This window comes from Lagopus muta, chromosome 28, assembly GCF_023343835.1.
Source record: "Lagopus muta isolate bLagMut1 chromosome 28, bLagMut1 primary, whole genome shotgun sequence".
NCBI lineage: Eukaryota > Metazoa > Chordata > Aves > Galliformes > Phasianidae > Lagopus > Lagopus muta.
The window spans coordinates 253,646-754,911 of NC_064460.1; the positions used below are offsets into that span (position 1 = coordinate 253,646).

At 48.6% G+C, this 501,266-nt stretch overlaps 15 protein-coding genes, 3 long non-coding RNA genes and 3 pseudogenes across 145 annotated transcripts; 12 read left to right on the top strand and 9 right to left on the bottom strand.

Annotated features, from left to right (window-relative positions):
• The first annotated feature begins 5,719 nt into the window (after nt 1–5,719).
• LOC125685598 (uncharacterized) lies at nt 5,720–7,844 on the top strand. The gene is made up of 2 exons (XM_048928849.1): nt 5,720–6,130; nt 7,175–7,844. The coding sequence occupies exons 1-2, from the start codon at nt 5,964–5,966 to the stop codon at nt 7,620–7,622; spliced, it is 615 nt and encodes a 204-aa protein (XP_048784806.1). The 5' UTR covers nt 5,720–5,963; the 3' UTR covers nt 7,623–7,844.
• Nucleotides 7,845–10,990: 3,146 nt separating this feature from the next.
• On the bottom strand, nt 10,991–21,265 carry SBK3 (SH3 domain binding kinase family member 3). Of its 2 annotated transcripts, XR_007373479.1 has the most exons (5): nt 20,836–21,265; nt 20,133–20,308; nt 19,704–19,906; nt 11,253–19,166; nt 10,991–11,162 (listed from the first exon to the last, which is right to left on the bottom strand). XR_007373479.1 is itself a non-coding variant. In XM_048928844.1 (4 exons), exons 2-4 carry the CDS (start codon nt 20,302–20,304, stop codon nt 18,411–18,413), a joined length of 1,131 nt encoding a protein of 376 aa, XP_048784801.1. In that variant the 5' UTR covers nt 20,305–20,308; nt 20,836–21,265; the 3' UTR covers nt 10,991–18,410. The 2 variants fall into 2 exon arrangements, 1 of the variants encoding a protein (XP_048784801.1); XM_048928844.1 differs by having other exon boundaries at nt 10,991–19,166.
• Nucleotides 21,266–21,267: 2 nt separating this feature from the next.
• LOC125685595 (uncharacterized) lies at nt 21,268–24,953 on the top strand. Its single transcript, XM_048928845.1, has 2 exons — nt 21,268–23,018; nt 24,846–24,953. Exon 1 carries the CDS (start codon nt 21,397–21,399, stop codon nt 22,462–22,464), a length of 1,068 nt encoding a protein of 355 aa, XP_048784802.1. The 5' UTR covers nt 21,268–21,396; the 3' UTR covers nt 22,465–23,018; nt 24,846–24,953.
• On the bottom strand, nt 23,703–27,400 carry LOC125685597 (CD5 antigen-like). 2 transcript variants are annotated; one of them, XM_048928848.1, is made up of 5 exons: nt 27,308–27,400; nt 27,006–27,035; nt 25,739–26,050; nt 24,887–25,203; nt 23,703–24,801 (listed from the first exon to the last, which is right to left on the bottom strand). In XM_048928848.1, the coding sequence occupies exons 1-5, from the start codon at nt 27,339–27,341 to the stop codon at nt 24,793–24,795; spliced, it is 702 nt and encodes a 233-aa protein (XP_048784805.1). In that variant the 5' UTR covers nt 27,342–27,400; the 3' UTR covers nt 23,703–24,792. The 2 variants fall into 2 exon arrangements, with proteins under 2 accessions (XP_048784805.1, XP_048784804.1); XM_048928847.1 differs by having other exon boundaries at nt 25,739–26,053; nt 27,308–27,387.
• Nucleotides 27,401–27,617: 217 nt separating this feature from the next.
• Nucleotides 27,618–41,153, bottom strand: LOC125685577 (soluble scavenger receptor cysteine-rich domain-containing protein SSC5D-like). The gene is made up of 11 exons (XM_048928713.1): nt 41,050–41,153; nt 39,901–40,163; nt 37,761–37,787; nt 36,168–36,482; nt 36,030–36,095; nt 34,572–34,931; nt 33,938–34,105; nt 33,239–33,553; nt 29,717–32,974; nt 28,112–29,215; nt 27,618–27,925 (listed from the first exon to the last, which is right to left on the bottom strand). The coding sequence occupies exons 2-11, from the start codon at nt 39,923–39,925 to the stop codon at nt 27,636–27,638; spliced, it is 5,928 nt and encodes a 1,975-aa protein (XP_048784670.1). The 5' UTR covers nt 39,926–40,163; nt 41,050–41,153; the 3' UTR covers nt 27,618–27,635.
• A 133-nt stretch (nt 41,154–41,286) lies between these two features.
• Nucleotides 41,287–47,327, bottom strand: LOC125685581 (zinc finger protein 628-like). Its single transcript, XM_048928722.1, is given in 3 exon segments — nt 41,287–42,286; nt 42,288–46,071; nt 47,224–47,327. Coding segments are annotated over 2 exon segments (3,936 nt in total). The 5' UTR covers nt 46,062–46,071; nt 47,224–47,327; the 3' UTR covers nt 41,287–42,124.
• A 71-nt stretch (nt 47,328–47,398) lies between these two features.
• LIG1 (DNA ligase 1) lies at nt 47,399–54,212 on the top strand. Of its 3 annotated transcripts, none has more exons than XM_048928723.1 (24): nt 47,400–47,536; nt 47,668–47,822; nt 47,914–47,955; nt 48,079–48,154; nt 48,498–48,712; nt 48,792–48,878; nt 49,595–49,651; nt 50,154–50,326; nt 50,404–50,570; nt 50,642–50,718; nt 50,808–50,899; nt 50,973–51,072; nt 51,547–51,632; nt 51,711–51,826; nt 51,902–51,997; nt 52,099–52,209; nt 52,289–52,360; nt 52,426–52,570; nt 52,640–52,722; nt 52,806–52,958; nt 53,090–53,143; nt 53,231–53,374; nt 53,446–53,534; nt 53,608–54,212. In XM_048928723.1, the coding sequence occupies exons 2-24, from the start codon at nt 47,806–47,808 to the stop codon at nt 54,098–54,100; spliced, it is 2,745 nt and encodes a 914-aa protein (XP_048784680.1). In that variant the 5' UTR covers nt 47,400–47,536; nt 47,668–47,805; the 3' UTR covers nt 54,101–54,212. The 3 variants fall into 3 exon arrangements, with proteins under 3 accessions (XP_048784681.1, XP_048784680.1, XP_048784682.1); XM_048928725.1 differs by having other exon boundaries at nt 47,404–47,536; nt 53,446–53,538; nt 53,608–53,810; XM_048928724.1 differs by lacking the exon at nt 52,099–52,209 and having other exon boundaries at nt 47,399–47,536.
• Nucleotides 54,213–55,631: 1,419 nt separating this feature from the next.
• Nucleotides 55,632–79,229, bottom strand: LOC125685588 (zinc finger protein 501-like). Its single transcript, XM_048928788.1, is given in 5 exon segments — nt 55,632–55,743; nt 56,790–70,761; nt 70,764–72,094; nt 72,199–72,309; nt 78,970–79,229. Coding segments are annotated over 3 exon segments (1,524 nt in total). The 5' UTR covers nt 72,221–72,309; nt 78,970–79,229; the 3' UTR covers nt 55,632–55,743; nt 56,790–70,590.
• A 37,822-nt stretch (nt 79,230–117,051) lies between these two features.
• On the bottom strand, nt 117,052–350,388 carry LOC125685583 (zinc finger protein 664-like). Of its 50 annotated transcripts, none has more exons than XM_048928764.1 (7): nt 344,979–350,388; nt 343,394–343,551; nt 301,476–301,557; nt 274,036–274,162; nt 233,441–233,551; nt 185,435–185,554; nt 150,987–152,873 (listed from the first exon to the last, which is right to left on the bottom strand). In XM_048928764.1, exons 3-7 carry the CDS (start codon nt 301,527–301,529, stop codon nt 151,558–151,560), a joined length of 1,728 nt encoding a protein of 575 aa, XP_048784721.1. In that variant the 5' UTR covers nt 301,530–301,557; nt 343,394–343,551; nt 344,979–350,388; the 3' UTR covers nt 150,987–151,557. The 50 variants fall into 50 exon arrangements, with proteins under 50 accessions (XP_048784735.1, XP_048784731.1, XP_048784737.1 ...); XM_048928765.1 differs by lacking the exon at nt 301,476–301,557 and adding an exon at nt 343,075–343,156; XM_048928759.1 differs by lacking the exons at nt 301,476–301,557; nt 343,394–343,551; nt 344,979–350,388 and adding exons at nt 274,353–274,434; nt 301,848–302,005; nt 302,538–302,784 and having other exon boundaries at nt 150,988–152,873.
• Nucleotides 124,556–330,733, top strand: LOC125685589 (zinc finger protein 501-like). 50 transcript variants are annotated; one of them, XM_048928812.1, is made up of 7 exons: nt 124,559–130,868; nt 159,827–162,307; nt 248,086–250,555; nt 252,346–252,427; nt 252,618–252,744; nt 253,336–253,446; nt 325,059–330,733. In XM_048928812.1, the coding sequence occupies exons 4-7, from the start codon at nt 252,374–252,376 to the stop codon at nt 326,156–326,158; spliced, it is 1,392 nt and encodes a 463-aa protein (XP_048784769.1). In that variant the 5' UTR covers nt 124,559–130,868; nt 159,827–162,307; nt 248,086–250,555; nt 252,346–252,373; the 3' UTR covers nt 326,159–330,733. The 50 variants fall into 50 exon arrangements, with proteins under 50 accessions (XP_048784788.1, XP_048784770.1, XP_048784763.1 ...); XM_048928813.1 differs by lacking the exons at nt 248,086–250,555; nt 252,346–252,427; nt 252,618–252,744; nt 253,336–253,446 and adding exons at nt 166,568–166,649; nt 210,954–211,080; nt 324,843–324,953 and having other exon boundaries at nt 124,557–130,868; nt 159,827–164,777; XM_048928806.1 differs by lacking the exons at nt 248,086–250,555; nt 252,346–252,427; nt 252,618–252,744 and adding exons at nt 166,568–166,649; nt 166,840–166,966 and having other exon boundaries at nt 124,558–130,868; nt 159,827–164,777.
• On the top strand, nt 187,927–195,823 carry LOC125685599 (uncharacterized). Its single transcript, XR_007373482.1, has 3 exons — nt 187,927–188,042; nt 191,559–191,711; nt 192,805–195,823. It is a non-coding gene; the product is annotated as an uncharacterized LOC125685599 (long non-coding RNA).
• Nucleotides 251,165–372,568, top strand: LOC125685593 (zinc finger protein 501-like). 4 transcript variants are annotated; one of them, XM_048928840.1, is made up of 6 exons: nt 251,165–251,237; nt 367,479–367,680; nt 368,595–368,676; nt 368,867–368,993; nt 369,585–369,695; nt 369,801–372,568. In XM_048928840.1, the coding sequence occupies exons 2-6, from the start codon at nt 367,661–367,663 to the stop codon at nt 370,799–370,801; spliced, it is 1,341 nt and encodes a 446-aa protein (XP_048784797.1). In that variant the 5' UTR covers nt 251,165–251,237; nt 367,479–367,660; the 3' UTR covers nt 370,802–372,568. The 4 variants fall into 4 exon arrangements, with proteins under 4 accessions (XP_048784797.1, XP_048784798.1, XP_048784800.1 ...); XM_048928841.1 differs by lacking the exons at nt 251,165–251,237; nt 367,479–367,680 and adding exons at nt 366,206–366,760; nt 368,200–368,357; XM_048928843.1 differs by lacking the exons at nt 251,165–251,237; nt 367,479–367,680 and adding exons at nt 366,206–366,760; nt 368,203–368,357.
• Nucleotides 372,569–389,947: 17,379 nt separating this feature from the next.
• LOC125685436 (AT-rich interactive domain-containing protein 1A-like) lies at nt 389,948–407,523 on the top strand. Of its 20 annotated transcripts, none has more exons than XM_048928473.1 (12): nt 390,427–391,800; nt 393,510–396,610; nt 397,246–397,287; nt 397,563–398,935; nt 401,499–401,604; nt 402,203–402,370; nt 402,994–403,213; nt 403,453–403,598; nt 403,682–403,791; nt 404,817–405,144; nt 405,479–405,609; nt 406,252–407,523. In XM_048928473.1, exons 6-12 carry the CDS (start codon nt 402,226–402,228, stop codon nt 407,521–407,523), a joined length of 2,352 nt encoding a protein of 783 aa, XP_048784430.1. In that variant the 5' UTR covers nt 390,427–391,800; nt 393,510–396,610; nt 397,246–397,287; nt 397,563–398,935; nt 401,499–401,604; nt 402,203–402,225. The 20 variants fall into 20 exon arrangements, with proteins under 20 accessions (XP_048784434.1, XP_048784420.1, XP_048784426.1 ...); XM_048928475.1 differs by having other exon boundaries at nt 393,510–393,807; nt 396,539–396,610; nt 397,246–398,935; XM_048928479.1 differs by having other exon boundaries at nt 393,510–393,807.
• Nucleotides 407,524–418,757: 11,234 nt separating this feature from the next.
• LOC125685469 (UPF0669 protein C6orf120 homolog) lies at nt 418,758–450,198 on the bottom strand (annotated as a pseudogene).
• On the top strand, nt 421,237–431,765 carry LOC125685360 (WD repeat-containing protein 27-like; the record flags this gene model as incomplete). The annotated part of the gene is given in 14 exon segments (XM_048928358.1): nt 421,237–421,351; nt 422,812–422,936; nt 423,386–423,499; nt 423,979–424,024; nt 425,080–425,150; nt 425,997–426,051; nt 426,054–426,107; nt 426,772–426,904; nt 427,159–427,277; nt 427,669–427,736; nt 428,405–428,538; nt 430,055–430,128; nt 431,690–431,737; nt 431,740–431,765. Coding segments are annotated over 14 exon segments (1,182 nt in total), but the record flags the coding sequence as incomplete, so codon positions are not given.
• LOC125685468 (UPF0669 protein C6orf120 homolog) lies at nt 445,310–450,198 on the bottom strand (annotated as a pseudogene).
• Nucleotides 450,199–450,605: 407 nt separating this feature from the next.
• Nucleotides 450,606–457,226, top strand: LOC125685361 (WD repeat-containing protein 27-like). The gene is given in 10 exon segments (XM_048928359.1): nt 450,606–450,666; nt 450,795–450,908; nt 452,371–452,495; nt 452,945–453,058; nt 453,538–453,583; nt 454,639–454,709; nt 455,557–455,611; nt 455,614–455,667; nt 456,336–456,468; nt 456,750–457,226. Coding segments are annotated over 10 exon segments (909 nt in total). The 3' UTR covers nt 456,886–457,226.
• Nucleotides 457,227–473,463: 16,237 nt separating this feature from the next.
• On the bottom strand, nt 473,464–480,824 carry LOC125685470 (UPF0669 protein C6orf120 homolog; annotated as a pseudogene).
• Nucleotides 480,825–481,014: 190 nt separating this feature from the next.
• Nucleotides 481,015–483,477, top strand: LOC125685479 (uncharacterized). Its single transcript, XR_007373444.1, has 3 exons — nt 481,015–481,335; nt 482,790–482,914; nt 483,364–483,477. It is a non-coding gene; the product is annotated as an uncharacterized LOC125685479 (long non-coding RNA).
• Nucleotides 483,478–483,953: 476 nt separating this feature from the next.
• Nucleotides 483,954–490,722, top strand: LOC125685478 (uncharacterized). Of its 4 annotated transcripts, none has more exons than XR_007373443.1 (6): nt 483,954–484,001; nt 485,054–485,124; nt 485,975–486,085; nt 486,750–486,882; nt 487,144–487,977; nt 488,101–490,722. It is a non-coding gene; the product is annotated as an uncharacterized LOC125685478 (long non-coding RNA). The 4 variants fall into 4 exon arrangements; XR_007373441.1 differs by having other exon boundaries at nt 487,144–488,512; nt 488,841–490,719; XR_007373440.1 differs by having other exon boundaries at nt 487,144–490,720.
• A 3,614-nt stretch (nt 490,723–494,336) lies between these two features.
• Nucleotides 494,337–498,856, top strand: LOC125685362 (uncharacterized). The gene is given in 3 exon segments (XM_048928360.1): nt 494,337–494,564; nt 494,879–495,204; nt 495,206–498,856. Coding segments are annotated over 3 exon segments (1,029 nt in total). The 3' UTR covers nt 495,681–498,856.
• The last annotated feature ends 2,410 nt before the right edge of the window (nt 498,857–501,266 follow it).

Sequence of the window (501,266 nt, forward strand, 5' to 3'; positions counted from 1 at the left end):
AAAGGTGGAAGTCCATCTAGTGTATAAGACTCACAGTAGTTCTGGGGAGCATCAGGCTACTGGTGCAAACGTATTCTTGGCTTCACCATTGTTGGCTACATCCGTTGTATAATTTGCTCAGAAATGGAAAATGATGGGAATGGACTGAACAGCATACAAATGTATTGGAACTGTTAATAAAAGAAAGAAGGCTATTCCATCAGCTTGGCACTATAATTCTGTCTGACCCTATCCATGTTCAATGGGGGTATAGTGAACGTGGTTCCACTGCAATCTATGGCAAAAGTGGCCAAAAGGGCTGAAAAGACCATCAAATTAGCACTTGGTGGATTTCACCTTGTTTTTAATACAACTGAGCAGGTTTTCTTTCCTTTTGTGTTCACAGGAGTCCCAAATGACCCACACATAGACGGAGGGACCTAGGTCTAAGGATGACCCACCAGGTTGAATTAATCATACTACGTTTCACTCCAACCCTAATACAATCCCCTTTGATTTGTCACAAAGTGTAACATCCATGGTATCTCTGGCTTAGAAATGATGATGTATTGTGCCACCAGAAGGTGGCATTGTTGGTATAACTTTACTCTGTTGGAAGTCACTCTTGTGACTTGCCTTGGGCAACAATGGCAAAGGCAAATAGGGCTTATGTTTAAATTCATAGTTGCATTGACCAAAGCACAAGACCCTCGTGCTGCAGAAATACACTGCAAGTGTTGGAACACCCCAAAGCCTATTTTAGACCTAAATCCATCTACTTTAGCTTTCCATGGGAATGAAGTCTGCTTAAAGGGTTGGAGACACTCTCTTTGGATGTCTAGGCTCCGTGTCATCCCAGGGAAGGAAGTACAGATTGGCTGCTGGGTAATTGATGTGTCTGCTTACCAAAGACCCACCAGAGGTAGAGTAGCATACATTGCTACTTTCAAACCTATCATGTAAACTTTCCCCCTATCAGGATGTTATCAATATACTGATACACAGTATGGTCAGGTAGAACAGGAATCTTTGCTGAAAACTTAGCCAAAGCGTTATGGGTATTAGAGAATGTTTACATCCTCTCTGAAGCCTCTTAAATGTATATTTGGCCTTCCTCCAGATACAAGCAAACTTATCCCACTCAAGGAGAGAAATAGTGAGAAACATATTAGCCTCCAAGGCAGCCAATGAGCAGTGAGCAGCTCCCTGTATCAGTGTCACTACCACTCCAGTGTTTGCAACTGAGGCAGTTAAAGGTGCAGTTTTAGCATCTGACTGTTGATATTCTACCGTGAAACACCATTACCTAGTTAGTTTTTCACTGGCCACGCAGCTGAATAGTAAGGCAAATGAGTCCTTTTAGCCATGGCTCTTTTTTCCAATTCTGTCATCACTCCATCAATCCACATAAGCGCTGCTGATGCATATTGCCAGATATTGGGGATTTTGCAGGGAGTACAGGCTGAACAAACCAAGAGATATCAGCCATTTCTCACACAGCTTGCTCTCCAGACCCTTCCCCACCTTCATAACTCTCCTCAGGATGCTTTCAAATACTTTCATATCCCTGTAATACTGTGGCACCCAAACCAGCGCTCAAGGTGAGGCCACACTTCTAGGAATGCAGCATCCACAATTTCTCTCGGCAGCCAGTTCCAGTGCCTCACTACAACAGAGTAAAGAACTTCCTCCTAACATCTGGCCTAATTCTTCTGTGACCAGGTGGCTCACCTAGTGGGGGAGGAAAAGGCTGTAAATGTGATCTACTGATCTACTGATCTACTTCAGCAAAGCCTTCAAGACTATTTCCCACCACTCTCCTGGAGAAGTTGGCAGCCTGTGGCTTGAACTGGAGTCCTTTTCACTGGCTGAAAACCTGGCTGGATGGCTGGGCCCAGGAGGTGGTGATGAATGGAGTTAAATCCAGCTGGCGAACAGTCACAAGTGTTGCTCCCCAGGAGTTGGTATTGGAGCTGGCTCTGTTTAATATCTTTATTGATGATCTGGACGAGAGCATTGAGTGCACACTCAGTAAGTATGCAGATGACACCAAGTTGGCAGGAAGTGTGGATCTGCCTGGGGGTAGCAAGGCCCTACAGAGGGACCTGGACAGGCTGGAATGCTGGGCTGAGGCTGATGGGATGAGGTTCAACAAGGCCAATTGCTGGGTCCTGCACTTTGGCCACAACAACTCCAGGCAATGCTACAGGCTTGGGGCAGAGTGGCCTCACAAGTTAGGGAGATAAGTCCCAAAAAGTACTGTCTCACCTTCACAAGGCTGCTTCCTCCAACAGTGCTTTGCTCTGTCAGTGAGGTGACATCCTTCTACTCTTTCACCAAGTGTTTGGGACATGACCCTTTTTGCTTTTCAGTCTTTTATAGGTTTATCCTGCTTTTGTGATGGGGATGTTTGGGCAGAGAGCAGCTTGGAGCCAAGCCCCACTGAAGCCAGCTGTCACATCAGCCTTCCAAAATCACAACAGATGGGACAAGCTGAGATGGGCAGCAGAAGGAGACCCAGTTTGCTGATTTCTCACTGGAGCAGTGGGAGAAGTTGATGAGACAACCCAACCCTCCACTGATGGGAGATGACCCAAGGAGCTTGGTCCAGAGGGGAATCCTCTGTCTCACATCATATCCCATAGGATGTGCTGGTGGATGGTATATCCCAGGGCATCTCAGAGGAACAAAAGAGTCTGGTGTGGGTTGGTTAGGGGAGACAAAGCTAGAAACTTGAACGAAAATGAGATGGCTTGGCATGGATGTGGAGTCTGAAAGCAGAGGTCAGCAGGAGAGAGAAACAGCAAGTAAGTAAATTAAAGTTAGATCTCTCCTGGGAGACACAAAATGACAAAGAAGAACCTCGACCTGGTGTGCCCAAATTGTGTAGAAGAGGAGAAGAAACCTGTTGTCTCCTGGAGCCCCAGGGCTACGGTTGTGGTTTCCTGAGTCTACCCTGCTCCACCCTGAATTCACATTTCATACCCAGGGCAGGGAGGCAGGGTGAAGCATGAGTTGTTGCCCAAGCTGGGAGATGCACCCTGCACTGCTTCTGGTGGGGACAGAGTTAATTTCCTTCCTAGCAACTAAAGTTTGGATTTATGAGGAAAACAATGAAGGCACGCAGATGCTGTTGTTGCAGAACAGTGTTTGCACAGAGCCACGACTCTTCAGCTTATCGTGCTGCAGCACTTGTGGAGACACAGCCACAGAAGATGACCGCAAAAGCTCCAATGATCCTTTGCACCTTTGTTGCTTGTTTTCTGCTGCAGCTGCTGGAGGGGATTTCAACACATTTTTTGTAAATTTGGGATTACTCTCTTTTAATGTTGGGACCAGAAATCCACACTCTCTGCGTGGACAATCAGGGAGAGGTGGGTGAAAAATGAAACTAAAGAACAGTGCTACAGTTTGGTAACAAAACTTTAAAAATACATATTGGAATTGAATTAAATTAAATTGATAGACAGGTAAGTATATAATTATAAAAATAATAATAAAAATCATAAATGCAAAATTAAATAAAATTACCCACAGCTGCTCAGCATGCAGGGGAAAATCTCAGCCCTTCCATGAGCCCATTGCACAGCTCAGTGCTTGCAGCCTGCAGCAGGAAGCCCCATGGAGATTTCTGTTGAGTGCAGAAAGGGAGGGAGCTGAGTCAAATATTTTTGGGGAAAAAAAGAAAATGGAAAGAAGTTTTCATTCTTGCACCAATCACTGCAGGGGCTGCTGGAATAACAGCTAAACTGCCCTCCCTAGGAAGCACAGGGGCGTCATTTCTCCTTCTCTAGCAGATGAGTTTCCTTCCTAGTGCATAACACAGCCCTCAGTGCTGGAGCCAAAATACATCAGGATAGCAAGGGAGAATGCTTGGTAACAGCACAGCCACTGCATTTGCTGGGGGAGAAGCTATGAGGAAAAGATAAATCCAAAATGCTGCAGAGGGGTTGAAGAGCAGAAAATCAGTGCAAGCATCATGCAGTTGTGCAGGTTGAGGTGTTGCACAGGGGATGTCTGCTTATTTCAAGAGGCTTTGTTAAAGGCTGTACAACTGAATATGCAAATCTCACCCAAGAGGTGTTCCTGTGTGGGAAGAGAGGTTCAGCTCGCCGACTGGTCCCAGCAGCATCCTCCTGACTGGTCTGCAATGATACCTTCCCCAAAAGTCCTTCTCTTCTAAGCTCTTTTCATAGTATTTTCTTACTTTTGGGTGGAGCTTGAGTGACTCTAGACACACACAGTCTATTTTTTTAAAACATGTTTTTCACAGAAAGGTGGAAAGCTGCCAGCATAGGGTGAGAACAATTTTTCAGTCCTGTAGTACCAAGAAATTTCCATCCCCACAGTGTTATCACAGTGCTTGGACGTGGTGTTTCCACTCCACCCCACCCTCCGTGCTGTATCTCTTAGAGCCTGCACACCACACTCTTCAGGTGCTGCTGATAATCTAAGGTTTGCAGGTCTTAGATTGCCTAGGGAGCTATCACAGAACTGATGAGCTTCATTCTACCTGAGAGGTTTCCTTCTCTCAAGGGGTGGACATTTCAGTAAGTCACCTCCAGTAAATATTCCACATAATCCCCCCAGGGATGAAAGTCACTCAAGCATCACAATATTTAGTAGCAACTGCAGAGATCCTCTGCTTTCCTGTTATGAGTATTAGAGCTCATGGGGCTCTCGGTCTGCTCACTATCTGTGGGGTAAGATGAATGGCTGATAGTCATAATATCTGGCCATATCTTAAAAGCAAACCAGCTAAGCTTAGGAGAAGGAATGTCCAACAGACTGACTGGGGCAATTCAGCTGCTTAATGTGTTACCCTTCTGCAATGGCAGCTGCTGCTGGAACACAGGAGCAATGGATCCCCATTTTAGATGCATTCCCATGAGAAATGCCATTTCAGCAGTGGCTCCTGCTTCTCTTTTACCTGGGAAACTGGAAGCTTTCCTGCAACACTCCACTTCTCATACTTATTTTCAGAAGGCAAAAGCATTGCTAAACAAGAGGCTCAACCTTGTCATTGAAGCAGATCAAATTACCAAGGCTGGACTTTACCCTTCACAAACCCAGACTGACTCTGAATGACAGACAATGGGTTGACCAGGAGCCAGTGGGATCCTGGGGGCCATTACAAAGAGCAAGGTCAGCAGGTCGAGGGAGGGGACCCTCCCTCTCTACCCTGCCCTGGGGAGAGCACATCTGGAGTGCTGAGTCCAATTCTGGGCACCGCAGCTCAAGGCAGAGAAGGAACTGGGCCCAAAGATGATGAGTGGCCTGGGGCATCTCCTGTATAAGTGATGTCTAATTCAGCACTTTATCTTCATCCTTGCAAAGCTTTGGAGCCCACTTCTTCCCACAGTGCACAGAGATCACACAGAATCACTCTGAATGAGTTTTGGGTTGCACTGCATTGCAAACACACTGTTGCATTGCAAACGTGTTGTTGCAGTGCTACACAGCCGCTCAGCAATAAATTTACATGGAGCAGTTGAATTCACAGCTGCTTGTGACCCTTCTACTTCCATGTGTAAACCTATACCTTAATGTGAGCTGTGCAACAAATAACATTGGGACAAAAAGTATCAGGACTAATCAAGGACAGGAAAACTAAATTTGTATTTAGCAGATACCCTGAATTACTTCTCCATGGGCAGGATGTGGGAGGAGCATTTATTGTTTTCTGAGCATCAGCAAAACCTCAGCCCTGGAATTCTGGATATTTTCCAGCTGGATCCTCCCAGAACCAGAGCTGGGGATGGAGCAGGAGAGCACAGCCCTCTGAGTCGCTCCCCCCAGGACTTCCTTGTGTAAAAGCTGTCCTTTGAGAGAGACCTGCAAAGCCCTACAGGATGTGGGGGAGGAGCACTGCATGCCCTGCTCTGAGCTCCCATAGGAAGCCACCACTTTTGTTTTTGCTGCTTTTGCACCACTGCAGCACTTTTGGAGCTCCACAGTGTTGCTCCCAGGACTGAGTGGGGAAGATGCCACTAAAGGAGAAAAAAGAAAAGGAGAAGCCTTGCAATGACAGCTGTAACCCTGGGCAACTGGGGGAGAGTGTGGAGAGCCTGATGAAGAACATTGATGTGTGCCGCAGCGTGGGCCTGGAGATCATCAACAGGACCAAGACAGTGACACTGAAGGAGTTCAGGTGGGTACCCCTCTGTCCCCTGCTGCTTTCTGCCACCCTGCCTATGAGGGATATCTCCAAAGACAATGGAGAGGCTCAGTGCCAAGTGCTGGAGCAATTTCCAGCATGTTCCTCCATCTTGTGGTGGACCATCCTCAGTTTGCACTGTACAGCTGCACACACTTCAAGAAATTCCTTCCTTGTCCCCATGCTTCTCCAATTCTTTCTGTGCCTTTATTCTTTGCTTATTCCCTTGGAGGCCTTGCTTAGATTCCCCGCTGTCATCAGTGAGTTCTTGTCCCTTCCAGCTTGGAGCAGCCAGTCATGAGCACACATTCAAACTGTGCAAGCATTACAGCTCCTTTCTCTTTTGCTGTTTCCCCCCCATCAGATACCTATATAAGAATCCTTAGAGCCACTCCTCTTCTGTGTCAGTGGTCCCAGCTCTGCCAAGGGGACAGATTCTCCTATCCCTTCACCATCTCAATGGACCTCTGTAGAACTCTTTACGCTGTCTCCCTTCTCCTGGGGGCAAGAACTGGACACAGCACTCCAGGTGTGAGCTCAGCCGTGCTAAGCAGAAGGGCAGGATCTCTTCTTGCTTTGGGCAGTGCTTTGCCTGATGCAGCCCACAGCACCCTCAGCCTCATAGGCATCAAGGGCACATTGCAGATCATGTCCTTTTCTGCCACTGCTTCCAGCTGGGTGCCCCCAGCATAACCCAGTGCTGGAGTTACTGCTGCCCAGCTGCTGCACCTGCACTTCTCCTTGTAGGACTGCATGAGGTTCATGTGCACAGAGGGCACAGCTTGGGTCCAACAAGGTAAAGGGTAAAGAGACTTGGTAGGGACACTGAGCTCCCTTTCTGTCATGCCTGCTCTGGTGATGCTGTGCACTGGTGATTCTGGGAGTGGTAATTCTGACTCAGGGATGCTTGGCATTGGCAATGCTTGCCTGCTCTCTAGAGAACTCTGAGTCCCACTCAGCACCTCTGCAAATGAGTTGCCCTTGTGCCTCCATCCACTGGGCTCCAGCTGCCCTTTCTCACCAACCCTCCTTCTACAGGAGTTATTGCTTCAGTGGCAAGATCCAGACCACGCTGCCCTTTCAAATTGGCCCGAACTCCAAAGGAATATGTGCCTTTGCAAAAACTCCCTACAGCCTGCGAGGGAGCGTGGGCATTGTGGTCTGCAAGGCTGGTGGTTTCTTTTTGGCCATCACATTCTCCAACCCCTTTGACTACATCCTTTACAAAATTGAGTTTGCCTTGGAGATCTTCACAGAGGAGAACCACCTGGGAATCCTCAGTGATATCTTCTCCAAGACGATGAAGAGTAAACCATACTGCGGCTCCTCGCTCTTCCAGCGAGCCGCGCTGGGGTATGAGCATGGAACCCTGGAGGTCTCCAACGAGTACATTCGTGTTCAAGCCAAGATGTCCAACAACCAGAAAGCCATCCTGAAAGTCCAGGTTGAAGACATGAATCCACCACCCTACAACAAAGTCATGTGAGGGAAGGTGGGCACCACTGCTGCCAAAAGGATCCCCTGGGAGATATTCAGCAAGGATGCAGCAAGGCTTTTCCAGTGGTTTTGGAAGGAAGTGGATGGTGATGATGGATCCCATGGGAAATGGAATCACCACCTCGTGGCTTTGCTGCAGGGCCAACAGTGTTCTACAGCTTGCAAACTAACTCATGATTACATATGATAAACAATAAATATATTCTAACCCTCACAAGTTGCATATATTCTTTCAGAAAGACTCAGTGCATGGAGAAAACTCTGACAACCAGCAGCATGGCAAGACACATTGACACCATGGTGTCGCTGTGTCCTTCTCTGTTCTGGTGTCCTGGCTTGGGATGTCTTAGGTCAGCATAAATGTTGGTGGAGAACTGCTCCAGTGGGATGTGAAAGTTAAAATTAGAGTTAGGATAACGGCTAAAGGTAGAGCTAGGGGTAGGTTTAGGGGTAGGAGTAGCGTTAGGGGTAGGAGTAGGGTTGGGAGGGCTAATAAAGATGAAGAGGGCCCTGGACGAGGCTGAAAAACCTGGGACTGTTCAGCATGGAGAAGAGAAGGCTTGAGAGGAGACCTGGTCAGTGCTTGTAAATAAGTAAAGGACAGGAGTCAAGTGAATGGAGCCAGGCTCTTTTCTGCCTCAGCAGCAGAACTGGGGGTGGTGAGCAAAAACTGGAACACAGGAAGTTCCATATGAACATAAGGAAAAAATTCTTCACTGTGATTGAACAGTGGAGCAAGCTCTGGAGCAACCAGAGAGGTTGTGGAGTCTCCTTCTCTGGAGATAAACAAAACCTGCTTAGTTGCTTTCCAGTGCAAACTAATCAAGGGAATTCTGGACTAGATGATTTCCAGATGTCCCTTTTGACCCCTTCAACTCTGATTCTGTCTCATTGTCAACATCATCATCAACATCAACATCATTGTGTCATCTTCAAACCCTGGGTTCTACTGGTGACCTGGGCAAGGGTATAGGTGAGCAGGATATCACAGATGCCCTGCTCCAGCTCCTCAGAGGTGACACCATGGTGACTAAGACACAGAAGAAGGCAGGAGAGCTGCTTGAAGAGTGATGGGGCCATCATGGAGTCCAGGAGGTTGGTGAGGCTCTCAATGATCAACTTGTGGGGGAGATTTGGGGTTTGGGGTTGCATGACCTAACCCAAAATAGTTGGGGTTTGGGATGGGAGGCCGAGTGGGATCAGTGTTGGGTCATGGAGATTGATGGGGTTGTGCTCCCCTAAAAAGAAATCTAGTGGGGTCTCATTGGGCTGAGGCTTCTTTGGTGCACACAAAGATGGAAGCCACCACCAGGTAGCAGACACTGTGGGAGTACAGAGTGGGCATTGTGACATTCTAGAGCCTCCTCAGTCCCCTCGCTCTGTCCTCCTTTCACTCTTGCCATCACACCTTGCTGACAGGGGGTGTGGAGTCCTGTGGGGAGAAATGGAGGAGTTGTGGGGGTACAGGGGTAGGCTTGAGAGGCAGTGAGATGGGGCTGGCACCGGACAGGCAGGACCAGGGGGACACTGGGAGATACTGGGGTAGGACTGGAAGACACTGGGGTGAGCAAGCATGTTCAGGGCTAGGCTGAAAGGCACTGTGGGCTCTCACTGCATTCCCATCAGGGCCCCTCAGCACTGGTACTTGGTGGGGGCATGCTCCTGGTGGGAAGAACAGGGAATATGGTAGATGTAGCTCAGCACCTCGGAGCTGTGGCCCTATGGCGGTGTTGTAAAGCAATGAAGTTATAATAAAATCATATATTCAGAAAACCATAGAACTATAGAGTCCCAGAGTCAATAAATAATAGTCACGGAGTCAGAGTCATGGAATTACAGGCCACCTTGAGGCCTCTCCTCCATCTCCAGTTTTCCAGGACAAACAAACCAAGTGCCCTCAGCATCTCCTCACACACTTAACGCTCCAGACCCTTCCCCAACTCCATAACCCTCCTTTGGATGTTCTCGAATAGTTTTATGTCCTTTTGATGTTGTAGAACCCAAACTGCACACAGTGCTCGAGGCAATGCTGCACCATTGCAGAACAGAGAAAAACATCAAGAGTTATCAGCCTGGATTAACCAAGGGAAGTCATGTCTGCCCTATGACACTTTTATGATGAAATCTCCAGCCTTCTCCAATGGATGACGTGGGTTATGTGAATGTTGTTTTTCAGGAAAGCCTTTGACACTCTCACCCATAAGACCCTAAGAGGGAAGGTGTTGGTAGGGACAGGATGAGCAAACAGAGAGGTGGATCAAAAGTTGTCTGAACAGCTGGACCCAGAGGATAGTGGTGAGTGGTGCAAAGTCTACCTGGAGGTCAGTGATGAACAGGGTACCTCAGGGACTTCCTGGTGGCAGTAGGCCTTGAAAGGAACATTCATGGAATCACAGAATGGATTGGGTTGGAAGGGACCTCAAAAATCATCTAGTTCTAAGTTCCCTGCCGTGGGCAGGATTGCCAGTCACTAGATCAGCCTGACATGTGCTTCATCTGTGAGAAATCACCGAGCACCCAGGCTAGCACAATCCTGAAATAAGTATGCAGTGCCTCTCCTGAGTGTGTGATGATTGTATTGCATACCAGGCTTTTCAGACAAGGTGACCCAGAGAAGCTGTAGATGCCCCATCCCTGGAGGTGTGCAAGGCCTGGCTGGAGGGGGTCCTGGGCAACTTGATCTAGTGGGTAGCAGCCAGCCCAAGTGGGATGTAAGGTCCCTCCCAACCCAAGTGATTCTGTGGTTCTGTTGCTCCATAAGAGGCTGGAGATGTGGGCAGACAAAAATCTCATGAAGTTCACCAAGGAGAAAAGCATAGTCCTGAACCTGAGAAGGAACAATCCCAGTGCATGATGACATGCAAGGGCACCCAACTGGAAGCAGATGGCAGAACAGAATCAAGGAAGTCCTGGTGGACACCAAGTTAGTCATGAGTTAGCAACATGCCCTTGCTGTTAAGAAGGCCAATGATCTTATTGGCTTTATTAGGCAAAGTATCACCAGCGGGTCAAGAGAGTTGAACATTTCCCTCTCCACAGCACTGGTGAGGCTGTACCTAGTGTTCTGGGTCCAATTCTTGCCCCCCCCCCCCCGATACAAGAGAGACCTGGCCTCCAAGATGATGAAAGAACTGGAACGCCTCTCCTATGAGGAGAAGGTAGGGGAGCTGGGACTGCTCAGGGGGTATCTTACCAGTGTGCGTAAATACCTAAGTGGATAGTGGGAAGGGGATGGAGCCAGGATTTTTTTAGTGCAACAGGCCACAAGAAGAGGCAATGGGCACAAACTGGAACAAAACAAAATATCAGGAAGTATTTATTTACTGTGCAGGTGAGGGAGTGGTAGAACAGGTTGCCAGAGAGGCTGTGGAGCACAGTATTGCATTCATTAGTCTTAGCCATTAAGGTGGGTTTACATAGCATTGGTATCCAAGAGGTTTATCCTCCTAGTGGATAAGCATCACGAAAGATGAAAGCCAGGGGAGAGTCTCAGCTGAAGTGAACGCAATGGAAAAGAGACAACCTGTCTCTATGCAAAAGGAGAGAGCAAAATGAGGAAACTGGGGAGCACTGTCAGTCACTGCTGAATGAGATGAGATGATGGAAAATGTTTGCATACATGCCTGTCTCCGAGTTACTGAAATGGGCTGGCAACTTCTGTTGTACAGCAATGGTGCACAGTTTCTTCATTATCTCTTCATAGGCCTGTGGGATCTGCATCAGGGAATGGGAGTGACACTCGGTGACTTAAGAAAGTAAAGGCAGGAGAGCCAGAGAGTGTGAAAAAGAGCATCCTGAGGAGAAATCCAAACCTACAGTATCTCTCATCCCCGTTGCAATGCTCCGGTTCGGCCTCATACTGCACCGGCTAAATAGGTGGGAACATTAAAATTAGCAGAGGAGGTCGCTGTTGTGCTACCTGTGGACCATGTCCTCCTGGGTGACCTCTGTGCAAAACTTGCGAACAGTCTGTGCACAAGGTCACAACACATCTGCAGTACTTTGGGTCTGGGTTCTTCAGGGAAGGAAACAGGGATCTGCTCAGGAAGAAAGTTTGGAGGGAATCAGATGGAAAGGTGGGAGAAAAACAGATGCTGAAGTACTCCAAGGAATCCAACAGGCACCCAAATGTGAGAATTAAATAGGAGTTACGTGCTGTGCAAAGGACATTGGAGATTTGGAAGGTACATATTGTAGGTTCTAATATAACAGCTCTAATATAACTTTATAACCTGGTAAAAAGGAACGCAGTCCAGGAGTGAGCAACACGACACAGAGACTCAGGACTACATCCACAAGTTCTGGCACCTCACAATTAGTGAATGTTGGCCTACTCAAACCACGGTGGTGCTCAAGATGTTATGCATCTTCACCAGCCCTGAAAGGACATTGTACAAGCTCTCCCAGGCTCCATGTAATTTCCTTGAATATACGTTATTTTTTAGATCTTGTATCACCATCTCTTGCTCAGTTCATGTGTAGCCACATTTTGAGGAAGAGATTATTGGACATCTATGCCAATTTTGCAAACCAATATTGCATGCCAATTTTTGTCATTACAACGTGTTCAGTTCAAACACACTGTGCAGATTAGGGGGACATATCCACTTCTGTGTTAAGAGCTGGACAGAGTGGATAGAGTGGAATAGAGTGCAAAGAGCTGCCTCTGAGAAACAGCCATGATCAGGTTGAGAGCTGGTGAGGGACCAGACCAATAAAGGACATCTGGGGCTCTACTACAGCTGTCTGATCAGAGGAGCCTGTGGATGAGGGCTTATTGCTTCAGCTGCAGGAAATGTGCCTGCAGACCCTCATCCTGATGGGGATTTCAAGCACTTCAGTGGCTGGGAAAGCAGTGTAGCAGTCTTTAAGCAATCCCGAAGACTCCTGGAGTGCTTTGATGATAAGGAGAGATGAGCAGTGTTTCTGAACTTGGTACTCATTGACAGAGAGGAGCTCATTAAGGACGTTAAGATTGGAGGCCTCTCTGGGCTGTAGTGACCATGCTCTGATGGAGTTTGTGATCTTGAGGAGGATGGTCCTGGGAAAAAAACAAAGTCAGGACCTTAGAGTGAAAGCTTCGGACTATTTAATGGATTACTGAGTTGGATTCCCTGGGAAGCTGTCCTTAAAAACAAAGGAGCAGGGGAAAGCTGGCAACTCTTTAAAGATGCCTGTCTGAGAGCACAAGAGCTCTCTGTCCCCAGTATAGGAAAACTAACAGAAGAGGCAGGAAATCTGCATGGCTGGGCAAAGACCTGATGGTCAAACTGGGGGATAAGGACATGTACAGATAGTGGAAATTGGTGAGGGTGTGGAAAAAAAGAAAGAATTCTATGGTGCATTAATCAGAAGGGACAGGCCCTGGCACAGGATGCCCAGAGAAGCTGTGGATGCTCCATCCCTTGAGACCTTCAAGGTTGACTGGGGGCCCAGAAAGCCTGGTCTAATGCATATCAACTTGGATTGGAACTGGATCACATTTTAGGTCCCTTCCAAACCCTTCCAAGCTGTTCTGTGATTCCATAACTGTGATATTTGTGAGGAAATGAGAAAGAGAACTTTCCAGCTTTAAGAAGACAAGAAATGAAATTTCAGCACAGCTTGGCAACCTTTGTACTCATTTGCTGCGTTGCTTTTCTCACCAGATTGCAACATAGCCCAGTAAATGCAATACCCAGTCTCCCACAGTTGACAGCAGTTTGTTATTCACAGTCCTGATGTGAGTCCTCTAAATAGACCCCTAATTTTTTCCTCCTTTCTGCACAATGAAATTGTTAAAATGGAAGAGTTATACTCCAGTGAAAGAAATGCAAATGTAAAATGCATCTCAGCACTGTGAACTGCAGTTAGTGGTGGTGAGCTCTCCTTGGATCCGGATTCAAAAAGAGCCCTTTGAATTCATCAGGAGGGGTAAATAAAGGCACAGAAGGTGTCTCTGCTCTTCCAGGCCTCTCTCTGTAACTTGGTCTCTAAGCACCCACGAGCAATGAAAATAAGAAATCAGCAGTTTCACTACCTTTTAGTCAGCAGTCAGTTCATAGTTTTGGCTTCTTCTCTCCTTCAGGGAAAGAAGAAAGTTTATGAGGGAAATTAATCAGCTTTTTTTCATGCACTTTCATAGCCTGAAGCTTGAAAACATAAGGAAGAAGACAGCAATATGAAGAAAGTGTAGAATATCGCCTTCGTGGCTTTCAGCAGTAATCATAACATCTCTGTCTCTCACAATTTTGTTTAACAAGGATGAAAATTGCAGAAGTCAGCATGTTTTCCCTACAACTGCACTCCACACCATGCACAACTGCTTTCTTTCCATCTCCAAGCCTGGAAGAGACAGGGATGCTGAGCACCAAAGCTCCTTTTCTTAGAACTTGTTGGGACATTGTGCTTCTTGGGGGAGCCTGTGTAACACCAAAGGAAACAGAAAGGACACTGTCTTTATCCAACCCCCCCCCCCTGCAGTGATTAAAAAAATAACATTTTGATAAAATATTTTGATAGGTATTTTAATGAATGATGAGATTTTAAAAATAAGCCATTCCTGGTTGTCACTGATGACAAGGAGACGGCTCACAGCTGGGTTTAAGGATATTGTTCAAATCTGAAAAGCACCAAGAAGACTGTCAGAGCAGGGCTGGTTTCAACATGATCCCATAAAACAGTCCCAGAGACCTGAATCGCCAGATCCTTAATATAACTCTTAATATAATAATATTATATATGTATAATATTATGTATATTACAATACTAAATTATAATAACTTCATATAACTTAATATATTGATATAATAGGATTTTGCAGTAACCCACTGCCATTCTGAAGAAGAGTCTCAGTTTTCATTACACTGCTCTATCTGCACCACTCATATCCTTTGAGGAGGAGAAACACTATGAATAGATTAGGATTAATAAAAAATAATCGAGAAAAATGGCACTAAATCACTGGCCTTGCCAGTAACCCATTCAAGAAATTCTGAGGGCACAAAGAGCAGCTCTGTAACTCTGCACCGTCCCATAAGGATCCCATAAGGGCAGCCTGAATGACAATAAGCATGCGGTGAAAGACTTTCTTTTCAGCATTTTCATGCAGTGAAAATATTAAGTATTAATTTTACCATTAATATCTGAGGTCTGAGAACTTTCTCCTGCTGAGAAAGCGAGCTTGGAATCCAACATGTCTGCTCGTTTCCCTGGCAATGGGCAGGGAAATCAGCTATTTCTTCCAAACACGAAGGTCTGGAAGCTGAGCAAAGCTTGTAAATAACTTTCATTCCTCAAGGCACATTTTTTCCAAAAAGCAGCTTTCCAAAAGGGATGATTGTATCCCTGCGTGCCTCACTTCATGGAGAGACAAAGAAAAGTGGATGCTTTGTCTTTGCCCAGAGGTCTGGTCTTTGACTGGGGACATTCAGGGAGCAGAACTCTCTGTGGGTGATTTGGGAACACTTAAAAGCTTGAATTTATGTTGCACTGTGTCTTGGTAATGCTGTGGTCCTCCCAGCTGTAGCTCTCCACCTGATCTATCCCAGTTTTATTCCTATCTTCTTTCTGCTATTACAGCCCACCCTAAAACAGGAACCCTAGAGCTAAGTCTAGGGGTCCGTGAGGCTTTCCCTATCCTGGCCCCATAAGCTTTCACCATTTACAACCATTCCAACTTGCAGCTGATGCCAGGTGTTCTTGCACAGTTGCATTCCCCCAAAGGTCTTCAGGACCCTCCTTTGGATCACATGGGGCACATCCATCCCTTGTGGAGCTCTCCTTTAATCCTGCAGCTCTGCAGCCCGGCTGCATCACCCCCTCTTACTCTTTTTTGCACATAAGGGAGCAAATCCCAGCGAAAGGAACTGATCAGCACAATCTAGGAGGTGGCTCAAGGAATCACCACCTGCAGCATCCTGCACCTCCGTTGCACGTAGCATCAGCAGCCTCCTGCTGGTTCCGCCTCAGTGACTGAGGAGCAGTAGGTCACATCTTTGTGCTTGACATTCTTGTGTTTTTTGCTTGGCACTCACATTCATGCAGATCATAGAAGGACTTAGGTTGGAAGGGACCTCAAGGACCATCAAGCTCCAACCCCCCTGCTGCAAGTAGGGCCGCTAACCTCCATATCTGATACTAGACCAGGCTGGCCAGGGCCCCATTCGACCCAGGTCATAGATCTCTTTTGGTAGGTCTGTCTTTGTGCTGCAGACTCCTCCATGCAATACTTGTTGCAAACATTCCCTTGCCCACTGAATGTCACTTCCCATGCAGGCTGCAGCATGATGAGCCATAATGCTCAGGGGGGATTCTGCACCTGCAAAGCCAAGCTGCATGGGATGAACTCAGAAACAGATTGCAGGAATCCACCCCATCCCTTTGGTTGCAGATGGTTTGTGGGCACCTCACCGGGATTTGGGCACTGAAAGTTGCAGAGGTGAAATCTCAGCCTGTGAAGCCTCAAATTAATAAGCTTTTCTGCAGGATGAGAGATTTTCCTGCAGCCTGGCGTCGCTGCCTGCAGGCCCAGAGCCCTCAGGCTGTGATTTAGGAGAGGCAGGTGTAAATGAAAAGCATCCGCACGCATTTCGGCTACCGATCTCGGGCGCCTGGCGTGCAGCCCAGCTGCTGGGCTCTGCCTCCGCGTCCCTGTGCCTCCTCTGTCCCCTTCCTTCATAGAACTGTGGAATGGCTTTTGTTAGAAAGGACAGTAAATATCACAGAATGGCTTGAGTCGGAAGGGATCTTAAAGGTAATGGGATTATACAAAGGTTTATATATTGGAAGGAACATTAAAGATCGTAGAACCATAAAATGGCTTGGGTTGGAGGGGACCTTAAAAGCCCATTCAATTCCAACCCCCCTTCCATGGGCAGGGTTGCCACCCACTAGATGAGGCTGTCCAGGGCGCCGTGCAATGTGGCCTTGAACACCTCCAGGAATGGGACACCCACAGCTTCTCTGGGCAACCTGTGCCATTGCCTCACCACCCTCTGACTTCAAAAAAACAACTTCCTAATATATTGCCTAAATTTTCCCTCTTTTATTTTAAAATCAATCCTCTTTGTCCTGCCACTGTCTTGTGGGAAAACAGTTATAAAAAAAGGCAAAACACAGAGAGTTTTATTAAGCTTCAGCATTTCAGCTGATTTCCAGCTCCCCTTCCACTGTGCAACAGTGTTCTTCTTGCTTAGCCTGAGATCATAAAGTTTAGTCATGGAATTCTAGCCATAGAATCACAGAGATGATGGAAAGGTTTGGGTTGGAAGAGACCTTAAAGACCATCCAGTTCTAAGCCCATTCATGGGCATGGACACCTCCCACTAGATTTCCCAAAGCCTTATCCATTCTGGCCTTGAGAAATTCCATGGAAGGGGCATCTACAATTCCTCTGGACAACCTGTTCCAGTGCCTCATCACCCTCATCCCAAAAACTTTCTTCTTAATATCTAACCTAAATCTCACCTCTTTCCATTCAAAGCCATTACCCCTTGTCCCATTGCTATATTCCCTGGTAAAGGAGTGCTAAGAACATCTTAATCCCTTCAGGACCCTGAAGTCCATTCACATGCCAGCATCTTCCACATGCAGAGCCAATCCAATATGCTCTCCCTCTGTCTCTGTTGTATATCCACATCCCATCCTCTCAGTGCAAATTTTCCACCTTTGGCAGAGCCATGAGAGGGAGTTGTTCAGAGGGAGCTGTATTCCAGGTTGATCTCTCCCTCAAGCACTAGGAATTTGCCCCACAGCTCTTCCCAACCTATCTGTGTGCCTGGAGTGCTTACATTTGTCTCCTCACCTCATTACTCCCAAGGAAATCCTTTGGCATCTTAACTAATCACAGCAGGCTGACATCCTCCTCACACACTTATGAAAGGAGTGAATGTCAGATCCATTTCTGGGTTCCCCTGCAGAACTGATGAGCAGTTTTACCACCCACCTCCACCAAGCTGTTGCACCAGCCTTAACAATTTTGACTGACTGCTCTCCTCTCATTTCTCTGTGTCCTGTTGGCTGCTCTTTACTTGGCTTTCTCTTGCTTGTTTGTTGCTCGGGTGCTTTGCCATTGTATGTGTTAATAGGGTGCAAAGTGTGGGGTTGGGGTCCCTGACCTCTTCCAAATACAGCCTGAGGTGTTTCTTCTCCTCCCCCTGCCACAGCGTGCTCCTGGTTTGGCTTCCTGCCCCTGATGTTCTCACCCAGGGGACCAAGTGGAGTCCAAGGCTTCCAGCTCACAAGAAACACAGAATCATAGAATGGCTTGGCTAGGAAGGGACCTTAAAGCCCATCTACTTCCAACTCCCTGCCACAAGCTGGTTGCCACCCAGGTTGCCCAGGAATCCATCCAACAGGCCTTGAGCACCTCTAGGGATAGAGTAACTGCAGCTTCTCTGGGCAACCTGTTCCAACACCTCACCACCCTCTGAGCAAAGAAATTCCTCCTAACTTCTAACTTAAATCTTCCCTCTTTAGTTAAATATCATTCTCCCTTGTCCTATCACAATCAGACTGTGCAAAAAGTCATTCCCTCTCCTGTTTATAAGCTCCCTTGAAGTACTGGAAGGTTGCAATGAGATCTCCCTGGAGTCTTCTCCAGACTGAACAAGCCCAATTCTCTCAGCCTCTTTCCTTAGAAGAGATGCTCCAGCCCTCCGGGCATCCTTGTGGCCTCCTTTGGATCTTCTCCACGTGCATTTGGATCCAGCTCCACTTCCATTCTGTGCTGCATTCCAAGAAGAAGAAGAAGACCCACACCCCCAAGGACACCTCCGTGCCATGTTGGAAATGCCAGCTAGTGGCACAGGGCCATGGCGCTGGCGGGTGTTGTGGGCACGCTGTTCCCCTCCCCGTAACTGCTGTCACCGCACTCCCCATCATCCCCTGAACCCCTAGCAAGGGGTGAATGAGGGCCACCATCCACCACTCCGTGTGAATCACCATCCCCCCCTCCACGTCCATCACCATCCACCGCCCCCGGCCCATCAGCGCCATCGGTCCTATCCCTGCTGCTGGGTGCTGTTAACCAGGGCACGGCCAGGTACTTGTGCACCTCGATGGCTGGGCTGCGGCGGTCAGGGTCGAGCCGCAGCAGGCGCTGCAGCATCTCCTGTGCCCCACACTCAAAGCCACCCCAAGACTTTGGTGCCTCCCGTCCCACCGTGTCACCCTGCCAAGCGCTGAAGGCTTCAAACTGGGGGTCAGGGCTGGCAGCTACAGCCCAAGGGAAGCAGCCAGTGCAGAGGCAGAAGAGCAGCACAGCGAAAGCCCAAACATCCAGGCTGGAGTCCAGCTCCAGTGTGTCAGAGCCCTGCAGCAAGCAGAGCTCCGGCGGAGCGTAGGGCAGCGCGCCAGACATGGCACCAATTTCCGAACCCTGCAGGCGGGTGAGCCCAAAGTCAGCCAGCTTCACACGGCGGCACTCGTGGTCGAAGAGCAGCACGTTGTCCAGCTTGACATCCCGGTGCACCAGGGCCCGGCTGTGCATGAAATCCAGTGCCTCGGCCAGCTGAGAGGCACAGCGCTTTACCAGCACCTCAGGCAGGCCCTCCTGGGAAAGGCAGCAATGTCACCAGCATGGGACACACTCCATAGCAGCTCCCAGAGGTACCCCTGCACCACAAAGGGGCTCCTGGTACGCCACATGAGATTGCACTCCACTGCAAAGGGTGTCCATGCAACACTCTGCATGCACTGCGTGTTCCCATGCACAATGTGGGCATGCACCATACTGAAAAATACGTGGCTGTGGAACCCGCTGCAAAGGATCTCCTCAGGAATACCAGAGGCATGCACACTGCTGCAAAGGGTGTCCCCGTGCACTGCATGAGCATCTGCCCCATTGCAGAAGGCCTCCCCGTGAACGCCATAGATACACACCCCACTGCAAACGATGTCCCCATGCATCACACAAACATGCTCCCTATGGTAAAGAGCTCCCCCATGCACACACATCCTCCCCACTATTTCACACCACCGCGAGGTCCGCTTTGCTCCCCACCCCCTCCCTGTACCCACTGCAACACCCTCCCAGCCCCTTCTCCTCCCCAGCACACTGTTGTGCCCCCCAGCCCTGAGGCACACACACCCCTGGTGTGAGAAGGTTGCACAAGTCCCCAGCGGGAGCCAGCTCCTGCCCAAAGGCAAAATGCGTGGAGTTCTCAAAGGCAAGGGGGAGGGCATGGATGCAGGCAGCGTGACCAGAGAGGCACCGGGCTATGCAATACTCCCGCAGGAAAGCTCTTCGTTCTGTCCGTTCCTTCAGCATCAGCTTGAGGACCACTGGCGAGCCTGGGATGCAGGGAGAGGGTCAGCACCAAGGTTTTGGGACCATGTACATCATGAACATGCAACTCCAATGCAAAGGGTGTCCCCATTCACATCACAAGCATGCAACCCCGCTGTGAAATGTGTTCCCACGCACACGGTGAGCATGCAACTCCAATGCAAAAGATGTCCTCATGCACTACACAAGCATGAGGTGCAGCATTGGGGCAAAGACCCCACAGCTGCTCACCACCATCCCGGGGCTCAGTGAGCACCACATGGCCATAGGTTCCGCTGCCCAGCTCGCCCAGCACGCAGAACTGTTCCTCCAGCTCCTGCCACTGCAGTGCCCGGCCTGCCTGCACCATTAGCTGCTCCAAAGCTGCTGCATTGTCCTCTTCATCCTCCTCCGGCTCTGCCATGGCCCTGCAGAGACCAACACCATGCTGCAATGGCCCCAGGGCATGCAGAGGGAGTACCCAGATGGCACTGCCCAGTGCACAGCAGTTTGGCCCAGCCTAGTGCAGCTGAGACCAATCTTGTCTAAAACAGCCCAGTCCAGCCCAGTTGAGCCCATTCAGCCCAGCGTTGTCCAGTTCATCCCACTTGAGCCCAATTCAGCCTAGTCTAACTCAGATCAGTGCACCCCAGCCCAGTCCAATCCCTGTCCAGATGTAGGGAGCATCCCAAAGGGGAACATGCAGAGCTGTGACACTGCCCCATATCAGCCCCACATCTCACCCCATGTCACCGCATGGCAGTGGGTCAGCTCTGCCACTTCCACGTTCCTCCATCCCCAGCTGTGCAGCAGGATCTTTGACCTGCTGCCACTACCAGATATACGGGACAGCAACAAGAGCCCTGTGCTCCCCCATAGCCCTGCTGCAGGGCTGTAAGGAAGCCACAAGCAAAACACAGGTCGGGGTTGCACAGGGACAAGCAAGCAGCCTCACCTGAGTCCCTGAAGTGTCCCTGCAGCACAGCTTTGTGCCACCAGCCCCACGGCGCCCGTGGCCGTGACTCAGATTTTCCTGCGCACTCCGACACCGCCGGACCCAGGGCAGCGCTGGGCCGTGTTAATCTGTCCCAATGGATTGGGAACATGTGCAAGGCACAAGGCGTGCCGAGAGCCAAAGATAGGAAGGGGCAGGACAGACAGGGCACGGTGTGTGGACAGACAGACAGGATGCAAAAAGAGATAGAGCATTGCACGGGGACAGAGAGACAGCATGAGATGCAAAGAGAGCGAGGGCACTGTGTGGGGACAGACGGAGAGCATGCAGCATGGGACAGACAAACAGACAGCCAGAGCATGAAACAGCATGGAGTGAAAATTTAGCTTCTCCTAAGTCCACAGATAAGGAGGTTGTATGTCCCAGTGTTCTAAAGGTTAAAGAAAGACTAACTAGATTAAACTCAATATTATTAAACATTGGATTACCTTTATTAATACTGATCATTGTTCTATAAGTTTTAGTGATTTAGTCAGGCTCAGGGTGAGGGGAACACAAAGGATGCATCTGCGTGTTCCCCCTTATTCTGCTCTTAGTGTGGGCTGCCTGGTGTCCCAAAATCAAACTTGCCCCTGCTCCATGAAAAGGTGTGGGGCTGCACCAAAAGACGTGGGGCTGCAGAGCCCATTTCTGTCTCTCCCCCTTTTCCAACATCCATTTTTCCCCCTCGAATTCCCAGGCTTTCCTCCCTCATCTCCCTGTTTCCCACCACCACATCTTTCCAGTTGCCACAACCACATCCCTCTCCCCAAATTTACACATCCTTATGTCTCTCTCTCCCCCTTTTCCTATCCCTATATCCTTCCTTCTTCTCACTTCCCCCATCCACATCCTTCTCTCCCCACTTCCCCATATCCTTATACCTCCCTTTTCCCTCTTTTCCACATCCATATCCTTCCTCTATCTTTTCTCTATCATATCCCTTCCTCTTCCTCGTTTCCCATATCCCTATACCTCCTTCTTCCAGTCTTCCATATCCCCCATCTCTCATTTCCCACAGCCCCAGTTCTTACATCCATACTTTTCCCTCTCCGTTTTCCCACATCCTTGTATCACCCTTCTCCCTTTTTTTCAACACTCATTTACCTTCTTCGCCCTCTTTTTCCATATCCCTATGCTTCCCTTTCCCCATTTTCCATATCCACATTCCTCCCTTTTCCCATGCCCATATCTCTTTGCCTCCCTTTTCTTGCATCCATACCCTTCCCTTTTCCCTATTTCCCACAGCCCCATCTCTCTCTCTCCCCTTTTCCCCACATCCTTATGCCTTCCCTCTCCCCACTTTCCATAACCCCTCTCTCTACCATTTTCCACAGTCCTATCTCTTCCTCTCCCCCTATCCCATGGGCATATCCCTCCTCCTCCCCACTTCCCACACCCATATCTCTCCTCCTTTTCTCTTTTCCTACATCCTTATGCCTTCCTCTTCCATTTCCCATATCCACATCTCTCTCCCACCCCTTTTCTTTCATCCTTTCCCATGCCCACATCCTTTCCTCTCCTTTTAATCCTGTGGTAGTGGAAGTGGAACTAGATGGGCTTTACAGTCCATTCTGTGCCATTCTATGATTCTTCACATCCTTATCTTTCCCATCCCTATATCCTTCCTTCCTTCCCACAGTCTCATCCCTCCTCTTCCCATTTCCCATGACCATACCCTACTCTTTCCCCATTGCCTATGCCCTTTCCTCACATCCTTATCCCTCCCTCTTCCCTATTTCCCACTGTGCCATCTCTCCCTCTCCTTTTTCCCACAGCCATATTCCTGCCTCTCCCCAGTCCCCATGACTGTATCACTCTCTCTCCCCTCCCTCCCTTCAACTTTTTGCCACTCTCTCCCCTTTTCCCACACCCTTTTTTTTCCCAAGACCACATCCCAGCCCATTTCCCACAGCCCCATCCTTCCCTCTCTCCCCATAGCTGTTCCCTCTCCCTCCCCACCTGCTCTTTCCCCTATCCCAGCTGCTTGCCCTGACCCCAGCTGTCTGGGCCATAATTAACCCCTGACACATAATTAACACCTGACAGCACATTAGCAGGCCCTGCTGGCACGTGGAAAGGTCACTGAGCTGCACCTCTCACCCTGTCCTCTCCAACCCCATTACAGAGAGCAGATGCTGATGGTAGGGGTGTCCCCTTGCTATGGGGCAGCGGGTGTGGGGCTGACTGCTCCGTCACCATCCTGCCCCATTGAAAAGCATCAACAGAGCCCAAAGCAGAGACGAGGCCCAGCGCCAACCCCATGGCATCCAGCCCTGCGGGGGTGGCTGGGGGCGGGGGCACCGACAGCTGCTGGGACACAGAAATAGCCAGGGCCAGGTGGCAGAGCTCAGCCTTGGGGATGCAGCCAGGACCTGGCCTCGTGCCGAGCCTCAGTAGTTAAGGCCAGCCCAGTGCCCCTGGGCTTGACCCCCACATCCCTTTCTGCTGGGGGCAAACTCCACTCCCCCTTCCATAAACCCCAATGCCCCCATTGCTGAGCTGCTGCACTGCTGCCCACTCCTCCATGCTGTGACATCTGTAAACCCTGCCCCCGTTGCCCCCACTGTCCAATTATGTGCCCTCCCAGCCCCATTGCCTCACTCCCTTCCCTTCCCACAGCTCCTAGTACCCCCACTCCTTGCCCTTCCACAAACCAACGGCTTCCTTCACCCCATAACCCACCTCATGGTCTCCCATTGCCCCATATCCACCCACTCGCACCCCATCTCCCCTCTGGCTGCCCCCCCCAGCTGCCCCCCCAGCAGGGACTGGCCCCAGCCCCACATCCCAGAGCTGCTGGCTGGGTGCCGAACCCATGCCCTGGCAGCAGGTGCCGGCAGCAGACAGGTGGCTGGTAGGATTAGCACTAACGAGTAGTTTCATAATGGGGTCAAGAGGCCATGGGGGGGAGGGGGAGACAGGACAGGGGGACTTCAGCAGCACACCTGGGCCAGCCAGGACCCCAGCACCCAGTGTGACACTCCATCCCAATGTCACCCCACTGCCCTAATCCCTGCAGCCCTGGGCAGGTTCCATGTTCATGGATGCTGCTCGCTTTTAATGACATTATTAAAGGAATAGGGGTGGGGTGGGGGGTGGCAGCAGATGGGGCTGAGGACCTGGATCCTTTTTGATTTTTGACCCTGCCTGGATTTGGGGGGTCTTGCTTGCATTTTGAGTCTTTTTTGGGCTGGGAGTTCTCTTTGGACAGGGAATCCTGATTGTGCTCCTCTATTTGTGCTCTCCTATTTGGTTTGGGGTTCTGTTTGGCTCTGGATCCTGTCTGGATGTGGGGTCTTGTTTGGTCTCTGGGTCCTTTTTGCTTTTGGGTCCTATCTAGGTTTGGGAGTTTGTATTTTGGGTTCTGTTTGGGATGAAGGCCTGTTTGGTTTCGGGTCCTGTTTGGGCTCAGGACTCTTGGGGCTCTGGGTCTTGTCTGGAGATGGGATCTTGTTTGGGCTTAAGGACCTGTTCTGTTTTGGGTCCTGAGTTCAGGGGTCCTGTTTATATTTTGAGTCCTGGTTAGTCTTGGGGACCTGTTTGGTTTTGGGTTCTGTTTGGACTCAGGATCCTTTTGGGGCAGGGGATACTGTTTGGGCTCTGGATTCTGTTTGGGTTTGGGTTGTGTTTATACTCTGGGTCTTGGCTGGATGTGTGGTTTCGTTTGGGCTCTGGGTCCTTTTTGATTGTGGATCTTGTCTGGTTTTGGGAGTCCTGTTTGTATTTTGGGTCCTGTTTGGGCAGAGAGTTCAGCTCAGGCTCAGAGTTCTGTTTGGCTTTAGATCCTGTTTGCACTCAGGATTTGTTTGAGTTGCAGTCCTGCTTGGGCTCGGGGTCCCGTTTGGGTTCCTCACACAGATGCTGCAGGAGGGACAGATGCAGTTCCTGACACTAGTGGGGACAGCGCCATGATGCTCAGGGATCCTGTAAGGAGAGAAGACTGAGCATGGCTGAACCCTGCTCCACAGGGCCCCGCGGCCATCACCAAGCTGTGGCGGCAGCCCCACACCTGGCATACAACTCCGACATCCTCGCGATGGGTGCAGTCATGATATCCCCACATACGGTGCGCGCAGTCCTGCAGGCTCTTCTCCTGCCCTCGGCATCGGACGTCATCCAGCCAGATGTGCCCAACACCGGGCCCGAAACGTGGCCGCTTCCCATCCATGCCCTGCGCCTCACCGCAGCCCAGCTCCCGGCACACCACAGCCGTGTTGGCCCCTCTCCATCCATCATCGCACACCGTGCCCCAGCGCCCGGCTCGCTGCACCTCCAGCCGCCCCGCACAGCGCCTGGGCCCCCCGGCCAGCCGCAGCCTGAAGGGCTCTGCGGGGACACAGCAGTGACACGAGGTCTTGATGTGACGCGGGCCTCGCTGTGTCCCCTCCAGGCCCTGCCGTGACACCAGGCTTCATCATGTCCCCTCCAGGCCCCACCATGATGCCAGGCCTCAGTGTGTAGACACCAGGCCCTGCCATGATAGGCCTTGCTGTGTCCCCACCAGGCCCTGCCATGACACCAGGCCTCACTGTGTTCTCACCAGGCCTCAGTGTGTCCCTATTAGGCCCCACCATGACCCCAGGCCTTGATGTCCTCACCAGGCCTCACTGTGTCCCCTCCAGGCCCTGCTGTGACACCAGGCCCCGCCATGACACCAGGCCTCACTGTATCCCCACCAGGCCCTGCTATGACCCCAGGCCTCCCTGTGTCCTCACCAGACCTCACCGTCTCCCTCCCACCATGACACCAGGCCTCACTGTAACCCCATAAGGGTTACAGTGCCCCTCCCATGCCCTGCCATGACCCCAGGCCCCGCCACATCCCCGCTAGGCTGCAAAGCCCGGTCCTGCCCCACGCTCACCCTCGCAGTTGACAGCAGCCACGTGGTTGGACGGACAGGACGCAGCGTCACCTGGCTGCAGCTCACAGTGCTCCAAGTCCAGCTCCTGCCCTGCACACAGCACCTGACGCAGACCCACCGCGTTCCCCTCAGTCATGGGTGGGCTGCAGGGCACCGGGATGGCACGGGGGCGGCCGCAGCCCAGCTGGCGGCACAGGACGCGGGCAGCTGCAAGGTCCCAGCCCACGGCACAGACCGAGGCCCAGGAGCCAGCCTGCAGCAGCTCCACGCGGCCCTGGCATCGGGAATGGCCGCCGGAGAGCTGGGCAGGCACTGCTGGGGAGAGTGGGAGAGTGAAGTGTGGCCCTCCCAGTGCTGCACCAACCTGACCAGCACAGCCCCAGTCTGCCCAGTGCGGCACCAGTTTGTTTAGTACAGCGCCTAGTCTGGCTCAGCACAGTCATAGCGAAGCCCCAGCCCAGCTCCAGCATGCCCAGTTCAGCCCCACACTGCCCAGTTCAGCCTCAGTCTGCTCAGCTCAGTCACAGCAAAGCCCAAGCACAGCCCCACTCTGCCCAGTTCAGCCCCAGTCTGTTCAGCATGGTCCCAGCACAGCCCCACTCTACCCAGCTCAGCCCAAGACTGCCTCGTTCAGTCCCAGTTTGCCCTGCTCAGTCTCAGTATTCCCACCACACTCTTGGTGTGCTCAGCACAGCCACAACACAGCTCTTGTCTGGGTCTCTGGGTCTCATTCCCAACCTGCCTCATTTGGCCCCAGCTCGGCATCAGCACAGGCCCGGTCTTCCTATCTTGGCCCTTGTCTGTCCAATTTGGACTCAGTCTGCCAAGCACAGCACCAGCATGGCCCAGTCTACCCAGAACAGCCCCACTACAGCTCCAGTGTGCCCAGCTTAGTCCCGGTTTGCCCAGAACAGCCCTATCACAGCTGCAACACAGCCCCAGTCTGCCCAGCACAGTCCCACTATGGTGACCCAGCATAGTCCCTGTGTAGCCTGTCTGTCCTGTACAATTCTAGGCTGCCCAGTAGGCTGCCCAGTACTGTTCCAGTCTGCCCAGTTCAAACCATCCCACCTGTTGCCCATGCCCTGGTGCCTGCCCATCCAGCAACTGCTGTCCCCCGGGCACCCAAATGGTATATGTGGGGACATCCCAGGACACGCAGTGACCCCCCGTGATGCCCAGTGACCCCTGCTGACATCCAGGACACTCAATGACCCCAAGTAACACCCAAGTGAACCCCACTGACACCCAGTGACACCCAACATACCAGAACCAATCACGGCACCGCAGCACAAAGCTGAGGGGGAGAGAAGTAGGAGTTGGAAAGAGACAGAGACATCCACAGACCATCCAAGACCCTCAGGACCCCCCAGCCCACTGACACACAACATAAAATGTTTTCCCCCCAGTTCTGTGTGCCCCCAGCTCTGTACCCCTCCTTTTCCTTCAGTTCTGCCCACCATGCATCCCAGCTTTGCCTCCCCATGTGCCTCCACCTCTGTGCCCCTCATTTGCCTCCCATCTCTACACCTTCCATTTCCCCCAGCTCTGCACCCCCCATGTCCTCACCCAGGCACAGTCCAAGGCTACGCAGCCCCCCCATGCTGGCAGCAGGGCCTCCCCAGCCACTGGGGCCACCCTTTTAACAAGGGGGCCTCGGGGGGGGGGGCAAGGGGAGGAATCGAAAGCTGAGAGCAGGAACCCCGCAGCAGCCAAGCAGGCGCCAGGATGGGATGAGTCCTTCTCTCCCTCTCTCTCACCCCCCCTCCCCCTCTTTCACCATCTCCTCCCTCTCCTTCACCTTCTCTCTCCCCCTCCCCCTCTATCTTCTCTCCCCCTCTCCCCTTCCCCCTCCCTCTCCCTCTTCAACACTCAAGATTGGTGAACCAGCCCAGCTTTATTTCCCTTGCCTCCTGTGCAAGGCCCCTCTCTGGATGCCCACACCCCCGTACAGCCTGGGGGGGTCCTCCAGGATGTGCTGCCCCACAGCAGCCAGCCTGCCCAGGCGGCGGGTGACGGCCTCCAGGCGCTGAGCTCCTCGCCGCTGGTTGCGGGCCAGGGCCCGCAGTTGCCCCCGCAGCTCCCGCACCTCCCACAGCAGCGCCCTCAGGGCAGGGGCCACACAGGATCCCCCCCGATCCCATAGTGCAGAGAGTGTTGGCACCGGTGGTGCTGGTTGGGCTGGACCTGTGGGGCGAGAAGCAGAGAACCCCTAAATCCTCTGTGTGCGTATGTTTGTTCCCCCAGGGCAACCACTCTCAGAGCAAGGGACCCCCCCAGCACCCATCCCTCCTCTCTGCAAGCCAGTGGTCTCAGCATGTGCAAGCCCTGCATCTCATGGGTCCAAGCCTCACCCACACCCCCAAGACCTACCTGCACATGGGGGTCCAGGCAGTACAGAGCTTGCAGAATGGGTGCGGAGAGTCTCTGTGGGTGCTGGGGGGGTCTGGGTGCTGAAAAACTTAATGGGGTGCCGGAGGGGTGCTTGGGGAGTCTGAGTGCTGAAAGTCTCCAGTGGATGCTGGACAGGTGCTGAGGGAATCTGGGTGCTGGGGGGATCTGTGAGGTGCTTAAAGGATCCTGGGGGTGTCTGGGTGCTGCGGGGCTCTTTGGGGTGTTGGTGGGATATGGGGGAGGTCTGAGTGCTGAGCAACTTCATGGGATGCTTAAGGGATGCTGGAGGGTTCTGGGTGCCAAAGGTATTCATAGGGTGTTGTAGTGTTGATGGAGGCCTCTGGGTGCTGGGGGGTTCTGTGGAGTGCTGGGGCAATGCAGGGGGCCTCTGGGTGCTGAAGATCTCAGTGGATTGTTCAGTGGGTGCTACAGGGGGCTGACTAACAGAGGTTTCCATGGGGTGTTGGGTGGGTGCTGGGGGGACCTGTGTGCTGAAGATCTCTGTTAGATATTGGGAGAGTGCTGAGGGACTCTTGGAGCTGAGGGTCTCTGTGGGATGCTGGGCAGATACTGGGGGTTTCTGGGTACTGAGAGGTTTAACGGAGTCCTCAGAGGGTGCTGGGAGGCTTTGGGGTCTGGGGATATCCATGGTGTGCTTGAAATTAGCAGCATTCATGTAAGGGCTGGTGGGATCTATGGGGCGCACAGTGAGTACTGGGGGGCTCTGAGGGCTGGGGTCCCTTGATGGTGTCTGGATAAAGAGGTCTGGGGGTGTCGAGAAACCAGAGGGCTCTGCAGGGGGATGTTGGGAAAGCACAAGCTCTATCGAGGCAGTGGGGCTCTCTGGAGGGTGTTGGATGGATGCTGGGTGTCCCTGGGTGTTGGGGATCTCAGGGTACTGGGTAGGTTCTGAGGGTCTCTGGGTACTGGGGACCTCTGTGAGGTGCTGTGAGTGGGTGCCAGAGACTGGACTCAGTTGAACAGCAATGGCAGGAGAGACAGCCAGCCCCTGGGTGGAGCCCAGAGATGGAGAGGGTGATGAAACTCTAGTGGGCAGAGCAGAGATTCCCATTGGACCAGCACCTGGGGAGGAGACACAGCCCATGAAATCCCCCCCAGCACTCCTCAGCCATCCATTGCCCCTCCTTCCTCTCCTGCACCCCTTCTGCTTCTCCTCTCCCTCTCAAACACTTCCACCTACAGCCAGCCCATTGCTTTGGCCTTCCTCCTCCTCCTAATCTATTGTTGCCACTTCATCCATCTACCCATCCATCCATCTACCCATCCATCTACCCATCCATCCATCCATCCATCCATCCATCCATCCATCCATCCATCCATCCATCCATCCATCCATCCATTCCCCCATTTATTGTTCCTTGATATCTTTCTATCCACTCAGTCACCCCCCTCCAAACTTTCTATTCTTTCTTCCTTCCCCTTTTCTGTCATTTCAATCTCTCCTTCCCCCTTCTGCCCAACCACACAGACTTCTTGCTGTCCATCCACCCCAGCCCTCCAACACTTTGTTCTTTTCCTTAACATTACTTTCAAGATCTTGCAGCCCTATATAGTAGTCTGAACCTGATTCTGCTGTGGGAAGTGTTCTCCTCCTGATTCCATCTGATGCTAGTTCTTCTGTGGGATGAGTCCTCCACGTGGGATCTCTTAGACTTGTTTCTGCTGCAATATATTTACTCTCCATTGTGCCTTTGAGATTTTTTTCTGCTGAAGGATGTTTGCTTCTCACAGTACCATCTAGATCAAAATCGGCTGAAGAATGAGTGTCCCATGCAGTACCTTCTGCATCAGATTTGGGTGCAGAACGTGTGCTCCAGGTAGAAATACCTGCTGTGGGATATGCACTCCATATGCTAACACCCAAGCTCAATTCTGCTGAAGAATGTGCACTCTGCATAGTACCATCTGGATCAAGTTCTTCTGGAAGATGTGTGGTCCATACAGTACTTTCTGGATCAAGTTCTGCTGCAGGATGTCTGCTCCTCATGGTAACATCTGGACCCAGTTCTGCTGCAGGATGTCTGCTCCTCATGATAACATCTGGACCCAGTTCTGCTGCAGGACTTGTGCTCCTCATGGTAACATCTGGATCCAGTTCTGCTGCAGGATGTCTGCTCCTCATGGTAACATCTGGACCCAGTTCTGCTGCAGGACTTGAGCTCCTCGTAACATCTGGACCCAGTTCTGCTGCAGGACTTGAGCTCCTCGTGGTAACATCTGGACCCAGTTCTGCTGCAGGACTTGTGCTCCTCATGGTAACATCTGGACCCAGTTCTGCTGCAGGATGTCTGCTCCTCATGGTAACATCTGGACCCAGTTCTGCTGCAGGATGTCTGCTCCTCATGGTAACATCTGGACCCAGTTCTGCTGCAGGATGTCTGCTCCTCATGGTAACATCTGGACCCAGTTCTGCTGCAGGATGTCTGCTCCTCATGGTAACATCTGGACCCAGTTCTGCTGCAGGACTTGAGCTCCTCATGGTAACATCTGGACCCAGTTCTGCTGCAGGACTTGTGCTCCTCATGGTAACATCTGGACCCAGTTCTGCTGCAGGATGTCTGCTTCTCATGGTAACATCTGGACCCAGTTCTGCTGCAGGACTTGAGCTCCTCATGGTAACATCTGGACCCAGTTCTGCTGCAGGACTTGAGCTCCTCATGGTAACATCTGGACCCAGTTCTGCTGCAGGACTTGAGCTCCTCGTGGTAACATCTGGACCCAGTTCTGCTGCAGGACTTGTGCTCCTCATGGTAACATCTGGACCCAGTTCTGCTGCAGGACTTGTGCTCCTCGTGGTAACATCTGGACCCAGCTCTTCTAGAAGATGTGTGGTCCACACAGTATTTTCTGGATCAAGTTCTGCTGCAGGACTCGTGCTCCTCATGGTAACATCTGGACCCAGTTCTGCTGTGGTCCCTTCTAGAACTGATTCTGCTGTAGGACCTGTGCTCCTCATGGTACCTCTTGGACCTGGTTCTGTTGCAGGATGTGTGCTCCCCATGGTACGATCTGGACCTAGTTCTGTTGTGGGATATGTGCTCCCCATGATACCATCTGGAACCAGTCCTGCTGTAGGACCTGTGCTCCCCACGGTACCTTCTGGACCTGGTTCTGTTGCAGGATGTGTGCTCCCCATGGTACGATCTGGACCTAGTTCTGCTGTGGGATATGTGCTCCCTGTGATAGCATCTGGATTCAGTCCTGCTGTAGGACCTGTGTTATTCATGCCACCTCTAGGGTCTGGTTCTACTGAAGTATGTGCACCTCCTATGTTACCATCTGGGTCCAGTTCTGTTAGAGGATGCATGCTCACAGTACCTTCTGGACTCAGTTCTGTCATAGGATCTGTGCTTTTCACGGTACCTTCTGGAGCTGGCTCTGCTGTGGGATATATGCTCCACATGGTTCGTTCAGGACCTAGTTCTGCTGCATGTTGAGTGCTCCTTACGGGACCTTCAGAACCCAGTTCTGCTGAGGGATGTGAAACCCAAGAGGTCCCTTCCAGACTTGGTTCTCCTGTAGGAGCTTCACTCTTCGTGGTACCTTCTGGATCTGCTGCTACTACTACAGGAAGTGTGCTCCCCATGGGATCCCCTGGACCTGGCTCTCTCAGGCTGCGGTTACTCCATATGGCAGCACTTGCCTGGAGCTTCGTGGTAAGGGCTAAGTCCTGCTCTGCATTAGACCTGGTGCTCTGTGTGACACCAGCAGTCTCCTGTCCCATATTGCGTTGGGTAGCACTAACAGCATCCCATCCTGCCAGCCCCTGGGTGCTCCTGGTGGAACCAACCGGAACCTGTCCTGCTTGAGGCTTGGTGCCTGGTGTGGTCCCCACCAAAACCCAAGGCCTGGTGCTCTGGTTGGCTCCCACAACAACCCGCTCTGCTTTGGGATGGGCAATCCACATGGTACCAAGCGGATCCCGTCCCACTTTGGGTCGAGTGATGCGGACGGTGCCAGCTGGATCCCATCCTGTCTTGGACCTGTTACTGCCAGCTGGATCCTGTCCTGCTTTGGTCTTGTTGATGCCAGCCGGATCCCGTCCTGCTTTGGTCTTGTTGATGCCCACCAGATGCTGTCCTGCTTTGATTTTGTTGATGCCAACAGAATCCCGTCCCACCTTTGACCTGTTGGTACCAGCTGGATCCAATCTCACTTTGGTCTTGTTGATGCCAACAGAATCCTGTCCTGCCCTGGACCTGTTGATACCAACTGGATCCAATCTCACTTTGGTCTTGTTGATGCTAACAGAATCCCGTCCCACCTTGGACCTGTTGGTGCCAACCAGATCCAGTCCCACTTTGGTCTTGTTGATGCCAACTGAATCCCGTCCCACCTTGGACCTGTTGGTGCCAGCTGGATCCCATCCCACTTTGGACCTGGTGGGGCCACCAGTCTCCCGTCCTGCCTTCAGCCTGGTGACGCCAACTGCCTTGGGCTTGGTGCTCTGGATGATGCCAGCTGGATCCTGTTCTGCTTTGAGTCGGGTGATCCTGATGATACGGATGGGATCTCGCCCTGCTTTGGTTGAGGTGGCACTGACTCGACCCTGTCCTGCAGATCGTGTCATGGTGCTGGAGACACTGGTGGTAGGATCCTCTCCTGAGGATCGTGAGGTAGTGCTGGGGACACTGGTGTGTAGATCCTGTCCTGTGGCTCTTGCACTGGTTCTAGTGACACTCACAGTTGGATCCTGTCTCTGGGGATGCATGGGAATGATTGTGGTCAGAATCTGTCCTAGAGGACGTCGAGGGATGGTACTGGCTGGACCCCATCCTGGGGGAGATGAGGAGGTCGCCACAGGTGACAAGTCTTCTGGCCCTGAAAGCAGTGAGGAAAAATTCAGTCCCCTTCCCACAACCCTTCTATTTGTCGGAGTCCTCCCTTTCCCCTCACCAGGGCGATTCTCGGGGACAGTGTCCAGCCTTAGAGGCACCCAAGAGGCTGGGACATCCCTTGGGGACATGTTTTTGGGAGCTCTGGAAGGGACCCCAGCAGGAAGAGGCATGCACCGTGTAGTCTACGCCCACAGAAGTGACAGGGTACAGGATATAGGATCTCTGCCCTTTACCAGGTACACCTTACCTGTGCAGATGACAGCGGCGTCCTCTTGGTGGTCACAGTTGTGCCTGCCCCAAGGCCCAGCTGGGCAGTGCCACAGTGCAGCCTCTGTCCCACTGCACTTCACGTCATCCAGCCATATGGGGCCAATGCCAGGGCCAAAGTGGGCGCTGCGGAGGGCTTTGCGTGCGGCCCCACAGCCCAGCTGCCTGCAGACCACAGCCGCATCCAGCAGGCCCCAGCCATCATCACAGACCGTGCCCCAGCTCCCAGCATGCAGCAGCTCCACGCGCCCTGCACAGCGCCCAGGGCCCCCAGCCAGACGCAGCAGGAACAGGGCTGGGGAACAGCCAGCACCGCATTACTGCCAGCACCAACACAGCTACTGCATTTGGAGATGGAGGCTGCGTCCCTGCATCTTCCCTGCTGCATCCCTGATGTATCTTCATCCTCTTTCCATCTCCCCTCCAGCCCACCTCCATTCCTCCTCCATCCCCTCTCCACACCCACTCTATCTTTTCTCCATCTCCATTCCTTTCCCTCTCCATGTCTTCTCCATCTGTCTCCAAACCCTCCATCACGTCTCTTCCACCACACCTCATCCCCATTCCCCTCACCACCCTCCTCCATCCCTTCCCCATCCCCTCTCCTTTCACAATCCATCCCCAACCCCATCCCATCTCCATCCCCACTCCATTCCCACTCCATCCCTTCTCCTCCTACCTGTCTGTGACGTCCCTGCTATGGGCCAGCTGCTTGGTGTAGGCTGAGGGGAGGTGGTGCTGTGGGGCCGGACACTCACATGCGGCACAGCAGAAGGGGGCACCAGCAGTGACCTGGTGGGCAGCTGTTCGGGAGGGGGCTGCATGGGGTCTACCCCAGTCAGCTCATCTGGGGGAGGCAGGAGAGCAGCGTGAGCCTGGTGGTGCACTGTGCACACCTGCCTTGTGCATGCACCTGACCCCATGAGCTCACATGGTCACTGCTCTCTGCATGTGTTCACATAGCATATGCACTGCACCTTTTAATGCTGCTGCGTGCAGCGCACCCTGCTGCCACCCTGTTTGCAATTTAGCTGCACATGCACTGCCTCAGGAGCACTGCGTGAGCACGGAGACTTCATACAGACTGCATAAACACTGCATTTCTCTACTCCATATGCATGAACAAGAGCACAGTGAGGTGTGTGCACGTTATGCATGACTGCATAGAACTGCATGCATGCCAGGAGCATACTGCACTTCTCTATAGAAATGCATGTACTGCATGCACACTGGGAGCACACCGCACAGCTCTGCAGAGCTGCATGCACTGCAGGGAGCACACCAGGCTGCATGCACGATGCATGGGCATGTACCTGCACAAATGACAGATGCATCCTCCCGGTGGTGGCAGTCGGTGATGCCCAATGGTGCAGCTGGGCACTGCAGCAATGCTGACTCGTTCCCCCAGCACCTCACATTGTCCATCCAGATGGGGCCGGTGCCCTCACCAAAAAACGCCCCACCAGGTGCAACCAGCGCAGCTCCACAGCCCAGCTGCCTGCAGACCACGGCCGCATCCGGCAGCCCCCAGCCATCATCACAGACTGTGCCCCAGCACCCGGTGTGCAGCAGCTCCACGCGCCCCGCGCAGCGCCCAGGGCCCCCAGCCAGACGCAGTGGGTATGGGGCTGGGGAATAGGGCACCCACATTGCTGCTGGCACCAACTCTGCTGCTGCGTTTGGGGTTGAGGCATGTGTCCCAGCTGTCTCCCTGTCTAATCCTCCCCATCCCTGCTTCTTTCCTGCAGTATCCCATCTCCACCTCCACTGCATTTGCATTCCTTCCCTCTGCACTTCTATCCACCTGTCTGCACCTATCCAACTCCATTCCCACCCCCATTTCTTCACTACTCCATCCCTTCTCCATGTCTTCTCCATTCCAGAGACTTCTACTCGCCTTCCCTTCCCATCTCCTTCCCCAATCCATCTCTAATCCACCTCCAACCCATCCCCTCTTCATCTCTCTCCATCCACACTGCATTCCCTCTCCATACTTGCTCCCATCTGGCTCCATCCCCTGTTCCTTCCCTGATACGTCCTAGCTCCTGCCTTTCCCATCTCCATCCCCTCTTCATCTTCATCCATCTCTTCTGATTCCACATCCACCCCATCTCATTCCCTGCTTGATCCCCACTCCTTCCCTCCTCCCCCCCTTCCCTTCGCCACTCCCTTCTCTATCTTTCTCCACCCCTTCTGATTCCAGCCCTTCTGATTCCAGCTCTATCCCCTCTCTATCTCAGTTCTATCCCCTCTTCATCCCTATTTCTTCTGGCTCCATCCCTGCTCTTTCCATGCTCCTTTCCCACTCCATCCTTTTCCCCTTCCCTTTTCCATCCCATCCACCCCTTCTCCTTCCATGCTCCTTCCCAAATCCATTTCATCCCCGTCCCATCCCCATCCCAGCTCCTCCTATTCTCCTTTTCTGTCCTATTAAACTATTTTGTCACCATCCATGCCATCCCCACTCTACCCCCACTCCATCCCCTCACCATCCCCACAACCATACCTGTGCATGCTGTCACCTGTGCACCCCATACCATATGTTCCAATGCACCCCTACATCCCCGTGCATGCTCTGTGCATGCTGTGAAGCCTGAAACCCTGCACCCAATCCTAATGCATGCTGCACCCATGCACTCTATAACCATGTCTGCACACCATATGCAGCCCTGCACATCATACCCGCACAAGTTACACCTGCCATACTGCATCTGTGCATCCCATACTGCACCCTGAACCCCGTGCAACGCTCACAGCCATGCAACACTCACCATCTGTTGGGGTGCTGCCAGCAGTGCCAGTGGGCTCCGTGGTTCCAGGCGACAGCAGGGGATGAGCTGTAGAGATGCACGCCATGATGTGGGGCTCCCTCTTTTCTCCCCTCCCTCACCCTCACGCCCGCTGCCCACCTGAGCACACAACGCTGGCATCCTCCTCGTGGGCGCAGACATGGCTGTGCCACCCCCGGTGCCGGCACTGGACAAGGCGCTGCTCATCGCCGCTGCACCGCACGTGGTTGAGCCAAATGGGGCCGGAGCCTTCCCCAAACCAGGCTCCCGATGGGGCAGCCAACGCAGTCCCACAGCCCAGCTGCCTGCAGACCACCGCCGCGTCCGGCAGTCCCCAGTCGTCGTCGCAGATCGTGCCCCAGCTCCCGGCGTGCAGCAGCTCCACGCGCCCCGCACAGCGCCCAGGGCCCCCAGCCAGGCGCAGCGGGAATGAGACTGAGGAATGCCATTGCATATGGGGCCACCAGCACCACCAGGACCCACCATCACCCACCGTGTGCTCTGGGACTTGCTGGGACCCATTGGGAATCTGCTGGGACTGTCTGGGATGTGCTGAAACCCACAGGGACACCTGCGTGCTCTGGGGTTCCCTCTGGGTTCACACTGGGAACTGTCGGGACCCTACAGGAATTTCTGGGACCCCCACATGCTCTGGGACCTACTGGAACCCACTGGGAACTGTTGGGACCCTCTAGGAATTTCTGGGACCCCCACATGCTCTGGGACCTACTGGAACCCACTGGGAACTGTTGGGACCCACTGGGAGTTTCTGGGATCCCCATGTGCTCTGAGATACTTTAAGCTGACCGACTGGGACCTACTAGGAACTGTTGGGTCCTACTGGCAACCCTGCATGCTCTGGGACCCTGGGACCTGCTGGGACCCACTGGGATCTGCTCTGGGACCCATTGGGACTTGCTGGGATCCTGCATACTCTAGGATCAACTGGGATGCACTGGGAACTGATGTGACCCTCTGGGAATTCCTGGGACCCCCACATACTCTGGGATCTATTAAGATCAGCTGGGATCTACTGGGATCCGCTGGGAATCCGACATGCTCTGGGACCCACTGGTATCTGCTGGGACCAGTGTGTGCTCTGGGACCCCTCGGGACTTACTGGAACCTCCTGGGACCCCCACATGCTCTGTGGAGACTGCCTGGGACCTACTGGGAATGGCTGGTACCCTCCCATGCTCTGGGACCCACCAAGATTTATCGGGACCCACAGGGAACCACTGGGAGCCACTGGCACCACTATGTGCTCTGGGACCCATTGAGATCTACTGGAAGCGGGTGGGACTTGCTGGGACCTACTGAGATGTTCTGAAACCCATTGAGAGCCACTGGAACTCACTGGGACTTGCTGGGATCTACTTGGACCATTGAGTGCTCTGAGACATTCTGAGACCCACTGGGATCTACTGGGACTCACTGGGACCTGCTAAGACCCCTGCATGCTCAGGGACCCACTGGGACCTGCTGGGATCTATTGGAAACTGCTGGGATCTACTGGGATTTACTGGGACCCTCAGTATCTGGGACTGCTGTGTACTTTGGGATGCACTGGGATCATGTGCATACACCAGGGCCTACTGGGACCTAGAGGGACCCATTGGAGCCTACTGGGACCTACTAGAACCCATTGGGATGCAGTGGCAGTGACAGGAATGCTGTGGGGCAGGGACCCTCAACCCAGCCCCGTGCCAGTACCTGTGCCAGGGAAGGCCAGAAGCCCCACTGGAGACGAGAGAGGAAGTGAGGGGATGCTGCACCTGCCCAAGCCCCTCCAAGACCCCCAGGATGGAGCCATGGAGCCACAAGGAGCTTGGAGCCAAGGGTCCTACCCAGGGTGCAGGACTCAGCACCCAGAGTCCAGCAACCAGCAACCAGTGCCCCATTCCAGTGACCCATGACCACCGTCATCCCAGCGCCATTCCCAGTGACCAGGACTAGTTCCATTCCCAACGCCATTCCACACACCTCATGACCAATTCCATTCCCAGTGCCCCACGACCAGTTCCACTCTCAGTGCCATTCCCAGCGCCATTCCCAGTTCCATTCCCACTGTCCCGTTCCCAGCGCCATTCCCAGTGCCCCATAACCAGTCCCATTCCCACAGTCCCATTTCCAGTGCCCCATAACCAGTTCCATTCCCAGTGTCCCATTCCCAGTGCCACATGACCAATTCCATTCCCAGTGCTCCACAACCACTGTCCCATGACCAGTTCCATTCCCACTGCCATTCCCAGTGTCCTGATCTCAGTGCCATTCCCAGTTCCCCAAGACCAGATCCATTCCCAGCGCTTCATGACCTGTGCTCCATGACCAGTGTTCCATTCCCACTGCCCCATAACCAGTTCCCTTCCCAGTGTCCCAGTCCCAGCATCATTCCCAGTGCTTCATGCCCACTGCCACACCCAGTGTCCCAATCCCAGTGCCATTCCCAATGCCCCATGACAAATTCCATGCTCAGTGCACTCCCAGTGTCCCAATCCCAGCGCCATTCTCAGTGCCCCATGACCAGTTCCTTGCTCAGTGCCATTCCCAGCATCCCAATCCCAACGTCATTCCCAGTGCCATTCCCAGTGTCCCACTGTCCCATTCCCACTGCCCAGTGACCCTTGACTAGTTCCTAGTAAGCATTTTTCAGCGCCCAATTCCCACTCCCATTCTCACTTCCTCATGACCAGTGCTCAATGCCCAGTACCCTTCCAGTGTTCAGCAATCACAGACCACTATCTGCCCCATAAGCACTGCCCCATGCCCAGTGCCCATTTCCCTTCCCAGTGTTCAGTTCCCTTTCCAGTGCCCAGCACACCACAGAATACCCAGTGCCCTGCCCAGTGCACCCACAGCCTTCCCACTACCCACAGCCCAGTGTCTAGCACCCAGCACAGCTTGCAGTGCCCACTCTGCTGCAGCACCCACTGCACTGCCTGATGTCCACTGCAGCACTACCACAATACCCCATGCACTGCCCGGTGCCCCATGCAGAGCCCAGACCCCTGATGTGCCCAGAAACTTTGCAGCACCCCTGCAGTGCCCAACACAGCGCAATTTCCCTGCTGCGTGTGCAGTGTCCTTGCAGTAATCCTGCAGTGCACAGCCTCATTGCATTGCCCTTTGCAGTGCCTGTCGCAGTGCCCAGACCCTTACAATGCCCACACCATGCTCAGTGCCTGTGCAGTGTCCAGTGCAGTGTCCAGCTTGCCTGCAGTGTCCACGTGGTGTCTGCCGTAGAGGGCAGCCCCATGCAATGCCCGGTGCAGTGCCCACAAAACACGTAGAGCCGTGCCCATGTAATGCTCAAAGCAGTGCCCACGCTCTGCCCAGTGCACACCTCTGCAGTTCCAATTGCAGTGCCCATGCAGTAATCATGCAATGCTCAGTGCAGTGTCTACACAGTGCTCAGAGAAGCACCCATGCAGAGCTAATGGAATGCCCATACAATGTCTAATGCAGTGCCCATGCAGTACCCACGCGGTGTCACAGTGCCCAAAGCAGTGCTCAGAACAGTGCCCATGAAATGCACAGTGCAGCATCCGTACAGTGCAGTGCCCATGCAGTGCTCAAATATTGTCCAGCACAGTGCCATGTAGGGCCCACAGAGTGCCCATGCAGTGCCAAATGCAGTGCCCATGCAGTGCCGACCGCAGTTCTCATGCAGTGCCCAGCACAGTGCCTTGCAGTGCTGAGAGCAATGCCCACATAGTGCCCATGCAGTGCCCAGCACAGCACTCAGCTCCCCTTGCAGTTCCCATACTGTATGCAGGATATACCCATGCCGTAGCCATGCCATCTCCATGCAGTGCCATGCAGTGCCATGCAGTGCCATGCAGCATGTGCTCACCCAGCAGCAGCAGGGTCGGGGCCATGGCGTGTGCTGGTGCAGGATGGAGGAGGCCCGGATGGAGGCGGCGAGGCCAGGGATGACTCAGTGCAGCCGCTTGCTCCCCCCCTTGGCTAGGATGGAGGGGGCTGGAGATGGGGGGCACGGGATACCCCTGCGGTGGGACATCTGGTCTGTGTGTGGGGTCCTGCTGTGGGGTCTCCTGGGCACTGCCCCCATTAACCAAGGCACAGAGGGGAGTCCTCGGAGGATGAGGGTTAATGCTGGGGGGGGGGGGGGGGTTGGGTTAACACGTGCAGGCACCCACGCACCCACGTGGCACTGCGGGGGGGTGGGGGGGGAACAGGGCTGCACGTGGCCATGGAGTCAGGGCCGCGTGTGAGCAGCTGCACATGTGCATGGGAGACACTGCAGATCTGTGGGAACACACACACACGGGCAGCCACTGTGTGCTGGGGGAAGGGGGGCACTGGGAGCATACTGGGAGACACTGGGAGATGTACCGGGGACAGTTGGAGCATACTGGGAGATGTGGGAAGCATTCTAGGGGACACTGAGGTCTACTGGGGGCTATAATGGGGGAAACTGGAAGCATTTTTGGGGGACAGTGAGATCAGACTGGGGGCATTCTGGAGAACAGTGGGGATATACTGGGACCACACTGGGGTATTCAGGAGCCATACTAGGGGACACTGAGGGTACACCCCTACTGGGGTATACTGGGGGCCATAGTGGGGGCACTGCAAAGAACAATGGGATCAGACTGGGGGCATTCTGGGACTATAATGGGATATACAGCAGCCATACTGGGGTATGCCAGTACCATACTGAGGAAAAACACGGGGACACTGGGCCACACCAGGGAACACGAGGTATACTGCGGGCACTCTGGGGCATGCTAGGATTATATTGATTTTTACTGGGAACACACCGGAGAAGGCCCAAAGGCCATACTGGGGGCATGCTGCAGGCATACTGGAAGACATGGGGGGCACACTAGGGGGCACTAGGGGCTATACTGGTGTTTAATAGGGGCGTTCTGAGGGACAGCGGGGTCAGACGGGGCTATACTGGGACCATACTGGGATGTGCTGGGGCCACACTGGGGTATAGCGGTAACACTGGGAACACGCTGAGGGTCACACGTACCGTACTGGGCTGCACTGGGTTGTACTGGGGGCATAGTGGACCCAGCGGGGTTGTACAGCCGACACCAGGCGCTCCCGTTCCCCCTCCCGATGAGCAGCCGCGGCCCGCCCCGCTCCCTCCCCCCTCCCAACCCGCCCACCACCTACTGCGCAAGCGCCTCCCGCTGCTTCCGCCCCTGCCGAGGCCCCGCCCCCCGCGGCGACCAATGGGGTTCTCCCATTCCATCCGCGTCGGAAGGAGGAAGTGCGCGCCGGGACGCTCCGTTTATTAATCCGGCTCGGGCGGAAACCGTGCTACATCTGTTCCGCCCCCCCGGCTCCCGCACCCCGTTGCTCACCGGCCCGCAGTGCTGCTCGCCCCCACGCTGTTGTGGCCATGACGCGACTAAGGGGGTGGCCTATAAGTGGCAGTGGAGTCCTGTAGGGTGCTGTGGTGGCCATGAGGTGGTTATGGGATGGGTGTGGTGGCCATGAGGTGCTGTGGTGGTCACAAGGTGGCCAAGAGGTGGATATGGCGTGGCTATGAGGTGCTAGAAGATTGGTGTGACAGCCACTGGGTGGCCGTGGGGTGCTGCAGTAGCCATAAGGTGGCTATGGGATGGGAGTGGTGGCCATGAGACGGACAATAAATCGTCTCTGGTGGGCTGTAGGGTAGCAGGGGTGGCCATAAAATGTCCAGGAGGTGGCTGTGGATTCCAGTAGGGGGTGGTCATAAATAGCTATGGGGTGTCTGTGGTGGCCATGAGATGGTAATGTGGTGCTGTGGGATGTTTGTGGTGGCCAACAGTTGGCTCTGGAGTCTTGTAGAGTGTCTGCAGTGGCCATAAGGTGCCCAGCAGGTGCTGTGGGATGTCTATAGCGATCATACAGCATCCAACAGATGGCCATTGTGGGATGGCTGCAGTGGCCATAAGGTGGCCAAGAAGCAGCTGTGGGATGGACAGGAGATGCTAGGAGATGGCTGCAATGGCTACAAGGTGGCCGGTAGGGGGCCGTGAGATGTTATGGGGTGGCTGCAATGGCCCTAAGGTGTCTGTAGGATCCTTAGAGGAGAGCATGGGGTAGCTATAGAGGTTCTAGCAGCTGTGGGGGCCACGTGGAGGCCTCTGGATGGCCCTGGGGCAGCCACTGTGTCGCTGAAGAGGCCATGTGGTCACTGTGGGGGCCATAGGGTGGCCATGGGAGCCGGTGGCATGGCTGTGGGGTCTGTGTTCCTCCTCAGAAGGTATGCACAAGCTGTGCCCCTGGCAGCACCTGCACCCCCTGCACAACTGGCAGGTGGGGGGTCGGGGAGCCAGGGAGCAGCTGCACCACAGCAGGACCCTCACTAACTCCCCCCTGCCGAGGCTCCCCACGGAGGACCAGGACTTTTGGGGGTGCTGGGGTGGGCACTGGGGACTGCTCACTGGAGCCCTGCAGCACCAGGACACTGCGAAGCCCTTCAGATGTCTGCAGCACACCCAGCCCTATGGCCGGTTCTGGCCCTCCCTGCACCAGCAGCACCTCTGGGCCCGCTGGAAGCGACACCCCAGAGGGTAGCGGGGCTGACTGGGCTCCCGATGGGGGCTGTAAGTGGACTGGGGGCACCTCCAGGGTCTGGAGCTGGATGTTGGGCACCTCGGTGGTCTGGAGATGGATGTTGGGCACCTCCACAGCTTGAAGCTGGACACTGGTCACCTCAGTGGTCTGGAGATGGACATCGGGCACCTCCACAGTCTCAAGATGAACATCAGGTACCTCCATGGTCTCAAGGTGGACGCTGGGCACCTCGGTGGCTTGGAGATGGACGTTGGCCATATCAGTAGCTTGGAGGTGGATGCTGGGCACCTCTGAGGTCTCCAGATGGACACTGGCCACCTCTGTGGCTTGGAGATGGACACTGGCCACATCAGTGGCTTGGAGATTGATGTTGGGCACTTCGGTGGACTCAACATGGAGATTGGTCACCTCTGTGCCTTGGAGATGAGTGTTGGCCACATCGTTGGCTGGGAGATGAACACTGGCCATTTCAGTGGCTTGGAGCTGGATGTTGGCCATCTCAGTGGCTTGGAGATGGACGCTGGGCACCTCTGTGGTCTCAAGATGGACACTGGGCACCTCCATGGTTTCAAGATGGACATCGGGTACATCCGTGGTCTCAAGACGGACATTTGTTACGTCCGTGTTTTGGAGCTGGATGTTGGGCACCTCAGTGGCCTGCAGCTGAACACTGGTCACCTCTGTGGTCTGGAGCTGCACGTTGGGCACCTCAGTGGCCTGCAGTTGGATGCTGGTCACTTCTGATGGTTGTGGCAAGGTTTGCAGCTGAACGTTTGTCACTTCAGTGGCTTGCAGCTCAACATTGGGGACATCTGTGGACTGTGACAGGGCTTGCAGCTGGATGTTTGTGACCTCCAAGGGATGCGGCAAGGCTTGGAGCTGGACATTGGTCACCTCACCAGCTTGCAGCTGGATGTTGGCGACCTCAGAGGGTTGTGACAGAGCTTGGAGATGGACATTTGTCACCTCGGCAGCCTGCAGCTCAATGTTGGAGACATCCGAGGGCTGTGGAAGAGCTTGCATCTGGACATTTGCTACCTCAGTAGCTTGCATCTGGATGTTGGTGACATCTGTGGGTTGTGGCAGGGCTTGCAGCTGGACATTCGTCACTTCAGTGGCTTGGAGCTGGATGTTGGTGACATCTGTGGGTTGTGGCAGGGCTTGCAGCTGGACATTCGTCACCTCAGTGGCTTGGAGCTGGATGTTGGTGACATCTGTGGGTTGTGGCAGGGCTTGCAGCTGGACATTTGTCACATCAGTAGCTTGGAGCGGAATGCTGGTGACATCTGTGGGTTGTGGCAGCGCCTGCAACTGGACATTTGTCACCTCATTGGCCTGCAGCCTCACAGCCGCCCCCCGCACAGCTGCCTGTCCCTGCGGGATGCCTGCTGGGTGCAGGGGCTGCTCAGGGAGGCCCTGCAGAACGAGGATACCAGTCCCCGTCCCCTGTGGGACAGCCGTGACTGCCTGTAGCCGCAATGTGGGCAGCGTGGTCCCCGTGCTGGGCACAAGCAGAAGGCTCTGCCCAGGGGTCGGGGTCTCCCCTTGGTGTTTGGGGGGAGGCTGGGAAGCTGTGGGGAGCAGGATGAGCTTCTGTGGGGCCGGTGGAGGGCTGGGGATGAGCTGGAGGCCCTGTGGCGTCTGCAGCAGCAGGAAGGTGTGGGCATCAGGAGCCGTCACCTCCAGACTGAGGGCAGCCTGCAGGACGGGGCCGTCACGCTGCGGTGCCGGGACAGGGCGAGGGGACCCTTTGGGGCCAGCTGCGTGGGTGCGGAGATGCCGCTGGAGGTAGGAGGCCATGACGAAGGCTTTGGGGCAGAGGGGACACTGGTGGGGCCGGGCACTGGAGTGGGTGCGTTGGTGGAGCTGGAGGTTGGAGGAATGGGTGAAGGTTTTGCCGCAGTGGGAACAGGCATAGGGCCGCTCGCCCGTGTGGGTGCGCTGGTGTTGGCGGAGGTTGGAGGTCTGGGTGAAGGCCTTGCCGCAGATGGGGCAGGCGTGAGGCCGCTCGCCTGTGTGCAGCTGCCGGTGGCGGCGGAGGCAGGAGGTGTTCTTGAAGGCCTTGGGGCAGTCAGGACAGGCGTAGGGCCGCTCACCAGTGTGCAGCCGCAGGTGGTACTGGTAGTGCGAGGACCACTTGAAGGTGAGGCCGCACTCGGCACACTTGAAGGCACGCAGCCCCGTGTGCACCCGCTGGTGGATGGCGAGCAGTGAAGAGCGCTTGAAGGCCTTGGGGCACTCGGAGCACTTGTAGGGCCGTTCGCCTGTGTGGTCCCGCATGTGGTAACGCAACCCCGAGGAGCCCTTGAAGGCTTTGCCACACTCGGTGCATTGGTAGGGACGCTCCGACGGTACGGAGGTCGGGGTTGGGGTCGCTGGAGGGGGATGCGGTGTTTCCGCCGAGTGACCCCGCTGGTGGCCCAGCAACCCAGCCAGCTGCCCAAAGCTCCTGTGGCACTGCGAGCACTTGTAGGGCCGTTCAGCACCGTGGCTGTGCCGGTGCCGTGCCAACCCTGAGCTGTTCTTGAAGGTCTTGCCACAGGTGGGGCAGCGATGGGTGGCCGTTGTGGTGACGTCCCCTGGTGTTGCTGGCTGTGGGTGGCTGCGTTGGTGGCCAAGCAACTGCTCCTGGCTGGGGAAAGCCAGGTGGCACTCAGCACATTTCCACAGCATCTCCACCGCCTCCAGAAGCAGTGGTGGTGGGGACAGCTGGGACGGGGACAACGGGGATGGCAACAACGGGGATGCGGCATGGCTCTGCAGATGCTTCTGCAAGCAGGCATCTGAGACAAAGGCTTTGGGGCAAGTCGGGCACTTGTGGGACCGGGTGCTGGAGTGGGTTCGCTGATGGAGGAGGAGGTTGGAAGAATGAGTGAAGGTCTTGGAGCAATGGGAACAGGCGTAGGGCCGCTCTCCTGTGTGGGTGCGCTGGTGTTGGCGGAGGTTGGTGGATTGGGTGAAGGCCTTGCCGCAGGCAGAGCAGACGTAGGGCCGCTCGCCTGTGTGGATGTGGCGGTGGCGGCGGAGGCTGGAGGAGTTCTTGAAGGCTTTGGGGCAGGAGGTGCACTTGTAGGGCCGCTCACCCGTATGCTGCCGCAGGTGGTACTGGTAGTGCGAGGACCACTTGAAGGCCAGACCACACAGTGCGCACTTGAAGGCGCGCAGCCCCGTGTGCACGCTCTGGTGGATCTGCAGCAGCGACGAGCGCTTGAAGGCTTTGGGACACTCGGAGCATTTGTAGGGCCGTTCACCTGTGTGGCTGCGCTGGTGGTAGAGCAGTGCTGAGGAGCCCTTGAAGGCTTTGGGGCACTCGGAGCACTTGTAGGGCCGTTCACCTGTGTGGGTGCGCTGGTGGTGGACGAGGCGTGAGGACCATCTGAAGGCTTTGCCACACTCCAAGCACTCGTAAGGGTGTTCCCCGGTGCTTGGCGCTGCTCGGCCCGCAGCCAGCTCCAGCTGCTGAGCACCCACCATAGCTGCTGCCCTGCAGGGACACAGGGTGTGATGGGGACACGCGCATACATGAGACAAGGGCTGACCCCAGGGACACGACCCAGGAGAGAACCCCAGGTTAATGGGGATGCAGACAAGGACTGGTCCTGATAGAAGGACAGAGCCCAGCAGATGGGGACAAGATGCAGGGAAGGATGCAGGAGGATGGGCACAAGACCCAGGAGAGGGGGACTGACCAAGAGAGGGAGGTCCATAGGGTGGGGGAACCCAGGGGAGGACCCCAAAATAAAGGGGCTGGTGACAAAATACAAGGAAAGACTCTCCAGGAGGACAGGGATGGGATCAAGGCCTGGCCCAAATAGAAAGATGGAAGCCAAGGGATGTGGACAGGAGGCACAACTGTACACAGGAAGGAACCCAGGGGACAGAGTGGAGTGAGCACAACCAAGAGCCTGGTAGGAGACAGAGAATGAAGGCCAGGAGAGGGGGACTGGACAGAGGAGATGGGAACAAGATGCAGGAAAGGACCCCAAGGTAATAGGGTTGGGGACAAGGCCAGTCCTGATAGAAGGATGGAGCCCAGGCGATGGGGACAGGGTCTATTTGAGCAACAAGGCCTGCCTCTGGGATATGGGAACAAGGTCACGGATAAGGGACTGCAGACAGAGCCCCAAAGTAATGGAAATGGAGACAGAGCACGGCCACGAGGACCAACACGTGGAGGCTGGGGATGGGGACAAGACCTGTCCCAGACACCGGGAGGATGGGAACGGAACAAGGCCTGACCTCAACAGAAGGACTGAACCCAGGGGGCAGGGACAGGGCCCAGCTGGGCTACAAGGATTGACCCTGAGGAACGGGGAGAAGGTCAGAGCCTGGGGCGGTTCACAACGGATGGGGACGGACCCACGGAAGGAGCCCGGGGGAGGAGGTCAGGGCCCGGGCCTGAATGATGGACGGAGCGCAGAGGACGGGGCCGTGGCCCAGGGGGCGCGACCAGCGGTGTGGGTGTGGCCAAAGGGGGCGTGGCCTAAAGGGGGCGTAACCACCGCTCCGCGCAGACCCCGGCCCTCCCCACTCACGCACCGCCGCGCGCCCTTTAACGCCCCGCCCCCTCCGGCGCAGGCTCCGCCGCCGCGGCCCAGCCCGACCCGGCCCCCCCCCTCCCCGCTCCGCCGCTCACCTGGGCGGGGAGGGCCCGCGCCTCCACGGCCCGGCCCGGTCCGGCCCGGCCCCTCCCGCACGGGCCCGACCCCGCTCCGGCCCTCCCGGCGGCCCCGACGCCCGCGCCCGCCCCCGGCGGCGGCGCGCACGGCAACGGCCGCGCCGAGCGCACGGCTCCGGCCCCGCCCCCTCCGCGCAACGCCATTGGGCGCGGCCGCCGCGCGGAGCCGCCTGGGAAATAGAGTCCGGCCCGCCGCCATCTTGGAGACTGAAGGGAAGGTGACGCCATCGCGCAGTGACGTCATCACGCCGCGACGCTGGCGCCATGACAGGTATGAGTGGAGCTGGGCGCGCATATGTAGGCGTGTATGCATGTATGCGGATGTGCGTGGCTGTATGTGTGCGTAGTTGTGTGTGTGTGTGCAGCTGTTAATGCAGGTGTGTGTGTGTGTGTGTATTTTAGGACTCCACCGCGCAGGCGCGGGTCTCAGCCGAACTACACCTCCCATCACCCCCCGCGGCTCGTACCACTCCCAGCTTCCGGCCGCCGGCAGTGACGTCACCCACTCGGATTTTTCCCCGCGAAAACGGCGGCGGAGCGATGCAGCGGCGGATCACGTGAGCAGCGCGGCACCGGGACCCCCCTACCCCCACATGTCCCCCCATAGTGACGCCCCTCTTCTCTTTCTTCTCCCCTCCCTCCCCACAGGTCTTTCTTCGCCCCTCCCAGGGCTGCAGATGGCGCCGTCCCGTGAGTGGGGCGGGGATGAGCTGGGGGGGATTGGGAAGGGTTTTTTACTTGGGGGGGGGGATCAGGGGTGCTTCCCCGCCCCCCTCGTCGCATACCCCCGCCCTGAGCTTCCTCTCCTCGCAGAGCACATGCGCAGAAGTTGGAGCTGAGCCCCCCCGAAGAGACCCCCCAGGAACGTCAGGACCCCGATGGGAGCACGGTGAGAGCCCCCAGTGCCTGCCCGGTTCCTCCCAGTGCCTATCAGTCCAGCCCCAGTCCTGCTCTGTCACACCAGTATCTCCCAGTCCTACCCCAGTATCTCCCAGTGTCCCCCTCGCTCCTTCCCAGTCCTTCAGTCCCATCCCTTTGTCTCCCTCTCGTGTCCCATTGCTTTCCCAGTGCTTTTGTGGTCCTGCTCTGTCACCCAGTATCTCGCAGTGTCTCTACGGTGCCCCCCAGTCCTGCATCAGCCTCATTCTTGTGCCTGCCAGTCCTGTGCTGGTGATCCCTGTCTCCTCCCAGCCTTATCACTGTCCCTCTTAATGCTCCATATTTGCCCACAGGATCCCACATCCCCTGGCAACAGCTCTGCCCCTGTACCCCCCATGTCCCCTCGTGCCCCCTGCTGTCCTCCATCCCCACAGCAGCCAGGGGACAGGGATGGAGACAGTGATAGGGATAGGGACAGTGCCCCCCCTGCATCCAAGCGCTGCCGTCAGTCACCCAGCAACCAGGACAAGGAACCTCCCCGTCCCCACAAAGCTCCATCCTCCAACAGGTGGGTGACAGTGTTGGTGGGATGACACAGGGGTCCCTGGTGGTGCCACCACTGTGTCCTCCCATTGTTGTCCCTGCAGCTGTATACCAGTGGAGCCATCCCAGTATGACCCCAGCAGGAGTGGGTACCACCCAGTGCAGGATGCGTGCTGGGGGCATGGACACAGGTGGGGGCTTTGGGGAGGAACCTCAAGTGGGAATGGTGGAGGATGTGGGGTGGGTCATGGGGGGGGGGTTTGTCACAGGTCAGGATGTGGGGTGATGAGAGATGTGGGATCATTGGGGATTATGAGGGACACTGGGGTGCAACATAGGGTTGTTCGTAATAGGGTGGGACCTAGGGTAGGAAATGAGGTTACTGGGGAATGTGGGGTGGTTCGAGGCGGGGAGATGGAAGATGTGGGGTCATTGTGGGTGCTGGGAGCCTGGGGAGGATCATGGGGGATGTTGGGGTCACAGGGTGTGATGTGTGATGATGGGGAACATTGGGTTGTGGAAGGTCATTCGGATGGGACTTAGGTTGATGGGATGACGGGGAACTTTGGGATGGGATATGGGGTCAGGGGGCTTTGGTGGGGGGACATCGAGGTGGGACATGGAGTCATGTGGAGTAATGAGGGACTTATGTGACATTGGGGGTGATAGGGTCACAGGGTGGGACGTGCAGTGATGGGGGATATTGGGTCATGGGAGACATCAGGATGTGACGTGGGGGACGTTGGAGTAGGGTGTGGGCTTTTGGTGGGGTGATAGGGGACATTGGGGTGATTCATGGTTGGGAATGATGAAGGACATAGTGGGGACATTGGGATCATGATGAGTGATGGGGGGACAGGGTGTGGGGGTTGGGGTGGATCTAGAGGTCACAACCCCTCCCCTTCAGTGTCCCCTACCTGGCGGTGGCTCGCACCTTTGAGCGCATCGAGGAGGCCTCATCCCGGTAAGACCCCCCTTTTTTTTTTTAATCTGGGAAGGCACAGCCCCATCTTTCCCCAAACCTCAACATTGACCCCCATACCCAAAAGGCCAATGATTTTGGGTCTGTGGGATGATCTCATCTCCTCCTTCTATCCCAAACCCTGATAATTTTGGGTTGAGACAATGACCCCACCTCCCCCCTACCCCAAACCCAAATAATCTACACTACCCCAAACCCCAGTGATTTTGGGTTGGGTTGGGTTGAGAATGACCTCATCTGCACCTAATCCTAACATTGACTCCTCACCCCAGTGTTTTTAGATGGGGAGGATGACCCCATTTCACCTTCACTCCAAAACCCAATAAGTTTAGGCTGGGGGGCATGACACCTTCTCCACTCCTACCACAAACTACAAAGGTCTTGGGATTTACGGAGACAGCTTCGTTTCCCCTCCATCCCCAACCCTTACCCCAAACCCCAATGATTTGAGTTTTGGTGTCCCTGCCCTCAATCCCCCCTCTAGGCTGAAGATCATTGAAATCCTCACCAACTTCCTGCGCTCTGTGGTGGCCCTGTCCCCCTCCGAGCTGCTCCCCTGCCTTCTTTTGTGCCTCAACCGTCCCGGAGCCGCCTCTGAGGGGCTGGAGCTGGGCATCGGCGAGACCCTGCTGACCCGTGCCCTCGCTCAGGCCACTGGTAGGACCCAGGGGTGGGGATGCCCAATGGCATTGACAATGGCATAGGTGCTGATGATGGCACTGACATCCCCACAGGCCGCCAGCTGGCTCAGATTCGCAGTGAAGCACAGGACAAAGGGGATTTGGGGTTGGTGGCCGAAAGCAGCCGCTGCACCCAACGCACGGTGGTGCCACCAGCCCCGCTGAGCGCCAGCGGTGTCCTTGGCAAGCTGCGGGAGATGGCCGCCATGTCAGGCAATGCAGTGAGTTTGGGGACCGCGCGGGTGGCACTTGTCACCTTCCTTTTGTGCCGACGTTGCTGTGTTTTTTGCAGTCTGCTAGCAAGAAGATTGACATCATCAAGGGGCTGTTTGTTGCCTGCCGGCACTCGGAGGCACGATACCTCGTCCGGTGAGGACAAGAAGGGGCCATTGGAGTGCTGTGGGATCACCTGATAGTGACGTAGTGACACTGGTGTCCCTTGGTGTCCCCTAATGCAGGTCGCTCAGTGGGAAGCTACGCATTGGGCTGGCCGAGCAGTCGGTGCTCACTGCGCTGGCACACGCCGTTGCTCTCACCCCACCAGGGCAAGGTGAGAGCCATGAGGATGCTGGGGGCGGTGTGGGGATATGGGGTGGTGACGCTGGGGCTGTGTCGTGTGGCAGAGTGGCCGCTGGCTGTGGTGGATGCTGGGCAGAGCATGGCACCTGATGCACGCAGAACTTGGTTGGAGGAGCAGAGCCGCATCCTCAAGCAGACTTTCTGGTGAGGCCTGTGCCCTGTGGATTCCTGTAGGTCCCCCTTGGGTCCCCTGGGTCCTCTTTGTTTATTTGGGGTACCTGCTCTTTGGATAGGCTGTTCTCCTGAGATTCCCATCCTCTTGTGTCACCTGGAGTCTCCTTTGATTCTTTTGGGGTCCCTGTTCCTTCTCCTGGAGTCTCTTTTTGTCCCCCAACATCCTCCTTTTGCTCATCTCAGTTGCCTTTATATCCCCCTTTCTCTGCATGCTTCTCCTTGATCCTTGTTTCTTAAGTGTCTCTGCGCTCTTGGTGTCCACATTGGTACCTTTTAGTTTTATGGAGTACCTGCTCCTTGTGGGTGGTGCTGGGTGATGTTACCAACTCACTGAACTCCCTGGGTCTAATAACCACCCCATGAGCTCATTAGAGCCAGGTCATCTCCTATCTTGGCAACATGTTAACAGAGGGGGGTGCTAGGTCTGTCCCCTTGTCCCTGCAGTGAACTGCCAGACTATGCTGCCATTGTCCCAGTGCTGCTGGAGCACGGCCTGGAGCAGCTCCCCAAGCACTGCGGCATCACTCCAGGTACCATGAGGCCAGAGGTGGGTGGTCCCAGCCCCATCCTGTTCCCATCATCCTCAATATGTCCCCTTTTGTCCCCAGGTGTTCCCTTGAAGCCCATGCTGGCCCAACCTGCTCGCTGTGTCAGTGAGCTGCTGAAGCGCTTTGAGGAGGCTGCATTCACCTGCGAGTACAAATATGATGGAGAACGAACCCAGGTAGAGTTTTAGGGGAGTCACAGGGTACCCTTTCACCCTTTGTCACCCTCCTGTCACCTCTGTGTCCACCCCTAGATCCATGTCCTGGATAGTGGGGCCGTCTTCATCTACAGCCGCAACCAGGAGAACACAACAGCCAAATACCCTGACCTCGTTGAGCGCATCCCCAAGGCAAGCTGGGGTCTCCAGGGGCAGTGTGAGGGTACCAAGGAAAACATGGGGGACTTGGGGGCAGTGGTGATGCAGTGCTGAGCTCTGGGATTGCCTCAAAGGTGCTGAAGCCCGGTGTGCGCTCATGCATCCTGGATGCAGAAGCAGTGGCTTGGGACAAGGTCACCAAGCAGCTGCAGCCCTTCCAGGTGCTGATGACGAGGAAGAGGAAGGTGAGAGCAGGCTTGGGGACATGAGGGGCAGCAGCTGGACAGTGCAGTGACACCCTCTTTGTGTTCCATGCCTCTGCAGGATGTGGATGCTGCTGCCATTAAGGTGCAAGTGTGTGTCTATGCCTTTGATCTGCTATACCTCAATGGGGAGGTAAGTGCATGTCCCCAGGGGGGTGATGCCTCATCCCCAAGGGGGTGACACTGTTCTCCCCACAGCCTCTGGTGCGGGAGCCCTTGGCCACGCGACGTCGGTTGTTGCGACAGTCATTCGAGGAAGTGGAGGGCGAATTCCTCTTTGCCACCTCGATGGACACCCACAGTGCTGATGAGGTCTCTGATTTCCTGGACAAAGCCATCAAGGGTGAGTAATGCCACCAAGGGAATGCTAGCCCTACATCCCCTTCCTTGAGTGACCACAGGTTGTCCTCAGCTTCTTGTGAGGGCCTCATGGTGAAGACACTGGAGGTGGAGGCCACCTACGAGATTGCTAAGCGGTCCCACAAGTGGCTGAAGGTGAGCACTGGGGCCTATGTGTTGTCTCTCTGTCCTCCTGTGGCTTTCCCCATGTTTCCAATCCCCTGCCTATCTCTCTGCAGCTGAAGAAGGACTACCTCGATGGCCTCGGGGACACGCTGGACCTCGTTGTCATAGGTGCCTACCTGGGCAAGGGCAAGCGTGCAGGCATCTATGGGGGCTTCCTCCTGGCCTGCTATGATGAGGAGAGTGAAGAGTACCAAAGCATCTGCAAGGTGACCACAAGGGCCACCTGTGGGCTTGGAGATACCATTGGTGACCATTGCAAAGCTTGGGGACATTGGTGGGGGGACATTGGGCTTGGGGACACTGCTGGGGGCTGTCCCTAACCATTGTTCCTCTACAGATAGGCACTGGTTTCACTGAGGAGAACTTGGAGAAACACTACAACTTCCTCAAGGTGAAGTGCTGGAGCTGCAGCACCACAGAGAGCAACTTGGGCCGTTTGGTGACAATTTGGGCCATTTGGTGATGTTGTCTCCTCCAGGAACACGTCTTGACTCAACCGCGTCCCTATTACCGCTGGGACAACGCAGTGGCCCCTGACCGTTGGCTGGCGGCCGTGCAGGTCTGGGAGGTGAAATGTGGGGACCTGTCCATTTCCCCTGTCTACAGGGCAGCTGTGGGGCTGGTGAGTGTGACAGCGGGACGTGGGAAGGGACATGTGTCCTTGATGGCACTTTGACTCTGTGTTTTGTTAAGGTGGATGAGGACAAGGGCATCTCGCTGCGCTTCCCGCGGTTCCTGCGTGTGCGCGGGGACAAGAAACCCGAAGAGGCCACCAGCAGCACGCAGGTGACAGGTCGGGGGCAGGGATGGGACACGAAGGAGGGAGGGATCTCACATCTACTGTTTCCTCTGCAGGTGGCTGAGCTCTACAAGAAGCAGCAGCAGATCCAGAACCAGCAGCAGGCAGAGAAAGGGGACGAGGAGTTTTATTGACATCACCCTACAGGGACAGGGGCAATGCTGCCCGGGGACTTGTCCTACATCAGACATCCCCATGTGTTCCCCTGTGGCCTGGGGACCTCAGGACATTGCTATCCTCCATCCCTTCAGTCCCCTCACCCCACATCTGTTTTCCCCGTATAGCCTGTTGTCCCCAGGCCATTATTGCCACCTTCCAACCCTTGTCTACCCCTGCCTTGTATCCAGGGTCCCCATGCGTCCCCCTGTGGCATGGAGACTTCAGGATGTAATAACCCTCCATCCATTGTATTTCCCCACCCCATATCCAGTGTCACTTCTGCCCCATCCCTGGAGCTCCCCATGTGTCCACTCCCCAATAAACCATCTGCCCATTGCTCCAGCTTCTTTAGACCTGGAATGGAGCTGTGGTCATGCAATGGGACTCTAGCAGGGTATGGGAACACTGGGAGTTTGGGGAGGGTTTGGGTGAGATCATAACTGTGCCTGCCCCATATATCTGAGCTAGGACTGTGCTCCTGCATGGGCTGCACTGCAGGACTGACCACCTCTATGGAATGATGGAGGGCACCACGCACCTCTGGGACTCTTCACCTTAACAGACTGCTCTGTAGGGCTGTGCAACCCTATGGGGGTGATGGATGACATTATGTACCTCCTTGGGCTGTTGGGATGCCAAGTAGGGGCTGGCCTGAGGAAGCAGAGGGAGAACTGGAGGAAGTGGGAGGAGAGCAAGAAATATCTCTTTTTGAGGAAGCAGTGTGGTTTCTCTTTTGCCTGAGCTGCACAGCAGCAGGTCCCACACAACATTTTGTTTTCAACATTTGTTGATTTATGCCTTGGTCCGGATGTGCTGGTTTCTTTGGGTTTTTGTTTTTTTTTTCTTTTTTAGAGCACGTTTCAACCTCTCACTTCTCTTCTGGCATCTGATTTCTGAGAAAGGGGTGGGGAATAGGAGTAAGTAATGCGACCACAAAAAAGTGACAAAATTGATAACAGTGACATCTCACAAACAGAGGGAGGTAATGGCTCCCTCCTAATGCAAGAGGCAGAGAGGAAATGGTGCTAGCACAGAGCCTGGCCCTAACTGCCCCTACCACTGCCCTAGCCACTCTGACCCTAACCCTAGGATTAACTCTGCTCTAACCCTTAGCCCTAACTCCTAGCCCTAACCTCTGTCCCTTCCTCTAACCCATCCTTACCCTAACCCTAATTTTCACTTCCACCTTCCCCTGGAGCTGCTCTCCACCAACATTTATGCTGACCTAAGACATCCCAAGCAGAGCCAGGACACCAGAACAGAGAAGGACACAGCGACACCATGGTGTCAATGTGTCTTGCCATGCTGCTGGCTGTCAGAGTTTTTCTCCATGCACTGAGCCTTTCTGAAAGAATATATGCAACTTGTGAGGGTTAGAATATATTTATTGTTTATCATATGTAATCATGAGTTAGTTTGCAAGCTGTAGAACACTGTTGGCCCTGCAGCAAAGCCATGAGGTGGTGATTCCATTTCCCATGGGATCCATCATCACCATCCACTTCCTTCCAAAACCACTGGAGAAGCCTTGCTGCATCCTTGCTGAATAGGGGATCCTTTTGGCAGCAGTGGTGCCCACCTTCCCTCACATGACTTTGTTGTAGGGTGGTGGATCTATTTCTTCAACCTGGACTTTCAGGATGGCTTTCTCATTGTTGGACATCTTGGCTTGGACACGAATGTTCCCCTTGGAGACCTCCAGGGTTTCATGTTCTGACTCAACCGTGGCTCGCTGGAAGAGCGAGGAGCCACAGTATGGTTTACTCTTCATCATTTTGCAGAAGACATCACTGAGGACTCCCAGGTGGTTCTCCTCTGTGAAGATCTCCAAGGCAAACTCAATTTTGTAAAGCATGTAGTCATAGGGGTTGGAGAATGTGATGGCCAAAAAGAAACCACCAGCCTTGCAGACCACAATGCCCACGCTCCCTCGCAGGCTGTAGGGAGTTTTTGCAAAGGCACATATTCCTTTGGAGTCTGGGCCAATTTGAAAGGGCAGGGGATCCACATTCTGGCCACTGAAGCAGTAACTCCTGTAGAAGGAGGGGTGGTGAGAAAGGGCAGCTGGAGCCCAGTGGATGGGGGCACAAGGGCAACTCATTTGCAGAGGTGCTGAGTGGGACTCAGAGTTCTCTAGAGAGCAGGCAAGCATTGCCAATGCCAAGCATCCCTGAGTCAGAATTACCACTCCCAGAATCACCAGTGCACAGCATCACCAGAGCAGGCATGACAGAAAGGGAGCTCAGTGTCCCTACCAAGCCTCTTTACCCTTTACTTTGTTGGACCCAAGCTGTGCCCTCTGTGCACATGAATCTCATGCAGTCCTACAAGGAGAAGTGCAGGTACAGCAGCTGGGCAGGGGTAACTCCAGCACTGGGTTATGCTGGGGGCACCCAGCTGGAAGCAGTGGCAGAAAAGGACATGATCTGCAATGTGCCCTTGATGCCTATGGGGCTGAGGGTGCTGTGGGCTGCATCAGGCAAAGCACTGCCCAAAGCAGGAAGAGATCCTGCCCTTCTGCTTAGCACGGCTGAGCTCACACCTGGAGTGCTGTGTCCAGTTCTTGCCCCCAGGAGAAGGGAGACAGCGTAAAGAGTTCTACAGAGGTCCATTGAGATGGTGAAGGGATAGGAGAATCTGTCCCCTTGGCAGAGCTGGGACCACTGACACAGAAGAGGAGTGGCTCAAAGGATTCTTATATAGCTATCTGATGGGGGAGGGAAACAGCAAAAGAGAAAGTAGCTGTAATGCTTGCATGGTTTGAATGTGTGCTCATGACTGGCTGCTCCAAGCTGGAAGGGACAAGAACTCACTGATGACAGCGGGGAATCTAAGCAAGGCCTCCAAGGGAATAAGCAAAGAATAAAGGCACAGAAAGAATTGGAGAAGCATGGGGACAAGGAAGGAATTTCTTGAAGTGTGTGCAGCAGTACAGTGCAAACTGAGGACGGTCCACCACAAGATGGAGGAACATGCTGGAAATTGCTCCAGCACTTGGCACTGAGCCTCTCCATTGTCTTTGGAGATGTCCCTCATAGGCAGGGTGGCAGAAAGCAGCAGGGGACAGAGGGGTACCCACCTGAACTCCTTCAGTATCACTGTCTTGGTCCTGTTGATGATCTCCAGGCCCACGCTGCGGCACACATCAATGTTCTTCATCAGGCTCTCCACACTCTCCCCCAGTTGCCCAGGGTTACAGTTGTCACTGCAAGGCTTCTCCTTTTCTTTTTTCTCCTTTAGTGGCATCTTCCCCACTCAGTCCTGGGAGCAACACTGTGGAGCTCCAAAAGTGCTGCAGTGGTGCAAAAGCAGCAAAAACGAAAGTGGTGGCTTCCTATGGGAGCTCATAGGAGGGCATGCAGTGCTCCTCCCCCACATCCTGCCGGGCTTTGCAGGTCTCTCAAAGGACAGCTTTTGCACAAGGAAGTCCTGGGGGGAGCAACGCAGAAGGCTGTGCTCTCCTGCTCCATCTCCAGCTCTGGTTCTGGAAGGATCCAGCTGGAAAATATCCAGAATTCCAGAGCTGAGGGTTTGCTGATGCTCAGAGAGCAATGAGTGCTTCCCCCACATCCTGCCCATGGAGGAGTAATTCAGGGTATCTGCTAAATACAAATTTAGGTATCCTTGGTGTTAATCCTGGTACTGCTTGTCCCAGTGTTATTTGTTCCATGGGTCACATGAAATTTATAGGCTTACACAAAGAGGGTCACAAGCAGCAGTGAATTCAACTGCTCCATAATTTAATGAGTAACACTGCTTATTTGCAATACAATGGTATGTTTGCAATGCAGTGCAGCACAAAACTTATTCAGAGCGGTACAGTGCAGTTTATGGCAGTATTCAGCCTAGGAAGGAGTGGGCTTCAAAGCTTTGGAACAGAAATTGCTGAATGAGGCATCACTCATAATCAAACCCCCTGCCAAGAAAATCCTATTGTCCCACCCTCTTGAGCGTGCATCATAAAATGTGGTGGGGGTCTCTGGTGGTCACTGAATGAAGGCTAGATGTGAACCTCTCTGTGAACTTCCAACCTTTTAAGGGAGCTGGGGATAGCCTGAACCAGCTGGTATTGGTGTTGTGTTGGGCTGAGGATCTGTTTCACTGTCTTCAACAACAGAGCATCTACTCCTCTTTCTTATCATCGTTTGTCAGCAAGTTTGTGCAACTCTGCATTCTGTTCTTGAGCTTACCTGTACGCAAGCAGCTCGTCCTTCAGCTTTTATCCACTCAAGTTATCCAGAAAGTCTGTTCTCACAGCATGGAAAAGCTGTTCACGTGATTCATCCTCCCCTTTTTTATATCCTTAGCAAATCCTTTTGCCTACCATGCACCACTGTCCATTAACACCTTCCTGAATTACTTTCTAGATTCCACCTGGTGGTTCATATGATGTCTCTTGGCATAATCATCTAGGTCTTTTTCTCTTAGGACAACACCAGAAAGAACACTGCATACCTATGCAGGTTATCCCTATAAGGATAATCAGTACAACTACTGCTACAAACAGTTGCTCTACCCAGGTAAAGTTAGGGAGCCAGTGAGTGAACTTATGCTGTATATCCATGAATCCAAATGTGGATTTTGGTCCACACAAGCACAGCAACTTTGGTTAATTATCGTACAGACCCCTCCTGCCTTTGCTGCGTGAAGGTCTAGGGACATTCTATTCTGCAAGACCTCAAAGAACAGATCTCTGCCTGCAGACCCTGGATGGCACCTAGTCAGGTTCTTAATCCTTTCCATAGTGGCTGATACACTCACTATTGCTTTTTCCAGTTTGCAGACCCCTAGGTTCTGAACCCTTAACGCGTGCTGGGGCTGCTCCCCATGAAGCAGAGGAGATGGAATTTCAAGCTGATGTGTATGAATGGTGAACATCTTGTTGCTTAGCTTTCTGCAGGCTGGATACAACTGCTGTTTCAACTAGCCCAGTGACAGAGCCCTCCTTGCACATCATCCTGCATGAACATCAACTTCAGAAATGGAAGTCCCTCTCCTTCAGGTATCCTATCCTACCATCACAAGGAAAACAAACAATCTTGGATCCCAAAATCCTCCTGTTCCTGCAGCCCAGGCACTGCAGTCACAACTCTGTAAGGGCTAAGGACTCCTGTAGAAGGCCTCTTCCCCAAAGCAGGGACAAAACAGGTAGATTCTGTGAGTGGGAAAAAAAAACCTTACCTTTGCAAATGGTGCACCTTAAAACCTTGGGGAGGGGGGGGAAATCAGCAATTAAAATGATTCTGGGGAGATAAAATATAGAAAGTCTTCCCCATTCTTCTGCATGTCTCTGAGATATGGTGACTCCAGAGGAAACTGCTCGATAACAAATACTTTCTGTGGTCACAGAAGAGGAGAGACACACGAGCATCTTTTCTGCCCAGCCAGCCTTGCAGAGCATGAGTGGAGAAGAATCCTGCCCCAGTGCAGGGATATCTTGCAAGACAAACACACACTATAGAGCTTCTTGTGCTCTGAAATCTCTGCACTGTGGGTTTGCTCTGACTTTGCTCCCAGCACCTGTTGAAACTTGGGATGCTGAATGTAGGAACAAAAACCAAAGCTTTTCACACATGTATCTGAGCCAACTGAGGTTGGTGTCTGACAGCTGCCCTGAGCTCCTGATCAAACCACCTGGAAAAAGGAGTATAGCCAATGTGTAACACCATTAGGAATGGTTAAGGCAGTGTATGCCAAACATGCCTGCTCCCAGAAGCAAGCAGTTTGCTGGAATCAGTGCTAAGAAAAAAAAATTCCCTCTTTCTCAAAATGATCCAACAGATGGAACACCTCCCCTGCGAGGACAGGCTGAGAGAGCAGGGGATGTTCAGCCTAGAGAAGAGAATGCTCTGGGGAGACCTGAGAGTGGCCATTCAGTATTTAATGGGGCTGTGAGAAAGAAGGATGCAGACAATTAGCAGAGTCAGTTGTGACAGGACAAGGAGAAATGTTTCCAAACTAAAAGCGGGGGGATTTAGATTGGATATAACAAAAAAGATTTTTAAAATCAGGGCAGTGAGGCACTAGAGCAAGTTACCCAGAGAGGTGGTGGATGCCCAATCCTTGGATACACACAAGGCTGGAGAAGGCTCTGAGCAACCTGATCTGGCTGTAGATTTCCTTGTTCACTGCAGGGGAGTTGGACTACGTGACCTTTAAGAGTCCAACTGATTCTTTGATTCCACATTTCCACATCTTCCATGCATGGTTTTTTATTTTAAGAAAACAGGGCCAGACCCCAAGGAAAAGAAAAACTTTGGGACAAGTCAGTTAATTTATTCTCCCCCTTTCCTTTCAACTGCAAGTGACTTTCAGTAACATGCAAGAGCCACTTCACTGCTCTCCTGACCTTTGCATCTGATTAATCAGTGGAATCAGAAATTACTGGAAGCAACACATACACACAGACACACAGAACATTCCTGCACACGTTATTCCTTAGGAAACAAATTCAAAAAGCTGCTTGCAGGAAGAAAAGAAGAGAAAATAAGGCATGGAAAAATATTTTTTTTGAATTTTTTTTTATTGGTTGAACCTCTTCCCACATTTGGAACATACATTTCTTCCAGGAGTGCAATCTCTTGTGAGTGGGGAACTCTCGCTCCTGCACAAAGCCCTTCTTACAAACTTGAGGCATCTGTGAGGCTTCTTGCCATGTGGACTCATTGGTGCTTTGTCAGCTTGGAGCTGTGGTTGAAGCACTTGCTGCCGTGCAGGCATGGACAGGACTTCTCCCCAGTGTCAATGTTCTCATAAGGCTCAAGCTGTGGCAGAGGCTCTTCTCACAGAATCATAGGGGTTGGAAGGGACCTCCAGAGATCATCGAGTCCAACTCCCTGCCAAAGCAGTTCCCTACACCAGGTCACACAAGTAGGTGTCCAGGCAGGTCTTGAACATCTCCAGAGAAGGAGAATCCACAACCCCCCTGGGCAGCCCGTTCCAGCACTCCGTCACCTCACCTAAAGAAGTTCTTGTGCACATTTGTGCAGAACTTCCTATGCTGCAGTTTTCTGGCCGTCTCCCTTTGTCCTGTCTGCACACACTGCTGGAAACAGTCTGGCCTTGCCACTCTGACCCCCACACCTTAGATACTTATAGACCTGGATCAGGTCCCCTCTCAGCCTTCTTTTCTCAAGGCTGAACAGACCCAGCTCACTCAGCCTTTCTTCATAGGGGAGATGCTCCAGGCCCCTCACCATCTTTGTGGCCCTCCGCTGGACTCTTTCCAAGGGGTCCCTGTCTTTTTTGTACTGGGGAGCCCAGAACTGGACGCAGTGCTCCAGATGAGGCCTTACCAGGTGTATGGGAACTACTGAGTCATGGCCTGAACCTCTGATTGATCACCTGAGGTGAGCCATGAGTCAGCCAGAGGAGCACAGGTGAAGGCAATTCACCTGTGCTGCCGGCAGCAGTGGAGCCAGGCTGCACCCCTCCTGGACCTATTTAAGAGCTGGCTACCAGTGGGGAAGGATCTCTTCTGGAGATCCCTCCTTCTGGTGTTTTGTGGTGAGCCCAACATAAGGGTAAGCCTTCCATTTATTCTCTTTTGTTATCATAGTCCACTTTGCCTAACTCTCTTGTTTATTTTGTGATTGTAACATCTTAATATCCATTGATTATACACTTGGTGAGCCAGGCAGGCCGAATATACTAAAATTAACATCATGTCTTTTCTATGGAATTTCTATAAATGGGTCAAGGGGGAGAACAATACTCCTCTAGAGAAAATGATTCCAGGGCAGATCCCAGGATTTGAGGGATCCCCCTACTATGAGTTAGCTGCTATCATTGAAAAATGGGGTCCCTTACAGGTTACGGGCAATCTCTCCCCATATCGCATGGTGGACTATTTTCAAGGACTTGGCAAGGATGTCCTCACTACTAAAGAAAGACAACTGGCTGCCTCCATGGTGGCATGGCCATTATTGACTGCCTTAAATCATGCGGACTTAAGAAATAATACTTTAGAAACTGAAAATCAGCTTTTGAAAGACCGCATTGAAAAGCTGGAGCACGAACTTGGCGTTTTAACGGGGAAGAAGCCAATTCTACATCTTCCTATAGGCCAAATTCGTAACATTTCAATAAATGATGACTAGACTCCTGAATCAACAGACTTCGTTGATCAGGTGAACAAGAAATCCAAATCAGATCTTGAATGTCCAATTCTAACTGATCCACTGGAAGTCCGTCCTGTTGTAACCCAAAAAACAAAAAAAGTACAGGACAGACCGGCAGGGGTGCCGCCTGATCAATGGCCCCCTGCCCAGACTCATTTACATGTTACAGCTCGGCCATACACGGCAACAGAATTAATGGACTTAGTACAACGATTTCGGCAGAAGCCTAGAGAAAGTGTGCCGGCTTGGTTATTGAGACTGTGGGATTCTGGGGCAGAAAGTGTCTTGGTGAATGGCCCAGAAATATCTAAGTTGGCCACCATGACCGTCCATCCTGCTCTCAGACAGAGGTTATACGTAGGCAATCAATATCGTGATGAAAACCATTCCATACTAGAATGGTTAATGGCGGCCTGCCGTATGGTATGGCCGAATAAATCAGACATACCGTTACATACAGGAATGTGGTCCTCCATGGAGGACCTTCAAAATTATATCTGCGAACTGGGTGTAAGAGAGGCCATCTATGAAGATACATTTGATGGCCCTGATATGGTTAAATTTTCAGCAGGGATGAGAGATTTAATTTTACAGCAAGCTCCCTCCCATCTGTACGGCACCCTAGTCTCCATATTAAATCCCCTTGTAGCATCAGAAGCCGTAGTCCAGCAGGCTGCCCAGTTAGTTGCCGACTTGGGAGAAACAGAACGCCTGCGGACTAGGCGCAATATTCGGATGTTGGAAGAAGCAGAGGTCCTGCCGGTAAATAAAACCAAAATGCTGGCTACTCGAGCTCCTCCATCGGGACCCATCAGGGTATCCCGAAAACAAATGTTTAATGATTTAATTCGGGCTGGGGTCCAATTTGCTAAGATCGACCGCCAGCCCAACCATGTCCTTCTCCAGCTCTGGAGACAATTAAAGGACAATCAAAAATTCCAGAGCTACCCTAAGAAATCAAGGGTAAGAGCTATAGACAGGGTTCCAACAACAACATGGAACCTAGAAGATTTTATTGTTTCAAATAGGAAAAAAAGAGCCACCTCAGGTGTCTCGGGCCACAATGCCTAAGCCGTCGGAAGCAAAAGAACTGGCCCTAGCACAATTCATGCAGTGACAAGGGATGTTAGTCCCCGTAGGGCCTCCAGACGGGACCGGAGGCCCTATGTAGAATTAACTATTTATTGGTCCCGAAAAAATATTCAGAGAGTTATGGCACTAGTAGATACTGGAGCAGAAACATCAATTATCTATGGAGATCCGGGAAAATTTCATGGCGACAGAGTGATGATTGGTGGTTTTGGGGGACAGACTATTCCTGTCACCCAAACATGGTTAAAATTGGGGGTTGGGCGTCTCCCACCCCGGGAGTACAAGGTGTCTATTGCCCCAGTCCAAGAATACATCCTGGGCATAGACATTCTATGGGGTCTGGCTCTCCAAACAACTGTGGGAGAGTTCAGACTTCGACAAAGATGTATCAGTATCCGAGCGGTGCAGGCAATATTAAGAGGCCATGTGAAACACGGGCCTGTTTGCCCGCCGAAACCGCGCCGGATTACTAATGTTAGACAGTATAGACTCCCGGGTGGGCAAGATGAAATATCGAGAACGGTGCAGGAATTAGAAAAAGTGGGCATTATAAGACCTGCACACAGCCCGTATAACTCCCCCATATGGCCAGTGCGAAAGTCGGATGGCACATGGAGGATGACAGTAGATTACAGAGAATTAAATAAGGTCACGCCGCCTATTCATGCGGCCGTACCCAATATTGCCTCCCTAATGGACACAATGAGTAGGGAGATAAAAACCTATCATTGTGTCCTAGATCTAGCAAATGCATTCTTCAGTATCCCAATTGCTGAGGAATCGCAAGATCAGTTTGCGTTTACGTGGGGAGGCAGGCAGTGGACCTTTCAGGTCCTGCCACAGGGGTACGTGCATTCACCAAAGTATTGTCACAATCTAGTGGCGCGTGACCTGGCTGATTGGAGAAAACCTGATGATTGATGATCTCCTGCTGACATCTGACTCACTGGAGGCAGTAGGACAGGCAGCAGATTCATTAACTGCCTATTTACAACAGAGGGGGTGGGCTATAAATCCCCCAAAGGTGCAAGGTCCAGGCCTGTCCGTAAAATTCCTGGGGGTGGTTTGGTCAGGAAAGACCAAAGTGCTACCCAGTGCTGTTACAGATAAGGTTCAGGCCTTCCCAGTCCCTACAACATCAAAGCAGCTGCAAGAGTTTCTAGGTATATTGGGTTATTGGCGTTCCTTTATACCTCACCTAGCGCAGCTGCTAAGGCTGCTATACAGACTCACAAAAAAGGGGCAGCTATGGGACTGGGGGAAAACCGAACAGGATGCTTTCCAACAAGCAAAACTGGCAGTTATACAAGCCCAGGCATTGGGTATATTCGATCCTACCCTCCCAGCCGAGTTGGACGTTCATGTTACTCAAGACGGCTTCGGTTGGGGCCTGTGGCAACGCCAGAGCTCTGTTTGGACCCCCATTGGTTTCTGGTCTCAGGTTTGGCACAGAGCAGAAGAAAGATACAGTATGATTGAAAAACGGTTATTGGCTGCCTATTAGGCATTATAGGCAGTAGAGCCAATAACTCAAACAGCTGCAGTTATAGTCAAGACCACTCTGCCAATTCAGGGGTGGGTGAAAGATCTGACCCACCTTCCTAAGACAGGGGTGGCCCAAGCACAAACAGCAGCACAATGGGTCGCCTATCTCAGCCAAAGGAGCAGTCTGTTTTCATCCCCCCTGAAAGAAGAACTCCAGAAGATCCTAGGCCCAGTTACGTATCACAGTGATGCACCAAAAGAAATACTGGTCGCTCCACCAGAGAAGAGTCCCGTTCAGGAGGGAAAATATCCTATCCCTGAAGATGCCTGGTATACAGATAGGTCCAGCAAGGGCAACCCGAGCAAGTGGTTGGGCTATAAATCCCCAAAAGGTGCAAGTTCCAGGCCTGTCCATAAAAATCCTTGGGGGAATTTCATGCAGCCGTATCCAATATTGCCTCCCTAACGGACACATTGAGTAGGGAGATAAAAACCTATCCTTGTGTCCTAGATGTAGCAAATGCATTCTTCAGTATCCCAATTGCTGAGGAATCAGCAATTGTGGAGAGTGGAGGGCAATAGCATACCATCCTTCCACTGAGACAATCTGGTTTGATGAGGGGGATGGTCAGAGCAGCCAATGGGCAGAACTGCGAGCCGTGTGGATGGTTATAACCAAGGAACCCGGTGATGGTATCCTGAACATCTGCACAGACAGTTGGGCTGTGTACCGGGGGCTCACTCTTTGGATTGCACAGTGGGCCACCCAGGAATGGACTATCCACGCCTGACCGATCTGGGGCAAAGACATGTGGTTAGATATATGGAATACGGTCAAACACAGGACTGTACGTGTCTACCATGTTTCTGGTCATCAGCTCCTACAGTCACCGGGAAACGATGAAGCCAACACACTGGCCCGAGTTCGATGGATTGGGAATTCACCATCTGAGAACATCGCCCGCTGGTTGCATCAGAAGCTACGGCATGCTGGACAAAAGACAATGTGGGCAGCTGCTAAAGCATGGGGACTGCCCATACAACTATCTGATATCGTCCAGGCATGCCAGGATTGCGACGCTTGCTCCAAGATGAGACCGAGATCGTTGCCCGAAACAACAGCCCATCTTGCTAGGGGACACAATCCTCTCCAGCGATGGCAGGTCGATTACATCGGGCCCCTTCCTTGTTCCGAAGGGGCAAGATATGCCCTGACCTGTGTCGACACTGCAAGTGGGCTGCTGCAGGCCTATCCAGTACCGAAAGCAATCCAGGCATATACCATCAAGGCACTCACTAAACTGATGTCTGCCTACGGGACACCTCAAGTCATCGAGAGCGACCAAGGGACTCATTTTACTGGTGCAACGATACAGCGCTGGGCAGAAGAAAATAACATCGAATGGCGATTCCACCTGCCATATAATCCAACGGGGGCAGGCCTCATCGAACGTTATAATGGTATTCTTAAGGCTGCCCTGAAGACAGACTCCCAGTCCTTGCAGGGGTGGATGAAAAGACTGTATGAAACCCTGCGGGACTTGAATGAAAGACCTCAAGACGGCAGACCCAGTGCCCTGAGAATGTTGCAGACGACATGGGCCACCCCACTTAGGATCCAAATTACGGGCACTCATCCACTGATCATCACTCGTCTTGAATTGTACGAACACACGTCGCAATAAAATTGTGTAAGCGTCGCGATATAGCGGATCTCTGTATTAGGGAAAGCTTACCCTTTAGTTAACCTGATCATTGGTTCACGCCATGAAGGGGTGGAGTGTATGGGAACTGCTGAGTCACAGCCTGAACCTCTGATTGATCACCTGAGGCGAGCCATGAGTCAGCCAAAGGAGCACAGGTGAAGGCAATTCACCTGTGCTGCTGGAAGCAGTGGAGCCAGGCTGCACCCCTCCTAGACCTATTTAAGAGCTGGCTACCAGCAGGGAAGATCTCTTCTGGAGATCCCTCCTTCTGGTGTTTTGTGGGTGAGCCCAGCATAAGGGTAAGCCTTCCATTTATTCTCTTTTGTTATCTTAATCTACTTCGCCTAACTCTCTTGTTTATTTTGTGATTGTAACATCTTAATATCCATTGATTATACACCAGGGCAGAGCAGAGAGGGAGGATCACCTCCCTCGACCTGCTGGCCACGCTCTTTTTAATGTGCCCCAGGATGCCATTGGCCCTCTTGGCCACAAGGGCACACTGCTGGCTCATAGCCAACCTGTCATCCACCAGGACACCCAGGTGCCTCTCTACAGAGCTCCTCTCCAGCAGCTCATCCCCCAACCTGTACTGGTGCATGCAATTATTCCTTCCCAGATGCAAGACTCTACACTTGCTTTTGTTGAACCTCATCCGGTTTCTTACTGCCCAGCTCTCCAGCCTGTCCAGGTCTTGCTGAATGGCAGCACGGCCTTCAGGCGTGTCAGCCAATCATCCCAACTTTGTATCATCACAAACTTGCTGACGGTGGCCACTATCCTCTCATCAAGGTCATTGATGAAGATGTTGAACAAGACCGGACCCAGCACAGACCCCTAGGAACAACGCTGGTTACAGGCCTCCAACCAGACTCTGCACTGCCAACGATGACCCTCTGCGCTCTGCCACTCAGCCAGTTCTCAACCCACCTCACTGTCCACTCATCTATCCCACACTTCCTCAGCTTTGTTATAAGGATGTCGTGGGGGACAGTATCAAATGCCTTGCTGAAATCAAGGTAGACTACATTCACTGCTCTCCCCCCATCCACCCAGCCAGTGACAACATCATAGAAGGCCACCAGGTTGGTCAGGCACAACCTCCCCCTGGTGAATCCATGCTGACTACTCCTGATAACCTCCTTTTCTTCCAGTTGTCTGGAGATGGCATCCAGCACAAGCTGTTCCATCACCTTTCCAGGGACAGAGATGAGGCTGACTGGCCTGTAATCACCTGGACCTTCCTTCTTGCCTTTTTTGAAGACCGGAGTGACATTGGCTCTCCTCCAGTCTTCAGGCACCTCCCCCATTATCCAAGACCTCTCAAAGATGACAGAAGCGGTTCAGCAATCACCTCCACCAGCTCCCTCAGCACCCGTGGATGCATCCCATCGGGTCCCATGGACTTATGAACACTGGTGTTGCCTAGGCGCTCTCGGGCTGATTCTTCCCTGACTAAAGGGAGGTCTTCCATTCCCCAGACCCTCTCACTAACGTCCAGGGTCTGGGATTCCCAAAGGAGAGCTTTATCACTGAAGACAGAAGCAAAGAAGACACTCAGTATCTCTGCCATCCCAGCATCCCCCCTTACCAGCACACCCCCCTCACTTAGTAGGGGAGCCACATTCTCCCTAGTCTTCCTTTTACTGTTAACATACTTAACAAAGCCTTTTTTATTATCCTTTATCACCTCTGCCTAATTGAATTCCAGGAGGGCTTTAGCCTTCCTCATCGCATCCCTGCAGGCCCTGGACAACATTTCTATATTCCTCCCAAGTGGTCAGACCATTTTCCCACATTTCATAGGCCTTCTTCTTTCCTTTGAGTTTGCGCACGAGCTCCTTGCTCATCCACACAGGTCTCCTACCACTCTTTCCCCATTTCTTCCTCACAGGGACGCACCGATCCTGAGCTTGGGAGAAGAGCTGTTTAAATGCTGACCAGCTCTCACAGACCCCCTTACCTTCCAACACCCTAGCCCATGGGATCACTCCAAGTAGGTCCCAGAAGAGATCAAAGTTGGCTCTCCTGAAGTCCAGTGTAGCAATCCTACTTTTTGCTTTACTTCTTCCACTCAACATCTCAAACTCCACCACCTTCTGGTCATTACAACCCAAGCTGCCCCCAACCTTTACTTCCTTGACAAGGCCTTCCTTATTAGTGAGAATAAGGTCCAGCAACAGCCCTCCCCTTGTCGGTTCCTCCACCACCTGCATCAGAAAGTTGTCTTCAACACATTGCAGGAACTGTCTGGACCGCGCGTGCCTGGCCACGTTGTTATCTAGCAAATATCTGGATAACTGAAGTCTTCCCCCATAAGCACCAGCACCTGGGATCGTGACACTGCTTACAGTTCCTTACAAAAGGCCTCATTGATCTCCTCCTCCTGATCAGGAGGCCTGTAGTACACACCCATAGCAGTGTCAGCCATACCAGCCCGCCCCTTGATTCTCACCCACAAGCTCTCCACTGCTACACTGCTCTCCCCCAGCTGGAGTTCAGTACATTCTGGCTGCTCTCTCACATAAAGAGCAATTCCACCACCCCGCCTCACCAACCGATCTTTCCTAAAAAGCACACAGCCCTCCATGACAGCATTCCAGCCATGCGAGCTGTCCCACCACATCTCCGTGATGGCAATGAGCTTGTGGCCGTGCGACCACACGCAGAACTCCAGCTCTTCCTGTTTATTCCCATACTGCACACATTGTGTGCAGACACTCTAGGGAAGCAGCATCCCCCTGCTGCTCTCCATCCCTTCGAACTCCACCCTCATCACCCATCAAGCTCTGTTTTGAGCCTCGAACTACCCGCTCAACCCCAGCGGCCCTCATTTTGTCCCATTCCCCCTTGTTACCTAGTTCAAACAACTTTCAGTGAGGCTCACCAGTTCCTGGGCCAGGATACTTTCACCCCTTGCAGACAGGTGAGTTCCATCTGCAGCCGTCATGCCAGGAGCCAAGTAAATTGCCCCATGGTCAAAAAAAAACCCCAAAATCTTGTGCCTGCACCAACCTCTAAGCCATTTATTTATGAGGAGGGTTTTTTTGATCCTCTCAGTGTCCTTCCCCACCATTGCAGGGATAGAAGAGAAAACCATCTGCACACCCACTCCATCAAGTATCCTCCCCAGTCCCTTGAGAGCCCTCAGGCTTCTCTCAGCGGCATCATCACTGCCAACCTGAACTACCAATAATGCATAGTAATCAGATGGGCGAATAAGCCCAGGAAGCTTTCTAGAGATATCCCTGACCCGTGCCCTAGGGAGGAGGCAGCACACTTCCCTATAGGTGAGGTCAGGCAGACATACTGGGCCCTCAATTCCTTATAGAAGGGAGTTACTTATGGTATCACCCTCCTTTCTTTACTGGAGGAGGCAGTCTTCAAGCGTGGAGCTGACTGCCTCTCCTTAGAAAAGCTTGGAGCCTGTCTCTCCACCTCATTCTCAGCCACCTCACCCTTCAGTTTCAGGGCTTCAAACCTATTAGAGGCACCTGAGGAACCGAGGCAGGTTGGGATGAGTGCTGCCTGACTCGCTGAGGTGGGACCTGCTGCCATTCCTCCTCTCTTCTCAAGTTTGCTCTCTCGGTTTGACCATGGCAAGGGAGAGGGTCCACTATAGTTTGGGGGTTGCAATCTCTGCTCCTTTCTCACAGAGAGTCACACCACCCGTCTATCTCCCTCTCACACTCTCTAATGGTTCTTAACCTCTCCACCTCCTCCCTAAGCTCCACCACCAGGCAGAGCAGCTCCTCCACCTGCTCACACCTCACACATGTGGCATCCTTCCCATCCTCCCCCGGGAGCAGCATGCTCAGGCAAACACAGGCAGCACTGAATGTGGATATATAAATAGGGGATGTGTTCCAAACTGGTATCCACTGGTGTGTGATGAGCCCCCAGCTCTGGACGTACTTCTTCCAGCAGTCAAGGTGCTCACAGGGGCTCTCTCCTGTGTTGGTTTACTGGGGTCTACTAAAAGTTAAGCTCCAGCTGAAGCTCTTCCTGCGTTCCCTGCAGAGTGAATTCTTGGTCCAGCTGAGGTTTAATCTGGATCCTCATCTGTTGACCCACAGCAGATGAGTTTCTCTGGGGTGAGAAGAAATGACTTCTTCAGACAATTCCCTGCACACAGACCTTGCAGAAATGTGCTTCTGATCCACCTGCCATAATCACTGGATTCTCCTTTGCATGTCCACTTGCCCATATTGCTCTCTTTCTGCTGGAGACAGGGCAATTCCCCCGGAAGGAATGAGGAACATGATTGGCTTTGGCTCCAGAGCTCTTCCTCTGCTCAAGCGATTTGTGAAGGTTTCATCATCATGCAAATCCACAAGCAAGGAACCAGGTTGGGGTTCCAGCTGAAGACCTTCTCACATTCGTGGCACTAGCAGGCTCTATCTCTTGTGTGGACGTGCTTGTAGGTAAGGAGGCTGGAACTGCTTCTGAAGCTTGTCACAAACTCAGGGCACTTCTGTCATCTGTCTCCTCTGTGGATGTGCCTGTGGGAGTTGAGTTTACGACTGCTTCTAAAGCCTTCCCCACACTCAGAGTACTTGCAAGGTCTCTCTCCTGTGTGGATGTGCTGCTGACCTCTGAGGTTGGAACTGCTTTTGAAGTTCTTCCCACACTCACGGCACTTGTAGGGTCTTTCTCCCCTGTGTGGATGCGCTGGTGGCGGATGAGGTGGGAACTGCTTTTGAAGTTCTTTGAGCAGTCAGGACACTTAAAGGCCCTCTCTCCTGTGTGGATGAGCTGGTGGTAGATAAGGTGGGAACTGCTTTTAAAGCTCTTTGGACACTGTGGACACTTAAAAGGTCTCTCTCCTGTGTGGATGCGATGATGGATTGTCAGGTTGGAACTCCTTCTGAAGCTCTTCCCACACTCGGGGCACTTATAGGGTCTCTCTCCTGTGTGGATGCTCTGGTGGTAGATGAGGTCAGAACTGCTTTTGAAGCTCTCCTCACACTCTGGGCATTTAAAGGGTCTCTCTCCTGTGTGGATGTGCTGGTGGCGGATGAGGTTGGAACTGCTTTTGAAGCTCTTTCCACACACGGAGCACTTGAACGGTCTTTCTCCCGTGTGGATGCGCTGGTGGCTCTTCAAATGAGAACTGCTTTTGTAGCCTTTCCCACAGCTGAGGCACTTGTAGGGTCTGTCTCCTGTGTGGATGCGCTGGTGGATCATGAGGTGGGAGCACTGCCGGAAGCTCTTCTCACACACAGGGCACTTGTAAGGTTTGTCACCTGTGTGGATGCGCTGGTGGATTGCAAGGTCAGAACTGCTTCTGAAGATCTTTGGACACTCAGGACACTTAAAAGCTCTCTCCCCTGTGTGGATGCGCTGGTGGTAGATGAGGTCAGAACGGCTTTTGAAGCTCTTGCCACACTCGGGACACTTAAAGGGTCTCTCTCCTGTGTGGATGTGTTGGTGGGAAAGGAGTTTAGAACTGCTTTTGAAGCTCTTCCCACACTGTTGACACTTGTAGGGTCTGTCTTCCGAGTGCATGCGCTGGTGGGAATGAAGATCTGAACTGAAGTTCTTCTCACCCTTGGGGCAATTATCAAGTTTCTCTGATGTGTGGACGCACTGGTGGATATGCAAGTTGCAACTTTTTATGTAGCTCCTGTCACATTCATGGCATTTAAAGTGTCTGCCTCCTGCATGGATGTGCTGCTGGTTAACACAGTCAGAATAAGTTTGAAAGCTTTTCTCACTCCCATCACATGGATTTTGACTTTTCTTATGGCACACTTCCTTGCTCACTGAGTCTTTACATTGCTTCTGACCTGTGCTGCAGTCTAGGTGTTTCCTCGCTCTCTTTCCTGGACAGTTTCCCAGTGGCTTCTTGATGTACTCTCCTTGCTCCACACCCCCTTGGACATCCTTCCTGGCTTTTCCAACAGGGATGCTAGCACACTGCCTCTGGGCCATGCCACTGTTCTGCAGATCTTCCTTCATAGTTGTGATACCATCACCTGCTGGATGACAGAGGAAATTCAGAAATACCACATGGTGCCAAAATATTTCCCAGTCAGAGATGGCTTTTGCCAGCCCCAGCCTCCTCTTTCCACCCCCTCCTCACCTGCGCTGAGCTCTCCTGCCATGTCCTCCAAGGTGTGCGCACCTGGGATCCAGGGTTCATCCCTTCCTTCCAGCAGGGAGATCTCCACAGGCTTGGGAGCTGGAAGTGACACTTAAATGATAGAAACAGGGCAGATGAGAGAACGTTCATGACTCTGGCAGAGCTGCTCATCCAACAATGTTATTATATGTCCCTCTCAACTCCGAAACCACAATCTGGGCCTGAATGACACCTGGTCAACACATACAGGCTTCCTTTGGAGCCCAGCATGCCTTTCATGTCTCTGAAAATTACGCAGGGACATATTCATTAAAATTCCCTTTAGGATATTCTGTTTATTTTTTTTCCAAAATGCTCAATGCCCAAGGGTTCAAAAAGGTTTATGGAAATTGACACTGAAAGGCACAAAATGCTACAAACAGTAACCTGGGAGCTGTCTGGTTGCTGGAGTTGGTGGCAACACGCAATCACAGAATCATAGAATTGCTCAGGTTGGAAAAGACCTCAAAGATCAAGTCCAACCATAACCTAACCATACTACCGAAACTCTAACAAACCTCTGCTAAATCATGTCCCTGAGCACCACGTCCAGATGGTCTGTAAACACATCCAGGGATGGTGACTCAACCACCTCCCTGGGCAGCCCATTCCAGTGCTTTAAAACCCTTTCTGTAAAGAAGTTTTTCCTGATATCTGACCTAAACTTGCCCTGGCGCAACTTAAAGCTATTTCCTCCCATCCTGTCACCAGTAAGAAGAGATGAGCCCTGCTCTGCTGCAATGACCTTTCAGATATTGAAAGAGAGCAGTAAGGTCTCCCCTCAGCCTCCTTTTCCCCTGACTAAACATCCCCAGTTCCTTCAGCCTCTCCTCATAGGCCATATTCTCCAAGCTCTTCACAGCCTTGTTGCCCTTCTTTGGACCTCCTCCAGCACCTCCATGTCCTTTCTGTACTGAGGTGCCCAAAACTGAACACAGCACTCGAAGTGAGGCCTCACCAGTCCTGAGTACAGGACAGGATCACTTCCCTGGCCCTGCTCACCACACCATTCCTGATACAAGCCAGGATGCCATTGGCCTTCTTGACCACCTAGGCACACTGCTGGCTCATATTCAGCCCACTGTCCATCAGCACACCAAGGTCCCTTTCCATCAGGCAGCTTTTCAGCCACTCCTCCCCAAGCCCGTAGGGTTACCTGGGCTTGTTGTGACCAAAATGCAGGACCTGACACTTGGCCCTGTTGAAACTCATGCAGTTTACCCTGGCCCATTGATTAGGGTCTATCCAGGTCCCTCTGTAATGCCTTTCTCCCTCAGGCAGATCAACAACCCCTCCCAACCTGGTGTCATCTGCAAACTTACTGAGGATGCACTCAATCTACTCATCAAGATCGTTAATAAAGATGTTAAATAGAAGCAACCCCAGTACCGAGCCCTGGAGGACACTGCTCATGACAGGTTGCCAACTGGATTTAACTCCACTGACCACAAGTCTTTGGGCCTGGCCACCCAGCCAGCATTTCACCCAGCAGAGCATACGCCCATCAAACCATGGGCAGCCAGCTTCTCCACGAGGATGTTGTGGGGGACAGCGTCAAAGGCTTTACTGAAGTCCAGGTAGACCACATTGACAGCCTTACCTTCATCCAATCAATACAGCAAAACAAAGGGCTGTTCGCAGGGAGCCAATCACCCCCGCCTGGCTCAGGCCTGTTTGCCAGCAGTGACTCAACCTCAGGAAAATTTGTTGATTCAGAACCTCGGTGAGTGGCAAAGAGTTTTCTCTAGCCTTTATGAGCCTTGCTAGGAGCGTATCTTAGAGTGATTGTGCACACAGGATCCCTTAGATACAAACCATTGACCTACTCTGGGACTAGGAGTGGATCCAGCCTCACTGCAGCTCCTTACCCCCATGGTTCAAGGAGTTTACTACGGTACCTGTGTGTTCAACACTAACCACTACACCACAAAAAAGTGTGCCCAGCCATCTCCAATTTTGTTAAGTCACCGTTAAATCACTATAGCATATCTATATTATATGAACACGTAGATCCCCATTTCACCCTTAAGAGTATATAGTGTAGTTCTATCCATCCCTGATAAACTGGATATCTGCAAAGAAATCTTCCAAAGTGGAGTAATGAAGCATGGGGAAACCATTACTTTTACCCATTCCCAGAGTCCTGACTTATAATCAGCCTCCAGGCATTATCTTTAATCTAACTGTAGCATTCCAGAAATGAGAAATCAGTGATGGAAATCCCACTAGGGCTTCGGAAGCTCAGCATGCAATTCAGGCAGCAAAGACTTAAGATTACTAATGTAAAAGAAACAAAGTATTGTGGCCCAAATTGCCAAAGCAAATTTCTGGCTCCTGGATGAGAAATTCATGCCACCCACTTTCTCCACAATTATAAATACTCATGAGAAATATTTGGGGTTTTAATATTTTAAACACATGACCTGGTGCCAGCTTCAAACACTGATGCCAAAAAGGCAGTATACTTTGCACAGCCTCTGCCCTCCTTGAATCAAAAACTACTGCAGCACTCCAGTACCACATTTCTGCCATGGCACGGGGTGGAATTGCTGAAGGTACAGCAGATCTGGAAAGAAAAACTTTCTGTCACCCACAACTTTTTATGCCATACACACCAAGCACCGTAATCAAAGGAACTTCTACCAAACTGGTGGGGCAAGCAGCAGCAGCCACTTAATATCCAGCTCAACTACGTTTAAAGAAACTGTACAGTGACATATGTATGGGGAAAGGGACTGCTATCTTCAGCCCGAGCAGTGAAGCGAGTTGACACAATATATAAAGGACAGCCTGTGCCAACAGCGTCTTTTAATTTACTGGAAGCAGGACTAAAGAGGACTGCCCTCCCAGAATCCACTGCAGAAAATCCGCTAGGAAATGGTATGTTCACCCAACAGGACGTGCAGGAAAGGATGTTGATAATGGCAGAGCAATCTGAACGCACCCCCTTCCTCCCCTCCTCACACTCAGGCACACGGAGTACAACAACAACAACAACAACAACAACAACAACAACACGGTCTTTTGGGTTTCACCCACTGAAAAGAGAGAATGACAGTACAGTTGAACCAGCCTGTGATGATCAAATCACCATCTACTGATGCTGTGCTTATGATTTTAACTACACCTTGCAGCCTACTTATTGATCCATAGTGGTGCTAAGCATAAAAATGATGGTATAATGGATTTATCTTCTTTTTAACGGGTGCCACCTGAGAAGCAGGAGAAGGGCGACCTGATTTGCAAATCCCCTTGATTAGAGTTAGGTGAATCGACACTCTTAATCCAAACACAATCATCAAATTTAATGAGATTCTCTGTACAATAATCTTAGAAGTATTGTCAGTCTTACAATTATATTTATCTAAACTGTGCAGCTAAAGTATGCAACTTTATAGGAAATCCAAATAAAGACTGTGATACTTAACAACTTTACAAGGGAAAAATAAAGATAAAGAGAGAGGGGGACACGATAGGACAAAGACAAAAAAAAAAAGCATTGTGGGAATACAAGAAAAACTGAACAGAGCAGCAGCTGTGGAGCAAGATAAGCAGCATGAGAACCAAAGACACCTCTAGCAAAAGAATGTCTCACGGCTCTGACTGGAGAAGTGCCTGCGTGAACGGTTGAAGAGTGTTTTGCAGAATGTTCTGCTGACATGTATAAATAGAATAGTGCTTAAGAATAAAGCAGACTAACAGCTTTTAACCACACTGGTGTGCTGCTGTGTGTCCAGCACGTCCTGAGAGTCCAGAGCGTCCCCCCCAGAGCACCTGTCTGGGTGCCAGTGTTGGTGCAGCCAACCGGGCTGTAAGAGAACTTGACCAGAAGCTACAAATGGAAACCTCAAAGTCCCTCCTCTAGTTTCTCTCACACATCTTTTTATGCCTGCTAGATTTACAAAGTCTGCAGTCAACAACTCTCCTTGAACAGGGGAGTTTTGGCCAGAGCAAGGCTGTACTATGCACAGTGAGCTCCCTTCTCCTTGGTCTACCACACGGAATAACCTGTTCTGAATCCCCTACCAAGGTGATTCTCCACTCTTTCACAGCCTCTAAATTACCCAAAAAGGGTGATGGTCATAATCCAGTTAAAAAAAGATTTGCTTGCCCATCCCAAGGATCAGGGCTTGCCAAATGCTTCAAAAGGAGGGATTTCCAGGTAGAGATCCCTCCCTTGTGGCTGCTAGCCCCTCAGTGTGGTGAACTGCTTCCTCCTGTGCTCCCAGTGCTGGCTGCGTTCCTTCCCCAGGTGCTCAGTCGCTGCTTCAGGCCATGACTGAGCAATTGCCATACAACATAGATAAGAGGTGCAGGGTAACACACAAGAGGAAGACGGCAAATAGCTGAGAGGAAGATTTGAGGGTTGCTCTCTTTTTATTTTTCTAGTTCTGAATAGTTTTAGAGACACTGAAGAGAGTAGGCCTGGTGGACAGGAATGAAAAAATTGTACTTCTCCAGGAGCACAGAAATCAGAGAGATGATAATAATAAGAGAGAAGAGAGTGAGAGACAGAGGAATAAGGAGAGGAAGACAGAAAGATGGATAGTATCCACTCTTGGATCCAGCACTGGAATTTTCAGTCTTGGTCCACTGATGGAGGGTTGTGTATACTTCTATTATGATTGAATAAATTGTGGATAACACTTTTTCCTCCATTTAACTCTATTCCACAGCTCAGCTTCCATCTAGTACCTATGAACTCTCTGTCCTGCTCCAAATCCAAACCAACTTTTAAAATTGACTGTATCCTGGTACAAAGAGGGGTTGAATGAAATGTACCAACTGCAAATGGCATTGACTTTGATTATCAATTATAGGAGGACTGAAAGTAGGAAAGGGCTGACCCTTCAAATGGAAATGGGCAGTTAACCATTCCTGTAGGTAAACTCATATCAGTAGAATCAGAGGCAATGCGATCCTACATTTCTTACCCACAAAACAAATGTATATACAGAGAAGGCATGCTAGCCCTGTGAGTGAACTACTCAGCACTCATCTCTATGAGGACTTGCAATAAATACCTCACGCCTGTGTGCACACCACCCTAGAGCACCTGGATTTTGGGACAGCAGCAGTAACATTATCAGGGACTGGGACATCAGCATGAACACAGCATTTCTATCTGTTATCCTGCAGAGTGCAGAATCATCTTGGTGGGGAATTCCAAACAAGGTACCCTTGGAAAGCTGCAGTTCCCCATGAGAACAAAGGCTAGTGATCGCACAACTCCTGCCAGCTGCTCATAGAATGCCTCATCTGTCTCTTCGTCCTGGTCTGGCATTCTGTAATGGACCCCCACCTGGATGTCCACCTTGGTCTTCATCCTGATCCTGACCCACAGGGACTCAACCTTACCACCCCCAGCCCCGAGCTCTGTGATATCAAACTGTTCTCTACCAGAGAGCCACACCACCATGCCTCCTTTCTTGCCTACACCTTTTGAAGAGTTTATACAGCCACTCATTGCACTCCAGTTGTAAGAGTGATGTTGCCATGTTTCAGTAGTGACAACTAAGTCAAGGCCTGCACGCCACAAGATGGCTTCCAGCTCCCTCGTGCTTGTTGGCCACACCGTGTGCACTGGTGCAGATGCATTTCAGTTGAGCCACTGGCCTCACCTCCAGCCCTAACATTGTTCCCCAGACTCATCGCTAGCATGCCTCATTTCATCCCCTTCCCCCTTCATACTTAGTTTAAAGCCCTCTCAACAAGCCCTGCCAGCTCCTGGGCTGTGATCCTTTTCTCCCTTTGAGACAGATGGGACCCATCTGCAGCCATCAGACCAGGTGCAGAGTAAACCAGTAAATTGCCTCACTGTCAAAAAAAAAAAAACAAAAAAACCCATCAAAGTTGCAGCAGCAGTACCAGCCTCTCAGCCACATAGTTATCACAAGTATTTTTCCAGTCCTCTCAGTATCCCTCACTGCCATTGAAGACACAGAGAACACCATCTGTACTCCCACTCCGTCCACTAACCATCTGAACTCACAGCAGTCCCTTATGACAGCCCTAAGGCTTCTGTCAGCAAGTACATCACTGCCAGCCTGAGCTGTCAGTAAAGGATAATGACAGGAAGGGTGAACCAGGCCAGAAAGTTTTCTGGTGATGTCTGTGACCTGGGCCCTGGGGAGGCAGCACACTTCCCCACTAGGAATGCATAGGGTTAATGCTTCCCCTCCCCCCCCCCCCGTTTTTCTTTTTTTTTTTTTTTTTTTTTTTTTAAGTTATTACTATTTTTTAAACAAATAATTACTCTGCTGTTGGAGACTTGTTGGCAGGTTTTTATTTTGTTTTGGTTTTGTACCCATTCCACAATGGTTAACGCTGATTGCCAATTCTCTTCTGTCCAGCTCTGCCCCTCTGCGGTCAGGCAGGCCTTCCTGCCTTTTAATAGCTCTGACAGAAGGGAGCAGTCAAAGCCAGTCTGAACCCACGAAGCCACGACCATCTGCTAGAGAATTCAGAGTCAGCTGATTAAGTGTCCTTCCTTGCCTGAGGAAACCCACACTCAGTGCTGCTGTACTCGCAGAAAGTGCTCTCGCTGCCAATTTAAACGCCTCACCCCACCAGGCGGGCTGCGAGGAAGGTCAACCTTCTTACGCTCTGAACGAGCACCCGCCTGCTCAACCGGGCCTTCCGTGCCGGCTGGGCCCGCTGTCCCGCACACCCCGCGTAACCTCACTCAAGACGGTCAGCGATGGAACACGCGGCGCCAGGTGCTGAACTCACCCCGCCAGCTGCGCTGGAGGAGCTCAGCCCCGCGCACGGCCCGGCTCCCGACCTGAACCGCGGCCTCACACGCTGTACCGGGAAGAGACGGCCGCCGTTCTCCCGGACTCGGTACCGACGCCTGGAGCAACCAGTTCAGTCCAGCCCCACGCCGCCGGAAGTCGCGCAGGCGTGGGGCAGATACTTCCGGTCAGGGCTGCCCCCGCCAGAAGCCGCGCAGCCGTGAGGGAGAGCACTTCCGGTCGGGCTGCCCGGCTGCGGTGCGGCTGCGCGGGCGCTCCCACGGGTGGCGGTGGGGGAGCAGTTGCCGTTCGCTGCTGTGAAGAAAATTGCTGCTCCAGGCGGCTCGCTCAGTCATCTTCACCCCATAAAGAGGCAGCGGGGAGTCTTCAGCTTTCTTTATCACAGAATTGAGGGGTTGTAGGGGACCTGCAGAGATCATCCAGTCCAACCCCCCTGCAATGCAGGCCCCCTGCAGCAGGCTGTGCAGGTGGGCGAGCGGGTGGGTCTGAAATCTTACCAGAGAAGGAGAATCCACAGCCTCCCTGGGCAGCCTGTTCCAGCGCTCCGTCACCTCGCTGTAAAGAAGTTCCTGCCCGTGTTGGTGCAGAACCTCCTCTACTCCCGTTTGTGGCTGTTCCCCCTGTCCTGTCTCCACCAACCACAAGGTTGGTCACGTCCCTTTGCCTCCCACACTTACGATATTGTAAATGTGAATCAGATCACCTCTGAGTCTTCTTTTCTCAAGGCTGAACAGACCCAGGTCACCCAGCTTTTCCTCGTAGGGGAGATGCTCCAGGCCCTTTATCATCTTTGTGGCCTGCTGGACTCTAGGAGATCCCTGTCTGTTTTGTACTGGGGAGCCCAGAACTGGATGCAGTGCTCCAGGTCAGGGCAGAGCAGAGGGGGCGGGTCACATCCCTTGTCCTGCTGGCCACACTCCTTTTAATGCACCCCAGAATCCCACTGGCCTTCTTGGCCACCAGGGCACACTCCTGGCTCATGGTCAACCTGTTGACCACCAGAACACCAGGACCTTCTCTGCAGAGCTCTTATCCAGCACGTCATTCCCCAACCTGTACTGATACTTACAGCTATTCCTTCCCAGGTACAACACTCTACAGTTACTTTTGTTAAACCTCATCTGGTTTCTTGCTGCTCAGCTCTCCAGTCTGTCCAGGTCTTGCTGAATGGTAGCACAGCCTTCTGGTGTGTTTATATGAATAAAGGAACAGTCCTCTGGGGCACAGTGCTGTGGGGGCTCTCTGCCACTCTGTTATCCCTGTTCCTCAGCACTACGCAGACCTTCCCCCATTTCCTTTTGGCTGAGGTTCTCAGAGTTCAGTTCACACTCATCTCAATGCGCCCATCAGCCACCCCCTGGTAGGTACCCCGCTTTCTTTCCTTTGTTCATACATCCTTGATAATATGGGTTCAGTGTTTGCTGTTTTGCCCAACTGGATCGACCTTTGTATCCCATAAAGTCCCTCCCTCTTTGTTCTGCCCAGCAAACAAGATTTCCAAGCAGGTGCTCAGCTAGCATCTCCTGCCATATATCTGCAACATAAGTCTGTTTAACTAGTTTTTCTTCTCAGATCTTATTTTGCAAGGACATTTTATCCTTTCTTCTTTTATCTCAGTCATAACACTGCTTTGTGGCAGTAAATACATTTGGGAACAAATATTTTCGGGGTGAAGCACAGGAAGTGTAACATTTCACCCAAAAGCTCCGATGAGCACCTTGAGAACTCCCTAAGAATTGATACCACTTTTGCTGAGCCGGACTGATGCATCAGTTTCACAAAACCAAGTCTACAGAACAGTTACCCATTCCACACGTCCCGTGCATCTATCCTGACCATTCCACCAGGTACGAGTCAGGATTGTATGCTGTCCTGCTTCACGCGGCAGTAAAAGTGAAAGGAATCAAACCCTTGTGAAAGCAGCTCCTGAGCAAAGCAGTGCAAGTAATCCAGTGGAAATCAGTAAGTCAGAGACAGAGTGGAACCCACTCAGCAGTCAAAACTCTTTTTTTAAACAACCAAAGCAGAGAGGCTGGCTTATGTCGTCGATTATAACGTGGAGTTGTGGTTGTAGGGGCACTTAATTAGCCTCGAGTGGGACTGACATGAGAACATTTGTAGGAGTCTGGCCAAGAATGTATTAAACATTATTATCAGAAATCAGATACATTATCAGGTTATCAGGAGTAGTCAGCACGGGTTCACCAGGAGGAGGTCATGCTTGACCAACCTGGTAGCCTTCTATGATGTTGTCTCTGGCTGGGTGGATGGGGGGAGAGCAGTGGATGTAGTCTACCTTGATTTCAGCAAGGTGTTTGATACTGTCCCCCATGACGTCCTTATAACAAAGCTGAGGAAGTGTGGGATAGATGAGTGGACAGTGAGGTGGGTTGAGAACTGGCTGACTGGCAGAGCACAGAGGGTCGTTGTTGGTGGTGCAGAGTCTGGTTGGAGGCCTGTGAGCAGCGGTGTTCCTCAGGGGTTGGTGCTGGCTCCAGTCTTGTTCAACATCTTCATCAATGACCTTGATGAGAGGATAGTGGCCACCCTCAGCAAGTTTGCTGATTATACGAAGTTGGGAGGATTGGCTGACAGCCTGAAGGCTGTGCTGCCATTCAGCGAGACCTGGACAGGCTGAGAGCTGGGCAGTAAGAAACCAGATGAGGTTTCACAGAAGCAAGTGTAGAGTCTTGCATCTGGGGAGGAATAATTGCATGCACCACTACAGGTTGGGGGATGAGCTGCTGGAGGGGAGCTCTGCGGAGAGGGACCTGGGTGTCCTGGTGGATGACAGGTCGGCCGTGAGCCAGCAGTGTGCCCTTGTGGCCAAGAGGGCCAATGGCATCCTGGGGTGCATTAAAAAGAGCATGGCCAGCAGGTCGAGGGAGGTGATCCTCCCCCTCTGCTCTGCCCTGGTGAGGCCTCATCTGGAGTACTGCGTCCAGTTCTGGGCTCCCCAGTACAAAACAGACAGGGATCTCTTGGAAAGAGTCCAGCGGAGGGCCACAAAGATGGTGAGGGGCCTGGAGCATCTCTGCTATGAGGAAAGGCTGAGTGAACTGGGTCTGTTCAGCCTGGAGAAAAGAAGACTGAGAGGGGACCTGATCCAGGTCTATCAGTATCTAAGGTGTGGGGGCAGAATGGTGAGGCCAGACTCTTTTCAGTGGTGAGTGGAGACAGGACAAGGGGAAACGGCTGGAAACTGCAGCATAGGAAGTTCCGCACAAACGTGCACAAGAACTTCTTTACAGTGAGGTGACGGAGCACTGGAACAGGCTGCCCAGGAAGGTGGTGGAGTCTCCTTCTCTGGAGATGTTTAAGACCTGCATGGATGCCGACCTGTGCGACCTGCTGTAGGGAACTGCTTTGGCAGGGGGTTGGAGATGATCTCTGGAGGTCCCTTCCAACCCCTACAATTCTGTGATTCTGTGAAACAGCACTAATTTTTCTGACCAGGAGCGCTGCTTTGTCTGACCACAAGTACGTGCAGTTGTCACCACAAAAGGAAGCAAAGATGCTCTAGAGAAACTTTAATTAGCTTAATTAGCGTGAGAAAACACACATTTGAGTGGAGATCTGACCACATAATCAGAGGCCACCTTGTGCTGATGGGCTGGCACCTGGATTCTGCGCACTATTCTCTATAACTGTTACACAACCAAAAGAAAGCAACCTATCAACGATGTGCTTCAGCACATCAGGCACAACCCGACCCCTGCTGAGGAACAGAGGGGTTAAGCACTGGGTTTAAACTGAGCTCTGGGCAAGGAGGTGCCCTGCTAGGGAAACAGACTGGGAGTCTGGGCTCTTCAAGGATGCTCCGGGTGGAGAAAGGCTGTGGAGGAACTCACTGATCCCCATCGAACAGCAGACCCAGGAGGGGAATCCTGTGAAGAGAGCCTGGCTGGAAGCCATCTAGGCAGCACTGTGGCAGCAGGAGATGCACCAGGGCCATCCTGCAGCCGGGTCTGGGTCGAGAACACTTTGCATCCTCTGCTCTACGCGACTCCAAGAAGCCAGGCTGCCTGCAACAGAGATGGAAGCAGATCCATGCCCAAGGTAAGTGTCCTCCATTGCTCATGCAGAGAAGCTCTAACCCATTCTCTGATGCTTTGTGAGACTGCCTCCATGCTCAAGAATGCTTTTCTGCCCCTGCCTGCAGCACCAGGAGGGGAGAGGGGAACAGCAAAAGGTAGTTCAGAGCCAGCACTGCTTTACCCCAGGTGGGATCCTGGTCCCGGCTCCATCTCCTGCCCAGCACAACAGGTTTGCTGGGCCAGAGGAGATGCAGCGAAGGGAGCAGTAGTTCCCAGGCGTGTTGTAGCCCAGGCTGGGCACCGAGGGACACAGGAAGGGGTCGGAGCTGAGAAACGAGGAAGTGAGCAGTGGAGGTCAGCGTGCTCTGCTGACTTTTTGGCTTTCTAGTACAGCACAGCTGGAGCTGCATTTCTCCTCCTCCCTCGAGGCCATGCGAGACACAGGATGACCTTGCTCATGACCATGCATGCTCATGCATGCAATCCTCTGCATGCATGGACTCCTGTATGCTTTGTAATATTTCCTGCCTCCTTCCTGCTTTTGAGTTTGTAAAGCCTCCAAGTAGGGAATTCCCATTTCCCTCGCTGCTCCCTGCCAGGCCCCTATTTTCCTTAGAGGATCCAGCAGGCAAGATGGACCTCTAGCGGCCCTTGTAAGATTACCTTATGTTCAGCTAGTGCTTGGCTTGGTTGCTCACTTGTTTTGAGGCTTGTGCTACCCTCTGAACTATAGCACTGGGGTTTCTTTGTTGTTCAAACCCTTCCCAACGTTTCTGTTGAGGATTTCCTTTTATCTCCAGTTCTGTTCTGTGCACATGCACACTGCATTTCTCCTTGCATTTGAATCCCAGGGACAGAGAGAACTTCAGTGCAGTGGTTTAACTGCAGCAGGGAGCTCAGCACGTCGCCCAGAGCTGTGCTGTGTCACTGGCAGAGCTGAGTTCCTCTCTTTCTGTTTTTCATAATTGTACGCATTAGATCACTTAGCAATAAAGAAATCTGAATTGAATTTCTAAGAACAGATCTTTCCTAATGTGCAGCATCCTTACTTTGCCTATCCTGGTTCCAAAGGTATACTAATCAGAAGAGGAAGTCCATGTAGAGTGTATGTCCTCTGATAATGAGAAGGGAGAACTGGAAACAGCAGATACTGAGGAGGTTGTGGTACTCCACAAGTTCTTTGCCTTGGCCTCCACTGGCAGCCATGCTTCCCATCTCTCTTCAGTCCCTTAACTTCTAAGTGAGGGTGTTGAGGGCACAAAATCCTCCAACTGTAAGCAAAGAACAAATCTGAGCTGATGAGACTGAACGTGTACTAGGCTATAAGGTCTTCCCATGATGTAGCAGTCAAGACAGCCTCCATCATAACTGAAATGTTATGGCTGTCAGGTGAAGTCCTCAGTGGCTGGGAAAAGGGAAAAAAGAATCCCATTTTTAAGAAGGGTAAACAAAGACCCAGTAAACTACAGGCCTCTGAGATCACCTCTGTGCCTGGGAATACCATGGAAAATATCCTCCTGGGGGCTATCTTGAAGCGCATGCAAGACAAGGAGAAGATCCTAGGCATGGATTCACCAAGTGCAGATCGTGCCTGACCAATCTGGTGGCTTTCCACGATGAAATGAAAGCACTGGTAGTCAATGGAGAGCTGACTGAAGTCACCTACCTGGACTTGTGCAAGGCTTTGATATGGTCTCACTCCGCATCCTTATCTCTAATTTGGAGATACGTGGATTTGAAAAGTGGATAAGTAGCTGGTTGTATGATTGCAGCCTGAGGGCTGTGGTCAGCAGCTCTGTGTCCAGGTGAAGGCTAACGATAAGTGGTATCCCTCAGGGTTCCATCTTGGGACTGCTGTTTTTAATGTCTTTGTTGGTGACCAAATAAATTCTTCACTATGGGGGCTATCAGGCACAGGAACAGGTTCCCCAGAAAGGTTTTGGATTGCCCCATCTTTTGAGGCATTCAGGGCCAGGGTGGATGTGGCTCTGGGCAACCTGATTTACTGCGTGACAGCCCTTCCCATGGCGGAATGATCTTTAATATCCCTCCAACCTAAACCAGGCTATGATTCTCTGAATCTAACTCGGTTCAGTTGGTCAATTTAGGACCCAAATAAATATCTGTACAAACATGCCAAGGCACCCTAACACAAGTGCATGTGGCTGGCAGTGATCACACAGGATGGATCCCACCCACAGTGCAGGGGGGAAGGATGAGGAGAAGTCTGAAGTTCTCAATGCCTTTTCTACGTCTGTCTTTAATAGTCAGGCCAGTTATTCTCAGGGTACAGATGACACCAAGTTAGAAGGAAGCATCCCACAGACATAGGCTGAATCACTGGGCTGACTGCAACTGCGTGAGCTTTAACAAGAGCCGAGTGCTGCTTTTCGGCTACAGAAACCCCAGGCGTCGTTACTACAGGCTCGGAGCAGAACGGCTGTAAAGCTGCACGGAGGAAAAGGGCCTGGGGGTGCCGGTGACAGCCGGCAGTGCCCTCCGGTGGCCAAGGAGCCCAATGGCAGCCTGAAACAGGGCAGTCAGGAGCGGGGATGTGATCGTCCCTATGATTTGCCAGTGGCCCCAGGGGATCTAAATTGCTAGCAGTTGTCTTTGTCCCTGTAGCTGCAGCCCAGCCGCTCCTACAAGAAGACGTGGAGGCCCTGGAGTGTATCCAGAGAGGGGCAACAAAGGGGGTCTGGAGCACAAGACTTACGGGGAGTGGGTGAGGGAGCTGGGATGGATCAGTCTGGAGAAGAGGAGACTCAGGGGCGACCTTCTCGCTCCCTCCAGCTACTTGGAGGGATTTTATAGTGAGATGGGATCTCTTCTCCCAGGTAAATAGCAATAGAACTACAGGGAATGGCCTCACATTGCAACGTGGGAGGTTCAGATTGGATATTAAGAAAAGTTTCTCCTCAGAAAGGTGGCGAGGCATTGGCACAGGCTGCCCAGGGTGGAGTCTTTGGAGGTGCGTAAGGAAAGGGTGGCGGTGGTACTTCAGGACAGGGTTTGTTGGGCAATGTTGGTGGTAGTGGATGGTTAGACCGGATAAGCTTAGCGGTTTTTCCAACCTTAATGATTCCTTGATTCTCCTCTCGGTACCTTACATTCACAGGAGTAGCATTGTATATACTGTGAATCTTTCTAAAGTGCAGAAAGTTACTGTGAGCTGTTCTATAATTGGCTCTGGAGCATCATTCTCCAATTGATGTGGACCAGGGTGTCCCTTAAGAAGATATGCATAGGCAGGAAAAGCAGTTGCTCAACATCCGACACCGCATGGACGATGTGACTGCCCAGCTCTGTCTGCTTAATGCCACCTGGCGCTTGCATCGCTTTTCCTTACATCAAACTTATCTACTCAAGTCTGCACTGAATGTTTGAGATCCTTTGTAGCAGCTGCCACCTGCTCTCCTCAGAGAACATGGATGCAGAAGGGTTTTTCCTATCTTTAAACAAAGAACAGTAAAGCATAACCAGGTAACCAAGAAATAGAAGAAACAGAACGTACTCCTCAGCTGTATGCCTGCAGTGAAGTTCACCTTCCCAACAGATAACTGTACAGGAAATATTTTACATACATAGATAGGAAATGATAAATATTAATAAGAAAGGCATATTAATTAAGCAGTAAGCTGGCTAAGGACATGGCGAGACAAACTGCTAAGGACAGACAAATGTTAACTCCCTGAAAGTCAAAGCAAGAACTGCACTGATTAAAAGGGCTATAAATGATCAGAGATTAAGGGGAGAGGAAATTGGGATAACAATAGACAGTACAAAGGTTGAGACAGGCAGCTGGAAAGGTGCCTTCCAACATGTCAGCCTAATCAGGACAGGTGGAAATACCTGTAAAATGAGGGCAGTTACATGCACAGAATGAGAGAGTGTTGTCAATGCAAGAACAGTGAAAGATTGGTGTTTCTTTCCATACAGTGAATACCCATCCTGAAAGGTCACATTTTCTTGTGATAGAAATTCCACTTATTGTGTGGGTGTTTTACTGACAGGATTGAACCAGGGCAGCTGATGAGGAGGTGCTGAGTGTTTGAAAAACACTGAAGATGACTTCAGGTTTTCAAACGGAGCTCCACTGTGTGAACACGAGCAGCCAGTGCCATCTCAAGAGGCCTTGGTGTTCCTGAGGTACCTGCCTGGGACTAACAGCTGTCAGAGAGAACCTGCAGGAGACCAGGGCCCCTTGGGAACTGCAGATGGAGCCTGGAAGAAGAACCCCAAGGGATCTAAATTGCTAGCAGTTGTCTTTGTCCCTGTAGCTGCAGCCCAGCCCAGCACACTAAATCCTCTCCCCCACAACAAAACAGTGGATCCTTGGGGATGATCCACAGCTGAAGTGACCACTGGGAATCCAAGAAACTTTCTGATTCTTAGTAGATATCCAGATAGCCATGAAACATCCTGGATTATCTGTGGCAAACTCAGACTGAAAGAGTTGAGTGCAGGTCATACTGTGGTAGAATCCATTGTTTTGGCAGAACGTCTCTTTTCAGCTTCAGGGAAGTTAAGGGGAACAGTGTGAAAAGATCCATCCTCTGAGTGAGGGAAAATAAAATTTATTGTGCTATAGTGGCAGAAGGCAAACATTACTGGACTGTGCCTCAGTTTACTAAAAGCTGCCTAATCCATTTAATCCATGAGCAAAAACAAACGGTCTTAGCAGAGCGAAGGACATTGATTTGTGACATAACATGAGGAAGACAGTGGATTGCTGATGTAAAACTGTCATGCTTGTGCCATGACCAATGTTGATTATGCTGGAGTAAAAGCCTCAGGCCAGCAACAATGTGCTGAAGGCCCATGGGAATGACTGCAGATTGACTTTGCAAGACCTCAGTCCACGACTGAGGTCGTGTTGGAGCTCAAAACAAGAAATGCATGTTGGTATTAGTAGTTCCTTTTTACAACAGGGCAAAAGCCATTTATCCCTTCACAAAGGCCAGTGCTGAGGAACCAAAGGCTCTGCAATATCATTTGTATAACTCTATGTGTAGAGAAAATGGCTTTGATCCAAAAAGCTAATAGTACAGAGAGTTTATAGAAAAGGCAGAATGCAAGAACAGCAAAACGATTCATCAGTGACAATGAGCTTGTCTTTCTCTGTTTCTTTCAAATATGTTTTTTTCTCCTTCAGCGCTGATTGCCATATTGTAGGAAGGATTGAAGGAAATAAAAAGCTAACTATATTAGAATTATTTGGGAAGAAAATGAATGTAAGCAACCTCAAAAAACACTTCTTTATTTTTTGCATAAGCTTGGCTTAGTAAAAGGTCCCCTTTTCTGTATGTGTGAAACAATGGATACACCAGGAAATTTTGGCTGACCTCGCCAGATCACAGCCTTTAAAAGGATCGCTAATTGCAAGAGAGAAAGATTGTGGTGGACTACATTAAGGGGAAAATGAAAAAGCTTTTTTAGGGTTGTAAAGCACCAGGACTACAGCACCCTATTATGACTTCAATTTAAATGGACTGGGTGCCCTGCCACTGGCTTGGAGGGCGGGTAGAAGGCAAGGCCAAGTGAGGAGGAATTGAAGGAAGAATGGAGGGAGGGATGGAGGGAAGAAGAGATAGAGGGAGAGGGAAGCAGAGGGCAGGGGCTGCAGCTGCCCCATAGGGAGACTGAATGCAGGAGGGACTGAATGCATCTAAACGGCACCAGAAAGAGTCAGAAATTGTACTGAGGGCTGCAGAGGACACTGAGTGCTATCTCTGGTGGGCTGTCCCCCCCAGTGTCACTCAGTGCCATGTCTTTGACTTCAGTACCGTGTTCAACCCACTGGATATTACAGAATCGTGGAATAATGGAGTTACTGCAGGAATAATGGGGCACACATGGACAAAGGGACAAAGGGACTGATGGATGCAAGAATAGAGGGACACACAGACACAGGAGCTTTGCTGGGGTTGTTTATTGGTGTTTTTTTAATGGGAAAATGGGCTGTGTTGTTTTGAAGATCTGATGGAGACATGCAGGGATGATCAAGTCCTTATGGAACACAGTGGGGCCAGCACAGGGTTCACACCACTGTTTCATCCTGAAAATCAAAGAGCAGGTGGTGACCTTACGGTCACTTTGTTCGGTCTGTATGGCACCAGAACCCTTTGTGTTCTTTGGGTGACCTTATGGGTCCTTATGGTACCACGACGACCACTTGCACCTTACAGGGACGGCGCTGTTCTTCTTGGATCCTTTTTGATCTCCTCCACACCTCCCAGTCCAGAGAGATTTGGGGTCCCACCACAGCCCAGCAGCCTGCAGGATACAGGGGTCCCCCAGTGTCACTCACCTTGATAGGAAGATCCACAACCACAGGATCTGGGAGCTCCAGCACCACGGGGGGATGGGATTCGGAGTTCCGCTTCCCTCGTAGCAACTTAAGCTGTGGTGGGAGAAATGAGGAGATCCCGGTGGGCACCAGAATCTCCTCAAAAACCGCTGAGGAACTGGGGCTCCCCAAATGGGAGGCACCTCCTGAGGACACCACAGTACTCACCCCTATGTCAAGAGCTCCGCTTGCTTCCGCCTCTAAGTCATCCAGGAGCTGGGGAAGGAGGATAAGGGACAGTTTGGGTCGGAGTTAATAGGAAGGCATATGGCAGTGGGTGATGCCTTCGCAACAACCCCATATGGCCTTCCCTTGGTCTTAAAGGGAAAATCCCAACTGGTTCCCACAGACCCAATTTCTTCCACATGTCATCTGGAGTCCTTGGAATGTGGGGATCTGGGCTGGGGGTGGAGACCAGAAAGTGGAGACCCAAAGAAGGAAACAAGGGGACCCAAGGAGAGGGGACAGAGGGGACCTAAAGAGGAAACCCAAAGAAAGGGAATCAGTAGGACTCACAAAGAGGAAACCAAGTGAACCCAGGGACCCAAAGAGAAGGAACCAAAGGAACCCAAAGAGAGGAAACAAGGGGACAGAGAGCAGGAAGGGAGACCTAAAGAGCAGGAAGAGAGGGAACACAAGGAGAAAGTGATTGCGAGCCATCCCGTTACCAAGAACCCATCTGCCTGTGCCTGGAGGCACGTGGAGGCGAGGAGCAGGACCACAATGACAGCAACCGCTTTCATCTTCCACTGTGTGCTGGAAGCTGGGTGAGGCTGCAAGAAGCCAGGGCTGCATTTATCCTCTTGGGACCCCCCTCAAGTTCCCAAATGCCCCTGGGCTTGGCAGAGTCCCCTGGCACAGGCTGAGCCTGGCATGCAGCCAGCCCCTGCCTTGGCTCCAGGGCATGGGAAGGAGCCAGGGATCAGGGGACGGGCACTGAGTGCTGGGAACCCAATGGCACCAAGCCCCAAAGGGAAGAATCCTAATATTATGCCAGAATCCTAGAATCCTAATGTCCTAGAATCCCTAGGAATCCTAGGAGAACTGAATTTGGAGAAAGACCTCTAAGAACATCAAGCCCAACCATGGACGTGCCATGCCATTGTCCCCACACCTACTCCCCGGTGCCATGAGCCCGGCGCCCAGCAGGGTGACATGTTGCAGATATGGTGACGTGTCACAGGTGTGGGTTTAGTGGTGGAACTGGCAGTGCTGAGTCAATGGTTGGATGACCTGATCTAGACCTACGTCTTTTCTAGCTTAAAAGATGCCATGATTCCATGCTCAGCTGCTGGCTGAGCAGCCTGAGAACCTTGGACTCCATCCCACTTTACTTTTCAGCATTCTGCTGTTACTAAGAACTTGGTATTTCTTTTCAGGTATCATCAAACCAGCAAAGAGGGTTTTCCTAAGTGGAACCTTTAATGTGAAGTTACTACCAAGTATCACCCACCTGCTTTGCCTTTATCTTAAAAACAGTCTTCACCTCACCAAAGTGTGATGTCAGTCTGTATTTAAATACAGCAAATAACATAGCACTGATAAGCTCCCTGACAAACACTGCAGAGCAGAAGCAGCCCAAAGGAAACTCTTCCAGCTGACCGCTCTCTGGGCTGTTTCCAAAGCAAACATCCAAGTGATCTTTTCAGAGCACAGCAGCTCTCTTATTTATGGGAAATGTCCCACGAGGCTGTGACCAGCTATCCATTCTGCCAGACATCACACTTAAAATTGGCGCTTTTCCTTGAGGAACCGTTGAGTCATTTACAGTTCTAAGCCATTTATCAGTGTTTTATTGTTTCTTTTCATCTGTCACTTTCTTTCAAGCCATGACAGGAGTCTGGATCATCACGGGAACAAAACCAGTAAGACACCTTTCGTTCTGCTGAAACTCAGGCACACAGCCAGTGAGTCCAAAGCCCAACATGAAGTTTTGGTTGCCTGACTGCGTGTCCTAAGGACAAAGCAGCACTGCTGACATTTCAGATACATGGTGCAGATTTCTGGATGTAACGCGGTGACTCCTGATGTTGGTTATGTAAAGAGAGCAGAAAATACATGACATGTTTCCTGATGAGACTGTAGGGGTCTTGTCACACCTAAATGATTCCTTGACTTTATATTTCTACGATACTCTGATGCTGTGGTTCTATGAGTCATTTTGTTCATTCTATGAGTCTATGACCCCACGATTCCGAGATGTCATAGATCTAAAAGTCCTGGTCTTTGGATTTTGCAGCAATGAATGACAAGGAAACCCAGCTGCCACTGCCAGATTTTCATTCACTCCTGATCTCCTGCTTGGCAACAAGGGCGCTGAGTGGGCGCTGCCAGGGACACGTGTCTTTGTTTCCCTGTGTTCTGATGTCCCTGTCACCCACCTGCTTCCAAGTGTCCCCCTGTCCTCATATCACCATGATGCCCCCATATTGCCACTGTCTTCATATCTCCGTTATATCTTTGTGTCCCCATGATGTCCTCACATCACCACGATGCCCCTGTATCACCGTGATGTCCCCACTGTCCATGTCCCCACTGGCCTCCCACCTCTCAGTGTCCCCAGATGTCATGTTCCTGGGGCCCCAAGGGATCAGTCTCTCACCTTGGTGCCTCACAGGACTTGAGAGGACTCTGGCATACCTACATGGACAAATCCTTGATACAGGGACAGCCTCATCTCTAGGTGGCCCTGGAAGACAGAAGGCAGGTCCCAGATGCTCAATTTGGTGGCTTTGGAGCTTGGTGCCATTGGGTTCCCAGCACTCAATGCCTGTCCCCTTCCATCCACGGCTCCTTCCCATTCCCTGGAGCCGAGGTATGAACCGCCTGCAAACCAGGCTCAGGCTGTGCCAGGGGACTCTGGCAAACCCAGGGACATTTGGGAAGTTATTCAAGAGTTAATTGACTATGGCTGAAAAGAGGACCTGGGCTCGTGGTGGTTAGCCTTGCTTCCAACCCCTCTTCTTGGGGTAGCAGCAGTTCTGTGCTTGGCAACGTGCTGCTAGAAGGTGCAGTAAGTGAACGTGTCATTAGGAAACTTCAGTGGTTGATATTTGAGTAAAGATGCCATGAAATTGAAAGGAAAAAGAAATTGATTCTTGAGATTAAAGAATCTCAAGTAGGTGTGTATTTTTTTCTTTATAAGAATACACCATTTGTTATCCTGTGACTTACTGGGTTTCAGAATCCAAGCTGAGAGAAAGGCAAGCTACAGGAAAGAAATTTACACTAATTGGTCTTTAATCAAGGGGCAAGGAACTTGTGAATAAATTCTAGCAAGTACCACGTGTAACAAAATGTACCCTAAGAACAATGTCAGCCCGTTAACGTTCTGTGGAGAGTCTAAGAGTGAAGGAGTGGTGTTAACCTTTTGTAAACGTACTCACCTCTGTGCATTTGTCGGTGTAGCAGAGGTGAGCTGGACACTTGCTCAGCACTATCATTTGTACATTTCAAAGCAATGTTTTGTTTTTTTTTTAAATGACATCTGAAAACTGAAGGTCTTTTGGTGCAGAAGTGGGTTGTATTTCTTCTCTGTATAGTCCTTTTGATGCGTGTGTTACTGTAATGGATCGAAAGAGAGCACAGAGCCTTCTGAATATTGGTACTAAGCTGCTTGTCAGTGGCCTGGAAGAGAACTTGTAGACATGACAGATTACTTTTTCCCCCTCTTCACCTTTATTTCAAAGTGTGTAGCGTTGCCAAACAGCATTCAGGTGACAGTTTGTGTGAGCCTTCCAAGTACAAAAAGTTTGAGTAAGCTTCCAAGTAGGACCAGCAGTCCTACCAGGAGAAGCTTACACAGGAAGTAGGGAACTAGAGAACTCAGAACTTGTCAGAAACAGCTTTTGCATTTCACTCCAAGTGTTACCTTCAAATCTCTCCACTCTGCTGGCTACATACACTTTTATTGATTTACACTTAGTATTTTGAGGCTGTTTGGATTTTTTTTTTAAACTTCTAGTTTATTGCCTCAGGAAAAAAAGCAATGAGGAAACTTAGGGCTGTAGCAAGAACTTTCCTGAAAGCTATCTCCAGAGAAAATACAAACTATATATGAATTACAGTATCTGCACTGATACAGAAGTCTTCTAATCTGGAGTCCATGGAAGCTTTGCCCCCTTTGAGTAAACACGGAAGTGCGTGAGCGTTTCAGAGAAGAACCTTCAGACCTCTGAGCAGTGTGCACTGAGCTCTGAATGCAGAGGTCAGCAGCTGGACCTGCTTACCAGCACTGCTGAAGGAAATGACTGTAAGTGTGCAGTAAAAGAATCACAGCTGGCAGGGATTGTGGGAAGCAAGTTTTGTGAGACAAGGAAACTGTAAGGCAGGACATGCAGTAGCTGCTACTGACAAGGTAATGGAAGCAAAACCATTACCTGTGGGGACTTCCACTCAGAAAGCTGAAATCATTGCCTTGACAAGAACCTTAAATATATGGACAGATGCTAAATGTGCTTTTGGGGTGGTACCCACTCATGGTGCCATCTGGAAAGAGCAAGGGTTGCTTACACACAAGGAAAACAAATTCAGCATGATGTAAATCTACCAAAGAACATCATGGCTGTTAAACATTGTAAAGGACATCAGAAGAGTGACACTGTGCAGGAAACTGGAAATGTGATGGCGGATCAGGTGGCAAAACAGGCAGCTGAAGGAAAAGAAATTGGAGAACTGGCTTTAAGTCCAGACGGTACACTTGAAATATCTGAACCTTAGTCAGAACCTATAAGGTACTCTTAAAAGGATAGGGATCTAATTAATGAAGGGAAGAGAGCAAGCTGACAGATGGGTGCATACCCAGATGGACACACTGTTGTGCCCGTTAGTATTTTATAGCATTTGGTTCTAAGGGAACATAAGAAAACATGGGGGTACAGACACCAGAAAGTAACTGTACAATCCTAGTACCAGGAACAGGGTACGAGTGGGGCTTGTTGGAAAGGAAACCTTCCAGGGCTGCAATTGCAAATTGATTTTTTTTTTGAACTGCCAGGAAAAAGGAGGGTTTTGATATATGCTAGTTCTAACCAATAGCCTCTCAGGGTGACCAGAAGCATTCCCTTGCAGGACCAATAGAGCCAAGGAAGTAACCAAGGTACTTTTGCAGGAGATTATTCCAAGGTTTGGGTATCCTGCAACAATACCCTTCAACCAGGGAACTCACTTTATTGCAGAGATTGTCCAAGAGGTCAGCAAGCATTGGGAATAAATTGGCAATTGCACATTGCACACAGGCGAGTGGTCAGGAGGAAAAGATGAACTATGTAATGAAATCACAGGTTGTAAAACTGGGCCAGGAAGCTGGACTATCCTGACCACAGTTGTTGCCTTTGGCTCTCCTTAGTACCAGAACAAAACCCAGAGCCAAAGATGGGTTAAGTCCTTTCACAATACCGTACAAAAGGCCTTATGTTGTACAAACGGGGATCTGTACCCAAGTAGGGAGCAAAATACTAACTGAGCATGTGATAAGTCTACAGGAATAGCTCTGAGAAAAAGAGAAACTGGTTCTAGGAGCTAGAGCCCAAGGCCTTGATATGGCTCAATAACATATATATAGCAGATCTCTTTCAGATTCGCCCTTGGAACCAAGGTAGGTAGGTCTGTTCCAGGTGCTGCTAACATCCCAAACAACAGTAAAAGCACTGTGGATATACAATACTACAGTTAAGAAGGTCCCTCGAACACGATGAGAACTGAAGTCACCTGGACCCTTAAAATTGTGAATCCAAAGACAGAAATGTGGGCTTCTGTAATCGTTAGAAATGTTGATTTGATGAGTGCAGCATTTGATGTAAATGCTTATGTATCTCTTGTGACAAACATCATTGCATATCAGTATTGTTTGGTATGTGGGCAAGCAAAGGATTTAAACTTTTCTCTACTTGTTGTCCCTGATGATTTTAAGGGGAGAAATCAAACTGTTGCAGGGTTTGAGTCACTGTCCTGGTGGGTGATGATCAACAAGAATGTAGATTGAATTAACTACATCTGTTATAATCAATGGAGATTTACAAATTATACAAAGTGCAATAAAGAGAATTGCAGGACAGTTAGATGCCACAGGTAGAGCGGCCTGAGAAAATAGGATCTCCTAAGATATGATAAAAGAGTGTATATGTAATGCTGGGTACCCGTTGTTGCACCTTCATCCCAGTAACACAGCTTGGATGACATCATAACGAAGGCATTGCAAGGGCTTGGTGCCACCCTTGTCAATGAAGTGGCAGAAAAATCAGGAATAGATACTTCTGTCACTGGATGGTTGGAGTCCTGGTTTGGTGAATGGAAGGGGTGACTGTATCCACATTTACTTCTTTGATAGTAGTGCAGGAGCCCTGATGGCCACTGGTTGCTGTGTTATCCCCTATGTGAGGGGACTGGTAGAGTGATTGATAGAGAGAGCACTATTGAAGCAAACACCAATGGAGCCATTACATGTGGATAAAATGATGGTGTTAGAGGAGATGGGAGATGAAGAAAGTGAAGACGAGGGAGATGTCTATAAAAGTGAACCTTAACAAAAAAAAAAAAAAAAAAAAAGGAACTGCAGAAATCAACAACGTATAAAAAAAGAAAAAGGGGGGAATTGTGGGAATCAAATGTTGTTTCTGCGCTAGAATTAAATAATATTATTTTTATTTCATGGTCTCCGCTATCATAGTTCTTTTTGGGAGTCCTTCTGCTTAACTTGGGGAAGATCTCTGATAAGTTTACATCACTGATCCTCTAGACAAAACTTCCCAGGAATGCACACTCTGTACATAGGTGTATAGATGTATACTTTGTCACACACTGCAAGAACATCCTGCACGAGGTCAAACCAGAGAACAAGTGATGGCCTGTGCGAGGAAGTGCCTGAAGAGACATCGGAAGGCCTGGCATCATTCCCAGTGCTCTTTGTTTAACGAAGACTTTGAAGAAAATCACCATATCAATAGGACAAGGAGAGCACCGAGACATCTTGGAGACAACAGGATGGCTGCTGACTGACACCAGGTAATAAATAAATTAACAAGTAAATAGCAAATGTAAACCTTCTGTAAGATTGTGAACCTGGAGTACCCAGCCAGTGGGGAAACAGGGGAGGGGGGAGGCAAGGGGGAGAAAACAGGGTCTAAAGGCTGCCATGTTGTGTCCATAGGCGCTCCTGCTTGCAGGACGCCGCCATTGCAATCGCGAATAAATTCTGCTTTTATCAGAGATACCGTCCTGACAAAATTACTTGGATATTTCCAACAGGGATGATACCATTTTATTAATCACCAAACAAAGCAAATGATGCAAGTTCCCAGGAAGCTTTGCAGTCACGTGCAATCACCTTCTGTTCTGCCTGTTAGGTGTTCGTTTTTCTCGCTCCCCTGTTTCAGAAAATCTGCAGAATTACTTTGTTTGGAAAGGCCTTAAGAGTTGGTGTATTGAGGCCCCTCTGCTCAAGCCGAGTCAGTTAGAGCAGCTGTCTTTCATCAAAAAGGAAGAAGTAATTTTATTTTGCCACCCATCAGCTCTCCTGAGGTTTGTATTGTATTTTGGAGAGAGCAAATTGAGAAGCACCACTGCGTCACAGCACTAAATACATCGCGGTGGTGTTTCCAATCTTGATTTTCTGTGTTTATGGTTCAGGGCATTTGCATTTTATATTGGGGAAATGTTCATCAAGCAGTGGTTTCACACCAGTTATCAGCAGAACGCCACCACACCGTGCTGTCACTGCCCCTCCTCAAAGGAAGAGGGGGGAGAGAAAATGTGGCTGGAAAGTGAATGAACGAAATGCTCATAGGTTGAGATAAGGACAATTTAAAGGAAAAGGAGGAAAAAGAAAAACATCAAGCAAAGGCCATACAAGGAGAGAAAACTATTATCCTCTGCTCATCATAGAATGGCCTGGGTTGGAAGGGACCTCAGAATGCATCTGGTTGCCAGCCACTGGATCAAATACCAGCAGGTCAGCTTGCCCAGGGTGCTATCCAGCCTGGCCTTGGACACCCCCAGGGATGGGAAACACACAGCTTCTCTCAGCAGTAAGCAGCATTTGGCCCCCCCTTGGAAAGCAGGCCCTCAGTACATGCTGTGGCCCTTCCCCAGCTGCTCGTGCTGTGTGTGGCATCATCTGGTATGCGATATCCGTGTAGATCAGTGCCCTGCTGATGGCCCTTCCCCCTCCTCTTGCCCATGCCCAGCCTGCTGGCTCAGGGGCTGCATAGTTGATGCAGTGCTGTGCTGTGGCTGTGAAACCAGTGCTGCTCTGGCAGCAAGTGCAAAGCACAGCACCGTGTGGCTGCCGTGGGGACAGCAGCCTTGTCCCTGCCTGCCCCAGTACAGCACCCTGCGTGTAGCATCACTGCTGTGTAGGAGCACGTATCAACATAGGCCTTGCAGTGTTGCACCTGTTATTCTGGCTTGTAAACCATATGGAGAGAACAGAGACCCAAGCAGTGTTTGTTGAATGAAGGCTCTTCTTAGTTTGAAGTTTCTAATGACGAAATTCCTCTTTCTCAGGAATGTATTATTTTGTTAACTTAGGAGCTTGGGATGTGTCGATATATGTTTGCAAGATAGTCCCATAAATATACTGGAGTTGAAGATAATTCATGAAGCATTCTGAGTCTTTTTTTTCTTATCTGCTGTTACTTGACAAGGCGGCAGGCAATGAAACATACAACAACGTCAGTACTTGGAAGGTTTTTGTATTCCATAGGCATTCCGTTTAGAGGCGGTGGTCATTTGTCAGCCCAGTGACAAATGTATTAAAGGATGCTAATATACCTAGTGCACAGTTTGCTTATGCACATCAGTGAGGTGAAGTCTGTAAAAATACTCTTATCTCTCCCATTTCTTTAGCTCAATCAAGAAAATACTGTCACACTATGTAATATGAAGCATTATTGAAATTCTGTCTGTGAATAACTACTGATGTTGGCAAAAGGTGGCAATTGTTCAGATTCCATATTTGAAAGGAAAATATTGATGGAAATATTTTAAATATATATATATTACTTTTCCCAAAGGATTCAGTTTAGTAGAAGCTCCACTTGTTTTTTTTTTCCCCAGAGATAATTAAGTTGAGCAGAACATCATGACAACAAATGTGAACGTCAGGTACTTCACCATTGCACACCTTTATTATTCATGTTTTGGCTTTGTAGGCTGCTGATCTATCTAACCCAAAGAACATGTTTGGATGCTTTTGTGGAAAACTTGAGTTGTTAAAAATGCATGTTTTGATACTGGTTTCCATGTGAGCTGTCCTTACAGCGCTGTTATGTCCTGGCATTTGCAACAAGGCAGCATTGTGAACAATGCAATGTGTTGTGCTGTCGTAAATGAGGAGTGATGGTATAGCAGTACCAGAATGTTTTAAAGCAAGGAAAGGAGCCTGCGAGTGATTACAGAAGAAAAACATGAGCGATGAGGTGCCTTGTCTCAAAAGATCCCCCTCTTGTCTTGAAATATCCCAGCAAGCAGCAGTATATGAGCTCTGCTTTAAGGCGCGAACTTCAGCATCATCTTACATGGAGGATTTGCTCAAAACAAAAAGAAACAAATAAGAAGCCACTGCACTTGTGGTGGGCATGAGGTAAATTGAATCAGTAGAATTTTCCTCTTAGGATATGTTCTGTGAAGACTTTTTTGTGTGAAAGGTTTGAGGGATGAGGGAGGAGGAATTGCTTTTGTCATGAGTCGTCTGAAAACGTTTTGCAGAAATTGTAACATTTGCAGGAGGAACATATTGGCATTTTGCAGTTGTGCAGAGTGCTGATTGGGATGGAGAGCAAGGAGTATCTGCAGCAGACCATTCTCTTCTAGTTTTGAGGAACCCAGGGAGAGCTCAGATTGCAGCCCAATATTCTCTTCCATACTCCGGGTCCCGTGTTACGTTCGCCAGAGTTTCATCTCTCCTTTAGATTCCAGTTCTCCTGACAGGTTAGGCTTGAATTCAGCATAATATCTGCTTCTCCCTGGTTTCGGGTTCTTCGGGCCTCCTGCCTGCTTTTCACCTTTTTATTAATGGAGAGTGGAGTTTCTACCACAGAGCAAAGTTTCAGGATTAACAGAAACAAACACAGAACTTTCCAAATGGACAGAGTCGTTTCTTGGTAAGCTGGCAGTCCTACTTATCTTCACCAGTAGCACCTGACCTGGATTTTACCTTGTCGTGGATAATGACTGAGATTTCTGGGCACAACATCAGATGAATGTAGCTCTGCCTTTTTTTTCCTTCTCCAAATGCCTCGGGACTGCTGTGCTCTCATTAATACCATCAGTGAGTAGATGCTGCCTCCTGTTGGAGCCTAAAATGCTTTCCAAAGCAGAGTAGTTGAAAAGGTAGGGTTTTAACTTAAAACTGTTTGCACAGAGTGAAGGTCGGGTTATCTAGCCATAGTTATTACATTCTCCTTTCTTTTATAAACCTTGTTGTCATCCGTACACTCTACTTTGTTGTCATTCGGGCCTCTACTCTGCTCTTGTGAGGCCCCATCTGGAGGCTGCATCCAGGTCTGGAGCCCCCAGTACAAGAAAGACAGGGAGCTGTTGGAGAGGGTCCAGAGGAGCCACAGAGATGATCAGGGACTGAGGAGAGGGGAATGGAGGAGAAGGAAGGACGAAAGGAAAGGAAAAGGGAACTGTGAAGGGGAAGTGAAGGGAAGAGAAAGAAGGAAAAGGGAAAGGAAAAGGGGGAGGAAGGAGAAGAAAGGGAAAAGTTGAGTTGGCTTGTGCCAGAGAGGTGTTTTTGTTTTTTGAAGGACTAAATGAAGTCAGTTTCTGGTTGCATCCAAATACGTAAGTGTGTTTAAAAGATGGATGGCGTGCTCTGATGGAGTGTGATTTTGTTGTTTGTTTTGCTTTTTCTAAAGAAAGCCCAAATACTGTGAGGTTTGTAGAGCAGGGCTGAGGTGAAAGTAAGAGATTTCCCTCAGGTGCAGTGCTTGGAAGAAGTGAAAGAACAATGGGAAACCATTGCCTTAAATTAACCTACTGAGAAAATAATGCTAGTGAGTAGGAAAAGTCACGCAGACAGTGGGACTGAATACAGTTTTGTGCTCCAAGTGCAGGGCAGCTGTTGGAAAGCAGTTCAGCAGAGGGTTCCACGACGATGAGGTGTGTGGAGCAGATGAGAAAAGAGAGAGACCTTGAAAAGGTGCAGTGTAACGTGCTGCACAGCGTAAGGGCTCTGACTGGCCGTGCGTTGTTGCCTGAGCAGCCTTTGGAGTGAAGTCTCTGTTTCTGGAAGTAGAATAACTCCCTTGAACAGCAGGTCACAGTGAGAGCTTACATCCCACTTTGTGGCTTACAGCTGCTGTTAGTTCCCACCAGCTGGGAGCTGATAACTGATTTCCTTGTTGATGGCAGTTGTTCCATTCAGTGGGATGAAGTATTTGTGCTACGGACGTGAGCGTTTCAGTGCTGCACGTTGCGAGTGCTGGCACAACAGGCAAATACTTGCAAGGTAGCTGAATGAGCAGTTGAGAAACGTTTGCAAATCTAATTGCTATATTAGATGGATAATATTCATCTGAATTGCTCTAATACTTTTTGAAGAGCAGCCAAATTTGGACCTGCTGCAACGCCTTTCTGCTACACTGTGCTCAGAGGAAGGGAATGGAGCAGGTCAGAGAGAGCAGTTCTCAAGCAAACAGCTGCAGGGATTTGCTACCAGCTGGGGAGAGGATTTCAGAGGAACTTGTTGTCCTGCCTGCTCTGCCTGCCCTCAGAACAGGGTCGAGGATACGAAAAGCGAGCTCCACTGGGAAAATGACTGCTTGGTGCTGCTGAGAGACAGAAGAGAGTTACTGAACTTCGTGCCTTTGGTAGTATTTGTGCAGTTGGATAAGGTAGTGTTACATCTTCCATAAGGTGAAAATGTCACTGCTTTTGCACTTGGTGGCAGCAGTGCTTTAAGAAAATGCACACCCATACATAGGTGTGAAATGGGTGCAGCCTTAAAAGAAGCCGGTAGGTGGGCAGCATGAAAGCCTTGGCGTTTGAGAGAAATCTGGGCTTTAAAGACTTCTGTTTTTTGGGCTTAGAAGTGATTCCGGATGTTGCTCAGAGTGCTGCTGTCCTTTTGTTTCTGGTAGTTGAGGTCCTGCGCAGTGACAGCTCCAAAGCAAGAAATGGCGCTCGGTGAGACTTTTTTCCCTGGTTTTTGCATTTCTGAACGAGGGGCTGCATGGTTTATAAACACAATGACTGAACAATTTATGAAGTTCTGAGCGCGTCCTTAAAAAGGATTGTACTGTTGTACTTTCAAATATGGAATTGTCTTTCAAAGCAAGTTAATTGCAACTTTCTTTAACATAACTAGCAGTAGGACCCTTTTTCCAGCATTCAGCAGAACTGCTCTGTACTCGCTCAACATCATGTGAGAGCGCTGGCTTTGCATTCAGAAACTGACTATTGGCAGGTTTTTCTTTATCTGCTTCGTTTAAAGTTGTACAACTGCGTGGGCTGTCAGCCTTGGGCATCAGAACAGGTGCTTTGGTGTGGCTGAGTCCAGCAGCACAGACGGTTGGCATGTTTTACAAGCACTCGCAGGTACGGAGCCACAGCTGGGAAGGTTGCATAGAAAGATTTAGGTTCAATTGGTCTTCCCTGAGCAACTAACTGTGTTGCTGTGAGGTGCGTGTGTATCCTGCTGCCTCTGTTGTGAGGACAGCACCTGGTGTTAGGAGTGCAATGTTGATGAGACCAGTAAGGTTTTGGCTGCTACAGCAGCTGGCTTTGTAAATTTCTGCCTTAAAAGGACTGAAATAAGCATGGTGTTGCATTGGCTCTCATACATCAATCGACATTCCTAGTTCAAAAACTGTGAGCCTCTTCCCATACGGTATTCTTGGATTTGTAGCTCTTGTGAAAATGCTTGAGCTGAGTGCAGGTTTTCAGCATCACGGGCAAATTCTGTTCTGTTTTGAGGACACGTGGTTGAATCTCAACTTGACTGTCCCTGCTGTGCAGAACTGTTTCAGGGAGCACAGCAGCAGTAGGCAGTTTTCTCAATGAAAGCTAGCAAGCTGCAGTTTAGAGCTGGTCTGAAAAGGACTTGTCTCCCTCCAAAGTACAGAGTATTTCTCCTTCTAATGTGTGCTGAGTGCAGCTTCCGTTCTCGAGTCAAGGATACAAATGAAAAGCCCAAAATAAAAAGATTTATTAGAGACATAATTTCCCAGCGATAAATCAGACTACATAAAAATAAATATAATCTTTAAAGAAGTGCCACTGGTGCACAAACAGCACGGTGCATGCCTTTTACATTTCTGTTTCACAGCACGGAGGTATCAGATCTCTGTTTTGCTTTGTTGAGAAGATACCAAAAGAGAACAGTTGCAGTGTTTGAAGACTGATTTGGGATGATGTTCCATACAACTGAGTGGGATAAAAGTGACCACATGTAACCTGCAGTGAGCACCAAGCCACTTTAATTAGTTTCCAGTCCTGCGAGTATGTTAAGTGTTTGTACAATGTGCAGCACACTCAGATGAGATCTGGAATAGCTGAGTTGATGTGTAAGAAGGCAGAACTCACAGCTGACTTAGCTGAGTAGCCTGGAGTCTTCCTGTAGAAGTCTTATATAGTTCTGTTTCCTTTCTTTGCTCAGACAAGTATTTCCCTGCCTGGGTATGGAATGCCCAATAATAGTGATAAGAGCTTGTGTGGTTTTAGTCCCACCTAACAGGGCTTTTGGTGTTCCTGAAGGATTGCTTCAGGAACTTCTTGTGTCAAGCAAGATTTTAAAAGTCTGACGTGGTCACAGCTTTCTTTCAGTGCTGCTTTGTTCAGATTTTGTGTTTTTCTCGTTGGTGAGCTTTGCGGCCGCAGCAATGCAGTGGCAAGGTGCTGGCGAGCATTCCCAGTGCGGTGTAGAAATAAACTCCCTGTGGACTGTTGAAGTCTTGCAGCATTTGTCTTCTGGCCCTTTTTTCTCCCTCGGTGAGCTGACTTGACTTTTTAAGGAGAATAGAATCATAGAATCATAGAATCACCAAGGTTGAAAAAGACCTAAAAGCTCATCCAGTCCAACCGTTCACCTCTTACCAACAGCTCCCACTAAACCATGTCCCTCAACACAACATCCAGCCTTTCCTTGAACACCCCCAGGCTCGGTGACTCCACCACCTCCCTGGGCATCCATTCCAGTGCCTGACCACCCTTTCTGAAAAGTAATATTTCCTCATGTCCAGCCTGAATCTCCCCTGCTGCAGCTTGAAACCATTCCCTCTGCTCCTATCACTAATGACACGAGAGAAGAGGCCGACCCCCAGCTCACTACAACCTCCCTTCAGGAAGTTATAGAGAGCAATGAGGTCTCCCCTGAGCCTCCTCTTCTCCAGACTGAACATTCCCAGCTCCTTCAGCCTCTCCTCATCAGCCCTGTGCTCCAGATCCCTCACCAGCTTTGTTGCCCTCCTTTGAACACATTCCAGGGCCTCAATATCTTTCTTGCAGTGAGGGGCCCAAAACTGGACACAGTACTCGAGGTGCGGCCTCACCAGTGCTGAATATAGGGGAACAATCACCTCTCTGCTCCTGCTTGCAACGCTGTTTCTGATGCAGGCCAGGCTGCCATTGGTCTTCTTGGCCACCTGAGCACACTGTCGGCTCATGTTCAGCCGAGCATCAATCAATACCCCCAGGTCCATTTCCTCTACGCAGCCCTCCAGCCACACTGCCCCAAGCCTGCAGCGTCGCCTGGGGTTGTTGTAGCCCAAGTGCAGGACCCGGCATTTGGCCTTGTTGAAACTCATCCCCTTGGCTTCAGCCCAGCTCTCCAGCCTGTCCAGGTCCCTCTGTAGGGCCTCGCTACCCCCAGGCAGATCCACACTTCCAGCCAATTTGGTGTCATCTGCGAATTTACTGAGGGTGCACTCGATGCCCTCATCGAGGTCATCAATAAAGATATTGAAGAGGACAGGCCCCAGCACCGAGCCCTGGGGAACACCACTCACGACCGGTCGCCAGCTGGATTTGACTCCATTCACCACCACTCTCTGTGCCCGGCCCTCCAGCCAGCTCCTTACCCAGCCAAGAGTGTACCCATCCAAGCCTCAGGCTGCCAGCTTCTGCAGGAGAATGCTGTGGGAGACAGTGTCAAAGGCTTTGCTGAAGTCTAGGTAGACCACATCAACAGCCTTTCCCTCATCCACCAGATGGGTCACTAGATCATAGAAGGAGATCAGGTTGGCCAAGCAGGACCTGCCCTTCACGAACCCATGCTGGCTAGACCTGATCCCCCGCTCATCCCTCATTTGCTGCGGAGACCAGCTTCAGGGCAGGTAAGACTGCACTGGGCAAGGGAGCTAAAGCCAAAAAAGCCAAAAAGGCCGTCCAAAAAGCTCTTTTTAGAGCTGTTTTTGAACCAGTGAAAGCACTGTGCTGGTGCTGGGGGTGGCAGCAGCTGGCAGCTGGTGGGCGGGCTGCTGAGACAGCAGGGGTGGAGCCGGAACTGCCCACTCTTATCTCTGTGATTATCTCTGTGATTAACCTTGACCCTTTTCTGTGAGGCTATAAGCAGCCCCTGGGAGTACTTAGCGTACCTGTTGAAAAAAGGGTGTTGCTGCCCACTACTAACTGCTAACAAGGAGTGCAGGCAGTGTGTGAGCGCAGCCCCCGCTGCCCATTGCCGCACCTGTAGGTGAGGAAGGTTGGTCTTGTGGCAGGACACGTAATTGTTCTTGTCCTTGTTCAGGTGACCGCTCTCGCACTCGCTGACCCAGTGACTGTAAGTTCAAACATGGTCTCTACCAGACGTCGGGCATGCTCCAACAAGTCTGTGGCGACCCAGACAGAGGGACTGCCCAGAACTGCAGTGGTTCAAGTCTCTGGCTGCAGGGAGTGCCTGAGTCTGCTGCTGCCGGGGGACAATGGGAGGGATGCCACCTGCGTGAGGTGCGAACAGTTGGATGAGCTGCTCAGCCTTGTGGTAGAGCTTAGGGAGGAGGTGGAGCAGATAAGATCCATTAGGGACTGCGAGAGGGAGATAGACTGGTGGTGTAACTCTCTGCAAGAAACAAGCAGAGATTGCAACCCCCAGCCTGTAGTGGACTCTCTGCCTTACCGTAGTAAAACCGAGAGAGCTGACTTGGGAGGAGAAGAGGAATGGCAGCATGTCCCACCTCAGCGACGCAGGCGGCGCCCTCCCCGACCTACCTCGGTTCCTCAGGTGCCCCTAAGTAATAGGTTTGAAACCCTGGAACTGGAGGGTGAGGAGGCTGAGAACAAGGTGGTGGAACAGCCTCTGAGCTTTGCTAAGGAGAGGCAGTCGGCTCCGCGCTTGAAGACTGCCTCTTCTGGTAAAGAAAGGAGGGTGATAGTTGTAGGAGACTCCCTTCTAAAAGGAACTGAGGGCCCGATATGTCGTCCTGACCCCACCCGGAGGGAAGTGTGCTGCCTTCCTGGGGCACGGGTCAGGGACATCTCTAGAAAGCTGCCTGGGCTTATTCGCCCGTCTGACTACTACCCCTTATTGGTAGTTCAGGTTGGCAGTGATGACACTGCCAAGAGAAGCCTAAGGGCAATCAGAAATGACTTCAAGGGTCTGGGGAGGGTACTGGATGGTGCGGGAGTGCAGGTGGTCTTCTCTTCTGTCCCTTCAGTGGCAGGGAAGGACTCTGAGAGGATCAAAAAAGCCCTCCTCATCAATAAATGGCTTAGAGGATGGTGCAGGCAGAAGAACTTTGGTTTTTTTGACCATGGGGCAATTTACTCAGCTCCTGGCATGACGGCTGCAGATGGAGCTCAACTGTCTACAAGAGGTAAAAGGATCCTAGCCCAGGAGCTGGCAGGCCTCATTGAAAGATCTTTAAACTAGGTAAGAAGGGGACAAAATGAGGACTGCTGAGGTTCAGGTAGTTCAAGGTTCAAAAGTGAACTTGATGGGTGACGAGGGTGGAGTTCGAAGGGATGGAGTGTGGCAGGGGAATGCTGCCTCCCTGAAGTGTCTATACACTAATGCGCGCAGTATGGGAAATAAACAGGAAGAGTTGGAGATCTGCGTGCGGTCACATGGCTATGATCTCATTGCGATCACAGAGATGTGGTGGGACAGCTCGCATGACTGGAATGTCAGGGAAGTAAAGGTCGGGGGCAGCTTGGGTTGTAGTGACCACGAGATGGTGGAGTTCAAGATCCTGAGTGGAAGAAGTAAAGCAAAAAGTAGGATTGCTATCCTGGACTTCAGAAGAGCCAACTTCAATCTCTTTCGGGGCCTACTTGGAGCTGTCTCATGGGCTATGGTGTTGGAAGGCAAGGGGGCCTGTGAGAGCTGGTCGGCATTTAAGCAGCTCTTCTTCCAAGCTCAGGATCGGTGTGTCCCTGTGAGGAAGAAATCAGGAAAGGGTGGCAGGAGACCTGTGTGGATGAGCAAGGAGCTCGTGCACAAACTCTAAGGGAAGAAGAAGGCCCATGAAATGTGGAAAAAGGGTCTGACTACTTGGGAAGAATACAGGAATGTTGTCAGCGTCTGCAGGGATGCAACAAGGAAGGCTAAAGCCCGCCTGGAATTAAATCTGGCAAAGGGGATAAAGGATAATAAAAAAGGTTTTTTCAAGTACATTAACAGTAAAAGGAAGACTAGGGAGAATGTGGCTCCCCTGCTAAGTGACGGGGGTGTTCTGGTAACGGGGGATGCTGAGAAGGAGGAGATACTGAATGCCTTCTTTGCTTCTGTCTTCAGTGGAAAAGCTCCCCCTCGGGAATCTGAGACCCTGGAGGTTAGTGAGAGGATCTGGGGAATGGAAGACCTCCCTTCTGTCAGGGAAGAGGTGGTCCAGGAGCGCCTAGGCAACACCAATGTTCACAAATGCATGGGACCCGATGGGATTCATCCACGGGTGCTGAGGCAGCTGGCAGAGGTGATTGCTGAACCGCTTTCTGTCATCTTTGAGAAGTCTTGGAGGACAGGGGAGGTGCCTGAAGACTGGAAGATAGCCAACGTCACCCCGGTCTTCAAAAAAGGCAAGAAGGAAGACCCAGGCAATTATAGGCCAGTCAGCCTCACCTCTGTCCCTGGAAAGGTGATGGAACAGCTTGTACTGGATGTCATCTCCAGACAACTGGAAGAAGAGGAGGTTATCAGGAGTAGTCAGCACGGGTTCACAAGGGGGAGGTCGTGCTTGACCAACCTGGTAGCCTTCTATGATGTTGTCTCTGGCTGGGTGGATAGGGGGAGAGCAGTGGATGTAGTCTACCTTGATTTCAGCAAGGCTTTTGATACTGTCCCCCACGACATCCTTATAACAAAGCTGAGGAAGTGTGGGATAGATGAGTGGACAGTGAGGTGGGTTGAGAACTGGCTGACTGGCAGAGCACAGAGGGTTGTCGTTGGCGGTGCAGAGTCCGGTTGGAGGCCTGTAACCAGCGGTGTTCCTCAGGGGTCTGTGCTGGGTCCGGTCTTGTTCAACATCTTCATCAATGACCTTGATGAGGGGACAGTGGCCACCCTCAGCAAGTTTGCTGATGATACGAAGTTGGGAGGATTGGCTGACACACCTGAAGGCTGTGTTGCCATTCAGCAAGACCTGGACAGGCTGGAGAGCTGGGCAGTAAGAAACCGGATGAGGTTTAACAGAAGCAAGTGTAGAGTCCTGCATCTGGGAAGGAATAATTGCATGCACCAGTACAGGTTGGGGGATGAGCTGCTGGAGGGGAGCTCTGCGGAAATGGACCTGGGTGTCCTGTTTTATGACAGGTTGGCCATGAGCCAGCAGTGTGCCCTTGTGGCCAAAAAGGCCAATGGCATCCTGGGGCACATTAAAAAGAGCGTGGCCAGCAGGTCGAAGGAGGTGATCCTCCCCCTCTACTCTGCCCTGGTAAGACCTCATCTGGAGCACTGCGTCCAGTTCTGGGCTCCCCAGGACAAAAAAGACAGGGATCTCTTGGAAAGAGTCCAGCGGAGGGCCACGAAGATGGTGAAGGGCCTGGAGCATCTCTGCTATGAAGAAAGGCTGAGAGAACTGGGTCTGTTCATCCTGGAGAAAAGAAGACTGAGAGGGGACCTGATCCAGGTCTATAAATATCTAAGGTGTGGGGGGCTGAATGGCGAGGCCAGACTCTTTTCAGTGGTGAGTGGAGACAGGACGCGGGGAAACGTCTGGAAACTGCAGCATAGGAAGTTCCACACAAACATGCGCAAGAACTTCTTTACAGTGAGGTGACAGAGCGCTGGAACAGGCTGCCCAGGGAGGTGGTGGAGTCTCCTTCTCTGGAGATGTTCAAGACCTGCATGGATGCCGACCTGTGCGACCTGGTGTAGGGAACCTGCTTTGGCAGGGGGATTGGACTCGATGATCTCTGGAGGTCCCTTCCAACCCCTACAATTCTGTGATTCTGTGGTTCTTTGATCCCGCACATGCCGCATGATCTCCCTCAAGACAATCTGCTCCATAACCTTCCCTGGCACCGAGGTCAGGCTAACAGGCCTGTAGTTCCCCAGATCCTCCTTATTTTGATCTTCTGCAATCTTTTGTAATCTCCCCAGTTGTTCTCTTGTTCCCCTTTCGTTCTACTATGGAATGTACCATGTCTACCATTTGATCCGCTATTGGTTGCCTATCGGTTCCCCCAGATTTCCCTGCCCCCATCCCATCTCCTATAAATCCCCCCTTGTATCCCCTCCCCTTCCAGCCCCTATCAATTATTTTGTCCCAGTCATCTTGTGCATCAATGTCCATCCTTTATTGACCCACCATCTATCCACCCAAGTGTTACCTCCTCCCAGCCACACTGAGGAATCCCACATTGGTTCTGCACTACCTCCAGGTGCCCCCTGGCGACAGAGAGGGACTCATCTGTGCCAACCAGGAGATCCCATCCCAAGTGGGCACCCACCACCCCACAGACCCCTGTGACCTATGCTAACAATGGGTGCTGGAAGACCCCATTAATGCCTCCCTCCAAAGTGTCTCATTTTTGGTGTGAGACCCACATTCCCTGTTTTGGGCTCCCTGATGCTCTCTTCCCCCTTCAATGACTCCCAGATCTCCTCAAATCCAATACCCCTGAATGCCCACCAGTGCCCCAAATGCTTCCCAATCACATCAAATAACTAAGTGCTCATCTCTAGCCACAACATCCTCTCTTTTGCCCCTCAAATCCCTCAGCACCCTTTGATACATTCAAGTCCTTCCCAATCCACACCACCTCCAACATCAGCACTGTGGGATCCCCACATCTGTCCCAATCCACACCTCCCCTACAGATCACCTCTAGACCCCCTGACTCCCATTCTGTCCAACGTACATCTCCTATAGATTCCCTCACAGGTCATCACAGTTATTTCTCTCTTCCTTGACTGTTTTATTAAACAGGTTTTTCTCTCAACCCCTGAGTTCCAGATTATTTCTCCTCTGATTCTCTCCCCCATCCCCACTGGGAGTAGTCAGTGAATGATGAGAACAGCTTTTCTACACTTTGAGAACAGCCTTTCTCATCGCTTGACTCCAACTCTCAGGCGGGAGCAGACAAGATCCTCTGGAGAAAGGCATTCCCTCACTCTGGATTCTCTGTCTCTACTTCTGCTCTGTGCTGAAGGCCTTGGGGAAAAGCACTATGAGTTGGGCAGGGCAGCGCAGAGTACATGGCAGTAAGAACTGTGCTTCAGCCCTGAAGGCACCCAAGGGGGGATTTATTTTGGCACAGGGTGGAAATTGTGAATCTGCCTGAAAGGTGACAGGGGTACGGCTCTGGCTCAGTGTGGGTGGTGGGGAGGACATTTACAGTTTGGGGTAACACGGGTCACTGCCACATTGCACTGCCAGGAGGGGCTGGGCAGGAAAGCAAGGAGTGGGACTTTGTGGAAGGAGGGAATGTCTGAACCGGTTTTCTTTTTCTTGGTGATGGAATCTGTGTGAGTCATTATTCCTGTCTTTGTGACTGTTCAACATTTGTGTTCCTTGTGGAATCCCTTTCCCTGTTTGAAATGCTGTTTGTTGCTGGGGGACGTTGGTTATGACTCTTGCCCAGGGAATTTGGTGCCCTGGGGAAGTGGGTGGGCTCCATTTCCCAGCAGCACACAAGGGATTTTCAACCACTACTGAAGAGCAGCCGGGTTAAACAGCTGTGATGGGTCATAGGGTGTCAAAAGAAAAACCAAGAAGACCCCTCTGGCTCAGTGGAGAGACATCACTGGTGAGCCTGGGGGAACACTGACTAAGAAACCGGGAACATAAATGATGTAACAGGGCCAGATGTCATAACTGAGTATTCTAATAAGGATAGCTGGGTGTCTGTGGGAATGTATTGTTGGAGTTGTGGGCTTTGGAGAGAGTGGGACAAACTGGTTTGATGGTGTGTGGGAGTGTAAATATGTAATGGTGTGTGGGAGTGTAGTTGAGGGTACAAATAGTGGAACTGTGGGGGAAGAAAATGCAGAAGAGTTAAGTAAAATCAGTGAGATTGAGATATCAGAGCTAATGATCTGCACTGATGAGAACAGTGAGAACAAATCCCCTGCACCCTCCTTCACCAGGGCTCATAAGCAGGACCCTCAGAGTGGTAGAGAGAGATCTGGAGCCAGAGACTTCACTGAGCAGTGCTGCACAGAGCCAATTTCTCAGCTTCTCGCTCTGTGCTGCCAGAAAAGGGCTGGGGATCACCAGGAGCTGGGAGGGGACAGAACCAGGACAGCTGACCTGCAGTGCCAAAGGGATCTCCCACACTGTATGGCATCAGGTGAGCTCTGAGGAGCTTCCTGGTGGGGAGAAGCCACTGCTGGAGGTGATGTGCGGTGAGCAGTTGCGTTGTGCATCACTGATTTATATCTATTCAGATCTCTATAATTAAAATCACCATTATTTATCTCTTCCCTTTTTGTCTTCTCTGCATTTCTGGTTTCTTTTGTGGTGAAGACCCCATTCAGAAACAGCCATGAGCTGCACCCTGAAGCAGGATGGCTGTGGGCAGCACGGTGTGCAGAGGGACGCGAGCAGTATCACTCACCATTGTCCCCAACACGTGCAAGATACGAGCCCTGCCATGTGGCACCAGTCAGCCCAGCGGACACAAAGGGATGCTGGGGAGAAGCTCTGGGGCTGCAGCACTGCCAGACTTCGCAGCTTTGGGATGGGCACACTCACAGAGCGAGGACACCCACAACCCTTTGGCTGAACCAACGCTGACACCACAGCCCTGATCCCTTCCTCTGCCCGTCTTTCTCTTCCCTGCACTCCATCTCCTTCTCTTCCCTTTCCTCTCCTAAGGCTGTTCAGGCACTGCAAGGCATATTTCCATTTCTTCTCATCGCATCGCTCAGCTACACACACAGATGGCCTTTCCTTGCTACCCAGAGCAGTTCTCTCACCATGCTTGGTTTCTTCTGCTCTTCCTGCCAGCAGCTTTTTGATGCCGTTTCCTAAGGAGAAGTGGCTGTGCAGGGATGTTCTGTGTGTCTGTGTGCATGTGTTGCTCTCAGTAATTTGTGAGTGCACTGATGAACCTGAGAGAAGGGTCAGGAGAGCAGTAACGTGGCTCTTGGAGGTTTTCTGAGAATCATCTGTAGTGGAAGGCGTAGAGGATGAATAAAGAAGCTGAGTTGTTCTGAATCTTTCTTCAGTGTAGTCTTGTTTGTTGTTCTTACAATGAATGTCAGCATGTGGAATGAGGAGAGGGAAAGGTGCAAGCAGGATTTGGTTTGTGTGCCTCCTCCAGACCAGTGCTTGCTTCTGTAGAAGACGTTTTGTTCATACAATCCTATCATCCCTCCTAACCGTGCTGCGCAGTGGTTCTACTGCTCAGAGCAGCAGTGTGACACTGAGCCTTGTCTCCAATAAAAGTACAAAAAGCTGAGCTTGTTCTCCAAGTTTCTGGAGGTGGTGGGAGCAGAAGGCAGTGCAAATCCACACGGTGTGCCAGCAGCTCATCCCCACAGCACAGAGATATCAGAGTGCTCTCGGGTGCATGCTTGCCTTGCAAGCGATCCCTTTTGAGCTTGAAGGTTTTTAGTTTCACCTTGGAAGGTGTGTGTGAGACCTCCTGCAGGAGAGCTTTCTCATTTGCTGTGCTCAGCTAAAGCTGCTGTGCTAGGGATGCAGTTGGCAGGAAGTGGAGGTTGATTTTGGTGAGCCGGTGAAGCTGTTTTTCCCATTATTTTTTTTCCTGAAAAACTCATTTTAATGGTGAATTTCCCCCCATGGTTTGTCACACGTCATGTTTAATTGCATTAAGAGTTAGAAAACTCATGTGCCTCTGAACTCCCCTGCTTTCCTTCTGCTCTGGGGAAAGTCCTTCTGTTGCAGACATGAGTCTCTGCAGAGCTGTGACTGCAGCGCCCTGATTGCAGTAACAGGATTGTTTCAGATGTTACATTGGTTTGTATTGCTTATGGTTGTGGAATTCTGGGGAGGTAGGAGGGGGCCTTCCATTCTCAGGTTGGATGTTCACTTGGGAAGCTTTGTCTTGGTGAATTCTACCAGTACTTGCATCCACCCCGCAGAGAGCAATGTCACCTCTGCACTCATGGAATCAACACAGCCACAGACAGAGCTCCCAAGGGAACAACCAGCCCCCCAGGTGCCCATGTGCAAGGCTGTTATGCGTTATTGGTTTTTCACGTTGGCATCCAAAGTTGGAGGCCCTGTGTGCTGCAGCATCATCAGCATGAGTGAGATGTGGTGGGAACGGTCCTGTGACCGGTGTGCTGTGTGTGACGGATGCCCAAACAGCAGAGCAGGTGTGAACTATTGTTTCAGCCTATTGAGAACAGGGAGGCTAACATGGTTTCCACCAGGCAGCGAGTTTATTCCAAGAAGATTGTGGCAACCCAGACGGAGGGGCTGCTCAGAAATGTGTCTGTTCAAGTCTCTGGCTTCAGGGACTGCTTGAGCCTGCTGCTACCTGGGGAAGATGGCAGGGATTACACCTGTGTGACATGTGAGCAAGTGGATGAGTTACTCCAGCTGGTGATTGAGCTCAAGGAAGAGGTACAGAAACCTAGGACCATCAGGGAATGTGAGCAGGAGATAGACTGTTGGGGTGACTGGCTGGCATGTCAGAGGAAGGGGTGCCAGGAAGACACCCTCACAAAAGCCCAGCCCCATCAGAGTAGGACAGACCTGACTGATGAGGAGGGTTGGACGAGAGTCCCTACTCGACGTCATGGGAACCCGCCATGCCTGCCTGCCCCGCTTCCCCAGATCCCCCTTAGCAACAGGTTTCACATGCTGGAAATGGAAGGTGAGGTGAGCAATGAGGTGATGGAGGATCTGCCGAGGAGGGAGCCTAAGGCAAGGAGGGAGTCTAAGGCGAGGCGGCCATCCCCATGCCTCCAGACTGCCTCTGTCAGGAAAGAAAGAAGGGTGGTCGTGGTGGGTGACTCCCTTCTCAGAGGAACAGAGGGCCCCATATGCAGACCAGACCTGAGCCGCCGAGAAGTGTGCTGCCTTCCTGGGGCCCGGGTCAGGGACATAAGCAGGAAAATACCAAAGCTGGTGAGGCCCACTGATTACTTTCCATTGCTCATAGTTCAGGTGGGCAGTGAAGAAATTGCTCAGACAAGCCTACGGGCAATGAAAAGGGATTTCAAGGGTTTAGGGTGCTTAGTTCAAGGTGCAGGAGTACAAGTACTCCTTTTGTTCTGTACTATCAGGGGCAGTGTGGGACTCAGAGCTTGCACGGAAGGTGCAAGCAATGAATAACTGGCTCAGAGGCTGGTGCCGAGCCAGAAACGTTGGGTTCTTCGACCATGGGGTAGTTTACTCGGCCCCTGGCTTGCTGTCCAACTATGGAACCCACCTATCTCAAAGGGGGCAACGAATCTTAGCTCAGGAGCTAGTGGGGCTCATCGATAGAGCTTTAAACTAATTATGATGGGGGAAGGGGGACAGCACAGGCCTCACAAGAGAAGAGCCCAGGGGAACGATTTTAGAGCTGGGAGTGAGGCAAATGACTCGGCTCAAGTGCATCTATACCAACGCACGCAGCACGAGCAACAAGCAGGAAGAACTGGAAGCGATTGTGCACCAGGCTAACTATGATCTAGCTGCTGTTACTGAAACATGGTGGGACTGCTCCCATGACTGGAGTGTTGAGATCGATGGCTATAAGCTCTTCAGAAGGTATAGACAAGGAAGGAAGGGTGGTGGTGTGGCCCTTTATATTAAAGACTGTTTTGATGTTGAAGAGCTTGAGATTGCAAATGATAAAGTGGAGTGTCTATGGGTGAGGGTCAGGGGGAAGGCCTGTAGGGGAGACATCGTAGTTGGGGTCTGTTATAGACCACCAAATCAGGATGAGGAGATGGACGAAGCATTCTACGAGCAGCTTGCGGAAGTCGTGCGATCGCCAGCACTCGTTCTTGTGGGGGATTTCAACTTCCCTGGTATATGTTGGAAATATAACATGGCTCAAAGGAAGCAGTCCAAGAGGTTTCTGGAGTGTGTGGAAGATAGCTTCCTTACACAGCTGGTACGAGAGCCTACCAGGGGTGGTGCCCTGTTTGACCTGCTCTTTGCTAACAGAGAAGGACTGGTAGGTGATGTGAAGGTTGGAGACTGTCTAGGGCCGAGCGACCATGAAATTGTAGGGTTCTCTGTTCTTGGAGATGTCAGAAGGGTGACTACCAAAACTGCTATCTTGAACTTCCAGAGGGCAGACTTTGACCTGCTCAGGACGCTTGTAGCATGGGTTCCTTGGGAGTCGCTCCTTAAGGGTAAAGGGGTCCAGGAAGCCTGGATGCTCCTCAAGGTGGAAATCTTAAAGGTGCAAAAACAGGCTGTCCCTGAATACCGTAAGGCGAGCCGTAGGGGGAGAAGACTGGTGTGGATGAGCCAGAAATTACTGTCAAGGCTCAGGAAAAAAAAGAGAGCCTATGTCCTGTGGAAGAAGGGACAGGCTACTATGGGAGATTACAAGGAAGTTGCTAAGGTATGCAGGGAGGAAGTCCGGAAGGCGAAAGCCCATCTTGAACTTAGATTGGCCACTGCAGTAAAAGAGGATAAGAAATCCTTTTACAAATATATCAATGGTAAGAGAAAAACCAAGGATAATCTCTGTCCTTTAATTGAAGTGGCGGGGAATGTGACCCCAGATGACAAGGAGAAGGCTGAGGTCCTCAACGCCTTCTTTACATCTGCCTTTAATAGTCAGACCAGTTATCTTCAGGGCACTTTGTGCCCTGATCTGGATATCTGGGCTGACACGCAGAATGTCTCCCCGGAGATTGAGGTGGAGGCCGTTAGGGAGCTCCTCCTCCATCTGGACAGTCACAAGTTCATGGGACCGGATGGGCTTCATCCTAGGGAATGTTGGGAGGGAGTTGGCGGGGGTGATTGCTAAGCCGCTCTCGGCTATCTACCAGCGCTCCTGGTTGACTGGAGAGGTTCCAGAGGATTGGAGGCTTGCTGATGTGACTCCCATCTACAAGAAGGGCCATAAGGAGGATCTGGGAAACTACAGGCCTGTCAGCCTGACATCAGTACCAGGGAAGGTCATGGAACAAATCCTCCTGGGAGAGATCACACGGCTCGTGTGTGACGTCCACGGGATCAGGTCCAGCCAGCATGGGTTCATGAAAGGCAGGTCATGTTTGACCAACCTCATCTCTTTCTACCACTGAGTCACCAGACTGGTAGATGAGGGAAAGGCTGTTGATGTAGTCTGCCTAGGCTTCAGCAAAGCCTTTGACATGGTCTCTCACAGTATCCTTCTGTGGAAACTGGCTGCCCGTGGCTTGGACAGTTTTACCCTCCGTTGGATAAGGAAATGGCTGGAAGGCCGTGCTCAACGGGTGGTGGTCAATGGAGTGAAGTCTAGCTGGAGACCTGTTTCAAGTGGTGTCCCCCAGGGGTCGGTGCTGGGGCCCATCCTGTTTAATATCTTCATTGACAACTTAGATGAAGGGATTGAGTGCACCCTGAGTAAGTTTGCAGATGACACCAAGCTGGGAGGTGGTGTTGATCTGCCTGAAGGCAGGGAGGCCCTGCAGAGGGATCTAGATAAGCTGGATCGCTGAGCTGAGGTGAATGGGATGAGGTTTAACAAGGCTAACTGTTGGGTCCTGCACTTTGGCCACAATAACCCCATGCAGCGTTACAGGCTTGGGGATGAGTGGTTAGATGACTGTGAAGAGGAAAGGGAGCTGGGGGTGTTGGTTGATGCTCAGCTGAATGTGAGCTGACAGTGTGCCCAGGTGGCCAAGAGGGGCAACGGCATCCTGGCCTGCATTAGAAACAGTGTGGCCAGCAGGAGCAGGGAGGTCATCGTCTCCTGTACTCAGCTCTGGTGAGGCCATACCTCGAGAGCTTCTGGGTGTCAGGAAGCCTTCACAGAACCTCACCTGAGGACATGGGCAAGCTCCTGCAGGTTTCACTAGCTCACCAAAATCAACTCCACTTCCTGCCAACTGCATTCCTAGCACAGCAGCTTTAGCTGAGCACGGTAAATGAGAAGGCCCTGCTGCAGGAGGTCTCACACACACCTTCCCAAGGTGAAAATAAAAACCTTAAAGCTCAAAAGGGATCACTTGCAAGGCAAGCATGCACCCGAGAGCACTCTGATATCTCTGTGCTGTGGGGATGAGCTGCTTGTGCACCATGTGGGTTTGCACTGCCTTCTGCTCAATCCACTTCCAGAAACTTGGAGAACAAGCTCAGCTTTTTCTACTTTTATTGGAGACAAGGCTCAGTGTCACACTGCTGCTCTGAGCAACAGAACCACTGCGCAGCACGGTTAGGAAGGATGATAGGATTGTATGAACAAAACGCCTTCTACAGAAGCAAGCACTGGTCTGGAGGTGGCACCCAAACCAAATCCTGCTTGCACCTTTCCCTCTCCTCATTCCACATGCTGACATTCATTGTAAGAACAACAAACAAGACTACACTGAAGAAAGATTCAGAACAACTCAGCTTCTTTATTCATCCTCTACGCCTTCCACTACAGATGATTCTCAGAAAACCTCCAACAGCCACGTTACTGCTCTCCTGACCCTTCTCTCAGGTTCATCAGTGCACTCACAAATTACTGAGAGCAACACATGCACACAGACACACAGAACATCCCTGCACAGCCACTTCTCCTTAGGAAACGGCATCAAAAAGCTGCTGGCAGGAAGAGCAGAAGAAACCGGGCATGGTGAGAGAACTGCTCTGGGTAGCAAGGAAAGGCCATCTGAAGCTCCTGGGTTAAGTCCCTTCTGCAGAGGGTGCCAGTCATGCACCAGGAACACTTGTAGGGCCAGTGAGGAACTCTGCCCACTGCACAAAGCCCTTCTCACATGCGAGGCATTTCTAAGGCTTCCTGCCACGTGAACTCACTGTACTTCTCCCAAGTGCAGACACTCTGGTAGCTCAGCAGGTCTGAGGTGTGGCCAAAACTCTTCTTGCAGGCTGCACATTTGTAGGGTTCCTCATGTGAATCCACAGGTGTGTGTTGAGCTCCCAGCTCTGGACACACCTCTTCCTGCAGTCAAGGCACTCACTGGGACTCTCACTGCTTGGTTCTCTGGGATCTACTGAGGGTTGAGCTCCAGATGAAGCTCTTCCCACACAGCCTACAGACAGGATTTCTTCCTTCCTGGTGACATATCAGCCCAGCTGAGGTTTCCTTTGGGTCCTCACCTGCTGCCCCACAGCACAGGAGTTTCTACGGGGGAGGTAAGAGGTGTCTCTCCTTGCACACAGCCCTGGCAGAAACGTGCCACCTGGCAGAACTTTTTGACTGGCTGTGACACATCCCGCTCTGGATTCTCCTCTGTATGGCCACTCAACACAGCAACTGCAGCTGAAGGAGAGCAATGTGCATAATTCTCATGCAAAGAAGGAGAAAGAGGATTTAGATTGGCCGCAGAGCTCTTCCTCTGCTCAAGGGATTTGTAAGGTTCATCACTACACAAATCCATAGTTGGTCACCAGGCTGGGGCTCTGCCTGAAGCTCTTCCCACGTTCTGGGCTCTGCAGGCTCTGTATCTTGTGTGGCTGTGCTGATAGGTAACGAGGCTGAAACTGCTTTTGAAGGTTCTCCGTATCTTGAGATGCTTCTACAGCCTGTGTGCGGTGTGGATGTGCTTGTGGGTATTGAGAGTAGATCTGCGTGTAAAGCTCTTCCCACACTCAGGGCACTTGTAGGGTTTCTCTCCTTTGTGGATGCGCTGGTGCCGCTTCAGTTCAGAACTACTAATGAAGCTCTTCCCACACTCAGAGCACTTGTAGGGTCTCTCTCCTGTGTGGATGCGCTGGTGGCACTTAAAAGCAGAACTGTGTTTGAAGCTCTTCCCACACTCAGAGCACCTGTAGGGTCTCTCTCCGGTGTGGATGCGTTGGTGGTAGGTGAGTTGGGATCCCTTTTTGAAGCTCTTCCCACAGTCAGAGCACTTGTAGGGTCTCTCTCCGGTGTGGATTCGCTGGTGACACTTAAAAGCAGAATTGTGTTTGAAGCTCTTCCCACACTCAGAGCACCTGTAGGGTCTCTCTCCTGTGTGGATGTGTTGGTGGTAGGTGACTTGGGATCTCCATTTGAAGCTCTTCCCACAATCAGAGCACTTGTAGGGTCTCTCCTCTGAGTGCAAACGCTGGTGCAGCTTCAATTCAGAACTGCTTATGAAGTTCTTTCCACACTCAGGGCACTTGTAGGGTTTCTCCCCTGAATGCATACGCTGGTGCAGCTTCAATACATAACTGCTTTTGAAGCTCTTCCCACACTCAGAGCACCTGTAGGGTCTCTCTCCTGTGTGGATGCGTTGGTGGTAGGTGAGTTGGGATCTCCATTTGAAGCTCTTCCCACAATCAGAGCACTTGTATGCACTCATTGCTGAGCGTACACACTGGTGGTTAACAATGCTGGAATCTTTTTCAAAGCTGTTTCCACACCCTGTACATGGGTTCTGCTTTTCCTTCTGGCACACATCCTTGCTCCTGGGTTCTTCACGCTCCTTTTGACCTATGTTCGAGTCCAGTGGGCTCCTTCCTTTCTCTTGCAGACACTTTCCCAGTGGCATCGTGGTGATGTGCTCAGCCTGACCTTGCTCCACGCCTCCTTGGACATCCCTTCTGATTTCTTCCACACAGACACCACCCCATCGCCTTTTGGACACACCACTTTCCTGCAGATCCTCCAGTAGATCTGTAACCCCAGTTCCTGCTGGATGAAGGAGGAAATCCAGAAATAGCACACAGTGACCAAAATGAAACACACACAGAGATGGCTCTTCCAGCCCCAACCTCCTCCTTCCCTCCACCACCTCACCTGGGCTGAGGTCTCCTGGCACGGCCTCAGGGCTACGCACATCTGGGATCCAGGGCTCTTCCCCGCCTTCAAGCAGGGAGATCAGCACTGGTCTGGGGGCTGGAAGTGGAGCTTCAAGCAGAGAAACAGGGGGGATGAGAACATTTCCATCATTTTGGCACAGTGCCTGTTCAACAGCTCTACTCTGTGTCCCTCCCCAGGGAGAAAACACACTTGGGGCCTGAATGACACTGGGCCCACAGCTTCCTTTGGAGCAAAGAACGCTTTTACAACTTTTACAAAAGCAGCATTTCCTTTGCTGCTGTTGTAGTTATCAATATGGAACTGCACGGTGATCATTCAAGGCCCGGCCTGCAGAGGCTCCTTCTGCACAGCCAAAGGTGCCCTAACGAGGAGGAAAGGCAGCAAAGCCCTCACCCAGCGAGGCCACGCACTGGTACGTCTCCAGCATCACGTCCCGGTAGAGCGCTCGCTGCGCAGGGTCCAGCAGCGCCCACTCCTCCCTGCAGAAATACACGGCCACCTCCGCAAAGCTCACGGGCTCCTGCAAGCAAAGAGGCTCCTTGCTGGGAACAGCCAAGGCCCAGGGAAGCAGCTCAAACAGGACACAAACTCCCGTCCCAGCCGCTTCTCTGGCCCCAGCACACACACGCTGGCTGAGGCCACCTCCCTCTCCCCCCGCATTCACATCCCTCACCCCATGGCCTCTCCTGCCTGCTTCCCCCAGCCCCTACCTGAGATGGATGTGCTGTGGCCATCTGCGGCTCTCCTGCAGGTGAGATGACCATTGCTGGAAGGCAGAAGTTGAACCGGAGCCTGCAGGGACAAGAGAAGTGGGAGGGGAGCTGTGAGGGAATGCAGCAGTCCCTGTCCCAGCCCAGCCCTCCACAGCCCATCTGTGGGGCACTGCCTGGGGGATGGCAACAAGAGGCCTTACACAGGAAGACAATCAGCAACAGCACTGGTAACACTCTGGCTAAAGCTGATTACAAATCACAAAGCTCACTCAAACAGGGACTTAAGACAAAGCATGGCAAGGAGTCACTCATCTTTCCCCAAAACAAGGAGCAGCCCAAGCACCAATCAAGCTCTCCTGCACTGTAGTGGGCTGCATGGCAGGATCTCTCCGCAAGCAGGGATGTCTCTTGGGGTCACACCTGCACACAGATCTCTGGCACCTTGATGTCAAGACACCTTCACAATACTGATCTTCCCTAAGAGACTCATGGTTACTTTGGATTTTTGTGAGTTTCTCTAAGGCGATGTGTTAGATTGAAGATCTGAAGATAATTATAGCATCGCAAGATTGGCCTGAGTGGAAAATGAACACAAAGAACATCTAGTTCAAACCCCTGCTATGTGCAGGGTCTCCATCCACCAGACCAGGCTGCCCTGAGGCACATTAAACCGGGCCTTGAATGCATCCAGAGACCGGGCATCCACGACCTCTACGGGCAACCTCTTCACTTGCTTCAGCACCCTCTGAATGCAAAACTTCCTCCTGATATCTAAACTAAATCTCCCCTTTCTCAATTTAAAACCATTCCCCCTCGTCCTGTCAATCTCCACCCTCGTAAACAGCCGTTCCCCTCCACTTTATGCGTTTCCTTCAAGTCCCGGAAGGCCACCACGAGCTCTGCCCAGACCCTTCTCTTCTCCAAGCCAAAAAATCCCACTTCCCCCATTGCACCAAGAATGCCGCGGCGGATGCGTTTCCCTCCTCCCCCACCTGGCGACGCTGCTTCCCATTCAGCTCAGCACGCACACCGCGCTCGCTTCCCGGGGACCTTCTCAGCACCGTGCACCCTTTGCACGACGCAGCCTGGGCTGCACTTTGCTGACGTGCAGCTCGGGCGCGTTCTCAACGTATGCTACAGTCAGTTACCCGTTACCCTGCCGCTACAGGCAGATGCTGCCTGCTGGGTCCCTGAAGGGAAACTGCGGGCTGCTGGGGAGGGAGAAGGGAGTTTAAATTCCCCCCTTGGAGGCTTCGCATTCAGACGCTCAAGAGGAGGCATCGGGGAGTTTAAAACTTCCATCAATCCTTGCGTGCAGAGCTGCGGTGCGAGGTCATCTCATATCTCCCGTGGCCCAGAGGGACAAACGCAGGCCCAGCTGCGCTGTGTTCCAGAGAGCCAACCGGGCAGCAGAGCACGCTGAGCTCCTGTGCTCACTTCCTCGCTGTCCCAGCTCCAACCCCTTCCTGCGCCCCTCGGAGCCCAAGCCGGGCTGCAACACGCCTGGGAACCGCTGCTCCCTCGTTGCAGCCCGTCTGGCCCAGCAAACCCGCTGTGCTGGGCGGGAGCTGGAGCCGGGACCGGGCTCCCGCCTGCGCTACAGCGGTGCCGGTTCCGCCCCGCCCGCTGCCGCTCACCGCTCCCCGCTCGCCTCCCGCTGCTGCTGGCAGGGGGGCAAGAAGCGTGCGCTCCTTTGCACCAGCCGCGAAGGGCTCCTACCTTGGGTGCGGAGCAGGCTGCTCCCGCCTCTGGTGCAGGCAACCGGGCTGCTGCGAGTCGCGGAGAACAGAGGATGCCGAGTGCCCTCAGCCCGGAGCTGGCCGCAGCACGGCCTTGCTGCTGCTCCTCCTGCCTCCGCCGTGCTGCCCGGATGGCTTCCGGCCAGGCTCTGGCCGCTTCGGCACAGCCTCAGGTGCCGGGCAGCAGTTCCCACAGCGAGCACGCCCCGAGCCGGCTGCCAGGCCTTGGGCAGTTTCACAGCTCGTTCTCCTGGCACATCTGCACCCGAGGAAGGGAGGGATGGGGCTGCGTTTTGTTACGCTAATGAAGCATCGCTGTCTGCTGGGTCTCTTTGCTTCCTTTGCTGGGGACATTCGCACAGCCTTGTGGTCACACATCCCCACGTTGCTGTCCTGACGTTCCTTTAACTCCCCTCACCCGCGAGCAGCTCCCAGCAAGAGGCAATCTCCGGCTGTTAGCTGTTGCAGTTAGCTGCCAGGAAGGGGCCTGGTAGGATCATGTGATGAGTAAATGTCCAGACTGGTTTTTCATTGTCGTTATCCTTGTGATTGTTAAGTGTATCTGTTATAAAATTATTGCTTGTGGAATTCCACATACAATAGAAGTGCTCTTGTTGCTGGGAGACGTTGGTTTTAGCTCTTGCCCAGGGAATTCGGTGTTCCCGTGCTGTCCATTACCCAGCAAAAGAGACTTTATAAGCTGCTGCTGTCTGGTGTGAATGCTATATATTGGATCAAAGGCGAGTGGTGTGAATGTGGGAATGGAGTTTAACTGGATAGTTGCTTAAGCCTGTATTTGTTATCTGAGGCCTGACCTGTAGTCCTGTCCAGGAATTACTGTGCAATAGAGGAAACTGGCATTTTGGTTGGCGTTGTGGACTGGGGTTTAAAGAGGAATATGCATTTGGTCACACTAACATGGTAGCTATGAGGTGTGGACTTTGGGGAACAACAAAGAATCAATGAAATTGAGTATGGAGGAGCACGGGGAAAGGAAGTTCCGAGGCAACCCCCACTTCAGGTATTTCTGGGGAGCCTGAGGACCCTGTGAGAAATTAATGGTGGTTGGAAGCTGATGACCATTTAGCAGTTAATGGTGTTCTTGTGAAGGCAGGAGATGAGCCGCTGGAAGCGAATAGCCTTCATCTGGAGGGACCTGGGAAACTTGATCTGCCAGTGTTAGCCCGGGAAGCCTTAGGAGGGGAGGAGCTGAGAGCAGGGCTCTAGGACCCAGAGATCTCCTCAGGAAGAGCTGAAGGGGGGGAGCTGGAAAGGCCCAGGAGGGTTCCATCCCCGTTGAACGGGAAAGCAGTTTGTACAAAAGAGGCACTGGATTTGGTAACAGATGCAATGACAGTTAAGGGTGGAGAAGATTAAGCTAAGGAAGGAATTGCAGCAAAGCGTGGAATGTGTAGTAACTGGAGCAACTTACTGGGTATTAAATACTTCTCTAACTCCAGATGAATGTGTGTGAATTTGCATGAAAGTGATGAATTTGTAACCGTAAGGGAAGCCACTGGCAAACCTGAGGAGGTTTACTTTCTTAAGCCTTTACAACTTAGTATAGGCAAACAGGTAGGAATACACAAATTTTTTGGTGCCAAATTCACCAAAGCCTTTTCTAGGGCAAGATTTACTAGAACAACTGGAAGCTGAAATCAAGTTGAAAGGAGAATTGGAATTTAAGGTACAAGAAGAAGAACAGTTCACAGAGGTGCTTAGTTTTTTGCATTGCTCACTACCCCTGCTGGGAGCAGGATCCCAGGCAAAGGAAGTGATCAAGTGTGTCCTGGGGTGTGGGTGGCAGAAACCCCAGGAAGAGCTAAGAATGCAGCACCAATAGCAATGGGAATAAAGCAGGGAGCTCAGCCGGTTCGGATTGAGCAGTACCCCCTCAAATTCGGAGGTGGGAAAGGAATCCAGCCAATAACTGACAGTTTTCAGAAATTCGGGTTGTTATTGGAGCGTGAGTACAAGATTTAAGGGCCATCAATAGAACAGTGTAGGACTTATACCCATTGGTAGCATACAAAATTATCAGGTGAATTGGCATGGTTTACCCTTCTGGACCTAGAAGATGCCGTCTTTTGTCTACCACTGAGTCCAGAGAATCAGCTAATGTTTGCTTCCCGCAGTGTTCAAAATAGCCCCACTCTTTTCAGGAACCAACTTGCCAAAGGCCTGGAGCAGTGGCTATGGCCCCAGGACAAGGAACTTCATCCACAGTAAGTGGATGACCTTCTGAAGGCTACCAAAACAAAGGAGGCATGCATAGCAAGGACAATTAGTCTAGGAAACTTTCTCAGACTTCATGGCTATCGACTTTCTCCACAGAAAGCCCGGATGGCACGGCCATAAGCAACCTATGTGGGTTATGGAGTGGCTGCTGGATCCCAAACCCTAAAGAACAACGAGGAAGGAAGCAACTTGCCAGACTGTGGAATTGCCAACAGCAAAGGAGCTCCGGACTTCTCTAGGGATGACAAGGTGGTGTTGCATATGGATATACAGCTATGGAATACTGGTTAAACACTCTCTATGCCCTTTCCTATCCAAAGGTCCTCCTACAGGTTGGGGAGGGCAAAGCAGTTAAGGTTTACCCGCGGCAATTAGACACAGAGTCTGTTGTTTGTGCAGAACAAAAGCTTTCATTGTGCACAGTGAACTGGAACAACATGCTCTTGGTCAAGTGTCTCATTAATCGTGACCCTTTTGCTGCATGCGGCAGTGCTGGATCTTCCATCCTGCCCTGAAGGAGATGGCACTAGAGCTGGGCTCGTCCCTCTCGTGCCGTCCCGTGGCACACAGGCCACTCACCTCCGTCAGCCACCCTCCTCAGGTTTGCCGCTGGTCAGCTTGACCTTGACAGCATAGCGGTTAGCCTAAAGCTCCCTGATTGCAGGATATGTACAGCCTTACCAAGAGATGGAGGAATGGAAATCCCTCAGTGTGGGACTCCCTCCACCAATTGGACACCATGGGGTGGAGCAGGAAGTAGGCGTAGGTGTACAAATATGATGGTGACAGTAGGAAAAAGGACCTGAATTCAGTGTACAGCTATAGACAGGCCTCAGTGTAAGACCGTTCCTGAGAACTAGAAGGACATTATGTAGGAGGATATTAGTGCTTCAATGGAACAGCTCCTCCTCCAGGGATACTGAGAACCTCTTGGAAAAGGGTGAAGCGGGGAATAACCCCCTTATAGACAGGCCCTCTGGGTTCCATAGTTTTATGGGATGGTTTATTCCTAGCCTAGGAGTAAAGGAATCAGAAAAGGCAATTGTCAGTATAGCAGCTACACTAGAGAATATCAAGAACTCAACTATGGATGCTATACTTGGACTGCAGACAGAGGTGTCCTCTCTTCATCAAGTAGTATTGCAGAATGGAACGGCTCTTGATCTCCTGACAGCCAAAGAAGGAGGGGTGCACGCTGGAAGTAATCAAAACTGAGAAAACTCAAAGAAAAGAAACAGATGTGCATGCTGAACTGTGGGAACAAACTCAGGTGATCCACCACGTTATTTTGGATAATACCTCGTCTGGACCTACAGAACTGTGGAGCAGATTAACCAGTTGGTTAGCGAGCTTTGCCTGGCTAAAGCCACTCTTCATGGTGCGCGCAGTCTTACTCTTGGAATATTCGTATGCGTTGTTACGTTGTTTCTTGAGTGTGTTTAATGGAAACAGCATAAGATACGCCAAAAGATGGAGAGCGGGGCTTGTTTTTCATGTTTTTCATAAATCCCCAGGACAGAATGGCATCATCTAGCGACGTGACGCTTGCTAGATTATAGAAAAGGGGGGAATTGATATGGAACATATTTCTGTAGAATTGTTTTGGAATTATGTACCATGTAAGGAGGTGTAGAGTGAACAAAGGCGAAACAGATGCTTCTGGCACTCATGCTCACTTACTGGTTCCTTGCTGTATCACTACAACTAGGAACAAGAGCTGCAATCACAATAACTCAGCAATTGGGGTGGAGAATATGACAGTAACATGTTGGAACTTGCAATATCAGAATAATCTATGTTGGAAATAATCCAAGTAATTTTTGTCAGGACGGTATCTCTGATAACAGCAGAATTTATTCGCGATTGCAATGGCGGGCGTCCCACAAGTAGGAGCGTGCCTATGGACACAACATGGCAGCCTTTATACCCTGTTTGCTCCCCCTTGCCTGCCCCCTCCCCTGTTTCCCCACTGGCTGGGTACACAATCTTATGGCTGGTTCACAATCTTATCAGAAGGTTTACATTTGCTATTTACTTGTTCATTTATTTGTTATCTGGTGTCAGTCAGTAATCATCCTGTTGTTTCCAAGATGTCTCGGTGCTCTCCTTGTCCTATTGATATGGTGATTTTCTTTAAAGTCATTATCATAGTTAAACAAAGAGCACTGGGGGATGATGTCAGGCCTTCCCAATGTTTCTTCAGGCGCTTTCTCGGGCATGCCATGGCTTGTTCTCTGGTTTGCTCTCATGCAGGATATTCTTGCAGTGTGTATGGCAAAATATACATATATACACCTATATACAGAGTGTGTTCCTGGGAAGGTTCGTCTATAAGATAAGTGATGTAAACTTATCAGAGATCTTCCCCAAGTTAAGTAGAGGGACTCCCAAAATGAACTATGATAACGGAGATCATAAAATAAAAATAATATTATACAATTCTAATGCCAAAACAACATTTGATTCCCACATCTACACCTACTTTCTCAGAATCAGTCAAAATATCCTCTCATATTCTTGCGTATGTACAACTTGTCTCTACAAATATTCTTAAACTTCCCATGTACAGTGTTGTTGGAAATAATCCAAGTAATTTTGTCAGGACGGTATCTCTGATAAAAGCAGAATTTATTCGCGATTGCAATGGCGGGCGTCCCACAAGTAGGAGCGCGCCTATGGACACAACATGGCAGCCTTTATACCCTGTTTACTCCCCCTTGCCTTCCCCCTCCCCTGTTTCCCCACTGGCTGGGTACTCCAGGTTCACAATCTTATCAGAAGGTTTACATTTGCTATTTACTTGTTATCTGGTGCCAGTCAGCAGTCATCCTGTTGTCTCCAAGATGTCTCGGTGCTCTCCTGGTCCTATTGATATGGTGATTTTCTTTAAAGTCATCATCGTTAAACAAAGAGCACTGGGGGATGATGTCAGGCCTTCCCAATGTCAGGCGCTTCCTCGGGCTGCCATGACTTGTTCTCTGGTTTGCTCTCGTGCAGGATATTCTTGCAGTGTGTATGACAAAATGTACATATATACACATATATACAGTGTGTTCCTGGGAACTATGATAGCGGAGATCATAAAATAAAAATAATATTATACAATTCTAATGCAGAAACAACACTTGATTCCCACAATTCCCCCCTTTTTCTTTTTTATACATTGTTGATTTCTGCAATTCTTTAAGGTTCACTTTTATAGACATCGCCCTCATCTTCACTTTCTTTATCTCCCATCTCCTCTAATACCAAAATTTTTTCCAAATGTCATGGCTCCCTTAGTGCTTGCTTCAATAGTGCTCTCTCTATCATTATTATCTACATTATTATAGTAATTATTATATCTATATTACTATCTATTAGTGCTCACTCTACTAGTCCCCTCACAAAGGGGGTAACACAGCAACCAGTGGCCATCAAGGCTCCTGCTGCTACTATCAAAGAAGTAAATGTAGATACAATCACCCCTTTCCATTTACCAAACCAGAACTCCAACCATCCAGTGACAGAAGTATCTATTCCTGATTTCTTTTCTGCCACTTCATTGCCAAGGGTGGCACCAAGTCCTTGCACTGCCTTCATTATTATGTCATCCAGAGCTGTGTTATTGGGATAAAGGTGCAACAACGAGTACCCAGTGTTACATATACATTCCTTTATCATATCTTAGGAGATCCTATTTTCTCAGGCCACCCTACTTGTGGCATATAACTGTCCTGCAATTCTCTTTATTGCACTCCTTGTATAATTTGTAAATCTCCATTGATTATAACAGATGTAGTTAACCCAATCTACATTCTTGTTGATCATCACCCACCAGGACAGTGACTCAAACCCTGCAACAGTTTGATTTCTTGCCTTAAAATCATCAGGAACAACAAGAAGAAAAAAAGTTTAAATCCTTAGCTTGCCCACATACCAAACAATATTGATATGTAATACATAAGTATTTACATCAAATGCTGCACTCATCAAATCAAAATTTCTAACAGTTACAAGAGCCCACATTTCTGTCCTTAGATTCACAATTTTAAGGGTCCAGCTGATTTCAGTTCTCATTCTGTTTGAGGGACCTTCTTACCTCTAGTATGATATATCCACAATGCTTTCACTGTTGTGTGGGATGTTAGCAGCACCTGGAACAGACCTACCCACCTTGGTCCCAGGGGCGAATCTTAAAAGAGATTTGTTACATACATATTATCGAGCCATATCAAGGCCTTGGGCTCTAGTTCCTAGAACCAGTTTCTCTTTTTCTCAAAGCTATTCCTGCAGACTAATCACATGCTCAGTTAGTATTTTGCTCCCTACTTGGGTAGAAATCCCCTTTTGTACAACATAAGGCCTTCTGTACAGTATTTTGAAAGGACTTAACCCATCTTTGGCTCTAGGTTTTGTTCTGGTACTAAGGAGAGCCAAAGGCAACAACTGTGATCAGGATAGTCCAGCTTCCTGTCCCAGTTTTACACCCTGTGATTTAATTAGACAGTTCATCTTTTCCCCCTGACCACTCGCCTGTGGTCTGTGTGCTGTGTGCAATTGCCAATTTATTCCCAATGCTTGCTGACCTCTTGGACAATCTCTGCAATAAAACGAGTTCCCTGGTTGAAGGGTATTGTTGCAGGACACCCAAACCTTGGAATAATCTCCTGCAAAAGCACCTTGGTTACTTTCTTGGCTCTATTGGTCCTGCAAGGGAATGCTTCTGGTCACCCTGAAAGGGTATTGGTTACAACTAGCATATATCAAAACCCTCATTTTTCCTGGCAGTTAAAAAAAAATCAATTTGCAATTGTTGTCCTGGAAGGTTCCCTTTCCAACAAGCCCCACTCGTACCCTGTTCCTGGTACTAGGATTGTACAGTTACTTTCTGGTGTCTGAACCCCCCCATGTTTTATTATGTTCCCTTAGAACCAAATGCTATAAAATACTAACGGGCACAACAGTGTGTCCATCTGGGTATGCACCCATCTGTCAGCTTGCTCTCTTCCCTTCATTCATTAGATTCCTATCCTTTCTAGAGTACCTTATAGGTTCTGACTAAGGTTCAGGTATTTCAAGTGTACCGTCTGGAATTAAAGCTGTTCACCAATTTCTTTTCCTTCAGCTGCCTGTTTTGCCACCTGATTCATCATCATATTTCCAGTTTCCTGTACAGTGTCACTCTTCTGATGTCCTTTACAATGTATAACAGCCATGATGTTCTTTGGTAGATTTACATCATGCTGAATTTGTTTTCCTTGTGTGTAAACAATCCTTGCTCTTTCCAGATGGTACCACGAGTGGGTACCACCCCAAAAGCATATTTAGCATCCATCCATATATTTAAGGTTCTTGTCAAGGCAATTATTTCAGCCTTCTGAGTGGAAGTCCCCACAGGTAATGGTTGTGCTTCAATTACCCTGTCAGTAGCAGTTACTGCATGTCCTGCCTTACGGTTTCCTTGTCTTCACAAAACTGCTTCCGTCGATGAATCCAGGACTCCTCAGCATCGTCCAGGACTCCTCAGCATCGTCCAACGGTTCCTCCTGTAGCTCTGACCAACTTGCACAGACAGCCTCCATGCAGTCGCACATTGCTGGCTTGGAGGCAGCTCTGCGTTGGTGTTCTGGGTGTTCAGCAAGTTGCTTCCTTCTCTTTGATCAGTTGTTCTTTCTGTTGAGAAACTTGATAGCCATTTAAATCAAGAAATTCAGCAAGCTCACAGTCTATTGCACACAGCCCTTTGTTACTGTAGCATCCACGTACTGCAGTAAAGTTCCACTGTGAGATGGTGAACCCAAATCTCAGGCTCACGAGTTGACCAGTTCTCAAAAATCATTGGGCTGTTCTCACAACCCTGGGTAACACTGTGCAGGTTAACTGAATTATTATTATTATTATTACTTTTAATTATTATTTTTTTTTTCTTCTCTCCATATTTGAGTTTTTCTATTCAAAGGCAAATAATTTTAGACTTTCTTTTGCAAAACCAGGCAGAAAAAGGTGTACTTCAAGTCCAGAACGGTAAAACCCACCTACTTATTCCTTAACTTGGTTAATAAAGATATACACCATGTGTTGTATATATTCAACTTTTCTATTAATTGCCCTCAAACCTTGTACCAAACGATAGCTCTTGCCATCCAATTTTTCATTTGCAAGATTGGGTGTTGTATTTGGATTTCTATCCAATTAGTAATCCAAAATCCAAAAAGTTATTATTTCTTTTACCCTCCTACAATATCGTATCCTCAAAAGGCATTGCTTTACCCTGGTTGGGCTGGCTCCCATCTTTAACTTAACTTTCATTGGGCTGCATTTTTGGCTCTGCCAGGCATCCCTGATGCCTGCAATCCTGTGTATACCCAATGTAGGATTTACGTAACTTCTGGGAGTACAACATTGCTTTTCCCAGTTTGTGTTAAAGCCAGACTTAAAATTTTCAGTCCATTGCTCTTGCTTGACAAGTAGGTCCAATCGTCTCTACTGAATTTAATCTCCACATTCAACTATTCTAACATGTCATGCCCAAATAATCGTTTTGGAGAACCCGGCATGTACAAGAATTTATATATTCCTACTTGTTCTCCTAGCCTGTATTTAATTGGTCCAAAAAAAAAGTAAACTTCTCTTGCCAGTAGCTGCTACAACTATTACAAAAATCATCTACGGGTAACAGTAAGACGCACCCAGAGGTACCAGAAAATAAACCTCTTCAGCCTGCTTCCCCTGCTACTTTCAGTCCTGGCAGGGTGGAACTCTCCCTGAGTCCTTCCAGGCTCCCCTTACCTCTTCTTCTAGGTAAGGACATCCCTGTTAACCTTGCTCAACTTTGCATTCCTCAGTTTGTTTTTCCCAAGCCCTTTTCACTTCCCAAACTCTCATCATCACAGCCATTACTAACATTGTATTTCAGTTTCACTCCCTTCTCTCCCCAGGCTTCCAGTGCTCACACTGATACCGGGTTTCCCCAGCTCTGCAGATGCCGGCTATTCTCACTTCCAATGTCCGTCCCATCCCCATTCACAAGCACTGCACCCTTCACATCACAGCGGGAGGCTCCAGCCCCCAGCTCTTTCTCCCACTCCAAGTTGTTCTTACAAGCCGCAGTGGTGGGGTGTGCGGGGATGTGTTCTTGTGCCGGCCCAACTCTAATATCCCAAACTCACTGTTTTCCTTAACCTTTTTGCCATTTTTTTGTTTGTTTGTTTGTTTTTCCACAATTCCACTATTTGTACCCTCAACTGCAATTCCACATACCATTAACAATTGCAATTCCGCATACCATTAAAAACTGCATTTCCACATAATTTCCATATACCGTTAACAACTGCATTTCTACATACTATTAAAATTGCACTTCCACACAATTTCCACATACCATTAAACCAGTTTCTCCCAGTGCCTTCAAAATCCACAAATCAAACAACACAATTCCTCAACTTCCACAAACACCCAGCACTTGGTCTCATGATTAGGGCACTCAATTATACAACTGGTCCCATTACTCCATTTACGTTCCTGGTTTCTTATTCAATATTCCCCCTGGCTCACCAACAATGTTTCTCCAGTGAGCCAAAATACAACCCAAGGGGTCTTCTCATATCACTTTAGACACCCCTTGTTCCATAACAGCCTCATACACAACATAACATAACACAACACCTTCAGGACATAAACATTTAACAATCATAAAGACAGTGACAATAATCAGGACAATTTATCCTCAGGATCCTTCCTCTCTCTGCCTCCCTCCAGAGCCCAACCTTCCCTCTGTATTCATTTCCCACACTTGCGTAGCTGCCAACCTCCTTCTCCAATAATCAACATATCAACGATAAACATCATTTCCATCCATGAGTACAAATTAGGCCCTAGAAATTGATCTAATTGTTCTGCTACACTTATAGTATCCTCAGTTAAGGAATTCTTCTTGCAACTCCTAACTTCTTTTCTAGTAAAAACAGCAGGCATTACCGCACCTTTTTTCCCTTTGACCTAAGACTGCCTTAAGAGGACAAAGTGAAGTATTAGTAAGGTTAGTATTAGAGAAAGGAAAACTATCCAGGTCCCATTCGCATTACTCCAACTCCCTCAGTAATTGAGAGCGCATCCTCTCTCCAGGACCCTGCACAGATCAGCAGCACCCACTTTCCTCCTCTGGAGAGGTCACCGCTGCTTTAAAAATTGCACTGCTTTAGAAATTAAAAGGGGGGGGAAGTTACCTAAGGGATCCCATTTATGATCTTTCTGCTTCTCTTTCCCATTTCCTTTGAACTTGGACTCCTCGCGAGGCACATTTCTTTACTCCTTGCACTCATTAAGCGACTTAAGCCAATTCTGTTTCAGAAAAAGGAGTCTTACTGTTGACATATAAATACAAAGTCTGATAGGCCCAATTTTCGTCAGACTCCTATTTTGGTCAAAAAAAAATGATTTTCCCTGTAGTGGCTCCCTACTGTATACAGTATTTAAACATCTTTTCCCTGTTCTTTTCCTAGTTTTGGGATTATTTTCCAATTTTGAAACACTTCTCCCAAGGGGCTGGCTCTCTCTAGGCACCATTCCGGGGACCTTTTTCCCCTGCTCTCGGGAACTCCTATTACCCATCCCTCCAGAATGCTACTGTGAACTCCCCAGCTCACAGGTTATCACATTCTGATTCTCGGATTTTGGGCCCAATCCCTCAGGAGTACTAGACTCCTATCTCGGATTAATAGGGGTGTACTGCTGGCACTTCGTCAAGCGCACAGGGTACCGCACACCAACAGTTCCCTCCCGAGACTCTTCCTTTCACCAACACAGCCGCTTCGTCCGTCCCTGGCCGTGCCCCTCGCGGGACAGCGGAACCGCAGGTCGGGACTCAGCACTCGCTTCGCACTGACAGCGCGTCTCAGTCACACACACTCAAAGAGTCTCAACCGACCCCCAAGGAAAGAGTTAAATCCCCTTACCTTGGTCCGTGCACGAAGTTACCGGGTCGCAATGGCCAACACCCGTGCCTGCCTGCTCCTTGGCTTTTACAGAGTCCGTCCTCTATGAAACAGTCTCGGTTTTTTATCGGCCGTACCAAGGAGTCACCTCACCACCCAGACAGGACCGCTGAAATCAGCGGGGTGCACCTATCCTGTGCAGGGCAGTAGGGAAACTCTCAAAGAGGCGATAATAATCCCGGACGAGCCCCCAAATTGTTGGAAATAATCCAAGTAATTTTTGTCCGGACGGTATCTCTGATAAAAGCAGAATTTATTCGCGATTGCAATGGCGGGCGTCCCACAAGTAGGAGCGCGCCTATGGACACAACATGACAGCCTTTATACCCTGTTTACTCCCCCTTGCCTTCCCCCTCCCCTGTTTCCCCACTGGCTGGGTACTCCAGGTTCACAATCTTATCAGAAGGTTTACATTTGTTATTTACTTGTTATCTGGTGCCAGTCAGTAGTCATCCTGTTGTCTCCAAGATGTCTCGGTGCTCTCCTTGTCCTATTGATATGGTGATTTTCTTTAAAGTCATCATCGTTAAACAAAGAGCACTGGGGATGATGTCAGGCCTTCCCAATGTCAGGCGCTTCCTCGGGCCGCCACGGCCTGCTCTCCGGCCCGCTCCCGCGCAGGACACCCCCGCAGTGTGCACGACAAAATGTACACATATACACCTATATACAGTGTGTTCCTGGGAACTATGACAGCGGAGATCATAAAATAAAAATAATATTATACAATTCTAATGCAGAAACAACACTTGATTCCCACACTGGGAAGGTTCGTCTATAAGATAAGTGATGTAAACTTATCAGAGATCTTCCCCAAGTTAAGTAGAGGGACTCCCAAAATGAACTATGATAACGGAGATCATAAAATAAAAATAATATTATACAATTCTAATGCCGAAACAACATTTGATTCCCACATCTACACCTACTTTCTCAGAATCAGTCAAAATATCCTCTCATATTCTTGCGTATGTACAACTTGTCTCTACAAATATTCTTAAACTTCCCATGTACAGTGTGCAGGTTAGGAAAGGCTACTCCTTCTGCACCCAGCATGTGTGCATAGTGCTGTAACTCAAAATATACCTGCTCTATAACCACTTTGTGGTTATTGAGTTTGATTTTCAGCAAGTCATCCTGTTCAGGCCATCATCTGTGTTCTTCCACACATATGGAAGTTCTACTTAGCCTTGAGAGAGACAGAAGTGAGAACACTTGGAAGAATGTGGTAAACAGTGTCCCTCCCAAACTGGACGAGGGTGGGTTTGATCGTTTGTATTCTTTTGATTTTTCATCTCCAGAGCAGTGTCCAAAAGAGGATGTGTGACCTCCTCTGCGACAGGGGTACCGGCACTTTTAATGCATTACTGAACAACTGCTTTCTGGAAAGCTTTGATGTGAGCAGAGGAAATACTTTTGGTCATCTGTACAGCTGAGTTATCAGCACAAAGGAAAGAGATGCGGCTGTGATCACAGGAAAGTTCAGAGGAACATCCCCTGCAGAAAGATGCGTAGAGTTTAAACACTGCCAAGTGAAACTAGGAATCCACTCTTGCCCCAAAGACCATGCAATAGAACAGGAAGCAGTCTTTCCCGAACACAAACCCCCGGTTACCCCGAGGTTGGTTCCTTCTGGGTGGCCTTAAAGTCTGAAAGTATACAGCAGCGAACAGCAGAGCTGGCCCTCGTACAGCAGACAGCTTAACTATGCTCATGCCTTGCAAAGAAGACCGAATTGAGAAAGCAGGACAGGAAGTTGTTGCAAATAGAACTCACTTGCTCAGCGAGTAGAAACGTGACATCAGTGCCATGGGCAGCGCTCAGTGAGCAAGTGCGCCAGCTGCAGGGAGATGCTGCCCTCGAGAGCAGGCAGCCGGAGATTGCCTCTTGCTGGGAGCTGCTCGCGGGTGAGGGGAGTTAAAGGAACGCCAGGACAGCAACGTGGGGACAAGGCTGTGCGAATGTCCCCAGCAAAGGAAGCAAAGAGACCCAGTAGACAGCGACGCTTCATTAGCGTAACAAAACGCAGCCCCCATCCCTCCCTTCCCCGGGTGCAGATGTGCCGGGAGAACGAGCTGTGAAACTGCCCAAGGCCTGGCAGCCGGCTCGGGGCGTGCTCGCTGTGGGAACTGCTGCCCGGCACCTGAGGCTGTGCCGAAGCGGCCAGAGCCTGGCCGGAAGCCATCCGGGCAGCACGGCGGTGGCAGGAGGAGCAGCAAGGCCGTGCTGCGGCCAGCTCCGGGCTGAGGGCACTCGGCATCCTCTGCTCTCCGCGACTCGCAGGAGCCCGGTTGCCTGCACCAGAGGCGGGAGCAGCCCGCACCCAAGGTAGGAGCCCTTCGCGGCTGGTGCAGAGGAGCGCACACTTCCTGCCCCCTGCCAGCAGCAGAGGCGAGCGGGGGGCGGAACCGGCACTGCTGTAGCGCAGGCGAGAGCCCGGTCCCGGCTCCAGCTCCCGCCCAGCACAGCGGGTTTGCTGGGCCAGACGGGCTGCAACGAGGGAGCAGCGGTTCCCAGGCGTGTTGCAGCCCGGCTTGGGCTCCGAGGGGCGCAGGAAGGGGTTGGAGCTGGGACAGCGAGGAAGTGAGCACACGAGCTCAGCGTGCTCTGCTGCCTGGTTGGCTCTCTGGAACACAGCGCAGCTGGGCCTGCGTTTGTCCCTCTGGGCCACGGGAGATATGAGATGACCTCGCTCCGCAGCTCTGCACGCAAGGATTGATGGAAGTTTTAAACTCCCCGATGCCTCCTCTTGAGCGTCTGAATGCGAAGCCTCCAAGGGGGGAATTTAAACTCCCTTCTCCCTCCCCAGCAGCCCGCAGTTTCCCTTCAGGGACCCAGCAGGCAGCATCTGCCTCTAGCGGCCCTTTCAGGGTTACCTTTTGTGCGCTTAGAGCTGGGCTGATGGCTCACCTGGGGTCGTGCAAACCCCTGCCAAGGCTTTTTTCCCGGCATCTGCAGATGCCTTTAGCGCACAGCTGCGGGCCCTGAGCACGTCCAGCATCTGCAGCAGGTCCGGCACTGGGCTGTGCAATAGACGCTGAAAAGCTGGCGGTCTGTGGGCTGATTGCAGCACACGTTGATAACGCGCCCGAGCTGCACGTCAGCAAAGTGCAGCCCAGGCTGCGTCGTGCAAAGGGCGCACGGTGCTGAGAAGGTCCCCGGGAAGCGAGCGCGGTGTGCGTGCTGAGCTGAATGGGAAGCAGCGTCCCCAGGTGGGGGAGGAGGGTAACGCATCCGCCGCGGCATTCTTGGTGCAATGGGGGAAGTGGGATTTTTTGGCTTGGAGAAGAGAAGGGTCTGGGCAGAGCTCGTGGTGGCCTTCCGGGACTTGAAGGAAACGCATAAAGTGGAGGGGAACGGCTGTTTACGAGGGTGGAGATTGACAGGACGAGGGGGAATGGTTTTAAATTGAGAAAGGGGAGATTTAGTTTAGATATCAGTTTTGCATTCAGAGGGTGCTGAAGCAAGTGAAGAGGTTGCCCGTAGAGGTCGTGGATGCCCCATTTCTGGATGCATTCAAGGCCCGGCTTAATGTGCCTCAGGGCAGCCTGGTCTGGTGGATGGAGACCCTGCACATAGCAGGGGTTTGAACTAGATGTTCTTTGTGTTCATTTTCCACTCAGGCCAATCTTGCGATGCTATAATTATCTTCAGATCTTCAATCTAACACATCGCCTTAGAGAAACTCACAAAAATCCAAAGTAACCATGAGTCTCTTAGGGAAGATCAGTATTGTGAAGGTGTCTCGACATCAAGGTGCCGGAGATCTGTGTGCAGGTGTGACCTCAAGAGACATCCCTGCTTGCCGAGAGATCCTGCCATGCAGCCCGCTGCAGTGCAGGAGAGCTTGATTGGTGCTTGGGCTGCTCCTTGTTTTGGGGAAAGATGAGTGACTCCTTGCCATGCTTTGTCTTAAGTCCCTGTTTGAGTGAGCTTTGTGATTTGTAATCAGCTTTAGCCAGAGTGTTACCAGTGCTGTTGCTGATTGTCTTCCTGTGTAAGGCCTCTTGTTGCCATCCCCCAGGCAGTGCCCCACAGATGGGCTGTGGAGGGCTGGGCTGGGACAGGGACTGCTGCGTTCCCTCACAGCTCCCCTCCCACTTCTCTTGTCCCTGCAGGCTCCGGTTCAACTTCTGCCTTCCAGCCATGATCATCTCACCTGCAGGAGAGTCGCAGATGGCCACAGCACATCCATCTCAGGTAGGGGCTGGGGGAAGCAGGCAGGAGAGGCCAAGGGGTGAGGGATGTGAATGCAGGGGGAGAGGGAGGTGGCCTCAGCCAGCGTGTGTGTGCTGGGGCCAGAGAAGCGGCTGGGACGGGAGTTTGTGTCCTGCTTGATCTGCTTCCCTGGGCCTTGGCTGTTCCCAGCAAGGAGCCTCTTTACTTGCAGGAGCCTGTGAGCTTTGCGGAGGTGGCCATGTATTTCAGCAGGGAGGAGTGGGCGCTGCTGGACCCTGCGCAGCGAGCGCTCTACCGGGACGTGATGCTGGAGACGTACCAGTGCGTGGCCTCGCTGGGTGAGGGCTTTGCTGCCTTTCCTCCTCGCTAGGGCACCTTTGGCTGTGCAGAAGGAGCCTCTGCAGGCCGGGCCTTGAATGATCACCATGCAGTTCCATATTGATAACTACAACAGCAGCAAAGGAAATGCTGAGAAGCATGAGTTTCAGAAGGGATTAGGATGCACAGCAGGCTCACAAACGCCCCAGAGTCAGTGCTGGCAAGCAGGCATCAGCCAGGAGGGAGAGAACCAGCCCTTCCATTGGGGCTTTATATTGTGCCACCAGCTGCAGCTCACAGATGACTCCCTGCTTACTCCTTTACAGTGTAGGATTTTCCATTCACTTGCCATAGACATTTTGATGCCTTGGTCACCGATATATTGTCCGAAAATCAACAAGCCATTCACAAGTGAATTTTAAAGAGAATATCCCTTCTTAATTTTCAGAGTTGTAAAAGCGTTCTTTGCTCCATAGGAAGCTGTGGGCCCAGTGTCATTCAGGCCCCAAGTGTGTTTTCTCCCTGGGGAGGGACACAGAGTAGAGCTGTTGAACAGGCACTGTGCCAGAATGATGGAAATGTTCTCATCTCCCCTGTTTCTCTGCTTGAAGCTCCACTTCCAGCCCCCAGACCAGTGCTGATCTCCCTGCTTGAAGGAGGGGAAGAGCCCTGGATCTCAGATGTGCGTAGCCCTGAGGCCGTGCCAGGAGACCTCAACCCAGGTGAGGTGGTGGAGGGAAGGAGGAGGTTGGGGCTGGAAGAGCCATCTCTGTGTGTGTTTCATTTTGGTCACTGTGTGCTATTTCTGGATTTTGTCTTTCATCCAGCAGGAACTGGGGTTACAGATCTACTGGAGGATCTGCAGGAAAGTGGTGTGGCCAAAAGGCGGTGGGGTGGTGTCTGTGTGGAAGAAATCAGAAGGGATGTCCAAGGAGGCGTGGAGCAAGGTCAGGCTGAGCACATCACCACGATGCCACTGGGAAAGTGTCTGCAAGAGAAAGGAAGGAGCCCACTGGACTCGAACATAGGTCAAAAGGAGCGTGAAGAACCCAGAAGCAAGGATGTGTGCCAGAAGAAAAAGCAGAATCCATGCACAGAGTGTGGAAACAGCTTTGAAAAAGATTCCAGCATCGTTAACCACCAGTGCGTACGCTCAGCAATGAGTGCATACAAGTGCACTGACTGTGGGAAGAGCTTCAAATGGAGATCCCAACTCACCTACCACCAACGCGTCCACACAGGAGAGAGACCCTACGAGTGCTGTGAGTGTGGGAAGAGCTTCAAAAGCAGGTCTAATTTGAAGAGCCACAAACGCTTCCACTCAGAGGAGAGACCCTACAAGTGCTGTGAGTGTGGGTGGGCTGTAAAATGCCGTTCCCATCTCATCTACCACCTGCGCTTCCACACAGGAGAGAAACCATTTCAGTGTCATGAGTGTGGGAAGAGCTTCAAAAGCAGTTCTGAACTGAAGCGCCACGAGCGCTCCCACACAGGGGAGAAACCCTACAAGTGCCCTGAGTGTGGGAAGAGCTTCAAGAGCAGTTCTGCATTGAAGCTACACCAGCGCATCCACACAGGAGAGAGACCCTTCAAGTGCCCTGAGTGTGGGAAGAGCTTCAAATGGAGTTCCCAACTCAACTACCACCAACACATTCACACAGGAGAGAGACCCTTCAAGTGTCCTGACTGTGGGAAGAGCTTCAAATGGAGTTCCCAACTCTACTACCACCAACACATTCACAAAGGACAGAGACCCTACAAGTGCTCTGAGTGTGGGAAGGGTTTCAAGAGCAGTTCTGCATTGAAGCAACACCAGCACTTCCACACAGGAGAGAGACCCTTCAAGTGTCCTGAGTGTGGGAAGAGCTTTAAACGCAGATCTAATCTCAACACCCACAAGCACATCCACACCGCACACAGGCTGTAGAAGCATCTCATGATACGGAGAACCTTCAAAAGCAGTTTCAGCCTCGATACCTATCAGCACAGCCACACAAGATACAGAGCCTGCAGAGCCCAGAACGTAGGAAGAGCTTCAGGCAGAGCCCCAGCCTGGTGACCAACTATGGATTTGTGTAGTGATGAACCTTACAAATCCCTTGAGCAGAGGAAGAGCTCTGCGGCCAATCTAAATCCTCTTTCTCCTTCTTTGCATGAGAATTATGCACATTGCTCTCCTTCAGCTGCAGTTGCTGTGTTGAGTGGCCATACAGAGGAGAATCCAGAGCGGGATGTGTCACAGCCAGTCAAAAAGTTCTGCCAGGTGGCACGTTTCTGCCAGGGCTGTGTGCAAGGAGAGTCACCTCTTACCTCCCCCGTAGAAACTCCTGTGCTGTGGGGCAGCAGGTGAGGACCCAAAGGAAACCTCAGCTGGGCTGATATGTCACCAGGAAGGAAGAAATCCTGTCTGTAGGCTGTGTGGGAAGAGCTTCATCTGGAGCTCAACCCTCAGTAGATCCCAGAGAACCAACCAGTGCAGAGTCCCAGTGAGTGCCTTGACTGCAGGAAGAGGTGTGTCCAGAGCTGGGAGCTCAACACACATCTGTGGATTCACATGAGGAACCCTACAAATGCACAGCCTGCAAGAAGAGTTTTGGCCACACCTCAAACCTGCTGAGCTACCAGAGTGTCTGCACTTGGGCGAAGTCCAGTGAGTTCACGTGGCAGGAAGCCTTAGAAATGCCTTGCGTGTGAGAAGGGCTTTGTGCAGAGGGCAGAGTTCCTCACTGGCCCTACAAGTGTTCCTGGTGCATGACTGGCACCCTCTGCAGAAGGGACTTAACCCAGGAGCTTCAGATGGCCTTTCCTTGCTACCCAGAGCAGTTCTCTCACCATGCCCGGTTTCTTCTGCTCTTCCTGCCAGCAGCTTTTTGATGCCGTTTCCTAAGGAGAAGTGGCTGTGCAGGGATGTTCTGTGTGTCTGTGTGCATGTGTTGCTCTCAGTAATTTGTGAGTGCACTGATGAACCTGAGAGAAGGGTCAGGAGAGCAGTAACGTGGCTCTTGGAGGTTTTCTGAGAATCATCTGTAGTGGAAGGCGTAGAGGATGAATAAAGAAGCTGAGTTGTTCTGAATCTTTCTTCAGTGTAGTCTTGTTTGTTGTTCTTACAATGAATGTCAGCATGTGGAATGAGGAGAGGGAAAGGTGCAAGCAGGATTTGGTTTGTGTGCCTCCTCCAGACCAGTGCTTGCTTCTGTAGAAGATGTTTTGTTCATACAATCCTATCATCCTTCCTAACAGTGCTGCGCAGTGGTTCTACTGCTCAGAGCAGCAGTGTTACACTGAGCCTTGTCTCCAATAAAAGTAGAAAAAGCTGAGCTTGTTCTCCAAGTTTCTGGAAGTGGATTGAGCAGAAGGCAGTGCAAACCCACATGGTGCACAAGCAGCTCATCCCCACAGCACAGAGATATCAGAGTGCTCTCGGGTGCATGCTTGCCTTGCATGTGATCCCTTTTGAGATTAAAGTTTTTTATTTTCAACTTGAGAAGGTGTGTGTGAGACCTGCTGCAGCAGATCCTTCACATTTGCTGTGCTCAGCTAGAGCTGCTGTGCTAGGAATGCAGTTGGCAGGAAGTGGAGGTTGATTTTGTTGAGCAGGAGCTTGCCCATGTCCTCAGGTGAGGCTCTGTGAAAGCTTCCTGACCCCCGAGAAGCTGCAAGGGGATGATGATTGCAGTACTGAGAAGCTCTGCTTCCTCCATCCCAGGAAGCAGGGCCTGGTCTTCCGCAAGAGGTACAGCAGAGCCCTGGAGGATGGACAAACTCACAGCTCCAAGGGAAAATGCTTGGGGAGGAAGCAAGGAGATGGGAGGCTTGGGGATCCCCAGCCACAGAGACGACTGCTCAGCCAATAGTTGGGGTGATTTACTTTTCAACCGCATCCAGTAATTGCTGTCATGTGGCATTGGTCATGTGTCTCCTCTTTCCTTTTAGGTTTCCCCAAACAGCATTCTCACTATTTTTTTTTTTTTCATCTTACATCACTATTCTGAAAAATATTGATCAGGTTTTCCTTGAAATGAGAATAAAAATGATTTTCCACTTTTACTCCCTGAAACATCCTTTTATCTGCGGATTCCCCCTAATATTATGTACCAACCTGGTGGCCTTCTGTGATGTTGTCACCGTCTGGGTGGATGAGGGGTGAGCAGTGGATGTAGTCTACCTTGATTTCAGCAAGGTGTTTGATATTGTCTCCCACGACATCCTTATAACAAAGCTGAGGAAGTGTGGGATAGATGAGTGGACAGTGAGGTGGGTTGAGAACTGGCTGACTGGCAGAGCGCACAGGGTCGTCGTTGGCGGTGCAGTCTGGTTGGAGGCCTGTAAACAGTGGTGTTCCTCAGGGGTCTGTGCTGGGTCCTTGTTCAACATCTTTATGAATGACCTCAATGAGGGGATAGTGGCCACCCTCAGCAAGTTTGCTGATGATACAAAGATGGGAGGATTGGCTGACACACCTGAAGGCTGTGCTGCCATTCAGTGAGACCTGGAGAGGCTGGGGAGATGGGCAGAAAAAAAACGGATGAGGTTTAACAGAAGCAAGTGTAGAGTCTTGCATCTGGGAAGGAATAATTGCATGCACCAGTACAGGCTGGGGGATGAGCTGCTGGAAAGCTCTGCAGAGAGGGACCTGGGTGTCCTGGTTTACGACAGGTCGGCCATGAGCCAGCAGTGTGCCCTTGTGGCCAAAAAGGCCAATGGCATCCTGGGGCACATTAAAAAGAGCATGGCCAGCAGGTCGAGGGAGGTGATCCTCCCCCTCTGCTCTGCCTTGAGATGATGCTCAGGCCTCATCTGGAGTACTGTGTCCAGTTCTGGGCTCCCCAGTACAAGACAGGGACTCCTTGGAAAGAGTCCAGCGGAGGGCCACAAAGATGGTGAGGGGCCTGGAGCATCTCTCCTATGAAGAAAGGCTGAGTGAACTGGGTCTGTTCAGCCTGGAGAAAAGAAGACTGAGAGGGGACCTGATCCAGGTCTATAAGTCTCTGAGGTGTGGGGGGCAGAGTGGTTAGGCCAAACTGTTTTCAGCAGTGTGTGCAGACAGGACAAGGGGATACGGCCAGAAACGGCAGCATAGCAAGTTCTGCACAAATGAGCACAAGAACTTCTTTAGGTGAGGTGACGGAGCGCTGGAACAGGCTGCCCAGGAAGGTGGTGGAGTCTCCTTCTCTGGAGATGTTCATGACCCACCTGGACACCTACTTGTGCGACCTGGGATAGGGAACTACTTTGGCAGGGGGGTTGCACTCGATGATCTCTGGAGGTCCTTTCCAACCCCTACGATTCTGTGATCTCCTTCACAAGCTTCAGCTCAGCGTGAGCTTTAGCCTTCCCCATTGCTTCTCTGCAGGCTCTGACATCGCACCTGTACTCCTCCCACGGGGACAGGCCCTTTTTTCCACTTCTCCTAAACCTCCTTCTTCCCTTTGATCTTTTCCATGAGCTCCTTGCTCATCCACGCAGGCCTCCCGCATCCATTCCCCAATTTCCTACTCTTAGGGATGCACCGATCCTGAGCTTGGAAGAAGTGCTGCTTCAATGTTGCCCAGCACTCAAGGGCCCTCTTACCTTCAAGCACTCCAGCCCATGAGTTACGTCCAAGTAGAAATTGTTGGAGCTGGCTCTCTGAAAGTCCAGGGCAGCAATCCCACTTTTTGCCTTACTTCTTGCACACAAGATCTTGAACACCACCATCTCATGATTGCTGCATCTCAAGCTGCCCCAAACTTCTCATCCCTAACAAGCCCATTCCTGATGGAAAGAACAAGGTCCAAAATCACCCCACCCACCCCTTGTTGGCTTCTCCAACAACTGTGTGACAAAACTATCTTCAGCACATTGCAGGATCTGTTTGGACTGTGTGTGCCTGGCCATGTTGCTTACCCAGCAGATATCTGGATGATTCACGTCCCCCATGACAACCAGTGCATGGGATTGCAAGGCTACTTCCAGCTGCGTGTAGAAGGCCTCATGGAATTCATCCTCCTGATCTGGTGACTGTAGTACAACCCACAGCAATGTTGGCCATACCAGCCCTGCTCTTAATTCTCACCCACAAGCACTCCACACGTCCTTCACCCTCTCACGGGTGCACCTCAATCCATTCTAGTAGCTCTCTCACATGAAGTGCAACTCCTCCACCTCGCTTCCCCAGCCTGTCTTTCCTGAAAAGGACAGAGCCCTCCATGGCAGCATTCTAATCATGTGAGCTGTTGCACCACATCTCCGTGATTGCAGTGAGATCATGGCCCTGCAACTATACACAGATCTAGAGCTCATCCTGTTATTTCCCGTGCTACTCACCCTGGTCTACAGGCACTTTAGGGAAGCAGCAGGTGCAGTTACCCCGAGAGGGACACATGAAGATTTTGGATGGAGTATTGGCAACAGGACCTTTACTGAGGAGTCTCGGTACGATCCTATGGGACCTAGGTTCAGAGGTTTTTCCCTGCAATCTCCAACAGTGACAACATCCCTCAGCCCTTCTCTGCCACACTGAATTCCCCTCCCTTGCCTCTTTGGACCTAGTTTAAAGCCCTGGTAATCAATGCAGAGAGCTTGCTTCCCAGCACACGTGAGCTCTGCTTGCTCAGTTGGAGTCCATCAGGAGCCCACATACCCTGTTTCTGCATAAGATCAGAATACCCAAAGCCTTGATAAGACCCTGCCCCTTCAGCCAGGCAGCAAATGGGAGCCTCAGTGCTCTGCAGCCAGGAGCCCCCAATTACTAAGACTCTCCATCCTTCTTTCGTGGCACTGATACTGATGCAGTGCCCTGTCTGGCCCCCTGCCCTGCATTCTCAACGTGCTTCTCGGGACATCAGTTCTGACTATTTTCCTGACCCTCATCCTTTTCTGGCCTGAGAGACTCAAATCTATGACACAGGGACACTGCAGGGGTTGGTGGCACCGTGGATGTTGAGGGCAGACGCCTCCCTCTGCTACGAGCAGAACTGAGCAAATGAAGAGTTGGTAACCATTACCACGTGGGTAAATGCTGTCAGTAACTCGGAGGTGAGGTGATCCTGCATTCCTGGTCCACAAAAGAAATCCTGTGACACAGAGAAGGCACCTTAGCCTTGTGCACGAACCATTCAGTCTCATCTCTGTGCAGAGATGAAACAAAAATCTCGTGTCCCTCTGAGCAAATCAGATCCGGGCACACGGAGCTCAAGAACCCAGACTCCGTGACAACAGCAGTAACATGCTTAGAGACTCTGATGGCAGCATTTCCATTTGCAATCCCATGTGATGCTGTTAAAGAAAACAGAGAATCATCTTGGAGGGGAATTCTGAACAGCTTACCCCATTCAAGAAAAAGTTGAATTCATGATGCCTTAATTGTTTTGTTTAACACCACTGCCATGGGTGTGTTACATGCTTTAGTTAAAGATCATGAGCACAGCATCAATAGATGGTAGCCTGACAATCACACCTGCTGTGACTGTAATGCTGTTGGCTATTCTCTCTTCCCAGTTGCTGAAGCACTGAGTTGAGTTAGGAACAGTCAACCTTTTGCTCTTCCTACTGCCACATTTGACAGAGGGTAGTAAGGGACTTCAAACACTCACTGAATTCCTTCTCAATTTGCAGTTTTACATTTCCCCACTCAAAGAATGTGAGCCATTGTCACTGCAGATAACATCAGCAGCAGGAAGATTTGAAAAGCAAAATGATCGCCCTCACACTGCATTTTGCCCACTGACTGATACTGCTGTATGCAACCAGATAGACATGAAAACCACAGAGCTCATTGGCCGTGTGCTACAATCCCTAAATTTCTGGGATGCTGTTGACCCATTAGGACAAGAAAGGATGATCTTGAGATACTCCATAAAAGAATTAAGAATAATTAATTAGTATCATCATCCAGGCTGAGTGGCATATAGTAGACTCCCACAGTGACGTCCACTTCAGTTCTTTGTCCCTTCATTCATACCCAGAGGCTTTCAACCATGCCATTACTAACTACAAGCTCCATTCCATCCAGCCCACCAGTACCAGTATCATCAGCAACCCCATCCCATCTCACCTGCCCTCCATCTCCAACCTGGAGATCCCAGAGCCATCACAGAATCACAGAATCACAGAATCACAAGGTTGGAAACGACCTGCAAGATCATCTAGTCCAACCACCCTCCCATTCCTATTAGTACCACAAACTACTAAACCAGATCTCGTAGCTCCTCATCCAGGTGCCTCTTGTACACTGCCAGGGACGGTGACTCCACCACCTCCCTGGGCAGCCATTCCACTGCTTGACCACCCTCTGAGAGAAAAAGTTTCTCCTAATGTCCAGCCTAAACCTCCTCTGGTACAACTTCTTGCCATTTCCTCAGGTCCTACTATTTGCCTGGGAGAAGAGGCCAGACCCTTTTACACCACAACCTCCCTTCAGTAAGTTGTAAAGTGCAATGAGGTCTTCCCTGAGCCTCCTCTTCTCCAGACTGAACAGTCCCAGCTCCCTCAACCGCTCCTCATAAGACCATAAGCTCCAGACCCCTCACCAGTTTCGTTGCCCTTCTCTGGACACGTTCCAGGGCCTCAATGTCTTTCTTGTAGTGAGGGGCCCAAAACTGAACACAGCACTCGAGGTGCAGCCTCAGCAGAGCTGAGTACAGGGGACGATGACCTCCCTGCTCCTGCTGGCCGCACCATTTCTAATGCAGGCCAGGATGGTGTTGGCCCTCTTGGCCACCTGGGCACACTGCCAGCTCACGTTCAGCCGAGCATCAACCAACACCCCCAGCTACCTTTCCTCTTCACAGATTTCCACTTTCTTTCAGCACTTTCCACTCATCCCCAAGTCTGCATGGGGTTATTGTGGCCAAAGTGCAGGACCCGACACTTGGCCTTGTTAAACCTCATCCCATTCACCTCAGCCCAGAGATCCAGCTTATCTAGATCCTTCTGCAGGGCCTCCCTGCCTTCAGGCAGATCGACACCACCTCCCAGCTTGGTGTCATCTGCAAACTTATTCAGGGTGCACTCAATCCCTTCATCTAAGTTGTCAATGAAGATATTAAACAGGATGGGCCCCAGCACCGACCCCTGGGGGACACCACTTGAAACAGGTCTCCAGCTAGACTTCACTCCATTGACCACCACCCGTTGAGCACGGCCTTCCAGCCATTTCCTTATCCAATGGAGGGTAAAACTGTCCAAGCCAGGGGCAGCCAGTTTCCACAGAAGGATACTGTGAGAGACCATGTCAAAGGCTTTGCTGAAGCCTAGGTAGACTACATCAACAGCCTTTCCCTCATCTACCAGTCTGGTGACTCAGTGGTAGAAAGAGATGAGGTTGGTCAAACATGACCTGCCTTTCATGAACCCATGCTGGCTGGGCCTGATCCCGTGGACGTCACGCACGAGCCGTGTGATCTCTCCCAGGAGGATTTGTTCCATGACCTTCCCTGGTACTGATGTCAGGCTGACAGGGCTGTAGTTTCCCAGATCCTCCTTATGGCCCTTCTTGTAGATGGGAGTCACATCAGCAAGCCTCCAATCCTCTGGAACCTCTCCAGTCAACCAGGAGCGCTGGTAGATAGCCGAGAGCGGCTTAGCAATCACCCCCGCCAACTCCCTCCCAACATTCCCTAGGATGAAGCCCATCCGGTCCCATGAACTTGTGACTGTCCAGATGGAGGAGGAGCTCCCTAACGGCCTCCACCTCAATCTCCGGGGAGACATTCTGCGTGTCAGCCCAGATATCCAGATCAGGGCACAAAGTGCCCTGAAGATAACTGGTCTGACTATTAAAGGCAGATGTAAAGAAGGCGTTGAGGACCTCAGCCTTCTCCTTGTCATCTGGGGTCACATTCCCTGCCGCATCAATTAAAGGACAGAGATTATCCTTGGTTTTTCTCTTGCCATTGATATATTTGTAAAAGGATTTCTTATCCTCTTTTACTGCAGTGGCCAATCTAAGTTCAAGATGGGCTTTTGCCTTCCGGACTTCCTCCCTGCATACCTTAGCAACTTCCTTGTAATCTCCCGTAGTAGCCTGTCCCTTCTTCCAGAGGACATCGGCTCTCTTTTTTTTCCTGAGCCTTGACAGTAATTTCCGGCTCATCCACACCAGTCTTCTCCCCCAACGGCTCGCCTTACGGCACTCAGGGACAGTTCTGTTCTTGCGCCTTTAAGATTTTCACCTTGAGGAGCATCCAGGCTTCCTGGACCCCTTTACCCTTAAGGAGCGACTCCCAAGGAACCCATGCTACAAGCGTCCTGAGCAGGTCAAAGTCTGCCCTCTGGAAGTTCAAGATAGCAGTTTTGGTAGTCACCCTTCTGACATCTCCAAGAACAGAGAACCCTACAATTTCATGGTCGCACGGCCCTAGACAGTCTCCAACCTTCACATCACCTACCAGTCCTTCTCTGTTAGCAAAGAGCAGGTCAAACAGGGCACCACCCCTGGTAGGCTCTCGTACCAGCTGTGTAAGGAAGCTATCTTCCACACACTCCAGAAACCTCTTGGACTGCTTCCTTTGAGCCATGTTATATTTCCAACATATATCAGGGAAGTTGAAATCCCCCACAAGAACGAGTGCTGGCGATCGCACGACTTCCGCAAGCTGCTCATAGAATGCTTCGTCCATCTCCTCATCCTGATTTGGTGGTCTATAACAGACCCCAACTACGATGTCTCCCCTACAGGCCTTCCCCCTGACCCTCACCCATAGACACTCCACTTTATCATTTGCAATCTCAAGCTCTTCAACATCAAAACAGTCTTTAATATAAAGGGCCACACCACCACCCTTCCTTCCTTGTCTACCTTGTTCTATCCTTGTCTGAAGAGCTTATAGCCATTGATCTCAACACTCCAGTCATGGGAGCAGTCCCACCATGTTTCAGTAACAGCAGCTAGATCATAGATAGCCTGGTGCACAATCGCTTCCAGATCCTCCTGCTTGTTGCTCGTGCTGCGTGCATTGGTACACATGCACTTGAGCCGAGTCATTTGCCTCACTCCCAGCTCTAAAATCGTTCCCCTAGGCTCTTCTCTTGTGAGGCCTGTGCTGTCCCCCTTCCCCCGTCATAATTAGTTTAAAGCTCTATCGATGAGCCCCACTAGCTCCTGAGCTAAGATTCATTGTCCCCTTTGAGATAGGTGGGTTCCATAGTTGGACAGCAAGCTAGGGGCCGAGTAAACTACCCCATGGTCGAAGAACCCAGTTTCTGGCTCGGCACCAGCCTCTGAGCCAGTTATTCATTGCTTGCACCTTCCGTGCAAGCTCTGAGTCTCACACTGCCCCTGATAGTACAGAACAAAAGGAGTACTTGTACTCCTGCACCTTGAACTAAGCGCCCTAAACCCTTGAAATCCCTTTTCATTGCCCGTAGGCTTGTCTGAGTAATTTCTTCACTGCCCACCTGAACTATGAGCAATGGAAAGTAATCAGTGGGCCTCACCAGCTTTGGTATTTTCCTGCTTATGTCCCTGACCCGGGCCCCAGGAAGGCAGCACACTTCTCGGTGGCTCAGGTCTGGTCTGCATATGGGACCCTCTGTTCCTCTGAGAAGGGAGTCACCCACCACGACCACCCTTCTTTCTTTCCTGACAGAGGCAGTCTGGAGGCATGGGGATGGCCGCCTCGCCTTAGACTCCCTCCTTGCCTTAGGCTCCCTCCTCGGCAGATCCTCCATCACCTCATTGCTCACCTCACCTTCCATTTCCAGCATGTGAAACCTGTTGCTAAGGGGGATCTGGGGAAGCGGGGCAGGCAGGCATGGCGGGTTCCCATGACGTTGAGTAGGGACTCTTGTCCAACCCTCCTCATCAGTCAGGTCTGTCCTACTCTGATGGGGCTGGGCTTTTGTGAGGGTGTCTTCCTGGCACCCCTTCCTCTGACATGCCAGCCAGTCACCCCAACAGTCTATCTCCTGCTCACATTCCCTGATGGTCCTAGGTTTCTGGACCTCTTCCTTGAGCTCAATCACCAGCTGGAGTAACTCATCCACTTGCTCACATGTCACACAGGTGTAATCCCTGCCATCTTCCCCAGGTAGCAGCAGGCTCAAGCAGTCCCTGAAGCCAGAGACTTGAACAGACACATTTCTGAGCAGCCCCTCCGTCTGGGTTGCCACAGTCTTCTTGGATTAAACTCGCTGCCTGGTGGAAACCATGTTAGCCTCCCTGTTCTCAATAGGCTGAAACAATACTTCACACCTGCTCTGCTGTGTGGGCATCCATCACACACAGCACACCAGTCACAGGACCGTTCCCACCACATCTCACTCATGCTGATGATGCTGCAGCACACAGGGCCTCCAACTTTGGATGCCAACGTGAAAAACCAGTAACGCATAACAGCCTTGCACATGGGCACCTGGGGGGCTGGTTGTTCCCTTGGGAGCTGCGTCTGTGGCTGTGTTGATTCCATGAGTGCAGAGGTGACCTATGACATTGCTCTCTGCGGGGTGGATGCAAGTACTGGTAGAATTCACCAAGACAAAGCTTCCCAAGTGAACATCCAACCTGAGAATGGAAGTTCCCCTCCTCCCTCCCCAGAATTCCACATCCACAAGCAATACAAACCAATGTAACATCTGAAATAATCCTGTTACTGCAGTCAGGGCACTGCAGTCACAGCTCTGAAGAGACTCATGTCTGCAACAGAAGGACTTTCCCCAGAGCAGAAGGAAAGCAGGGGAGTTCAGAGGCACATAAGTATTCTAACTCTTAATGCAATTAAACATGACGTGTGACAAACCATGGGGGGAAATTCACCATTAAAATGAGTTTTTCAGGAAAAAAAATAATGGGAAAAACAGCTTCACCGGCTCACCAAAATCAACCTCCACTTCCTGCCAACTGCATCCCTAGCACAGCAGCTTTAGCTGAGCACAGCAAATGAGAAGGCTCTCCTGCAGGAGGTCTCACACACACCTTCCAAGGTGAAACTAAAAACCTTCAAGCTCAAAAGGGATCGCTTGCAAGGCAAGCATGCACTGGAGAGCACTCTGGTATCTCTGTGCTGTGGGGATGAGCTGCTGGAACACCGTGTGGGTTTGCACTGCCTTCTGCTCCCACCTCCTCCAGAAACTTGGAGAACAAGCTCAGCTTTTTCTACTTTTATTGGAGACAAGGCTCGGTGTCACACTGCTGCTCTGAGCAACAGAAACACAATGCAGCATGGCTAGGAAGGATGATAGGATTGTATGAAAAAAACATCTTCTACAGAAGCAAGCAGTGGGCAGGAGGAGGCACACAAACCAAATCCTGCTTGCACCTTTCCCTCTCCTCATTCCACATGCTGACATTCATTGTAAGAACAACAAACAAGACTACACTGAAGAAAGATTCAGAACAACTCAGCTTCTTTATTCACCCTCTACGCCTTCCACTACAGATGATTCTCAGAAAACCTCCAACAGCCACGTTACTGCTCTCCTGACCCTTCTCTCAGGTTCATCAGTGCACTCACAAATTACTGAGAGCAACACATGCACACAGACACACAGAACATCCCTGCACAGCCACTTCTCCTTAGGAAATGGCATCAAAAAGCTGCTGGCAGGAAGAGCAGAAGAAACCGGGCATGGTGAGAGAACTGCTCTGGGTAGCAAGGAAAGGCCATCTGAAGCTCCTGGGTTAAGTCCCATCTGCAGAGGGTGCCAGTCATGCACCAGAAACACTTGTAGGGCCAGTGAGGAACTCTGCCCTCTGCACAAAGCCCAGTGACCAGGCTGAGACTCTGGCTGAAGCTGTTCCCATGTTTGGAGCTCTGCAGGCTCTGTATCTTGTGTGGCTCTGCTGGTAGGTAATGAGGCTGGAACTACTTTTGAAGGTTCCCAAAGTTTTGATATGCTTCTACAGCCCATGTGTGCTGTGGATGTGCTTGTGGGTGATGAGATCAGATCTGTGTTTAAAGCTCTTTTCACACTCCAGACATTTGAAGGGTCTCTCCCCTGTGTGGATGCGCTTGTGCTGCTTCAGTGCAGAACTGCTCTTGAAGCTCTTCCCACACTCAGAGCACTTGTAGGGTCTCTCCCCTGTGTGGATGCGCTGGTGGCACTTCAAATCATAACTCCTTGAGAAGCTCTTCCCACACTCTGAGCACTTGTAAGGTCTCTCCTCTGAGTGCATACGCTGGTGAAGCTTCAATTTGGAATTGCAAATGAAGCTCTTCCCACACTCACAGCACTTGCAGGGTCTCTCTCCTGTGTGTATGAGTTGGTGGTAGGTGAGTTGGGATCTCCATTTGAAGCTCTTCCCACAGTCAGAGCACCTATAGGGTCTCTCCTCTGAGTGGAAGCGTTTGTGGCTCTTCAAATCAGAACTGCTTTTGAAGCTCTTCCCACACTCAAAGCACTTGTAGGGTCTCTCCTCTGAATGCATACGTTGGTGGTATTTCATAACAGAACTGATTTTGAAGCTCTTCCCACACTCACAGCACTTGTAGGGTCTCTCTCCTGTGTGGATGCGCTGGTGGCACTTCAAATCATAACTCCTTGAGAAGCTCTTCCCACACTCTGAGCACTTGTAAGGTCTCTCCTCTGAGTGCATACGCTGGTGAAGCTTCAATTCGGAACTGCAAATGAAGCTCTTCCCACACTCAAAGCACTTGTAGGGTCTCTCTCCTGTGTGGATGAGTTGGTGGTAGGTGAGTTGGGATCTCCATTTGAAGCTCTTCCCACAATCAGAGCACTTGTAGGGTCTCTCCTCTGAGTGCATACGCTGGTGGCTCTTCATATAAGAACTGCTTTTGAAGCTCTTCCCACACTCAAAGCACTTGTAGGGTCTCTCCTCTGAATGCATACGTTGGTGGTACTTCATATCAGAACTGCTTTTGAAGCTCTTCCCACACTCACAGCACTTGTAGGGTCTCTCTCCTGTGTGGATGCGTTGGTGGTAGGTGAGTTTGGATCTCCATTTGAAGCTCTTCCCACATTCAGTGCACTTGTATGCACTCATTGCTGAGCGTATGCACTGGTGGTTAACGATGCTGGAATCTTTTTCAAAGCTGTTTCCACACTCTGTGCATGGATTCTGCTTTTCCTTCTGGCACACATTCTTGCTCCTGGGTTCTTCACGCTCCTTTTGACCTATGTTCGAGTCCAGTGGGCTCCTTCCTTTCTCTTGCAGACACTTTCCCAGTGGCATCGTGGTGATGTGCTCAGCCTGACCTTGCTCCACGCCTCCTTGGACATCCCTTCTGATCTCCACCCCACAGACACCACCCCATCGCCTTCTGGCCACACCACTTTCCTGCAGATCCTCCAGTAGATCTGTAACCCCAGTTCCTGCTGGATGAAAGAGGAAATCCAGAAATAGCACACAGTGACCAAAATAAAACACACACAGAGATGGCTCTTCCAGCCCCAAACTCCTCCTTCCCTCCACCACCTCACCTGGGCTGAGGTCTCCTGGCACGGCCTCAGGGCTACGCACATCTGGGATCCAGGGCTCTTCCCCGCCTTCAAGCAGGGAGATCAGCACTGGTCTGGGGGCTGGAAGTGGAGCTTCAAGCAGAGAAACAGGGGAGATGAGAACATTTCCATCATTCTGGCACAGTGCCTGTTCAACAGCTCTACTCTGTGTCCCTCCCCAGGGAGAAAACACACTTGGGGCCTGAATGACACTGGGCCCTCAGCTCCCTTTGCAGCAAAGAACGCTTTTACAACTCTGAAAATTAAGAAGGGATATTCTCTTTAAAATTCACTTGTGAATGGCTTGTTGATTTTCGGACAATATATCAGTGACCAAGGCATCAAAATGTCTACGGCAAGTGAATGGAAAATCCTACACTGTAAAGGAGTAAGCAGGGAGTCATCTGTGAGCTGCAGCTGGTGGCACAATATAAAGCCCCAGTGGAAGGGCTGGTTCTCTCCCTCCTGGCTGATGCCTGCTTGCCAGCACTGACTCTGGGGCGTTTGTGAGCCTGCTGTGCATCCTAATCTCTTCTGAAACTCATGCTTCTCAGCATTTCCTTTGCTGCTGTTGTAGTTATCAATATGGAACTGCATGGTGATCATTCAAGGCCCGGCCTGCAGAGGCTCCTTCTGCACAGCCAAAGGTGCCCTAACGAGGAGGAAAGGCAGCAAAGCCCTCACCCAGCGAGGCCACGCACTGGTACGTCTCCAGCATCACGTCCCGGTAGAGCGCTCGCTGCGCAGGGTCCAGCAGCGCCCACTCCTCCCTGCTGAAATACACGGCCACCTCCGCAAAGCTCACGGGCTCCTGCAAGTAAAGAGGCTCCTTGCTGGGAACAGCCAAGGCCCAGGGAAGCAGCTCAAACAGGACACAAACTCCCGTCCCAGCCGCTTCTCTACCCCCAGCACACACACGCTGGCTGAGGCCACCTCCCTCTCCCCCCGCATTCACATCCCTCACCCCATGGCCTCTCCTGCCTGCTTCCCCCAGCCCCTACCTGAGATGGATGTGCTGTGGCCATCTGCGACTCTCCTGCAGGTGAGATGACCATTGCTGGAAGGCAGAAGTTGAACCGGAGCCTGCAGGGACAAGAGAAGTGGGAGGGGAGCTGTGAGGGAACGCAGCAGTCCCTGTCCCAGCCCAGCCCTCCACAGCCCATCTGTGGGGCTCTGCCTGGGGGATGGTACAGCAGGCCTTGCACAGGAAGACAATCAGCAACAGCACTGGTAACACTCTGGCTAAAGCTGATTACAAATCACAAAGCTCACTCAAACTGGGTGGCTGAAAGCACTGACACCTGGTTCAACAGCTGAGGGTATTTGGACTGTATGCCTGAAGACAAAGCATGGCAATGAGTCACTCATCTTACCCCTAAACAGGGTACAGCGCAAGCGTCCCTCGAGCTCTTCTGCACAGCAATGGGCTGAACGACAGGATCTCCCCACAAGCAGGGATGTCTCTCAAGGTCACAGCTGTACAGAGATCCCTCTCAGCTTGCTATCAAGACACCTTGCTGACACAGATCTTCTGTAAGAGGGGCTAGGTTAGTTTGGAAATTCATGAGCATTTCTAAAGTTATGTGTTACAGTAATGATTTCAAAGGAATTACAATATAATAATTACAAAATAAATACAATAGCCTGGGTTGAAAAGGACAACAATGAACAACTAGTTTCAACCCCTCGCTATGTGCAGGAATGCCATTCAACACATCGGGCAGCCCTGAGCCATGTCCAGCCCACTCTCGAATACCCCAAAGGATTGGGCATCCATGTCCTCCGTGGGTGACCTTTTCACGTCCCTCTCCACCCTCTGAATGCAAAACTTCCTCCTGGTATCTAACCTAAATCGCCCCGGCTCAATTTGAAAGCATTCCCCCATGTACTATCACTATCCACCCACGAAAGCTGTCGTTCCTCCTCCACTTGATGCATTTCCTTCAAGTCCCGGAAGGCCACCACGAGCTCTGCCCAGACCCTTCTCTTCTCCAAGCCAAAAAATCCCACTTCCCCCATTGCACCAAGAATGCCGCGGCGGATGCGTTTCCCTCCTCCCCCACCTGGGGGCGCTGCTTCCCATTCAGCTCAGCACGCACACCGCGCTCGCTTCCCGGGGACCTTCTCAGCACCGTGCGCCCTTTGCACGACGCAGCCTGGGCTGCACTTTGCTGACGTGCAGCTCGGGCGCGTTCTCAACGTGTGCTGCAGTCAGCCCACAGACCGCCAGCTTTTCAGCGTCTATTGCACAGCCCAGTGCCGGACCTGCTGCAGATGCTGGACGTGCTCAGGGCCCGCAGCTGTGCGCTGAAGGCATCTGCAGATGCCGGGAAAAAAGCCTTGGCAGGGGTTTGCACGACCCCAGGTGAGCCATCAGCCCAGCTCTAAGCACACAAAAGGTAACCCTGAAAGGGCCGCTAGAGGCAGATGCTGCCTGCTGGGTCCCTGAAGGGAAACTGCGGGCTGCTGGGGAGGGAGAAGGGAGTTTAAATTCCCCCCTTGGAGGCTTCGCATTCAGACGCGGGAGCTGGAGCCGGGACCGGGCTCCCGCCTGCGCTACAGCAGTGCCGGTTCCGCCCCGCCCGCTGCCGCTCACCGCTCCCCGCTCCCCGCTCCCCGCTCGCCTCCCGCTGCTGCTGGCAGGGGGCAGGAAATGTGCGCTCCTCTGCACCAGCCGCGAAGGGCTCCTACCTCGGGTGCGGAGCAGGCTGCTCCCGCCTCTGGTGCAGGCAACCGGGCTGCTGCGAGTCGCGGAGAGCAGAGGATGCCGAGTGCCCTCAGCCCGGAGCTGGCCGCAGCACGGCCTTGCTGCTCCTCCTGCTGTTGGAAATAATCCAAGTAATTTTGTCAGGACGGTATCTCTGATAAAAGCAGAATTTATTCGCGATTGCAATGGCGGGCGTCCCACAAGTAGGACCGCGCCTATGGACACAACATGACAGCCTTTATACCCTGTTTACTCCCCCTTGCCTTCCCCCTCCCCTGTTTCCCCACTGGCTGGGTACCCACTGGGGGATGATGTCAGGCCTTCCCAATGTCAGGCGCTTCCTCGGGCTGCCATGACTTGTTCTCTGGTTTGCTCTCGTGCAGGATATTCTTGCAGTGTGTATGACAAAATGTACATATATACACATATATACAGTGTGTTCCTGGGAACTATGATAGCGGAGATCATAAAATAAAAATAATATTATACAATTCTAATGCAGAAACAACACTTGATTCCCACAATTCCCCCCTTTTTCTTTTTTATACATTGTTGATTTCTGCAATTCTTTAAGGTTCACTTTTATAGACATCGCCCTCATCTTCACTTTCTTTATCTCCCATCTCCTCTAATACCAAAATTTTTTCCAAATGTCATGGCTCCCTTAGTGCTTGCTTCAATAGTGCTCTCTCTATCATTATTATCTACATTATTATAGTAATTATTATATCTATATTACTATCTATTAGTGCTCACTCTACTAGTCCCCTCACAAAGGGGGTAACACAGCAACCAGTGGCCATCAAGGCTCCTGCTGCTACTATCAAAGAAGTAAATGTAGATACAGTCACCCCTTTCCATTTACCAAACCAGAACTCCAACCATCCAGTGACAGAAGTATCTATTCCTGATTTCTTTTCTGCCACTTCATTGCCAAGGGTGGCACCAAGTCCTTGCACTGCCTTCATTATTATGTCATCCAGAGCTGTGTTATTGGGATAAAGGTGCAACAACGAGTACCCAGTGTTACATATACATTCCTTTATCATATCTTAGGAGATCCTATTTTCTCAGGCCACCCTACTTGTGGCATATAACTGTCCTGCAATTCTCTTTATTGCACTCTTTGTATAATTTGTAAATCTCCATTGATTATAACAGATGTAGTTAACCCAATCTACATTCTTGTTGATCATCACCCACCAGGACAGTGACTCAAACCCTGCAACAGTTTGATTTCTTGCCTTAAAATCATCAGGAACAACAAGAAGATAAAAGTTTAAATCCTTAGCTTGCCCACATACCAAACAATATTGATATGTAATAATGTTCGTCACAAGAGATACATAAGTATTTACATTAAATGCTGCACTCATCAAATTAACATTTCTAACAGTTACAAGAGCCCACATTTCTGTCCTTAGATTCACAGTTTTAAGATTCCAGCTGATTTCAGTTCTCATTGTGTTCGAGGGACCTTCTTATCTCTAGTATGATGTATTCACAATGCTTTCACTGTTGTGTGGGATGTTAGCAGCGCCTGGAACAGACCTACCTACCTTGGTTCCAGGGGCGAATCTTAAGAGATTTGTTACATACATATTATCGAGCCATATCAAGGCCTTGGGCTCTAGTTCCTAGAACCAGTTTCTCTTTTTCTCAAAGCTATTCCTGCAGACTAATCACATGCTCAGTTAGTATTTTGCTCCCTACTTGGGTAGAGATCCCCGTTTGTACAACATAAGGCCTTTTGTACGGTATTGTGAAAGGACTTAACCCATCTTTGGCTCTAGGTTTTGTTCTGGTACTAAGGAGAGCCAAAGGCAACAACTGTGGTCAGGATAGTCCAGCTTCCTGGCCCAGTTTTACACCCTGTGATTTAATTACATAGTTCATCTTTTCCTCCTGACCACTTGCCTGTGTGCTGTGTGCAATTGCCAATTTATTCCCAATGCTTGCTGACCTCTTGGACAATCTCTGCAATAAAACGAGTTCCCTGGTTGAAGGGTATTGTTGCAGGATACCCAAACCTTGGAATAATCTCCTGCAAAAGTACCTTGGTTACTTTCTTGGCTCTATTGGTCCTACAAGGGAATGCTTCTGGTCACCCTGAGAGGCTATTGGTTACAACTAGCATATATCAAAACCCTCATTTTTCCTGGCAGTTAAAAAAAAATCAATTTGCAATTGCAGCCCTGGAAGGTTCCCTTTCCAACAAGCCCCACTCGTACCCTGTTCCTGGTACTAGGATTGTACAGTTACTTTCTGGTGTCTGAACCCCCCCATGTTTTATTATGTTCCCTTAGAACCAAATGCTATAAAATACTAACGGGCACAACAGTGTGTCCATCTGGGTATGCACCCATCTGTCAGCTTGCTCTCTTCCCTTCATTCATTCGATTCCTATCCTTTCTAGAGTACCTTATAGGTTCTGACTAAGGTTCAGGTATTTCAAGTGTACCGTCTGGAATTAAAGCCGTTCACCAATTTCTTTTCCTTCAGCTGCCTGTTTTGCCACCTGATTCATCATCATATTTCCAGTTTCCTGTACAGTGTCACTCTTCTGATGTCCTTTACAATGTATAACAGCCATGATGTTCTTTGGTAGATTTACATCATGCTGAATTTGTTTTCCTTGTGTGTAAACAATCCTTGCTCTTTCCAGATGGTACCACGAGTGGGTACCACCCCAAAAGCATATTTAGCATCCATCCATATATTTAAGGTTCTTGTCAAGGCAATCATTTCAGCCTTCTGAGTGGAAGTCCCCACAGGTAATGGTTGTGCTTCAATTACCCTGTCAGTAGCAGTTACTGCATGTCCTGCCTTACGGTTTCCTTGTCTTCACAAAACTGCTTCCGTCGATGAATCCAGGACTCCTCAGCATCGTCCAGGACTCCTCAGCATCGTCCAACGGTTCCTCCTGTAGCTCTGACCAACTTGTACAGACAGCCTCCATGCAGTCGCACACTGCTGGCTTGGAGGCAGCTCTGCGTTGGTGTTCTGGGTGTTCAGCAAGTTGCTTCCTTCTCTTTGATCAGTTGTGCTTTCTGTTGAGAAACTTGATAGCCATTTAAATCAAGAAATTCAGCAAGCTCACAGTCTATTGCACACAGTCCTTTGTTACTGTAGCATCCACGTACTGCAGTAAAGTTCCACTGTGAGATGGTGAACCCAAATCTCAGGCTCACGAGTTGACCAGTTCTCAAAAATCATTGGGCTGTTCTCACAACCCTGGGTAACACTGTGCAGGTTAACTGAATTATTATTATTATTATTACTTTTAATTATTATTTTTTTTTTCTTCTCTCCATATTTGAGTTTTTCTATTCAAAGGCAAATAATTTTAGACTTTCTTTTGCAAAACCAGGCAGAAAAAGGTGTACTTCAAGTCCAGAATGGTAAAACCCACCTACTTATTCCTTAACTAGGTTAATAAAGATATACACCATGTGTTGTATATATTCAACTTTTCTATTAATTGCCCTCAAACCTTGTACCAAACGATAGCTCTTGCCATCCAATTTTTCATTTGCAAGATTGGGTGTTGTATTTGGATTTCTATCCAATTAGTAATCCAAAATCCAAAAAGTTATTTTTATTTCTTTTACCCTCCTACAATATCGTATCCTCAAAAGGCATTGCTTTACCCTGGTTGGGCTGGCTCCCATCTTTAACTTAACTTTCATTGGGCTGCATTTTTGGCTCTGCCAGGCATCCCTGATGCCTGCAATCCTGTGTATACCCAATGTAGGATTTACGTAACTTCTGGGAGTACAACATTGCTTTTCCCAGTTTGTGTTAAAGCCAGACTTAAAATTTTCAGTCCATTGCTCTTGCTTGACAAGTAGGTCCAATCGTCTCTACTGAATTTAATCTCCACATTCAACTATTCTAACATGTCATGCCCAAATAATCGTTTTGGAGAACCTGGCATGTACAAGAATTTATATATTCCTACTTGTTCTCCTAGCCTGTATTTAATTGGTCCAAAAAAAAAAAGTAAACTTCTCTTGCCAGTAGCTGCTACAACTATTACAAAAATCATCTACGGGTAACAGTAAGACGCACCCAGAGGTACCAGAAAACAAACCTCTTCAGCCTGCTTCCCCTGCTGCTTTCAGTCCTGGCAGGGTGGAACTCTCCCTGAGTCCTTCCAGGCTCCCCTTACCTCTTCTTCTAGGTAAGGACATCCCTGTTAACCTTGCTCAACTTTGCATTCCCCAAGCCCTTTTCACTTCCCAAACTCTCATCATCACAGCCATTACTAACATTGTATTTCAGTTTCACTCCCTTCTCTCCCCAGGCTTCCAGTGCTCACACTGATACCGGGTTTCCCCAGCTCTGCAGATGCCGGCTATTCTCACTTCCAATGTCCGTCCCATCCCCATTCACAAGCACTGCACCCTTCACATCACAGCGGGAGGCTCCAGCCCCCAGCTCTTTCTCCCACTCCAAGTTGTTCTTACAAGCCGCAGTGGGGGGGTGTGCGGGGATGTGTTCTCGTGCCGGCCCAACTCTAATATCCCAAACTCACTGTTTTCCTTCACCTTTTTGCCATTTTTTTTGTTTGTTTGTTTGTTTTTCCACAATTCCACTATTTGTACCCTCAACTGCAATTCCACATACCATTAACAATTGCAATTCCGCATACCATTAAAAACTGCATTGCCACATAATTTCCATATACCGTTAACAACTGCATTTCTACATACTATTAAAATTGCACTTCCACACAATTTCCACATACCATTAAAAATTGCATTTCCACATAATTTCCACATACCATTACAAGTTGCATTTCTGCATTTCCATATACCATTAAAACTGCGTTTCCACATACCATTAAAACTGCATTTCCACATAATTTCCACATATCATTAAAAGTTGCATTTCCACACAATTTCCACATACCATTAAAATTGCATTTCTTCATTTTCATATACCATTAAAAACTGCATTTCCACATATCATTAAAAGCGGTATTTCCACATAATTTCCACATACCATTAAACCAGTTTCTCCTAGTGCCTTCACAATCCACAAATCAAACAACAGAATTCCTCAACTTCCACAAACACCCAGCACTTGGTCTCATGATTAGGGCACTCAATTATACAACTGGTCCCATTACTCCATTTACGTTCCTGGTTTCTTATTCAATATTCCCCCTGGCTCACCAACAATGTTTCTCCAGTGAGCCAAAATACAACCCAGGGGGTCTTCTCATATCACTTTAGACACCCCTTGTTCCATAACAGCCTCATACACAACATAACATAACACAACACCTTCAGGACATAAACATTTAACAATCATAAAGACAGTGACAATAATCAGTACAATTTATCCTCAGGATCCTTCCTCTCTCTCTGCCTTCCTCCAGAGCTCAACCTTCCCTCTGTATTCATTTCTCACACTTGCGTAGCTGCCAACCTCCTTCTCCAATAATCAACATATCAACGATAAACATCATTTCCATCCATGAGTACAAATTAGGCCCTAGAAATTGATCTAATTGTTCTGCTACACTTATAGGATCCTCAGTTAAGGAATTCTTCTTGCAACTCCTAACTTCTCTTCTAGTAAAAACAGCAGGCATTACCGCACCTTTTTTCCCTTTGACCTAAGACTGCCTTAAGAGGACAAAGTGAAGTATTAGTAAGGTTAGTATTAGAGAAAGGAAAACTATCCAGGTCCCATTCGCATTACTCCAACTCCCTCAGTAATTGAGAGCGCATCCTCTCTCCAGGACCCTGCACAGATCAGCAGCACCCACTTTCCTCCTCTGGAGAGGTCACCGCTGCTTTAAAAATTGCACTGCTTTAGAAATTAAAGGGGGGGGGGAAGTTACCTAAGGGATCCCATTTATGATCTTTCTGCTTCTCTTTCCCATTTCCTTTGAACTTGGACTCCTCGCGAGGCACATTTCTTTACTCCTTGCACTCATTAAGCGACTTAAGCCAATTCTGTTTCAGAAAAAGGAGTCTTACTGTTGACATATAAATACAAAGTCTGATAGGCCCAATTTTCGTCAGACTCCTATTTTGGTCAAAAAAAAATGATTTTCCCTGTAGTGGCTCCCTACTGTATACAGTATTTAAACATCTTTTCCCTGTTCTTTTCCTAGTTTTGGGATTATTTTCCAATTTTGAAACACTTCTCCCAAGGGGCTGGCTCTCTCTAGGCACCATTCCGGGGACCTTTTTCCCCTGCTCTCGGGAACTCCTATTACCCATCCCTCCAGAATGCTACTGTGAACTCCCCAGCTCACAGGTTACCACATTCTGATTCTCGGATTTTGGGCCCAATCCCTCAGGAGTACTAGACTCCTATCTCGGATTAATAGGGGTGTACTGCTGGCACTTCGTCAAGCGCACAGGGTACCGCACACCAACAGTTCCCTCCCGAGACTCTTCCTTTCACCAACACAGCCGCTTCGTCCGTCCCTGGCCGTGCCCCTCGCGGGACAGCGGAACCGCAGGTCGGGACTCAGCACTCGCTTCGCACTGACAGCGCGTCTCAGTCACACACACTCAAAGAGTCTCAACCGACCCCCAAGGAAAGAGTTAAATCCCCTTACCTTGGTCCGTGCACGAAGTTACCGGGTCGCAATGGCCAACACCCGTGCCTGCCTGCCCCTTGGCTTTTACAGAGTCCGTCCTCTATGAAACAGTCTCGGTTTTTTATCGGCCGTACCAAGGAGTCACCTCACCACCCAGACAGGACCGCTGAAATCAGCGGGGTGCACCTATCCTGTGCAGGGCAGTAGGGAAACTCTCAAAGAGGCGATAATAATCCCGGACGAGCCCCCAAATTGTTGGAAATAATCCAAGTAATTTTTGTCCGGACGGTATCTCTGATAAAAGCAGAATTTATTCGCGATTGCAATGGCGGGCGTCCCACAAGTAGGAGCGCTCCTATGGACACAACATGACAGCCTTTATACCCTGTTTACTCCCCCTTGCCTTCCCCCTCCCCTGTTTCCCCACTGGCTGGGTACTCCAGGTTCACAATCTTATCAGAAGGTTTACATTTGTTATTTACTTGTTATCTGGTGCCAGTCAGTAGTCATCCTGTTGTCTCCAAGATGTCTCGGTGCTCTCCTTGTCCTACTGATATGGTGATTTTCTTTAAAGTCATCATCGTTAAACAAAGAGCACTGGGGATGATGTCAGGCCTTCCCAATGTCAGGCGCTTCCTCGGGCCGCCACGGCCTGCTCTCCGGCCCGCTCCCGCGCAGGACACCCCCGCAGTGTGCACGACAAAATGTACACATATACACCTATATACAGTGTGTTCCTGGGAACTATGACAGCGGAGATCATAAAATAAAAATAATATTATACAATTCTAATGCAGAAACAACACTTGATTCCCACACTGGGAAGGTTCGTCTATAAGATAAGTGATGTAAACTTATCAGAGATCTTCCCCAAGTTAAGTAGAGGGACTCCCAAAATGAACTATGATAACGGAGATCATAAAATAAAAATAATATTATACAATTCTAATGCCGAAACAACATTTGATTCCCACATCTACACCTACTTTCTCAGAATCAGTCAAAATATCCTCTCATATTCTTGCGTATGTACAACTTGTCTCTACAAATATTCTTAAACTTCCCATGTACAGTGTGCAGGTTAGGAAAGGCTACTCCTTCTGCACCCAGCATGTGTGCATAGTGCTGTAACTCAAAATATACCTGCTCTATAACCACTTTGTGGTTATTGAGTTTGATTTTCAGCAAGTCATCCTGTTCAGGCCATGATCTGTGTTCTTCCACACATATGGAAGTTCTACTTAGCCTTGAGAGAGACAGAAGTGAGAACACTTGGAAGAATGTGGTAAACAGTGTCCCTCCCAAACTGGACGAGGGTGGGTTTGATCGTTTGTATTCTTTTGATTTTTCATCTCCAGAGCAGTGTCCAAAAGAGGATGCGTGACCTCCTCTGCGACAGGGGTACCGGCACTTTTAATGCATTACTGAACAACTGCTTTCTGGAAAGCTTTGATGTGAGCAGAGGAAATACTTTTGGTCATCTGTACAGCTGAGTTATCAGCACAAAGGAAAGAGATGCGGCTGTGATCACAGGAAAGTTCAGAGGAACATCCCCTGCAGAAAGATGCGTAGAGTTTAAACACTGCCAAGTGAAACTAGGAATCCACTCTTGCCCCAAAGACCATGCAATAGAACAGGAAGCAGTCTTTCCCGAACACAAACCCCCGGTTACCCCGAGGTTGGTTCCTTCTGGGTGGCCTTAAAGTCTGAAAGTATACAGCAGCGAACAGCAGAGCCGGCCCTCGTACAGCAGACAGCTTAACCATGCTCATGCCTTGCAAAGAAGACCGAATTGAGAAAGCAGGACAGGAAGTTGTTGCAAATAGAACTCACTTGCTCAGCGAGTAGAAACGTGACATCAGTGCCATGGGCAGCGCTCAGTGAGCAAGTGCGCCAGCTGCAGGGAGATGCTGCCCTCGAGAGCAGGCAGCCAGAGATTGCCTCTTGCTGGGAGCTGCTCGCGGGTGAGGGGAGTTAAAGGAACGCCAGGACAGCAACGTGGGGACAAGGCTGTGCGAATGTCCCCAGCAAAGGAAGCAAAGAGACCCAGTAGACAGCGACGCTTCATTAGCGTAACAAAACGCAGCCCCCATCCCTCCCTTCCCCGGGTGCAGATGTGCCGGAGAACGAGCTGTGAAACTGCCCAAGGCCTGGCAGCCGGCTCGGGGCGTGCTCGCTGTGGGAACTGCTGCCCGGCACCTGAGGCTGTGCCGAAGCGGCCAGAGCCTGGCCGGAAGCCATCCGGGCAGCACCGCGAAGGCAGGAGGAGCAGCAAGGCCGTGCTGCGGCCAGCTCCGGGCTGAGGGCACTCGGCATCCTCTGTTCTCCGCGACTCGCAGGAGCCCGGTTGCCTGCACCAGAGGCGGGAGCAGCCTGCTCCGCACCCAAGGTAGGAGCCCTTCGCGGCTGGTGCAGAGGAGCGCACACTTCCTGCCCCCTGCCAGCAGCAGAGGCGAGCGGGGGGCGGAACCGGCACTGCTGTAGCGCAGGCGAGAGCCCGGTCCCGGCTCCAGCTCCCGCCCAGCACAGCGGGTTTGCTGGGCCAGACGGGCTGCAACGAGGGAGCAGCGGTTCCCAGGCGTGTTGCAGCCCGGCTTGGGCTCCGAGGGGCGCAGGAAGGGGTTGGAGCTGGGACAGCGAGGAAGTGAGCACACGAGCTCAGCGTGCTCTGCTGCCTGGTTGGCTCTCTGGAACACAGCGCAGCTGGGCCTGCGTTTGTCCCTCTGGGCCACGGGAGATATGAGATGACCTCGCTCCGTAGCTCTGCACGCAAGGATTGATGGAAGTTTTGAACTCCCCGATGCCTCCTCTTGAGCGTGTGAATGCGAAGCCTCCAAGGGGGGAATTTCAACTCCCTTCTCCCTCCCCAGCAGCCCGCAGTTTCCCTTCAGGGACCCAGCAGGCAGCATCTGCCTCTAGCGGCGCTTTCAGGGTTACCTTTTGTGCGCTTAGCGCTGGGCTGATGGCTCACCTGGGGTCGTGCAAACCCCTGCCAAGGCTTTTTTCCCGGCATCTGCAGATGCCTTTAGCGCACAGCTGCGGGCCCTGAGCACGTCCAGCATCTGCAGCAGGTCCGGCACTGGGCTGTGCAATAGACGCTGAAAAGCTGGCGGTCTGTGGGCTGACTGCAGCACACGTTGAGAACGCGCCCGAGCTGCACGTCAGCAAAGTGCAGCCCAGGCTGCGTCGTGCAAAGGGCGCACGGTGCTGAGAAGGTCCCCGGGAAGCGAGCGCGGTGTGCGTGCTGAGCTGAATGGGAAGCAGCGTCCCCAGGTGGGGGAGGAGGGAAACGCATCCGCCGCGGCATTCTTGGTGCAATGGGGGAAGTGGGATTTTTTGGCTTGGAGAAGAGAAGGGTCTGGGCAGAGCTCGTGGTGGCCTTCCGGGACTTGAAGGAAACGCATAAAGTGGAGGGGAACGGCTGTTTACGAGGGTGGAGATTGACAGGACGAGGGGGAATGGTTTTAAATTGAGAAAGGGGAGATTTAGTTTAGATATCAGTTTTGCATTCAAAGGGTGCTGAAGCAAGTGAAGAGGTTGCCCGTAGAGGTCGTGGATGCCCCATTTCTGGATGCATTCAAGGCCCGGCTTAATGTGCCTCAGGGCAGCCTGGTCTGGTGGATGGAGACCCTGCACATAGCAGGGGTTTGAACTAGATGTTCTTTGTGTTCATTTTCCACTCAGGCCAATCTTGCGATGCTATAATTATCTTCAGATCTTCAATCTAACACATCGCCTTAGAGAAACTCACAAAAATCCAAAGTAACCATGAGTCTCTTAGGGAAGATCAGTATTGTGAAGGTGTCTCGACATCAAGGTGCCGGAGATCTGTGTGCAGGTGTGACCTCAAGAGACATCCCTGCTTGCGGAGAGATCCTGCCATGCAGCCCGCTGCAGTGCAGGAGAGCTTGATTGGTGCTTGGGCTGCTCCTTGTTTTGGGGAAAGATGAGTGACTCCTTGCCATGCTTTGTCTTAAGTCCCTGTTTGAGTGAGCTTTGTGATTTGTAATCAGCTTTAGCCAGAGTGTTACCAGTGCTGTTGCTGATTGTCTTCCTGTGTAAGGCCTCTTGTTGCCATCCCCCAGGCAGTGCCCCACAGATGGCCTGTGGAGGGCTGGGCTGGGACAGGGACTGCTGCGTTCCCTCACAGCTCCCCTCCCACTTCTCTTGTCCCTGCAGGCTCCGGTTCAACTTCTGCCTTCCAGCCATGATCATCTCACGTGCAGGAGAGTCGCAGATGGCCACAGCACATCCATCTCAGGTAGGGGCTGGGGGAAGCAGGCAGGAGAGGCCAAGGGGTGAGGGATGTGAATGCAGGGGGAGAGGGAGGTGGCCTCAGCCAGCGTGTGTGTGCTGGGGGCAGAGAAGCGGCTGGGACGGGAGTTTGTGTCCTGTTTGAGCTGCTTCCCTGGGCCTTGGCTGTTCCCAGCAAGGAGCCTCTTTACTTGCAGGAGCCCGTGAGCTTTGCGGAGGTGGCCGTGTATTTCAGCAGGGAGGAGTGGGCGCTGCTGGACCCTGCGCAGCGAGCGCTCTACCGGGACATGATGCTGGAGACGTACCAGTGCGTGGCCTCGCTGGGTGAGGGCTTTGCTGCCTTTCCTCCTCATTAGGGCACCTTTGGCTGTGCAGAATGAGCCTCTGCAGGCCGGGCCTTGAATGATCACCATGTAGTTCCATATTGATAACTACAACAGCAGCAAAGGAAATGCTGAGAAGCATGAGTTTCAGAAGGGATTAGGATGCACAGCAGGCTCACAAACGCCCCAGAGTCAGTGCTGGCAAGCAGGCATCAGCCAGGAGGGAGAGAACCAGCCCTTCCATTGGGGCTTTATATTGTGCCACCAGCTGCAGCTCACAGATGACTCCCTGCTTACTCCTTTACAGTGTAGGATTTTCCATTCACTTGCCGTAGACATTTTGATGCCTTGGTCACCGATATATTGTCCGAAAATCAACAAGCCATTCACAAGTGAATTTTAAAGAGAATATCCCTTCTTAATTTTCAGAGTTGTAAAAGCGTTCTTTGCTCCATAGGAAGCTGTGGGCCCAGTGTCATTCAGGCCCCAAGTGTGTTTTCTCCCTGGGGAGGGACACAGAGTAGAGCTGTTGAACAGGCACTGTGCCAGAATGATGGAAATGTTCTCATCTCCCCTGTTTCTCTGCTTGAAGCTCCACTTCCAGCCCCCAGACCAGTGCTGATCTCCCTGCTTGAAGGAGGGGAAGAGCCCTGGATCCCAGATGTGCGTAGCCCTGAGGCCGTGCCAGGAGACCTCAACCCAGGTGAGGTGGTGGAGGGAAGGAGGAGGTTGGGGCTGGAAGAGCCATCTCTGTGTGTGTTTCATTTTGGTCACTGTGTGCTATTTCTGGATTTCCTCTTTCATCCAGCAGGAACTGGGGTTACAGATCTACTGGAGGATCTGCAGGAAAGTGGTGTGGCCAAAAGGCGGTGGGGTGGTGTCTGTGTGGAAGAAATCAGAAGGGATGTCCAAGGAGGCGTGGAGCAAGGTCAGGCTGAGCACATCACCACGATGCCACTGGGAAAGTGTCTGCAAGAGAAAGGAAGGAGCCCACTGGACTCGAACATAGGTCAAAAGGAGCGTGAAGATCCCAGGAGCAAGGATGTGTGCCAGAAGGAAAAGCAGAATCCATGCACAGAGTGTGGAAACAGCTTTGAAAAAGATTCCAGCATCGTTAACCACCAGTGCATACGCTCAGCAATGAGTGCATACAAGTGCACTGACTGTGGGAAGAGCTTCAAATGGAGATCCCAACTCACCTACCACCAACGCGTCCACACAGGAGAGAGATCCTACGAGTGCTGTGAGTGTGGAAAGAGCTTCAAAAGCAGGTCTAATTTGAAGAGCCACAAACGCTTCCACTCAGAGGAGAGACCCTACAAGTGCTGTGAGTGTGGGTGGGCTGTAAAATGCCGTTCCCATCTCATCTACCACCTGCGCTTCCACACAGGAGAGAAACCATTTCAGTGTCATGAGTGTGGGAAGAGCTTCAAAAGCAGTTCTGAACTGAAGCGCCACGAGCGCTCCCACACAGGGGAGAAACCCTACAAGTGCCCTGAGTGTGGGAAGAGCTTCAAGAGCAGTTCTGCATTGAAGCAACACCAGCACTTCCACACAGGAGAGAGACCCTTCAAGTGTCCTGACTGTGGGAAGAGCTTTAAACGCAGATCTAATCTCAACACCCACAAGCACATCCACACCGCACACAGGCTGTAGAAGCATCTCATGATACGGAGAACCTTCAAAAGCAGTTTCAGCCTCGATACCTATCAGCACAGCCACACAAGATACAGAGCCTGCAGAGCCCAGAACGTAGGAAGAGCTTCAGGCAGAGCCCCAGCCTGGTGACCAACTATGGATTTGTGTAGTGATGAACCTTACAAATCCCTTGAGCAGAGGAAGAGCTCTGCGGCCAATCTAAATCCTCTTTCTCCTTCTTTGCATGAGAATTATGCACATTGCTCTCCTTCAGCTGCAGTTGCTGTGTTGAGTGGCCATACAGAGGAGAATCCAGAGCGGGATGTGTCACAGCCAGTCAAAAAGTTCTTCCAGGTGGCACGTTTCTGCCAGGGCTGTGTGCAAGGAGAGTCACCTCTTACCTCCCCCGTAGAAACTCCTGTGCTGTGGGGCAGCAGGTGAGGACCCAAAGGAAACCTCAGCTGGGCTGATATGTCACCAGGAAGGAAGAAATCCTGTCTGTAGGCTGTGTGGGAAGAGCTTCATCTGGAGCTCAACCCTCAGTAGATCCCAGAGAACCAACCAGTGGAGAGTCCCAGTGAGTGCCTTGACTGCAGGAAGAGGTGTGTCCAGAGCTGGGAGCTCAACACACATCTGTGGATTCACATGAGGAACCCTACAAATGCACAGCCTGCAAGAAGAGTTTTGGCCACACCTCAAACCTGCTGAGCTACCAGAGTGTCTGCACTTGGGCAAAGTCCAGTGAGTTCACGTGGCAGGAAGCCTTAGAAATGCCTCGCGTGTGAGAAGGGCTTTGTGCAGAGGGCAGAGTTCCTCACTGGCCCTACAAGTGTTCCTGGTGCATGACTGGCACCCTCTGCAGAAGGGACTTAACCCAGGAGCTTCAGATGGCCTTTCCTTGCTACCCAGAGCAGTTCTCTCACCATGCCCGGTTTCTTCTGCTCTTCCTGCCAGCAGCTTTTTGATGCCGTTTCCTAAGGAGAAGTGGCTGTGCAGGGATGTTCTGTGTGTCTGTGTGCATGTGTTGCTCTCAGTAATTTGTGAGTGCACTGATGAACCTGAGAGAAGGGTCAGGAGAGCAGTAACGTGGCTCTTGGAGGTTTTCTGAGAATCATCTGTAGTGGAAGGCGTAGAGGATGAATAAAGAAGCTGAGTTGTTCTGAATCTTTCTTCAGTGTAGTCTTGTTTGTTGTTCTTACAATGAATGTCAGCATGTGGAATGAGGAGAGGGAAAGGTGCAAGCAGGATTTGGTTTGTGTGCCTCCTCCAGACCAGTGCTTGCTTCTGTAGAAGGCGTTTTGTTCATACAATCCTATCATCCTTCCTAACCGTGCTGCGCAGTGGTTCTACTGCTCAGAGCAGCAGTGTTACACTGAGCCTTGTCTCCAATAAAAGTAGAAAAAGCTGAGCTTGTTCTCCAAGTTTCTGGAAGTGGATTGAGCAGAAGGCAGTGCAAACCCACATGGTGCACAAGCAGCTCATCCCCACAGCACAGAGATATCAGAGTGCTCTCGGGTGCATGCTTGCCTTGCATGTGATCCCTTTTGAGATTAAAGTTTTTTATTTTCAACTTGAGAAGGTGTGCGTGAGACCTGCTGCAGCAGATCCTTCACATTTGCTGTGCTCAGCTAAAGCTGCTGTGCTAGGAATGCAGTTGGCAGGAAGTGGAGGTTGATTTTGTTGAGCAGGAGCTTGCCCATGTCCTCAGGTGAGGCTCTGTGAAAGCTTCCTGACCCCCGAGAAGCTGCAAGGGGATGATGATTGCAGTACTGAGAAGCTCTGCTTCCTCCATCCCAGGAAGCAGGGCCTGGTCTTCCGCAAGAGGTACAGCAGAGCCCTGGAGGATGGACAAACTCACAGCTCCAAGGGAAAATGCTTGGGGAGGAAGCAAGGTGATGGGAGGCTTGGGGATCCCCAGCCACAGAGACGACTGCTCAGCCAATAGTTGGGGTGATTTACTTTTCAACCGCATCCAGTAATTGCTGTCATGTGGCATTGGTCATGTGTCTCCTCTTTCCTTTTAGGTTTCCCCAAACAGCATTCTCACTATTTTTTTTTTTTCATCTTACATCACTATTCTGAAAAATATTGATCAGGTTTTCCTTGAAATGAGAATAAAAATGATTTTCCACTTTTACTCCCTGAAACATCCTTTTATCTGCGGATTCCCCCTAATATTATGTACCAACCTGGTGGCCTTCGGTGATGTTGTCACCGTCTGGGTGGATGAGGGGTGAGCAGTGGATGTAGTCTACTTTGATTTCAGCAAGGTGTTTGATATTGTCTCCCACGACATCCTTATAACAAAGCTGAGGAAGTGTGGGATAGATGAGTGGACAGTGGGGTGGGTTGAGAACTGGCTGACTGGCAGAGCGCAGAGGGTCGTCGTTGGCGGTGCAGTCTGGTTGGAGGCCTGTAAACAGTGGTGTTCCTCAGGGGTCTGTGCTGGGTCCTTGTTCAACATCTTTATGAATGACCTCAATGAGGGGATAGTGGCCACCCTCAGCAAGTTTGCTGATGATACAAAGTTGGGAGGATTGGCTGACACACCTGAAGGCTGTGCTGCCATTCAGTGAGACCTGGAGAGGCTGGGGAGATGGGCAGAAAAAAAACGGATGAGGTTTAACAGAAGCAAGTGTAGAGTCTTGCATCTGGGAAGGAATAATTGCATGCACCAGTACAGGCTGGGGGATGAGCTGCTGGAAAGCTCTGCAGAGAGGGACCTGGGTGTCCTGGTTTACGACAGGTCGGCCATGAGCCAGCAGTGTGCCCTTGTGGCCAAAAAGGCCAATGGCATCCTGGGGCACATTAAAAAGAGCATGGCCAGCAGGTCGAGGGAGGTGATCCTCCCCCTCTGCTCTGCCTTGAGATGATGCTCAGGCCTCATCTGGAGTACTGTGTCCAGTTCTGGGCTCCCCAGTACAAGACAGGGACTCCTTGGAAAGAGTCCAGCGGAGGGCCACAAAGATGGTGAGGGGCCTGGAGCATCTCTCCTATGAAGAAAGGCTGAGTGAACTGGGTCTGTTCAGCCTGGAGAAAAGAAGACTGAGAGGGGACCTGATCCAGGTCTATAAGTCTCTGAGGTGTGGGGGGCAGAGTGGTTAGGCCAAACTGTTTTCAGCAGTGTGTGCAGACAGGACAAGGGGATACGGCCAGAAACGGCAGCATAGCAAGTTCTGCACAAATGAGCACAAGAACTTCTTTAGGTGAGGTGACGGAGCGCTGGAACAGGCTGCCCAGGAAGGTGGTGGAGTCTCCTTCTCTGGAGATGTTCATGAACCACCTGGACACCTACTTGTGCGACCTGGGGTAGGGAACTGCTTTGGCAGGGGGGTTGCACTCGATGATCTCTGGAGGTCCCTTCCAACCCCTACGATTCTGTGATCTCCTTCACAAGCTTCAGCTCAGCGTGAGCTTTAGCCTTCCCCATTGCTTCTCTGCAGGCTCTGACATCGCACCTGTACTCCTCCCACGGGGACAGGCCCTTTTTTCCACTTCTCCTAAACCTCCTTCTTCCCTTTGATCTTATCCATGAGCTCCTTGCTCATCCACGTAGGCCTCCCGCATCCATTCCCCAATTTCCTACTCTTAGGGATGCACCGATCCTGAGCTTGGAAGAAGTGCTGCTTCAATGTTGCCCAGCTCTCAAGGGCCCTCTTACCTTCAAGCACTCCAGCCCATGAGTTACGTCCAAGTAGAAATTGTTGGAGCTGGCTCTCTGAAAGTCCAGGGCAGCAATCCCACTTTTTGCCTTACTTCTTGCACACAAGATCTTGAACACCACCATCTCATGATTGCTGCATCTCAAGCTGCCCCCAAACTTCTCATCCCTAACAAGCCCATTCCTGATGGAAAGAACAAGGTCCAAAATCACCCCACCCACCCCTTGTTGGCTTCTCCAACAACTGTGTGACAAAACTATCTTCAGCACATTGCAGGATCCATTTGGACTGTGTGTGCCTGGCCATGTTGCTTACCCAGCAGATATCTGGATGATTCACGTCCCCCATGACAACCAGTGCATGGGATTGCAAGGCTACTTCCAGCTGCGTGTAGAAGGCCTCATGGAATTCATCCTCCTGATCTGGTGACTGTAGTACAACCCACAGCAATGTTGGCCATACCAGCCCTGCTCTTAATTCTCACCCACAAGCACTCCACACGTCCTTCACCCTCTCACGGGTGCACCTCAATCCATTCTAGTAGCTCTCTCACATGAAGTGCAACTCCTCCACCTCGCTTCCCCAGCCTGTCTTTCCTGAAAAGGACAGAGCCCTCCATGGCAGCATTCTAATCATGTGAGCTGTTGCACCACATCTCCGTGATTGCAGTGAGATCATGGCCCTGCAACTATACACAGATCTAGAGCTCATCCTGTTATTTCCCGTGCTACTCACCCTGGTCTACAGGCACTTTAGGGAAGCAGCAGGTGCAGTTACCCCGAGAGGGACGCATGAAGATTTTGGATGGAGTATTGGCAACAGGACCTTTACTGAGGAGTCTCGGTACAATCCTATGGGACTTAGGTTCAGAGGTTTTTCCCTGCAATCTCCAACAGTGACAACATCCCTCAGCCCTTCTCTGCCACACTGAATTCCCCTCCCTTGCCTCTTTGGACCTAGTTTAAAGCCCTGGTAATCAATGCAGAGAGCTTGCTTCCCAGCACACGTGAGCTCTGCTTGCTCAGTTGGAGTCCATCAGGAGCCCACATACCCCGTTTCTCAAATACCTGCACAAGATCAGAATACCCAAAGCCTTGATAAGACCCTGCCCCTTCAGCCAGGCAGCAAATGGGAGCCTCAGTGCTCCCCAGCCAGGAGCCCCCAATTACTAAGACTCTCCATCCTTCTTTCGTGGCACTGATACTGATGCAGTGCCCTGTCTGGCCCCCTGCCCTGCATTCTCAACGTGCTTCTCGGGACATCAGTTCTGACTATTTTCCTGACCCTCATCCTTTTCTGGCCTGAGAGACTCAAATCTATGACACAGGGACACTGCAGGGGTTGGTGGCACCGTGGATGTTGAGGGCAGACGCCTCCCTCTGCTACGAGCAGAACTGAGCAAATGAAGAGTTGGTAACCATTACCACGTGGGTAAATGCTGTCAGTAACTCGGAGGTGAGGTGATCCTGCATTCCTGGTCCACAAAAGAAATCCTGTGACACAGAGAAGGCACCTTAGCCTTGTGCACGAACCATTCAGTCTCATCTCTGTGCAGAGATGAAACAAAAATCTCGTGTCCCTCTGAGCAAATCAGATCCGGGCACACGGAGCTCAAGAACCCAGACTCCGTGACAACAGCAGTAACTTGCTTAGAGACTCTGATGGCAGCATTTCCATTTGCAATCCCATGTGATGCTGTTAAAGAAAACAGAGAATCATCTTGGAGGGGAATTCTGAACAGCTTACCCCATTCAAGAAAAAGTTGAATTCACGATGCCTTAATTGTTTTGTTTAACACCACTGCCATGGGTGTGTTACATGCTTTAGTTAAAGATCATGAGCACAGCATCAATAGATGGCAGCCTGACAATCACACCTGCTGTGACTGTAATGCTGTTGGCTATTCTCTCTTCCCAGTTGCTGAAGCACTGAGTTGAGTTAGGAACAGTCAACCTTTTGCTCTTCCTACTGCCACATTTGACAGAGGGTAGTAAGGGACTTCAAACACTCACTGAATTCCTTCTCAATTTGCAGTTTTACATTTCCCCACTCAAAGAATGTGAGCCATTGTCACTGCAGATAACATCAGCAGCAGGAAGATTTGAAAAGCAAAATGATCGCCCTCACACTGCATTTTGCCCACTGTCTGATACTGTTGTATGCAACCAGATAGACATGAAAACCACAGAGCTCATTGGCCGTGTGCTACAATCCCTAAATTTCTGGGATGCTGTTGAGCCATTAGGACAAGAGAGGCTGATCTTGAGATACTCCATAAAAGAATTAACAATAATTAATTAGTATCATCATCCAGGCTGAGTGGCTTATAGTAGACTCCCACAGTGACGTCCACTTCAGTTCTTTGTCCCTTCATTCATACCCAGAGGCTTTCAACCATGCCATTACTAACTACAAGCTCCATTCCATGCAGCCCACCAGTACCAGTATCATCAGCAACCCCATCCCATCTCACCTGCCCTCCATCTCCAACCTGGAGATCCCAGAGCCATCACAGAATCACAGAATCACAGAATCACAAGGTTGGAAACGACCTGCAAGATCATCTAGTCCAACCACCCTCCCATTCCTATTAGTACCACAAACTACTAAACCAGATCTCGTAGCTCCTCATCCAGGTGCCTCTTGTACACTGCCAGGGACGGTGACTCCACCACCTCCCTGGGCAGCCATTCCACTGCTTGACCACCCTCTGAGAGAAAAAGTTTCTCCTAATGTCCAGCCTAAACCTCCTCTGGTACAACTTCTTGCCGTTTCCTCGGGTCCTACTATTTGCCTGGGAGAAGAGGCCAGACCCTTTTACACCACAACCTCCCTTCAGTAAGTTGTAAAGTGCAATGAGGTCTTCCCTGAGCCTCCTCTTCTCCAGACTGAACAATCCCAGCTCCCTCAACCGCTCCTCATAAGACCATAAGCTCCAGACCCCTCACCAGTTTCGTTGCCCTTCTCTGGACACGTTCCAGGGCCTCAATGTCTTTCTTGTAGTGAGGGGCCCAAAACTGAACACAGCACTCGAGGTGCAGCCTCAGCAGAGCTGAGCAGAGGGGGATGATCACCTCCCTGCTCCTGCTGGCCGCACCATTTCTAATGCAGGCCAGGATGGTGTTGGCCCTCTTGGCCACCTGGGCACACTGCCAGCTCACGTTCAGCCGAGCATCAACCAACACCCCCAGCTACCTTTCCTCTTCACAGATTTCCACTTTCTTTCAGCACTTTCCACTCATCCCCAAGTCTGCATGGGGTTATTGTGGCCAAAGTGCAGGACCCGACACTTGGCCTTGTTAAACCTCATCCCATTCACCTCAGCCCAGCGATCCAGCTTATCTAGATCCTTCTGCAGGGCCTCCCTGCCTTCAGGCAGATCGACACCACCTCCCAGCTTGGTGTCATCTGCAAACTTATTCAGGGTGCACTCAATCCCTTCATCTAAGTTGTCAATGAAGATATTAAACAGGATGGGCCCCAGCACCGACCCCCGGGGGACACCACTTGAAACAGGTCTCCAGCTAGACTTCACTCCATTGACCTCCACCCGTTGAGCACGGCCTTCCAGCCATTTCCTTATCCAACGGAGGGTAAAACTGTCCAAGCCACGGGCAGCCAGTTTCCACAGAAGGATACTGTGAGAGACCATGTCAAAGGCTTTGCTGAAGCCTAGGTAGACTACATCAACAGCCTTTCCCTCATCTACCAGTCTGGTGACTCAGTGGTAGAAAGAGATGAGGTTGGTCAAACATGACCTGCCTTTCATGAACCCATGCTGGCTGGGCCTGATCCCGTGGACGTCACGCACGAGCCGTGTGATCTCTCCCAGGAGGATTTGTTCCATGACCTTCCCTGGTACTGATGTAAGGCTGACAGGGCTGTAGTTTCCCAGATCCTCCTTATGGCCCTTCTTGTAGATGGGAGTCACATCAGCAAGCCTCCAATCCTCTGGAACCTCTCCAGTCAACCAGGAGCGCTGGTAGATAGCCGAGAGCGGCTTAGCAATCACCCCCGCCAACTCCCTCCCAACATTCCCTAGGATGAAGCCCATCCGGTCCCATGAACTTGTGACTGTCCAGATGGAGGAGGAGCTCCCTAACGGCCTCCACCTCAATCTCCGGGGAGACATTCTGCGTGTCAGCCCAGATATCCAGATCAGGGCACAAAGTGCCCTGAAGATAACTGGTCTGACTATTAAAGGCAGATGTAAAGAAGGCGTTGAGGACCTCAGCCTTCTCCTTGTCATCTGGGGTCACATTCCCTGCCGCATCAATTAAAGGACAGAGATTATCCTTGGTTTTTCTCTTGCCATTGATATATTTGTAAAAGGATTTCTTATCCTCTTTTACTGCAGTGGCCAATCTAAGTTCAAGATGGGCTTTTGCCTTCCGGACTTCCTCCCTGCATACCTTAGCAACTTCCTTGTAATCTCCCCTAGTAGCTTGTCCCTTCTTCCAGAATGACATCGGCTCTCTTTTTTTTCCTGAGCCTTGACAGTAATTTCCGGCTCATCCACACCAGTCTTCTCCCCCAACGGCTCGCCTTATGGTATTCAGGGACAGCCTGTTTTTGCGCCTTTAAGATTTTCACCTTGAGGAGCATCCAGGCTTCCTGGACCCCTTTACCCTTAAGGAGCGACTCCCAAGGAACCCATGCTACAAGCGTCCTGAGCAGGTCAAAGTCTGCCCTCTGGAAGTTCAAGATAGCAGTTTTGGTAGTCACCCTTCTGACATCTCCAAGAACAGAGAACCCTACAATTTCATGGTCGCTCGGCCCTAGACAGTCTCCAACCTTCACATCACCTACCAGTCCTTCTCTGTTAGCAAAGAGCAGGTCAAACAGGGCACCACCCCTGGTAGGCTCTCGTACCAGCTGTGTAAGGAAGCTATCTTCCACACACTCCAGAAACCTCTTGGACTGCTTCCTTTGAGCCATGTTATATTTCCAACATATATCAGGGAAGTTGAAATCCCCCACAAGAACGAGTGCTGGCGATCGCACGACTTCCGCAAGCTGCTCATAGAATGCTTCGTCCATCTCCTCATCCTGATTTGGTGGTCTATAACAGACCCCAACTACGATGTCTCCCCTACAGGCCTTCCCCCTGACCCTCACCCATAGACACTCCACTTTATCATTTGCAATCTCAAGCTCTTCAACATCAAAACAGTCTTTAATATAAAGGGCCACACCACCACCCTTCCTTCCTTGTCTACCTTGTTCTATCCTTGTCTGAAGAGCTTATAGCCATCGATCTCAACACTCCAGTCATGGGAGCAGTCCCACCATGTTTCAGTAACAGCAGCTAGATCATAGATAGCCTGGTGCACAATCGCTTCCAGATCCTCCTGCTTGTTGCTCGTGCTGCGTGCATTGGTACACATGCACTTGAGCCGAGTCATTTGCCTCACTCCCAGCTCTAAAATCGTTCCCCTAGGCTCTTTTCTTGTGAGGCCTGTGCTGTCCCCCTTCCCCCGTCATAATTAGTTTAAAGCTCTATCGATGAGCCCCACTAGCTCCTGAGCTAAGATTCATTGTCCCCTTTGAGATAGGTGGGTTCCATAGTTGGACAGCAAGCTAGGGGCCGAGTAAACTACCCCATGGTCGAAGAACCCAGTTTCTGGCTCGGCACCAGCCTCTGAGCCAGTTATTCATTGCTTGCACCTTCCGTGCAAGCTCTGAGTCTCACACTGCCCCTGATAGTACAGAACAAAAGGAGTACTTGTACTCCTGCACCTTGAACTAAGCGCCCTAAACCCTTGAAATCCCTTTTCATTGCCCGTAGGCTTGTCTGAGTAATTTCTTCACTGCCCACCTGAACTATGAGCAATGGAAAGTAATCAGTGGGCCTCACCAGCTTTGGTATTTTCCTGCTTATGTCCCTGACCCGGGCCCCAGGAAGGCAGCACACTTCTCGGTGGCTCAGGTCTGGTCTGCATATGGGACCCTCTGTTCCTCTGAGAAGGGAGTCACCCACCACGACCACCCTTCTTTCTTTCCTGACAGAGGCAGTCTGGAGGCATGGGGATGGCCGCCTCGCCTTAGACTCCCTCCTTGCCTTAGGCTCCCTCCTCGGCAGATCCTCCATCACCTCATTGCTCACCTCACCTTCCATTTCCAGCATGTGAAACCTGTTGCTAAGGGGGATCTGGGGAAGCGGGGCAGGCAGGCATGGCGGGTTCCCATGACGTTGAGTAGGGACTCTCGTCCAACCCTCCTCATCAGTCAGGTCTGTCCTACTCTGATGGGGCTGGGCTTTTGTGAGGGTGTCTTCCTGGCACCCCTTCCTCTGACATGCCAGCCAGTCACCCCAACAGTCTATCTCCTGCTCACATTCCCTGATGGTCCTAGGTTTCTGTACCTCTTCCTTGAGCTCAATCACCAGCTGGAGTAACTCATCCACTTGCTCACATGTCACACAGGTGTAATCCCTGCCATCTTCCCCAGGTAGCAGCAGGCTCAAGCAGTCCCTGAAGCCAGAGACTTGAACAGACACATTTCTGAGCAGCCCCTCCATCTGGGTTGCCACAATCTTCTTGGAATAAAGTCGCTGCCTGGTGGAAACCATGATAGCCTCCCTGTTCTCAATAGGCTGAAACAATACTTCACACCTGCTCTGCTGTGTGGGCATCCATCACACACAGCACACCCGTCACAGGACCGTTCCCACCACGTCTCACTCATACTGATGATGCTGCAGCACACAGGGCCTCCAGCTTTGGATGCCAACGTGAAAAACCAATAACGCATAACAGCCTTGCACATGGGCACCTGGGGGGCTGGTTGTTCCCTTGGGAGCTGCGTCTGTGGCTGTGTTGATTCCATGAGTGCAGAGGTGTCTATGACATTGCTCTCTGCGGGGTGGATGCAAGTACTGGTAGAATTCACCAAGACAAAGCTTCCCAAGTGAACATCCAACCTGAGAATGGAAGGCCCCCTCCTCCCTCCCCAGAATTCCACAACCACAAGCAATACAAACCAATGTAACATCTGAAATAATCCTGTTACTGCAGTCAGGGCGCTGCAGTCACAACTCTGCAGAGACTCATGTCTGCAACAGAAGGACTTTCCCCAGAGCAAAGGGAAAGCAGGGGAGTTCAGAGGCACATGAGTTTTCTAACTCTTAATGCAATTAAACATGACGTGTGACAAACCATGGGGGGAAATTCACCATTAAAATGATTCTTTCAGGAAAAAAAATAATGGGAAAAACAGCTTCACCGGCTCACCAAAATCAACCTCCACTTCCTGCCGACTGCATCCCTAGCACAGCAGCTTTAGCTGAGCACAGCAAATGAGAAAGCTCTCCTGCAGGAGGTCTTGCACACACCTTCTCAAGTTGAAAATAAAAACCTTTAATCTCAAAAGGGATCAATTGCAAGGCAAGCATGCACTGGAGAGCACTCTGGTATCTCTGTGCTGTGGGGATGAGCTGCTGGAACACCGTGTGGGTTTGCACTGCCTTCTGCTCCCACCACCTCCAGAAACTTGGAGAACAAGCTCAGCTTTTTGTACTTTTATTGGAGACAAGGCTCAGTGTCACACTGCTGCTCTGAGCAGTGGACGGAGACCAGCTCAAGACGCCTGGGACATACGGGCTTAAGGCTCTGGTGGCGCAAAAGCAAAGTTTATTGTTGTTACAGGGTTTTTATATCTTTTAGCTACAGGAGTATACAATACTTAAATCAGATAACAGTCATGTGGCTGACAGCAATACATCATTGCTTAATTAACTCTTTTGTGTTATGATCAGTACAGTGATCAAAAGTCGTTCTCTTCACAGAACATGTTCTGCTCTTGGTCACGGAACGAAGAAGCTGTAGCTTATGCTTGCTAGTTTCACATGGCAGTCCTTCCCTTTCAGGAGGGGCCGCGTGTTCCCTGTTTGACCCTTTCAGGCCAGCCAGGTCTGTTTTGCTTAACAGTCTTCCTCATTCCACCCTTTTCTATTTTATTAGACCAGGGGTGGTGGTGGTTTGTTTTTTGTGTTTTCCATGTCCGATTTTTTAAGATTTATACGCAAATTTTGGAGTCTATTTGTTATCATTTTCATCAAGCATGGACAAGCAAGAGTTCCTATTATTATCATTATGGCAATGACTATCAGCCCATAAATTCCATTTCTAAATGATTTGAAGGACGGAAATGCAGATTTTAGAGCGCTTATAAATGTAGTAGTTTGAGTTGCTACTGAAAGATCTATATGGTGCGATTGTATCATATCGTGAATGTGCTGTCTCAATTCCCTAAGATCTAATGATGTGTTCGCATTATTCCATATGCCTTAAAGATGATCTTGTATTTTGTTCCAAGAGAATTTGGTATTATTGTATTCAACAGGAGTCACACAGATAGCTCGGTATTCTGCATGACACAAGAGAGATTCACGAGTAGCTATAATTTGTAACTGTCTTCCCAGGATGTCTACTGTAACCTTTGAGGAATTGAGACGCAGTTCAATCTTTTCATCCCAAGTAGCTTGATTTTGTAACGCTTTAGATACATTAATTGATAATTCATTAACATAAGCTGCTGTCTGAATACTAGTTGTTAAAGAAATAGAAGCTACTGTAGTTACTGCTATGGCAGCAATGAGCGCAGCTATTCCAGCTATTATTAATCCGACCATTCGCTTAGATCTCTCTATCAATTGCAAAGAAGTTTCTTGGAGGATTTCCATTCCCTTGTCAGCATACCAATAATGTGTCAAATTTACAGGAAGATAGACGTAATCGGGTTGCTTTACTAACAAGAAGGAACTACTGCTACTATTAAGACAATTAGAGATTACACAATCGGTACAACTCACTATGCTATTCACAATATTTAGTGGTCCGCTTAAAAAGGCATAAGGTTCTGGAACACAAACTCGCATATAAAACTCAGTTGTATAACTCTCTGCAGTCATTGCCCATTTATTATTTATTTGAATCCAAATCAATGAATTAATTGGACCAATTAATTGGATTAATTGATTAATGGACCAAATTAATTGGTCGCCCTTGATTTCCTATCATATTCCAATCACAGATAGTGGAATCAATGCACACTGTTTCGTTAGCTCGACATGCTCTCCATAAAGGTGCAAATTCTGTTTTTGGAGTGATTGTGCTTTGACATAAAGGAAAATTTAAGGGAGGTGTTCCAGAACCTCTTGTCCCTTTAGCTAAATCTATATAGAGAAAATTCAGAGCCCAATGAATTCCTGTTGAAACATTGGTATCCCAATCTTGCTGCATTATAATTTGTTCACACAATGGATTCGTCTAGGTTAGAATCAGTCTCTGCATCTTTCTTCGCAGTTTTCCCATTTTGGTTTTGGGCATGATGGACGTATCTCTCCGGTATCCACCGTGGTGAGGTTTCGTCTGTAGGGAAAAAACAAACATATCCTCTGCCCCAAATTAGTACAGGATCAGGACCATAAATTTTACCGTCTATTGGATTTCTCCAATATGCTATTGGTTTATCTCTTTTTATTACTCCAATGTCTATCCACAGCCAATTTTCTGTCATCATCCAATGTCAAAAAATTTAAAACAAACAATGCATGTGATAACATAGAGGACGGAGTATCTTTAATTCCTCATGTCCCCCTTTTTATTTTCTTTAGTTGAGTTTTCAATAAATGATTAAATTTTTCTACTATGCCTTGGCCTTCTGGATTATATGGAATTCCAGTTTTATGGTAAATTTTAAAATGTCAACAAAAGGTTGCAAAACCGCTACTTACATAAGCTGGCCTGTTATCGGTTTTTAATGATTTCGGTGTTCCCATAACGCTAAAACAATGCAAAAGATGGTTGCATACATGAGAGAGTTTTCACCAGACAAGGCTGAGGCTACTGCAAAGTGAGAGAAAGTGTCAATTGTTACATGGACATAAGAAGATTTTCCAAAAGAAGGTACATGTGTGATATCCATCTGCCATAAATCATTAGGCATTAATCCTCTGGGGTTCACTCCAAAATGAGGAACTGGTAATAAAGGGGCACAAGAAGAACCGTTCCGCATATTCGGAAGTCCAAAGCAAATATTCACCTCCACTTAACACAGCCTTTGCCAAGCTTTTCCAGTCAGAAGGGGGGAGAATATTAGCAGCTTTAAGCTCTTTCAGTTGTTTAAAAGGAATAGGCTCATAATCATTCAGAATGCCACCGTTTGCAAGTTGACGCTGTATGACAGGGAAAACTTGAGACGGGAAAAGTTGCCCAGAAAATTCATCAATTGTTTCCCCAGCTTTCCTTGCTTCTTTGAGCGCTAATTGCATAGGGGATTGTTGCATAAGCAGAGCGTCTACTCCAGGCGGGGGAGGCATTCGCCCTGCTCGAAAGGCACGCAAAACAGCAAGGGGATCTGATCGAGCCTGATCAACTATCTGTTGTGTCTGCACAGCGGCATTAGCAACCTGTAACGCTGGGAATACAGCCGCAAAGTCCTTATGGTGATATTCAGCAGCCTCTTTTTCTAACTCTCCCCAATCATCAGGGGGTAAAATATCCTTTGTTATGTTAGTGCCAGGAGGTTTACAAGGCGGCAAGTCGTTTGCTAATTTACAAATCAAAGGTTGCTCATATTGGGGAGGGGACAGTGGGGGTGCCGATGGCATAGACGAAGGGATATGATCAAGAGATTTTGATCGCGACAAGGCAGGATATAACTTTTCTGTTGAGCGAGTGGTCCGCTGCCACTTCTCATCTCCCGTGTCTCCTCTGAGACATTCTTTTATTAGAGTCCAAAGCGTAAAGGTATCAATAGGTACCTTCTCAGGACCATGCACAGCATAATAGCCCTGGAGTCTTTCACCTACTTTATTCCAAGTTTCAATATTAATAGTTCCATCCCTGGGAAACCAGGGGCATACTTCCTCTATAAAATCTAAAAAACGACTAATCTGACCCCGAGTCACTTTTACTCCTCGGGCAACTAATAATGATTTCAGCATTGCAGAAAAAATGCCTCATTCTGTACTTGCAGCTTGTCCCATTTTATTTAACAATCTGTCCAATTCCCTAGTCCTTACCTCCCTATTTCAACTTACCAACCGCGGCTCGTGGGAGGAAGCGACGCCTTTGTCATATGGAGTCCGAGATTCCCGGGTTTCGGCACCAAATGACGGAGACCAGCTCAAGACGCCTGGGACAGACGGGCTTAAGGCTCTGGTGGCGCAAATGCAAAGTTTATTGTTGTTACAGGGTTTTTATATCTTTTAGCTACAGGAGTATACAATACTTAAATCAGATAACAGTCATGTGGCTGACAGCAATACATCATTGCTTAATTAACTCTTTTGTATTATGATCAGTACAGTGATCAAAAGGCGTTCTCTTCACAGAACATGTTCTGCTCTTGGTCATGGAACGAAGAAGCTGTAGCTTATGCTTGCTAGTTTCACATGGCAGTCCTTCCCTTTCAGGAGGGGCCGCGTGTTCCCTGTTTGACCCTTTCAGGCCAGCCAGGTCTGTTTTGCTTAACAGTCTTCCTCAAGCAGTAGAACCACTGCGCAGCACGGTTAGGAAGGATGATAGGATTGTATGAACAAAACGTCTTCTACAGAAGCAAGCACTGGTCTGGAGGAGGCACCCAAACCAAATCCTGCTTGCACCTTTCCCTCTCCTCATTCCACATGCTGACATTCATTGTAAGAACAACAAACAAGACTACACTGAAGAAAGATTCAGAACAACTGAGCTTCTTTATTCACCCTCTACGCCTTCCACTACAGATGATTCTCAGAAAACCTCCAACAGCCACGTTACTGCTGTCCTGACCCTTCTCTCAGGTTCATCAGTGCACTCACAAATTACTGAGAGCAACACATGCACACAGACACACAGAACATCCCTGCACAGCCACTTCTCCTTAGGAAATGGCATCAAAAAGCTGCTGGCAGGAAGAGCAGAAGAAACCGGGCATGGTGAGAGAACTGCTCTGGGTAGCAAGGAAAGGCCATCTGAAGCTCCTGGGTTAAGTCCCATCTGCAGAGGGTGCCAGTCATGCACCAGAAACACTTGTAGGGCCAGTGAGGAACTCTGCCCTCTGCACAAAGCCCAGTGACCAGGCTGAGACTCTGGCTGAAGCTGTTCCCATGTTTGGAGCTCTGCAGGCTCTGTATCTTGTGTGGCTCTGCTGGTAGGTAATGAGGCTGGAACTACTTTTGAAGGTTCCCAAAGTTTTGATATGCTTCTACAGCCCATGTGTGCTGTGGATGTGCTTGTGGGTGATGAGATCAGATCTGTGTTTAAAGCTCTTTTCACACTCCAGACATTTGAAGGGTCTCTCCCCTGTGTGGATGCGCTGGTGCTGCTTCAGTGCAGAACTGCTCTTGAAGCTCTTCCCACACTCAGAGCACTTGTAGGGTCTCTCCCCTGTGTGGATGCGCTGGTGGCACTTCAAATCATAACTCCTTGAGAAGCTCTTCCCACACTCTGAGCACTTGTAAGGTCTCTCCTCTGAGTGCATACGCTGGTGAAGCTTCAATTTGGAATTGCAAATGAAGCTCTTCCCACACTCACAGCACTTGCAGGGTCTCTCTCCTGTGTGTGTGAGTTGGTGGTAGGTGAGTTGGGATCTCCATTTGAAGCTCTTCCCACAGTCAGAGCACCTGTAGGGTCTCTCCTCTGAGTGGAAGCGTTTGTGGCTCTTCAAATCAGAACTGCTTTTGAAGCTCTTCCCACACTCAAAGCACTTGTAGGGTCTCTCCTCTGAGTGAATACGCTGGTGGCTCTTCATATAAGAACTGCTTTTGAAGCTCTTCCCACACTCAAAGCACTTGTAGGGTCTCTCCTCTGAATGCATACGTTGGTGGTACTTCATATAAGAACTGCTTTTGAAGCTCTTCCCACACTCACAGCACTTGTAGGGTCTCTCTCCTGTGTGGATGCGTTGGTGGTAGGTGAGTTTGGATCTCCATTTGAAGCTCTTCCCACATTCAGTGCACTTGTATGCACTCATTGCTGAGCGTATGCACTGGTGGTTAACGATGCTGGAATCTTTTTCAAAGCTGTTTCCACACTCTGTGCATGGATTCTGCTTTTCCTTCTGGCACACATCCTTGCTCCTGGGTTCTTCACGCTCCTTTTGACCTATGTTCGAGTCCAGTGGGCTCCTTCCTTTCTCTTGCAGACACTTTCCCAGTGGCATCGTGGTGATGTGCTCTGCCTGACCTTGCTCCACGCCTCCTTGGACATCCCTTCTGATTTCTTCCACACAGACACCACCCCATCGCCTTCTGGCCACACCACTTTCCTGCAGATCCTCCAGTAGATCTGTAACCCCAGTTCCTGCTGGATGAAAGAGGAAATCCAGAAATAGCACACAGTGACCAAAATAAAACACACACAGAGATGGCTCTTCCAGCCCCAAACTCCTCCTTCCCTCCACCACCTCACCTGGGCTGAGGTCTCCTGGCACGGCCTCAGGGCTACGCACATCTGGGATCCAGGGCTCTTCCCCGCCTTCAAGCAGGGAGATCAGCACTGGTCTGGGGGCTGGAAGTGGAGCTTCAAGCAGAGAAACAGGGGAGATGAGAACATTTCCATCATTCTGGCACAGTGCCTGTTCAACAGCTCTACTCTGTGTCCCTCCCCAGGGAGAAAACACACTTGGGGCCTGAATGACACTGGGCCCTCAGCTCCCTTTGCAGCAAAGAACGCTTTTACAACTCTGAAAATTAAGAAGGGATATTCTCTTTAAAATTCACTTGTGAATGGCTTGTTGATTTTCTGACAATATATCAGTGACCAAGGCATCAAAATGTCTACGGCAAGTGAATGGAAAATCCTACACTGTAAAGGAGTAAGCAGGGAGTCATCTGTGAGCTGCAGCTGGTGGCACAATATAAAGCCCCAATGGAAGGGCTGGTTCTCTCCCTCCTGGCTGATGCCTGCTTGCCAGCACTGACTCTGGGGTGTTTGTGAGCCTGCTGTGCATCCTAATCTCTTCTGAAACTCATGCTTCTCAGCATTTCCTTTGCTGCTGTTGTAGTTATCAATATGGAACTGCATGGTGATCATTCAAGGCCCGGCCTGCAGAGGCTCCTTCTGCACAGCCAAAGGTGCCCTAGCGAGGAGGAAAGGCAGCAAAGCCCTCACCCAGCGAGGCCACGCACTGGTACGTCTCCAGCATCACGTCCCGGTAGAGCGCTCGCTGCGCAGGGTCCAGCAGCGCCCACTCCTCCCTGCTGAAATACACGGCCACCTCCGCAAAGCTCACGGGCTCCTGCAAGTAAAGAGGCTCCTTGCTGGGAACAGCCAAGGCCCAGGGTAGCAGCTCAAACAGGACACAAACTCCTGTCCCAGCCGCTTCTCTGGCCCCAGCACACACACGCTGGCTGAGGCCACCTCCCTCTCCCCCCGCATTCACATCCCTCACCCCATGGCCTCTCCTGCCTGCTTCCCCCAGCCCCTACCTGAGATGGATGTGCTGTGGCCATCTGCGACTCTCCTGCAGGTGAGATGACCATTGCTGGAAGGCAGAAGTTGAACCGGAGCCTGCAGGGACAAGAGAAGTGGGAGGGGAGCTGTGAGGGAACGCAGCAGTCCCTGTCCCAGCCCAGCCCTCCACAGCCCATCTGTGGGGCTCTGCCTGGGGGATGGTACAGCAGGCCTTGCACAGGAAGACAATCAGCAACAGCACTGGTAACACTCTGGCTAAAGCTGATTACAAATCACAAAGCTCACTCAAACTGGGTGGCTGAAAGCACTGACACCTGGTTCAACAGCTGAGGGTATTTGGACTGTATGCCTGAAGACAAAGCATGGCAATGAGTCACTCATCTTACCCCTAAACAGGGTACAGCGCAAGCGTCCCTCGAGCTCTTCTGCACAGCAATGGGCTGAACGACAGGATCTCCCCACAAGCAGGGATGTCTCTCAAGGTCACAGCTGTACAGAGATCCCTCTCAGCTTGCTATCAAGACACCTTGCTGACACAGATCTTCTGTAAGAGGGGCTAGGTTAGTTTGGAAATTCATGAGCATTTCTAAAGTTATGTGTTACAGTAATGATTTCAAAGGAATTACAATATAATAATTACAAAATAAATACAATAGCCTGGGTTGAAAAGGACAACAATGAACAACTAGTTTCAACCCCTCGCTATGTGCAGGAATGCCATTCAACACATCGGGCAGCCCTGAGCCATGTCCAGCCCACTCTCGAATACCCCAAAGGATTGGGCATCCATGTCCTCCGTGGGTGACCTTTTCACGACCCTCTCCACCCTCTGAATGCAAAACTTCCTCCTGGTATCTAACCTAAATCGCCCCGGCTCAATTTGAAAGCATTCCCCCATGTACTATCACTATCCACCCACGAAAGCTGTCGTTCCTCCTCCACTTTATGCGTTTCCTTCAAGTCCCGGAAGGCCACCACGAGCTCTGCCCAGACCCTTCTCTTCTCCAAGCCAAAAAATCCCACTTCCCCCATTGCACCAAGAATGCCGCGGCGGATGCGTTTCCCTCCTCCCCCACCTGGGGACGCTGCTTCCCATTCAGCTCAGCACGCACACCGCGCTCGCTTCCCGGGGACCTTCTCAGCACCGTGCGCCCTTTGCACGACGCAGCCTGGGCTGCACTTTGCTGACGTGCAGCTCGGGCGCGTTCTCAACGTGTGCTGCAGTCAGCCCACAGACCGCCAGCTTTTCAGCATCTATTGCACAGCCCAGTGCCGGACCTGCTGCAGATGCTGGACGTGCTCAGGGCCCGCAGCTGTGCGCTGAAGGCATCTGCAGATGCCGGGAAAAAAGCCTTGGCAGGGGTTTGCACGACCCCAGGTGAGCCATCAGCCCAGCGCTAAGCGCACAAAGGGTAACCCTGAAAGGGCCGCTAGAGGCAGATGCTGCCTGCTGGGTCCCTGAAGGGAAACTGCGGGCTGCTGGGGAGGGAGAAGGGAGTTTAAATTCCCCCCTTGGAGGCTTCGCATTCAGACGCTCAAAAGGAGGCATCGGGGAGTTCAAAACTTCCATCAATCCTTGCGTGCAGAGCTGCGGAGCGAGGTCATCTCGTGTCTCCCGTGGCCCAGAGGGACAAACGCAGGCCTAGCTGCCTGTATTCCAGAGAGCCAACCGGGCAGCAGAGCACGCTGAGCTCGTGTGCTCATTTCCTCGCTGTCCCAGCTCCAACCCCTTCCTGCGCCCCTCGGAGCCCAAGCCGGGCTGCAACACGCCTGGGAACCGCTGCTCCCTCGTTGCAGCCCGTCTGGCCCAGCAAACCCGCTGTGCTGGGCGGGAGCTGGAGCCGGGACCGGGCTCCCGCCTGCGCTACAGCGGTGCCGGTTCCGCCCCGCCCGCTGCCGCTCACCGCTCCCCGCTCCCCGCTCGCCTCCCGCTGCTGCTGGCAGGGGGCAGGAAATGTGCGCTCCTCTGCACCAGCCGCGAAGGGCTCCTACCTTGGGTGCGGAGCAGGCTGCTCCCGCCTCTGGTGCAGGCAACCGGGCTGCTGCGAGTCGCGGAGAGCAGAGGATGCCGAGTGCCCTCAGCCCGGAGCTGGCCGCAGCACGGCCTTGCTGCTCCTCCTGCCACCGCCGTGCTGCCCGGATGGCTTCCGGCCAGGCTCTGGCCGCTTCGGCACAGCCTCAGGTGCCGGGCAGCAGTTCCCACAGCGAGCACGCCCCGAGCCGGCTGCCGGGCCTTGGGCAGTTTCACAGCTCGTTCTCCTGGCACATCTGCACCCGGGGAAGGGAGGGATGGGGGCTGCGTTTTGTTACGCTAATGAAGCGTCGCTGTCTGCTGGGTCTCTTTGCTTCCTTTGCTGGGGACATTCGCACAGTCTCGTGGTCACACATCCCCACGTTGCTGTCCTGTCGTTCCTTTAACTCCTCTCACCCGCGAGCAGCTCCCAGCAAGAGGCAATCTCCGGCTGCCTGCTCTCGAGGGCAGCATCTCCCTGCAGCTGGCTCACTTGCTCACTGAGCGCTGCCCATGGCACTGATGTCACGTTTCTACTCGCTGAGCAAGTGAGTTCTATTTCCAACAACTTCCTATCCTGCTTTCTCAATTTGGTCTTCTGTGCAAGGCATGAGCATGGTTAAGCTGTCTGCTGTACGAGGGCTGGCTCTGCTAAAAACTCTTGAGACCCACACATCCACTGTTGGGCAGCGAATGAGGCCTGGTATGGACCAGGTTTGTTACAAGTACAGGGGGCCATGTGTCTTAAGGTGATGTCCTATGTGGAGGTGAAGGAGTGAGGGTGCTCCCCTTGAAGGTGGATCCATGGGTGTAGGTTGGGTGATGGCAGTCGGTGTGGGAGCACACTTCTCAGGAGCAAGGTCCCACTGCGGGAGGTATCTCGAGAATTCCAAGAACTTCACAGGTGAAATCTTGCAAGGCACCCTGTGAGTGAGGCTATAATGCGCTCGAGAATGTAAGCTTTGTAATACTTTGGAAAATCATTACAACAAAAATGTATCTGGGGGCGTTTGCAGTTAGCTGCCAGGAAGGGGCCTGGTAGGATCATGTGATGAGTAAATGTCCCAACTGGTTTTTCATTGTCTTTATCCTCGTGATTGTTAAGTGTATCTGTTATAAAATTATTGCTTGTGGAATTCCACATACAATAAAAGTGCTCTTGTTGCTGGGAGACGTTGGTTTTAGCTCTTGCCCAGGGAATTCGGTGTTCCCGTGCCGTCCATTACCCAGCAAAAGAGACTTTATAAGCTGCTGCTGTCTGGTGTGAATGCTAAATATTGGATCAAAGGCGAGTGGTGTGAATGTGGGAATGGAGTTTAACTGGATAGTTGCTTAAGCCTGTATTTGTTATCTGAGGCCTGACCTGTAGTCCTGTCCAGGAATTACTGTGCAATAGAGGAAACTGGCATTTTGGTTGGCGTTGTGGTCTGGGGTTTAAAGAGGAATATGCATTTGGTCACACTAACGTGGTAGCTGTGAGGTGTGGACTTTGGGGAACAACAAAGAATCAATGAAATTGAGTATGGAGGAGCACGGGGAAAGGAAGTTCCAAGGCAACCCCCACTTCAGGTATTTCTGGGGAGCCTGAGGACCCTGTGAGAAATTAATGGTGGTTGGAAGCTGATGACCATTTAGCAGTTAATGGTGTTCTTGTGAAGGCAGGAGATGAGCCGCTGGAAGCGAATAGCCTTCATCTGGAGGGACGTGGGAAACTTGATCTGCCAGTGTTAGCCCGGGAAGCCTTAGGAGGGGAGGAGCTGAGAGCAGGGCTCTAGGACCCAGAGATGTCCTCAGGAAGAGCTGAAGGGGGGGAGCTGGAAAGGCCCAGGAGGGTTCCATCCCCGTTGAACGGGAAAGCAGTTTGTGCAAAAGAGGCACTGGATTTGGTAACAGATGCAATGACAGTTAAGGGTGGAGAAGATTAAGCTAAGGAAGGAATTGCAGCAAAGCGTGGAATGTGTAGTAACTGGAGCAACTTACTGGGTATTAAATACTTCTCCAACTCCAGATGAATGTGTGTGAATTTGCATGAAAGTGATGAATTTGTAACCGTAAGGGAAGCCACTGGCAAACCTGAGGAGGTTTACTTTCTTAAGCCTTTACAACTTAGTATAGGCAAACAGGTAGGAATACACAAATTTTTTTGGTGCCAAATTCACCAAAGCCTTTTCTAGGGCAAGATTTACTAGAACAACTGGAAGCTGAAATCAAGTTGAAAGGAGAATTGGAATTTAAGGTACAAGAAGAAGAACAGTTCACAGAGGTGCTTAGTTTTTTGCATTGCTCACTACCCCTGCTGGGAGCAGGATCCCAGGCAAAGGAAGTGATCAAGTGTGTCCTGGGGTGTGGGTGGCAGAAACCCCAGGAAGAGCTAAGAATGCAGCACCAATAGCAATGGGAATAAAGCAGGGAGCTCAGCCGGTTCGGATTGAGCAGTACCCCCTCAAATTCGGAGGTGGGAAAGGAATCCAGCCAATAACTGACAGTTTTCAGAAATTCGGGTTGTTATTGGAGCGTGAGTACAAGATTTAAGGGCCATCAATAGAACAGTGTAGGACTTATACCCATTGGTAGCATACAAAATTATCAGGTGAATTGGCATGGTTTACCCTTCTGGACCTAGAAGATGCCGTCTTTTGTCTACCATTGAGTCCAGAGAATCAGCTAATGTTTGCTTCCCGCAGTGCTCAAAATAGCCCCACTCTTTTCAGGAACCAACTTGCCAAAGGCCTGGAGCAGTGGCTATGGCTCCAGGACAAGGAACTTCATCCACAGTACATGGATGACCATCTGATGGCTACCAAAACAAAGGAGGCATGCATAGCAAGGACAATTAGTCTAGGAAACTTTCTCAGACTTCATGGCTATCGACTTTCTCCACAGAAAGCCCGGATGGCACGGCCATAAGCAACCTATATGGGGTATGGAGTGGCTGCTGGATCCCAAACCCTAAAGAACAACGAGGAAGGAAGCAACTTGCCAGACTGTGGAATTGCCAACAGCAAAGGAGCTCCGGACTTCTCTAGGGATGACAAGGTGGTGTTGCATATGGATATACAACTATGGAATACTGGTTAAACACTCTCTATGCCCTTTCCTATCCAAAGGTTTTCCTACAGGTTGGGGAGGGCAAAGCAGTTAAGGTTTACCTGTGGCAATTAGACACAGAGTCTGTTGTTTGTGCAGAACAAAAGCTTTCATTGTGCACAGTGAACTGGAACATCATGCTCTTGGTCAAGTGTCTCATTAATCGTGACCCTTTTGCTGCATGCGGCAGTGCTGGATCTTCCATCCTGCCCTGAAGGAGATGGCACTAGAGCTGGGCTCGTCCCTCTCGTGCCGTCCCGTGGCACACAGGCCACTCACCTCCGTCAGCCACCCTCCTCAGGTTTGCCGCTGGTCAGCTTGACCTTGATAGCATTTGCTCACTCCCGTGCCAGGAGTACAAGCCAGACGTCTTGTGATCACGTTGAGAGGTTCTGTCTGGCACAAGGAGTTACAGTCTTTCGGTTTTCTCCCTCCATGTCTGCTGAGCTTGTTTCCATCTCCCAAGGTCTTTTGCTAACCAGAGCGAGAATGTCTTTGTTTTCTCCTGGTGATCTAGAGATTAAAGGAAGCGAATTACAGGACCTGGACGAACTAATTGAGGGGACTTGGAGAGTGTTCAGAAACAGAGGACGCAGAGGCGCAGGCTTTGGTTCCAGACAGTAAAAATTTAAACTGAGGGCAAACCAAGATAGTGAAGAGAGGACCAAAACTTGATAGAGGGCTTAGGAGAGTAGGTGGGAGAAGGAGGGAGGATTAGACTTCAAAACAAAATAATAGATCCCGCTTCCTTATTATGGGCTGCAATCATGGCTGAGCACAGGAAAACTCACTGGGAACTGAGACCCTGTATAAATACTTGAGGCAAAGGGTTGTGGCTTGGAATTTATACACCACCACTAAGCAGGTAACACAGCAATGTGAGATTTGTTTACAGAATTTGTTTACTAGAACTGGCCCCAGGGTGCCATGGGACAAAAAGGGAAGGGAATTTATCCTGGGCAACAATGGTGACTTGATTTCTCGGAACTCCCAACAAAAGCGGGGTAGAGGTATACGTTGGTATTAACAGTCACCTTTTCAGGTTGGCCAGAGGCTTTTCCCTTGCAAGAGCAACAAGGTGCAGGAAGTGACTGAAGTATTGTGACAAGACACAATTCCAAGATTTGGGGCTCCAGAACATCATCTATAGCGATCAAGGTGAAAGAGCAAGCATCGTGCAGCTACACGTGAGTTAAGAAGACATCTCAGCCCCAGTGGACTATTGAGAAGACCGGAGCATTGAAGGTAAGGATTTAGAGACAACATGTGTAGAATGTGTTCTATAGGTTGCACGTGTTAAATAAGACTTGCTTCAGCCTGGCGTGAAAATACCTATTTAAACATGACTAAAGGAACAGTGGTTAGCCTAAAGCTCCCTGATTGCAGGATATGTACAGCCTTACCAAGAGATGGAAGAATGGAAATCCCTCAGTGTGGGACGCCCTCCACCAATTGGTCACCATGGGGTGGAGCAGGAAGTAGGCGTAGGTGTGCAAATAAAATGGTGACAATTGGAAGAAGGACCTGAATTCAGTGTACAGCTATAGACAGGCCTCAGTGTAAGACCGTTCCTGAGAACTAGAAGGACATTATGTAGGAGGATATTAGTGCTTCAATGGAACAGCTCCTCCTCCAGGGATACTGAGAACCTCTTGGAAAAGGGTGAAGCGGGGAATAACCCCCTTATAGACAGGCCCTCTGGGTTCCATAGTTTTATGGGATGGTTTATTCCTAGCCTAGGAGTAAGGGAATCAGAAAAGGCAATTGTCAGTATAGCAGCTACACTAGAGAATATCAAGAACTCAACTATGGATGCTATACTTGGACTGCAGACAGAGGTGTCCTCTCTTCATCAAGTGGTATTGCAGAACGGAACGGCTCTTGATCTCCTGATGGCCAAAGAAGGAGCGATTTGCGGAATCAAACTCTCTAACCCATTAAGTAAGGTTAAAAGGGCAGATATGTTTATTTCAGTGCTGCGCCACACACCGGGTGCAAGGGTGCAAGGAGTGATCTGCTCCTCCTAGCTTGCACACCAGAGAGTGGGGTCTCGATACGTTTATTAGCCAAGCCATACACAGTATTACCAAAAACTCATTGACATATTCATGACTTTTCCGGGAATTCATTCACATACTGTCCCCCCTCCCCAGGGCATGCGCAGTAGCTTCCATTGGATGAAGGCTCGATGTCTTCCTCCCCATTCGGTGGTCGTTTGGGATGAAGTCAGTTGTCTCCCTCGCCACGTCCTTCCGACCTTTGTCCCAGTCCTGGGCTCTTCTCTTGCCCTGCATGCCTCAGCAATTTCCTATTCTGCTTATCTTCCCTTTTTTCCTTGCTCTCTTAGGGGCCCCTCTTCCACTGTCTGCAGAGGGCTCCCTTTGTAGAATATGCCTGGGCTGACAGAGTGGTTAGACTAAGCAATAAATCTCCCTTGAGTTAGCAAAAGGTGAAACTAAGCAATGCTATTTGCGACCTCTTTTGAGTTAGCATAACCAGGCGATGTTATGGATCCCTTACATCCAGTATTCTTACATCTTGTATTCTTCAGCTTACCATCTCAATTCCCCCCTTTTCATTGCTAGTAGCAAATTCTTTCGCTAAATTGCCCCATTTTGGAAAAGGGAAGACTTAAAACATCTTCCACTTTCCACTGTTGCATTGCCTCCTACGGTACTGACCTAAAACCAGGCCAGGACCAAATGACTGCACGCATACACCAATATGATGAACAGCAAAATGGCATTTATTACACGTGAACTCTAGCTTATATAACCTATGTGCTTCGTCTACGCCCCTAAGGCACGTGCCACACATCAATCATAGAGCAGGGAGAGGGCCTATCGCGTCACATCCCATGGGGGGGTCTCTCAGTCTCGCAGTTGCTGACAACATTCCACTTTCTGCCTTAGTTTATGCTTTTTCCATTCTTCATAACTATTCTCTGGTCCAGATGTTTTACAGAGCCATAGTTCACACCTTGTTGCAATGCACGTCAATGTGAGACAAAAAGCTTCTTGAGCCAAGCGAAGTTAGGTAGCTGACTAGTAAGCGTTTCCTGTATCCCCTTTGGTCCCTCCATAACTGGGTTAGTCTCTATTTTGTCATGAGCTTCCTATTTATCGATTTTGAGTGGTCCAGAAGATTAAAGCAGCACATCGTACTGAGATCCTCACAACCGTGCCCCTTCATTTAATCAGTCCAGATCCCTTACCTCAATTCCTTTAACCTGTATACTATTGGGAGAAAATAAAGATGTTCTTGCTTGCACTGGCAAAATACTCTCGGAGGTATAAACAAGTTAAAGATTGTAGCTATTCATGCCAGACAGATCCTCTTGACATGATCACAAGACGTCTGGCTTGTACACCTGGCATGGGTGTCAGCAAATGCTATAAAGACCATTGGCAAGCCCTGCCAAAACTGAGGTGGCTTTGTGGAGGCAAGTGCTCAGGAACCACGGGTGCGTGTGTGACAGAGGAGCAAGCGGCGGATTGCCAAGTGACAGAAGAACCCCTCAACTGTACATGGAACCTGCTTAACGTTCCCCTGACTGAGAGCAGACAGAGGAGACGACCTGCACAGAAGGAGGTGAGCGCCAACATGGAGCTGCATCTCACACAGGAATGGTTCCACAGCAGCTGGGGGCAGGACGCAGCGGGCGGCACATCGCTGAGCGGCTGATGACAGAGTACTGTGCTGAGATGGAGGCCCCTGACGGCTCCTTCCTGGTCAGGGAAAGCGAGACTTACGCTGGGGAATAGGTTCTGTCCTTCTGGCACCGTGGGAAGGGGCGGCATTGCTGCATATACTGGCGACAGGACGCTACCAGTCAGTTCTTCTTCCTGACTGACACCGGGTATTTGCCAGCCTGTACGACCTCATCGCCTACTATTGGGAGACGCCGCTGAGGTCCCATGGACTTGAGATATGGCTGGCTGAGCCGGTGCCTCGGTCCAACACACACACCAACGCAGACCGGGTGCCGTGGGACGGCCCCAGAGGGACAAGTCCAGATCCAGCGCCATCTACTTCAGGGTAGGAGGGAAGGCATGGCAGGAGAGTTACATTTAATAAGGCACTTAACCACGTGCACATTGTTCAAGTTCATTGCCCACAATAAAAGTTTTTTGTTCTGCACTAACAACTGAGTCCGTGTCTAATTGCCACAGTTAACCCTTCCTCTTATTTCTCTTCCTCAACCTCTATGAGGACCTTTGGGCAGGATTTCAGAAGGGCATAGAGTGGCTTTACCAGTGTTCTTTGGTTGTAGGCGACACCACCTTGTTATCCCTAGGACAGTCTGGAGCTCCTTCCAGAGTCCCCCAGCTGTTTCCTAGGGCTCGGGAATCCTGAAGTGATTCCATAACACAAATGGGTTACTTGTGGCTGTGCCACTTGGGCTTTCTGTGGAGAAAGTTTAGTAAGCTAATTGTCCATGTTGTGCATTACGTCCTTTGTTTTGGTAGCTTTCAGGTCATCCCTGTCTTCGCATTTGGGGGGTCCTGTTTAACCCAAACCAGCGGAGCTACTCCTAAGACCGGGATAAGGGCTCTCAAGGTATCCTGTATTATACCTTACCAGTGGGTTATTTACCCTTTTAACCCTTCTTGGATTTTGATACTGGCTCCAAACAGTTCTCACTATGCCTGGTGGGAGTTTGAGCTCTCCCAACTCCGCCCAGCCACCAGAAACCTTTACCCAAATGACTCCTACTCATTGTATTACTTCCGCTATGATGTTCATGCCCACTAATGAGAGTGTTATTACTTTCTTAATAGAGGCCATTGTTAAGTATAGAGATGTAAGGTTGATCCCAGTAGAAGGGAGAAGAGTGACAATCACACATTTAACAATAACAAATAAATGTAACACAAAACATAGTACTGTTATAACCAAAATACAAAATGTAACAGCACACAACATCAACTTGCCAGAGATATCACCCTGAAATAAAGCAAATTAGTAACCAATTCATCTTTTCTTTATGAGTTTCACTTTTGACAATGCACTTTCCTTGACAGACCAAATAGTTCCTCAGCATCTTGGAATAACCCAACAATACTTAAATTACTCCATGTGCCTTATTAGTTCTACAAGGGAATGCCTCTGGCTTCTGTAGGAAAAGTATCCGCCAGTACCAACATACAAGGATACTCCCCTTTTCTTGGGACTTCCGAGAAATCAATTTGCCATTGTTGCCCTCCCTTCTAAATCATTAATTAGATTCCAATCCTCTCTAGAATATATTACAGGTTCTGACTCAGGTTTAAAGATTTTCAGTTGACCGTCTGGAATTAAAAGTCCTCTTCAACTGCCTGTTCTGCCACCTGACCCACCGTCTTATTTCCAGTTTCCTGTGCAGTGTTACCTTTCTGATGTCCTTTACAATGTGTAACAGCCACGCTCCTTGGTAGGTTGACATCATGCTTGTGCACCTAAAGGGCCCCAGGAAGCCTGGACGCTCCTCAAGATGGAAATCTTAAAGGCGCAAGAACAGAACTGTCCCTGAGTGCCGTAAGGCGAGCCGTAGGGGAAGACGACCAGTGTGGATGAGCCAGGAATTACTGTTGAGACTCAGGGAGAAAAAAGAGTCTACATCCTCTGGAAGAAGGGACAGGCTACTTGGGGAGATTACAAAGAAGTAGCTAAGGTATGCAGGAAGGAAGTTAGGAAGGCAAAAGCCCAACTTGAGTGCAGGTTGGCCTCTGCAGTAAAAGACAATAAAAAATCCTTTTATAAATGTATCAACGGCAAAAGAAGAACCAAAGATAATTCTCATCCTGTACTTGATGCAGCAGGGAATGTGGCCACTGAGGACAGGGAGAGGGCTGAGGTTCTCAATGCCTTCTTTACATCTGCCTTTAATAGCCAGATCAATCATCTTCTGGGCTTTTTATGCCCCGATCTGGAAGTCTGGGACGCTGCTCAGAATATGCCCCCACAATTCTGGAGGAGACAGTCAGAGAGGTGATTGCCGAGCCGCTCTCGGCCATCTATCCATGCTCCTGGTTAACTGGTGAGGTCCCAGAGGATTGGAGGCCTGCTGATGTGACTCCATTCTACAGGAAGAGCTGTAAGGAGGATCCGGGGAACTGTAGGACTGTTAGCCAGACCTCAGTACCAGGGAAAGTTATGAAGCAAATCATCTTGGATGAGACTGCACGGCATGTGCGCAGCGTCCAGGGGATCAGGACCAGCCAGCACAGGTTTGTGAAAGGCAGGTTGTGCTTGACCAACCTCATCTCTCCTTCTATGACTGGGTGACCAGTCTGGTAGATGAGGGAAGGGCTGCTGATGTAGTCTTCCTAGACTTCAGCAAAGCCTTTGACACGGTCCCTCACAGGCTTCTTCTGGGGAAATTGGCTGCCCGTGTTCTGAACAGATAGACGCTGCTTTGGGTAAGGAACTGGCTACAGGGCCGTGCCCAGCAGATCATGGTGAATGGAGTGAAGTCCAGGTGGTGACCCATTTCAAGTGGTGTCCCCCAGGGGTCGATACTGGGGCCCATCTTGTTTAATATCTTTATTGATGACCTGGATGAAGGAACTGAATGTACCCTCAGTAAATTTGCAGATGACACCAAGCTGGGAGGTGGTGTTGATCTGCCTGAGGGTAGGAAGCCCGTCAGAGGGATTTAGACAGGCTGGACCGCTGGTCTGAGGTGAATGGGATGAGGTTCAACAAGGCCAAGTGTCAGGTCCTGCACTTTGGCCACAACAACCCCATGCAGCGTTACAGGCTTGGGGGTGAGTGGCTGGATGAGTGTGAAGAAGAGAAGGACCTGGGGGTGTTGGTTGATGCTCGGCTGAACATGAGCTGACAGTGTGCCCAGGTGGCCAAGAGGGCCAACGGCATCCTGGCCCGCATTGGAAATAGTGTGGCCAGCAGGAGCAGGGAGGTGATCATCCCCCTCTACTCAGCACTGGTGAGGCCGCACCTCGAGTACTGTGTTCAGTTTTGGGCTCCTCGCTACAGGAAAGATGTTGAGGTCCTGGAGCACGTCCAGAGAAGGGCAACAAAACTGGTGAGGGGTCTGGAGCTTATGGCCTTATGAGGAGCGGCTCAGGGAGCTGGGATTGTTCAGTCTGGAGAAGAGGAGGCTCAGGGGAGACCTCATTGCACTCTATAACTTCCTGAAGGGAGGTTGTGGTGAAGAGGGATTTGGCCTCTTCTCCCAGGCAACAAGCGGGACACGGGGCAATGGCCGCAAGTTGTGTCAGAGGAGGTTTAGGTTAGACATAAGGAAGAACTTTTTCTCTCAGAGAGTGGTCAGGCACTGGAATGGCTGCCCAGAGAGATGGTGGAGTTGCCGTCCCTGGCAGTGTTCAAGAGGCATCTGGATGATGTGCTGCGTGATGTGATTTAGTGCTAGTAGCGGCAATGGTGACGAGGAGATGGTTGGACCAGATGATCTAATAGGTCGTTTCCAACCTTGTGATTCTATGATTCTATGATTCTCTGCTGTTTTATCTTGTATGTGCAGTCCTTGCTCTTTTCAGATGGTACTCTGAGTGTGTAGCATCCCAAATACATAATTAGCATCCATCCATAAAATTAAAGCTCCTGTCCAGGCAGTTATTTCAGCCCTTTGAGGGAAAGTCCCCTCAAGTAATGGTCATGCTTCAATTACCTTGTCAGTTGCAGCTACTGCATATTTTGCCTTACAGTTTCCTTGTCTCACAAAACTGCTACCGTCGGTAAACCAGGTGTCTTCTGCGTCTTCTAAGGGCTTGTCCTTCAGGTCCGACTGGCTGGAAGATGCAGCTTCAGTTGTTCCAAAGCTGTTACAAAATACTGGTTGTCCAGGAGTTCCGCTAAGGAAGATACTGGGTTGCAATTATTTCTACGTCATCCTGCTCTACCAGGATGGCCTGGGATTTCAGGAACCTTTGGAGCGAGAGCCAATGTCTCCCTTTTTACCTCCAATACAACAGACACTGTATGAGGTATAAAAACTGTTATTCTTTGGCCTAGCAACACCTGAGTACTGGCGCAGCCACTGCCCTCAAGCATCCCGGCCACCCCTTACTCACTTCATCCAGCTGTTTGGAGAAGTGTGCCACTGCCCAAGGTTCTGGGCAAGGACTCCCAGGGCCATTCCTTGTTTTATTATGTGAGCATTTCTGGTAGCCCCAAAGCAGAGGGCCTTCATGAGTTCTTATTTCAGTTTAGGGAATGCCCACCTTGTCTTCCCATTTCTTGTAATATTTTGGCTTCACCAACAGTCCCTAGCTGTGCACCCACGGTCGGCACCATCCTGTCATTCCTACGGAGTTCCTTGGCAGTTTGTGACTCAGGGGGTTGGCAGATGGCTTCTTTCCTGGCAGTCCTTAAGGGTTGAAGTCCAGCTGTAATCTCATATCCCAGGTATGTCTTTCTGTTGAGAAACTTGATCATCATTTTAACAAGAAATTCAGCAAACTCACCGTCCATTGCACACAGTCCTCTTGGTTTCTGTGACATCCACGTACTGCAGTAAGGCTCCACTCTGGGATGCAGGAACCCAAGTCTCAGGTTCCTGAGTTGACCAGCTCTCAAAAATCATTGAGCTGTTCTCACAACCCTGGGTAACACTGTTCAGATTAGCTGAGTCTTTTCTCCCCATCCTAGGGCTTTTCTATTCAAAGGCAAATAACCTTAGTCTTCCTTTGGCCAAAGCAGGCAGAAAAGGCATTCTTCAAGTCCAGAAGGTAAACTCCACTTACTGATTCCTTAACTTGCGTAATAAGGTGTATGGATTTTTCACCACTGAGCGTATGCATTCAACTATTCTATTACTTGTCCTCAAATCTTGTTCCAAACTATAGCACTTGTTTTCCATTTATTTATTTATTTACCTATCTATCTATTTATTTGTTCATTCAGGTTTGGAGTACTGTATTTGGATCCATATTCAATCACTAATCCAAACTCCAAAAACTATCTATTATTTCTTTTATCTTTCTACAGTCACATATCCTCAAAGGGCTCTGCTTTACCCTGACTGGGCTAACTCTTGCTTTTAACTTAACTTCTCTTTAGGGCTGCATTTTTGGGTCTGCCAGGTATCCCTGATACCCACCCTCCTAAGCATTTCTTATTCATTATTTCTGAAACTTCTGTGGCTATAATCTTATTTTTCCGTGTTTGTGTTAAAGGCAGGCTTAAAATTCTCAATCAGTTAATACTGTTTGATTCTTAGCTCCAGTTTCATTTAACTGCTTGCCAGAGTAACCTGGCATGTACAAGAATTTATTACTATTTTTTATTATTCCTACTTGTTTTCTCAGTCTATATTTAATGAATCCCCAAAAGTAAGCCTTTTCTTATTGGGCATTAGCTCCTTCTACTGTTGCAAAATCATCTACGGCTGTCAAGAGGCACCCGTATCCACCGCAAGATAAATTTCTTTATCCTGCTCCCCTAGTTGTAATTGAACCAGTGGATCTGCTAGGGTAAACTTCCCAAATTCCCATCCTTCATCTTTGCAACCAGAGACTGTTCCCCCTTTCTCAGTAATTTACACTTTATTTTCACTCCGGTGGGGCGGAGCCCTCCCTGGGCTCTTCCAGCCCTCCCCCCACCTCTCTCTGACTGGATCCCTGGGTCCTACAGCCCTACTCTAGTGCTGCGACAGCAACAGCTGCTATTATTCCCAATTTCCTTATTATCTCTGTTTCTCAATCAGTTTTCTTTTGTTTTCTTTTGCTTTTCCTTCATATCACTCACCTTTCTTCAGTCCTAACATCCCTTTACACCCTTCTCATCTTTGCCTTCCTCAGCCTGTGTCCTTCCTAAACTTTCCACTTTCCAAACTCTCATCACTACATAAACTACTAGCATCATTTTTCAGTTTTTACCTCCTCCCCTCCAGAGGCTTCCAGTGTTAACACTGGGATTTCCTAGATCTCTGCAGAGGATATTCTCACTTCCAGTGCCCTGTCCTCTCCACCTCCCCCTTCACAAGTAACAGCAATCTCTGTCCCCGGCTCTCTCTCTCTCACACCAAGTTCTGCTCGCAGGGGAACAGTGTAGGGGTTGCTCTCATGCCAGCAAACATTAACTCACTTTCTCTTTAACCCTTTTCCCTTTGTTCCACTATTAGTACCTTCAGTTACACTTGCACATACCCCTCACTTCTATACCATGAACAATTACACTTATACCATCAAAACAGTTTGTGTCATTCTCTTCAAAGTCCTCAAATCAAACCATACAGTTCTTCAGTTTCCATCAACACCCTTAATACCATATAACTTCTCACTAACAATCCCTAACGTTTGGTTATAAACACCTCACCACAGAACCAGCACTGATTGACCCACCTCCCTCACACATCTCCTTGCAAGCAGAACACAGTGTTATGTAAATGAGTTGACATTCATTCCCCAAATGGAGCAGGCATCTCTCTATGAATCCATCATCCCCATTCAGAAATTCATACAAAAACGTAAAGACAGACAGACAGACCGTGATCATTGTTATACTCGCACTCACACTGCAGCTGTGCCATGTCACAGTACTCAACACATTTGCTCGCAATCACACACAATGCCGGCTTTACACTTTAACAAATCAGAGCTCCAGACTCCTTTCCAGTGTTTTGGTAACAGTTCTCAAATACACGGTACCGAACACTTACAACTGATGGTGACAATGATTTGCGGAATCAAACTCTCTAACCCACCTAAGGTTAAAAGAGCAGATACGTCTTTAGTTCAGCGCTGCGCCACACGCCAGGTGCAAGGGGGATCATTCCTCCTAGCTTGCACACCAGAGAGTGGGGTCCTGTTACATTTATAAGCCAAGCCATACAAATTCAACAGTGTTACCCAAGACCCATTGGCATATTAATTGCTTTTCCAGGAATTCATTTACATACTGTCCCCCTCCACAGGGCATGCGCAGTAGTTTCCATTGGATGAAGGCTCAACGTCTTCCTCCCCATTTGGTGGTCATTCAGGGATGAAGTCAGGCCTCTTCCTCGCCATGTCCTTTCGACCTTTGTTTCAGCTCTGAGCTCCTTTCCCACCTGGCATGTCTCAGCCGTTTCTCAGCCCGCTTATCTTCCCCATCCATTGCTTTCTTAGGGGCCCCTCTCTACTGACTTGAAGAGGCTCCCTTTTGGAAATACACTTGGGAAAAATGAAAAGGTTCAGCTAAGCAATAAATTGGTTTTGGGGTAGCAAAAGGCTAAATTAAACAACAAATGCCTCTAGGCCATAAATTCCTCTAAGTAATAAATTCCTCTAAGCTTTAAACCCCTCTAAGCGACACTGTTTGTGAATTCCCTTAGAGTTATCATAACTAAGATATGATATGGATCCTTACATATTGTATTCTGTATCTTGTATTCTTTAGCTTACCATCTCAACAACAATAACAATACCTATGATTCTGTTATACCTGTTATATCCACAACAACCCACGTAAACATTAGACAAAACTGGTGTTATCAATCACTTAATAACTAGCACGCTTAATGACTGTTGTTTCTTCCCTGCGTACACCTTACGGGCTTCCTTTGTAGGGTTTCCTTTCCAAGGAATTGCCCTGTACCCAACTTGTGAGCTCACCTACCCAGGGGAGAGCACGCCGACCCTTTTCTACCCTGCGTAGGACGTCTCCGTATGCCTTATGGGTTCCCCTTTTTCCTAAACATACCTGGCCCGCCGACAAATGGTCCTTGCCTGTCCCCACAGTGATCGGATGAGGAAGGGGAGTCCTTCCCAGAAATCTCGGGGCACACCAAAGGCGTGCCTCTCAGCCCTCTCAGCCGGTCCTGCAGCCGGACAGATTGTCCCATCTGGGTCACCAAATTGATTTACGGAATCAAACTCTATCACCCAGAGTTAGATTATAAAGCAGCTATGTTTTATTCAGCATTTGGCGCCAAGCTGGGTGCAAGGGGGATCGCTCCTCCGATCTTGCACAGTGTAGGACAAAAGTTTGGTACAGATAGAGGCCCAACTAATACATAATCAGTGTTTTTCCCGGAATTCGTATACATATTTCATTACGTTTCTGAGAACCCCTCAGCATGTGGTCCCTCCCTCTTGCACGTGGGCAGTGGGCAGTGGGGATCTTCTTCTGGTGGTCATGGGATGAAGGCTCACTGTCTTCAACCGAAGTAATCCGATCCAACCTGTTCCTTGTGTGATGTTCTCTTCATGTTTACAATAGAGTTTCCAGATGTTCTTTTCTTATCTGGCCTCACATCCTGCTTGCCTGCATTCTTATGCAATGGTTAACCCTTATCGTGTTCTCTCTTTACTCACATTCCTATGCAATGGTTAATCCTTATTTACTGCACATCCTGCTTGCTACATTCTTTTTCCATGTCATCGTTTACAGCCCGCCCATGTTTGCCCGAACTCATGCCCAAGTAATGGTTTTGGAGAACCTGGCACCTACAAGAATGTATGTATTCCTACTTGTTCTCCTAGCCTGTATTTAATTGGTCCCCAAAAAAGGAAACTTCTCTTGCCAGTGGCTCCTACAACTATTACAAAAATCATCTACGGGTAATAATTCTTGACGTAACACAGAGTAAGAGGCACCCAGAGGTATCAGAAAATAAACCTCTTTACCCTGCTTCCACAGCTGCTTTCGGTCCTGCGGGGGTGGAACTCTGCTTGAGCCCTTCCAGGCTCCCCCTTACCTCTTCTTCTAGGTAAGGACATCCCTGTTACACCTTGCTCAACTTTGCCTTCCTCAGCCTGTGTTTTTCCAAACCCTTCTCACTTTCCAGACTTTCATCATCACAGACATTACTAACATTGTATTTCAGTTTCAACCCTCCCCTCCCAGGCTTCCAATGCTCACACTGGGATATCGGGTTTCCCCAGCTTTCTGCAATGACGGCTATTCTCACTTCCAATGTCCCGTCCCATCCCCATTCACAAGCACCGCGCCCTCCACAGTTACAGCGGGAGGCTCCGGCCCCTGGCTCTTTCTCCCACTCCGAGTTGTTCTTACAAGCCGCGGTGGGGGGGGGGGGGGGGTGCAGGGGATGTGTTCTCATGCCAGCTCAACTCCAATATCCCAAACTCACTGTTTTCCTCAACCTTTTTGCCGTTTTTTGTTTGTTTTTCCACAATTCCACTATTTGTACCCTCTACTGCATTTCCACATACCATTAACAACTGCATTTCCACATACCATTAACAACTGCATTTCCACATGTCATTAAGACAGCTTCTCCCAGTGCCTTCACAATCCACAAATCAAACAACACAATTCCTCAACTTCCACAAACACCCAGCACTTGGTCTCATGATTAGGGCACTCAATTATACAACTGGTCCCGTTACTCCATTTACGTTCCTGGTTTCTTATTCAATATTCCCCCTGGCTCACCAACAATGTTTCTCCAGTGAGCCAAAATACAACCCAGGGGTTCTTCCCGTATCACTTCAGACACCCCTTGTTCCATAACAGCCTCGTACATGACATCACATAACAGAACACTTTCACCACATGAACATTTAACAATCACAAGGACAGTGACAATAATCAGTGCAATTTATCCTCAGGATCCTTCCTCTCTGCCTCCCTCCAGAGCCCAACCTTCCCTCTGTATTCATTTCCCACACTTGCGTAGCTGCCAACCTCCTTCTCCAGTAATCAACATATCAATGATAAACATCCTTTCCATCCATGAGTATAAATTAGGCCCTAGAAATTGGTCTAATTGTTCTGCTACACTTATAGGATCCTCAGTTAAGGAATTCTTCTTGCAACTCCTAACTTCTCTTCTAGTAAAAACAGCAGGCATTACCGCACCTTTTTTCCCTTTGACCTAAGACTGCCTTAAGAGGACAAAGTGAAGTATTAGTAAGGTTAGTATTAGAGAAAGGAAAACTATCCAGGTCCCATTCGCATTACTCCAACTCCCTCAGTAATTGAGAGCGCATCCTCTCTCCAGGACCCTGCACAGATCAGCAGCACCCACTTTCCTCCTCTGGAGAGGTCACCGCTGCTTTAAAAATTGCACTGCTTTAGAAATTAAAGGGGGGGGGGGGGGGGGGGGCGAAGTTACCTAAGGGATCCCATTTATGATCTTTCTGCTTCTCTTTCCCATTTCCTTTGAACTTGGACTCCTCGCGAGGCACATTTCTTTACTCCTTGCACTCATTAAGCGACCTAAGCCAATTCTGTTTCAGAAAAAGGAGTCTTACTGTTGACATATAAATACAAAGTCTGATAGGCCCAATTTTCGTCAGACTCCTATTTTGGTCAAAAAAAAATGATTTTCCCTGTAGTGGCTCCCTACTGTATACAGTATTTAAACATCTTTTCCCTGTTCTTTTCCTAGTTTTGGGATTATTTTCCAATTTTGAAACACTTCTCCCAAGGGGCTGGCTCTCTCTAGGCACCATTCCGGGGACCTTTTTCCCCTGCTCTCGGGAACTCCTATTACCCATCCCTCCAGAATGCTACTGTGAACTCCCCAGCTCACAGGTTACCACACTCTGATTCTCGGATTTTGGGCCCAATCCCTCAGGAGTACTAGACTCCTATCTCGGATTAATAGGGGTGTACTGCTGGCACTTCGTCAAGCGCACAGGGTACCGCACACCAACAGTTCCCTCCCGAGACTCTTCCTTTCACCAACACAGCCGCTTCGTCCGTCCCTGGCCGTGCCCCTCGCGGGACAGCGGAACCGCAGGTCGGGACTCAGCACTCGCTTCGCACTGACAGCGCGTCTCAGTCACACACACTCAAAGAGTCTCAACCGACCCCCAAGGAAAGAGTTAAATCCCCTTACCTTGGTCCGTGCACGAAGTTACCGGGTCGCAATGGCCAACACCCGTGCCTGCCTGCCCCTTGGCTTTTACAGAGTCCGTCCTCTATGAAACAGTCTCGGTTTTTTATCGGCCGTACCAAGGAGTCACCTCACCACCCAGACAGGACCGCTGAAATCAGCGGGGTGCACCTATCCTGTGCAGGGCAGTAGGGAAACTCTCAAAGAGGCGATAATAATCCCGGACGAGCCCCCAAATTGTTGGAAATAATCCAAGTAATTTTTGTCAGGACGGTATCTCTGATAAAAGCAGAATTTATTCGCGATTGCAATGGCGGGCGTCCCACAAGTAGGAGCGCTCCTATGGACACAACATGACAGCCTTTATACCCTGTTTACTCCCCCTTGCCTTCCCCCTCCCCTGTTTCCCCACTGGCTGGGTACTCCAGGTTCACAATCTTATCAGAAGGTTTACATTTGTTATTTACTTGTTATCTGGTGCCAGTCAGTAGTCATCCTGTTGTCTCCAAGATGTCTCGGTGCTCTCCTTGTCCTACTGATATGGTGATTTTCTTTAAAGTCATCATCGTTAAACAAAGAGCACTGGGGATGATGTCAGGCCTTCCCAATGTCAGGCGCTTCCTCGGGCCGCCACGGCCTGCTCTCCGGCCCGCTCCCGCGCAGGACACCCCCGCAGTGTGCACGACAAAATGTACACATATACACCTATATACAGTGTGTTCCTGGGAACTATGACAGCGGAGATCATAAAATAAAAATAATATTATACAATTCTAATGCAGAAACAACACTTGATTCCCACACTGGGAAGGTTCGTCTATAAGATAAGTGATGTAAACTTATCAGAGATCTTCCCCAAGTTAAGTAGAGGGACTCCCAAAATGAACTATGATAACGGAGATCATAAAATAAAAATAATATTATACAATTCTAATGCCGAAACAACATTTGATTCCCACATCTACACCTACTTTCTCAGAATCAGTCAAAATATCCTCTCATATTCTTGCGTATGTACAACTTGTCTCTACAAATATTCTTAAACTTCCCATGTACAGTGTGCAGGTTAGGAAAGGCTACTCCTTCTGCACCCAGCATGTGTGCATAGTGCTGTAACTCAAAATATACCTGCTCTATAACCACTTTGTGGTTATTGAGTTTGATTTTCAGCAAGTCATCCTGTTCAGGCCATGATCTGTGTTCTTCCACACATATGGAAGTTCTACTTAGCCTTGAGAGAGACAGAAGTGAGAACACTTGGAAGAATGTGGTAAACAGTGTCCCTCCCAAACTGGACGAGGGTGGGTTTGATCGTTTGTATTCTTTTGATTTTTCATCTCCAGAGCAGTGTCCAAAAGAGGATGTGTGACCTCCTCTGCGACAGGGGTACCGGCACTTTTAATGCATTACTGAACAACTGCTTTCTGGAAAGCTTTGATGTGAGCAGAGGAAATACTTTTGGTCATCTGTACAGCTGAGTTATCAGCACAAAGGAAAGAGATGCGGCTGTGATCACAGGAAAGTTCAGAGGAACATCCCCTGCAGAAAGATGCGTAGAGTTTAAACACTGCCAAGTGAAACTAGGAATCCACTCTTGCCCCAAAGACCATGCAATAGAACAGGAAGCAGTCTTTCCCGAACACAAACCCCCGGTTACCCCGAGGTTGGTTCCTTCTGGGTGGCCTTAAAGTCTGAAAGTATACAGCAGCGAACAGCAGAGCTGGCCCTCGTACAGCAGACAGCTTAACTATGCTCATGCCTTGCAAAGAAGACCGAATTGAGAAAGCAGGACAGGAAGTTGTTGCAAATAGAACTCACTTGCTCAGCGAGTAGAAACGTGACATCAGTGCCATGGGCAGTGCTCAGTGAGCAAGTGAGCCAGCTGCAGGGAGATGCTGCCCTCGAGAGCAGGCAGCCGGAGATTGCCTCTTGCTGGGAGCTGCTCGCGGGTGAGGGGAGTTAAAGGAACGGCAGGACAGCAACGTGGGGACGTGTGACCACAAGGCTGTGGGAATGTCCCCAGCAAAGGAAGCAAAGAGACCCAGTAGACAGCGACGCTTCATTAGCGTAACAAAACGCAGCCCCCATCCCTCCCTTCCCCGGGTGCAGATGTGCCGGGAGAACGAGCTGTGAAACTGCCCAAGGCCTGGCAGCCGGCTCGGGGCGTGCTCGCTGTGGGAACTGCTGCCCGGCACCTGAGGCTGTGCCGAAGCGGCCAGAGCCTGGCCGGAAGCCATCCGGGCAGCACGGCGGTGGCAGGAGGAGCAGCAAGGCCGTGCTGCGGCCAGCTCCGGGCTGAGGGCACTCGGCATCCTCTGTTCTCCGCGACTCGCAGGAGCCCGGTTGCCTGCACCAGAGGCGGGAGCAGCCCGCACCCAAGGTAGGAGCCCTTCGCGGCTGGTGCAGAGGAGCGCACATTTCCTGCCCCCTGCCAGCAGCAGAGGCGAGCGGGGGGCGGAACCGGCACTGCTGTAGCGCAGGCGAGAGCCCGGTCCCGGCTCCAGCTCCCGCCCAGCACAGCGGGTTTGCTGGGCCAGACGGGCTGCAACGAGGGAGCAGCGGTTCCCAGGCGTGTTGCAGCCCGGCTTGGGCTCCGAGGGGCGCAGGAAGGGGTTGGAGCTGGGACAGCGAGGAAGTGAGCACACGAGCTCAGCGTGCTCTGCTGCCTGGTTGGCTCTCTGGAACACAGCGCAGCTGGGCCTGCGTTTGTCCCTCTGGGCCACGGGAGATATGAGATGACCTCGCTCCGCAGCTCTGCACGCAAGGATTGATGGAAGTTTTAAACTCCCCGATGCCTCCTCTTGAGCGTCTGAATGCGAAGCCTCCAAGGGGGGAATTTAAACTCCCTTCTCCCTCCCCAGCAGCCCGCAGTTTCCCTTCAGGGACCCAGCAGGCAGCATCTGCCTCTAGCGGCCCTTTCAGGGTTACCTTTTGTGCGCTTAGAGCTGGGCTGATGGCTCACCTGGGGTCGTGCAAACCCCTGCCAAGGCTTTTTTCCCGGCATCTGCAGATGCCTTTAGCGCACAGCTGCGGGCCCTGAGCACGTCCAGCATCTGCAGCAGGTCCGGCACTGGGCTGTGCAATAGACGCTGAAAAGCTGGCGGTCTGTGGGCTGATTGCAGCACACGTTGATAACGCGCCCGAGCTGCACGTCAGCAAAGTGCAGCCCAGGCTGCGTCGTGCAAAGGGCGCACGGTGCTGAGAAGGTCCCCGGGAAGCGAGCGCGGTGTGCGTGCTGAGCTGAATGGGAAGCAGCGCCCCCAGGTGGGGGAGGACGGAAACGCATCCGCCGCGGCATTCTTGGTGCAATGGGGGAAGTGGGATTTTTTGGCTTGGAGAAGAGAAGGGTCTGGGCAGAGCTCGTGGTGGCCTTCCGGGACTTGAAGGAAACGCATAAAGTGGAGGGGAACGGCTGTTTACGAGGGTGGAGATTGACAGGACGAGGGGGAATGGTTTTAAATTGAGAAAGGGGAGATTTAGTTTAGATATCAGTTTTGCATTCAGAGGGTGCTGAAGCAAGTGAAGAGGTTGCCTGTAGAGGTCGTGGATGCCCCATTTCTGGATGCATTCAAGGCCCGGCTTAATGTGCCTCAGGGCAGCCTGGTCTGGTGGATGGAGACCCTGCACATAGCAGGGGTTTGAACTAGATGTTCTTTGTGTTCATTTTCGACTCAGGCCAATCTTGCGATGCTATAATTATCTTCAGATCTTCAATCTAACACATCGCCTTAGAGAAACTCACAAAAATCCAAAGTAACCATGAGTCTCTTAGGGAAGATCAGTATTGTGAAGGTGTCTCGACATCAAGGTGCCGGAGATCTGTGTGCAGGTGTGACCTCAAGAGACATCCCTGCTTGCGGAGAGATCCTGCCATGCAGCCCGCTGCAGTGCAGGAGAGCTTGATTGGTGCTTGGGCTGCTCCTTGTTTTGGGGAAAGATGAGTGACTCCTTGCCATGCTTTGTCTTAAGTCCCTGTTTGAGTGAGCTTTGTGATTTGTAATCAGCTTTAGCCAGAGTGTTACCAGTGCTGTTGCTGATTGTCTTCCTGTGTAAGGCCTCTTGTTGCCATCCCCCAGGCAGTGCCCCACAGATGGGCTGTGGAGGGCTGGGCTGGGACAGGGACTGCTGCGTTCCCTCACAGCTCCCCTCCCACTTCTCTTGTCCCTGCAGGCTCCGGTTCAACTTCTGCCTTCCAGCCGTGATCATCTCACCTGCAGGAGAGTCGCAGATGGCCACAGCACATCCATCTCAGGTAGGGGCTGGGGGAAGCAGGCAGGAGAGGCCAAGGGGTGAGGGATGTGAATGCAGGGGGAGAGGGAGGTGGCCTCAGCCAGCGTGTGTGTGCTGGGGGCAGAGAAGCGGCTGGGACGGGAGTTTGTGTCCTGTTTGAGCTGCTTCCCTGGGCCTTGGCTGTTCCCAGCAAGGAGCCTCTTTGCTTGCAGGAGCCCGTGAGCTTTGCGGAGGTGGCCGTGTATTTCAGCAGGGAGGAGTGGGCGCTGCTGGACCCTGCGCAGCGAGCGCTCTACCGGGACGTGATGCTGGAGACGTACCAGTGCGTGGCCTCGCTGGGTGAGGGCTTTGCTGCCTTTCCTCCTCATTAGGGCACCTTTGGCTGTGCAGAAGGAGCCTCTGCAGGCCGGGCCTTGAATGATCACCATGCAGTTCCATATTGATAACTACAACAGCAGCAAAGGAAATGCTGAGAAGCATGAGTTTCAGAAGAGATTAGGATGCACAGCAGGCTCACAAACGCCCCAGAGTCAGTGCTGGCAAGCAGGCATCAGCCAGGAGGGAGAGAACCAGCCCTTCCATTGGGGCTTTATATTGTGCCACCAGCTGCAGCTCACAGATGACTCCCTGCTTACTCCTTTACAGTGTAGGATTTTCCATTCACTTGCCGTAGACATTTTGATGCCTTGGTCACCGATATATTGTCCGAAAATCAACAAGCCATTCACAAGTGAATTTTAAAGAGAATATCCCTTCTTAATTTTCAGAGTTGTAAAAGTATTCTTTGCTCCATAGGAAGCTGTGGGCCCAGTGTCATTCAGGCCCAAAGTGTGTTTTCTCCCTGGGGAGGGACACAGAGTAGAGCTGTTGAACAGGCACTGTGCCAGAATGATGGAAATGTTCTCATCTCCCCTGTTTCTCTGCTTGAAGCTCCACTTCCAGCCCCCAGACCAGTGCTGATCTCCCTGCTTGAAGGAGGGGAAGAGCCCTGGATCCCAGATGTGCGTAGCCCTGAGGCTGTGCCAGGAGACCTCAGCCCAGGTGAGGTGGTGGAGAGAAGGAGGAGGTTGGGGCTGGAAGAGCCATCTCTGTGTGTGTTTCATTTTGGTCACTGTGTGCTATTTCTGGATTCCCTCCTTCATCCAGCAGGAACTGGGGTTGCAGATCTACTGGAGGATCTGCAGGAAAGTGGTGTGGCCAAAAGGCGGTGGGGTGGTGTCTGTGTGGAAGAAATCAGAAGGGATGTCCAAGGAGGCGTGGAGCAAGGTCAGGCTGAGCACATCACCACGATGCCACTGGGAAAGTGTCTGCAAGAGAAAGGAAGGAGCCCACTCGACTCGAACATAGGTCAAAAGGAGCGTGAAGAACCCAGGAGCAAGGATGTGTGCCAGAAGGAAAAGCAGAATCCATGCACAGAGTGTGGAAACAGCTTTGAAAAAGATTCCAGCATCGTTAACCACCAGTGCATACGCTCAGCAATGAGTGCATACAAGTGCACTGACTGTGGGAAGAGCTTCAAATGGAGATCCCAACTCACCTACCACCAACGCGTCCACACAGGAGAGAGACCCTACGAGTGCTGTGAGTGTGGAAAGAGCTTCAAAAGCAGGTCTAATTTGAAGAGCCACAAACGCTTCCACTCAGAGGAGAGACCCTACAAGTGCTGTGAGTGTGGGTGGGCTGTAAAATGCCGTTCCCATCTCATCTACCACCTGCGCTTCCACACAGGAGAGAAACCATTTCAGTGTCATGAGTGTGGGAAGAGCTTCAAAAGCAGTTCTGAACTGAAGCGCCACGAGCGCTCCCACACAGGGGAGAAACCCTACAAGTGCCCTGAGTGTGGGAAGAGCTTCAAGAGCAGTTCTGCATTGAAGCAACACCAGCACTTCCACACAGGAGAGAGACCCTTCAAGTGTCCTGACTGTGGGAAGAGCTTTAAACGCAGATCTAATCTCAACACCCACAAGCACATCCACACCGCACACAGGCTGTAGAAGCATCTCATGATACGGAGAACCTTCAAAAGCAGTTTCAGCCTCGTTACCTATCAGCACAGCCACACAAGATACAGAGCCTGCAGAGCCCAGAACGTAGGAAGAGCTTCAGGCAGAGCCCCAGCCTGGTGACCAACTATGGATTTGTGTAGTGATGAACCTTACAAATCCCTTGAGCAGAGGAAGAGCTCTGCGGCCAATCTAAATCCTCTTTCTCCTTCTTTGCATGAGAATTATGCACATTGGTCTCCTTCAGCTGCAGTTGCTGTGTTGAGTGGCCATACAGAGGAGAATCCAGAGTGGGATGTGTCACAGCCAGTCAAAAAGTTCTTCCAGGTGGCACGTTTCTGCCAGGGCTGTGTGCAAGGAGAGTCACCTCTTACCTCCCCCGTAGAAACTCCTGTGCTGTGGGGCAGCAGGTGAGGACCCAAAGGAAACCTCAGCTGGGCTGATATGTCACCAGGAAGGAAGAAATCCTGTCTGTAGGCTGTGTGGGAAGAGCTTCATCTGGAGCTCAACCCTCATTAGATCCCAGAGAACCAGCCAGTGCAGAGTCCCAGTGAGTGCCTTGACTGCAGCAAGAGGTGTGTCCAGAGCTGGGAGCTCAACACACACCTGTGGATTCACATAAGGAACCCTACAAATGTGCAGCCTGCAAGAAGAGTTTTGGCCACACCTCAAACCTGCTGAGCTACCAGAGTGTCTGCACTTGGGCAAAGTCCAGTGAGTTCACGTGGCAGGAAGCCTTAGAAATGCCTCGCGTGTGAGAAGGGCTTTGTGCAGAGGGCAGAGTTCCTCACTGGCCCTACAAGTGTTCCTGGTGCACGACTGGCACCCTCTGCAGAAGGGACTTAACCCAGGAGCTTCAGATGGCCTTTCCTTGCTACCCAGAGCAGTTCTCTCACCATGCCCGGTTTCTTCTGCTCTTCCTGCCAGCAGCTTTTTGATGCCGTTTCCTAAGGAGAAGTGGCTGTGCAGGGATGTTCTGTGTGTCTGTGTGCATGTGTTGCTCTCAGTAATTTGTGAGTGCACTGATGAACCTGAGAGAAGGGTCAGGACAGCAGTAACGTGGCTGTTGGAGGTTTTCTGAGAATCATCTGTAGTGGAAGGCGTAGAGGATGAATAAAGAAGCTGAGTTGTTCTGAATCTTTCTTCAGTGTAGTCTTGTTTGTTGTTCTTACAATGAATGTCAGCATGTGGAATGAGGAGAGGGAAAGGTGCAAGCAGGATTTGGTTTGTGTGCCTCCTCCAGACCAGTGCTTGCTTCTGTAGAAGGCGTTTTGTTCATACAATCCTATCATCCTTCCTAACCGTGCTGCGCAGTGGTTCTACTGCTCAGAGCAGCAGTGTGACACTGAGCCTTGTCTCCAATAAAAGTACAAAAAGCTGAGCTTGTTCTCCAAGTTTCTGGAAGTGGATTGAGCAGAAGGCAGTGCAAACCCACATGGTGCACAAGCAGCTCATCCCCACAGCACAGAGATATCAGAGTGCTCTCGGGTGCATGCTTGCCTTGCATGTGATCCCTTTTGAGATTAAAGTTTTTTATTTTCAACGTGAGAAGGTGTGTGCGAGACCTGCTGCAGCAGATCCTTCACATTTGCTGTGCTCAGCTAAAGCTGCTGTGCTAGGAATGCAGTTGGCAGGAAGTGGAGGTTGATTTTGTTGAGCAGGAGCTTGCCCATGTCCTCAGGTGAGGCTCTGTGAAAGCTTCCTGACCCCCGAGAAGCTGCAAGGGGATGATGATTGCAGTACTGAGAAGCTCTGCTTCCTCCATCCCAGGAAGCAGGGCCTGGTCTTCCGCAAGAGGTACAGCAGAGCCCTGGAGGATGGACAAACTCACAGCTCCAAGGGAAAATGCTTGGGGAGGAAGCAAGGAGATGGGAGGCTTGGGGATCCCCAGCCACAGAGACGACTGCTCAGCCAAGAGTTGGGGTGATTTACTTTTCAACCGCATCCAGTAATTGCTGTCATGTGGCATTGGTCATGTGTCTCCTCTTTCCTTTTAGGTTTCCCCAAACAGCATTCTCACTATTTTTTTTTTTTCATCTTACATCACTATTCTGAAAAATATTGATCAGGTTTTCCTTGAAATGAGAATAAAAATGATTTTCCACTTTTACTCCCTGAAACATCCTTTTATCTGCGGATTCCCCCTAATATTATGTACCAACCTGGTGGCCTTCGGTGATGTTGTCACCGTCTGGGTGGATGAGGGGTGAGCAGTGGATGTAGTCTACTTTGATTTCAGCAAGGTGTTTGATATTGTCTCCCACGACATCCTTATAACAAAGCTGAGCAAGTGTGGGATAGATGAGTGTACAGTGGGGTGGGTTGAGAACTGGCTGACTGGCAGAGCGCAGAGGGTCGTCGTTGGCGGTGCAGTCTGGTTGGAGGCCTGTAACCAGTGGTGTTCCTCAGGGGTCTGTGCTGGGTCCTTGTTCAACATCTTTATGAATGACCTCAATGAGGGGATAGTGGCCACCCTCAGCAAGTTTGCTGATGATACAAAGTTGGGAGGATTGGCTGACACACATGAAGGCTGTGCTGCCATTCAGTGAGACCTGGAGAGGCTGGGGAGATGGGCAGAAAAAAAACGGATGAGGTTTAACAGAAGCAAGTGTAGAGTCTTGCATCTGGGAAGGAATAATTGCATGCACCAGTACAGGCTGGGGGATGAGCTGCTGGAAAGCTCTGCGGAGAGGGACCTGGGTGTCCTGGTTTACGACAGGTCGGCCATGAGCCAGCAGTGTGCCCTTGTGGCCAAAAAGGCCAATGGCATCCTGGGGCACATTAAAAAGAGCATGGCCAGCAGGTCGAGGGAGGTGATCCTCCCCCTCTGCTCTGCCTTGAGATGATGCTCAGGCCTCATCTGGAGTACTGTGTCCAGTTCTGGGCTCCCCAGTACAAGACAGGGACTCCTTGGAAAGAGTCCAGCGGAGGGCCACAAAGATGGTGAGGGGCCTGGAGCATCTCTCCTATGAAGAAAGGCTGAGTGAACTGGGTCTGTTCAGCCTGGAGAAAAGAAGACTGAGAGGGGACCTGATCCAGGTCTATAAGTCTCTGAGGTGTGGGGGGCAGAGTGGTTAGGCCAAACTGTTTTCAGCAGTGTGTGCAGACAGGACAAGGGGAGAAGGCCAGAAACGGCAGCATAGCAAGTTCTGCACAAATGAGCACAAGAACTTCTTTAGGTGAGGTGACGGAGCGCTGGAACAGGCTGCCCAGGAAGGTGGTGGAGTCTCCTTCTCTGGAGATGTTCATGACCCACCTGGACACCTACTTGTGCGACCTGGGATAGGGAACTACTTTGGCAGGGGGGTTGCACTCGATGATCTCTGGAGGTCCTTTCCAACCCCTACGATTCTGTGATCTCCTTCACAAGCTTCAGCTCAGCGTGAGCTTTAGCCTTCCCCATTGCTTCTCTGCAGGCTCTGACAACGCACCTGTACTCCTCCCACGGGGACAGGCCCTTTTTTCCACTTCTCCTAAACCTCCTTCTTCCCTTTGATCTTATCCATGAGCTCCTTGCTCATCCACGCAGGCCTCCCGCATCCATTCCCCAATTTCCTACTCTTAGGGATGCACCGATCCTGAGCTTGGAAGAAGTGCTGCTTCAATGTTGCCCAGCACTCAAGGGCCCTCTTACCTTCAAGCACTCCAGCCCATGAGTTACGTCCAAGTAGAAATTGTTGGAGCTGGCTCTCTGAAAGTCCAGGGCAGCAATCCCACTTTTTGCCTTACTTCTTGCACACAAGATCTTGAACACCACCATCTCATGATTGCTGCATCTCAAGCTGCCCCAAACTTCTCATCCCTAACAAGCCCATTCCTGATGGAAAGAACAAGGTCCAAAATCACCCCACCCACCCCTTGTTGGCTTCTCCAACAACTGTGACAAAACTATCTTCAGCACATTGCAGGATCTGTTTGGACTGTGTGTGCCTGGCCATGTTGCTTACCCAGCAGATATCTGGATGATTCACGTCCCCCATGACAACCAGTGCATGGGATTGCAAGGCTACTTCCAGCTGCGTGTAGAAGGCCTCATGGAATTCATCCTCCTGATCTGGTGACTGTAGTACAACCCACAGCAATGTTGGCCATACCAGCCCTGCTCTTAATTCTCACCCACAAGCACTCCACACGTCCTTCACCCTCTCACGGGTGCACCTCAATCCATTCTAGTAGCTCTCTCACATGAAGTGCAACTCCTCCACCTCGCTTCCCCAGCCTGTCTTTCCTGAAAAGGACAGAGCCCTCCATGGCAGCATTCTAATCATGTGAGCTGTTGCACCACATCTCCATGATTGCAGTGAGATCATGGCCCTGCAACTATACACAGATCTAGAGCTCATCCTGTTATTTCCCGTGCTACTCACCCTGGTCTACAGGCACTTTAGGGAAGCAGCAGGTGCAGTTACCCCGAGAGGGACGCATGAAGATTTTGGATGGAGTATTGGCAACAGGACCTTTACTGAGGAGTCTCGGTACAATCCTATGGGACTTAGGTTCAGAGGTTTTTCCCTGCAATCTCCAACAGTGACAACATCCCTCAGCCCTTCTCTGCCACACTGAATTCCCCTCCCTTGCCTCTTTGGACCTAGTTTAAAGCCCTGGTAATCAATGCAGAGAGCTTGCTTCCCAGCACACGTGAGCTCTGCTTGCTCAGTTGGAGTCCATCAGGAGCCCACATACCCGGTTTCTCAAATACCTGCACAAGATCAGAATACCCAAAGCCTTGATAAGACCCTGCCCCTTCAGCCAGGCAGCAAATGGGAGCCTCAGTGCTCCGCAGCCAGGAGCCCCCAATTACTAAGACTCTCCATCCTTCTTTCGTGGCACTGATACTGATGCAGTGCCCTGTCTGGCCCCCTGCCCTGCATTCTCAACGTGCTTCTCGGGACATCAGTTCTGACTATTTTCCTGACCCTCATCCTTTTCTGGCCTGAGAGACTCAAATCTATGACACAGGGACACTGCAGGGGTTGGTGGCACCGTGGATGTTGAGGGCAGACGCCTCTCTCTGCTACGAGCAGAACTGAGCAAATGAAGAGTTGGTAACCATTACCACGTGGGTAAATGCTGTCAGTAACTCGGAGGTGAGGTGATCCTGCATTCCTGGTCCACAAAAGAAATCCTGTGACACAGAGAAGGCACCTTAGCCTTGTGCACGAACCATTCAGTCTCATCTCTGTGCAGAGATGAAACAAAAATCTCGTGTCCCTCTGAGCAAATCAGATCCGGGCACACGGAGCTCAAGAACCCAGACTCCGTGACAACAGCAGTAACATGCTTAGAGACTCTGATGGCAGCATTTCCATTTGCAATCCCATGTGATGCTGTTAAAGAAAACAGAGAATCATCTTGGAGGGGAATTCTGAACAGCTTACCCCATTCAAGAAAAAGTTGAATTCATGATGCCTTAATTGTTTTGTTTAACACCACTGCCATGGGTGTGTTACATGCTTTAGTTAAAGATCATGAGCACAGCATCAATAGATGGTAGCCTGACAATCACACCTGCTGTGACTGTAATGCTGTTGGCTATTCTCTCTTCCCAGTTGCTGAAGCACTGAGTTGAGTTAGGAACAGTCAACCTTTTGCTCTTCCTACTGCCACATTTGACAGAGGGTAGTAAGGGACTTCAAACACTCACTGAATTCCTTCTCAATTTGCAGTTTTACATTTCCCCACTCAAAGAATGTGAGCCATTGTCACTGCAGATAACATCAGCAGCAGGAAGATTTGAAAAGCAAAATGATCGCCCTCACACTGCATTTTGCCCACTGTCTGATACTGCTGTATGCAACCAGATAGACATGAAAACCACAGAGCTCATTGGCCGTGTGCTACAATCCCTAAATTTCTGGGATGCTGTTGACCCATTAGGACAAGAAAGGATGATCTTGAGATACTCCATAAAAGAATTAAGAATAATTAATTAGTATCATCATCCAGGCTGAGTGGCATATAGTAGACTCCCACAGTGACGTCCACTTCAGTTCTTTGTCCCTTCATTCATACCCAGAGGCTTTCAACCATGCCATTACTAACTACAAGCTCCATTCCATCCAGCCCACCAGTACCAGTATCATCAGCAACCCCATCCCATCTCACCTGCCCTCCATCTCCAACCTGGAGATCCCAGAGCCATCACAGAATCACAGAATCACAGAATCACAAGGTTGGAAACGACCTGCAAGATCATCTAGTCCAACCACCCTCCCATTCCTATTAGTACCACAAACTACTAAACCAGATCTCGTAGCTCCTCATCCAGGTGCCTCTTGTACACTGCCAGGGACGGTGACTCCACCACCTCCCTGGGCAGCCATTCCACTGCTTGACCACCCTCTGAGAGAAAAAGTTTCTCCTAATGTCCAGCCTAAACCTCCTCTGGTACAACTTCTTGCCATTTCCTCAGGTCCTACTATTTGCCTGGGAGAAGAGGCCAGACCCTTTTACACCACAACCTCCCTTCAGTAAGTTGTAAAGTGCAATGAGGTCTTCCCTGAGCCTCCTCTTCTCCAGACTGAACAGTCCCAGCTCCCTCAACCGCTCCTCATAAGACCATAAGCTCCAGACCCCTCACCAGTTTCGTTGCCCTTCTCTGGACACGTTCCAGGGCCTCAATGTCTTTCTTGTAGTGAGGGGCCCAAAACTGAACACAGCACTCGAGGTGCAGCCGCAGCAGAGCTGAGTACAGGGGACGATGACCTCCCTGCTCCTGCTGGCCGCACCATTTCTAATGCAGGCCAGGATGGTGTTGGCCCTCTTGGCCACCTGGGCACACTGCCAGCTCACGTTCAGCCGAGCATCAACCAACACCCCCAGCTACCTTTCCTCTTCACAGATTTCCACTTTCTTTCAGCACTTTCCACTCATCCCCAAGTCTGCATGGGGTTATTGTGGCCAAAGTGCAGGACCCGACACTTGGCCTTGTTAAACCTCATCCCATTCACCTCAGCCCAGCGATCCAGCTTATCTAGATCCTTCTGCAGGGCCTCCCTGCCTTCAGGCAGATCGACACCACCTCCCAGCTTGGTGTCATCTGCAAACTTATTCAGGGTGCACTCAATCCCTTCATCTAAGTTGTCAATGAAGATATTAAACAGGATGGGCCCCAGCACCGACCCCTGGGGGACACCACTTGAAACAGGTCTCCAGCTAGACTTCACTCCATTGACCACCACCCGTTGAGCACGGCCTTCCAGCCATTTCCTTATCCAACGGAGGGTAAAACTGTCCAAGCCACGGGCAGCCAGTTTCCACAGAAGGATACTGTGAGAGACCATGTCAAAGGCTTTGCTGAAGCCTAGGTAGATACATCAACAGCCTTTCCCTCATCTACCAGTGTGGTGACTCAGTGGTAGAAAGAGATGAGGTTGGTCAAACATGACCTGCCTTTCATGAACCCATGCTGGCTGGGCCTGATCCCGTGGACGTCACGCACGAGCCGTGTGATCTCTCCCAGGAGGATTTGTTCCATGACCTTCCCTGGTACTGATGTCAGGCTGACAGGCCTGTAGTTTCCCAGATCCTCCTTATGGCCCTTCTTGTAGATGGGAGTCACATCAGCAAGCCTCCAATCCTCTGGAACCTCTCCAGTCAACCAGGAGCGCTGGTAGATAGCCGAGAGCGGCTTAGCAATCACCCCCGCCAACTCCCTCCCAACATTCCCTAGGATGAAGCCCATCCGGTCCCATGAACTTGTGACTGTCCAGATGGAGGAGGAGCTCCCTAACGGCCTCCACCTCAATCTCCGGGGAGACATTCTGCGTGTCAGCCCAGATATCCAGATGAGGGCACAAAGTGCCCTGAAGATAACTGGTCTGACTATTAAAGGCAGATGTAAAGAAGGCGTTGAGGACCTCAGCCTTCTCCTTGTCATCTGGGGTCACATTCCCTGCCGCATCAATTAAAGGACAGAGATTATCCTTGGTTTTTCTCTTGCCATTGATATATTTGTAAAAGGATTTCTTATCCTCTTTTACTGCAGTGGCCAATCTAAGTTCAAGATGGGCTTTTGCCTTCCGGACTTCCTCCCTGCATACCTTAGCAACTTCCTTGTAATCTCCCGTAGTAGCCTGTCCCTTCTTCCAGAGGACATAGGCTCTCTTTTTTTTCCTGAGCCTTGACAGTAATTTCCGGCTCATCCACACCAGTCTTCTCCCCCAACGGCTCGCCTTACGGCACTCAGGGACAGCCTGTTCTTGCGCCTTTAAGATTTTCACCTTGAGGAGCATCCAGGCTTCCTGGACCCCTTTACCTTTAAGGAGCGACTCCCAAGGAACCCATGCTACAAGCGTCCTGAGCAGGTCAAAGTCTGCCCTCTGGAAGTTCAAGATAGCAGTTTTGGTAGTCACCCTTCTGACATCTCCAAGAACAGAGAACCCTACAATTTCATGGTCGCTCGGCCCTAGACAGTCTCCAACCTTCACATCACCTACCAGTCCTTCTCTGTTAGCAAAGAGCAGGTCAAACAGGGCACCACCCCTGGTAGGCTCTCGTACCAGCTGTGTAAGGAAGCTATCTTCCACACACTCCAGAAACCTCTTGGACTGCTTCCTTTGAGCCATGTTATATTTCCAACATATATCAGGGAAGTTGAAATCCCCCACAAGAACGAGTGCTGGCGATCGCATGACTTCTGCAAGCTGCTCATAGAATGCTTCGTCCATCTCCTCATCCTGATTTGGTGGTCTATAACAGACCCCAACTACGATGTCTCCCCTACAGGCCTTCCCCCTGACCCTCACCCATAGACACTCCACTTTATCATTTGCAATCTCAAGCTCTTCAACATCAAAACAGTCTTTAATATAAAGGGCCACACCACCACCCTTCCTTCCTTGTCTATCTTGTTCTATCCTTGTCTGAAGAGCTTATAGCCATTGATCTCAACACTCCAGTCATGGGAGCAGTCCCACCATGTTTCAGTAACAGCAGCTAGATCATAGTTAGCCGGGTGCACAATCGCTTCCAGATCCTCCTGCTTGTTGCTCGTGCTGCGTGCATTGGTACAGATGCACTTGAGCCGAGTCATTTGCCTCACTCCCAGCTCTAAAATCGTTCCCCTGGGCTCTTCTCTTGTGAGGCCTGTGCTGTCCCCCTTCCCCCGTCACAATTAGTTTAAAGCTCTATTGATGAGCCCCACTAGCTCTTGAGCTAAGATTCATTGTCCCCTTTGAGATAGGTGGGTTCCATAGTTGGACAGCAAGCTAGGGGCCGAGTAAACTACCCCATGGTCGAAGAACCCAGTTTCTGGCTCGGCACCAGCCTCTGAGCCAGTTATTCATTGCTTGCACCTTCCGTGCAAGCTCTGAGTCTCACACTGCCCCTGATAGTACAGAACAAAAGGAGTACTTGTACTCCTGCACCTTGAACTAAGCGCCCTAAACCCTTGAAATCCCTTTTCATTGCCCGTAGGCTTGTCTGAGTAATTTCTTCACTGCCCACCTGAACTATGAGCAATGGAAAGTAATCAGTGGGCCTCACCAGCTTTGGTATTTTCCTGCTTATGTCCCTGACCCGGGCCCCAGGAAGGCAGCACACTTCTCGGTGGCTCAGGTCTGGTCTGCATATGGGACCCTCTGTTCCTCTGAGAAGGGAGTCACCCACCATGACCACCCTTCTTTCTTTCCTGACAGAGGCAGTCTGGAGGCATGGGGATGGCCGCCTCGCCTTAGACTCCCTCCTTGCCTTAGGCTCCCTCCTCGGCAGATCCTCCATCACCTCATTGCTCACCTCACCTTCCATTTCCAGCATGTGAAACCTGTTGCTAAGGGGGATCTGGGGAAGCGGGGCAGGCAGGCATGGCGGGTTCCCATGACGTTGAGTAGGGACTCTCGTCCAACCCTCCTCATCAGTCAGGTCTGTCCTACTCTGATGGGGCTGGGCTTTTGTGAGGGTGTCTTCCTGGCACCCCTTCCTCTGACATGCCAGCCAGTCACCCCAACAGTCTATCTCCTGCTCACATTCCCTGATGGTCCTAGGTTTCTGGACCTCTTCCTTGAGCTCAATCACCAGCTAGAGTAACTCATCCACTTGCTCACATGTCACACAGGTGTAATCCCTGCCATCTTCCCCAGGTAGCAGCAGGCTCAAGCAGTCCCTGAAGCCAGAGACTTGAACAGACACATTTCTGAGCAGCCCCTCCGTCTGGGTTGCCACAATCTTCTTGGAATAAACTCGCTGCCTGGTGGAAACCATGATAGCCTCCCTGTTCTCAATAGGCTGAAACAATAGTTCACACCTGCTCTGCTGTGTGGGCATCCATCACACACAGCACACCCGTCACAGGACCGTTCCCACCACATCTCACTCATGCTGATGATGCTGCAGCACACAGGGCCTCCAACTTTGGATGCCAATGTGAAAAACCAATAACGCATAACAGCCTTGCACATGGGCACCTGGGGGGCTGGTTGTTCCCTTGGGAGCTCTGTCTGTGGCTGTGTTGATTCCATGAGTGCAGAGGTGTCTATGACATTGCTCTCTGCGGGGTGGATGCAAGTACTGGTAGAATTCACCAAGACAAAGCTTCCCAAGTGAACATCCAACCTGAGAATGGAAGGCCCCCTCCTCCCTCCCCAGAATTCCACAACCACAAGCAATACAAACCAATGTAACATCTGAAATAATCCTGTTACTGCAGTCAGGGCGCTGCAGTCACAACTCTGCAGAGACTCATGTCTGCAACAGAAGGACTTTCCCCAGAGCAAAGGGAAAGCAGGGGAGTTCAGAGGCACATGAGTTTTCTAACTCTTAATGCAATTAAACATGACGTGTGACAAACCATGGGGGGAAATTCACCATTAAAATGAGTTTTTCAGGAAAAAAAATAATGGGAAAAACAGCTTCACCGGCTCACCAAAATCAACCTCCACTTCCTGCCGACTGCATCCCTAGCACAGCAGCTTTAGCTGAGCACAGCAAATGAGAAGGCCCTGATGCAGGAGGTCTTGCACACACCTTCTCAAGTTGAAAATAAAAACCTTTAATCTCAAAAGGGATCACATGCAAAGCAAGCATGCACTGGAGAGCACTCTGGTATCTCTGTGCTGTGGGGATGAGCTGCTGGAACACCGTGTGGGTTTGCACTGCCTTCTGCTCCCACCACCTCCAGAAACTTGGAGAACAAGCTCAGCTTTTTGTACTTTTATTGGAGACAAGGCTCAGTGTCACACTGCTGCTCTGAGCAGTTGATGGAGACCAGCTCAAGACGCCTGGGACATACGGGCTTAAGGCTCTGGTGGCGCAAAAGCAAAGTTTATTGTTGTTACAGGGTTTTTATATCTTTTAGCTACAGGAGTATACAATACTTAAATCAGATAACAGTCATGTGGCTGACAGCAATACATCATTGCTTAATTAACTCTTTTGTGTTATGATCAGTACAGTGATCAAAAGGCGTTCTCTTCACAGAACATGTTCTGCTCTTGGTCACGGAACGAAGAAGCTGTAGCTTATGCTTGCTAGTTTCACATGGCAGTCCTTCCCTTTCAGGAGGGGCCGCGTGTTCCCTGTTTGACCCTTTCAGGCCAGCCAGGTCTGTTTTGCTTAACAGTCTTCCTCATTCCACCCTTTTCTATTTCATTAGACCAGGGGTGGTGGTGGTTTGTTTTTTGTGTTTTCCATGTCCGATTTTTTAAGATTTATACGCAAATTTTGGAGTCTATTTGTTATCATTTTCATCAAGCATGGACAAGCAAGAATTCCTATTATTATCATTATGGCAATGACTATCAGCCCATAAATTCCATTTCTAAATGATTTGAAGGACGGAAATGCAGATTTTAGAGCGCTTATAAATGTAGTAGTTTGAGTTGCTACTGAAAGATCTATATGGTGCGATTGTATCATATCGTGAATGTGCTGTCTCAATTCCCTAAGATCTAATGATGTGTTCGCATTATTCCATATGCCTTGAAGATGATCTTGTATTTTGTTCCAAGAGAATTTGGTATTATTGTATTCAACAGGAGTCACACAGATAGCTCGGTATTCTGCATGACACAAGAGAGATTCACGAGTAGCTATAATTTGTAACTGTCTTCCCAGGATGTCTACTGTATCCTTTAAGGAATTGAGACACAGTTCAATCTTTTCAACCCAAGTAGCTTGATTTTGTAACACTTTAGATACATTAATTGATAATTCATTAACATAAGCTGCTGTCTGAATACTAGTTGTTAAAGAAATAGAAGCTACTGTAGTTACTGCTATGGCAGCAATGAGCGCAGCTATTCCGGCTATTATTAATCCGACCATTCGCTTAGATCTCTCTATCAATTGCAAAGAAGTTTCTTGGAGGATTTCCATTCCCTTGTCAGCATACCAATAATGTGTCAAATTTACAGGAAGATAGACGTAATCGGGTTGCTTTACTAACAAGAAGGAACTACTGCTACTATTAAGACAATTAGAGATTACACAATCGGTACAACTCACTATGCTATTCACAATATTTAGTGGTCCGCTTAAAAAGGCATAAGGTTCTGGAACACAAACTCGCATATAAAACTCAGTTGTATAACTCTCTGCAGTCATTGCCCATTTATTATTTATTTGAATCCAAATCAATGAATTAATTGGACCAATTAATTGGATTAATTGATTAATGGACCAAATTAATTGGTCGCCCTTGATTTCCTATCATATTCCAATCACAGATAGTGGAATCAATGCACACTGTTTCGTTAGCTCGACATGCTCTCCATAAAGGTGCAAATTCTGTTTTTGGAGTGATTGTGCTTTGACATAAAGGAAAATTTAAGGGAGGTGTTCCAGAACCTCTTGTCCCTTTAGCTAAATCTATATAGAGAAAATTCAGAGCCCAATGAATTCCTGTTGAAACATTGGTATCCCAATCTTGCTGCATTATAATTTGTTCACACAATGGATTCGTCTAGGTTAGAATCAGTCTCTGCATCTTTCTTCGCAGTTTTCCCATTTTGGTTTTGGGCATGATGGACGTATCTCTCCGGTATCCACCGTGGTGAGGTTTCGTCTGTAGGGAAAAAACAAACATATCCTCTGCCCCAAATTAGTACAGGATCAGGACCATAAATTTTACCGTCTATTGGATTTCTCCAATATGCTATTGGTTTATCTCTTTTTATTACTCCAATGTCTATCCACAGCCAATTTTCTGTCATCATCCAATGTCAAAAAATTTAAAACAAACAATGCATGTGATAACATAGAGGACGGAGTATCTTTAATTCCTCATGTCCCCCTTTTTATTTTCTTTAGTTGAGTTTTCAATAAATGATTAAATTTTTCTACTATGCCTTGGCCTTCTGGATTATATGGAATTCCAGTTTTATGGTAAATTTTAAAATGTCAACAAAAGGTTGCAAAACCGCTACTTACATAAGCTGTCCCGTTATCGGTTTTTAATGATTTCGGTGTTCCCATAACGCTAAAACAATGCAAAAGATGGTTGCATACATGAGAGAGTTTTCACCAGACAAGGCTGAGGCTACTGCAAAGTGAGAGAAAGTGTCAATTGTTACATGGACATAAGAAGATTTTCCAAAAGAAGGTACATGTGTGATATCCATCTGCCATAAATCATTAGGCATTAATCCTCTGGGGTTCACTCCAAAATGAGGAACTGGTAATAAAGGGGCACAAGAAGAACCGTTCCGCATATTCGGAAGTCCAAAGCAAATATTCACCTCCACTTAACACAGCCTTTGCCAAGCTTTTCCAGTCAGAAGGGGGGAGAATATTAGCAGCTTTAAGCTCTTTCAGTTGTTTAAAAGGAATAGGCTCATAATCATTCAGAATGCCACCGTTTGCAAGTTGACGCTGTATGACAGGGAAAACTTGAGACGGGAAAAGTTGCCCAGAAAATTCATCAATTGTTTCCCCAGCTTTCCTTGCTTCTTTGAGCGCTAATTGCATAGGGGATTGTTGCATAAGCAGAGCGTCTACTCCAGGCGGGGGAGGCATTCGCCCTGCTCGAAAGGCACGCAAAACAGCAAGGGGATCTGATCGAGCCTGATCAACTATCTGTTGTGTCTGCACAGCGGCATTAGCAACCTGTAACGCTGGGAATACAGCCGCTAAGTCCTTATGGTGATATTCAGCAGCCTCTTTTTCTAACTCTCCCCAATCATCAGGGGGTAAAATATCCTTTGTTATGTTAGTGCCAGGAGGTTTACAAGGCGGCAAGTCGTTTGCTAATTTACAAATCAAAGGTTGCTCATATTGGGGAGGGGACAGTGGGGGTGCCGATGGCATAGACGAAGGGATATGATCAAGAGATTTTGATCGCGACAAGGCAGGATATAACTTTTCTGTTGAGCGAGTGGTCCGCTGCCACTTCTCATCTCCCGTGTCTCCTCTGAGACATTCTTTTATTAGAGTCCAAAGCGTAAAGGTATCAATAGGTACCTTCTCAGGACCATGCACAGCATAATAGCCCTGGAGTCTTTCACCTACTTTATTCCAAGTTTCAATATTAATAGTTCCATCCCTGGGAAACCAGGGGCATACTTCCTCTATAAAATCTAAAAAATGACTAATCTGACCCCGAGTCACTTTTACTCCTCGGGCAACTAATAATGATTTCAGCATTGCAGAAAAAATGCCTTGTTCTGTACTTGCAGCTTGTCCCATTTTATTTAACAATCTGTCCAATTCCCTAGTCCTTACCTCCCTATTTTAACTTACCAACCGCGGCTCGTGGGAGGAAGCGACGCCTTTGTCATATGGAGTCCGAGATTCCCGGGTTTCGGCACCAAATGACGGAGACCAGCTCAAGACGCCTGGGACAGACGGGCTTAAGGCTCTGGTGGCGCAAAAGCAAAGTTTATTGTTGTTACAGGGTTTTTATATCTTTCAACTACAGGAGTGTACAATACTTAAATCAGATAACAGTCATGTGGCTGACAGCAATACATCATTGCTTAATTAACTCTTTTGTATTATGATCAGTACAGTGATCAAAAGGCGTTCTCTTCACAGAACATGTTCTGCTCTTGGTCACGCAACGAAGAAGCTGTAGCTTATGCTTGCTAGTTTCACATGGCAGTCCTTCCCTTTCAGGAGGGGCCGCGTGTTCCCTGTTTGACCCTTTCAGGCCAGCCAGGTCTGTTTTGCTTAACAGTCTTCCTCATTCCACCCTTTTCTATTTCATTAGACCAGGGGTGGTGGTGGTTTGTTTTTTGTGTTTTCCATGTCCGATTTTTTAAGATTTATACGCAAATTTTGGAGTCTATTTGTTATCATTTTCATCAAGCATGGACAAGCAAGAATTCCTATTATTATCATTATGGCAATGACTATCAGCCCATAAATTCCATTTCTAAATGATTTGAAGGACGGAAATGCAGATTTTAGAGCGCTTATAAATGTAGTAGTTTGAGTTGCTACTGAAAGATCTATATGGTGCGATTGTATCATATCGTGAATGTGCTGTCTCAATTCCCTAAGATCTAATGATGTGTTCGCATTATTCCATATGCCTTGAAGATGATCTTGTATTTTGTTCCAAGAGAATTTGGTATTATTGTATTCAACAGGAGTCACACAGATAGCTCGGTATTCTGCATGACACAAGAGAGATTCACGAGCAGCTATAATTTGTAACTGTCTTCCCAGGATGTCTACTGTATCCTTTAAGGAATTGAGACCCAGTTCAATCTTTTCATCCCAAGTAGCTTGATTTTGTAACGCTTTAGATACATTAATTGATAATTCATTAACATAAGCTGCTGTCTGAATACTAGTTGTTAAAGAAATAGAAGCTACTGTAGTTACTGCTATGGCAGCAATGAGCGCAGCTATTCCAGCTATTATTAATCCGACCATTCGCTTAGATCTCTCTATCAATTGCAAAGAAGTTTCTTGGAGGATTTCCATTCCCTTGTTAGCATACCAATAATGTGTCAAATTTACAGGAAGATAGACGTAATCGGGTTGCTTTACTAACAAGAAGGAACTACTGCTACTATTAAGACAATTAGAGATTACACAATCGGTACAACTCACTATGCTATTCACAATATTTAGTGGTCCGCTTAAAAAGGCATAAGGTTCTGGAACACAAACTCGCATATAAAACTCAGTTGTATAACTCTCTGCAGTCATTGCCCATTTATTATTTATTTGAATCCAAATCAATGAATTAATTGGACCAATTAATTGGATTAATTGATTAATGGACCAAATTAATTGGTCGCCCTTGATTTCCTATCATATTCCAATCACAGATAGTGGAATCAATGCACACTGTTTCGTTACCTCGACATGCTCTCCATAAAGGTGCAAATTCTGTTTTTGGAGTGATTGTGCTTTGACATAAAGGAAAATTTAAGGGAGGTGTTCCAGAACCTCTTGTCCCTTTAGCTAAATCTATATAGAGAAAATTCAGAGCCCAATGAATTCCTGTTGAAACATTGGTATCCCAATCTTGCTGCATTATAATTTGTTCACACAATGGATTCGTCTAGGTTAGAATCAGTCTCTGCATCTTTCTTCGCAGTTTTCCCATTTTGGTTTTGGGCATGATGGACGTATCTCTCCGGTATCCACCGTGGTGAGGTTTCGTCTGTAGGGAAAAAACAAACATATCCTCTGCCCCAAATTAGTACAGGATCAGGACCATAAATTTTACCGTCTATTGGATTTCTCCAATATGCTATTGGTTTATCTCTTTTTATTACTCCAATGTCTATCTGCAGCCAATTTTCTGTCATCATCCAATGTCAAAAAATTTAAAACAAACAATGCATGTGATAACATAGAGGACGGAGTATCTTTAATTCCTCATGTCCCCCTTTTTATTTTCTTTAGTTGAGTTTTCAATAAATGATTAAATTTTTCTACTATGCCTTGGCCTTCTGGATTATATGGAATTCCAGTTTTATGGTAAATTTTAAAATGTCAACAAAAGGTTGCAAAACCGCTACTTACATAAGCTGTCCCGTTATCGGTTTTTAATGATTTCGGTGTTCCCATAACGCTAAAACAATGCAAAAGATGGTTGCATACATGAGAGAGTTTTCACCAGACAAGGCTGAGGCTACTGCAAAGTGAGAGAAAGTGTCAATTGTTACATGGACATAAGAAGATTTTCCAAAAGAAGGTACATGTGTGATATCCATCTGCCATAAATCATTAGGCATTAATCCTCTGGGGTTCACTCCAAAATGAGGAACTGGTAATAAAGGGGCACAAGAAGAACCGTTCCGCATATACGGAAGTCCAAAGCAAATATTCACCTCCACTTAACACAGCCTTTGCCAAGCTTTTCCAGTCAGAAGGGGGGAGAATATTAGCAGCTTTAAGCTCTTTCAGTTGTTTAAAAGGAATAGGCTCATAATCATTCAGAATGCCACCGTTTGCAAGTTGACGCTGTATGACAGGGAAAACTTGAGACGGGAAAAGTTGCCCAGAAAATTCATCAATTGTTTCCCCAGCTTTCCTTGCTTCTTTGAGCGCTAATTGCATAGGGGATTGTTGCATAAGCAGAGCGTCTACTCCAGGCGGGGGAGGCATTCGCCCTGCTCGAAAGGCACGCAAAACAGCAAGGGGATCTGATCGAGCCTGATCAACTATCTGTTGTGTCTGCACAGCGGCATTAGCAACCTGTAACGCTGGGAATACAGCCGCTAAGTCCTTATGGTGATATTCAGCAGCCTCTTTTTCTAACTCTCCCCAATCATCAGGGGGTAAAATATCCGGCAAGTCGTTTGCTAATTTACAAATCAAAGGTTGCTCATATTGGGGAGGGGACAGTGGGGGTGCCGATGGCATAGACGAAGGGATATGATCAAGAGATTTTGATCGCGACAAGGCAGGATATAACTTTTCTGTTGAGCGAGTGGTCCGCTGCCACTTCTCATCTCCCGTGTCTCCTCTGAGACATTCTTTTATTAGAGTCCAAAGCGTAAAGGTATCAATAGGTACCTTCTCAGGACCATGCACAGCATAATAGCCCTGGAGTCTTTCACCTACTTTATTCCAAGTTTCAATATTAATAGTTCCATCCCTGGGAAACCAGGGGCATACTTCCTCTATAAAATCTAAAAAACGACTAATCTGACCCCGAGTCACTTTTACTCCTCGGGCAACTAATAATGATTTCAGCATTGCAGAAAAAATGCCTTGTTCTGTACTTGCAGCTTGTCCCATTTTATTTAACAATCTGTCCAATTCCCTAGTCCTTACCTCCCTATTTCAACTTAACAACCGCGGCTCGTGGGAGGAAGCGACGCCTTTGTCATATGGAGTCCGAGATTCCCGGGTTTCGGCACCAAATGACGGAGACCAGCTCAAGACGCCTGGGACAGACGGGCTTAAGGCTCTGGTGGCGCAAATGCAAAGTTTATTGTTGTTACAGGGTTTTTATATCTTTTAGCTACAGGAGTATACAATACTTAAATCAGATAACAGTCATGTGGCTGACAGCAATACATCATTGCTTAATTAACTCTTTTGTATTATGATCAGTACAGTGATCAAAAGGCGTTCTCTTCACAGAACATGTTCTGCTCTTGGTCACGGAACGAAGAAGCTGTAGCTTATGCTTGCTAGTTTCACATGGCAGTCCTTCCCTTTCAGGAGGAGCCGCGTGTTCCCTGTTTGACCCTTTCAGGCCAGCCAGGTCTGTTTTGCTTAACAGTCTTCCTCAAGCAGTAGAACCACTGCGCAGCACGGTTAGGAAGGATGATAGGATTGTATGAACAAAACGTCTTCTACAGAAGCAAGCACTGGTCTGGAGGAGGCACACAAACCAAATCCTGCTTGCACCTTTCCCTCTCCTCATTCCACATGCTGACATTCATTGTAAGAGCAACAAACAAGACTACACTGAAGAAAGATTCAGAACAACTCAGCTTCTTTATTCATCCTCTACGCCTTCCACTACAGATGATTCTCAGAAAACCTCCAACAGCCACGTTACTGCTCTCCTGACCCTTCTCTCAGGTTCATCAGTGCACTCACAAATTACTGAGAGCAACACATGCACACAGACACACAGAACATCCCTGCACAGCCACTTCTCCTTAGGAAACGGCATCAAAAAGCTGCTGGCAGGAAGAGCAGAAGAAACAGGGCATGGTGAGAGAACTGCTCTGGGTAGCGAGGAAAGGCCATCTGAAGCTCCTGGGTTAAGTCCCATCTGCAGAGGGTGCCAGTCATGCACCAGAAACACTGGAACTCTGCCCTCTGCACAAAGTCCAGTGACCAGGCTGAGACTCTGGCTGAAGCTGTTCCCATGTTTGGAGCTCTGCAGGCTCTGTATCTTGTGTGGCTCTGCTGGTAGGTAATGAGGCTGGAACTACTTTTGAAGGTTCCCAAAGTTTTGATATGCTTCTACAGCCCATGTGTGCTGTGGATGTGCTTGTGGGTGATGAGATCAGATCTGTGTTTAAAGCTCTTTTCACACTCCAGACATTTGAAGGGTCTCTCCCCTGTGTGGATGCGCTGGTGCTGCTTCAGTGCAGAACTGCTCTTGAAGCTCTTCCCACACTCACAGCACTTGTAGGGTCTCTCCCCTGTGTGGATGCGCTGGTGGCACTTCAAATCATAACTCCTTGAGAAGCTCTTCCCACACTCTGAGCACTTGTAAGGTCTCTCCTCTGAGTGCATACGCTGGTGAAGCTTCAATTCGGAACTGCAAATGAAGCTCTTCCCACACTCACAGCACTTGTAGGGTCTCTCTCCTGTGTGGATGAGTTGGTGGTAGGTGAGTTGGGATCTCCATTTGAAGCTCTTCCCACAGTCAGAGCACCTGTAGGGTCTCTCCTCTGAGTGGAAGCGTTTGTGGCTCTTCAAATCAGAACTGCTTTTGAAGCTCTTCCCACACTCAAAGCACTTGTAGGGTCTCTCCTCTGAATGCATAAGTTGGTGGTACTTCATATCAGAACTGCTTTTGAAGCTTTTCCCACACTCACAGCACTTGTAGGGTCTCTCTCCTGTGTGGATGAGTTGGTGGTAGGTGAGTTGGGATCTCCATTTGAAGCTCTTCCCACAATCAGAGCACTTGTAGGGTCTCTCCTCTGAGTGCATACGCTGGTGGCTCTTCATATAAGAACTGCTTTTGAAGCTCTTCCCACACTCAAAGCACTTGTAGGGTCTCTCCTCTGAATGCATACGTTGGTGGTACTTCATATCAGAACTGCTTTTGAAGCTCTTCCCACACTCACAGCACTCGTAGGGTCTCTCTCCTGTGTGGATGCGTTGGTGGTAGGTGAGTTTGGATCTCCATTTGAAACTCTTCCCACAGTCAGTGCACTTGTATGCACTCATTGCTGAGCGTATGCACTGGTGGTTAACGATGCTGGAATCTTTTTCAAAGCTGTTTCCACACTCTGTGCATGGATTCTGCTTTTCGTTCTGGCACACATTCTTGCTCCTGGGTTCTTCACGCTCCTTTTGACCTATGTTCGAGTCCAGTGGGCTCCTTCCTTTCTCTTGCAGACACTTTCCCAGTGGCATCGTGGTGATGTGCTCAGCCTGACCTTGCTCCACGCCTCCTTGGACATCCCTTCTGATTTCTTCCACACAGACACCACCCCATCGCCTTCTGGCCACACCACTTTCCTGCAGATCCTCCAGTAGATCTGTAACCCCAGTTCCTGCTGGATGAAAGAGGAAATCCAGAAATAGCACACAGTGACCAAAATAAAACACACACAGAGATGGCTCTTCCAGCCCCAACCTCCTCCTTCCCTCCACCACCTCACCTGGGCTGAGGTCTCCTGGCACGGCCTCAGGGCTACGCACATCTGGGATCCAGGGCTCTTCCCCGCCTTCAAGCAGGGAGATCAGCACTGGTCTGGGGGCTGGAAGTGGAGCTTCAAGCAGAGAAACAGGGGAGATGAGAACATTTCCATCATTCTGGCACAGTGCCTGTTCAACAGCTCTACTCTGTGTCCCTCCCCAGGGAGAAAACACACTTGGGGCCTGAATGACACTGGGCCCTCAGCTCCCTTTGCAGCAAAGAACGCTTTTACAACTCTGAAAATTAAGAAGGGATATTCTCTTTAAAATTCACTTGTGAATGGCTTGTTGATTTTCTGACAATATATCGGTGACCAAGGCATCAAAATGTCTACGGCAAGTGAATGGAAAATCCTACACTGTAAAGGAGTAAGCAGGGAGTCATCTGTGAGCTGCAGCTGGTGGCACAATATAAAGCCCCAATGGAAGGGCTGGTTCTCTCCCTCCTGGCTGATGCCTGCTTGCCAGCACTGACTCTGGGGTGTTTGTGAGCCTGCTGTGCATCCTAATCTCTTCTGAAACTCATGCTTCTCAGCATTTCCTTTGCTGCTGTTGTAGTTATCAATATGGAACTGCACGGTGATCATTCAAGGCCCGGCCTGCAGAGGCTCCTTCTGCACAGCCAAAGGTGCCCTAGCGAGGAGGAAAGGCAGCAAAGCCCTCACCCAGCGAGGCCACGCACTGGTACGTCTCCAGCATCACGTCCCGGTAGAGCGCTCGCTGCGCAGGGTCCAGCAGCGCCCACTCCTCTCTGCTGAAATACACGGCCACCTCCGCAAAGCTCACGGGCTCCTGCAAGTAAAGAGGCTCCTTGCTGGGAACAGCCAAGGCCCAGGGAAGCAGCTCAAACAGGACACAAACTCCCGTCCCAGCCGCTTCTCTACCCCCAGCACACACACGCTGGCTGAGGCCACCTCCCTCTCCCCCCGCATTCACATCCCTCACCCCATGGCCTCTCCTGCCTGCTTTCCCCAGCCCCTACCTGAGATGGATGTGCTGTGGCCATCTGCGACTCTCCTGCAGGTGAGATGATCATGGCTGGAAGGCAGAAGTTGAACCGGAGCCTGCAGGGACAAGAGAAGTGGGAGGGGAGCTGTGAGGGAACGCAGCAGTCCCTGTCCCAGCCCAGCCCTCCATAGCCCATCTGTGGGGCTCTGCCTGGGGGATGGTACAGCAGGCCTTGCACAGGAAGACAATCAGCAACAGCACTGGTAACACTCTGGCTAAAGCTGATTACAAATCACAAAGCTCACTCAAACTGGGTGGCTGAAAGCACTGACACCTGGTTCAACAGCTGAGGGTATTTGGACTGTATGCCTGAAGACAAAGCATGGCAATGAGTCACTCATCTTACCCCTAAACTGGGTACAGCGCAAGCGTCCCTCGAGCTCTTCTGCACAGCAATGGGCTGAACGACAGGATCTCCCCACAAGCAGGGATGTCTCTCAAGGTCACAGCTGTACAGAGATCCCTCTCAGCTTGCTATCAAGACACCTTGCTGACACAGATCTTCTGTAAGAGGGGCTAGGTTAGTTTGGAAATTCATGAGCATTTCTAAAGTTATGTGTTACAGTAATGATTTCAAAGGAATTACAATAGAATAATAATTACAAAATAAATACAATAGCCTGGGTTGAAAAGGACAACAATGAACAACTAGTTTCAACCCCTCGCTATGTGCAGGAATGCCATTCAACACATCGGGCAGCCCTGAGCCATGTCCAGCCCACTCTCGAATACCCCAAAGGATTGGGCATCCATGTCCTCCGTGGGTGACCTTTTCACGTCCCTCTCCACCCTCTGAATGCAAAACTTCCTCCTGGTATCTAACCTAAATCGCCCCGGCTCAATTTGAAAGCATTCCCCCATGTACTATCACTATCCACCCACGAAAGCTGTCGTTCCTCCTCCACTTTATGCATTTCCTTCAAGTCCCAGAAGGCCACCACGAGCTCTGCCCAGACCCTTCTCTTCTCCAAGCCAAAAAATCCCACTTCCCCCATTGCACCAAGAATGCCGCGGCGGATGCGTTTCCCTCCTCCCCCACCTGGCGACGCTGCTTCCCATTCAGCTCAGCACGCACACCGCGCTCGCTTCCCGGGGACCTTCTCAGCACCGTGCGCCCTTTGCACGACGCAGCCTGGGCTGCACTTTGCTGACGTGCAGCTCGGGCGCGTTCTCAACGTGTGCTGCAGTCAGCCCACAGACCGCCAGCTTTTCAGCATCTATTGCACAGCCCAGTGCCGGACCTGCTGCAGATGCTGGACGTGCTCAGGGCCCGCAGCTGTGCGCTGAAGGCATCTGCAGATGCCGGGAAAAAAGCCTTGGCAGGGGTTTGCACGACCCCAGGTGAGCCATCAGCCCAGCGCTAAGCGCACAAAAGGTAACCCTGAAAGGGCCGCTAGAGGCAGATGCTGCCTGCTGGGTCCCTGAAGGGAAACTGCGGGCTGCTGGGGCGGGAGAAGGGAGTTTAAATTCCCCCCTTGGAGGCTTCGCATTCAGACGCTCAAAAGGAGGCATCGGGGAGTTCAAAACTTCCATCAATCCTTGCGTGCAGAGCTGCGGAGCGAGGTCATCTCGTGTCTCCCGTGGCCCAGAGGGACAAACGCAGGCCTAGCTGCGCTGTGTTCTAGACAGCCAACCAGGCAGCAGAGCACGCTGAGCTCGTGTGCTCATTTCCTCGCTGTCCCAGCTCCAACCCCTTCCTGCGCCCCTCGGAGCCCAAGCCGGGCTACAACACGCCTGGGAACCGCTGCTCCCTCGTTGCAGCCCGTCTGGCCCAGCAAACCCGCTGTGCTGGGCGGGAGCTGGAGCCGGGACCGGGCTCCCGCCTGCGCTACAGCAGTGCCGGTTCCGCCCCGCCCGCTGCCGCTCACCGCTCCCCGCTCCCCGCTCCCAGCTCGCCTCCCGCTGCTGCTGGCAGGGGGCAGGAAATGTGCGCTCCTCTGCACCAGCCGCGACGGGCTCCTACCTCGGGTGCGGAGCAGGCTGCTCCCGCCTCTGGTGCAGGCAACCGGGCTCCTGCGAGTCGCGGAGAGCAGAGGATGCCGAGTGCCCTCAGCCCGGAGCTGGCCGCAGCACGGCCTTGCTGCTCCTCCTGCCACCGCCGTGCTGCCCGGATGGCTTCCGGCCAGGCTCTGGCCGCTTCGGCACAGCCTCAGGTGCCGGGCAGCAGTTCCCACAGCGAGCACGCCCCGAGCCGGCTGCCAGGCCTTGGGCAGTTTCACAGCTCGTTCTCCTGGCACATCTGCACCCGGGGAAGGGAGGGATGGGGGCTGCGTTTTGTTACGCTAATGAAGCGTCGCTGTCTGCTGGGTCTCTTTGCTTCCTTTGCTGGGGACATTTGCACAGCCTTGTGGTCACACGTCCCCACGTTGCTGTCCTGGCGTTCCTTTAACTCCCCTCACCCGCGAGCAGCTCCCAGCAAGAGGCAATCTCCGGCTGCCTGCTCTCGAGGGCAGCATCACCCTGCAGCTGGCTCACTTGCTCACTGAGCGCTGCCCATGGCACTGATGTCACGTTTCTACTCGCTGAGCAAGTGAGTTCTATTTCCAACAACTTCCTATCCTGCTTTCTCAATTTGGTCTTCTGTGCAAGGCATGAGCATGGTTAAGCTGTCTGCTGTACGAGGGCCGGCTCTGCTAAAAACTCTTGAGACCCACACATCCACTGTTGGGCAGCGAATGAGGCCTGGTATGGACCAGGTTTGTTACAAGTACAGGGGGCCATGTGTCTTAAGGTGACGTCCTATGTGGAGGTGAAGGAGTGAGGGTGCTCCCCTTGAAGGTGGATCCATGGGTGTAGGTTGGGTGATGGCAGTCGGTGTGGGAGCACACTTCTCAGGAGCAAGGTCCCACTGCGGGAGGTATCTCGAGAATTCCAAGAACTTCACAGGTGAAATCTTGCAAGGCACCCTGTGAGTGAGGCTATAATGCGCTCAGGAATGTAAGCTTTGTAATACTTTGGAAAATCATTACAACAAAATGTATCTGGGGGCGTTTGCAGTTAGCTGCCAGGAAGGGGCCTGGTAGGATCATGTGATGAGTAAATGTCCAAACTGGTTTTTCATTGTCATTATCCTTGTGATTGTTAAGTGTATCTGTTATAAAATTATTGCTTGTGGAATTCCACATACAATAAAAGTGCTCTTGTTGCTGGGAGACGTTGGTTTTAGCTCTTGCCCAGGGAATTCGGTGTTCCCGTGCCGTCCATTACCCAGCAAAAGAGACTTTATAAGCTGCTGCTGTCAGGTGTGAATGCTAAATATTGGATCAAAGGCGAGTGGTGTGAATGTGGGAATGGAGTTTAACTGGATAGTTGCTTAAGCCTGTATTTGTTATCTGAGGCCTGACCTGTAGTCCTGTCCAGGAATTACTGTGCAATAGAGGAAACTGGCATTTTGGTTGGCGTTGTGGTCTGGGGTTTAAAGAGGAATATGCATTTGGTCACACTAACATGGTAGCTGTGAGGTGTGGACTTTGGGGAACAACAAAGAATCAATGAAATTGAGTATGGAGGAGCACGGGGAAAGGAAGTTCCGAGGCAACCCCCACTTCCGGTATTTCTGGGGAGCCTGAGGACCCTGTGAGAAATTAATGGTGGTTGGAAGCTGATGACCATTTAGCAGTTAATGGTGTTCTTGTGAAGGCAGGAGATGAGCCGAAATAGCCTTCATCTGGAGGGACCTGGGAAACTTGATCTGCCAGTGTTAGCCCGGGAAGCCTTAGGAGGGGAGGAGCTGAGAGCAGGGCTCTAGGACCCAGAGATCTCCTCAGGAAGAGCTGAAGGGGGGGAGCTGGAAAGGCCCAGGAGGGTTCCATCCCCGTTGAACGGGAAAGCAGTTTGTGCAAAAGAGGCACTGGATTTGGTAACAGATGCAATGACAGTTAAGGGTGGAGAAGATTAAGCTAAGGAAGGAATTGCAGCAAAGCGTGGAATGTGTAGTAACTGGAGCAACTTACTGGGTGTTAAATACTTCTCTAACTCCAGATGAATGTGTGTGAATTTGCATGAAAGTGATGAATTTGTAACCGTAAGGGAAGCCACTGGCAAACCTGAGCAGGTTTACTTTCTTAAGCCTTTACAACTTAGTATAGGCAAACAGGTAGGAATACACAAATTTTTTTGGTGCCAAATTCACCAAAGCCTTTTCTAGGGCAAGATTTACTAGAACAACTGGAAGCTGAAATCAAGTTGAAAGGAGAATTAGAATTTAAGGTACAAGAAGAAGAACAGTTCACAGAGGTGCTTAGTTTTTTGCATTGCTCACTACCCCTGCTGGGAGCAGGATCCCAGGCAAAGGAAGTGATCAAGTGTGTCCTGGGGTGTGGGTGGCAGAAACCCCAGGAAGAGCTAAGAATGCAGCACCAATAGCAATGGGAATAAAGCAGGGAGCTCAGCCGGTTCGGATTGAGCAGTACCCCCTCAAATTCGGAGGTGGGAAAGGAATCCAGCCAATAACTGACAGTTTTCAGAAATTCGGGTTGTTATTGGAGCGTGAGTACAAGATTTAAGGGCCATCAATAGAACAGTGTAGGACTTATACCCATTGGTAGCATACAGAATTATCAGGTGAATTGGCATGGTTTACCCTTCTGGACCTAGAAGATGCCGTCTTTTGTCTACCACTGAGTCCAGAGAATCAGCTAATGTTTGCTTCCCGCAGTGTTCAAAATAGCCCCACTCTTTTCAGGAACCAACTTGCCAAAGGCCTGGAGCAGTGGCTATGGCTCCAGGACAAGGAACTTCATCCACAGTACATGGATGACCTTCTGAAGGCTACCAAAACAAAGGAGGCATGCATAGCAAGGACAATTAGTCTAGGAAACTTTCTCAGACTTCATGGCTATCGACTTTCTCCACAGAAAGCCCGGATGGCACGGCCATAAGCAACCTATGTGGGTTATGGAGTGGCTGCTGGATCCCAAACCCTAGAGAACAACGAGGAAGGAAGCAACTTGCCAGACTGTGGAATTGCCAACAGCAAAGGAGCTCCGGACTTCTCTAGGGATGACAAGGTGGTGTTGCATATGGATATACAACTATGGAATACTGGTTAAACACTCTCTATGCCCTTTCCTATCCAAAGGTCCTCCTACAGGTTGGGGAGGGCAAAGCAGTTAAGGTTTACCTGTGGCAGTTAGACACAGAGTCTGTTGTTTGTGCAGAACAAAAGCTTTCATCGTGCACAGTGAACTGGAACAACATGCTCTTGGTCAAGTGTCTCATTAATCGTGACCCTTTTGCTGCATGCAACAGTGCTGGATCTTCCATCCTGCCCTGAAGGAGATGGCACTAGAGCTGGGCTCATCCCTCTCGTGCCGTCCCGTGGCACACAGGCCACTCACCTCCGTCAGCCACCCTCCTCAGGTTTGCCGCTGGTCAGCTTGACCTTGACAGCATAGCGGTTAGCCTAAAGCTCCCTGATTGCAGGATATGTACAGCCTTACCAAGAGATGGAGGAATGGAAATCCCTCAGTGTGGGACTCCCTCCACCAATTGGACACCATGGGGTGGAGCAGGAAGTAGGCGTAGGTGTACAAATATGATGGTGACAGTAGGAAAAAGGACCTGAATTCAGTGTACAGCTATAGACAGGCCTCAGTGTAAGACCGTTTCTGAGAACTAGAAGGACATTATGTAGGAGGATATTAGTGCTTCAATGGAACAGCTCCTCCTCCAGGGATACTGAGAACCTCTTGGAAAAGGGTGAAGCGGGGAATAACCCCCTTATAGACAGGCCCTCTGGGTTCCATAGTTTTATGGGATGGTTTATTCCTAGCCTAGGAGTAAAGGAATCAGAAAAGGCAATTGTCAGTATAGCAGCTACACTAGAGAATATCAAGAACTCAACTATGGATGCTATACTTGGACTGCAGACAGAGGTGTCCTCTCTTCATCAAGTAGTATTGCAGAATGGAACGGCTCTTGATCTCCTGACAGCCAAAGAAGGAGGGGTGCACGCTGGAAGTAATCAAAACTGAGAAAACTCAAAGAAAAGAAACAGATGTGCATGCTGAACTGTGGGAACAAACTCAGGTGATCCACCACGTTATTTTGGATAATACCTCGTCTGGACCTACAGAACTGTGGAGCAGATTAACCAGTTGGTTAGCGAGCTTTGCCTGGCTAAAGCCACTCTTCATGGTGCGCGCAGTCTTACTCTTGGAATATTCGTATGCGTTGTTACGTTGTTTCTTGAGTGTGTTTAATGGAAACAGCATAAGATACGCCAAAAGATGGAGAGCGGGGCTTGTTTTTCATGTTTTTCATAAATCCCCAGGACAGAATGGCATCATCTAGCGACGTGACGCTTGCTAGATTATAGAAAAGGGGGGAATTGATATGGAACATATTTCTGTAGAATTGTTTTGGAATTATGTACCATGTAAGGAGGTGTAGAGTGAACAAAGGCGAAACAGATGCTTCTGGCACTCATGCTCACTTACTGGTTCCTTGCTGTATCACTACAACTAGGAACAAGAGCTGCAATCACAATAACTCAGCAATTGGGGTGGAGAATATGACAGTAACATGTTGGAACTTGCAATATCAGAATAATCTATGTTGGAAATAATCCAAGTAATTTTTGTCAGGACGGTATCTCTGATAACAGCAGAATTTATTCGCGATTGCAATGGCGGGCGTCCCACAAGTAGGAGCGTGCCTATGGACACAACATGGCAGCCTTTATACCCTGTTTGCTCCCCCTTGCCTGCCCCCTCCCCTGTTTCCCCACTGGCTGGGTACACAATCTTATGGCTGGTTCACAATCTTATCAGAAGGTTTACATTTGCTATTTACTTGTTCATTTATTTGTTATCTGGTGTCAGTCAGTAATCATCCTGTTGTTTCCAAGATGTCTCGGTGCTCTCCTTGTCCTATTGATATGGTGATTTTCTTTAAAGTCATTATCATAGTTAAACAAAGAGCACTGGGGGATGATGTCAGGCCTTCCCAATGTTTCTTCAGGCGCTTTCTCGGGCATGCCATGGCTTGTTCTCTGGTTTGCTCTCATGCAGGATATTCTTGCAGTGTGTATGGCAAAATATACATATATACACCTATATACAGAGTGTGTTCCTGGGAAGGTTCGTCTATAAGATAAGTGATGTAAACTTATCAGAGATCTTCCCCAAGTTAAGTAGAGGGACTCCCAAAATGAACTATGATAACGGAGATCATAAAATAAAAATAATATTATACAATTCTAATGCCAAAACAACATTTGATTCCCACATCTACACCTACTTTCTCAGAATCAGTCAAAATATCCTCTCATATTCTTGCGTATGTACAACTTGTCTCTACAAATATTCTTAAACTTCCCATGTACAGTGTTGTTGGAAATAATCCAAGTAATTTTGTCAGGACGGTATCTCTGATAAAAGCAGAATTTATTCGCGATTGCAATGGCGGGCGTCCCACAAGTAGGAGCGCGCCTATGGACACAACATGGCAGCCTTTATACCCTGTTTACTCCCCCTTGCCTTCCCCCTCCCCTGTTTCCCCACTGGCTGGGTACTCCAGGTTCACAATCTTATCAGAAGGTTTACATTTGCTATTTACTTGTTATCTGGTGCCAGTCAGCAGTCATCCTGTTGTCTCCAAGATGTCTCGGTGCTCTCCTGGTCCTATTGATATGGTGATTTTCTTTAAAGTCATCATCGTTAAACAAAGAGCACTGGGGGATGATGTCAGGCCTTCCCAATGTCAGGCGCTTCCTCGGGCTGCCATGACTTGTTCTCTGGTTTGCTCTCGTGCAGGATATTCTTGCAGTGTGTATGACAAAATGTACATATATACACATATATACAGTGTGTTCCTGGGAACTATGATAGCGGAGATCATAAAATAAAAATAATATTATACAATTCTAATGCAGAAACAACACTTGATTCCCACAATTCCCCCCTTTTTCTTTTTTATACATTGTTGATTTCTGCAATTCTTTAAGGTTCACTTTTATAGACATCGCCCTCATCTTCACTTTCTTTATCTCCCATCTCCTCTAATACCAAAATTTTTTCCAAATGTCATGGCTCCCTTAGTGCTTGCTTCAATAGTGCTCTCTCTATCATTATTATCTACATTATTATAGTAATTATTATATCTATATTACTATCTATTAGTGCTCACTCTACTAGTCCCCTCACAAAGGGGGTAACACAGCAACCAGTGGCCATCAAGGCTCCTGCTGCTACTATCAAAGAAGTAAATGTAGATACAATCACCCCTTTCCATTTACCAAACCAGAACTCCAACCATCCAGTGACAGAAGTATCTATTCCTGATTTCTTTTCTGCCACTTCATTGCCAAGGGTGGCACCAAGTCCTTGCACTGCCTTCATTATTATGTCATCCAGAGCTGTGTTATTGGGATAAAGGTGCAACAACGAGTACCCAGTGTTACATATACATTCCTTTATCATATCTTAGGAGATCCTATTTTCTCAGGCCACCCTACTTGTGGCATATAACTGTCCTGCAATTCTCTTTATTGCACTCCTTGTATAATTTGTAAATCTCCATTGATTATAACAGATGTAGTTAACCCAATCTACATTCTTGTTGATCATCACCCACCAGGACAGTGACTCAAACCCTGCAACAGTTTGATTTCTTGCCTTAAAATCATCAGGAACAACAAGAAGAAAAAAAGTTTAAATCCTTAGCTTGCCCACATACCAAACAATATTGATATGTAATACATAAGTATTTACATCAAATGCTGCACTCATCAAATCAAAATTTCTAACAGTTACAAGAGCCCACATTTCTGTCCTTAGATTCACAATTTTAAGGGTCCAGCTGATTTCAGTTCTCATTCTGTTTGAGGGACCTTCTTACCTCTAGTATGATATATCCACAATGCTTTCACTGTTGTGTGGGATGTTAGCAGCACCTGGAACAGACCTACCCACCTTGGTCCCAGGGGCGAATCTTAAAAGAGATTTGTTACATACATATTATCGAGCCATATCAAGGCCTTGGGCTCTAGTTCCTAGAACCAGTTTCTCTTTTTCTCAAAGCTATTCCTGCAGACTAATCACATGCTCAGTTAGTATTTTGCTCCCTACTTGGGTAGAAATCCCCTTTTGTACAACATAAGGCCTTCTGTACAGTATTTTGAAAGGACTTAACCCATCTTTGGCTCTAGGTTTTGTTCTGGTACTAAGGAGAGCCAAAGGCAACAACTGTGATCAGGATAGTCCAGCTTCCTGTCCCAGTTTTACACCCTGTGATTTAATTAGACAGTTCATCTTTTCCCCCTGACCACTCGCCTGTGGTCTGTGTGCTGTGTGCAATTGCCAATTTATTCCCAATGCTTGCTGACCTCTTGGACAATCTCTGCAATAAAACGAGTTCCCTGGTTGAAGGGTATTGTTGCAGGACACCCAAACCTTGGAATAATCTCCTGCAAAAGCACCTTGGTTACTTTCTTGGCTCTATTGGTCCTGCAAGGGAATGCTTCTGGTCACCCTGAAAGGGTATTGGTTACAACTAGCATATATCAAAACCCTCATTTTTCCTGGCAGTTAAAAAAAAATCAATTTGCAATTGTTGTCCTGGAAGGTTCCCTTTCCAACAAGCCCCACTCGTACCCTGTTCCTGGTACTAGGATTGTACAGTTACTTTCTGGTGTCTGAACCCCCCCATGTTTTATTATGTTCCCTTAGAACCAAATGCTATAAAATACTAACGGGCACAACAGTGTGTCCATCTGGGTATGCACCCATCTGTCAGCTTGCTCTCTTCCCTTCATTCATTAGATTCCTATCCTTTCTAGAGTACCTTATAGGTTCTGACTAAGGTTCAGGTATTTCAAGTGTACCGTCTGGAATTAAAGCTGTTCACCAATTTCTTTTCCTTCAGCTGCCTGTTTTGCCACCTGATTCATCATCATATTTCCAGTTTCCTGTACAGTGTCACTCTTCTGATGTCCTTTACAATGTATAACAGCCATGATGTTCTTTGGTAGATTTACATCATGCTGAATTTGTTTTCCTTGTGTGTAAACAATCCTTGCTCTTTCCAGATGGTACCACGAGTGGGTACCACCCCAAAAGCATATTTAGCATCCATCCATATATTTAAGGTTCTTGTCAAGGCAATTATTTCAGCCTTCTGAGTGGAAGTCCCCACAGGTAATGGTTGTGCTTCAATTACCCTGTCAGTAGCAGTTACTGCATGTCCTGCCTTACGGTTTCCTTGTCTTCACAAAACTGCTTCCGTCGATGAATCCAGGACTCCTCAGCATCGTCCAGGACTCCTCAGCATCGTCCAACGGTTCCTCCTGTAGCTCTGACCAACTTGCACAGACAGCCTCCATGCAGTCGCACATTGCTGGCTTGGAGGCAGCTCTGCGTTGGTGTTCTGGGTGTTCAGCAAGTTGCTTCCTTCTCTTTGATCAGTTGTTCTTTCTGTTGAGAAACTTGATAGCCATTTAAATCAAGAAATTCAGCAAGCTCACAGTCTATTGCACACAGCCCTTTGTTACTGTAGCATCCACGTACTGCAGTAAAGTTCCACTGTGAGATGGTGAACCCAAATCTCAGGCTCACGAGTTGACCAGTTCTCAAAAATCATTGGGCTGTTCTCACAACCCTGGGTAACACTGTGCAGGTTAACTGAATTATTATTATTATTATTACTTTTAATTATTATTTTTTTTTTCTTCTCTCCATATTTGAGTTTTTCTATTCAAAGGCAAATAATTTTAGACTTTCTTTTGCAAAACCAGGCAGAAAAAGGTGTACTTCAAGTCCAGAACGGTAAAACCCACCTACTTATTCCTTAACTTGGTTAATAAAGATATACACCATGTGTTGTATATATTCAACTTTTCTATTAATTGCCCTCAAACCTTGTACCAAACGATAGCTCTTGCCATCCAATTTTTCATTTGCAAGATTGGGTGTTGTATTTGGATTTCTATCCAATTAGTAATCCAAAATCCAAAAAGTTATTATTTCTTTTACCCTCCTACAATATCGTATCCTCAAAAGGCATTGCTTTACCCTGGTTGGGCTGGCTCCCATCTTTAACTTAACTTTCATTGGGCTGCATTTTTGGCTCTGCCAGGCATCCCTGATGCCTGCAATCCTGTGTATACCCAATGTAGGATTTACGTAACTTCTGGGAGTACAACATTGCTTTTCCCAGTTTGTGTTAAAGCCAGACTTAAAATTTTCAGTCCATTGCTCTTGCTTGACAAGTAGGTCCAATCGTCTCTACTGAATTTAATCTCCACATTCAACTATTCTAACATGTCATGCCCAAATAATCGTTTTGGAGAACCCGGCATGTACAAGAATTTATATATTCCTACTTGTTCTCCTAGCCTGTATTTAATTGGTCCAAAAAAAAAGTAAACTTCTCTTGCCAGTAGCTGCTACAACTATTACAAAAATCATCTACGGGTAACAGTAAGACGCACCCAGAGGTACCAGAAAATAAACCTCTTCAGCCTGCTTCCCCTGCTACTTTCAGTCCTGGCAGGGTGGAACTCTCCCTGAGTCCTTCCAGGCTCCCCTTACCTCTTCTTCTAGGTAAGGACATCCCTGTTAACCTTGCTCAACTTTGCATTCCTCAGTTTGTTTTTCCCAAGCCCTTTTCACTTCCCAAACTCTCATCATCACAGCCATTACTAACATTGTATTTCAGTTTCACTCCCTTCTCTCCCCAGGCTTCCAGTGCTCACACTGATACCGGGTTTCCCCAGCTCTGCAGATGCCGGCTATTCTCACTTCCAATGTCCGTCCCATCCCCATTCACAAGCACTGCACCCTTCACATCACAGCGGGAGGCTCCAGCCCCCAGCTCTTTCTCCCACTCCAAGTTGTTCTTACAAGCCGCAGTGGTGGGGTGTGCGGGGATGTGTTCTTGTGCCGGCCCAACTCTAATATCCCAAACTCACTGTTTTCCTTCACCTTTTTGCCATTTTTTTGTTTGTTTGTTTGTTTTTCCACAATTCCACTATTTGTACCCTCAACTGCAATTCCACATACCATTAACAATTGCAATTCCGCATACCATTAAAAACTGCATTTCCACATAATTTCCATATACCGTTAACAACTGCATTTCTACATACTATTAAAATTGCACTTCCACACAATTTCCACATACCATTAAACCAGTTTCTCCCAGTGCCTTCAAAATCCACAAATCAAACAACACAATTCCTCAACTTCCACAAACACCCAGCACTTGGTCTCATGATTAGGGCACTCAATTATACAACTGGTCCCATTACTCCATTTACGTTCCTGGTTTCTTATTCAATATTCCCCCTGGCTCACCAACAATGTTTCTCCAGTGAGCCAAAATACAACCCAGGGGGTCTTCTCATATCACTTTAGACACCCCTTGTTCCATAACAGCCTCATACACAACATAACATAACACAACACCTTCAGGACATAAACATTTAACAATCATAAAGACAGTGACAATAATCAGTACAATTTATCCTCAGGATCCTTCCTCTCTCTCTGCCTTCCTCCAGAGCTCAACCTTCCCTCTGTATTCATTTCTCACACTTGCGTAGCTGCCAACCTCCTTCTCCAATAATCAACATATCAACGATAAACATCATTTCCATCCATGAGTACAAATTAGGCCCTAGAAATTGATCTAATTGTTCTGCTACACTTATAGGATCCTCAGTTAAGGAATTCTTCTTGCAACTCCTAACTTCTCTTCTAGTAAAAACAGCAGGCATTACCGCACCTTTTTTCCCTTTGACCTAAGACTGCCTTAAGAGGACAAAGTGAAGTATTAGTAAGGTTAGTATTAGAGAAAGGAAAACTATCCAGGTCCCATTCGCATTACTCCAACTCCCTCAGTAATTGAGAGCGCATCCTCTCTCCAGGACCCTGCACAGATCAGCAGCACCCACTTTCCTCCTCTGGAGAGGTCACCGCTGCTTTAAAAATTGCACTGCTTTAGAAATTAAAGGGGGGGGGGAAGTTACCTAAGGGATCCCATTTATGATCTTTCTGCTTCTCTTTCCCATTTCCTTTGAACTTGGACTCCTCGCGAGGCACATTTCTTTACTCCTTGCACTCATTAAGCGACTTAAGCCAATTCTGTTTCAGAAAAAGGAGTCTTACTGTTGACATATAAATACAAAGTCTGATAGGCCCAATTTTCGTCAGACTCCTATTTTGGTCAAAAAAAAATGATTTTCCCTGTAGTGGCTCCCTACTGTATACAGTATTTAAACATCTTTTCCCTGTTCTTTTCCTAGTTTTGGGATTATTTTCCAATTTTGAAACACTTCTCCCAAGGGGCTGGCTCTCTCTAGGCACCATTCCGGGGACCTTTTTCCCCTGCTCTCGGGAACTCCTATTACCCATCCCTCCAGAATGCTACTGTGAACTCCCCAGCTCACAGGTTACCACATTCTGATTCTCGGATTTTGGGCCCAATCCCTCAGGAGTACTAGACTCCTATCTCGGATTAATAGGGGTGTACTGCTGGCACTTCGTCAAGCGCACAGGGTACCGCACACCAACAGTTCCCTCCCGAGACTCTTCCTTTCACCAACACAGCCGCTTTGTCCGTCCCTGGCCGTGCCCCTCGCGGGACAGCGGAACCGCAGGTCGGGACTCCGCACTCGCTTCGCACTGACAGCGCGTCTCAGTCACACACACTCAAAGAGTCTCAACCGACCCCCAAGGAAAGAGTTAAATCCCCTTACCTTGGTCCGTGCACGAAGTTACCGGGTCGCAATGGCCAACACCCGTGCCTGCCTGCCCCTTGGCTTTTACAGAGTCCGTCCTCTATGAAACAGTCTCGGTTTTTTATCGGCCGTACCAAGGAGTCACCTCACCACCCAGACAGGACCGCTGAAATCAGCGGGGTGCACCTATCCTGTGCAGGGCAGTAGGGAAACTCTCAAAGAGGCGATAATAATCCCGGACGAGCCCCCAAATTGTTGGAAATAATCCAAGTAATTTTTGTCCGGACGGTATCTCTGATAAAAGCAGAATTTATTCGCGATTGCAATGGCGGGCGTCCCACAAGTAGGAGCGCTCCTATGGACACAACATGACAGCCTTTATACCCTGTTTACTCCCCCTTGCCTTCCCCCTCCCCTGTTTCCCCACTGGCTGGGTACTCCAGGTTCACAATCTTATCAGAAGGTTTACATTTGTTATTTACTTGTTATCTGGTGCCAGTCAGTAGTCATCCTGTTGTCTCCAAGATGTCTCGGTGCTCTCCTTGTCCTACTGATATGGTGATTTTCTTTAAAGTCATCATCGTTAAACAAAGAGCACTGGGGATGATGTCAGGCCTTCCCAATGTCAGGCGCTTCCTCGGGCCGCCACGGCCTGCTCTCCGGCCCGCTCCCGCGCAGGACACCCCCGCAGTGTGCACGACAAAATGTACACATATACACCTATATACAGTGTGTTCCTGGGAACTATGACAGCGGAGATCATAAAATAAAAATAATATTATACAATTCTAATGCAGAAACAACACTTGATTCCCACACTGGGAAGGTTCGTCTATAAGATAAGTGATGTAAACTTATCAGAGATCTTCCCCAAGTTAAGTAGAGGGACTCCCAAAATGAACTATGATAACGGAGATCATAAAATAAAAATAATATTATACAATTCTAATGCCGAAACAACATTTGATTCCCACATCTACACCTACTTTCTCAGAATCAGTCAAAATATCCTCTCATATTCTTGCGTATGTACAACTTGTCTCTACAAATATTCTTAAACTTCCCATGTACAGTGTGCAGGTTAGGAAAGGCTACTCCTTCTGCACCCAGCATGTGTGCATAGTGCTGTAACTCAAAATATACCTGCTCTATAACCACTTTGTGGTTATTGAGTTTGATTTTCAGCAAGTCATCCTGTTCAGGCCATGATCTGTGTTCTTCCACACATATGGAAGTTCTACTTAGCCTTGAGAGAGACAGAAGTGAGAACACTTGGAAGAATGTGGTAAACAGTGTCCCTCCCAAACTGGACGAGGGTGGGTTTGATCGTTTGTATTCTTTTGATTTTTCATCTCCAGAGCAGTGTCCAAAAGAGGATGCGTGACCTCCTCTGCGACAGGGGTACCGGCACTTTTAATGCATTACTGAACAACTGCTTTCTGGAAAGCTTTGATGTGAGCAGAGGAAATACTTTTGGTCATCTGTACAGCTGAGTTATCAGCACAAAGGAAAGAGATGCGGCTGTGATCACAGGAAAGTTCAGAGGAACATCCCCTGCAGAAAGATGCGTAGAGTTTAAACACTGCCAAGTGAAACTAGGAATCCACTCTTGCCCCAAAGACCATGCAATAGAACAGGAAGCAGTCTTTCCCGAACACAAACCCCCGGTTACCCCGAGGTTGGTTCCTTCTGGGTGGCCTTAAAGTCTGAAAGTATACAGCAGCGAACAGCAGAGCCGGCCCTCGTACAGCAGACAGCTTAACCATGCTCATGCCTTGCAAAGAAGACCGAATTGAGAAAGCAGGACAGGAAGTTGTTGCAAATAGAACTCACTTGCTCAGCGAGTAGAAACGTGACATCAGTGCCATGGGCAGCGCTCAGTGAGCAAGTGCGCCAGCTGCAGGGAGATGCTGCCCTCGAGAGCAGGCAGCCAGAGATTGCCTCTTGCTGGGAGCTGCTCGCGGGTGAGGGGAGTTAAAGGAACGCCAGGACAGCAACGTGGGGACAAGGCTGTGCGAATGTCCCCAGCAAAGGAAGCAAAGAGACCCAGTAGACAGCGACGCTTCATTAGCGTAACAAAACGCAGCCCCCATCCCTCCCTTCCCCGGGTGCAGATGTGCCGGAGAACGAGCTGTGAAACTGCCCAAGGCCTGGCAGCCGGCTCGGGGCGTGCTCGCTGTGGGAACTGCTGCCCGGCACCTGAGGCTGTGCCGAAGCGGCCAGAGCCTGGCCGGAAGCCATCCGGGCAGCACCGCGAAGGCAGGAGGAGCAGCAAGGCCGTGCTGCGGCCAGCTCCGGGCTGAGGGCACTCGGCATCCTCTGTTCTCCGCGACTCGCAGGAGCCCGGTTGCCTGCACCAGAGGCGGGAGCAGCCTGCTCCGCACCCAAGGTAGGAGCCCTTCGCGGCTGGTGCAGAGGAGCGCACACTTCCTGCCCCCTGCCAGCAGCAGAGGCGAGCGGGGGGCGGAACCGGCACTGCTGTAGCGCAGGCGAGAGCCCGGTCCCGGCTCCAGCTCCCGCCCAGCACAGCGGGTTTGCTGGGCCAGACGGGCTGCAACGAGGGAGCAGCGGTTCCCAGGCGTGTTGCAGCCCGGCTTGGGCTCCGAGGGGCGCAGGAAGGGGTTGGAGCTGGGACAGCGAGGAAGTGAGCACACGAGCTCAGCGTGCTCTGCTGCCTGGTTGGCTCTCTGGAACACAGCGCAGCTGGGCCTGCGTTTGTCCCTCTGGGCCACGGGAGATATGAGATGACCTCGCTCCGTAGCTCTGCACGCAAGGATTGATGGAAGTTTTGAACTCCCCGATGCCTCCTCTTGAGCGTGTGAATGCGAAGCCTCCAAGGGGGGAATTTCAACTCCCTTCTCCCTCCCCAGCAGCCCGCAGTTTCCCTTCAGGGACCCAGCAGGCAGCATCTGCCTCTAGCGGCGCTTTCAGGGTTACCTTTTGTGCGCTTAGCGCTGGGCTGATGGCTCACCTGGGGTCGTGCAAACCCCTGCCAAGGCTTTTTTCCCGGCATCTGCAGATGCCTTTAGCGCACAGCTGCGGGCCCTGAGCACGTCCAGCATCTGCAGCAGGTCCGGCACTGGGCTGTGCAATAGACGCTGAAAAGCTGGCGGTCTGTGGGCTGACTGCAGCACACGTTGAGAACGCGCCCGAGCTGCACGTCAGCAAAGTGCAGCCCAGGCTGCGTCGTGCAAAGGGCGCACGGTGCTGAGAAGGTCCCCGGGAAGCGAGCGCGGTGTGCGTGCTGAGCTGAATGGGAAGCAGCGTCCCCAGGTGGGGGAGGAGGGAAACGCATCCGCCGCGGCATTCTTGGTGCAATGGGGGAAGTGGGATTTTTTGGCTTGGAGAAGAGAAGGGTCTGGGCAGAGCTCGTGGTGGCCTTCCGGGACTTGAAGGAAACGCATAAAGTGGAGGGGAACGGCTGTTTACGAGGGTGGAGATTGACAGGACGAGGGGGAATGGTTTTAAATTGAGAAAGGGGAGATTTAGTTTAGATATCAGTTTTGCATTCAAAGGGTGCTGAAGCAAGTGAAGAGGTTGCCCGTAGAGGTCGTGGATGCCCCATTTCTGGATGCATTCAAGGCCCGGCTTAATGTGCCTCAGGGCAGCCTGGTCTGGTGGATGGAGACCCTGCACATAGCAGGGGTTTGAACTAGATGTTCTTTGTGTTCATTTTCCACTCAGGCCAATCTTGCGATGCTATAATTATCTTCAGATCTTCAATCTAACACATCGCCTTAGAGAAACTCACAAAAATCCAAAGTAACCATGAGTCTCTTAGGGAAGATCAGTATTGTGAAGGTGTCTCGACATCAAGGTGCCGGAGATCTGTGTGCAGGTGTGACCTCAAGAGACATCCCTGCTTGCGGAGAGATCCTGCCATGCAGCCCGCTGCAGTGCAGGAGAGCTTGATTGGTGCTTGGGCTGCTCCTTGTTTTGGGGAAAGATGAGTGACTCCTTGCCATGCTTTGTCTTAAGTCCCTGTTTGAGTGAGCTTTGTGATTTGTAATCAGCTTTAGCCAGAGTGTTACCAGTGCTGTTGCTGATTGTCTTCCTGTGTAAGGCCTCTTGTTGCCATCCCCCAGGCAGTGCCCCACAGATGGCCTGTGGAGGGCTGGGCTGGGACAGGGACTGCTGCGTTCCCTCACAGCTCCCCTCCCACTTCTCTTGTCCCTGCAGGCTCCGGTTCAACTTCTGCCTTCCAGCCATGATCATCTCACGTGCAGGAGAGTCGCAGATGGCCACAGCACATCCATCTCAGGTAGGGGCTGGGGGAAGCAGGCAGGAGAGGCCAAGGGGTGAGGGATGTGAATGCAGGGGGAGAGGGAGGTGGCCTCAGCCAGCGTGTGTGTGCTGGGGGCAGAGAAGCGGCTGGGACGGGAGTTTGTGTCCTGTTTGAGCTGCTTCCCTGGGCCTTGGCTGTTCCCAGCAAGGAGCCTCTTTACTTGCAGGAGCCCGTGAGCTTTGCGGAGGTGGCCGTGTATTTCAGCAGGGAGGAGTGGGCGCTGCTGGACCCTGCGCAGCGAGCGCTCTACCGGGACATGATGCTGGAGACGTACCAGTGCGTGGCCTCGCTGGGTGAGGGCTTTGCTGCCTTTCCTCCTCATTAGGGCACCTTTGGCTGTGCAGAATGAGCCTCTGCAGGCCGGGCCTTGAATGATCACCATGTAGTTCCATATTGATAACTACAACAGCAGCAAAGGAAATGCTGAGAAGCATGAGTTTCAGAAGGGATTAGGATGCACAGCAGGCTCACAAACGCCCCAGAGTCAGTGCTGGCAAGCAGGCATCAGCCAGGAGGGAGAGAACCAGCCCTTCCATTGGGGCTTTATATTGTGCCACCAGCTGCAGCTCACAGATGACTCCCTGCTTACTCCTTTACAGTGTAGGATTTTCCATTCACTTGCCGTAGACATTTTGATGCCTTGGTCACCGATATATTGTCCGAAAATCAACAAGCCATTCACAAGTGAATTTTAAAGAGAATATCCCTTCTTAATTTTCAGAGTTGTAAAAGCGTTCTTTGCTCCATAGGAAGCTGTGGGCCCAGTGTCATTCAGGCCCCAAGTGTGTTTTCTCCCTGGGGAGGGACACAGAGTAGAGCTGTTGAACAGGCACTGTGCCAGAATGATGGAAATGTTCTCATCTCCCCTGTTTCTCTGCTTGAAGCTCCACTTCCAGCCCCCAGACCAGTGCTGATCTCCCTGCTTGAAGGAGGGGAAGAGCCCTGGATCCCAGATGTGCGTAGCCCTGAGGCCGTGCCAGGAGACCTCAACCCAGGTGAGGTGGTGGAGGGAAGGAGGAGGTTGGGGCTGGAAGAGCCATCTCTGTGTGTGTTTCATTTTGGTCACTGTGTGCTATTTCTGGATTTCCTCTTTCATCCAGCAGGAACTGGGGTTACAGATCTACTGGAGGATCTGCAGGAAAGTGGTGTGGCCAAAAGGCGGTGGGGTGGTGTCTGTGTGGAAGAAATCAGAAGGGATGTCCAAGGAGGCGTGGAGCAAGGTCAGGCTGAGCACATCACCACGATGCCACTGGGAAAGTGTCTGCAAGAGAAAGGAAGGAGCCCACTGGACTCGAACATAGGTCAAAAGGAGCGTGAAGATCCCAGGAGCAAGGATGTGTGCCAGAAGGAAAAGCAGAATCCATGCACAGAGTGTGGAAACAGCTTTGAAAAAGATTCCAGCATCGTTAACCACCAGTGCATACGCTCAGCAATGAGTGCATACAAGTGCACTGACTGTGGGAAGAGCTTCAAATGGAGATCCCAACTCACCTACCACCAACGCGTCCACACAGGAGAGAGATCCTACGAGTGCTGTGAGTGTGGAAAGAGCTTCAAAAGCAGGTCTAATTTGAAGAGCCACAAACGCTTCCACTCAGAGGAGAGACCCTACAAGTGCTGTGAGTGTGGGTGGGCTGTAAAATGCCGTTCCCATCTCATCTACCACCTGCGCTTCCACACAGGAGAGAAACCATTTCAGTGTCATGAGTGTGGGAAGAGCTTCAAAAGCAGTTCTGAACTGAAGCGCCACGAGCGCTCCCACACAGGGGAGAAACCCTACAAGTGCCCTGAGTGTGGGAAGAGCTTCAAGAGCAGTTCTGCATTGAAGCAACACCAGCACTTCCACACAGGAGAGAGACCCTTCAAGTGTCCTGACTGTGGGAAGAGCTTTAAACGCAGATCTAATCTCAACACCCACAAGCACATCCACACCGCACACAGGCTGTAGAAGCATCTCATGATACGGAGAACCTTCAAAAGCAGTTTCAGCCTCGATACCTATCAGCACAGCCACACAAGATACAGAGCCTGCAGAGCCCAGAACGTAGGAAGAGCTTCAGGCAGAGCCCCAGCCTGGTGACCAACTATGGATTTGTGTAGTGATGAACCTTACAAATCCCTTGAGCAGAGGAAGAGCTCTGCGGCCAATCTAAATCCTCTTTCTCCTTCTTTGCATGAGAATTATGCACATTGCTCTCCTTCAGCTGCAGTTGCTGTGTTGAGTGGCCATACAGAGGAGAATCCAGAGCGGGATGTGTCACAGCCAGTCAAAAAGTTCTTCCAGGTGGCACGTTTCTGCCAGGGCTGTGTGCAAGGAGAGTCACCTCTTACCTCCCCCGTAGAAACTCCTGTGCTGTGGGGCAGCAGGTGAGGACCCAAAGGAAACCTCAGCTGGGCTGATATGTCACCAGGAAGGAAGAAATCCTGTCTGTAGGCTGTGTGGGAAGAGCTTCATCTGGAGCTCAACCCTCAGTAGATCCCAGAGAACCAACCAGTGGAGAGTCCCAGTGAGTGCCTTGACTGCAGGAAGAGGTGTGTCCAGAGCTGGGAGCTCAACACACATCTGTGGATTCACATGAGGAACCCTACAAATGCACAGCCTGCAAGAAGAGTTTTGGCCACACCTCAAACCTGCTGAGCTACCAGAGTGTCTGCACTTGGGCAAAGTCCAGTGAGTTCACGTGGCAGGAAGCCTTAGAAATGCCTCGCGTGTGAGAAGGGCTTTGTGCAGAGGGCAGAGTTCCTCACTGGCCCTACAAGTGTTCCTGGTGCATGACTGGCACCCTCTGCAGAAGGGACTTAACCCAGGAGCTTCAGATGGCCTTTCCTTGCTACCCAGAGCAGTTCTCTCACCATGCCCGGTTTCTTCTGCTCTTCCTGCCAGCAGCTTTTTGATGCCGTTTCCTAAGGAGAAGTGGCTGTGCAGGGATGTTCTGTGTGTCTGTGTGCATGTGTTGCTCTCAGTAATTTGTGAGTGCACTGATGAACCTGAGAGAAGGGTCAGGAGAGCAGTAACGTGGCTCTTGGAGGTTTTCTGAGAATCATCTGTAGTGGAAGGCGTAGAGGATGAATAAAGAAGCTGAGTTGTTCTGAATCTTTCTTCAGTGTAGTCTTGTTTGTTGTTCTTACAATGAATGTCAGCATGTGGAATGAGGAGAGGGAAAGGTGCAAGCAGGATTTGGTTTGTGTGCCTCCTCCAGACCAGTGCTTGCTTCTGTAGAAGGCGTTTTGTTCATACAATCCTATCATCCTTCCTAACCGTGCTGCGCAGTGGTTCTACTGCTCAGAGCAGCAGTGTTACACTGAGCCTTGTCTCCAATAAAAGTAGAAAAAGCTGAGCTTGTTCTCCAAGTTTCTGGAAGTGGATTGAGCAGAAGGCAGTGCAAACCCACATGGTGCACAAGCAGCTCATCCCCACAGCACAGAGATATCAGAGTGCTCTCGGGTGCATGCTTGCCTTGCATGTGATCCCTTTTGAGATTAAAGTTTTTTATTTTCAACTTGAGAAGGTGTGCGTGAGACCTGCTGCAGCAGATCCTTCACATTTGCTGTGCTCAGCTAAAGCTGCTGTGCTAGGAATGCAGTTGGCAGGAAGTGGAGGTTGATTTTGTTGAGCAGGAGCTTGCCCATGTCCTCAGGTGAGGCTCTGTGAAAGCTTCCTGACCCCCGAGAAGCTGCAAGGGGATGATGATTGCAGTACTGAGAAGCTCTGCTTCCTCCATCCCAGGAAGCAGGGCCTGGTCTTCCGCAAGAGGTACAGCAGAGCCCTGGAGGATGGACAAACTCACAGCTCCAAGGGAAAATGCTTGGGGAGGAAGCAAGGTGATGGGAGGCTTGGGGATCCCCAGCCACAGAGACGACTGCTCAGCCAATAGTTGGGGTGATTTACTTTTCAACCGCATCCAGTAATTGCTGTCATGTGGCATTGGTCATGTGTCTCCTCTTTCCTTTTAGGTTTCCCCAAACAGCATTCTCACTATTTTTTTTTTTTCATCTTACATCACTATTCTGAAAAATATTGATCAGGTTTTCCTTGAAATGAGAATAAAAATGATTTTCCACTTTTACTCCCTGAAACATCCTTTTATCTGCGGATTCCCCCTAATATTATGTACCAACCTGGTGGCCTTCGGTGATGTTGTCACCGTCTGGGTGGATGAGGGGTGAGCAGTGGATGTAGTCTACTTTGATTTCAGCAAGGTGTTTGATATTGTCTCCCACGACATCCTTATAACAAAGCTGAGGAAGTGTGGGATAGATGAGTGGACAGTGGGGTGGGTTGAGAACTGGCTGACTGGCAGAGCGCAGAGGGTCGTCGTTGGCGGTGCAGTCTGGTTGGAGGCCTGTAAACAGTGGTGTTCCTCAGGGGTCTGTGCTGGGTCCTTGTTCAACATCTTTATGAATGACCTCAATGAGGGGATAGTGGCCACCCTCAGCAAGTTTGCTGATGATACAAAGTTGGGAGGATTGGCTGACACACCTGAAGGCTGTGCTGCCATTCAGTGAGACCTGGAGAGGCTGGGGAGATGGGCAGAAAAAAAACGGATGAGGTTTAACAGAAGCAAGTGTAGAGTCTTGCATCTGGGAAGGAATAATTGCATGCACCAGTACAGGCTGGGGGATGAGCTGCTGGAAAGCTCTGCAGAGAGGGACCTGGGTGTCCTGGTTTACGACAGGTCGGCCATGAGCCAGCAGTGTGCCCTTGTGGCCAAAAAGGCCAATGGCATCCTGGGGCACATTAAAAAGAGCATGGCCAGCAGGTCGAGGGAGGTGATCCTCCCCCTCTGCTCTGCCTTGAGATGATGCTCAGGCCTCATCTGGAGTACTGTGTCCAGTTCTGGGCTCCCCAGTACAAGACAGGGACTCCTTGGAAAGAGTCCAGCGGAGGGCCACAAAGATGGTGAGGGGCCTGGAGCATCTCTCCTATGAAGAAAGGCTGAGTGAACTGGGTCTGTTCAGCCTGGAGAAAAGAAGACTGAGAGGGGACCTGATCCAGGTCTATAAGTCTCTGAGGTGTGGGGGGCAGAGTGGTTAGGCCAAACTGTTTTCAGCAGTGTGTGCAGACAGGACAAGGGGATACGGCCAGAAACGGCAGCATAGCAAGTTCTGCACAAATGAGCACAAGAACTTCTTTAGGTGAGGTGACGGAGCGCTGGAACAGGCTGCCCAGGAAGGTGGTGGAGTCTCCTTCTCTGGAGATGTTCATGAACCACCTGGACACCTACTTGTGCGACCTGGGGTAGGGAACTGCTTTGGCAGGGGGGTTGCACTCGATGATCTCTGGAGGTCCCTTCCAACCCCTACGATTCTGTGATCTCCTTCACAAGCTTCAGCTCAGCGTGAGCTTTAGCCTTCCCCATTGCTTCTCTGCAGGCTCTGACATCGCACCTGTACTCCTCCCACGGGGACAGGCCCTTTTTTCCACTTCTCCTAAACCTCCTTCTTCCCTTTGATCTTATCCATGAGCTCCTTGCTCATCCACGTAGGCCTCCCGCATCCATTCCCCAATTTCCTACTCTTAGGGATGCACCGATCCTGAGCTTGGAAGAAGTGCTGCTTCAATGTTGCCCAGCTCTCAAGGGCCCTCTTACCTTCAAGCACTCCAGCCCATGAGTTACGTCCAAGTAGAAATTGTTGGAGCTGGCTCTCTGAAAGTCCAGGGCAGCAATCCCACTTTTTGCCTTACTTCTTGCACACAAGATCTTGAACACCACCATCTCATGATTGCTGCATCTCAAGCTGCCCCCAAACTTCTCATCCCTAACAAGCCCATTCCTGATGGAAAGAACAAGGTCCAAAATCACCCCACCCACCCCTTGTTGGCTTCTCCAACAACTGTGTGACAAAACTATCTTCAGCACATTGCAGGATCCATTTGGACTGTGTGTGCCTGGCCATGTTGCTTACCCAGCAGATATCTGGATGATTCACGTCCCCCATGACAACCAGTGCATGGGATTGCAAGGCTACTTCCAGCTGCGTGTAGAAGGCCTCATGGAATTCATCCTCCTGATCTGGTGACTGTAGTACAACCCACAGCAATGTTGGCCATACCAGCCCTGCTCTTAATTCTCACCCACAAGCACTCCACACGTCCTTCACCCTCTCACGGGTGCACCTCAATCCATTCTAGTAGCTCTCTCACATGAAGTGCAACTCCTCCACCTCGCTTCCCCAGCCTGTCTTTCCTGAAAAGGACAGAGCCCTCCATGGCAGCATTCTAATCATGTGAGCTGTTGCACCACATCTCCGTGATTGCAGTGAGATCATGGCCCTGCAACTATACACAGATCTAGAGCTCATCCTGTTATTTCCCGTGCTACTCACCCTGGTCTACAGGCACTTTAGGGAAGCAGCAGGTGCAGTTACCCCGAGAGGGACGCATGAAGATTTTGGATGGAGTATTGGCAACAGGACCTTTACTGAGGAGTCTCGGTACAATCCTATGGGACTTAGGTTCAGAGGTTTTTCCCTGCAATCTCCAACAGTGACAACATCCCTCAGCCCTTCTCTGCCACACTGAATTCCCCTCCCTTGCCTCTTTGGACCTAGTTTAAAGCCCTGGTAATCAATGCAGAGAGCTTGCTTCCCAGCACACGTGAGCTCTGCTTGCTCAGTTGGAGTCCATCAGGAGCCCACATACCCCGTTTCTCAAATACCTGCACAAGATCAGAATACCCAAAGCCTTGATAAGACCCTGCCCCTTCAGCCAGGCAGCAAATGGGAGCCTCAGTGCTCCCCAGCCAGGAGCCCCCAATTACTAAGACTCTCCATCCTTCTTTCGTGGCACTGATACTGATGCAGTGCCCTGTCTGGCCCCCTGCCCTGCATTCTCAACGTGCTTCTCGGGACATCAGTTCTGACTATTTTCCTGACCCTCATCCTTTTCTGGCCTGAGAGACTCAAATCTATGACACAGGGACACTGCAGGGGTTGGTGGCACCGTGGATGTTGAGGGCAGACGCCTCCCTCTGCTACGAGCAGAACTGAGCAAATGAAGAGTTGGTAACCATTACCACGTGGGTAAATGCTGTCAGTAACTCGGAGGTGAGGTGATCCTGCATTCCTGGTCCACAAAAGAAATCCTGTGACACAGAGAAGGCACCTTAGCCTTGTGCACGAACCATTCAGTCTCATCTCTGTGCAGAGATGAAACAAAAATCTCGTGTCCCTCTGAGCAAATCAGATCCGGGCACACGGAGCTCAAGAACCCAGACTCCGTGACAACAGCAGTAACTTGCTTAGAGACTCTGATGGCAGCATTTCCATTTGCAATCCCATGTGATGCTGTTAAAGAAAACAGAGAATCATCTTGGAGGGGAATTCTGAACAGCTTACCCCATTCAAGAAAAAGTTGAATTCACGATGCCTTAATTGTTTTGTTTAACACCACTGCCATGGGTGTGTTACATGCTTTAGTTAAAGATCATGAGCACAGCATCAATAGATGGCAGCCTGACAATCACACCTGCTGTGACTGTAATGCTGTTGGCTATTCTCTCTTCCCAGTTGCTGAAGCACTGAGTTGAGTTAGGAACAGTCAACCTTTTGCTCTTCCTACTGCCACATTTGACAGAGGGTAGTAAGGGACTTCAAACACTCACTGAATTCCTTCTCAATTTGCAGTTTTACATTTCCCCACTCAAAGAATGTGAGCCATTGTCACTGCAGATAACATCAGCAGCAGGAAGATTTGAAAAGCAAAATGATCGCCCTCACACTGCATTTTGCCCACTGTCTGATACTGTTGTATGCAACCAGATAGACATGAAAACCACAGAGCTCATTGGCCGTGTGCTACAATCCCTAAATTTCTGGGATGCTGTTGAGCCATTAGGACAAGAGAGGCTGATCTTGAGATACTCCATAAAAGAATTAACAATAATTAATTAGTATCATCATCCAGGCTGAGTGGCTTATAGTAGACTCCCACAGTGACGTCCACTTCAGTTCTTTGTCCCTTCATTCATACCCAGAGGCTTTCAACCATGCCATTACTAACTACAAGCTCCATTCCATGCAGCCCACCAGTACCAGTATCATCAGCAACCCCATCCCATCTCACCTGCCCTCCATCTCCAACCTGGAGATCCCAGAGCCATCACAGAATCACAGAATCACAGAATCACAAGGTTGGAAACGACCTGCAAGATCATCTAGTCCAACCACCCTCCCATTCCTATTAGTACCACAAACTACTAAACCAGATCTCGTAGCTCCTCATCCAGGTGCCTCTTGTACACTGCCAGGGACGGTGACTCCACCACCTCCCTGGGCAGCCATTCCACTGCTTGACCACCCTCTGAGAGAAAAAGTTTCTCCTAATGTCCAGCCTAAACCTCCTCTGGTACAACTTCTTGCCGTTTCCTCGGGTCCTACTATTTGCCTGGGAGAAGAGGCCAGACCCTTTTACACCACAACCTCCCTTCAGTAAGTTGTAAAGTGCAATGAGGTCTTCCCTGAGCCTCCTCTTCTCCAGACTGAACAATCCCAGCTCCCTCAACCGCTCCTCATAAGACCATAAGCTCCAGACCCCTCACCAGTTTCGTTGCCCTTCTCTGGACACGTTCCAGGGCCTCAATGTCTTTCTTGTAGTGAGGGGCCCAAAACTGAACACAGCACTCGAGGTGCAGCCTCAGCAGAGCTGAGCAGAGGGGGATGATCACCTCCCTGCTCCTGCTGGCCGCACCATTTCTAATGCAGGCCAGGATGGTGTTGGCCCTCTTGGCCACCTGGGCACACTGCCAGCTCACGTTCAGCCGAGCATCAACCAACACCCCCAGCTACCTTTCCTCTTCACAGATTTCCACTTTCTTTCAGCACTTTCCACTCATCCCCAAGTCTGCATGGGGTTATTGTGGCCAAAGTGCAGGACCCGACACTTGGCCTTGTTAAACCTCATCCCATTCACCTCAGCCCAGCGATCCAGCTTATCTAGATCCTTCTGCAGGGCCTCCCTGCCTTCAGGCAGATCGACACCACCTCCCAGCTTGGTGTCATCTGCAAACTTATTCAGGGTGCACTCAATCCCTTCATCTAAGTTGTCAATGAAGATATTAAACAGGATGGGCCCCAGCACCGACCCCCGGGGGACACCACTTGAAACAGGTCTCCAGCTAGACTTCACTCCATTGACCTCCACCCGTTGAGCACGGCCTTCCAGCCATTTCCTTATCCAACGGAGGGTAAAACTGTCCAAGCCACGGGCAGCCAGTTTCCACAGAAGGATACTGTGAGAGACCATGTCAAAGGCTTTGCTGAAGCCTAGGTAGACTACATCAACAGCCTTTCCCTCATCTACCAGTCTGGTGACTCAGTGGTAGAAAGAGATGAGGTTGGTCAAACATGACCTGCCTTTCATGAACCCATGCTGGCTGGGCCTGATCCCGTGGACGTCACGCACGAGCCGTGTGATCTCTCCCAGGAGGATTTGTTCCATGACCTTCCCTGGTACTGATGTAAGGCTGACAGGGCTGTAGTTTCCCAGATCCTCCTTATGGCCCTTCTTGTAGATGGGAGTCACATCAGCAAGCCTCCAATCCTCTGGAACCTCTCCAGTCAACCAGGAGCGCTGGTAGATAGCCGAGAGCGGCTTAGCAATCACCCCCGCCAACTCCCTCCCAACATTCCCTAGGATGAAGCCCATCCGGTCCCATGAACTTGTGACTGTCCAGATGGAGGAGGAGCTCCCTAACGGCCTCCACCTCAATCTCCGGGGAGACATTCTGCGTGTCAGCCCAGATATCCAGATCAGGGCACAAAGTGCCCTGAAGATAACTGGTCTGACTATTAAAGGCAGATGTAAAGAAGGCGTTGAGGACCTCAGCCTTCTCCTTGTCATCTGGGGTCACATTCCCTGCCGCATCAATTAAAGGACAGAGATTATCCTTGGTTTTTCTCTTGCCATTGATATATTTGTAAAAGGATTTCTTATCCTCTTTTACTGCAGTGGCCAATCTAAGTTCAAGATGGGCTTTTGCCTTCCGGACTTCCTCCCTGCATACCTTAGCAACTTCCTTGTAATCTCCCGTAGTAGCTTGTCCCTTCTTCCAGAATGACATCGGCTCTCTTTTTTTTCCTGAGCCTTGACAGTAATTTCCGGCTCATCCACACCAGTCTTCTCCCCCAACGGCTCGCCTTATGGTATTCAGGGACAGCCTGTTTTTGCGCCTTTAAGATTTTCACCTTGAGGAGCATCCAGGCTTCCTGGACCCCTTTACCCTTAAGGAGCGACTCCCAAGGAACCCATGCTACAAGCGTCCTGAGCAGGTCAAAGTCTGCCCTCTGGAAGTTCAAGATAGCAGTTTTGGTAGTCACCCTTCTGACATCTCCAAGAACAGAGAACCCTACAATTTCATGGTCGCTCGGCCCTAGACAGTCTCCAACCTTCACATCACCTACCAGTCCTTCTCTGTTAGCAAAGAGCAGGTCAAACAGGGCACCACCCCTGGTAGGCTCTCGTACCAGCTGTGTAAGGAAGCTATCTTCCACACACTCCAGAAACCTCTTGGACTGCTTCCTTTGAGCCATGTTATATTTCCAACATATATCAGGGAAGTTGAAATCCCCCACAAGAACGAGTGCTGGCGATCGCACGACTTCCGCAAGCTGCTCATAGAATGCTTCGTCCATCTCCTCATCCTGATTTGGTGGTCTATAACAGACCCCAACTACGATGTCTCCCCTACAGGCCTTCCCCCTGACCCTCACCCATAGACACTCCACTTTATCATTTGCAATCTCAAGCTCTTCAACATCAAAACAGTCTTTAATATAAAGGGCCACACCACCACCCTTCCTTCCTTGTCTACCTTGTTCTATCCTTGTCTGAAGAGCTTATAGCCATCGATCTCAACACTCCAGTCATGGGAGCAGTCCCACCATGTTTCAGTAACAGCAGCTAGATCATAGATAGCCTGGTGCACAATCGCTTCCAGATCCTCCTGCTTGTTGCTCGTGCTGCGTGCATTGGTACACATGCACTTGAGCCGAGTCATTTGCCTCACTCCCAGCTCTAAAATCGTTCCCCTAGGCTCTTTTCTTGTGAGGCCTGTGCTGTCCCCCTTCCCCCGTCATAATTAGTTTAAAGCTCTATCGATGAGCCCCACTAGCTCCTGAGCTAAGATTCATTGTCCCCTTTGAGATAGGTGGGTTCCATAGTTGGACAGCAAGCTAGGGGCCGAGTAAACTACCCCATGGTCGAAGAACCCAGTTTCTGGCTCGGCACCAGCCTCTGAGCCAGTTATTCATTGCTTGCACCTTCCGTGCAAGCTCTGAGTCTCACACTGCCCCTGATAGTACAGAACAAAAGGAGTACTTGTACTCCTGCACCTTGAACTAAGCGCCCTAAACCCTTGAAATCCCTTTTCATTGCCCGTAGGCTTGTCTGAGTAATTTCTTCACTGCCCACCTGAACTATGAGCAATGGAAAGTAATCAGTGGGCCTCACCAGCTTTGGTATTTTCCTGCTTATGTCCCTGACCCGGGCCCCAGGAAGGCAGCACACTTCTCGGTGGCTCAGGTCTGGTCTGCATATGGGACCCTCTGTTCCTCTGAGAAGGGAGTCACCCACCACGACCACCCTTCTTTCTTTCCTGACAGAGGCAGTCTGGAGGCATGGGGATGGCCGCCTCGCCTTAGACTCCCTCCTTGCCTTAGGCTCCCTCCTCGGCAGATCCTCCATCACCTCATTGCTCACCTCACCTTCCATTTCCAGCATGTGAAACCTGTTGCTAAGGGGGATCTGGGGAAGCGGGGCAGGCAGGCATGGCGGGTTCCCATGACGTTGAGTAGGGACTCTCGTCCAACCCTCCTCATCAGTCAGGTCTGTCCTACTCTGATGGGGCTGGGCTTTTGTGAGGGTGTCTTCCTGGCACCCCTTCCTCTGACATGCCAGCCAGTCACCCCAACAGTCTATCTCCTGCTCACATTCCCTGATGGTCCTAGGTTTCTGTACCTCTTCCTTGAGCTCAATCACCAGCTGGAGTAACTCATCCACTTGCTCACACCTCATGCAGGTGTAATCCCTGCCATCTTCCCCAGGTAGCAGCAGGCTCAAGCAGTCCCTGAAGCCAGAGACTTGAACAGACACATTTCTGAGCAGCCCCTCCATCTGGGTTGCCACAATCTTCTTGGAATAAAGTCGCTGCCTGGTGGAAACCATGATAGCCTCCCTGTTCTCAATAGGCTGAAACAATACTTCACACCTGCTCTGCTGTGTGGGCATCCATCACACACAGCACACCCGTCACAGGACCGTTCCCACCACGTCTCACTCATACTGATGATGCTGCAGCACACAGGGCCTCCAGCTTTGGATGCCAACGTGAAAAACCAATAACGCATAACAGCCTTGCACATGGGCACCTGGGGGGCTGGTTGTTCCCTTGGGAGCTGCGTCTGTGGCTGTGTTGATTCCATGAGTGCAGAGGTGTCTATGACATTGCTCTCTGCGGGGTGGATGCAAGTACTGGTAGAATTCACCAAGACAAAGCTTCCCAAGTGAACATCCAACCTGAGAATGGAAGGCCCCCTCCTCCCTCCCCAGAATTCCACAACCACAAGCAATACAAACCAATGTAACATCTGAAATAATCCTGTTACTGCAGTCAGGGCGCTGCAGTCACAACTCTGCAGAGACTCATGTCTGCAACAGAAGGACTTTCCCCAGAGCAAAGGGAAAGCAGGGGAGTTCAGAGGCACATGAGTTTTCTAACTCTTAATGCAATTAAACATGACGTGTGACAAACCATGGGGGGAAATTCACCATTAAAATGATTCTTTCAGGAAAAAAAATAATGGGAAAAACAGCTTCACCGGCTCACCAAAATCAACCTCCACTTCCTGCCGACTGCATCCCTAGCACAGCAGCTTTAGCTGAGCACAGCAAATGAGAAAGCTCTCCTGCAGGAGGTCTTGCACACACCTTCTCAAGTTGAAAATAAAAACCTTTAATCTCAAAAGGGATCAATTGCAAGGCAAGCATGCACTGGAGAGCACTCTGGTATCTCTGTGCTGTGGGGATGAGCTGCTGGAACACCGTGTGGGTTTGCACTGCCTTCTGCTCCCACCACCTCCAGAAACTTGGAGAACAAGCTCAGCTTTTTGTACTTTTATTGGAGACAAGGCTCAGTGTCACACTGCTGCTCTGAGCAGTGGACGGAGACCAGCTCAAGACGCCTGGGACATACGGGCTTAAGGCTCTGGTGGCGCAAAAGCAAAGTTTATTGTTGTTACAGGGTTTTTATATCTTTTAGCTACAGGAGTATACAATACTTAAATCAGATAACAGTCATGTGGCTGACAGCAATACATCATTGCTTAATTAACTCTTTTGTGTTATGATCAGTACAGTGATCAAAAGTCGTTCTCTTCACAGAACATGTTCTGCTCTTGGTCACGGAACGAAGAAGCTGTAGCTTATGCTTGCTAGTTTCACATGGCAGTCCTTCCCTTTCAGGAGGGGCCGCGTGTTCCCTGTTTGACCCTTTCAGGCCAGCCAGGTCTGTTTTGCTTAACAGTCTTCCTCATTCCACCCTTTTCTATTTTATTAGACCAGGGGTGGTGGTGGTTTGTTTTTTGTGTTTTCCATGTCCGATTTTTTAAGATTTATACGCAAATTTTGGAGTCTATTTGTTATCATTTTCATCAAGCATGGACAAGCAAGAGTTCCTATTATTATCATTATGGCAATGACTATCAGCCCATAAATTCCATTTCTAAATGATTTGAAGGACGGAAATGCAGATTTTAGAGCGCTTATAAATGTAGTAGTTTGAGTTGCTACTGAAAGATCTATATGGTGCGATTGTATCATATCGTGAATGTGCTGTCTCAATTCCCTAAGATCTAATGATGTGTTCGCATTATTCCATATGCCTTAAAGATGATCTTGTATTTTGTTCCAAGAGAATTTGGTATTATTGTATTCAACAGGAGTCACACAGATAGCTCGGTATTCTGCATGACACAAGAGAGATTCACGAGCAGCTATAATTTGTAACTGTCTTCCCAGGATGTCTACTGTATCCTTTAAGGAATTGAGACCCAGTTCAATCTTTTCATCCCAAGTAGCTTGATTTTGTAACGCTTTAGATACATTAATTGATAATTAATTAACATAAGCTGCTGTCTGAATACTAGTTGTTAAAGAAATAGAAGCTACTGTAGTTACTGCTATGGCAGCAATGAGCGCAGCTATTCCAGCTATTATTAATCCGACCATTCGCTTAGATCTCTCTATCAATTGCAAAGAAGTTTCTTGGAGGATTTCCATTCCCTTGTCAGCATACCAATAATGTGTCAAATTTACAGGAAGATAGACGTAATCAGGTTGCTTTACTAACAAGAAGGAACTACTGCTACTATTAAGACAATTAGAGATTACACAATCGGTACAACTCACTATGCTATTCACAATATTTAGTGGTCCGCTTAAAAAGGCATAAGGTTCTGGAACACAAACTCGCATATAAAACTCAGTTGTATAACTCTCTGCAGTCATTGCCCATTTATTATTTATTTGAATCCAAATCAATGAATTAATTGGACCAATTAATTGGATTAATTGATTAATGGACCAAATTAATTGGTCGCCCTTGATTTCCTATCATATTCCAATCACAGATAGTGGAATCAATGCACACTGTTTCGTTAGCTCGACATGCTCTCCATAAAGGTGCAAATTCTGTTTTTTGAGTGATTGTGCTTTGTCATAAAGGAAAATTTAAGGGAGGTGTTCCAGAACCTCTTGTCCCTTTAGCTAAATCTATATAGAGAAAATTCAGAGCCCAATGAATTCCTGTTGAAACATTGGTATCCCAATCTTGCTGCATTATAATTTGTTCACACAATGGATTCGTCTAGGTTAGAATCAGTCTCTGCATCTTTCTTCGCAGTTTTCCCATTTTGGTTTTGGGCATGATGGACGTATCTCTCCGGTATCCACCGTGGTGAGGTTTCGTCTGTAGGGAAAAAACAAACATATCCTCTGCCCCAAATTAGTACAGGATCAGGACCATAAATTTTACCGTCTATTGGATTTCTCCAATATGCTATTGGTTTATCTCTTTTTATTACTCCAATGTCTATCTGCAGCCAATTTTCTGTCATCATCCAATGTCAAAAAATTTAAAACAAACAATGCATGTGATAACATAGAGGACGGAGTATCTTTAATTCCTCATGTCCCCCTTTTTATTTTCTTTAGTTGAGTTTTCAATAAATGATTAAATTTTTCTACTATGCCTTGGCCTTCTGGATTATATGGAATTCCAGTTTTATGGTAAATTTTAAAATGTCAACAAAAGGTTGCAAAACCGCTACTTACATAAGCAGGCCTGTTATCAGTTTTTAATGATTTCGGTGTTCCCATAATGCTAAAACAATGCAAAAGATGGTTGCATACATGAGAGAGTTTTCACCAGACAAGGCTGAGGCTACTGCAAAGTGAGAGAAAGTGTCAATTGTTACATGGACATAAGAAGATTTTCCAAAAGAAGGTACATGTGTGATATCCATCTGCCATAAATCATTAGGCATTAATCCTCTGGGGTTCACTCCAAAATGAGGAACTGGTAATAAAGGGGCACAAGAAGAACCGTTCCGCATATTCGGAAGTCCAAAGCAAATATTCACCTCCACTTAACACAGCCTTTGCCAAGCTTTTCCAGTCAGAAGGGGGGAGAATATTAGCAGCTTTAAGCTCTTTCAGTTGTTTAAAAGGAATAGGCTCATAATCATTCAGAATGCCACCGTTTGCAAGTTGACGCTGTATGACAGGGAAAACTTGAGACGGGAAAAGTTGCCCAGAAAATTCATCAATTGTTTCCCCAGCTTTCCTTGCTTCTTTGAGCGCTAATTGCATAGGGGATTGTTGCATAAGCAGAGCGTCTACTCCAGGCGGGGGAGGCATTCGCCCTGCTCGAAAGGCACGCAAAACAGCAAGGGGATCTGATCGAGCCTGATCAACTATCTGTTGTGTCTGCACAGCGGCATTAGCAACCTGTAACGCTGGGAATACAGCCGCTAAGTCCTTATGGTGATATTCAGCAGCCTCTTTTTCTAACTCTCCCCAATCATCAGGGGGTAAAATATCCTTTGTTATGTTAGTGCCAGGAGGTTTACAAGGCGGCAAGTCGTTTGCTAATTTACAAATCAAAGGTTGCTCATACTGGGGAGAGGACAGTGGGGGTGCCGATGGCATAGACGAAGGGATATGATCAAGAGATTTTGATCGCGACAAGGCAGGATATAACTTTTCTGTTGAGCGAGTGGTCCGCTGCCACTTCTCATCTCCCGTGTCTCCTCTGAGACATTCTTTTATTAGAGTCCAAAGCGTAAAGGTATCAATAGGTACCTTCTCAGGACCATGCACAGCATAATAGCCCTGGAGTCTTTCACCTACTTTATTCCAAGTTTCAATATTAATAGTTCCATCCCTGGGAAACCAGGGGCATACTTCCTCTATAAAATCTAAAAAACGACTAATCTGACCCCGAGTCACTTTTACTCCTCGGGCAACTAATAATGATTTCAGCATTGCAGAAAAAATGCCTTGTTCTGTACTTGCAGCTTGTCCCATTTTATTTAACAATCTGTCCAATTCCCTAGTCCTTACCTCCCTATTTTAACTTACCAACCGCGGCTCGTGGGAGGAAGCGACGCCTTTGTCATATGGAGTCCGAGATTCCCGGGTTTCGGCACCAAATGACGGAGACCAGCTCAAGACGCCTGGGACAGACGGGCTTAAGGCTCTGGTGGCGCAAATGCAAAGTTTATTGTTGTTACAGGGTTTTTATATCTTTTAGCTACAGGAGTATACAATACTTAAATCAGATAACAGTCATGTGGCTGACAGCAATACATCATTGCTTAATTAACTCTTTTGTATTATGATCAGTACAGTGATCAAAAGGCGTTCTCTTCACAGAACATGTTCTGCTCTTGGTCACGCAACGAAGAAGCTGTAGCTTATGCTTGCAAGTTTCACATGGCAGTCCTTCCCTTTCAGGAGGGGCCGCATGTTCCCTGTTTGACCCTTTCAGGCCAGCCAGGTCTGTTTTGCTTAACAGTCTTCCTCAAGCAGTAGAACCACTGCGCAGCACGGTTAGGAAGGATGATAGGATTGTATGAACAAAACTCCTCTGAGAAGGGAGTCACCCACCACGACCACCCTTCTTTCTTTCCTGACAGAGGCAGTCTGGAGGCATGGGGATGGCCGCCTCGCCTTAGACTCCCTCCTTGCCTTAGGCTCCCTCCTCGGCAGATCCTCCATCACCTCATTGCTCACCTCACCTTCCATTTCCAGCATGTGAAACCTGTTGCTAAGGGGGATCTGGGGAAGCGGGGCAGGCAGGCATGGCGGGTTCCCATGACGTCGAGTAGGGACTCTCGTCCAACCCTCCTCATCAGTCAGGTCTGTCCTACTCTGATGGGGCTGGGCTTTTGTGAGGGTGTCTTCCTGGCACCCTTTCCTCTGACATGCCAGCCAGTCACCCCAACAGTCTATCTCCTGCTCACATTCCCTGATGGTCCTAGGTTTCTGGACCTCTTCCTTGAGCTCAATCACCAGCTGGAGTAACTCATCCACTTGCTCACACCTCATGCAGGTGTAATCCCTGCCATCTTCCCCAGGTAGCAGCAGGCTCAAGCAGTCCCTGAAGCCAGAGACTTGAACAGACACATTTCTGAGCAGCCCCTCCGTCTGGGTTGCCACAGTCTTCTTGGATTAAACTCGCTGCCTGGTGGAAACCATGTTAGCCTCCCTGTTCTCAATAGGCTGAAACAATAGTTCACACCTGCTCTGCTGTGTGGGCATCCATCACACACAGCACACCCGTCACAGGACCGTTCCCACCACGTCTCACTCATACTGATGATGCTGCAGCACACAGGGCCTCCAACTTTGGATGCCAACGTGAAAAACCAATAACGCATAACAGCCTTGCACATGGGCACCTGGGGGGCTGGTTGTTCCCTTGGGAGCTGCGTCTGTGGCTGTGTTGATTCCATGAGTGCAGAGGTGTCTATGACATTGCTCTCTGCGGGGTGGATGCAAGTACTGGTAGAATTCACCAAGACAAAGCTTCCCAAGTGAACATCCAACCTGAGAATGGAAGTTCCCCTCCTCCCTCCCCAGAATTCCACATCCACAAGCAATACAAACCAATGTAACATCTGAAATAATCCTGTTACTGCAGTCAGGGCACTGCAGTCACAGCTCTGAAGAGACTCATGTCTGCAACAGAAGGACTTTCCCCAGAGCAGAAGGAAAGCAGGGGAGTTCAGAGGCACATAAGTATTCTAACTCTTAATGCAATTAAACATGACGTGTGACAAACCATGGGGGGAAATTCACCATTAAAATGAGTTTTTCAGGAAAAAAAATAATGGGAAAAACAGCTTCACCAGCTCACCAAAATCAACCTCCACTTCCTGCCGACTGCATCCCTAGCACAGCAGCTTTAGCTGAGCACAGCAAATGAGAAGGCTCTCCTGCAGGAGGTCTCACACACACCTTCCAAGTTGAAACTAAAAACCTTCAAGCTCAAAAGGGATCGCTTGCAAGGCAAGCATGCACTGGAGAGCACTCTGGTATCTCTGTGCTGTGGGGATGAGCTGCTGGAACACCGTGTGGGTTTGCACTGCCTTCTGCTCCCACCTCCTCCAGAAACTTGGAGAACAAGCTCAGCTTTTTCTACTTTTATTGGAGACAAGGCTCGGTGTCACACTGCTGCTCTGAGCAACAGAAACACAATGCAGCATGGCTAGGAAGGATGATAGGATTGTATGAAAAAAACATCTTCTACAGAAGCAAGCAGTGGGCAGGAGGAGGCACACAAACCAAATCCTGCTTGCACCTTTCCCTCTCCTCATTCCACATGCTGACATTCATTGTAAGAACAAACAAGACTACACTGAAGAAAGATTCAGAACAACTCAGCTTCTTTATTCATCCTCTACGCCTTCCACTACAGATGATTCTCAGAAAACCTCCAACAGCCACGTTACTGCTGTCCTGACCCTTCTCTCAGGTTCATCAGTGCACTCACAAATTACTGAGAGCAACACATGCACACAGACACACAGAACATCCCTGCACAGCCACTTCTCCTTAGGAAACGGCATCAAAAAGCTGCTGGCAGGAAGAGCAGAAGAAACAGGGCATGGTGAGAGAACTGCTCTGGATAGCAAGGAAAGGCCATCTGAAGCTCCTGGGTTAAGTCCCTTCTGCAGAGGGTGCCAGTCATGCACCAGAAACACTGGAACTCTGCCCTCTGCACAAAGCCCAGTGACCAGGCTGAGACTCTGGCTGAAGCTGTTCCCATGTTTGGAGCTCTGCAGGCTCTGTATCTTGTGTGGCTCTGCTGGTAGGTAATGAGGCTGGAACTACTTTTGAAGGTTCCCAAAGTTTTGATATGCTTCTACAGCCCATGTGTGCTGTGGATGTGCTTGTGGGTGATGAGATCAGATCTGTGTTTAAAGCTCTTTTCACACTCCAGACATTTGAAGGGTCTCTCCCCTGTGTGGATGCGCTGGTGCTGCTTCAGTGCAGAACTGCTCTTGAAGCTCTTCCCACACTCAGAGCACTTGTAGGGTCTCTCCCCTGTGTGGATGCGCTGGTGGCACTTCAAATCATAACTCCTTGAGAAGCTCTTCCCACACTCTGAGCACTTGTAAGGTCTCTCCTCTGAGTGCATACGCTGGTGAAGCTTCAATTCGGAACTCCATTTGAAGCTCTTCCCACACTCACAGCACTTGTAGGGTCTCTCTCCTGTGTGGATGAGTTGGTGGTAGGTGAGTTGGGATCTCCATTTGAAGCTCTTCCCACAGTCAGAGCACCTGTAGGGTCTCTCCTCTGAGTGGAAGCGTTTGTGGCTCTTCAAATCAGAACTGCTTTTGAAGCTCTTCCCACACTCAAAGCACTTGTAGGGTCTCTCCTCTGAATGCATACGTTGGTGGTACTTCATAACAGAACTGCTTTTGAAGCTCTTCCCACACTCACAGCACTTGTAGGGTCTCTCTCCTGTGTGGATGAGTTGGTGGTAGGTGAGTTGGGATCTCCATTTGAAGCTCTTCCCACAATCAGAGCACTTGTAGGGTCTCTCCTCTGAGTGCATACGCTGGTGGCTCTTCATAACAGAACTGCTTTTGAAGCTCTTCCCACACTCAAAGCACTTGTAGGGTCTCTCCTCTGAATGCATACGTTGGTGGCTCTTCATAACAGAACTGCTTTTGAAGCTCTTCCCACACTCAAAGCACTTGTAGGGTCTCTCCTCTGAATGCATACGTTGGTGGTACTTCATATCACAACTGCTTTTGAAGCTCTTCCCACACTCACAGCACTTGTAGGGTCTCTCTCCTGTGTGGATGCGTTGGTGGTAGGTGAGTCGGGACTTCCATTTGAAGCTCTTCCCACAGTCAGTGCACTTGTATGCACTCATTGCTGAGCGTACGCACTGGTGGTTAACGATGCTGGAATCTTTTTCAAAGCTGTTTCCACACTCTGTGCATGGATTCTGCTTTTCCTTCTGGCACACATTCTTGCTCCTGGGTTCTTCACGCTCCTTTTGACCTATGTTCGAGTCCAGTGGGCTCCTTCCTTTCTCTTGCAGACACTTTCCCAGTGGCATCGTGGTGATGTGCTCTGCCTGACCTTGCTCCACGCCTCCTTGGACATCCCTTCTGATTTCTTCCACACAGACACCACCCCACCGCCTTTTGGACACACCACTTTCCTGCAGATCCTCCAGTAGATCTGTAACCCCAGTTCCTGCTGGATGAAAGAGGAAATCCAGAAATAGCACACAGTAACCAAAATGAAACACACACAGAGATGGCTCTTCCAGCCCCAACCTCCTCCTTCCCTCCACCACCTCACCTGGGCTGAGGTCTCCTGGCACGGCCTCAGGGCTACGCACATCTGGGATCCAGGGCTCTTCCCCGCCTTCAAGCAGGGAGATCAGCACTGGTCTGGGGGCTGGAAGTGGAGCTTCAAGCAGAGAAACAGGGGAGATGAGAACATTTCCATCATTCTGGCACAGTGCCTGTTCAACAGCTCTACTCTGTGTCCCTCCCCAGGGAGAAAACACACTTGGGGCCTGAATGACACTGGGCCCTCAGCTTCCTTTGCAGCAAAGAACACTTTTACAACTCTGAAAATTAGGAAGGGATATTCTCTTTAAAATTCACTTGTGAACGGCTTGTTGATTTTCTGACAATATATCGGTGACCAAGGCATCAAAATGTCTACGGCAAGTGAATGGAAAATCCTACACTGTAAAGGAGTAAGCAGGGAGTCATCTGTGAGCTGCAGCTGGTGGCACAATATAAAGCCCCAATGGAAGGGCTGGTTCTCTCCCTCCTGGCTGATGCCTGCTTGCCAGCATTGACTATGCGGCGTTTGTGAGCCTGCTGTGCATCCTAATCCCTTCTGAAACTCATGCTTCTCAGCATTTCCTTTAGCTGCTGTTGTAGTTATCAATATGGAACTGCATGGTGATCATTCAAGGCCCGGCCTGCAGAGGCTCCTTCTGCACTGCCAAAGGTGCCCTAACGAGGAGGAAAGGCAGCAAAGCCCTCACCCAGCGAGGCCACGCACTGGTACGTCTCCAGCATCACGTCCCGGTAGAGCGCTCGCTGCGCAGGGTCCAGCAGCGCCCACTCCTCCCTGCTGAAATACACGGCCACCTCCGCAAAGCTCACGGGCTCCTGCAAGCAAAGAGGCTCCTTGCTGGGAACAGCCAAGGCCCAGGGAAGCAGCTCAAACAGGACACAAACTCCCGTCCCAGCCGCTTCTCTGGCCCCAGCACACACACGCTGGCTGAGGCCACCTCCCTCTCCCCCTGCATTCACATCCCTCACCCCTTGGCCTCTCCTGCCTGCTTCCCCCAGCCCCTACCTGAGATGGATGTGCTGTGGCCATCTGCGACTCTCCTGCAGGTGAGATGACCATTGCTGGAAGGCAGAAGTTGAACCGGAGCCTGCAGGGACAAGAGAAGTGGGAGGGGAGCTGTGAGGGAACGCAGCAGTCCCTGTCCCAGCCCAGCCCTCCACAGCCCATCTGTGGGGCACTGCTTGGGGGATGGCAACAAGAGGCCTTACACAGGAAGACAATCAGCAACAGCACTGGTAACACTCTGGCTAAAGCTGATTACAAATCACAAAGCACACTCAAACAGGGACTTAAGACAAAGCATGGCAAGGAGTCAGTCATCTTACCCCTAAACAGGGTGCAGCACAAGCGCCCCTCAAGCTCTTCTGCACAGCAATGGGCTGAACGACAGGGTCTCCCCACAAGCAGGGATGTCTCTCAAGGTCACAGCTGTACAGAGATCCCTCTCAGCTTGCAGTCAAGACACCTTGCTGACACAGATCTTCTGTAAGAGGGGCTAGGTTAGTTTGGAAATTCATGAGCATTTCTAAAGTTATGTGTTACAGTAATGATTTCAAGGTAATCACAGAATCATACAATAGCCTGGGTTGAAAAGGACCACAATGAACAACTAGTATCAACCCCTCGCTATGTGCAGGAATGCCATCCACCACATCGGGCAGCCCTGAGCCACATCCAGCCCGCTCTCGAATACCCCAAAGGATTGGGCATCCATGTCCTCCGTGGGTGTCCTTTTCATGACCCTCACCACCCTCTGAATGCAAAACTTCCTCCTGATATCTAACCTAAATCGCCCCGGCTCAATTTGAAAGCATTCCCCCATGTACTATCACTATCCACCCACGAAAGCTGTCGTTCCCCCTCCACTTTATGCATTTCCTTCAAGTCCCGGAAGGCCACCACGAGCTCTGCCCAGACCCTTCTCTTCTCCAAGCCAAAAAATCCCACTTCCCCCATTGCACCAAGAATGCCGCGGCGGATGCGTTTCCCTCCTCCCCCACCTGGCGACGCTGCTTCCCATTCAGCTCAGCACGCACACCGCGCTCGCTTCCCGGGGACCTTCTCAGCACCGTGCGCCCTTTGCACGACGCAGCCTGGGCTGCACTTTGCTGACGTGCAGCTCGGGCGCGTTCTCAACGTGTGCTGCAGTCAGCCCACAGACCGCCAGCTTTTCAGCATCTATTGCACAGCCCAGTGCCGGACCTGCTGCAGATGCTGGACGTGCTCAGGGCCCGCAGCTGTGCGCTAAAGGCATCTGCAGCTGCTGGGACAGCCCAAACAAAAGCCTTGGCAGGGGTTTGCACGACCCCAGGTGAGCCATCAGCCCAGCGCTAAGCGCATAAAGGGTAACCCGTTACCCTGCCGCTACAGGCAGATGCTGCCTGCTGGGTCCCCGAAGGGAAACTGCGGGCTGCTGGGGAGGGAGAAGGGACTTGAAATTCCCCCCTTGGAGGCTTCGCATTCAGACGCTCAAAAGGAGGCATCGGGGAGTTCAAAACTTCCATCAATCCTTGCGTGCAGAGCTACGGAGCGAGGTCATCTCGTGTCTCCCGTGGCCCAGAGGGAGAAACGCAGGCCCAGCTGCCCTGTGTTCCAGAGAGCCAACCGGGCAGCAGAGCACGCTGAGCTCGTGTGCTCATTTCCTCGCTGTCCCAGCTCCAACCCCTTCCTTCGCCCCTCGGAGCCCAAGCCGGGCTGCAACACGCCTGGGAACCGCTGCTCCCTCGTTGCAGCCCGTCTGGCCCAGCAAACCCGCTGTGCTGGGCGGGAGCTGGAGCCGGGACCGGGCTCCCGCCTGCGCTACAGCGGTGCCGGTTCCGCCCCGCCCGCTGCCGCTCACCGCTCCCCGCTCGCCTCCCGCTGCTGCTGGCAGGGGGCAGGAAGTGTGCGCTCCTCTGCACCAGCCGCGAAGGGCTCCTACCTTGGGTGCGGAGCAGGCTGCTCCCGCCTCTGGTGCAGGCAACCGGGCTCCTGCGAGTCGCGGAGAGCAGAGGATGCCCAGTGCCCTCAGCCCGGAGCTGGCCGCAGCACGGCCTTGCTGCTCCTCCTGCCACCGCCGTGCTGCCCGGATGGCTTCCGGCCAGGCTCTGGCCGCTTCGGCACAGCCTCAGGTGCCGGGCAGCAGTTCCCACAGCGAGCACGCCCCGAGCCGGCTGCCAGGCCTTGGGCAGTTTCACAGCTCGTTCTCCTGGCACATCTGCACCCGGGGAGGGGAGGGATGGGGGCTGCGTTTTGTTACGCTAATGAAGCGTCGCTGTCTGCTGGGTCTCTTTGCTTCCTTTGCTGGTGACATTCGCACAGCCTTGTGGTCACACATCCCCACGTTGCTGTCCTGCCGTTCCTTTAACTCCCCTCACCCGCGAGCAGCTCCCAGCAAGAGGCAATCTCCGGCTGCCTGCTCTCGAGGGCAGCATCTCCCTGCAGCTGGCTCATTTGCTCACTGAGCGCTGCCCATGGCACTGATGTCACGTTTCTACTCGCTGAGCAAGTGAGTTCTATTTGCAACAACTTCCTGTCCTGCTTTCTCAATTCGGTCTTCTGTGCAAGGCATGAGCATGGTTAAGCTGTCTGCTGTACAAGGGCCGGCTCTGTTAAAAACCCTCGAGACCCACACATCCACTGTTGGGCAGAGAAAGAGGCCTGGTACAGACCAGGTATGTTACAGGTACAGGGAGCCATGTGTCTTAAGGAGACGTCCTACGTGGGGTTGCCCTGGGGAATTAGGAAGTCTCCATTACCCAGCAACGGAGGCTTTATAAGTGTGGGAATCAAATGTTGTTTCTGCTTTAGAATTGAATAATATATATATATTTTTAATTTCATGATCTCCGCTATCCTAGTTCTTTTTGGGAGTTCTTCTGCTTAACTTCTCTGATAGTTTACATCACTGATCCTCTAGATGATCCTTCCCAGGAACGCACACTCTGTATAGAGGTGTATGGATGTATATTTTGTCATACACACTGCAAGAATGTCCTGCACGAGATCAAACCAGAGAACAAGTCATGGCCTGCCCGAGGAAGCGCCTGAAGAGACATCGGAAGGCCTGGCATCGTTCCCCCGGTGTTCTTTGTTTAACAGAATCACGCAGAATCCCAGAATGTCATTGTAGTACTCCTGAGGGATTGGGCCCCAAATCCAGAGAATCAGGGGGTGGTAACATGTGAGCTGGGGAGTTCACGGTAGCGTTCTGGAGGGATGGGTAATAGGAGTTCTGAGAGCAGGGGAAAAGTCCCCAGAATGGTGCCTAGAGATAGTGCCTTGGAGAAATGCTTCAAAACTAGAAAATAATCCCAAAACTAGGGGAAAGAACAGGGAAAAGATGTTTAAATACTGTATGCAGTAGAGAGCCACTACAGGGAAAATCATTATTTTGACCAAAAGGAGTCTGATGAGGATCGGGCCTGTCAGACTTTGTAGTTACATGAAACAGAACTGGCTTATGTTGCTTAATGGGTGCAAGAAGTAAAGAAATGTTCCTCACAAGAAGGAGTTGAAGCTCAAAGAAAAAGGAGAGAGAAGCAGAAAGGTCATAAATGGGATCCCTTAGGTAACTTCGCCCCCCCTTTTCAATTTCTAAAGCAGTGCAATTTCTAAAGCGGTGGTGACCTCCCCAGAGGAGGAGAGTGGGTGCTGCTGATCTGTGCAGGGTCCTGGAGAGAGGATGGGCTCTCGATTACTGAGGGAGTTGGAGTAATGCGAATGGGACCTGGAGAGTTTTCCTTTCTCTAACACTAACCTTACTAATACTTCACTTTACCTCTTAGGGCAGTCTTAGGTCAAAGGGAAATAGGGTATGGTAATGCCTGCTGTTTTTACTAGAAGAGAAGTTAGGAGTTGCAAGAAGAATTCCTTAACTGAGGATCCTATAAGTGTAGCAGAACAATTAGACCAATTTCTAGGGCCTAATTTGTACTCATGGATGGAAAGGATGTTTATCATTGATATGTTGATTATTGGAGAAGGAGGTTGGCAGCTACGCAAGTGTGGGAAATGAATACAGAGGGAAGGTTGGGCTCTGGAGGGAGGCAGAGAGGAAGGATCCTGAGGATAAATTGTACTGATTATTGTCACTGTCCTTGTGATTGTTAAATGTTCGTGTGGTGAAAGTGTTCTGTTATGTGATGTCATGTACGAGGCTGTTATGGAACAAGGGGTGTCTGAAGTGATACGGGAAGAGCCCCTGGGTTGTATTTTGGCTCACTGGAGAAACATTGTTGGTGAGCCAGGGGGAATATTGAATAAGAAACCAGGAACGTAAATGGAGTAACGGGACCAGTTGTATAATTGAGTGCCCTAATCATGAGACCAAGTGCTGGGTGTTTGTGGAAGTTGAGGAATTGTGTTGTTTGATTTGTGGATTGTGAAGGCACTGGGAGAAACTGTCTTAATGACATGTGGAAATGCAGTTGTTAATGGTATGTGGAAATGCAGTTGTTAATGGTATGTGGAAATGCAGTTGTTAATGGTATGGGGAAATGCAGTTGTTAATGGTATGTGGAAATGCAGTTGTTAATGGTATGGGGAAATGCAGTTGTTAATGGTATGTGGAAATGCAGTAGAGGGTACAAATAGTGGAATTGTGGAAAAACAAACAAACAGAAAACGGCAAAAAGGTTGAGGAAAACAGTGAGTTTGGGATATTGGAGTTGAGCTGGCATGAGAACACATCCCCTGCACCCCCCCCTCCCCCCGGGGCTTGTAAGAACAACTCGGAGTGGGAGAAAGAGCCGGGGGCCGGAGCCTCCCGCTGTAACTGTGGAGGGCGCGGTGCTTGTGAATGGGGATGGGACGGGACATTGGAAGTGAGAATAGCCGTCATTGCAGAAAGCTGGGGAAACCCGATATCCCAGTGTGAGCATTGGAAGCCTGGGAGGGGAGGGGTGAAACTGAAATACAATGTTAGTAATGCCTGTGATGATGAAAGTCTGGAAAGTGAGAAGGGTTTGGAAAAACACAGGCTGAGGAAGGCAAAGTTGAGCAAGGTGTAACAGGGATGTCCTTACCTAGAAGAAGAGGTAAGGGGGAGCCTGGAAGGGCTCAAGCAGAGTTCCACCCCCACAGGACTGAAAGCAGCTGGGGAAGCAGAGTAAAGAGTTATTTTCTGATACCTCTGGGTGCCTCTTACTCTGTGTTACGTCAAGAATTATTACCTGTAGATGATTTTTGTAATAGTTGTAGGAGCCACTGGCAAGAGAAGTTTCCTTTTTTGGGGACCAATTAAATACAGGCTAGGAGAACAAGTAGGAATACATACATTCTTGTAGGTGCCAGGTTCTCCAAAACCATTACTTGGGCATGAGTTCGGGCAAACATGGGCGGGCTGTAAACGATGACATGGAAAAAGAATGTAGCAAGCAGGATGTGCAGTAAATAAGGATTAACCATTGCATAGGAATGTGAGTAAAGAGAGAACACGATAAGGGTTAACCATTGCATAAGAATGCAGGCAAGCAGGATGTGAGGCCAGATAAGAAAAGAACATCTGGAAACTCTATTGTAAACATGAAGAGAACATCACACAAGGAACAGGTCGGATGGGATTACTTCGTTTGAAGACAGTGAGCCTTCATCCCATGACCGCCAGAAGAAGACCCCCACTGCCCACTGCCCACGTGCAAGAGGGAGGGACCACATGCTGAGGGGTTCTCAGAAACGTAATGAAATATGTATACAAATTCCGGGAAAAACACTGATTATGTATTAGTTGGGCCTCTATCTGTACCAAACTTTTGTCCTACACTGTGCAAGTTCGGAGGAGCGATCCCCCTTGCACCCAGCTTGGCGCCAAATGCTGAATAAAACATAGCTGCTTTATAACCTAACTCTGGGTGATAGAGTTTGATTCCGTAAATCAATTTGGCGACCCAGATGGGACAATCTGTCCGGCTGCAGGACCGGCTGAGAGGGCTGAGAGGCACGCCTTTGGTGTGCCCCGAGATTTCTGGGAAGGACTCCCCTTCCTCATCCGATCACTGCGGGGACAGGCAAGGACCATTTGTTGGCAGACCAGGTATGTTTAGGAAAAAGGGGAACCCATAAGGCATACGGAGACGTCCTACGCAGGGTAGAAAAGGGTCGGCGTGCTCTCCCCTGGGTAGGTGAGCTCACAAGTTGGGTACAGGGCAATTCCTCGGAAAGGAAACCCTACAAAGGAAGCCCGTAAGGCGTACGCAGGGAAGAAACAACAGTCATTAAGCGTGCTAGTTATTAAGTGATTGATAACACCAGTTTTGTCTAATGTTTACGTGGGTTGTTGTGGATATAGCAGGTATAACAGAATCATAGGTATTGTTATTGTTGTTGAGATGGTAAGCTAAAGAATACAAGATACAGAATACAATATGTAAGGATCCATATCATATCTTAGTTATGATAACTCTAAGGGAATTCACAAACAGCATCGCTTAGAGGGGTTTAAAGCTTAGAGGAATTTATTACTTAGAGGAATTTATGGCCTAGAGGCATTTGTTGTTTAATTTAGCCTTTTGCTACCCCAAAACCAATTTATTGCTTAGCTGAACCTTTTCACTTTTCCCAAGTATATTTCCAAAAGGGAGCCTCTTCAAGTCAGTAGAGAGGGGCCCCTAAGAAAGCAATGGATGGGGAAGATAAGCGGGCTGAGAAACGGCTGAGACATGCCAGGTGGGAAAGGAGCTCAGAGCTGAAACAAAGGTCGAAAGGACATGGCGAGGAAGATGCCTGACTTCATCTCTGAATGACCACCGAATGGGGAGGAAGAGGTTGAGCCTTCATCCAATGGAAACTACTGCGCATGCCCTGGGGAGGGGGACAGTATGTAAATGAATTCCTGGAAAAGCAATTAATATGCCAATGGGTCTTGGGTAACACTGTTGAATTTGTATGGCTTGGCTTATAAATGTAACAGGACCCCACTCTCTGGTGTGCAAGCTAGGAGGAATGATCCCCCTTGCACCTGGCGTGTGGCGCAGCGCTGAACTAAAGACGTATCTGCTCTTTTAACCTTAGGTGGGTTAGAGAGTTTGATTCCGCAAATCATTGTCACCATCAGTTGTAAGTGTTTGGTACCGTGTATTTGAGAACTGTTACCAAAACACTGAAAAGGAGTCTGGAGCTCTGATTTGTTAAAGTGTAAAGCCGGCATTGTGTGTGATTGCGAGCAAATGTGTTGAGTACTGTGACATGGCACAGCTGCAGTGTGAGTGCGAGTATAACAATGATCACGGTCTGTCTGTCTGTCTTTACGTTTTTGTATGAATTTCTGAATGGGGATGATGGATTCATAGAGAGATGCCTGCTCCATTTGGGGAATGAATGTCAACTCATTTACGTAACACTGTGTTCTGCTTGCAAGGAGATGTGTGAGGGAGGTGGGTCAATCAGTGCTGGTTCTCTGGTGAGGTGTTTATAACCAAAAGTTAGGGATTGTTAGTGAGAAGTTATATGGTATTAAGGGTGTTTATGGAAACTGAAGAACTGTATGGTTTGATTTGAGGACTTTGAAGAGAATGACACAAACTGTTTTGATGGTATAAGTGTAATTGTTCATGGTATAGAAGTGAGGGGTATGTGCAAGTGTAACTGAAGGTACTAATAGTGGAACAAAGGGAAAAGGGTTAAAGAGAAAGTGAGTTAATGTTTGCTGGCATGAGAGCAACCCCTACACCGTTCCCCTGCGAGCAGAACTTGGTGTGAGAGAGAGAGAGAGCCGGGGACAGAGATTGCTGTTACTTGTGAAGGGGGAGGTGGAGAGGACAGGGCACTGGAAGTGAGAATATCCTCTGCAGAGATCTAGGAAATCCCAGTGTTAACACTGGAAGCCTCTGGAGGGGAGGAGGTAAAAACTGAAAAATGATGCTAGTAGTTTATGTAGTGATGAGAGTTTGGAAAGTGGAAAGTTTGGGAAGGACACAGGCTGAGGAAGGCAAAGATGAGAAGGGTGTAAAGGGATGTTAGGACTGAAGAAAGGTGAGTGATATGAAGGAAAAGCAAAAGAAAACAAAAGAAAACTGATTGAGAAACAGAGATAATAAGGAAATGGGGAATAATAGCAGCTGTTGCTGTGGCAGCACTAGAGTAGGGCTGTAGGACCCAGGGATCCACTCAGAGAGAGGTGGGGGGAGGGCTGGAAGAGCCCAGGGAGGGCTCCGCCCCACCGGAGTGAAAATAAAGTGTAAATTACTGAGAAAGGGGGAACAGTCTCTGGTTGCAAAGATGAAGGATGGGAATTTGGGAAGTTTACCCTAGCAGATCCACTGGTTAAATTACAACTAGGGGAGCAGGATAAAGAAATTTATCTTGCGGTGGATACGGGTGCCTCTTGACAGCCGTAGATGATTTTGCAACAGTAGAAGGAGCTAATGCCCAATAAGAAAAGGCTTACTTTTGGGGATTCATTAATATAGACTGAGAAAACAAGTAGGAATACATAAATTCTTGTACATGCCAGGTTACTCTGGCAAGCAGTTAAATGAAACTGGAGCTAAGAATCAAACAGTATTAACTGATTGAGAATTTTAAGCCTGCCTTTAACACAAACACGGAAAAACAAGATTATAGCCCCAAAAGTTTCAGAAATCATGAATAAGAAACGCTTAGGAGGGTGGGTATCAGGGATACCTGGCAGACCCAAAAATGCAGCCCTAAAGAGAAGTTAAGTTAAAAGCAAGAGTTAGCCCAGTCAGGGTAAAGCAGAGCCCTTTGAGGATATGTGACTGTAGAAAGATAAAAGAAATAATAGATAGTTTTTGGAGTTTGGATTAGTGATTGAATATGGATCCAAATACAGTACTCCAAACCTAAATGAATAAGTAAATAGATAGATAGGTAAATAAATAAATAAATGGAAAACAAGTGCTATAGTTTGGAACAAGATTTGAGGACAAGTAATAGAATAGTTGAATGCATACGCTCAGTGGTGAAAAATCCATACACCTTATTACGCAAGTTAAGGAATCAGTAAGTGGAGTTTACCTTCTGGACTTGAAGAATGCCTTTTCTGCCTGCTTTGGCCAAAGGAAGCCTAAGGTTATTTGCCTTTGAATAGAAAAGCCCTAGGATGGGGAGAAAAGACTCAGTTAATCTGAACAGTGTTACCCAGGGTTGTGAGAACAGCTCAATGATTTTTGAGAGCTGGTCAACTCAGGAACCTGAGACTTGGGTTCCTGCATCCCAGAGTGGAGCCTTACTGCAGTACGTGGACGTCACAGAAACCAAGAGGACTGTGTGCAATGGACGGTGAGTTTGCTGAATTTCTTGTTGAAATGATGATCAAGTTTCTCAACAGAAAGACATACCTGGGATATGAGATTACAGCTGGACTTCAACCCTTAAGGACTGCCAGGAAAGAAGCCATCTGCCAACCCCCTGAGTCACAAACTGCCAAGGAACTCCGTAGGAATGACAGGATGGTGCCGACCGTGGGTGCACAGCTAGGGACTGTTGGTGAAGCCAAAATATTACAAGAAATGGGAAGGCAAGGTGGGCATTCCCTAAACTGAAATAAGAACTCATGAAGGCCCTCTGCTTTGGGGCTACCAGAAATGCTCACATAATAAAACAAGGAATGGCCCTGGGAGTCCTTGCCCAGAACCTTGGGCAGTGGCACACTTCTCCAAACAGCTGGATGAAGTGAGTAAGGGGTGGCCGGGATGCTTGAGGGCAGTGGCTGCGCCAGTACTCAGGTGTTGCTAGGCCAAAGAATAACAGTTTTTATACCTCATACAGTGTCTGTTGTATTGGAGGTAAAAAGGGAGACATTGGCTCTCGCTCCAAAGGTTCCTGAAATCCCAGGCCATCCTGGTAGAGCAGGATGACGTAGAAATAATTGCAACCCAGTATCTTCCTTAGTGGAACTCCTGGAACACCAGTATTTTGTAACAGCTTTGGAACAACTGAAGCTGCATCTTCCAGCCAGTCGGACCTGAAGGACAAGCCCTTAGAAGACGCAGAAGACACCTGGTTTACCGACGGTAGCAGTTTTGTGAGACAAGGAAACTGTAAGGCAAAATATGCAGTAGCTGCAACTGACAAGGTAATTGAAGCATGACCATTACTTGAGGGGACTTTCCCTCAAAGGGCTGAAATAACTGCCTGGACAGGAGCTTTAATTTTATGGATGGATGCTAATTATGTATTTGGGATGCTACACAGAGTACCATCTGAAAAGAGCAAGGACTGCACATACAAGATAAAACAGCAGAGAATCATAGAATCATAGAATCACAAGGTTGGAAACGACCTATTAGATCATCTGGTCCAACCATCTCCTCGTCACCATTGCCGCTACTAGCACTAAACCACATCACGCAGCACGTCATCCAGATGCCTCTTGAACACTGCCAGGGACGGCAACTCCACCATCTCTCTGGGCAGCCATTCCAGTGCCTGACCACTCTCTGAGAGAAAAAGTTCTTCCTTATGTCTAATCTAAACCTCCTCTGACACAACTTGCGGCCATTACCCCGTGTCCTGCTTGTTGCCTGGGAGAAGAGGCCAAATCCCTCTTCACCACAACCTCCCTTCAGGAAGTTGTAGAGTGCAATGAGGTCTCCCCTGAGCCTCCTCTTCTCCAGACTGAACAATCCCAGCTCCCTGAGCCGCTCCTCATAAGGCCATAAGCTCCAGACCCCTCACCAGTTTTGTTGCCCTTCTCTGGACGTGCTCCAGGACCTCAACATCTTTCCTGTAGCAAGGAGCCCAAAACTGAACACAGTACTCGAGGTGCAGCCTCACCAGTGCTGAGTAGAGGGGGATGATCACCTCCCTGCTCCTGCTGGCCACACTATTTCCAATGCAGGCCAGGATGCCATTGGCCCTCTTGGCCACCTGGGCACACGGCCAGCTCATGTTCAGCCGAGCATCAACCAACACCCCCAGGTCCTTCTCTTCTTCACACTCATCCAGCCACTCACCCCCAAGCCTGTAACGCTGCATGGGATTATTGTGGCCAAAGTGCAGGACCTGACACTTGGCCTTGTTGAACCTCATCCCATTCACGTCAGCCCAGCAGTCAGCCTGTCTAAATCCCTCTGAAGGGCTCCCTACCCTCAGGCAGATCGACACCACCTCCCAGCTTGGTGTCATCTGCAAATTTACTGAGGGTACATTCAGTTCCTTCATCCAGGTCATCAATAAAGATATTAAACAAAATGGGCCCCAGTATTGACCCCTGGGGGACACCACTTGAAACGGGTCACCACCTGGACTTCACTCCATTCACCATGATCCGCTGGGCACGGCCCTGTAGCCAGTTCCTTACCCAAAGAAGTGTCTATCTGTTCAGAACACGGGCAGCCAGTTTCCCCAGAAGAAGCCTATGAGGGACCGTGTCAAAGGCTTTGCTGAAGTCTAGGAAGACTACATCAGCAGCCCTTCCCTCATCTACCAGCCTGGTCACCCAGTCATAGAAGGAGAGATGAGGTTGGTCAAGCACAACCTGCCTTTCACAAACCTGTGCTGGCTGGGCCTGATCCCCTGGACACTGCGCACATGCCGTGCAGTCTCATCCAAGATGATTTGCTTCATAACTTTCCCTGGTACTGAGGTCTGGCTAACAGTCCTACAGTTCCCCGGATCCTCCTTACAGCCCTTCTTGTAGAATGGAGTCACGTCACATCAGCAGGCCTCCAATCCTCTGGGACCTCACCAGTTAACCAGGAGCATTGATAGATGGCCGAGAGCGGCTCGGCAATCACCTCTCTGACTGTCTCCTCCAGAATTGTGGGGGCATATTCTGAGCAGCGTCCCAGACTTCCAGATCGGGGCATAAAAAGCCCAGAAGATAATTGATCTGGCTATTAAAGGCTGATGTAGTGTAGGCATTGAGAACCTCAGCCCTCTCCTTGTCCTCAGTGGCCACATTCCCTGCTGCATCAAGTATAGGATGAGAATTATCTTTGGTTCTTCTTTTGCCGTTGATACATTTATAAAAGGATTTTTTATTGTCTTTTATTGCAGAGGCCAACCTGCACTCAAGTTGGGCTTTTGCCTTCCTAACTTCCTTCCTGCATACCTTAGCTACTTCTTTGTAATCTCCCCAAGTAGCCTGTCCCTTCTTCCAGAGGATGTAGACTCTTTTTTCTCCCTGAGTCTCAACAGTAATTCCTGGCTCATCCACACTGGTCATCTTCCCCTACAGCTCGCCTTACGGCACTCAGGGACAATTCTGTTCTTGCGCCTTTAAGATTTCCATCTTGAGGAGCATCCAGGCTTCCTGGGGCCCTTTAGGTGCACAAGCATGATGTCAACCTACCAAGGAGCGTGGCTGTTACACATTGTAAAGGAAATCAGAAAGGTAACACTGCACAGGAAACTGGAAATAAGACGGTGGGTCAGGTGGCAGAACAGGCAGTTGAAGAAGACTTTTTAATTCCAGACGGTCAACTGAAAATCTTTAAACCTGAGTCAGAACCTGTAATATATTCTAGAGAGGATTGGAATCTAATTAATGATTTAGAAGGGAGGGCAACAATGGCAAATTGATTTCTCGGAACTCCCAAGAAAAGGGGAGTATCCTTGTATGTTGGTACTGGCGGATACTTTTCCTACAGAAGCCAGAGGCATTCCCTTGTAGAACTAATAAGGCACATGGAGTAATTTAAGTATCGTTGGGTTATTCCAAGATGCTGAGGAACTATTTGGTCTGTCAAGGAAAGTGCATTGTCAAAAGTGAAACTCATAAAGAAAAGATGAATTGGTTACTAATTTGCTTTATTTCATAGTGATATCTCTGGCAAGTTGATGTTGTGTGCTGTTACATTTTGTATTTTGGTTATAACAGTACTATGTTTTGTGTTACATTTATTTGTTATTGTTAAATGTGTGATTGTCACTCTTCTCCTTTCTATTGGGATCAACCTTACATCTCTATACTTAACAATGGCCTCTATTAAGAAAGTAATAACACTCTCATTAGTGGGCATGAACATCATAGCGGAAGTAATACAATGAGTAGGAGTCATTCGGGTAAAGGTTTCTGGTGGCTGGGCGGAGTTGGGAGAGCTCAAACTCCCACCAGGCATAGTGAGAACTCTTTGGAGCCAGTATCAAAATCCAAGAAGGGTTAAAAGGGTAAATAACCCACTGGTAAGGTATAATACAGGATACCTTGAGAGCCCTTATCCCGGTCTTAGGAGTAGCTCAGCTGGTTTGGGTTAAACAGGACCCCCCAAATGCGAAGACAGGGATGACCTGAAAGCTACCAAAACAAAGGACGTAATGCACAACATGGACAATTAGCTTACTAAACTTTCTCCACAGAAAGCCTAAGTAGCACAGCCACAAGTAACCCATTTGTGTTATGGAATCACTTCAGGATTCCCGAGCCCTAGGAAACAGCTGGGGGACTCTGGAAGGAGCTCCAGACTGTCCTAGGGATAACGAGGTATCCTAGTGTTCCTACAACCAAGGAACACTGGTAAAGCCGCTCTATGCCCTTCTGAAATCCTGCCCAAAGGTCCTCATAGAGGTTGAGGAAGAGAAATAAGAGGAAGGGTTAACTGTGGCAATTAGACACAGACTCAGTTGTTAGTGAAGAACAAAAAACTTTTATTGTGGGCAATGAACTTGAACAATGTGCACGTGTATAACCAAGATGTTATAATCACAATACAATTGTGTATAATCAATAGATATCAAGATGTTATAATTGCAATATAATCAAAAGAGTAAGGCAAAGCAAACAAGGATCACAAAAGAGAATAAGTAGAAGAGCTTACCCTTGGGTTGAGCTCACTAGAAGATACCAAAGAGGAGGATCTCCAGAAGAGATCCTTCCCCTCTGGTAGCCAGCTCTTAAATAGGTCCAGGAGGGGTGGAGCCTGGCTCCACCCCTTCCGGCAGCACAGGTGAATTGCCTTCACCTGTGCTCCTCTGGCTGACTCATGGCTCACCTCAGGTGATCAATCAGAGGTTCAGGCCGTGACTCAGCAGTTCCCATACACTCCACCCCTTCACGGCGTGAACCAATGATCAGGTTAACAAAAGGGTAAGCTTTCCCTAATACAGAGATCCGGTATATCGCGACGCTTATACAATTTTATCGCGACGTATGTTGGTACAGTTCAAGACAAGTGATGATTAGTGAATGTCCATACTCTTCTATGGGCCAGTGCTCGATGATGTGCCTGGAGGCATGAGGTCCTGAGGTGCAAGTCCATTCTATGTTCCATCAGTCCCATGCAGACCATCACCGGGTGTTTTACGTGATCTGACAGCAACACTGGAACGCTTGATGGCATTTTGTTCCTTCCGGTGGTCCTGAAGGCTCACAGACTCACGGGGAGTAATACAGATGTTTTACAGGTACCAGGAGGGGAAGGTCTGCTCTCCAGGGCAAGATACAGGCCGTATTTCTGTCTTGGGTCAACACTTCCGCTTGTACTGGGGCACGTCCTGGCCGCCTGTACCACACCTTTTTGCCGGATATCTGTGGCTGCATAACGATATCAGGCACCAAAGGAGGTGTCCTGATCTGCCATAGGGACATGATGGGGGTCCCTTTAGCAATAAAGATCGGAGTGTTGACCATAATATCAGTAGGCCATGTACCTATTACTGGAGGGACTACTGAGCCTCCCACCTCCAATAGTCTCCCCCAAGGTGCAAGTAGGCCACACCACTTGGGTCCTACCTGCACCTTCCAGGGCCATTTTATTTTATGGGTACCTGGCTCTAAGTTTTCAGGGGCAGGGAGCAGAAGATTATTTTCATTACCAATTTGGGGTCTTACCTGATGATCAGTGCCCGTAATTTGGATCCTAAGCGGGGTGGCCCATGTCGTCTGCAACATTCTCAGGGCACTGGGTCTGCCATCTCGAGGTCTTTCATTCAGGTCCCGCAGGGTTTCATACAGTCTTTTTGTCCACCCCTGCAAGGACTGGGAGTCTGTCTTCAGGGCAGCCTTAAGAATACCATTATAACGTTCGATGAGGCCTGCCCCTGTTGGATTATATGGCAGGTGGAATCGCCATTCGATGTTATTTTCTTCTGCCCAGCGCTGTATCGTTGCACCAGTAAAATGAGTCCCTTGGTCGCTCTCGATGACTTGAGGTGTCCCGTAGGCAGACATCAGTTTAGTGAGTGCCTTGATGGTATATGCCTGGTTTGCTTTCGGTACTGGATAGGCCTGCAGTAGCCCACTTGCAGTGTCGACATAGGTCAGGGCATATCTTGCCCCTTCGGAACGAGGAAGGGGCCCGATGTAATCGACCTGCCATCACTGGAGAGGATTGTGTCCCCTAGCAAGATGGGCTGTTGTTTCGGGCAACGATCTCGGTCTCATCTTGGAGCAAGCGTCGCAATCCTGGCATGCCTGGACGATATCAGATAGTTGTATGGGCAGTCCCCATGCTTTAGCAGCTGCCCACATTGTCTTTTGTCCAGCATGCCGTAGCTTCTGATGTAACCAGCGGGCGATGTTCTCAGATGGTGAATTCTCAATCCATCGAACTCGGGCCAATGTGTCGGCTTCATCGTTTCCCGGTGACTGTAGGGGCTGATGACCAGAAACATGGTAGACACGTACAGTCCTGCGTTTGACCGTATTCCATATATCTAACCACATGTCTTTGCCCCAGATCGGTCGGGCGTGGATAGTCCATTCCTGGGTGGCCCACTGTGCAATCCAGAGAGTGAGCCCCCGGTACACAGCCCAACTATCTGTGCAGATGTTCAGGATACCATCACCGGGTTCCTTGGTTATAACCATCCACACGGCTCGCAGTTCTGCCCATTGGCTGCTCTGACCATCCCCCTCATCGAACCAGATTGTCTCGGTGGAAGGATGGTATGCTATTGCTCTCCACTTGCTCGGGTTGCCCTTGCTGGACCCATCTGTGTACCAGGCATCTTCAGGGATAGGATATTTTCCCTCCTGAACGGGACTCTTCTCTGGTGGAGCGACCAGTATTTCTTTTGGTGCATCACTGTGATACGTCACTGGGCCTAGGATCTTCTGAAGTTCTTCTTTCAAGGGGGATGAAGACAGACTGCTCCTTTGGCTGAGATAGGCGACCCATCGTGCCACTGTTTGTGCTTGGGCCACCCCTGTCTTAGGAAGGTGGGTCAGGTCCTTCACCCACCCCTGAATTGGCAGAGTGGTCTTGACTATAACTGCAGCTGTCTGAGTTACTGGCTCTACTGCCTGTAATGCCAAATAGGCAGCCAATAACTGTTTTTCAATCATACTGTATCTTTCTTCTGCTCCGTGCCAAACCTGAGACCAGAAACCAATGAGGGTCCAAACAGAACTCTGGCGCTGCCACAGGCCCCAACCGAAGCCGTCTTGAGTAACATGAACGTCCAACTCGGCTGGGAGGGTAGGATCGAATATACCCAATGCCTGAGCTTGTTTAACTGCCAGTTTTGCTTGTTGGAAAGCATCCTGTTCGGTTTTCCCCCAGGCCCATAGCTGCCCCTTTTTTGTGAGTCTGTATAGTGGCCTTAGCAGCTGCGCTAGGTGAGGTATAAAGGAACGCCAATAACCCAATATACCTAGAAACTCTTGCAGCTGCTTTGATGTTGTAGGGACTGGGAATGCCTGAACCTTATCTATAACAGCACTGGGTAGCACCTTGGTCTTTCCTGACCAAACCACCCCCAGGAATTTTACGGACAGGCCTGGACCTTGCACCTTTTGGGGATTTATAGCCCATCCCCTTTGTTGCAAATAGGCAGTTAATGAATCAGCTGCCTGTCCTACTACCTCCAGTGAGTCGGATGTCAACAGGAGATCATCAATATAATGATATAGGTTAACATCATCAGGTTTTCTCCAGTCAGCCAGGTCACGCGCCACTAGATTGTGACAATACGTTGGTGAATGCACGTACCCCTGTGGCAGGACCTGAAAGGTCCACTGCCTGCCTCCCCACGTAAACGCAAACTGATCTTGCGATTCCTCAGCAATTGGGATACTGAAGAATGCATTTGCTAGATCTAGGACACAATGGTAGGTTTTTATCTCCCTACTCAATGTGTCCATCAGGGAAGCAATATTGGGTACGGCCGCATGAATAGGCGGCGTGACCTTATTTAATTCTCTGTAATCTACTGTCATCCTCCATGTGCCATCCGACTTTCGCACCGGCCATATGGGGGAGTTATACGGGCTGTGTGCAGGTCTTATAATGCCCACTTTTTCTAATTCCTGCACCGTTCTCGATATTTCATCTTGCCCACCCGGGAGTCTATACTGTCTAACGTTAGTAATCCGGCGCGGTTTCGGCAGGCAAACAGGCTCATGTTTCGCATGGCCTCTTAATATTGCCTGCACCGCCCGGATACTGATACATCTTTGTCGAAGTCTGAACTCTCCCACAGTTGTTTGGAGAGCCAGACCCCATAGAATGTCTATGCCCAGGATGTATTCTTGGACTGGGGCAATAGACACCTTGTACTCCCGGGGTGGGAGACGCCCAACCCCCAATTTTAACCATGTTTGGGTGACAGGAATAGTCTGTCCCCCAAAACCACCAATCATCACTCTGTCGCCATCAAATTTTCCCGGATCTCCATAGATAATTGATGTTTCTGCTCCAGTATCCACTAATGCCATAACTCTCTGAATATTTTTTCGGGACCAATAAATTGTTAATTCTACATAGGGCCTCCGGTCCCGTCTGGAGGCCCTACGGGGACTAACACCCCTCGTCACTGCATGAATTGTGCTAGGGCCAGTGCTTTTGCTTCTGATGGCTCAGGCATTGTGGCCCGAGACACCTGAGGTGGCTTCTTTTTCCTGTTTGGAACAATAAAATCTTCTAGGTTCCATGTTGTTGTTGGAACCCTGTCTATAGCTCTTACCCTTGATTTCTTAGGGTAGCTCTGGAATTTTTGATTGTCCTTTAGTTGTCTCCAGAGCTGGAGAAGGACGTGATTGGGCTGGCGGTCGATCTTAGCAAATTGGACCCCAGCCCGAATTAAATCATTAAACATTTGTTTTCGGGATACCCTTATGGGTCCCGATCGAGGAGCTCGAGTAGCCGGCATTCTGGTTTTATTTACCGGCAGGACCTCTGCTTCCTCCAAAAACCGAATATTGCGCCTAGTCCGCAGGCGTTCTGTTTCTCCCAAATCGGCAACTAACTGGGCAACCTGCTGGACTACGGCTTCTGATGCTACAAGGGGATTTAATATTGAAACTAAGGTACCGTACAGATGGGAGGGAGCTTGTTGTAGAATTAAATCTCTCATCCCTGCTGAAAATTTAACCATATCAGGGCCATCAAATGTATCTTCATAGATGGCCTCTCTTACACCCAGTTCACGGATATAGTTCTGAAGGTCCTCCATGGAGGACCACATACCTGTATGTAACGGTATGTCTGATTTATTCGGCCATACCATACGGCAGGCCGCCATTAACCATTCTAATATGGAATGGTTTTCATCACGATATTGATTGCCCACGTATAACCTTTGCCTAAGAGCAGGATGGACAGTCATGGTGGCCAACTTAGATATTTCTGGGCCATTCACCACGACACTTTCTGCCCCAGAATCCCACAGTCTCAATAACCAAGCTGGCACACTTTCTCTGGGCTTCTGCCGAAATCGTTGTACTAAGTCCATTAATTCTGTCGCCGTGTATGGCCGAGCTGTCACATGTAAATGAGTCTGGGCAGGGGGCCATTGATCAGGTGGCACCCCTGCCGGTCTGTCCTGTACTTTTTTTGTTTTTTGGGTTATCACAGGACGGACCTCCAATGGATCAGTTTGAATTGGACATTCAAGGTCTGATTTGGATTTCCTGTTGTCCTGATCAACGAAGTCTGTTGATTCAGGAGCCTGGTCATCATTTATTGAAATATTACGAATTTGGCTTACAGGAAGATGTAGAATTGGCTTCTTCCCCGTTAAAACGCCAAGTTCGTGCTCCAACTTTTCAATGCGATCTTTCAAAAGCTGATTTTCGGTTTCTAAAGTATTATTTCTTGAGTCCGCATGATTTAAAGCGGTTAATAGTGGCCATGCCACCATGGAGGCAGCCAATTGTCTTTCTTTGGTAATGAGAATGTCCTTGCCAAGTCCTTGAAAATAGTCTGCCATGCGATATGGGGAGAGATTGCCCATAACACGTAAGGGACCCCATTTTTCAATGATGGCAGCTAACTCGTAATAGGGCGATCCCTCAAATCCTGGGATCTGCCCTGGAATCATTTTCTCTAGGGGAGTATTGTTCTCCCCCTTGACCCATTTATAGAAGTTCCACAGGAAAGACATGTTAATTTCAGTATAATTAGCCTGCCTGGCTCGCCAAGTGTATAACCAAGATGTTATAATTGCAATATAATCAAAAGAGTGAGGCAAAGCAAACAAGGATCACAAAAGAGAATAAGTAGAAGAGCTTACCCTTGGGTTGAGCTCACTAGAAGATATCAAAGAGGAGGATCTCCAGAAGAGATCCTTCCCCTCTGGTAGCCAGCTCTTAAATAGGTCCAGGAGGGGTGCAGCCTGGCTCCACCCCTTCCGGCAGCACAGGTGAATTGCCTTCATCTGTGCTCCTCTGGCTGACTCATGGCTCACCTCAGGTGATCAATCAGAGGTTCAGGCCGTGACTCAGCAGTTCCCATACAGCAGCTATTCTGGCTATTATTAATCCGACCATTCGCTTAGATCTCTCTATCAATTGCAAAGAAGTTTCTTGGAGGATTTCCATTCCCTTGTCAGCATACCAATAATGTGTCAAATTTACAGGAAGATAGACGTAATCAGGTTGCTTTACTAACAAGAAGGAACTACTGCTACTATTAAGACAATTAGAGATTACACAATCGGTACAACTCACTATGCTATTCACAATATTTAGTGGTCCGCTTAAAAAGGCATAAGGTTCTGGAACACAAACTCGCATATAAAACTCAGTTGTATAACTCTCTGCAGTCATTGCCCATTTATTATTTATTTGAATCCAAATCAATGAATTAATTGGACCAATTAATTGGATTAATTGATTAATGGACCAAATTAATTGGTCGCCCTTGATTTCCTATCATATTCCAATCACAGATAGTGGAATCAATGCACACTGTTTCGTTAGCTCGACATGCTCTCCATAAAGGTGCAAATTCTGTTTTTGGAGTGATTGTGCTTTGACATAAAGGAAAATTTAAGGGAGGCGTTCCAGAACCTCTTGTCCCTTTAGCTAAATCTATATAGAGAAAATTCAGAGCCCAATGAATTCCTGTTGAAACATTGGTATCCCAATCTTGCTGCATTATAATTTGTTCACACAATGGATTCGTCTAGGTTAGAATCAGTCTCTGCATCTTTCTTCGCAGTTTTCCCATTTTGGTTTTGGGCATGATGGACGTATCTCTCCGGTATCCACCGTGGTGAGGTTTCGTCTGTAGGGAAAAAACAAACATATCCTCTGCCCCAAATTAGTACAGGATCAGGACCATAAATTTTACCGTCTATTGGATTTCTCCAATATGCTATTGGTTTATCTCTTTTTATTACTCCAATGTCTATCCACAGCCAATTTTCTGTCATCATCCAATGTCAAAAAATTTAAAACAAACAATGCATGTGATAACATAGAGGACGGAGTATCTTTAATTCCTCATGTCCCCCTTTTTATTTTCTTTAGTTGAGTTTTCAATAAATGATTAAATTTTTCTACTATGCCTTGGCCTTCTGGATTATATGGAATTCCAGTTTTATGGTAAATTTTAAAATGTCAACAAAAGGTTGCAAAACCGCTACTTACATAAGCTGGCCTGTTATCGGTTTTTAATGATTTCGGTGTTCCCATAACGCTAAAACAATGCAAAAGATGGTTGCATACATGAGAGAGTTTTCACCAGACAAGGCTGAGGCTACTGCAAAGTGAGAGAAAGTGTCAATTGTTACATGGACATAAGAAGATTTTCCAAAAGAAGGTACATGTGTGATATCCATCTGCCATAAATCATTAGGCATTAATCCTCTGGGGTTCACTCCAAAATGAGGAACTGGTAATAAAGGGGCACAAGAAGAACCGTTCCGCATATTCGGAAGTCCAAAGCAAATATTCACCTCCACTTAACACAGCCTTTGCCAAGCTTTTCCAGTCAGAAGGGGGGAGAATATTAGCAGCTTTAAGCTCTTTCAGTTGTTTAAAAGGAATAGGCTCATAATCATTCAGAATGCCACCGTTTGCAAGTTGACGCTGTATGACAGGGAAAACTTGAGACGGGAAAAGTTGCCCAGAAAATTCATCAATTGTTTCCCCAGCTTTCCTTGCTTCTTTGAGCGCTAATTGCATAGGGGATTGTTGCATAAGCAGAGCGTCTACTCCAGGCGGGGGAGGCATTCGCCCTGCTCGAAAGGCACGCAAAACAGCAAGGGGATCTGATCGAGCCTGATCAACTATCTGTTGTGTCTGCACAGCGGCATTAGCAACCTGTAACGCTGGGAATACAGCCGCTAAGTCCTTATGGTGATATTCAGCAGCCTCTTTTTCTAACTCTCCCCAATCATCAGGGGGTAAAATATCCTTTGTTATGTTAGTGCCAGGAGGTTTACAAGGCGGCAAGTCGTTTGCTAATTTACAAATCAAAGGTTGCTCATATTGGGGAGGGGACAGTGGGGGTGCCGATGGCATAGACGAAGGGATATGATCAAGAGATTTTGATCGCGACAAGGCAGGATATAACTTTTCTGTTGAGCGAGTGGTCCGCTGCCACTTCTCATCTCCCGTGTCTCCTCTGAGACATTCTTTTATTAGAGTCCAAAGCGTAAAGGTATCAATAGGTACCTTCTCAGGACCATGCACAGCATAATAGCCCTGGAGTCTTTCACCTACTTTATTCCAAGTTTCAATATTAATAGTTCCATCCCTGGGAAACCAGGGGCATACTTCCTCTATAAAATCTAAAAAATGACTAATCTGACCCCAAGTCACTTTTACTCCTCGGGCAACTAATAATGATTTCAGCATTGCAGAAAAAATGCCTTGTTCTGTACTTGCAGCTTGTCCCATTTTATTTAACAATCTGTCCAATTCCCTAGTCCTTACCTCCCTATTTTAACTTACCAACCGCGGCTCGTGGGAGGAAGCGACGCCTTTGTCATATGGAGTCCGAGATTCCCGGGTTTCGGCACCAAATGACGGAGACCAGCTCAAGACGCCTGGGACAGACGGGCTTAAGGCTCTGGTGGCGCAAATGCAAAGTTTATTGTTGTTACAGGGTTTTTATATCTTTTAGCTACAGGAGTATACAATACTTAAATCAGATAACAGTCATGTGGCTGACAGCAATACATCATTGCTTAATTAACTCTTTTGTATTATGATCAGTACAGTGATCAAAAGGCGTTCTCTTCACAGAACATGTTCTGCTCTTGGTCACGCAACGAAGAAGCTGTAGCTTATGCTTGCAAGTTTCACATGGCAGTCCTTCCCTTTCAGGAGGGGCCGCATGTTCCCTGTTTGACCCTTTCAGGCCAGCCAGGTCTGTTTTGCTTAACAGTCTTCCTCAAGCAGTAGAACCACTGCGCAGCACGGTTAGGAAGGATGATAGGATTGTATGAACAAAACTCCTCTGAGAAGGGAGTCACCCACCACGACCACCCTTCTTTCTTTCCTGACAGAGGCAGTCTGGAGGCATGGGGATGGCCGCCTCGCCTTAGACTCCCTCCTTGCCTTAGGCTCCCTCCTCGGCAGATCCTCCATCACCTCATTGCTCACCTCACCTTCCATTTCCAGCATGTGAAACCTGTTGCTAAGGGGGATCTGGGGAAGCGGGGCAGGCAGGCATGGCGGGTTCCCATGACGTCGAGTAGGGACTCTCGTCCAACCCTCCTCATCAGTCAGGTCTGTCCTACTCTGATGGGGCTGGGCTTTTGTGAGGGTGTCTTCCTGGCACCCTTTCCTCTGACATGCCAGCCAGTCACCCCAACAGTCTATCTCCTGCTCACATTCCCTGATGGTCCTAGGTTTCTGGACCTCTTCCTTGAGCTCAATCACCAGCTGGAGTAACTCATCCACTTGCTCACACCTCATGCAGGTGTAATCCCTGCCATCTTCCCCAGGTAGCAGCAGGCTCAAGCAGTCCCTGAAGCCAGAGACTTGAACAGACACATTTCTGAGCAGCCCCTCCGTCTGGGTTGCCACAGTCTTCTTGGATTAAACTCGCTGCCTGGTGGAAACCATGTTAGCCTCCCTGTTCTCAATAGGCTGAAACAATACTTCACACCTGCTCTGCTGTGTGGGCATCCATCACACACAGCACACCAGTCACAGGACCGTTCCCACCACATCTCACTCATGCTGATGATGCTGCAGCACACAGGGCCTCCAACTTTGGATGCCAACGTGAAAAACCAGTAACGCATAACAGCCTTGCACATGGGCACCTGGGGGGCTGGTTGTTCCCTTGGGAGCTGCGTCTGTGGCTGTGTTGATTCCATGAGTGCAGAGGTGACCTATGACATTGCTCTCTGCGGGGTGGATGCAAGTACTGGTAGAATTCACCAAGACAAAGCTTCCCAAGTGAACATCCAACCTGAGAATGGAAGTTCCCCTCCTCCCTCCCCAGAATTCCACATCCACAAGCAATACAAACCAATGTAACATCTGAAATAATCCTGTTACTGCAGTCAGGGCACTGCAGTCACAGCTCTGAAGAGACTCATGTCTGCAACAGAAGGACTTTCCCCAGAGCAGAAGGAAAGCAGGGGAGTTCAGAGGCACATAAGTATTCTAACTCTTAATGCAATTAAACATGACGTGTGACAAACCATGGGGGGAAATTCACCATTAAAATGAGTTTTTCAGGAAAAAAAATAATGGGAAAAACAGCTTCACCAGCTCACCAAAATCAACCTCCACTTCCTGCCGACTGCATCCCTAGCACAGCAGCTTTAGCTGAGCACAGCAAATGAGAAGGCCCTGATGCAGGAGGTCTTGCACACACCTTCCAAGTTGAAACTAAAAACCTTCAAGCTCAAAAGGGATCGCTTGCAAGGCAAGCATGCACTGGAGAGCACTCTGGTATCTCTGTGCTGTGGGGATGAGCTGCTGGAACACCGTGTGGGTTTGCACTGCCTTCTGCTCCCACCTCCTCCAGAAACTTGGAGAACAAGCTCAGCTTTTTCTACTTTTATTGGAGACAAGGCTCGGTGTCACACTGCTGCTCTGAGCAACAGAAACACAATGCAGCATGGCTAGGAAGGATGATAGGATTGTATGAAAAAAACATCTTCTACAGAAGCAAGCAGTGGGCAGGAGGAGGCACACAAACCAAATCCTGCTTGCACCTTTCCCTCTCCTCATTCCACATGCTGACATTCATTGTAAGAACAAACAAGACTACACTGAAGAAAGATTCAGAACAACTCAGCTTCTTTATTCATCCTCTACGCCTTCCACTACAGATGATTCTCAGAAAACCTCCAACAGCCACGTTACTGCTCTCCTGACCCTTCTCTCAGGTTCATCAGTGCACTCACAAATTACTGAGAGCAACACATGCACACAGACACACAGAACATCCCTGCACAGCCACTTCTCCTTAGGAAACGGCATCAAAAAGCTGCTGGCAGGAAGAGCAGAAGAAACAGGGCATGGTGAGAGAACTGCTCTGGATAGCAAGGAAAGGCCATCTGAAGCTCCTGGGTTAAGTCCCTTCTGCAGAGGGTGCCAGTCATGCACCAGAAACACTGGAACTCTGCCCTCTGCACAAAGCCCAGTGACCAGGCTGAGACTCTGGCTGAAGCTGTTCCCACGTTTGGAGCTCTGCAGGCTCTGTATCTTGTGTGGCTCTGCTGGTAGGTAATGAGGCTGGAACTACTTTTGAAGGTTCCCAAAGTTTTGATATGCTTCTACAGCCCATGTGTGCTGTGGATGTGCTTGTGGGTGATGAGATCAGATCTGTGTTTAAAGCTCTTTTCACACTCCAGACATTTGAAGGGTCTCTCCCCTGTGTGGATGCGCTGGTGCTGCTTCAGTGCAGAACTGCTCTTGAAGCTCTTCCCACACTCAGAGCACTTGTAGGGTCTCTCCCCTGTGTGGATGCGCTGGTGGCACTTCAAATCATAACTCCTTGAGAAGCTCTTCCCACACTCTGAGCACTTGTAAGGTCTCTCCTCTGAGTGCATACGCTGGTGAAGCTTCAATTCGGAACTCCATTTGAAGCTCTTCCCACACTCACAGCACTTGTAGGGTCTCTCTCCTGTGTGGATGAGTTGGTGGTAGGTGAGTTGGGATCTCCATTTGAAGCTCTTCCCACAGTCAGAGCACCTGTAGGGTCTCTCCTCTGAGTGGAAGCGTTTGTGGCTCTTCAAATCAGAACTGCTTTTGAAGCTCTTCCCACACTCAAAGCACTTGTAGGGTCTCTCCTCTGAATGCATACGTTGGTGGTACTTCATAACAGAACTGCTTTTGAAGCTCTTCCCACACTCACAGCACTTGTAGGGTCTCTCTCCTGTGTGGATGAGTTGGTGGTAGGTGAGTTGGGATCTCCATTTGAAGCTCTTCCCACAATCAGAGCACTTGTAGGGTCTCTCCTCTGAGTGCATACGCTGGTGGCTCTTCATAACAGAACTGCTTTTGAAGCTCTTCCCACACTCAAAGCACTTGTAGGGTCTCTCCTCTGAATGCATACGTTGGTGGCTCTTCATAACAGAACTGCTTTTGAAGCTCTTCCCACACTCAAAGCACTTGTAGGGTCTCTCCTCTGAATGCATACGTTGGTGGTACTTCATATCACAACTGCTTTTGAAGCTCTTCCCACACTCACAGCACTTGTAGGGTCTCTCTCCTGTGTGGATGCGTTGGTGGTAGGTGAGTCGGGATTTCCATTTGAAGCTCTTCCCACAGTCAGTGCACTTGTATGCACTCATTGCTGAGCGTACGCACTGGTGGTTAACGATGCTGGAATCTTTTTCAAAGCTGTTTCCACACTCTGTGCATGGATTCTGCTTTTCCTTCTGGCACACATCCTTGCTCCTGGGTTCTTCACGCTCCTTTTGACCTATGTTCGAGTCCAGTGGGCTCCTTCCTTTCTCTTGCAGACACTTTCCCAGTGGCATCGTGGTGATGTGCTCTGCCTGACCTTGCTCCACGCCTCCTTGGACATCCCTTCTGATTTCTTCCACACAGACACCACCCCACCGCCTTTTGGACACACCACTTTCCTGCAGATCCTCCAGTAGATCTGTAACCCCAGTTCCTGCTGGATGAAAGAGGAAATCCAGAAATAGCACACAGTGACCAAAATAAAACACACACACAGATGGCTCTTCCAGCCCCAACCTCCTCCTTCCCTCCACCACCTCACCTGGGCTGAGGTCTCCTGGCACGGCCTCAGGGCTACGCACATCTGGGATCCAGGGCTCTTCCCCGCCTTCAAGCAGGGAGATCAGCACTGGTCTGGGGGCTGGAAGTGGAGCTTCAAGCAGAGAAACAGGGGAGATGAGAACATTTCCATCATTCTGGCACAGTGCCTGTTCAACAGCTCTACTCTGTGTCCCTCTGACAATATATCGGTGACCAAGGCATCAAAATGTCTATGGCAAGTGAATGGAAAATCCTACACTGTAAAGGAGTAAGCAGGGAGTCATCTGTGAGCTGCAGCTGGTGGCACAATATAAAGCCCCAATGGAAGGGCTGGTTCTCTCCCTCCTGGCTGATGCCTGCTTGCCAGCACTGACTATGCGGCGTTTGTGAGCCTGCTGTGCATCCTAATCCCTTCTGAAACTCATGCTTCTCAGCATTTCCTTTGCTGCTGTTGTAGTTATCAATATGGAACTGCATGGTGATCACTCAAGGCCCGGCCTGCAGAGGCTCCTTCTGCACAGCCAAAGGTGCCCTAACAAGGAGGAAAGGCAACAAAGCCCTCACCCAGCGAGGCCACGCACTGGTACGTCTCCAGCATCACGTCCCGGTAGAGCGCTCGCTGCGCAGGGTCCAGCAGCGCCCACTCCTCCCTGCAGAAATACACGGCCACCTCCGCAAAGCTCACGGGCTCCTGCAAGTAAAGAGGCTCCTTGCTGGGAACAGCCAAGGCCCAGGGAAGCAGCTCAAACAGGACACAAACTCCCGTCCCAGCCGCTTCTCTGGCCCCAGCACACACACGCTAGCTGAGGCCACCTCCCTCTCCCCCCGCATTCACATCCCTCACCCCATGGCCTCTCCTGCCTGCTTTCCCCAGCCCCTACCTGAGATGGATGTGCTGTGGCCATCTGCGACTCTCCTGCAGGTGAGATGACCATTGCTGGAAGGCAGAAGTTGAACCGGAGCCTGCAGGGACAAGAGAAGTGGGAGGGGAGCTGTGAGGGAACGCAGCAGTCCCTGTCCCAGCCCAGCCCTCCACAGCCCATCTGTGGGGCACTGCTTGGGGGATGGTACAGCAGGCCTTGCACAGGAAGACAATCAGCAACAGCACTGGTAACTCTCTGGCTAAAGCTGATTACAAATCACAAAGCTCACTCAAACTGGGTGGCTGAAAGCACTGACACCTGGTTCAACAGCTGAGGGTATTTGGACTGTATGCCTGAAGACAAAGCATGGCAATGAGTCACTCATCTTACCCCTAAACAGGGTGCAGCACAAGCGCCCCTCGAGCTCTTCTGCACAGCAATGGGCTGAACGACAGGATCTCCCCACAAGCAGGGATGTCTCTCAAGGTCACAGCTGTACAGAGATCCCTCTCAGCTTGCTATGAAGACACCTTGCTGACACAGATCTTCTGTAAGAGGGGCTAGGTTAGTTTGGAAATTCATGAGCATTTCTAAAGTTATGTGTTACAGTAATGATTTCAAAGTAATTACAATATAATAATTACAAAATAAATACAATAGCCTGGGTTGAAAAGGACCACAATGAACAACTAGTTTCAACCCCTCGCTATGTGCAGGAATGCCATTCAACACATCGGGCAGCCCTGAGCCATGTCCAGCCCACTCTCGAATACCCCAAAGGATTGGGCATCCATGTCCTCCGTGGGTGACCTTTTCATGTCCCTCTCCACCCTCTGAATGCAAAACTTCCTCCTGATATCTAACCTAAGTCGCCCCGGCTCAATTTGAAAGCATTCCCCCATGTACTATCACTATCCACCCACGAAAGCTGTCGTTCCTCCTCCACTTTATGCATTTCCTTCAAGTCCCGGAAGGCCACCACGAGCTCTGCCCAGACCCTTCTCTTCTCCAAGCCAAAAAATCCCACTTCCCCCATTGCACCAAGAATGCCGCGGCGGATGCGTTTCCCTCCTCCCCCACCTGGCGACGCTGCTTCCCATTCAGCTCAGCACGCACACCGCGCTCGCTTCCCGGGGACCTTCTCAGCACCGTGCGCCCTTTGCACGACGCAGCCTGGGCTGCACTTTGCTGACGTGCAGCTCGGGCGCGTTCTCAACGTGTGCTGCAGTCAGCCCACAGACCGCCAGCTTTTCAGCATCTATTGCACAGCCCAGTGCCGGACCTGCTGCAGATGCTGGACGTGCTCAGGGCCCACAGCTGTGCGCTAAAGGCATCTGCAGCTGCTGGGACAGCCCAAACAAAAGCCTTGGCAGGGGTTTGCACGACCCCAGGTGAGCCATCAGCCCAGCGCTAAGCGCATAAAGGGTAACCCGTTACCCTGCCGCTAGAGGCAGATGCTGCCTGCTGGGTCCCCGAAGGGAAACTGCGGGCTGCTGGGGAGGGAGAAGGGACTTGAAATTCCCCCCTTGGAGGCTTCGCATTCAGACGCTCAAAAGGAGGCATCGGGGAGTTCAAAACTTCCATCAATCCTTGCGTGCAGAGCTACGGAGCGAGGTCATCTCGTGTCTCCCGTGGCCCAGAGGGACAAACGCAGGCCCAGCTGCCCTGTGTTCCAGAGAGCCAACCGGGCAGCAGAGCACGCTGAGCTCCTGTGCTCATTTCCTCGCTGTCCCAGCTCCAACCCCTTCCTTCGCCCCTCGGAGCCCAAGCCGGGCTGCAACACGCCTGGGAACCGCTGCTCCCTCGTTGCAGCCCGTCTGGCCCAGCAAACCCGCTGTGCTGGGCGGGAGCTGGAGCCGGGACCGGGCTCCCGCCTGCGCTACAGCGGTGCCGGTTCCGCCCCGCCCGCTGCCGCTCACCGCTCCCCGCTCGCCTCCCGCTGCTGCTGGCAGGGGGCAGGAAGTGTGCGCTCCTCTGCACCAGCCGCGAAGGGCTCCTACCTTGGGTGCGGAGCAGGCTGCTCCCGCCTCTGGTGCAGGCAACCGGGCTCCTGCGAGTCGCGGAGAGCAGAGGATGCCCAGTGCCCTCAGCCCGGAGCTGGCCGCAGCACGGCCTTGCTGCTCCTCCTGCCACCGCCGTGCTGCCCGGATGGCTTCCGGCCAGGCTCTGGCCGCTTCGGCACAGCCTCAGGTGCCGGGCAGCAGTTCCCACAGCGAGCACGCCCCGAGCCGGCTGCCAGGCCTTGGGCAGTTTCACAGCTCGTTCTCCTGGCACATCTGCACCCGGGGAGGGGAGGGATGGGGGCTGCGTTTTGTTACGCTAATGAAGCGTCGCTGTCTGCTGGGTCTCTTTGCTTCCTTTGCTGGGGACATTCGCACAGCCTTGTGGTCACACATCCCCACGTTGCTGTCCTGCCGTTCCTTTAACTCCCCTCACCCGCGAGCAGCTCCCAGCAAGAGGCAATCTCCGGCTGCCTGCTCTCGAGGGCAGCATCTCCCTGCAGCTGGCTCACTTGCTCACTGAGCGCTGCCCATGGCACTGATGTCACGTTTCTACTCGCTGAGCAAGTGAGTTCTATTTGCAACAACTTCCTGTCCTGCTTTCTCAATTCGGTCTTCTGTGCAAGGCATGAGCATGGTTAAGCTGTCTGCTGTACAAGGGCCGGCTCTGTTAAAAACCCTCGAGACCCACACATCCACTGTTGGGCAGAGAAAGAGGCCTGGTACAGACCAGGTATGTTACAGGTACAGGGAGCCATGTGTCTTAAGGAGACGTCCTACGTGGGGTTGCCCTGGGGAATTAGGAAGTCTCCATTACCCAGCAACGGAGGCTTTATAAGTGTGGGAATCAAATGTTGTTTCTGCTTTAGAATTGAATAATATATATATATTTTTAATTTCATGATCTCCGCTATCCTAGTTCTTTTTGGGAGTTCTTCTGCTTAACTTCTCTGATAGTTTACATCACTGATCCTCTAGATGATCCTTCCCAGGAACGCACACTCTGTATAGAGGTGTATGGATGTATATTTTGTCATACACACTGCAAGAATGTCCTGCACGAGATCAAACCAGAGAACAAGTCATGGCCTGCCCGAGGAAGCGCCTGAAGAGACATCGGAAGGCCTGGCATCGTTCCCCCGGTGTTCTTTGTTTAACAGAATCACGCAGAATCCCAGAATGTCATTGTAGTACTCCTGAGGGATTGGGCCCCAAATCCAGAGAATCAGGGGGTGGTAACATGTGAGCTGGGGAGTTCACGGTAGCGTTCTGGAGGGATGGGTAATAGGAGTTCTGAGAGCAGGGGAAAAGTCCCCGGAATGGTGCCTAGAGATAGTGCCTTGGAGAAATGCTTCAAAACTGGAAAATAATCCCAAAACTAGGGGAAAGAACAGGGAAAAGATGTTTAAATACTGTATGCAGTAGAGAGCCACTACAAGGAAAATCATTATTTTGACCAAAAGAGGAGTCTGACGAGGATCGGGCCTGTCAGACTTTGTAGTTATATGAAACAGAACTGGCTTATGTTGCTTAATGGGTGCAAGAAGTAAAGAAATGTTCCTCACAAGAAGGAGTCGAAGCTCAAAGAAAAAGGAGAGAGAAGCAGAAAGATCATAAATGGGATCCCTTAGGTAACTTCGCCCCCCCCCCTTCAATTTCTAAAGCAGTGCAAGCGGCAGTGACCTGTCCAGAGAAGGGGAGTGGGTGCTGCTGATCTGTGCAGGGTCCTGGAGAGAGGATGGGCTCTCGATTACTGAGGGAGTTGGAGTAATGCGAATGGGACCTGGAGAGTTTTCCTTTCTCTAACACTAACCTTACTAATACTTCACTTTACCTCTTTGGGCAGTCTTAGGTCAAAGGGAAATAGGGTATGGTAATGCCTGCTGTTTTTACTAGAAGAGAAGTTAGGAGTTGCAAGAAGAATTCCTTAACTGAGGATCCTATAAGTGTAGCAGAACAATTAGACCAATTTCTAGGGCCTAATTTGTACTCATGGATGGAAAGGATGTTTATCATTGATATGTTGATTATTGGAGAAGGAGGTTGGCAGCTACGCAAGTGTGGGAAATGAATACAGAGGGAAGGTTGGGCTCTGGAGGGAGGCAGAGAGGAAGGATCCTGAGGATAAATTGTACTGATTATTGTCACTGTCCTTGTGATTGTTAAATGTTCGTGTGGTGAAAGTGTTCTGTTATGTGATGTCATGTACGAGGCTGTTATGGAACAAGGGGTGTCTGAAGTGATACGGGAAGAGCCCCTGGGTTGTATTTTGGCTCACTGGAGAAACATTGTTGGTGAGCCAGGGGGAATATTGAATAAGAAACCAGGAACGTAAATGGAGTAACGGGACCAGTTGTATAATTGAGTATCCTAATCATGAGACCAAGTGCTGGGTGTTTGTGGAAGTTGAGGAATTGTGTTGTTTGATTTGTGGATTGTGAAGGCACTGGGAGAAACTGTCTTAATGACATGTGGAAATGCAGTTGTTAATGGTATGTGGAAATGCAGTTGTTAATGGTATGTGGAAATGCAGTTGTTAATGGTATGTGGAAATGCAGTAGAGGGTACAAATAGTGGAATTGTGGAAAAACAAACAAACAGAAAACGGCAAAAAGGTTGAGGAAAACAGTGAGTTTGGGATATTGGAGTTGAGCTGGCATGAGAACACATCCCCTGCCCTCCCCCCCCCCCGCCCCCCCACCGTGGCTTGTAAGAACAACTCGGAGTGGGAGAAAGAGCCGGGGGCCGGAGCCTCCCGCTGTAACTGTGGAGGGCGCGGTGCTTGTGAATGGGGATGGGACGGGACATTGGAAGTGAGAATAGCCGTCATTGCAGAAAGCTGGGGAAACCCGATATCCCAGTGTGAGCATTGGAAGCCTGGGAGGGGAGGGGTGAAACTGAAATACAATGTTAGTAATGCCTGTGATGATGAAAGTCTGGAAAGTGAGAAGGGTTTGGAAAAACACAGGCTGAGGAAGGCAAAGTTGAGCAAGGTGTAACAGGGATGTCCTTACCTAGAAGAAGAGGTAAGGGGGAGCCTGGAAGGGCTCAAGCAGAGTTCCACCCCCACAGGAATGAAAGCAGCTGGGGAAGCAGAGTAAAGTTATTTTCTGATACCTCTGGGTGCCTCTTACTCTGTGTTACGTCAAGAATTATTACCCGTAGATGATTTTTGTAATAGTTGTAGGAGCCACTGGCAAGAGAAGTTTCCTTTTTTGGGGACCAATTAAATACAGGCTAGGAGAACAAGTAGGAATACATACATTCTTGTAGGTGCCAGGTTCTCCAAAACCATTACTTGAGCATGAGTTCGGGGAAACATGGGCGGGCTGTAAACGATGACATGGAAAAAGAATGTAGCAAGCAGGATGTGCAGTAAATAAGGATTAACCATTGCATAGGAATGTGAGTAAAGAGAGAACACGATAAGGGTTAACCATTGCATAAGAATGCAGGCAAGCAGGATGTGAGGCCAGGTAAGAAAAGAACATCTGGAAACTCTATTGTAAACATGAAGAGAACATCACACAAGGAACAGGTTGGATCGGATTACTTCCGTTGAAGACAGTGAGCCTTCATCCCATGACCACCAGAAGAAGATCCCCACTGCCCACTGCCCACTGCCCACGTGCAAGAGGGAGGGACCACATGCTGAGGGGTTCTCAGAAACGTAATGAAATATGTATACGAATTCCGGGAAAAACACTGATTATGTATTAGTTGGGCCTCTATCTGTACCAAACTTTTGTCCTACACTGTGCAAGTTCGGAGGAGCGATCCCCCTTGCACCCAGCTTGGCGCCAAATGCTGAATAAAACATAGCTGCTTTATAACCTAACTCAGGGTGATAGAGTTTGATTCCGTAAATCAATTTGGCGACCCAGATGGGACAATCTGTCCGGCTGCAGGACCGGCTGAGAGGGCTGAGAGGCACGCCTTTGGTGTGCCCCGAGATTTCTGGGAAGGACTCCCCTTCCTCATCCGATCACTGCGGGGACAGGCAAGGACCATTTGTTGGCAGACCAGGTATGTTTAGGAAAAAGGGGAACCCATAAGGCATACGGAGACGTCCTACGCAGGGTAGAAAAGGGTCGGCGTGCTCTCCCCTGGGTAGGTGAGCTCACAAGTTGGGTACAGGGCAATTCCTTGGAAAGGAAACCCTACAAAGGAAGCCCGTAAGGCGTACGCAGGGAAGAAACAACAGTCATTAAGCGTGCTAGTTATTAAGTGATTGATAACACCAGTTTTGTCTAATGTTTACGTGGGTTGTTGTGGATATAGCAGGTATAACAGAATCATAGGTATTGTTATTGTTGTTGAGATGGTAAGCTAAAGAATACAAGATACAGAATACAATATGTAAGGATCCATATCATATCTTAGTTATGATAACTCTAAGGGAATTCACAAACAGCATCGCTTAGAGGGGTTTAAAGCTTAGAGGAATTTATTACTTAGAGGAATTTATGGCCTAGAGGCATTTGTTGTTTAATTTAGCCTTTTGCTACCCCAAAACCAATTTATTGCTTAGCTGAACCTTTTCACTTTTCCCAAGTATATTTCCAAAAGGGAGCCTCTTCAAGTCAGTAGAGAGGGGCCCCTAAGAAAGCAATGGATGGGGAAGATAAGCGGGCTGAGAAACGGCTGAGACATGCCAGGTGGGAAAGGAGCTCAGAGCTGAAACAAAGGTCGAAAGGACATGGCGAGGAAGATGCCTGACTTCATCCCTGAACGACCACCGAATGGGGAGGAAGAGGTTGAGCCTTCATCCAATGGAAACTACTGCGCATGCCCTGGGGAGGGGGACAGTATGTAAATGAATTCCTGGAAAAGCAATTAATATGCCAATGGGTCTTGGGTAACACTGTTGAATTTGTATGGCTTGGCTTATAAATGTAACAGGACCCCACTCTCTGGTGTGCAAGCTAGGAGGAATGATCCCCCTTGCACCTGGCGTGTGGCGCAGCGCTGAACTAAAGACGTATCTGCTCTTTTAACCTTAGGTGGGTTAGAGAGTTTGATTCCACAAATCATTGTCACCATCAGTTATAAGTGTTCGGTACCGTGTATTTGAGAACTGTTACCAAAACACTGGAAAGGAGTCTGGAGCTCTGATTTGTTAAAGTGTAAAGCCGGCATTGTGTGTGATTGCGAGCAAATGTGTTGAGTACTGTGACATGGCACAGCTGCAGTGTGAGTGCGAGTATAACAATGATCATGGTCTGTCTGTCTGTCTTTACGTTTTTGTATGAATTTCTGAATGGGGATGATGGATTCATAGAGAGATGCCTGCTCCATTTGGGGAATGAATGTCAACTCATTTACATAACACTGTGTTCTGCTTGCAAGGAGATGTGTGAGGGAGGTGGGTCAATCAGTGCTGGTTCTCTGGTGAGGTGTTTATAACCAAACGTTAGGGATTGTTAGTGAGAAGTTATATGGTATTAAGGGTGTTTATGGAAACTGAAGAACTGTATGGTTTGATTTGAGGACTTTGAAGAGAATGACACAAACTGTTTTGATGGTATAAGTGTAATTGTTCATGGTATAGAAGTGAGGGGTATGTGCAAGTGTAACTGAAGGTACTAATAGTGGAACAAAGGGAAAAGGGTTAAAGAGAAAGTGAGTTAATGTTTGCTGGCATGAGAGCAACCCCTACACCGTTCCCCCGCGAGCAGAACTTGGTGTGAGAGAGAGAGAGAGCCGGGGACAGAGATTGCTGTTACTTGTGAAGGGGGAGGTGGAGAGGACAGGGCACTGGAAGTGAGAATATCCTCTGCAGAGATCTAGGAAATCCCAGTGTTAACACTGGAAGCCTCTGGAGGGGAGGAGGTAAAAACTGAAAAATGATGCTAGTAGTTTATGTAGTGATGAGAGTTTGGAAAGTGGAAAGTTTGGGAAGGACACAGGCTGAGGAAGGCAAAGATGAGAAGGGTGTAAAGGGATGTTAGGACTGAAGAAAGGTGAGTGATATGAAGGAAAAGCAAAAGAAAACAAAAGAAAACTGATTGAGAAACAGAGATAATAAGGAAATGGGGAATAATAACAGCTGTTGCTGTGGCAGCACTAGAGTAGGGCTGTAGGACCCAGGGATCCAGTCAGAGAGAGGTGGGGGGAGGGCTGGAAGAGCCCAGGGAGGGCTCTGCCCCACCGGAGTGAAAATAAAGTGTAAATTACTGAGAAAGGGGGAACAGTCTCTGGTTGCAAAGATGAAGGATGGGAATTTGGGAAGTTTACCCTAGCAGATCCACTGGTTAAATTACAACTAGGGGAGCAGAATAAAGAAATTTATCTTGCGGTGGATACGGGTGCCTCTTGACAGCCGTAGATGATTTTGCAACAGTAGAAGGAGCTAATGCCCAATAAGAAAAGGCTTACTTTTGGGGATTCATTAAATATAGACTGAGAAAACAAGTAGGAATAATAAAAAATAATAATAAATTCTTGTACATGCCAGGTTACTCTGGCAAGCAGTTAAATGAAACTGGAGCTAAGAATCAAACAGTATTAACTGATTGAGAATTTTAAGCCTGCCTTTAACACAAACACGGAAAAATAAGATTATAGCCACAGAAGTTTCAGAAATCATGAATAAGAAATGCTTAGGAAGGTGGGTATCAGGGATACCTGGCAGACCCAAAAATGCAGCCCTAAAGAGAAGTTAAGTTAAAAGCAAGAGTTAGCCCAGTCAGGGTAAAGTAGAGCCCTTTGAGGATATGTGACTGTAGAAAGATAAAAGAAATAATAGATAGTTTTTGGAGTTTGGATTAGTGATTGAATATGGATCCAAATACAGTACTCCAAACCTGAATGAACAAATAAATAGATAGGTAGGTAAATAAATAAATAAATGGAAAACAAGTGCTATAGTTTGGAACAAGATTTGAGGACAAGTAATAGAATAGTTGAATGCATACGCTCAGTGGTGAAAAATCCATACACCTTATTACGCAAGTTAAGGAATCAGTAAGTGGAGTTTACCTTCTGGACTTGAAGAATGCCTTTTCTGCCTGCTTTGGCCAAAGGAAGCCTAAGGTTATTTGCCTTTGAATAGAAAAGCCCTAGGATGGGGAGAAAAGACTCAGTTAATCTGAACAGTGTTACCCAGGGTTGTGAGAACAGCTCAATGATTTTTGAGAGCTGGTCAACTCAGGAACCTGAGACTTGGGTTCCTGCATCCCAGAGTGGAGCCTTACTGCAGTACGTGGATGTCACAGAAACCAAGAGGACTGTGTGCAATGGACGGTGAGTTTGCTGAATTTCTTGTTGAAACGATGATCAAGTTTCTCAACAGAAAGACATACCTGGGATATGAGATTACAGCTGGACTTCAACCCTTAAGGACTGATAGGAAAGAAGCCATCTGCCAACCCCCTGAGTCACAAACTGCCAAGGAACTCCGTAGGAATGACAGGATGGTGCCGACCGTGGGTGCACAGCTAGGGACTGTTGGTGAAGCCAAAATATTACAAGAAATGGGAAGACAAGGTGGGCATTCCCTAAACTGAAATAAGAACTCATGAAGGCCCTCTGCTTTGGGGTTACCAGAAATGCTCACATAATAAAACAAGGAATGGCCCTGGGAGTCCTTGCCCAGAACCTTGGGCAGTGGCACACTTCTCCAAACAGCTGGATGAAGTGAGTAAGGGGTGGCCGGGATGCTTGAGGGCAGTGGCTGCGCCAGTACTCAGGTGTTGCTAGGCCAAAGAATAACAGTTTTTATACCTCATACAGTGTCTGTTGTATTGGAGGTAAAAAGGGAGACATTGGCTCTCACTCCAAAGGTTCCTGAAATCCCAGGCCATCCTGGTAGAGCAGGATGACGTAGAAATAATTGCAACCCAGTATCTTCCTTAGCGGAACTCCTGGACAACCAGTATTTTGTAACAGCTTTGGAACAACTGAAGCTGCATCTTCCAGCCAGTCGGACCTGAAGGACAAGCCCTTAGAAGACGCAGAAGACACCTGGTTTACCGACGGTAGCAGTTTTGTGAGACAAGGAAACTGTAAGGCAAAATATGCAGTAGCTGCAACTGACAAGGTAATTGAAGCATGACCATTACTTGAGGGGACTTTCCCTCAAAGGGCTGAAATAACTGCCTGGACAGGAGCTTTAATTTTATGGATGGATGCTAATTATGTATTTGGGATGCTACACAGAGTACCATCTGAAAAGAGCAAGGACTGCACATACAAGATAAAACAGCAGAGAATCATAGAATCATAGAATCACAAGGTTGGAAACGACCTATTAGATCATCTGGTCCAACCATCTCCTCGTCACCATTGCCGCTACTAGCACTAAACCACATCACGCAGCACATCATCCAGATGCCTCTTGAACACTGCCAGGGACGGCAACTCCACCATCTCTCTGGGCAGCCATTCCAGTGCCTGACCACTCTCTGAGAGAAAAAGTTCTTCCTTATGTCTAATCTAAACCTCCTCTGACACAACTTGTGGCCATTACCCGGTGTCCTGCTTGTTGCCTGGGAGAAGAGGCCAAATCCCTCTTCACCACAACCTCCCTTCAGGAAGTTGTAGAGTGCAATGAGGTCTCCCCTGAGCCTCCTCTTCTCCAGACTGAACAATCCCAGCTCCCTCCTCATAAGACCATAAGCTCCAGACCCCTCACCAGTTTTGTTGCCCTTCTCTGGACATGCTCCAGGACCTCAACATCTTTCCTGTAGCAAGGAGCCCAAAACTGAACACAGTACTCGAGGTGCAGCCTCACCAGTGCTGAGTAGAGGGGGATGATCACCTCCCTGCTCCTGCTGGCCACACTATTTCCAATGCAGGCCAGGATGCCATTGGCACTCGGCCAGCTCATGTTCAGCCGAGCATCAACCAACACCCCCAGGTCCTTCTCTTCTTCACACTCATCCAGCCACTCATCCCCAAGCCTGTAACGCTGCATGGGATTATTGTGGCCAAAGTGCAGGACCTGACACTTGGCCTTGTTGAACCTCATCCCATTCACCTCAGCCCAGCAGTCAGCCTGTCTAAATCCCTCTGACGGGCTCCCTACCCTCAGGCAGATCGACACCACCTCCCAGCTTGGTGTCATCTGCAAATTTACTGAGGGTACATTCAGTTCCTTCATCCAGGTCATCAATAAAGATATTAAACAAGATGGGCCCCAGTATTGACCCCTGGGGGACACCACTTGAAACGGGTCACCACCTGGACTTCACTCCATTCACCATGATCCGCTGGGCACGGCCCTGTAGCCAGTTCCTTACCCAAAGAAGTGTCTATCTGTTCAGAACACGGGCAGCCAGTTTCCCCAGAAGAAGCCTATGAGGGACCGTGTCAAAGGCTTTGCTGAAGTCTAGGAAGACTACATCAGCAGCCCTTCCCTCATCTACCAGCCTGGTCACCCAGTCATAGAAGGAGAGATGAGGTTGGTCAAGCACAACCTGCCTTTCACAAACCTGTGCTGGCTGGGCCTGATCCCCTGGACACTGCGCACATGCCGTGCAGTCTCATCCAAGATGATTTGCTTCATAACTTTCCCTGGTACTGAGGTCTGGCTAACAGTCCTACAGTTCCCCGGATCCTCCTTACAGCCCTTCTTGTAGAATGGAGTCACGTCACATCAGCAGGCCTCCAATCCTCTGGGACCTCACCAGTTAACCAGGAGCATTGATAGATGGCCGAGAGCGGCTCGGCAATCACCTCTCTGACTGTCTCCTCCAGAATTGTGGGGGCATATTCTGAGCAGCGTCCCAGACTTCCAGATCGGGGCATAAAAAGCCCAGAAGATAATTGATCTGGCTAATAAAGGCTGATGTAGTGTAGGCATTGAGAACCTCAGCCCTCTCCTTGTCCTCAGTGGCCACATTCCCTGCTGCATCAAGTATAGGATGAGAATTATCTTTGGTTCTTCTTTTGCCGTTGATACATTTATAAAAGGATTTTTTATTGTCTTTTATTGCAGAGGCCAACCTGCACTCAAGTTGGGCTTTCGCCTTCCTAACTTCCTTCCTGCATACCTTAGCTACTTCTTTGTAATCTCCCCAAGTAGCCTGTCCCTTCTTCCAGAGGATGTAGACTCTTTTTTCTCCCTGAGTCTCAACAGTAATTCCTGGCTCATCCACACTGGTCGTCTTCCCCTACGGCTCGCCTTACAGCACTCAGGGACAATTCTGTTCTTGCGCCTTTAAGATTTCCATCTTGAGGAGCATCCAGGCTTCCTGGGGCCCTTTAGGTGCACAAGCATGATGTCAACCTACCAAGGAGCGTGGCTGTTACACATTGTAAAGGAAATCAGAAAGGTAACACTGCACAGGAAACTGGAAATAAGACGGTGGGTCAGGTAGCAGAACAGGCAGTTGAAGAAGACTTTTTAATTCCAGACGGTCAACTGAAAATCTTTAAACCTGAGTCAGAACCTGTAATATATTCTAGAGAGGATTGGAATCTAATTAATGATTTAGAAGGGAGGGCAACAATGGCAAATTGATTTCTCGGAAGTCCCAAGAAAAGGGGAGTATCCTTGTATGTTGGTACTGGCGGATACTTTTCCTACAGAAGCCAGAGGCATTCCCTTGTAGAACTAATAAGGCACATGGAGTAATTTAAGTATTGTTGGGTTATTCCAAGATGCTGAGGAACTATTTGGTCTGTCAAGGAAAGTGCATTGTCAAAAGTGAAACTCATAAAGAAAAGATGAATTGGTTACTAATTTGCTTTATTTCAGGGTGATATCTCTGGCAAGTTGATGTTGTGTGCTGTTACATTTTGTATTTTGGTTATAACAGTACTATGTTTTGTGTTACATTTATTTGTTATTGTTAAATGTGTGATTGTCACTCTTCTCCCTTCTACTGGGATCAACCTTACATCTCTATACTTAACAATGGCCTCTATTAAGAAAGTAATAACACTCTCATTAGTGGGCATGAACATCATAGCGGAAGTAATACAATGAGTAGGAGTCATTCGGGTAAAGGTTTCTGGTGGCTGGGCGGAGTTGGGAGAGCTCAAACTCCCACCAGGCATAGTGAGAACTGTTTGGAGCCAGTATCAAAATCCAAGAAGGGTTAAAAGGGTAAATAACCCACTGGTAAGGTATAATACAGGATACCTTGAGAGCCCTTATCCCGGTCTTAGGAGTAGCTCCGCTGGTTTGGGTTAAACAGGACCCCCCAAATGCGAAGACAGGGATGACCTGAAAGCTACCAAAACAAAGGACGTAATGCACAACATGGACAATTAGCTTACTAAACTTTCTCCACAGAAAGCCCAAGTGGCACAGCCACAAGTAACCCATTTGTGTTATGGAATCACTTCAGTATTCCCGAGCCCTAGGAAACAGCTGGGGGACTCTGGAAGGAGCTCCAGACTGTCCTAGCGATAACAAGATGGTGTCGCCTACAACCAAAGAACACTGGTAAAGCCACTCTATGCCGTTCTGAAATCCTGCCCAAAGGTCCTCATAGAGGTTGAGGAAGAGAAATAAGAGGAAGGGTTAACTGTGGCAATTAGACACGGACTCAGTTGTTAGTGCAGAACAAAAAACTTTTATTGTGGGCAATGAACTTGAACAATGTGCACGTGGTTAAGTGCCTTATTAAATGTAACTCTCCTGCCATGCCTTCCCTCCTACCCTGAAGTAGATGGTGCTGGATCTGGACTTGTCCCTCTGGGGCCGTCCCACGGCACCCGGTCTGTGTTGGTGTGTGTGTTGGACCGAGGCACCGGCTCAGCCAGCTATATCTCAAGTCCGTGGGACCTCAGCGGCGTCTCCTAATAGTAGGCGATGAGGTCATACAGGCTGGCAAATACCCGGTGTCAGTCAGGAAGAACTTCTGACTGGTAGCGTCCTGTCGCCAGTGTATGCAGCAATGCCGCCCCTTCCCACGGTGCCAGAAGGACAGAACGTAGTCCCCAGCGTAAGTCTCGCTTTCCCTGACCAGGAAGGAGCCGTCAGGGGCCTCCATCTCAGCACAGTACTCTGTCATCAGCCGCTCAGCGATGTGCCGCCCGCTGCGCCCTGCCCCCAGCTGCTGTGGAACCATTCCTGTGCAAGATGCAGCTCCACGTTGGCGCTCACCTCCTTCTGTGCAGGTCATCTCCTCTGTCTGCTCTCAGTCAGGGGAATGTTAAGCGGGTTCCATTTACAGTTGAGGGGTTCTTCTGTCACTTGGCAATCCGCCGCTTGCTCCTCTGTCACACACGCACCCACGGTTCCTGAGCACTTGCCTCCACAAAGCCACCTCAGTTTTGGCAGGGCTTGCCAATGGTCTTTATTGCATTTGCTGACACCCATGCCAGGTGTACAAGCCAGACGTCTTGTGATCATGTCAAGAGGGTCTGTCTGGCATGAATAGCTACAATCTTTAATTTGTTTATACCTCCGAGGGTCTTTTGCCAGTCCAAGCAAGAACATCTTTATTTTCTCCCAATAGTATACAGGTTAAAGGAATTGAGGTAAGGGATCTGGACTGATTAAATGAAGGGGCACGGTTGTGAGGATCTTAGTAGGATGTGCTGCTTTAATCTTCTGGACCACTCAAAATCGATAAATAGGAAGCTCATGACAAAATAGAGACTAACCCAGTTATGGAGGGACCAAAGGGGATACAGGAAACACTTACTAGTCAGCTACCTAACTTCGCTTGGCTCAAGAAGCTTTTTGTCTCACATTGACGTGCATTGCAACAAGGTGTGAACTATGGCTCTGTAAAACATCTGGACCAGAGAATAGTTCTGAAGAATGGAAAAAGCATAAACTAAGGCAGAAAGTGGAAAGTGGAAGATGTTTTAAGTCTTCCCTTTTCCAAAATGGGGCAATTTAGGAAAAGAATTTGCTACTAGCAATGAAAAGGGGGGAATTGAGATGGTAAGCTGAAGAATACAAGATGTAAGAATACTAAATGTAAGGGATCCATAACATCGCCTGGTTATGCTAACTCACAAGAGGTCGCAAATAGCATCGCTTAGTTTCACCTTTTGCTAACTCAAGGGAGATTTATTGCTTAGTCTAACCGCTCTGTCAGCCCAGGCATATTCTACAAAGGGAGCCCTCTGCAGACAGTGGAAGAGGGGCCCCTAAGAGAGCAAGGAAAAAAGGGAAGATAAGCAGAATAGGAAATTGCTGAGGCATGCAGGGCAAGAGAAGAGCCCAGGACTGGGACAAAGGTCGGAAGGACGTGGCGAGGGAGACAACTGACTTCATCCCAAACGACCACCGAATGGGGAGGAAGACATCGAGCCTTCATCCAATGGAAGCTACTGCGCATGCCCTGGGGAGGGGGGACAGTATGTGAATGAATTCCCGGAAAAGTCATGAATATGTCAATGAGTTTTGGGTAATACTGTGTATGGCTTGGCTAATAAACGTATCGAGACCCCACTCTCTGGTGTGCAAGCTAGGAGGAGCAGATCGCTCCTTGCACCCTTGCACCCGGTGTGTGGCGCAGCACTGAAATAAACATATCTGCCCTTTTAACCTTACTTAATGGGTTAGAGAGTTTGATTCCACAAATCGCTCCTTCTTTGGCCATCAGGAGATCAAGAGCCGTTCCGTTCTGCAATACTACTTGATGAAGAGAGGACACCTCTGTCTGCAGTCCAAGTATAGCATCCATAGTTGAGTTCTTGATATTCTCTAGTGTAGCTGCTATACTGACAATTGCCTTTTCTGATTCCCTTACTCCTAGGCTAGGAATAAACCATCCCATAAAACTATGGAACCCAGAGGGCCTGTCTATAAGGGGGTTATTCCCCGCTTCACCCTTTTCCAAGAGGTTCTCAGTATCCCTGGAGGAGGAGCTGTTCCATTGAAGCACTAATATCCTCCTACATAATGTCCTTCTAGTTCTCAGGAACGGTCTTACACTGAGGCCTGTCTATAGCTGTACACTGAATTCAGGCCCTTCTTCCAATTGTCACCATTTTATTTGCACACCTACGCCTACTTCCTGCTCCACCCCATGGTGACCAATTGGTGGAGGGCGTCCCACACTGTGGGATTTCCATTCTTCCATCTCTTGGTAAGGCTGTACATAACCTGCAATCAGGGAGCTTTAGGCTAACAACTGTTCCTTTAGTCATGTTTAAATAGGTATTTTCACGCCAGGCTGAAGCAAGTCTTATTTAACACGTGCAACCTATAGAACACATTCTACACATGTTGTCTCTAAATCCTTACCTTCAATGCTCCGGTCTTCTCAATAGTCCACTGGGGCTGAGATGTCTTCTTAACTCACGTGTAGCTGCACGATGCTTGCTCTTTCACCTTGATCGCTATAGATGATGTTCTGGAACCCCAAATCTTGGAATTGTGTCTTGTCACAATACTTCAGTCACTTCCTGCACCTTGTTGCTCCTGCAAGGGAAAAGCCTCTGGCCAACCTGAAAAGGTGACTGTTAATACCAACGTATACCTCTACCCCCCTTTTGTTGGGAGTTCTGAGAAATCAAGTCACCATTGTTGCCCAGGATAAATTCCCTTCCCTTTTTGTCCCATGGCACCCTGGGGCCAGTTCTAGGACTATTCTGTAAACAAATCTCACATTGCTGTGTTACCTGCTTAGTGGTGGTGTATAAATTCCAAGCCACAACCCTTTGCCTCAAGTATTTATACAGGGTCTCAGTTCCCAGTGAGTTTTCCTGTGCTCAGCCATGATTGCAGCCCATAATAAGGAAGCGGGATCTATTATTTTCTTTTGAAGTCTAATCCTCCCTCCTTCTCCCACCTACTCTCCTAAGCCCTCTATCAAGTTTTGGTCCTCTCTTCACTATCTTGGTTTACCCTCAGTTTAAATTTTTACTGTCTGGAACCAAAGCCTGCGCCTCTGCGTCCTCTGTTTCTGAACACTCTCCAAGTCCCCTCAATTAGTTCGTCCAGGTCCTGTAATTTGCTTCCTTTAATCTCTAGATCACCAGGAGAAAACAAAGACATTCTCGCTCTGGTTAGCAAAAGACCTTGGGAGATGGAAACAAGCGCAGCAGACATGGAGGGAGAAAACCGAAAGACTGTAACTCCTTGTGCCAGACAGAACCTCTCAACCTGATCACAAGACGTCTGGCTTGTACACCTGGCACGGGAGTGAGCAGATGCTATCAAGGTCAAGCTGACCAGCGGCAAACCTGAGGAGGGTGGCTGATGGAGGTGAGTGGCCTGTGTGCCACGGGACGGCACGAGAGGGACGAGCCCAGCTCTAGTGCCATCTCCTTCAGGGCAGGATGGAAGATCCAGCACTGCTGCATGCAGCAAAAGGGTCACAATTAATGAGACACTTGACCAAGAGCATGTTGTTCCAGTTCACTGTGCACAATGAAAGATTTGTTCTGCAGACAGGACAGCAGACTCTGTGTCTAATTGCCGCGGGTAAACCTTAACTGCTTTGCCCTTCTCAATCTGTAGGAGGACCTTTGGATAGGAAAGGGCATAGAGAGTGTTTAACCAGTATTCCATAGTTGTATATCCATATGCAACATCACCTTGTCATCCCTAGAGAAGTCCGGAGCTCCTTTGCTGTTGGCAATTCCACAGTCTGGCTTCCTTCCTCGTTGTTCTCTAGGGTTTGGGATCCAGCAGCCACTCCATACCCCACATAGGTTGCTTATGGCCGTGCCATCCGGGCTTTCTGTGGAGAAAGTCGATAGCCATGAAGTCTGAGAAAGTTTCCTAGACTAATTGTCCTTGCTATGCATGCCTCCTTTGTTTTGGTAGCCATCAGAAGGTCATCCATGTACTGTGGATGAAGTTCCTTGTCCTGGAGCCATAGCCACTGCTCCAGGCCTTTGGCAAGTTGGTTCCTGAAAAGAGTGGGGCTATTTTGAACACTGCGGGAAGCAAACATTAGCTGATTCTCTGGACTCAGTGGTAGACAAAAGACGGCATCTTCTAGGTCCAGAAGGGTAAACCATGCCAATTCACCTGATAATTTTGTATGCTACCAATGGGTATAAGTCCTACACTGTTCTATTGATGGCCCTTAAATCTTGTACTCACGCTCCAATAACAACCCGAATTTCTGAAAACTGTCAGTTATTGGCTGGATTCCTTTCCCACCTCCGAATTTGAGGGGGTACTGCTCAATCCGAACCGGCTGAGCTCCCTGCTTTATTCCCATTGCTATTGGTGCTGCATTCTTAGCTCTTCCTGGGGTTTCTGCCACCCACACCCCAGGACACACTTGATCACTTCCTTTGCCTGGGATCCTGCTCCCAGCAGGGGTAGTGAGCAATGCAAAAAACTAAGCACCTCTGTGAACTGTTCTTCTTCTTGTACCTTAAATTCCAATTCTCCTTTCAACTTGATTTCAGCTTCCAGTTGTTCTAGTAAATCTTGCCCTAGAAAAGGCTTTGGTGAATTTGGCACCAAAAAATTTGTGTATTCCTACCTGTTTGCCTATACTAAGTTGTAAAGGCTTAAGAAAGTAAACCTCCTCAGGTTTGCCAGTGGCTTCCCTTACGGTTACAAATTCATCACTTTCATGCAAATTCACACACATTCATCTGGAGTTAGAGAAGTATTTAACACCCAGTAAGTTGCTCCAGTTACTACACATTCCACGCTTTGCTGCAATTCCTTCCTTAGCTTAATCTTCTCCACCCTTAACTGTCATTGCATCTGTTACCAAATCCAGTGCCTCTTTTGCACAAACTGCTTTCCCGTTCAACGGGGATGGAACCCTCCTGGGCCTTTCCAGCTCCCCCCCTTCAGCTCTTCCTGAGGAGATCTCTGGGTCCTAGAGCCCTGCTCTCAGCTCCTCCCCTCCTAAGGCTTCCCGGGCTAACACTGGCAGATCAAGTTTCCCAGGTCCCTCCAGATGAAGGCTATTCGCTTCCAGCGGCTCATCTCCTGCCTTCCCAAGAACACCATTAACTGCTAAATGGTCATCAGCTTCCAACCACCATTAATTTCTCACAGGGTCCTCAGGCTCCCCAGAAATACCTGAAGTGGGGGTTGCCTCGGAACTTCCTTTCCCCGTGCTCCTCCATACTCAATTTCATTGATTCTTTGTTGTTCCCCAAAGTCCACACCTCACAGCTACCATGTTAGTGTGACCAAATGCATATTCCTCTTTAAACCCCAGACCACAACGCCAAATAAACGCCAGTTTCCTCGATTGCACAGTAATTCCTGGACAGGACTACAGGTCAGGCCTCAGATAACAAATACAGGCTTAAGCAACTATCCAGTTAAACTCCATTCCCACATTCACACCACTCACCTTTGATTCAATATTTAGCATTCACACCTGACAGCAGCAGCTTATAAAGTCTCTTTTGCTGGGTACTGGACGGCACGAGAACACCGAATTCCCTGGGCAAGAGCTAAAACCAACGTCTCCCAGCAACAAGAGCACTTTTATTGTATGTGGAATTCCACAAGCAATAATTTTATAACAGATACACTTAACAATCACAAGGATAACGACAATGAAAAACCAGTTGGGACATTTACTCATCACATGATCCTACCAGGCCCCTTCCTGGCAGCTAACTGCAAACGCCCCCAGATACATTTTTGTTGTAATGATTTTCCAAAGTATTACAAAGCTTACATTCTCGAGCGCATTATAGCCTCACTCACAGGGTGCCTTGCAAGATTTCACCTGTGAAGTTCTTGGAATTCTCGAGATACCTCCCGCAGTGGGACCTTGCTCCTGAGAAGTGTGCTCCCACACCGACTGCCATCACCCAACCTACACCCATGGATCCACCTTCAAGGGGAGCACCCTCACTCCTTCACCTCCACATAGGACGTCACCTTAAGACACATGGCCCCCTGTACTTGTAACAAACCTGGTCCATACCAGGCCTCATTCGCTGCCCAACAGTGGATGTGTGGGTCTCAAGAGTTTTTAGCAGAGCCAGCCCTCGTACAGCAGACAGCTTAACCATGCTCATGCCTTGCACAGAAGACCAAATTGAGAAAGCAGGATAGGAAGTTGTTGGAAATAGAACTCACTTGCTCAGCGAGTAGAAACGTGACATCAGTGCCATGGGCAGCGCTCAGTGAGCAAGTGAGCCAGCTGCAGGGAGATGCTGCCCTCGAGAGCAGGCAGCCGGAGATTGCCTCTTGCTGGGAGCTGCTCGCGGGTGAGAGGAGTTAAAGGAACGACAGGACAGCAACGTGGGGATGTGTGACCACGAGACTGTGCGAATGTCCCCAGCAAAGGAAGCAAAGAGACCCAGCAGACAGCGACGCTTCATTAGCGTAACAAAACGCAGCCCCCATCCCTCCCTTCCCCGGGTGCAGATGTGCCAGGAGAACGAGCTGTGAAACTGCCCAAGGCCCGGCAGCCGGCTCGGGGCGTGCTCGCTGTGGGAACTACTGCCCGGCACCTGAGGCTGTGCCGAAGCGGCCAGAGCCTGGCCGGAAGCCATCCGGGCAGCACGGCGGTGGCAGGAGGAGCAGCAAGGCCGTGCTGCGGCCAGCTCCGGGCTGAGGGCACTCGGCATCCTCTGTTCTCCGCGACTCGCAGGAGCCCGGTTGCCTGCACCAGAGGCGGGAGCAGCCTGCTCCGCACCCAAGGTAGGAGCCCTTCGCGGCTGGTGCAGAGGAGCGCACATTTCCTGCCCCCTGCCAGCAGCAGCGGGAGGCGAGCGGGGAGCGGGGAGCGGTGAGCGGCAGCGGGCGGGGCGGAACCGGCACCGCTGTAGCGCAGGCGGGAGCCCGGTCCCGGCTCCAGCTCCCGCCCAGCACAGCGGGTTTGCTGGGCCAGACGGGCTGCAACGAGGGAGCAGCGGTTCCCAGGCGTGTTGCAGCCCGGCTTGGGCTCCGAGGGGCGCAGGAAGGGGTTGGAGCTGGGACAGCGAGGAAATGAGCACACGAGCTCAGCGTGCTCTGCTGCCCGGTTGGCTCTCTGGAATACAGGCAGCTAGGCCTGCGTTTGTCCCTCTGGGCCACGGGAGACACGAGATGACCTCGCTCCGCAGCTCTGCACGCAAGGATTGATGGAAGTTTTGAACTCCCCGATGCCTCCTTTTGAGCGTCTGAATGCGAAGCCTCCAAGGGGGGAATTTAAACTCCCTTCTCCCTCCCCAGCAGCCCGCAGTTTCCCTTCAGGGACCCAGCAGGCAGCATCTGCCTCTAGCGGCCCTTTCAGGGTTACCCTTTGTGCGCTTAGCGCTGGGCTGATGGCTCACCTGGGGTCGTGCAAACCCCTGCCAAGGCTTTTTTCCCGGCATCTGCAGATGCCTTCAGCGCACAGCTGCGGGCCCTGAGCACGTCCAGCATCTGCAGCAGGTCCGGCACTGGGCTGTGCAATAGATGCTGAAAAGCTGGCGGTCTGTGGGCTGACTGCAGCACACGTTGAGAACGCGCCCGAGCTGCACGTCAGCAAAGTGCAGCCCAGGCTGCGTCGTGCAAAGGGCGCACGGTGCTGAGAAGGTCCCCGGGAAGCGAGCGCGGTGTGCGTGCTGAGCTGAATGGGAAGCAGCGTCCCCAGGTGGGGGAGGAGGGAAACGCATCCGCCGCGGCATTCTTGGTGCAATGGGGGAAGTGGGATTTTTTGGCTTGGAGAAGAGAAGGGTCTGGGCAGAGCTCGTGGTGGCCTTCCGGGACTTGAAGGAAATGCATAAAGTGGAGGAGGAACGACAGCTTTCGTGGGTGGATAGTGATAGTACATGGGGGAATGCTTTCAAATTGAGCCGGGGCGATTTAGGTTAGATACCAGGAGGAAGTTTTGCATTCAGAGGGTGGAGAGGGTCGTGAAAAGGTCACCCACGGAGGACATGGATGCCCAATCCTTTGGTGTATTCGAGAGTGGGCTGGACATGGCTCAGGGCTGCCCGATGTGTTGAATGGCATTCCTGCACATAGCGAGGGGTTGAAACTAGTTGTTCATTGTTGTCCTTTTCAACCCAGGCTATTGTATTTATTTTGTAATTATTATATTGTAATTCCTTTGAAATCATTACTGTAACACATAACTTTAGAAATGCTCATGAATTTCCAAACTAACCTAGCCCCTCTTACAGAAGATCTGTGTCAGCAAGGTGTCTTGATAGCAAGCTGAGAGGGATCTCTGTACAGCTGTGACCTTGAGAGACATCCCTGCTTGTGGGGAGATCCTGTCGTTCAGCCCATTGCTGTGCAGAAGAGCTCGAGGGACGCTTGTGCTGCACCCTGTTTAGGGGTAAGATGAGTGACTCATTGCCATGCTTTGTCTTCAGGCATACAGTCCAAATACCCTCAGCTGTTGAACCAGGTGTCAGTGCTTTCAGCCACCCAGTTTGAGTGAGCTTTGTGATTTGTAATCAGCTTTAGCCAGAGTGTTACCAGTGCTGTTGCTGATTGTCTTCCTGTGCAAGGCCTGCTGTACCATCCCCCAAGCAGTGCCCCACAGATGGGCTGTGGAGGGCTGGGCTGGGACAGGGACTGCTGCGTTCCCTCACAGCTCCCCTCCCACTTCTCTTGTCCCTGCAGGCTCCGGTTCAACTTCTGCCTTCCAGCAATGGTCATCTCACCTGCAGGAGAGTCGCAGATGGCCACAGCACATCCATCTCAGGTAGGGGCTGGGGGAAGCAGGCAGGAGAGGCCATGGGGTGAGGGATGTGAATGCGGGGGGAGAGGGAGGTGGCCTCAGCCAGCGTGTGTGTGCTGGGGCCAGAGAAGCGGCTGGGACAGGAGTTTGTGTCCTGTTTGAGCTGCTACCCTGGGCCTTGGCTGTTCCCAGCAAGGAGCCTCTTTACTTGCAGGAGCCCGTGAGCTTTGCGGAGGTGGCCGTGTATTTCAGCAGGGAGGAGTGGGCGCTGCTGGACCCTGCGCAGCGAGCGCTCTACCGGGACGTGATGCTGGAGACGTACCAGTGCGTGGCCTCGCTGGGTGAGGGCTTTGCTGCCTTTCCTCCTCGCTAGGGCACCTTTGGCTGTGCAGAAGGAGCCTCTGCAGGCCGGGCCTTGAATGATCACCATGCAGTTCCATATTGATAACTACAACAGCAGCAAAGGAAATGCTGAGAAGCATGAGTTTCAGAAGAGATTAGGATGCACAGCAGGCTCACAAACACCCCAGAGTCAGTGCTGGCAAGCAGGCATCAGCCAGGAGGGAGAGAACCAGCCCTTCCATTGGGGCTTTATATTGTGCCACCAGCTGCAGCTCACAGATGACTCCCTGCTTACTCCTTTACAGTGTAGGATTTTCCATTCACTTGCCGTAGACATTTTGATGCCTTGGTCACTGATATATTGTCAGAAAATCAACAAGCCATTCACAAGTGAATTTTAAAGAGAATATCCCTTCTTAATTTTCAGAGTTGTAAAAGCGTTCTTTGCTGCAAAGGGAGCTGAGGGCCCAGTGTCATTCAGGCCCCAAGTGTGTTTTCTCCCTGGGGAGGGACACAGAGTAGAGCTGTTGAACAGGCACTGTGCCAGAATGATGGAAATGTTCTCATCTCCCCTGTTTCTCTGCTTGAAGCTCCACTTCCAGCCCCCAGACCAGTGCTGATCTCCCTGCTTGAAGGCGGGGAAGAGCCCTGGATCCCAGATGTGCGTAGCCCTGAGGCCGTGCCAGGAGACCTCAGCCCAGGTGAGGTGGTGGAGGGAAGGAGGAGTTTGGGGCTGGAAGAGCCATCTCTGTGTGTGTTTTATTTTGGTCACTGTGTGCTATTTCTGGATTTCCTCTTTCATCCAGCAGGAACTGGGGTTACAGATCTACTGGAGGATCTGCAGGAAAGTGGTGTGGCCAGAAGGCGATGGGGTGGTGTCTGTGTGGAAGAAATCAGAAGGGATGTCCAAGGAGGCGTGGAGCAAGGTCAGGCAGAGCACATCACCACGATGCCACTGGGAAAGTGTCTGCAAGAGAAAGGAAGGAGCCCACTGGACTCGAACATAGGTCAAAAGGAGCGTGAAGAACCCAGGAGCAAGAATGTGTGCCAGAAGGAAAAGCAGAATCCATGCACAGAGTGTGGAAACAGCTTTGAAAAAGATTCCAGCATCGTTAACCACCAGTGCATACGCTCAGCAATGAGTGCATACAAGTGCACTGAATGTGGGAAGAGCTTCAAATGGAGATCCAAACTCACCTACCACCAACGCATCCACACAGGAGAGAGACCCTACAAGTGCTGTGAGTGTGGGAAGAGCTTCAAAAGCAGTTCTTATATGAAGTACCACCAACGTATGCATTCAGAGGAGAGACCCTACAAGTGCTTTGAGTGTGGGAAGAGCTTCAAAAGCAGTTCTTATATGAAGAGCCACCAGCGTATTCACTCAGAGGAGAGACCCTACAAGTGCTTTGAGTGTGGGAAGAGCTTCAAAAGCAGTTCTGATTTGAAGAGCCACAAACGCTTCCACTCAGAGGAGAGACCCTACAGGTGCTCTGACTGTGGGAAGAGCTTCAAATGGAGATCCCAACTCACCTACCACCAACTCACACACACAGGAGAGAGACCCTGCAAGTGCTGTGAGTGTGGGAAGAGCTTCATTTGCAATTCCAAATTGAAGCTTCACCAGCGTATGCACTCAGAGGAGAGACCTTACAAGTGCTCAGAGTGTGGGAAGAGCTTCTCAAGGAGTTATGATTTGAAGTGCCACCAGCGCATCCACACAGGGGAGAGACCCTACAAGTGCTCTGAGTGTGGGAAGAGCTTCAAGAGCAGTTCTGCACTGAAGCAGCACAAGCGCATCCACACAGGGGAGAGACCCTTCAAATGTCTGGAGTGTGAAAAGAGCTTTAAACACAGATCTGATCTCATCACCCACAAGCACATCCACAGCACACATGGGCTGTAGAAGCATATCAAAACTTTGGGAACCTTCAAAAGTAGTTCCAGCCTCATTACCTACCAGCAGAGCCACACAAGATACAGAGCCTGCAGAGCTCCAAACATGGGAACAGCTTCAGCCAGAGTCTCAGCCTGGTCACTGGGCTTTGTGCAGAGGGCAGAGTTCCTCACTGGCCCTACAAGTGTTTCTGGTGCATGACTGGCACCCTCTGCAGATGGGACTTAACCCAGGAGCTTCAGATGGCCTTTCCTTGCTACCCAGAGCAGTTCTCTCACCATGCCCGGTTTCTTCTGCTCTTCCTGCCAGCAGCTTTTTGATGCCATTTCCTAAGGAGAAGTGGCTGTGCAGGGATGTTCTGTGTGTCTGTGTGCATGTGTTGCTCTCAGTAATTTGTGAGTGCACTGATGAACCTGAGAGAAGGGTCAGGACAGCAGTAACGTGGCTGTTGGAGGTTTTCTGAGAATCATCTGTAGTGGAAGGCGTAGAGGGTGAATAAAGAAGCTCAGTTGTTCTGAATCTTTCTTCAGTGTAGTCTTGTTTGTTGTTCTTACAATGAATGTCAGCATGTGGAATGAGGAGAGGGAAAGGTGCAAGCAGGATTTGGTTTGGGTGCCTCCTCCAGACCAGTGCTTGCTTCTGTAGAAGACGTTTTGTTCATACAATCCTATCATCCTTCCTAACCGTGCTGCGCAGTGGTTCTACTGCTTGAGGAAGACTGTTAAGCAAAACAGACCTGGCTGGCCTGAAAGGGTCAAACAGGGAACACGCGGCCCCTCCTGAAAGGGAAGGACTGCCATGTGAAACTAGCAAGCATAAGCTACAGCTTCTTCGTTCCATGACCAAGAGCAGAACATGTTCTGTGAAGAGAACGCCTTTTGATCACTGTACTGATCATAATACAAAAGAGTTAATTAAGCAATGATGTATTGCTGTCAGCCACATGACTGTTATCTGATTTAAGTATTGTATACTCCTGTAGCTAAAAGATATAAAAACCCTGTAACAACAATAAACTTTGCATTTGCGCCACCAGAGCCTTAAGCCCGTCTGTCCCAGGCGTCTTGAGCTGGTCTCCGTCATTTGGTGCCGAAACCTGGGAATCTCGGACTCCATATGACAAAGGCGTCGCTTCCTCCCACGAGCCGCGGTTGGTAAGTTAAAATAGGGAGGTAAGGACTAGGGAATTGGACAGATTGTTAAATAAAATGGGACAAGCTGCAAGTACAGAACAAGGCATTTTTTCTGCAATGCTGAAATCATTATTAGTTGCCCGAGGAGTAAAAGTGACTCGGGGTCAGATTAGTCATTTTTTAGATTTTATAGAGGAAGTATGCCCCTGGTTTCCCAGGGATGGAACTATTAATATTGAAACTTGGAATAAAGTAGGTGAAAGACTCCAGGGCTATTATGCTGTGCATGGTCCTGAGAAGGTACCTATTGATACCTTTACGCTTTGGACTCTAATAAAAGAATGTCTCAGAGGAGACACGGGAGATGAGAAGTGGCAGCGGACCACTCGCTCAACAGAAAAGTTATATCCTGCCTTGTCGCGATCAAAATCTCTTGATCATCTCCCTTCGTCTATGCCATCGGCACCCCCACTGTCCCCTCCCCAATATGAGCAACCTTTGATTTGTAAATTAGCAAACGACTTGCCGCCTTGTAAACCTCCTGGCACTAACATAACAAAGGATATTTTACCCCCTGATGATTGGGGAGAGTTAGAAAAAGAGGCTGCTGAATATCACCATAAGGACTTAGCGGCTGTATTCCCAGCGTTACAGGTTGCTAATGCCGCTGTGCAGACACAACAGATAGTTGATCAGGCTCGATCAGATCCCCTTGCTGTTTTGCGTGCCTTTCGAGCAGGGCGAATGCCTCCCCCGCCTGGAGTAGACGCTCTGCTTATGCAACAATCCCCTATGCAATTAGCGCTCAAAGAAGCAAGGAAAGCTGGGGAAACAATTGATGAATTTTCTGGGCAACTTTTCCCGTCTCAAGTTTTCCCTGTCATACAGCGTCAACTTGCAAACGGTGGCATTCTGAATGATTATGAGCCTATTCCTTTTAAACAACTGAAAGAGCTTAAAGCTGCTAATATTCTCCCCCCTTCTGACTGGAAAAGCTTGGCAAAGGCTGTGTTAAGTGGAGGTGAATATTTGCTTTGGACTTCCGAATATGCGGAACGGTTCTTCTTGTGCCCCTTTATTACCAGTTCCTCATTTTGGAGTGAACCCCAGAGGATTAATGCCTAATGATTTATGGCAGATGGATATCACACATGTACCTTCTTTTGGAAAATCTTCTTATGTCCATGTAACAATTGACACTTTCTCTCACTTTGCAGTAGCCTCAGCCTTGTCTGGTGAAAGCTCTCTCATGTATGCAACCATCTTTTGCATTGTTTTAGCGTTATGGGAACACCGAAATCATTAAAAACTGATAACAGGCCAGCTTATGTAAGTAGCGGTTTTGCAACCTTTTGTTGACATTTTAAAATTTACCATAAAACTGGAATTCCATATAATCCAGAAGGCCAAGGCATAGTAGAAAAATTTAATCATTTATTGAAAACTCAACTAAAGAAAATAAAAAGGGGGACATGAGGAATTAAAGATACTCCGTCCTCTATGTTATCACATGCATTGTTTGTTTTAAATTTTTTGACATTGGATGATGACAGAAAATTGGCTGCAGATAGACATTGGAGTAATAAAAAGAGATAAACCAATAGCATATTGGAGAAATCCAATAGACGGTAAAATTTATGGTCCTGATCCTGTACTAATTTGGGGCAGAGGATATGTTTGTTTTTTCCCTACAGACGAAACCTCACCACGGTGGATACCGGAGAGATACGTCCATCATGCCCAAAACCAAAATGGGAAAACTGCGAAGAAAGATGCAGAGACTGATTCTAACCTAGACGAATCCATTGTGTGAACAAATTATAATGCAGCAAGATTGGGATACCAATGTTTCAACAGGAATTCATTGGGCTCTGAATTTTCTCTATATAGATTTAGCTAAAGGGACAAGAGGTTCTGGAACGCCTCCCTTAAATTTTCCTTTATGTCAAAGCACAATCACTCCAAAAACAGAATTTGCACCTTTATGGAGAGCATGTCGAGCTAACGAAACAGTGTGCATTGATTCCACTATCTGTGATTGGAATATGATAGGAAATCAAGGGCGACCAATTAATTTGGTCCATTAATCAATTAATCCAATTAATTGGTCCAATTAATTCATTGATTTGGATTCAAATAAATAATAAATGGGCAATGACTGCAGAGAGTTATACAACTGAGTTTTATATGCGAGTTTGTGTTCCAGAACCTTATGCCTTTTTAAGCGGACCACTAAATATTGTGAATAGCATAGTGAGTTGTACCGATTGTGTAATCTCTAATTGTCTTAATAGTAGCAGTAGTTCCTTCTTGTTAGTAAAGCAACCCGATTACGTCTATCTTCCTGTAAATTTGACACATTATTGGTATGCTGACAAGGGAATGGAAATCCTCCAAGAAACTTCTTTGCAATTGATAGAGAGATCTAAGCGAATGGTCGGATTAATAATAGCCAGAATAGCTGCGCTCATTGCTGCCATAGCAGTAACTACAGTAGCTTCTATTTCTTTAACAACTAGTATTCAGACAGCAGCTTATGTTAATGAATTATCAATTAATGTATCTAAAGCGTTACAAAATCAAGCTACTTGGGATGAAAAGATTGAACTGGGTCTCAATTCCTTAAAGGATACAGTAGACATCCTGGGAAGACAGTTACAAATTATAGCTACTCATGAATCTCTCTTGTGTCATGCAGAATACCGAGCTATCTGTGTGACTCCTGTTGAATACAATAATACCAAATTCTCTTGGAACAAAATACAAGATCATCTTCAAGGCATATGGAATAATGCGAACACATCATTAGATCTTAGGGAATTGAGACAGCACATTCACCATATGATACAATCGCACCATATAGATCTTTCAGTAGCAACTCAAACTACTACATTTATAAGCGCTCTAAAATCTACATTTCCGTCCTTCAAATCATTTAGAAATGGAATTTATGGGCTGATAGTCATTGCCATAATGATAATAATAGGAATTCTTGCTTGTCCATGCTTGATGAAAATGATAACAAATAGACTCCAAAATTTGCGTATAAATCTTAAAAAATCGGACATGGAAAACACAAAAAACAAACCACCACCACCCCTGGTCTAATAAAATAGAAAAGGGTGGAATGAGGAAGACTGTTAAGCAAAACAGACCTGGCTGGCCTGAAAGGGTCAAACAGGGAACACGCGGCCCCTCCTGAAAGGGAAGGACTGCCATGTGAAACTAGCAAGCATAAGCTACAGCTTCTTCGTTCCGTGACCAAGAGCAGAACATGTTCTGTGAAGAGAACGACTTTTGATCACTGTACTGATCATAACACAAAAGAGTTAATTAAGCAATGATGTATTGCTGTCAGCCACATGACTGTTATCTGATTTAAGTATTGTATACTCCTGTAGCTAAAAGATATAAAAACCCTGTAACAACAATAAACTTTGCATTTGCGCCACCAGAGCCTTAAGCCTGTATGTCCCAGGCGTCTTGAGCTGGTCTCCATCAACTGCTCAGAGCAGCAGTGTGACACTGAGCCTTGTCTCCAATAAAAGTACAAAAAGCTGAGCTTGTTCTCCAAGTTTCTGGAGGAGGTGGGAGCAGAAGGCAGTGCAAACACACACGGTGTTCCAGCAGCTCATCCCCACAGCACAGAGATACCAGAGTGCTCTCGGGTGCATGCTTGCCTTGCATGTGATCCCTTTTGAGATTAAAGTTTTTTATTTTCAACTTGAGAAGGTGTGTGCAAGACCTCCTGCATCAGGGCCTTCTCATTTGCTGTGCTCAGCTAAAGCTGCTGTGCTAGGAATGCAGTTGGCAGGAAGTGGAGGTTGATTTTGGTGAGCCGGTGAAGCTGTTTTTCCCATTATTTTTTTCCTGAAAGAATGATTTTAATGGTGAATTTCCCCCCATGGTTTGTCACACGTCATGTTTAATTGCATTAAGAGTTAGAAAACTCATGTGCCTCTGAACTCCCCTGCTTTCCCTTTGCTCTGGGGAAAGTCCTTCTGTTGCAGACATGAGTCTCTGCAGAGTTGTGACTGCAGCGCCCTGACTGCAGTAACAGGATTATTTCAGATGTTACATTGGTTTGTATTGCTTGTGGTTGTGAAATTCTGGGGAGGGAGGAGGGGGCCTTCCATTCTCAGGTTGGATGTTCACTTGGGAAGCTTTGTCTTGGTGAATTCTACCAGTACTTGCATCCACCCCGCAGAGAGCAATGTCATAGACACCTCTGCACTCATGGAATCAACACAGCCACAGACGCAGCTCCCAAGGGAACAACCAGCCCCCCAGGTGCCCATGTGCAAGGCTGTTATGCGTTATTGGTTTTTCACGTTGGCATCCAAAGTTGGAGGCCCTGTGTGCTGCAGCATCATCAGCATGAGTGAGACGTGGTGGGAACGGTCCTGTGACGGGTGTGCTGTGTGTGATGGATGCCCACACAGCAGAGCAGGTGTGAACTATTGTTTCAGCCTATTGAGAACAGGGAGGCTAACATGGTTTCCACCAGGCAGCGAGTTTATTCCAAGAAGATTGTGGCAACCCAGATGGAGGGGCTGCTCAGAAATGTGTCTGTTCAAGTCTCTGGCTTCAGGGACTGCTTGAGCCTGCTGCTACCTGGGGAAGATGGCAGGGATTACACCTGTGTGACATGTGAGCAAGTGGATGAGTTACTCCAGCTGGTGATTGAGCTCAAGGAAGAGGTACAGAAACCTAGGACCATCAGGGAATGTGAGCAGGAGATAGACTGTTGGGGTGACTGGCTGGCATGTCAGAGGAAGGGGTGCCAGGAAGACACCCTCACAAAAGCCCAGCCCCATCAGAGTAGGACAGACCTGACTGATGAGGAGGGTTGGACGAGAGTCCCTACTCAACGTCATGGGAACCCGCCATGCCTGCCTGCCCCGCTTCCCCAGATCCCCCTTAGCAACAGGTTTCACATGCTGGAAATGGAAGGTGAGGTGAGCAATGAGGTGATGGAGGATCTGCCGAGGAGGGAGCCTAAGGCAAGGAGGGAGTCTAAGGCGAGGCGGCCATCCCCATGCCTCCAGACTGCCTCTGTCAGGAAAGAAAGAAGGGTGGTCGTGGTGGGTGACTCCCTTCTCAGAGGAACAGAGGGTCCCATATGCAGACCAGACCTGAGCCACCGAGAAGTGTGCTGCCTTCCTGGGGCCCGGGTCAGGGACATAAGCAGGAAAATACCAAAGCTGGTGAGGCCCACTGATTACTTTCCATTGCTCATAGTTCAGGTGGGCAGTGAAGAAATTACTCAGACAAGCCTACGGGCAATGAAAAGGGATTTCAAGGGTTTAGGGCGCTTAGTTCAAGGTGCAGGAGTACAAGTACTCCTTTTGTTCTGTACTATCAGGGGCAGTGTGAGACTCAGAGCTTGCACGGAAGGTGCAAGCAATGAATAACTGGCTCAGAGGCTGGTGCCGAGCCAGAAACTGGGTTCTTCGACCATGGGGTAGTTTACTCGGCCCCTAGCTTGCTGTCCAACTATGGAACCCACCTATCTCAAAGGGGACAATGAATCTTAGCTCAGGAGCTAGTGGGGCTCATCGATAGAGCTTTAAACTAATTATGACGGGGGAAGGGGGACAGCACAGGCCTCACAAGAGAAGAGCCTAGGGGAACGATTTTAGAGCTGGGAGTGAGGCAAATGACTCGGCTCAAGTGCATGTGTACCAATGCACGCAGCACGAGCAACAAGCAGGAGGATCTGGAAGCGATTGTGCACCAGGCTATCTATGATCTAGCTGCTGTTACTGAAACATGGTGGGACTGCTCCCATGACTGGAGTGTTGAGATCGATGGCTATAAGCTCTTCAGACAAGGATAGAACAAGGTAGACAAGGAAGGAAGGGTGGTGGTGTGGCCCTTTATATTAAAGACTGTTTTGATGTTGAAGAGCTTGAGATTGCAAATGATAAAGTGGAGTGTCTATGGGTGAGGGTCAGGGGGAAGGCCTGTAGGGGAGACATCGTAGTTGGGGTCTGTTATAGACCACCAAATCAGGATGAGGAGATGGACGAAGCATTCTATGAGCAGCTTGCGGAAGTCGTGCGATCGCCAGCACTCGTTCTTGTGGGAGATTTCAACTTCCCTGATATATGTTGGAAATATAACATGGCTCAAAGGAAGCAGTCCAAGAGGTTTCTGGAGTGTGTGGAAGATAGCTTCCTTACACAGCTGGTACGAGAGCCTACCAGGGGTGGTGCCCTGTTTGACCTGCTCTTTGCTAACAGAGAAGGACTGGTAGGTGATGTGAAGGTTGGAGACTGTCTAGGGCCGAGCGACCATGAAATTGTAGGGTTCTCTGTTCTTGGAGATGTCAGAAGGGTGACTACCAAAACTGCTATCTTGAACTTCCAGAGGGCAGACTTTGACCTGCTCAGGACGCTTGTAGCATGGGTCCCTTGGGAGTCGCTCCTTAAGGGTAAAGGGGTCCAGGAAGCCTGGATGCTCCTCAAGGTGAAAATCTTAAAGGCGCAAAAACAGGCTGTCCCTGAATACCATAAGGCGAGCCGTTGGGGGAGAAGACTGGGGTGGATGAGCCGGAAATTACTGTCAAGGCTCAGGAAAAAAAAGAGAGCCGATGTCATTCTGGAAGAAGGGACAAGCTACTACGGGAGATTACAAGGAAGTTGCTAAGGTATGCAGGGAGGAAGTCCGGAAGGCAAAAGCCCATCTTGAACTTAGATTGGCCACTGCAGTAAAAGAGGATAAGAAATCCTTTTACAAATATATCAATGGCAAGAGAAAAACCAAGGATAATCTCTGTCCTTTAATTGACGCAGCAGGGAATGTGACCCCAGATGACAAGGAGAAGGCTGAGGTCCTCAACGCCTTCTTTACATCTGCCTTTAATAGTCAGACCAGTTATCTTCAGGGCACTTTGTGCCCTGATCTGGATATCTGGGCTGACACGCAGAATGTCTCCCCGGAGATTGAGGTGGAGGCCGTTAGGGAGCTCCTCCTCCATCTGGACAGTCACAAGTTCATGGGACCGGATGGGCTTCATCCTAGGGAATGTTGGGAGGGAGTTGGCGGGGGTGATTGCTAAGCCGCTCTCGGCTATCTACCAGCGCTCCTGGTTGACTGGAGAGGTTCCAGAGGATTGGAGGCTTGCTGATGTGACTCCCATCTACAAGAAGGGCCATAAGGAGGATCTGGGAAACTACAGCCCTGTCAGCCTGACATCAGTACCAGGGAAGGTCATGGAACAAATCCTCCTGGGAGAGATCACACGGCTCGTGCGTGACGTCCACGGGATCAGGCCCAGCCAGCATGGGTTCATGAAAGGCAGGTCATGTTTGACCAACCTCATCTCTTTCTACCACTGAGTCACCAGACTGGTAGATGAGGGAAAGGCTGTTGATGTAGTCTACCTAGGCTTCAGCAAAGCCTTTGACATGGTCTCTCACAGTATCCTTCTGTGGAAACTGGCTGCCCGTGGCTTGGACAGTTTTACCCTCCATTGGATAAGGAAATGGCTGGAAGGCCGTGCTCAACGGGTGGTGGTCAATGGAGTGAAGTCTAGCTGGAGACCTGTTTCAAGTGGTGTCCCCCAGGGGTCGGTGCTGGGGCCCATCCTGTTTAATATCTTCATTGACAACTTAGATGAAGGGATTGAGTGCACCCTGAATAAGTTTGCAGATGACACCAAGCTGGGAGGTGGTGTCGATCTGCCTGAAGGCAGGGAGGCCCTGCAGAAGGATCTAGATAAGCTGGATCGCTGGGCTGAGGTGAATGGGATGAGGTTTAACAAGGCCAAGTGTCGGGTCCTGCACTTTGGCCACAATAACCCCATGCAGACTTGGGGATGAGTGGAAAGTGCTGAAAGAAAGTGGAAATCTGTGAAGAGGAAAGGTAGCTGGGGGTGTTGGTTGATGCTCGGCTGAACGTGAGCTGGCCGTGTGCCCAGGTGGCCAAGAGGGCCAACACCATCCTGGCCTGCATTAGAAATGGTGCGGCCAGCAGGAGCAGGGAGGTGATCATCCCCCTCTGCTCAGCTCTGCTGAGGCTGCACCTCGAGTGCTGTGTTCAGTTTTGGGCCCCTCACTACAAGAAAGACATTGAGGCCCTGGAACGTGTCCAGAGAAGGGCAACGAAACTGGTGAGGGGTCTGGAGCTTATGGTCTTATGAGGAGCGGTTGAGGGAACTGGGATTGTTCAGTCTGGAGAAGAGGAGGCTCAGGGAAGACCTCATTGCACTTTACAACTTACTGAAGGGAGGTTGTGGTGTAAAAGGGTCTGGCCTCTTCTCCCAGGCAAATAGTAGGACCCGAGGAAACGGCCAGAAGTTGTACCAGAGGAGGTTTAGGCTGGACATTAGGAGAAACTTTTTCTCTCAGAGGGTGGTCAAGCAGTGGAATGGCTGCCCAGGGAGGTGGTGGAGTCACCGTCCCTGGCAGTGTACAAGAGGCACCTGGATGAGGAGCTACGAGATCTGGTTTAGTAGTTTGTGGTACTAATAGGAATGGGAGGGTGGTTGGACTAGATGATCTTGCAGGTCGTTTCCAACCTTGTGATTCTGTGATTCTGTGATGGCTCTGGGATCTCCAGGTTGGAGATGGAGGGCAGGTGAGATGGGATGGGGTTGCTGATGATACTGGTACTGGTGGGCTGCATGGAATGGAGCTTGTAGTTAGTAATGGCATGGTTGAAAGCCTCTGGGTATGAATGAAGGGACAAAGAACTGAAGTGGACGTCACTGTGGGAGTCTACTATAAGCCACTCAGCCTGGATGATGATACTAATTAATTATTCTTAATTCTTTCATGGAGTACCTCAAGATCATCCTTTCTTGTCCTAATGGCTCAACAACATCCCAGAAATTTAGGGATTGTAGCAAAAGGCCAATGAGCTCTGTGGTTTTCATGTCTATCTGGTTGCATACAGCAGTATCAGACAGTGGGCAAAATGCAGTGTGAGGGAGATCATTTTGCTTTTCAAATCTTCCTGCTGCTGATGTTATCTGCAGTGACAATGGCTCACATTCTTTGAGTGGGGAAATGTAAAACTGCAAATTGAGAAGGAATTCAGTGAGTGCTTGAAGTCCCTTACTACCCTCTGTCAAATGTGGCAGTAGGAAGAGCAAAAGGTTGACTGTTCCTAACTCAACTCAGTGCTTCAGCAACTGGGAAGAGAGAATAGCCAACAGCATTACAGTCACAGCAGGTGTGATTGTCAGGCTACCATCTATTGATGCTGTGCTCATGATCTTTAACTAAAGCATGTAACACACCCATGGCAGTGGTGTTAAACAAAACAATTAAGGCATCATGAATTCAACTTTTTCTTGAATGGGGTAAGCTGTTCAGAATTCCCCTCCAAGATGATTCTCTGTTTTCTTTAACAGCATCACATGGGATTGCAAATGGAAATGCTGCCATCAGAGTCTCTAAGCATGTTACTGCTGTTGTCACGGAGTCTGGGTTCTTGAGCTCCGTGTGCCCGGATCTGATTTGCTCAGAGGGACACGAGATTTTTGTTTCATCTCTGCACAGAGATGAGACTGAATGGTTCGTGCACAAGGCTAAGGTGCCTTCTCTGTGTCACAGGATTTCTTTTGTGGACCAGGAATGCAGGATCACCTCACCTCCGAGTTACTGACAGCATTTACCCACGTGGTAATGGTTACCAACTCTTCATTTGCTCAGTTCTGCTCGTAGCAGAGGGAGGCGTCTGCCCTCAACATCCACGGTGCCACCAACCCCTGCAGTGTCCCTGTGTCATAGATTTGAGTCTCTCAGGCCAGAAAAGGATGAGGGTCAGGAAAATAGTCAGAACTGATGTCCCGAGAAGCACGTTGAGAATGCAGGGCAGGGGGCCAGATAGGGCACTGCATCAGTATCAGTGCCACGAAAGAAGGATGGAGAGTCTTAGTAATTGGGGGCTCCTGGCTGGGGAGCACTGAGGCTCCCATTTGCTGCCTGGCTGAAGGGGCAGGGTCTTATCAAGGCTTTGGGTATTCTGATCTTGTGCAGAAACGGGGTATGTGGGCTCCTGATGGACTCCAACTGAGCAAGCAGAGCTCACGTGTGCTGGGAAGCAAGCTCTCTGCATTGATTACCAGGGCTTTAAACTAGGTCCAAAGAGGCAAGGGAGGGGAATTCAGTGTGGCAGAGAAGGGCTGAGGGATGTTGTCACTGTTGGAGATTGCAGGGAAAAACCTCTGAACCTAGGTCCCATAGGATTGTACCGAGACTCCTCAGTAAAGGTCCTGTTGCCAATACTCCATCCAAAATCTTCATGCGTCCCTCTCAGGGTAACTGCACCTGCTGCTTCCCTAAAGTGCCTGTAGACCAGGGTGAGTAGCACGGGAAATAACAGGATGAGCTCTAGATCTGTGTATAGTTGCAGGGCCATGATCTCACTGCAATCATGGAGATGTGGTGCAACAGCTCACATGATTAGAATGCTGCCATGGAGGGCTCTGTCCTTTTCAGGAAAGACAGGCTGGGGAAGCGAGGTGGAGGAGTTGCACTTCATGTGAGAGAGCTACTAGAATGGATTGAGGTGCACCCGTGAGAGGGTGAAGGACGTGTGGAGTGCTTGTGGGTGAGAATTAAGAGCAGGGCTGGTATGGCCAACATTGCTGTGGGTTGTACTACAGTCACCAGATCAGGAGGATGAATTCCATGAGGCCTTCTACACGCAGCTGGAAGTAGCCTTGCAATCCCATGCACTGGTTGTCATGGGGGACGTGAATCATCCAGATATCTGCTGGGTAAGCAACATGGCCAGGCACACACAGTCCAAACAGATCCTGCAATGTGCTGAAGATAGTTTTGTCACACAGTTGTTGGACAAGCCAACAAGGGGTGGGTGGGGTGATTTTGGACCTTGTTCTTTCCATCAGGAATGGGCTTGTTAGGGATGAGAAGTTTGGGGCAGCTTGAGATGCAGCAATCATGAGATGGTGGTGTTCAAGATCTTGTGTGGAAGAAGTAAGGCAAAAAGTGGGATTGCTGCCCTGGACTTTCAGAGAGCCAGCTCCAACAATTTCTACTTGGACGTAACTCATGGGCTGGAGTGCTTGAAGGTAAGAGGGCCCTTGAGTGCTGGGCAACATTGAAGCAGCACTTCTTCCAAGCTCAGGATTGGTGCATCCCTAAGAGTAGGAAATTGGGGAATGGATGCGGGAGGCCTGCGTGGATGAGCAAGGAGCTCATGGATAAGATCAAAGGGAAGAAGGAGGTTTAGAAGAAGTGGAAAAAAGGGCCTGTCCCCGTGGGAGGAGTACAGGTGCGATGTCAGAGCCTGCAGAGAAGCAATGGGGAAGGCTAAAGCTCACGCTGAGCTGAAGCTTGTGAAGGAGATCACAGAATCGTAGGGGTTGGAAGGGACCTCCAGAGATCATCGAGTGCAACCCCCCTGCCAAAGCAGTTCCCTACCCCAGGTCGCACAAGTAGGTGTCCAGGTGGTTCATGAACATCTCCAGAGAAGGAGACTCCACCACCTTCCTGGGCAGCCTGTTCCAGCGCTCCGTCACCTCACCTAAAGAAGTTCTTGCACTCGTTTGTGCAGAACTTCCTATGCTGCAGTTTCTGGCCGTATCCCCTTGTCCTGTCATCTCTGTTGCTGGGGATCCCCAAGCCTCCCATCACCTTGCTTCCTCCCCAAGCATTTTCCCTTGGAGCTGTGAGTTTGTCCATCCTCCAGGGCTCTGCTGTACCTCTCTTGCAGAAGACCAGGCTCTGCTTCCTGGGATGGAGGAAGCAGAGCTTCTCAGTACTGCAATCATCATCCCCTTGCAGCTTCTCGGGGGTCAGGAAGCCTTCACAGAGCTTCACCTGAGGACATGGGAAGCTCCTGCTCAACAAAATCAACCTCCACTTCCTGCCAACTGCATTCCTAGCACAGCAGCTTTAGCTGAGCACAGCAAATGAGAAGGCCCTGCTGCAGGAGGTCTCGCACACACCTTCTCAAGTTGAAAATAAAAACCTTAAAGCTCAAAAGGGATCACATGCAAGGCAAGCATGCACCCGAGAGCACTCTGATATCTCTGTGCTGTGGGGATGAGCTGCTTGTGCACCATGTGGGTTTGCACTGCCTTCTGCTCAATCCACTTCCAGAAACTTGGAGAACAAGCTCAGCTTTTTCTACTTTTATTGGAGACAAGGCTCGGTGTCACACTGCTGCTCTGAGCAACAGAAACACAATGCAGCACGGCTAGGAAGGATGATAGGATTGTATGAACAAAACGTCTTCTACAGAAGCAAGCACTGGTCTGGAGGAGGCACACAAACCAAATCCTGCTTGCACCTTTCCCTCTCCTCATTTCACATGCTGACATTCATTGTAAGAGCAACAAACAAGACTACACTGAACAAAGATTCAGAACAACTCAGCTTCTTTATTCATCCTCTACACCTTCCACTACAGATGATTCTCAGAAAACCTCCAAGAGCCACGTTACTGCTCTCCTGACCCTTCTCTCAGGTTCATCAGTGCACTCACAAATTACTGAGAGCAACACATGCACACAGACACACAGAACATCCCTGCACAGCCACTTCTCCTTAGGAAACGGCATCAAAAAGCTGCTGGCAGGAAGAGCAGAAGAAACCGGGCATGGTGAGAGAACTGCTCTGGGTAGCAAGGAAAGGCCATCTGAAGCTCCTGGGTTAAGTCCCTTCTGCAGAGGGTGCCAGTCGTGCACCAGGAACACTTGTAGGGCCAGTGAGGAACTCTGCCCTCTGCACAAAGCCCTTCTCACATGCGAGGCATTTCTAAGGCTTCCTGCCACGTGAACTCACTGTACTTCTCCCAAGTGCAGACAATCTGGTAGCTCAGCAGGTTTGAGGTGTGGCCAAAATTCTTGCAGGCTGCACATTTGTAGGGTTCCTGATGTGAATCCACAGATGTGTGTTGAGCTCCCAGCTCTGGACACACCTCTTCCTGCAGTCAAGTCACTCACTGGGACTCTGCACTGGTTTGTTCTCTGGGATCTACTGAGGGTTGAGCTCCAGATGAAGCTCTTCCCACACAGCCTGCAGACAGGATTTCTTCCTTCCTGGTGACATATCAGCCCAGCTGAGGTTTCCTTTGGGTCCTCACCTGCTACCCCACAGCACAGGAGTTTCTACGGGGGAAGTAAGAGGTGACTCTCCTTGCACACAGCCCTGGCAGAAACGTGCCACCTGGCAGAACTTTTTGACTGGCTGTGACACATCCCGCTCTGGATTCTCCTCTGTATGGCCACTCAACACAGCAACTGCAGCTGAAGGAGAGCAATGTGCATAATTCTCATGCAAAGAAGGAGAAAGAGGATTTAGATTGGCCGCAGAGCTCTTCCTCTGCTCAAGGGATTTGTAAGGTTCATCACTACACAAATCCATAGTTGGTCACCAGGCTGGGGCTCTGCCTGAAGCTCTTCCCACATTCTGGGCTCTGCAGGCTCTGTATCTTGTGTGGCTGTGCTGATAGGTAACGAGGCTGAAACTGCTTTTGAAGGTTCTCCGTATCTTGAGATGCTTCTACAGCCTGTGTGCGGTGTGGATGTGCTTGTGGGTATTGAGAATAGATCTGCGTGTAAAGCTCTTCCCACACTCAGGGCACTTGTAGGGTTTCTCCCCTGTGTGGAAGTGCTGGTGTTGCTTCAATGCATAACTGTACTTGAAGCTCTTCCCACACTCAGAGCACTTGTAGGGTCTCTCTCCTGTGTGGATGCGCTGGTGCCGCTTCAGTTCAGAACTGCTAATGAAGCTCTTCCCACACACAGAGCACTTGTAGGGTCTCTCTCCTGTGTGGATGCGCAGGTGGTAGGTGAGTTGGGAACTCCATTTGAAGCTCTTCCCACACTTATGACACTGAAATGGTTTCTCCCCTGTGTGGGAGCGCTCGTGGCGCTTCAGTTCAGAACTGCTTTTGAAGCTCTTCCCACACTCATGACACTGAAATGGTTTCTCACCTGTGTGGATGCGCAGGTGGTAGATGAGCTGCGAACGGCTTTTTACGGCCTTCCCACACTCAGAGCACTTGTAGGGTCTCTCCTCTGAGTGGAAGCGTTTGTGCTTCTTCAAATCAGAACTGCTTTTGTAGCTCTTCCCACATTCCGTACACTTGTAGGGTCTCTCTCGTGTGTGATTGCGTTGGTGGTAGGTGAGTTGGGAACTCCACGTGAAGCTCTTCCCACACTCAAGGCACTTGTAGGGTCTCTCTCCTGAGTGCATACGCTGGTGCAGCTTCAATTCAGAACTGCTTTTGAAGCTCTTCCCACACTCACAGCACTTGTAGGGTCTCTCTCCTGTGTGGACGCGTTGGTGGTAGGTGAGTTGGGATCTCTTTTTGAAGCTCTTCCCACAGTCAGTGCACTTGTATGCACTCATTGCTGAGCGTACACACTGGTGGTTAACGATGCTGGAATCTTTTTCAAAGCTGTTTCCACACTCTGTGCATGGATTCTGCTTTTTCTTCTGGCACACATCCTTGCTCCTGGGTTCTTCACGCTCCTTTTGACCTATGTTCGAGTCCAGTGGGCTCCTTCCTTTCTCTTGCAGACACTTTCCCAGTGGCATCGTGGTGATGTGCTCAGCCTGACCTTGCTCCACGCCTCCTTGGACATCCCTTCTGATTTTTTCCACACAGACACCACCCCACCGCCTTTTGGACACACCACTTTCCTGCAGATCCTCCAGTAGATCTGTAACCCCAGTTCCTGCTGGATGAAAGAGGAAATCCAGAAATAGCACACAGTGCCCAAAATAAAACACACACAGAGATGGCTCTTCCAGCCCCAACCTCCTCCTTCCCTCCACCACCTCACCTGGGCTGAGGTCTCCTGGCACGGCCTCAGGGCTACGCACATCTGGGATCCAGGGCTCTTCCCCGCCTTCAAGCAGGGAGATCAGCACTGGTCTGGGGGCTGGAAGTGGAGCTTCAAGCAGAGAAACAGGGGAGATGAGAACATTTCCATCATTCTGGCACAGTGCCTGTTCAACAGCTCTACTCTGTGTCCCTCCCCAGGGAGAAAACACACTTGGGGCCTGAATGACACTGGGCCCTCAGCTTCCTTTGCAGCAAAGAACGCTTTTACAACTCTGAAAATTAGGAAGGGATATTCTCTTTAAAATTCACTTGTGAACGGCTTGTTGATTTTCTGACAATATATCAGTGACCAAGGCATCAAAATGTCTACGGCAAGTGAATGGAAAATCCTACACTGTAAAGGAGTAAGCAGGGAGTCATCTGTGAGCTGCAGCTGGTGGCACAATATAAAGCCCCAATGGAAGGGCTGGTTCTCTCCCTCCTGGCTGATGCCTGCTTGCCAGCACTGACTCTGGGGCGTTTGTGAGCCTGCTGTGCATCCTAATCCCTTCTGAAACTCATGCTTCTCAGCATTTCCTTTGCTGCTGTTGTAGTTATCAATATGGAACTGCATGGTGATCATTCAAGGCCCGGCCTGCAGAGGCTCATTCTGCACTGCCAAAGGTGCCCTAACGAGGAGGAAAGGCAGCAAAGCCCTCACCCAGCGAGGCCACGCACTGGTACGTCTCCAGCATCACGTCCCGGTAGAGCGCTCGCTGCGCAGGGTCCAGCAGCGCCCACTCCTCCCTGCTGAAATACACGGCCACCTCCGCAAAGCTCACGGGCTCCTGCAAGCAAAGAGGCTCCTTGCTGGGAACAGCCAAGGCCCAGGGAAGCAGCTCAAACAGCACACAAACTCCCGTCCCAGCCGCTTCTCTGGCCCCAGCACACACACGCTGGCTGAGGCCACCTCCCTCTCCCCCTGCATTCACATCCCTCACCCCTTGGCCTCTCCTGCCTGCTTCCCCCAGCCCCTACCTGAGATGGATGTGCTGTGGCCATCTGCGGCTCTCCTGCAGGTGAGATGACCATTGCTGGAAGGCAGAAGTTGAACCGGAGCCTGCAGGGACAAGAGAAGTGGGAGGGGAGCTGTGAGGGAACGCAGCAGTCCCTGTCCCAGCCCAGCCCTCCACAGCCCATCTGCGGGGCACTGCTTGGGGGATGGTACAGCAGGCCTTGCACAGGAAGTCAATCAGCAACAGCACTGGTAACTCTCTGGCTAAAGCTGATTACAAATCACAAAGCACACTCAAACAGGGACTTAAGACAAAGCATGGCAAGGAGTCAGTCATCTTACCCCTAAACAGGGTGCAGCACAAGCGCCCCTCAAGCTCTTCTGCACAGCAATTGGCTGAACGACAGGATCTCCCCACAAGCTGGGATGTCTCTCAAGGTCACAGCTGTACAGAGATCCCTCTCAGCTTGCTATCAAGACACCTTGCTGACACAGATCTTCTGTAAGAGGGGCTAGGTTAGTTTGGAAATTCATGAGCATTTCTAAAGTTATGTGTTACAGTAATGATTTCAAGGTAATCACAGAATCATACAATAGCCTGGGTTGAAAAGGACCACAATGAACAACTAGTATCAACCCCTCGCTTTGTGCAGGAATGCCATCCACCACATCGGGCAGCCCTGAGCCACATCCAGCCCGCTCTCGAATACCCCAAAGGATTGGGCATCCATGTCCTCCGTGGGTGACCTTTTCATGACCCTCACCACCCTCTGAATGCAAAACTTCCTCCTGATATCTAACCTAAGTCGCCCCAGCTCAATTTGAAAGCATTCCCCCATGTCCTATCACTATCCACCCACGAAAGCTGTCGTTCCTCCTCCACTTTATGCATTTCCTTCAAGTCCTGGAAGGCCACCACGAGCTCTGCCCAGACCCTTCTCTTCTCCAAGCCAAAAAATCCCACTTCCCCCATTGCACCAAGAATGCCGCGGCGGATGCGTTACCCTCCTCGCCCACCTGGGGGCGCTGCTTCCCATTCAGCTCAGCACGCACACCGCGCTCGCTTCCCGGGGACCTTCTCAGCACCGTGCGCCCTTTGCACGACGCAGCCTGGGCTGCACTTTGCTGACGTGCAGCTCGGGCGCGTTCTCAACGTGTGCTGCAGTCAGCCCACAGACCGCCAGCTTTTCAGCGTCTATTACACAGGCCAGTGCCGGACCTGCTGCAGATGCTGGACGTGCTCAGGGCCCGCAGCTGTGCGCTAAAGGCATCTGCAGATGCCGGGAAAAAAGCCTTGGCAGGGGTTTGCACGATCCCAGGTGAGCCATCAGCCCAGCGCTAAGCGCACAAAGGGTAACCCTGAAAGGGCCGCTAGAGGGAGATGGTGCCTGCTGGGTCCCTGAAGGGAAACTGCGGGCTGCTGGGGAGGGAGAAGGGAGTTTAAATTCCCCCCTTGGAGGCTTCGCATTCAGACGCTCAAAAGGAGGCATCGGGGAGTTCAAAACTTCCATCAATCCTTGCGTGCAGAGCTGCGGAGCGAGGTCATCTCGTGTCTCCCGTGGCCCAGAGGGAGAAACGCAGGCCCAGCTGTGCTGTGTTCCAGAGAGCCAACCGGGCAGCAGAGCGCGCTGAGCTCGTGTGCTCATTTCCTCGCTGTCCCAGCTCCAACCCCTTCCTGCGCCCCTCGGAGCCCAAGCCGGGCTGCAACACGCCTGGGAACCGCTGCTCCCTCGTTGCAGCCCGTCTGGCCCAGCAAACCCGCTGTGCTGGGCGGGAGCTGGAGCCGGGACCGGGCTCCCGCCTGCGCTACAGCAGTGCCGGTTCCGCCCCGCCCGCTGCCGCTCACCGCTCCCCGCTCGCCTCCCGCTGCTGCTGGCAGGGGGCAAGAAGCGTGCGCTCCTCTGCACCAGCCGCGAAGGGCTCCTACCTTGGGTGCGGAGCAGGCTGCTCCCGCCTCTGGTGCAGGCAACCGGGCTCCTGCGAGTCGCGGAGAGCAGAGGATGCCCAGTGCCCTCAGCCCGGAGCTGGCCGCAGCACGGCCTTGCTGCTCCTCCTGCCACCGCCGTGCTGCCCGGATGGCTTCCGGCCAGGCTCTGGCCGCTTCGGCACAGCCTCAGGTGCCGGGCAGCAGTTCCCACAGCGAGCACACCCCGAGCCGGCTGCCAGGCCTTGGGCAGTTTCACAGCTCGTTCTCCTGGCACATCTGCACCCGGGGAAGGGAGGGATGGGGGCTGCGTTTTGTTACGCTAATGAAGCGTCGCTGTCTGCTGGGTCTCTTTGCTTCCTTTGCTGGGGACATTCGCACAGCCTTGTGGTCACACGTCCCCACGTTGCTGTCCTGGCGTTCCTTTAACTCCCCTCACCCGCGAGCAGCTCCCAGCAAGAGGCAATCTCCGGCTGCCTGCTCTCGAGGGCAGCATCTCCCTGCAGCTGGCTCACTTGCTCACTGAGCGCTGCCCATGGCACTGATGTCACGTTTCTACTCGCTGAGCAAGTGAGTTCTATTTCCAACAACTTCCTGTCCTGCTTTCTCAATTCGGTCTTCTGTGCAAGGCATGAGCATGGTTAAGCTGTCTGCTGTACGAGGGCCGGCTCTGCTAAAAACCCTCGAGACCCACACATCCACTGTTGGGCAGAGAAAGAGGCCTGGTATGTTATAGGTACAGGGAGTCACATGTCTTAAGGAGACATCCTACGTGGAGGTGAAGGAGCGAGGGTGCTCCCCTTGAAGGTGGATCCACGGCTATAGGTTGGGTGATGGCGATCGGTGTGGGAGCTCACTTCTCGGAACAGAGGAAACTGGCATTTTGGTTGGCATTGTGGACTGGGGTTTAAAGAGGAATATGCATTTGGTCACACTAACATGGTAGCTGTGAGGTGTGGACTTTGGGGAACCATAAAGAATCAATGAAATTGAGTATGGAGGAGCACTGGGAAAGGAAGTTCCGAGGCAACCCCCACTTCAGGTATTTCTGGGGAGCCTGAGGACTCTGTGAGAAATTAATGGTGGTTGGAAGCTGATGACCATTTAGCAGTTAATGGTGTTCTTGGGAAAGCAGGAGATGAGCCGCTGGAAGCGAATAGCCTTCATCTGGAGGGACGTGGGAAACTTCATCTGCCAGTGTTAGCCCGGGAATCCTTAGGAGGGGAAGGGCTGAGAGCAGGGCTCTAGGACCCAGAGATCTCCTCAGGAAGAGCTGAGGACTTCTCTAGGGATGACAAGGTGGTGTTGCATATGGATATACAACTATGGAATACTGGTTAAACACTCTCTATGCCCTTTCCTATCCAAAGGTCCTCCTACAGATTGAGAAGGGCGAAGCAGTTAAGGTTTACCCGCGGCAATTAGACACAGAGTCTGCTGTTTGTGCAGAACAAAAGCTTTCATTGTGCACAGTGAACTGGAACATCATGCTCTTGGTCAAGTGTCTCATTAATTGTGACCCTTTTGTTGCTTGCAGCAGTGCTGGATCTTCCATTCTGCCCTGAAGGAGATGGCACTAGAGCTGGGCTCGTCCCTCTCGTGCCGTCCCGTGGCACACAGGCCACTCACCTCCGTCAGCCACCCTCCTCAGGTTTGCCGCTGGTCAGCTTGACCTTGATAGCATCTGCTCACTCCCGTGCCAGGTGTACAAGCCAGACGTCTTGTGATCAGGTTGAGAGGTTCTGTCTGGCACAAGGAGTTACAGTCTTTCGGTTTTCTCCCTCCATGTCTGCTGAGCTTGTTTCCATCTCCCAAGGTCTTTTGCTAACCAGAGCGAGAATGTCTTTGTTTTCTCCTGGTGATCTAGAGATTAAAGGAAGCAAATTACAGGACCTGGACGAACTAATTGAGGGGACTTGGAGAGTGTTCAGAAACAGAGGACGCAGAGGCGCAGGCTTTGGTTCCAGACAGTAAAAATTTAAACTGAGGGTAAACCAAGATAGTGAAGAGAGGACCAAAACTTGATAGAGGGCTTAGGAGAGTAGGTGGGAGAAGGAGGGAGGATTAGACTTCAAAACAAAATAATAGATCCCGCTTCCTTGTTATGGGCTGCAATCATGGCTGAGCACAGGAAAACTCACTGGGAACTGAGACCCTGTATAAATACTTGAGGCAAAGGGTTGTGGCTTGGAATTTATACACCACCACTAAGCAGGTAACACAGCAATGTGAGATTTGTTTACAGAATAGTCCTAGAACTGGCCCCAGGGTGCCATGGGACAAACAGGGAAGGGAATTTATCCTGGGCAACAATGGTGACTTGATTTCTCGGAACTCCCAACAAAAGGGGGGTAGAGGTATACGTTGGTATTAACAGTCACCTTTTCAGGTTGGCCAGAGGCTTTTCCCTTGCAGGAGCAACAAGGTGCAGGAAGTGACTGAAGTATTGTGACAAGACACAATTCCAAGATTTGGGGCTCCAGAACATCATCTATAGCGATCAAGGTGAAAGAGCAAGCATCATGCAGCTACACGTGAGTTAAGAAGACATCTCAGCCCCAGTGGACTATTGAGAAGACCGGAGCATTGAAGGTAAGGATTTAGAGACAACATGTGTAGAATGTGTTCTATAGGTTGCACGTGTTAAATAAGACTTGCTTCAGCCTGGCGTGAAAATACCTATTTAAACATGACTAAAGGAACAGTGGTTAGCCTAAAGCTCCCTGATTGCAGGATATGTACAGCCTTACCAAGAGATGGAGGAATGGAAATCCCTCAGTGTGGGACTCCCTCCACCAATTGGACACCATGGGGTGGAGCAGGAAGTAGGCGTAGGTGTGCAAATAAAATGGTAACAATTGGAAGAAGGACCTGAATTCAGTGTACAGCTATAGACAGGCCTCAGTGTAAGACCGTTCCTGAGAACTAGAAGGACATTATGTAGGAGGATATTAGTGCTTCAATGGAACAGCTCCTCCTCCAGGGATACTGAGAACCTCTTGGAAAAGGGTGAAGCGGGGAATAACCCCCTTATAGACAGGCCCTCTGGGTTCCATAGTTTTATGGGATGGTTTATTCCTAGCCTAGGAGTAAGGGAATCAGAAAAGGCAATTGTCAGTATAGCAGCTACACTAGAGAATATCAAGAACTCAACTATGGATGCTATACTTGGACTGCAGACAGAGGTATCCAAGGATCCAAGTTGAAGGAGGGAAGATTTAGGTTGGATGTTAGGGGGAAGTTCTTTACAAGGAGAGTGGTTAGGCCCTGGAACGGGCTGCCCAGGGAGGTTGTGGATGCCCTGTCCTTGGACGTGTTCAAGGCCAGGTTGGACGGGGTCCTGGGCAACCTGATCTAAATGTGTATGTTTGGTGGCCCTGCCAGGCAGGGGGGTTGGAACTACATGATCCTTGAGGTCCCTTCCAACCCGGGTGATTCTGTGATTCTGTGATTCTGTGTCCTCTCTTCATCAAGTAGTATTGCAGAACGGAACGGCTCTTGATCTCCTGATGGCAAAAGAAGGAGCGATTTGTGGAATCAAACTCTCTAACCCATTAAGTAAGGTCAAAAGGGCAGATACGTTTATTTCAGCGTTGCGCCACAGGCTGGGTGCAAGCAGGATCGCTCCTCCTAGCTTGCACACCAGAGAGTGGGGTCTCGATACGTTTATTAGCCAAGCCATACACAGTATTACCAAAAACTCATTGACATATTCATGACTTTTCCGGGAATTCATTCACATACTGTCCCCCCTCCCCAGGGCATGCGCAGTAGCTTCCATTGGATGAAGGCTCGATGTCTTCCTCCCCATTCGGTGGTCGTTTGGGATGAAGTCAGTTGTCTCCCTCGCCACGTCCTTCCAACCTTTGTTCCAGTCCTGGGCTCTACTCTTGCCCTGCATGCCTCAGCAATTTCCTATTCTGCTTATCTTCCCTTTTTTCCTTGCTCTCTTAGGGGCCCCTCTTCCACTGTCTGCAGAGGGCTCCCTTTGTAGAATATGCCTGGGCTGACAGAGCGGTTAGACTAAGCAATAAATCTCCCTTGAGTTAGCAAAAGGTGAAACTAAGCAATGCTATTTGCGACCTCTTGTGAGTTAGCATAACCAGGCGATGTTATGGATCCCTTACATCCTGTATTCTTACATCTTGTATTCTTCAGCTTACCATCTCAATTCCCCCCTTTTCATTGCTAGTAGCAAATTCTTTCGCTAAATTGCCCCATTTTGGAAAAGGGAAGACTTAAAACATCTTCCACTTTCCACTTTCTGCCTTAGTTTATGCTTTTTCCATTCTTCATAACTATTCTCTGGTCCAGATGTTGTACAGAGCCATAGTTCACACCTTGTTGCAATGCACGTCAATGTGAGACAAAAAGCTTCTTGAGCCAAGCGAAGTTAGGTAGCTGACTAGTAAGTGTTTCCTGTATCCCCTTTGGTCCCTCCATAACTGGGTTAGTCTCTATTTTGTCATGAGCTTCCTATTTATCGATTTTGAGTGGTCCAGAAGATTAAAGCAGCACATCCTACCAAGATCCTCACAACCGTGCCCTTCATTTAATCAGTCCAGATCCCTTACCTCAATTCCTTTAACCTGTATACTATTGGGAGAAAATAAAGATGTTCTTGCTTGGACTGGCAAAAGACCCTCGGAGGTATAAACAAGTTAAAGATTGTAGCTATTCATGCCAGACAGACCCTCTTGACATGATCACAAGACGTCTGGCTTGTACACCTGGCATGGGTGTCAGCAAATGCTATAAAGACCATTGGCAAGCCCTGCCAAAACTGAGGTGGCTTTGTGGAGGCAAGTGCTCAGGAACCGTGGGTGCGTGTGTGACAGAGGAGCAAGCGGCGGATTGCCAAGTGACAGAAGAACCCCTCAACTGTACATGGAACCCGCTTAACGTTCCCCTGACTGAGAGCAGACAGAGGAGACGACCTGCACAGAAGGAGGTGAGCGCCAACATGGAGCTGCATCTCACACAGGAATGGTTCCACAGCAGCTGGGGGCAGGGCGCAGCGGGCGGCACATCGCTGAGCGGCTGATGACAGAGTACTGTGCTGAGATGGAGGCCCCTGACGGCTCCTTCCTGGTCAGGGAAAGCGAGACTTACGCTGGGGAATAGGTTCTGTCCTTCTGGCACCGTGGGAAGGGGCGGCATTGCTGCATATACTGGCGACAGGACGCTACCAGTCAGTTCTTCTTCCTGACTGACACCGGGTATTTGCCAGCCTGTACAACCTCATCGCCTACTATTGGGAGACTGCGCTGAGGTCCCACAGACTTGAGATATGGCTGGCTGAGCCAGTGCCTCGGTCCAGCCCTCACACCAATGCAGACCGGGTGCCGTGGGACGGCCCCAGAGGGACAAGTCCAGATCCAGCACCATCTACTTCAGGGTAGGAGGGAAGGCATGGCAGGAGAGTTACATTTAATAAGGCACTTAACCACGTGCACATTGTTCAAGTTCATTGCCCACAATAAAAGTTTTTTGTTCTGCACTAACAACTGAGTCCGTGTCTAATTGCCACAGTTAACCCTTCCTCTTATTTCTCTTCCTCAACCTCTATGAGGACCTTTGGGCAGGATTTCAGAACGGCATAGAGTGGCTTTACCAGTGTTCTTTGGTTGTAGGCGACACCACCTTGTTATCCCTAGGACAGTCTGGAGCTCCTTCCAGAGTCCCCCAGCTGTTTCCTAGGGCTCGGGAATCCTGAAGTGTCATGAAGAATCCATAACACAAATGGGTTACTTGTGGCTGTGCTACTTAGGCTTTCTGTGGAGAAAGTTTAGTAAGCTAATTGTCCATGTTGTGCATTACCTCCTTTGTTTTGGTAGCTTTCAGGTCATCCCTGTCTTCGCATTTGGGGGGTCCTGTTTAACCCAAACCAGCTGAGCTACTCCTAAGACCGGGATAAGGGCTCTCAAGGTATCCTGTATTATACCTTACCAGTGGGTTATTTACCCTTTTAACCCTTCTTGGATTTTGATACTGGCTCCAAACAGTTCTCACTATGCCTGGTGGGAGTTTGAGCTCTCCCAACTCCGCCCAGCCACCAGAAACCTTTACCCGAATGACTCCTACTCATTGTATTACTTCCGCTATGATGTTCATGCCCACTAATGAGAGTGTTATTACTTTCTTAATAGAGGCCATTGTTAAGTATAGAGATGTAAGGTTGATCCCAGTAGAAGGGAGAAGAGTGACAATCACACATTTAACAATAACAAATAAATGTAACACAAAACATAGTACTGTTATAACCAAAATACAAAATGTAACAGCACACAACATCAACTTGCCAGAGATATCACCCTGAAATAAAGCAAATTAGTAACCAATTCATCTTTTCTTTATGAGTTTCACTTTTGACAATGCACTTTCCTTGACAGACCAAATAGTTCCTCAGCATCTTGGAATAACCCAACAATACTTAAATTACTCCATGTGCCTTATTAGTTCTACAAGGGAATGCCTCTGGCTTCTGTACTATTGGTCGCTGCCCAATAAAGAAGGTGTGAGAAACACCGGGGCTGATTTATGGAGGAGAAGCAGTGAGCCACTCCTACACAGGACACCCCCTCAAGGACGGCTGTTATCGCCCTCGGGTGAGTGATAAGTGCGGGGGCTCCTGTTAACGACCCGGCAAGGGGGCGAGGGCAGAGCCAGTACTGCCCTCACACAGCAGTACAGCAGGGCGGGGCTGATAAGGCGCACCTCATTAACGCTATTTAGTAGCGTTTACGCTTGCTGGTCTGTGATGGCTGCACCCCGGAGGAAGGCTAATGCCACAAAAATTATGGAGACCCAGACGGCAGTCCTGTGCGTGTTTGAAAGGGTAGCTGCTGCAAAGACGAGTGTGGAGACTCAGACTGAGGCCCCAACATGAGATGCTAGTACGCAGGTCACTGGCTATCACAAGTGCCAGTGCCTGGCCTTCAAAGTGCCAGACGATGGTGGTGGTAGTTTTATAGGATGTGACTAACTACAGGACTTACTCAGCCTGGTGGTCAACCTAACAGAGGAGGTAGAGAGGCTAAGGACCATAAAGGAGTGTGAGAAGGAGATTGACTGGTGGTGCCAGTCCCTATCGGCTCCAAGATCTGGGAGCTGTAGCTGAGGCACTGTGTGGAGCATCTCATCCCCCGCAGCCTCATAAACAGGTGAGAGAGGGGAAACGGCAGGCTGATGGTGTTGCAGCAAGCCTCCTGTCCTCTCCTTCCACCTTTGAGCACTTTGAGAAAGGAGGAAGAGTGGAAACAGGTACCGGCTTGACGAAGCAGGCGTCCCCCATCCCAACCACCCTTGGCCCCACAGGTGCCTCTGTGTAGTAGGTTTGAGGCCCTGGAACCTGAGGGAGAGGAGTGTGGGGATGTGGAGGGAGGCCAACCCGTGAGGTTGCCTCGGGTACAGCGGTCGACCCCGCTCCTCAAGACTGCTTCCACCCGGAAGGACAGAAAGGTGGTGGTTGTGGGAGACTCCCTGCTGAGAAGGAACCGAAGGCCCTATATGTCGCCCTGACCCTGCCCGTAGGGAGGTGTGCTGCCTTCCTGGGGCACGGGTCAGGGACATTTCTAGGAGACTTCCTGGTCTGATTCGCCCTTCCGATGATTACCCGCTATTGATAGTCCAGGCTGGCAGTGATGAAGTTGCTGGGAAAAGTCTCAGGGCTATCAAGAAAGACTTCAGGGGACTGGGGCGGGTAGTCGAGGGAGCGGGTGTGCAGGTGGTGTTTTCCTCCATACCTTCAGTGGCAGGGCAAGATGCTGAGTGGTACCAAAAAACCCACCTCATAAATAAATGGTTTAAAAGTTGGTGCAAATGCAGGAATTTTGTTTTTTTTAGCCATGGTGCAACTTACTTGGCGCCTGGTATGATGGCAGCAGACGTATGTAGCCTGTCTCTGAGAGGGAGGAGGATCTTAGCTGAGGAACTAGCAGGACTCATTGACAGGTCTTTAAACTAGGTATGAAGGGGAAAGGGGACAAAACCAGAGCTGCTGGGGTTGAGCGGGTCATTTGAGGGCTCCTACCGAACTTGATAGGTGATGACGGTGAGGTACAAAGTGATGGACTGGGGCAGGGGGGTGTTGGGGATGCTACTGTTGTAGGGAAGCCTAGATCCTCTATAAAGGTGGTAAGACGGAAAGCCCAGCTGAAGTGCCTTTATTCCAATGCATGCAGCCTGGGAAACAAGCAGGATGAGTTGGAAACTGTGATGCGCTTGGAAAGCTATGACCTTGTTGCCAGCATGGAAACATGGTGGGATGAATCCCATAACTGGAACACCACCGTTGAGGGCTATCGGCTCTTTAGAAGAGATAGGCTAGGTAGGAAGGGTGGGGGAGTTGCCCTCTATGTCAAAGAGTAGATAGACTGTGAGGAGCTCCCTCAGAGAAACGGTCAGGAACAGGTTGAGAGCCTGTGGGTTAGAATTAGGGATGGGTCTAACAAAGGACAACTGATGATAGGAGTGTACTACAGGCCGCCTGATCAAGGGGAGACTGTTGATGAGGCTTTCTTGCTTCAGATGCAGGAGGCTTCGTGTTCACAGGCTCTTGTGCTGATGGGGGACTTCAACGATCCAGATATCTCTTGGAAAGGCCACACGGCAAGTTGCAGGAGGTCTAGGAGGCTTCTGCAACGTGTTGACGATAACTTTCTGGTCCAGGTATTGGACAGACCGATCAGAGGTGAAGCGTTGCTGGAACTGCTGCTCACCAATGTGGAGGAAATTATTAATGGTGTTAAGGCTAGAGGCAGCTTGGGTTGTAGCGACCACGCCCTGGTCCAGTTCGTGGTCTCAAGGGATGTGGGCCTGGCAAAAAGTGGTGTCAGGACCCTGAACTTTGCAAGAGCGAACTTCAAGCCGTTCAATGGACTGCTGGCTGAGATCTCCTGGGATGCTGTCTTAAAAAACAAAGACGTTGAGGAGAGCTGGCTATTCTTCAAGGATGTCTTCCTGAGAGCACAAGAACTCTCCATCCCTCTGAAGAAGAAAGTGGGCAGAGGAGGTAGGAAGCTGGTGTGGCTCAGTAAGGACCTGCTGGGCGTGCTGAGGGCGAAGAAAGGTGTATACAGGCTCTTGAAACAAGGGCGTGTCACCTGGGAAGAATACAGGGATGCCGTCCAGGCTTGCAGAAGTGCGATCAGGAAAGCCAAGGCGGGTGGAACTGAACTTGGCGAGGGACATGAAAAACAATAGGAAGAAGTTTTACAGGTACATTGGCCACAAGAGATGTGCCAAAGCGAGTTTGCCTCCTTTGGTAAATGTAAAAGGAGAACTTGCTTCAACAGACAATGAGAAGGCTGAGGTACGGAATGAGTTTTTTGCCTCAGTGGAACTGGTGGACAAGATTCCAGAACTTCTCACGTTCCCAAGCCCTGTATCCCTAAACCGCTAGGTGGGGACCAGGGTAACAGATCCCCCCCCCCCCCCGCTGTGAGGACAGAGCAGGTCCAAGACCGCCTCATGAGACTGAATGTGTATAAGTCTATGGGACCAGATAGCGTGCATCCCAGGGTTCTGAAGGAGCTGGCTGAGGTGGTTGCCAAGCCACTCTCCATCATTTTTGAAAAGACGTGGCTGTCAGGTGAGGTCCCGGATGACTGGAGGAAGGGTCACGTCACTCCCATTTACAAGAAAGGGAGCAAGGAGGACCCCGGGAACTACAGGCCAGTGAGTCTCACCTCTGTGCCTGGGAAGATCATGGAACAGATCATGCTGGATGACATGCTTGACCACTTGAGGGATGGGCGTGTCATCTGTGACAGTCAGCACGGCTTCATCAGAGGAAGGTCATGCTTGACCAATCTGGTGGCCTTGTATGATGGAGTGACAGCATCGGTGGATAAGGGAAAGGCGACTGATGCCATTTACCTGGACTTGAGCAAGGCCTTTGACATGGTCCCCCACCACATCCTCATCTCCAAATTGGAGGGATGTGGATTTGATGGGTGGACCACTCGATGGATAAGAAACTGGTTGAAAGGCTGCAGACAGAGGGTGGTCATCAATGGCTCTATGTCCAGGTGGAGGCCGGTAACGAGCGGCATCCCCCAGGGGTCTATCTTGAGACCGGTGCTCTTCAGCATCTATATCAGTGACATCGATGTAGGAATCGAGTGCACCCTCAGCAAGTTCGCTGATAACACCAAGCTGAGCAGTGCGGTCAACACGGTTGAAGGAAGGGATGCCATGCAGAGGGACCTCGAGAGGCTAGAAAGGTGGGCCCGGGTGAACCTGATGAGGTTCAACATGGCAAAGTGCAAAGTTTTGCACTTGGGCCAGAGGAATCCCAGGCATCCGTACAGGCTGGAAGGAGCAGTCCTTGGGAGCAGCCCTGTGGAGAACGACCTGGGGGTCCTGATAGATGAAAAACTTAATATGAGCCAACAGTGTGCTCTTGCGGCTCGGAGGGCAAATGGTATCCTGGTGTCCATCAAAAGAGGGGTGGCCAGCAGGGACAGGTAGGTGATTGTCCCCCTCTACTCTGCTCTTGTGAGGCCCCATCTAGAATACTGTGTCCAAGTGTGGAGCCCGCAGTACAGAAAAGACAGGGAGCTGTTGGAGAGGGTCCAGAGGAGGGCCACTAGGATGATCAGGGGACTGGAGCACCTCCCCTATGAGGACAGGCTGAGGGAGCTGGGCTTGTTCAGCCTGGAGAAAAGAAGGCTGCGGGGTGACCTCATGACAGCCTTTCAGTACCTAAAGGGAGCCTACAGAGGGGAGGGGAATCAACTCTTTGAAAGGGTTGATATGTATAGGATGAGGGGAAATGGTTTTAAGTTGAGGGAGGGGAGATTTAGGCCGGACATCAGGGGGAAAGTCCTTACCCAGAGTGGTGAGGTACTGGAACAGGCTGCCCAGAGAGGTTGTGGATGCCCCGTCCTTGGAGGTGTTCAAGGCCAGGTTGGATGGGGCTCTGGGCAGCCTGGTTTAGCATTAAACGTAGAGGTTGGTGACCCTGCATGTGGCAGGGGGGTGGAGATTCATGATCCTTGAGGTCCCTTCCAACCCTGGCCACTCTGTGATTCTGTAGGAAAAGTATCAGTCAGTACCAACATACAAGGATACTCCACTTTCTTGGGAGTTCCGAGAAATCAATTTGCCATTGTTGCCCTCCCTTCTAAATCATTAATTAGATTCCGACCCCTCTCTAGAATATTCTACAGGTTCTGACTCAGGTTTAAAGATTTTCAGTTGACCGTCTGGAATTCAAAGCCCTCTTCAACTACCTGTTCTGCCACCTGACCCACCATCTTATTTCCAGTTTCCTGTGCAGTGTTACCTTTCTGATTTCCTTTACAATGTGTAACAGCCACGCTCCTTGGTAGGTTGACATCATGCTTGTGCACTTAAAGGGCCCCAGGAAAGCCTGGACGCTCCTCAAGATGGAAATCTTAAAGGCGCAAGAACAGAACTGTCCCTGAGTGCCGTAAGGCAAGCCATAGGGGAAGACGACCAGTGTGGATGAGCTGCGAATTACTGTTGAGACTCAGGGAGAAAAAGAGAGTCTACATCCTCTGGAAGAAGGGACAGGCTACTTGGGGAGATTACAAAGAAGTAGCTAAGGTATGCAGGAAGGAAGTTAGGAAGGCAAAAGCCCAACTTGAGTGCAGGTTGGCCTCTGCAATAAAAGACAATAAAAAATCCTTTTATATTGCTCCTAGATTATGGAGCAAATCATCTTGGATGAGACTGCACGGCATGTGCGCAGTGTCCAGGGGATCAGGCCCAGCCAGCACAGGTTCGTGAAAGGCAGGTTGTGCTTGACCAACCTCATCTCCTTCTATGACTGGGTGACCAGGCTGGTAGATGAGGGAAGGGCTGCTGATGTAGTCTTCCTAGACTTCAGCAAAGCCTTTGACACGGTCCCTCACAGGCTTCTTCTGGGGAAACTGGCTGCCCGTGATCTGAACAGATAGACACTTCTTTGGGTAAGGAACTGGCTACAGGGCCGTGCCCAGCGGATCATGGTGAATGAAGTCCAGATGGCGACCCGTTTCAAGTGGTGTCCCCCAGGGGTCGATACTGGGGCCCATCTTGTTTAATATCTTTATTGATGACCTGGATGAAGGAACTGAATGTACCCTCAGTAAATTTGCAGATGACACCAAGCTGGGAGGTGGTGTCGATCTGCCTGAGGGTAGGGAGCCCGTCAGAGGGATTTAGACAGGCTGACTGCTGGGCTGAGGTGAATGGGATGAGGTTCAACAAGGCCAAGTGTCAGGTCCTGCACTTTGGCCACAATAATCCCATGCAGCGTTACAGGCTTGGGGATGAGTGGCTGGATGAGTGTGAAGAAGAGAAGGACCTGGGGGTGTTGGTTGATGCTCGGCTGAACGTGAGCTGGCCGTGTGCCCAGGTGGCCAAGAGGGCCAATGGCATCCTGGCCTGCATTGGAAATAGTGTGGCCAGCAGGAGCAGGGAGGTGATCATCCCCCTCTACTCAGCACTGGTGAGGCTGCACCTCGAGTACTGTGTTCAGTTTTGGGCTCCTTGCTACAGGAAAGACATTGAGGTCCTGGAGCACGTCCAGAGAAGGGCAACAAAACTGGTGAGGGGTCTGGAGCTTATGGTCTTATGAGGAGGGAGCTGGGATTGTTCAGTCTGGAGAAGAGGAGGCTCAGGGGAGACCTCATTGCACTCTACAACTTCCTGAAGGGAGGTTGTGGTGAAGAGGGATTTGGCCTCTTCTCCCAGGCAACAATCAGGACACCGGGTAATGGCCACAAGTTGTGTCAGAGGAGGTTTAGATTAGACATAAGGAAGAACTTTTTCTCTCAGAGAGTGGTCAGGCACTGGAATGGCTGCCCAGAGAGATGGTGGAGTTGCCGTCCCTGGCAGTGTTCAAGAGGCATCTGGATGACGTGCTGCGTGATGTGGTTTAGTGCTAGTAGCGGCAATGGTGACGAGGAGATGGTTGGACCAGATGATCTAATAGGTCGTTTCCAACCTTGTGATTCTATGATTCTATGATTCTCTGCTGTTTTATCTTGTATGTGCAGTCCTTGCTCTTTTCAGATGGTACTCTGTGTAGCATCCCAAATACATAATTAGCATCCATCCATAAAATTAAAGCTCCTGTCCAGGCAGTTATTTCAGCCCTTTGAGGGAAAGTCCCCTCAAGTAATGGTCTTGCTTCAATTACCTTGTCAGTTGCAGCTACTGCATATTTTGCCTTACAGTTTCCTTGTCTCACAAAACTGCTACCGTCGGTAAACCAGGTGTCTTCTGCGTCTTCTAAGGGCTTGTCCTTCAGGTCCGACTGGCTGGAAGATGCAGCTTCAGTTGTTCCAAAGCTGTTACAAAATACTGGTTGTCCAGGAGTTCTGCTAAGGAAGATACTGGGTTGCAATTATTTCTACGTCATCCTGCTCTACCAGGATGGCCTGGGATTTCAGGAACCTTTGGAGTGAGAGCCAATGTCTCCCTTTTTACCTCCAATACAACAGACACTGTATGAGGTATAAAAACTGTTATTCTTTGGCCTAGCAACACCTGAGTACTGGCGCAGCCACTGCCCTCAAGCATCCCGGCCACCCCTTACTCACTTCATCCAGCTGTTTGGAAAAGTGTGCCACTGCCCAAGGTTCTGGGCAAGGACTCCCAGGGCCATTCCTTGTTTTATTATGTGAGCATTTCTGGTAGCCCCAAAGCAGAGGGCCTTCATGAGTTCTTATTTCAGTTTAGGGAATGCCCACCTTGTCTTCCCATTTCTTGTAATATTTTGGCTTCACCAACAGTCCCTAGCTGTGCACCCACGGTCGGCACCATCCTGTCATTCCTACGGAGTTCCTTGGCAGTTTGTGACTCAGGGGGTTGGCAGATGGCTTCTTTCCTATCAGTCCTTAAGGGTTGAAGTCCAGCTGTAATCTCATATCCCAGGTATGTCTTTCTGTTGAGAAACTTGATCATCATTTCAACAAGAAATTCAGCAAACTCACCGTCCATTGCACACAGTCCTCTTGGTTTCTGTGACATCCACGTACTGCAGTAAGGCTCCACTCTGGGATGCAGGAACCCAAGTCTCAGGTTCCTGAGTTGACCAGCTCTCAAAAATCATTGAGCTGTTCTCACAACCCTGGGTAACACTGTTCAGATTAACTGAGTCTTTTCTCCCCATCCTAGGGCTTTTCTATTCAAAGGCAAATAACCTTAGGCTTCCTTTGGCCAAAGCAGGCAGAAAAGGCATTCTTCAAGTCCAGAAGGTAAACTCCACTTACTGATTCCTTAACTTGCGTAATAAGGTGTATGGATTTTTCACCACTGAGCGTATGCATTCAACTATTCTATTACTTGTCCTCAAATCTTGTTCCAAACTATAGCACTTGTTTTCCATTTATTTATTTATTTACCTATCTATCTATTTACTTATTCATTTAGGTTTGGAGTACTGTATTTGGATCCATATTCAATCACTAATCCAAACTCCAAAAACTATCTATTATTTCTTTTATCTTTCTACAGTCACATATCCTCAAAGGGCTCTGCTTTACCCTGACTGGGCTAACTCTTGCTTTTAACTTAACTTCTCTTTAGGGCTGCATTTTTGGGTCTGCCAGGTATCCCTGATACCCACCCTCCTAAGCGTTTCTTATTCATGATTTCTGAAACTTCTGTGGCTATAATCTTATTTTTCCGTGTTTGTGTTAAAGGCAGGCTTAAAATTCTCAATCAGTTAATACTGTTTGATTCTTAGCTCCAGTTTCATTTAACTGCTTGCCAGAGTAACCTGGCATGTACAAGAATTTATTATTATTTTTTATTATTCCTACTTGTTTTCTCAGTCTATATTTAATGAATCCCCAAAAGTAAGCCTTTTCTTATTGGGCATTAGCTCCTTCTACTGTTGCAAAATCATCTACAGCTGTCAAGAGGCACCCGTATCCACCGCAAGATAAATTTCTTTATCCTGCTCCCCTAGTTGTAATTTAACCAGTGGATCTGCTAGGGTAAACTTCCCAAATTCCCATCCTTCATCTTTGCAACCAGAGACTGTTCCCCCTTTCTCAGTAATTTACACTTTATTTTCACTCCGGTGGGGCGGAGCCCTCCCTGGGCTCTTCCAGCCCTCCCCCCACCTCTCTCTGAGTGGATCCCTGGGTCCTACAGCCCTACTCTAGTGCTGCCACAGCAACAGCTGCTATTATTCCCAATTTCCTTATTATCTCTGTTTCTCAATCAGTTTTCTTTTGTTTTCTTTTGCTTTTCCTTCATATCACTCACCTTTCTTCAGTCCTAACATCCCTTTACACCCTTCTCATCTTTGCCTTCCTCAGCCTGTGTCCTTCCCAAACTTTCCACTTTCCAAACTCTCATCACTACATAAACTACTAGCATCATTTTTCAGTTTTTACCTCCTCCCCTCCAGAGGCTTCCAGTGTTAACACTGGGATTTCCTAGATCTCTGCAGAGGATATTCTCACTTCCAGTGCCCTGTCCTCTCCACCTCCCCCTTCACAAGTAACAGCAATCTCTGTCCCCGGCTCTCTCTCTCTCTCACACACCAAGTTCTGCTCGCAGGGGAACGGTGTAGGGCTTGCTCTCATGCCAGCAAACATTAACTCACTTTCTCTTTAACCCTTTTCCCTTTGTTCCACTATTAGTACCTTCAGTTACACTTGCACATACCCCTCACTTCTATACCATGAACAATTACACTTATACCATCAAAACAGTTTGTGTCATTCTCTTCAAAGTCCTCAAATCAAACCATACAGTTCTTCAGTTTCCATCAACACCCTTAATACCATATAACTTCTCACTAACAATCCCTAACGTTTGGTTATAAACACCTCACCAGAGAACCAGCACTGATTGACCCACCTCCCTCACACATCTCCTTGCAAGCAGAACACAGTGTTATGTAAATGAGTTGACATTCATTCCCCAAATGGAGCAGGCATCTCTCTATGAATCACAGAATCACAGAATCACAGAATCACCCGGGTTGGAAGGGACCCCAAGGATCATGTAGTTCCAACCCCCCTGCCTAGCAGGGCCACCAAACATCCACATTCAGATCAGGTTGCCCAGGACCCCGTCCAACCTGGCCTTAAACACGTCCAAGGACGGGGCATCCACAACCTCCCTGGGCAGCCCGTTCCAGGGCCTAACCACTCTCCTAGTAAAGAACTTCCCCCTAACATCCAACCTAAATCTTCCCTCCTTCAACTTAAAACCATTTCCCCTAGTCCTGCTGTCGTCAGCCCTTTTGAAGAGTTTACTCCCCTCCTGGGTGTAGGTTCCCTTCAGGTATTGATAGGCTGCCATGAGGTCACCCCGCAGCCTTCTCTTCTCCAGGCTGAACAAGCCCAACTCCCTCAGCCTGTCCTCATAGGGGAGGTGCTCCAGCCCCCTGATCATCTTAGTCGCCCTCCTCTGGACCCTTTCCAAAATCTCAATGTCTTTCTTGTACTGAGGGCTCCACACCTGGACACAGTACTCCAGGTGGGGCCTCACAATCCATCATCCCCATTCAGAAATTCATACAAAAACGTAAAGACAGACAGACAGACCATGATCATTGTTATACTCGCACTCACACTGCAGCTGTGCCATGTCACAGTACTCAACACATTTGCTCGCAATCACACACAATGCCGGCTTTACACTTTAACAAATCAGAGCTCCAGACTCCTTTCCAGTGTTTTGGTAACAGTTCTCAAATACACGGTACCGAACACTTACAACTGATGGTGACAATGATTTGCGGAATCAAACTCTCTAACCCACCTAAGGTTAAAAGAGCAGATACGTCTTTAGTTCAGCGCTGCGCCACACGCCAGGTGCAAGGGGGATCATTCCTCCTAGCTTGCACACCAGAGAGTGGGGTCCTGTTACATTTATAAGCCAAGCCATACAAATTCAACAGTGTTACCCAAGACCCATTGGCATATTAATTGCTTTTCCAGGAATTCATTTACATACTGTCCCCCTCCCGAGGGCATGCGCAGTAGTTTCCATTGGATGAAGGCTCGACGTCTTCCGGCGTCTTCCTCGCCATGTCCTTTCGACCTTTGTTTCAGCTCTGAGCTCCTTTCCCACCTGGCATGTCTCAGCCGTTTCTCAGCCCGCTTACCTTCCCCATCCATTGCTTTCTTAGGGGCCCCTCTCTACTGACTTGAAGAGGCTCCCTTTTGGAAATATACTTGGGAAAAGTAAAAAGGTTCAGCTAAGCAATAAATTGGTTTTGGGGTAGCAAAAGGCTAAATTAAACAACAAATGCCTCTAGGCCATAAATTCCTCTAAGTAATAAATTCCTCTAAGCTTTAAACCCCTCTAAGCGATGCTGTTTGTGAATTCCCTTAGAGTTATCATAACTAAGATATGACATGGATCCTTACATATTGTATTCTGTATCTTGTATTCTTTAGCTTACCATCTCAACAACAATAACAATACCTATGATTCTGTTATACCTGCTATATCCACAACAACCCACGTAAACATTAGACAAAACTGGTGTTATCAATCACTTAATAACTAGCACGCTTAATGACTGTTGTTTCTTCCCTGCGTACGCCTTACGGGCTTCCTTTGTAGGGTTTCCTTTCCAAGGAATTGCCCTGTACCCAACTTGTGAGCTCACCTACCCAGGGGAGAGCACGCCGACCCTTTTCTACCCTGCGTAGGACGTCTCCGTATGCCTTATGGGTTCCCCTTTTTCCTAAACATACCTGGTCTGCCAACAAATGGTCCTTGCCTGTCCCCGCAGTGATCGGATGAGGAAGGGGAGTCCTTCCCAGAAATCTCGGGGCACACCAAAGGCGTGCCTCTCAGCCCTCTCAGCCAGTCCTGCAGCCGGACAGATTGTCCCATCTGGGTCGCCAAATTGATTTACGGAATCAAACTCTATCACCCAGAGTTAGATTATAAAGCAGCTATGTTTTATTCAGCATTTGGCGCCAAGCTGGGTGCAAGGGGGATCGCTCCTCCGAACTTGCACAGTGTAGGACAAAAGTTTGGTACAGATAGAGGCCCAACTAATACATAATCAGTGTTTTTCCCGGAATTCGTATACATATTTCATTACGTTTCTGAGAACCCATCAGCATGTGGTCCCTCCCTCTTGCACGTGGGCAGTGGGCAGTGGGGGTCTTCTTCTGGTGGTCATGGGATGAAGGCTCATTGTCTTCAACCGAAGTAATCCCATCCGACCTGTTCCTTGTGTGATGTTCTCTTCATGTTTACAATAGAGTTTCCAGATGTTCTTTTCTTATCTGGCCTCACATCCTGCTTGCCTGCATTCTTATGCAATGGTTAACCCTGTTCCTTGTGTGATGTTCTCTTCATGTTTACAATAGAGTTTCCAGATGTTCTTTTCTTATCTGGCCTCACATCCTGCTTGCCTGCATTCTTATGCAATGGTTAACCCTTATCGTGTTCTCTCTTTACTCACATTCCTATGCAATGGTTAATCCTTATTTACTGCACATCCTGCTTGCTACATTCTTTTTCCATGTCATCGTTTACAGCCCGCCCATGTTTCCCCGAACTCATGCCCAAGTAATGGTTTTGGAGAACCTGGCACCTACAAGAATGTATGTATTCCTACTTGTTCTCCTAGCCTGTATTTAATTGGTCCCCAAAAAAGGAAACTTCTCTTGCCAGTGGCTCCTACAACTATTACAAAAATCATCTACGGGTAATAATTCTTGACGTAACACAGAGTAAGAGGCACCCAGAGGTATCAGAAAATAAACCTCTTTACCCTGCTTCCACAGCTGCTTTCGGTCCTGCGGGGGTGGAACTCTGCTTGAGCCCTTCCAGGCTCCCCCTTACCTCTTCTTCTAGGTAAGGACATCCCTGTTACACCTTGCTCAACTTTGCCTTCCTCAGCCTGTGTTTTTCCAAACCCTTCTCACTTTCCAGACTTTCATCATCACAGACATTACTAACATTGTATTTCAGTTTCAACCCTCCCCTCCCAGGCTTCCAATGCTCACACTGGGATATCGGGTTTCCCCAGCTTTCTGCAATGACGGCTATTCTCACTTCCAATGTCCCGTCCCATCCCCATTCACAAGCACCGCGCCCTCCACAGTTACAGCGGGAGGCTCCGGCCCCTGGCTCTTTCTCCCACTCCGAGTTGTTCTTACAAGCCGCGGTGGGGGGGGGGGGGGGGTGCAGGGGATGTGTTCTCATGCCAGCTCAACTCCAATATCCCAAACTCACTGTTTTCCTCAACCTTTTTGCCGTTTTTTGTTTGTTTTTCCACAATTCCACTATTTGTACCCTCTACTGCATTTCCACATACCATTAACAACTGCATTTCCACATACCATTAACAACTGCATTTCCACATGTCATTAAGACAGCTTCTCCCAGTGCCTTCACAATCCACAAATCAAACAACACAATTCCTCAACTTCCACAAACACCCAGCACTTGGTCTCATGATTAGGGCACTCAATTATACAACTGGTCCCGTTACTCCATTTACGTTCCTGGTTTCTTATTCAATATTCCCCCTGGCTCACCAACAATGTTTCTCCAGTGAGCCAAAATACAACCCAGGGGCTCTTCCCGTATCACTTCAGACACCCCTTGTTCCATAACAGCCTCGTACATGACATCACATAACAGAACACTTTCACCACACGAACATTTAACAATCACAAGGACAGTGACAATAATCAGTGCAATTTATCCTCAGGATCCTTCCTCTCTGCCTCCCTCCAGAGCCCAACCTTCCCTCTGTATTCATTTCCCACACTTGCGTAGCTGCCAACCTCCTTCTCCAATAATCAACATATCAATGATAAACATCCTTTCCATCCATGAGTACAAATTAGGCCCTAGAAATTGGTCTAATTGTTCTGCTACACTTATAGGATCCTCAGTTAAGGAATTCTTCTTGCAACTCCTAACTTCTCTTCTAGTAAAAACAGCAGGCATTACCATACCCTATTTCCCTTTGACCTAAGACTGCCCAAAGAGGTAAAGTGAAGTATTAGTAAGGTTAGTGTTAGAGAAAGGAAAACTCTCCAGGTCCCATTCGCATTACTCCAACTCCCTCAGTAATCGAGAGCCCATCCTCTCTCCAGGACCCTGCACAGATCAGCAGCACCCACTCCCCTTCTCTGGAGAGGTCACTGCCGCTTGCACTGCTTTAGAAATTGAAGGGGGGGGGGGGGGGGCGAAGTTACCTAAGGGATCCCATTTATGATCTTTCTGCTTCTCTCTCCTTTTTCTTTGAGCTTCGACTCCTTCTTGTGAGGAACATTTCTTTACTTCTTGCACCCATTAAGCAACATAAGCCAGTTCTGTTTCATGTAACTACAAAGTCTGACAGGCCCGATCCTCATCAGACTCCTTTTGGTCAAAATAATGATTTTCCCTGTAGTGGCTCTCTACTGCATACAGTATTTAAACATCTTTTCCCTGTTCTTTCCCCTAGTTTTGGGATTATTTTCCAGTTTTGAAGCATTTCTCCAAGGCACTATCTCTAGGCACCATTCCGGGGACTTTTCCCCTGCTCTCAGAACTCCTATTACCCATCCCTCCAGAACGCTACCGTGAACTCCCCAGCTCACATGTTACCACCCCCTGATTCTCTGGATTTGGGGCCCAATCCCTCAGGAGTACTACAATGACATTCTGGGATTCTGCGTGATTCTGTTAAACAAAGAACACCGGGGGAACGATGCCAGGCCTTCCGATGTCTCTTCAGGCGCTTCCTCGGGCAGGCCATGACTTGTTCTCTGGTTTGATCTCGTGCAGGACATTCTTGCAGTGTGTATGACAAAATATACATCCATACACCTCTATACAGAGTGTGCGTTCCTGGGAAGGATCATCTAGAGGATCAGTGATGTAAACTATCAGAGAAGTTAAGCAGAAGAACTCCCAAAAAGAACTAGGATAGCGGAGATCATGAAATTAAAAATATATATATATTATTCAATTCTAAAGCAGAAACAACATTTGATTCCCACACTTATAAAGCCTCTGTTGCTGGGTAATGGAGACTTCCTAATTCCCCAGGGCAACCCCACGTAGGACGTCTCCTTAAGACACATGGCTCCCTGTACCTGTAACATACCTGGTCTGTACCAGGCCTCTTTCTCTGCCCAACAGTGGATGTGTGGGTCTCGAGGGTTTTTAGCAGAGCCGGCCCTTGTACAGCAGACAGCTTAACCATGCTCATGCCTTGCACAGAAGACCGAATTGAGAAAGCAGGACAGGAAGTTGTTGGAAATAGAACTCACTTGCTCAGCGAGTAGAAACGTGACATCAGTGCCATGGGCAGCGCTCAGTGAGCAAGTGAGCCAGCTGCAGGGAGATGCTGCCCTCGAGAGCAGGCAGCCGGAGATTGCCTCTTGCTGGGAGCTGCTCGCGGGTGAGGGGAGTTAAAGGAACGGCAGGACAGCAACGTGGGGATGTGTGACCACAAGGCTGTGCGAATGTCCCCAGCAAAGGAAGCAAAGAGACCCAGCAGACAGCGACGCTTCATTAGCGTAACAAAACGCAGCCCCCATCCCTCCCTTCCCCGGGTGCAGATGTGCCAGGAGAACGAGCTGTGAAACTGCCCAAGGCCTGGCAGCCGGCTCGGGGCGTGCTCGCTGTGGGAACTGCTGCCCGGCACCTGAGGCTGTGCCGAAGCGGCCAGAGCCTGGCCGGAAGCCATCCGGGCAGCACGGCGGTGGCAGGAGGAGCAGCAAGGCCGTGCTGCGGCCAGCTCCGGGCTGAGGGCACTCGGCATCCTCTGCTCTCCGCGACTCGCAGGAGCCCGGTTGCCTGTACCAGAGGCGGGAGCAGCCTGCTCCGCACCCGAGGTAGGAGCCCTTCGCGGCTGGTGCAGAGGAGCGCACACTTCCTGCCCCCAGCCAGCAGCAGCGGGAGGCGAGCGGGGAGCGGTGAGCGGCAGCGGGCGGGGCGGAACCGGCACTGCTGTAGCGCAGGCGGGAGCCCGGTCCCGGCTCCAGCTCCCGCCCAGCACAGCGGGTTTGCTGGGCCAGACGGGCTGCAACGAGGCAGCAGCGGTTCCCAGGCGTGTTGCAGCCCGGCTTGGGCTCCGAGGGGCGCAGGAAGGGGTTGGAGCTGGGACAGAGGGGAAGTGAGCACAGGAGCTCAGCGTGCTCTGCTGCCCGGTTGGCTCTCTGGAACACAGGGCAGCTGGGCCTGCGTTTGTCCCTCTGGGCCACGGGAGACACGAGATGACCTCGCTCCGTAGCTCTGCACGCAAGGATTGATGGAAGTTTTAAACTCCCCGATGCCTCCTTTTGAGCGTCTGAATGTGAAGCCTGCAAGGGGGGTGATTTCAACTCCGTTTTCCCTCCCCAGCAGCCCGCAGTTTCCCTTCGGGGGCCCAGCAGGCAGCATCTGCCTCTAGCGGCCCTTTCAGGGTTACCTTTTGTGCGCTTAGCGCTGGGCTGATGGCTCGCCTGGGGTCGTGCAAACCCCTGCCAAGGCTTTTGTTTGGGCTGTCCCAGCATCTGCAGATGCCTTTAGCGCACAGCTGCGGGCCCTGAGCACGTCCAGCATCTGCAGCAGGTCCGGCACTGGCCTATGTAATAGACGCTGAAAAGCTGGCGGTCTGTGGGCTGACTGCAGCACACGTTGAGAACGCGCCCGAGCTGCACGTCAGCAAAGTGCAGCCCAGGCTGCTTCGTGCAAAGGGCGCACGGTGCTGAGAAGGTCCCCGGGAAGCGAGCGCGGTGTGCGTGCTGAGCTGAATGGGAAGCAGCGCCCCCAGGTGGGGGAGGAGGGAAACGCATCCGCCGCGGCATTCTTGGTGCAATGGGGGAAGTGGGATTTTTTGGCTTGGAGAAGAGAAGGGTCTGGGCAGAGCTCGTGGTGGCCTTCTGGGACTTGAAGGAAACACATGAAGTGGAGGAGGAATGACAGCTTTCGTGGGTGGATAGTGATAGGACGAGGGGGAATGCTTTCAAATTGAGAAACGGGCGATGTAGGTTAAATAGCAGGAGGAAGTTTTGCATTCAGAGGGGTGGAGAGGGACATGAAAAGGTCACCCACATAGGACATGGATGCCCAATCCTTTGGGGTAATCGAGGCCAGGCTGAATGTGGCTCAGGGCAGCCTGGTCTGTTGGATGGTGTTCCTGCACATAGCAGGGGGTTGCAACTAGATGCTCATTGTTGTCCTTTTCAACTCACGCTATTGTATGATTCTGTGATTACCTTGAGATCATCACTGTAACACATAACTATAGAGATGCTCATGAATTTCCAAACTAACCTAGCACCTCTTACAGAAGATCTGTGTCAGCAAGGTGTCTTGACTGCAAGCTGAGAGGGATCTCTGTATAGCTGTGACCTTGAGAGACATCCCTGCTTGTGGGGAGATCCTGTCGTTCAGCCCATTGCTGTGCAGAAGAGCTCGAGGGGCGCTTGTGCTGCACCCTGTATAGGGGTAAGATGACTGACTCCTTGCCATGCTTTGTCTTAAGTCCCTGTTTGAGTGAGCTTTGAGATTTGTAATCAGCTTTAGCCAGAGAGTTACCAGTGCTGTTGCTGATTGACTTCCTGTGCAAGGCCTGCTGTACCATCCCCCAAGCAGTGCCCCGCAGATGGGCTGTGGAGGGCTGGGCTGGGACAGGGACTGCTGCGTTCCCTCACAGCTCCCCTCCCACTTCTCTTGTCCCTGCAGGCTCCGGTTCAACTTCTGCCTTCCAGCAATGGTCATCTCACCTGCAGGAGAGTCGCAGATGGCCACAGCACATCCATCTCAGGTAGGGGCTGGGGGAAGCAGGCAGGAGAGGCCAAGGGGCGAGGGATGTGAATGCAGGGGGAGAGGGAGGTGGCCTCAGCCAGCGTGTGTGTGCTGGGGCCAGAGAAGCGGCTGGGACGGGAGTTTGTGTCCTGTTTGAGCTGCTTCCCTGGGCCTTGGCTGTTCCCAGCAAGGAGCCTCTTTACTTGCAGGAGCCCGTGAGCTTTGCGGAGGTGGCCGTGTATTTCAGCAGGGAGGAGTGGGCGCTGCTGGACCCTGCGCAGCGAGCGCTCTACCGGGACGTGATGCTGGAGACGTACCAGTGCGTGGCCTCGCTGGGTGAGGGCTTTGCTGCCTTTCCTCCTCGTTAGGGCACCTTTGGCAGTGCAGAATGAGCCTCTGCAGGCCGGGCCTTGAATGATCACCATGCAGTTCCATATTGATAACTACAACAGCAACAAAGGAAATGCTGAGAAGCATGAGTTTCAGAAGAGATTAGGATGCACAGCAGGCTCACAAATGCCCCAGAGTCAGTGCTGGCAAGCAGGCATCAGCCAGGAGGGAGAGAACCAGCCCTTCCATTGGGGCTTTATATTGTGCCACCAGCTGCAGCTCACAGATGACTCCCTGCTTACTCCTTTACAGTGTAGGATTTTCCATTGACTTGCCATAGACATTTTGATGCCTTGGTCACTGATATATTGTCAGAAAATAAACAAGCCATTCACAAGTGAATTTTAAAGAGAATATCCCTTCCTAATTTTCAGAGTTGTAAAAGCGTTCTTTGCTCCATAGGAAGCTGTGGGCCCAGTGTCATTCAGGCCCAAAGTGTGTTTTCTCCCTGGGGAGGGACACAGAGTAGAGCTGTTGAACAGGCACTGTGCCCGAATGATGGAAATGTTCTCATCTCCCCTGTTTCTCTGCTTGAAGCTCCACTTCCAGCCCCCAGACCAGTGCTGATCTCCCTGCTTGAAGGCGGGGAAGAGCCCTGGATCCCAGATGTGCGTAGCCCTGAGGCCGTGCCAGGAGACCTCAGCCCAGGTGAGGTGGTGGAGGGAAGGAGGAGTTTGGGGCTGGAAGAGCCATCTCTGTGTGTGTTTTATTTTGGGCACTGTGTGCTATTTCTGGATTTCGTCTTTCATCCAGCAGGAACTGGGGTTACAGATCTACTGGAGGATCTGCAGGAAAGTGGTGTGGCCAAAAGGCGGTGGGGTGGTGTCTGTGTGGAAGAAATCAGAAGGGATGTCCAAGGAGGCGTGGAGCAAGGTCAGGCTGAGCACATCACCACGATGCCACTGGGAAAGTGTCTGCAAGAGAAAGGAAGGAGCCCACTGGACTTCAACATAGGTCAAAAGGAGCGTGAAGAACCCAACTCAGGAATGAGTGCATACAAGTGCTCTGATTGTGGGAAGAGCTTCAAAAAGAGATACCAACTCATCTACCACCAACGCATCCACACAGGAGAGCGACCCTACAGGTGCTCTGAGTGTGGGAAGAGCTTCACAAGGAGCTTTCACCTCACTTACCACCAACACATCCACGCTGGAGAGAGCCCCTATAAGTGCTCTGAATGTGGCAAGAGCTTCCATAGAAGTTATGAATTGAAGCGCCACCAGCGTGTTCACTCAGGGGAGAGACCCTTTCAGTGCTGTGAGTGTTGGAAGAGCTTCAGATGCAGTTCTAAATTGAAGCTGCACCAGCATATGCACTCAGAGGAGAGACCCTACAAGTGCTCCGAGTGTGGGAAGAGCTTCAAAAGCAGTTCTGACTTGAAGCGCCATGAACGCTTCCACTCAGATGAGAGACCCTACAAGTGTCCTGAGTGCAGGAATTGCTTCAAAAGCAGTTCTGATTTGAAGCGGCACCAACGCATCCACACTGGAGAGAGACCCTACAAGTGCTGTGAGTGTGGGAAGAGCTTCAAGAGCAGTTCTGACTTGAAGAGCCATGAATGCTTCCACTCAGAGGAGAGACCCTACAAGTGCTCTGAGTGTGGGAAGACCTTCAAAAGGAGTTTTGATTTGAAGCTGCACCAGCACATCCACACAGGGGAGAAACCCTTCAATTGCCCTGAGTGTGGGAAGAGCTTTACACGCAGGTCTAATCTCAATGCCCACAAGCACATCCACAGCACACATGGACTGTAGAAGCACCTCAAAACTTTGGAAACCTTCAGAAGCAGTTTCAGCCTCATTACCTATCAGCACAGCCACACAAGATACAGAGCCTGTAGAGCCCAGAACGTGGGAAGAGCTTCAGGCAGAGCCCCAGCCTGGTGACCAACTATGGATTTGTGTAGTGATGAACTTTACAAATCCCTTGAGCAGAGGAAGAGCTCTGCGGCCAATCTAAATCCTCTTTCTCCTTCTTTGCATGAGAATTATGCACATTGCTCTCCTTCAGCTGCAGTTGCTGTGTTGAGTGGCCATACAGAGGAGAATCCAGAGTGGGATGCGTCACAGCCACTCAAAAAGTTCTGCCAGGTGGCACGTTTCTGCCAGGGCTGTGTGCAAGGAGAGTCACCTCTTACCTCCCCCGTAGAAACTCCTGTGCTGTGGGGCAGCAGGTGAGGACCCAAAGGAAACCTCAGCTGGGCTGATATGTCACCAGGAAGGAAGAAATCCTGTCTGCAGGCTGTGTGGGAAGAGCTTCATCTGGAGCTCAACCCTCAGATGCGCAGCCTGCAAGAAGAGTTTTGGCCACACCTCAAACCGGCTGAGCTACCAGATTGTCTGCACTTGGGAGAAGTACAGTGAGTTCACGTGGCAGGAAGCCTTAGAAATGCCTCGCGTGTGAGAAGGGCTTTGTGCAGAGGGCAGAGTTCCTCACTGGCCCTACAAGTGTTCCTGGTGCACGACTGGCACCCTCTGCAGAAGGGACTTAACCCAGGAGCTTCAGATAGCCTTTCCTTGCTACCCAGAGCAGTTCTCTCACCATGCCCGGTTTCTTCTGCTCTTCCTGCCAGCAGCTTTTTGATGCCGTTTCCTAAGGAGAAGTGGCTGTGCAGGGATGTTCTGTGTGTCTGTGTGCATGTGTTGCTCTCAGTAATTTGTGAGTGCACTGATGAACCTGAGAGAAGGGTCAGGAGAGCAGTAACGTGGCTCTTGGAGGTTTTCTGAGAATCATCTGTAGTGGAAGGCGTAGAGGGTGAATAAAGAAGCTGAGTTGTTCTGAATCTTTGTTCAGTGTAGTCTTGTTTGTTGTTCTTACAATGAATGTCAGCATGTGGAATGAGGAGAGGGAAAGGTGCAAGCAGGATTTGGTTTGGGTGCCTCCTCCTGCCCAGTGCTTGCTTCTGTAGAAGATGTTTTGTTCATACAATCCTATCATCCTTCCTAGCCGTGCTGCATTGTGTTTCTGTTGCTCAGAGCAGCAGTGTGACACCGAGCCTTGTCTCCAATAAAAGTACAAAAAGCTGAGCTTGTTCTCCAAGTTTCTGGAAGTGGATTGAGCAGAAGGCAGTGCAAACCCACATGGTGCACAAGCAGCTCATCCCCACAGCACAGAGATATCAGAGTGCTCTCGGGTGCATGCTTGCCTTGCATGTGATCCCTTTTGAGATTAAAGGTTTTTGCATCGGCCTTGGGATGTTGTGCCCGAGACCTCCTGCAGCAGATCCTTCACATTTGCTGTGCTCAGCTAAAGCTGCTGTGCTTGGAACGCAGTTATCAGGAAATGGAGTTGATTTTGGTGAGCTAGTGAAACCAGCAGGAGCTTGCCCATGTCCTCAGGTGACGTTCTGTGAAGGCTTCCTGACACCCGAGAAGCTGCAAGGAGATGATGATTGCAGTACTGAGAAGCTCTGCTTCCTCCATCCCAGGAAGCAGGGCCTGGTCTTGTGCAAGAGAGGTACAGCAAGGCCCTGGAGGATGGTGTCATGGTTCTGTGTTTTTTGTTTTTTGGGTTTCAGTATTCCACATCAAAACATCATGTGGTGTACGGGGCATTGAAGTGTTAATGCCCCAATTCCAGGTACCTATCCCTGTACAGAAGTCACGGGATCTGGCCTTTCCGGGTGGGGGGAGCGCTCTCTTGCTGCCTTGCAGTGGGTGCTGGAGAGTGCTTTCCAAGCTTTTCAGGTTTGACACCGTCCTGGGAACTCTCTCTCTCATCTTGTCTGATTTATTAATCTCAATTTCAATTAAATTGTATTATATTGTGTTATCTTGTATTCCAATATTATAGTAAAATAAGTTTTCCTCCATAGATTGCTGCCGCTGCTCTTTTCCTCCCTTCCTTCTTTCCCATTTTTGTGGGACTGGGGTGGAGGGGGAGGGCAGAGGCCTGTTGCCCACTGTCATGGACGTAGATTTATCTGGTCAACTCCGTGACAGATGGACAAACTCACAGCTCCAAGGAAAAATGCCTGGGGAGGAAAGCAAGCTGATGGGAGGCTTGGGGATCCCCAGGAAAGAGTTGGGGTGATCTACTGTCAATGGTTTACGGGCTGGTTCGGCCCAGTTCTGTGACCAGCGGGGCGGAGGGATCTGCGGATCCGCACCTCCGGAAAAGGGAAACAGGGGACCCCAAAATAATTGAAAACAACGGCAATAAATGGAAACCTCCCTTCAGTCAGGGAAGAGGTGGTCCGAGAGCACCTGGGCAGCACCAATGTTCACAAATCCGTGGGACCCGATTGGATGCATCCACGGTTGCTAGGGAGCTGGTGGAGGTGATTGCTGAACGGCTTTCTCTCATCTTTGAGAGGTCTTGGAGGACGGGGGAGGTGCCTGAAGACTGGAGGATAGCCAATGTCACTCCGGTCTTCAAAAAGGGCAAGAAGGAAGATCCAGGTGATTACAGGCCAGTCAGCCTCACCTCTGTCCCTGGAAAGGTGATGGAACAGCTTGTGCTGGATGTCATCTCCAGACAACTGGAACAAGAGGAGGTTATCAAGAGTAGTCAGCATGGGTTCACCAGGGGAAGGTCGTGCTTGACCAACCTGGTAGCCTTCCGTGATGTTGTCTCTGGCTGGGTGGATGAGGGGAGAGCAGTGGATGTAGTCTACCTTGATTTCAGCAAGGCTTTTGATATTGTCTCCCACGACATCCTTATAACAAAGCTGAGGAAGTGTGGGATAGATGAGTGGACAGTGAGGTGGGTTGAGAACTGGCTGACTGGCAGAGCGCAGAGGGTCGTTGTTGGTGGTGCAGAGTCTGGTTGGAGGCCTGTAACCAGCGGTGTTCCTCAGGGGTCTGTGCTGGGTCCTTGTTCAACATCTTTATCAATGACCTTGATGAGGGGATAGTGGCCACCCTCAGCAAGTTTGCTGATGATACAAAGTTGGGAGCATTGGCTGACACACCTGAAGGCCGTGCTGCCATTCAGTGAGACCTGGACAGGCTGGAGAGCTGGGCAGTAAGAAACCGGATGAGGTTCAACAAAAGCAAGTGTAGAGTCTTGCATCTGGGGAGGAATAATTGCATGCACCGGTACAGGCTGGGGGATGAGCTGCTGGAGAGGAGCTCTGTGGAGAGGGACCGGGGACAGGTTGGCCATGAGCTAGCAGTGTGCCCTTGTGGCCAAAACGGCCAGTGGCATCCTGGCATGCATTAAAAAAGAGCGTGGCCAGCAGGTCGAGGGAGGTGATCCTCCCCCTCTACTCTGCCCTGGTAAGGCCTCATCTGGAGCACTGTGTCCTGTTCTGGGCTCCCCAGTACAAGAAAGACAGGGATCTCTTGGAAAGAGTCCAGCGGAGGTCCACAAAGATGGTGAGGGGCCTGGAGCATCTCTCCTATGAGGAAAGGCTGAGTGAACTGGGTCTGTTCAGCCTTGAGAAAAGAAGACTGAGAGGGGACCTGATCCAGGTCCATAAATATCTACGGTGTGGGGGGCAGAATGGTGAGGCCAGACTGTTTTCAGTGGTGAGTGGAGACAGGACAAGGGGAAACAGCCGGAAACTGCAGCATAGGAAGTTCTGCACCAATGTGCACAAGAACTTCTGTACAGTGAGGTGACGGAGCGCTGGAAAAGGCTGCCCAGGGAGGTGGTGGAGTCTCCTTCTCTGGAGATGTTCAAGACCTGCCTGGATGCCTACCTGTGCGACCTGGTGTAGGGAACTGCTTTGGCAGGGGGTTGGACTCGATGATCTCTGGAGGTCCCTTCCAACCCCTACGATTCTGTGATTCTGTGATTCTGGAGATGATTCGGAACTCGAGTATCAGAAGTCAAACTCCCCAGTGCATTACATGATTTTATGGTGTGGAATACTGATAACCAAAAATCATAAAACCATGACATTCCACCCCTTATTCTACATCACTGCATCATGCTTAACACATGGGATTTCTGACTGCACTCCCCCGACATCAAATTCCCTTGTGGTACACACTGAGCACCCCCGTTTTTCTGCATCACCCACCAGGTGGACCCAGGTCCCTGGGCAAAGACAGTTCCGCGAAGAGGTTTGCCCTTCCCAGAAGCAGGAAAAACCCAAACTGCTTTTCCTAACATGTTCTTTACATGTACTACAGGGACCTTATCTCCCTCTACAATTTGTAGGGAGCTGGATTGGGTAGGACCATCTTGACTGACTGATCCTCTGGTGTCGACCAGCCAGGTGGCTTCTGCCAAATACTTCTCCCAGTGTTTAAATGTTCCACCACCCAGTGCTTTTAGCATGGTTTTTAACAACCTGTTGTAGAGTTCGATTTTACCAGAGGCTGGCGCATGATAGGGGATATGATAAATCCACTCGATGCCATGATCTTTGGCCCAAGTATCCACAAGTGAATTTTTAAAATGAGTCCCATTATCTGACTCAATTCTTTCTGGGGTGCCATGTCGCCACAGGATTTGCCTCTCCAGACCTAATATGGTGTTTTGGGCGGTAGCATGGGGTACTGTGTATGTTTCAAGCCACCTGGTGGTTGCCTCCACCATGGTGAGCACATAACACTTACCATTGCGAGATCGTGGCAAGGTGATATAATCAACCTGCCACGCCTCCCCATATTTGTACTTTCGTCATCACCCTTCCCCCCAGAGAGGTTTCATCCTCTTTAGCTTGTTTAATTGTGGCACATGTGTCACAGTCATGAATGATTTGTACAATAGCGTCCATACTTAAATCCACCCCTCAGTCTCTGGCCCACTTATATGTTGTGTCTCTCCCTTGATGGCCTGAGGTCTCATGGGCCCACTGAGCTAAAAATAACTCACCCTTGTTCTGCAAATCTAGGTCTATTTGAGGCACCTCAATTCTGGCAGCTTGGTCTACTTGATGGTTATTTCGCTGATCTTCTGTAGCTCTACTCTTGGGCACATGAGCATCTACATGACGCCCCTTTATAACCATATTTTTTGTTTGGGTAGCAATATCTTTCCATAGGTCAGCAGTCCAAATAGGTTTACCCCTTCTTTGGTGGTTATTTTGCTCCCACTGCTGTAACCACCCCCATAAGGCATTTGCTACCATCCATGAGTCAGTGTAAAGATAGAGCATTGATCACCTCTCCCGCTCAGCGACATCTAAGGCCAGTTGGACAGCCTTTACCTCTGCAAATTGGCTTGATTCGCCTTTCCCTTCAGTGGCCTCTGCAGCTTGTCATGTGGGGCTCTACACAGCAGCTTTCCATCTGTGATGCTTCCCCCACAATACGACATGATCCATCTGTGAACAGGTCATATTTCTTTTTGTTCTCTGGTAGTTCATTGTATGGTGGGGCCTCTTTAGCACGTGATACTTCTTCTGCTGGTGGTGTTCCAAATTTTTTACCTTCAGGCCAGTCCATGATGACCTCTAGGATTCCTGGACGGCTGAGGTTCCCCATCCGCGCTCCCTGCGTAATCAATGCAACCCACTTACTCCATGTGGCATCAGTAGCATGATGGGTGGAAGGAACCTTTCCCTTGAACATCCAGTTCAGCACTGGCAGTCGAGGTGCCAGAAGAAGCTGCGTTTCAGTGCCGATCACTTCAGAAGCAGCTTGAACCCCCTCATACATGGCTAAGATCTCCTTCTCATTTGGAGTGTAGCCCCCTTCCGACCTCCTGTAGACTCGACTCCAGAATCCCAGGGTCGGCCTCAGGTCTCTCCTGAGGCTCTTTGCCACAAACTCCAAGTGGGGCCTTTCTCTCCAGCAGCAGTGTAGAGGATGTTCTTCACATCCTGTTCCATCCATACAGGCCCCCGGGCCACAGCACAGGCTATCTCCTGTTTAATCTGCTCAAAAGCCTGCTCAGGACCCCACACAAAATCATTCTTCTTCTGTGTCACCTGATAAAGGGGGCTTACAATGAGGCTGTAGTTTGGAACATGCGTTCTCCAAAAACCCACTATGCCCAGAAACGATTGTGTCTCTTCCTTATTAGTGGGTGGAGACATAGCAGTGATTTTGTCGATCACATCTGTCGGGATGTGACGATGGCCATCTTGCCACTTTATACCTAGGAACTGAATCTCCTGGGCAGGTCCTTTCACTTTGCTTCGCTTAATAGCAAAACCAGCACTCAGAAGAATTTGGATTATTCGTTCTCCTTTCTCAAAAACTTCCTTTGCTGTGTTGCCCCACACAATGATGTCATCAGTGTACTGTAAGTGCTCAGGAGCACTGCCCTGTTCCAGTGTAGCTTGGATCAACCCATGGCAAATGGTTGGGCTGTGTTTCCACTCCTGGGGCAAATGGTTCCAGGTATACTGAATGCCCCTCCAAGTGAAAGCAAACTGTGGCCTAGATTCTTTGGCCAAAGGAATGGAAAAGAAGGCATTAGCAATGTCAGTGGTGGCATACCATTTGGCCGCTTTTGACTCCAGTTCATACTGGAGTTCTAACATGTCTGGCACAGCAGCACTCAGTGGGGGTGTGACTTCATTCAGGCCACGGTAGTCCACCGTCAGCCTCCATTCTCCACTGGCTTTATTCACTGGCCATGTGGGGCTGTTAAAAGGCGAGTGAGTTTTGCTGATCACTCCCTGGCTCTCTAGTTGACGAATCAATTTATGAATGGTGAGCAAGGAATCCCTGTTGGTGCGGTACTGCCGCCTGTGCACCATTTTTGTAGCAATCGGTACCTGTTGCTCTTTTACTCGCAGCAGCCCCATAACAGATGGATCTTCTGACAGGCCAGGCAAAACAGACAGCTGCTTAATGTTGTCTGTGTCCACAGCAGCTATTCCAAAGGTCCATCGATACCCCTTAGGATCCTTGAAATGCCCCCTTCTGAGATAATCAATACTTAGAATACATGGAGTCCCTGGGCCCGTCACAATAGGATGTTTTTGTCAGTCTTTACCAGTGAGACTGATTTCAGCCTCCAACACAGTCAATTCTTGAGAGCCCCCAGTCACTCCAGAAATATGGATTGATTCTGTCCCTTCATGACTCGAGGGCATCAGAGTGCACTGTGCACCAGTGTCCACCAGGGCCTTATATTTCAGTGGTTCTGATGTGCCAGGCCATCGAATCCACACAGTCCAATATACTCTATTATCCCTTTCCCCCCCCGACTGAGGGCAGGGCCCCTCTATTCATTACCTGTGGTAACTGGAGCAACTGCACTGGTGGTTGATCTGCCTTGTAATTCTTTCACCCGTGCTCGCAGTACAGCGGTAGGTTCACGGTGCCACTTCCTCATGTCTTCTCCATGGTCACGTAGGTAATACCATAAGGCAATTCGCGGTGTATTACCCCTTACTTGAGCTGGAGAGCGTTTGCTTCTAACAGCTGAGATTTTTGATGGTGCACGTGAGAAGGAAGGTTCATCGTCTTTAATTAGGTGGGCTTGCATAAATTTCATCATCTCCTTCACCTCCTTCGCTAGACTCATTTGATTATCCTGATCTTCATCAAGTGTCTCTGATACTGCTACAGATTTGTCACGGTTAATCAGTTGAGACACTTGCTCTGTCATTTTTGATATAGCAGCCATGGCAGCATGAATTGGGGACAGCAATTGTTCATAGTTTTGGAGCGTAACAATTAATTCATAAACTAAGGGCGTTCTCTGTTGTTCTTGGTATCTGTCACATGCTGACGTTAGTGTAGCGGCATATTTGTCCGGCGCTGTTGTCACGATTTTCTGCCATATCTCAGGCGTTGTCCTCACCTTTTCAGGGTCGCGGTTTTGGTGTGGGTGGTTAGGAACAAAGTTAGGGTCATACAACATTTCCACCACATCTATTTCCCTCAAATACTGGATACCCTTTTCCACTGTATCCCATTTTTTCATCGCAATCTTCAAGCCATTTTTGAAGGGATACTTTTCCTTCACGGCTGTTAACACTCGTTCCCAGAGGGAGGCAGCCTCATCTGAACATTGACTAATTCCTCTATCAATAGCTGGATCTCTGGCAATGGCACCTAGTTGGCGAGCTTCATTACCATCCAGAGACAAGCTATGGGCCCCACTGTCCCAACAGCAAACCAACCAGGAAACAAGAGTTTCATTTGGGCGCCGTGTAAACTCCTTTCTTGAACCTTGGATTTCAGTCATCTTTAGAAGCCGGCGAGTAGTAATAGAAACTTCCTCTTCTTCTCTTTTTCGTTCAAGACGCGAAGACATTCCTTTCCATTTCTTGCCCTCCACAGGAGCAACTGGTATTGTTACTGGTGTCTCCTGTGATTGATTAGATTTGACTTGGGGATTTTCCCTTTTGGCTTGAACCTCAGCTCGGAAACTCTCTCTCTCCGGAATGGTATTATATAGAGCACGGTAAGCACAAGCCAAACCCCAAATAAGTTGTACCTCCTTAGATTTATGTAAGCCCCATCGTCCCTGACTCAAATACTGGCTTAGTTTCTCAGGATCCCACAGGTGTTCAAGAGTAAAATCCCATGACACTGCGGGTCCCCATGCTTCTAAGACCTTTCCTAAACCTCTCCATATTCCCTGACAGTCATCATTCTCTAGTTCTGGAGCAGACTCCTTTCCCTTATTACGAATGAATTGGAATACATTCATGAGAATTGATGACACGCACATCAACATGACTATTAATTCAGGATTCAAAAAACGTTTGATGAACCGAGAAGAAAACCCAGAGACTGGTCTGAACATTGTGTTGTTTGTAAAATTAGCTACTCCATTTGGGATGTAGTTGTTTGTGAAATTAGCCATTCCTTCTGGGATGTAAATGTCAAAATTCAAATCATACCACATTGCAAGTAGGTAAAACATAGGTGTCTCCATCAGTGCCCTTAGGTAGTTATATATGAATGCAATTCCACAACACACAGGTGTGAGATGGATTATTGGCCAGTAGGTTGTGAGTAACACCATGGCTTTTAATCCTTTAGCCAGCACCCCCAGGATAATGAGTGGGTTCATTGCTGGTGCTTGCTAAAAAAAAAAGGGTTAGTGAATTGAAACCAACAAGAGGAGGGAAAAAAAAAAGAAAGGAAAAACAAGAAAAAAAAAAGGCACTACCCAGACTAAGTAGTGCTCAAAGTTTACAAATATCCCAGAACACTGGCAGTACGCCTAATCTTTTAAGGTCAGGTTTTCCAGCACAGAAACCTGAACTACTGATAATGCTCCTTAACGAAGCTCTCTAAGAGCAGAGAGAAAAAAGAGATTTGTTCTAAAAGCTAAAAAGCAGCAGCCCCACGTTGGGCACCAAAAATCTGTCACGGAGTTGACCAGATGAATCTATGTCCGTGACAGGGACAACAGGCCTCTGCCCTCCCCCCCCCCCCCCCCCACCCCAGTCCCACAAAAATGGGAAAGAAGGAAGGGAGGAAAAGAACAGCGGCAGCAATCTATGGAGGAAAAACTTATTTTACTATAATATCGGAATACAAGATAATAAAATATATACAATTTAATTGAAATTGGGATTAATAAATCAGACAAGATGAGAGAGAGTTCCCGGGACCGAGTCAAACCTGAAAAGCTTGGAACGGCTAGGAAAGCACCTCCAGCACCCACTGCAAGGCAGCAAGAGAGCGCCCCCCCCCCCCCGCCCCCCCCGGAAGTGTCAGATCCCGTGACTTCTGTAACGTACAGGGATAGGTACTTGGAATTGGGGCAGTGACACTTTAATGCCCCGTACACTACATGATGTTTTGATGTGGAATACTGAAAACCAGAAACAAAATAAAACAAAAACATAGAACCATGACACACAGAAGCACACAAACACCACAGTTGGAAAAGACCTACAAGATCATCCAATCCAACCATCCACCTATCACCAATAGTTCTCACTAAACCATGTCCCTCAACACAAAATCCTTGAAACATTCCTTGAACGCCTCCAGGGTCAGTGACACCATCACCTTTCTGAACAGCCCATTCCAGTGCCTGACCACTCTTACAGAGAAGCAGTATTTCCTAACATCCAGCCTGAATCTCTGGTGCAGCTTGAAGCCATTCCCTCTAGTTCTATCACCAGTTACACGAAAGAAAAAGCTGACCCCCAGCTAATTGCAACCTCCCTTCAGGTAGCTATAGAGAGCAATGATGTTTCTCCTGAGCCTCCTCTTCTCCAGACTGAACAATCCCAGCTCCTTCAGCAACTCCTCATCAGGCCTGTGCTCCAGACCCCTCACCTTCTTTGTTGCCTTTCTTTGAACCTGCTCCAGAGCTTCAATGTCTTTTCCCAGGTCTTTTTCCTCTACACAGTCTTCCAGCCACTCCACCCCAAGCCTGGGGCTTTTGTGGCCTAAGTGCAGGAGTCACAGAATCACAGAATCAACAAGGTTGGAAAAGACCTTCAAGGTCATCCAATCCAACCGTCCACCTATCACCAATAGTACTCACTAAACCATGTTCCTCAACACAAAATCCAACCGTTCCTTGAACACCTCCAGGGTCGGTGATTCTGGCATTTGGTCTTGTTGAACCTCGTCCAATTGGGTTCAGCCCAGCTCTCCAGCCTGTCCAGATCCCTCTGGAGGGCCTCGCTACCCCCAGGCAGATTGACACTTTCAGCCAACTCCGTTTATCAGAAGCACCTGCCGCTGAATTAATTAATCCCACTTGAAGTCTGAGCTTGCTCAGCAAGATAGCAATACTAAATCCAGAAGGATTAACATTGTACCAAAGTGTTCAGCATCTTGCAGTTAGCAGGGTGCAATATTTATTGGCTTGGCAGACTTTTTATGAGATCAGTAACAAAAAAACTTCTCCACTTTCTCAAAGCATAAAATTCAACACAGAACTGACCCTTTGCAAAGGTTGCAAGCCTGACTTTTTTTATATCAACTGTTAAGTTGTGCAGGGAGGAAATGGTCTTTGTGGGAAACCAAGGGTTCTGTACATCCTTCAGAGTAAATCAGTAAGTCTCTAATTTCCTTGGCACAAAATTAGGTACTTAGTGCCCTAAAAATGCCCTATAGAGGGGCTGAACATCCTATTTTGCCTTCTGTGCTTCTATTTATGCAAATGGCTGCCTCCACTCCCTGAGTGTATTGTTATCAGAAAATCATAATTGTGATTACAGGTAAAAACATCTCCACGATACATTCCAGTTATAAGAAATAAACAAGGATTGAAGGAACATCCTTAGTAGCATTTCCTGATCTCTGAAATTTTTCTGTCTTCAGCTTACAAGCGCATTAAGATCATAACATATCCAACCGCTTTAATTCAGAAAGAACCTAAAGTGAAAGCATGAGAAATTTAACTCATCGTGAGGCCCAATGGGTAGAGACAAGGGTAGGCCCTTTCCTGGGATCACATGTTAAACACAGCTCTGGTCCTTGCACTAGCACTGAAACAAGCAGGTAACAAATCCCCACAAAGCCTCGTGCATTGCAGGATGCTGTGCTGTGACAGCTGTCTGCAAATGGTGCTCCAAACAGCATTTCAGATGCTTTTCTCACTCAAAATTTGTAGCCCCATGACTGTGACACACAGGCCAGACCTTCTGGTAAAGCTTCTGAAGCATGGCCATACCCCTGATAGTTTCAAGGGCACGCAAATGAAGTTGTAGCTCTTTTTCTCACAGCACTTAGGATAGAAGAATTACAATTATTACTTGCACTATTTCTATTATGTCCTTTAGTAAAAATTACAATAATGTGTAAGGAAAACATTTTCACTGTTTAATTGGGTTTACATTTAACACCAAAACTGTGAAGATAAAACTCGTGCTCACTTAATAGCTAATCAAGAATTTCCTTTCTTTTGAAACTGGCAAAGTATCTTTTGGATGAGATAGTTACAGCCCTTACTGCCAGCTTATTTGATTCTTAAGGAAAAGATACTCAGTTGCTTAGGATAGCAGAAGTAAAAAGCATACTTTGGTATGCCAAATATGTATGAAAATATATATATATATATATATTTTCTCCATATGTTAGAGCAGGATTTGATATTTGATGGAAGCTCAATATCCCATTAAGGCAGACTTTCATCAGCCATGTGAAACTTACACTTTTTTTAAAACTTAAACTTGGTAATACTCTCATGCTCTGGCCAAGAACACCTTAACAAGGATAATGTTTTCTCACCTGCACTTAATCCCCTGTTACAGCCCTGCAGCAGTTGGAGCAAGAAAGCAGAGACCCTCTCTCCTGGGATCTCCTGGACAGCAGCCATACCATATAGCAACAAATAAAGAATTACCCTGATGGAGCGGAAAAAAGGCTTGTAGCTGTAGAAAATACTTTCTTCCTTTACCCATTACACGCTATGAGGGAACTCTGTAGTAACAGACATGTTTTCCCCTTGCGACCCTTCTGCCTAGAGATTAAGCAGCATGGATCCAGGTAGACTTTGCAGTGTGCTCACATCAAGGATGGAAAAAACCGAAGCTGGCATTCATGAACCTTGAGGTCCCTTCCACCCCTGGCTATTCTGTGATTCCTCCGGCTGCTATTACTGGTGAGAAGATCAGCTCAGTTTCCTGGGCTGATGGACATGGTCCTGGCACCAGAGGCATGCATTACATATAGCGCAAGGTTCAGCCTGGTTTGGCCTTGTGTCTGTGACAAGGGAATAAAGAGACCCACAGATCCATGCCCTGGGAAGTGCAGGGAGAGAAAGGGAAAAGGTAGAGAGGCTCCAGAAGAGCTCCTTCCCCACTGGTAGCCAGCTCTTCAATAGGTCTAGGAAGGGTGGAGCCAGGCAGCACAGCTGAATTGCCTTCACCTGTGCTCCTCTGGCTGACTCATTGCTCGCCTCCAGTGATCAATCAGAGGTTCAGGCCATGACTCAGCAGCTCCCATACACATGGTATGAACAGGTAATGAATCACAGAAGGAGCAATAGTTCATCAAAAACCTCTGACAAACACCTTGAGAACTCCTTAAAAATTGCAACTGCTTCCCTGGAATCAGACACTGATGCGTTTTTTTCACCAAAGCAAGGTCCAAATTCCCACTCGTGTTATGCTTTCTTATTTTATGTTTTAGTCGTATATTACAAAGAAGCTTTGTTACTCATATATAGTAAGGACATTATACATGTTATCTTCAGCCCAAGACAACGACTCTTCAGCTAATGCCACCCAGGCAAGCCGGATGATTGGTGATGCTGAAAAGGCTCGGGAACATTCTTTAAACAGGCCAAAGTCCATTCAAAGTTCAAAACTTGGCAAAATTCAAGCTTCATACTTATTTACACAATAATATTATTGGAATACGGATCAAAGAAATAAATAAGTCCCATTCTTGCAAAACCTGTTGCTGGTTCCATTGCACTCTTCTGGAAATCTGCAAATACAGAAAAGGTATTCAGGAAGATTCCTGTGTTGCTGTTGCATGCAGGAGATGTTCACTGCAGTGATCATGGGAGAGAGCTGTCATTAGAAAATTGTCATGTGAATTCACAAAGCATATCAAGAACAAAACAGCACCAAAGCTGAGAAACAAGTGTTTTTTCCTAAGACAGATAAGATTTCAAGAGAAGATGCTGCTTTCCACAAAGCATAGAATTTTTTTTTTCTTCTTCTTTTTTTTTTAATTAGTAAGCAGAATTGGGTATATCCACATCCCATAACAGTTCATGGAACATTTATTCCTTTGTTGTTCTTACATACCCCTACAAGGCTTGGCAAAGATGCCCAATGCATAATCAAATATGGAAAAGCTGCAGTTAGGTTTGTCACAGGAAGAAACTTTCTGAAGTCCATGCAACAGTATAGTACATAAGTGCTGTTTCCAGTTATTTAAAGACACCAGTTGTCAAGTGAACTAAGGAGGTAGGAGCTCCTAAAAAGGCTGCCAATCTGAAAATGAAGTTCTTTATTGATCGTGTCTGAACTACTACCTCTAAAAACCACCACTAACTGACAGATTACATTGTGGGAAAGGTGTTAGGAGACATTCCAGTCTAGAACAGCCATCAGGTCTTTGACTCCCTATTGGCCAACGCTTCTCTCTCCCTGCCCTGGTTCCCCATTGGCTGAGTTCTGCAGGCTCACAATTTTCCTGACATTCCACTAAACATACAGATACTGGCTAAAGATGAACTGTTGCTAGCTAAGCGCATATTGCTAATTAACTTCTCACATTTGCTCATTCAGCACTAGGCCATTATTCCTGGACACCTGCTGTCCTAGATAGAGATAATTTGGAAGGAAGAATGCAGGGGAGCATCACTTGCATTCCTCCTAATCCAAAAGAGGGACAGTTTGACCTCATGTCAGAGGCCCCTTAAGTTGTTCTTTTGCTGAGGGCCTCTTGGCAAAACAGAATAGTCTATAATACAAAAGTTACAATTTTGGTACTTATTAAGCATTTCATCTTATCTACTAAGTGTGCATAAATGTGGAATAATAAGCCACTTTCTTGCAGAGAGCCTGTGCATGCCCCATCCCTGGAGGTGCTCAAGGCCAGGTTGGATGGGGCCCTGGGCAGCCTGGTCTGGTATTAAATGTGGTGGTTAGCGGCCCTGCATGTGGCAGGGGGTTTGGAGATTCATGAAGCTTGAGGTCCCTTCCAACCCTGGCCATTCTGTGATTCTGTGATTCCTCCGGCTGCTATTACTGGTGAGGAGAGCAGCTCTGTTTCCTGGACTGATGGATGTGGTCCTGGCCACCTTCTGGACACCAATACCAGGGTGTAGAAACAAGATGCACCACCCTCACCATCCCACACTGTGAGAAAAGACCTGTTTCCAGCCCACCTGCTGAACCGGAAATGCAGGAGTCTGTTGGACCCGATGAGATGCGTTGCAGAGTCGTAAGGGAATTTGGTGATGTAGTTGCCGAGCCACTCTCAGTGATATTTGAAAAGTCACAGCACTCAGGTGAAGCCCCTGGTGAATGGAAAAAAGGCAGCAGCAAACCTATTGTTAAGAAGGGAAGAAAGAATGATCCTGGGAACTACCAACATAGCAGTCTCACCTCTGTGCTGGGAAAGAGCACCGAGCAGATCCTCGTGCTGGGGCTGGCACTCTTCCATATCTTCATCAGTGACATCAGCAGCAGGGTTGAGTGCACCCTCAGAAAATCTGCTGATGACACCAAGCTGCAGAGAGCAGTGACACAGCAGAGGGACCCAGACAGGCTCCAGCAGCAGGCACAGACAAACCTCATCAGGCTCAACACATTCACGCACAGCATTTGCACCTGGGACAAGAGAACCCCCCCGCTAGCAATACATGCTGGGGGATGAAGGGGCTGAGCATAGGCCTGTCCCAAAACACCTGGTGGACGGCAAGCTGCACATGAGCCAGCGAAGTGCCCTCCCAGCCCAGAAAACCAACCACATCCTGGGCTGCATCAAAAGACACGTGGTCAGCAGGTGAAGAGAGGTGATCCTGCCCCACTGCTCTGCACTGGTGAGGCCTCACCTGGAGTGCTGCATTTGTGGTGTCCTCAGTGCAGGAGAGAGAAGGAGCTGTGGGAGCACATCCAGAGATACAAACCAAGGGATGGAGCACCTCTCCTACAAGGAGGGAGAGCTGGAGCTGTTCAGCTGGAGAAGTGAAGGCTGAGAGGTGACCTGGTAACAGCCTTTCAATATCTAAAGGGGAGCTAAAGGAAAGAACAAGGGAAATTTGTGGTTAGATATAAGGAAAATATCTTTTACAGTGAGAGTGGTAAGGCAATGGAACAGGTTGCCCGGAGATACGGCAGATGCTCTGTCCCTTTCAAGGTGAGGTTGGAGCAGGCTCTGGGCAGCCTGATCTAGCTGTCAATGTCCTTGTTCGCTGTAGGGGAGCTGGACTATATCACCGCAAATGGTATCAAGCAGTCCAGTTGGAATGATCCACGTGGCTCACAGAGCCTCTCTGTGACAGTCCCAGTATTCAGCAGACCAGGTGCCTCATTTTGTCACGCATTTGGGTCTCACAGCTGCAGAGCTATTGAATGTGGTGGGGGTGGGGTTTTGGTCATCACACAGGTTAGGAAACTAATAGCATCCCCTAACAACTGGGATGGAAATATCAGGGATGCTTCTTACTACAACGGTCCAGAAGACAATCCTTTCTGTTTTATTAACACAAAGCCAGATCTGCTATTCAAACAAAGAACGGTGGGAGCCTGGGGGTGGTCAGCCTCTATATGCTCTGAGAACAATGTCCTGGAATCCATTACTATTGACAGATTTTTAAGGGAGATATGGGAGAGAACCAGGCAAAACAGGAACAGAATACCTGTGGTCAGTGTGCTCGAGCAGTGCAGACTGTATTACGCTGAGTGAGGATGAAGCAAACAGCCACTGTGGTCTAGGAGTGTTCTTCAGGTCCTGGTCAATGCACCTCACTCCATCAACAGCCAAGTATCTTACTGGGCTGGGAGCACAGACCCCATAGAATGAGGTGAGCCTCTGCTAACCCCATTCAATCCCCAAGTGAGCTTCCCACAGTCATTACAAACCTGCCTGCATATAAGCAATGCACGTACAAGGAGCTCATGATGTTTCATTACCTGCTCCACAGATTTCACAGTGCTTATACCACTGATTAGAGGAGCCCTGGTAATCCTTAAACCCCATCGAGCTGCAAAATGAGATCAGAAGAGATACAGAATATATATTAATACATAACAATACACTACAGAGCACCCTTAAGCAACTGTGCATGGGTGGAGTTAATATATAGCACTGTTAATCAGTTATTAAATAGGCAGGGATGAGGTTGGAGCAGACAAACCACGTTTGGAGCCCCGGGTTGGAGACTCTGAGGAGAGAATCATAAAAGAGGGAACAGAGGCTCAACCAGAAGGTAATGAGTCTAAAAAGATTTGCAGACAGGATCTGGAGAATTCAGAACCTGTTTATAGAAAAGGGCACTAGCTCATTCAGAGCACACAGAGTGCTTTTCTAACTAAACCCTTCCAAAGGACACCTTCCAACTCTGATATCTACATTGATCGTGCCAGAAACAACACAACATGGGACCCAAAGGAGGCGGCAGGGGAGTTCATCCACCTCAGGGCTGGAAGTCCTGGCATGACTGGCTCAACGGAGCCTGTTAGATCATGCTGGAAACAGCAAGGTTTCTCTTCCGTGACAAGGGGAACGACCACTGCACACTGCGTGCCACCAACACCAGGCTCGGAGCTCTGCACCACATCCTCCAGGTGCACAGAGACAGCACCACAGCTGCTGAGATGGGCACAGATGTGACGGAGAGCTCCAGGCACCGCCGCCTTTCTGCTTAGGGCTTCATCTCCCTCACACTGCTTCCCCAGTGGGAACCACAGGGCTTGGACTTGGGGAACAAAGCTTAAGCTGCAAAAAAACCCCAAAACATCTACTTCTAACTCCCTCCAAACACAAACCCCGACCAAAACCGTCAGCGCTTGACAGCACCAACAAAATACCCACTGGGTACCAGATCCAGACAGGAACAGTCCAAGGGACGAACATCTTTCAGCTCCCTCTGTTCTCCCACAGTCGGGTACCGACTAGAGGATAACAGATCCTTCTTTACTGGCGGTCACTCTCCGAGCACCAATCGGCTGCACAAGAGCCAAGAGCCAAGGTTTAAATGTGGCAATTAGACACGGGCTCAGTTGTTAGTGCAGAACAAAAAACTTTTATTGTGGGCGATGAACTTGAACAACATGCACTTGGTTAAGTGCCTTATTAAATGTAACTTGCCACATTTGGCAGTGCTGGATCTTCCCTCCTGCCCTGAAGTAGATGGCTCTGGATCTGGACTTGTCTCTCTGGTGCCATCTGTGTTGGTGTGAGTGTTGGACCGAGGCACCGGCTCAGTCAGCCTTATCTCAAGTCTGTGGTACCTCAGCGGCGTCTCCCAATAGTAGGCGATGAGGTCATACAAGCTGTCAAATACTTGGGTGTCAGTCAGGAAGAACTTCTGACTGGTAGCGTCCTGTCGCCAGTGTATGCAGCAATGCCGCCCCTTCCCACGGTGCCAGAAGGACAGAACGTAGTCCCCAGCGTAAGTCTTGCTTTCCCTGATCAGGAAGGAGCCGTCAGGGGCCTCCATCTCAGCACAGTACTCTGTCATCAGCCGCTCAGCGATGTGCTGCCCGCTGCGCCCTGCCCCCAGCTGCCGTGGAACCATTCCTGCGCGAGATGCAGCTCCATGTTGGCGCTCACCTCCTTCTGTGCAGGTCATCTCCTCTGGCTGCTCTCGGTCAGGGGAACGTAAAGCGGGTTCCATGTACAGTTGAGGGGTTCTTCTGTCAGTTGGCAATCCACCGCCTGCTCCTTTGTGATACACGCACCCATGGTTCCTAGCCGCTCGCCTCCACAAAGCCATCTCAGTTTTGGCAGGGCTTGCCAATGGTCTTTATAGCATCTGCTGACACCCATGCCAGGTGTACAAGCCAGATGTCTTGTGATCATGTCAAGAGGGTCTGTCTGGCATGGATAGTTACAATCTTTAACTTGCTTATACCTCTGGAGGTCTTTTGCTAGTCGGAGCTAGAATACCTTTATTTTCTCCCCATAGTATACAGGTTAAAGGAATTTGGGTAAGGGATCTGGACTAATTAAATGGAGGGGCACGGTGGTGAGGATCTTAGGGGAGGGGATAGAAGAGGAGTCTAGCGATGAGAATGGGGGAAGCGGAGGCAGGGGGTGGGCATAGGGTAAGCCCGGGGTCAGACTCAGTGGGTCGTGGGCGACCCGTGGCGGGGATGGGCTGTGAGGGGGGGAGGGAAGGCAGTGAAACACCGAGCGGGGTGGGGGAGGGGCGGGGGGGCACAGGGCACCTCCCGCCGCCGAGCGGAGGCCCTGAGCACCACAGAGGCCCCACGGGGCCAAGAGCGAGCGGCCCCAGCCCCGGTGCCGCCCCGAACACCCACTCTTAGAAGCCGCCGCGGCGCTGGAGCGGCGAAGGGCTCCGCTCCGCTTCCGCATGGCCGCGTCCTTTGGTCGCAGAGTGATGACGTCACTCAGCGGGGACGGCGCGTCGCTGGAGCAACGGACGCGACGAGGTGCCGTCGCTATGGAGACGCAGCCACGCATGCGCTGTCGCCGCGGGGACGGCTTCCGGCGCCGCCATGAGGGAGGGCGTGCTGTCGCCTGGTAACGCAGCCCGCACGCACGGCCTGAAGTCCGAGTGGGGTTCGAGGGACAGCGAGGTGGGAGGGGGGGGGGACGGAGAGCCTTCAGGGATCTCCTGGGGAGGTGGGGGGGCGACTGGGAGGGGGCAGAGCTCCGGGGATGGCTGCTGTGTGGTGGGAGATCCACAGGGAGATGCTGCAAAATGGTGGGATGTGGGCAGAACGTGGAGATATGGGAAAAAGAAGACGGGGATCTGGCCAACACCGTGAGGGCCAGGCTGACAGGGAGGGAGCGAGCAAGGAGGGAAGGAGTGGAAAGGGAGGGAGGGAGGGAGGGAGGGAGGGAAAGGGAGGAAGGAAATGGAAAACGGAGGAAAAAAAAGGGAAGGGAGGGGAAGAAGGAGGAGGGGAAAGGGAGAAGGGGGAGTGGGAAGGAGAGGGGATTTGGGGGAGGGGATTAGGAGGGGATGCAGGTAGGGAGGGAATGGAAAGGGAAAGGAAGGAGAGAGGGGCAGAAGGGAAGAAGAGAAGGGGAAGAGTCCAAAGCTTGGCCTGGGTGGTATTGCAACATAGAAAGGCTTCAGGTATGTTGTTATGTGCACAAGGAGGAGTTCGTGCAGCAGTAAATGATGTTGTTGTGTTCATGTAGATCAGAGGGGTAGAATTGAAGCAGATATAGATAAGATATGGCACCAAAATGAAATACTGCTCAACATAAGACAATGTGAGCTGAAACCAGCGTGACTTCCTGACTTCCCAAATTGCAGTGGCTAAAGAAGTTATTTGTGGGGATGGTGTGTGCAATCGCTGTACGTGTGCGTCCTTCCTTGTAGCGTGATTGGATGTTGGAGATGTGTCTCTAAGCAAGAAAGGTCGAAGGTGGTGAGGATTAGGATGTGAACATTGTAATCCTCGAAGGAAAAACAGGGATTGATGTGGGCTGCTCTGTTCAGCAGCAGGGCTTAGCACATCAGTTTAAGAACCAACATATGAATTTAGCAAAAAGAACCCACGAGTGATAGTTCTCAAACTTTCATTTCAGCTTTAGTGGGAGAGCAGCCTCGTTCCTCCTCAGTAACTTTGTGTGGGCACACAAAGGAATACTTGTACCTTCTGCCTCAATGATTGTGCCTCACAAGCTTCTCACCACTTCTGCTTTTGTCTTCTCTGTATCTGTTAATACCTCTTTTGCTTTTCTCCTTGTCTACTTGTTACCTCCATCCTTCTTCTTCTTCTCTGCGCTTCTTTCTTTCTTGTCTGTTCTCCTTCTGCTCTTATCCTTCTCATCGTCTCTTGCCTTTATTCTCTCCACTCCTGCTCATCTCTTTTGCTGTCTTGCCTGTATCCTATTGTGCTTTTCACCTGCTCTTCTTCCTTACCCGTATCCTTAATTTTATCCTCTCTTCTGCTCTTTTTCACTTCTTCTCAGTGTCCAACGTCTGTGTCACAACTCTGTCCGAATTAGTTTTGGGGTGGAGAAAGGTACCAAGGTAGGTCGATTTGTACAAGAGAACCTCTTACACTGTGCCTGAAAGGTGATCCAAAGGAGCCCTCAAGAACCAAGACCACAAAGGAGCTGCTTTCGAATGGAGAATTTTCCAGAGTTGCTTCCAGTTGTTGCTTGGAGGAACTGAGGTTTTTATCCTTGTATCTCTGCAGAAAGGCAGGGCGGAGGCAACGTTTATGGTGAGGTGCTCAGGTGAAATTGCCCTCCTTGCACAAACTGCCTGTTTGTGTCCATGTGATGCATGGTGAAGAGAAGCCTGCTGTTCTGTGAGTAAGCCTGCTAAAAGGAAGTAATGGTTCTGGCCCTTTTGGCAAGTCTCTGAGGTGAGATCTTTGGACAGGCTGGTTGATTTGCAGGGGAAATGCCATTTCAGTTGTTTGTTGCCACGCTTGGTTGGTGCTTGTATGAACAATATGTATCATCTAGACAAGCAGTGTTCTAGCACCAGGGAAGGGAAAAACCTCATGTACATCCAGTCTTCTCCATGAGCCTTATGTTGTCTTTTCACAGAGTCTCTAAATGCCTGTGGAAATTACGGGGGGGGGGGGCAAAGGGGGGCAGGGGAGGGCAAAGGGGGGGACAGTGGGGGGCGGGTGGGGGATGGGGAAGAGATGAGAGGCAATGTGTGTGCATCCTGTGCCCATGGAGCAGGTATCACCTACTAAGAGCTAGGTGCCCTTCATGGCATCGTGGACTTGTTTTCTTTCCTTGTTTGAGCATGATGGTTCTGCAGGTGCATTTTAAGTAACTGTGAACTCTGCTGAGATGACAGGTGTCCTAGAGAGAGCCCCGCTGCGCCCTTTTTGTTCAGGCTGTTCTATTCTCTCCTGAGATTAAAAGGGACTTGAAAAACCCAGAAGTACAACTTGTACTTTCAGGCTGCTGTTCCAGCCTGTCAAGTGGGGATCATGCAGTGTGACCACCATTGGGGCAGGAGGGAAGTAGCTAAGAAATTCATCTGCCTACATGAAGTAGCATGTCTTGAAAATGGTCATGGCTGTGATATAATTAGCAAGGTCATGGAATCCTAGAATCACCAAGGTTGGAAAAGACCTACAAGATCATCCAGTCCAACCATCTACCTGTCACCAACAGTTCTTAGTAGTCTGTGTCCCTCAACACGATGGCCTAAATGTTCCTTGAACACCTCCAGGGTGGGTGACTGCACCACCTCCCTAGGCAGCCCATTGCAGTACCAGCCACTCTTTTGAAGAAGCAGTCTTTCCTAACGTCCAGCCTGAATCTCCCCTGGTGCAACTTCCCTTGAATCCTATCGCGAGTTACGTGAGAGAGTTAGCAGTGAAAGTGCCTGATGTGTGTGGGACAGCCCTGACTTGGCTAATGGTGCTGCAGGAGTGGAACAGTGTTCACGCAGACAGCGGGGAGCTTGTTCTTGTGAAATGGTCCCTTGTGCTCCAAGAATCTCTCTGACTTTCTGTCATGGACTCTTCTTTCTGGTTTTCAGTGTGTACAGAGGCATTGCTAATGAAGAACAGATCTCTTCCTAGGCCATGGAAAGGAAGGTGCTTGCAAAGCAAAGGCAGGCAGGTGCATGCAAAGCTAATGCAGCTGTGGGCTTGGTTAGCAAAGGGAAGCATGTGCGTGCTTCCAAAGCAAAAGCAGGTAGAGGCATGTAATGCAAAGGCAGGTGGGTGCTTGAGAAGCCATATCAGGTAGAGCTGAAGATGCTTGAGCTGTGTGAGAGCACTGAGAGTGGGATGGAGAGCTCCTGGCCAAGAAGAAGCCTGCGGTCCTAGCTGCCCGGGGAGAGGGTGAGATTGCTAAAGGGAGGGAGGATTCTTTGAGTTGTCTGAGGGGTCTAGAAAGGGAGCTGAGAGGTTTGGGGCTCCCTTGCTGTGCTCTGCCCAGGCTGTGACAGTGCTGGGGTTTGTTTTGGAGTCACTCTGAAAACAAAATGAGGCAAGGGGGTTTCAGTGCAGTCTGAAGCCCTGCAACTCTGCTGTTGGGGCTGCAGCCCAGGGTAGGTGCCCTGTCCCCACAGCTGCTGACCACGTTCTTTCCTTCTCTGCAGTGACCACAGCCAGCCCCACGAAGACGCTTTACGTCATGTCAGACACCCAGCTGTCTGCTGCATGGACCATGTCTGTGATGGGTGAGGCTACCTCAGTCCCTCTCAAACTGCCAGGCATCCAACCTTCCTGCTCCGCCAGCTCTCCCGCTAGCCCTGCCACCTTTGCTGCCTCCCCATGTTGTGTCGTGTCATGGTGATCTGTGGTGCTGGGGCAGGCCTGAGCTCCCCTCCCTGACAGCAGGCACGTTTCTGAAATCCCTGCTCATTTCCTCATCCTGCTGGCTCATTCTATTTACAGGTTTGTGTCCTTTACTTTTCTTGGGTAATTTAGGACTGGTTTAAAGCAGCTGTATTTGCTATTGCCTTTGTCTGCAGTTACCCTTGTGGATCATGGTGATGGGATACCCTTTTGGGTTAGGTTTAAAGGTCAAGAGTTACCGTTTTATGGAAGGGGAAATGGTGGAATGGCCATTCCTAGAGGTGTTCAAGGAGTGTTTAGGTGTTGTACTGAGGGACACAATTTAGTGGGAAATGTTGGTGATAGGGGGACAGTTGGACTGGGTGATCTTAGATGTTGTTTCTCACTGGAGATCCCTGCCTACCTGAGTCCTTCTGAAGGCAAGCAGCTCCTTGCCTTGATTTCTGTGCCCACGGCTGTTGCCTTTGAGCAAATCCTCCCTTGCTGCAGCCTTGGGCCTTGCTCCTCTGCTGTCGTGGCTGTGCTTTCCATCGCACCTGGCCTCATTGGGCTCAACCCTGCTGACGGATAGATGTGTTGGTTTGGTTGGGGTGGTTGCAGTAGCTAATGGCAAAACCATTTCCTGAGTGCAACTAAAGAGATAAGTGATAAAACAAGAGAGTCTCGAGAGGAAAGAGTGACTGATGGCAGTGCTGTCCTGGAAGCTACAGTGGAAGCAATAGAGAGGCCGATAGTGGCTGTCGGTGTCAGTAGAGCGATACGAGTCTGTGTGTAAATGGTGGTTCTTAGAGCTGTGTTAATTCCTTGAAGAGGCCTAGCATTATGGAGGTACTTGTACTGACAGTTGTTTGACTCAGGAATGAAGTGTGTTTCCCAGTTCGTGATAACCTGATAGCGTTGTGTTTGCTCGTGCAGCTGTGCTCTGTGCATTGTAGAGCTGTCAGACAGATGTGGGTTCATTTGCCACTCTCTCAGCAGGAATGAGACTAGTAATACTTTCTGTAAGTGCATTTCAGTTGAAAAAATGATTTTGTTTTGGCTGTAGAAATGCTGTATTTGAGGGATTTTGGTGGACGTGGGCTAACAGGACAAGGATTCTATTGGCAACTGCTTTCTGTGACATGGAAAGGCTATACTTTGTTTTAGAGATGGAGCATGGGATTCGATTGACTTACTGAGAAAGGAGGAAGTGGAAAGCCTCTGTGGGTAAGAACGTTTTGTGAGCTGTAGTTTGGGTACCTTCATCTAAGTAGGACTGTATGAAAGGGTGCGTGTGATGGAGGAGAGGGGAAAGTGCCTTGTGTGGACTGTAAGAAAGGCATGTTACAGAGTGGAGAGGCAAATTTAAGAAACTCTGCTTGAAAACTTGAAGGTAGTGGCTGGCTGTGCTAAAATCTTCTTCCAAAGAGTTGCTCTTCAACTATTTCCTGCTTTCTCTCTGCGAGAAACTGACGCCAGTGGCCATCCACTGCAGCGTGGCTGTGCGAAAGGGCTGGGGAACAAGACAGAGCTAGAGAAGGCACCAAAGAGAGCTACAGGTACACAGCAGGCACCTGGACTTGATGCACTGTCTTTCTGCCCAGGCTTTCTGTTTGTTCATTCCTAGGACAGTTGTCTGCAGTTTGCATCCCAGCTTTCTCCCAAGCCCTGGCTGCACAAAAATGCAAGCAATCAGAGGAAGAGAAGGAAAAAGCAGAGGAGTGGGCTTCTGAGAAAAGAGCTGAGGGGGAGCATGAGGAGCTTGAGGCAGTGTTTCAGAAAAGTAGTGCTTTCACTTAGGATTGTCTGAGATTTCCTTGCCCTGGGTTATGACTGTGTGTAGCTATTGGTTTCTTGGTTCCTGTGTATCCGTTGGTACACAGATTAGTGTGTGGAAAAGACAGCTGAGAGTGCAGGACATGGCAATGTATTTCTCCTGGCCAAATGTGCTGAAGTACTGGAAGGATTGTGAGAAAGACCAGAGAGAATTCAAGCTGGACATGAGGAAGTATTACTTTTTGGAAAGGGTGGTCAGGCACTGGAATGGACTGCCAGGGAGGTGGTGGAGTCATGGACCCTGGGGGTGTTGAAGGAAAGACTGGATGTTGTGTTGAGGGACGTGGTTTAGTGGGAGCTGTTGGTAAGAGGTGAGCGGTTGGACTGGATGAGCTTTGAGGTCTTTTCCAACCTTGGTGATTCTATGATTCTATGATTCTGTGAAAGAGAAGAGAACCTGGATTTCTCTTGCACAATAAGTCTGTATCAGTTGTGTTTCCTTTCACTGAGCTGAACGCACGGTGTGTGTGAAGCCTTCTGATGGGAAACCCATGGTCTCCACAAAGTGGGCGCAGAAGCAAAATGAAGCTGAGATGCATCTGTGTGCTGAGTCCTACTGCTACTGCAGAAAAAGCAGCTTTGGTAAGAATAGTGGTGAAGGTAGGAGAGGGTATGGAAGGTTTAGACTGCTCTTAGAGGCAAGGTGGAAGTTTCAAATGTTGTGCAGGTTCAGCACGCTCCTACTGCTTTGGTGTGCCGCACCTGCCTGCCCTGTCAGCACTACATCAGGCTTTTTTTCCTTTTTAAGGTAGGAAAACCAATTTCTGGCTAGAAGAAGAAATGCAACAATCTTCCCTGCATTGCTCCTTGGGTAATGGGTGCTGATGAGCAGTCCTTGTATTAGAATAATGTATTGTCATTTGATCTTTCTGTCTTTGCACTCTTTTAGCAACTGGGGTGTTGATGCAGCTGCACGCATCTCCTGTTTTGTCCTTCTGCTTTGTGTAAAAGAAATGTACAGTATGCAATCTCTGTGTGAAGTTTTCTTAAAGTATTTTACTTTATTTGCCACTAGGAAGCAATGGCTTGGAAGTGACGGCGGTGTCTCCCAGCAGCCCACACAGTGACCTGATGTCTCATTGCTTGGGTCTGTTAAAAACTACCCTGATGAGAAAAGAACGTTTGCATGGATTCTGTGCTGTGTCTGAGGAGCGGTGTGGACATGGCATGGCAGGGAGAAGGCAGTTCCCTTCTGATGGGAAAATGCCCGAGGAATGTTGACATCCCGTGTGTTGGTGCCCCATGCCCGCTCCATGCCCGTGCCCCACGCACTTCTGAACGGGCAGCTCAGCTTTTGTGTCATTCAGCCACCTGTGGCAGAGCAGACCAGGCTTTCTGCAGGTGTAGGCAATCATCCCATCACTTTCTGCCTTATAAGGAGTAGAAAACCTTTTCATTTTGGAGTCCTACTTACTGGAGCTTAACCATCTCCAGTGAAGCAGATGTCATTTTTCTTGTATCCTTCAATTCTGAGTGCATATTCTCCCAAAAGCAAAAGAGTTTGGAGGTAACCACGAACAGTTAAGTGGGTGATTTCAGTATTTATTTCTGATCGTGACAATTACTTCAGTTTAGAGGTCACAATCGATGTACTGTGCCTGTTTTAATTCTGACCAAGGTTGTAGTTCTAGCTGACTTCCCGAGGCTGCAATACGTGGTGGTGACACAGCCGTGGGCTTCTGCATTGGCATTAATCCCACATTTCCTTTCTGTGCCTTGCAGGTCAGCTTGTGCTGGAAGTGGACGGCATCAGAGTGAGTGAAGGTCAGTGCAGGAGCAGCTGTTGATGGGGGGGAGGAAGTCCAGGCTAACGGACTCTGCAGCATCTCCCAGTACAGTACCAGAGGAGGCAAGAATGATGTCAGGGGGCTCCCCAGCAGGAAAGTGGCTCATCCAAATGCTTGCTGACAGTTTGAAAGCCCAAACCCTTCCAGGTTTCTTCTTCTAAAAGTTTGCCTCCTCTTTTCTCCTCTCTTTCTTTGGCTTTCATTACATTCCTCCTCCTTCCACTTACCTTGCCTTTCCTTACCTGACGTTAGCCCTCTGGTTCTTCATTCCTACATCCTGGCTGTCCTTGCCTCTTTCCTCGGCGTAAAGACTGGAGTAGCCTGTCCACATCCCCATTGGAAGAAGAACTTCAGAAGATCCTAGGCCCAGTGAGAAACACGGTGAGCAACACGATCTTCACTGACGGTCAGAGGGCTTCATTAATTAAGTAGTGATGGAGGGGAAGTGGGACTGAAGGAGGAGGGCTGAAGCAGATCCAAGTGAGGGGCAGTTGGCTGTGATAAGGGAGGGGGTAAAAGGAGAGTGACCTGGAGACATCGTGGCCATGGAGGTGGAAGAGAGGGTGAAGGGTTTGGCAGGAACTGGAAGGCGGAATTGGGAGAGAGCAGAGGGAGGGTATTGGGGCTGCTTGGCAGCATGGGGTGCTCCGTCCTTTAGGATTTTGGAGGAGGCAGCACAGAGGAGATGGAGAGATCCACGGGTGCAGTACGTGGGGTGTGGGGCACGGAGCTGGGGACCCCTCCCAGCACCTAGGGGTGGCCTCTGCCAGGCAGGGACAGATGTGAGCGGTTCCTGCTGAGCGTGGGGACAAGGACGCAGACACACAGAGTGTGGCTTTGCTGAGGGCTTTGTTGATCACTGGAGGATGTCAGCGATCATCAGGGTCTTCCTTCTTCTTCAGAGGACTCCATTGGTCAGCAGAGGATGTCGGAAGGTGTCACTGACCATGGGGAAGCCTTGTCCCTGCAGGGTTTGTGCCCCAGGACTTTGGGCAGGAGGAGGGCTGGCAGCAGCCCAGGGCAGGATGTGGGTCCCCTGGGGACAGCAGCCACAGCCCCTGTCCCACCTCCTCAGTGACGCTGGGAGTCATTGTCAGATGCCCTCAGTGTCCCTGTTCCAGTGCCATGCTTATTGTAATGGACTTCATCCTTATGTCCGTTCTAAAGATTTGTCCCTTGCTTTTTGCAGCCCCCCTTGAGATAGTGAAGGCCGCCCTTAGGAGGTCTTCTCTTCTGCTGGCTGCCAAATTCGATGCGTATCATGAAGTGCTTCGTAAGGACAAAGCAGTGGAACATCTTTATCCTCAACAGAATAACTTTTAAAAGCCAGATGGCCTCTGCTATAGAAGCAGATGTCAAATGTGGCTTTTCTCCATTGAAAACCGATGCCTGGCAACTTGGAGACTAACATATATGTGTATAGAGATGTTTTTTTCCCTTTTAATTTTAATAGTAAACTGAGTCTATACTTTTAATTCGTGATGAAATGCTAAAAATGTGTACTCTTGTTTTCTGCCAGTGCTTGGCTGACAGAGTTTTTGGCCGTTCTGTGGCATGGAATGCAACCAGCATGGAAGCATTGTTGTGGATTCTGAGTGAGATTTCTCACCCTCTGCTCGTGATGGGTAAGAGTTCATTGCTTTTCATGCTTGTTTCTCTTTTCTAATTGTTCTTACGGTGCCTTATAGGGTGAGACATATTTTGTTAAAATAACATCTAAGGTTTAAATTCTCATCCACAGTTCAGTGCAGCTGGGGATGTTAAGTATAAAACTGAGCAGACAGGAGAAAAAGTGCATATGAATAGATAGAGGGCATTAACCAAATCTGTAAGTAACCTTACTTCTGTGACAGAATGGAGTTCTGGCATTTCTTAGCAGTGTGAAGTTTGGTCGGGAAGTCACGTGCTGTAGTTTTAGGGGGCAGGACCTCCTTGTGATGTATTGTGTGGGAAACCTGCGAGGTTCTGTTGGGAAAGTATTGCCATGCTTGGGATTCCTGGAAATAAGTATGTTTTTGTCCATGCTGGCATCTGTACAGCACCTGAAAATAGTAAGCAGAACTGAAGCGCTTCCATATCAAATAATTGAATTGGTTTGGCTGACTGAAGCAGTCAGCTCTGCTGAAGCCAGTGGCATCAGATGGGACACATATTCAGATGAGCTTCGCAAAAGTTATTGGCTCCACATTTTGCTGTACAGTGGGGAGCAGAAAAGCACTTGAAGATTCAGCTTTCACACTGCGCTGTGTAGCTCTTCAGCCTGTTACCTGAACTGTGGGCTGTATGCAGTGCTGCAATTGCTGCTAGGATTTAAGCACATCTCCTGATCTTGATCTCCACTTTGTCACTTTCTCTCTTTTTTAGCAAGTCTGGAGGAAGCTGAGAGTACCAACCTTTTGTGTTTTCCGCTATGAATGTCACTCATCTTCAAGATTTTCCTTTCAGCTTGGTTAAATAGCATTCTACCAGGCTCACTCGCTTGCTGTATGTTCCAGATTTGCATCCTGAATGTGGAAATGATTTATGAATTTCTCACATACTTTATCTTACACTAGATTAGTTGTAGATTTTTTTACATAAGTGAAGACTAAGTCCGTATAAATGATGGTTGATGCTCTGCTCTGCTATTTATTCCGAGTCCTCCTCATGCAATGGAATGTGTTTAAGTGCATGGGGCCGGATGATATCCATCCCAGGGTTCTGAAAGAGATGTGGTTGCCGAGCCGCTCTCCATCACATTTGAAAAATCATGGCTGTCTGGTGAAGTCCCCGGTGACTGAGAAAGGGAAACGTTTTTATAGAATCCCATTTTTAAGGAAGGGAGAAAGGAAGACCCAGGGAAGTGCAGGCTGGTGAGCCTCACCTCTGTGCCTGGGAAGATCATGGAGCAGATCCTCCTAGAAGCTATGTTAAGGCACATACGAGACAAAGAGGTGATTGGAGACAGCCAGCATGGCTTCACCAAGGGCAGATCGTGCGTGACCAACCTGGTGGCCTTTTATGGTGGAGTGAGGGTACGTTCAGCCCTCTACTTCCTGGCCTGTGGCAGGATGCAACAGGACCACTCCAGAAGCCCACTAGATGGTTTTGTGGCTGGGGTCTTAGTTGCCTTGGGTAGGTTGAGAAAGGGGAGGAGTGCAGTTGGTGCACATGTATGAAGTGAAGCGACACCTTAAAAATCGGCCTTTTTGGTGTGGACCCCACCCTGCTCTGTGACACGGGCTCTGGGATCCGTGCCTCTGCTTGTGACATCACTGGAAGTTCCGAGTGCTGTAGGCGTGGGGAGAGATGTTAGTAGTGCAGTGGCCATCTGCACGCGTCCCTCCTCCTGCTGCCCTTTGGCTCTTGTGCAGCCGATAGGTGCTCGGAGAGTGACCGCCAGTACAGAAGGACCTGTTATCCTCTAGTCGGTACCCGACTGTGGGAGAACAGAGGGAGCTGAAAGATGTTCGTCCCTTGGACTGTTCCTGTCTGGATCTGGTACCCAGTGGGTATTCTGTTGGTGCTGTCAAGCGCTGACGGTTTTGATCAGGGTTTGTGTTTGGAGGGAGTTAGAAGTAGATGTTTTGTGGGGTTTTTTTTGCAGCTTAAGCATTGTTCCCCAAGTCCAAGCCCTGTGGTTCCCGCTGGGGAAGCAGTGTGAGGGAGGTGAAGCCCTAAGCAGAAAGGCGGCGGTGCCTGGAGCTCTCCGTCACATCTGTGCCCATCTCAGCAGCTGTGGTGCTGTCTCTGTGCACCTGGAGGATGTGGTGCAGAGCTCCGAGCCTGGTGTTGGTGGCACGCAGTGTGCAGTGGTCGTTCCCCTTGTCATGGAAGAGAAACCTTGCTGTTTCCAGCATGATCTAACAGGCTCCGTTGAGCCAGTCATGCCAGGACTTCCAGCCCTGAGGTGGATGAACTCCCCTGCCGCCTCCTTTGGGTCCCATGTTGTGTTGTTTCTGGCACAATCAATGTAGATATCAGAGTTGGAAGGTGTCCTTTGGAAGGGTTTAGTTAGAAAAGCACTCTGTGCCTGGGTGTTTGGCATCCCGAGAAAATGACTTGGTAGGTGGAGAACAGCATTGCACTCTGCGCTTCTCCCATGTGCAGGAATCACACCTCTCAGCAGCATGGCTCTGCTGGATAGCACGTTACTGACAGTAAGGCGAGTCTCCTTCTTTGTGGCTCATCTGTTTCTCGGTGTTGCAGGACCCGTCTGGTGCAGGCAATCCGGTGCCGCCCCCAGCGCCCGGTGTGCAGTGGAACAGCGTCCTGCATCCTTCCATCAACCAGTCAGGCTTTGTGCAAGACCCAGGTATGTGAGTTGGGTTTGGAGCTCATGGTACAAATCTGTTTGTGAAGCTAGGTGCGTAACTGAGAAGTGCCCGGCCTGATGACGTGCATTCTGTGCTGAGATAGCACCTGGAGGCTGTGCCAGCGCTGTTTGCTGCAAGCGTTCTGGCGCCTGGCACCACGTTTGACTGTTGCCAGTCCTTCGGCCTCTGAGTGTTCGATGCAGGCCAGTAGTTGGGCTTGTAAGATGTTTCCTCTGGCTTTGGCAAGACTTTCCTATGACTGCTGGTTTTCCAAGCTCTGCAACCTTAAGCTTCCCAACAAGGGGTGGCTGTGACGCTGTTGGGTCTCATTTCCCTGTGTGACGGTAAGGGAAAATGAGCCCATAGTTTCAGCCTTGGTGGCTGAATGTATGTTCCTTGGGTGAAAGAGGAAATGGAATCTGTTATCTTAGTGGGTAATGCTGGCACCCTACTAGCAACAACTGCAAAATGTGGCTGGGATGGTGCTGGAAGGGTTGTGTCAGTGGGCCCTGTGGGCCGTTGTTACTAAAGACACGCGTGTCCAGTGGCACCTCTGGGTCCTTCACTCACTGCCTGCTCCTCTCCCTGGGTGACCAGGTTACTTGCAGAGGAATGCTCAGATGCCGCAGCACCGCTCTTCCCAGTCTGGCTCAGCCTTATTTCTCCATCTGCCTTCTGGAGGACAGATGCATGCTGCAGTGGGGCCATATCAGCAGAACTGCACGGGAAGCCACAGACTCCAGGCCGGGCAGCACAGCCCTCAAGGTGAGGCATGGGCAGCTTCTCAAGGGGGAACCACATGCAGCGAATGGGAAAGGCCTCTGTCGGAGGCAACGTCTTGTCTTTGGAGAAAGCGTTTTGATTTGATTCTTCTTCACTTCTTGCACGGGCAATGCAAAACAGTCCACTCCTCGTGAGCTGGAACAACCTGTGCTCTGTGTATTATGCTGGGAGTCATGAACGACGTTGCTCTCAGGGCTGGCTGTACTTTCAACCGTTGCATCTCTCCTTCTCACTTAGGAAGATACAGGCAGCACCTGCAGTGTGTTAAAGAGCCATTTCGCTACGCAGGGAAAGGAAATCACACTTTCTATGTTTTGGAAAGGGTTTAGAGGCTTTTTTACATGCTGTGCTGTACTGTATAGCTCAGTGTGGTTGGCTGAAGTTTGGGAGAGTGCCAGACAGCTTTAGACTCGGTGTTGTTCCTTAGCTGTGTCAAAACGCATTATGTGGCTCCTATCCAGGCGCTTTGACTTTTAGCACAAGTCCTAAGTCTCTCCCTCTTCTCCGTGAGTGACCTTGAAGTGTCTGCTGACAGGAGGTCTGCATGGCGGTTCATGAACGAACCAGTTGAACGATGTCGTCTTCCCCTCTTGCCACCCCTCTAGGAGCTTATCCCGTGTGGCCCAACTGCAGCGCTCTGCCCGGTGCCAACTTCTGCAGCGCAGGACTGGGAGGAAGCATGAACCCGGCGGCAGCAGGGAGCCAGTTGCGTGGCAGCGTTCCTCCTCAGCTGGGGGCAGGGATGCGCCCCCCAGCAGGTGGCATGGCTCACAGAGCACAAGGAGCAGCCGCCGTGTGTGCTGCTGCCAGCGCCATCCAGAACTGGTGAGGCTCGAACATTCCCTTGGTCTCAATGTATCAATCCATTCCCTCTGTCGTAGCTGGCTTTGAAAGCCATGGCTGCAGTAGCCCAAAGCTGGGGTGACAGTCAACGTACACTTCCTTAAAGATTTGCCTTCTGGAAGGCTTTTTCCTCTCCCTTCACTGGTAACAGAAGAGGCCCAAACACCAATCGAAGCATCTTTATTTGGAGTGAACGCCTGTTTTTTCCTTGCCTTCTCCAGGCCACCCGGTTATCCCAGTATGAACCAAGGGGGAATGCTGGGCACTGGACCTCCTTATGGACAGGGAACTAACAGCATGGCTGGTGTGATCAACTGCCAGGGCCCACCTTATCCCATGGGTGGGAACATGGCTAACGGCTCTGCAGGTAAGGCTGGGCTGAGTGCTGGGCTTTGAAGACTTCACGGCATGGATTGAAAAGCAATGTCACAAATTCCTGTGACTTCTTAGGGGTGGCAGCAAGTCCTGAAGTGATGGGTCTGGCAGATGTCAAATTAACTCCTGCAACTAAAAGAAGAAAGAGGGGAGAAGAGACCCAAAAAGCAGAACTCCAGTCAAAGGTAAAACTTCTGTTTGTTCGTTTGTAAATGACACAGTGTATGTATCTAGTAGTGCGTGCAGCGCCTGAGAGAAACCCAATGTGACTTGCCCTCTACTGCGAGCAGAGCTGCCATTAGCGTGGCTGTTTGCGCAGGATGTGATCTTGCTGCTCCGTGTGAGCACAGTGTTAGGTCAGCAGTGCGGCCAGTGAGTGGGATATCGTCTGTTGGGATGTTTTCTCTTTTGGAGAGTGGCATATGCTGGCATCTCCTGCCAGGTGTGAGCAGCCGGGATGCAGCACTGTCCTCCCCATCCCTCTGCAGAGCTCAGTTTGTCCCCAAGTCAACGCTGGGCCGGCCTTGCCGTTATTAGTTGGAGGGAATGGACTGGACCAGATGCTCCTGGTGGGTCGGTCGGTCTCTCCAAGTCTCCAAATGCAGTCCATAGCTAATGAGACTGTTGCTCGAATCAGACGTGGTCTCAGAAAAGTAGAGACTGTGCCAAAATCTACATCGTGCTGCAGCCCTGGGGAATGCCATGTGCAGCTGGCTGAGGCGTTTCCTGACGTATGGAGCAAATGAGGCCACAGGAGGTCTCTCAAAGAGGTGGCTGCAACGTCTCCGTGAGGTTTTCTTGGTGAAAGCTTCTCCTTTTTAGAAATGCATGTTCTGCGAGTAGCAGCTGGTTCCCTGGTACCTTTGTTGAGTCGTAGTTGTCTTTTAAACTGACATGGACCTGATCTGAGACAAGTGTGAGTCTCGCAGAAAGCTGATCTGAATATAACAGCAGAACCTTGAAGTCTGACTGCTCTTTGAAGCCATCTGGGATGTGATCCAGGTGTTTTTGTGCTCCTCAGTCCTGATGTGTTTCCTTCCATCAGTCCAGTTCCTCTGCTATGGCCAGCGAGATCACTGAACCCTGTGAGCTGGGTGGTGAGCCCGAGAGGAAGTGTCCTCTGGCGCTGAGCGTTTCTCCCCACTGAGTCTGTGTTGCCCGTTTCTGGCTCGATGACCTCATGTTGCCGATGGCTTTACTTTCCATCTAGAGTCCCAGGCGACCGATGGACAGCAGCTGCACCCCACCTGCCAAGCGGCTCAAAGCGGGGATGCACAGCGTCCCATGCAGCGCCGGGCAGGGGCAGCCGCAGCAGCAGCCCAGAGCTCTGGAGAATGGCACCGCTCCCAGCAAATCTGCATCCCCGCAGCCAGGGAGGGGAAAGAAGAAGGCAGGACCGCCGATCCCTGCTGCGCACGTGGCACCGGCAGCGGAACGGCCTGCCAGGAAGCGACGGGCCGTCTCCTTCCCTCCGGGATCAGTGGAAGCTGCCAAGCCGGTGTTACAGAAAAGGAGGCGGCTGACAGCAGCAGATGTTGGTAAGAGGAAGCTCCTGCTTTTCTGCCTGCGCCCATCGAGAGGCTGGGTGTTGCCATCCCCCTTTGGTACAGTGCTGCCAATTGGAAGGGCTCTGCCAGCTCTGCAAGAGGTCTCCTTTGCCAAGTTAGTTGGGACGTTCTGTCGTTCTGTGATAACGCAAGGGTGAAGGGACCCAGAAGGACTGGCACTGTCTGTGTGGAGACTGCTTTTGCATGGAGTCTGTGCAATGCCTTAAGCAGGCTGTGCTCTGTGTGAGACAAAAAAGCAGTATCCAGTCCCTCCTTTTTGGTTTTGAAGTCCAGGGTCTGGAAGTATGACGTGTTTGTGTTCCAGGAGCTCCTGCAGCCTGGAGGGTGATGATGTCTCTGAAGTCTGGGCTGCTCGCTGAAAGCACGTGGGCCTTAGACACCATAACTGCCCTGCTCCACGATGACAGCAGCGTCGCGTCCTTTGACCTCAGGCAGGTGGGTGCAGATGATCAGCACCGAGTGCTCGCTGAGCTGTGGATTTCCATGTGGTTGGTGTGCAAGTGCATGGTCTCTCCTCTCTGGTGGGACGTGTCACCTCTAACGCAGAAAGGGAACCGTTTTGGGGAGGCCAAGAGGGGCTTTGCAGCAGAGCGCTGTGAAGGGCTGAAGGCTGCTCACCTCTCCTGGTGCAACAGCTCTGTCTTTTCGCATGGGTCAGCGTGCAGCGTGGCTTAGGTGCCTCTAGAAGGGGCAGCCTGTCTCCATGATTTGCCTCATGCCTGCAAGGCTGTTGTAAAAACTGTTCCACTATACTTTAGAGGCTGCTCTGCTTAGCATTGCCTCTCTCCTGAGCGTTACTCAGAGAGGAGACAAAAACCGAGAGCATGCATGTTTACACAGGTACGAGCAGGCTGGATCCTGACATTCAGGGACCCTTGTTTCTGTTCCAAGCGGACAGAAAGCTCTCTTTTGCAAAGAGCTTATTGCCAGAATGAAAAGATTCCATTAATAAGCGGCTCCTCAAGATCTCTGCCCTTTATGCAGTGGTTGTCCAATTGCTCATAGCGACCTCAGTTATTTTGTGGTCACTGATCCATCTTTCCTTCCTTCCCCTCTCGTTTTTCTCCTCCCCCATAGCTGCCCGGCCTGCTGGAAGTCCTGGTGGAGTATTTCCGGCGCTGCCTGATCGAGGTCTTTGGAATCCTGGAGGAGTACGAGGTGGGTATTTGCCCAGGACAAAGATCACTCTGTGGGTTGGAGAGTGCCCACCTGCTCTGGCAGCTTGGCGGCGGAGATACCACTGAGCACATCCAGACCCACTTTGAGAGCAAGAGAGAGCGCTCCGCGGCTGAGAGCAATGGAAGTGCTCGGGAAGGGCAGGCTCCTCCATCTGACAGCTCCTCAGCAATTCTGGAGGATGAGCCTCGCAGCAGAGACGAGGCACCACTCTGCCTCACCCACGACTGGCAGGACTCTGTGGCGAAGCGCTGCATCTGTGTCTCCAACATCATCAGGAGCTTGTCGTTTGTGCCGGGCAATGATGCCGAGATGTGCAAACACGCCGGTCTGCTGCTGATCCTGGGGAAACTGCTGCTCTTACACCATGAGCACCCAGAGCGCAAGCAGGCAGCCCTGAGCTCGGAGAGAGAGGAGCTCGAGCAGGACCAGGGGCTGAGCTGCGGCCAGGAGGAGTGGTGGCGGGACTGCCTGCAGGAACTGCGTGAGAACACACTGGTGATGCTGGCCAACATTTCTGGCCAGCTGGACCTGTCCCCTCTCCCAGAAAGCCTCTGCTTGCCCATCCTGGACGGACTCCTCCACTGGGCAGTGTGTCCATCAGCAGAGGCCCAGGACCCTTTTCCAGCGCTGGGGTCAAATGCCATCCTCTCCCCTCGGAGCCTGGCTTTGGAAACGCTCAGCAAACTGAGCACCCGGGACACCAACGTGGATTTGATCCTCGCAGCTCCCCCCACCAGCCGCTTGGAGATGCTGTACAGCACCCTGCTGCGTTTCCTCCGCAACAGAGAGAGCCCTGTGTGCCGAGAGATGGCGGTGGTCCTACTGGCCGCCTTGGCACAGGGGGACAGCCTGGCAGCGAGGGCGATTGCCTCGCAGGAGAGGAGCGTTGGTGACTTGCTGGGCTTTTTGGAGGACGGCCTGGCTGCCGCGCGGTGCCAGCAGAGCCAGACCGGCCCGGTGCCCGAGCAGAACCCGCCCTGCGAGCCGCCGAGCGTGGACATGATGCGCCGAGCAGCTCGGGCGCTGCTCGCCCTGGCTGAGGTGGGCGAGAGCCGCTCGCAGTTCATGCTGCACGAGTCGCGGCTGTTGGACATCTCCGTGTCACCTGCGGTGGATTCCTTGGTCTCCCAGGTTATCTGCGACGTGCTGTTCTTCATTGCCCGGCCCTGACAGCTGCGGGGTGCAGCTCACCCTGTGAGCGTGCGTGAGCGGAGAACTGAGAAGCCGACGGTTGCCCTTTATTTATGCACAGCCACCTCGGGAATCCGCTGCCTGCCCTGCGCTGTCCTGCTTCTCTCTTGGAGGACGATGTCCCCATTTCCTTTCCCCTTCTCCTTCAAATTTCTTCAAATTTGTCCCAAATCCCTCATTAAAAGACAAAATTCTTTCTACACGGAGGACTTTCAAATTTTATTTTAGCCAAAGTTACTGTCTTCTACTGTGCGTGTGAGGAGAACAACTTGTCCCCCTTTCCCCACCCCTTTCTAGCATGACGAGTCACCGCGCTGATGACCTGCAGAGCGAGATGCAGGTATTTGATCTCTTGCCAGGCGTCCCTCCCTGGGGGATGCTGTACAGGGCTCTGCCTTTTAAGTCATTGCTGCCTCAGCACCACTCAGTGTCTTGCAGTGTCTTTTTCCTGCTCTTGTTTCCTTTCTAATTGAGGTGTGAGAAAGCCCTAGGACTTCCAGCCGAAGTTACAGATGCAGACACACAAGTGTGATTTTTCAGCAATGACTTCTGCACTGGGAACCCAGAGCGACTGGGGAGGGAACAAAGGGGGATACTGAGGGCAGCCCAGGGGCCCCCAGAGCCAGTTGGACAGGGACCGAGGGGACATGGGGGCACAAAACCACCAGGGAGGGGACAATGGGGGATGCTGGGTGCACCAAAACCACCAAGGGCCAGCAGGAGAACACGGGAGTAATGTGGGGCCCCAAAAGAGTGGGACTACGGGGGCATCCCATTGGGGTTAGGGGCTCTTAGAGGTCCTGACTTTGGGGGAAGGTGATGGTCTTGGTGGTGGGAGGGTTAGGAGGTCTCTCATTGGGGCTGGGGACTCTGGGGACTTCAGGGTCTCCTATATGATTTGTTGGAGGGGGTCTTACTGGTCTTGGGAGGACTGGGGAGTCCCATTGGGTTGTGGGGCTCTCTGGGCTCCTTTTTTAATGGGGAGAGTCCTAACAAGGGCTGGGAGGGTGTGTGCAGTCCCAGGGGTCCTGTCTTTCTTCCAGGGGCTTTATTATATTTGGGAAGAAATGGGGAGTCCTGTTGAGGCTGGAGTTCCCATTGGCACTGAGGGATTTTGGAGGGGTTGAGAGGTCCTGGGGCAGCGTGAGGGGACTCCATAGGGGTTGGGGTCCCCGGGTTTGCAGTCACCCCCCAGAGACCTGCAGCCTGGAGCTCCAGCTCCACCCCTTCCATCTTGCCCCCCCGGCAGCCCCTCGAGACACCTCAGTGTCCCCTCAGTGACTCCAGGAGCCCCTGCTCTGTGGCAGGATGAAACAGCACCGCTCCAGAACCACACTAGGTGGTTCTGTGGCCAGGGGGTGAACCCTGTCACCTCCCTGCAGGGTCTGGGAGTCTCCAATCTCCTGCCATTTCAGGAGGGGACATGGTGGCATCAAGGGGAGATGTGGTGATGCGTGCAGGAGGTGACGGGTTCAGGGTCACGATGGCCTTGGAGATACTAGGACCCCCACAGGGAGCCCAGAATCCCCTTGTGGGGTCATGGTGGCTTTGGGCATCCCAGAACCAACAACGAGGATGCCAGGAGCTCTGCCATGGGGACACCGGGACCCTTTGGTGTGCTTGAGGTGGCTTTGGGGATACCAGAAATCATCACGGGGTCACTGGGAAGCAACATGGAAGGCACACTGCAGAAGTGACATAGAGGGGGGCATGGAAGGGACACACGGGGAGGTGATACGTAGGGACACAGAGAGGAACAGGGGGACAGACATGAGCAGGGGACACGGGAGGGGATGCATGAGGATCCTGCTGACACATTGAGGAGAAACTGACATGGAGCCAGAACCTTGTCACGTGATAACATTTTGTTTAAACAAAACCATCTTTGTAAAACAAAACTCTCTTCCCGTTTTCACTGGCCACCTCCTCCCCCAGACCCCAGGATGTCCTCAGCACGTCCCCAGCACGCCCCCAGTGCTGACCTCCATTTTGTCCCTGACATCCCCAGCCAACGTTTGGGAAGTGGTACGAACTTCTGGACACCAGAACGAGCTATCGTGGAAATTATAGGGGCTCAAACAAACCTGAGTTTTTCTGTATGGTTCCCCATAAGAGATTGCTTTAAAAAACAAGCAACTGTGAAATCTACCACATCCATGCGCTGTGCAGGGTGGAGCGAAGGAGGCGCAGGAGCAGCCAGAGGGGTCGGCAGTGGTAGTTCTGGTGGTGCAACAGCAGGCAGCAGCAAAGGCCGGCCCTGCAGCTCGGAGAGCTGCCCGAGGGATGGCAGCAGCCCCCACAGTGGGTCGGGGGGGTCCAGGCAGCAGCCCGTGCTTCCTCGCTGACCTCCTGCTGTACTGTGGGAAGTCGGGGAGCTGGGCAATGAAGCAAGGAGGGGCAGGGCTGCTGGAGACATCAGGGCTTTGTGGCTCTGTGGCACTGATCCATACAATGAGTTGTTCTCTTTCCTGGCTGTCTACTTCCCCAGCAGCTCGTCCTGAAGCAGGTCACCCTTCAAGTATTTCTCTCTGACTTTGGAACCATCCTGGTTCTCCTGGGGATCCTCGAGAGCACCTGCCACGTCTGAAACAGCCAGAGCATCCCCCCAAACGGTGACAGCTGCCTTGCTACACCCACTCTGTGCAGACACCCACCCGCCAGCTCTGCGTCCTCAAACTCACCGCTGATCCAGGTGAGCAGCTCCTCAGTTTCCACGATACCATCCAACACATCTGAGCTGGTCACCACTGCTAGAAATGAGTCACTGGTTCAATTTTACTTACACAAAAACACATGTTGGAGAAGCAGAGCTCAAGCATTCTCGTTGGACATCTGAACTCTTACCCATCATGAGCAGAGGGTGAGAAATCTTACTCAGAATCCACAACGATGCTTCCATGCTGGTTGCGTTCCATGCCACAGAATGGCCAAAAACTCTGTCAGCCAAGCACTGGCAGAAAACAAGAGTACACATTTTTAGCATTTCATCATGAATTAAAAGTATAGACTCAGTTTACTATTAAAATTAAAAGGGAAAAAAACATCTCTATACACATATATGTTAGTCTCCAAGTTGCCAGGCATCAGTTTTCAATGGAGAAAAGCCACATTTGACATCTGCTTCTATAGCAGAGTCCATCTGGCTTTTAAAAGTTATTCTGTTGAGGATAAAGACGTGAACATAGACTAGAACCTCCTCTCGCTCTCATAATAGGAGCGACTTGGTGCCATCTCTTTGAAGAGGGATGATGGGGACTCTCCCAAGTCCCCTTGGCTCTGACAGATGTGGTGGCCACGTTCCTCAGAGCCCTGGGACCCCGAGAGCCTCATTTTCCAATGCAGTGCTCTCTTCCAGTGACACACAGAGCAGAGCAAAGCACATGATTTTGCTGCATGTGAAAGGTGTAGATAAGTGGGAAGCCAGAGAGGAGACTTTTTCCTTCCAACGTGCTCTCCTTTAGATCCCTGGTGGGAATAGAAAGGGTTTTTGGGAGGCGCTGGGAGCAAGACACTGCAGCTGGGCGACTTGTAGGGAAGGGATAAAGAGAAGCAGAGAAATGGCTGCCTGCCCTCAGCGTTCTAACCTGAAATCCTCCCCAGGGTATGCATCTAGGAGAAGAACTGTCCTGTTATTTGAGAAGTTTCTCTTGTACAGAAAATCACTGGCTGTTGGACCACAGGGAAAGAGATGGAAGAAAATGCAAGAAAGGTCTTGTACCAGGTCAGGTGTAGATTATCCTGATATTACAAGTAGAATAGGAGGGAATATCACAACTGTTTCCAAGAAGCTATTATCACATCGCCCACCCCCATTGCTCATTACTGTGACTTGTAGTGGACTTTCCAAGTCACAGTCTGAACCAATACATGAGCACGAGTGCCTGGGCACGAGAGCACGAGGAGCTGGGATTGTTCAGTCTGGAGAACAGAATACTCTGGGGAAACCTGATGTGGCCTTCCAGTAATTAAATGGGAACTTATAAGCAGGAGGGAAGGGTGGTGCTATAAAGACTATAAACTAGGAAGACTACAATGTCTTGAACCTCAACAAAATAATTTCAAAAGTCAGATGGACACTGTCATAGAAGCTTGTTACATGAGAGCAAATCTGACTACAGGAAAATCAAAACCCTTTCGTGGTGACTTTGGTAAGTAACGTGCAGAAAACACAACAGGCATAATGTGTCCTGATTAAAAACCAAAACAAACAGAAAAGGACAGGTGCCTGTGTCAGATGTCCATGGCAGCAGAGGATCTTCCAGAAGAAGGAGGCAGCAGAACCTTATGCTCACACTGCAGTACAGGAGCAGAAAACTACTGGGAAGTTCTGGGTTCCTCCCGGGAAGGCAAAACTGCACAGAGATGCTCCAGCTGGGTTTGGCAGTGCCCTCCCACCCTCAGATTTCCTGCACACAGCTTCACGCCCCTTCCCTTCACCCTGTCCTACCTCAGAGACCCAAGGAGCACTGCTTTGGTACAAAGCACAGCAGTGTCGCGTTAAAATGCAAGTTGTGTTTTCATTGTCAGGGGTATTACAGCCCAAAACTTGGAGCACTGCCTCCAAAAACCGTGCCAGGATGGCGGCTTGGTGCTCCAAAGCTGCAGAGGTTCTACTCTGGACCAGTAGGAGTGCAGCAGCTCATGGAATGCTACAGGACAAATCAGGCCATGCGCTCTTTGTCGATGTCTAATTGTGGCTGTTTCTTATTGACTACAACCAAACTAGGAATGCCGAGTTGGGCGGCACTCGGAACGCTGCCCTGCAACGCCGCACGCTGCAGCGCTGCCTGCTGATGCTCGTCCTCTCAGTTGTTCAGCTTCAGCTTCTGCATCATCTCCACCAGGCTGTTCATGGCGGAGCACTGGAAAGAAACAAGGCAAGGAAACAGGACAGGAACAATCTGGGGAGATCTCCTTAAGCAAGGCTGATCAGGACACTTGCAGAACGACCCCATGCAGCACAGCACATTCCTGCCATTCAGGTCACTGGCGTTACTTCCCACAGCAGCTGCCTATGCTAAGATTCATGCTCTGCTGGGGGAACGAGGTTTCCAAGGTCACAGTGCCAGACATGGCAAGGCTCTTTATGGCAGCAAAACCCTACGGCCGTTACCAACAGTGCCCTTCTCAAGCCGGAGGAAGGCACCCAAGCTCCCCTGGGCAGCTCTCACTGACAGCGTGATTTCCTCAGACACACAGCGGGGTGTTTTTCTGTGCCATCACTGCCCTCAGGACATTACAGCATCTTTCACGGCTGTCAGACAGAGGCACTGAGAGCAACAAGAGCCGTGTCTGCGCTCACCAAGGACTCACCTCTGCATGTGCAGCTGCAGCTCTGAGGGAAGCCTTCTTCAGTTGCCCTCTCCTCTCTTTTTGTCGTTGTCTTCTTGCTATAAAGCAAGAATAAAAATGAATTCATTCTGTCAGCAGCAGAACTGTGTAAACAGGGTACCACAAAAGCAGAAGGCAGAAAAAAGACAGGGGAAATTTGAGCAGGAAGCCTCTCAGTGAATGACATTTCCAGGGTGACAAACAGAAAACCACCATGCAGTTAAAGAGACAGGGTTACATACTGTGGCACCTCACTGCCTTGGGACTTTGGAGGCTTCAACTCTTTTCCCCTCTGCAGAGAAGGAAAAAGCAAAGCCAATCCTGTGCAGCCTCAGTGTGCTTGATAAGGGCAGCACCTGCCCTGCAGGGCGATAGCACAGCACCTGCTTACCTCTCAGCTTGGAGCTCTGTGCTGCAGCAGGCCCAGGCTGTGCTGCTGGAGCCGGCACGCTGCCTCCGCTCTCAGCCCTCGCTCTTTTGCAGGCAGGCAGCTGCGCTGCTGTTTGCTGCTCTGCTTCCAAGCCCTTGCGTTTAGATCCAGCCAGGGACTTGGAGACGGAGCGGGGGCACGCGGCAGGGGCAGGTCTTCCCCCTGAGCTGGGACCTGCTGATGGAGGAAGCCCTCCAGCCTGGAGACGAGCTCTCTCAGAAAGGACCTCCTGCACCGCTTTCGCGTAGATCTTGGCACTGGGCTCAGCACCTCTGTCTGGCAAGAAAAGAGAAGCAAGAAAATACGAGAGTGCAATACTGCTTTCAGTCTGCAGAATGGGCCACAGTGCTGGGACATCTCATCTGGAGTGCTCACGGACCACTTTCTTTTTTTTTTTCCTTTTTTATTAAAAAAAAAAAAAAAAGAAAAAAATTACTTCCATACTGTTGGAACTGTATTGTTAATAGGCTGTGATTCCCATCCTACTCACCCCCTAAATGCACGATTTCTAATAAACACAATTTAGTGAAGTAAGTGTAGATGGAAGCAGTTTTAATTAACGCACCTTTATCAGTGTCTGACTTTAGAAATATATAGAGCAGAGTGTTAATGCATGTACCCTGATGCAAGTACAGTGACCAGAAAGTAGCTCACTTTAGTTTTGATGGAGTACAAGGGAGTATGCTGCTGAATATTGAAGGCAGTGAGATACAAATTTGTAACAAACTAGAAGTCTGATTAGAGAAGTGCACTTGCTATTCTAGAAAGGCTTGATTTACTTAGAACATAGATAAAAACACAACCACAATATAAATTAGAATGTAGGCCAAACAACAGAAGGGCAGATGCTGCAACACTGACAAAGTTTAAGCGTGTGCCACTTTTGTTGAGAGGAGCAGGGTATGAAGGTATACATGTAGGACACATAGATTAGTTAACAGTAAGAGACTTTATGTGTGTTTTTGCTTCCATTATATTTATTACTTTGTGAATGTTAGACTTCTTTTATTGTTTCATTATATTTATGTATAAAACAGGTTGACTATGCTTTTTTAAAATAAATAAGCAAAAAAAGTCTGTGTGAATGCCTCTGTCAGCTTTTGTAGGAAGTTACCAGTGAAGAGCTGGTATGGTGCTTTTTGTTTTTTTTTAAATAAAACTGTTTAGACCAGTCAGCATCAGAGACAGTAACTGTGTTTTTACTTTAACAGATGGAACACTTCATAAATCCTCAAGCAATGTGTCCTGACTACTTACATATGAGTTCAGATTATTCTTATTTTTTTAACTAGCTATAGGTACTAGCACAGAAACTGGCATGGGCAACAGACGCACTTAACTATAAGTTGCATTACAAAAGATCTGTTTTTTGTTCGTTGTTTTTAAATATATACTTTTTTTTTTTTTTAATTAAACTTCATTCTTCTCCCCACAAATGGTTGGTCCTTGACTGGGACTGTTCTTCTTACTGAAGAGCCATTTGGTTCCACAGAAAATGGAATATGCCTTGAATTCCCTCTAGGTGCTGTGCCTTTGCAGCAGCATTTCTTTTCAAAACTCTGGCAATAGTCATTAAAATCAGTGAGGACTATATGGAAATTAGTGAGAAATTGGGTTTGAAATTATTAAGCAGTGGTCAAAACTCAACAATGCACTGAAATGTGTTTGAAGTTCATAATGCTTGGGTTGTTCCTTGGTCCTTGTGAAGATGTTTCTGAAAAATGTAATGCCTCGTATCTTTTTTGATCATCACTGAGTTACAACTCTGGGTTTGTCTTTTCATTTTGGACACAAAATTAATCCACAAACGTTGCTCAATTTAACAGGCTCCTATTTCTCTCTTACCTTCTAAATGCATCTCATGCACTCAAATAGGCTCCAGATGATCTCTTAGAAATATTATGAAACTATAATTAGGTACAATGGTGGGTATTTCTTACTGTGGTTATGACTGGTAGCAGTATATAATACAGTTAACCAGATACTTTAAAACTAACGATACAAAAATCTAGTTTATTGCTTTTGTAACTAAATTTCTATACTTAGAGAGTCAATGCAAAGGGGAAATTGTATTTAATTTATTCCACATGGAAAATCTGCATGGCCATTCATAAAGAAGTATTCTATTTTGGTGGGAAAAAAAAGTACAAAATCCCTGAAATTTTTAATGTTACATCATGTGATTTACATGTAGAGGATTGTTAGCTGATGAATTCAGGGGAAGACACTGCTACGTGCTCTACTCCAGCTGAACTTACACCATGCTCACTACAGGTGTGCCAAATGCAAAACTGTACATAGTTAATCAAAGATTGAAACAGCACTCATTGTCAGTTATTGTCCTATGTACTAAGGTTCACACAGCAGATAAATCATTAATTTTAAGAGTTAAGGAGACACGTTTCCTGTTAAATCTGTGAATTCTTCTGGAATGAATTTATAGTCCTCTTCTACCCTTCCAGCCAAAGGTCATTCCAAATGCTATGCGTGGAATTTGTCTGAAGGGTAAGGAGTCCAACAAGAAAGGAAAAGCTGAAGCTCTTATACATTGCTCCCAGTGTGACAACAGTGGTAAGTATCTGCATGCTCTAACTGGATTCCTAAGAGAGAATCTCTGACAGATTTTTGGTGGAAGTATCTGTACTTGTGTACGACAGTTCTGTTGCCTGTTCTCTCCTTCATTGAAGCTTCCTATTTAATGTTACGTGTACTGACACGTTCAGTGCACTATCAGATCTCACCAGGAGGTGAGCTCGGCTTCAGCTTCTGTAAAAGCAGTCTAAATAATTTACATTTCATTTCAGACATAGTAATAATATTGGTTTTAATCTACGCCACCCTTCTTGCCTTGCTATGACCCCGGAGCTTGTTGCTATGATTAAGACTTACCCTTGGCAATGTATGGAGTGTAAAACATGCATTACGTGTGGGCAGCCTCATCATGAAGAAGAAATGATGTTCTGTGATGTATGTGACCGTGGTTATCACACTTTTTGTGTGGGGCTTGACGCTTTTCCCTCAGGTTATAAAGATTTAATTGCTCTCTTCCCACCTCCTCTGAGTCCTGGGGATTCTGTCAGAATAGTTGTGTTGCTTTTGAAAGAAGTTTAAAAGCAGTGTGAAGGGTCAGAATGAACAACAGCGTTGGAAAGCATCCGGTAGGGTCCCATTTTTTTCATAAGCTTTATTTCTGTATATTTAGTTGTGCACAGTTTAACCTGGCAATTCCTGAATAGGAAATGTAATTGCCTTTTACAACAAAATCCAGACCCACTTGGAGCTATTTTGTTTTAAATATACATTTCCACAGAATACTGAGAATAATGATCTCTTTTCTTAAAAGAAACCTGTAAAGACACCTGTATTGCTGCATATTGCTGGAATACAGCTTTCACATTAATAAAGTGTGCTATTATTTTAAATTTCTAAATTAAAAAGTATGCTTAAGATAGTATTTGTAAACACCTTTTTAAACACCTTTCCTTGCCCTTTTTATTCTTAGATGTCATATCTGGAAGTGAGTTATCTAAATTTCAGGCAGCTTGTACCTTTGAATCACCTGCTCATTGCTATCTCCTGGCCAACTCAAGGCCCTGTAAAGAAAACTTCAGAGGCATAACTGGTAGCAGCACTGCTTTTCACATGATACTAAATCCATGCTGTATTTGTGGTGATGTATTCAGCGACAGTATTCCCTGTAACTACTACCTCAAATATATATTCCCATTTGGGAAAGCACTAGAGCTTGCTCTCATGTCAGTCCGGGTTCTGTGGCTGATTCAGCTTTCATTCTGACTTAAGGAGAGAATCTGAGCAAAATAGCTAATATTGCTACAAAACTTTAAAATGAGCAAAGCAGCTCTTGAGATTCCAGCTGTTGTAATATAAATAGTTAATATTCCTGCTCTTTGCTCAAGCTGTTACTGTTCCCTCCATTAACAGGTTTTAGTACAAGGTCTGGTGTTGAGCCCCTGCCAGCACTTTAATCTGTGCTGCCCAGCTGCACTGAAATAACTCACAATGGTTTGGGAAACAAGCCCTCCTAGCCTGTGGCACAATAGCAACATTCTTAACTGCTATCCTCTTCTGCTGTAACCACCCATAACCTTGAACTGCGGTCATTCCTATGAAAACCCAATTTGTAACCTTGTAGTTTGTCATTTCTTTTCTAAGAACCACTGCCTTAGCAGTGCTGGCCCTTCTTGAGAACCGCAAGTGTTGAAGTAACCAACTGTTACATGCAGTGAGTCTGCAAGGGATGGTGAATTGTACATGCTGCTTTCTGCACCTTTTAGAAAAGATACTTCACATTTTAAAGAAGAGCTGGTTTTATGCATTAAACAAAGTGCTACAGGTTGCTGAGAACCTGTTGAAATGGTGAAAGGTGCATAACTAGATGAGTGAATACAAAAAAGGTAGTTTCCCATTAATTGATAACTTTCTTTTTGTAGGTCACTGGATTTGTGATTGTTGTCAGACTCTCCCAGCCCCAGAAGAGGAAGAAGGGGCAAAAACAGCAAGGAAGGCTAAACTTCCCTAAAAAACCTTGCTGTTTCAAAATGTAACTGCACAAATTGAAGTGATACTTTGGTGCTATTTAACCAACCACTTTTAAGAGGAACAGTACCACTGCGTTTTTCTTTTTATCCAATAAACTTTTAATTTTGGCTATATAACCATTTTTGTGAGACAAGTCTCTCATCACGTCCTGTCAGCTATCTAGACAAAAAAGTCAAACTCCTGTTCGAAAAGAAAAAGCTTTATATAATGAAATTTAAATGGTACATGCACCATTTGTATAAAATTACAGTACCACACTTATTTATTTCTGTGTACTCATCTGTAAGCTCTGTGAAAAGAAAATTACAGAGCAATTTAAATACATACTATTTGCATAGCAATTAATTTGAAAGACTCAAACAAGGCAAAAAGTACTCCTGGAAAAGACTAACTTTGAGGGAAAAAGTGAACACAATCTGACTTTCTTACAATATTCTGAAAATTCCTTTCAGCAAAAATTTTCTTTGCAAACTAATGAATTATTGATATAAATTTACAGGGGAAAAAAAGGGGCTGTAAACATTAAAAAAAAATCTCAAAAAGCTATAAAAGGGAGATGTAAGAAAATACCTCTCAGGCTTAAGGTACTATATACTGCATTGCTTTTAATGAAGAATGAGAATGTTCTACTGACAAGTAACAACAGCTGAAGGCTTTCCCTCCCTACTGTAATACTGAAGTAACATGCACTTGATTCAGGTCATGGATTTGCAGAGGTGGTGACTGGACAGGCCTCTGCTTACAGATGACTGATGCACAGCACAAGCAGTCAAAGTATAGCCCCTCTATCCCCTTATTCGGCTGGTTTTTTTTCTTCCTTCACCCTACATCCCTCAACTTCGGTATGCTTCAAAGCCATTGCTTGTTAGTTATACTGAAGGTAACCTGTCAAAAGAGGAGGATTCATTTTTAAATATGCTCCAAATTGAGGGGGCACTACAGAGCAGCAGTTTGTATTCCACTCTTTATCAAGAAACTAATGACAGAAAATCATTAAAAGTTAATTTTTCCTAAGCAACTGTTTAGGGATCCCCAGCTCTACATTCAGTTTTAAGCCCTGATCTCTGAAGAATATTGCAAATAGCACAGTTGCTGCTCATTTTACTTTTAGGGGAAAAAAAACTTACAATATAAAATTAAATATGGCTTTTTTTCTCCCCACCACTTTCCTTCTGATTTACGAAAAGTAAACTGAATACTTCAGGAAACAATACAGAGTATTAAATATTATAGAAAGTTATTCATGTTCAATTTCACAAACTGAAATGTGATTTAGTCCATCATGTATCAATTTAAAAAAGAATTTCAAGTATTACCTTCAAGATTCCAATAAGTATAGTCCAGAAAACAGACTCTTCATCCTGAGATTCATCTTCTGTAGAGTGCGAGTATTTCTGGCTTGCCTCCATCTCCTCTGGATTGTAGGAAGCCTCGCCAAGTGGATGCTGTACGACTGTTTGATCATAGTAGACTTTCATTTCAAACTCACTCTCCTGGTGGGAGGAATGCCCATAAATCCCTATTCCCACTGGTCGGCAGAAGTGTGCTGCTACGTGGACAACGTCTTGGCCACAAGTAACAGCCTGTAACTCGTACTCATCAAAGCTGGGGTGAAGAGTCATATCGGATACATACAAATCCGCATCACCTTTTCAACTCTGCATCTGAAGTACTATCTTTCCCTCATGATTTAGTCTCAAGTAGCTGCAGTTTCCTGCTCCAATCTGGCCTTGAACAACATGAAGAAGAATCCATTCTTCAGGTACATCCTCTTCCTCAAAGGTATTTACCAAACATAGTACTCGAGCTGCCACAAATACTATCAGGATTCTCCTCCCACGTGCTGCCATGGCTCTTACATTTTATTCTGATTCTTCCTATTGTCAAGTCCAGTACTCTGTGAATACAAAACGATTTAGAGTTAGTATATTTAATTCCTGGATGGAATCAGTTTTTGTTCACACCAAATCAAGCAACTTCAATAAAAGCTGGTTATTTACTGAGAAAACACAACGCGCTAAATGATGTGTGGATTGTTTCTCTGCCCAAAATGGCATATTGTCACTGAAGAAGCGTGTGTGCACTTTCATCAAGTTTTTGTTACCATATGAACGCTCAGCTCTTTACAGCACTTACCTACATGACAGCTCAGGCTGCTGGGGCAGGGCAGAGAGGGAAGGGGCTGCTACACAATCAAGGCTCCCGCACCCTTTCCTCTCCCTCGTTGCACGCTGCTGCCCAGGCAGCCTCAGCACAACAGCTGCACTCAATGCATGAGCTCTAAACCTTGCCGAAGACTTCCAAAGAATGCAGCTGACCAAATTTAAATGCCAGTCAAGGGTGCTTTGAAGCTTCAGATGGCTTCCATCACTTCATGCCTTCTGCAAAGACTGTACAATTACCTTAAACACGACAGCTACTACTACACTGTTGGTAACCCGCTAGCATCAAAACAAACCGCATGACTGCTGCTGAAACGTCACTTAAATCGCATGGGTTTTACAGCTAACAGACAGAGGAACAACAGCACACCAACTTTTCTACAGCTCCCAGCTTATGGTCCCACGGGCCACAAGGCCCCAATTCTGCAACGACAGCATACAAGAGAACAGCCCCGCCCTCGTAACCGTCCAAACCAACAAAAATCCCTCTGAACAGCGACAGAAAAACAGCCTTCTACCTTTCGCGGCGCAGCTCACCTCCAGCCCGCCCCGGGGCTTCGGCGACTGCGAGGCCGCGGCTCCGTAGACTTGCGGCAGGGCAGGGCGGCGCGGAGAAATCCCGCCCCAAGGCGGACCGGCACACCCCGACGGCAGCGGCCGCACAGAGGCAGCGCGGAGGCCGATCCCAAAGAGCCTCCGGGCCCGGCGCCGCCCCTCTCGCTTCGCCGCTCCTCCCGAAACCGGCCCGGACAGCGGCGCGAGGAGCGGGCGCCGCCTCCCAGCCCTGCCCGGCAACCGCCGCGCGCCGCCTCTCCCGCGCGCCGCGGCAGGCGGGTCGGGCGGGGCTGTGCGCTAGCCGCAGACTGAGCCCTCTACTATCGCGAGAGTTGGGCTGCGCGCGCGGCCATCGCTCTGGCAACCCGCTCCGCCCACCTGCTCCCGTGTGACTGCGCAACGCGCAGCGGCGCTTGTCCCTCTTGGCGACCCGTCGGCAGCGATGCAGTTGCCATAGTGACCTCCCTCGAGCTCTCTCTCCCCGCCCGTTGCTCGGCGGCTGGGCGGCTTCGTCCCGATCCCGCGCAGTTAGGAGGTCGGGACGCACCCCGAGCCGCCGGTGGTGCCCTGCTGGAGAATGGAAAGCGAGGGCGACAGTTGTTCGTGGGGAAGGAGCGAAGAGCCTGAGGTCGTCCGGGAAAAACGTCTGTTTAAATCCAGGTTGCCGGAGTGCCTCGTCCAGGTGGCGTGCGGACACCAGCACTGCGCCTTCCTGCTGAATCGCCACGAGCTGTGCGTCTGGAATACAGCTGGCAGCCCTGCTGCACAGGTAACAACACCTCCCGCTGTATGCTGTAGACAAACGTCAAAAGGGAAGGCATGGAGAAAAAATCATTGTTAAAAATGATGTTGATTTGCCTATCATTTAATGTGTAGGAATTGGGTTTTGTACTCACAAAACTCACGTTGCCACAGTGAATGTGCAAAGCTACATATTATTAAAACATATTATTAAAAAAAAAAAAAAAAAAAAAACCAAAAAAACACAAAAAAACACTCGTAAAGAAATGAGAATGTTTTAAATACTTTTATAATGAATGTTATCATTACACTTTAATCCATGCAAGTATAACATAGAGTTTCAGGGAATGATTCAGGGAGTGGGCATGAAATTGGACTAAAAATTCAGGGGAAACAAACATGGAAATTAATTAGAGTCACTTAGTGGAAGATCAGTAGACAGTCTGTGTATATTTAATATAAAGGCATTTGAAAGCCAGATTCACTGCTGCTAGATTTCCTTCTTCACCTTTCTGTCTCTGTCCACACGATCTTCAGCAGATGCTGTGTAGACTGTCTCTGCCCAGACTGCTCTCTGCACAGTCTTGGACTATTTTTTTTCACGTTATTTTTATCAAATGTCAGGAAGTTGAGTTCTTTATGTGATTCATCTCTCCATGCTGATAAACCTTGATACCTTAATCTGTTATAGAAAGACTCCTCAGTGTCTAGAGTAAAACCTAGAAAAAGACATCTGTAGCTGTTGTGGCTGTGTTCTGATTAGTTTGCAGCCTATGGAATCCTAAGACTTGATAAGATGTCCAAAATCTGTACAGTGTTGAAGGCAGCATCATAAAATGTGGGTCTGCAGAATGACTGAGATGAACATAATGATGTGGTGATAAGAGGGATGAAAAAAGTCTGTTCTCAAAGCCATTCTTCTCATCCTACTATGCAATGATTTGTAGTGGTGTACTCCCCCGTTCAGCCTTTTCCCAGAGAAGAATTAAAACCAGGAGAAGAAAAGTCTCCTTCGCTTAGTGGTTGAAATATTCATCAAAAATATTCAGAAATATTTTTCAAATCTCTGCTCTGCTGGGTTTGAATCAGGATTTCCTGTCTCCAAAATGAACAAGGCACTACTAGGTTCTCTAGACATGCCATTCTGCTACAAAAATTCTATCCTTGACATTAGTGAGATTTGATATGCATGCTTATTATTAGTGTTGCAAAGAGTACCATATATGGTCTAGGCAAGGAGGTAGATGGAGAAATCTTACTGGTATATAGTTCTGCACTTTGCTTTCCAATAACCTAGTCTAATTGGACTAGATGATCTTCCAACCCATATTGTTATATATTATTAAATGATGGGTTAGTCTGTATATTTTCCTGACAGATACTGGTATAAATGTCTTGTTAGATAGCTGCTATGCAATGTTTGTGAGAACCTTGCTGCATCAGAGTTTTAGATTTTGCTAAATCTCAGTAATAATAAAATTTCTGCAGGGTTAACACCTCAAGGAATTATCATTGGAACTCTTCTGAGATTGGTTCTTCATGTAAGATTTAGTCCAGATGATCAACAGGTGGCAGTATGTGCTGAAAATCGAATCTACGTGTTAAGTGCAAAGGTGAGATACCATTCTTTGTAGCCACAGTGCTGTTGTTTCTTAAAGTTCATCACTGTCAATAAAATCATGATGTGGTACTGTATGCATTCATATTCTCGTTTAGAAGAAAACAAATACAAATGAATGCTGAATAGCATTATCAATGACACGTCGTAACAATGATGACAGAGTAAAGTGTTGAAGTTAAACGATATCTCAGTGTTATGAAAACATCTGAAAAATTACTCCTTTATCACTCACTTTGAAAAAGCAAATGCAACATGTGGTGTTTTCTGCCAGCAGAATGATATACGTGGCTATATTTGGCTTAAGAAAATCTTGTTGAATTTATAATTTGAACCTAAGTCTGATGTTATTTTTAGCAATAATTCTTAGTTATTAAGACCTTGAATTAATTGCCAGTTCTGTTTTGAAATGTTTTGCTTTTATTTTGACTTTCCTATTCATAGAATGAAGCTATACTAGTTAAATTGAATGGCCACCTGGCTCCAGTGACTGCTGCTGAGTTTTGCACGTGGGAGAAAAATATGCTTATATTGGTGTCTGAAGACAGAAGCTTCAAGGCAAGGAAATTCTTGAGCTGCATTTAAAAAAAAATAATAGGATTAATGAATTTTTGAATTAATGTTGTCTTTTTTTTCCTAAAAATATTTGCTGAAAGCTAAGCAAAAGTCACCTTTGATATTATAGAGACCAAGATATTGTTTTTAAGAATTGCTTGCAAAGTTATCGTAAAAATTAATTATTTTTATTTATTTATCTGTTTCTAATGACAGTGAAGGTTTTTCATAGTCAAAACAGTATAGTGAAGTGTTAACTTTGGTGATTTTTATTATCTGGCAAATAAACTCTGGCACTTATCGATTAAACAGAGCCCGACACAATAAAGAGGCAAACAAATAAACAAACCCTGTGGAAAACAACCTTACTATATTGCATCGCCTTCAGTGGCTGCATTTCCTCGTTTTGATGGCCTTTAAAAGTTTGTTTTTTCCTTAAAGATCTAAGTAGGTGCCTATCTTTATTTTGTTTTTCCCTATAGGTATGGGACTATTCTACTGGAGTGTTGATGTCAGGGATATTAGCAGGTAAATTTTCCTTTTTTATATACTTTTGCACAGCAAAATGTATCGATCTGAACAATAAAATAAAATCAGTATGTAGGTGTTTAGTTGATCTAGTAAAAATATTTCTAGTAAACTATATGCTAGCTCATATATTTTCCTTTAAAGTGGGTAGGTAGTTTCAGTGTATTTTTATAAACAGTTCTTGTACAGAATATGCGTTTAACTGTTGGCATTTACTGAGATGTGCAAATAGTTCTATTGTCTGTGTGCTTTTTTTTTTTTTTTAAAGTTTTTTGTAGGAAATGAAAAGAAATGCTGTAAGTGTACCATGTGTAGGTTTACTAGCAGGGCTTGTTGTTGAAGGCATACATCGACTTTAAAATCAAAAGCTGCGTTTTATAGAAAGATGAGAACAAAAGGAGAGGAGGACAAGCATCTGTGCAGCAAGGACACTCCTCTCCAACAGAACTTTACCTGAGAGTAACCGTATGGTTTTCACCAGAACATGCTCCTATTCTGTGCTGGTTGTTCTTGCTTATGGTGCAATTAGAGCAGTTGGAGCACACTTCGACTGGGGGAAGGAACTACGTGGGAAATGGTTGTTAAGCTTTGTGCTTATCTATTATTAGATGCCTCAAAGCAAAGGGAGAGCTCAAACCTATGGTAGGAAAGAAGAGGAAGAAGGAATGACTCCTCTCTGAGCCTGTGGCAGTTGCTTTGATTGAACTGGTTTGTGGTAGCAAGGCCATGAGAATAACAGTAGGTGATCTAACAATGGGGCTCTGAAAAATATTGCTGCTTAAGCCTGGGTGAAAGGGTGCAGCAAACCACGGCCTCTGCAGTGTAGATAGAAGGTTACTGAAAATCACAGCCATGCCATTTTAGGAAGGCAGGCTACAGATCTAGAAATGGAAAACCCACTGCAACAAAAAAAAGCGAAGACCCTTTGCCTTAGGGTTTTGTTGTTGTTGTTTTGTTTTGTTTTTACCTTTCTCTATAAATAGGAGCTAGCAATTTTGAATAAAATTTCTGATTCATGTGTATTCTGGAACTGATTGCAACTTTTTTTGGAACAGCATTTCCTTTGCTAAGTCTACTAATTGATGAAGAAAAGAGACAGATCATCACTGGATGTGCTGTAGGACAGGTAGTAGATGTAAAAAATAATCTCTCTGTGACAAAATAGTCAACAATCATTAATTTATCTATCAAGAAGCATCACAATTTGCATGCTAGTTTTAAAATGCTACAACAATTATTTTAGCAAACATAACAATATAACACCTTTATTACAAAATGCAAACTTTTTCCTCAAAACCATGAAAGTTTTTAGAACTGCAGTCAGTAAGTATATGTACACTGAGATACTGTATGTATCTGTTTTTAAAGAAAAAAGATGAAAAGCAGAATTCTCATTTTTTGGCCAAGAAAAAAACAAATAACCATAAATGGGAGAGACCATGATTTTAATGTGGTGGAATTCTAAGAAAAATGTAATAAATGTACTTGAAGCACTTGAATTCTTCTTTAATTTAATGCTAGGAATAAATTAATCTGATTTTTTTTCTGTGGCATATTGAAGCTCTCTTCCTTCAGTGTAAGTGTTCAATGGGTCATGAAGAAAGTTAAATATGTAAATATGGTGATGCCTAAAAAGACAAAGGTATCAATGAGATTAACTTATGTGGCCCATTAAGCAATTGCACGCAGGTAGCCTAGGATTTTTAATTGTAGGTAATAGTCTGTGAGGAGTTGTTTTTAAAAGACATAAACATATGGGAATTAGACATGCTGTTCAAATTGATAATGGCTTCTTCTGCTAATAATGAAATTACCTTTGAAAAGTTTGGGATATAGATAGATGTAATTTAATTTCTGGTCCCAGGTAAGATGAGTAAAAATTCATTACTTACATAAGCAGAGTTCAGTATTGAACCTCTAGCTCATATCTGTATAATTTCATTGAAATTACTTTTCTTTTGTTTTCTTTCAGCTTTGGATCTTCAGTTTAAGCAGTGATCATAGTTACCGTTGTGTGGCACATACTGACTTAAAGAGCAAGAGAAATTCTATAATAAAATCTGGAAATCTGAAGAAGAATTAGGTAGCATAGTGCTTCTAGTATGCTGGTTTTGCTATATTTCAATTGTTATTGACTACTGAGTATGTGTGCCTTTTATGCCATGAAAGGTTCGTGTAAGTGATGGAGTTTTGAATCTCAGTCACGTGGAATCTTTGAAGTTGATATGAAGGTGGGGATTGGCATACAGGGAGGAATTACACATATATGTCTCTAATAACATCTTGGATAATGTATCTGCTTGTAAATCATTGCATGATACATGTGAGAATAAAATCAATTATAAAATCAATTCCTAAAAAAGAGAATCCATTGTCTAAGTGGAGTACCATTTCTCAGTTACCTTTGGAGCTTCTAAGAATCTTCTATTTTACGCTGTGTTATGTTATTTTATGCTGTATGTTTTGCTCTGCTATGTTGTTTTACGTTTATACCAGAGCCCCCATGATATATTATTTAACTGACAGTGGTATCTTTATAACACTGAGTACTTATAAATGAATAACGATTGCACCTCAGCAAGGTGATTCTCTGGCTCAAGACATCCCCATCTTTTGAAATTGAAAGATAATGTGGTCTTATTTCATGCTATTTTACTGCATTACTTTTAATTCTCTCTTAAATCCCTTCTGTTTGCCTTATTTCATTGTTTCATTGACTGATGATATTGTTGATTGGTTTTTTTTAGGTGAAAGGCAAAATGCTTGTGAGCTTTGCAAAACAAACAGCATGAAACCAGAGGGGTCAGTGGAAGCATCATTGCCTGTTCTCCTAATTGAACACTGTGACTATTCAGTATGTTTCCACAATGAAGAAAATATGTGAGTCCTTTAAAATATCACCAGGTTCTTAGGTTATTTTCACAGCATCAATTTTAATTGAAACTTTTTCCTTCGAACTACAGATTTTAAAAATGCATTGAAAATCTTCTATGGGATGGCTTATTATTTTTGTCATATTGGAATCAAGTTAGCTAGCATTACTGTGTCTTATATATTTAAAAAAAAAAAAGCTTTTTATCATACTCAGGTATGTTTTCTTTTTTTTTCTTTTTTTCTTTTTTTTTCCCTAATAGATGCTGTGCCCAGAATAGAAGCTATTTTTGGATAGGAACCTCTACTGGCTTATTATTAATAAATTTAATAAAAATAAATTTAATAAACTTGGAACTGGAAGCGTTTTTATGTTACAAAGGTATCATTAGAAAATGTCTCGCTACAATCTAACATGATTGCTTTTCTTTGTTGGCTGATATAAATAGTAAAAGAATTAGTTAATACAGCAAAAAATGTTTTTTAATATTTTAATTTAGCAATTAATTTTACTGTGCTTTTCTGTCACTGATGACTTGTATCAGAACATGTGTCAGCACTAGATTTTTGTAGTGGTTACTAATGAATTCTTATTCAATTTAGCAAGCTAATTACAAGGCATGTTATTCTACTCATACTTCACAATGTAGCTGTAACCTAGAAGGATATATACTGAAAATCGTGGGTTATGATTATGTCAAAACAGCATGAGTAAATTTTTTTCCCTTTTAAATGTAAATACATCTCTTACCACTGTGTTCTTTTTGGTAAAGATTGCAGTGGCCTCAGCATTCGATTTGCTAGATTGTGTTCATTAATGAAGAAAGCAGTTAATGGAAAGGTGAGTATATATTTAGCATTTATTTAACAAATGTTTACATTTCCAGTTATTTTTATAAACGTTAATTCTGCATTTTGTATACAAATCATGTGCAATGTACACTTTTTTATTTATTCAAAATGTGAATTGCAGAGTTATTTCGCTGGAGATGATTCTTTAAGGAGTTTTCTAGTTTTAATAGTTCTCAAAATTTAAATACTATCTGAAGTGACTAGAAAGCAAAAGGTGAATTGTTTTTTATGGTGTTTGGTGTGTACCTTGAATGTCAAGAATGACCACTGAGGGGGCAGAGGCACTGCCTTAGAGGAAAAAAAGGGAAAAACATTGTTACACCTTTTCCTCAAATAGATGCTGGGATGAACTTCTGAATCTGTCCAAGAAATCTGCAAAAACTGAGTTGTGAGAAAACTTCTGTGGAAAATCAGCAAAAGAGCTTTTTTAGGAAATGAAATATATACATATAATATTACATACAAGCACCATAAGCATATTTTGAAGGACACCATTAAGCACTTTTTACTGCTTAATGCTGTGAGACCAAATCTATGGATATCTCTGAGTAATTTTCATAATTAAAAAACGGTTTCATTCTCTGTTATAAATACCTTTGTGTTAGAGCTTAAATTGTGAAGTACATGGTGTGCTATTTTATAGTGTAATTATTGCAGGTTTTATGCTTGATCACTTCAATGTATGAAGACATCATTGCTGTGTTGGAAGTTAACCCTGCTTCGTTGGTGACATCTCAGCAGAGTGGTATTCTTAAAAGTGGAAATGAAGGGAGTCTATCAGTCATTGCCAGGTACAGAATAACTTAAAATGTTCTTATTTTTTTTCAAAATCGGATAATGCGTTTGTTTTTCTGACACTTATGTGCATCACATGCTTTTGTACAGTGTTATTTTCTGACTTGGATTAACTTTACCTGTTTCCCTGTCCTGCTTTACTGCACTGAGTGGGAGAAATTACTAAATTGCATAGAGTGGTTGGGACCAGAAGGGACATCTGGAGGTCATCTTGGAGGTCCCTTCTAAAGCAGGGACACTCAGAGCAGGGGCCAAGTCCAGTTCGCTTTTGAGCACCTTCCAAGAGGAGACTCTGCAGCCTCTCTGAGAAACCAGTATCAGTGTTTGGTCAACTGAACAGTGAAGAAATGCTTTTTGGTAGTTAGCTGGGACTCCCTGTGTTCTCGTTTGTGAGCATTACTTCTTGTCACTGGACACCACTGGACACAATCTCTTTTGCACTGACACTTCAGGTATACATTGGAAAAATCCCTGCTGAGTCTCCTCTTCTCTAGGCTGAACAGTCCAAACTTTCTCAGTCTTTCCTCACAAGAGAGACACTACTGTCCCTTCATTGTCTTTGTGGCTCTTTGCCAAACTCTCCCTCCAGTAGCGCAATGTCTTTCTTGAACTGGGGGATGTAATCCTGAACACTAACACAGAGCAGAGGGGAAGGATCACCTGCTTTGACCTGGTGGCAGCACTTCTTGGTGCACCACATGACACCATTGGCCATTTTTGCTGAAAGAGTGCATTGCTGGTTCACTTCCTGTATGGGGTTTGCCAGCATCCTCAGGTCCTTTTCTGGACTTGCTGGTCCCCTGCCTGTGGGATTGGGGCCTGGAGTTTTTCTTCCCTATATGCAGGACTCTGCACTCTTCCCTGTTGAACTTGATGCTTTTGCCAGCACACTTCTCCAGCCTGCCAGGATCTCTGGATGGCTGCACAACCCTCTGGTGTATCATTCATTCTCCCAGTTTTGTGGTGTCTTCTGAAGCCTTGATAAGGACACACTCCACCATCCAGATTATTAATGCAGATGTTGAACAGGATTGGTCTCAGGACTGATCCCTGAAGTATTCCACTAGTTATATGATTCCTGCTAGACTTTGTGCCATCGATCACTTCTGGGCCTGGCTGTTCTTGCTGTGTGCTCCTCCAGCCCATGCTTCACGAGCCTCTCTATGAGGATCTCATGGGAGACAATGGCAAAAGCATTCAAGTCCAGGTAAACCATATGAACCACTTTCCTCTTGTCTACAGGATAATCGCTTAATCACAGAAGTTTATAAAGTCAGTGAAGCATCACTTCCCTGGCAAATCCATGGAGATAGTTCTCAATGAGTGTCTGGCCCTTCATGGTCCTTGAAATGACTTCTGTGAAAACACTGACATTTCAAGTCGCAGAAAAACTTGATGTATACAGTGAAGTGTAGATTATCACAAATTAGTAAAAATAAGTTTTGACACCTTTTCCTAATCTGATTTTGTCCACTGAATTTATCAATGTTTTATTTATTTTTTTATACTTAGGTGTTCTCTGTTGCCAGCATCTCCACTGTGTGAAAATTTAAATAAAAATAAAAAACGTCCAAGTGAAACACATGGTAAGTGTAAAACAATCTTAATATGAATTAATAAAGTCATACTTTTAGAAACAGTAAAAGACTGTCTGTTGCCTATTCTAAGCAATATATTTATTTTTCAAGTTATATGTATTTTATTTTTATTTTATTAGACAGAATTTTATTTTTCTAGTAGTATTTCATATTGTACCCAAATATTTGTAATGAAAATGATGATAATGTGATGTTTTTCTTTTTTAAAATATAGTCTTCTGAGAAATGTCAATTTTGAAAGAGTTAAAGTATGTAGAATGCTTACATTTTCTCATATCTTTTCATAGCATGGAATATAATTTTCTATATAACTTGACTTTCTTTCTTATTTTTAGTTAAGCATTTGATTGGTTTTGTTGTCTTGAATACTCTTTTGTTAATGCTTGTAAGTTTAGGAAATTTACTTTTGACTTTGGTTTCTACTACTCAAAAAAAAAAAAAAAAAGAGAGGTCTGACTTTCAGTTGCTGTTGGAGAACATATAATTTCTTTGCTCAGCAGTACTAAAACTAGGCTCAGAAAGTAACTAGAAAATATTTTTTTTCATAATCACCTTTTCTTTTGAAAAGATGGAAAATAACTGGTAGCTGTAGACACTTAGAATAATCTATTTTGATTCTATTGATTGTAGTTGGTGGACATGCTAGAATGTCAAAGGTTATAGCTTTGGTTTTACGTGGAAATCTGAGAAAGCATCTGTTTTTGCTAGAATTTGAAGCTTCTTCTGAAACCCAGCACTGTGTTATTATTGACATGTCACATTCAGATATCTTAGTTGTTCTAAGGAAATCCTATGATATCTCAGAGCAAGTGGTGTCAGGCATTCTTGAGGAAGGACCATTTTCTCCTTTGTGATTCCATATAGAGAAGTGACAGCTGATGGGAGCTAAAGATGTGTCTGTCCTTAGCACTGGTAAATGTGCCCACGAGATCACTCACAATGCACCTGAAGGTTCTCCCTTGGAATATGAACAAGATTTCCACACCCTCCCACTCCCGCCTTTTAAATTTAATTAGGTCATTTCTGCTGATATGAAATGCTCGTATTTAGTTTTGGGCTGGAAGCTGCCTTTCAGGAGTGTTATTACAAGAGGGTGAATGCAGCCATTATTAATGACTTCTCAAGCCACATAAAAGAACAGTCATTTATGTGCACCTACTAGCCAGTTTGTTTCAGATCTTTAGATATATTCCAAATGTAAGTTGTATTTTATAGCTAGTAAATATAAAACCTAAGCATAAAGTAGGCAACTACAGAATACATTCGTGAGTAAATGATGAAAAAGTTCCTTAGAACAGTATTTTTTGTTAGTTCAAAGTTTAGAGAAGTTCCTACTTGATATTATTTCAGGAGGGATATTATGCAAAGAGATAGTTCATTTCTTTCCTTTTCTCAGTCTTCTGAAGTAGCTGATCATAACTGTGTTTTGTATGACAAGGAGACATTAAAAATTGCCACTGTTCTAGCATAACTGTATATCCATAAACTTGTAAAAATGTAACGTCACATTAGGAAGCTCTTAAGTGAACATTAAATTATTTTACTATAGGAGTGAAAAGCACCGTGAAAGATCAACCACTGGTTTTTCATAATAAAATCAAGGTTATACAGCTGCACCACAGTGAGTAGATACATTTGTACTTTATCTGTTTTACTGGGACCTGATATTTTGTCATGTAATAGAGATGTGTAGTCTCACCACTGTAAAACTGATGACCCATGAAAAATAGGTATGATTTTAACAAATGTAGTCCTTTAAAAAACATTGTAAATTTTCACAGCTTCTGATCAGTGATCAATTGCAAGTGGTCTTGAAATGAAAACTTCTGTGTACATTTACACAGTGTCTGTTTCTAAATACTATGTCACTTAAGCCCAGTTAGTTCTTTCCCTTGTTCTACTCACATATAGCATTCTCAGATCAACCCAGGGAGAAGTATGCCATTTATTTCCTCTCAACCATCCTTTGAGATGGGCCATGTTACAATTTTATGAGCTGTACAACCTCCCTTTATTGGCATGGTGTTATTTTTGAAGAACTTTCAGGATTGTTGTTTTTTATTTTTATTTTTTATTAGGAGCTTCTAAAGTCACTTGAGGAACACTTCTCCAAAAGTTTGCTGTAGCTTTGCTGTTGTTGGCAACTGCGAGACTGCGAGACCCCCCGCGGGATGTGACGCGTTAGGCCCTCTCCCTGCTCTATGATTGAAGGGTGGTTCGTGCCCTTAAGGGTGTAGATGAAGCACTTAGGCTATATAAGCTAGTGTATACGTGTAATAAACACCATTTGCTGCTCATCACATTGGTGTCACCTCAGTAATTGGCCAAGCTGCGGTCTCCTGGGGGAGCGGAATGGGCACTTACTGCAACACCTTCGTGTTTCACATCACCATAGAACTCATTTTTTCTCTTTTACCAGATAATTTGTTAATTTCAGAGAGTATTTGATCTTGGTTCTTTTTTCTCCTGCAAAATTGATCTAAAACCATCATTCTGAGATAGCTAGTGCTGTCAGCCTGTGCTCTCTGTGCAAAGCCAACTCATCCCAGCCAGTGACTCCAACTTTTATCCATAATGATTGAGTTGCAGTCATTATCCATTACAACTTCAGTCCTGAGTAGAATCTACTCTGTCCGTGGTAGAAAACTTCAGTTCCCCCACCTCAGGTTTTCCAAAAGGTGAGCTTCAAAAACGTGCTGCCAGTTACTCCATCTCTCTCTGTACTGTCTGTAGAATAATAATGAATCAGCATTAGAAATTCCCTGTTAATCATCACTTTACTCTGACTCCTGTTCTTAAAAGGAACAAAGCACAGAGTTAGCCATGTGGTGAGATGAAAATAGGCTGATCACTGCAAAAATACTGCATGGATTTTGTTCCAGGTGAAATGGATAGCACTTAGGAGAACCCAGCACTTTCCAACCAGAAATCTTCCTTTTTCCACTTCTCTCCTCACACATCGCCTACCATATTTTCCCTCTTTTCCTCTCTCTTACACTCCTCTCTCATGCTTTCCTTATTTCACTTGCACATCTGCTCTCACGTGTTCCTTCTTTCTTTTGCACTTTGCTCTCCCAGAGCCTCGCTTTCCCCTTTGCTGTTTTTCAGCAGTATTTCTTGCTTTCTCCCTTTCACACCTACTTGCACTTTCCCTCCCATGTCTTTGGCAGTGTACCTTTGCTGTTTCTCTCTCTCTACTGCTCCCTCCACCACATGACCCTTTCTCTCTCTTTCTCTGCTCCTGCCACTCCTTCTCTTGCTCCCCATCCCTTCTTCTTTCTTCCTCTCGTGTGCCGTTTCCCTCTTGGCTCTTGTTTTCTGTCTCTCTGAAATACTTACCCTGTGTTAATCTCCTTCTTAGACACTTTTCCTCTCTGACTTGTGCTCTCTTACCCTCTCGCCTGTGTTTTCTGATATGCCTTCCACGTGTCACTTATGTGTTTATCTCTTGCCTTTTCCGGTCACACTCTCTCATTTTCCCATGTTCTGTTCTTCTATCCCCTTATTCCTCTTGCTTTCCAGTCTTGCATTCTCTCTCTTTTACATTTTTCTTTTCTTGCTTGTATTTCCTCACCTACTTGTGTTATCTTCTATTGCATGTTTCTGCCCTTGTCCGTGTGCTGCTACTCTCGTATGCTTTCCCTGCTGCAAGTGCTTTTCCTCTCTTTGCTTTCCTCATCTCCATTGGGTGCTGACACTCTAGCATGTGTTCACAGAGTCATCACAGAGCAGGTTGGGTTGGAAAAGACCTCAAGGATCATCAAGTCTTCTCTCTCATGGTCTCTCACTTCCCTCACCTTTTCCATGCTTTCCTCTTGCTCGTAAAATCTTCCCCTCTTGCATGGAGGCTTTCCCTCTTGCTTGCACTTTCCCTTGTGTTTCCTCCTTTCTCATTGAGTTCTTCCCAGGCTCTTGCAATTTCTCCCTTGCTTTGCTTCTCTTTTGCAGACATACTTTTTGTAAGTACAGGTAGCGACAGGACGAGAGGAAATGGCTTTAAACTGGAAGAGGATAGATTTAGACTGGATAGTGGGAAGAAATTCTTTGCTGTGAAGGTGGTGAGACGCTGGAAGTGGTCACCCCTCCCTGAAAGTATTCAAGGCCAGGCATGATGGGTCTTTGAGCGACCTGCTCTAGTGGGAAATGCCCCTGTCTGTGGCAGGGGGCTTGGAACTAGATGATCTAAAAGGCCACTTGCACCCCAGGCTGTTCCATGATTCTGTCTATATCTGATTTCCCTCTGTCTTTGTGGTCTTTGCTACTGCAGCATCTCTGATGCCTGTTTCTTCTGTTCAGTGGTCACAGTCACGGGTTGATCGTTGCACTAGGTGATCTCAGTGGTCTTTCCAAGCCTTATGATTCTGTGCTTGTCTCACTTGGTAAAGGTGGTCACCTAGCAAGTAAGGTGAAGAAAATGTGGTGACATTTAATGCTTTTTTTTTTTTGTCCTGGTTCTTAACAGAACAGATCAGACAGATCTTTGGCTGCCTTGCCCTCTCTCATCCTTTTCTTCTAATTTCTGCAACCTCACTGTTGCATGAGATCTGGCTTGTCCGCTTTCCCTCTGATCTGCTCCCCCTCTCATTTGTGCAATCCATCTCATGCCATTGCTGCTTCTTGTGCCTTTTCTCCAGTGCTTTTTTTCTTGTTCTTGAACTCTCCTGGGTTTGCTTTCTTAGTCTTGTGTGTGTGCTTTCCTTTCCTCTTGCCTGCATACCCTTTCCCTTTCTTGCACATGCTTCTTCTCCCATGGGAAGGGGCTGTTTATCAGGGAGCATAGGGTGGGATAAGGGATAAAAGCGGCTTTAAACTAAGCAAGAAGAGACATAAAATACAAATACAGAATAAATTTTTGCTGTGTTGAATGCGTGTATGATTTAGCTCAGCTGCATATGCCGCTTGCATGTCCCACTTGCTCATGTTCCCTGTCTGTAAGAGTTCTTCTGTGATGCTGTACTTTTCTTTTTTGTTCTTTACGCATGAGTCACATCTCTCTTCTGCATGTGTTTTTTTTCTCTGTACCTCTCATTTTCCTTCACTCCCTTTTGTTCGTATCTTGGGCTTCCCTCACTGTCTTTGGAGTTCTTGGCACACTTCCCCCTCTTCTCTCATGCTTACGTTTGCTCTCTTGGTTTGGCTTTCCCTCTCTGTCAGCACATTTCCCCTCTCTCATTTTTTGCCCGCTCTGCCATTTTTTCCTAACGTGGCTTCCCTTTGTAGCTTCCCTTATTCACAGGCACAGCCTCCCTCTCTCTTCTAACTCTCTCGTGCTCCTTTCCTTCTCACAGCCTCAAGTTTTCCTCTCTTGCACACACACTTTCCATCTCTTTGCACTGCATGCTTCCTCTCTCTCTTGTGGGCAGGTTTCCACCCTTCCTGCAAACCCCTCCCTCTTTCACTTTCCTTCTGTTGATGTGTTCTGACTATTGGACACACTTTTCTTCTCACGCAGCCCCTTCCCTTTCTTGCTTGTGCGGTCCTGCGTATAGTCCCTCTTTCTTGCACTCATTCCCTTCCTCCTTAGTGAACTTTCCCTTGCCCCCAGACTTGCATGTTAACCCTTCTCCAACATGCTTTTCCTCTCTTGCTGCAGTTTCTTACCCTCAAGCTTCCATGTCCTCTTTTACACGCTTTCTCTCATGCACTTTTCCCCTTTGTTCCCTCTTGTGCATGTTCCCCCACCTTCACTGCATTCCTTCAGCCACGTGCTTTCCCCCTGTAGTGCAGCTTCTCTCCATGATGGAAGGAGAGGATGCTCTTTGTCTTTAACTGCCTCATACCATTTTTCTCTGGTGCTTGCTCTTCCCCTCCCTCATGGACTTCTCCCTGCCTCTTGCTTAGTCTTTTCCTCCCCCCTCCATGCTCAGTCTTTGCTGTCTCTTGCGTACTTGCCATCTCTTGCACACTAGCACTGTCTTGCATGCTTGCTCTCTCTTCTGCGCACTTTTCTGTCTCAATTTTTCTCTTTTGTGCGTGCATGCCATCTTCTTTCATCCATTCTCTCTCCCATGGCTTATATCCTTTTCCTGTGCCTTTTCTCTTTCTTGCATGATTTCCTTGAGCTGACACTTTTCCTTTTGCTCATTTCTCATGCACTCATTCTCTCTCACATGGACGTTCCCGCATGCCCTCCTCTCTTACTCTCCCATTCATGCACTTCCCTGTTCTCCCTGTGCCTCGCTCTTCCTCTTTCTCTGTGTGCCATCACCCAGTTTTGCTCTCTGTGTGCGTATGCCCTAAGTCTGTCTCATGCCCATTCACCTTCTCCCATGTGCAGGCTTCCTTTCCCATTCCTGTGACACTGTCCCTGTCTGTTGTCCTTGACCTTTCTCCCTCTGGCAGTTTCTCCCCCTGCCTTCTGTTTCTTTATGCATTCCGTTTATCCCTTGCCTGTTTTCTTGCCTCTCCATTTTCCCTGTTTCTCACCTGCATTTTTCTCCCTCCTTTTGCTTTGACTGCCTTGCACTTTCCTTTCTGTGCACTCCTTCTTATCAGCCATTTTACACACTTGATCTCAGGCTTTGTCTGCATGTTGTTTTTACCCTCTTGCATGCACTTTCTTGCATGCTTTCCTTCTCCCTCTTGCATGTGCTGTTGTCACCTCTCTCTCATGTCTGCTTGCCTTCTAGACTGCATGCAGTTTCCCTCACTTCCATGCTTCTCCTCCTTCTCCTAGAAGGAACAAGGAGGAAATCTTTTTCTCTCTGTCATGCACACTCAGTCCCTTTCTCTTTCAGGCTCCTTTCCTTTCTCTCTCTGTTATGTTCTTTCCATTTGTCTTGCTTTGGAGCCCTCCCCTTTTCTTATGTGCTTACATGCCATCTCTTGCTCTCTAGAGCTTTCCCTAAGCAGGACCACTTCTTCCCTTTCAGCTTTTACTGCTGAGTGTGTCATACAGCACAGACTGTTCCTTGTGGGCTGGCTGTTCTGGCTTTGCCTTCCCCAGCTTCTTGTGCACTCCTGCAGTCCCTGGCTGAGTGGCAGCATGTGAAAACATAGGAAACCTGATGTTGTGCAACCTCTGTTGAACAAGAGTTACAACACTGACATAACATCAACACTTTTTAGTCATAAATTCAGAACAGTGTATGAGCTATGAAGAGTTAACTCCACCCCAGCCAGAGCCAGCATACCCTCCCTGTTCAGCTTTTTCTCTCAGGACCTTGCATGTTCATTTTCCTTCTCTTGCATGCTTTTTCACACCACCTTGTTTTCTCCCTCTTACTCTCTCAGAGGTTTCTCAGTTGTCCCTTTTTCTCTACTTTTTTCTGGAGTTCTACGGCTTCTCTTTTACTTGCATGCACTTCATTCTCCCTCTCCCTCCCTCTGCTAGCTGTCTCCCTCTTTCCCTCTCTTGCATGCTTGTGCTTATGCATTTGCTTTTCCTTTGCCTCACACTCTTAGCCATTCATTCTCTCTGCCATGATCCCCTGCTCCCTTGTGCTCTTTCCCATTCCCTGCTTTTTCCATTCTCTTGCTGTTATTCCTCCTATTGACCCCTTGCTGTGTTTCCCTCCCCATCGCTGTCTCTCTTAATCATCCTTTCCTGGACTTACTGTCCCTTCTTTCCTGTTCTTTCTCAGACTCTCATCCCCTTTCTCGCTGTCCCTACCACTGCCTTCTGCCCCCTGTTCTTTTCGCTCTTCCTTTCCCCTCTGTTTCCACCATTCATGCTCTCAATCTGTCTCCCCTCTAGTTCCTCCTTTCCTCGGTCATGTTGAATTTGTCCTGCTGTGTCTCTTTACCTCTTGCTCGGTCTTTTCCCTTGGCCTTTTTGCTTTTGCCTTCTTCCCTTACCTCACTTTCTGCCACTCATGTCTATGCGTGCTGTTCCCATCTCCCTCTCCTTTCTTGTTTCCCTGCTGTCTTGCCTTTGCTGTTATTTCCACGTGCCTGACACTATTTGCTTTTTCCCCCTTTCAGCCACACATTGCTTTCTGAAGTCTGCTTCTATTTCGGTCTTTGCCTCAGTGCTGTCTGTGCTCCTTTCCCAACCTCTTTTCTTTCTTACTCTTCTCTGTTTTTTACCTTTCTCATTCATTCTTTCTGCATCTTTTCTTTTTTTCCTCCTATTTTCCTGTGTCCTCATATCCTCTTGTTTGCCTTCTGTCTCTTTTCTCCTTCCCTGCACTTCTTGCTTCCTGCCCGCCTTCCCCTCTCCTTCTTTGCTCCTTGTTTGCCTTTCCCTTGCTTCTTTCTGCTCTCCACCTTTGTCTCTTTGCTCCCTCACAATCATTTCTCTCCCTTCCCATTCACTCTCCCAATCCATCCCTCCTTCATGCTCTTCCCTTTGTCCCTCTCCACACTTCTCTGCCCACTGTGCTTCTTGCCTTTTTCTTCCTCTTTTGTCTTGCTCTTTTCTCTGCTCTCCTATCTCCCCCTCTGCTGTTTCCCCTCTGTCCTCTCTTTTCTCTCTGACCATCTCCCCATACTGCCTCTCCCCCTCCTGCCATTGCACAGGCTTCTCCCTCCTCCCTCTTACTTCCACAGCCTCCCTCCCTGGTACATGCAGTTCTCTCCATGCACGTTCTCTTTTCCTCCCCTTTCCCTCCTCTCTGGTCTCTGCTGTTCCCTCTGATAGCTGTTCAGAGAGCTGTTTCTTGTTCCCCTCACTCTTCCCTTCTGCTCACTCCATTTCCCTGCTATCACTCTTATTCCTTCTGTCCCCATTTCTTTTTTCTTCTGTCCATCCGATGATGTTCAGATCTCTTCAGAGCTGTCTCTTCATGTCCTTTGGTCCCTTGGAGAGAACTGAAGAAAGTTGGAAGCTGCATTCATCTCTCTTTTCAGTGCTTTGGGAATTTCTTCCTCGTACTTCAGAAATAGGAATATTCTGGTTGAAGCACAGCACCCCCTTTATTTCTTCCCTACGGTTAGCAGGGGCTGTGTGGTGCTGCTGGCTTCTCAGTGGTTCCCGTTCCTGCTGAGGCAGAAGTGTTGTCGTTCAGAAGGGCGCCTCCTGAAGGACAGGGCCCTATTTGTACATTTCCTCTCACACAGAGATGTCTGTAGATGTGAGCTGTACATCAGCTGTTGTTCATGGTCTGCCTTGCTATTTTTCCTGTTTGTGTGTTCGCACATTGCTGGAGATTTTGTTGGAATTTTAAATTGCATGGCAAGAATTCAGACAGCAGCCTACGCTTACAATCAAGTTGAGGTTTTAAACTGTGTGTGTGTGTCAGGCTGTTGTTGTTAGGTATTGTGAAAAGTAAATCAACCTTGTGAAGAAGGCTGTCAGGTCTTTGCTTTAAGTGGTGTGGTGAGGTTCTTTAAGAGTATACAATGTATTTATGCTTGCTGCCCATTTATATGAAACCACATGGCAGAAAGCCTTTGAGTTCTTGTTCTCTTACCAGTTGTAGTTGGCACGTATGCGTGGCAGGTCAGCGTGGTTGTTCCCTTCTGGTCCAGTGTTCTTTGCTAGCTGATACGATTTTGCTTGTCAGATGCATGGGATGTGAGCAGCCAAAATTCTATCACAGTACTTTCTGAGACTTTGGGATTTGAGCTCAGAGCGTGTCCTTATAGTCCTTAACAGAGCTTCATGATACAAAGCACGGTCAGTCTAGCAGGACTGAAGAAATTCCAGCAGACTGCACGTAGCATCTTACTGCATTTCCCTTGTTTTTCTTGACTTTCTTCCATGAGATAATCTCAGGTAGCTGCTGGGTCTGATAGTTGTTGTGAAGAATTGTTTGTTCTTCTCATAAGACAAGCATTAAAATTGTGTGCTTATGAATTCTCGGGTGGATAGGAGGAATGGAACAATGTTCAGAACAGAGCAAAAAGGAAAGAGCATTTTTCACGTCTTTCTGTAGTAGATCGTGTTTGGAAAGTGCCTTGAAATCTAAGTTCAAAGCAGATGTCAGCTTTTATATTGAAATGTTAGAATTAACTGTGGCAGATGTAAGATAAAACCACAGGTGGATAAACTTCCTTTGTAGTCACTGGAGAACAGGGATGTATACTGCTCATTTGTGGGTAGAATTAAAATGAGTTATTTTGGAGATGCTTGTGCTTTTGTCTTCAGTGTGCTAGTACTTATCCAGGTTGTCTCATGATCTATCACATGTGCTGTGGAAGTCATACATGAAAGACTATGGCAAATGAAAATGCTATGATTTGGAACTCAGGAAATCCTCAGTCCATCATTGTTGGTTTGTGGGATTTAGTGCAATAAAATAATGGAAAAGTTTGGTATGACCCAACCATGACCCTGCTCTCTATATAAAGGCTTAAAATTGTGTAATCTTTCAAGAGCATAACCTTTTGTGCTTTGGCAATCATGATATTTTGCTGCATCTGTAATTAGGAAAATGAAAAAACACATAGACGGAAGGATGCTTTATAATGGAAATCAGAATGTACCAGATGTTCTCTAAACAAGATTAAAACTGCTTTGTTTATCATTAGCAAATGTTAGTAGAACAATAAATCTGTGTTGTATGAAATGCAAAGTCATACAAGTATGATGTAATCATGTGTGTGAATATGTTAAGGGTTGTAGAATAGAGTTGACGATAGCAGAACGTTCATATTGAATGTGTGGCTCGTCCTTCCTCGCTGACTAAAACAATACAGCAACATTCGTTGTTCCAGCTGCCGACACAGTGCTCCATTTCTGCTGTGGAGTCGCACAGAATCACAGAATTGTAGGGGTTGGAAGGGACCTCCAGAGCTCATCGTGTCCAACCCCCTGCCAAAGCAGTTCCCTACAGCAGGTCGCACAGGTCGGCATCCAGGCAGGTCTTGAACATCTGCAGAGAAGGAGACTCCACCACCTCCCTGGGCAGCCTGTTCCAGTGCTCCTCACCTCACTGTACAGCAGTTCCTTTGCACATTGGTGCAGAACTTCCTGTGCTGCAGTTTCCGGCCGTTTCCCCTTGTCCTGTCTCCACTCACCACTGAAAAGAGTCCGGCCTCGCCATTCTGCCCCCACACCTTAGATACTGATAGACCTGGATCAGGTCCCCTCTCAGTCTTCATTTTTCAAGGCTGAACAGACCCAGTTCACTCAGCCTTTCTTCATAGCAGAGATGCTCCAGGCCCTTCACCATCTTCGTGGCCCTCCGCTGGACTCTTTCCAAGAGATCCCTGTCTGTTTTGTACTGGGGAGCCCAGAACTGGACGCAGTGCTCCAGATGAGGCCTCACCAGGGCAGAGCAGAGGGGGAGGATCACCTCCCTCGACCTGCTGGCCACGCTCTTTTTAATGCACCCCAGGATGCCATTGGCCCTCTTGGCCACAAGGGCACACTGCTGGCTCATGGCCAACCTGTCGTTCACCAGGACACCCAGGTCCCTCTCCGCAGAGCTCCCCTCCAGCAGCTCATCCCCCAACCTGTACTGGTGCATGCAATTATTCCTCCCCAGATGCAAGACTCTACACTTGCTTTTGTTGAACCTCATCCGGTTTCTTACTGCCCAGCTCTCCAGCCTGTCCAGGTCTCACTGAATGGCAGCACAGCCTTCAGGCGTGTCAGCCAATCCTCCCAACTTTGTATCATCAGCAAACTTGCTGAGGGTGGCCACCATCCCCTCATCAAGGTCATTGATGAAGATGTTGAACAATGCCTGTTTTTCCCCTTAAATCTGGGGCTTTTTCCCTTAAATCTGGGGTTTTCTGCTAGAAATCCGTTTTTTCCCCTTAAATCTGGGGTTTTCTGCCAGAAATCCCTGTTTTTCCCCTTAATCTGGGGTTTTCTGCCAGAAATCCCTGTTTTTCCCCTTAAATCTGGGTTTTTTTTCCCTTAAGTATGGCTTTTCCTTTTAGAAATCCCTGTTTTTCCCCTTAAAACTGTGTTTTTCTGCTAGAAATCCCTGTTTTTCCTCTTAAATCTGGAGTTTTCTCCCAGAAATCCCTGTTTTTCTCCTTAAATCTGGGGTTTTCTCCCACACGTCCCTGTTTTTCCCCTTGTGCAAGGATGTGCACGCATGTGTGTGTGACTGCACAGCTGTTATGTGAGTGTGTCAGAAAGTCCTTGGAGCAGCAGCTCATGGATGCCAATGGACAAATCAGGCCGTGCGCTCTGTGTTGATCTCTATGGTGATGTTTTTTATTGATTACAACCAAACTAGGAATGCCGATTTGGGCGGCACTCGGAACGCTGCCCTGCAACGCCGCGCACTGCAGCGCTGCCTGCTGATGCTCCTCCTCTCAGTCGTTCAGCTGCAGCTTCTGCATCATCTCCACAAGGCTGTTCATGGCGGAGGACTGGAAAGAAACAGAGCGAGTGTAGAAACAGGACAGAAACAATGTGGGCAGATCTCCTTAAGCAAGGCTGATCAGGACACTTGCAGAACGGCCCCATGCAGCACAGCACGTTCCTGCCATTCAGGTCACTGGCGTTACTTCCCACAGCAGCTGCCTATGCTAAGATTCATGCTCTGCTGGGGGAACGAGGTTTCCAAGGTCGCAGTGCCTGACATGGCAAGGCTCTTTATCACAGCAAAACCCTCCGGCCGTTACCAACAGTGCCCTTCTCAAGCCGGAGGAAGGCATCCAAGCTCCCCTGGGCAGCTCTCACTGACAGCGTGATTTCCTCAGACACACAGCGGGGTGTTTTTCTGTGACATCACTGCCCTCAGGACATTACAGCATCTTTCACGGCTGTCAGACAGAGGCACTGAGAGCAACAAGAGCCGTGTCTGAGCTCACCAAGGACTCACCTCTGCATGTGCAGCTGCAGCTCTGAGGGAAGCCTTCTTCAGTTGCCCTCTCCTCTCTTTTTGTTGTTGTCTTCTTGCTATAAAGCAAGAATAAAAATGAATTCATTCTGTCAGCAGCAGAACTGTGTAAACAGGGTACCACAAAAGCAGAAGGCAGAAAAAAGACAGGGGAAATTTGAGCAGGAAGCCTCTCAGTGAATGACATTTCCAGGGGGACAAACAGAAGACCACCATGCAGTTAAAGAGACAGGGTTACATACTGTGGCACCTCACTGCCTTGGGACTTTGGAGGCTTCAACTCTTTTCCCCTCTGCAGAGAAGGAAAAAGCAAAGCCAACCCTGTGCAGCCTCAGTGTGCTTGATAAGGGCAGCACCTGCCCTGCAGGGCGATAACACAGCACCTGCTTACCTCTCAGCTTGGAGCTCCGTGCTGCAGCAGGCCCAGGCTGTGCTGCTGGAGCCGGCACGCTGCCTCCGCTCTCAGCCCTCGCTCTTTTGCAGGCAGGCAGCTGCGCTGCTGTTTGCTGCTCTTCTTCCAAGCCCTTGCGTTTAGATCCAGCCAGGGACTTGGAGACGGAGCGGGGGCACGCGGCAGGGGCAGGTCTTCCCCCTGAGCTGGGACCTGCTGATGGAGGAAGCCCTCCAGCCTGGAGACGAGCTCTTTCAGAAAGGACCTCCTGCACCGCTTTCGCGTAGATCTTGGCACTGGGCTCAGCACCTCTGTCTGGCAAGAAAAGAGAAGCAAGAAGATACGAGAGTGCAATACTGCTTTCAGTCTGCAGAATGGGCCACAGTACTGGGACATCTCATCTGGAGTGCTCACGGACCACTTTCTTTTTTTTTTCCCTTTTTTATTAAAAAAAAAAAAAAAAAGAAGAAAAAAATTACTTCCATACTGTTGGAACTGTATTGTTAATAGGCTGTGATTCCCATCCTACCCACCCCCTAAATGCACGATTTCTAATAAACACAATTTAGTGAAGTAAGTGTAGATGGAAGCAGTTTTAATTAACGCACCTGTATCAGTGTCTGACTTTAGAAATATATAGAGCAGAGTGTTAATGCATGTACCCTGATGCAAGTACAGTGACCAGAAAGTAGCTCACTTTAGTTTTGATGGAGTACAAGGGAGTATGCTGCTGAATATTGAAGGCAGTGAGATACAAATTTGTAACAAACTAGAAGTCTGATTAGAGAAGTGCACTTGCTATTCTAGAAAGGCTTGATTTACTTAGAACATAGATAAAAACACAACCACAATATAAATTAGAATGTAGGCCAAACAACAGAAGGGCAGATGCTGCAACACTGACAAAGTTTAAGCGTGTGCCACTTTTGTTGAGAGGAGCAGGGTATGAAGGTATACATGTAGGACACATAGATTAGTTAACAGTAAGAGACTTTATGTGTGTTTTTGCTTCCATTATATTTATTACTTTGTGAATGTTAGACTTCTTTTATTGTTTCATTATATTTATGTATAAAACAGGTTGACTATGCTTTTTTAAAATAAATAAGCGAAAAAAGTCTGTGTGAATGCCTCTGTCAGCTTTTGTAGGAAGTTACCAGTGAAGAGCTGGTATGGTGTTTTTTGTTTTTTTTTAAATAAAACTGTTTAGACCAGTCAGCATCAGAGACAGTAACTGTGTTTTTACTTTAACAGATGGAACACTTCATAAATCCTTAAGCAATGTGTCCTGACTACTTAAATATGAGTTCAGATTATTCTTATTTTTTTAACTAGATATAGGTACTAGCACAAAAACTGGCATGGCAATAGACGCACTTAACTATAAGTTGCATTACAAAAGATCTGTTTTTTGTTTGTTGTTTTTAAATATACACTTTTTTTTTTTTTTTAATTAAACTTCATTCTTCTCCCCACAAATGGTGGTGCTTGACTGGGACTGTTCTTCTTACTGATGAGCCATTTGGTTCCACAGAAAATGGAATATGCCTTGAATTCCCTCTAGGTGCTGTGCCTTTGCAGCAGCATTTCTTTTCAAAACTCTGGCAATAGTCATTAAAATCAGTGAGGACTATATGGAAATTAGTGAGAAATTGGGTTTGAAATTATTAAGCAGTGGTCAAAACTCAACAATGCACTGAAATGTGTTTGAAGTTCATAATGCTTGGGTTGTTCCTTGGTCCTTGTGAAGATGTTTCTGAAAAATGTAATGCCTCGTATCTTTTTTGATCATCATTGAGTTACAACTCTGGGTTTGTCTTTTCATTTTGGACACAAAATTAATCCACAAACGTTGCTCAATTTAACAGGCTCCTATTTCTCTCTACAGGCGTGCCAAATGCAAAACTGTACATAGTTAATCAAAGATTGAAACAGCACTCATTGTCAGTTATTGTCCTACGTACTAAGGTTCACACAGCAGATAAATCATTAATTTTAAGAGTTAAGGAGACACGTTTCCTGTTAAATCTGTGAATTCTTCTGGAATGAATTTATAGTCCTCTTCTACCCTTCCAGCCAAAGGTCATTCCAAATGCTATGCGTGGAATTTGTCTGAAGGGTAAGGAGTCCAACAAGAAAGGAAAAGCTGAAGCTCTTATACATTGCTCCCAGTGTGACAACAGTGGTAAGTATCTGCATGCTCTAACTGGATTCCTAAGAGAGAATCTCTGACAGATTTTTGGTGGAAGTATCTGTACTTGTGTACGACAGTTCTGTTGCCTGTTCTCTCCTTCATTGAAGCTTCCTATTTAATGTTACGTGTACTGACACGTTCAGTGCACTATCAGATCTCACCAGGAGGTGAGCTCGGCTTCAGCTTCTGTAAAAGCAGTCTAAATAATTTACATTTCATTTCAGACATAGTAATAATATTGGTTTTAATCTACGCCACCCTTCTTGCCTTGCTATGACCCCGGAGCTTGTTGCTATGATTAAGACTTACCCTTGGCAATGTATGGAGTGTAAAACATGCATTACGTGTGGGCAGCCTCATCATGAAGAAGAAATGATGTTCTGTGATGTATGTGACCGTGGTTATCACACTTTTTGTGTGGGGCTTGACGCTTTTCCCTCAGGTAATAAAGATTTAATTGTTCTCTTCCCACCTCCTCTGAGTCCTGGGGATTCTGTCAGAATAGTTGTGTTGCTTTTGAAAGAAGTTTAAAAGCAGTGTGAAGGGTCAGAATGAACAACAGCGTTGGAAAGCATCCGGTAGGGTCCCATTTTTTTTATAAGCTTTATTTCTGTATATTTAGTTGTGCACAGTTTAACCTGGCAATTCCTGAATAGGAAATGTAATTGCCTTTTACAACAAAATCCAGACCCACTTGGAGCTATTTTGTTTTAAATATACATTTCCACAGAATACTGAGAATAATGATCTCTTTTCTTAAAAGAAACCCTTAAAGACACCTGTATTGCTGCACATTGCTGGAATACAGCTTTCACATTAATAAAGTGTGCTATTATTTTAATTTCTAAATTAAAAAGAGTGCTTAAGATAGTATTTGTAAACACCTTTTTAAACACCTTTCCTTGCCCTTTTTATTCTTAGATGTCATATCTGGAAGTGAGGTATCTAAATTTCAGGCAGCTTGTACCTTTGAATCACCTGCTCATTGGTATCTCCTGGCCAACTCAAGGCCCTGTAAAGAAAACTTCAGAGGCATAACTGGTAGCAGCACTGCTTTTCACATGATACTAAATCCATGCTATATTTGTGGTGATGTATTCAGCGACAGTATTCCCTGTAACTACTACCTCCAATATATATTCCCATTTGGGAAAGCACTAGAGCTTGCTCTCATGTCAGTCCAGGTTCTGCGGCTGATTCAGCTTTCATTCTGACTTAAGGAGAGAATCTGAGCAAAATAGATAATATTGCTACAAAACTTTAAAATGAGCAAAGCAGCTCTTGAGATTCCAGCTGTTGTAATATAAATAGTTAATATTCCTGCTCTTTGCTCAAGCCGTTACTGTTCCCCCCATTAACAGGTTTTAGTACAGGGTCTGGTGTTGAGCCCCTGCCAGCACTTTAATCTGTGCTGCCCAGCTGCACTGAAATAACTCACGTTGGTTTGGGAAACAAGCCCTCCTAGCCTGTGGCACAATAGCAACATTCTTAACTGCTATCCTTTTCTGCTGTAACCACCCATAACCTTGAACTGCGGTCATTCCTATGAAAACCCAACTTGTAACCTTGTAGTTTGTCATTTCTTTTCTAAGAACCACTGCCTTAGCAGTGCTGGCCCTTCTTGAGATCCGCAAGTGTTGAAGTAACCGTTACATGCAGTGAGTCTGCAAGGGATGGTGAATTGTACATGCTGCTTTCTGCACCTTTTAGAAAAGATACTTCACATTTTAAAGAAGAGCTGGTTTTATGCATTAAACAAAGTGCTACACATTGCTGAGAACCTGCTGAAATGGTGAAAGGTGCATAACTAGATGAGTGAATACAAAAAAGGTAGTTTCCCATTAATTGATAACTTTCTTTTTGTAGGTCACTGGATTTGTGATTGTTGTCAGACCCTCCCAGCCCCAGAAGAGGAAGAAGAAGGGGCAAAAACAGCAAGGAAGGCTAAACTCCCCTAAAAATCCTTGCTGTTTCAAAATGTAACTGCACAAATTGAAGTGATACTTTGGTGCTATTTAACCAACCACTTTTAAGAGGAACAGTACCACTGCGTTTTTCTTTTTATCAAATAAACTTTTAATTTTGGCTATATAACCATTTTTGTGAGACAAGTCTCTCATCACGTCCTGTCAGCTATCTAGACAAAAAAGTCAAACTCCTGTTCGAAAAGAAAAAGCTTTATATAATGAAATTTAAATGGTACATGCACCATTTGTATAAAATTACAGTACCACACTTATTTATTTCTGTGTACTCATCTGTAAGCTCTGTGAAAAGAAAATTACAGAGCAATTTAAATACATACTATTTGCATAGCAATTAATTTGAAAGACTCAAACAAGGCAAAAAGTACTCCTGGAAAAGACTAACTTTGAGGGAAAAAGTGAACACAATCTGACTTTCTTACAATATTCTGAAAATTCCTTTCAGCAAAAATTTTCTTTGCAAACTAATGAATTATTGATATAAATTTACAGGGGAAAAAAAGGGGCTGTAAACATTAAAAAAAAATAAAAAATCTCAAAAAGCTATAAAAGGGAGATGTAAGAAAATACCTCTCAGGCTTAAGGTACTATATACTGCATTGCTTTTAATGAGGAATGAGAATGTTCTACTGACAAGTAACAACAGCTGAAGGCTTTCCCTCCCTACTGTAATACTGAAGTAACATGCACTGGATTCAGGTCATGGATTTGCAGAGGTGGTGAGTGACTGGACAGGCCTCTGCTTACAGATGACTGATGTACAGCACAAGCAGTCAAATTATAGCCCCTCCATCCCCTTATTCGGCTGGTTTTTTTTCTTCTTTCACCCTACATCCCTCAACTTCAGTACGCTTCAAAGCCATTGCTTGTTAGTTATACTGAAGGTAACCTGTCAAAAGAGGAGGATTCATTTTTAAATATGCTCCAAATTGAGGGGGCACTACAGAGCAGCAGTTTGTATTTCACTCTTTATCAAGAAACTAATGACAGAAAATCATTAAGAGTTAATTTTTCCTAAGCACCTGTTTAGGGATCCCCAGCTCTACATTCAGTTTTAAGCCCTGATCTCTGAAGAATATTGCAAATAGCACAGTTGCTGCTCATTTTACTTTTAGGGGAAAAAAAACTTACAATATAAAATTAAATATGGCTTTTTTTCTCCCCACCACTTTCCTTCTGATTTACGAAAAGTAAACTGAATACTTCTTCAGGAAACAATACAGAGTATTAAATATTATAGAAAGTTATTCATGTTCAATTTCACAAACTGAAATGTGATTTAGTCCATCATGTATCAATTTAAAAAAGAACTTCAAGTATCACCTTCAAGATTCCAATAAGTATAGTCCAGAAAACAGACTCTTCATCCTGAGATTCATCTTCTGTAGAGTGCGAGTATTTCTGGCTTGCCTCCATCTCCTCTGGATTGTAGGAAGCCTCGCCAAGTGGATGCTGTACGACTGTTCGATCATAGTAGACTTTCATTTCAAACTCACTCTCCTGGTGGGAGGAATGCCCATAAATCCCTATTCCCACTGGTCGGCAGAAGTGTGCTGCTACGTGGACAACGTCTTGGCCACAAGTAACAGCCTGTAACTCGTACTCATCAAAGCTGGGGTGAAGAGTCATATCGGATACATACAAATCCGCATCACCTTTTCAACTCTGCATCTGAAGTACTATCTTTCCCTCATGATTTAGTCTCAAGTAGCTGCAGTTTCCTGCTCCAATCTGGCCTTGAACAACATGAAGAAGAATCCATTCTTCAGGTACATCCTCTTCCTCAAAGGTATTTACCAAACATAGTACTCGAGCTGCCACAAATACTATCAGGATTCTCCTCCCACGTGCTGCCATGGCTCTTACATTTTATTCTGATTCTTCCTATTGTCAAGTCCAGTACTCTGTGAATACAAAACGATTTAGAGTTAGTATATTTAATTCCTGGATGGAATCAGTTTTTGTTCACACCAAATCAAGCAACTTCAATAAAAGCTGGTTATTTACTGAGAAAACACAACGCGCTAAATGATGTGTGGATTGTTTCTCTGCCCAAAATGGCATATTGTCACTGAAGAAGCGTGTGTGCACTTTCATCAAGTTTTTGTTACCATATGAACGCTCAGCTCTTTACAGCACTTACCTACATGACAGCTCAGGCTGCTGGGGCAGGGCAGAGAGGGAAGGGGCTGCTACACAATCAAGGCTCCCGCACCCTTTCCTCTCCCTCGTTGCACGCTGCTGCCCAGGCAGCCTCAGCACAACAGCTGCACTCAATGCATGAGCTCTAAACCTTGCCGAAGACTTCCAAAGAATGCAGCTGACCAAATTTAAATGCCAGTCAAGGGTGCTTTGAAGCTTCAGATGGCTTCCATCACTTCATGCCTTCTGCAAAGACTGTACAATTACCTTAAACACGACAGCTACTACTACACTGTTGGTAACCCGCTAGCATCAAAACAAACCGCATGACTGCTGCTGAAACGTCACTTAAATCGCATGGGTTTTACAGCTAACAGACAGAGGAACAACAGCACACCAACTTTTCTACAGCTCCCAGCTTATGGTCCCACGGGCCACAAGGCCCCAATTCTGCAACGACAGCATACAAGAGAACAGCCCCGCCCTCGTAACCGTCCAAACCAACAAAAATCCCTCTGAACAGCGACAGAAAAACAGCCTTCTACCTTTCGCGGCGCAGCTCACCTCCAGCCCGCCCCGGGGCTTCGGCGACTGCGAGGCCGCGGCTCCGTAGACTTGCGGCAGGGCAGGGCGGCGCGGAGAAATCCCGCCCCAAGGCGGACCGGCACACCCCGACGGCAGCGGCCGCACAGAGGCAGCGCGGAGGCCGATCCCAAAGAGCCTCCGGGCCCGGCGCCGCCCCTCTCGCTTTGCCGCTCCTCCCGAAACCGGCCCGGACAGCGGCGCGAGGAGCGGGCGCCGCCTCCCAGCCCTGCCCGGCAACCGCCACTCACCGCCATTGCGGCCGCGCGCCGCCTCTCCCGCGCGCCGCGGCAGGCGGGTCGGGCGGGGCTGTGCGCTAGCCGCAGACTGAGCCCTCTGCTATCGCGAGAGTTGGGCTGCGCGCGCGGCCATCGCTCTGGCAACCCGCTCCGCCCACCTGCTCCCGTGTGACTGCGCAACGCGTAGCGGCGCTTGTCCCTCTTGGCGACCCGTCGGCAGCGATGCAGTTGCCATAGTGACCTCCCATGAGCTCTCTCTCCCCGCCCGTTGCTCGGCGGCTGGGCGGCTTCGTCCCGATCCCGCGCAGTTAGGAGGTCGGGACGCACCCCGAGCCGCCGGCGGTGCCCTGCTGGAGAATGGAAAGCGAGGGCGACAGTTGTTCGTGGGGAAGGAGCGAAGAGCCTGAGGTCGTCCGGGAAAAACGTCTGTTTAAGTCCAGGTTGCCGGAGTGCCTCGTCCAGGTGGCGTGCGGACACCAGCACTGCGCCTTCCTGCTGAATCACAACGAACAGTGCGTCTGGAATACAGCTGGCAGCCCTGCTGCACAGGTAACAACACCTCCCGCTGTATGCTGTAGACAAACGTCAAAAGGGAAGGCATGGAGAAAAAATCATTGTTAAAAATGATGTTGATTTGCCTATCATTTAATGTGTAGGAATTGGGTTTTGTACTCACAAAACTCACGTTGCCACAGTGAATGTGCAAAGCTACATATTATTAAAACATATTATTTAAAAAAAAAAACAACAAAAAAAAACAAAAAAAAACACTCGTAAAGAAATGAGAATGTTTTAAATACTTTTATAATGAATGTTATCATTACACTTTAATCCATGCAAGTATAACATAGAGTTTCAGGGAATGATTCAGGGAGTGGGCATGAAATTGGACTAAAAATTCAGGGGAAACAAACATGGAAATTAATTAGAGTCACTTAGTGGAAGATCAGTAGACAGTCTGTGTATATTTAATATAAAGGCATTTGAAAGCCAGATTCACTGCTGCTAGATTTCCTTCTTCACCTTTCTGTCTCTGTCCACACGATCTTCAGCAGATGCTGTGTAGACTGTCTCTGCCCAGACTGCTCTCTGCACAGTCTTGGACTATTTTTTTTCACGTTATTTTTATCAAATGTCAGGAAGTTGAGTTCTTTATGTGATTCATCTCTCCATGCTGATAAACCTTGATACCTTAATCTATTATAGAAAGACTCCTCAGTGTCTAGAGTAAAACCTAGAAAAAGACATCTGTAGCTGTTGTGGCTGTGTTCTGATTAGTTTGCAGCCTATGGAATCCTAAGACTTGATAAGATGTCCAAAATCTGTACAGTGTTGAAGGCAGCATCATAAAATGTGGGTCTGCAGAACGACTGAGATGAACATAATGATGTGGTGATAAGAGGGATGAAAAATGTCTGTTCTCAAAGCCATTCTTCTCATCCTACTATGCAATGATTTGTAGTGGTGTACTCCCCCGTTCAGCCTTTTCCCAGAGAAGAATTAAAACCAGGAGAAGAAAAGTCCCCTTCGCTTAGTGGTTGAGTGGCTGAAATATTCATCAAAAATATTCAGAAATATTTTTCAAATCTCTGCTCTGCTGGGTTTGAATCAGGATTTCCTGTCTCCAAAATGAACAAGGCACTACTAGGTTCTCTAGACATGCCATTCTGTTACAAAAATTCTATCCTTGACATTAGTGAGATTTGATATGCATGCTTATTATTAGTGTTGCAAAGAGTACCATATATGGTCTAGGCAAGGAGGTAGATGGAGAAATCTTACTGGTATATAGTTCTGCACTTTGCTTTCCAATAACCTAGTCTAATTGGACTAGATGATCTTCCAACCCATATTGTTATATATTATTAAATGATGGGTTAGTCTGTATATTTTCCTGACAGATACTGGTATAAATGTCTTGTTAGATAGCTGCTATGCAATGTTTGTGAGAACCTTGCTGCATCAGAGTTTTAGATTTTGCTAAATCTCAGTAATAATAAAATTTCTGCAGGGTTAACACCTCAAGGAATTATCATTGGAACTCTTCTGAGATTGGTTCTTCATGTAAGATTTAGTCCAGATGATCAACAGGTGGCAGTATGTGCTGAAAATCGAATCTACGTGTTAAGTGCAAAGGTGAGATACCATTCTTTGTAGCCACAGTGCTGTTGTTTCTTAAAGTTCATCACTTTCAATAAAATCATGATGTGGTACTGTATGCATTCATATTCTCGTTTAGAAGAAAACAAATACAAATGAATGCTGAATAGCATTATCAATGACACGTCGTAACAATGATGACAGAGTAAAGTGTTGAAGTTAAACGATATCTCAGTGTTATGAAAACATCTGAAAAATTACTCCTTTATCACTCACTTTGAAAAAGCAAATGCAACATGTGGTGTTTTCTGCCAGCAGAATGATATACGTGGCTATATTTGGCTTAAGAAAATCTTGTTGAATTTATAATTTGAACCTAAGTCTGATGTTATTTTTAGCAATAATTCTTAGTTATTAAGACCTTGAATTAATTGCCAGTTCTGTTTTGAAATGTTTTGCTTTTATTTTGACTTTCCTATTCATAGAATGAAGCTATACTAGTTAAATTGAATGGCCACCTGGCTCCAGTGACTGCTGCTGAGTTTTGCACGTGGGAGAAAAATATGCTTATATCGGTGTCTGAAGACAGAAGCTTCAAGGCAAGGAAATTCTTGAGCTGCATTTAAAAAAAAATAATAGGATTAATGAATTTTTGAATTAATGTTGTCTTTTTTTTCCTAAAAATATTTGCTGAAAGCTAAGCAAAAGTCATCTTTGATATTATAGAGACCAAGATATTGTTTTTAAGAATTGCTTGCAAAGTTATCGTAAAAATTAATTATTTTTATTTATTTATCTGTTTCTAATGACAGTGAAGGTTTTTCATAGTCAAAACAGTATAGTGAAGTGTTAACTTTGGTGATTTTTATTATCTGGCAAATAAACTCTGGCACTTATCGATTAAACAGAGCCCGACACAATAAAGAGGCAAACAAATAAACAAACCCTGTGGAAAACAACCTTACTATATTGCATCGCCTTCAGTGGCTGCATTTCCTCGTTTTGATGGCCTTTAAAAGTTTGTTTTTTCCTTAAAGATCTAAGTAGGTGCCTATCTTTATTTTGTTTTTCCCTATAGGTATGGGACTATTCTACTGGAGTGTTAATGTCAGGGATATTAACAGGTAAATTTTCCTTTTTTATATACTTTTGCACAGCAAAATGTATCGATCTGAACAATAAAATAAAATCAGTATGTAGGTGTTTAGTTGATCTAGTAAAAATATTTCTAGTAAACTATATGCTAGCTCATATATTTTCCTTTAAAGTGGGTAGGTAGTTTCAGTGTATTTTTATAAACAGTTCTTGTACAGAATATGCGTTTAACTGTTGGCATTTACTGAGATGTGCAAATAGTTCTATTGTCTATGTGCTTTTTTTTTTTTTTTAAAGTTTTTTGTAGGAAATGAAAAGAAATGCTGTAAGTGTACCATGTGTAGGTTTACTAGCAGGGCTTGTTGTTGAAGGCATACATCGACTTTAAAATCAAAAGCTGCGTTTTATAGAAAGATGAGAACAAAAGGAGAGGAGGACAAGCATCTGTGCAGCAAGGACACTCCTCTCCAACAGAACTTTACCTGAGAGTAACCGTATGGTTTTCACCAGAACATGCTCCTATTCTGTGCTGGTTGTTCTTGCTTATGGTGCAATTAGAGCAGTTGGAGCACACTTCGACTGGGGGAAGGAACTACGTGGGAAATGGTTGTTAAGCTTTGTGCTTATCTATTATTAGATGCCTCAAAGCAAAGGGAGAGCTCAAACCTATGGTAGGAAAGAAGAGGAAGAAGGAATGACTCCTCTCTGAGCCTGTGGCAGTTGCTTTGATTGAACTGGTTTGTGGTAGCAAGGCCATGAGAATAACAGTAGGTGATCTAACAATGGGGCTCTGAAAAATATTGCTGCTTAAGCCTGGGTGAAAGGGTGCAGCAAACCACGGCCTCTGCAGTGTAGATAGAAGGTTACTGAAAATCACAGCCATGCCATTTTAGGAAGGCAGGCTACAGATCTAGAAATGGAAAACCCACTGCAACAAAAAAAAGCGAAGACCCTTTGCCTTAGGGTTTTGTTGTTGTTGTTTTGTTTTGTTTTTACCTTTCTCTATAAATAGGAGCTAGCAATTTTGAATAAAATTTCTGATTCATGTGTATTCTGGAACTGATTGCAACTTTTTTTGGAACAGCATTTCCTTTGCTAAGTCTACTAATTGACGAAGAAAAGAGACAGATCATCATTGGATGTGCTGTAGGACAGGTAGTAGATGTAAAAAATAATCTCTCTGTGACAAAATAGTCAACAATCATTAATTTATCTATCAAGAAGCATCACAATTTGCATGCTAGTTTTAAAATGCTGCAACAATTATTTTAGCAAACATAACAATATAACACCTTTATTACAAAATGCAAACTTTTTCCTCAAAACCATGAAAGTTTTTAGAACTGCAATCAGTAAGTATATGTACACTGAGATACTGTATGTATCTGTTTTTAAAGAAAAAAGATGAAAAGCAGAATTCTCATTTTTTGGCCAAGAAAAAAACAAATAACCATAAATGGGAGAGACCATGATTTTAATGTGGTGGAATTCTAAGAAAAATGTAATAAATGTACTTGAAGCACTTGAATTCTTCTTTAATTTAATGCTAGGAATAAATTAATCTGATTTTTTTTTCTGTGGCATATTGAAGCTCTCTTCCTTCAGTGTAAGTGTTCAATGGGTCATGAAGAAAGTTAAATATGTAAATATGGTGATGCCTAAAAAGACAAAGGTATCAATGAGATTAACTTATGTGGCCCATTAAGCAATTGCACGCAGGTAGCCTAGGATTTTTAATTGTAGGTAATAGTCTGTGAGGAGTTGTTTTTAAAAGACATAAACATATGGGAATTAGACATGCTGTTCAAATTGATAATGGCTTCTTCTGCTAATAATGAAATTACCTTTGAAAAGTTTGGGATATAGATAGATGTAATTTAATTTCTGGTCCCAGGTAAGATGAGTAAAAATTCATTACTTACATAAGCAGAGTTCAGTATTGAACCTCTAGCTCATATCTGTATAATTTCATTGAAATTACTTTTCTTTTGTTTTCTTTCAGCTTTGGATCTTCAGTTTAAGCAGTGATCATAGTTACCGTTGTGTGGCACATACTGACTTAAAGAGCAAGAGAAATTCTATAATAAAATCTGGAAATCTGAAGAAGAATTAGGTAGCATAGTGCTTCTAGTATGCTGGTTTTGCTATATTTCAATTGTTATTGACTACTGAGTATGTGTGCCTTTTATGCCATGAAAGGTTCGTGTAAGTGATGGAGTTTTGAATCTCAGTCACGTGGAATCTTTGACTGAAGTTGATATGGAGGTGGGGATTGGCATACAGGGAGGAATTACGCGTATATGTCTCTAATAACATCTTGGATAATGTATCTGCTTGTAAATCATTGCATGATACATGTGAGAATAAAATCAATTATAAAATCAATTCCTAAAAAAGAGAATCCATTGTCTAAGTGGAGTACCATTTCTCAGTTACCTTTGGAGCTTCTAAGAATCTTCTATTTTACGCTGCGTTATGTTATTTTATGCTGTATGTTTTGCTCTGCTATGTTGTTTTACGTTTATACCAGAGCCCCCATGATATATTATTTAACTGACAGTGGTATCTTTATAACACTGAGTACTTATAAATGAATAACGATTGCACCTCAGCAAGGTGATTCTCTGGCTCAAGACATCCCCATCTTTTGAAATTGAAAGATAGAGTGGTCTTATTTCATGCTATTTTACTGCATTACTTTTAATTCTTTCTTAAATCCCTTCTGTATGCCTTATTTCATTGTTTCATTGACTGATGATATTGTTGATTGGTTTTTTTTAGGTGAAAGGCAAAATGCTTCTGAGCTTTGCAAAACAAACAGCATGAAACCAGAGGGGTCAGTGGAAGCATCATTGCCTGTTCTCCTAATTGAACACTGTGACTATTCAGTATGTTTCCACAATGAAGAAAATATGTGAGTCCTTTAAAATATCACCAGGTTCTTAGGTTATTTTCACAGCATCAATTTTGATTGAAACTTTTTCCTTCGAACTACAGATTTTAAAAATGCATTGAAAATCTTCTATGGGATGGCTTATTATTTTTGTCATATTGGAATCAAGTTAGCTAGTATTACTGTGTCTTATATATTAAAAAAAAACAACAAAAAAAACCCAAAAAAACCAAAAAACTTCTTTATCATACTCAGGTATGTTTTCTTTTTTTTTTTTTTTTTTTTTTTTTTTTCCCTAATAGATGCTGTGCCCAGAATAGAAGCTGTTTTTGGATAGAAACCTCTACTGACTTATTATTAATAAATTTAGCAAACTTGGAACTGGAAGCGTTTTTATGTTACAAAGGAATCATTAGAAAATGTCTCGCTACAATCTAACATGATTGCTTTTCTTTGTTGGCTGATATAAATAGTAAAAGAATTAGTTAATACAGCAAAAATGTTTTTTAATATTTTAATTTAGCAATTAATTTTACTGTGCTTTTCTGTCACTGATGACTTGTATCAGAACATGTGTCAGCACTAGATTTTTGTAGTGGTTACTAATGAATTCTTATTCAATTTATCAAGCTAATTACAAGGCATGTTATTCTACTCATACTTCACGATGTGGCTGTAAGCTAGAAGGATATATACTGAAAATCGTGGGTTATGATTATGTCAAAACAGCATGAGTAAATTTTTCTCCCTTTTAAATGTAAATACATCTCTTACCACTGTGTTCTTTTTGGGAAAGATTGCAGTGGCCTCAGCATTCGATTTGCTAGATTGTGTTCATTAATGAAGAAAGCAGTTAATGGAAAGGTGAGTATATATTTAGCATTTATTTAACAAATGTTTACATTTCCAGTTATTTTTATAAACGTTAATTCTGCATTTTGTATACAAATCATGTACATGTACACTTTTTTATTTATTCAAAATGTGAATTGCAGAGTTATTTCGCTGGAGATGATTCTTTAAGGAGTTTTCTAGTTTTAATAGTTCTCAAAATTTAAATACTATCTGAAGTGACTAGAAAGCAAAAAGTGAATTGTTTTTTATGGTGTTTGGTGTGTACCTTGAATGTCAAGAATGACCACTGAGGGGGCAGAGGCACTGCCTTAGAGGAAAAAAAGGGAAAAACATTGTTACACCTTTTCCTCAAACAGATGCTGGGATGAACTTCTGAATCTGTCCAAGAAATCTGCAAAAACTGAGTTGTGAGAAAACTTCTGTGGAAAATCAGCAAAAGAGCTTTTTTAGGAAATGAAATATATACATATAATATTACATACAAGCACCATAAGCATATTTTGAAGGACACCATTAAGCACTTTTAACTGCTTAATGCTGTGAGACCAAATCTATGGATATCTCTGAGTAATTTTCATAATTAAAAAACGGTTTCATTCTCTGTTATAAATACCTTTGTGTTAGAGCTTAAATTGTGAAGTACATGGTGTGCTATTTTATAGTGTAATTATTGCAGGTTTTATGCTTGATCACTTCAATGTATGAAGACATCATTGCTGTGTTGGAAGTTAACCCTGCTTCGTTGGTGACATCTCAGCAGAGTGGTATTCTTAAAAGTGGAAATGAAGGGAGTCTATCAGTCATTGCCAGGTACAGAATAACTTAAAATGTTCTTATTTTTTTTCAAAATTGGATAATGCGTTTGTTTTTCTGACACCTAGGTGCATCACATGCTTTTGTACAGTGTTATTTTCTGACTTGGATTAACTTTACCTGTTTCCCTGTCCTGCTTTACTGCACTGAGTGGGAGAAATTACTAAATTGCATAGAGTGGTTGGGACCAGAAGGGACATCTGGAGGTCATCTTGGAGGTCCCTTCTAAAGCAGGGACACTCAGAGCAGGGGCCAAGTCCAGTTCGCTTTTGAGCACCTTCCAAGAGGAGACTGCAGCCTCTCTGAGAAACCAGTATCAGTGTTTGGTCAACTGAACAGTGAAGAAATGCTTTTTGGTAGTTAGCTGGGACTCCCTGTGTTCTGGTTTGTGAACATTACTTCTTGTCACTGGACACCACTGGACACAATCTCTTTTGCACTGACACTTCAGGTATACATTGGAAAAATCCTTGCTGAGTCTCCTCTTCTCTAGGCTGAACAGTCCAAACTTTCTCAGTCTTTCCTCACAAGAGAGACACTACTGTCCCTTCATTGTCTTTGTGGCTCTTTGCCAAACTCTCCCTCCAGTAGCGCAATGTCTTTCTTGAACTGGGGGATGTAATCCTGAACACTAACACAGAGCAGAGGGGAAGGATCACCTGCTTTGACCTGGTGGCAGCACTTCTTGGTGCACCACATGACACCATTGGCAATTTTTGCTGAAAGAGTGCATTGCTGGTTCACTTCCTGTATGGGGTTTGCCAGCATCCTCAGGTCCTTTTCTGGACTTGCTGGTCCCCTGCCTGTGGGATTGGGGCCTGGAGTTTTTCTTCCCTATATGCAGGACTCTGCACTCTTCCCTGTTGAACTTGATGCTTTTGCCAGCACACTTCTCCAGCCTGCCAGGATCTCTGGATGGCTGCACAACCCTCTGGTGTATCATTCATTCTCCCAGTTTTGTGGTGTCTTCTGAAGCCTTGATAAGGACACACTCCACCATCCAGATTATTAATGCAGATGTTGAACAGGATTGGTCTCAGGACTGATCCCTGAAGTATTCCACTAGTTATATGATTCCTGCTAGACTTTGTGCCATCGATCACTTCTGGGCCTGGCTGTTCTTGCTGTGTGCTCCTCCAGCCCATGCTTCATGAGCCTCTCTATGAGGATCTCATGGGAGACAATGGCAAAAGCATTCAAGTCCAGGTAAACCATATGAACCACTTTCCTCTTGTCTACAGGATAATCGCTTAATCACAGAAGTTTATAAAGTCAGTGAAGCATCACTTCCCTGGCAAATCCATGGAGATAGTTCTCAATGAGTGTCTGGCCCTTCATGGTCCTTGAAATGACTTCTGTGAAAACACTGACATTTCAAGTCGCAGAAAAACTTGATGTATACAGTGAAGTGTAGATTATCACAAATTAGTAAAAATAAGTTTTGACACCTTTTCCTAATCTGATTTTGTCCACTGAATTTATCAATTTTTTATTTATTTTTTTATACTTAGGTGTTCTCTGTTGCCAGCATCTCCACTGTGTGAAAATTTAAATAAAAATAAAAAACGTCCGAGTGAAACACATAGTAAGTGTAAAACAATCTTGACATGAATTAATAAAGTCATACTTTTAGAAACAGTAAAAGACTGTCTGTTGCCTATTCTAAGCAATATATTTATTTTTCAAGTTATATGTATTTTATTTTTATTTTATTAGACAGAATTTTATTTTTCTAGTAGTATTTCATATTGTACCCAAATATTTGTAATGAAAATGATGATAATGTGATGTTTTTCTTTTTTAAAATATAGTCTTCTGAGAAATGTCAATTTTGAAAGAGTTAAAGTATGTAGAATGCTTACATTTTCTCATATCTTTTCATAGCATGGAATATAATTTTCTATATAACTTGACTTTCTTTCTTATTTTTAGTTAAGCATTTGATTGGTTTTGTTGTCTTGAATACTCTTTTGTTAATGCTTGTAAGTTTAGGAAATTTACTTTTGACTTTGGTTTCTACTACTCAAAAAAAAAAAAAAAAAGAGAGGTCTGACTTTCAGTTGCTGTTGGAGAACATATAATTTCTTTGCTCAGCAGTACTAAAACTAGGCTCAGAAAGTAACTAGAAAATATTTTTTTTCATAATCACCTTTTCTTTTGAAAAGATGGAAAATAACTGGTAGCTGTAGACACTTAGAATAATCTATTTTGATTCTATTGATTGTAGTTGGTGGACATGCTAGAATGTCAAAGGTTATAGCTTTGGTTTTACGTGGAAATCTGAGAAAGCATCTGTTTTTGCTAGAATTTGAAGCTTCTTCTGAAACCCAGCACTGTGTTATTATTGACATGTCACATTCAGATATCTTAGTTGTTCTAAGGAAATCCTATGATATCTCAGAGCAAGTGGTGTCAGGCATTCTTGAGGAAGGACCATTTTCTCCTTTGTGATTCCATATAGAGAAGTGACAGCTGATGGGAGCTAAAGATGTGTCTGTCCTTAGCACTGGTAAATGTGCCCACGAGATCACTCACAATGCACCTGAAGGTTCTCCCTTGGAATATGAACAAGATTTCCACACCCTCCCACTCCCGCCTTTTAAATTTAATTAGGTCATTTCTGCTGATATGAAATGCTCGTATTTAGTTTTGGGCTGGAAGCTGCCTTTCAGGAGTGTTATTACAAGAGGGTGAATGCAGCCATTATTAATGACTTCTCAAGCCACATAAAAGAACAGTCATTTATGTGCACCTACTAGCCAGTTTGTTTCAGATCTTTAGATATATTCCAAATGTAAGTTGTATTTTATAGCTAGTAAATATAAAACCTAAGCATAAAGTAGGCAACTACAGAATACATTCGTGAGTAAATGATGAAAAAGTTCCTTAGAACAGTATTTTTTGTTAGTTCAAAGTTTAGAGAAGTTCCTACTTGATATTATTTCAGGAGGGATATTATGCAAAGAGATAGTTCATTTCTTTCCTTTTCTCAGTCTTCTGAAGTAGCTGATCATAACTGTGTTTTGTATGACAAGGAGACATTAAAAATTGCCACTGTTCTAGCATAACTGTATATCCATAAACTTGTAAAAATGTAACGTCACATTAGGAAGCTCTTAAGTGAACATTAAATTATTTTACTATAGGAGTGAAAAGCACCGTGAAAGATCAACCACTGGTTTTTCATAATAAAATCAAGGTTATACAGCTGCACCACAGTGAGTAGATACATTTGTACTTTATCTGTTTTACTGGGACCTGATATTTTGTCATGTAATAGAGATGTGTAGTCTCACCACTGTAAAACTGATGACCCATGAAAAATAGGTATGATTTTAACAAATGTAGTCCTTTAAAAAACATTGTAAATTTTCACAGCTTCTGATCAGTGATCAATTGCAAGTGGTCTTGAAATGAAAACTTCTGTGTACATTTACACAGTGTCTGTTTCTAAATACTATGTCACTTAAGCCCAGTTAGTTCTTTCCCTTGTTCTACTCACATATAGCATTCTCAGATCAACCCAGGGAGAAGTATGCCATTTATTTCCTCTCAACCATCCTTTGAGATGGGCCATGTTACAATTTTATGAGCTGTACAACCTCCCTTTATTGGCATGGTGTTATTTTTGAAGAACTTTCAGGATTGTTGTTTTTTATTTTTATTTTTTATTAGGAGCTTCTAAAGTCACTTGAGGAACACTTCTCCAAAAGTTTGCTGTAGCTTTGCTGTTGTTGGCAACTGCGAGACTGCGAGACCCCCCGCGGGATGTGACGCGTTAGGCCCTCTCCCTGCTCTATGATTGAAGGGTGGTTCGTGCCCTTAAGGGTGTAGATGAAGCACTTAGGCTATATAAGCTAGTGTATACGTGTAATAAACACCATTTGCTGCTCATCACATTGGTGTCACCTCAGTAATTGGCCAAGCTGCGGTCTCCTGGGGGAGCGGAACGGGCACTTACTGCAACACCTTCGTGTTTCACATCACCATAGAACTCATTTTTTCTCTTTTACCAGATAATTTGTTAATTTCAGAGAGTATTTGATCTTGGTTCTTTTTTCTCCTGCAAAATTGATCTAAAACCATCATTCTGAGATAGCTAGTGCTGTCAGCCTGTGCTCTCTGTGCAAAGCCAACTCATCCCAGCCAGTGACTCCAACTTTTATCCATAATGATTGAGTTGCAGTCATTATCCATTACAACTTCAGTCCTGAGTAGAATCTACTCTGTCCGTGGTAGAAAACTTCAGTTCCCCCACCTCAGGTTTTCCAAAAGGTGAGCTTCAAAAACGTGCTGCCAGTTACTCCATCTCTCTCTGTACTGTCTGTAGAATAATAATGAATCAGCATTAGAAATTCCCTGTTAATCATCACTTTACTCTGACTCCTGTTCTTAAAAGGAACAAAGCACAGAGTTAGCCATGTGGTGAGATGAAAATAGGCTGATCACTGCAAAAATACTGCATGGATTTTGTTCCAGGTGAAATGGATAGCACTTAGGAGAACCCAGCACTTTCCAACCAGAAATCTTCCTTTTTCCACTTCTCTCCTCACACATCGCCTACCATATTTTCCCTCTTTTCCTCTCTCTTACACTCCTCTCTCATGCTTTCCTTATTTCACTTGCACATCTGCTCTCACGTGTTCCTTCTTTCTTTTGCACTTTGCTCTCCCAGAGCCTCGCTTTCCCCTTTGCTGTTTTTCAGCAGTATTTCTTGCTTTCTCCCTTTCACACCTACTTGCACTTTCCCTCCCATGTCTTTGGCAGTGTACCTTTGCTGTTTCTCTCTCTCTACTGCTCCCTCCACCACATGACCCTTTCTCTCTCTTTCTCTGCTCCTGCCACTCCTTCTCTTGCTCCCCATCCCTTCTTTCTTCCTCTCGTGTGCCGTTTCCCTCTTGGCTCTTGTTTTCTGTCTCTCTGAAATACTTACCCTGTGTTAATCTCCTTCTTAGACACTTTTCCTCTCTGACTTGTGCTCTCTTACCCTCTCGCCTGTGTTTTCTGATATGCCTTCCACGTGTCACTTATGTGTTTATCTCTTGCCTTTTCCGGTCACACTCTCTCATTTTCCCATGTTCTGTTCTTCTATCCCCTTATTCCTCTTGCTTTCCAGTCTTGCATTCTCTCTCTCTTTTGCATTTTTCTTTTCTTGCTTGTATTTCCTCACCTACTTGTGTTATCTTCTATTGCATGTTTCTGCCCTTGTCCGTGTGCTCCTACTCTGGTATGCTTTCCCTGCTGCAAGTGCTTTTCCTCTCTTTGCTTTCCTCCTCTCCGTTGGGTGCTCACACTCTCGCATGTGTTCCCAGAGTCATCACAGAGCAGGTTGGGTTGGAAAAGACCTCAAGGATCATCAAGTCTTCTCTCTCATGGTCTCTCACTTCCCTCAGCTCTTCCATGCTTTCCTCTTGCTCGTAAAATCTTCCCCTCTTGCACGGAGGCTTTCCCTCTTGCTTGCCCTTTCCCTCGTGTTTCCTCCTTTCTCATTGAGTTCTTCCCAGGCTCTTGCAATTTCTCCCTTGCTTTGCTTCTCTTTTGCAGACGTACTTTTTGTAAGTACAGGTAGCGACAGGACGAGAGGAAATGGCTTTAAACTGGAAGAGGATAGATTTAGACTGGATAGTGGGAAGAAATTCTTTGCTGTGAAGGTGGTGAGACGCTGGAAGTGGTCACCCCTCCCTGAAAGTATTCAAGGCCAGGCATGATGGGTCTTTGAGCAACCTGCTCTAGTGGGAAATGCCCCTGTCTGTGGCAGGGGGGTTGGAACTAGATGATCTAAAAGGCCACTTGCACCCCAGGCTGTTCTATGATTCTGTCTATATCTGATTTCCCTCTGTCTTTGTGGTCTTTGCTACTGCAGCATCTCTGATGCCTGTTTCTTCTGTTCAGTGGTCACAGTCACGGGTTGATCGTTGCACTAGGTGATCTCAGTGGTCTTTCCAAGCCTTATGATTCTGTGATTCTCTCACTTGGTAAAGGTGGTCACCTAGCCTAGCAAGTAAGGTGAAGAAAATGTGGTGACATTTAATGTTTTTTTTTTTTGTCCTGGTTCTTAACAGATCAGACAGATCTTTGGCTGCCTTGCCCTCTCTCATCCTTTTCTTCTAATTTCTGCAACCTCACTATTGCATGAGATCTGGCTTGTCTGCTTTCCCTCTGATCTGCTCCCCCTCTCATTTGTGCAATCCATCTCATGCCATTGCTGCTTCTTGTGCCTTTTCTCCAGTGCTTTTTTTCTTGTTCTTGAACTCTCCTGGGTTTGCTTTCTTAGTCTTGTGTGTGTGCTTTCCTTTCCTCTTGCCTGCATACCCTTTCCCTTTCTTGCACATGCTTCTTCTCCCATGGGAAGGGGCTGTTTATCAGGGAGCATAGGGTGGGATAAGGGCTTTAAACTAAACAAGAAGAGACATAAAATAGAAATACAGAATAAATGTTTGCTGTGTTGAATGTGTGTATGATTTAGCTCAGCTGCATATGCCGCTTGCATGTCCCACTTGCTAATGTTCCCTGTCTGTAAGAGTTCTTCTGTGATGCTGTACTTTTCTTTTTGTTCTTTATGCATGAATCACATCTCTCTTCTGCATATGTTTTTTTTCTCTGTACCTCTCTCATTTTCCTTCACTCCCTTTTGTTCGTATCTTGGGCTTCCCTCACTGTCTTTGGAGTTCTTGGCACACTTCCCCCTCTTCTCTCATGCTTATGTTTGCTCTCTTGGTTTGGCTTTCCCTCTCTGTCAGCACATTTCCCCTCTCTCATTTTTTGCCCGCTCTGCCATTTTTTCCTAACGTGGCTTCCCTTTGTAGCTTCCCTTATTCACAGGCACAGCCTCCCTCTCTCTTCTAACTCTCTCGTGCTCCTTTCCTTCTCACAGCCTCAAGTTTTCCTCTCTTGCACACACACTTTCCATCTCTTTGCACTGCATGCTTCCTCTCTCTCTCGTGGGCAGGTTTCCACCCTTCCTGCAAACCCCTCACTCTTTCACTTTCCTTCTGTTGATGTGTTCTGACTATTGGACACACTTTTCTTCTCACGCAGCCCCTTCCCTTTCTTGCTTGTGCGGTCCTGCGTATAGTCCCTCTTTCTTGCACTCATTCCCTTCCTCCTTAGTGAACTTTCCCTTGCCCCCAGACTTGCATGGTAACCCTTCTCCAACATGCTTTTCCTCTCTTGCTGCAGTTTCTTACCCTCAAGCTTCCATGTCCTCTTTTACACGCTTTCTCTCATGCACTTTTCCCCTTTGTTGTGCTTGGTGTCCCTCTGTCACACGCATCCCCTTTCTCCTATGGGTTCTCCCATTTCACTTCTGCTCTCATGCACCTTTTCATCCTCATGCTTTTCTCTTCCCTCTTGTGCATGTTCCCCCACCTTCACTGCATTCCTTCAGCCACGTGCTTTCCCCCTGTAGTGCAGCTTCTCTCCATGATGGAAGGAGAGGATGCTCTTTGTCTTTAACTGCCTCATACCATTTTTCTCTGGTGCTTGCTCTTCCCCTCCCTCATGGACTTCTCCCTCCCTCTTGCTTAGTCTTTTCCTCCCCCCTCCATGCTCAGTCTTTGCTGTCTCTTGCGTACTTGCCATCTCTTGCACACTAGCACTGTCTTGCATGCTTGCTCTCTCTCCTGTGCACTTTTCTGTCTCAGTTTTTCTCTTTTGTGCGTGCATACCATCTTCTTTCATCCATTCTCTCTCCCATGGCTTATATCTTTTTCCTGTGCCTTTTCTTTCTTGCCTGATTTCCTTGTGCTGACACTTTTCCTTTTGCTCATTTCTCATGCACTCATTCTCTCTCACATGGACGTTCCCGCATGCCCTCCTCTCTTACTCTCCCATTCATGCACTTCCCTGTTCTCCCTGTGCCTCGCTCTTCCTCTTTCTCTGTGTGCCATCACCCAGTTTTGCTCTCTGTGTGCGTATGCCCTAAGTCTGTCTCATGCCCAGTCACCTTCTCCCATGTGCAGGCTTCCTTTCCCATTCCTGACACTGTCCCTGTCTGTTGTCCTTGACCTTTCTCCCTCTGGCAGTTTCTCCCCCTGCCTTCTGTTTCTTTATGCATTCCGTTTATCCCTTGCCTGTTTTCTTGCCTCTCCATTTTCCCTGTTTCTCACCTGCATTTTTCTCCCTCCTTTTGCTTTGACTGCCTTGCACTTTCCTTTCTGTGCACTCCTACTTATCACCCATTTTACACACTTGATCTCAGGCTTTGTCTGCATATTGTTTTTACCCTCTTGCATGCACTTTCTTGCATGCTTTCCTTCTCCCTCTTGCATGTGCTGTTGTCACCTCTCTCTCATGTCTGCTTGCCTTCTAGACTGCATGCAGTTTCCCTCACTTCCATGCTTCTCCTCCTTCTCTTAGAAGGAACAAGGAGGAAATCTTTTTCTCTCTGTCATGCACACTCAGTCCCTTTCTCTTTCAGGCTCCTTTCCTTTCTCTCTGTTATGTTCTTTCCATTTGTTTTGCTTTGGAGCCCTTCCCTTTTCTTATGTGCTTACATGCCATCTCTTGCTCTCTAGAGCTTTCCCTAAGCAGGACCACTTCTTCCCTCTCAGCTTTTACTGCTGAGTGTGTCATACAGCACGGACTGTTCCTTTGGTCAGCGTGGGCTGGCTGTTCTGGCTTTGCCTTCCCCAGCTTCTTGTGCACTTCTGCAGTCCCTGGCTGAGGGGCAGCATGTGGAACATAGGAAACCTGATGTTCCCCAACCTCTGTTGAACAAGAGTTACAACACTGACATAACATCAACACTTTTTAGTCATAAATTCAGAACAGTGTATGAGCTATGAAGAGTTAACTCCACCCCAGCCAGAGCCAGCATACCCTCCCTGTTCAGCTTTTTCTCTCCGGACCTTGCATGTTCGTTTTCCTTCTCTTGCATGCTTTTTCACACCACCTTGTTTTCTCCCTCTTACTCTCTCAGAGGTTTCTCAGTTGTCCCTTTTTCTCTACTTTTTTCTGGAGTTCTACGGCTTCTCTTTTACTTGCATGCACTTCATTCTCCCTCTCCCTCCCTCTGCTAGCTGTCTCCCTCTTTCCCTCTCTTGCATGCTTTTGCTTATGCATTTGCTTTTCCTTTGCCTCACACTCTTAGCCATTCATTCTCTCTGCCATGATCCCCTGCTCACTTGTGCTCTTTCCCATTCCCTGCTTTTTCCATTCTCTTGCTGTTATTCCTCCTATTTACCCCTTGCTGTGTTTCCCTCCCCATCGCTGTCTCTCTTAATCATCCTTTCCTGGACTTACTGTCCCTTCTTTCCTGTTTTTTCTCAGACTCTCATCCCCTTTCTCTCTGTCCCTACCACTGCCTTCTGCCCCCTGTTCTTTTCGCTCTTCCTTTCCCCTCTGTTTCCACCATTCATGCTCTCAATCTGTCTCCCCTCTAGTTCCTCCTTTCCTCGGTCATGTTGAATTTGTCCTGCTGTGTCTCTTTACCTCTTGCTCGGTCTTTTCCCTTGGCCTTTTTGCTTTTGCCTTCTTCCCTTACCTCACTTTCTGCCTCTCATGTCTATGCGTGCTGTTCCCATCTCCCTCTCCTTTCTTGTTTCCTTGCTGTCTTGCCTTTGCTGTTATTTCCGTGTGCCTGACACTATTTGCTTTTTCCCCTTTCAGCCACACATTGCTTTCTGAAGTCTGCTTCTATTTCGGTCTTTGCCTCAGTGCTGTCTGTGCTCCTTTCCCAACCTCTTTTCTTTCTTACTCTTCTCTACTTTTTACCTTGCTCATTCATTCTTTCTGCATCTTTTCTCCTTTTCCTCCTATTTTCCTGTGTCCTCATATCCTCTTGTTTGCCTTCTGTCTCTTTTCTCCTTCCCTGCACTTCTTGCTTCCTGCCCGCCTTCCCCTTTCCTTCTTTGCTCCTTGCTTGCCTTTCCCTTGCTTCTTTCTGCTCTCCACCTTTGTCTCTTTGCTCCCTCACAATCATTTCTCTCCCTTCCCATTCACTCCCAATCCATCCCTCCTTCATGCTCTTCCCTTTGTCCCTCTCCTCACTTCTCTGCCCACTGTGCTTCTTGCCTTTTTCTTCCTCTTTCCTCTTGCTCTTTTCTCTGCTCTCCTATCTCCCCCTCTGCTGTTTCCCCTATGTCCTCTCTTTTCTCTCTGACCATCTCCCCATACTGCCTCTCCCCCTCCTGCCATTGCACAGGCTTCTCCCTCCTCTCTCTCATTTCCACAGCCCCCCCCCCTCCCTGGTACATGCAGTTCTCTCCATGCACGTTCTCTTTTCCTCCCCATTCTGCTCAGTTTGAGTCTGTTGAGGAGGAGTGCCTGTAACGAGTGTAGCATCTTCCTCCAAAATCCAAGAGCTCTGGCTCCTAATTTCTTGCCTAAGTGAATAAATTTCTGCTTACTCTTGCTTTTGTGCTCGGTGGTATTAAAACTGTCTCATCATTTCCAGAATTGCTGGCGTGTGGGTTTACAGATCCTGCAGTACTCCATTCTGCTTGCAAGAGAGAGTGTGTGGCCCTATAATCTTGATGTTAATGTTGAGCGTTGTTTTTAATTATTCAATTTCATGCAAATTATTCCTAACTCCAACACTCCTGTAAACTTGCTGGAAAGGAAAAGAACGTGTGATACTGGGGCTGAATGGTGACATCACTGCGTAATCCCAGGAGTGTGTCTCCTTGCTTCACAGGGAGTAATGAGGCTTGCAGAGGAGTTCACTGCATGTTGCACCAAAGAGAGAACTGAAGAAAGCTGGAAGCTGCATTCATCTCTCTTTTCAGTGCTTTGGGAATTTCTTCCTCGTACTTCAGAAATAGGAATATTCTGGTTGAAGCACAGCACCCCCTTTATTTCTTCCCTACAGTTAGCAGGGGCTGTGTGGTGCTGCTGGCTTCTCAGTGGTTCCCGTTCCTGCTGAGGCAGAAGTGTTGTCGTTCAGAAGGGCGCCTCCTGAAGGACAGGGCCCTATTTGTACATTTCCTCTCACACAGAGATGTCTGTAGATGTGAGCTGTTCATCAGCTGTTGTTCATGGTCTGCCTTGCTATTTTTCCTGTTTGTGTGTTCGCACATTGCTGGAGATTTTGTTGGAATTTTAAATCGCATGGCAAGAATTCAGACAGCAGCCTACGCTTACAATCAAGTTGAGGTTTTAAACTGTGTGTGTGTGTGTCAGGTTCTTGTTGTTGGTACTGTGAAAAGTAAATCAACCTTGTGAAGAAGGCTGTCAGGTCTTTGCTTTGAGTGGTGTGGTGAGGTTCTTTAAGAGTATACAATGTATTTATGCTTGCTGCCCATTTACATGAAACCACATGGCAGAAAGCCTTTGAGTTCTTGTTCTCTTACCAGTTGTAGTTGGCACGTATGCGTGGCAGGTCAGTGTGGTTGTTCCCTTCTGGTCCAGTGTTCTTTGCCAGCTGATACGATTTTGCTTGTCAGATGCATGGGATGTGAGCAGCCAAAATTCTATCACAGTACTTTCTGAGACTTTGGGATTTGAGCTCAGAGCATGTCCTTATAGTCCTTAACAGAGCTTCATGTTACAAAGCACGGTCAGTCTAGCAGGATTGAAGAAATTCCAGCAGACTGCACGTAGCATCTTACTGCATTTCCCTCGTTTTTCTTGACTTTCTTCCATGAGATAATCTCAGGTAGCTGCTGGGTCTGATAGTTGTTGTGAAGAATTGTTTGTTCTTCTCATAAGACAAGCATTAAAATTGTGTGCTTATTAATTCTCAGGTGGATAGGACGAATGAAACAATGTTCAGAACAAAGCAAAAAGGAAAGAGCATTTTTCCCATCTTTCTTTAGTAGATCGTGTTTGGAAAGTGCCTTGAAATCTAAGTTCAAAGCAGATGTCAGCTTTTATATTGAAATGTTAGAATTAACTGTGGCAGATGTAAGATAAAACCACAGGTGGATAAACTTCCTTTGTAGTCACTGGAGAACAGGGATGTATACTGCTCATTTGTGGGTAGAATTAAAATGAGTTATTTTGGAGATGCTTGTGCTTTTGTCTTCAGTGTGCTAGTACTTATCCAGGTTGTCTCATGATCTATCACATGTGCTGTGGAAGTCATACATGAAGGACTATGGCAAATGAAAATGCTATGATTTGGAACTCAGGAAATCCTCAGTCCATCATTGTTGGTTTGTGGGATTTAGTGCAATAAAATAATGGAAAAGTTTGGTATGACACAACCATGACCCTGCTCTCTATATAAAGGCTTAAAATTGTGTAATCTTTCAAGAGCATAACCTTTTGTGCTTTGGCAATCATGATATTGTGCTGCATCTGTAATTAGGAAAATGAAAAAACACATAGACGGAAGGATGCTTTATAATGGAAATCAGAATGTACCAGATGTTCTCTAAACAAGATTAAAACTGCTTTGTTTATCATTAGCAAATGTTAGGAGAACAGTAAATCTGTGTTGTATGAAATGCAAAGTCATACAAGTATGATGTAATCATGTGTGTGAATATGTTAAGGGTTGTAGAATAAAGTTGACGATAGCAGAACGTTCATATTGAATGTGTGGCTCGTCCTTCCTCGCTGACTAAAACAATACAGCAACATTCGTTGTTCCAGCTGCCGACACTTAGTGCTCCATTTCTGCTGTGGAGTCGCACAGAATCACAGAATTGTAGGGGTTGGAAGGGACCTCCAGAGCTCATCGTGTCCAACCCCCTGCCAAAGCAGTTCCCTACAGCAGGTCGCACAGGTCGGCATCCAGGCAGGTCTTGAACATCTGCAGAGAAGGAGACTCCACCACCTCCCTGGGCAGCCTGTTCCAGTGCTCCTCACCTCACTGTACAGCAGTTCCTTTGCACATTGGTGCAGAACTTCCTGTGCTGCAGTTTCCGGCCGTTTCCCCTTGTCCTGTCTCCACTCACCACTGAAAAGAGTCCGGCCTCGCCATTCTGCCCCCACACCTTAGATACTGATAGACCTGGATCAGGTCCCCTCTCAGTCTTCATTTTTCAAGGCTGAACAGACCCAGTTCACTCAGCCTTTCTTCATAGCAGAGATGCTCCAGGCCCTTCACCATCTTCGTGGCCCTCCGCTGGACTCTTTCCAAGAGATCCCTGTCTGTTTTGTACTGGGGAGCCCAGAACTGGACGCAGTGCTCCAGATGAGGCCTCACCAGGGCAGAGCAGAGGGGGAGGATCACCTCCCTCGACCTGCTGGCCACGCTCTTTTTAATGCACCCCAGGATGCCATTGGCCCTCTTGGCCACAAGGGCACACTGCTGGCTCATGGCCAACCTGTCGTTCACCAGGACACCCAGGTCCCTCTCCGCAGAGCTCCTCTCCAGCAGCTCATCCCCCAACCTGTACTGGTGCATGCAATTATTCCTCCCCAGATGCAAGACTCTACACTTGCTTTTGTTGAACCTCATCCGGTTTCTTACTGCCCAGCTCTCCAGCCTGTCCAGGTCTCACTGAATGGCAGCACAGCCTTCAGGCGTGTCAGCCAATCCTCCCAACTTTGTATCATCAGCAAACTTGCTGAGGGTGGCCACCATCCCCTCATCAAGGTCATTGATGAAGATGTTGAACAATGCCTGTTTTTCCCCTTAAATCTGGGGCTTTTTCCCTTAAATCTGGGGTTTTCTGCTAGAAATCCGTTTTTCCCCTTAAATCTGGGGTTTTCTGCCAGAAATCCCTGTTTTTCCCCTTAATCTGGGGTTTTCTGCCAGAAATCCCTGTTTTTCCCCTTAAATCTGGGTTTTTTTCCCTTAAGTATGGCTTTTCCTTTTAGAAATCCCTGTTTTTCCCCTTAAAACTGTGTTTTTCTGCTAGAAATCCCTGTTTTTCCTCTTAAATCTGGAGTTTTCTCCCAGAAATCCCTGTTTTTCTCCTTAAATCTGGGGTTTTCTCCCACACGTCCCTGTTTTTCCCCTTGTGCAAGGATGTGCACGCATGTGTGTGTGACTGCACAGCTGTTATGTGAGTGTGTCAGAAAGTCCTTGGAGCAGCAGCTCATGGATGCCAATGGACAAATCAGGCCGTGCGCTCTGTGTTGATCTCTATGGTGATGTTTTTTATTGATTACAACCAAACTAGGAATGCCGATTTGGGCGGCACTCGGAACGCTGCCCTGCAACGCCGCGCACTGCAGCGCTGCCTGCTGATGCTCCTCCTCTCAGTCGTTCAGCTGCAGCTTCTGCATCATCTCCACAAGGCTGTTCATGGCGGAGGACTGGAAAGAAACAGAGCGAGTGTAGAAACAGGACAGAAACAATGTGGGCAGATCTCCTTAAGCAAGGCTGATCAGGACACTTGCAGAACGGCCCCATGCAGCACAGCACGTTCCTGCCATTCAGGTCACTGGCGTTACTTCCCACAACAGCTGCCTATGCTAAGATTCATGCTCTGCTGGGGGAACGAGGTTTCCAAGGTCGCAGTGCCCGACATGGCAAGGCTCTTTATCACAGCAAAACCCTCCGGCCGTTACCAACAGTGCCCTTCTCAAGCCGGAGGAAGGCATCCAAGCTCCCCTGGGCAGCTCTCACTGACAGCGTGATTTCCTCAGACACACAGCGGGGTGTTTTTCTGTGACATCACTGCCCTCAGGACATTACAGCATCTTTCACGGCTGTCAGACAGAGGCACTGAGAGCAACAAGAGCCGTGTCTGAGCTCACCAAGGACTCACCTCTGCATGTGCAGCTGCAGCTCTGAGGGAAGCCTTCTTCAGTTGCCCTCTCCTCTCTTTTTGTTGTTGTCTTCTTGCTATAAAGCAAGAATAAAAATGAATTCATTCTGTCAGCAGCAGAACGGTGTAAACAGGGTACCGCAAAAGCAGAAGGCAGAAAAAAGACAGGGGAAATTTGAGCAGGAAGCCTCTCAGTGAATGACATTTCCAGGGGGACAAACAGAAGACCACCGTGCGGTTAAAGAGACGGGGTTACGTACTGTGGCACCTCACTGCCTTGGGACTTTGGAGGCTTCAACTCTTTTCCCCTCTGCAGAGAAGGAAAAAGCAAAGCCAACCCTGTGCAGCCTCAGTGTGCTTGATAAGGGCAGCACCTGCCCTGCAGGGCGGCAGCACAGCACCTGCTTACCTCTCAGCTTGGAGCTCTGTGCTGCAGCAGGCCCAGGCTGTGCTGCTGGAGCCGGCACGCTGCCTCCGCTCTCAGCCCTCGCTCTTTTGCAGGCAGGCAGCTGCGCTGCTGTTTGCTGCTCTTCTTCCAAGCCCTTGCGTTTAGATCCAGCCAGGGACTTGGAGACGGAGCGGGGGCACGCGGCAGGGGCAGGTCTTCCCCCTGAGCTGGGACCTGCTGATGGAGGAAGCCCTCCAGCCTGGAGACGAGCTCTCTCTGAAAGGACCTCCTGCACCGCTTTAACGTAGATCTTGGCACTGGGCTCAGCACCTCTGTCTGGCAAGAAAAGAGAAGCAAGAAGATACGAGAGTGCAATACTGCTTTCAGTCTGCAGAATGGGCCACAGTACTGGGACATCTCATCTGGAGTGCTCACGGACCACTTTCTTTTTTTTTTCCCTTTTTTATTAAAAAAAAAAAAAAAAAGAAGAAAAAAATTACTTCCATACTGTTGGAACTGTATTGTTAATAGGCTGTGATTCCCATCCTACCCACCCCCTAAATGCACGATTTCTAATAAACACAATTTAGTGAAGTAAGTGTAGATGGAAGCAGTTTTAATTAACGCACCTGTATCAGTGTCTGACTTTAGAAATATATAGAGCAGAGTGTTAATGCATGTACCCTGATGCAAGTACAGTGACCAGAAAGTAGCTCACTTTAGTTTTGATGGAGTACAAGGGAGTATGCTGCTGAATATTGAAGGCAGTGAGATACAAATTTGTAACAAACTAGAAGTCTGATTAGAGAAGTGCACTTGCTATTCTAGAAAGGCTTGATTTACTTAGAACATAGATAAAAACACAACCACAATATAAATTAGAATGTAGGCCAAACAACAGAAGGGCAGATGCTGCAACACTGACAAAGTTTAAGCGTGTGCCACTTTTGTTGAGAGGAGCAGGGTATGAAGGTATACATGTAGGACACATAGATTAGTTAACAGTAAGAGACTTTATGTGTGTTTTTGCTTCCATTATATTTATTACTTTGTGAATGTTAGACTTCTTTTATTGTTTCATTATATTTATGTATAAAACAGGTTGACTATGCTTTTTTAAAATAAATAAGCGAAAAAAGTCTGTGTGAATGCCTCTGTCAGCTTTTGTAGGAAGTTACCAGTGAAGAGCTGGTATGGTGTTTTTTGTTTTTTTTTAAATAAAACTGTTTAGACCAGTCAGCATCAGAGACAGTAACTGTGTTTTTACTTTAACAGATGGAACACTTCATAAATCCTTAAGCAATGTGTCCTGACTACTTAAATATGAGTTCAGATTATTCTTATTTTTTTAACTAGATATAGGTACTAGCACAAAAACTGGCATGGCAATAGACGCACTTAACTATAAGTTGCATTACAAAAGATCTGTTTTTTGTTTGTTGTTTTTAAATATATACTTTTTTTTTTTTTTAATTAAACTTCATTCTTCTCCCCACAAATGGTTGGTGCTTGACTGGGACTGCTCTTCTTACTGATGAGCCATTTGGTTCCACAGAAAATGGAATATGCCTTGAATTCCCTCTAGGTGCTGTGCCTTTGCAGCAGCATTTCTTTTCAAAACTCTGGCAATAGTCATTAAAATCAGTGAGGACTATATGGAAATTAGTGAGAAATTGGGTTTGAAATTATTAAGCAGTGGTCAAAACTCAACAAGGTACTGAAATGTGTTTGAAGTTCATAATGCTTGGGTTGTTCCTTGGTCCTTGTGAAGATGTTTCTGAAAAATGTAATGCCTCGTATCTTTTTTGATCATCATTGAGTTACAACTCTGGGTTTGTCTTTTCATTTTGGACACAAAATTAATCCACAAACGTTGCTCAATTTAACAGGCTCCTATTTCTCTCTTACCTTCTAAATGCATCTCACGCACTCAAATAGGCTCCAGATGATCTCTTAGAAATATTATGAAACTATAATTAGGTACAATGGTGGGTATTTCTTACTGTGGTTATGACTGGTAGCAGTATATAATACAGTTAACCAGATACTTTAAAACTAACGATACAAAAATCTAGTTTATTGCTTTTGTAACTAAATTTCTATACTTAGAGAGTCAACGCAAAGGGGAAATTGTATTTAATTTATTCCACATGGAAAATCTGCATGGCCATTCATAAAGAAGTATTCTATTTCGGTGGGAAAAAAAAGTACAAAATCCCTGAAATTTTTAATGTTACATCATGTAATTTACATGTAGAGGATTGTTAGCTGATGAATTCAGGGGAAGACACTGCTACGTGCTCTACTCCAGCTGAACTTACACCATGCTCACTACAGGCCTGCCAAATGCAAAACTGTACATAGTTAATCAAAGATTGAAACAGCACTCATTGTCAGTTATTGTCCTATGTACTAAGGTTCACACAGCAGATAAATCATTAATTTTAAGAGTTAAGGAGACACGTTTCCTGCTACATCTGTGAATTCTTCTGGAATGAATTTATAGTCCTCTTCTACCCTTCCAGCCAAAGGTCATTCCAAATGCTATGTGTGGAATTTGTCTGAAGGGTAAGGAGTCCAACAAGAAAGGAAAAGCTGAAGCTCTTATACATTGCTCCCAGTGTGACAACAGTGGTAAGTATCTGCATGCTCTAACTGGATTCCTAAGAGAGAATCTCTGACAGATTTTTGGTGGAAGTATCTGTACTTGTGTACGACAGTTCTGTTGCCTGTTCTCTCCTTCATTGAAGCTTCCTATTTAATGTTACGTGTACTGACACGTTCAGTGCACTATCAGATCTCACCAGGAGGTGAGCTCGGCTTCAGCTTCTGTAAAAGCAGTCTAAATAATTTACATTTCATTTCAGACATAGTAATAATATTGGTTTTAATCTACGCCACCCTTCTTGCCTTGCTATGACCCCGGAGCTTGTTGCTATGATTAAGACTTACCCTTGGCAATGTATGGAGTGTAAAACATGCATTACGTGTGGGCAGCCTCATCATGAAGAAGAAATGATGTTCTGTGATGTATGTGACCGTGGTTATCACACTTTTTGTGTGGGGCTTGACGCTTTTCCCTCAGGTAATAAAGATTTAATTGTTCTCTTCCCACCTCCTCTGAGTCCTGGGGATTCTGTCAGAAAAGTTGTGTTGCTTTTGAAAGAAGTTTAAAAGCAGTGTGAAGGGTCAGAATGAACAACAGCGTTGGAAAGCATCCGGTAGGGTCCCATTTTTTTTATAAGCTTTATTTCTGTATATTTAGTTGTGCACAGTTTAACCTGGCAATTCCTGAATGGGAAATGTAATTGCCTTTTACAACAAAATCCAGACCCACTTGGAGCTATTTTGTTTTAAATATACATTTCCACAGAATACTGAGAATAATGATCTCTTTTCTTAAAAGAAACCTGTAAAGACACCTGTATTGCTGCACATTGCTGGAATACAGCTTTCACATTAATAAAGTGTGCTATTATTTTAATTTCTAAATTAAAAAGAGTGCTTAAGATAGTATTTGTAAACACCTTTTTAAACACCTTTCCTTGCCCTTTTTATTCTTAGATGTCATATCTGGAAGTGAGTTATCTAAATTTCAGGCAGCTTGTACCTTTGAATCACCTGCTCATTGCTATCTCCTGGCCAACTCAAGGCCCTGTAAAGAAAACTTCAGAGGCATAACTGGTAGCAGCACTGCTTTTCACATGATACTAAATCCATGCTGTATTTGTGGTGATGTATTCAGCGACAGTATTCCCTGTAACTACTACCTCAAATATATATTCCCATTTGGGAAAGCACTAGAGCTTGCTCTCATGTCAGTCCGGGTTCTGTGGCTGATTCAGCTTTCATTCTGACTTAAGGAGAGAATCTGAGCAAAATAGCTAATATTGCTACAAAACTTTAAAATGAGCAAAGCAGCTCTTGAGATTCCAGCTGTTGTAATATAAATAGTTAATATTCCTGCTCTTTGCTCAAGCCGTTACAGTTCCCTCCATTAACAGGTTTTAGTACAGGGTCTGGTGTTGAGCCCCTGCCAGCACTTTAATCTGTGCTGCCCAGCTGCACTGAAATAACTCACAATGGTTTGGGAAACAAGCCCTCCTAGCCTGTGGCACAATAGCAACATTCTTAACTGCCATTCTTTTCTGCTGTAACCACCCATAACCTTGAACTGCGGTCATTCCTATGAAAACCCAACTTGTAACCTTGTAGTTTGTCATTTCTTTTCTAAGAACCACTGCCTTAGCAGTGCTGGCCCTTCTTGAGATCCACAAGTGTTGAAGTAACCGTTACATGCAGTGAGTCTGCAAGGGATGATGAACTGTACATGCTGCTTTCTGCACCTTTTAGAAAAGATACTTCACATTTTAAAGAAGAGCTGGTTTTATGCATTAAACAAAGTGCTACAAATTGCTGAGAACCTGCTGAAATGGTGAAAGGTGCATAACTAGATGAGTGAATACAAAAAAGGTAGTTTCCCATTAATTGATAACTTTCTTTTTGTAGGTCACTGGATTTGTGATTGTTGTCAGACCCTCCCAGCCCCAGAAGAGGAAGAAGAAGGGGCAAAAACAGCAAGGAAGGCTAAACTCCCCTAAAAATCCTTGCTGTTTCAAAATGTAACTGCACAAATTGAAGTGATACTTTGGTGCTATTTAACCAACCACTTTTAAGAGGAACAATACCACTGCGTTTTTCTTTTTATCAAATAAACTTTTAATTTTGGCTATATAACCATTTTTGTGAGACAAGTCTCTAATCACGTCCTGTCTGCTATCTAGACAAAAAAGTCAAACTCCTGTTCGAAAAGAAAAAGCTTTATATAATGAAATTTAAATGGCACATGCACCATTTGTATAAAATTAGAGTACCACACTTATTTATTTCAGTGTACTCATCTGTAAGCTCTGTGAAAAGAAAATTACAGAGCAATTTAAATACGTACTATTTGCATAGCAATTAATTTGAAAGACTCAAACAAGGCAAAAAGTACTCCTGGAAAAGACTAACTTTGAGGGAAAAAGTGAACACAATCTGACTTTCTTACAATATTCTGAAAATTCCTTTCAGCAAAAATTTTCTTTGCAAACTAATGAATTATTGATATAAATTTACAGGGGAAAAAAAGGGGCTGTAAACATTAAAAAAAAATAAAAAATCTCAAAAAGCTATAAAAGGGAGATGTAAGAAAATACCTCTCAGGCTTAAGGTACTATATACTGCATTGCTTTTAATGAGGAATGAGAATGTTCTACTGACAAGTAACAACAGCTGAAGGCTTTCCCTCCCTACTGTAATACTGAAGTAACATGCACTGGATTCAGGTCATGGATTTGCAGAGGTGGTGAGTGACTGGACAGGCCTCTGCTTACAGATGACTGATGTACAGCACAAGCAGTCAAATTATAGCCCCTCCATCCCCTTATTCGGCTGGTTTTTTTTCTTCCTTATATACTGAAGGTAACCTGTCAAAAGAGGAGGATTCATTTTTAAATATGCTCCAAATTGAGGGGGCACTACAGAGCAGCAGTTTGTATTTCACTCTTTATCAAGAAACTAATGACAGAAAATCATTAAGAGTTAATTTTTCCTAAGCACCTGTTTAGGGATCCCCAGCTCTACATTCAGTTTTAAGCCCTGATCTCTGAAGAATATTGCAAATAGCACAGTTGCTGCTCATTTTACTTTTAGGGGAAAAAAAACTTACAATATAAAATTAAATATGGCTTTTTTTCTCCCCACCACTTTCCTTCTGATTTACGAAAAGTAAACTGAATACTTCTTCAGGAAACAATACAGAGTATTAAATATTATAGAAAGTTATTCATGTTCAATTTCACAAACTGAAATGTGATTTAGTCCATCATGTATCAATTTAAAAAAGAATTTCAAGTATCACCTTCAAGATTCCAATAAGTATAGTCCAGAAAACAGACTCTTCATCCTGAGATTCATCTTCTGTAGAGTGCGAGTATTTCTGGCTTGCCTCCATCTCCTCTGGATTGTAGGAAGCCTCGCCAAGTGGATGCTGTACGACTGTTCGATCATAGTAGACTTTCATTTCAAACTCACTCTCCTGGTGGGAGGGATGCCCATAAATCCCTATTCCCACTGGTCGGCAGAAGTGTGCTGCTACGTGGACGTCTTGGCCACAAGTAACAGCCTGTAACTCGTACTCATCAAAGCTGGGGTGAAGAGTCATATCGGATACATACAAATCCGCATCACCTTTTCAACTCTGCATCTGAAGTACTATCTTTCCCTCATGATTTAGTCTCAAGTAGCTGCAGCTTCCTGCTCCAATCTGGCCTTGAACAACATGAAGAAGAATCCATTCTTCAGGTACATCCTCTTCCTCAAAGGTATTTACCAAACATAGTACTCGAGCTGCCACAAATACTATCAGGATTCTCCTCCCGCGTGCTGCCATGGCTCTTACGTTTTATTCTGATTCTTCCTATTGTCAAGTCCAGTACTCTGTGAATACAAAACAATTTAGAGTTAGTATATTTAATTCCTGGATGGAATCAGTTTTTGTTCACACCAAATCAAGCAACTTCAATAAAAGCTGGTTATTTACTGAGAAAACACAACGCGCTAAATGATGTGTGGATTGTTTCTCTGCCCAAAATGGCATATTGTCACTGAAGAAGCGTGTGTGCACTTTCATCAAGTTTTTGTTACTATATGAACGCTCAGCTCTTTACAGCACTTACCTACATGACAGCTCAGGCTGCTGGGGCAGGGCAGAGAGGGAAGGGGCTGTTACACAATCAAGGCTCCCGCACCCTTTCCTCTCCCTCGTTGCACGCTGCTGCCCAGGCAGCCTCAGCACAACAGCTGCACTCAATGCATGAGCTCTAAACCTTGCCGAAGACTTCCAAAGAATGCAGCTGACCGAATTTAAATGCCAGTCAAGGGTGCTTTGAAGCTTCAGATGGCTTCCATCACTTCATGCCTTCTGCAAAGACTGTACAATTACCTTAAACACGACAGCTACTACTACACTGTTGGTAACCTGCTAGCATCAAAACAAACCGCATGACTGCAGCTGAAACGTCACTTAAATCGCATGGGTTTTACAGCTAACAGACAGAGGAACAACAGCACACCAACTTTTCTACAGCTCCCAGCTTATGGTCCCACGGGCCACAAGGCCCCAATTCTGCAACGACAGCATACAAGAGAACAGCCCCACCCTCGTAACCGTCCAAACCAACAAAAATCCCTCTGAACAGCGACAGAAAAACAGCCTTCTACCTTTCGTGGCGCAGCTCACCTCCAGCCCGCCCCGGGGCTTCGGCGACTGCGAGGCCGCGGCTCCGTAGACTTGCAGCAGGGCAGGGCGGCGCGGAGAAATCCCGCCCCAAGGCGGGCCGGCACACCCCGACGGCAGCGGCCGCACAGAGGCAACGCGGAGGCCGATCCCAAAGAGCCTCCGGGCCCGGCGCCGCCCCTCTCGCTTCGCCGCTCCTCCCGAAACCGGCCCGGACAGCGGCGCGAGGAGCGGGCGCGAGGAGCGGGCACCGCCTCCCAGCCCTGCCCGGCAACCGCCGCGCGCCGCCTCTCCCGCGCGCCGCCTCTCCCGCGCGCCGCCTCTCCCGCGCGCCGCCTCTCCCGCGCGCCGCCTCTCCCGCGCGCCGCCTCTCCCGCGCGCCGCCTCTCCCGCGCGCCGCCTCTCCCGCGCGCCGCCTCTCCCGCGCGCCGCCTCTCCCGCGCGCCGCGGCAGGCGGGTCGGGCGGGGCTGTGCGCTAGCTGCAGACTGAGCCCTCTGCTATCGCGAGAGTTGGGCTGCGCGCGCGGCCATCGCTCTGGCAACCCGCTCCGCCCACCTGCTCCCGTGTGACTGCGCAACGCGCAGCGGCGCTTGTCCCTCTTGGCGACCCATCGGCAGCGATGCAGTTGCCATAGTGACCTCCCATGAGCTCTCTCTCCCCGCCCGTTGCTCGGCGGCTGGGCGGCTTCGTCCCGATCCCGCGCAGTTAGGAGGTCGGGACGCACCCCGAGCCGCCGGCGGTGCCCTGCTGGAGAATGGAAAGCGAGGGCGACAGTTGTTCGTGGGGAAGGAGCGAAGAGCCTGAGGTCGTCCGGGAAAAACGTCTGTTTAAGTCCAGGTTGCCGGAGTGCCTCGTCCAGGTGGCGTGCGGACACCAGCACTGCGCCTTCCTGCTGAATCGCCACGAGCTGTGCGTCTGGAATACAGCTGGCAGCCCTGCTGCACAGGTAACAACACCTCCCGCTGTATGCTATAGACAAACGTCAAAAGGGAAGGCATGGAGAAAAAATCATTGTTAAAAATGATGTTGATTTGCCTATCATTTAATGTGTAGGAATTGGGTTTTGTACTCACAAAACTCACATTGCCACAGTGAATGTGCAAAGCTACATATTATTAAAACATATTATTTAAAAAAAAAAAAAAAACACAAAAAAACACTCGTAAAGAAATGAGAATGTTTTAAATACTTTTATAATGAATGTTATCATTACACTTTAGTCCATGCAAGTATAACATAGAGTTTCAGGGAATGATTCAGGAAGTGGGCATGAAATTGGACTAAAAATTCAGGGGAAACAAACATGGAAATTAATTAGAGTCACTTAGTGGAAGATCAGTAGACAGTCTGTGTATATTTAATATAAAGGCATTTGAAAGCCAGATTCACTGCTGCTAGATTTCCTTCTTCACCTTTCTGTCTCTGTCCACACGATCTTCAGCAGATGCTGTGTAGACTGTCTCTGCCCAGACTGCTCTCTGCACAGTCTTGGACTATTTTTTTTCACGTTATTTTTATCAAATGTCAGGAAGTTGAGTTATTTATGTGATTCATCTCTCCATGCTGATAAACCTTGATACATTAATCTGTTATAGAAAGACTCCTCAGTGTCTAGAGTAAAACCTAGAAAAAGACATCTGTAGCTGTTGTGGCTGTGTTCTGATTAGTTTGCAGCCTATGGAATCCTAAGACTTGATAAGATGTCTAAAATCTGTACAGTGTTGAAGGCAGCATCATAAAATGTGGGTCTGCAGAACGACTGAGATGAACATAATGATGTTGTGATAAGAGGGATGAAAAATGTCTGTTCTCAAAGCCATTCTTCTCATCCTACTATGCAATGATTTGTAGTGGTGTACTCCCCTGTTCAGCCTTTTCCCAGAGAAGAATTAAAACCAGGAGAAGAAAAGTCTCCCTTGCTTAGTGGTTGAGTGGCTGAAATATTCATCAAAAATATTCAGAACTATTTTTCAAATCTCTGCTCTGCTGGGTTTGAATCAGGATTTCCTGTCTCCAAAATGAACAAGGCACTACTAGGTTCTCTAGACATGCCATTCTGCTACAAAAATTCTATCCTTGACATTAGTGAGATTTGATATGCATGCTTATTATTAGTGTTGCAAAGAGTACCATATATGGTCTAGGCAAGGAGGTAGATGGAGAAATCTTACTGGTATATAGTTCTGCACTTTGCTTTCCAATAACCTAGTCTAATTGGACTAGATGATCTTCCAACCCATATTGTTATATATTATTAAATGATGGGTTAGTCTGTATATTTTCCTGACAGATACTGGTATAAATGTCTTGTTAGATAGCTGCTATGCAATGTTTGTGAGAACCTTGCTGCATCAGAGTTTTAGATTTTGCTAAATCTCAGTAATAATAAAATTTCTGCAGGGTTAACACCTCAAGGAATTATCATTGGAACTCTTCTGAGATTGGTTCTTCATGTAAGATTTAGTCCAGATGATCAACAGGTGGCAGTATGTGCTGAAAATCGAATCTACGTGTTAAGTGCAAAGGTGAGATACCATTCTTTGTAGCCACAGTGCTGTTGTTTCTTAAAGTTCATCACTGTCAATAAAATCATGATGTGGTACTGTATGCATTCATATTCTCGTTTAGAAGAAAACAAATACAAATGAATGCTGAATAGCATTATCAATGACACGTCGTAACAATGATGACAGAGTAAAGTGTTGAAGTTAAACGATATCTCAGTGTTATGAAAACATCTGAAAAATTACTCCTTTATCACTCACTTTGAAAAAGCAAATGCAACATGTGGTGTTTTCTGCCAGCAGAATGATATACGTGGCTATATTTGGCTTAAGAAAATCTTGTTGAATTTATAATTTGAACCTAAGTCTGATGTTATTTTTAGCAATAATTCTTAGTTATTAAGACCTTGAATTAATTGCCAGTTCTGTTTTGAAATGTTTTGCTTTTATTTTGACTTTCCTATTCATAGAATGAAGCTATACTAGTTAAATTGAATGGCCACCTGGCTCCAGTGACTGCTGCTGAGTTTTGCACGTGGGAGAAAAATATGCTTATATCGGTGTCTGAAGACAGAAGCTTCAAGGCAAGGAAATTCTTGAGCTGCATTTAAAAAAAAATAATAGGATTAATGAATTTTTGAATTAATGTTGTCTTTTTTTTCCTAAAAATATTTGCTGAAAGCTAAGCAAAAGTCATCTTTGATATTATAGAGACCAAGATATTGTTTTTAAGAATTGCTTGCAAAGTTATCGTAAAAATTAATTATTTTTATTTATTTATCTGTTTCTAATGACAGTGAAGGTTCTTCATAGTCAAAACAGTATAGTGAAGTGTTAACTTTGGTGATTTTTATTATCTGGCAAATAAACTCTGGCACTTATCGATTAAACAGAGCCCGACACAATAAAGAGGCAAACAAATAAACAAACCCTGTGGAAAACAACCTTACTATATTGCATCGCCTTCAGTGGCTGCATTTCCTCGTTTTGATGGCCTTTAAAAGTTTGTTTTTTCCTTAAAGATCTAAGTAGGTGCCTATCTTATTTTGTTTTTCCCTATAGGTATGGGACTATTCTACTGGAGTGTTAATGTCAGGGATATTAGCAGGTAAATTTTCCTTTTTTATATACTTTTGCACAGCAAAATGTATCGATCTGAACAATAAAATAAAATCAGTATGTAGGTGTTTAGTTGATCTAGTAAAAATATTTCTAGTAAACTATATGCTAGCTCATATATTTTCCTTTAAAGTGGGTAGGTAGTTTCAGTGTATTTTTATAAACAGTTCTTGTACAGAATATGCGTTTAACTGTTGGCATTTACTGAGATGTGCAAATAGTTCTATTGTCTGTGTGCTTTTTTTTTTTTTTAAGTTTTTTGTAGGAAATGAAAAGAAATGCTGTAAGTGTACCATGTGTAGGTTTACTAGCAGGGCTTGTTGTTGAAGGCGTACATCGACTTTAAAATCAAAAGCTGCGTTTTATAGAAAGATGAGAACAAAAGGAGAGGAGGACAAGCATCTGTGCAGCAAGGACGCTCCTCTCCAATAGAACTTTTCCTGAGAGTAACCGTATGGTTTTCAGCAGAACATGCTCCAATTCTGTGCTGGTTGTTCTTGCTTATGGTGCAATTAGAGCAGTTGGAGCACACTTCGACTGGGGGAAGGAGCTACATGGGAAATGGTTGTTAAGCTTTGTGCTTATCTATTATTAGATGCCTCAAAGCAAAGGGAGAGCTCAAACCTATGGTAGGAAAGAAGAGGAAGAAGGAATGACTCCTCTCTGAGCCTGTGGCAGTTGCTTTGATTGAACTGGTTTGTGGTAGCAAGGCCATGAGAATAACAGTAGGTGATCTGACAATGGGGCTCTGAAAAATATTGCTGCTTAAGCCTGGGTGAAAGGGTGCAGCAAACCACGGCCTCTGCAGTGTAGATAGAAGGTTACTGAAAATCACAGCCATGCCATTTTAGGAAGGCAGGCTACAGATCTAGAAATGGAAAACCCACTGCAACAAAAAAAAGCGAAGACCCTTTGCCTTAGGGTTTTGTTGTTGTTGTTTTGTTTTGTTTTTACCTTTCTTTATAAATAGGAGCTAGCAATTTGAATAAAATTTCTGATTCATGTGTATTCTGGAACTGATTGCAACTTTTTTTGGAACAGCATTTCCTTTGCTAAGTCTACTAATTGACGAAGAAAAGAGACAGATCATCACTGGATGTGCTGTAGGACAGGTAGTAGATGTAAAAAATAATCTCTCTGTGACAAAATAGTCAACAATCATTAATTTATCTATCAAGAAGCATCACAATTTGCATGCTAGTTTTAAAATGCTGCAACAATTATTTTAGCAAACATAACAATATAACACCTTTATTACAAAATGCAAACTTTTTCCTCAAAACCATGAAAGTTTTTAGAACTGCAGTCAGTAAGTATATGTACACTGAGATACTGTATGTATCTGTTTTTAAAGAAAAAAGATGAAAAGCAGAATTCTCATTTTTTGGCCAAGAAAAAAACAAATAACCATAAATGGGAGAGACCATGATTTTAATGTGGTGGAATTCTAAGAAAAATGTAATAAATGTACTTGAAGCACTTGAATTCTTCTTTAATTTAATGCTAGGAATAAATTAATCTGATTTTTTTTCTGTGGCATATTGAAGCTCTCTTCCTTCAGGGTAAGTGTTCAATGGGTCATGAAGAAAGTTAAATATGTAAATATGGTGATGCCTAAAAAGACAAAGGTATCAATGAGATTAACTTATGTGGCCCATTAAGCAATTGCACGCAGGTAGCCTAGGATTTTTAATTGTAGGTAATAGTCTGTGAGGAGTTGTTTTTAAAAGACATAAACAAATGGGAATTAGACATGCTGTTCAAATTGATAATGGCTTCTTCTGCTAATAATGAAATTACCTTTGAAAAGTTTGGGATATAGATAGATGTAATTTAATTTCTGGTCCCAGGTAAGATGAGTAAAAATTCATTACTTACATAAGCAGAGTTCAGTATTGAACCTCTCTCTAGCTCATATCTGTATAATTTCATTGAAATTACTTTTCTTTTGTTTTCTTTCAGCTTTGGATCTTCAGTTTAAGCAGTGATCATAGTTACCGTTGTGTGGCACATACTGACTTAAAGAGCAAGAGAAATTCTATAATAAAATCTGGAAATCTGAAGAAGAATTAGGTAGCATAGTGCTTCTAGTATGCTGGTTTTGCTATATTTCAATTGTTATTGACTACTGAGTGTGTGTGCCTTTTATGCCATGAAAGGTTCGTGTAAGTGATGGAGTTTTGAATCTCAGTCACGTGGAATCTTTGAAGTTGATATGAAGGTGGGGATTGGCATACAGGGAGGAATTACGCATATATGTCTCTAATAACATCTTGGATAATGTATGTGCTTGTAAATCATTGCATGATACATGTGAGAATAAAATCAATTATAAAATCAATTCCTAAAAAAGATAATCCATTGTCTAAGTGGAGTACCATTTCTCAGTTACCTTTGGAGCTTCTAAGAATCTTCTGTTTTACGCTGTGTTATGTTATTTTATGCTGTATGTTTTGCTGTGCTATGTTGTTTTACGTTTATACCAGAGCCCCCATGATATATTATTTAACTGACAGTGGTATCTTTATAACACTGAGTACTTATAAATGAATAACGATTGCACCTCAGCAAGGTGATTCTCTGGCTCAAGACATCCCCATCTTTTGAAATTGAAAGATAATGTGGTCTTATTTCATGCTATTTTACTGCATTACTTTTAATTCTCTCTTAAATCCCTTCTGTTTGCCTTATTTCATTGTTTCATTGACTGATGATATTGTTGATTGGTTTTTTTTAGGTGAAAGGCAAAATGCTTCTGAGCTTTGCAAAACAAACAGCATGAAACCAGAGGGGTCAGTGGAAGCATCATTGCCTGTTCTCCTAATTGAACACTGTGACTATTCAGTATGTTTCCACAATGAAGAAAATATGTGAGTCCTTTAAAATATCACCAGGTTCTTAGGTTATTTTCACAGCATCAATTTTGATTGAAACTTTTTCCTTCGAACTACAGATTTTAAAAATGCATTGAAAATCTTCTATGGGATGGCTTATTATTTTTGTCATATTGGAATCAAGTTAGCTAGTATTACTGTGTCTTATATATTTAAAAAAAAAAAAAAAAAAAAGCTTTTTATCATACTCAGGTATGTTTTCTTTTTTTTCTTTTTTTCTTTTTTTTTCCCTAATAGATGCTGTGCCCAGAATAGAAGCTATTTTTGGATAGGAACCTCTACTGGCTTATTATTAATAAATTTAATAAAAATAAATTTAATAAACTTGGAACTGGAAGTGTTTTTATGTTACAAAGGAATCATTAGAAAATGTCTCGCTACAATCTAACATGATTGCTTTTCTTTGTTGGCTGATATAAATAGTAAAAGAATTAGTTAATACAGCAAAAATGTTTTTTAATATTTTAATTTAGCAATTAATTTTACTGTGCTTTTCTGTCACTGATGACTTGTTTCAGAACATGTGTCAGTACTAGATTTTTGTAGTGGTTACTAATGAATTCTTATTCAATTTATCAAGCCTCTCCCTGCTCTATGATTGAAGGGTGGTTCATGCCCTTAAGGGTGTAGATGAAGCACTTAGGCTATATAAGCTAGTGTATACGTGTAATAAACACCATTTGCTGCTCATCACATTGGTGTCACCTCAGTAATTGGCCAAGCTGCGGTCTCCTGGGGGAGCGGAATGGGCACTTACTGCAACACCTTCGTGTTTCACATCACCATAGAACTCATTTTTTCTCTTTTACCAGATAATTTGTTAATTTCAGAGAGTATTTGATCTTGGTTCTTTTTTCTCCTGCAAAATTGATCTAAAACCATCATTCTGAGATAGCTAGTGCTGTCAGCCTGTGCTCTCTGTGCAAAGCCAACTAATCCCAGCCAGTGACTCCAACTTTTATCCATAATGATTGAGTTGCAGTCATTATCCATCACAACTTCAGTCCTGAGTAGAATCTACTCTGTCCGTGGTAGAAAACTTCAGTTCCCCCACCTCAGGTTTTCCAAAAGGTGACTTCAAAAACGTGCTGCCAGTTACTCCATCTCTCTTGGTACTGTCTGTAGAATAATAATGAATCAGCATTAGAAATTCCCTGCTAATCATCGCTTTACTCTGACTCCTGTTCTTCAAAGGAACAAAGCACAGAGTTAGCCATGTGGTGAGATGAAAACAGGCTGATCACTGCAAAAATACTGCGTGGATTTTGTTCCAGGTGAAATGGATAGCACTTAGGAGAACCCAGCACTTTCCAGCAAGAAATCTTCCTTTGGATTGATGGATTTGGATTGCAGCATTGCATGTCAAGATCTGGCTTAGGCTGAAGCTTCCAGGAATTTCTGGAAAAGGTTGTTGAGTATCAACTGACTTTTAGTTTCTAGCAATTATGATGGCAGAGAAAACAAGAACTGTTATTTCTTCTGACTGTCAATACAGGAATGAGAGAAAAGAACTCTCAGAAAAAAATAATCCGATGAAAACATGGATTTCTCCCCCTCATCTGTGGCATTCTATAATGATTCTAGCACACTGCTGTGCTCTTACTGTGTAAGTATCCCAATATTGCTGTGAGAACTTTGAAAACATCTCCACGTGCATTTGCACAAATGCAGGTTTGCTGTGACACTGGATGACTCCAGAGGCTGATCATGCAATGTTCAGTTCAGTTGGAGGTTAGGTGGGATAAAGGCCATCTAATGTGCTCACACTGTCACAAAACCATGGCAGAACAGAGAGAAGAGTCTGTGCAAAATCAGAGTATGCTGTGTAACAAATCACCACTTCTTTTAGCCTTTAAAACTTCTCCGGGCCTGGAGTCTGCAGAAAGGAATGGGAGAGAGCTGACCCTGAAGATGCTCTGTCTTTTCTCTTTCAGGAGGCTGCTTGACAGGCATTAAGGAATCTGAGTGGCTTCAGCACAGAGATGCAAATGGTTGTAAAGGACTTTTCCCAGAGAACTTCACACGCCACCTGGAACAGTTCTTCTCACAGGACACGAATGTGGTTTGAAGCTCAGTCAGTGGGTCCTTGAAACACAGGAGCCCCCTTTTTTTGTAGTTCAGGCTGTTAATGGTTTACAGATTGGTTGCTTGTTGAAGCATAGCAAAATGAGCACGAGTGCAAGCAGTTAAGCTAGCCATTTCTGAAGCAGTGCGTGAAAACAAATCAAATACAAACAGAAATGTCCTCATTTGTTCACATGCACGTGGCAACAGGTTTGTTTGTGCTTTGCCAGAGCTGTGGTGATCCTGTGTTTGGTCCTTTCCCATGAAATCCAAAATTAGCCTCCTTGGTAGCAAAACCTGAACTTGTCTGCACTCAGTGCATCGTATTGAGTTGCACTGCAGAAAACTTAATTAGTAATCCTGTAGTAATGAGGTCAAACTATTACAAGTTTCACGTGTTTAAAAAATATAATTAACTGCTGCAGTGTTTTCCAGAGTTACTTGGATGTGTGTCTGCAGGTGCATGTGGGTATGTGTGCGTCTCAGCAGTGTCATGCAGTGCTGTGGCTGTGCAGTGCCATCAGGGCATGCATTGCTCTCCCACTGCCTGGCATTACAGACAACAGTTTTGTTCCAAAGCAGAACCAGCTGCTCCATTGCCAAAGCACTGCACAGCGTCCGTGTGAGTGAGGTGAGGTTTTCATTCTGAGATGATGAATGGCATCACTGTCAAAGCTGCTGAACCTTTGAGAAGGCATGGCTCGGTTTCCTCTCCCAGCTGCAGTACCTACAGTGAGGTAATCTGGAAGGGGAACCGTTATGATGCTCATCTATACTTTTTTATTTAGTTGGCTGAATAAAAAAAAAAAACACAACAAAGTTAATCTCTGAGAAATAAACATCTTTTCACAATAATATTTATGCAGCGCACCTTCACAGATCCTTTTAAATTAAGGTACATAATGTATGCTGTATCAAGAAGTCACCTGTAACTTCTGTTTTCCAGTGCTGTGTCATTAAAAATAAACCTGTGATCCACAGACGTTTCATCTGTGATGCTTTTGAAGTTGTGTTACAATGAATTTCACGTGGTTCCTGTGTTCTACTGGGGAATCTAACTTTAATTTCATGCCTCTTTTCCCAAAGAAGCACAGCACAGCTGGGGCACCATCTCAGCTCTTGCTTTCAACCCCCAGGTTCCAGCAGGTCTGACTCCCAGCTCAGCACATCTCCTGGCTGCTCCTCCTGGAAATGGGCTCTGGCCACCAGCAGCAGCAGGGGAACTTGTCTGTGCCCAGCTGTCACTCAGGCTGCTGCCTCTTATTCGTCTCTTGCTCGTCCATTGATCTTGTGTGAAAAGAAAATTCTCCATCACTCTGCTCCGTTCTGTGTGCAAGCAAGGCAAATTTTTCTATTTTATTCTTTTGTTTGTTGGTTTGTTGCTGTTACGTTCAAGTGATGCCCTCCTCCCCAGAGCTGGATCAGCCCAGAACTGTTTCCCACTCCTGCACTTCTCTGTTTAACGCACTGTGCTGCACTTAGTGAATTACCAGATTTTATGCTTTCCAGGTGATTGTGAAGCAATAGCCGTTGTGTCTTGATTTCTCTAGAGACTTATTTCTGCCTAGGGCAGCACACACTGCTAACCTACAGCAGCTATCATTTCTATTTCTGCACTGAGTGAACACTCAGAGCATTTAGGGCCCCGATGTCCCGATCCTGTGGGCTGTGGACGCTGTGGCCGTGGAAGTGAGACAGAGTAACTGAAGGTGGAGGAGCATTTCATGAGAGCGAACTGATCAATTGTGTATCTGCAGCTTGTCTCTCTGGTTTGCAGCCTTTCACGAATAATGGAAGGTGTGCAAGATGAGTGGCACGTTTGTCCCAGTCCTCCTCCTCCTCTCCCTCCCTCGCCCCTTGTTCCACCCCTCCCCTACCTCACACCTGGATGCATCTGTCCCTGCCTCCAGGAGACAAAGCTGCTGTGGGCGCCATCCTGCTCGAACTGCGGGGGACTTGTTTGCACAGTGCTCTGCTTACTGATGCCCTAGCACCAGGAGAACACAAAGTAGATCACAGTCTCATTAAGCTCATGCTTAATGAACGTGTTTAAGTACCTTTCTGACTGGAGGAAGAAACACTGAACAATGTTGCTATGATGATAAGGTAAGTGGATGAGGCGGTGGGTGTAGGTGCAGTTTGCAGGACTGGGCGGGCAGAGCACAAGCAGCCATTCCACTGTACAAAAGCTCAAATAGGATTTTATTGTCAGTTTGCAAAACAGATTTAAAAGATCTTTATTTGAAACAGTCACAGGTGATGACTCACCATTGGATAAGCCAATTCCTGTCTACAAAAAGTAGTTAGCCTAGTTAACTAAGGTCACATTTCTGAAAGCAGTGCAAAAGAGCGCGGAGGTGTTTTTCTGTCTGCTGCAATGAGCAGAGCTGGCTCTGCTGTGTTCTCTGGCAGCAGAATGTTTGCTGCAGATCGGAGATTGCAGGCAGCCCGTGGGGCTGAAGCCAGCTGCTTTGTGAGAGCAAAGCTTTGTGGTCATTCAGGGGGAGGAATTGGAGGTATTGTGGTCTCAGTCCATGCCTAGAATCAGAGAATACAAAGTGGGGGGTAGTTTTAAACCAAATGCACAGATACTTGATCAGATAGCCGCTTTTCAAGCAATCCTCTCTCAGATCTGCACCCCCTGATTTCAGCTCCGATGCTGACTTTGCATGTAGCTGCCTCCAGCAACATTCAAACACACCTGTGTTACTCTTGCATGATGTCTTCACTCTGACCCATCAGCACCACATGGGGAAAACCACAGCACTTCCCAAACATTCCTCCTGTCAATCGACAGGAAGACTTCATAATTAACATTATTCTAGCAAAGCTGAAATCAATCCAAAGGGGACTGTGCTTCGTGGCACAGTGTGCTTCATAGCAGTTAACAGAAACTTTGCTTTGCTGGGCACTGCTGGTCCTAATAGCCCAGGGCTCATCCGCCCGCACTCCTTACACAGCTGCTCAAAAAGTTTACTCCTTTACTCCAGCAGAGGGTGGCAGACACCAGAATTTGTGTTCATGGGATTGGAGATAGCATCTGATTCAGTCTTCAGATACGATTTTTTTTGCAATGACCTCTCAGTATCTAAAGTTGGCTCACAGCTGCAGACACACAGGGCAAATGAAATGAGTCTTATGTACACAGCAACTGGCTACTTCAGCATGCTGGCAAATGAAGACAGAGCAGCTCATTACCGAGCCGTTCTCTAACTCATTGCTGCAACACATCTCTGTGTTTCACGTGTGTTAAAACTTACAATATGGATCAAACTGGAGCAGCTGCTCATGGAAAATCTGTACCATGTAATGAGATATTTGGCTACTTCAATTCAAAAAGACAATGTTAAGAAAGAAAGTAATTCTCTATGCTACCTCTGTTTAAAACAGCTTTCTAGTTCATCTTGTTTAAATAAACAGCCAAACTGCTAAAAATGAGAAGATTTTAAAACCTTTAAGTGGTCTCATGCTCGAGCTCCTTGGCACTACTTTGATCCTATTAAGCCAACATCCCTGACAATTTTCTTACATATCTGTTCCTGTTTGCAGCCTGGTCTAGTATGAGATATGGAGGTTGCTGGCCCTGCCTGTGGCAGGGGGGCTGGAGCTTGATGATCCTCGAGGTCCCTTTCAACCTCTCTATGATTCTGTGATCCTCTGCCTCCATCTCTCTCCGTTCACTTACCTGTGCTTAGCTCTGGCCTCACTGGGATAAGTGCTGTTGCCCTGCATTCACAGTGCTGTGGTATTTGACTTTCAGCTAAAACACCAGAACTAAATGAGCGTTAGCAGCCTTTTCACGCTGAGTGCCTGCAGCCAACAAGCCAGTCCCTGTGAGTGTCCTCAAAACAGAAAAGGAGGTAAAGGTGGGTGTAGGGATGTGCTTATGTAGGTTTCATGGACTCCTTAGGTTTCGTGCCATGATGACACGGCATGTCATGTGCCCCTCTCAGCACTTGTGTGTGCCTGTGTGTCCCCTTTCTCTCGCTGTCAAAACCTGAAACCTTCAAAGAGGCCTGAAGCATCAGCAGCTGGTAAATCTCATGTTTGTATGAGATATCATATAAATGGTAAAGCAGCTGGTAAATCTCATGTTTGTATGAGATATCATATCAGAGGCCTTGCCTCCTCTTGCTCTTTCAGTCCCAGAGCACTTATTGCTGGGAGCACTGCTTCTGTCTCCTGAGGAGCAGCAGCAGCAGAGGCACATCAGGCTTCCAGACCCAGCGGGGCACTGATGTCCAAGCAGAGGGTCTCTAGCTGCTGTCTCCTCACCTCTTCTCTCCTCCGTCACTTTCCAAACACGGCACAGTGGTTTAACACAGCCTGTGGCTAAGCACCACCCCTTCCCAGTGGGATGAGGGAGAGAACTGGAAGAAAAACACAACCACAAACTAGAACTCGTGGCTTGAGATGAAACTATTTACTAAGATAGAGGAAAGAGTTATAGTTGTGACTACATGTATACAAAGAATTATAGTTATGACTATATGCATACAAATGCGTATAACAAGTGATGCACAAGCAGTTGCTCGCCACCCACCACCGAGTGCCCAGCTAGCCCCCTGAGCAGTGGAAAAGAGCAAGAAGAACAACTCACTCCCCCTTCAAAACTCTCCTTCTGCATGATGTCATATGGTAGGAACAGCCCCTTGGCCACTTGAGGCGGCTGTCCTGAATTCGTTCCCTCCCAGCTCCTTCTCCAGTTCAGCCAATCTTCTGAGAGGTGGTCAGGGGGCTGCCCACACTGATTGCCAGAGTTTGGGTCTTTGCCTTTTACATGGAATTAGTGATGGTGTTACAAAACAAAAAATGCCTAGGAAATGCTTGATAGGGAACTAGAGTTGTCCAAGAGAAAGAGAACAAGGAAGGAAGAAGTGGTATGGGAAGTGGCTAGGAGACAGAAGGGCATGAAGAATTAAGTCACTGAGTTTGCATCTCGAGTGATTTCCGAGTTCCACCTCAGGACACAGAACCCTGAACCATGAGCATTCAAGCCTGGGAATTGTTACAGGATGAAAAAATGCAGCAAGAGCTCCAGGTTTCCCCTGTGTTTGTCTGCACCTTGCAGACAGAGCAGGAAAACCTGAACCCGCACTGCAGCAGTCCAACTTCCTCCAAGCTCCTGGTGCCTGGATGCCCTGACGCAGCACTGGGCAGGACTGAGGCCAGCACAGCACTCCTGCTCATCTTCCAGCTCATTGGACAGCTATAAATTCAACTTACATATATCCTCCTCCCCCCCCCCCCCCCCCCCCACCAAACCACGTGCATTTTTTCCATCAGAACTAGGCTTTCACTTCTGACTGTTTTGCCATTAAGGCAGGAAACCAACAGTGAGGTTTATAAAAATCTAAAGGTTATGGATGGCGAGCGCTTCATCAGAAACCGATCAGCTTTTGTCCTGGGATCTAGACCTTGCTCTAGAGACTCCCTTGGATATTGTTCTGTTCATTGACTGGTACTGCAGGAGGCCTGGGGCAGCTCCCAAGAGCACTGCCTACATGGCAACCAGGCTGCTCCTTGAGAATGAATCCGATAAGGGGAAATTCAGCATCGAGAAGGACCTCGCCAAATCCCAGTGCACCCTGACAGTGGGCAGACTCGCTGCACAAGACGCTGCTACCTACTGCTGTGCCAGATGGGATGCACAGCAGCACAGAGCCATAGGGAACCTGCACAAAGACACGCTCTGCTTCCTGAACGAGACGTTACAATGCAGACAACTTGTGGGACCTTCCCTCTGCATCTTTATTCTAGGCACATCCTATGTGGGCTCTAAAACAGTTGTGTTTCTTGTACCATTTGGCCCAGCCTACAGGGTCCCTCTGTTGTGCTGCTTTCCCACAGCATCACCTGCTGGCTGCCCAGGGCCCCTCTCTGGGTGGCTGCCACATCTTGCCCTCAGGCACAGCCCCAGTCCCTGCCACAGAGCTGGGGGCTTTCCCTGGGGCACAGGCACACAGGCACCATGACAAGAATGCTGCTGCTGCTGCTGCCACTTCTGGCCCTGGCTGAAGCCTGGTTGCATCCATTCCCCTCCCCATGCCGGCTCCACTTGCAGCAGAAGCAGCAGGCTGTCCTGCGTACACCTGCGGGCAGCAGGCTGGCAGTGCTTGCTGCCTTTTCTCTCCTTCTGATACACGGACATGCACAAGTGCTGCTGCAACAGAGTCCACCACCTGTTACCAGAACGAGATCCAGAACTGTGAATATTGAGTGCAAAGCCGAGGGCATTTCAGAATGCCTACATCCACTGGTACTGACAGCTGCCTGCCAGAGCTCCTGAACGGCTCCTTTCTGTGACAGCAGAATTACAAGTTTCCTATGATTCGGAATCCGATAGGAGCAAATATTTGTCCTATAAAAGTGAGAATAAAATCTGCACTCTCTCAGTTCACAGCACACAGGACGGAGATGAAGGTACCTACTGCTGTGCCTACTGGGAGTCTCACAGCGGGAGCAGCCTGCAGGCAGCCCTTACAGAAAGCTGGCTGCAGCCTGAGCGGCACACTTTGATACAAGTGCCGAGAAACACAGCAGCCTTCCTGCCCCCATCTCTCAGCCTTCAAGGTGTCCCCACAGGCTTAAGCAGAGGAAGGAATTCCAAGACGAAAGCCAAGACACTTACGTGGCACTGTCTGTGTCACTATTCTGTGCAGTCTGAATCCATCGTTTCCTCTCCTTACCAGCAGCCGTCCTGCCCCTAATGTTCACTTTTTCAATGCTGGAATGGCAGCACTAAGGGACTTGCTGCAAAATGATGGATCTGTCACAAGGAAACTGGCAGTAGAGTTTACAGAACATGTCCTGATGTGAGGTCTGTAGCGCATGCTGCAGTCGACAAAGACCTGGAGAAGATCCAGAGCAGATTCACTCTCTCAGTCAGAGATGGGGGAACATAACTCTGGAAAGAACATGTGGTGGTAGGGGGTGCTGTTTGTGGAGACAAACAACATCCAGGGTTGATGCAGATGGCTGAGGAGGCCCATGGAGTTTTTCCAGGCATGAGGAATTCAGGAGTTCACCATCAACTAGTCAATTTGTGCTACAAAAGCAGGCAGCACTTTCTAGGCAGGGCTGATGAAAGATGCTTCTGGGACAGACCTGGGGGTCTGAGGAGAGCAGAGTGACCTGGGGAAGGGCACAGCTGAACAACCCTGCTTTCTACGTGTGTGCTTAACAAGATATATGGGTAAGATGAAATGGGATGTAGCAGATAGATAGATAGATAGATAGGTGCACACAAAACAGTTGCTGGATTGAATATTTTAGGTCCTTTCTACGGAGAAGGAATTGAGTCGGATGGGGGGACACATTTTGAAAGTTCCCTTGCAAATTCTTGGGCCAAAGATCTTGGCATCGAGTGGACTGATCTCATATTCCCTTGCATGCGCCAGCTGCTGGTAAAATCCAACTACAGCGGGTTGTTGAAAACGATGTTGAAGGCAATGGGGGGAGGAACATGAAAGTAGTGGGAGACGCATTTGGCAGAAGCCACCTGTTGGCCAGCGCTCAAGATCTATGAGCCTAGAGAGGTGCAGTGGAAATGCTGGTAGCACGAGGCATCTGACTGTGAGGACTGAAGGGAGCTGCTGAACCACAGCCTGAGCCTCTGGTCGAGCGCTGATCAGCCCTGGGAGCACAGTGAAGGCAATGCGCTGTGCTGCTGGGAGGGATGGAGCCTGGCTGCGCCTCTCCTGGACCCCCTTTGAGAGCTGGCTGCCAATGGGGAAGGGTCTCTTTTGGGGATCCCTCCTGTGGAGCTTTCCAGGGAGCCAGGATAAGGGTGAGGCCTTCATCTCTTCTTTGTGCTGTCACAACCTGCTCTGCCAAACTCTTTGTGTGTCTCTTAATTACAGCACCTGGATCGTCATTGATTACACAGAAGAGTGAAGGGACTAAAAGAGAACGTAAGTCACAGAGAAGCTTTCCAACTCACTGCTGCATCACAGCACTGCTTATTGCAAGAGTCACAGAACAACGTTTATTTATACATCATGGAAGCAATACAACAACATATCTCCATTTGTATATAATTAAGACAGATGTAAAAAACAAAATATATTTATTTCTAATTAATTAAGACAGATGTAAATAAATAACATATTTATTTCTATTTCATTGAAACGTGTAAATAAATAATATAACATATTTATTTCTATTTCATTGGGGCATACAACTTCAGAATTAACTTCAACCCTATGGAATTAAGAAGAACAAGGAACTTCACAATTACCTTAGATCCGATGAAATTAAAGGCATATACCTTCAGAATTAACTTTGACCCTACGTAATAAAGGCATATGCCTTCAGAATTAACTTAGACCCTACATAATTAAGGCATATGCATTCACAATTAACTTAGATGCTATGGAATTAAGGCATATGCCTTCAGAATTAACTTAGATGCTATGGAATTAAGACATATGCCTTCAAAATTAACTGAGATCCTATGGAATTTAGGCATATTCCTTCAGAATTAACTGAGATCCTATGGAATTAAGGCATATGCCTTCAGAAATAACTTAGGCCCACAAAATTAAGGCACACACCATCAGAATTAACTTAGACCCTACATAATTAAGGTATATGCCTTCACAATTAACTTAGATGCTATGAAAATAAGGCATATGCCTTCAGAATTAACTTAGATACCACATAATTAAGGCATATGCCTTCACAATTATCTTCGATCCTAGGCAATTAATGGCATATGACTTCAGAATTAACTTAGACGCTACATAATTAAGGCATATGCCTTCAGAGTTAACTTAGATGCTATGGAATTAAGGCATATTCGCTCAGAATTAACTTAGATCCTTTGTAATTAAAGCCATTTACCTTCCTAATTAAATTAGAGCCTATGGAATTAAGGCATATCCCTTCAGAATTAACTTAGGTGCTATGCAATTAGTGGCATATGCCTTCAGAATTAACTGAGATCGTATGGAATTCACAGAATCAGAATCACAGAATCACAGAATCACCCGGGTTGGAAGGGACCCCAAGGATCATGTAATTCCAACCCCCCTGCCTAGCAGGGCCACCAAACATCCACATTCAGATCAGGTTGCCCAGGACCCCGTCCAACCTGGCCTTAAACACGTCCAAGGACGGGGCATCCACAACCTCCCTGGGCAGCCCGTTCCAGGGCCTAACCACTCTCCTAGTAAAGAACTTCCCCCTAACATCCAACCTAAATCTTCCCTCCTTCAACTTAAAACCATTTCCCCTAGTCCTGCTGTTGTCAGCCCTTTTGAAGAGTTGACTCCCCTCCTGGGTGTAGGTTCCCTTCAGGTATTGATAGGCTGCAATGAGGTCACCCCGCAGCCTTCTCTTCTCCAGGCTGAACAAGCCCAACTCCCTCAGCCTGTCCTCATAGGGGAGCTGCTCCAGCCCCCTGATCATCTTAGTCGCCCTCCTCTGGACCCTTTCCAAAATCTCAATGTCTTATTTAAGGCATAAATCTTCAGAATTAACTTCAACCCTATGCAATTAAGGCGTATGCCTTTATAATTATATCAGATCCTATACAATTAAGGCATAAGCCTTCAGAATTAAATACACCCCTATGGAATTAAGGCTTATGCCTTCAGAATTAACTTAGATCGTATTTAATTAAAGGCATATGCCTTCAGAATTAAATTAGATCCTACATAATTAAGGCATATGCCTTCAGAATTAAATTAGATCCTACATAATTAAGGCATATGCCTTCAGAGTTAATTTAGATGCGATGGAATGAAGGCCTATGCCTTCAGAATTAACTGAGATCCTATTAAATTAAGGCAAATGCCTTCAGACTTAACTTACAACTTATGTAATTAAGGCATATGCCTTGAGAATTAAGGGTGGGAAGGAGGGGCAAAGGGAGAGGGGGGCAAACGAGGGGGGGCAAGGGTTTGGGGTGGGGGGGCGAAGGGTGGGGCTGATTGGAAAGTGAGGGGGGCACAGGGCATCAGGGTGGTGCAGGGTGGGGGGGCACAAAACTGTGGGGGGGGCACAGGATGTGGGGTGGGACACGGTGGGGGGAGCAAAGGGCACGGGAGGGTCATAGAGTGGGGGGGGGGCACAGGGAATAGGGGGGAGAGCAGGTGAGGGGGGGCACACGACATTGGGGGGGTGCAGGGGGGGGGCGCAAAATTCTGGGCGGGGCACAGAGCTTTGGGGATGGGGGCAGGCACAGGGTGTGGGGGGGCCAACCGGGAGGGTTCCCCCATTGAGGGAAGGGGTCGAAGCCCCTGCAGACCGCTTTGGGGGAGGGGGGGGAGCAGGGGGGGGGCTCACCAGGTTCGTCAGAGCCGTTGCGACAGTCGCAATAGTCGTCATTGACCCACTGAAAGGCGATGGTGGAGGAACCGTCCAGGCAGGTGAAAGGCTGGGATTCCTCAGAAGTGATGGTCCGGTGGGGGGGGGGGTTAAGGGGGGGTGTCCTCATGAGGGGGGGGCCCGTGGGGGGGGGGGTCACTCACTGCTCAGTGAGACGCCGCAGGGCCGCGTCACCTCCACAGCATCCGGGGGGGGGCCAACAGCAGGGGCAGCAGCATGGAAGGGAGGCTGGGGTGGAAAATGGGAGGGGGGGGCTGGAATCTATAACCCCCCCCTTACTGGCCCCCCTGAGCCCCACAGACCCCCAGCTCCCTATAGATGCTCCTCGGCTTCTCACAGATCGCCCTGGGGATATTTAAAGCCGCTCCCCCCCAACAAGGTTCCCTGTAGGACTCTTGCTGCTCCCCCAACAAAGCCCCAGTGCCCCCCCCATACAGATTCCTCCCCATACAGACCCCCCCAGACCTTCCCCCCATACAGACCCCCCCCACGCAGACCCCCTCCATATCCCCATGCTGACCCCCCCATACAGACCACCTCCCCATACAGACCCCCTTCATACAAACCCCCTCTCCACGTCCCCATACAAATCCCCTCCCCATATCCCCATACAGACCAGCCCCATAAAGACCCCCCTAGCCCCACAGACCCCCAGCTCCCTATAGATGCTCCTTGGCTTCTCACAGTTCACCCCGGGGATATTTAAAGCCACCCCCCCCCCCCTTCCCAGATTCCCTATAGGGCCTGCTGCTCCCCCTACAAAGCCCCAGTGCCCCCCCCATACAGATCCCTCTCCATACAGAACCCCCAATCAGACTCCTCCTCATATAGACCCCCCAGACCTTCCCCCCCATACAGAACCCCTCCCCAATACAGACCCCCTCCCCAGCTTCCCCCCCATGCAGACCCCTTTCATACAAACCCCCTCCCCACATCCCCATGCAAATCCCTTCCCCATATCCCCATACAGACCAGACCAGCCCCATAAAGACCCCCCCCATACAGACCCTTCCCACGTCCCCTACAGACCCCTCAGCCCCCTGCAGACCCCCCCGCTCCCTCCCAGTGCCCCATCTCCCCCCTTCAGACCATGTGACCCAACACAGACCCCTCAGACTCACCCAAATCGCCACCGAGACCCCTACAGACCTCCCCCCCTTCCCCTATAGCCCCCCCCCGCCCCAAGATCCCTCCCCCTTCAAGGTCCCTCCAGGTACCCTACAAACCTTCCCCTATGGAGCCACCCCACAGTCCGCCTCCTCCCCATACAGGCCCATATTGGCCCCTGCTTCACCCTACAGACCCTGAAACCCCCCAAGATCCCCCCAACCCCCCCAAGACCCCCCACCCCCACACAGCGCCCTCAAATCCCCACAGACGCTTCCAAACCCCCTCAAACACCTACAAAAGCCCTACAGACCCCCACCCCTCGCCCTCAGTCACCCCCCTGCCCCCCCCCCCCAGAAGTGGTCTGCAGGGGCTTTGACCACATCCCCAAAATGGGGGAACCCCCCCCACACACACCCTGTGCCCCCCCTCCCCAAAGCTCTATGCCCCCCCCCCGAATTTTGCCCCTCCCGCACTCTGTGCCCCCCCCCGCAACCCCCATGCATTGTGCCCCCCATACCCTCCCCACCCTATGACCCCCACACAATTTCGTGCCCCCCGCACACCCCAATTCCTTCTGCCCCCCACTCCACTTCTGCCCCCCCCACCCTGTGCCCCCCCCTTTGAACCTCCCCTCCCCCCCAATAATTTTGCCCCCCCCCCGCCCTGTGCCCCCTGTCAACAGTTTAAGGGCTGGTTCGGCCCGGTTCCGTGACGAGTGGGATGGAGGGATCTGCAGATCCGCGCCTCAGAAAAAAAAGGAAACAGGGGACCCCAAAATAATTAAAACAGCGGCACCGAGCTGAGGAGAAACAAACTAATTCACTAAGTATATTATGGGAATGCAAGAGCACCCC

Coding starts and splice junctions, on each gene's coding strand:
- LOC125685598 (XM_048928849.1), top strand. CDS start 5,964: ATGCCACTAAAGGAGAAAAAAGAAAAGGAGAAGCCTTGCAATGACAGC. Junction 6,131..7,174: donor GTGACACTGAAGGAGTTCAG/GTGGGTACCCCT, acceptor CTCCTTCTACAG/GAGTTATTGCTTCAGTGGCA.
- SBK3 (XM_048928844.1), bottom strand. CDS start 20,304: ATGGCAGAGCCGGAGGAGGATGAAGAGGACAATGCAGCAGCTTTGGAG. Junction 19,907..20,132: donor CACTGAGCCCCGGGATGGTG/GTGAGCAGCTGT, acceptor CCTGCATCCCAG/GCTCGCCAGTGGTCCTCAAG. Junction 19,167..19,703: donor GCAACCTTCTCACACCAGGG/GTGTGTGTGCCT, acceptor TGCCTTTCCCAG/GAGGGCCTGCCTGAGGTGCT.
- LOC125685595 (XM_048928845.1), top strand. CDS start 21,397: ATGCATCTGCGTGTTCCCCCTTATTCTGCTCTTAGTGTGGGCTGCCTG.
- LOC125685597 (XM_048928847.1), bottom strand. CDS start 27,341: ATGGGGGGGCTGCGTAGCCTTGGACTGTGCCTGG. Junction 27,036..27,307: donor TAGCCTTGGACTGTGCCTGG/GTGAGGACATGG, acceptor TCTCCCCCTCAG/CTTTGTGCTGCGGTGCCGTG. Junction 26,054..27,005: donor CGGTGCCGTGATTGGTTCTG/GTATGTTGGGTG, acceptor CACTCTCCCCAG/CAGTGCCTGCCCAGCTCTCC.
- LOC125685577 (XM_048928713.1), bottom strand. CDS start 39,925: ATGGCCCCGACCCTGCTGCTGCTGG. Junction 36,483..37,760: donor TCTGGCCTTCCCTGGCACAG/GTACTGGCACGG, acceptor GGCATTCCTCAG/TCTCATTCCCGCTGCGCCTG. Junction 34,106..34,571: donor TGCATCTGTCATTTGTGCAG/GTACATGCCCAT, acceptor TGCCTCCCCCAG/ATGAGCTGACTGGGGTAGAC.
- LIG1 (XM_048928723.1), top strand. Junction 50,719..50,807: donor GAGGCACGATACCTCGTCCG/GTGAGGACAAGA, acceptor CCCCTAATGCAG/GTCGCTCAGTGGGAAGCTAC. Junction 52,210..52,288: donor TGATGACGAGGAAGAGGAAG/GTGAGAGCAGGC, acceptor ATGCCTCTGCAG/GATGTGGATGCTGCTGCCAT.
- LOC125685589 (XM_048928789.1), top strand. CDS start 137,280: ATGGGCTGTGGAGGGCTGGGCTGGGACAGGGACTGCTGCGTTCCCTCA. Junction 137,442..137,631: donor CCACAGCACATCCATCTCAG/GTAGGGGCTGGG, acceptor CTTTACTTGCAG/GAGCCTGTGAGCTTTGCGGA. Junction 138,461..138,565: donor GCCAGGAGACCTCAACCCAG/GTGAGGTGGTGG, acceptor TCTTTCATCCAG/CAGGAACTGGGGTTACAGAT.
- LOC125685583 (XM_048928726.1), bottom strand. CDS start 344,088: ATGGGAAGCAGCGCCCCCAG. Junction 343,157..344,068: donor ATGGGAAGCAGCGCCCCCAG/GTGGGCGAGGAG, acceptor TTGTCCCTGCAG/GCTCCGGTTCAACTTCTGCC. Junction 152,874..185,434: donor CCAAGGAGGCGTGGAGCAAG/GTCAGGCAGAGC, acceptor GCGTGGAGCAAG/GTCAGGCTGAGCACATCACC.
- LOC125685593 (XM_048928840.1), top strand. CDS start 367,661: ATGGGAAGCAGCGCCCCCAG. Junction 368,677..368,866: donor CCACAGCACATCCATCTCAG/GTAGGGGCTGGG, acceptor CTTTACTTGCAG/GAGCCCGTGAGCTTTGCGGA. Junction 369,696..369,800: donor GCCAGGAGACCTCAGCCCAG/GTGAGGTGGTGG, acceptor TCTTTCATCCAG/CAGGAACTGGGGTTACAGAT.
- LOC125685436 (XM_048928477.1), top strand. CDS start 402,226: ATGCCGCAGCACCGCTCTTCCCAGTCTGGCTCAGCCTTATTTCTCCAT. Junction 403,599..403,681: donor CATGGCTAACGGCTCTGCAG/GTAAGGCTGGGC, acceptor GTGACTTCTTAG/GGGTGGCAGCAAGTCCTGAA. Junction 405,145..405,478: donor GCTGACAGCAGCAGATGTTG/GTAAGAGGAAGC, acceptor TTTGTGTTCCAG/GAGCTCCTGCAGCCTGGAGG.